The sequence below is a fragment of the Gallinula chloropus genome (assembly GCF_964237585.1).
Source record: "Gallinula chloropus genome assembly, chromosome: 5".
Taxonomy (NCBI): Eukaryota; Metazoa; Chordata; class Aves; order Gruiformes; family Rallidae; genus Gallinula; species Gallinula chloropus.
Window position 1 is genome coordinate 33372128 of NC_140090.1, and position 516906 is coordinate 33889033.

The 516906-nt window shown below is 45.4% G+C and overlaps 3 protein-coding genes across 4 annotated transcripts; 1 reads left to right on the forward strand and 2 right to left on the reverse strand.

Annotated features, from left to right (window-relative positions):
- Nucleotides 1-66039: 66039 nt before the first annotated feature.
- Nucleotides 66040-458454, forward strand: AGAP1 (ArfGAP with GTPase domain, ankyrin repeat and PH domain 1; the record flags this gene model as incomplete). 2 transcript variants are annotated; one of them, XM_084265229.1, is made up of 18 exons in its annotated part: nt 66040-66202; nt 188761-188819; nt 196808-196895; nt 214327-214412; nt 217658-217799; nt 220313-220447; nt 251400-251527; nt 262513-262668; nt 267446-267538; nt 309094-309198; nt 324014-324182; nt 343698-343859; nt 362315-362476; nt 405351-405505; nt 407884-407974; nt 414240-414462; nt 456247-456502; nt 457977-458454. In XM_084265229.1, the coding sequence occupies 18 exons, from the start codon at nt 66040-66042 to the stop codon at nt 458178-458180; spliced, it is 2577 nt and encodes an 858-aa protein (XP_084121355.1). In that variant the 3' UTR covers nt 458181-458454. The 2 variants fall into 2 exon arrangements, with proteins under 2 accessions (XP_084121355.1, XP_084121356.1); XM_084265230.1 differs by lacking the exon at nt 343698-343859.
- A 22036-nt stretch (nt 458455-480490) lies between these two features.
- GBX2 (gastrulation brain homeobox 2) lies at nt 480491-482069 on the reverse strand (the record flags this gene model as incomplete). The annotated part of the gene is made up of 2 exons (XM_084264974.1): nt 480491-481136; nt 481559-482069. The coding sequence occupies 2 exons, from the start codon at nt 482067-482069 to the stop codon at nt 480613-480615; spliced, it is 1035 nt and encodes a 344-aa protein (XP_084121100.1). The 3' UTR covers nt 480491-480612.
- Nucleotides 482070-491245: 9176 nt separating this feature from the next.
- ASB18 (ankyrin repeat and SOCS box containing 18) lies at nt 491246-502970 on the reverse strand (the record flags this gene model as incomplete). Its single annotated transcript, XM_084264726.1, has 5 exons — nt 491246-491485; nt 492344-492457; nt 493127-493625; nt 501537-501804; nt 502730-502970. The coding sequence occupies 5 exons, from the start codon at nt 502968-502970 to the stop codon at nt 491300-491302; spliced, it is 1308 nt and encodes a 435-aa protein (XP_084120852.1). The 3' UTR covers nt 491246-491299.
- Between the last annotated feature and the right edge of the window lie 13936 nt (nt 502971-516906).

Genomic DNA, 516906 nt, shown 5'->3' on the forward strand with positions numbered 1-516906 from the left:
ACTAAGAAAACAATCATGCCAGGCAGGACATCTTGCAACTGTGGAGATACAATCACATCACTTTTGGTATGGAAGACATCTATGAATAACTTCACAAGTCGGAAAGGGGCAGTTCTGCACATACATACTATTATACCCAACGTAAACTACAGGAACCAGGAGCAGCTGGCAATTCAGAGGAGTACAGGTAGAAAACCCCAACAGAACAGCTTAATAGGGTCAACTCCAGAATTATCAAGTGTTTGCAAACTATGAGGGAAATTTACTGAAATAACCTATGTAAATGAATTTGAGAGAGCTTGATAAATGTGATGGAGGCAGGGGGTTCAATCATGGGGAACAGCAGGATCAAAACGAGCACAAGTGTCAAGCCAACAGCTGTTTCTTTCATGTTCCTCTCATCTTTATTTTTAGTCCCATGGCTGAAGATTGAGATCATACAGTAAACAGAAGATTACAACTGCTAGCAAGGAGCACCACAGGCTGGAGTCTTATTTAGGGACAGCTGACCAGAGGAGTCAAGTCTCCACAATCACACTTTGCATTGGCAGCCATCTCTGAAAGCCTAGTAGTTACTACAGCAAGTATGGTGTAGGATGGATGCTATTTAAACAAAGTCTTCAGTTTCTAGAGGGAACAGAATAATGATTATTTGGGAAAGGCTATCTACCCCCTCTTCCCACCAGTTTCATCTCCATGTGAAAAAACCCCTTGTTCATCAACTGGAGCCCACCACTAAGAGTTCTTGACACTGCAGCTGAATGGATCTTCTCATGTTAAAGAGCTGCTATTTTCTGCCACTCCTACACAGACTGACATAAACACAGCACAGAAAACAGTCATTAGAGAAGCCACAACCACCCCACCACTGGCAGAACAACCAGTCTAGGAAGACAGAGATGACTAGAGGAGAGAGTGTCACTTGTCAGATAGAAGAGCATCAAATCACAGCTGTGAGGGGCTCAAAGTGCTCTTCAACTTAAAGATGTGTTTTTAAAGGTGCTCAAGGTAACCAGCCCTAATTAACTGTGGCCAATGCAGACACTGGTGAGCGTAAGTGAAACTTCCTAGCAGCTTTTCACACTCTTCAGACTACTAGATTATCATCAGTGGTAGGAGTAAAATGCAGAGATCAGTGGTTTATTCAACTCTTGGGGGGAAGAGTCTCATGGTTACTGACAGAAAGGGGGAAAAAAAAAAAAAGGGAAACAAACAGCTTCCCCAGGGTTTCTGAAAGGGGGGAGGCAATGGTAGTTTTGCTTATTTCTTACTATTTTTTTTTAATTGGCAATGAATCTTACTCAAAGTGATCTCTCCGTCCTTATCTGGACCTACGAGCTTTTTCATCTTTTCTCCCCTCCCACTAAAGAGGGGGTGGCTTTGAACCACAGACTGTGTAAGGTTGGAAGGGACCTTTAGAAGCCATCTAGTCCAATGTCCCTCTGCAGTAAACAGAGACACCTTTAACTAGATCAGGTCACTCAGAGCCCCATCAAGCCTGACCTTGAATGTCTCCATGGATAGGGCTTCCCCCACCTCTCTGGGCACCCTATGCCAGTGACCCAACACCCTCAGAGCAAAGAAGTTGTTCCTAATATGCAACCTAAATCTCCCCTTTTCTAGTTTAAAACCATCACCCCTTGTCCTATCGCTCTACGCCCTCAGGAGCAGTTCTTCCCTAGCTTTCTTACAGGCACCTTTCAGGGACTGGAAGGGGCTATAAGGTCCCCTCAGAGCCTCCTCTTCTCCAAGCCAAACAACCCCAACTCTCTCAGCCTGTCCTCATAGGAGAGGTGCTCCAGCCCCTGGATCATGTTTGTGCCAACCTCCAGGCAAGTCCATGTCCTCTTCTTGTGCTGATGGCTCCCAGACTGGACACAGTATTCCAGGTGGGGTCTCACCAGAGCAGAGGGGCAGAATCCCCTCTCTGAATCTGCTGGCTACACTTCTTGTGACACAACCCAGGATGCGGTTGGCCTTCGGGGCTGCAGATGCCCACGGGTGGCTCATGTCCAGCTTTTCATCCATGAGTACCTCCAAATTCTTCTCTGTCCTGGTTTTTGGTCAGGATGGAGTTAATTTCATTTGTAACAGCGGATGAATGCTGTGTTTGAGAGTAAAATGGGAGTAGTGCTGATAACACCCTGATGTTTCTAGTTGCTGTCAGACAGTCAAGGACTTTCTCAGCTCTTCATGAGAAAGGAGGGGCGAAGCCAGGACAGGTGACCCAACTGACCAAAGAGAGTATTCCACACCAGTTACGTCCTGCCCAGGATATCGGGGGCTGACGGGAGGAAGGCCTGGGGCGGCTCTGGGACACGCGGTTCTTGGGGGACAGTTGGGTTCTGGGACAGCTCTGGGTGGCACGGCCTGAGTTGTGTGGTTTGGTGAGAAACTGCATTGTGTATCAACAGCTTCATATATTTTTGCTTTGAAGTCCTGTTAGCATTGTTACATTGTATCTTTCTGTTATCTTACTAAACTATCCTTAACCCAACCCACGGGCCTCTTAATTTCTTGATTTTGGGGTTATTTGCCCCTTCTTCTTCCTTTTCCCTTCCCTTACTTCTCACCCCCACCCCCCACCCCCCCACCCCCCCACCCCCCCTTCCCTTTAACCTGCTCTTTTCCTTTAAGGAGCAGGCAGCTGCGTGGATCTTGGCCCTCAGCCGGGGTGAAACCACGACATTCTCCTCAGGGCTGCTTTCAAGCACATCATCTCCTAACCTGTATCAACAGGGACTGTCCTGACTCAGGTGCAGAATCCTTCACTTGGCTTTGTTGAACTTCATGAGGATCACCTGGGCCCACTTGTCCAGGTTCCTACAAGAGATGCTGGTGTAGCAAACTGCAGGGGCTGCTCAGTGCCAACAACAACAGACAAACTGTGTGTGGGCATCCTGGGGCAGAATCACAGAGACCAACACAGTCAAGTCTGAAAAGAAAAAAACCAGGGATTACAATGAAAGTTTAAGACTAATCAGCCTTTCTAGATCATTTACAACAAAAGACAAAATCAGGGTACAGGGAAGATGCAAAACAATGAGTAGCCAGCCTGATGGAAGAAAGGAGCAGGAAGATAGTGACAGCATCAGCAAGGATCCCTTGCTAACATCTGCCCTGCTCCAAACAAGTACGAGCACAGGACTTGTATGTCATTACCCATCTGTTGCCCTGAATAAAATTGTTGTACCCCATAAAAGCAGGGGTACAACTACAGGAAGGCTTGTAAAGAACTCAGTCTCATGCTTGCTGAGAAGGAAGCAGTGCAGCTGTCTGGCCAAGCTTCAGCAAAGCCACTGCCCTGGCTGTGCTGCACATCAAAGCGATGGCTGTTGTTTGTGATGAGCCCTTTGTCCTCTTCACAGCCAGTTTCACTCTGTGTGCACAGCAGTGAACCAAAGCCTACATCCAGACTCAGTTCAGGGTGAAAACCTGTGCTTGTCCGCATGGTTCAGTCACACTTGATTTCAGGACATTTGGTTCCATTGGAAACAGATGAAGGTTTCTCCAGTCACTTGAGCTTTGCTAAATTTGGGGCTAGACAGCAAGGGTAACAGTTCTGCACAAACACAAACCCATAGATGTATTTTTCCCAGTACAGTTTTTATTTCCATAAGATGTGCTGCAGAAATCTAGAAGGATGAAAGTAAGTCTTCATTCCAGGAGCTAAGCTGCTCTGAAAGCCTTTCCCAGGCGGTTTACGATCAGTCATCTTGTGGCAAGAGGTCTTGCCAAGTGGGTGCCTCCCCTCTTTGCAACTCATTTCATCAGCTGTGGATCTCTGGCATTAGTGTCCTCTGCAATCACCAGGGCAGCAAGGACAAGCACTGCTGTTGCAATGGCTAGCCCTTCTACAACACAGCCCACAGGTCTTGGTTGCCCCTACAATGCATTGGCCCAATGCTTTTCAAAGCACCTTAAGCATCCTGTGATGAACTAGAGGTTCTGCCTTGCCTATGTTCTGTAACACCTTTCTCACTTTCTGTGATGCCTTTCCTTCTGTTGCACTGAATGAACCTGTTTGATACCCTGTGCTCTGGAGCACCTTACTGGTCTTAGGGCCACCACTGGACTGCTCATGTTTTCTTCTCCCAAGTACCGGTAGGCACAGGACTGCAGCATGGGTCTGTGTTAACATATATGAAAATTAACATATAAATGACAAGATGACAACAGTACATTACTGCAGAAGCTGAAATTAGGATCACACCTGCCTCCACTTCTGCATGAAATGACATCCCCCAAAGAGATGCTGAAAGAGCACAGGGAAACAGGTGATCCCATCACCAGAAACACAGCACAAGGGGACAGATATGCAAAGCATGTTAACAGCAGGGGAGTCACAGAGGATGTTTTAGGTAAACAACCTGGAGCAAGAACCACCCATCACAAACACCTTTGAATCTTGAACTGAGGTTAGGGTTAGCCACACACAAATTATATCAGTTCCAAATTTCCACCTCAATGAGGCACCACTCACCACCCTCAGCCATTCATAGAATGGTCTGGGTTGGAAGGGACCCCAAGGATCACAGAGTTCCAACCCCTCTGCCACAGGCAGGGCCACCCATCTCCAGGCCTGGAGCTACACCAGGTTGCCCAGGGACATATCCAACCTGGCCTTGAACACCGCCAGGGATGGGGCAGCCACCCCCTCTCTGGGCAGCCTGTTCCAGCCCCTCACCACTCTCTCTGTAATATCTCATCTAACCCTTCCCTCCTTCAGCTTCACTCCATCCTCCTTGTCCTGACATTGTCTGCCCTTGTAACAAGCTGATTCCCCTCCTGTTTCTCTGCTCCCTCCGGGTGCTGGAAGGCTGCAGTGAGATCTCCCCGCAGCCTTCTCTTCTCCAGGCTGAACAAGCCCAGCTCCCTCAGCCTCTCTTTGTAGGGGAGGTGCTCCAGCTCTCCGAGCATCTCTGTGGCCTGAACTGTCTCCAACATTCCCACATCTTTCTTGTATTGGGGGACCCAGCTCTGGACACAGGGCTCCAGATGGGTCCTCACAAAGGCAGAGTAGCCAGCTTTTAATCCACACCACTTCAGAGCCTCCAGTGCTCCAAAGCCACACATGGTGGGGAAGGATTCAAGACCTTCTCTGGTGCCCCTCTGGGGTCACAACCTATTTCTGAAAGGAATTCACACAAAGATAATCTCCAGGACTATTTTTAGGGTAAATCTAATTTTCAGGAGTGGCACAGCAAAGCTATTGTGTAAACTAACAGGAGGAGAGGATTACTCAGCCACTACTCCTGTGTGCAGAGGCAAGGCACTAACACTTAACTGAACCTATATCCTTCCAGTGGAGGGATTCCTAGCCAGCCCCTTTTCTAACCCGAAGCACCCAGCAGTACCACAGCACTCCTGCTAGAAGCCCTTCAACCTGTGTATTAGTACACTGGATTTATTTCTGCACTAGCAAATAAAATTCTTTATTTTTCTGCAAGTACCATGGGGATCATTAGACACTTCACTACAGCCAGCCTGGGGAGCTCCCAAAATACTGGCTGGGTGACGAAGTAGTAGTGTTACAGGAGACCTCAGGGACAGGAAACCCAACACACTGGAGAGCCATGAAAGACTACTGCCATTAAAGGGCTTCACAATCCTCTGTGAAGAGCATCCATAACACATTTAAAACACACCTACATTCCATAAATCACTGCCCCACAATAACACGTTCATGTTACATTCATAACAGTGCAATTACATGGCAATTACCATACAAGAGTAATTAAGGGGAAACCCAGTGTGCCATCCAACAAAGCTTCTTTGAAACAGACTAAGTGTACATGGGAAATATAATTAAGCAACAGAAGGTGAGTTGTTTCCTGATGATAATTACATTACTGGCTGTATTTTCAAGTAGGTCACTTCTGAACAAGCAGACTAGTTCAGGATTTTGATGTCCAGTCCAATCTGCTGCACAGGCTTTGGAGCAGTGGGGGCCCAGATGCTCACGGACTCACCCACCAACTTCATTTGCTAAAAGCTGTAATGGCAAGAACCAGGCTTTGCCCCATAGCAGTCTTTTGGGCGGCTGCCTAAATTCTGTACTAACAGACTTCAGCCAGAAGTAGGGCTTGTTTCACAGTCCTTAAGAAAAACATTCAGCTCAGGAGAGCTGAACAGTCAATTTGGTTCTTCAGATGAAACAAAAGCTTGCAGATGTGAGCTGTAACTCCATTTCTACACATCTCTGCAGAGCTTTGCAAGATAAAGTGGCCTGAGAAGTAAACCACAGACAAGGACAACAACACACAGTAACTTACCAGCAGCTGGAGGAGAGGGGAAGGCACATAGAATCATTAAGGCTGGACAAGACCTCCAAGATCATCTAGTCCAATCATCCCCCTACCACCTATATTACTCACCCATGTCCCTAAGTACCTCATCCAGCCTTTCCTTGAACACCCCAAGGGACGGTGACTCCACCATCTCCCTGGGCAACCCATTCCAATGCTCCACCACCCTTTTGGAGAAGAAATTTCTCCTCATTTCTAACCTGAGCTTCCCCTGGTGCAACTTGCAGCCATTCCCTCTTGTCCTATAGCTAGTAAAAGGGGTTACCAAGATGGGGTTGGTGCACACACAGCTCCTTGCCGGGGGACATGAAACCAGCCTGGGAGCCACAGCTGAGCAATCCCACACTGGCACTGGAAGTACTGAGGAATTTCAAAACAACTCATGCCTCAAACTCCAAGCACCAGCCTGGTGGGGGGGTGATGCAGTCATGCACTCAATTTCTCAGGTCATCTCTACTACAGAAGTGTTTTAACCTCCTTGGAGAAGCTGCAGCAACTAGTGGACTTCAAAGCTGAGCTTACAGCCACGTGCCACTCTGGCAAGACAGGGTAAGCCCCTATTTTCATATGTTCCTGGAAAACATCACATTTTCAGGAACAAGTTCCAGTAGAAGCAGTGTTGCATATACATTCTATCCTCCCTCTGAAAGGACACAGCTTCCATGATCCTCCCCAAGCAAGGCACAGATGTAGCCATGGATTTACCCTTGCCCAGGCTGAGGTGATAAGCTATCAGATGTTAGTTCATCACTATCATCAGCTAGTGTCACAAAATATTATTACGGCATCCTAAATTTTGTGCCTACACTGCTAAATTTTTTTTGAAAAATTCATCTCCAAGGCTGCAAAACCCCCTGCCTTGCTCAGCATCAGCTTTTTACCTCTCGCTCTCATCATCTGCTCTGAAGCCTTGTGGGCAAACAAATGCAAGTCCCAGTCTCAACTGGGACTCCCTGGACTGCATAAAACTTCAAGTTCTCCAGCATAAAACATACTCCACCTTGCTACTGATGCTTCTAGAACAGGCAGCACTTCTCCATCCTGCCCAGCATCAGGAGGGCCACTGCAAAATCATCATCTCAGTCATCTGTATCTATGGTTTTTAATCCATCTCCCATAAAGCTTTGAGTGAGATCTATCACAAACTCATTCAGTTTTTCTTAAACCGAGCCTGTCAATATCCATTATCACCTGCCTGCTCCACCCAGACTAGTCTTATTTGCATTTTATGGCATCCCCAAAACACAAAGCCACAAGAAACAATGAAAACATCCAATCCAGATGTTCTGCTGACTGCTGAACCCTCGGTCAGGCTGATTTATTCCTTATTTCCCATTTAACACCTCTTTGCTACCAAGGGTACTCTCTTGTCTTAAAAGCAGCACTTAATCCTATTTCTTCTGAGCTCTTGCAGTCTTGTCTGGCCTCCAAAAGTTTCTGCATGCCAGCTGGGCAACGAGGGACATTTGTTGCATGCTGAACACACAGAAAAAGGGGTGGAAGAGGCGATTGCTGGGCATATTTCAATAAAGAACATGTCATACATAGCCTTTTCTGTACAAAAAGCCCAGATAAAACCAAAAGTCTGATTATGTAGATTATTCTCTCGTCACACTTTGATACTCTTATGGGGGCGTTTTAAGGCTTCCAACATGCTTTCCAGAGAGCAGGGCTTTCATGAGTCCCTCAAGAGAGAGCTAGGAGGAGGCAGGGGGGAGGAGGCAAGCAGTAGATTTATGCTATCCTTCAGAAAGCCACCACAACCAGGGCAGGAAGCTGGGGGAGCCTGGCATGCTGCCAGCAGACAAAGCAGAAAGCAAGCTGTTCCGCTGCTGAGCCTACAATTGCAGCACGGTGAAAGCAGCTCTGCTCCTAGAGACCCACCACACACAGGCTCTGAGAGGCAAGGAGAGAGCAGCACGTGTGGGCTCATCGTGTCTGCCGCCCACCCAAACAGAGAAGTCAGGATAAACAACTTCTCAGGAAGATGTAGAGCTGCAGGTAGGCTAAGGAACAGTGTCGTCTTGGTTGGGTCATGCCAAGCCCTGTACACAGTGTTCTCCAGAGGCAGCTTTGGTCTGGAGTCAAGGTCCCAGGACCAGCCCTTTACGCCCTTCTCCAGTCTTACCCATGGGTCACCACAGCTGTGTGCCAGTCTACTAAAGCCAGACTCCCCCTTCCAAAAGGATGTGATGCTCAGCAGCTTCCACAAGCATGGAGTAGTTTAAGAGTCAAAGCACCTTTGTCTTCTTAACACCAGCCTTGTCCTTCTCCACCCCTCAGCAAAACCGAGGAAAACAGGACCTTTATCAGCAGCTTAGTGGTAGTCAGCTGGCAGAACAAACCAATTCAAAGGCACACTAACTTCTGAAAATCCTTAGAAGACAGTTCTGTGGGTTTTCTTCCTTTCCAGTGAGTCACTGATACCATCACCAAAGGAAAGAATGTCTAAGTAACACGCTGCAGTCACCCAATACTACCAAAACAGTTGTGGGTTTAGTAACCAAGGGTAGATATGGTCAGACTGGAGGGGCTGAGCTGAGAGCTGCTCTGCAGCCCAGCGAGAAGACAGCCCTGTCCTGCTGACTACCCCTTTGAACCACCACTCAAACCCAGCCCTGCGACCAGCCTGGCAGAACTCATATACAGCTCATGGCTTTGTGGTAAGATGCTGGCTGGGACACAGGACCCCACATTAAGTACCTACTTCAACCACGGTGGAAAAGCTGAGCAAGCTGCTTTTGGGCTCCCCATCAAAAAGAGGGAGGGGACAGGGGGAAAACCACTCCTTTACTGAAAGGTAAGGGCCATTAGCAATTGCAGGGGACTAAACACATTAATAGCAGCAGCACTCTGACAAAGCAGCACCACAGACTAGCTATTGCATTACCCTAGAAGGTATAAACAAGGCTTTCACCCAGATTTTGTTTACTTTTGTACACACTTTCAGCTTCCTCCAAGCCTTCAAAAGCTGCGGTGGAGTCACTTGCAGGAGTTCTAAGCGACCTTTGAGACTGACTACCATTACTTAGTGCATTTAAGATTCTGATTTATTTACCTCGTGCTGCCTAAAAATCTGTGGAATTCAACTTGAATGTGTTAGACTTGGCTAAAAGCCACACCATTCCCTATTGAAGTGTGACTGCTACAAAAAGTAAATGCCATCCTATTGTCTCCAGGTTTCTGCTAGCCTGGTCTTACAAAAAAAAAAACAGGTAAGAAAAAGAATATTCACCAGTTACTTTCTTATTCTGAAAGCCCATAATACTCAGGCTGTGTTAAGGATTAAAACAAGTATTACCAGTGACAGAGTTCCACAGTCAGGACAAGAATACAGGGGAACAGTAGCACCATGCCACAGCATTCTCATGTGGCTGTTGACGGTTTTTAGCTTCTGGCATGACACCCAAAAGATTTCAGGGTGTCTTCCAGTTTCTCAGCCCCTCATTTGTTAAAGGCTCTGGAATTGGCACCCCTTTGACTCACTTCCTCCTTGTCCCTACTTCCCTTCCTCCTTCACTTGCTATTCCATGAAGCAAGTGGAGCACAATCCTTTCCTCCTCACGAAGCGTGTTCAGTCTTTAAACTCCTTGGCCCTCCCCTCTATTCAGCCCTTGCTCTGCAGAGCTCACCCACACAGAGATTCAAGCATCAGTCTCTTTGCTTCTGCTTTCTCATCTTCCCACGCTGCGGGCTGCTATTGCATTGCGCCAGCTAACTCCACCTCTCTTCTTCTGGCTCTCTTTCCTCTTTAGATTCACTTCAAGGCCAACTTCCCTTCCTCACTGCTGGGCTGACACAGCTGGCAGCAGGGAAAAGCAGGGGGAGGGGAGCAGAGCAGGGAGCTTTTTTATTCAAGCAATGCTTCCTTCACGGAGCAGCTGCTTTGAAGCCCCAAGGTCCAATTTCAAGCGCCGAAGTCGCTGGCAATAAAAAACAGCTAAATATACCACTGCTTTCACACGGCAGTTTGCAGAGCACGGGCTCCGCCGCCACGTTTCATCTGAAACACCAGCACAAGATGTAAATACAGAAGCCACACCAACTTCCATGTAACAGCTAATAAGCACTTGCAGGGGTACGTATCAGTGAGAGGGATTCGAGACACAGTTCTCAGCCCACCAGGACTCACGCTGCTCTTCCCTGTTGGACTCCAAGCCATGGGCACGGTGCTCCAGCTTGGACCTGCCACCCCATATGTCACTACTCACTTGCAGGTGGTTACGCAGGTCCGTGGCAGGGAGGGGTATGTCAGATGGCACCCACAGCTGGGGTCACAAAAAGCTCAGTCTTCTGTGACACACACACAGCCTCCTGAAGGCTAACACAGTGTGATGGCAGCTCCGCTCCTCCACCCAAGTGTGACTCACTCACAGCGCTTTCAGAGCAACCTCTGTTGAGGTTTTCAATGAGAGGGGGTCAGGTGCACAGGCTCCCCAGGAAAGTGGTCTCAGCACCTGAGCTGGGCTGAGGGCAAGAAACATCTGGATGATGCACTCAGTCCATGTTCTTCCAGGGGCACTGCAGATCATTTCATGTTTTATCAGGCCTTTCCTCAGTGTTTTCAAGCGCCCTTTGGTAGCTAATGATGGAAAGGGAAAAAAAATAAATCACAAACCAAACATATGTTGATGTATGATTAAAGATTTCATCCAAACTCCCTTATTTCACAATAAAATGCAAACCCTTGTCACTGGACAGCAACATCACAACACAGTAGCTAAATGGAAATTAAAGCCTTCCACATGAACATACATCCGTGTTCTAGAGACAGCAGGCTAAACTGATAGGAACAGGAAGCAGGAATGCAAAGCCTCAGCAGGCTTCTCCATTCTATATCAAAAAGCACTGCCAATCACCAGTTGATCTCAACAGGTTGTCTGGGTGCCTACCAGGACCACAGCATCATGGGGTGACTTCCTGAAGCTAAGAGCTGGTGGAGAACAACTACTGGAGCAGAAAATCTTGTGAATGCCACTGTAGATACAATTTTGATGGAGAAAACAGTGGTACTCACAACCCCCAAGGCTTTTTAGGATTTAATCACCGTCTTCCCCAGGTTTGTGAGCTCTCAGGTACTACACACTGGAGCCTGGTTACAGGCTCAAGTTGTGGCAAGCTGGCAGGCCATGCCCTTAAGACCTGTCTGCTCATCTCAAACTGCATCTCTGGCAAAGGTTGACTCCCAGGTCATATCTCCAAATGACTAGGGTCAAAATAACCTGCTGAGAAAACACAGCAATAGCAGATCTAAAAATAGCAACCTGACTTTTGGACAAACAGTATTTTTCACCCATTTATTTCACCAGAAAAGTTTTCATCCTGTCCTCTATCTGCATTTACCATTCCTTGTGACCATTTATTCATCCAGCACCAACTCTGAAAAAGGATGTCTGTGACATTAGACAAAGCTACTAGCTCATGCAGGAAATGCTTTTGTAGCCCATGTCTCCTTCCTTCACCAACCAGGGAACAGCTGGCAAGCTTCTCCCAAATCCTCACCCAGTCCTCTCCATGACTGCAAACACCACTAACATGGATCTCATCATCCCCACCTCCTCACTGGTCGGGAATGCTGATTATCTGCAACTTTGGATATGCATTTCTCCAAGCTCAAACACATACCTCCCTGAAGAGCTAAGGAAGCAGATATGCCAGCTGGCCTCAAGCAGCATCTGGTTCAGCTTTGGACATTTGTGTGGGGGCAATGACAGAGCTGATGTTGCACCCTGGCTCCACTTGTAAAAAAGTTCTGAGGAAACAGTGATGGTTTAGAAAAGATGCTGGTCACCAATGCATCCTTGTGTGAAGAGCTGGTGTGTCTGAAGGTCAAATCCTTGTCCACCCCCCCGTTTCCAAATGCTACCCGTGGCCAGTTCATAGTTAATCAATAATGGATGTACACCAGGAGTCACAGCAAGCCAGCTCACCACCTGACTTAGTCACCTAACATAGAGGACACCATCTGGTACTTCCAGAGGTTCAGGGTTTATTCCTTAAATCTTAGCTTACAAGTCCTGACTGGCAGCCTTGGCCACAGCCAGGCAAGCGAAGTGGTGCATTCCCACACCAGCCTCCACACACCCTGAGTCCCTAGAGCTCACTAAGCCCCTTCTTTTTGAAGCTGAACACAAATATCACTTTTTATTGGGATTTGAAATTAAAGGCATTCATCATGTAGTCAACAAGATGTAGACAACTGACTGACAATTGAGTGGGGAAAAACATCCAATTTGGGTTTAAAAATCACACGAAGATGCCTAGGAAAAGGTTAAGAAAACAAAAATGGGGCTCATATTCCATTAGAAAAGCCCAAGTTAAACATAAGTTTAATTATGAAGAGAATCTTGTTCATTACACAGAAAATGATAATCTTCCCTGCTGCCAGAGACGTCTCTCATGTTAGTGTGTGACCAAGCCCAGCAACCCCAATCTGCCACCAAAGAAGATTCCTTTCCACAACTCTTCCATAAGCACTGGATTATTAATTGTACCCAGAAGCTAACCCTGATGGGACTGGAGCCATCCCAAGGTGCAGCAGACCAGAGGAACCTCACAAGTGACATTTGTGCTACCTGAAGAGCACACAAACTGCAGTGTCTATGTACCAGAAACAACTCAACCAAACCTTGCAGAGCCCAAGCACACCCCATCCTGTTGTACTGACTGCAGTTGCTCATGTCCAGGTGCAGGTTGGACAGCAGCTGTGCTTTTCTGCCCCTACCAAGGGGCCCCTCTTCCCAAGCTGAACTGAAGTGCTAGCTGTGCTGGGCTCCCTGCTCCAGAGCTCTTCCATGGCTCCAGAGATGAGCAACAGGCTGTTTGAAGCAGGGCAAGCAGATAATCATATCACAACTGCAGAGTTACACATCCCTTAACAGCTGATGGTCTGGGAACCAGCCAGAGAGTTTTGCAGCCCATGTCCTTCCCCATCTGGGCTAAACTCTCCATCTGCTCTGAAGCAGCCTCTTCTCCCAGAGCTGGTTCTGGGGCCAGCTCTCCTTCACTCAAGGCAAGTCCTTTCACACTTTTGCTCATCTCTGGAGCAGGGATTTAGCTGTTCTTAAATACTCTTATGCAGAACACAAACCTCCACTGCTGCAAGGCATCTAGATAAGCAAGCCATGTGAGAGAGACAAATGCCATCAGACACCACCTCATTCACCCATCAAGAAGGCCCAGTCACAGACATCTTCAGGCTCAAAGCATCTGAGATGTCATGATACATAGTGATGAGTCACCTCAAAACACTACCAACCAGGAGCTTACCTTTACATAAAGCTTCTGTAGGAAGCCTTGGCATAAGGCAGGGTGTATGGGGTGTTATAGGACATAAGCAGGTGAAGCACCAAATGAACATACCCAACAAGGATAGAGGATTATTCAGCAAGGACCAAGTTAAACCTCTACACACAGACTACCACTCAAATTCATACCAGTTTAGCTCAGATATACTGGAGCTAAAGCTGTCCCTTCAGGGCATAAAAACATTATTCTGCTGGAAAAGGATGGGAAGACCACTTTCTCCCATGAGCAAGCCAGTCTGATATGGTGTTGAGCCTAGAAATAGGGAAGTCTGATTGCCTTCTCTTCTGTCTCCATTTCTGCAGAGCTTGAGAGATTTATTCAGTCCAACAAACATAACCACAGTCCTTCTTGCTTGGCAGCTTTCTTAAAACATTGTGTTGCTTGATTAGGTCAAACTATTTCATGTCAAGATTTACACCAACCCTAAAATAAGCTGGTTTGCTATGTCTGACATTTTTCTACTAAGCTTGGGGGAAACGTTCTGTGATCTCTAAGTGTAATTGCAGTGAAGAGTTCGTTGCTTGTAGCCTTTAAAAACAAAGGCTTGGCACCCCAAGAGACAGCTCTATTTAGGAGTCTGAAAACACCATGTCATAACAGATTTACGTCTAAAGAGGTTACATGACAAATGCAGTGACAGCTTCTCAACTTGGCTCTCTCCAACTGAGCCCTGTCCCCTACTCACGCCTGCCCAGCTACTACAGGCAGCACTGCAGAGCAACACCACCACAGCCTCTCATCAGGCACAGCAAATGCCTCAGAGTTCAGAGAAAATGAGCTTGTTGACACCTGAATTTCCCCTTGTGCCACTTTAAGATGAAGCACAGCATCTTACTGCTAACCCAGCCTCTGAACAAAGCACTTCTCATCTCTATCTAGCACTTCCATCTCTCACCCCTTTGTTTACCAGTGAGATGATCCATCACTCACTGTACACATTCCTGCCTCCAAGATGTGCTTTTCTATTCACAGCAGTCCAAGCCCAACCAAGATTTTAGCCTGAGGAAGATCCTGACATTCTCTGTCAGACTAACTGAAACCCATTTCCCTAGGCAGGAAAAAGGAAAGCATGAGAGCTTAGGGACTTCCCAGGTACCTGAAAGCCAAGCATTGCCAGCTGGCACTTTGATCTGCACCAAAAGAACCAGCAAAGTAAGAAACCAATGGCCAACTCCAAAACAGAATGTTATTAGAGCTGGTTAGATTACTGCACTGCAGTCCCTTGAGTTTCTATATCATTATTTCTCAAGCTGATACAGGGGTAGTGAGAGGCAAGGAGCAAAGAAACACAACCCCCCCCTATACAGAGGGGCCTCCACTCAGCAGGAGGAAATTAATTGTTTTCTTAAGCAGTTTTTCCAGGTACATTCCACCTCTCACCAGGACCTTTCCCCTCACTAAAGCTCCCTGCAGTTCAGAAGCTGAAGTCTGCTTACATCTCTGCTCGACACCTCTCAGGAGACTTTATGCAGAGCAGGATTCTACTCCTTTTGTAAAGCAAGGACACAAAGCTTTGAAGTTACAGGTGAAAAACACAGGTCAAAGGCACACCCAAAATTTTACTGAGCAAAGAGGCTTACAATAAGGAAAACAATAACCACAAAACTTAACTTCTTCAGAAGACAAATGAACTTGGCTTGCCTGAAGAGTATCTTCCAGAGGATGTAATGGAAGGACCTTATGTTGGTCCATTCTCATTGCAGAGTGCCAACAGGACCTGCACAAACAAGGCCAAAATGCCTCTCACCACCATGCCCAAGTTACACACACTGCAGAGCTGTAAGCACTGGGTTATTCAACTTACTTCCAGAGATGGACAGTTTGTTCTGGTATCTACAGCCAACCCCTTGCCTTGGAACACTGGTCAAGTGCCCACTGCAAATAAGCCTCAGCTGTTTAATCACTCTAACAATAGACACTGAGGGCTTACAATAGTATGTGGGGGTAGAAACTGCAGAATAATCACAGGGAAAGGAAATCACAGGTCCTGGTGCTGTGGCAAATTTCCTTAGGTTCAAACACTGCAGGAGGCATAGTGCCTTTCCCAGGAGCACATTCCTGAGTAAAGCAGGCAAAACCAAACCACAAGCTTCAATAAAACCCCTGAACAGCATTTCTTAGAAGCTTGCAGTAGGATGCATACCTGCCTTCCTGTCTTCACAGTTAGATCAAAATCTGGACTGTTACAGCAGCTTCTAGCAGGGCCAGCGGATCATCACCAAACCCCAGAGTCCTTCAGCACTCCCAGCAGCATGGAGACCCAGGCAGCGCAACACCAGGCCAGGGGCCCCATCCTAGGGCAGCAGGCACACAAAACCCATCTTCAAACCCCTGTATAGATGTAGACCAGAAAACCAACTCTGGGCACCAGGACCAGGGCCCGGGCCCAGCCCTTTCCTGATAGCAGATCTCAACTCCTCTCTTCTTACCCACCACAGGGCCATGTGCCATCTCAGCCTCCTGAGAAACAGCCACACCTGCATTTACCCAAAGACCTTCACCTGGAGTACCTCTCCAATCACACAGCCACCCAATAGGGAAGTATCAAGAGTTAACAACAGCTTAATGAGCAGAGCAGGCACCTCAACTGTTTCACGGAGACCTAGAGTAACCTTGGGCTGCTTAGTTTATTCCAGCCCCTAGTCCCCAGCTGTAAAAAATAATCTAGCAGCACTGACCTACCAGCTTTGTGAGGACAAAACAGATCAGTGCTCAGAACCCAAATTCCATCATAAAAAAAAAGGTAATTCTGCCTTTCAGGTCTAATCAGCTCTTAACTTCCCAGACTCATTTTTTGATAGCTTGGGTTCCAAGAAGAGTACATATCCATGGGATTATACTGAGCTGTGCTAACAACTTTTATTTATTAAATTCCCAATGAGAAGCCCTACTGCAAGGTTCTTTTTATAGCTGTTTGAATTAAATGTGTGTGACCTGTCGCTCCTCTAGTCAGCACCATGAGTTATCTCTTTGCAGACCAACACAATGGAGAGCAACAGCGTTCTGTCTTCCACAGCCAAACAATTTTTAATCACATTAGCTGCAGGACCCCCATTGGTAATCTTTCCTCTGGGCCCTCCCAGTTCTTAAAGCAGAGTCAGAGAGAATTCAATTAATGTGCCCCCTAAAGACAACACGCTCAAGCACAGTAAGTGAGGAGAAGCACGTGTGGATGAAAAAGAACTTGCAGCCCCAAACTTCCAGCAGAGAGCCTTTGTCCTGGGAGGCAGAGTACCCTTAGTCTCATGAAGTAAGGGAAGGCTTTGGGATTTGACCCTGCCAACAAAAACCCCTGGGTTTGCAGAGCTTTGTTGTTGCTGAGTTTCTCCCCTTTTAGGATGAGCTGCCACCTTAATCCAGGGCAGCCCAAAGGAGTTCTCAGGGTCAGACCTTCAGAAGGTCAGTGTTGCATCTCTTGTGCTGATTCAGTTTTCACCATCTGCACAGCTACCAGTTGAAGATGATGCAAATTCTATATCCCACCACTTTGACTGCTCGGGTTGCCAGAGCCTAAAACCTTATCCAGTCAGCAGAAAACAAGCATGGATTAAACTCCAACCCCCTTGGAAGGGCTCGTAAATACATTCTCAAAGGAAAACTGTACCCAGTCTAAGGTTTTTCCTAGTCACAGTAGTAAGATATCTAACTTAGCTTCAGCACATCATCTTCAAATAGAAAACTGTATCCAATTTCCAGGTGCTGTGAGAGTTGGCAGCAGCCAAGAGCAGATGAGAAGACCGAGTCACATAGATCTTGAACAAAGCCAACCATTAGCTCACTCAAGCAGGGGAGAGTGCTCAACTAGAACAGATGAGACAGATGCCCCATTCTCATGTGAAGAAACTGGCAAGAGTTGCCCACCTTGCGGTATGGGATGGTAGCATGGCATGGAGACAGGGGACATGTCCTATTCCTGACTGTGCTCAAAGGTTGTCATGGCCCCCTGAGCACCAGCAGAAATCATGAAATCATTGAATAAGCAATACAATCCTATAATCCCAGAATCTCCTGAGCTGGAAGGGACCCATCAGAATCATGGCATCCAACTCCTGGCTCCACACAGGGCCAGCCCAGTCAGAGATGGCACTGAGCACATCATCCCAACACTTCTTGCCCTCAGCCCAGCTGGGTGCGGCAACCCCTTCCCTGGGGAGCCTGTCCCAGCACCTGGCCCCCTCTCAGTACAGAACCTCTTCCTGACATCCAACCTGAACCTCCCACTGGTTCTATCCCTGGTGGACACTCACTTGCCTGACCCCACACTGCCATGGCATGCTTTGCAAGGACTACAAAAACATTGCTCTTTGGGGTTGTCCTTTATTAACAAATTTGCAACCTACCTTCCTCTCTCAGTCCCCACACATGGTCAAAACCAGCTGAGAGAAGGAACCTGCAGCTCTTACCAGATTTGCTTTCCATATCACACTACGTCATCTCTTTGTTTCCATGCGAGCAGAAGGTATTCTGTGACTCAAGAGAAGTCTTTTAAATGTATGTTATTAAAACCATTTTCCACATATCCTGTCACTCACACCAAGCCAAAATATGCAGGTGCTAGGTAGAAACCCAGCTTCCTAAGCCATCCTGCTGTCAGAAGCTTGAATGCTGCATAAACATACCCAGGGACAACTGCTGAGTCACAGCAGCATCATCTCCCAGCAGCACAAGATTATCCAAGGTTTGAGAAATCTGGATTTCAGAACAGAAACCACTGCTGGTGCTGCCAGCTAGCAGTGAAACAAAATACAGCATTGAGAGGAAAAAAGGAGGAAAAAAAAGAAAACAAAGCTAAACTGTTGGCTATGTTGGGTAACTTTTCTAGTCTCCCCAGCTTGCGATAGCGGCAGATGGCCCAGTCTGTAAATTAGCAGCTACCAGATGGGCCCCCCTAAGTAGCTTACTGCAGTAAATTGATTTGTTCGTGGATTTGGTATTAAAATGTCCTTCACTGTCTGGGTACTGTTTGGCCACAGAGCTGAGAATCGCAGTTGACTGCAATGAGGGCCCAAACCCCAAGTATCCACGTTGGACAGCTATTTCTGCAACACGTGGTGACTCCAGGGACACTTCCCCTTTCACCAGACAGGTAGGCACAGAGCAGGTATTTGGCTCTGCCAGCAAGAGGTGAGCATTGAGAACAGATGAGAGGACTTCATTCTGGCCATGGATGACAAGTACAGACAGCCTTCCCGCGAGTAGCTGGCGAAGGCCACTCTGACCTAGGGTTAAAAACTCATCCAGGACAAAGTGCTCATCATTCTGGCTGCAAATGTCAGTGGGCAAGGCACTTGAGCACTATCCCTCTGCCTCTCCTTGCTCCCTCTATACTCTTCTCCTCTCCCCTCACTGCTTTCACCCTAGCTCTTCTGCTGAAGTTGCTCATGAATCACATTGGCAGAGATTTGGTCCCTTTGTGTGTCTATTGATGTTGACCTTCTCTGTAGCGAACACATGCAACTGTGTTATTCAGGGTGAACTTTGGGCTCTGAAAGGGTAAAGCACCTTAATTTTCTGCTGCTAGCTGAGATTTCTACTCCTGTGTCAGTACCTTAAGGATAACAGAATTATTGGGAAGAATAACAGGTCGATATGTTATTTTCCTCCATTTCATGAGAGAGGCTGCTAGCCAACATTTTCCAGCTTGGTTGTTATTCCTTCAGACTTGTGCTCAAGAAAGAGGAAATTGCCTCAGCAGTAGTGAGCTGAAAGCTAAAGATTGACATTTATTGAAGTGAAATAATCCACATTCCTTACATTTCTTAATAAAACCACAAGTATTTCCATCTTCCTACAGCTTCTTTGGCATGTACTGGAATGATATCCTCTAAGTTGCAGACCCAACAGCCTTTGATACATCTTAGTTGGTGTCAATGATTGGCAAACCATGACTTTAATCCTCCCAAGGGCACTCTGTAGCTCCAAAGGCCATAAAGTCAGAGATGACTGGAAAGCAAGAAGGAATGACTTGAATTTTCGCAAGAGCAATATCACACTATGTTTTATATTTCTAATATATAGATAGTTGGCAAAACAAATCAAGCAGGCTTACTTTTAGACCCTAGGTAGTTAAATTTGTCAGCCTGGACATTCACATGCCCTCAATTTACTTTGCTGACAGCCAACAGGCAATGCAGGCTTGTTCCATCTCCCCCTCTCCTCCAGATAAACTGTTTGAGACAAAGAGATTGTCACCTACCAGGAAGTACAATGACCGCCCCAAGTCAACGCTAACTTCCAGAGCCTTTAACTCTTGATTGGGACTGGAAAGGGAGAACAATCATAGAATCATAGAATTGTAGGGGTTGGAAGGGACCTCGAGAGATCATCGGGTCCAACCCCCCTGCCAAAGCAGCTCCCTAGGACATATCACTCAGATAGGCGTCCAGACGGGTCTTGAATATCTCCAGAGAAGGAGACTCCACCACCTCCCTGGGCAGCCTGTCCCAGGGCTCCCTCACCCTCACTGTGAAAAAGTTCTTCCGCATGTTGGTGCGGAACTTCCTGTGCTCCAACTTGCAGCCATTGCCCCTTGTCCTATCCCCACAGACCACTGGAAAGGGGCTGGCTGATTCCCCCTGCATCCCCTGCTTAAGATAATTATAGACTTTAATTAGGTCCCCCCTTAGTCTTCTCTTCTCAAGGCTGAAGAGTCCCAACTCACTCAGCCTTCCCTCATAGGGGAGATGCTCCAGGCCCTTAATCATCTTCATAGCCCTTCTTTGGACTCTCTCCAGGAGATCCCTGTCCTTTTTATACCAAGGAGCCCAGAACTGGACACAACACTCCAGGTGGGGCCTGACCAGGGGGCAGGGAATTTCCCCTGCTCTTTCAAAAAAACTGGAAGTTAGACCTCCTACCATAGCAGGATTACTGTGCCTAATTATTAAATTCACCCAAACATCTTCACATGCAAGACTTGGTCCTTAACCCAACACTTCCTGATCAAAACCTCAAACCACATGGAAAGAGCATCAAAAGCTGGCTGCCAACATCTATGGTAAGATACTTGTTGTCTTAGTACCTCTGAATACCTTCAGCACTGAGTCAGGCAGCACCCAAAACCATTACTGCTGAATCTCCTGTTTTTCTGTTTGAAGTGGGGTAACAAGGTCATTTCTGAGCAATGTTTCTACAAGAGGAATGGGGCTTTAAAGAGCTTTGTGCTGACGGGGCCATTAAAATTCAGTGAGCCGTAACTATTACACGCAAGCTAACACACAGCTACTCCTCTCCAGAAAAGCGTGTTACCCCAAGAACAGGCCAAGGAAACCTCAGGCTGTGAGGCCTGCTACATCAGGCCTCAGAGGAAGCAAGCAAGCCTCGGTCTCGAGGGAACGCTGGGAACTACAAGCAGCCCTTTGGTTTCTTCACTTTCACAACTCCTCTTCTCCAGCAAGTTTTCTCATTCTCAGTGCAGATATGAAACCCAGCCAAGGGAGCTGCAGAAGTGCTGGTGCAATGGGGACTGGATCTAGCCCCTTCCAATTTCATGGCCACAGGACAGGGCATATGTTTGTCTCTGGCCTGTAGGAATTGTTTATTATCCCGTATCTTTTGTCCAAGAAATCTAAATTTCATTTATTTTAAATTTGACTTCAGCAGGAGGAGCACAGCACTTCACCCAGTGTCTGGACATCTAGCACGTCACATTTTACCCACAGAACTAGTTGTTTTCTTTACTGTCCCACCAAATGGAGTACTACCCTGAGAACCAAGACTGAATTCCTACTGGAATGCAAAACAATCTGGCATTTTTCAGGATAAGGTTTATTGTTGTTGCTTCATTTCCTGTTGGTCATTCTTCCTTCTCCAACTCTCCTCCACCGGATCTCAGTTTGTCTTCAGATTTTACCCATGACCTGGTCTGACCTGTCTTCTAACCCCTGTCTCTCAAACTGCTTTATCATCATGTCCTCCTGTCCAAAAACCCCAGATCTCTTGGCAATGAAGCATGCAAATTTGCATGTAGCAAATTAAATAGCAGGAAGAGAAATCCACACTACAGGAAATCTGTGTCTGCTGCTGGGGGCCCTGTCTGCCATCCTCCTACATATGAGTTTCTGCCTCCAACTCTCCTTCAGCTACACCTTGTCTTTCTGCCACCACCCATCAATGGCTTTGGCATGGAAGCTTAAACTGATTTTTCAAGAGACTTCTAGATCCTGAATAAGCATTCAGGTGGCTTGTTAGCATGCTCTTACCATCCAGCTCAGGTATAAGGGCACCTGTTCCAGTTGTTTCAGGAACTGACATGCAGTGAAAACAATCAATTGCCCTTCAAAGAGGAAGATCTACCCTTTAAACCCACACAGGAAAGTTGTACTTGACAGTTTCCTGCACCTTGAAGTACTCAATTGTAAAAGCAAAAGTTCTAGAGACAAAACCATCTCAGCTTAGGGCATGGCCAAGTCATGCGCTTCCAGAACAGCCCTTACACCTGATTGCTGGGGCCTTTCATGGCAGTAGTGATCTAACATATTCCTTCCTCCCTACCTTCTACCATGATCCTCCTCCACACTGCTCCTTCCGTGTCATACATATTCCCCTTTGTAAAGGGTAAAGCATCAATCTGGAGAAGCCAAAGCTGAGGATACTGCAAGCAGGTAAATGTGGGTAGTAGTGAAGAGCATCTCCTCTCCCACCACGCAGGCAGAGAGCTTCCCAGTGAACACTCTGCCCTAGCTTTGTCATGAGGTGAACGGTACCAAGGGGTGCTCAACATGTAGCAAGCAGCTACATGTGGATGAGTTGTCCTCTTTACACCCCATCCTCCTGGGGCAGATAGTGAGTACTGGAAAACAGGCTTCAGCTTAGAATCATAGAATCATAGAATCATAGAATGGTCTGGGTTGGAAGGGACCCCAAGGATCATAGAGCTCCAACCCCCCTGCCACAGGCAGGGCCACCAACCTCCAGGCCTGGATCTACACAAGCCTTTCATTAGCTCTGGTGCATGCTCTTTCACCCTGAGTAAAAGCAACATGTTTGCACCACACCAGTAAGGAAATACTTAGTAACACTTTTTGAAACCACATATGTCAACTTAAAGCTATTCAGGATATCAAGCATTACAATAAGCCCACACAACTGCTCAAGAATCTATGTATCTTCACTACCCAATTTATGCAGCCAGCCAGTTTGGCCCTCAACACCTCCTTCTGCCAGCGGGGCCAAACACATGGACAGCTTCTGGACTGTTGCCTACGTCAGCCGGTGTTGGCTGTAAAGACTCATTCAATTAATATCCTTTAGCTGATGAACTGCATGGCCAGAGCATGCTGTACAGGTACACCTAGAAAGCCACATACCTGGCAGAGACAAGAAATGAGAAAAACAGCCCAAGCACTGCAACTACAAACTGTAATGCTAAGGTTACCTTAACCAGGATTGTTCATGGCTCAGCAGCATCTCTGAACCCCATCCAGAGAGCCCTGGCTAGAGGAGAAACCCTTGAGTGATACAGAGGCAGCCAGCAGTACAGCATGTTCAGTGCCCTGCAGTGCAGACCACAACAGTTTGGTACCTTACTTTAACTCCAGTCAGTTTGTAGAGGTTCCTTTATCATATTCAACAATAAAAGGCTTTTGCTTCTTTCCAGGCCCCAGTCACAGAAGGAAACCCAAGGATCACAGAGTTCCAAACCCCTGCCACAGGCAGGGCCACCAACCGCCTGGCCTGGATCTACACAAAGTTGCCCAGGGTCCCATCCAATCTGGTCTTGAACACCCCCAGGTATGGGGTACCTCCCACTTCTCTGAACTCCAACACTGGGGACAAATGTTTTTATTCACTTACAATTATTACCACACTGGTTTGGGGCACTGATGCCCATGAGACTGGAAGCTGGCCAGCCACAGGCACTCAAATCACACACCATGTCCTAACCTCTGGCTCAGCTCTCTTCTGGATGCCATTGGTGCTACTCCCACCTGTATGAATGCTGGAGCTTATGCAGATTTGATCACATTTACATATTCAGTATTTATGAACTCACAGAATCTGAGAGTCCTTCACTGTCACAGTATTTGGAATTAAAGTACAGTAACTGTGTTACTCTTTTCCTGCCAAGTCCACAAACTGCTGGGCTCTTACCTCACTGCCAGGACCGAGAAAGGGGACATCAGTTTAATCTCTGCAAAGGGGAGGGACAAAACAGAAGTTGTGAATGTTATTAGGAAGTTTGTAGAGCTCCAGCTAAATAGCTCAACTGTTCACAGTTACTCTTAAGCAGAGTTTAGTGTATTTAAATAAAGAAACTAAATAAAAAGAACACCAAAAACCAAACAGTGAAGCAATGAGGACTTGAATCCTGCTCCCATGCTGAACAGATTCCCAGAGCAGAATTATTTTACTTCACTCTTAGGTCAGGCATGAATTGGCTGTGAATTTGGCTCTGTTTTGTGTTAGGGCACTTGGAGCTGTGTCTCAGCCTCCAACCACAGATGTTGAAATGCTATAAATCAGCAGAATAGCCATGCCAGTGCAGAAAGAGATCTTTGCAGGCAAAAGGAAGCCGCTCTGGGTGGCTACTGGGAAGTACAAATCCACCCAAAGAAGTGGTGGTAACGGGTCATCATCTAAGCAGCACAGATTATGGCTCTGTCTTGCTGATGATAAACTATGATTATGAAATATCTGGTATGCCTAAAACAGTGTGGTACATTATCCCAGCTGGAGATCATTTTGAGACCTTTGACTACAAAAGTTTTAGCCTTTCAGCTCTGCACATCAAAGATTATTACTGGTAATTGAGAAACACCTAATTGAAACTTCCCTTCTATTCACCAAAGAGACATTTTCACGCCAGTTTTCCCTTTTGAAAATGAAGCTTTCCATGCTGACCTGTCCTCAGACTAGAAATCTGCAACTAAGAGACGAAAAGTTGAGATCCTTGGAGATTGAGAGCAGAGCAAGTGCTAATCCTTAGACAGGAACACATGGCAAGTGCTGCTCAGAGCAAGAAGAGCCTCTACAAAGCAGTCCTGGTGCTTAGTTCTCAGCTGGCTCACAGGAAAGCGTGCCTTTATGTGAGGATCAGAGAGTAGGAGACAGGAGGCGAAGCCTTTAAAAACTTCAAGCTAACAGTCCTGTGGCTAAATCAATACTTCCAAGCCTGGTGTACTGAGAGTCATTTCTGCCAAGAAAATTGTTCAAAGTACTGCGAGGGACTCAAACATTAACCCTTGAGGAACTACACGTACACGCCAGGGGCTCCTGTTACATTTGGTGGATGAGAAACTTCCCATGAGCCAGCAGTGTGCTCTTGCAGCACTGGAAGGCCAATGGGATCCTGGGCTCCATCAGCAGAGGGGTAGACAGCAGGGACAGGGAGGGGATTGTCCCTCTCTGCTCTGCCCTTGGGAGGCCACAGCTGGAGTCCTGTGTCCAGAGCTGGGACCCCCAATACAGGGAAGATGTGGGACTGTTGAAAAGGGTTCAGAGGAGGCCACAGAGATGATCAGAGGGCTGGAGCACCTCCCCTATGAAGAGAGGCTGAGAGAGCTGGGCTTGTTCAGCCTGGAGAAGAGAAGGCTGTGGGGGGACCTCATGGCAGCCTTCCAGTCCCTGAAGGGAACAGAGAAACAGGAGGGGAATTGGCTTGTTAAAGGGTAGACAGGACAAGGAATGGAGTGAAGCTGAAGGAGGGAAGGTTTCGATATTAGGGGGAAGTTCTTTACAGAGAGAGTGGCAAGGGGCTGGAACAGGCTGGCCCATCCCTGTAGGTGTTCAAGGCCAGGTTGGATGGGGCCCTGAGCAACCTTGTTTAGATCCAGGCCTGGAGGTTGGTGGCCCTGCCTGTGGCAGGGGGTTGGAACTGTATGATCCTTGGGGTCCCTTCCAACCCAGACCATTCTATGATTTCATTTACTCACAGAATTTCCATTTTGTGAAGCTGGGTTCATTGTATAGAGCAAAGCTGCAGAGCCAGTATTACACAAAGGGTACTGAAGTTTCATGTTGCTAAGTCCAAGTGGGGTAAGCTTATTGTAGCAACACACACATTGTGTAAAGTGCTGCCATCAGGGTAAAACACAGACCACCTTCAGCCAGTGTCCTCTGCCACAGAGGCCTTGACCTTGAGCTCCTGCCCTTCAGTCAGCAACTGCTTTTATTGGCACCCACCAAACAGTTTCTATTGATATTTTTTTACCAGTTTTACCTCTGTGCATGCTTACAGAAAAGCTCAGATTGAAACTCCTACTCTGTCCCCTGCTAGTGGAAAACATTTTGTCCATGTTGTTTTCTTCCAGCCTACAAATTGTTCAGTTCCTTTTTTATTAGATTGCTGTTACCACCTGAAGAGCTAACATAGGGTTTTGGAGAACCCAGCTCCATTCCTTGAGCCCTTGGCTCAGTGAACAATGACCTCGCTTCCTCAAAATACAGAAGAAGGTTCCAGCAGCACTGTTGCAGCATCCCCCATCTCCTTCCATTGCACTTAAAAGTGGAACAACTTCTGCACATAAAAAAAGAGGGACAAGCTTCTGGCTAAATTTCCAATCCCAATCAAACACCAAAAGAGCAAAAGTTCAAAAGCATGGAACACCATGGAATAATAGTTGTTGCCTTTCAATGCAACTGATATTGCATGTGGCAATAGAACAAGGGGTAATGGTTTTACATTAGAAAAGGAGAGGTTTAGTTTGGGTATTAGGAAAAAGTTCTTCAATATGAGGGTGGTAAATCACTGGCACAGGTTGCCCAGAGATGTAATAGAGGTTCCAACCCTGGAGACATTCAAGGTGAGGCTGGATGAGTCTCTGAGTGCCCTGATCTAGTGAAGATGTCCCTGCTCACTGCAGGGGTTGGGACTAGATGGCCTTTAAAGGTCCCTTCCAGCCTTACAGATTCTGTGATAAAATTTGAACAAGTAGTAGTTGAATACTTCTATTTCTGGAGGCATCAGATTGCCATCAGTGTCATCAAGTTAACAAGTCACTTAACATCTCAGCCATTTACAAGCAGATTTTAAATTCATACTTGGTAATAGTTACAACACCACACATCAGCTGTCACTACAAGCCTGCTCCTTTAGATTGACTGATAGCCAAGTAGCTGCCCTATAGCTGTACAGGTATTTCTCTGTTTTCAAGTGACAGCATGTAAGAAGAATGCTTCACAGCTATGCCCTGACTCCTCCTGCTTTGCACAACTCCTCCTGCTTCACATAATGTGTACAAACTAAACGGTCAGCAGCCTCCCGAAGAGTCATTGGCACACATCTCAAACTGCCATATATCCACTGTCACTTAAAGCCTTAACTTCTGTTGGCAAACTGAAGTATCATCTGATGTTCCCTGCCCCGGGCTCCTCCACACACATCTTAACTGTGATTCAGCAAGGGAACATTTTGCAGCTTCCTCATTGGAGGGAACAAGCATCGCTGATGTTCTTCTGTATGCTTATCCAGCCCCACTCCATTTAGCTGAAGATGAAACAGGGCAAAGAGTGGCAGCTATCCCACGGGTACACTGAGATGTTTCTCCTCTGCTGAAGTTTGGATTTATATTTAGTGACATCCTGTTTTCATTAAAACCTGAATGACTCTTGGTTTGCTTCTGTCAGACTGGGTACTCATTGCTCCTAGCAGTCATGCTGCCAGATCTAAGCTTTTCTTAATCTTCCCAGGAATGAATTAGACTGGGGAACAACTTGAACTCCTCTGAAACTACAATTTCCTTGAGTGGCAAGCAGCCCAGTTCTATAAAAAGTATCAGTATAAAGACAAATCTATTTGATGAAGGCTCCTGCTGATGTCAACATGAGACACCGGCAAGGCTCAGGGGTAAAAATCTGCATACTCAGCTAGAAATAAAGCCAGTTCCATGTGGGCTGAGTGTAAAAAACTAGGAAATACTGCCAGCTCCTGAGTCCTGTTTGCATCATTTTATTTTTCCACATAAGGCATTGACATGCTTCATTTCCAAGTGATTTATAGCAGCATTGAGTGCCTTTCACTGCTTCATTTTGTTTGGAGCTCTTCTTTAGCAGGGTCAACACAACATGCATTACGTGGATAGGCAGACATCTCCCTCCCCACATTTTGGAGATGGAGGTGTTTGGGGATGCACATCAATATGGGATCAAGTTCCTCCTGCTCCTGGAAGAAAGAAACATCAGAAGAGTAACATCAAGTAGATAAATGAAGGTCAGGAGTCTCATTTCTCAGGCTGACTACCAGAGCAATGTTTTAGGTCATGTTTTGTCTGGAGTCAAGGTACCCGTCAGTACAGGCATCACACAAAAGGTCTGCAAGGCTTGTTAGTGGCAGTCTGCTTCCAGCCAACATTTTAGCTGAAAAGACATCTGCAGCTCCAGTTCTTCTTGGTAAGAATACAACTGATGGCCTGTTCACTCTTATAAAGATTTAAGGTAGCACATAGTCTTCAGTCTATCTCAAAACCAAAATACATCTGTCAAAAATGGATGCTTTACAGCCCAGCAACCTGCCAGTGGGGCTTGCAGACAATTGCAACCATTTTAGTGAAACTCACCGCAAATGGAGGTGTTAACATCAGAGTATCCAGGTTCCCAAGTCACATTTTTGAGAGATTTGATGGCATAAACCTCAGGCACTCCAAGAGTAGGCTTTAGCTGAACTGCTGTGGTTTGATGAATCACAGCGCTGCCTCACCAACCAAGAACTCAAGTAAACCTCACCTTCCCGAAGGGCTGTCTGGAATGTCATTTAGCATATTTAATAGAAGAAAAATAAACCCTCAGGGGTCCTGAGCAGCAGTTACTAACATCCAGTGACAGTAAATGAGTGGCATTACAGAGATTTTGGTAAAGGAGTTCGACTAATGGCTTTAACCACAGCAGACAGAGGCTGCTAGGAGCTGGATTCAAGGGGAGCCTGACACTGCAATCGGCACTGATTCCGCAATTGCTAAGGCAGCCTAAGCACTGGGTGATAAACTCTCTGAATATGGACTGCTGAGTCAGTGCTTACAGCTTCCTGCACGAGAGGGAAAAAGGACACACAGAAAGTCATCCTTATTTTGACAACGAAAGACGTGGTAACACCCTAAACCTTGTGAGTACAAGGTGTTTCTTGACTTCAGCTTCAGGTAGAGAGGTTTCTGTTCATCATCTGTCAGGACTGTGAGGGTACCAACAGGCCTTAATTGCTCTGTGCAGGGGGCATCTACTTGCCCTCTTGCCCACAGCCCAGGAGCTCCATTTCAGCTCATCCCTGGGTGCCCACTCTTGGCCTGAGTTACCTGGTTGATGCACCCCTCTCCCTCACGCAGTAGCTTCTCTCCAACACTGTCTCTGCCTCATCTGCTCCTGACCCCTGGCTGGACTCCATCCCTGGTCCATCACCTCACCTGGCCTTGGGCTTTTGCCAGACCCTGTTCCCAGCACCCAGTTCTGCAGCAGTGCTGGTCAGACTGCTCCCTGCTGGTTAAGAGCGCCACTTGTGCTGGGGTCTCCTAGGCCTATAGCCCAATTTTTCTGGCCAGGGAACTCTAGCACATCACCGCTGACAGCACACTCACATATCAGCACTATCTGACCTCAGAGTAACACAAACCCACACCAACATTCCCCACTTTCCATAACACACTTGTACATTTCAATTTCACTTTTAGTCTTCAGCTATAATTAAACTCAACCTAGTTTGAAACCCTCTTGGGCATGACCTTCAGTGACCAGGAAGTCAGAAATAGTGACATTGCACCTTGTGAAAAGAACAAGTGGCTTCTTCCATTGAGTAAAGCAACAATGATACTACCAGTGCTCAAAATAAACCCTCAGCTTTCTTGATGCACCAGTACTGAAAGCTGTTTTAGAAGGGCAGCATGCCACTGAGGCAATGCTTGATCTTAAGGCCTTCCTCTAAGTCAGACCTCATTAAGGAACCTGAAAAGGGCCCGCAGAAGGCACATACAAGCAAGGTGTAAAGACCAGAATTGAGATGGAAGAGTCAAGTTTTGGTTCTTGATGAATGCTACCCATGCTCAATCCTTCCTTCTCCTCATTTCTTACTCTGCTCTGGCAGAGGGGTTGTACTGGATGGTCTCCAGAGACACCTCCCAACCCTGGTCAGCCTGTGAGTCTGATCAGACTCCGGATAACTCCTGGTAGCAGCTGCCACTTGCAGGTTAGTGTGGGTGCATTCCAGCAGTAGCAACGTAGCCAGACCTGCACCAAGAGCTCCAACTATGGGAAGGGGCTACAGCTTCTTCAGATGCACCTTGCAGCAGAAAGATGCTTGCAAAACCAGCCCAAAGATTCACATCCCAGCACAGTGGCAACAAACAGGGAGGTGCTGCACAGCCCTAAACCCAACAAAATCCATCCAGGCCTAAGTTGATATTTATTAGCATAGCCAGTCAACAATCGTATTTTAATTCCCTGATGGTTAGCAGGCTGCTGCACCTCACTGATGCATAAGCAGGCTCTCTGCTGCTATTATAAAACAAATTACCTCATGCATGAGTGGCCTTAATATCAGTTCACGCTCCAAGCTGTTCTGCTGTGCTGACATATGTACACCCTGTTCACCCTGCACTGCAAAAGGCATGTTTGCTTCGGAAACCACCGATCAGATAAAACAGTAAATGGATGGAAAAAAAAACCCAACCCAACACAACACTCGCAACATCAGCACAGATACATTTCCCATTATTCCACTCCTCCTGCCCTGGTTTGCTGCTCAGCATAAATACAGGGTTATTGGGCAAGCAATAGGGCTTCAACACCTCTCTCTGTTTCCAGCCCACTCTCGCATCGTGTGGGTTCCTCTGCCTGTCACGGCTGCATGGCTCTTTCCCCATTATGACAGCTATATCTAAAGGAATACATTTTGACCTGAGCAGTACTGGACACCTCAACTAGTAAATAATCATGTCATTGAAGCACCAGCTATTGAAATGAGAATATTATAAATAGAAATATTCCCTATATAAGCAGCTTGTGACTAAGCTCACTTTTGAGCTAATAACTTCCCATGGAGATAAACTCTGCAGGAAAGCTCACAGAGCTATAAATACTCAGAATTCATTAACAGATCTTTTTTGTTGCAAAAAAATTCTTTTCCTGCTGTGCATCATGACACTGGTGCTCCCAACCCCTTCTCTTTTCAAAAGCTGCAATTGTTTAACCTCCAGATCCGGCTGCTCTCAGAAATCCACAGGAAGAAAACATGGGGGCAGTTTTGGATATCAAGACCTTATTCTAGTGCCAAAACCAAGGAAAAAAAGGAAAAATACCACAAGGAATATACATTATGTCATGAATATGTCTAAAGTTTCATACTCTTCCGAAGTTTTAACATTTTGATAATCTACCATTGGTTTTGATGAAAAAAGACTCTATTTTAAGGAGCTGTGATTCCCTTCCCCCCCCCCCCCCCCCCCCACCCTGAGGGAATGAGAACTGCAGATTTATCCTCAATTCCCATACCCACTGCCTGCCCAGATCTGTTTCCCAGCATTGGAGTGTACGAAAGCTGACCAGTGTGGGTCACTGGAGCAGCAGATCCTATGCTGAGGTATTTTTGCTTCCAGCAGGTTACCCAGCATCAGGAGCTGTATATCAATATTTTTGTCTTTACTAGGCCCTTTTGAATCAACAGCATCATTTGCATCAAAAGTATCCCCCCTTGAAGGTGCTCTCTTGAGCAAGAGTTTAGTTTGTGTTAGCACAGCTTAAATCCTTTTTCTTTTTACATAGGCATGACCCAGAAGAGCCTCAGGTTTCTTTTCTTCTCTTACAAATCCAAAGCCAAGCAGGCCATTATCCTTTCACCTAACTATCTATCAACCCCCTCTTTGAAGACACATCTACAACTCCAAAATACCTACCAGTATTATTTTTTACCTGCTGATTCCTATTGCTTTAATTCACTTAACTTATGGAAGGTTGGCACTGAGACCTTGTGTTGTTGATCCATAGGTGTTAGCTGACAGCCTCTGCACAGGGATTGTGGTATAATATTGATGAGCACTTTATCATTCAACTAGAAAATCAGCTTCATGGTTGCTTGCTGGCAGGGCAAATTCTTCTCTTGCTTCACCCCAAGGAATAATGCTGGGAAAGGGGAAGGCACAGAGTTCAGCTATAAAGCCAAACTACAAGGGAGTCTTAAGGCATCCTAATGCTTGTCCTTTTGTTGCACAGCAAAATGTTTTCTACAGCAGCTCCACACAAGCCTAGCAGCTGTGGCTTGGCTATTTTCTCAGCTCAAGGAAATAACTTTGACTCTGTCTTGTCCCTAACTCCATTTCTTGTCCTTTGAGCTTTTTCCAGCCAGCTACATTTGTGACTTCTACACTTCAGTTCAGAAGTGCCGGTGCCACAGAATTTTAATTTGAAATACTTCAGTCTGATCTGGCAGCAGTTTAGTACAGTCTACTAGCACCTAAATGTAAGGACAAGCTTCCAGACATCAGGCTAATGCTCTGGTATCTTCAGTCCTGTTAAACAGGACACATGTCGTAACATGAGCTTCAAGACGTGACCACTCAGAGTATAAATGCATTAGCCAGTCCCAAGGCTGACAACCAGGAGCGTGCTCGAGTGCTGCAGAAGAATAAATCACAGCTAGGAAAGCCAGCAGGATGCTGCAAGCTACTGTTTTGTTAGGCTACTACCCACCAAGGAAAGAGAATGATGATTTTCCCAGGCTTTCCTGGAGGGAAGGACAGATTCTTCATCCTTATCTGCTGGCTCACAGCTGCAGTGTTACACAAATGCAGGGACTACCAGACTCTGTTCCCTGCAAGGTCCCTACCTTTCCTATATGTGAATTATGTCAGGCTTGTAGGTGTTGAGTGCTGCCCATTTGAATAGATTCATGTACAGGAGCAAGACAGAGGACTCACAAGGCCGAGCACTTCCCCATTACTTCCCTTTGCAGAGAGCTATTCATTTCATTTCCAAGTGCCTTCCTGCTGTGGTCACAATTTTTTCCTGTTACTGCTGTTGGGGTTTTTTTTGGGGGTCACCCCTGGCATATTGCTCTGCTCCAGTATCTGCTCCAGCCCCACAGCTGCTTTCCTGCTGCCTGGGGTTTCTGCATGACAGCTACATCACCCTGCACACTCTGACACAGGTTGTACTTCCCTGCCAATGCCTGGCCCTGCGGCACTTGTGCTCGGGGCAGGTACCTTGGTAGTCACATTCCTGCAACCAGCCACAGCTTGGCCTCTGGCTGCTAGCCTGCCTGGTCATCACCAGCTCCCCCTCCTCCAGGAAAAAAAGGGTCTGTGCAAACAACCTGGTATTGGAACGGCTCATTTTCAACACTAACTGATCCTGATATTGACTGGTTCTATAAAATTACCTTGGGCTTAGGAGCCGTTTCATGTCACCTACACTTGTGTTTCTATTAATTTCTTATCCTCTCCTGGTCAGCATCCAGTTGGGTATAACACACATGAGAATCCTGATAATCTGATGATTCTTTCAGGAAACATATCTTAAGTAAATACTGCAAGTTTGGAGGTGCTACGACTTAGTTTGGACCACATGATCACTCTTCACATGATGTACTGGTTTTGTTTGTGTTATTCAACCTGCTCAGTTCAAAAAACAGCAGGGAACAGTAGAGAGTTGAATATCTCAGCTTCTAAGGATGGGGCTTTTTTTCCCAAAATCTGATCAAATGCAGTTACAGGCAATTGCAATACCACCTCCAGCATCAGGTCATTTTCAGAAGCACATTGAACTACACATCTAACAAGCATCCTGCTGGTTGGCTTTGGGCAAAGCTCATGGCTAAATTCCCACCCTGGTTCAGCTACGAGGGTGGTGAGTTAGCCTAGATGACTTGTACTTCACATACACCACCCTGCTTTACTCTCCATTCTTTTTGGCCCTTGGCTGAAGTTATTAAAGTGCCGTTACTTGACACCTGTGTTTACTAAACATTGCTACTGCTTCCAATAGCTCTTCAGTTCAGAGACAGCTCCTAACTCCAGCTATTGGCAGCCTTTCCATGTCCATGCCTTTCAGGAGCTCAAGATTTCACTCCTCAAATCACACTCAGCACCAAGGATAAGAGGATTTTACAGACATTTCTCACCCAAGGTTTAAGTTCAACAAAACCCCCGGTTATACCCGTCTCTAATCGGGTGTTTGAACACTTCTCTCTCAGGAGTTAGAAGCAGCTCTTTGAATTATCTTTTTTACCCCATGAAGTTAATGGAAGTCCAAAGCGTTCCCACTCCTTTCATTACAGGAGACTTCATTTGCATTCCATTGAGCTGAATCATAGCTAAGCCTTAGGCCCACGCTGGGCACGCAGCCTGCACGATTGACATGTGTGTTGGTAAAAGGTGAGAAGAGCTTTGCCAGACAAATTGCCTAATTCATTTCTCCTAATCTCTTCCCTGAGTGTCCAGTTTTCACTGTGGCATGCTAAAGGGAGAGGCTAGTTTGGAATTACATCTCACACAGGATGAGAGCAAGCCTGGCTTTTTTATTATAGTGTTTTATTGGGAAAATAAGCATTTTACCCATAGAATCACAGACTGGTCTGGGTTGGAAGGGACCCCAAGGATGACAGAGTTCCAACCCCCTGCCACAGGCAGGGCCACCAACCTCCAGGCCTGGAGCTACACGAGGTTGTGCATCGCCCCATCCAACCTGGCCTTGAACACCCTCAGGGATGAGGCACCCACCACCTCTCTGGGCAGCCTGTTCCAGCGCCTCACCACTCTCTCTGTATAGAACATACCCCTAATATCTCATCGAAACCTTCCGTCCTTCAGCTTCACTCCATCCCCCTTGTCCTGCCAGTCTCTGCCTTTTAACAAGCCAATTCCCCTCCTGTTTCTCTGTTCCCTTCAGGGACTGGAAGGCTGCAATGAGGTCCCCCTGCAGCCTTCTCTTCTCCAGGCTGAACAAGCCCAGCTCCCTCAGCCTCTCTTTGTAGGGGAGGTGCTCCAGCCCTCTGATCATCTCTGTGGCCTGAACCCTCTTCAACAGTCCCACATCTTCCTTGTATTGGGGCCCCAGCTCTGGACCCAGGACTCCAGCTGGGGTCTCCCAAGGGCAGAGCAGAGAGGGACAATCCCCTCCCTGTCCCTGCTGGCCACCCCTCAGCTGATGGAGCCCAGGATACCATTGGCTTTCCAAGCTGCAAGAGCACACTGCTGGCTCATGAGAAGGTCAACACACAAGTTTCTCAACTGTGTATGGGAACAATTTGAAGAAATGGTCATTTAACTCTGCATGCATTTAAACATTTAATTCTCCTCCAACAACAATCAATCCAAGGCAGCAATGATGACTTCACTGCTGTTTTGCTACCCAGTTTAAGTACCTGAAACAGTCAGTGATACGATTCACAGCTTTGCACACAGAGTCTCAGACCCAATATTAAAGAGGCAGTAATTGTCTCCGAATCGTATGCAGTAAAAGACCCTCAAACAGCCTACAAAACCAGTTGTCTGACAGCACAAGTAAAACCGAGATGCTTATGGCATTTATTTCTAGCCTAACATGCTAGACTTCAGAGATGAGGGATCAATAAGATGTAAGGATGAATTCCATCTGCACTGTTTGCCATACAAGTAACCAAAGCTGCCAGCTTAAACTGTAGATAACCAAGATGGAAGTGATCTCACTATGAAGTCTTGAAAAACATCCTTTCCCAGCTAGGAGCATGAAGATACCAGAAATAGTGGTGTATGGTGATCCCACCCAAAGCAGATGCTTGGGCCAGTTACCTGCTTTCTCTTACCATCTGGTGCTGGCTGAACAAGCATTCCAGAACCTCTGCCCACAATGTTTCAATACTCTTCATCTTAGACAAAATTCTCCCCTTGTTATCTCCTCTACCTGCAGACTCCTCACAGCCTCGAAGAGGTCTTTCTGTACACTGTGTAAATACATAGGGCTAGCAGCCAACTGGCTTGTTAAATTAAGAGATTTAATTGTTAATTGAGGTGAGCCAGTTTTGAGATGCACCAGTCCCAGTGAAGTCTAAGAGAAATCTTTAAAGGTATTTCTGGAGGTTTTATTCATACAGTTCTATCAACAGCAACAGCAATTCCAATTTGTACAGCTTGAGAATCCCTTAACTTCGTCTGGAAAAGGGCAATTCCTGAAAATATGCATCAGGGAAGGATTTCAGTCCTTCGGATTCCAATCTCAGTCATGCAAACTCTGAAGCATACCCATGGAGAAATTTGTCAGGATAACAGGATGGTTATGTGGGGAGTCTCAAGGATCTATTTATGGATCTGGTTTAGAAACAGGTGCTTGTCACACAATACACTGCACCCGATACTTGAATCAAGCTTCCCTTTGTCCTTACAAGTTTAGCAACACCCTTAAGGAAGCAGCAGCATTACTTGCACAGAGAGCAGGATACCTCCATGCAACATCAAATGAGAAAATGAAGCAACCTACAGTTTATGGCTCCTAAAAGTATCCTTCATCTTCCCAAGTTAACAACCATTGCACTGAATAGCTGCAAGAATGTTATCTTCCACACTGGCTTTCACTCGTTACTGTTAATTATCTGCCACCTTCTCTTTTTCTCCCAATAGCATTAAGTTTTCTGATATCATCTTCCCCTTCAGCTGAAGAAGAGAAGCCCTGACCCAAAGGGCTCTGCAGATCAGGGCGTGGAAAGGCTTGTCTGGACCACTGACTATTCACAGGGTGGCAATGTTCAATGAGAGGTTACTAAAGGCCATCTGCCTAAAGAATTCTTGTTTATGTTCCTTGTGTTTTATCCTTAGGAAAAACAGTTGCATAAAGTCAGAGGTATTTAAAGCTTGACCCATCCTCCCTTTCCTGCTGGAAGCTATGATCTGTCTGCACTATCTCAACTGATATTTGTGTAACTGATTATGTCGTCCAAACAAGGGATTCTGATTCTGGGTTTGGGGAGTAAGCAGCACGAACAGAGGATGTCTGAAGGGACAGGCTATTTTTTGTTCCCAGTAAGATTCCTTGAACAAAAGGGAGAGAGAAGAAATGCATCTTGCATAAAGGGCAATTGTTTCCCAATGGAACATTTCATGTTTTTCCATTAAGCACGAGCTGCTCTGGCTGTTGGGGGATGTTTCATTAACAGGTCTGCTAATGCAGTGCCCAGCTCCAGTGCTGCCTGCCTGAGGAAAACAAAGCCAGCACAAGCCATCCTTTTGTCTTCTGATGTTCTCCCTTCACACAGAGAGGATGAATCAGAATAGTATTTTGGGGGTTTTATGGATATTGGACGAATATTCCTGTATCTCTTGCATAAAAGAATTTCTCATATTAAAGTGTCAAATTCTTCATGCAAATAAGGGGCAGGATGTGCCAGACTTGGTTGCCAGGGCACCAACCCAAGGAATACATTTCGTCCATGACATAACCTTTGTCATACAACCTTAAAGTCTTGGGAAGACCCGACAAAATCAGGGAAACCACTGCACGAAGTGTCTCACAGGATAATTAGATGCAAGATAAACAAGTTCTGGACATTTTACCTAAGAGCCTGGCCAACTGAAGAGAGCTATCGTCATGCATGGCATGTTTGAAAACATTTGGTACGAGCAAGGACAAGCCGTGCTGTTTAGATAGCCAAGAACACCAAGCTACTTTTGGGCTACACAAACCAAGCATGTAGTCAGCCTCCACAACTATTCACAGTGTGTCAGGGCTCTGAGGACAGTCAGTACATCAGACACCTTGGCCCAAGGACCAGCTTTCTCTTTCAATGAAGTAGGAAGGGTAGGAAACATGCTTGCTTTCTAACACAAGGATAGAATGATAGAACCCCAGACTGGTTTGGGTGGGGAAAGGACTCAAAGTCACCCCAGCACCACCCCTGCCACAAGTAGGGATGCTCCCCCAATAGCCCAGGGTGCCCCAAGCCCCATCCAACCTGGCCTTGAACCCAGCCAGGGATCCAGGGTCAGCCACAGCTTCTCTGGGCAGCCTGTGCCAGGGCCTCCCTCCACCTCTCCAGGAAGGATTTCTGCCTCCTATCTAACCTAAATCTCTCCTCCTGCACCTTAAAGCCATTCCCCCTGGTCCTACACTCCCTAACAAACAGTCCCTCTCCAGCTTTCCTGTAGGCCCCTTTAGGTACTGGAAGGCTGCATCCAAACCATTCTATGATCCTACAGAAGAGAGAAGGCATGGCAGGAAACAAGCAGTTTCAATGCAAACTGAAGGCAACAGCCAGCCCCACACACAAGCTGTAGATGTAAAACACCACTGCAAAGTGTTGTGGGTAACAGGTGTTTATAGATGTTCAAAAAAAGACCATGGATATATTCAAAGAAGAGAATTAAAAGATGAAGGGTGACTAAATACAGACCTATACATCTGGTTCAGGAAGCTCCCACCTGGCACAGACAACCACAGGTTAGGAATAGGACAAATCACAGATTCATTCTAACCATTCTGATTCAGGGCAGAAGGGACCTTTGGAGGCCATCTGGTCCAAGTGCCTCCTTGCCTGAGACCAGGCTCATTTCAGTTAGGTCAGACTGCTCAGGACTTTGTTTGAATTCCAAGTATCTGCAAGGATGGAAACTTCACAGCCTTTCAGAAACCTGTCAGAGGCTTTGACCACTCTCTTTATGAAAAAAACTTGTTTCTTTTTCCTATCTTTCTACTCTTCTTTATATTTTCCAGCTGGCCAATGTCATATCAAGCTGTACAACTCTTGATTTAACTAGCTGGCCATCCCTGTGTTCCTAACTATGAGAATTTCTAAGGTAGTACACCATTTTAGTGAGGTATCTCTGCTTCCTCCCAGGAAAAAGATAGCATGGGTTGTGTTTAATTCAGATCTGGCTGATGTAATAATGCCAGGAGATTTCACACTGGAGTCTTCTACCACCCTGTGTATATGGGCAGAGCATTTACAATACTTGCTGTAGGAATCAGTGAAGCAAAGATACTTTTACCTCTTCGAATCTGTTCAGTGGTGCAAGTTAGCCTGACCAGCTCAAGTAGACTTCTTTCTTATAAAAGCATTTCTCTCAAGGTTCACACTATGTGATAGCTGTGGTTTAGAAGTAATGATTTTCCCCCTTCAATGTTAATTACTCCTATTACAGACGTTGGTAGCTCCAAGCTAACAGCAGGGTCTGTCTCCACCAGAAGCTCAGTGCAAATTCACAATTTCTCTCCAGAGTCAGCTGCTGGGACAGCTAACTCATTGTTTGGGTCATGATCACACCCTCTGAAGTATTAGCTAGGGCTACAAAACCTATTTTTCATGGTTTTCCAATCTGCAACTTCAGGGCAGATGGGAGAGTAGCTAAGAGGCCATTTCTCAGCTCTGCAATTGGACTGATGCAGGTCTAGTTAAAGGCAGGTTCTAAGAGGGACCAAACCCATTTCAGTTTTAGCCCTACTGAAACGGAAGTATTTTGGGCACACAACCTAACTACTAAAATGGCTTATGGCTCCTTTCTGTTGAGAACCCAGGCTGGAACATCAGATGTGACCTTGTGCTAGTGACCATATCTGCCCCATACACAACCTGATGGGTCACAGACTGGCAGAACAGAAGTGCCCGTTTAGCTTATGCAGTGTGAAAGGGAAGGAAACTGCAGTGTGCTGTATTTTAAGGGGTGAAAGAAGCATAACCACTACAGAAAACTAACCAGACTGCCCTGATGAAACAGACAAGAAGGGAAGTGGACAGTGTTATTTGCTTAGATATATTTTTAAGATCCTTCTGAGCTCAAAATTGCACAGTTGGAATGCAAGAGAATCATTTGAGAGAAATATTTGATCTCAGTTTTTGATGGCAACAGCATGCTGAGAGAGGTTGGATTCCTGACTGTGTTCACTGCATCAGGATCCCATCATCTTTTGTGCAGGATTAACAGGACTGTGCCTTGCTGCTCATGCCAAGGGCAACAGCAGAATGCCAGTAGGGCAAGGCAAGGTAAGTGAGATATTATTCCTGGAGTGCATTTTTATAAGATAGGCAGATATTAAGCCATCTACATCACACCAAGGGATTCTAAAGCTTTTCTTTTACAATACTGCCCTACAAGAACCTTAAGGCTCACCCTAGCAAGCTTGAATAATTAATTTCTTGCATGCATTTCTAATACCACATTCCTAGACTCAGAGAGAGAGTGCACAATATTCCAGTTAGAAGGACATAACAGGAAGGTCCTGGCAAACCCTGCCCAAACCCATTACATTAGTCACAACTGATACCTAAATGTAAGTAATATCAAGCTAATCAGAATGAAACCAGTGCTGCTGTTACTGTCAGGCAGACCCCTCCAGCTTGATCCCTTCTTGCTGGGTTTTTTCTGGTTTTTAATCAGTTGGCAGCACACTGATCTCAGAGAAGCCACACAGCTTTTCCCTGCTTTCAGCTAGATACACACTTCACGAGCTGCAGAGCTTCAGAGTTGAGCTGATAGTGTTTCTGCTTCCGAGAAGCCACTCACACTATGGAGCTTCCTGCACTGATGCAACCAGCATCCAGCTCAGCTCAAGAGGGAGACAACTCCTACCTGCAGCGTATGCAACACCAGACCTGGAGCACAGACCTCGGTCTCCTCTGCACAAGTAAGCCTTTCCATTGGTTTTTCAGAGTGACAAATGACTTCCCTCCCAAAGTATCCATGGTGTGTAATTAAAAGGACAGGGGCAGTAGCCATGCTGTTCCCAAACCAAATTACTAGTATGTTTGAGCTATGCTATTAGAAAACCAAGCAAGCCATTTGCATGGGAGATTCAAGACACTGCAGCTGAGGAAACAAGCATTCAGAAGCACATGTCTGGCTGGAGATTTGAGATTCTGCCTTGTGGAGAGCACCCAGCATCAGCTTAATCCACTAAACAGTTAAGGGATTGAGCTCTCCACTGGAAATACCAACTCTTCCACCACAAAGTATTAACTCAGTGCCTGAAAATCTGATCAAATGCATTACCAGTCCACTGCTACACCACTGTAATGCCTCCTTTTTAGGCTTTCCCATGTTCTTGATTTCATAGGATTTGTCTAGTAAGCTTGTGTCATGTTTCAGTCTCTCAGAATTGCAACAGAGTAATTCTTTGTCAGCCAGATCCAACCTTCCAGACAAAGTTAATGCCAAGGAAATATAAAGGTTTCTTTAGCAAACAGTTTCTGGTGAAGGGTCTTGGCTCTAATCAAGGCTCAAATCAGTTCTCTGTGCTTTTTAAAAGCCAATTAATTTTATTCTAGAACAAATACTTTCTTCATCTTTGAGCTCAAACAGCCACAAGAGAGAGTAAACAGAGGAGCAGAGGCCAGTCTTGGCCCTTGTGAAGATAATTTGGGCACCACAGTTGAAAATATTACAGAAAAGTACAGTAAGAGGTTCAACCAAGTGCAGTGCAAGGAGTGAAATGAAAGGCACCCCCACACTTGTAACAGAGGCATTAGACTGCCCACTGGGCCATGACTTTGAGGAAGGCAGGTTTGCAGGGACAGGCAATGTCTTCTTGTTACATCTATTAAGTTGGAAAAGCGTCACACAAAACTTTTGCCTGCCAAAGAGGGAGAGAAGACTGCAGGGAACATTAGGAGACAGGTTGGCAAAGCACAGGGAGAAACTTGTTTGGCCTTGTGCTGCACCATATGCTCAGGCTCCCAGAATAACAGAAAATCAGCTGCTCCTTATAGCAAGCAGTGCTCCCCGAGGCCACATTTCAAATGTCACTACAACCACCTTTCCTACAGGAAAAGAGATGGTCTCATGTAATCGCAGATACCAGGCTTTGTAGAGCTGCCTGGAAGTACACAGCTTGATCAGAAGTCTCACAGGCTGGCTGCAACAAATAAAGCCCTTGAGTTATCACAAGATTCAGCTTGGCAATCACACCAGACACAACTGAAAAGACTCGAGCAGATACAATGATGCTTTTCCACTCTGAATGTCACACTCTCTCAGGAACACAGAAGGAGACTTTAGTGGATACCAAGGACTAAAAAATATTAGTTCTGCTCCCAAGGCAAACCTGCTCCAGCTCCATGGACACAGAATTGTAACATGAAGTTCAAGTAAACAGTTTACCACATCCCTGTTTGCTTGTAGCACTTAAAACAGAAAGGGAAAACTGGGGCAGAGACAGTCTATCTTCTTTTAAATAATTTCTTAGACAAAGGATGAGCAGTGGATTGGAAGATGTACAAATTGTCTGGCTGCAAGAGCTTTGAGGAGGGATCCCCTCCTAGAGCTTAGAGGGGGGATGGTAATCCCCTTTTAGCAATCACCAAATGGTGGGGCTGTGCCTTATTCCAAAGATATTCTGAATCTTGTTTACAAACAGCAGCAAAGAAACCTCACCTGCCCTAAATGCCAGTAGTATACAGCAAATGTTGGTGATGACACAGGGTTAATTATGCGAAATACTCTTCTGCTACTTGGTTAGAGGTCATTAAATTCTAGTTCCTTTAACATTAGTGAAAAAAAAGACTTTTGTTAATGGAGCTGACTGAAGCTGTTCACTGGGAATCATGAAAAGTCTGATTTTGAAATAGTTACAACATAAGATATAAAAAGTAAACATATTATGCACAACTGCCAGAATTTCACTGTTAATAATCTATGTTTTAGCTATGTTTTTCTGCAAATACAAGAGTAGGTAGCTAGCCAACATTATCACCATCTCTATAGTACACACAGAGGTACTAACACAACTCAAACAGCAGTTACTTACAACTTTCATCCAAAGAATTTAACTGAGGACTTCCTGATATGACCAACTCAAAGCACAAACTTCTGAGCCACTGCTCATAATTCTCTGACACACCAAGTCTTTCCTGCTCCTACCTGACATTTATTCCAGAAAAACATACATCTATTCCAGAAACAGCCACTTAGTTAAGACTAAGCTTTGAGAAGTAGAGTCATCCCAAATAGCAGACAGTTAGAAAATAGGCTGCTTACACTGACTTAGAAATATATAGTAATGGGCATTTTATATATGTCTGGAATATTTTGTGAAGTGCTGGGCTCCCCAGGTCAGGAAGGACAGGAAGCTACTGGAGAGAGTGCAACAAAGGGCTACAGAGATGCTAAGGGGACTAGAACATCTCTCTGATGAAGACAGGCTGAGGGACTCAGGACATTTTAGCCTGGAGAAGACTGAGGAGAGATCTTATCAATGCTGATAAATCTCTGAGGGAAGGGGTCAGGAAGATAGGGTCAGTCTGTGTTCAGTGGTTCCCAGGAACAGGACAAGAGGCCATGGGCACAAACTGGACTTGAGGAAGTTCCACCTAACCATGAGGAGGAATATTTTTCCTGGGAGAGTGGCAGGCCCCTGGGCCAGGCTGCCCAGAGAGGCTGGGGAGTCTCCATTCAAACCCCGTGATCCTGGACACTGTCCTCTGTGGCCTGCTTGAGATGATCCTTCTCTGGCAGGGGTTGGTCACTCCAAACCCTAACCAGTCTGTAATTCTGTGACTGCCTAAAAAGAATGAGCAGTGTCCCAGCCTTTTCCCCAACACAAATAGTCACTAATTTGCTGCTGAGCTGGCTTTGATGCTTCACTAATGCATCTACACCAGCTATACATTTAATAATCACTGTAGAAAACATACAAAAAGCTATGGCTTTCTTGCAATCAAGTGAAGGCTTTACTCACTAAAGAAATGCAATACTGACACATACTGAACCTAATCTCCAGATAACCTCTCCAACAAATACACTTCAAACAAAGATAAAAGTGAAAGCATTTTTTTTTCCATTGATGTTACATCACATCTATCCACAGCTTCGTCAGCCTTGGGGTGGTTCAGGCCCAACCAGCAGCTGAGCACCACACAGCACTCACTTGCTCCCACAAGAGAAACAGACAGAGCCTTGGTTGGGATAAGGTCAGTTTACTGCCAAAAGGACTGTGAAAGAGGGACAATAATAAGCTGGTCACAAATTTCACTCACACCCAGTGATAACACTGAGTACCTTATCAATCTGAGTGCTGCACCGACACGAAGACACAGCCAATGCCTTGACCACACTGAAAACTTCCCCAGAGCAGCACAGAAGCACCTCTCCCTGACCAGCCCCTTTTATGGGGGAGTGATGTTAGGTTGTGTGGAAACAGCCTGGACTAACTTGGCTCACCTGGGCTGGCTGCTTGGGGAGGTGAACTGTGGCCTGACCAGAACCAGGACACAACTATTCACCTTGATCAAGGCCAAAAAAGAGTTGAAGCTCCCAGAGTAAGTGAAAGTAGTGGAAAAGACTTGTCTGATATTGCCATAAAAAGTTTGCATGGCAGGACACCAGGGAAGAGAGAAGCATCCTGCCAGTGTCACTGCCCCACACTCCAGGGCATCATGCTCGCAGGGGCTGTTCTGATCCAGCACGTGGACGTAGCAGGTTACAAGCTGCCTGTCCTGCTTCCACAGTCCTCACATGCTGCACTCTGGCTGCTTTGCTCCATATTAAATCCTATTTTCTCCCTCACCTACTCCTCCTGGTTCTTGCTCCCTTAATTCCAGCACACATAATCCTTGTATCCTCCAGACCCACCCTTGGGCTTTCTTGAAGCCCCAAGTTTTACTCTTCACAAGAAAAATCTGCAGGTAGATGGTGTGCTGCACCCTGACATCACTTCAACACTCAGGGAGACCTGAGCATCAAGAGAACAGTGGTGGCAAAGCTCACATGCTGCTTCCTAAAACATGCTTTGCAGTGTCGTCAGCATCTTCTCCTTGGAGGGGAATTGCCACCTCAGCCACAATTTCATCATTTTGCTTGGTGTCATGATACACATGTATGTGATTGTATCATAGCAGGAGCGTAAGGGGAGCTGGAAAACGACGTTGTCGTGAGGAGCATCCCCCAAGCTCACAGGATCATCTCATATCCAGAAGGCAACAGGAAGGGCAGAGGAATTTCTTTGCAATGATGGACGACACTGAACAACTTGTTGTTTTGGATATGTTGACTTTCCAAGTCCGTAAACCAAGGCTGCACGTCCTGCAGCTTCCCAGGGCCGTACTGCTGAGACTCACTAGTTGTAAGACAGTATTTATGACAATGGGTCACATTAAACAAAAGTGTGACACCTGGATACATCTACTTTTAAAGCACCAATCAGTAACGTCATCAGAACAGTGTTTCCAGTACGCCAGTATTTCTGTGTGAAGATGGACGGTATATTCTGTTTAATTAAGTCTCAGGAGAAAAGCTGGGAAGCAGCTCCAAGCACAGCTGAAGAGCAGCTCTGCTATTTCACTTCTAAGAATCATCATCCATCACGCCGCTCCTCCACGTAAAAGCATTATGCTCAGCCATATCTAAAGTCATAAAATCCCTAATGGAATCAGCACAAAATGCTTTGTGCCTTTGGAGAGAATTCCTGTTCCAGACTCATCAGTTTGGTTCGCTTGCTCTTAAATTTAAGCTTCAGCAACACACTGATATTGTTTTGCCTTACGTATTTGAATTTAAGCTGCAAAATACCATGCCCAGAGATTTGTAAGGCTCATTGACTTCGAACATTAAAGAAACCTTATTATATAGGCACTAAATTAGTGTTCCTTTTCCTGAACTGATACTAGTTTTGTGGGGGAGTAGCTGCCTGGAATAGTTTGGCCGACTATTTACAGAGCTCAGGGAAGACATCCGTGGTACAACACGCCTACTGTGTAATATATTCTTAGAAACCTTCTGCTGCTACCACAGCTCCCACTATGAGAATATTCCCTTCATGTACAGGCAGCACTTGACACCGACAGTTTGTCATAGCCTGAAAACCAGCATATGAAGCTGCATATCAAGGGGAGTTGGCGTGAAAGAGTAAAAGAAAATATGGGCCAGGTTCACTTACAAAGTTAATTGTGCTGTGGCATAATGGCACTTCCCTTCCCCTCATCAGCTATAAACTCATCAGTCAGGGTGGGATAATACGAATTTTGAAGAATGGCTCTTCCAACGTGAGGGTCACGTAACAAACATGTGCCTGATGAGATAAAAATGTAAAGTGACTTATCTCTGCCTCAAGCCTCTGGTATGATGGCTAAAGCTTAGCTACTGCTGCAGTTCTCAGAGCACTGTTCTGACACTGCCTCTTCAAAATGAGATGCAGCCAGACACCAGATACCAACAGACCCAGGGAACTATGATGTGTTTGACCTCCTACATTTCAGCCATTGCTACCAAAATTATGTAGTGGTTTCCATCATTTATGCACCTTCCCCACAAAGAGAGGCTGAGGGAGCTGGGCTTGTTCAGCCTGGAGAAGAGAAGGCTGTGGGGGGACCTCATTGCAGCCTTCCAGTCCCTGAAGGGAGCAGAGAAACAGGAGGGGAGTCAGCTTTTTAAATGGGTAGACAATGGCAAGACAAGGGGGAATGGATTAAAGCTAAAGGAGGGGAGGTTTAAATTAGATATTAGGGGGAAGTTCTTCACAGAGAAAGTGGTGAGGGGCTGGAATGGGCTGCCCAGAGAGGTGGTGGGTGCCCTGTCCCTGGAGGTGTTCAAGGCCAGGTTGGATGGGGCCCCGGGCAACCTTGTGTAGCTCCAGGCCTGGAGGTTGGTGGCCTTGCCTGTGGCAGTGGGGTTGGACCTCTATGATCCCTTCCAACTCATGCCATTCTATGACTCTTTGATTCTGTGATTTATCAGAGAAAAGAATTTTGCTGTGTTTGCCAGAAGCTTATTTCAGTTTTCTTCTGAAGCTTCTTTTAAATTTTTTTTAGCATTTTCTACAAGTTTTAACCTTCCAGTCATTTAATTTCTCAGAAAGCAGCTTGCTTCTTTTCTGATGATGTAACAAGTCTGAGGTGGCTGTATTTTCCAGGATAGCATACGGCCAGCTTCTCTGCCTGTGGAAATGTAAGCCCCCCTGAACAGAGGTTAAATCCTCCTGACAACCATATGGTTGTGGGAGATGAATTAGAAGTATCCAAAGAGCGGTGAAGAGATTTCACAGGCGGGGTTGTCAGCTGTGACCGTCCCAGTCAGAGAAGAGTCACTGATTCTGAGACAATTAAAAAAGCCAGTACTCGAGATCTCTGGGGAGAATGGCTGGAAAGGACAATATTTTGTGCTCCGATTCCTAAATCCACCAAAACTCAGTCTGTTGCAGTCAAAGAGTGTATTTTTAGGGCAATCAAGACTGCCATCAGTGAAGTTGTGACTAAACAGCTGGTTGCCACGAATTGCTCTTTCAGTGTGCAGTTAAACTGAAGCTGTCATGTCCATGGCCAGCAAAGTGTGTTAGAAAAGGGTACTGCCCAAATCCAGGAGAAAAAGGCAACTGCAGTTGGAAAGACTTGCCCACCAATGTGGACAACAGATGTGCTCTTGAATCATGGTCATTTCTCAGAAATTTTCGAGTGCTTGAATACACGCTTAGTACTTGCTAATCCCTCTTAAAAAAAAGGAAAGAAGCCAATTATGTGGTTATGAGACAGGCCTGCCAGCCAGATTTAAGCTACCTTGACTACCACCATTGCATTCCCAAGCAGTTGATTAGACTCCCTGCTCCCATTTCTTAAGCATCTTTATGGACGATAAAGCGTGTTCCTGACTTATGAGAATAAACATTACTTCACTTAGAATGAGGCAATTCCTGGCTCTCATCAAAGCCAGGGCAGATCCTACTTGGGGTATTCTCTATTCATAGATTATTTAGCAATGAACTTCTGAGGTCTCCCCAACCAAGACGGGCTCTCTGGCTGAAAAAGCGCAGCTGCAAGATATGTCAGCTCTTCCAACTGTTGTTAACAGTTGGGGGAATGCAATGGCAGTCAAAACTCAAGTTAAAATGCAAACTAGGCGCCCCAGAGAGAACAGAAGCAAGCAGCAGAGTCAGAGGACGAAGGAATGTATGGCTGAACATAAAGCATCATTCACCGGGGAAGTCAGCTGGCATCTCACATAAAAGATACTTAAGTGTTGAGCTTGTGTAAGGAAACTGATAGAAAATTTAAATGGAAACATCCACAGCCCAGACTATAGGCTGGAGCACTAATGAGTGTTGGCTGCAGCAAAGATTACATGACAAGCTTCTCAGCCCGCCAAGTCATTTTGTTCAGGTCACGCCGCTACGTTCCTCTGCTTGTACCGCACTGTGCCAATAAGTGAAGCTGTGTTCAGGGTTACTTTCTCTGCACTAAAGCACTGCTTTTCTTTTTTGGGTAAGGATAGTGGAGTGGTTTTGCTTGAACAGCAAAAATGTATTTCGAGCTTAGCAGAAAAGCCAATTAGCTAATTATTTCCAGCACACAGTATCTAGTTCCATCTTCCAACCTGATGCTTCAGCAACCTGTAACTGGTGCTTCCTCTCATACCAAATCTGGGTGCTGTCAATATTTATGCTACTAAATGTGTAGAGGTTTGTGCTTTACTGCTTCCTTACATAGATGATCTACCCAAGGGGGGAAATCTTCTGGTGTCAACTAGAGCTGTAATGTTCAAGATGCAATCATGCATCTTGAATTCATTGTGAATTTGGGAAAGGGAGCAGGCACAGAATACAGTCTGGGACTAGCAGGAGCTGCTAGAGAAGCAGCTTTGTTGCATCTGCAAGAGGCTGTGGAGCAGCTTCAGCTGTTGCACCCCAAAGTTGAGCAGCAAACCATTGACAGAGCACATTCAAATTTTGCTTATGGACTCTGTGGGGGCAACAATCCTGGCTACATCGAAGGAATGTGGGAGCCAGATTTCTATCTGCCGTGCTGCAGGTCATGACCCACATCAGGAACTACGGCGCGGCTCCATTGTGCTCTCCCAGCATGGCAGACGGCTTCACGCAAGTGCTGGATGGCAAGTTCCCCATAAGAGCTATCACTGGGAGCCAGTATAAGCTTTCCTTCCCTCTTTGTGAACAGCTTTTTAAGATTCTGCTTGATAGCAAGTGTTAATCAGGCACTGTATGAATTTCCATAGATCTGATGTGAGCAACTGCTCAGGGCCACAAGCCTGTTATCCATCATCTGTCTGCAGTGCCATTGCCTCCTGCTCAATGATATTGTGCCAAATGCCATCGCTCAGTCCAAACACAACAGTGCCATGCAAAACAGCATGTTCTGCACTCAGGTTTTGTCCTGAAAAGGTTTTCCCCAGCTTCCACCTTTTGAATTTCACATGCTACAACTCCAGTCAGGACTTGGTGGAGTCAGGAGGCAGAAACAAGTACCTCAATAGGACTGCTGCCTTTGTTAGATGCTGCAGGGCATCAAAGCAACAGACACAAGGCACAGAGAAGCATATTGGTGAAGTCTGGTGTTTGCTCTCACACCTACAAAACACTTCTACATGCAGCAGATTGGAGAAGATTGACATCAACAGCAGAGTTGGGAGGGAGAAGGGTGAGACGGAGTTGAGCAGCTATGAGAATATACCCATCTCATTTCAAATGTAGTACTTCATACCTCAATCTTGAGTATTACAATTTTCCTGAACTCTCCTTCTGTTTCACTTCTAAGTTTTAAGTCCAAGAACAATTGTATTAGTTCAAGGAGATTAGGATTTACAGCTGTCATTCAGACCAATCTGTTCAAGGGTTTCGTTGCTCCTATCCAATTTTCACCACCTCAGCCCACTCTGTATTTTGTTCAACAACTTAGAAACACACCAAACTCATTCAAATCTTGGTCAGTGGTACTTTTTTACTTTATCAAGTGATACAACCTGGAAAAAACTTCCAGTCTGTTGGACACAGGATCAATAGCTACCAGACAATCTGGGCAGATTGCATGATAAAGGATGAAGTGTAAAAACATCCTGCAGGCAGCATCTTGAAAAATTAACCTGGCATTTGTCTAGCTGTCTAGACATCTGGGACAGAAGGGAAAGAAGACAAAACAAAAGACTAGCCATTTGCATAGAGTAATCCTCCACCTCCTTTTTGCACTTAGCCTTCCCATGAGAACAAACAGAGAAATTTTACTTGAGTTGTGCACTACATTCTCAAGGTGAGGGTTCAGCTTTCGTATCTGGAAGCATAATGAGGCCTCTAGCATCACCGTGGTACAGCAAAACCTACTTAGAAGCTGCAGTAAGGGCTCCATGGCTCAATCTGCTCTGCGCATCGGAGACAGTGTGGTGACAGGGACACGCAACTAGATCTGTCAATTACTGATTAGGTTTCTGCTCACTTACTGTCATGCCCATTTAAAAATCACTTAAAACCTCCAGCTGGAGCATAGGTTATTGCACTGCACAAGCTAAAGCTAACTTGATTAATTCCTGGCAAACTTCTGCAACCATTTTGCAGCATTCCTATGTTCATGTGGGAACATACAAACAGGAGGGGAATCAAATTTTTAAAAGGGTAGACAATGGCAGGACAAGGGGGAATGGATTGAAGCTAAAGGAAGAAAGGTTTAAATTAGATATTAGGGGGAAGTTTTTTACAGAGACAGTGGTGAGGTGCTGCCCAGAGAGGTGGTGGATGCCCCATCCCTGGAGGTGTTCAAGGCCAGGTTGGATGGGGTCCTGGGCAACCTTGTGTAGATCCAGACCTGGAGATTGGTGGCCCTGCCTGTGGCAGGTGGTTGGAGCTCTATGATCTTTGGAGTCCCTTCCAACCCAGACCAGTCTGTCATTCTATGTGGATCTCTTGTGAGGCTGAGTTATGACGTTACCACGCTTTTTGCTCTGATACTTTTTGTCAGAGCAACAGGTAACTGACTGCATTTAAGAACATCACTTTTCTGCATTCATTCACCCAGCTCAGATAATTATTATTTAGCTGTCCCAGTCCAAAAGAACAAGATAGTTAGGAGGCAGAGGCGCAGTTGTTAATGGGACTCGAGAAGCAGCAAGCATCTTTCCCAGAGGACACCACCTAATTAAACACCTATCGAGATCCTCATGTACAGTGTAGCATTTCCTTGGGGACCTTTTTTTAGAAGCAGGTCGTTGAAGTGCAGCATGCTCTCTGTGAGGCAGCAAGAGCTGATGACTGTTTCTTCTGAGTTTGCTGTTAGACTTCTGCTCAGCCTGCTGCCTTTTTGGGTCAGCACAAAAGCCACACACTGCTTCCCACATGAGGGAAGGAGCGAGTTAGGGAACCTTTTAGAAGCAACTCCTCAATCTGGGTGATAGAAAGCACTCTCAAGTTGCAATGGCCTGTTAAGGGCTGGGCCAGCCTCGTGTCATGGGGACAATCCCTGGCCTTTAGGACCAAATCACAGTACTTTCAGAGAGCCATCCCAAGGTGTGGCAGCTTTACAGAAACCGGGTGTCAGTTTGGAAAGGCACCTGTGGTGCATTCAAGTACTGAGAAGCATCACATCTCTGGAAGTATCCAACAGAAGGTCCGATTTTTCTCTACAAATACCAAGCCATCCAGCAAATGGAAAGGATGAGTCATACTGACCTCCTACCCAGCATATTAAATATGTTCAGTCACAGACTGAAAGCTCATTTATTTTATCCATTCACCCCTCCAGCTGACAAGGTCAGTCAAATGTCACTGTATGCTTAATCAGCCAGCATGAGAGTGCTAGAGACTAGAGACTAAGTGTATTATAGAGTCCATACTTTTCTCTTTGGATGTAGAGTTCTGTTTTCAGAAAATCAGTACGCCCTCCTAACTAGTGATGGCAAGCTGCATATTGACAAGTTTTAAACAGGCAGGACTGTCCATTTCTTTGCCCAACTGTCAGCATCCAACCTAATACTAAGACTGAGAAATAGTAATTTTATTATAACCCCACTAGAAGTGCTCAGCACTCTTACACCACATCCCTAACCACCTCACCAGATCACAGAGAGGCACAGTCAATCTAACATGCCATTTCGGTACGGCCAAAAGAAGCTGCCTAGCGAACAACATAAAAGAAATCATATCATGACTCCCCCAGCCCCACAGGCAGCTTCAGCTCAGATATGGTTTTATTTATTTACTATGTCACCTAAGAAGTCTAAACTAAAAACCACCCCACATCTATTGCTTCACCCATCCTTCAAGCCCTTTCCAGTCCTGCCGTTACATAACGCGTGCAGTATTCAAATGCACATGCACTATGTATTTATGCAAAGCAGCACAACGTTCTGTTCAAGTCCCTTTTTGTGCTTGGTTGCCACAGAGCTCGTGTTTCCATAGAACTAACCCAAGGCTCACTTCAGAATGCCAAATCGCCTGAAGGGAGGCTCACTGCACATGAAAATTAAAAGCAGGTAAACACAGGAGGTGACCACACTGAATGGCTTCTGCTGCCTCCCTGTCCAGGCAACATGGGTGCAAGCCCAGCAGTTCAGCTGCTTGGCCACAGCCCTCCCTCCCCTGGCCTTGCATGAGGGGTTTGGAACAAGCTATGGAAACACAGTGACAAACTTCACTGACAGCACTAAGCTCTTCACTGAGAAGACTGAGAATTAACCACGCTAGCTTCTTGCTTGACATGTGCTGTAAAGCTTGAACAGGAAAGAGCGCTGAGGCAGATCTGAAAAACACAATAATCCCTGCAAAGGAACAAGTTTTTGCCAGCAGTGTCCTGCCAGGCTCCTACCAGGGAGCACCACCTAGTCCAAACGGCCAGACACATCTGTGGCAGTAAGGCAGGTCTGAGCCCAAGCTGGGAAGTCAAGGCTCAGCTCAAGGTGGGCCCCAGTGAGGGCAACCAGCATCAGACACAGTCCAGTGACCACCAGGCAGGTCCATCCTGATAAGACAGGTCCAAAGTCAAGCAAGAAAGTCAATCAATATGCTGGGGTCAAGTTCAACAGGATCCATGGCCAGGCATGGGCCTTGGTACAGACGTGGCTGAGCTGGAGACTAGCACTCTACCAGCAGGGCTTAGGAGGTTTGGGAAGGCCTTGGACTTGAATGGACTCCTGGCTCCACAGCCAGGGAATGGGAGTGAAGGCCTCAAAGAGCTGGTCGAAGCCACTGTGGCCTATTAGTGGCCTCGGGACCCTGATAGCTCTACCGTGGGCATTACTAGGATGAAAAGGAGACACTAATTATGAACTGATAAGGTTCATATTTCATCAGACGGTTCACTAGTGCCAATGTGAACCAATTACATCTCATCATTTCTAATCAAAAAACCAGGGTTTCTCTGGTTGCTTTGCTGGAAACAGGCGACTGGGCTGTAGCAGTACCAGGCAGATGAAACCTAATGCCTGGCTAAAACCACTGACTAAATTCAGGGAGTGTTTAGAGACAGCTTTCTCTGGGAAAGTTTCAGTAGTCTCCAAATCCCTTCTTTTCAGGCTTTAAACTGCATCTTCATAACAGAATGTCTTGCAAGAAAATCTACCCATAAGAAGGCATCTAAGGACGGGTGTTGGGCTTTAACCCAGCAGGCAGCTAACACAACTATGCAGCCATTTGCTCACCCCCTGGCCCAGTGGGATGGGGGAGAGAACTGAAAAGAAAGAGGTAAAACTTGTGGGTTGAGATAGACAGTTTCACAGGACAGAAAAGGGAAATAATAATAATAACAACAATAATAACAACAACAACAATGATAAAAGAATATACAAAATGACTGATGCAGAGCACAACAGCTTACAACCCAGAGGCTACACTCAATTCTTTCCTGAGCCACAATACCTCCCAGCCAACTCCCCAGTTATATATGGAGCACGACATCATATGGTATGGAATAGCCCTTGGGCCGGCCTGGGTCAGATGTCCTGGCTGTGTCTCCTTCTAGCTTCTTGGCCCCCACTTGGCCTTCTCGTTGGCAAGGCAGTGTGAGAAGGTGAAAAGTCCTTGACTGCTTGGCAACCACTAAAATACCAGTGTGTCACCAACATTATTTTCATCCTAAATCCCAAACACAGCACTACACTGGCTGGTAGGAAGAAAATATATCATTATCCCATCTAAATTAAGGACAACATGGAACTCTTCAATAGCTTCCCCAGATATTTTATTTCCTTTTCTATCTTTGCAAGGATATTGGGCACTAAATACCTGTGGACAGTTTACACGAGACACTGTTCTGTCCCAGAACAAAAGCTCATGTAAAGTACTGGGATGTTTTCTTACTTTCAGTTGAGAGAGTTGAAGTCTAAAGTCTAACTCATGGGGACAACAATTTGCTTGCATGAGTTCATCATTAGCTTGCCCAGAACCAATCCAGTCAACTTTTAACACATTTTTTATGATTTATTCCAATCAGACCAGTGCTGGAGTATCACCACCAGTACCCTTCAGAAGGCAGCTTGTTGACTTAGACACCCCAGTGAAGCTTACGCTGGCGTTGATTGTATCAAGTCACACTAGGAGCTCCAGTGTCTTCTTACCTCAAACAACCAGTTAGAACGATGGAACGAGGCTGGAAAGACAGAAGAGATGCTCTCCCATCATAGGCATTATGCCAATTATTAGAAATTTTGAGATGATTAATAAAGTATGACAACTTCATGGTTTTATTAAAGCTTCTTGCATCGTGAATAAAAGAAGGACTAAAAGCTGACTGCTACTTTAAAGCTAGCATTAGTCACAAAACCCCCACAGGATCTCTGTTAGCCTCTGTTGCCAGACAGCCAGCAACCTCTTCTTGGAGAGTTAACCTCTTCAGGGACAAAAAGTCCTACTCAATCATGAGCATAGCGAATTATTCTCCACTTTGCACTTCTTCAGCACCTTCTTATACCCATTACCAAGCTCAAGTTTGCATTGCTCGTCTGATTTTCTTTGCAACAATGCCCTGTTTCTATTGCTGTTGCACAGGTACTTTGAAGCAGCTAAGAGCAGCTTAAAGCACTTTTAACAGGCTTACAGTTTATTTTCTTTCAGGTTATGCTGATTTACAACACCCTTATTGCCACACAATTTGCATGTTGAGCCCTTTAGACATATCCAAGCAAGCATTTGATTAACTACTTTCAGACAATCTGTCTCAGGAGACTGAGGTGGAAGCAAGATGCAAGCCTGTTAGTATCACCACATGGAAAAGATCCTGAGTGTTGTGGTTTTGCCCCCAGGCGGGAGCTGAGCACCACGCAGCTGCTCTATCACTCCCCTTTCCAGCTGGACAGGGGAGAAGGTATCTATTGAGAGGCTCAGGAGTGGAGATAAGGGCAGGGAGAGACCACTCCACTCTGCCAGGAACAGCTGATTTACTCAAAGAACACAGAACTAGCACGTGAACTGAACCACTACTCTTCACTGTTTCTCTAAGAATTAGTAGACCGTGATACCTTACAGAGCCCAACTTGGCTCCTAAAGCCACCTGTTTCCATCTATGTCAGTTGCTGAGATTAGCATCAGACAGCCAAGTCTACTTGCATGACTGGTACACCCTGGAGTACATCCTTAGCTGAAGTTACAAGTTTAACACTTCGATGTGAGAGTGAAGTTCTCGAAGTACACACTTTAGCTTGGCATTGGCAGCCAGCACCCCAAAGCCCTTGCACCTTCAGAACTTACCCAAATTCCAAACACCAGGAACATTTTTGTCCTCTTAAGCATGATACTTATAACAAAAGGATTAGCTTCCAATTAAACCTATTTCCCTTAAAGAGCAAATTATAGAGCTGAAATTAGCTTTTGAGACTTCTGCCAAGTATTTCATGCTAGATAACCATTTGCCATCCAGATTTCCTGTTCTGCAAGGTACCAGCAATTCCAGGTCTGTTTAGCATGCCCAGCTCCTGCAGATGTGTACATGTGCTTGTCAGCTGTACGAGGAAGGAGTCTTCTACTCCATTTTCCAGTCTAAGAAACAAAAGTGCTGCCACTCTTCAAGAGGTTTCTATCCCAGGCTGCATATAGCTCAACACTACAGGTCCCCCCACAATTGCTCAGGGAACATTTAAAGGTGTATTACACTTTTTTTCCAAATCAAAAAGTGAATAGATGAAAAGACAAACAAGTGTTTACAACTCTCAAGACTCTGTAACTGAAGTGCTGCTACTAGAGACCACAGCAGAACTTTTTCACTTGCTTGATTAAATTTTACAATGGGTGATTTGACTTCCAACCTTTCCGATACAACCAAGTCTGTGGTGGTAGCTTGAAACATTTCCCACGCCGGTTCTCAAAATTCAGCTGAGGGTTCAAGGAGAATGAGGCAGTCATACTTTGTGACAGCTCAGATGATTGAAAAGGAGCAAGTAAGAACCCATGACACACTTTGATCTCACTTCACCCAGCCCCCTATTTGGAAAAGTCGTGTCAAGACTCCCCTGGTTTTTGACCCTTGAGATCTGGGTCAATAAGCAGTCTGTTGCATTCAGTACTGAACTAAGGACAAAGGGTAGAGATGTGCCTGCATCCTCCCCCCAGTTGCCTGCAGAATGCGGGTCCATCATGTTTGTAGTTTCCTCACATCAGTTGAGTTCAAGGAGACCTAAGTCTACATTTTATCTTGTGTTTCAAAGTGACACAAGTTGAAACTGCAGACAAGATGAGGCTAAGCTTTGAGGTGTTTCAGCTTTGTACGCTTTGAAAGCAGCCCATTCCACACTGCAGATAGTTTTGCTGCCTCAGGAACACTTCCAGGGCCTTGACAGTGCCACAGGAGCTGTCCTAAAAGTAACAACTTCGCTTTCTTTGAAGGGTGTCAGGACTCAGTCTTTTGAATTTAAATGAAGTGTTGTGCTTAAAATACCCAGGAACTCTTTTGAAAGCTACTGAACCACACTTGACCTCTCTTTTTAACACACTGTCCGCTCCCAGATGTTGGCTGAAGGGACCACCCCTTCCAGGTGCCAGCAAAAGCTAAAGCAAACTTTGCAAATAACTCCAGGGCAGCAGAAGGAACCCAAGCAGCCTCTACAAAGCAGAGGAAATGTTTTCTAGCAGACAAAATCCATCTGCTCCCAAACATCCAAGTCCTGACATCAGTCCTGAGCTGATTATTGCAGCAGCTACAGAAACAGCACCCAACAAGCAAGGCTCAGCTTTTGGAAGGTTCCCTTTCAGATGTGCTGGTGTAAAGCTGATGGCAGGGTTTTTGACTGCTAACAGCTCCTTGAGACCCCAACCCTACCTATTTCACAGAATCATAGAATGGCATGGGTTGGAAAGGACCCCAAGGATTACAGAGCTCCAACCCCCCTGCCAGGCCTGGAGCTACACAAGGCTGCCCAGGGCCCCATCCAACCTGGCCTTGAACACCTCCAAGGATAGGGGCATCCACCCCCTCTCTGGGCAGCCTGTTCCAGCACCTCACCATTCTCTCTGTAAAAAACTTCCCCCTAATATCAAATTTAAACCTTCCTTCCTTTAGCTTTAATCCATTCCCCCATTTCTCAAAAGTCTTCCATTCCTCTTCACTTCCACAGTGAGTTTGTCTCACATTAAAGTGCACACAACCCAAACACAACATATTCCTCCCCCTCCTAAGAGCACTAGCAAGGGCAACCCTGCTATTTGCCTTTTACCAGCAGAAGCTGTAGCTTCCTCATCAAGACGCCTCCTTGCTGGATGGTTAGTGCCAATGATTCTCCCTCTCTGCAGTAATTGTTGAGCACTCTCCAGGAGCCTCGTGGAATTCAAATTATGACTGTGTATCAGCTTTCAATTTATTATACTTGCTCCCAAAGTCTATTTTTTTTGCAAGTGATGGAAAGTTAACACTGGAATGAAAAATCACACCCAGCTTAGTAAAAACAATCCAAAGCTTCATTTTACTCTCTGATAACAGTTCTGTAATGGGTACACAGGAAAAGAGATTTTCCAGTTCAGTACGTACTTAGCAGCAGGCAACTGATGAGTGGGGTCCCATGGTGCCCTTGTGATATTGAATGTAAGTCTTGCCACTGTAAGAAGCTTGTTCAAAGCTTAGAGTCACAGAGAACATGTTTTTTATGTTAATGTTATGATACATAGCTGGTGAAGGGCTTTTGAACTGGAATTAATTGCTGCAGAGGGAATAGCCCAGCTTTAGCAGCTGGGAACATTTCCAGGACTTCACCATTAAGCCCAGTTTATGAAGAGATGCAGAACTAGGTCAGACGAACCTGGTCAAACCATAAGCAACACGTGCTGGTGGAAACATGCCAGGAGCCCTTCCTTGTCTCTAGACAAGCAGCCCATGGGATTTTATTACATCTTTACGACAAAGCCACAGCTATAGAAAGGGGGCATACAAGGTGATGCACACAAGCAGTGAGTACCAGGCCCTTTCCAAGGGATTCTTCCTGGGATCTCTCCACAGTCTGCAACACAGCACAAGCGTGCTATGGGAGCCTGTCTCTGCCATGACCCTCCTTGAGCTGTTACCAGCTGTAAAGCAGCTCCAAGAACTAGCACAGACACACGGCAAAGCCCAGCAGGTTCTGTGGCAACCATGTCCTAGGTGACAGCCCTTTGGGGATGCCTTTCTCACACGGTGCAGTGCTCAGGAGTAACCCTGTCCACTTGGGTTGTGGGCAGCACGCAAGTCAGCTTCTCATATGGGCAAGCTGAAGGGCTGGACTTCTTGGGCCAGCTAAGTATCACTAATTCTGAAGGGCAAGTTCTGAAGACAGACAATTTTGAATTACACTGATGTCAGACATATACACAAATAAATGGCACCAGCAGAAGTACCATCTCTGGTACACGACCAAGCCTGTTTGTGACAGACAAGCAGCAGGGCTGTACTGCAGATGTTGCTGCTAGGAGCCCACAGCCACCCTGAGAGCACAAGCATTACACTGAGCAATTCTGCACCCCTCCTTTCCCCCAGAACTCCGTGTTGCCTGACAGCACTCTTTCTCGTGGCCAGGCAGCCTGTTGCACAGCTACACTTGAGCACTTGCTGCTCTCTTCTCACGCTACATACTGTTTTCCTGCTACAGGCTGCCAGCTGTTTCTCTGATGTTAGTATTTACAGGCAGTGCTTTCCCTGCCACAGCACACACTTGTGTCAAGGGCAAATAGAGCAAAGTTTCTCATCTGAGACACGGGGAAATATGCTGACCAGCCCTGACTATCACCCTGAGCTTTGTTTTCATGCTCTTTTGCACCCCGTCACTGAGCAGTAATGGCTCACACTGCTCCCCATAACACCAAAGAATATGTTTTGCTTTCTTACCAGACAGGTGTTGAGGACTGTGGTGGTTTTGCCCCAGCTGGCAGCTGAACACCATGCAGCTGCTCTGTCTCCAGGATCAGCTGTGTCACCGCGCTTGAGTTGTCCATGTTGTGAAGACTCCTTTGCCATCTTCCTTCTCTGGATGGGGACAGGGAAGAACAAAGGCAGATCACTACCTCTCTCACACCAGCAAGATCCACATTGCTCTTTAGACCTGCAGTAATGGAGTGTGCTTAGTATCTTCAGCAACAAGTACATCTCACTATGATGGTCCTGGGATCAGGGTCTTCCTGGGTAGTCACCTACAGGTCCTTGTAACATAGTGTCCAGGTCACAACTTTGCCAGACCTAGTCACTTGGTAGGTATTGATTTCTCACCCTGCATGTTACAGCATTATGCATGTAACATGCCACTCTACACTAAAGTAATTGTTCTAAAAGATTAGTTTGAACTAATCTAGAGTGACCTTTCTGTGGGTCATCTCCATGAAATCAATAGCACGTGTCCCAGAGTTCAAAGGTGACAACCAAGCCCTCAGTTTTGCCTAACATTTAAAGCCCTGCTGGCATACCACTGCTGAAGTGAGATCTGAGTTTAAGGTAGAATTATGATGGCAATCAGATATTGATTCCCCATCAAGGAAGTGACCACACCAACAAGCTTAGAGAGGCTTTCAGTGTAATCTTTAGCCATGATGAGAGCTCAGTGAAGTGCTGAGTATATCAGAACTGCCATATGAAGCTGTCACTGGATTCTCCCTGATAAAAAATCCAGGACATTAGCTGAGCCCCGACTCAGGGGTACACATATCACAGCACCTGCAACTGAACACGTGTTTTTAACATGGTTCAAGCTTTGCCTGAAATGAAGCTGTCTAAGCTTTGGGCAATAGCACAGGTAGAACCTAGGACTTAAAACCATCTTTCTTTCATTCTTTCTTTGGAGAAGCTGTTTATTTTCACTGCAAACATTTTAAGTCCCTGTTTTAAGTCACTGCACAGATCACCATCAGCCTGAGCTCAACTCCCAATCTCAACAATGTCTTTGTTTTAATATATATAATAGTTCTGTAAACAATTCATTTACACATTTCAGAAAATTTAAGGTTAGTGAAAAGCCAAGGCCCTGAGGCTAGAATCCAGACGTGGCTCTAGGACACCTTTCCCCATCACTTATCACTAGTTCATCACCCTCCAGCAGAATCCTCCAGTTCACTTCTGAGTAGAAGACCCATAAAGGAGGATTATTTGTCCTTGCAAGGGATGTGATTTGTGCTCCCACCTTCAGAAATGTGGGTTGCTTTTGCTGTGCCACCTTTTTTTTCAAGCAGGTTTGGTACAGAACAGGATTTTCCCAGTTATGACAGGAGCATTCAGGAATGAGCCACAGCTTCAACAACCCCTTGTTGTTGCTACTCCGTAATTAGTATTGTTTGAACTAACTGGCATTTCTCCTAGAACAGATTTCACACTCTGTGAATGAGGTTAATTCATTAGTTACATTTGTTTCAAAGCCTCTTGAGCAATCTAATCACTTGGTAATAGTAACTGACTGACCCAAATCTTTACCCAGTAAAATAACAGAATTTCATCCCAATTTGTTACCAGCAGAAGTTTAACCTATTTTAAGTTTTTGTAGTGACACTTCACTGCAGAATATGACAAAGATAATTCAGGAAAACTTGACGTTTCCCTATCTGTTCTCCACATGGGTTTGACTTCAGTCTTTGTGGCAATATCAGTACTGGTAGTCACAAATATTTCTCTCTAACACCCTATCTCCTGTATTTTTCCAGGCACACCCTGTATATTAAACAAAACACTGCTCATACCAACAGTAATCACATGGACAGTCAGGGTTTAAAATCATGAGCAGACACTGTAACAGCCCAGGTTGAGCCAAAGATCTGCTAGACTTCTCATAACTTTTCTTGGATGGTCCAGGAGTCCTCGTGTTCTCAGCTTCCTCAATTAACTCCCTTTCTGTTAGGTCTGCAAATGAGTCTCTGTGTCCAACTATCTATGTGTGATACTTCAGTGTATTTATAGTAAATCCTGTTACAGATTGGGACAGGATGCTCCAGCTCTTCTCCTCTCAAAAAAAAAAAAAAAAAAAAAATCAACATTTCAGCTACTGGTTTAGTAACTAAAAAGTAGTATTGCCTAATTCCCATTTGAGCAGTCAGGAAAGCATGTTTCAGGACGTTGTAACAAAGCATTAGAGGAAAGTAACCACGAGTGTTTAAGTGAAACTCCCTGAGAGTTTCTGCATCTCCAAGATCTGCATTTAAACATCAACTCAAAGTTGATTGTCAGAACCCTGCCCACAATGTCTCTGTGGGACCTTACTGTGGGACCTTACTGCCATTAAGGTCAAACTCTGCTGCTTGTTTTTACTGACACATTTCAGCTCAGTTCCAAAAGAAAAATTCAACTGTCCACATGCCTGAAGTCCAAGTTCACTGACTGCATATCTACAACATTCTTTCCTATGCTTTCTGTAGAATTAGGCCACGGCAGAAATCTGAATGAAGCCATCCAAGTCAGCTTTCTGTAGTCACTGCAATGAGTGGGTTTGCCAGATAGGGAGGAGGACTAGGAGCTCAGTGCAGGTGGAACTTTGTTAGAGCCTGAAGCACAGAACCAACCGCACAGGAGTGCAGAGCCAGGGCAAAGCTTCACCATGGAAAGCTTTCACCTCAGAAAGGAAGACCTGTGGCAGAAGGTTAACCCATGCTTTGGCCATCTTAAAGCCCCTCAGGCTTCCAGACTTGTAAAACTCGTCCCAGCTCATCTTTGATGAAAGCAGACCCAGAAAAACTAGAGTGTCCACGTTAGCCCTGTCCCAGAGCAAGGAAAAACAAATCTAGTTTTGTTAATGCTCACAGCAGTGGAGCCAAGGTCATTCTCTTTGCTAATTAGCATTAAAGGATGATGGAGCACTCCAGCTGCCACACTCTAGAACAGAGTTTTAGACAGGAGAAGCATGATTGTTCAGCCTAGACAAAAGTAGACTAAGGGGGGACCTTATTAATGTTTATAAATATCTTAAGTATGGGATGCAGGGGGAAATGGCCAGCCCCTTTTCAGTGCTCTGTGGAGACAGGAAAAGGGGCAATGGCTGCAAGTTGGAGCACAGGGAGTTCCACACCAACATGCGGAAGAACTTTTACCTGGTGAGGGAGCCCTGGGACAGGCTGCCCGGGGGGTGTGGAGTCTCCTTCTCTGGAGACATTCCAGCCCCGTCTGGACGCTGACCTGTGCAATATGAGCCAGGGAGCTGCTTTGGCAGGGGGTTGGACCTGATGATCTCTTGAGGTCCCTTCTAATCCCTATGATTCTGTGATCCAGCATCACTCTGTGCATTACAGGCAGCATTTTCATCCTAACCTCAGCTGCAAGCGTAGGGAAACACTACCTATTGTTACAGCCTGCTTACAGGAGAAATCTGCATAAGCCGCAACAGTAGCTTATATCTTGCTTTAATTTTACAAAGCTTCTACACAAGCTATTATGTAGCAAAAAAAACCCAGGGCAGCAAATCGTCACAGAAGGTCTATGGATCAGGGAATTACAGAAGATCTTTACAACAACACAGGGTTTTAACGCTCCAACTCTTTGTGTATTGCTTTCATTTACTACATGAGACTACTCTGAGAGTTGTTTTCAGCATCTTAGCCTGCCATGAATTTTGGAGCTGGAAGCATAGAGAGTACAGCAGCAGCGGAAACAATCAGCCCTGCATAAAACAGAGGCTGTTGCCCGACTCTTTGCTCAGCTGCTCACTTTGGCGTTTTCTGGGAAGATGAATAATGTGAGGTAATGCTTCTGAACAGAGGGAGGAAAAAGGGAGAATTAAAGCTTTCATTAACCAGCTTTCTATATGCCATTAGCTTATTAAAACAGTTAAAGGTGTATGAAAGCAAAAATCCTCTCATGTTTCACAGTTTTTACCTTCATTAATACCCCAAGTGGCACCCAGCAGCAGAAGCAGGGACTATAATTCTTCCTTCAATTTATATATATAAATATATATTTAAATATATATATATTTTATTTTGGTCCACTAAAGAATTTCCTCCTAGAATTATAACAATAAACCCAAGAAAGCTAACAAAAATTATACCCGTTTCTTTTGAGAAGGAAGAGGGAAGACAACACAGGTATCTATGACTGTATTTGCCCTCTCCCAACCACTATTGAAATGAGCAGAAGGCAACTCTTGCAGCAGACCAGCAACCAGCACTGAGAAAGCTTTAGTCCCTCAGCCACAATGAAAGCCTTCCCTGTCTGAGAATCGGAATGGGGAAATTTGCAGGAAGTGATCATCTGGGGACAAATAAGCTCCCCTTTGGTAACTGAAGCAATCAGCTTGCTTTTACTGGTTGCAGATTCCCCACATGAAAGGGGACAGGGGAAATCACTGCTGAGACCACCCCACACTACTGACACCCCAGGGGATGTGGTGACAAGCTACCATGTCATGTCCTCCCTCCCTGCTGCTGCGTCCCCACTGTGTTCCCATCTGCAGATAACATCCTCAGCATAATTTCTGGTAGAATTCACAGGCACTGACCCAGACAAGGTCAGTGAGGTTGGGGCTCCAGGACTCCCTCGGCCCCATCCCTGTCCCCTTTACTCGTTGAGGACATGAAGACTGCTCATTTCCTATTCTTGTGAGGGTGATGGCTACTTGCTGATGACTAGGCATGGAGTATCCAAAAGCTCAGCCTCGTATCAGAGCTTCTCTATCACTGCTACAGTTCATTTTTCATTGTGAGCCATCACATCAGGAAGCTCAACACCCAAGTGCTACCACTGAAATATTAGATACTATGCATACGGCGTAAATCGGTAGCAACTGCTTACCTCAGGAGGAATAGCTCATGTGTTACGTGACAGAATTCACTTAGAGGTGACTGGCAGGAGCAGCGCCACAGCCATTAATCGTAGGATCTCCCAGTAGCCTTCATTCGGCTCTGTCAGGTCACCATGGGTTTACAAGGAAGACCTGCGACAGAGCGTCAGCAGATAAGCCAGAGAACAAATGCCTGCTGTGGCACTAAATGCTGCTGCTCATAATAAAACTCCACATGTTTTTTTATGGTACTCGTGTCCTTCCGCTTGCTGCCAAACTCACCAAGCCTTTTTTTTTTTCCTCCTAAGCTGTTAAGAATTCAGTTACAGGGCAGGAACAGCTACTTCCACCCTGGAGATGACACGATATGCATCACTTACATTCCCAGATGTACTTAAAGAATAAACAAAATGAAGCAGGGTGGGGCTTTTTCAAATATAGATCAATTAATCTGATAAACATGCACCTATCTTTCAAACACCGTAGGCTATTTCTTATGCTGAACTGTTTTGTGTATTAAAGTTTGCTCCATGCTTTACAGCATCGGAGTTCAAATCCATATAATATTGTCCCTAAAAAAGGATTCACCAGGGTGAACTCCTAACTCTGCATATAGTCTGCTTGCTGGCGGTATTGTGAACAAACCATGATCTAGGTGATCCTGCTCTGGCAGGGGAAGTTGGACTAGATGATCTTTTGAGGTACCTTCCAACTCCTAATGTTCTGTGATTCTGTGAACAATCATAGAATAGAATAATAAAAACATGGAATCATGGAATCTCCGGAGCTGGAAGGGACCTGTAAGGAGCATGGTATCCAACTCCTGGCTCCACACAGACCCAGCCCAGTCAGAGATGGCACTGAGCCCATCGTCCTGATGCTTCTTGACCTCAGCCCACGTCAGGGCTGTGACCCCTTCCCTGGGGAGCCTGTCCCAACACCTGACCCCCCTCTCAGTACAGAACCTCTTCCTAACAGCCAACTTGAACCTCCACTGTCACAACTTCATGCCATTCCCTTGGGTTCTATCCCTGGTCCCCAAAGAGAGGAGACTGGTGCCTGTCCCTTCACTCCCCATTCATCGGGAAGCCACAGACAGCGATGAGGTCTCCCCTCAGCCTCCTCCTCTCCAGGCTGAACAACCCCAGGGCCTACAGCCTCTCCTTGTAAACTGTCCCCTTCAAACCCTTCCCCATCCTCGCTGCCTTCTCTGGACACTCTCCAATAGTTTGTGTCCCTCTTGTCCTGTGGTGCCCAAAGCTGCTCCCAGGACTGGGGGTGAGGCCGCCCCAGCGCAGGGCAGAGCAGGACAGTCCTGTCCCTGGCCCGGCCGTGCCGTGCTTGATGCGCCTCAGGACGCGGCTGGTCTAACACCTGTTTATGCTAACGGCAGCAACCCTTCATTACACCACAACTTATCCAGGCAAGAGGCACCTCCGGCCGCTCCAGGCTTTCCGACAGGGAACGCTGCTGTTCCGGGCCCCGCTGCGTACAGCCCTCGGTCCCGACCAAGCCCGCAGGGCTGGGCGGCCCCGGCGCGGGTTCGCACCCACGCACCAGCCGCTACCGCCGTGAGGAAGTTCCACGGCGCACCTCACGCGCAGACTTCCTGGCCTGATCCTGCCCAGGGCTCCGGACCTCGGCAGTGGGGCGGCGGGGCGGGGAGGGGGGGGAGACCACCGGGCCGCGCCTGGGCTTCTCCAGCAGCCCGGCCGGCCCGCCTTGCGCCAGGCCCCGAGGGCTCCGGCCCGCCCGCGCCGCCATGAGGTCTCCCCTCAGCCTCCTCCTCCTGGGGGCGGAGGGGGGGGGTGTCCTCCTCCGCTTGCTTGCGGGGCGAGCGGCTGCTGGGCTCCCGGGCACCCACCGCTCTGGGGCCGTGGCCCTGAGGGGAGGGCGGGGGAACGGCCGGGCCCGGCTTCGCAGCGGCACGCGACTCTCGAGGGCGACGGGGGGAGGGGGAATGTGGGTACGACGGCGGCGCGCGACCCTCGCGAGCCGCCACGCACTACGTTTCCCAGCGAGCCGCGCGGCGGGCACGGCGCACGCGGGAGGGCGGTGAGCGGGGCGGGGCCGGCGGCCTGCGCAGTGACGTAACCCCGGGGGGCGCGGCCCGCGCGAGCGTGGAGCGGGCAGAGGGGAAGGGCGTCGCGGGGGTCGCGGCGCGAGAGGGGGGAAGGGTCGTCCCGGTAAGAGCGCCGCCGCCCCGCCGCGTGCGGGGCACGAGAGCGAGGCCGGGCCGGGGCCGCGCGGCGGAGGAGGGGCCGGCCGTCGGCGCGCGCGCGGGGGGGGGGGGGGGAGGTGTTGAGCGGGGAGGAGGGGGGGGGCGGCGGGACCGGTCACTGCCGCGGAGTCGCGGCGGCCGGGAGCTCGAAGGAGCCAGCCGCGCTGCCGCCCTCCATGGGGCCGGCCTGCCCGCCCTGCCCCGCCGCCGCCGCGGTGAAGTGACAGCGGGGTCCGAGAGCGGCGGCGGCGCCTGCAGCCCTTGCGGGTCGGGAGGCGAAGGACTGCTGCCGGCCCGGGCCGCGGCGGGCGGCGGGGGGTCCGGTGAGTGAGGCGGCGGCGGCGGCCGGGGCTCGCCCCCTGCGCGCCACGCCTCCTCCCGCCGCCTCCCGCCGGCCTGCGCGGGGGGTCTCGGGGAGGAGAGGGGGGGGTGAAGAGGCGCCGGGCCGGAGCGGACGACGACGGCGGCGGCGGAGGGGAGCGGCCGCGCCATGAACTACCAGCAGCAGCTGGCCAACTCGGCAGCCATCCGCGCCGAGATCCAGCGCTTCGAGTCGGTGCACCCCAACATCTACTCCATCTACGAGCTGCTGGAGCGGGTGGAGGAGCCGGTGCTGCAAAACCAGATCCGCGAGCATGTCATCGCCATCGAAGGTGAGCCGGCGGCCCCGTCGCGGCGAGGGCTGGGGGTGGGTGCACCTTGTTTCCCTCCCCCCCCCCCCCCCCCCAATCCACGGCCCTGCATGCGGGGCAGTCGCTGGGAGCAGCCGCCCGCACGCTCCCGATTGCTTCCCTTCCTCAACCCTTCCCTTCCTCCCCCCGCCGTAGCAGCCTTTTTTCTCGGCGTGTGTGTGGTGGGGGGTTCCTCCGCACCGAACCCCCCCCGCCTCCTCCTCTCCCCCCGGCGTCGGTTTCCTTGGCGGAGGTGAATTGGTTGGGAAGGGGCGCTCGGCGCCGCGGGGAGAAGTTGTTTTGCTACTTGCCGAGGTGCGGGCAGAGCCGCAGGACCGGGCTGGGGGCGGGGGGGATTGGGAGCTGGATCAGAGGAAAGGAGGATTGTTTTTGTTTCCTCGTGTGTGCTCCGTGCAGTTCCTGACGGGAGACGCTTAAGGTACAGGTTGCGGCTCCGTGCCGGTGTAAACAGGAGCGACAGCTGGGTTAGGGAGCGGTGGTCTCCATGTGCCTGTGTGTGCAGCCGTGTAAAGAGCCGCGCTGGGAGGCAAGATGGAGATAACAGTCCTCTGAGCTTCGGTTTATATGCATCCGTCCCCGGAGGAGCGCTGCGGAGACTCTTGAGCTGCTTAGGGGCTGCTAAAGAAGAAGAAACAAATCCTCAGCGTTGGGAAGTCTGCGGGTGTTTCTCTGGAGTTCGAAAGAGCAGGCAGGATTGGCTGAGAACACGTATTCTGAGGAGAAATTGTTGAGTCCCTTTGCGTAATAACTCCCTGAGCTTTGCCTCGTGTGCTGTAGTGCTTGAAACAGTCTGGCACTGTTTTGGGAAGGGATTCAAGCTAGCTGAGTGTGAAGTCCGGCAGCTGAAACGGAGAGCTGCTTGAAACCATCTTGGTTTGTTGGCCTGTCTCGTCATTACGTTATATAGAACGAGGAAAGTCCTGCTGGAAGAGCTGCTGGCGGGATTGTTACTCAGAAGGCTGCGTTACTCACCTGACTCTGGAACAGCGTGGCTTGGATGGACAGGCACAGCGTTTAGTATTGTGAACGTTTGGGGTGGGAGGGAGAAAACCCCTTGCTGGCATCTTGCACAGCGAGTCGCCGCGACTGGCGGTGCCTGTCGCTTATTAAACAAGACGGTCGGCTGCGGAGCCTTAGCCGGGCACTAGGGACACGGTGTGGTATTGCGTGTGTTCTCTGCTGTGTTGGTGACTTGATGGAAGTGAGTGTGTGCGGTTGTCGGCTTCTTGGTGCCTGGGCTGTCCTCTCCTGGGAGTCCTTCCTAACCCTTGGCTTCTCTTGCACTGAAGAGACAGATGCTTACAAAGGTAGAGATCGTGGGAAGGGTACGGCTCTCAGTGCTCCTGGTATTTGGTTTGCTGCGGGGTAGGTGATGCCTTTAGCAGAATGTCATTATTATTATTTTTAAGTGGTAATAAACACATGTTTCTATGGTACAGGATAAGGTGCTTGGGGTACGGTGATGCGGCCAGGTTTGCGCCGAGGCAGGAGGAGGATGTGAAGCACGGTGTGTGGTGGCTGTCCTGGCACGTGGCTGGTGTTTGCCTTTCCATGTAGGAATGACTTGTAATGCCGAGCTGCAGCGTAGCTCACATGTCAATTGTGAGGACTTTGAAACCAAAATAGCAGCCTACCTGTGTGTGTTTCAGAGGCAGAGCCGGTGAGTAAAGCTTTCATTGGGCGACTTGCTGTCTAACTTACATCGGAGACTGAGTCATGAAACCAGTGGGTCTGATTCATGGGAAAGTTTTATCTGGAAGAAGCGTGTATGTTAAGTCTGTTTTGTTCTGGGGGGTTGACTAACTCCTAAGCATTAAAATTTGCATGCATACGCAAAAAACCCAACTTGCTTCTTTGGGTGGCAACTCCACCGGGTTGTATTGTTGGTCAGCCGCCTTTACCTGACCATTCCTCTCTGACAGCAGCCTTTAATCCCATATGGCAATGCCATATTGCGTGTAGGAAGGACTTAGAAATAGTCACTTCTCTGGCTGCTGTTGCAGCCCTAGGAGCCTTTATTCAGCTGCAAAGAGTTTAGTGTTGGAATGGTACTCCCTAAATGCTGCCAGACCACTCGAGTTCAGGGTACCTGGCTTTTTCACTGCCAGTGAGGGGTTGTGGTGGGATTGGCACGTGCTTGGCGTGAGACAGTCACAAGTCACTTCTTGCTCAAGTACTTCCTTCCTATGGAAGGAGAATTGTACTGTTAGAGACGATGGTCCCGTTCGTTCAGGCTGCTTGGAACCTTAGCTCTGACCAACATGTGCTTCTTGACCAGCTCAAATAATACTTCCCTGCTCAGGAGAGGTTTGTCATATCTGGAGGAGAAGATGGTTGGAATCTAAAGCAATCAAGACTTAATTTCAGCGGAGTTCAACTGTTGCTTGTTCTCAGGATTTTCTTTTCAGCATAGAGCGGCACTGTCTTCCCAACACTTCAGATTTGATTTGCAGCATAAAATTTGCAGCACGCTTTTCAGGCTTGGAGTTGTACCGTAGGAGTGTTTGGACACGCTGGACTGAAGACGACGGAAACGCTTTAGAATTAAAACCTGGCCTTTGAGCAGCAGCACTTCTCTAGGTTCAGCTACATTAGTGGCATCTGATCCTGAGAGTGCAACTGCTAAGCATTCCTAAACTGGCATGCTGGTGTGTTCTACACAGATTTATTTCCTTGTGTTGTTCCAAGTCAGGTGTGATACTGGGTAAAACAGCTCAGTGAGATACCAACCAGTTCTTTAGTTCTTCCTTTCAGGCTCTCCTTTCATTTCACACAGTTGTGAAACCAACACCTTCAGCCTTTCCTTCTATCTGCTTCGTATGACTATATTGCTGAGTAGCCAAACAACTTCTGATGCAGTCACTTAGACCAGTAACTGTGCTTAGAACTGTCTTTGCCTGCCCTGTAGTTCCCAAGCTTGGTTCCACCAGCAGCAGCTAAATCAGCACTTCATCAATACCAGCCAGTTCTTACATCAAGGATGTTGCATGCTTGGAAACGGAGAGAAGGCAGCACTAGTTGACTTCAGCAGCCTTTAAGTTGTTGGAATGCCTTGGGGTTTCAAGGTACTATGGCCTTAAGAGGTGTGTATAGGTGCTTGAGGGTATGTGCAGCTGAGTATGCCAGTTCCCTTTTCTGTTGCCCAGGCTGAGATTGGCTTGGTGTTGCTACAAAACTTGGAGTGATGCCAACCCAAGGACAGGCAGAGAAGCAACCTGAACATTAAATTTCTGATCCTTTCATGAAGGGATTTTAAAACAATTTATTAACACTGCCAGTGTCATGTTGGCTGGTATTTGATAAAACTGCTTTTGCTAATGTGCTGTTACTAACAGATCGTAACACAGCAAGTGTTGAGCACCTGTAGTACTTAGGTACCCATTTACACTGTGGCAAGCCCACCAAAAGAGGTTCTGCTTCCCTATGGGGGTTTGAGCAGATCTTCTAGAATCCCCTACTAGTAAAACAATCTTAACGACGAGGCTTAAGATACACTTCAGTGTGCTGTGTGAGTAACTTAAAGCACAGGCTGCATGGAAGATGTTCTTTTATTCCCATCTCTAAATGAATAGGAAATCTGACTTTCTTTTAAGTCTCAGGGGAGGAGATTGCTTTCATTCTTATGGTTGCTGTACCAGACATTATTCAGTTATGAATTACCATGTTCTGGTGCATCTTGTGACTCGTAGGCTCATTTTTTTAATAAGGAAAAAAAAGGGAGGCAAGATCTTAAAAGTGTGTTTTTGAAGGCTAGTTTGTTTTGAAATTCTGATTATAAAGTATTTTCCTTCAGTCCTAAGGCTGTAGCTGTAAGTCTTAGAGAAAATGAGATGTGTACGCTTGGAAATGACTTGTTGAGGGCAGAGCCAAGGTCCTGATGTTCTTGGGGGAGTAGGGAAAATGGCAGAAGGTATGTAATTTGCTTTTTCCCCCCTTCAATTACTTTTAGAAGTACTGTTTCTTAAAAATAATAGAGTGGAGCTAACCCCCTTGATGCATACATACACATCTGTTGTTACCTGAGTGGAACCCTGTCTCAGTGTTACTCCCTATTGTGTGCTCTCAGAGCCCTTTGCAGTCCCTCAGCTGCTGGTCTTAGATATGTTTGGGGGGGGGCACAGTGCTGGGGGGGTGCATTTTATGGGAGAAGTTGTACTCCATTTGGAGGTGACAGTAGCACCTTAACACTACAATATCTTAAGGCTACAGCTGTTTTTCATGCTTAATGTACCTGTCCTTTCTGCCTTGGTGATGCAGAAATGGCAGGCATGTGAATGATCAGCCTTCTCTGGCTTCCTGTTAGGGAAGGAGTATCACAGTTTGTTGGGAAGTGATTAGTCGAGGGTGAATCACTGCTGTATAGGAGCCTGTTAACAACGTGAGCCTTCCCACGGGTGTGCAAATGGCTCGTGACAAAGAGCAAAACCTGATGGTACTACAAGACTTGGCCAAGAATTGCATCAAGCTGTGGCTCGGAGAATGGTGATGTCCTGGTTCTGGCCAGCCCAGGTGAGCTGAGTTAGCCCGGGCTGTTTCCACACCATCTGACATCACTCCCCCATAAAGGGGCTGGTCAGGGGGTCTGTAAGGTACTCTGTCTTATCACCAGGTGTGAGTGAAATTTGCCCTGAGCTGTGGTGGGTTTTTTTTCCCCTTTTCACGGTGCTTTTGGCAGTGAAGTGTCCTTATCCCAACCAAGGGGGCTCTGTCCCTCCTCTGGGAGTGAGCCAGTACCAGGGGTGCTTGAAGGCCAAAAAGGACTGTGGTGCTCAACCACTGTTTGGGGCTGAACCACCGCAGGTGATGGTCACTCTGAATGCTTTTTGAACACCTCTCACTCCTTCTATTTAGTCTGTTGGAACAGACTGAGATGGCCATGCTAATAAACAATTAAGTCAAGTGCTAGAGCAGGAGAGTTTGGGTGCATGTTCTGCTCTTTAAACAAATCAGCTTGTTTAAACTGGTATATTTACACATAAGTAAACTGGAAACAAGAAGTGCTATGTAAGGTGATTGCATCTTGAAGCCCTGATAGCAGTCACCCAACTCCAGCCCTTGGTGTGCCTTTTTGAACTGCAGACCGAACGATACGGTTTGCAGCGATAAGACTGGTTCTGTGAACACACTGAGGTATGATTAATGCCCGTTTGCTTGGAAGCTAAAAGGCTCCAAAGTGGATTTTGGAGGCTGGTTAGGGCATCTCAGCTTGTAAACCGAAGCTTGTTTGAGATGTGGGGGACAGGGGGGTAACAGCAGAGCAGGCTGGGGATGTGCTTTTTGTCGTCATCGTTCTAGGGGATTAATGAATGTGATTGATTCAGATGTGGGGAGCTGTTAGGCACTGGATCTAGTGTGTAAGTGCACCTAGGTGAATTCTGAGCGTGCCTATAGCAAATAAGCGTTGCAATGGACTTCAGCACAGGGGTAACTAGAAAATTCAAGGGTCTTACTTGTGTGGCGAACTAGAAGCTTGGTTTGATAGTTGTCTCAGGTCAGTGGAATGTCTTACCCCATGTTGATGTGACTGTGCTTTCTGGCTTTAAGTTCCATCCTTGGTTGCAGTCCTCAGCAAAAGCCACACAATTAGGTATCGAATGCTTTTGAGTGAATGTGTAGAAGTAGATCAAGAGGAAAGCTTAAAACCATTAACCCTTGAGGGTAACATCTTTCCCCAAGGCAAAGCAGGAGACCTGCTGTGGATCAACTGGTGTTGCTGGAACAAATGTGTTGCGAGGCTTTGGGTTTTGCAGGGAGCGTGCCAGACTTCTCCCACCGTTTGGTTTGAGGGATTAGTTTAAAGCAGCAGGCGGTGATGCTGGAACAAGAGATCGTACTGCTCTGTATACACATCAGTGTTTTGATTTCTATTTCAATTGGCAAATGGGTCTCGCTCCCTAAGAAGAGGGGCCGCTTAGCACTGCAGCGGATGGGATGTTTTCCTGCCTATGGCAGGGGGTTGGAACTGGGTGACCTTTAAGGACCATCCTTAAACATGTGATTGTGGGATGTGATTTGTGTTGGCTCATCTCGGGCGCGTGGGGAAAAGGAACAGGCCTTGTAACGCTGGTTGCTGTGTTTATCTTCTGTTTTGTGCTGAGCACAGTGTGAAACAGGGATTGTGGTTTCTGGAAGGTGACGTAGGCATGTGGTGAGGGGACTGGGGGAATGGATTTAAGCTGAAGGAAGGGAGATTTATGTGAAACACTAAGCAGAAATCCTGCCCGGGGAGCGGGGAGGCCCTGGCACAGGCTGCCCAGAGAAGCTGTGGCTGCCCCTGGATCCCTGATAAGTTTCAAGGCCAGACTGGATGGGGCTTTGGGCACTCTGAGCTGGTGGGGGGTGTCCCTGCCATGGCAGGGGTGGCACGGGGGGGCTCTGAGGGCCCTTCCCAAATCACCCTGTGACTTACTTTCTAGTACGGTTTATCGTGTGGCACTTGAGGTATCTGTTGTCTTAGTTGTAACTTTGCCACCTGAAGAAAATGCTTTCAGTCTTGGATGGCCTGGTGAAAACTGATGTGGGAATACGATGTATTTCATTAATTGCAAATATTAAAGGATGTGCTCGCATGCATACTGTGGTCTGACAGTTACAAGTGAAATCAAATGCTGCGGCTCTTGGGGAAGGATGAAGGCTGAGCATGGTGCCAGGCAGATGAACAGCTCCTCCACAGACCTCAGGAATACCCCTCCCTTCATTCCTGCATCACTACTGGGAATTGGTTTTGTCCTTACCAGTAAGCAAGGTAAATGGCAGTGTTGGTATTTTTAGCAAACCCTTGAAGAAAAGGTGTAACATAAGCCCCAAAAGCCTTAGCAGCTGAAATGGAGAAGTCGTTCACATCTCAGCTGCGTGACCTTCTGCTGACTGTGTTTCAAACATGGGGTTCTGTGGCTGTGAGTTTTTATGTTCAGGGTGTTCTTTCTGACCTTCATACGTGTGGTTTTACATCACTTGTGGGATTACCTAGTAATCTACCGTGGATGAAGCTCTCTGTTCTAGCGTAGAAAGTACTGTAGGAAATAGTTTTGATAATCCGAACTGCTGCAGGAATAAGAGATTGGTCTTCTCTAGTGTTAGTGTTTGTCCTTGACTGCCTTTTAAGCTCTGTTTGTATTTCATGTCACCCATACAAAGCTGCTCTCTTGTATTCTCAGTTGTCCTCATACCATGAAATAATTGAGCAAAGACAGTGCTGGACACAGACCCGTTGTGAGATGCTGCTAATTTCGGATTTAAAGACTTCTGGGAATTGTCTCATCAGGTGTTAAGCACAGTTTCATTCATGGGTGTCATCTCTGTATGGAAAGATGTCTGCGAGGAGCCCCATGTGAGGGTGAGCGGGTGTTCGGTAGGTACCACTGCCTGGGGTGGTGTTAGTGGGAGCCCGCCACTCAGGCCGGGAACACTGGTGTGATGAGTTGTGCCTGTTGCTCTATGGGACAGCAGGTTGGTCTGGGTGCCTGGGTCCAGCCCCTTGGCGGGGTGTATTTTGAGGGCTGTTTCATTTATCTTTTTATATTTCTTCTATTTTAAAAACTCCTACTTGAGATGGGTGAAGCCACATCTGGAGTGTTGTGCCAGTTCTGGGCTTTGTTGGATGAGAGAGACCTGGTTGTCCTGGCAGGAGTCCCAACAAAAAGAACCCAAGAACTGCCTTAGGATTATCCGTTGTACCAGTTACTGTAGGTTTCACCTACTTGTTTGTCATGTTACACTTAATGCTCAGTGAACAACACACATGTTCACATGTCTTGGGGTTTTAAGTGGTTGGGATTGAACCTTGCTGCTGCCCTAGAAGATCTAGGGATTAAATGCAGGGAGAAGATGCAGTTCAAGGGCGGTCATAAACTCCAGCCTGTGGGCACAAGGCAGTGACTAGGAGCGATGACGTTATTAAGGAAGGGTTTCATAAAACCAGGAACAGCTCTGTATACAAAGAAAGACCTTTCAACTGCTGCTTCAGATCAGAAGCTCTGCCCAGAAGATGAAGTTGTTTACAGTTAGTTTGTACTTGTGCTGTAATTGCGATAAGGCTGTAGATGGTGTGTGAATCTTGTGACTAATGCTAGAAATAAGGTAACGGCACCGCCTCGCTTGGATGTATCTGGGAACCAGGGGCCTGTGGCTTCTTAGGAAGTTTGTTGAAAATTTCGTATTTCAAGGTGGAGACGGGTGGGTTGTCAGGTACCCTGGCTTGGTAGCAAGTCAGTTGGGGGCAGCTGACGACTCCAAAGCCCTCTGGAAGTATTTAATGCCTGTTTTATTATTATTTAACGTGGATAGAAGCAGATGTGTTTCTTGACTAGTATGTGCACAGTCAACCTCCTTAATACCGTTTCAGGGTTCTGACTGCTACCCTTTCAGAGCCTGTGTAGCTGTGTGGATGGAAGGGGTTTAAGGTGTGTGTCTCACCCAGCGAACAGCTTGGGTTTTGTTTTTCTCTCCCTGCTGTTTAACCGAGCTTCGTTTAACCACTTAGGGAAGCAAGTGTGAAAATACAGGGTTGGTGTGTGAGACATGTAATTTCAATGCCTTGTGTAGTAGCTTTATTTGTTTACATAGTTGGATAATGAATGTAAGCCTAATGATTAGACAGTTATTTTGGTGGTAATTTCCCCCTCTGTACTTAAGAAAAATACAGGCAATCAAAGAGACTCCTGAGAATAACGGATTTGAATCACTGAATTTATTGCTTTGGTTTTTTGTATTTAGTTTTGAGAAGCTTCAGATGCAAAATTTGAATTTTTTTTTTTTTAAAGAATTTTGAAGGGATTGAAGGACTGGCTGTAGCCTAGGCATAATCAATGCTTGACACGATTTAGCTTGAAACCTGTAGGAAAGCCTGCTTTGACTTGAACTTGAAGGTGCTTACATTCTTCATTAGAGCTCTGAATAAACTTCTTTGTTTAGTAATTTTTTTGCACTATTACAGCACTATACCTATACGTTGCAGCTCTGTTTTTCAGTAACTTAAGCAGATGGAGGGCACAGCAAGGCAAGGTGCTGTTGTGGGATTTTGTAGCATCCCATACAACTTGCTCCTTGGTTAGACAGATATGGAAATGTGTGGCTGTGATTTCCATTACCTCACTGCTTCAGCTTCCCACGCTCAGGAGAGCAGCCAAGATGCCTGTTGTACCCAGTAGTTTGTAGGGTAACGGCAGCGTGGGACTGGGCTACAGAGGTGATGTCCTGCTAAGGAAGTGTGCAAGTAGCTGCAATTGAGCACAGGTCAGCCAGTGCTGTCATTGGAGCCTGATAGGCATGAGCCTGGTGATCTTGGGACACTGGAATGGTTGTCTAGTGCAGGAGTGAAGTCCTCAACATGCTTCTGCATTCTTGTTTTGGGTCTGAAGCCCTGTAATAGTGACCAGGCATCTGGGATCAAAACTGCCTGGCCTCTTGGCTGGGATGGTAATGTTCACGGACCTGCAGCGGGAGAAGCAGAAAGCCAACTATAGCAGGAGGAACCTACGGCCTTTCTTGTGGTGAACTTGACCTGCTAAATTACCTGTATTGCTTTCAAAATGTCAAGCTGACTGTGCCTGATGCAGAAAGTCTCTTGAAAACTAAGCCTTTAGTCATGTTGAAATATTGGGAAGGAGTAATTGACCTGACCTTGGATTGATTCTTGTACTTGAATATTGCTGTCTTTTCTTCTGTAAACCTAACAGGAGATAGGCTTTAGTCACTAAAGTAATATGTAAATATGACTAAAGTAATATGTAAATATTACATATTTAAATAAATATGTAAAGTTCAGTAGCTGATACTTCTGTCACAGTACACTGTTAGGGAGGTTGCCCATGATCACCCATAGACTTGGTAGACACATGTGCAAAGGTGTCTACCTCTACAGGCAAAGGTGGCGTCCTCTTGGAAGAGGGCAACAAGCTTTCTGATGAGGGGGAGTGAAGGGGCAGGTGCCCATTTCCTCTATTTGGGGACCAGGGATAGAACCCAATGTAATGGTGTGAAGCTGTGGCAGAGGAGGTTTAGGTTGGATGCCAGGAAGAGGTTCTGTACTGAGAGTGGGATTGGGTGCTGGCACAGGCTCCCCAGGGAAGGGGTCACAGCACCCAGCTGGGCTGAGGGCAAGAAGTGCCTGGACGATGTGCTCAGTCCCATGCTGTGCCTATGCTGGGCCTATGTGGAGCCAGGAGTTGGACACAATGACTCTTATGTGGGTCCCTTACAACCCAGGGTAATCCATGATTCTAAGTTGTGTCTGCTCAGAAATAGGTGAAGAACAGAGATTGGAGCTGTGCACGGTCACTAAGTTGGCATGCAGCTTCATAGTTGCTCGTGTAGCTACACTTGGAGGCACGTCACCAAACAGAGACTGGGCTATGTATCTCTTCCTTGGGTGACTGTACAGTCTAGAACTAAACCCAGAACGGTAGCTTGGAATATCTTACTAGATATGGATGTTGGACAGTGAGAATTCTGGTAAAGCAGGTAGAAATAATACCCTTATTAATCGTGTTGTATCTCTTTCTAGCTAGACGGTGTTACTGATTGTATTTCCAAGGGTACCAGTGTCAGTGATCTCAAGGAATAATGGCAGTTAAAGAAAATAACATGCCTTTGCTTTCATGAACATAAAATCAATGATGATTTCTTCTTTGGTACTGTGAATAAAGCTGAGTAATCGTTTTTCTTCAAAATGCACCACTCTAAGGGAACTTGCTTTAGGTGTCTGCTGGAGTTTGGGATTGAAAGATGTCTCTGGGCAAGCTTCTGGTCCCTCTGCGCAGGATGGTGACAGTGATAGGTAGCAGCTTTGCATTGTATGAGGTTGCAAAAATTGGGAACGCTGCTGGTATGGTAGGAATGTGAAGAAAATCTGTAGCTGCTGCCTTTGTGCACGTGAGGCTTCCCTGTAGCTGTTCATCACCTCTCTATGGCAGTCAGTTGCTTGAACACGGTATCTGTGGGCTCACACTTGGAGTTGAGTACAGGAAAGGAGGAAGGAATAGAAACAAGCTGTGGAAAACTATTCCTGTACCCTGTGGCAACTCATCTGTCTAGTCCCATTTCATTACTTTTCTCATGCAAAATAAGAGTCTAATTTTAACCTGCATTAATTAAGCTTCAGAATACTTCACTGCTATGAGATTGCGACATTTAATAGCATTTAAATGTATAATGATATGTTTATGGGTAGAAAGATCTTGCTATTGACTTGCCTTGAAAAATGAAATTTGAGCAGAGTGGAGGGGACCAAAAGGGCACCTTTTGCTTGAGGCAGGGGATGCACTGAGTATGTAGGCGTGTAACCCCTGAGAGGGAAGGAAGCGATGTGTCTTTATCACCCAGGTTTGATGCACAAATACTGAGAGCAGATGACTGCCTTGAGAACTGCTCAGTGCATTTGAAAGCTAGTATTTTAGCTCAAGTCAGGAGACCTATGTGACTTAGAAGAAGACTGCCCTTCTCACCCAGTGTTGTGCTTGCTGGAAGGTCTCGCTTCCTGTGTGATAGTGAATTCAGTTGGAGAGGTGCTGGTTGATGTGGTAGTTGATGTGGACTGCACGTTTGCTTGCTACTCCTCTCCAAATTCCCTGGCAAAAACTTTAAAACTGGGGCAATGCATGTTTTTCTGATCTGGCCAACATACAGACCCATGAACTGTTGGGGAACGTTTTGCTTGTGCCTCTTGGAAGTACTGTGCCGTTTGGTCACTACAGAGCTTGGGGGAAACTTAGAGTGACTTCAGTGTAATCTTGCTGTTCCTGGTGGCTGAACACCCTCTAGAAAACACGTTTCCAGAGAATGCCTCTCTTTCTTTCCTCAGTTGGATACTTGCTGTCACCTGTCTGGCAAGATGATACTTGATCATGTAGTTTTAGGCAATGGAAGACCTAATGTCCACTTGGAATTGATGTTTGGGTGTACGTGCCGGTCGATAGTAAGGTATATTGACAGTCCCCCTTTCTGGTTAAGAAAACATATATTAAGCATTTATTTCCTGGGCAGATAGATCAACTCTAATGTAAATTGGACCACTTTGTATGTCTGGGCTGATGGGGGGCGATCTTGGTGTTAGAGGTGTTCAAGGCCAGGTTAGATGGGGCCTTGAGCAGCCTGGTCTAGTGAGAGGTGTCGCTGCCCATGCTTAGGGTTTGGAACTAGATGATCTTTGAGGTCCCTTCCAGCCCTAACCATTTTGTGATTCTACGATTGTGGAGTTTATGGACGTTACTTTTATCTCCCTCAAACAGTTTGTCTTTCTGTATTGAAGAGGCTGCTGTGGTGTGAGTGGGGTAGCTGGGCAGAGCCTCTTCTGTAGCTGTGGATCTGGTAGCTAACATGTGTCGTGGTGAGATCAGAATATCTTCACGGGTTAAGGGCCCTGGCAGATGGGTGTCTGATGAACCATACATCAGTCTAGGCTGAAGTTAATATTCAGAAGTGATTCAGCTGCTTCCCTGAATGCAGTTTTCCTGATTTGAGGCTTGCTGTGGGGGCAGGCTGCAGGCAGCTGGAAGAACTTAGTCCGTTTGGGGGAGAAAAATGCATTTAAACACTATGCCTGGCTGTGACTTGAATGCAGGCTGTCAACAGCAAGAGGCAAAATACCTCAGTGACCTAAAAAGCACGAGTATGTCCCTTCAGGGATTACGTGGTGTTAGGTAATGACATGCTATTAAATTAAAGCTCACATGTATATCCCTTGACTTACTAACTAGGCCAGTCCCATAGCTTATTTTTTTTAAAAAACATCAGTAGATAAATGGGAGAAATAGATTTGCCAGGATCTGTAAAGAGCAAGGTAGCTGAGTAGTGGTGTTTCAGATGAATTTTTTTAATTAGCATGTAAATAAGGTGGCTTGCTCAGGCTGAGCCAGCTGCCTGCTAGAAACCTGGGTTCAAACAGCATCTTGGAGGAAAGCGACACTAAAGCAAGATGAGTTAGAAGCTGTCTGGTAGTTCTCAACTCTGGTGAAAGGTGCTACTGGAGGAGCCTCTCTTAGTGAGCAGTGGTAATATGTTTCTTGTGGGTTATCTGATGCCCTCCAACTGTCTTGGTGTAGTTTTTCATAGTATTTTTCTACTCAGCAGATGGGAAATCTTGTTTAATAGGTAAGTGGTGATATTAGATAAAAGCAGTTCAGTGAGGCCACATGGGGTAAATCAAATATGGATCAATAGATCCCATTACAAATAGGTTTACATCTTTTTAAAACAAGATCAGTGAGGCTGTAATAAAAAAACCCAACCCAAACAAACCCCATCCTGCTTCAACCAGGTGTGAATGTGACTGTTTAAATCCATGTTCCTCCTATTGTCGTGTCTGGATTGAGGAAAACCATGCACATGGTGAAACACTGAAGTATCTGAAGCTGAAAACCAAGAGTGCAGCGTGCTTGAACTTGGAAATAGGTGATTGACATTCCCACTGAGCTCTGAGAAAGCAGTAGGGATGGCAAAATGGTGATGCTGGTTATGAACCACCCATCAGGTTTTGTATCACCAATGCTGGAGTGGCACCATCTTGTACAGATTCAAGTAAACCCCAGTAATAGTTGAGGTTTTGTCTTAATTGTGGGTGCTGCCTGTCCTGGAGGTAGAAGCGGCAGCTAAAACGGTTTCTGTACAGATGTGGCTGTCTTGAGCCAAAAAGAAAAGCGAGGGAAGCCAAACAAGGGAATATGCAGGAGGTTTGTATGATTTCCCCTTGGAATGGTGGCTGAGTAGAAACTGCTGATGAAGGATGAGAGATGCCAAGCTATCGCTCTGGGAGAGAGTGTGGGAATCATTGTTTTTTAAACCATAAGAGCTTGAAAGTAATTAATTCATACAAAGCTGTAAAAGATTGTTTTAATGGCGAAGATAGCTATGTGGATAATTATTGGTTCCTCTTTTTTTTCCCTATTTTTTTCCCTTAGTCCTTGCCTCCAAGCAGAGCAAACAGGTGATGCCTGGAATATAGAGGCCTTAGTGTGGCCTGGTTTTTACCGCAGAAAACTTTACAGGCGGTTTCAAGCTGGTGGCTTTTGGGAGTAAAACCGAAGAAAAGTCTCAATAGTCAAAAGACCACCAGCTGGGCCTGGGTGGCCAGGAGGTATCAACTGAAAGGATGAAACTTGGAGGGTCCTAGGTTACCACTTTCAGGAAGGGCTTTGATGCCAAGCCTGGTTCTGCTTCTGGTCTCCAAGAGTGCCAACTTTCAGACTGACCTGAGTATTTACACATCTATACACGCTGTGTCACGCTGAGCATCTGATTTAGCAGCACAGATTTCTCAACTGTGAGTAGGCTATGGCACTCATTTAAGATGCATGTTCCACCTACTTGTCAGTGGAGTTTTAAGTGTTTAAAAATAAAGAGCAGTGTGTTAATTTCCTGAAAAGAACAGTGTTAGCAAATCAGGTTGCTTTTCCTTACCTTGCATTCAAGTGAAAAGTGATGGGGAAGTGAGGATGTGTAGGGACGAATACATAAAGTAACCTTGCTAATGATAAATTGAGATCTAAGATTGAAATAATTGAGATCCACAATCAAATCCTGCTGCTGATCCTATTTAGTGAAACAAATTAGCCCAGACCAGATGGCTTACTGTAACAGGGTGTTTTTCATCCAGTGGCTAAACTGACTTGCACAGAAAAAAACCCAAACCATCCCAACTTGTGCTGTGTTTACTCTTCAGGAGGTGAAAGCCTTATGTTAAGGAAAGCAGACGGTATCTGCTGCCGTGTTGTAACATGTGGGTGAGTGCTAATCCTATGGAAATGATGTATTGAGCAGATGAGGCTTGATTAATAATGGATGCAGCTGCTGCAGTACTAGAAGAGTCTCTCTTTTTTTTTTGGGGGGTGGGGGGGTGGGGTGTGGAGTGGAGCTTTAAAAAAAATGCTCTTGAAAACCCCTGCTGTGTTATGCAATTGAAGTTTGTAATCTGAGGGTTATATTCCTGTGCCCCTTTATACATTAGAGTTATTACGAGTTCCATTCAAGGTTGATTGAAAATGAGGTGATGTGCTGCTTGGTTGCCAGGTCAGATGTAGCTGAGAAAAACAGGAGGAATGTGAAAAGCTTTCAGTAAAGCGGAGCAGCAGAGTATAAACTTGGTAAAAATGGGTTTAGATCTTCAGCATCTTCTGAGTGTATTGCTGAAGAGTGAGTGAGCCTCTAGTGATTGATTTGCTGTTGCTAAAGAGGAGGAACCTTCCACCTCACCAGGTCCCTGTTGCAGGGTCTGGCCCTTCAGAAACCAGGTGGGTGCAAATATCAGTGTTTTGCTAGGGTCCCAAGCTGAAAAGCTCCCTTGAGGCTCAGATGAGCTTCAGACCTGTTAGGGGGGTAGGTGGGATTGGGCTGTGAGCTCTGGGACAGCTTGTTAGGGTGTTGAAGGGCTGTTGGGTGAGACTCTGGCCTACACCTAAACCCCACGGTCGTTAAGAATCAGTGGGAAAGGAAGAAATGTGCTGCACAGAAGCTGGTCCAACCGAACTGTTCAGGAAGCTGCAAAATGACTTCCAGGCTGTAGCAAACTCAAACCTGTTTCTCCAGGAGCTATGTGTGTGCTTCTTATCTGCACTTGATCATACAGATGTGGAACCTCAGTTCATGCATAATCAACGCTCCAAGGCTCTAATTCATCTTGCCAAAAGGATGTTGCCTGTTGTCCTTATGATTGTTTTTAATTTGATGTGTGCATATGCAAGTCCCGTTAGAGCTGTATTGCATGCAAGTCATGCAGCTGAACATGGAATTTGGTTCAGCAAGAGGAAACTTCTCATATAAAAAGGTGCTGAAAGATGCTACAGCACAGTATTAGGCTGGCTGGGTGTTCCAGAGTTTCAGCTGAGCCCAGGTGCTGCGAGCTTGAGTGCCTGTGGCTTTCCTCAACTATCTGTTGATGTCTGTGGGTATTAAGAAACAGAAGTCTTGTCTTCCATACTTCCGAGCCATAATCACCCTAATCTTTTGATGGACCTTGACTCTCTGCAGCTGGTTCTGTTTTGGAGGGTGATCAAGCTGTTGGGAACAGGCAGGTTTACAAAGGAGGTGGTGATGGTTGCAAACTTGACACCTGCCACAGTAAAGAATGGAAGATTTCTAAAACTTGGTGGAAGTGTGAAGCACGTTCCTGAAGTCAGGTTGTTGTCCTCAGCTAATGCTGCTGGTGTTGGCTACTTTGTATGGTGTAATGCAAGTAGTACTAAAATTAATGGGTCCCTGGGGTAATTTTGTTAATGTTGAGATAATTGCAACACTTATCATATAATAGTTTGGGTTGGAAAGGACCCCAAGGATCAGAGTTTCACTCCCACACCACAACCTTCCCTCCTTTAGCTTCACTCCATCCCCCTTGTCCTCCTGCCAGTCTCTGCCCTTTAACAACCTGATTCCTTCCTGTTCCTCTGCTCCCTTCAGGGACTGGAAGGCTGCAATGAGGTCCACCCACAGCCTTCTCTTCTCCACGCTGAACAAGCCCAGCTCCCTCAGCCTCTCTTCGTAGGGGAGCTGCTCCAGCCCTCTGATCATCTTTGTGGCCTCCTCTGAACCCTCTTCAGCAGTCCCACATCTTTCTTGTATTTGGAGGACCACTCAGTGCCACTGAGAGCTGGGCTGGCACAGCTCCCCCTCCTCATGTTGTCATAGCACTTCCTTTTTTTTCCTAGCACCCTGATGCTGAAGCCTTTCGGTGGTCTGATAACTGATGACTATCAATAAATTCTAGCTATACCTTAAACTGTTAAGAAATGTGGTCTTGTAGTTCAGTAAATAACCCAGGATTTATGTTTTTGGTAAAAACCAAATTTGTCATTAGCTTTAATGACAGACTCTTGATGCTGCTGACTCAGTGCCTGCATGGTTTCACTGGTGTTTTTAAGGTCATAGGAACCTTGCTTTTGCTAGTGATTAAGCTTTGTATCTAGAATTGGTTGCAGGTACCAACTTGGGAAAGGAGGGGGGTGTATTTGGAGTGGAGTTGCCTGGGAAATAAGCATCTAGGTATGAAAGCAGCAGGGAGACAGGATGGATCCATGTGCTAGGAGGGTTGCAGGAGGAAAACGGATCAGGTGGTGTGCACCTCCTGGCTGCTAGAGCTGTTGTGGTTGAAGTGGCTTCAAGGTAACCACAGCCACAGGCAGCAAGGACAAGATAACTATCACCTTGGATGTGAAATTGGCTGGTTTTGTGCCGACTCCTGTGGAAAAGTGTGGGGCTTAGTGACTTTGAGGGGTAAGCACTTGTGAGCAGAGCGCCCAGTCCGTAGGGTGCTGGGGAGGGTGATGTTTCTTTGCTGTTGTACTTGCAGTAAAGCTAGGAATGCTTGGAAGTTTGACTTAACTCAATTTTCCAAATTTTCAAGGTTTCAGATCACATATGGAGATGTATTTTTTTCCCCCCTTGTGAAAGCACTCAGAGGAGATAGATGCCATAGCTGACTGTGGTATGTCTGCTACACAGGCTGGGTTCTTGCACTGAGTTTCTGTGAGGTCTTCTCCCATCTCATTGTTCTGGCTGTGACCTTCCTAAAACTTGTGGTTGTCATGTTGTTGTTCTAAATAAACACTAAAAGCATCCTAGTACAGAAATGTTGTGATGGTGGAAGAGTTGTTCAGTTTTATATCAAGTTCTGCATGTGGCTGAGTACAAGGTCACCACTAACGGGTGTTACTCCGGGATAATCAGGTGTGTGAGCAGGAGGAAGTTTTCTCTTCCAGAGTTTGTGTTGTCTGGAACGTAATCAGTGTCTGAGGCAAATCTGCTTATAAGATGTTAGTGCCTTTTATCGAGGTAGCTATTAGTTAATATTGTAATAATTTTCTTTGGTAGCCTGTGTGGCAGTACTGGTTTTAAAAACAGATTAGATGGGCCTGAGATTTTTCAGAAGCTGTTAACTGAGATGTTCTAGCTCTTGTTGGTACGTTTTGCCTAGTACCTGCTGGAAGTGGGGCAAACGGCTTGGAGGTAGGAGTAGGACACTGTGCTGCTTAGGCAAACTGTTATGAAAGCCTGAGTGAAGAAGTAACTTGGTGATTTGATGTGTGTCTTTAACTATGGGGCTTGTTAGAGACTAGTCTCGCTCCTGAGCAGCTCTGTTCTCCATGAAATGAAAGCAAATGGGAATGGGGTGAAGCTGTGCCAGGGGAGGTTCAGGTTGAATGTCAGGAAGAGGTTCTGTACTGAGAGGGGGGCTGGCCATTGGGACAGGCTCCCCAGGGCGCTGAGGTCAGGAGGCATCTGGATGATGCGCTCAGTCCCATGCTTTGTGTGGAGCCAGGAGTTGGACACTATGGTCCTGATGGGTCTCTTCCAGCTCAGGAGGTTCTAGGATTCTATGAAAGCATCTCCCAGGTGACTTGGATCTCAAACTGTAGTGAAATCACATGCGCTCTTATTGCTAGGGAGTGTTGGCCTTCTGAAAAAGCTTCTGCTAAATTCAGAACGTGTGTTCTTGAGCTGTCAGTAGTAGCTACGTGCTCTACTAAAATTGAAAGGAAAGGACTTTTCACTGCCTGGAAGATGTGTTACAAGAAATAAAAGTTAGTGGATTATGTGGAAGTTCTGTTTAATTCTCTTGTGGTTAAGGCTCAGGAATTTTTGAAGGGATTGCACTTGGGTTTCTGTTCTGTTTCAAGTGACTGCACGGGCTGTGCAAACCTCAAGCAACGTAGCTATGCCTGGACATAAATTAAGTGTAAGTACTAGTCCCGTAGGGCAAGGGTTCAGCATGTCAGCAGTGAGCTCCTGTGTTGGCATCCAGTTGAAAACGCAGTTGGAATTACTACAAGTGCTTATGTCCTGGAAGTTGAACTGCCTTATGGAAACCTTATTTCAGTGCACTGTAACTTGCTGTGTTTGCCCCAAAAAGTGCAACCTTTCATTTGTCATGAACAACAGTGAAGAATTACAATGGCAGGTTGCTACTGGGTTGTGTTTGAAAGTAATATTGAGTGATTCCTAGGGTTGTGGCACTGCTAGCTTGTTACGAAACTCAGCCAGAACAACTGTTGCCTGTATTACTGTGGTTATAAAACTTCCCAGCTTTGCAGGGGGTGGTCGAAGTCTTGTGATAGCAGCCCAAGTTTCATGTGAGAGTAAAACTTCCCTTTTTTCCCCTCCCTTTGTTATTATTCTTACTGCACTGGAAGCTTCTTTCAGCCTGACAGTGAACGGGAGAGGATTGATGTGGTGAGCAGAGCCACTGATAACACGACTGGGCAGTTTGAACGAATGAGAAGGGGTGTCACTGGGTTCACAGTTCTGTGTTCAAGGTTTGATCTTGCTGTCCAAGGCCAGGAGTGTATCTCTGTGGCGTGGGTAATGGGAACAGCTCGAAGTTGGACATGTGAAGCGATCACTCCAGCCTACTCAAGCCTTAGCCAGAGTGTTGTGGTGCTTCAGGTCTCAGGTGCTTCAGATCCTGGAGTTACTTTCTTAGATGAACTGATTTGCTGTGGTTTGAAAGGGGATCTTGCTGCTCGGGTGGGGACTAAGAGGGGATAGGTAGCTGGGCTGCGTTCAGGAAGCCCCTGAAATCCTGTTGTTTTGTAATGACCTGAGCAGTAGCCAAAGCTGTGCGAGGACAGGGTCAGTCTGGCAGGGTCCTGCTGGTAGAGAAGCTACTGCATCTGATAGAATATTCATTACTTAGCAAATAATTTTCAGTAACCTTTTTCTCAAGTTACCTAGGCAGAAATACCAGTGGTTCAGAATACGATTTCTTTTTAAAAATTAGTTCTCCTAGAGAGAGATAAATGGGTGCTTATTGTTAGGTTTTTGTAAGTGGCATGTACTGAGTACTGTGTCTGACCCAGTGCTCCATCCTGTAATCACTGCAGGTGAATATCTTCAAAAACAAGCATGCAAAGTGCTCTGTTATTTCCTGGAGACACTTAGCAAGCTAGTAGGTGTGATGCTGGTTTGTCAACACAGACAGAAGTGTTTTCTGGTGGAAGTGGAGCTGTAGCTGGGTTTGATTTGTTTGTGGGCTTAGCAGGATGGACAGGACATGCCATGGACTGTACAAAGCTGCAGTGAAGCTGGAGATCTTTACAGCCTTGTTTAGGAAACGGGTGCCTGCAAACTGTTCTCTACACGGATGGTGGACAGTGATCAGTCCCCTGCTGCTGGCTACTACTTGGAGCTGACTTGTTCATTGGTTCTGTGCATCTGCAGAATTCCTGTGCTGTTGAGTCATGTCCAAGATCAGTTGTGACTGAGTAGCTTGGAGAAGGTTTTAAGCAAGGCAGTGACACTTTTTAGGCCTTTGTCAGATGCTTAATTGGCTGTAATTATTGCAAGATAATAACTGGAGTAATAAATATTGCAAAGAAAGTGGATCTTCCTGTGTTCTCTAAGCAGTTGTTCTGAGAATGATGTAATTTGATTTCTGGGAAAGGGATGAAGAACAAGCCATTGTGGCTGGACGGGAAGAGAAATGTTCTGACTTTGGCCTAGTAACTGTGTGGTGGGAAGCATTTGTATTGGCTTGGGGCAACCTAAATGAAGTGTAAAAAGGTCAAGATTACAGGGGGGTCCTGAACTACTAAGAGTAACTGGGCCTTGAGTGGGTGGTGTTCTTTGTTTTTCAGGAATGACAGAACCAGGGTAATAATGATTAAACCTTTGCCCAAGTGCAGTAAGACTTTCTCCAGAGGAATGTCAGATGATGGTAAATACAATTCAAGACAAAAAGCCAATGGGCTGATGCTCTGAGTTAGTGTTTTCAGTGTTAAGGGGAGTACACTCTGAAAAGGTTGCCAAGAATTTGACGTCTGCCTATTTTAAAGCTTTGCTTTAAGTCCTGGGTGCCTTTTGCTTTGTTACAGCCAACTAGCTGGTGATGTTGGAGGTGGATGCTTGAAGATGAGTTTGCTCATTGGCTTGCAGATCAGCCATGTCTGACTATTTTTGGTTGGGAAATCCGGCAGTGGTCTGAATAACACGATGTGAGGGACCCTGGCTTGCAGTCTGTACGACACACACTCTTCTTGCCTGTGACTCTCTCTCTTTTAAGCACTGAAGTAACTGATTGCCACAACCTTATTGATTAGTCTCTTCTCCTTGGAAGAACCTTCTAATGAGTTCCCTTGTAGCATGCCTCCTTTAGGCTAATAGCTAATGATGGAGATGGACGGAGCTTCTTCAAAATGGTCTTTAGGATGTTTCAGTCTTTTGTAAGTGCTTATATTTGCATGGGAAAGCAGACAATAAGCAGAAAGCTGAAACAGGAGGTGGGCAGATGTCCAAGCTAATAAATATGTTCAGGAAGGTTTTGTGTAGAAGAAGAGTGAGGTGGTATCCATGGCCACCCTTCCCAGCTCAGGAGTTCAGTGTGAGATGAATTATTGAAGGCAAGTTTTCCTAGTGGGTTCTCCATCTCTAGCTCCATGCTAGCGGAAAAAGTGGTGATTAGCATGACTTGGCTGATGAAATGCTCAAAAGATCTCCAGCTGCTTGGAGCTGTTGCTGTTAAAGAGTCTGTTCCAATGGGCTGGGGGGTGGGGGGGATGTGGGATTCGGTTCAGCAGCTCAACTTGTCTTGAATTGAACCACACAGTTGCTTTTATTCTTTTCCTGTCTTTGCTGTCTCAACAACCCTTTCCATAAAAATAAAATTTCTAATATGCAACCTTAACTTCCCCTGATGCAATCTAAGACGATTTCCCCTTGTCCCGTCACTAGCTACCAGGGAGAAGAGACTGACCCCCACCTCACTACAATGATATTCTAGGTAGTTGTAGAGAGTGATGAGGTCTCCCTTCAGTCTCCAGGCTAAACAGTCCCTGCTCCCTCAGCTGTTCTTCATAAGATTTGTTTTTCCAAATCCTTCACCACTTTGTAGCCCTTCTCAGGACACACTCGAGCATCTTCTTGTAGTGAGGGGCCCAAAACTGAAGACAGTACTCCAGGTGTGGCCTCACCAGTGCTGAGTAGAGAAGAAGGGTCACTTCCCTGGCTGTTCCTGACAGAAGCCAGGATGCTCTTGGCTTTCTTGGCTACCTGGGCACACTGCCAGCTCATGTTCACCTGGCTGTTGAGCAACACCCTGTTGCAGTTTTTCATAGCTGGGTCCTGGTGGAGACAGGGGCGGGGGGTGGTGGGTGGGCTGCAGGGGGTGGCTTCTGCAAGCAGCAGCTAGAAGCTCTCTGCAGGCCCTAGAGTGTAAACATCAGCTGATTCAAGGCCAGACTTGCTGCTGACCAAGGCTGAGCTAATTGGCGATGGTCACAGCACCTCTCTGAATTACATTCAGAAGAAAAAAGCCCTGCAGGCAGCTGTATTTTGCCCCCAGAGAAGGGAGTGAGAAGATGTAGGAAGCCTTGCAGACACCAAGGCCAGGGAAGGAGGAGGTGAGGGAAGAATGAGCCACTCCAGGTACTAGAGAGAGATATTCCCCTGCAGCCCATAGAGAAGACCATGGTGAAGCAGGCTGCCCCCCACCCCCTCCCAGCCCATGGATAATGATGGGGGCCAGAGAATCCATCTACAGCCTGTGGAGAGACCGACCCACACTGCAGCAGGTTCGCTGGGTAACCTGTAACTCTGTGGGGGGCCAGGCTGGAGCAGTCTGGGCCTGAAGGTCAGCACCCCATGGAAGGGAGCTGTGCTGAGTCAATTGGTGAGGAGATGGTGCCCTGATAGAAAGGACTCACGTTGGAGAAGTTTGTAGAGGACTTTCCCTTGGGTGGGACCCCATGGTGTAGCAGGGGAAGTGTGTGCATGTGTGGAATGCCCCACCCAGCTAAGAAGGAAGACAACTTGTGAGGAACTGACTGAAACCACATTCCCCCATTCCCTGCTCCACCCCCGTGCCATGATGTGGGGGGGAAGAAGGGAGCGAAATCATTAATTAAAGTCTGCTAAGAAGGGAGGGGTAGGGGGAAGGTGCTTTAAGACCTGGCCGTGCTTCTCATTACCTGACTCAGGTTTCACTGGGTGTGTAGTGTAGTTGTATTAAATTAGTTTTCTTTATTCTGTGTTGAGTCTGTTTTGTCCATGACACTAATTGTAGAGTGATCTCTCCCTGTCCTTACCTGAATCCGAAGCCTTTCAATATATATTTTCTCCCTTTTTTTGGCTGAAAAGAGAAGTGATAGAGTGGCTTTGGTGGGCATTTGGCCTCTACCCGGGGCCAAACCACCAAACACCCCCAGGTGTCTCTCTTCCAGACAGCTCTTGAGTCATTCCTCTCCAAGCCTATAGCTTTGCTTAAGATTGTTGTGACCCAAGTGCAGGACGTGGCACTTGGCCTTGTCGAACCTCAAATCAGTAATTTCATTAATTTCAAGACCCTTTCTCTGGCAGATTGCTGACTTTTGAATTTCAGTGGGCTTTGGATATAACAATATAAGTTATAGTTTGTTACAATCTAGATCTGTCTTGGGCTTGTTCTCATATTAATGAAAATGACAGCAACTACTTCGGCATCTCTTTGTTAACGTTGGGAGGCAATGTCTTTGACAGGCTGCTTTGAGTGAGGCTTGCTCTGGCAGGCAACATCAAAAATAGCTCTTTGCTAGCTCCTAGGTTTTAGCATAACAATTGCTGATAGACAAAAACTCTGAAATGCTGACTTGAAGCATGAGCCAGGATGGTGAGGAAAGGGTCTACAGGTAGGTAAAGCTGACTTGTAACTGACTTTCCCTGGTGAGTGCTGCCCTGAGTGTGGCTGGAAAACTTTGCTTGCAAGCATTAGGCTGGTTATTAATCTTTGACCCTACATTGGGAGTTGACCCTACATCTGTAGGAGTGCTTGTTCTACGAAAAAAAACCATCAAGCATAATCACCCATTTTTGGAATAAAACAGGAGGAGAGAACTATCTATCTACTACTCCTGGTAAGCAAGTATCAGAAGCCTTTAAAAGTTCAGGTTGTGGGTTCAGTAGCACAAATACAAATATTTGGAAAGCATTGTGTTAATTGTTTGTCTGAGACAATGATGGGAGAGTGGTGCTTCCGCAGTTTGCTCAGTTTTGCCGGTTTAGTGGATTTGGGTCACTCGTAAAACCTCAAGTATTTTGAGGATAAGCTGCTCAGGTCGTGACGGTGCATTTTGTGGTGTACTTCATGTTCAAGATGTTTGTGGGAAGCTACATGCCTTTTGAGTAGCAGGAACATGCTTGATGTGTGAACATAGGATAATTTAAAACTTGAAATAGATGCTCCAGAGCTGTTTGTCAGGAAAACCTGAAAAGAAAGCTTTGCTTTGAGGATGTGGGGGGATATGTAGAGCTGAAGCTGTTGCTGAAGGATTAGCCCTGCAGGATTTCTTTTCCCCTGTAGCTTAAACAACCCCGCTGCTTTGTCAACAAAAACTAGCAAATAACCTAAAGTGGTTAGTATACAACTCTGAATAATAGCTGAATTGCATTTCTTGGATGATAATAACAGAAAAGCCTTTTAAGCAATGATGAGGACTTAATTCCATTGAGTCGGCTAATAATGTAATGCTCTAACGATCAGCTATAAAGTGATTCCAGCAAGTAGGAATTAACTTCCCTAACCCATAGCTCGTGCTAAGGAGTCAGTATCTTGTAGTCATGAAGGCACGAGTGGTTTATTGAAGTGACAAATGCTACTGGGGGAAAAAAGGTTGTAGCATTAGACCTAGGGAGGGTAGATTTGAGGTAATCATAAAGCTAAATAAACTCTCAGGTGATGGGTGGTGACTGCTGTAAATCTATTGAGTGATGGTGTCCTTATGTAATACTTGGCAAAGTGTTGAAAATTAACCCCGTGGTCATGATTTAGGAGCAAATAAAAAACCCTGAATCAGTGGAAACACAGGGTTTTGAATGCCTTTTCAGCTGGCAATAAATAGTAGTGCTGTGTTGATAACCTTCTGGCATGGCTCTTACACTAGAGAGAGTAAAAAGGCAGATCTAAACCATAAACTCCTGGAGAAGTAGGAGCTGAATGAGCTGGGAAAGTCTGAAGAAATGTATTGATTTATTTTCTCATGGAAGTTGGCTTCTCTGCTTTTTATCTAATTTATCTAGCGAATGTAGAGAACTACCATAGGTGTTGTTACTTAAGGCTTCAGAAATTAATTAAAATGGATGAGTGGACTTCTCCGTTCTTATATTGAAAGAGAAGTGCTATTGAGTAACTTTGGTTTTGTGGAAGAGGGCTGTGGGGTGTGTGTCATCTGAGAAGTGACTAAACAGAGGGTGGAATTCGGTGGGGGCTCCCTACTTGCTTCTCTGACAGACACAAGTAGGTCACTCCCCTGACAACACGGACTCTAACCCACTTCAGATTTTACTGGCAGTGGAACTAGATCCAAAAGGATGATGCTTGCACTTCTTGAGTTGAAATTTGTGTGACAATTATTCTAAGAATCAGTGGGGACCTGAATCACAGAATGTCACGAACTGGAAGGGACCTCAAAAGAGCATCTAGTCCAACCCCCCCCCCCCCCGCCAGAGCAGGGTCACCCAGACTAAATCACACAGGAATGCATCCAGGCAGTTTGAATGTCTCCAGAGAAGGAGACTCCACAGCCTCTCTGGGCAGCCTGTCCCAGGGCTCCCTCACCCTCACAGGGGAAAAGTTCCTCCTGACATTCACATGGAACTTCCTGTGCTCCAGCTTGCACCCGTTGCCCCTTGTCCTATCGCTGGCCATCACTCAGAAGACCTTGGCTCTGTCTTCTTGATTCTCACCTTTTACATAATTACAAGCATTAATGAGATCACCCCTCAATCCCCTCTTCTCCAGGCTAAAGAGACCCAGTTCCCTCAGCCTGTCCTCATGAGGAAGGTGTTCCAGTCCCTCCATTGTCTTGGTGTCCCTGCGCTGTGCTCTTTCAAGGAGTTCTATGTCCTTCTGGAGCTGAGGGGCCCAGAACTGGACCCAGTTTTCTAGGTGGGGTCTCCCCAGGCCAGAGTAGAGGGGGGAAGGACCTCTCTTGATGTACTAATTGCACCCCTTCTAATACACCCCAGGATGCCATTGGCCACCTCAGCCAGGAGGGCACATTGCTGGCTTATGGTCACCCTGCTGTCCCCCATGACCGCCAGGTCCCTCTCACTTATGCTGCTCTCCAGCAGGCCAGTCCCCAAACTATACTCATCCCTGGGGTTGTTCTTCCCTAGATGCAAGACCCTAAACTTGCCCTTGTTAAATCTCATTAAGCTTCACCCTGCTCAACTCTCCAGCCTGTCTCAGTCTTACTGAAAAAAGGGATTTTTTAAGAAATAATGCAAACATGGCTTTTGCTTTAGGATACGTGGTGCCTGTCCTAACGCTTTGTGGCCAGTAGTCTGCCTGTGGTCCTCTCTGTTACACTTGAGGTCATCTGAGGTGTCTAAAGGCAGCAGGCTAAAACTAGAAAGGGGGAAGGAGCTACAGGGTTGTCACAGTCTAGGGAAGACCAAGTCAAAGTGGGGGAAAAACCCCAACCCACAACCTTGCAAAGCTGAACTGATTAGTGGTGAACGTTAACGAAACATCCCTTTTATTGTTTGTCTAGGCTGGCTAACCAAGCCTTGGCGTTGCTGGCCTCACATACCCACTTGAGCTTGCTGTTGCCAAAGTCGGAGTTACTTGGCCAGGCTTTGCAAACAGCCGTAGCTGTTCAGCTACAGAGAAACTCTGTAATGACTTGGATGAAGCTTGGCCCAGCACAGGAACAAAAGTTCTTGCTGGACTTTGAACGGGTTTGTGTGGCAGATTAAATTTCCATGATAACAGTAGGTCACAGTCCAAGAGTAAGGTTCCTCAGAGTATATATTCCCAGCCGTGGAGATAGTGGGATTAGTTGAATCCTGATTCAATTCATAGGAAATCCGTTTTGTTAGATGTGAAAGGGACAGTGCCAGTTTTCAGTTACAGTTCTGTGTGAAGTCAGCACCATGACTGTGAAGTAATAATGGTCTTGTGCTGGTAAAATTTGAGCAGGGGCTGCACCTTTTTTTAATGTGCTTGGCTGCTTCTTGAAGCCTGAAACAGCCCTTTTACTTCCAAAGGGTGAAGCAGTGACAACTGAGGTGATGAAAAAAAAAAAAACAGTTGGGGTTTTTTCACGTTGGTTATTGGGCAAAGAACTAAACAGCCATCGTGCAGCCACCAGAAGATAGAGAGTGAAACAGAAACTTGTCTGTTGCGTTAAGTAAATAGGGGACCGCACGTGGGACTTGATCGGTGGCACTGGATGTTGAGCGTGGCCTCCAAAAGCAGCTGGTGTTCTATTTTCAGGAGCCTCTGAGGAGCCGTGATCCGAAAGCACTGATCTGCCAGCCTCTTAGGTCAGCTTGCCCGAGCCGAACGTGGGCTGCAGGGCAGCTGCCAACTGCTGTGGGTGGAAACGCCGATAGCCAGGAATCCTTCCTCTTATGCAAGAGAATAGGACTTGCCCGGTGGAACATAAAAGGAGCTGCGTACCTCTGGCTGAAGTTGTGACCTTGAGGAGCTCCGTACTCCTCGGATGAGTTATGTAAGGTCTCGAGGATGCGTTTCACCCGCCCTGTGTGCGCGTAGGGAGTGCACAGGCTGGTTTCTGCACCTTGTTTTTCTCGGGAAGGATGCTATTTGTTGCAGAGGAGCTGGAAGAAGATGGCCTGTCAAATATAGGTATGATTTCTAGCTCTCTGTACAGTTTCTGTTCCGAAAATCGTGTCATGGCGCATGGTTCTGTAGAAACAGGCATCTTAGGACTGATCATTAAATAATGGACTAATGAGGGATTGCTTGGGATGCGAAGTTGATCTTTTCAGAATTATTCAGACAGGTACCTTGCAGCTACAGCTGAGAGAGGAATAAATGCTGTCCTCTGGCATTCAGCCAGTGCCACTGCAAAATGGAGATGTGTTTGGCAGAGAGAGATTCCGTTGAAGACGACCCATAAGATCTGTTGTGGGTTAGATGAAGCAATTCTGTAAATCAAAGGGATACCTATGCAGTCCTGATAATTTTAAGTGCCTGTGATTTAGTGTTTGTGTGGAGCTGCTTGCTGGTGGAAGTGATGATGTGAAGATGCGGCTGAGGTGCAGGCTGGAGGTGGAGGTTTTCAGAAAAGCCTCAGCGGGATGTAACTACTGCCTGCGGTTGTGCAGAGAGCAGTCAGTCGCTGCAGAGCCCTTTGAAATGTTCTGTTAATAGGTATAAAGGAGCTCTGCACTGAAAACCCTGAGGAACAGACTAATTTTCAGTTAAAAACCTCAGAAGAAAGGTAACACTTTGTGGAATGTTTGGAAACAGTTAATTTAATTAATTCATGTGTCCTCTTTGCTTTCTGGAGGGGAAAAAAAGCTTTTAGAAAGGACTGCAGCCATCTGCAGTGCTTTTTAATATTTGATGGGCTTGTACAATTCTCCTTACAGAAAATTCACGGCCTGCTCTTTCTGAGAGTCTGAGTTGAAGACTAAAAGAGATTAGATGGATTCCTTATCTTCGTATTACAATATAGCTACTGAGAGATTAAATCTTCTGTTACAAGTTTACTTTAGAGTGTTTGCTTCTCGTGCCTGTTAGCTCTGTATCAGTAGGTAGTTTTTAGGGATCCAGAACTGAATTGCATTTTGTCAGGGATTTTTTTTCTTTTTGTCATGTTGGGAATAAACCTCATTGATAAGGTAGAGAGATCTGCTGCCTGATGCTGTTAGGATACCTACTGCCAAAGAAGTTATTTTTAAAGCTTTAGCAAAAATCTGTGAGTACCACCTCAGCATGACTTGTATATAGAGAAAGGCTTTCAGTACAGGTTGATGTGAGTGAAATTGAATGCTGAGTCTGTAACAGGCTTGGAAACACCATGCTTTCTGTGAGAAAATCATGATCCACAAGGCTGTGGATGCTGCGAGCTCCTTGGTTGATGTGTCCTTACCTTTGCTTTCCTTACCCTCTGATGGGAGGTTTGTCAGCAGCTGGTTTCTCCTTCTCACATTGCACAACCGGCTTAGAAAATAATCAGGCTTCTGTGATAGCCAAGAGCTGTAGGAGCCTTTTGTGATGAAGCTTGGTACAAGGGGGGGATAGGCTATCTGCTGAGATGTCTACAAAGATCTCTTTATTCATAGGATTGTTCTTTTCTGAGAGTACTGAATTTATATGCTGAAGTCCTTGCTGCTCAAAGCTGTATAATCTTTTTGGGGTACCTTGTGAGTATTGTCGTAGTTCTTGCTGTAGGCTTGTTTGGTACTTCACCTGACCGTGATGTACGCTAGCTGGGTGGATGGTGCTGTACTTCCCAAGTTAAAACTGCTCACAATCTTACTGGTCCTTGTCCTGTAGCTGATGACATGAGTTCTTGAGCACTGCTAATCAGTTGTCCATCATTGGTTATGGAGGGTAGAGAATAGAGGCTGGGGGTTTGCCTGTTCTTGCAGATGTCCTGTCGCTGGTTGAGAGGGAATGGCTGCAAGTGGCAGCAGGGGAGGTTCAGGTTAGAAATGAGAAGAAATTTTTCCTCCAAAAGAGCAGTGGGGCATTGGAACAGGTTGGCCAGGGAGGTGGTGGAGTCACCGTCCCTCAGGGTGTTCAAGGAAAGGTTGGATGGGGTACTCAGGTACACTGGTTAGTGAGTAATATAGGTGGTAGGGGGATGGTTGGACTAGATGATCATGGAGGTTTTTTCCAACCTTAGTGATGCTGTGAGTAATGAGAAAAGGCTGATGCTCTTCAGGGCAAGCTTTGCTTATGTCAGCTGAGCATAATTAGAGGGGTTCAGGTAAAGGTAAGAAATTTTTGTAAGCCAAGTGGGACCGGTCCATGGTGTAGCTGTGATGGGAGCCACTTCATCCCCTGGCACAACTGAAATGGGCACATGGTCTGTATCACAACCTGTTAAAAGACCTGTTCTGTGTTTGTAGGGTGTTTTCCTTTTCCACCATGGTCTGTCAGTCCTTGATTGCTTCTGAAGAACAGTCAAATGCTGAGCTGTTGGATGAGGGGGGAAAGAAACAATCCTTGTTCACTGAAGCGGTGCAGTCGGGCAGTTGGGCCGTTTGTGGGATAAAAGGGGGAAGAATTTGAAACTCTTGGTTTAATCCTTACTTGCTAGGTCTGGTTTAACTTTGAATGGTAAAAGTGTTGTGCTTTAAGGGTACAGTGTTAGGAGAAAAGTGTGTTAATGGATGGATAAAGCACTACTTCTAAAGCACTTGAAGAAAGCAGTGAAATGCTCATATTTTGGGGTGTTCCCCAGTTCAATTCTCCTCATTCCAGTGATTCTGTCACAAAGGAATGTTTCTATAAACAAAGTTAAAAAAAGTTAAGTTAAACTAAATAACTGTCAATAGCAGTCTTAATATTTGTCGTGAAGAGTTATTTAAGTCCCTGATGTTACTTGTGTGGTCTCAGCAGCTCTGAGTTAGATGGATTTCCTTACACTGTGTCACTAGCTAGTTAGAAACCAAGAAAAGGAAAAACTTGGGCTGGCAGAACTTCTCTAGTGGTAGGATTTCACCGTTCCTTTGACAGTGGAGGCAATCTTGCAGTGACTTTAAAGTTTGTTCTCTCTGGAGATCTTTTATGTGGGAAATATCTGCAGTTGTAAATAGAGTGGTAGTAGTTAAGAATGTTTGTTTACTTACACTGGTGAAGAAGTGCTAGAAAGTTTGTTGTTCATGATGAATAAACTGAGCTCTTTGCCTTTGAAGGCCTTAAAGGGTGGGAATAAAGTATGTTTTCCATGATAAAAATCTCCATTTTCTGAAGCTCAGATGAGTTGTAAGGCTCATGTCTGTTAACCCAATGGGAGCTGGTGGTAAAACTCATTTCATCATTGCTTCAGGTCCTCTTTTTGTCCAGACAAAAGTATGGAAACTTACTTAAAACCAAAAACAAAATAGTACCAGCATAAAGGTTGGAGAGTTGGTCAGGGAGAACTTTCCCTTGCATCTAGGGAAGAACAACCCCAAGTTACCAGAATAGTTTGGGGACTGGCCTGCTGGAGAGCAGCATAGGTGAGAGGGACCTAGCGGTCCTGAGGGACAGCAGGATGACCATGAGCCAGCAATGTGCCTTCCTGGCTGAGGTGGCCAATGGCATCCTGGGGTATATTAGAAGGGGGTTGGTTAGGAAGTCAAGAGAGGTCCTTCTCCCCCTCTACTCTGGCCTGGGGAGACTACACCTGGAATATTGGGTCCAGTTCTGGCCCCCTCAGTTCAGGAAGGACACAAAACTCCTTGAAAGGGCCCAGCGCAGGGACACCAAGACGATGGAGTGGAACATCTTCCTTATGAGGAGAGGTGGAGGGAGCTGGGCCTCTTCCGCCTGGAGAAGAGGGGACTGAGGGGTGACCTTGTTAATGTTTATAAATATGTGAAGGGTGAGAACCAGGCAGAGAGAGCCAAGGTCTTCTGAGTGATGGCCAGCGATAGGACAAGGGGCAGCGGGTGCAAGCTGGAGCACAGGAAGTTCCATGTGAATGTCAGAAGGAACTTTTTCCCTGTGAGGGTGAGGGAGCCCTGGGACAGGCTGCCCAGAGAGGCTGTGGAGTCTCCTTCTCTGGAGACATTCAAACCTGCCTGGATGCATTCCTGTGTGATTTAGTCTGGGTGACCCTGCTCTGGCGGGGGGGGTTGTACTAGATGCTCTTTTGAGGTCCCCCAACTCCAAATATTCTGTGATTCTGTTCTGTGATCAGCAGAAAAAAACAAAAGAGATTCCAACCCTGAACTCAGGATTTTTTTTACCCTTTGCAGTAAGCACTAATCAACTGCTGTGCAATATTAACTTGGCTGTACCAGCCAAAACAGCGCAGTAGCTGTGTGTGATGACTGACAGTGATTGACTGACAGTACTTGTGTGCTGGGAGCTGTGCAGCAAATACTAGGAAGAGAAGCAGCTCTTTAATGAGAGATAGAACATTCCTGTTTGTCAGAGTGTTCTGAATAAGGATGTTTAATGTATTAAAAAAAAATAAATCTCATTGCTTGTGTGAATATAGAAGAAACTTTGCATTTCTGTGCAGAGCAGGATTATTTCTGCTGTGATTAGCAATATTTGTAATACCCTTGTCGTAAGGAGAATGTATAATGCATAGTAATGCTGTGCTGGGTTTTATCTGCACAACATTTATGTGAGTAGTATCTATTGGTAAAACAGAGTAGAGAGATAAATACTGTGCTGTGGGCAGATCGTTCTTGATTAGTAGGTTGTGCCTGTGCAGAAGAGATGACGTGTCGTGAACTCTGGAGGTGAAATATTGATTCCCTTTGTGAATCATCTTCTAATGGGGAAGAATTATGTTTGCCTAAACAGTATTTGCCACTGCTGCTATCTAGACATGTACAATCGTGATTAAGAAAGTGAAAGCAAGGGCTAATGTGTCTCTCTCCAGTTGAATTTTGTGTGGTCTTATCGTTAACGGCATCTTCAAGTGTGGCCGTCTGTAAACAGAGGCACAGCAAGTTTAATATGCAGTAATCATCAGGACGTCAGCAAGTGTAGGACTGGCTTGGTCCCACCGTGCTGCTCAGGACTGGCTTGGTCCCACAGTGTCACTCGTGCTGGTGACATGTGGAAGCAGAAGAACATTCATCCAGGAGTTTACCATGGTATGAATGGTGTGAAACTCCAGAGATGACTGGTGGATGAGGTGATCATCTTCCAGGAATGTGGCCTTGAAGGTAATTTGCTAATGGAAATTCCCACCCAATGGGAACTTGCTAATTCCCACAGGGGTGGAAATCCTGTAACCCTTTGTGCTGGCAGTAGGCCTTGGACATGTATTTTTTGGTGTGTCATCTAATTGAGAACATGGCTTAATGGAAAGTATAGTATTCTTTTGAAGTGCAATTAACTTTCTCTAGTCAGGAGAGCAGTTACAGTATAAAGCATCAGAGGCAGAGAGATGTATAAACGAGGTATGTGCTGAGTATAAGAAAAGAAAAATCCATTTCTTCTGCTCACGAACTCCCAGTATGTTGAGAGTATGCGTTCTTGGGGGGAAAACCCTGTGCTATAGGCACAGCCTATATTGGACAAACCCATGCTTAAGTATTATAAAATAGTATTTGAGGCTACTCCAGGAGTTCTTGGTAAGGAAGTCAGGATTCAGTCAGAAACATCAAGGAGTAGTGTTTGCACAGGCCATTCCCATTGAGCTTCTTAAGCTCTAGCCTTCAGTGGGTTTGACCCAGATTTGCTTATTGGACCAGTGAGGATTTCATTGTGACAGCTGACTTAAACTGTGGATGCTGAGTTTTGTGATAAACTAATTCATGCTTTTATGGTGAACTTAATCAGAGGAAAAAAAAAACACCTTAGTATTTGTTGTAGACCTTGGGGCGATGACCAAAACAACCACTAACTACTACTAGTAGACTTATGTTTGGATGACTTGTTTAACAATGACTGTGTCTTTGTCAAAAGTACCAGCATATAATATCGGAGTCAGTAATTCACTTTGAAAACTGATGTATAATGCTGGTGGAGGAATGAAGGCTACAAGATAACTTCAGAATTAGTGGCAGCCTCTCTGTGTCAAGATGAGTATGGGACAGCGTTGCTGGAACAGCTTATTACTGAAAGCATGGTAGTGGTTGGGAGAGGCCCAAAGGACAGGGTGAATAAGGACTGCACGTTCTGTCTTTTTATTTGTGCCCTGATGAGTTGGGCAGCTCAGTAACAAAGCTGTTGAGTAGTGCTTGAAGAGTGGCAGGTACTCCTTGTAGCTATGCTGGAGATCTTACTGAATTAAGAGCTATAGTTCAACAGCCAATTACTGTGGTTGTAGAAATCATAGAGTCATTAATGTTGGAAAAGACCTCCAAGATCTAGTCCAACTGTCTCCATACCACCTATGTTACTCACCAACCTGTGTCCCTCAGTACCTCATCCAGCCTTTCCTTAAACGCCCTGAGGGATGGTGACTCCACCACCTCCCTGGGTAACCCATTCCAATGCCCAACCATGCCTTTGGAGAAGAAATTTCTCTTCATATCTAACCTGAACCTCCCTTGGCACAACTTGCAGCCATTCCCTTTCATCCTATTGCTGTGAGAAGAGGCTGACCCCCAGCTCAGCACAACCTCCTCTCAGGTAGTTGTAGAGAGCAGGAAGGTCTCCCCTGAGCCTTCTTTTCTCCAGGCTAAACAGTCACAGCCCTCAGCCACTCCTCATCAGCCTTGTATTCGAGCTCCTTCCCCAGCCCACACACTCCAGGCCCTTGATGTCTGTCTTGTAGTGAGGGGCCCAAACCTGAACCCAGTATTTAAGGTGCGGCCTCCCCAGAGCTGAACATGGGGGATGATCACCTCCCCAGTCCTGCTGGCAGTGCTATTCCTCATACAAGCCAGGATGCCATTAGCCTTCTTAGCCACCTTGGCACACGGCTGGCTCATATTCAGGCAAGTGTCAACCAACACCCTCAGGTTGTCTTCCTCTGAGCAGCTTTCCAGCCTCCCTGCTCCAAGCCTGCGTGACCAAAGTGCTGGTTGAACTTCATCCTATTGTCATCTGTCCTGGTTTTGGTCAAACTTCATTTGCGGCAGCGGATGGAATGCTGTGTTTGGGTGTTAAAATGGAAGCAGTGCTGATAACACCCTGATGTGTTTAGTTTCTGTCAGACAGTCAAGGACTTTCTCAGCTCTTCATATTTCTCTATTCATGAGAAAGGAGGGGCGAAGCCAGGACAGGTGACCCAAACTGGCCCAAGAGGGTATTCCATGCCAATTACATCCTGCTCAGTATAAAGGGGGGCTGATGGGAGGAGGAGCAGGGGCGGCTCCGGGACGCGTGGTTTTTGGGGGATGGTTGGGTTCTGGGATGGCTCTGGGTGGCACGGCCTGAGTTGTGGGTTCGGTGAGAAACTGCATTGTGTATCAACAGCTTCATATATTTTTTGCTCTAAAGTCCAGTTAGCATTGTTATATTTTATCTTTCTGCTATTTTAGTAAACTATCCTTATCCCAACCCACGGGCCTTTTGGTTTCTTGGTTTTGGGGTTGTTATTTGCCCCTTCCTTTTCCCTTCCCTTGCCTCACCCCCCACCCCCACCCTCTTCCCCTGCTTTTTTCCTTTAAAGAGCAGGCAGCTGCGTGGATCTTGGCACTCAGCTGGGGTAAAACCATGACAGCATCTATCCATCCAACCTTTCCAGGTCCCTCTGGAGGGCCTTCTGCCCCTCTGGCAGGTCAATGCTTCCCCCGACTAGGTGTCATCTGCATAATTTCCTTTTTACTTTTAGGGTACAAGATAAATTAAAAGCCTTTTTATTAATAGGGGCTGGGCCTGCCTTCTACATTTTGAGCCTGTGTGAATGTTTTGCTGCTGCACAGGAAGTGCAGTTCTGGCAAAACATCTGCTGGGATCATCCGTACACAGAGCCGAGCTGTTTGATCTTGGTTTATGATCTTTTTGGGTTCGTGATCCTCTATTCCCTAGGAGAGCTGCCTAATTAATCTGCCTTAAGGGGCGGCTTATCCAGACAGCCTGGGAAAAAATGTGAAGCTTCACGTCCCCAGCTCTTGGTACTGATACGCTGGCCTAACGCCGAGCACTGAAAGGACAGTTTGTGTTGGGAGTTTCCTGCTGGATGAGTCGGGGGAGGTGAGACCAGGACTGAGCATCTGAACCAGTGCTAGGGAAATCAGTGTGGGGGTCTCTGCATCATCCTCTGTAACCTAATTACTGCCTCCTTTTTTTTTTTTTTAAAAAAAAACCAATTAATTTTGGCCAACTTTTCTGAAATGTTGACTTCTCCTGTGTGAACCTTCTCAATTATGAAGTGAAATTTGCTTTCTGTCATGATCTACCTTAAATACTTTTTTGAGTTTTGCAATGCTGTGCATCTATGAAACTGTGGAGAATTTAAAGAAATAAGCTTGTCTGATGCAGTTAGTGCTTAGTTCTCTTGGAAACTGGGCTGAAATCTTGAAGGTATCTGGTACCATCATGTCCTTGGTTTGACCCAAGTACTTATGCTATTACCAGGCAAGCGTTGGTCATACCAGATGCCTTCAGATACCTGGTTGGAAAAGGTGCCTGTTCCAGATGATGCATCTGCTTACTTTTGGACTGCAGGTTTCCTGTGAGCCGTGAGTGATGTATGTTTTGCTTGACCCTACTGAAGTTCCTCTGTGTTAGCAGTGCCGGGCATTGAGAAGCCCTAAAAATAATCATCAGGTTTTTAACGAGTGTTTCAAGTTCTTTAGCTGGAATGTGCCCAGCATGTATGGTCCATTTCAAAGTCTGTGCTATCATTTATCGTGTTATTTTAGAATTAGAGGATGAAATATTTCGTGAGTCCCACTATGAATTTGCTTGAAAAGGTAAAAATTAGGTTTGTTTCTTATTTATGCAGCCTGGAAGAATTCATGTTAAGAAAAATAAAGCTCTTGTGTGAATCCCTGCTTAAACTTTCTTTGCTAGCCTCCAAATGTTACATCAATGCCTCTCTACCAATTGAAATTAGACAATTTAAAAGCTGAAGGAGCTCTTTCCCCTGCGGTTCTCCTCAGCAGTGTTTTTTTGGATGCTGTTTGCTCTTCAAGAGGCATCACCATAGCAGCAGTCTCTCGGAGAATTTTGTGGCTCTGCTTGTGGATCATTGAACAGTGCTGCCTGGAAATAGATGGATCGGAGGGTGTTTTGCTCGCTGAATTTCCAAGAGCAATTAATTTATTTATCCTAAGTAGAAAATGCTTTGCATTTCCCTGAAGCGAATCCGCATTTTGGCTCTAGTGAGGAAGTTAGGCATGTTGCCTGAAGAATCTTAATTCTGGAGCAGCTTTGCTAACTGAGCTTGATTGAGGAGCTCAGTGTGGTAAATAGATAAAGAATCTGAAAAGCTTCAGAAATGGGCTCGGTTTGGGGCTTCATTTCTGTGTGGGAAGTAACTGGGAGGAAATGACTGCGTTGGTGAAGTGGTGTTTCCACAGAACAGTTGCTGTGCTTGGGCTGAAGCATCCTCACAATGGGCTGGGGTGGTGAAACGGCCTAACTTGCTGCTTACGAGATGTTTTCTGATGTAATGACTCACTGAAATTCATGGATCTGTAAGTAGGAAGAGGAAATGGAAATCTGCCTTGTGATACTACAAATGAGGAGCTTTGAGACAGGGGGTTTTTACTTGATAAGAGCGAGCGTGTCAAATATCCTGGCGCTTCATAGGCTGGGTGTTGTTTTTACATAGCATTTCAAATGTTGCCCTCTTCTGGTTACTGACATCTCAGAGTGGGACATGGAGAGGGGTGGAGGAGAAATAGCTGGGAAGAAAGGAAGCATGTGCTTTTTTTGCACTGGAACAAATACTTTTGATGGCTTAAAAATGAGCTATTACTTAAAGACCAGCTGGATATCACGATGGTCTCCCGGCACACAGGGTGATCATATCTAATAAGAACCAAGCAGCAGTATTTCAGTATTAAATATCTCAGTATTAAAACACACAATTTATGTGATGGGTTATTCAGTTTCTCATTAACCTGTTTTAACTGGTAAAGAACTGGTTTGTGGGAGGAGTGTGGCTTAGTGTCTCATTAGCTGCGTTGAGGAGCACAGGCTGCGTGCTGCGAGGTGTAGAGAGCTTGTACTTGTGTCAGCCCAGGTAAAGTGCTTGGGGTTCTTGGAAATACACAAGTTGTTAGTGCTCCTTAAAGGTAGCATTTGGTAGTGAATGTGTTTATAGCTGGTGCTGCTCGGTGGTGAAAGTTTAAAGCTCTGAGCTGTCTGTTGCAGTGTGTTAAGGGGTGGGTGGAAATGCTCAGTATAGTGAGGAAGGTGCTGTGAACAGCAGCATCCAGCCTCTCACAGGTGTTGTATTAAGTGAGGTGAACAAATGTGCTGATGCTTGAAAACTAAATTTAAATAATAAATTAAAATATTATTTAAAATTATAATTACTTTAATAATTTAAAAATAATTAATCCTTGGAGCTAGAAGTGCTAACAAGTAGCTACATGGACTAGTCTCTTCTGGTACGATACTGCTGAAGTCTTAGCAGGCTTTGCATCATTCAGCGTGTGTTTTGTGCGTCAGCTTAGGTGATGGAGCACCTGGAATCAAAAGCATTAAATTCTGAGTAATTTCAGTTGTATAAACCTTATGTGGATTACTGTGGGAAAAAAAAAGTTGTAAGAGCTTTGAAGGCTAATGGTGCTCTCCTGTTTACAAAGGAACTGAAGTGTAAGTGATGCTACAAGGGGAGAAAATGTCTAGTGTGTGACCAGTGAGGGCTCTGAAGCTTAATCTGACATCACACTGGTTTCTGAATTGGCTCTTAGGCAGGAAACAAATCAGAAGACAACCCCTGGGCTGGCTCCTGCTGTGAATTTGCAATCCAGAGGTAAACTTAATATACTGGTAGCATGTAGAAATTCTGGATGTCAGAAAATGGTGGTGTGGGGTGATTGGGCTAGTCTTACCTTCAGGTTTACTCAGGCTGAATTGTTTGTGTTTTCTCTCCTTTTACTTCTCTCATTATCAGTATTTCTGAAATGAGCATTTTTTTAAATGTTCAAGTTTGTGAAATAGAGGTGGTGGTGGTTTGGCAGTGGTTTGGGTTTCTTTTTACAAGCAGCATCTCTTACCAGTAGATGGAGGTAATGAGATATCTAATTCAAACTGGTTCTCTAGTCCTTGGAAAATGGAATAAAAGCAAAGCAAGAACTAGTAGCGTGAATTTGTGTTTCACTGGGCTTGCAGAAGAAAGTAAGCCCTGTTTTTAACAGGACTTGAAGTCAGAAAGCTGCCCTGTAAGTATTATTGTGGCATATGGGTTTTTCCCAGGTTTCTCCTTTTTCTTTGTGGTTTACGAAAGTGTGTGTATTCTGTGGGAGGGTTTTGGGGCTCTTATAACCGTATGAGTCATGGTTAGAATTGACTTTTACAGCAGTCTTCAAGTTTGCCTTTCGATTTATAACATTTCATCCTGGTTTTAGAATTAAATAAGGGAAGGGAACTTATTTAGCCGAATCCAGGCTCCTAGAGTGCATGTGTGGGTGGTGTGAAGGTCTGACTCTTCTCATGGGACACTGAGACCTGCTTACAGTATAAAATCCTCTGTTAACTTCAGAACCTACAAACTTGTAACCCTTTTTTTCGCTGGTTAGCCATTATTAGTCTAGCAGGAGACAGAGGTTGTGGCAATGTGAGGATCTGTGGCCAGCAGATTGAGAGAAGGGATTCTGCCCCTCTGCTCTGGTGAGACCTCACCTGGAATACTGTGTCCAGCTTTGGATCCCTCAGTACAGGAAGGTCATGGACTTGTGGGAGTGAGTCCAGAGAAGGGACAAAAATGAACCAAGGGATAGAGCACTTCTCCTATGAAGACAGGCTGAGAGAGTTGGGCTGGTTAAGCCTGGAGAAGATGGGGACCCAGGGGGACCTTATAGCACCTGAAAGGTACTTATAAGGAAGCTGGGGAAGAACTGTTCTTGAGGGCATGGAGCGATGGGGCAAGGGGTGATGCCTCTAAACTTGAAAAGGGCAGAGTTAGGTTGGATACTAGGGAAAAGTTCATCAATACAAGGGTGGTGAGACACTGACATAGGTTGCCCAGAGAGGTGGTGGAGGCCCCATCCCTGGAGACATTCAAGGTCAGGCTGGATGGGGCTCTGAGCAACCTGATCTAGTGATTCTGTGATGACACTGTAAGTTAAGCTGGTGTGTTGCAGTTCCCACAGGTGCTTTATAAGGAGTGCTTGCAGCTGGTGCTGTAAGTGAATTTTAGCTTGCCCTTTGACAGCCATTATGAAACTGCATTGAGATGACTTGATGAGCAGCAACTTCCATGTGCTGTGCTGGTGGGTTTTGTTGGGATCATTAGATAACTCCACACTCACTTCATCTTGCTGCCACATAGGATGTGACTTGAGCCTCTGAATGCCTCAGACACTTGTTTTTAATTAGAAAATTACCAAGCGGTGTCAGAAGTGATGCTGTTAAGTATTTGTTGCAGGAATTCAGTTTCATGCTCAGTTAATGCTTTGGAGAGAGAGCTTTGATCCCTGCTTTCCAACTTTGAAAGCTGTTTCCATGGGAAGAGTTATGGAATGTCTGACTGACACTTCTAGTTTACAGGCCAAGGTTAAAAACTAAAACAAAAGCCCAAACAGAGTTGAGAGACTTCAGGCAGTAAGAGACCAACATGTTTGAACATCCCTGGGCCGTTTTTACTCTGAGATGTGTACGAGTATCGAGTTCAGAAACTCTTTTGTTTTAATGCATGTGTGAAGAAATGTCATTTCCCTGGAACTGTCACAAATTCCAAAGGCATTGGCACTAGCTCTTTTTTATTCCTTATATGTGAAAGTAGAGCTTGGCACAAATTGACTGTCATATGGCCTTGTGGAAAGTTACTGCTGACGATGAACTGCTTCATGGCAATTTATGGCTGTGGAATAAATGAACTTAATGTAAGAAGTTTATGCCTAGGAAAAAAAATAGATGTGCATCTGTATTTCTCCTGTCCTCCTGTTTCACAGAGGTGAAAATAATCTCACCCTTCCTAGAAGCTTGTTTGCACAAGGCTGTATGGAAAACAATGCCCTGCAAGGAGTGCTTGCTGATATGGAAATATCTGGAGTTGCAGGTTTGTGCAAGGAACTTTGACCCAGCAGGAAAAGATAAGAGCTCTGGATTCAGGATGCTTCTCTCTGCATCCTTCTGCCTGTGTCAGGGGGTTGGTAATGCTTGTGGGACTTCCTCGTGTCCAGGGTAGTCCTTGCACCCAGCGTTTGCACTGAGTGACAGTGGAGAGGGAGCTTCTGAAGGAAGGATTTAAGGATTTGGGTATGTGGATGTCTTGAGAAACCTCAAGGTAAAGGTGTCTAAGGTGGCTCTGAGGAAGCTGAATAAAACAATCTTAAATGGCAGAAATAGAGGCATGCTACTGCCATAAAACCATCATGTGTTCTTGATCTTTCCTCTTTTAGCGGTGTCGGCTTGTGAGCACAGTAATAAAACTGAATAAATGGAAACTTCTAGAATCATATAGTTGAGACTTGATGTGTTAGTATGCAAGGCATAGTGTAGAATCTGATTGCAAGCCAACGCATTGCTTCCTTAGGTCAACTTTTTCTGTGCTTTGTCAGTTCTGGCCTTATGTTTAGGGTATGTAGGTCTAATGTTGCTAGGAAAAAAGTAGTCAATGGCTAGGTCAGAGGGAGGCTTTGAATTTGGTGTGGTTTTGGGCTGATGCTCTGGTAGCTGGCATTTTGGGTGCATGCTTGGTTGACTATATCTGTTTCAGTTAAAGACAGACTTGGGTCCAGCTTGCCTCGTCGTAAAACTATTTTGGTGATGGGTATTAATGCAGTCAAAATAATCTCAAGTCTGAGGTCTGGTGTTTCCTTCAGCTTTTCAAGTGTTCTGTGAATAGTCATAGAATCATAGGGGTTAGAAGGGACCTTGGGAGATCACTGGGTCCAACCCCCTGCCAAAGCTGCTCCCAAGCTCATTGCACAGGTCGGTGTCCAGATGGGGCTGGAATATCTCCAGAGAAGGAGACTCCACACCCCCTGGGCAGCCTGTCCCAGGGCTCCCTCACCCTCACTGGGTAAAAGTTCTTCCCCATGTATGTGTGGAACTTCCTGTGCTCCAACTTGCAGCCATTGCCCCTTTGTCCTGTCCCCTTTTCAGACCACTGAAAAGGGGCTGGCCATTTCCCCCTTCATCCCATACTTAAGATATTGATAAATATTAATAAGATCCCCCCCCCCTTAGTCTTCTTTTCTCCAGGCTGAACAGCACCAGCTCACTCAGCCTTTCCTCACAGGGGAGATGCTCCAGGCCCTTAATCATCTCCGTAGCCTCCTCTGAACTCTTTCCAGGACATCCCTGGCTGTTTTATCCCAGGGAGCCCAGAACTGGACACAATACTCCAGGTGGCGCCTGACCAGGGCAGAGTAGAGGGGAAGGATCACCTACTTCAACCTGCTGACCACACTCCTCTTGGTGTACCCCAGGATCTCACTGGCACTCTTAGCCACCAGGGCACACTGCTGGCTCATGGCCAACCTGTCATCTATCAGGACCTCTAGTTCCATCTCCACAGTCCCTTTATCTGTAAGAATTCTGTTTGTATATAAATCTGTTAAGGCTGTTGGTAGATTTGCAGCTAACAAGCGAGAAGCGTGCGATGTGTTGGCTGTTAATGTGGGGCTGAACAGGCTTGGTAAGAAAATGTATTTCTCACAGGTGCTGAGAAGCTCATTGGAACGGTCACTTGAATTTTAAAACCACACTCTTTGGTTCCGGCGAGGCTCGTAGGCAACTGTAAGGGCACAGCCCTGTACAGATGCAAGAGCTGAGCTCAATAGCTCCCTTCTCTTGCCCGGGAGAGTGACAGGCAGAGCGTTACGTGAGAACAGTTGTGGCAATGTACCTTCCAAATCCAGGCTTGCAAACCTCATGTATGAGAGGATTGTTAACTGAATATGCAGGGCCCTTTCTCCTTTGTTTTGGGGGAGAAAGCTCATAGAAGACGACAACTGGTGACTGTTGGGAGAGAGGATGTCATATATCTGAAAGGAGAGGTCTTTGGCACGGTGCTTCTAGGGGAAAGTGGTGGTGTTGACAGGGGCTCGAGGGTGTCAGTGGTGGGAACTAGGAGATTTGGGAGAAGGCAGACTTTGGGAAGGGCAAAATCAGGGAAGAGCTGGGTCACTAGCATTTTGCTCAGGTGTGCTACTAGGTTTTAGATGTATGTGGGAGGAGAGCAGCAGCTAGGTGTATTTTGTGTTTGTACCAACAGTTTGTAAATTGTTGCTTTGCTTATGATTGCAAACTGATGTTCTTTGTGTCTGTGTGACATCTGAGTGTAGTCTTGTGCAATTTGGGGGAAAATAAATCTTCACACAGAAAAACCTAGAAATTGAGATAGCCGAGGTCAGCACTGGTTTGTTTTCAGGTGCTAACTTCTGTTGTCCTGTGCTCACTGCAGGCAGGGGGTAACCTGAGGTGTTATTTTCTGGATATATCCTATTTCATTTCGACTGATAGTCTCATCCCTTGGTAGGTTTTCAGAAGGGCTTGTGGACATCAAATCCCATTTGCTTCTAAAAAAATAATCCTGTGAGATGTCTAGTACAGTGGTTGAAATTAATGATGTAGGATACTTACAGATCCCTAGAGGAGGTGTTTCTTTTCCTTGGTGGCTTAGTAATTGCTCTGGGATATGTTTATGGCTGTAAATATCTCCAAGTTGATAAGGAGTTGTGAAGAGATGCTGCAACAGATGTGCTTCCTGGCCCACCCAGTTAAACCATGGCATGACCAATGCTGTCTTCTCTTTCCTCCTCCATCCAAAAAATACCTGGGTATTTGCTGTAAAGAACCCAAGGGAAGAAAATTAAATGTATGCACCAAGTATATGTGACCTCTTTGTGGTGTGGAGATGTGCTTGAAAATGGGCATTGGGAGCAGAGCTGCTTTTTGTGTGTGTGTGTGTGTGTGTGTGTGCGTTACACACGTACGTGACTTCTGCCTTCAGCTCAGTGTGGTGTTTGCTGAGAACTTGCAGCACGATGAAGAAGACTTCCCTGTATGGGAGCAGAGTTTTTTACATTGTATATATGAAAGCTTTTGGGAAAAAAAAACCCCATGTAAACAATTTGGAAAGTGTCCAGAAGAGCTCTAGGTTTCGATGTCTGCTGCCTAGGGACTGGTTCTCATTTCTTTGACTTGCTGCTCTAAGCTGAGACATTTTCTTCAGTCACCTCCTGTATGAAAACTCACTTGTGAGGAATCAACTTGTTCAAAGGGCAGACAATGGCAGGACAAGGGGGAATGGACTAAAGCTAAAGGAAGGAAGCTTTAGATTAGGTATTAGGGGGAAGCTCTTTACAGAGAGAGTGGTGAGGGGCAGGAACAGGCTGCCCAGATTGGGGGTGGGTGCCCCATCCCTGGAGGTGTTCAAGGCCAGGTTGGATGGGGCCCTGGGCAACCTTGTGTAGCTCCAGGCCTGGAGGTTGGTGTCCCTGCCTGTGGCAGGGGGATTGGAACTCTGTGATCCTTGGGGTCCCTTCCAACCTATGCGATTCTATGATCTTGAGTTGGCCTGACAAGCACCCCAGTGTTGATGTTATAACTGCTGTCTGTGTTCCATTTAGGAATGGTCATTGTGTTCATGCATTCTGGGATTGTTTTTCAGCCTAGGATACCAGTGTGTTACGTTCTCTTACACATAGAATCATTCATTTCATGATATTCACTACTGGATTTATCTAACACTATAACAGAGGATACCATGTTCCTCCATGGAAGCCACCTGGGTGCCTGTCATAGGCTTAAAGATGCTGTATGAAGCCATCTGTTGAGTTGGATGTTAATGAAATGGAAGGAGTAAACATACCCGAGTGTATCGTGTGGCTCCAGCAAACCAAGTGGGATTTCCCTCTGTTCCTTCACTGAAAGAGGAGTTGGGGCCTGGAACAGGCTGCCCAGGGAGGTGGTTGAGTTACCTTCCCTGGATGCGTTTAAAAAAACGGTAGATGAGGTGCTCAGGGATATGGTTTAGCTTAGGAAGGGAATGATTGGACTTGATGATCTTAAAGGTCTTTTCCAACCTTATGATTCTGTGAAGCAGTGGGCAGGTTCGCTTACAGCTCGTTTGAGGGGGTGAAGAAGAAGAGAGGGGGGAAATCCCACTGTCAGGACTTCGATGCTGCAGTCTGTGTGTGATGGATTTTCTTCTGAAATCACACCGTAGAGAATGGAAACACGCCTGAACCAGATGAGTGTATCCTGATGTCTCCGTGCCTCCCTGTGTGCTGTGGCTCAGATAAGTGCAATAGATTACCTCCTGCTTTGGGTACGTGTGATTAAGACCAAGAATTTCCTTTTCTGTCAGCTTGTCAGAAGAAAAGGCAGACAAATACATGTAATTCTCCAGCCTATTACCATTTCCCTTCAGGTTGTATTGGAAACATCTGTGTGCGATCACACGTGATAGGTAAACTTCAGCTTAGCAGCCAAGAGCATCATCTTGTTTTGTGGAATGAATGTTATGTTGTGGCTCAGTTTCTGGTTTTTGTTTCTGCCTGGTTGTTTTAAAACTGGGGCACAGATGCACCTTCAGCATATAATGCATGTGCATAATCAAAAGCACTGGTTTGTAGTAAATAATTCATGTCGGCTGGGGCGCTTGGTTCTGATAATGAGATCTCAGGGGCTTGGCTCTTTCCAGATGATATATGAAATATTCTTTGCTGTTAGTCATTCACACTGACAAGTACTTAGTTAGCAGCTAATAGGATTTGTGTGTTGAGGGAAAGGAAATTCCTCAAGTTTTCTAGTTGGTTCTATACTGCCTTGATGTCTCTCTCTGCCTGTCCGCCTCTGCTTTGAGAGGCTCCGGCTGGTAAGATGTGGAACGACAAATGACTGGTGCCCTTGGGCTAAAATCTCCAGGAATTGACACAGGTAGGGATATAAATCTAAATTACACTTCTATTGACAACCTGCTCCTTAAAAAAATCTCCATGGAAATACTGTTTGAAGGGAGGAAAGTTTTATAGATGTGTAGAGAGGGGTTGGTCTTTCTGCACTTCCGGAGGACCCTCAAAATGTGGATGGGGGACAAAAAAATATCTTGAAACTATTCTACATGCCCATTAAACATTTTAGGAATATGGAGCTTTGGTTAGCCCCATCCCTCCCTTTAGGGAAAGTTTGGCAGGACAAATTAACTGGTGTTACGATCTGCAACTGATAGAACACTGAGGTAAAGTTGTGAAGCAAGCTTTTGGCATGGGTTTGTTTTTTTTCTCTTACCAACTTCTGTGCAAGAGAAGTGATGAGTAACAACACTTTGCACAAAATCTGTTGTAACTCTTCAGCTTTCAAATCAGCGTTGGGGCGGCTGATGCAAGGAAGGGATTATCTGGGAGCAGGTCACGGTGAATGTTCTACCCTAAACCAGCAAGGACTGGGTTTAGCACTCATGCTGATGTCTTGCATGCCTTCCTCTAGTTATGACCATCAAGTTCTGTGTGTATAATAGCAAACAGGATCACTGTAGGTCCCTCACCCTATTGTTTCGGTCACTAAAACTAATTATATTTCTATCAAAAGCTGTTATTAGTCAAAAAAATCTTCCTTAAGGCTCTGTTTAACTGATGCCCTTCCTTAGTGCATAGTACTGCAGTCATCCTGACAGCTTCTGTAATTAATAGCACATTAGCATATGACTCTGGTTTCTGCTGAACCTTATCCCATCTGCTGCTCATGATGCTTGGCTTGTCAGTCTTGTGTGCTGGGATCTGTTGAGTGTGTTAAAAGAGGAGTTCCATGCTTTCCCCTTCCAGAACGTTTAAAAGGTATGCCACATCAGTGTAGGGAGAGAGGTTGATTTTTTTTTTTTTAAACTTCAGTTAAATATTTATCACCTCCTTTGTACACTTAGGTGTGCTTCCTCCATAACAAAAAGGTCAGAAGTGATCTGCCAGGAGCTCTGGTGATTCTGTGCTGCTCCTCTGCCCATAGTCATGTTGATGGCTCTCGGCATTTTGTTCAGTACTGTCATTGGAGTGGTCACCTGGAGTGTACGTGGAAGTGCAGTTCACAATATCCCTTCCTCAGAGGTTGGTACAGTGCTTCCAATGATTTCTTTGGGTTTTGGTTGCTCTGTCCTGTCCTTTATCTAATAAACTAGCAGTGAGGTGGATAGGGAGCTGGTTGAAGGGAAGAAGCCAGCAAGTTTTGATCAATGAGATGGAGTTTAGCTGGGGGCCTGTATCTAGAGGGGCCCCTCAGGGGTCCATACTGGGACCTGTACTGGTCAATATATTCATTGGTGACCTGGATGAGGGAGTAGAGTGTACAGTCAGCAAGTTTGCTGATGAGACAAACCTGGCAGGGGTGGCTGACACCCCTAAGGCCTGTGCTGCCATTCAGTAAGACTGAGACAGGCTGGAGAGTTAAGCAGGGTGAAGCTTCATGAGATTTAACAAGGGCAAGTGTAGGGTATCTGGGGAAGAACAACCCCAGTTACCAGTATAGGTTGGGAACTGGCCTGCTGGAGAGCAGCATAAGTGAGAGGGACCTGGGGGACAGCAGGATGACCATGACCAGCAATGTGCCCTCGTGGCAAAGAAGGCCAATGTCATCCTGGGGTGTATCAGAAGGGGGTTGGTTAGGACGTCAAGAGAGGTCCTTCTCCTCTTCCTGCTCTGCCCTGGGGAGACCACACCGGGAATGTTGTGTCCAGTTCTGGGCCCCTCATTTCAAGGACAGGGAACTCCTTGAAAGAGTCCAGTTCAGGGCCACCAAGATGGAGTGAAACACCTTCCTTATGAGGAAAGGCTGAGGGAACTGGGTCTCTTCAGAGGGATGGGGTCTGGACTTAATAGGTCGTATTCACCTGTGCTGTAAAAAGATTGAATGGCTTTCTTGAATGTGGAAATAAGTACCCTATGAGCTCCTATGTCATCTGTGTGCGGGTAGCTTCCTGACTTTGCTGTTGTGACAGGAACAAGTGGGCTGGAGGACGGGTTGCTTTAAGAATAAAGGCAAAGCTGGATGCAAAAGGATAACTTGGTATCTGTTGTCTGTAAGTAACCCGCCTTTATTCATGTAATTCCCTTATCCTGATGAGCTTCTGTATTCTCTGAAGCATTTATCAGTATTCCATATGTGTGCTGATGAGTATTCACTGCAAGTGGTGCTTTTGCAGCAAAGTAACCCTGGTGGGAATGATACGGACGCTGCTGTTAGAGCGAGGATGCTCGCTATGATTCTTGCTTGATAGACATCTGTGAGGTTTTTTATTTTTATCTTATTTTTAATTTTTTTCCAAGCCCTTCCAGTAAGATCTGTGTTGTGGTACTTTTTGTTTTTGTGTCTGAAAACACTAACATTTATTTTTAAATACTTTTGTTTTAAGCCAGAAATTAATTTTTGAGCCTAAAGAGGAAAAGAATTAAAATCCCTTTGATTCAGCTGTTCTCTGCAGAGAACGAATTACCGGAGTAAGAACGCGTTCTGGTTTTATATGAGCTTAACATGGAGTGGTCATATGGGTTTCTGCAGAAGTGGGTCACAGCTATTTTTCCTCTTTGCCTCCAGCCATTAAGGGAAAAATTCAACACCTGGCTTTCTATTATGCCTGACATTTTATGTCTATTTTAACATGCCTTCACCACACACGCAAATCCAACTCACCAGCCCTTTTCAACTCGTGTTCGCGCTCGTGGAAGAACCATAGCTTTAAAAATTGATGGATGCATTTTAAGAAACAGGTTTCTGGCTCAGTTGAGGGTAAAGATAAATTTTACTCCGAAGAGATAAGTGATAATTGATTACATTGATATTTTAGCTAAGGCTAAAAAAACATTCCAGAAGACCTGGAAGTGAACTTTGAATTGAACACACAGCTCTGTTTAATGAGCAGGCACCTGTACGCGTTGCTTTGGAGCGGTGCAAGGGGAGCCTGGCAAAATAATATCAGAATTGTGATAGGACCTGGTTTGAGTCTCCTTAAAGAAACTTAAAATACAGTGCAAGGTGCTTGTGGCCATCCAGATGGATCAAAACTGAACTTGCTACCAATGTGGTTGGAAAGGGGATGAAGGATAACGGCGCTTCAGAGGGAGATTCAGATACTGAGCATGTATGATGAGTCTCTCAGGAACATCTACTAGAGTCATCTTTTATTCTGCAGCCCTCTGGTTTTGGGATGATCTCAAAGCTTTACATGGTTCTGTAGTTTGTGTGCTGCTGCAATGTGGAGTTAAGGTTGACTTAGTACTTCTAAGGTGTTTGTTTGGAGTAAATATAGGGCCACTACTCATCTGTGGCATCCTGTGTATGCTTTCAGTGCAGCAAAGTGCTTGGCTGAGAGAGGAAATTATGTTCAGTACTGACGAGTGCCCCAGGCTCCTTCAGTCTTCCTCCTCCTCCTCTGTGCTCCTTGCCTCAGATGAGTAGAACCTTGTGAAGTTAACAAAGCAAAAGAATTCATAATCGCTTTTAGCACCAAGTAGGACCTGTTGTTGTCTTGGGGAAATAAGGTAACAATAGCATATTATATTTCAGAAGTAAATCTCATTAGAAAGCAACTAGGTATTTATTTGGTTAATAATTCAGGTGTCTTGGATGAATTGGCATAATTGCTGCTGTACGGTTGATGCTTTGTCATCTCCTGAACCTTCCCTGCTAGGTACAAGCTTCCACTATCACCTCATCTGATGCGTTTGGAGTGTAATACTCATCTCCTGAGTTGCCCTCATTACAGCTCTCCCAGGCAAGGGAATTAGAGACTCCCTCCCAGCCACCTGCTTGCTCTTGTGAACAAGGCTGAAGAAGCAGGAGCTAAAAATCAGCATGGTTCCTGTGCGTTGTCCTGTGCTGTCCACTTCTGCAGGTCACCTGCTGCTAGCAGTAATACTGATCTGAACCATCGCTTGGGTTTTAAACCAGTGACTAGGTTCCTCATTGCCTTCCAGTGTACATTCTCCAAGATACTTGGGGGTTGTTTTGTTTGGTCTGTTGCTTTTCTTTTTTAAAATCAAGTTTTCAAGGCTTCTTTCGGTTGAAAGTTGGCTTTTACTGGTACAAGACATTTTAGGTTTGGGATATTTGTGCTCAGTTTTGAAGCCTCAAGCATCATGGAAGTTCTGAATTGAATTGGAGACTTTGCCAAAATATATGCAAACCAAATGCTTAATGCTGTGCTGTGAATCAGCCGTATGCGTGGGTAGTCGGTGCTGTCGTGTCTTGCTGGTGTGTTCCCTGTGTTGGCCACTGCTTTTTGTTGAACTGTTATCAAATCAGTGTTGAAGACAACAGGTCCTTTCTCTTAAAGCACGTTTTTCTCTTTCCCACGGTATCTAGGTCTCCTGGAGTGGTGACTCAACAGACTTGACAAGCCCTGTGGCTCTGCCAAATCACAGAATTTGAATATCTGAGTAATTTTCTTGAGCAAGGGTTATAGAGCTCCCTAGACTCAACGTTTTGCATAACACACAAGCTGTGATTGACTGGCTGTGAGGTTTTTAAGGCGTCCTTTATGAATGAAGATGCTCACTCATCAAGATTGCGGGCTGCTTCTTCCTACGGTAGTACCTCCTCAAGGTGTAGATCATACCCTTCTTTGTCCTTCTGGGGAATGGATGGTGGTGTGCTCAGTTAGCAGTACACAACTGAGAGTGTCATGGGTATGTAATACAGTTATGTGGTCTCTTAATCCATTCCCTTGAGGGCCTTGTCAAATCTGCTCTGGGAGGAGATGGCTGCTGTTACATCTCTCAATACTCACAGAACTGAATTTTATGAAGGGAAGCAAAGGTGAAGAGGCTTCTGGAGCAGTTTTCTGTGATGTTCAAGGAGAACAGGAAACCATGGGTGCTTGCTAATGCAAGTTCAGGGTGCTGTCGCTGGCTGAGATAGCAGTGTGTGGTTTCCACCTCTTGACATTCAGCACATGTTGCGATTTGGCTGCTCTGTATGTGGCTCAGGGCCGATGATGGGGAATGTGAGAGTGTGTGCAGTGACATGAATAGCTGCTCTGCACTGGTTTGGCTGGTTGCTGGTATGTAAAGTGCCTGGAAAAGCCTTTTTCGCTAGGTAAGGACTTCCCAAGCTGTGGTGATGGTTGAGGTTCCTTACGAAGTGCACAGAACCAATCTATGTGTGCAGGGCATTGCTTTTGGTTTTGGACACAGGCCAGCATGTGGCATTGGTGTGCTTAAGAAATGAATTTTTCTCTCAAGTTGAAGCATTCAGTTTTACCAAGCACTGCTGCTTCAGCCCTTAAAGGTGTGTGGGGCTGAACAAGATGATAGTGCCAGAAAACTCTCAAGAGTTCCTGTGAGAGTCTCTTTTTGTCAGAAAACTTCTTGTTCCAAGAAACATTTACCTCCTGTTGGATTTCAGTAGCAACTCTTTCTGGGAAGCAGGGATGGACTGGTGAAGAATTCTGTTACTTGAAGCTAGAGGATCCACTTCCAGAACTTCCACAGATCATCTCTAGGATTGAGAGTAGTGCAGGTCAAGCCCTTTCTTGCAGGTGTAAAACAGAAACACCACTTCTGCTCCACAGACAACCTCTCTGAACCGTGTGTCTTGAACATGTTCCTGAGCCACCTGGTGGAGTTTGACTTTTCCCAGGCTTAAGGAAGATAAGAATATGATGATGGTTGGCTTGGGAAGAAGCTGATTCAGTCTTTGCTTTATCAACGGGTGTAATTGGCTGGAAGTCATCTTTGTCTTCCTCCTGACCTGCCTCTTAAGGATTGATTTAGGAGGCATTTATTTTTCCATCATGATGTCACAATGGGTGGATGTTGGTGTCCAAACGCGTCCTTTCTGGTAAGATGCATCCTGTCAATGAATCTTCTACTCTGCCTCAATAGTAAAAGGGCCTGGGTTTTCCTAGTCTGGTGCTTTAGTAGATTTTTATTTCTCTTGAAACTCTTCTTCCTCTTGATAAGGTCACACACAGGTGGTATTTAAAAAGCAAAAACTAAAAAAGCCTGTGATGATTTGGGTCTGATGTTTGATTTGATGGACCTACAGTTTGCCTTCCTGACCTCCCAAACCATAAAATAGCTTTTAGTTTCTTTTCTGTGGCAGGTAGTAGGAGCTGAAGGCAAAGGATTTGGAATTCCCTGGCACTAAGAAGTAAGCTTTTAGCCTTCTCCAGTTTGTGGTGATGTTTATTTAGCTGAACAGATACAACTGGAATTTTGTGGGGACCCTGAAGTCTTGCTCTTTGGACCAAACCAGGTTTGAAGAAGTTATTAATTATTCAGATGCCTTGGCCTGCCTGTAGGAAAATGTTTGTGTAACATGACATGTATTGGTGCTACCCATACAGATTTAGTTGTGCTTAATACCACTGCTTGAAGCAATGAGGGATCTTGGCTTTTTAATGCTTTTTGTCTGTGGACTGATGCTATCATATGTTGTTTTCTGCATGACCATAGAGGGTTTTTTTTTTACACTTTAAATCATTTCAGGAAGCACTCTGTCTGAACCCCATTTCCTTTGTTTTCTAGCAGGTACTAATTCATCTGTTACCCCACAGCGGGAAATGCTTAAGTAGTATTAGGATGTGTGTGGGGGAAAGTGGTATTTACATCCCATCTGGTGCCTCGCTGAGCGTGGTAAGAAAGGTCATTTTAGGTAAACCCAACGTACACATCGTACTCAGGATGGATGGTACCAGTGACATGTTTTTTCCGTGCTGATGGTAGTATATCCTGGAAAGATAACTAGTTTTTCTCTGGGAAGTGAAAGCGTTATATATATGACTGAGGTCCAAAGGCTGTAACAGCTGCAGAAGTGTTTTCCTCTGCCAGGGGAATGAAATATTAGGAAGTCATGTTGCTTTTGTGAGTTGACCTCAATTTGTTGGTTTAGAGTGTGTATCCGCTCAATGAGTGCTCTGGTGGAGTAGGAGGAGTCAGACTCAAAGCTCAGTGTTGCACTACAGTATTATTTCAGGTGGAGTAGTCTAAATACCAGGTTTGTGAAGGATTGATGCTGATAATTTATTACTTTTTTAGCTTGATCTGTTATGATGAAGGCTTGGTCTTTCAACTGCTGCTGTCTGTAGCCCAGAAGAGCTGCTGGGGCAGATAATCTGAAGCTACTGGGGAGCTTGCAGAGCTTCTGGGTTACTGAGAAACAGCAGTTTCTAAGTAATTCCTGGGTTTTTTTTGTCTAGAAAACAACAAAAATTAGTGAAATCCAACATTTTCATAAGACTAGGTGTACGCTTTCCAAAGCACGAATCTAAATCCTGATGGAACACACCTAGATTTTTGACATGCTGTGGGGACAGGCTGGGGGAGTTGGGGTGTTTCAAACTGGGGAAGTGAAGGTGGTAGGGATGACCTTATAGCATCCACCTTGCACTTGGAAGGGGTTACAGGAAAGGTGGGGAAGGTCTTTTTAGAAGTGCATGTAGTGATAGAATGAATCATAATGGCTATAAACTGGATGAGGGTAGATTTTAATGTGGATAAAAGGAAGAAATTTTTCACTGTGAGGCTGGTGAGACACTGGCACAGGGTGCCCGGAGATGCTGGTGCTGCTCAAGGCCAGGTTACGCTTTGGACACCCTGGGCTGGGAGGGGATGTCCCTGCTGATGGTGTGGGGTTGAAAGAAAAACCTCTAAGGTCCCTTCCAATCCAAACCATCTATGAGCCTGACATGTCTACCTTCCAAGTGACATTTGGCCTAAACGTGACCTCAGCTGCTATTAAGTTGGTGCAGTGTGGCTTCAGGAAAGGTGGCTAGCTGAAGTCCCTGTATATCCCTCAGCTCCTGCAATGCAATGTTTTGTTTCCAGTCCCTGAGCTGATATGCTGGGTTGGACTATGGTGCCTGGAACGAATGCTGGCTGTGTTTATGTGTAGTCTTTGGGGATGGTAAATAATTTTGAAGCAGCAGGAGTTGACCTACTTCTTAGGAGCATTTGCCTTCTGGCTGTTTTGCGGGTGCTGTGGATTCCTAGATCCCTTGCATGGACAGGCAATCTTCTTTGGGTTTTTAATGCTATGCAAACGTAAAGAGAAGTGTAATTTCCAGTGCTGTGTGTGTAAAACACTGCTTGTTTGTACAGCTTCTGCTGAACTCCCTATAATGCATTCAGCACAGAAAGGAAGCGTGGCACTAATAACTGTGTGATGGGTATGAATCTCCTTCCTTGAGCTCAGGGAGTCACTGCATCTTTGTATAAGAAGGGTTTTGTTACTGCTGTCATAGGTCAGTGTCATTTCTAGTTAAGAATAGTGAGTGTCTATTGCTTTTCCAATGATTTCATGACACAGACTTATGAGTTACACAATCACAGAATCACAAGGTTGGAAAAGACCTTTAAGATAAAGTCCAACCATTCCTGTCCTCTACTAAACCATATCCCTGAGCACCTTATCTACATGTTTTTTCAATACATCCAGAGTTGGTGACTCAGCCCCCTCCCTGGGTAGCCTGTTCCAGGCCCTGACAACTCTTTTAGGGGAAAACTTTTTCCTAACATCTGATCTGACCCTGCCCTGGTGCAGCTTGAGGCCGTTCCCCCTTGTCCTGTCACCTGGCTGAAGAGATCATCTCCCACCTCTCTGCACCCTCCTTTCAGGTAACTGCAGGCAGTGATAAGGTCTCCACTCAGCCTCATCTTCTCCAGGCTGAACACCCCCAGCTCCTTCAGCTGCTACTCATATGATTTGCCCTCCAGCCCTTTACCCAGCCTGGTTACCCTTTGCTGGGTATGCTCGAGGACCTTGATGTTACTTAGTAGGGATTATCATAAAATACTGCATTTTGGCTAAAGATAACATGTGTTTCTCTGTTTCTTCCCACCCCCGCCCCCCCACCCCCCCACCCCGTGAGTTCTCCTTTGCTTGTTGACACTTCTTCCTGAGCATGTGCCATCATTTGTGGAGATAATCTGCTATTCCCTATTTCTATTTGAATTTAAGTGCACTGTTTCTAGTGGATTTAAGGTCCGAACAAACTCCTGGGGGAGTCAGCCTTCCCTTCCACAACATCATTTGTCTGACATTGTGGATATTTGCTGGCTTTGAGGGGCTTGTATTTTAAACAGGGACAACATTTTTTGCAAAGAATGTCATTTACCGAGTTAGGCTAGTGCTAAGGTATGGAATGAGGGCAGAATGAAGTGTATTGACTCACGGAAAGCAATGGGGCTGAGCTACAAATTCACAGCATACTTGAGGTCTAATTATATAGTAAGGAGATGAAAAATGTTCAGTAGACCTCGGTGTACTGAGATACGTGACTGAGACTGTAGTTACCCTGACCAAGTCCCAAAGGGATAATTGGTTTCACTTACAGATGGTGAAAAACATCAAGCTAAACCTCCAGCAATGAAGTTAAATCAGAAGATGAGGTAAAGAAACAGCTGAATTGGGAGCAAGTCTCTTGACTTGTTTCCAGCTAGAATGGTTTTCTCAGCTGTTGGGCATTAGAAAACACTTGGAAAAGGTGATGGGACTTGATGCCTTTGTTCACATCTCTTGGAAATGCTGCTGAAGGCACTGGGGTCTGTTTTGCTGTGGCCATTGCTGTCATCTGCCTGGCTTTCTGGGACCATCGCTTTCCTGTTTTGCACAGACCGGTGCTAAACTGCTGTGCCAGGAGCCGGTGTGGTCCCAGAGAGAGGGACAGGCTCTTTCCCAAGCTTGTCAGGGAAGCAGTAGCAGCTCTCGTCAGTGAAAAGTCTCATCTTCTTCCTAGGTCCTCCAGAGAGACGGAATCACTTGAGACAGGGACGCTGCCTGAGTTAAGGAGATGCTTTTTGATACGTTGCTGTGCTGCTCAGTGTGGTAAATGGGCTTCAGAAGATGAAGTGGGTCTGTCTACTGCTCGCTTGAATTGCTTCTGAAAAACTAATCCTAATTGTACCTTGTCACATCTCCAGTGAAGCCTCAGAAGGCACCTTGAGCCTTAGGAAGGACAACTTCTACTCCTTCCAGGAGCGGAGATTGTTAAGGCCAGTTCTGTAGGGTGACCTCTGGGCTGAAGCTCCGTGCTCACTCTCCCTCTGTCGATGTTCAGTATCGCTTTTAAAGATGTTCTTCATTAGACTTCTGGAGTCGCTTCAGATTCTTGGGCGCAGGAGTCTGATCTTATCAGGTGCCTGTTTGCTTCCTTCCCTTCTTGACACAGCCTCCCCTCCCATGCAGGCTGACCCAAGGTCTTCCACGAGGCAGATCTCCTGCTTGTTTTTCCAGGCTGGAGCTTTGCTCATTAAATAACCTGAAGCAGAACTATGTTGCTCTGGTTCCTTCTCTTCCTCATCGGGGTGGTACTTTTCTACAGTAAACAGTAAGAAAACCCATTTTTCAAGTATTTCTTGTTATTTTGCAGTGCTAGCTGTGTCCTGCTGGCTAAAGCAGCCATACTTTGAATTTATTGGGTTGTGTTTTGTCACTTTAACACTTAGATGCTTTTTGCTATGCAGAATGTCCCAAATCCTGGAATTTAACACCAAAGAATTCATTCTCTCAAGTTGATGTAGGCATATCTGGGACTCCTATCCATTGTTTAGCACCTGATCTTGGCATCTGTGTGCATCCGTGGGCACATGTTAATATTTATTTTGGCTGACAGATCCTCAGATTTGCCTTCCAGCAAGTGCATGGCTTTCTGCAAGCTTTTTATTTCCCTTCAGTGTTTATCAACGTAAATCAAAGTCAATTGTTTTTTCCTGCAGACAATGAGAGAGTGTCACTTTTGTTCCTTGTGGTTGGCAAAAAGAGCCTTTGTTTGGGGTACTGGAGTGTATTTTAAAACAAAAACCCATCTTGTTGCACTTAACCACCTTGGAGGATTTTAAATCTAGAAGAATGATAGAAAAGGATACTCTTCCTGCAGTCTTGCTTCCTCTGCAAAAATTTTAGCAAGCTTGTTACAGGGGGGAAGGAAAATTGTCATGCTGGGTGACTATTTCTCTTCTCTCTGGGTGTTGTGAACAAAACAGTGAAGCTTAAGGGAACAGTTTCCCAAGAGAATTCAAATAACTTAGTGACGAGGAGGGGAACCTATGAGTGTTCCCAATGAGCTTCTGAGGGGCTGGCAGAACGGACAGGGGAGCGAAAAGTTAATTAAGCTAAAAATGGTTTAAATATCTGAAAACAAAATGAAATCTTGTGGACTTCAGTGTGGATAAGGCAGCATAGAGCTGGTTCCAGTTTGAATGATGGACAAGGAACTTGGCAAGTAATTCTAAGTAGCTGATCCATTCATCAGAACCTGGTAGCTGTGGGTACTGGTATGAGGAGCATCATTACAAAACATACACACTGCTCTTTGGTATTCTAGCAGGCACGTCAGCGTGTCTCTTCATCCCTCCTGTTCGCTGTGGCAAGGTTCGAACTGAAGGAGAATCTCAATTCCCTGCCTTGGAGGGCCGGTGGTATGAAGTGAGATACAGATCACTTTGCCTGCCTTGTTTGGAAAGAAAATCATATGAGAAGTTGTTGTGTGTGTGCCTAAGTGCACGTGCCTGAAACAAGTTCTTTGCCTGCCACATAGTATGTAATATTGCCAAGAAATGGAGGTCAGGTAGTAGTGTGTGGCTGTAACAAACGTAGGGAGGATGGTTTAATGGGTATTGCCATGGTGAGCTCAGGAAAATATACGTAGGGGTGTTGTCACCGTGAGGTAGCTTGTGAGTCTGTGGGGAAGGAGATTTTTAAAGCTTTACCTGGTTGTGTCTGTCTTACAGCTTGGCTGAAAAGTGGGCAAGCAATCGGCATGTCAGGGGTGTCAGTTGGGATTGGTGACAGCAATCTTCTGGCTCTTAGTGAGCTTCTGATACATAATTTGGAAAATAGAAGGACCAGGGGGTTTTCCTCTTGGCAGGTATACCACTGATTTGAAGAAAAGGGGTGATTCAGCTGGAGCAGCTACTTGCCAAGAGACCTTTTTTTGGGTATATAAGGTGTTGGAAACTGGTATTTTCTGCAGTGAAGTGGATGGTGGATGAGCAGGGTTGGATGATGCTACACGTGTGGTGTGGATGTGGTCTTTAGTTAGACCTTTGTTTGGAAAGAGAGCACACTGAAAATAGCTGCAATGTTGGTAGGTACTCAAGTTTCTCCTTGGGTAAGTAAAGCTCTGAAAGGGATATGGGTTGTGAAGTGCAACTTTCCTGGAGAAATGTCAATCATGTTAATGTGCTTTTCCAAACTAATTATTGGTCAGTTGTATTTAACTTTGGTGGGAGCGTTTCAGAAAGGTTAAGGTGTAAGGTTTACACTTGAGTTGTGGTTCAGTTGGTATGTTTTGTTGTTGTAGTTGATAATTTCGTTGTTATCAGCAACTTGAAGCTACTCCCTAGGCTAGTGAAACCTCCTCCTCTTCCAGGTGGGTGAGGTCATCTTTCCTGAGTATGAGAATGCTGCTTCCTGATATATCAATTAGGTGTTCCTCAGAGTGCTTAAGACAAGTGGCATCCTGCCACCCATGGATTTATAGAGCCTCAAATTGCCATACTTTGCTATTTCTAGCCCATTCTCAGTCAAAGTGCAGCCAAAGCTCTTGGGAAGATTTTTCCTGACGAGATTAATGTCATTAACAATGTTAATAACACATATCCAAAGCCTGAATAAGGCTGGTGACACACATCACAATTGATACGGATCACTCATTTAATTTTGGGACAACTAAAGCCCATTGACAAATTGGAATGAAAGCAAGGTTCCACCAAACTAAACTGCCAGGACTAGTGTGGGACCCAGGGTTTCTTTTGGCCAATATACTTCTGTCTTGAGGAAAAAACCCAAACATCTCCTTTGTTGTCTTGACCTATAACTACTTGTGTTCAACACTGCAGCCTTAGGTATGAATTCTTGAATGTCCTAGGTCAGTACCTTTTTAATAACTGACATCAGGTTTTTTAGAGCACCTTCCTTTCTCTTGCTGTATTTAAAGAATGCAAAACTGAAATACTTACTATTTTTGTAAGAACTAGCAGGATGTGACATGTGTGTTCATCCAACCAAATAACAGTTCTCACAACTCTTCAGTAATTTGATCTTCACCCTTAGAAACATGAGCATGACTGCTTGGTCGGTAATCACCTGTTTAAGTCAGATGTTACCTGCATGAAGAGAACATGACCAGCTCTTTGTATTTAGGTTTATTTGTTTTGTCCTTGCCAGTGTCTCTGCTGTATGTACCTAAATGCTAATGCCTTTTTTTTTTTTTTAGCTTTATCATAGAATCATATCTTTATCTGGGTTGGAAGGGACTCCAAGGATCACAGAGCTCCAAACCCCCTGCCACAGGCAGGGCCAGCAGCCTCAAGGCTTGGATCTAAACAAGGTCGCCCAGGCCTTGAACACCCCCAGGGATGGGGCACCCACCCCCAATCTGGGCAGCCTGTTCCAGCCCCTCACCACTCTCTCTGTAAGAAACTTCCCCCTAATATCCAATTTAAACCTTCCCTCCTTGAGTTTTAATCCATCCCCCTTGTCCTGCCATTATCTACCCTTTAACAAGCTGATTCCCCTCCTGTTTCTCTGCTCCCTTCAGTGACTAGAAGGCTGCAATGAGGTCTCCCTGCATCCTTCTCTTCTCCAGGCTGAACCACCCCAGCTCCCTCAGCCTCTCTTCATAGGGGAGGTGTTCTCTCTTCTTTGTGTCCTTTACAGGCTGTGTTTAATTTTGATGTGACAGCACATGAGTTAAATACAAAAGAACTTTCACAGTAACTTAATGGTGTGTCTTTTTAAACTACTCTACAACTATTTTTTCTTTGAGGGCCTCTGTGCAATTGGATGAAGATTGGGAGTTGGGTATATATTGTGTAATTGTCACAAACTTTGTATTTGTCCTACTTGAGTACTGCCCTCTTCAGCTGCTCTTGTCACACACGGTGCCTTGGTGAAGAGCTCTTCTGTTCTGTTAGGTTGCAAAATATCTTAAAGATACCTCAAAGGTAGCACATGTTAGAGCCACAAAGGGATCTAGAACTGTTTAGAGGGGATCTTATCCACAGGATCTGGCTAAAAGAATATCTAATCCTCGTCTTTTCGGGGATAGGGGTTTTATCCTCCCTTTGAAACTGAGCCTCCCACTATTGCAAGTAACTGGGACAGCTATTTGCATCTACAGTTGGACATTGACCAAAGAAGATACATTGGTATACTTACCCATTTATTTAGTGTTGGCAATTGGGAAAGATGAAACTTGAGCCAGAGGCACCTTCCTGGTGTCTGTGAGCTTGCAGTGCGTGGTATGGTAAGGTTATTGCGGGGTTTTTATTTCTCATGCTGAATAAAACAAGATCTGTCAAGTACAAGAGGTTAAATTCAGCACAAACAATTTTCCTAACTATCAGAAACAGATGTAGCTATGTAGTAGACAGTGGTATGGCAGTCCTTAAGCTAGCCTCAGCCCTGGAGTTCTTCCTCTTAACGACTGCCGCAGTTATAAGGGCTGAAGGGCACGATTTCATTCCTTTTCTGAACGAAGACTGAAAGAGGCAGAGAGAGATGGTCCTTCCTCTCCATCCAGCACCGGAGACGCCACATATGGAGTAGTACTACTAGTTGTGGGCTCCCTGGCACAAGATGTGGATTTACTGGAGCAGTGCAGGGCCAAGGGATGATTAAGGGACTGAAGCGTCTTGCATACAAGGAGAGTCAGTGGGAGTTGGGACTGAGATGAGGGGCATCTGAGGGAACTGGGGGTTGTTCAGCCTGGAGAAGAGGCTCAGGGGAGACCTAATCGCTCACTACAACTACATGAAGGGAGTTTGTAGGAGGGCAGGGTCTGACCACTTCTCCCTAGTGACAAGCAACAGGACAAGAGGAAATAGCCTCAAGTTGCTCTAGGGGAGGTTGAGATTGGACGTTAGGAGAAATTTCTTCCCAGAGAGGGTTGTCAGGCCTTGGAAGGGGTTGGCCGCAAACATGGAGTTGCAGTTCCTGGAGGGATTTAAAAGACAGGTAGATGAGGTGCCTAGAGACAGGAGTTAGTGGTGGTTTTGGTAGGTTATGGTGACAGTTAGACTTGATCTGAAAGGTCCTTTCCAACCAAGGCAGTTCTGTGTTTCTGTGTTCAGCCTGAGGAAGTGGAGGCTCAGGGGTGGCCGCATCTGTGTTTCCAAGTATCTGATGGGAGCGAATGAAGAAGGAAGTGGTGTGCTCTTCTCACTAGTGCCCACTGATGGGACATGAGGCAATGGGCACATGCTGGAACACATGAAATTCCATCTGAATGAAAGAAAACACTTTCTAACTATGAGAGTGGTCAAGTAGTGGAATGGGCTGCCCAGACACGTGGCAGAGTCTCCACTTGTGGGGATATTCAAGCCCAACTCGCACGGTCCTGGGCAACCTGCTGTAGCTGACAAACCTTAGGTTTGGGCCAGATGGTCTGGAGAGTTTCCTTTTAACCTCAGTCATCCTGGCAGCAGCGTAAAGAGGATTCCTAGGAGTTGGAAGCATCTTGGGAACTGCTGGCTGACTTTACAGCTGGAGTACCTAGGCAAACAAATGCAGAACTAGCAAAGAAGCGCAAACTGCGGGGGGACCTCATTGCAGCCTTCCAGTACCTGAAGGGAGCTTATAGGCAGGAGGGGATTTGACTTTTTAAAAGAGCAGATAATGGCAGGACAAGGGGGAATGGACTAAAGCTAAAGGAGGGAAGGTTTAGATTAGATATTAGGGGGAAGTTTTTTACAGAAAGAGTGGTGAGGTGCTGGAACAGGCTGCCCAGAGAGGTAGTGGATTCCCCGTCCCTGGAGGTGTTCAAGGCCAGGTTGGATGGGGCCCTGGTCAGCCTTGTGTAGATCCAGGCCTGGAGGTTGGTGTCCCTGCCTGTGTCAGGGGGGTTGGAGCTCTATGATCCTTGGGGTCCCTTCCAACCCAGATCATTCTATGATTCTATGATTCTAAAGAAGGAAAATGGCATCCCTTCCCTTCATGAAGACTTTTTCCCACACTTCTCCCACCCACAGCAAGCCTGGTGGTATTTAACTTGCCTGTGAAAGGCTACATGGTTTAGAAGCCAGAGTGCTCTGCTTATATTATAAGCTTAAACAACTCAGCATCTTAAATTTTAGACTAATAAAAGTTTATTTTGAGGCTTGTAACAAGAATTATGTTGTTAATAGGAAGTATGTAAGCTTAACGCGATTCCAGCCCAAGTGCTTTATAATGTTGTGTGCTCACGGCCTCAGAGTTCTTTCTGCTATATATATGGTTAAACTGGAGGCAGATTCATAATTTTTCCCAGTTGGATAAGCGTGGTGGGAAATTTCGTGGGCTGGAGCAGATTGGAAAGACAAACTTCCTGGGTATCTCCTCTTGAGAAAAATTTCCTTTTGACTGAACATCTGTTTCCCTGTCCCAAGATTAACCTTTAGTGTTCTATTTGCCTAACAGTCAAATCAGATGCATGCAGAACTGATAGGATTTTTTTCTTTCCATTCTGGATATAAGTGCTTAAAACAATAGATGAGCAAGATGATAATTTTCTGTTCGAATGGGATTATACGTATTCAATAATACTTTAAACTAGGAAAGCTAGAACCATGTGTACTGGCAGAAGCAGGAGCTCTTAAAACCAGAGGGGAACAGTATGTTAGGTGTCTTTAAGCACCTGCATTAAACCCTTGGTGAGGAAGGGCTTCACATGTGCATGAATATGCATTTTCCATGTGTGAAAATGCCAGATGCCAGCATCAGCTTTTACTCCATCAGTGGGACAGTGAGGCGTCTGTGAAGAGCAGACTCTTTATGTGTTAAACAATTGAAAAAATGCAAATATTTAGATTAGTGACTTGTTAGTTTCCCTCTGGTTCTGCAAACTCTCGAAAATGTATGGAGAGCACTTTCAGTTCCTGAAATTCCACTACCAAACCCAGGAATACTTGTTTACTTGGCAGTAGTGAAACTGATGCTCCACCAGCCTACATTTGGTCAAAAAAATGTGTTTGAGAACTGACCCAGGTTATGATAAAGCCACTTTGTCATCCTTAGAAGATGATAGCAACTGGGGAAGCTCCTGGTGATGAGAGAAAAGCAAATGCTGTACTTTTTTAAAGCATGGAAGAGCAGTCCAGGGAATGCTAGGGTAGTCAGCTGAACTTCAGTCCTTGGGAAGGTTATAGAACAAATTCTTCTGGAAGCCATTTCTAAGCAGATGGAGGACAAGTTGTATGGGAGCAGCCTGGGTAGGTTTATGAAGAGAACATTGTCCTTCACCTTGGGATCACGTGGTTTGCTCTGGACAGCAGTGGAGCAGTGTATGGTGTATACCTGGGTTCTAGGAAAGCCTTTGGCATCATCTCCTACCATACCCTTGTAGCCAAGTTGGTGAGACCTAGGATGGAGGGCAAGCTGAATGGGAGTTGTCAGTGTGTCCTTGCAAAGAAAGCCAAGTGCACTCTGGGCTTATTAACCTGAAAGGTCAAGGAAGGTCACGATTTCCCTCTAGTTAGTACTTGTGAGATGACATCTGGGTAACTGTGTGTGGCTTGGGGCTCCCCTGTGCAAGAAGTGCACTGACACGCTGAAGTTAGCAGAGAGCTGCTAAGGGTTGATGCCCGTGAGCCCTGGTGGGATACAGAGTGGACTGGGTGTGTTCAGCGTGGCCAGGAGAAGTGTGATGCTCCCAGGAGTGAGAGTAACAAGGGTGGTCTTAGGGCGGGCTGTCTGCAACTCATAGGGACCATACAGAGCAGGAGCTGAGTTTGAGGCATACAACAAGAAGACAAAAGGCAACAGATGAGGTGGGAAATGAGAGACTCTGATTAGATCTAAGGAGAAACTCTGTGACAGTGAGGATGGTCAAGTGGTGGAACAATTTGCTGAGAGCAGCTGTGGAATCTCCATTCTTTGAGTTATTGAAAACTTGAGTGACTGTGGGCCTGAGCAACCTGCTGTGTGTACTGGGACCTGTTTTGAGTATCAGAGTAGGTTAGAATCAGAGTAGGTGACCTTCAGAGGTCCTGTCCTACCTCAAGTTTTCTCTGACTGTACAACTGGGGAGAGCAGAGGGACAAGATGTGCACAGCTTATCCTTAAGGCAGTTGGATCGTGATATGTCCTGAATATTTTGGGTTAAAAAGTAGTATGAGATAATGTTCAGCTGCTCTTTAAGAGGAGAAACATCTTGCCTGCAGCAGAAACCAACCAAGAAAATACTTGGTCTGAGTAGTGTGTCCCAGTTGCACTGAACTTTCAGTACAAAGCACAATTGGCTGCTGGGTTAGACTGACAGCTGATGCTCAGTTTTGGGTGGTGGGGTGTTTCACAGGAGTGCAAGCTCTTAGCATGACTTGGAGCATATTCTGAAGTTGTCTTAAAGCTGTCTGTTAGCTCCAGCTTTAAGAACATATTTTCTGAGGCAACCTGTCTAAAGAGTGATGTTTGGTCCTAACTGCCTATCTCTCTTCTGCTTTAATTTTAATTGTTTATCAGCTCATGCTTGAAAGCATGCCTGAGCCTTCCTCCCCCAAACAGTATGTGTGCTAATTCTTCATGGAAACAAAGAAGTGGAACTTGTGCCACTACAGCTATGTGAACGTTTCAGTGATAGGATTTTGATGGTAATAGTTGATAGACAGTTGTAGGTCTGATGAGGTGTGTCTGTAGGAAGAGCTGTGTGAGTATCAGAAGCTGTCTTGGGGTGATGTTTGTGATTGGAAGGAGTGCTGGCAAATCTCAACTTCGACACCTTTGGAAATGGGAGAGGTCTTGTGGTGCTCTGACAAAACAACACTGTGCAAGGGGGGTGACTTGGAAGCGCTGGCAGTTGCATGGGGTTGATTTTCATTGTGTGATTATGGCGGAACTGGGTAGAGGAGCCCTGGGACAGGCTGCCCAGGGAGGTTGTGGAGTCTCCGTGTCTGGAGATACTCAAGTCCTGTCTGGATGCCTATCTGTGCAATGTGAGCTAGGGAGCTGCTTTGGCAGGGGGGTTGGACCTGATTATCTCTCGAGGTCCCTTCCAACCCCTGTGATTCTGTGATATATCCCACGGACTTCTAATGTTGCCTGGAGTGCAAAGGACCTTGCTGTGTGTTCAGAGCTGCTGACTGTGAGCACATGATAAAGAGACAGAACAAAAGGCAGTGCTGCTGACTGGCAGCTTGTGTTTTACTTGGGAAGTACTTGGGGAAAACAGCGAAGGAGAACAGCCATGTAACTTCTTGTGGAGATGCAGGCAGGCTGGGCAGTCCCTGTGCCGGGGTATTGGCCATCCAGAGGCTAGGCTGACTAACTGCTCCAGTGGGAGAAGGGGTTGTGCCTTGGCCGTGCATCTTGTGTGATGCAATTGAAACTGCTTTTTATGGTAGGATTAGTCTTTGACACAGTTCTATGTGCCTAGTGATGAAGCAAGCTTGATCACTCCCATCATATGGGCGTGCCCACATCTTATAGCCACAGTGACTTTTTCTGTGCAGAAAATAGTGTAGCTAAGTAATTAGGGTTGGTTTTCAATAGGCAAATAAAAAGTAGGGACTAGACAAGGTAGACTGCTTTCAATCACTAAGGGGATACCTTCTGTTACGTGTCAGATCAGACTGGTGCAGTGTGCCCTGCCTCAGAGGGGAAGGGAGAAAGGTCAGGTACAATGTACATTCAATCTCCATTTTGAAGAGCCAGAGGAAGCTGGCTTTGGGAAGGGGGAAGAGAAAAATACCTCTGTGAAGATTGGGAAGGTGTCAGGGTCAGATGTTACTGTAGCAGAGACATTCAGTCGTGCTTTTCCAAAGGTAAAGGGATGGAAGTTCTTCCTTTCCTAGAACTTGGCTTGCTGGGAGGTGGTAGGAACTCAACTAGCAGCCTCTCACATGGTGGGCAGGATTGAATGACCTCTAATTCCACACCTTGATATTTAGTATTTGCTGTAAAGCATCTTCAGTTCTAGTACTGAGCACTTAATCTGTTTTGCTTCCAATATATATTTAAAGATGACAGTTTAGTGTCTTTGGCACAGAATGCTCTTGTGGACATGGCTCTTCTGCAGATGATACCCCAAAATAAAGTATGAGTTAGTACTTTTTGTGTTTTATTATTTCAGGAGGCATTGTTGCAATATCACCGTGGCTTTAAAGATTTTTTTTTTCCCCATGTCAGATGTTCATGTTATGAATAGTCTTTTTTTTTTCTTCTTTAAGCTTGAACCACCAGCCAGTGTGCGTGCTTGTTAGGGGTGCAGATCTCTCTTGAAATGCTTTCTGTACAAACTGGTCATCTGTTGCAATGCACATATTCGTGAATTTACTGAAGAAAAGGGTGCTTGAGGCTTTTGGGTGGTGGGGTTTTGGGTTTTTTCCTTTTTCTTTCTTTAAAGACGTCACTGGTAGATGGAAGGGAACTGGATGGAGCCTTAGTGATTCAGTAATGGAGTATCCCTTCTGCTTCAGTAGCTGTTTCTTTCTGCTAACACTTTGCAAGCAGTAGGATGGTAACCACAAAGTTGATGGAGAAGATAATTCCTAGTTCTGCAGCTTCTTTGCCTTAATAGGCAATGAACTTAAGTTCAAAATGCTGGAATTTAACATGACGATCCAGAAATGTGAGCAAACATTCTTGAGTAATGTCTGAGGACCTTTTGTTGCAGACCAGCTAGTGGGAGAAACATGAAATGCATTTGTCTCTGAACATGAAGGGGGTGGAGGTGCTTCTACCTAATGTGAATTTTGAAGTAGTTAGTTGATTCCTTTGCCAGGGAAAGAAAAGTAAATGTGGAGCTTTGCTCTGTTACACCATGCAGAAAGTTAGGAAAGGGGCAGGTATGAGCTAAGTTTTCCTTTTATTATATAGATATTAATAATTTTTGAGGGTTTTTTGTATGAAATGTAAAATAGCAAAACTCTGACCTTTTTTCAAACCTTTGCCTATGCATTGTAGGGAAACTCAGGTTAGAAGAGACCTCAGGAGGTCATCTAGTCTACCCCTTTGCAAAAGCAAGGTCAGATCAAGGATTTTAACACTTCCATAAAAAATAATTTGTGAGCTGGAGCTGGAAGGAAACATTACTTGTGGTTGATGTAACATCCTGGAAGCACTCTCCCTCCTCCAGCCCTCCTCTGTGCTCCCCCCACCTCTGGTGTTTTGCACATCTGTAGAGTAGAAAGCTACTTTGGGTGGGATTGCTGTCCTATTTTGCTTCCTGTGCAGAAACAAGAACATACACAAAGACTGAGACTGGAAGAGGAATGAAGCCCAGGTAAATAGTCTGTAATGCTTTAGCTGGGGTCTGGGTCTGAACCTTAAGCTTCCAAATGAAAGGATTGCTGAGGTAGCTGTCTCTTGTTTTCCTGACTTCTTTGGATGTGATCTTAATCTACTCTGAGAGTAGCTGGAGGCAAGGAAAGGAAGATTGCCTGGTGGTTGCATGGCCTTTGCTGCCACAGCCATCAGGTGCTTCTTCCTGATTGCGCCAGGAAAAGCCATGGCTGCCTTCACCACGTACCTTTCTACATTAATGGACAAATACTAGTTGGCTTTTGACTATGGCTGAAGGTCCAGTGATGCATTATGGACTCTTTATTTCCAAGGGACAGCCTTGGCCCACCTGGTACATCGGCCTCTCCCTGGCAGATGAGTCTCTACATCTGTTACCTGGCAAAATACCCATCTTGCAGCACAGGGTTGCTTTGATTCTGCTCATGTGGAAGTGAACTAGCTGGCTGGTCCTTGTCGTTCTTCACCCTATGCTCAGTGTCCTTGCCTCCTCACCTATTACTGTTGACTACCTGCCTTCAGTGTGATCTCTGTCCTTTTTCCCACCAAATTCATGTTTCTCATCAACTTCATGTCCTGTTCACAAGGGCATGGAGCAGTAGGGTGAGGAGAGATGGTTTTAAACTAGAAAAGGGGAGTTTTAGGTTGCATATTAGGAAAAAGTTCTTCAATATGAGGGTGGTGGATCCCTGGCACAGGGTGCCCAGAGAGGTGGTGGAGGCCCCATCCCTGGAGACATTCAAGGTCAGGCTTGATGAGGCTCTGAGCGACCTGATCTAGTAAAAGCATCCCTCTTTACTGCAGGGGTTTTACAGGTTCCTGCCGACTCAGTGCATCCTATGATTCTACGAAGATGGAAGTTACATTGCATGGTTTGGGTAACTTCACCCACAAATTTTTGAATTCTGATGAATTCACATGGTTATTGTGCCTGTTGGTCAGCTCTCCAGTGAGAGGAACTGCAGTTGCCAACCTGTGTGTAAAACCCAAATTTTAGCTAAGCCAGTTCCTCTTCACGTTTGTGTGACTTACGCTCTTTGATATTAATTGCAAAGCTGGGTTTAATACTTAAGCACACAGTGGCTGTTGAAGAAACTACCAGTGAAACTCTAATTTTGTACTCAAGTCCTTCTTACCAAGGTGCAGTTGGCAGCCCTCTGTATTCTCACTTCCCTTTCAGTAAAGAAATTTTTCATAATAACTAACCTAAACTTCCCCAATGCAACTTTGAACCATTTAATAATGTTTGCTGAATTCTCATACAATTCGTAGAACCATAGAGTGTGTAAGGTTGGAAGGGACCTTTAAAGGCCATCTAGTCCAACCCCTGCAGTGAGCAGGGACATCTTCACTAGATAGGGTTGCTCAGAGCCCTATCAAGCCTGACCTTGAATGTCTCCAGGGATGGGGCCTCCACCACCTCTTCGCGTAACCTGTCTCAGTGATCCACCACCCTCATATCAAGGAATTTTTTTCCCAACATCCAACCTAAATCTCCCCTTTTCAAGTTTAAAACCGTCACCCCTCACCCTTGTCCCTGTGCCCTTGGGAACAGTTCTCCCACAGCTTCCTTACAGGCACCTTTTAGGGACTGGAAGGCCACTATAAGGTTTCTCCCAGAGCTTTTGCTTCTCCAGGCTGAACCTCAACACAGCCTATTTCCTTGTGACAGGATGATCATGGAGCATTGAATGAGGATTAGAAGAACTTGCAGCTTCCAGCTGGGTTGCATTAAGTGGATGTTGCCTCCACTGCCAAGCAGTACCAGTTTGCTTTATCCACCTCCTGCCGTGATTTATGCGACTGTCTTAGTCCCTATGTGCTGGATATGAAGTTCACCAGCAGTCTTGGCTGAGTTGAATCTCAAGTTGTTGTAGTGGAATTACTTCCCACATGGTTTAAGTTATTGGCTATTAAAACAGCTTTTCATAGTAAGTGTATTAATAAAATGGCATCCCCTATTAAGTATTGATGGAGATGGGCTGTGCAGTTGGAGATCAGTATGTGAGTGATGGCACAAGACAGAGTAGCATGCAGCCTATCTGGGTCAGAAGTAGGTACTGAGTGTTTACTAGGACTGCATCTTGGCGCACTCCCTGGTGAAATCAAGTTTAATGTGTAAGTGCTAAACTTCTGACTACCTCCTTGCCTTATTGTAAGGGATTTTGGCTGTATAATAAACAACGAGAATCCAAGTGCCAGCATACACCTAGCGGTGTATGATTTAACACTTGTACAAAGTTAGAATCAAGAGGGTGTAAATCATCCCATTAAGAATTTCCTTGGAGTCATTAGAGGTCAGTTTTCCTTGTCACAAATGCCAACAGCCAACTGTTTAACTTGGACATAAAGGCCATAGTAGAAGTTGAAGGAGCATACTTGAAAATCCTTTCCTGATAAGAAGGGCAGGGAAAATAAAGCCATTCATTGTTTTACCAAGTGGACAAGCCTTGAATTCTTGAATGAATTTTTCACATATCGCTTTCTCTGTACTCAGGAAGGCGAATGCATTATTTCTTCAGCTTTTATCTGCTCTACCTGATCTTGTTTTAAAAACAGCCTTTTAATGTTCAGCTTCAAACCTTCTGGTTGCTTTCACTTTCATGTGCACACCAGGACCTTCAGGACCCTGGCTCACATAGCTTGTTCTATGCCAGTCTCCTAACTTGACACATAATCACTAAGCCTGGAAAAAACCTTGGAGATTGAGTCCAGCCACACCTGTCCTCTACTAAACCATATCCCTGAGAACCTCATCTACCCGTCTGTTAAATACATCTGGGGTTGTCCATCCTCTGGTGCCTGGAGTCCACCACCTCTCTGGGCAGCCTGGTCCCATGCCTGACCATTCTTTCTGCGAAGAAATTATCCTTAATAATCAAATAATCCTGTGACAAAACTGTTGTAGAGCAGAATGTATGGGAAGGATAGCTTGAGCTGTCCTTGATACAGTCAAGTGTGTGAAGTGAATGATTTGGCAGCAGCCCCCCTCCCCAAAATCTGTTGTCCTGAATAAAAGTCTGAAAACAGTTGCAGAAGCTTTTGCAGCAGCTTGTGCTGAAGCACCTGTGTGTGGTAATCCGGAGTGCTCTGTGCATCTGTTTAGGCTTTCCTTGGAGTGCCATTGATGAAAGGACCACTGTGGATGAAGGTGGAGATGCTCTCCATTGCGCTGCCTTAGACACAGTCTCTCTGTTGGAGTGAAAGTGTAGAGGAGAATTTTTCTGGATCTTGCTTTTGTGTTACCCATCTTGGAGAGGTTCAAGACCTTTAAATGACATAAATGAAATTCACCTTTGGTCCCTAAACATAAAATCTGTAATAATAATAGAAAAATAAAATGTTTTCTTGGCAATGCCTGTGTCGCCAGGATTATTTGACTTCCACGTTCAGGTGTGTTAGATACTCTGGTTCTCATGGGGCTTTTATTGTGGTTTCAGGGAGTCAAATATCTTAGAATATGTATAGAAATTGTCCTTCTGTAAGCTGTTCTTCACCTGTTACTTCAAGCTTCTGCAGTTAGAAAATGGATATATCCCTTAAAACACAGATGGTCTGTAAAAAAGAAATCACCACCTGCTCACTTAGCTGTTTCATTGAATATAGATGGGTTTTAACATCTTATGAACAACCAGAGGAGGCATCAACATGTAGTGCAGTGTCAGGGCTGGCAATGCCCTTACCTATGTGAAGTCAGTGTCATTGCTTGTAGAAAACATTTGGATTGAGGACATAGAGGGTAGAGAAGGCTCTGTGGTATTACTTGGTTTTCATCTTCTTGGTGAGGAGATGATAGGTGCTTCAGGGTACTTTTTCTGTTCAATGTACCCCTCACTACAAGACAGACATAGAGGCCCTGGAATGTGCCTAGAGAAGGGGTGAGGGGTCTGGAACACAAGTCTGATAAGGAGTGGCTGAGGGACCTGGGACTGTTTAGCCTGGAGAAGTGGAGGCTGAGGGGAAACCTTACTGCTCTCTACACTTACCTGAGAGGAGGTTGTGGGGAACTGGGGATCAGCCACTTCTCACAGATAACAGGACAAGAGGGAATGGCTGCAAGTTGCACCAGGGGAGGCTCAGGTTAGAAATGAGGAGAAATGCCTTCTCCAAAAGAGCGGTTGGGCATTGGAATGAGTTGCCCAGGGAGGTGGTGGAGTCACCATCCCTTGGGGTGTTCAAGGAAAGGTTGGATGAGGTACTTGGGACATGGGTAAGTGAGTATTATAGGCGGTAGGAGGATGGTTGGTCTAGATCATCTTGGAGATCTCTTCCAACCTTAATGATTGTGTGATTCCAAGCTGTACCCTGGGGTTTGGCTGGGTTGGTGGTTTTTCTCAATGCACTGCATCTTGGGTATTTTTTTCCTGTGGTTTTTGAAGGAGGCAGTAGTTTTTCTGTGAACACTTGAGTACCTAACCATTCAAGATACCAGATACTAAATAGATTTACAACTTCAGACACTGTAAAATGAAATATTCTGGAAGTAAATTCCAGTAGATGGTAATGCAATATGGCCAGCGCAGTTGACAGAAAAATAGAAAGCCCAGTAAAATGTTGTTACTTCAGGTTAGTAACATAGGAGTATGTAATTTGCAGGACTCTGCTTGGTGTGATAGACTTGCAGGATCGACTTGCAGGATCTTGTAAGACAACAAAAAGGCTCTTTTGGGTGAAATAGCAGGAATCTCAATGACGTGCTTGGAAAAGGAGTGGAGTCGGCAGCTACATTCCATCTGCTCATGCAAGAAGGAACAGACTTGCCAGTGGTGCTTCCCTCCAAGTGGCAGCAGCATGAAAGCCAGAAGTGATACTGTAAGCAAGCCAGTCCAGTGCATGTGAAACCTGGTATTTCAGTCATACCACAGGAGCAGTCAGAAGGGAACTCTGGAGCTCCTTGGTCTGGCCCCACGAAAAGCAGTGCTGTCTTTGAGCACAGAGGCTTCACAACTTCTCAGCTATCTGTTCTGATCTACAGCTACCATGAGGAACTGTGGTGTTACGTTGGTGCTTGGTGGTTGGTTTTTTCTTTTCTCCCAATATTCAGTGGGTATTTCAGCTGTGCCTTGATTTTTTTTTTTTTTTTGGTGTCTACCTCAAGAAAATTCCTATTTGGTCTGCCACCTTGCCATGCAGTAGCTGTAGATGCTACATCTACTCATAACTTTCTCCTCTTTATGTTCATAGAATCATAGGGTGGCATGAGTTGGAAGGGACCCCAAGGATCAGAGAGTTCCAACCCCCCTGCCACAGGCAGGGCCACCAACCTTCAGGTCTGGATCTACACAAGTTTGCCCAGGGCCTCATCCAACCTGGCCATGAACACTCCCAGGGACGCTGGGCAGCTTCCAGCCTTTCACCCGTCTCTCTGGAAAGACCTTCCCCCAAATATCTAATCTAAACTTTCCTTCCTTTAGCTTTAATCCATTCCCCCTTGTCCTGCCAGTGTCTGCACTTTAACAAGCTGATTCTCCTCCTGTTTCTCTGCTCCCTTCAGGGACGGGAAGGCTGCAATGAGGTCCCCCCGCAGCCTTCTCCTCTCTAGGCTGAACAAGCCCAGCTCCCTCAGCATCTCTTTGTAGGGGAGGTGCTCCAGCCCTCTGATCATCTTCGTGACCTCCTCTGAACCCTTTCCAACAGCCCCACATGTTTATTGTATTGAAGGCACCAGCCATCAGGTAAAGAGCATAGATCTTCTGGGAAATTTCTTCATCCCAGCTCTAATGGGGAGGCATCAGCAACTGTAGGAACTTGGCCGTCACAGAATTATTCAGCGTTGTCAGCTGATTGAAACCTCTGTAATATTATTTATTTAAAACATAGACAGACGTTGACCTGTAAAATCGTTAATGGCTTTTGAGTGTTGCCAACTGATGGGCTTTGCTGTTTGAAAGGAAGTCATTTCTAGTGACAGCTTTTCTTCCCTTGCTTGGTCTGGAGTAAATGTAGTATCCAGCGAACAGTAGCGTTGCGTGTTAGCAAGGAGTAGCAGCTCCTGGCTTCCAATTGAAATTATTCTAGGTCGTGTGGGTGTGATGTATTTCAAAGTAATTTTGATCCTGTTGCTTGAATTTGGAAAGATGAAGTTGTTAAACATGGCTGAGAAGGATTTCAGAAGAGCCCTTTGATCGCCAGCCCGTTTGCAGCACGTGAAAGTTTTGACAGAAATCTCGATTGATTCTTCCACGTTCAATAATGTGTTCATTACAGTGGTATTTCCTGAGCAGCTGGCCTTGCTTAGCTTTGGAGCTACAACAGCAGAAGCAAGGAAGTGAATTTTCCACACACCCCCCTCTCTTTAATTTTTCCCCTACATGTTAGAAAATAGTGTTAATTTTCCTATCCTGCTAATGAAATGGCATGGAAACCATTTGAATGAAGGTGGAGAGCAAGAGCAGAAGCCAAGGATGGGGTGGAAATAGCACATTTTATAGTCTTGTCTGCAGTGAAAGGGCTGACTTCAGGAACTGGCTTGTCTTCTCAGTGCTAGTCCTAATCAAAATTCACAGATAGAGCCGTGTTCCCTCATGGCCTCCTAGTTAATAGGTGCTTCTGTTTCAAACATATCTTCTCAAGTGGTACAAGGTGTCTTTGGCTTTTAAACTCTTCAGGAGGTCTTCAAATAATAGCCAGATTGTCTGTTGTGATGCTTCTTACCAGCATTGCATTGTAAAATGTAGAATGTGAGGAGATGCATCTGTAAGGGAGAACATGTACTGTTCTCCTGTATTGAGACAAATATATATATATATGATTTTATGAGCCTTGAGATATATATCATCTTCTGAGCTGGAAGGGACCCATAAGGATCATAGAAACATAGACTGATCTGGGTTGGAAGGGACCCCAATGATCACAGAGTTCCAACCCCCCTGCCACAGGCAGGACCACCAACCTCCAGGCCTACACAAGTTTGCCCAGGGCCCCATCCAACCTGGCCTTGAAAGCCCCCAGGGATGGGGCATCCACCACCTCTCTGGGCAGCCTGTTCCAGCCCCTCACCACTCTATTTCTAAAGAACTTCCCCCAATATTTAATCTGAACCTTCCCTCCTTCAGTTTCAGCCCATTCCCCCTTGTCTGCTGCTCCACGCAGGGCCAGCCCAGAGTGTGGGAATGAAGGCATCATTGTGATAAGAAATGTCTTTCATCAATGGAAAATACTGTTCTTCAGGCTTTGACCTTGTGTTTAAGTGTATCTTTGCCTATTGCTTAGAGACATACTGAACATACCTAAAATGTATTGGGAGTGCTGGTATTTAGTAGCATTTTCCATCTGACAAACTTGTGCTTCAACTCTCTGCCTCCTGCTTGCCACCCATCACCTGCTTAAGCCCTGCAAATGTGGGAGGAAAGAGTTGAGCCCCTTCAGTTTTTTTGGCAGCTTTGTGGTGTTGCTGTGTCTTTGCTGTAATAAGGACTTGAAAGTTGTCCACTGTACTGTGCTATTTTAATGCCTACGGTGCAGAATTGGTCCCGCAGCATCTTTAAGATCTGTGGGGAAACAAGAATAATTATATCTCACTGTGGTGTAAGCTGTGGTCTCCTGTGCTTGAGGACATTGTTGCAGCACAAACACATACTTGTACCTTGGTTTCTTGGTTTCTTTTTTGCCTCTAACCTTGCTGTGCTGTTGAGAGGACTGATACAGGAGGAAAGTGGACCATGTGCTCGATGCATGCTGGGACAGAGGCCTGGTCGCTGTGTGAGCTGAGAAGGTGGCAGTAAAGTGGTTCCTGATCGCTGATGTTGGGGATGCAGCCAGGGCACTGTCAGCTCCTTTCCATCTGGCAGCAGTCCTTGGTAGAGCAAGACCAGGAGAAGTGCAGTCACGGTGTGCCTGTACTCTCCTTGGATGCCTGTGTGAGCCAAAGATGCCAGAGGTCTCTGAAACACTCTTCTTTATTCCCTGTCCTGCTTTAAGCTTCTTGTGCCCTGCATTATTTTTAAAGAGTTGACTCTAGCATATTCCCAGGCCTGTTATTAGTTGGGACATACATGTAACTATTATCTGTCACTGCATTAATTTTGGGTCTTATTCCAGGCTTTCATTTTCCCCCTCCTTTTCCTTCTACCAAATACATGGTTGTGTTTGCCGTGCTGGCTGTGCTGGCAGCATCAGTAATCCTGTGTTTGACATGCAGAATCACAGAAGGGGGTTGGAAGGGACCTTGAAAGACCATCTAGTCCAACCACCTGCCAGAGCAGGGGCACCCAAACTAAATCACACAGGAACGCATCCAGGCAGGTTTGGATGTCTCCAGAGGAGGAGACTCCACAGCCTCTATGGGCAGCCTGTGACAGTGATAAAGTTCCTTCTTACATTCATATGGAACTTCCTTGTCCTGTTACTGCCATTCCTGAGCAGAGCCTGGCTCTGTCCTCCTGCCTCTTGCCCTTTACATATTTATAGACACTGATGAGGTGACCCCTCTTCAGGCTAGAGACAGGCACATTTGTGCTGCATTGTGTGAAAGGCTCATTCGATACAGCACCCCAGAGTGGTGGAGCTGTAAAGCTACAGGTAGGCATGCAGGTGTAGCTGCTAGGTGAATAAAGGCTTTGAGCAGAACCTAGGTAGGTTTGCATTGCTCGCATTACTATTCTGTTTTAGGCACTTGAGTGCCCCTGGGGTCACTGGTTTTTAGAGAAGTACCTGCCCAAACCCATCATCTTGGTATTTGCTTAACCCATCCTGGCTGCTTCGCTTCGGGACAGCTTGAAAACCCGGCTGCCGCTCCCCTGATTGCACGGGACGTGATCTTATTGCTGTGCTACATGTCTCCAAACAGCAGCTTAAAGAAGTTTCAGGGAGTGCTCAGAGCTGCTGGGGACGTCACCACCCGTTAGTTACAGAGCGGTGCTACGCGGACTGTTCAGCCGGTCCTGTGTCCGGCATCCCGGGGGTGAGAGCTCCGGGCAGCTTCCATCTGCTTTTGTACTGACTCTGAGGATGGGCTTGTGTAAGCCCATTACAGGGCCAGGCACTCAGTACACAGATGCACTTGAGATATATTTATTTATTATGTATAGAGCGTATGAGTGTACCTCTAGGGTAGGCTTCCGTTTGAGTGAAAGCCAGCCCTCCCTTTCTAAAGCTGTACAAGGGGGTGTGAAGCTGTGCCCATGCCACAAGCCCCTCTCTATTTCCAAGGGCCAGCCTTGGCCCACCTGGTACATCGGCCTCTCCCTGGCAGATGAGTCTCTACATCTGTTACCTGGCAAAAATACCCATCTTGCAGCACAGGGTTGCTTTGATTCTGCTCATGTGGAAGTGAACTAGCTGGCTGGTCCTTGTCGTTCTTCACCCTATGCTCAGTGTCCTTGCCTCCTTACCTATTACTGTTGACTACCTGCCTTCAGTGTGATCTCTGTCCTGTTTCCCACCAAATTCATGTTTCTCATCAAATTCATGTCCTGTTCACAAGGGCATGGAGCAGTAGGGTGAGGAGAGATGGTTTTAAACTAGAAAAGAGGGGGTTTAGGTTGCATATTAGGAGAAAGCTCTTCAATATGAGGGTGGTGGATCCCTGGCACAGGGTGCCCAGAGAGGTGGTGGAGGCCCCATCCCTGGAGACATTCAAGGTCAGGCTTGATGGGGCTGTGAGCGACCTGATCTAGTGCAGATGTCCCTGCTCACTGCAGGGGTGGGACTGGATGGCTTTTAGAGGTTCCTGCCAACCCAGTACATTCTATGATTCCTGGAGCTGTTCCATGTGTGAGTACGGCATAGCTGTACCTGAAGGATGGATACCTGTGGTGCCAGCACCAGAGCTCAGAGCTGGTCTGCTCTGCCTCTATAGATGAGACCAGACGATACTCTCTGTTGCAAAAAGACTTGGGTCTTTTTAGCCTGGGGAAAAGAAGACTGAGGCGGGAATCTTATCAGTGCTGACAAATCCCTGAGGGATGGGGTCAGTCTGTGGTCAGTGATGCCCACAGACAGGACAAGAGGCCATGGGCACAAACTGGACTAGAGGAAGTTCCTCCTAACCACGAGAAGGAACTTGTTTGCTGGGAAGGTGGCAGAGCCCTGGGCCAGGCTGCCCAGAGAGTTTGAGGAGTCTCCATCTCTGGAGACATTCAAACCCTGTGATTTTAGGCACTGTCCTGTGCAGCCTGCTCGATGTGATCCTGTTCTGGCAGGGGGTTGGACTGGATGATCTCCAGAGGTCCCTGCCAATCCCAGTCAGTCTGGGATTCTGTAAATGATTGGAGGTGGAAGTGGCCTCCCTAAAAATGAGTACCAGGGAGTAGCTTGCAGGCATCTGGGAAGCTTCCTGCTCTGTGGGATACTGAAGCACCATAACTAGTATGCAAAAGTTGCAATCCTGAGTTTGAGGGACTGGAACCGTGCATCGAAGGTGCCTCTGAGTATTTTAGTGTGTGTGAGAGGGGGGTCAGAAACAATGTGTGATAGCCTGAGTTTAAAGAGCACTCGCCTTCTAGAAGAAAGGAATAATCCCCAAATGAGGTAAGGGTTTTCTGACACTCATACTGCTTCTTATAGAGACAAACATGGCTTTTTGTACTTACTAGCTGTGTATTTAAAATGAGATTGTGCATCCAAACTTTGGTTACTGTTACTAGCCTCCTGAGGGAACACAGTGTGTAAAAGGTGAGTTAATTTCCAGGTCATTGTTGGGAGCTTTGCCTGCCAGTCTCTGAAAGGGCTTCTGGGTGCCAGAGCACTCCTTCCAAGGTGTCCTGGCTCATCCTCTTCTGAAGTTCGATCAGGTGCCCGGAGTGCCTCACCACTGCTCTTCCCTCTCTGAGGCCATCTGTCTGGCGAGATGAAAAGAGCAGCCGGCTGGTATCGCGTAGGGCATATCAGCAGCCTGTGTGGAAGCCCATCAGAGTTACAGAATTCATATGTCTTCAGTTCTCCTGATGGATCAATTATATGTGTTGGCAGCTTGAATAATAACCTGGATTACAGCAGAAGCTGAATTTTGGGATCATGTGGCAAGTTGAGTGTGGGACTGCAAAGCGTGGTGGGGCCTCTTGTTCTTCCTCCAGAGGAGGAAACTCCAGATCCCCCAGTATTAACACCGCAGGGGCAGGGCCAATTTCTAGCAGCTCTGAGTGTCTCAGGATGATGATGATGATGATCTACATCACTTCCTGTTGCCTCAGTTACAACATCAGTGTATAAAGCCCCATGGTGATTGGCTTTGATGTTGTACACTGGTCTGGTTCACCCACAGCTGTGCCACCTTCACCGGGCAGGTTTACTGGGTGAAGAGCCACCACGCAGCTGTTGGTACAGAGGTACTGCAGGCTCTAGTGTCTTTTCTTAAAGTATTGATGGGTGGTGGTGGTGGGGAAATGTTGTTTCTACAGATGGTTTTGTTGTTTTTGCCTGCTCTGCTGCTTCAGTGAAGTTCTGTAGCAGCAAAAGGCTGTGACTCCTCTCTCAGATGATGTGATCTAAAAAAAAAGACTTGATTTAAAATGGAAAGATGAATCTTGCAGGTGTAATTCCCGGGATGCCTGTTTGTTTAGTGAGAAGGTAATTTAGGACTAGCCTATGTAGTTCAGTGGAAATCTAGCTGCAACCAGGTATTTTGGTTTGTTTTTAAGCTGAAGAGAAGCAGATGGATAGGCAAAACATATTAATTGTAATGGCTCTGGCAGCTTGAGGGCAGAAATCAGAAGGATAACTTCAGTCATGCAGAAAAAATGAGGGCTTTTTGTGGGGCTTTTTCCTCTTTTTAAATAAGGGGGGTTGTTCTGTTAAGTAAAACTCAGTGATGAAATCTGCCACACTTGGGCATCAGAAATTATATGTACTTTGGAATTAGCTTGAAGCTGTCCAATAAGAGAATTTTTAAAAATCTACCTTTAGCATGTATCATGGTTAAAAATAAATAATTCTAATTGATTTAACTTTCCCATTCCCCCCTCCTACCTTTGTCTTATACCCCTTAATTAAAGATTTCATTGTTGAATTTATACTATAAGGTAACATTCTCATGAAATGTGAGTCTCTTAGGTTATTGAGTGCATAAACAGCAGTAACTTATATGAAAGGAAGTGGTAAAACCTGCATTGAATTAAAAGAAGTGTTGGATTATCCCACCTGGCAGTGAGACGTGTCTCCTTCCCCAGCGGGGTGGGCAGCCCTCTGAAGTTTGAAAGCACCCCAAGTTTTTCCTCTGCAGTGCATGGAGGTGTGTTTTTAAGTCTTGAGGGCTTTGAGCAGGCTTCGCTGCATCCTCGATTTTTCCTTAAACACAGACGTGCAAACGTGTTTTGTCTCCTGGTGAGAGACAAATGATTGTGTTGTGTTTTCCCTGCGCATCCCGTCACCCTTACTCCCCTTGCCTGCTCAGCACCCCGTAGTTGTAGGACAGGAATGTGATTTCGTGGACAGTGAGATCATTATTAATGGCAAATGCTGACTTCTTGAGGGTAGCTCCTTCTCTCTGTGTTGTTGTGAGATGTCTCTATTCTTTGTCTCAGCAAAGAATTGCCCGCAGTGAGTTCAGGCTTGTTTCAGCGGACAAGCGCGGAGTGACAGAAGAGCACAGCTCAGTGCCTTAATGTAAACCCCGTGGCTGGAGAGAGCCCTTGAGTTTGGTCTCTGAATTGCTGGTACCCTCCAGCACAATGTTGTTCTTGTCCAGATGCCTTCTCTTGTCTCCTCATTGAATGCTGATCTGTACCGACAAGCAGCGGATGGAGCACAGTATCTCTAGAAGAGAAGAGTGAAATCGCATCTGAATTAGTGCAAGAATTGTTCAGGTGACCTAATTTCCCCTTCCACAACCAGTCTGATAAAGAAACAACTACCTGGAATTATGCTGTGTGTTTAGTTTAACCTGCAGTGTGCAAAGATGTTAAGTTTGGGTCTGCTGTTCCTCAAAACAAATGAGCAGTGAGGACTTGAATGGCTAGCAGTTGTCCAATAAGAAGCAAAGCACAGGCATGTTAATCAAGCAGCATCGTGCACCCCTAAAGCTGTTGGCAAAACAGGCTGACCTTGCATGGCTGTCTCAGGGTTGATGTTTTAATGCTCGGATGCTGATGATGTGTATGAGCCTTGTCTGGGCTTTTACATGTGAACAGCAATTGCGTTGAATCTACCAACAGGATGTGAAATTTTTGTAAGGAGCTAAGAAAAGCAATTCAAGAATTATCGAAGAGACTTACCACAGAATCACAGGGGTTGGAAGGGACCTTGAGAGATCATTGGGTCCAACCCCCTGCCAAAGCAGCTCCCTAACTCATTGCACAGGTTGGCATCCAGATGGGGCTGGAATATCTCCAGAGAAGGAGACTCCACACACCCCCTGGGCAGCCTGTCGCAGGGCTCCCTCACCCTCACTGGGAAGTTCTTCCCCATGTTGGTGCGGAACTTCCTGTGCTCTAACTTGCAGCCATTGCCCCTTGTCCTGTCTCCACAGACCACTGAAAAGGGGCTGGCCATTTCCCCCTGCATCCCATACTTAAGATATTTATAAACGCTAATAAGATCCCATCTTTCTCAGCCTTCTTTTCTCTAGCCTGAACAGTCCCAGCTCACTCAGCCTTTCCTTATAGGGGAGATGCTCAACGCCCTTAATCATCTTTGTAGCCCTCCTCCTGTCATATTACAAAGAGTTCTTGGGAGAATAGAAATGGCAATGACTATTTTATGTTGACTGTGAATGATTTAAGCAGTCATTTCTTCATAAAGTCAGTACCGGTGGCATCGGTTGGCTGGAGTGAACTTCACTGCTGTTGGAGAGAGCAGTAAGGTTTCTCCTCCCAGTGTGGTTGTCTCCACTGTTGTTCATGTTCAGCAGTCGCTGACCCAGTTAGCAACAATGTGAAACTCAACTCGGGGTGTAATTCAGTTTGGGAAGCAGTGAGTAGTGTGTTTACGGGGCTCCCAGTGTGCTTTTTCTAATCAATACAATTTTCACCCTCTCTTTTTGTATATATTCGAGTATTTAATTTGAAGCTTCCTTTCAGTGCAGCACAGGGTCTTGTTACAGATGCAGCTGGTACTGTAGCGCTGTGGTCTTAAAGCAAAGCAGGCTTTGCGAGGCAGAAGGCCACATGGAGATTGCTTGGAGCGTTTTAAAAGGTGTCTTTGAGACATCTGTGTTTCACTGTGTGGATTAAAAGAAACATTTTGCTTTTGTTGATGGAAACTTGGAGACTTTTGAGTTACTATAGGGTGCTTCTCATTTGCTGGCAACCTTGTGAGGTGAGCCAACATCGTGTGTGAAAACTCAAAATACTGTCTTCCACGTGTGCAAATGGCTTTGTGTCCTCTAGAGATGTGCTGGGGTTGGGCTTTGTTGCTGATGAAGATCTTTAGAGTAGTGTAGATAGGCTTGACCTCAGCAGTAGGCTGGGAAGTGGCCAATGTGATTGCTTGAATGGCGATGTTGAGTGGGGATTTACATAGTAGTGCTTTTCTGTGTGACTCTCTTGGAGGGATGCTAAGCGAACGAGCACACGGTTGTGGAGGCATTTCATCTGCTTGGCAGAGGGTAGTGCAACAGTTGGCAATTCTTAAGCTGGGAGGGGTATAAATTGGAGTTGCCAGGTCCTGTTGGTGCATCCCCATGTTTACTGTGCGTATCCGCGATGCCCTGTGATTCCAGCCCTGCCTGCACAATGAAAGGTAACGGGGAGCTGCCGCTGAGGGCCCTTCAGGACACACGGTGTAAGGCTTTGAGCCAAATGAGTTGTTTGGGTTGGCTGCCGTAGCTTCTGGCTGCTCTCTGTCGTGCAGCCTGAGGGACTTCTCCTGTTCTGGGACCGGATCTGGGCTAATTGCACATGGGAGGAGGAGTAGGGCAGGAGGGAATGCAGTGTTGGTGCTTAAGTTGCCTGGATCTCAGCCCAGCTGGGGTGGGCGTGGTGGGTGAGGGGTAGGAACCCTTGAGTTATGGCATTACATAGGGCCTTTCTGCTACTTGTGGAGGTCTTACAGAGTATCAAAAATGGAATCCCTCACCCTGGGAATTATGTCTCTGCACAGAATTAGCTGATACTGATGGTGAACTAATGACATAGCTCTGGAAGCTGGAGGGAAGAGAGGTGAGAGGCCCTGCATAAGATGGTCTTGCACTACCATCAGCGTTACAAGAAGCCTGTCTTACAACTGGCCTTACAAGAAGTTTCAGGGCAGTAAGTTGCAGTGAGCAGTCAGCCCGAGCAGCAGAGCGACCTCCGACTACAGTGCACAACTACTACCTGCAGAAGAGCTGTTGGAGGATCCCGACCCGATGCTCCCTGTAACTACCTCCTGCCAACACCGCTGTGCCTGCAGCTCCGGGGGCCGGCAAGGGCCCGGGCAGCTGCCCTGCAGGGGGAAGCTCGGCCCGGGCAGGGTAGGGGAGGGAGGGGGGGAATGCTCCGGAGAGGGTTGAAGGAATGCGCTTAAAAGTAGCTCTTCCGAAGGGGTCTGTCATCCCGGGAGGATGAGGAATGGCTGGCTCGGATCCGGGGGAGCAGCCCGCTTCCCCGGAGCGGCGCGCTGGAAAGTGCGGCCCGGATCCTGCTGGGGACGCGGCCGTGGTTGGGGGCCGGTGGGCTGCGCTGCCTGGGGGGCACTGAGTAACGTCCCTGCCTTTCTAAAAGCATGACTGTGTTTCCCGTTACACCCTTGTGTCATAACAGGTACGTGCCCGCACCTCCCCCCCCCCCCCCCTCCCATATTTTTCCATTAGAAATACTTATTGGAGATAGGGCAGTTGGAGAGGGTTCAGAGGAGGCCATGGAGATGATCAGAGGGCTGGAGCACCTCCCCTACGAAGAGAGGCTGAGGGAGCTGGGCTTGTTCAGCCTGGAGAAGAGAAGGCTGTGGGGGGACCTCATTGCTGCAGCCTTTCAATACCTGAAGGGAGCAGAGAAACAGGAGGGGAATCAGCTTGTTAAAAGGGCAGAGACTGGCAGGACAAGAGGGATGGAGTGAAGCTGAAGGAGGGAAGGTTTAGATGATGTATTAGGGGGAAGTTCTTTCCAGAGAGAGTGGTGAGGGGCTGGAACAGGCTGCCCAGAGAGGTGGTGGGTGCCCCATCCCTGGAGGTGTTCAAGGCCAGGTTGGCTGGGGCCCTGGGCAACCTTGTGTAGCTCCAGGCCTGGAGGTTGGTGTCCCTGTCTGTGGCAGGGGGGTTGGAACTCTGTGATCCTTGGGGTCCCTTCCAACCCAGACTACTCCATGATTCTGTGGCCTTTTTGATGTCACAGACATGGAAAAATCTGCAACCCTTCTGTGGCAGTGATCTCATGTTTCCCAGCAACCCGGAACTTCTCAGGACAGTGAGATGTGAGCTCATGTTGGGCTGTTTGTAACGGGCTTTTTCCTCCAGGGCTCCTTCTGCAGCTTGTCTTGATAAGGGTTCTGCTGAAGATGTGTGTGAAAGTCTCTTCTGTGATGAGTGGAGCAAAGACTAATAGTAAATGATAATTACTCAGTGTTAAAGACAACAGGGTCTATTGTATACAGAGATGTGAGTTATATCAACAATTCACTCTGGTCCAACCAGTGTCTGGTCTCAGCATCGCAGGATCCCAGTGTCGTCACTAAAGCTGTGTGTCAAATAGCTGTAACCCGGAGTGTCCTTTATTCTTGGGTCATTTGGTGTGAGAACATCACCTCCCACTCAGAGATGCTCCTGACGAGCTCAGTCCACTTACGTCCCGCTGTCTGGAACCATGGTGCTTGTCTGGGGAGCACCCAAGTAGCTTTTAACTGCTGCTTTTTTTGGTCTGATTTTTTTTTTCTTCTAATTTATTACTTTAATTTATTTTAAGCCATCCTGGGGGTGAATTCCCTCCACAGCCTTGAGCTTCTCTTCTGTTTGAGTTACATTTTCACTTCCCTTCATTTTTACCTGTTTACTGGTTTCGAACCTCACTGGCATCACTGAAAGGCATGTGGTTGCAGACTTGGAAGGGAAGTACAAAGCAGTTGAAGGTAGTTTTTTGAAGCTTGGCATTTAAAATCATGTTATGCATGGGGTCTAGGAACCTTATTTCTCATATCATTTAACTTCTACTGTCTGCCCTCATGGCTTGCTAATGGTGACTCCTGATGTGACATCTGTTGGTCAGTAATGACTGATCCCTAATCTGGACCACTCACGAATTGGTAAGAGAAGAGCATGACCCCACCGTCTTCCAGCTCAGCAGAAGGGCCAGGTTCTGGTGAGAGCCTGGTCATGAGGGTTGCGGTAAGGACAGAGTTTTGGGTGAGTAACCATCTAGTGAACTGGCTTTGGAGTTGTCCAAAGTGTTAGGGGTACTGAATAGATATTAAGGGCTACTACGGTTGTCCTAGGTGAAAAATGAATCGATTCTGGGTATTTTTGGCTCTCTGAGGAGGAGAGAAATTAAGGTCTTGGGATACCTGGGGTGAGCCGGCTGTGTGGAGGCCAAGTCTTGGTCCAAGGTCGGGGCAGTGCTCGCCTTGCCCCCGTGTGGGCCTGGGCCAACCCTGGGACTGTTGCCTGGGAAGCATGAGGTGTAGAGGGGTGGCAGAGAGGAAACGAGTGCCAGGTGAGTGAGAATCCTTTCCTCCTCCTCCTCTCCTCCTTCCCCTCCCGTTCCTCGGCGCGCGGGACTCCAGTCCGGTGCTTGAGAGAGCCCGGGCTGCCGCGGCCGAGCGCTCGCTCGCTCCCTCCCTCCCCGCCTGCCCGCCCGCCCCGGTGCTGCGCCGCGCCGCGCTGCCCTGCCCGCCCAGGGGCGTGCGCCTCGGGGCCGGGCGCTCCACCGCCCGCTGCGGTTGGGAACGGCGGCGTTTTCGTTTCCAAACGGGCCCCCTTCCAGCCCTGCTGGGGCGGCGGGCTGACGCTGCCCGCCTTGCCCGCCTCTCCTCCACCCTGAGGACGGATATTAATCGGATTTACCCGGCGGAGGGGAGTAGGGGGGGGGGGGAAGGAAAAGGACGCAAGATCCGCAAACGTGCAGCCTTGCTGTAAACAATGCAATTGGAGGCGGCTGCCGCTCTAATCCCCTGAACACCGGACCGCGCTTCTCCCTGGCAATGCATTTTGGGATCCGCAGGAGGATGCGTGCGGTTGCTGCATGGATTTAACTCGTCCCTCCGTCTCTCCTCGCAAGGGGCCGGGAGGGCTGGATGCCGCTTCCGTGGACGCCGGCCGCCGGCGGGCAGCGGGGCCGGAGCGGAGCCGCTGCAGCGGGGACCGCCTAACCCCGCGGGGAGCAGCGGAGTGACTCCCCGAGCGGGGTGTGACACCGGAGGATTTTTTTTTCTCTTCATATATAGATATATTTTATTACTATTTATTAGATTGCAGTGGTTTGCGGTTCCGCATTTTGATTCGCGGTTCCAGAACCCCCCCATTCCTCCCGCCCCTCCATCTCCGGCGGCGGGCACGCCGCGATGCCCGGGCTGGATGCTGCTGCCTGAAGGCAGGAGAGCGGCGCGGGGAGACATGTATCTTCTGGACAGCAGCGAGCCGCCGGCCGCCGCCGCCTCCTCGCCGGAGAGGATGCAGCGCGGGACCCCCCAGAGGAAAACCGTCTACCGTATCTCCGTGACCATGGTGAAGAAGGAGCTGCTCGGCCCGGAGAGCGGCCATCCCGGCCCGGAGCCGCCCCGCCGCGGGCGGCGCGGCGGGAGCCGGGCGCCGGGCTCCTCCAGTCTCACTAGGGCCGGGCTGCTGCTGGTAGAGGAGGAGGAGGGCGAGGACGAAGGCGAGGAGCGGGACCGAGTCCCCAGTCCCTGCGGCTTCCGCAACTTCAGGACCCTCAGCACCGGGCAGCTGGAGCTGGGCCGCCTCAAGGTGCCACGGAGAGCGGGGCCGCCCTTCCCAGCCGAGCTTGCCCTCGGGGGGCCGCGGGGCAGCCTTTCCCCGGAGGGGAGCGGCGGCGAGCCGGCCGCCACCTGTGGCGGGGCTGAAGCTGGAGCCTCTCCCGAGGCCGATGAGGACGGGGCTCCGGGGCCCCGCGCCCCGCCGTCAGGCTGCTCGGGCGAGGCCCCGGCGGGGCAGCGGGGGCAGAGCCCCTGGCGGCAGCCCGGCCTGCTGCGGCGGAGCTTCAGCTTCAGGCACTGGAGCGGCGGGGGAGAGCCGCCGCGGGTGCGGGCGCTGGGCCGTGTGCGGCGGCACAGCAGCTCCGGCTGCCTCCCCGGGCCGGCGCCGAGCCAGGGACCGGAGCCGCGGGGCTCGCCGCCCGCCCCCCTCCCCGTCGTTTCCCCCGAGAAACGCAACACGCTGGATGTGGGCGAGGTGCTGAGCCAGGCGGACCCGCTCTCCCAGCTGGAGCGCTGGGAGCGGAGCAAGAGCAAGAACCGGACCCTGGATAACAGCGACCTGCAGCGGCTCTCGGAGCGGCTGGGTCGGGAGGGCCCCGCCGCTGCCCAGGAGCACCGGCTGCTGCGCTTCATCAGCGGCATCTTCGCCCGCAAGGACGGCGCCTCCGCCCTCTTCGGCAGCCCCCACGGGCGATCCCCGCGCAGCAGCTTCTCCAGGTCCAGGGCTTATTTTAGCAGCCTCCGGAGAGCCGCCGCAGACATGCAGTCCAGCTCGGAGAGCATCAACGGGTCCCCCCACAAAGGTGCCTTTCCTTGCCTTGTCTCGGGGGTGGGGGGATTCGCGCCAAAGCCCTGAATTGGGGAGGGTGAAGTGGCCTTTATGCATGAGATGCTGCACTGGGATGGATGGCTGTCTGCAGTAGCAGATACAGCATGTTTATAAGTGTGTGCTAGTGCTTTCTTCTCAGGTGCATTGCCTAGCAGCAGCTCTGATGGAGGCAGGTCGGGCTGTGTACCTCCTGAACCAAAACCCACTTTCCAGCTTGATGGTCTGTGCTTTCTAGGACAGCAGAGTGAGGCAGGTGTAGCTTGTTTAATTATGGAGTGGGAGCTCAGCTCCAGTGCTGCTGTATGTAGGTCACTGGGTGGCCCAATGCTGCGCAGCACTGGGATGTTCTGCTTTGGGAAGGACCTTTATTAATCTTAAAGGTGGGTTACGGTGGTCAAAAATACACCTGCTTGCTTTGGAGAGGTGAATACTGGCATAAATGTATAAATCTTAAATCTCTTCTGTCACAAAAGAACTTAAATTGAGTTTGATATTTTTTTAAGCTCTGCAGCCATGTTCCTTGAATTATTTTATATAGCTATGTATGAATCTTTACCTAGCCAAACTGTGGCTGGTGCTGGGTGGAAATCAGGTTTGGAGTTCTGGGGTTTGTGAACAACCCAGGGTATAAGAAAAACTCAAAGATGAGCCTGACTTTGGGGTGGAAGTCAAGAGCTGACTAGCTGCTCTTGGAGAGGAGCTGAAAGGATCTGGAAGCATCTCCCAATGTATCCTTGACTGGGACGTGTCAAACCAGAAATGCTGGTCGCAGAGCTGCCTGGTGAGATGGCATTCTGTGCCTCACGTCTTTAATAGGTATCTGTGATGAAACATTTAACTAGTAGTTACGGTAGCTTTTGAGTACTAGGAGCTTACCAGGGTGGTAAGTGATCTTTGCGACTCGCTGCTTTTATAAAAATAAGGCTCAGCTTTCTGTGAGGCGTGAGTACAGCAGAGGATGTTGTAGGATCGGGCCCGGGGAGTTGATGATGGGGAAGAAATACTAGCAGATGCTTGACGTTGCTGCCAGCCCATTACGATGGGTCCTCAAGTCCTGCTGCGAGTGGAGCGTGCCCGGAGTTTGAGGCAGGAGGAGTGAAGCCAAATATTTAGACCTAATAACTGAGAACTGTAGTACTTCATTGACGCAGAGGCATTCATGTGGGCTTCTAATAATCTTGACGGAAATTGTGGTCTGACCTTGGTTAAAGTATGAGGTAACCACAACAGAGAGTTACTTCATATAACTATTTATGCCTGTCCCGTGCCAATAGGCTTAAACTGCTCCTCCGTGTTAACAGCATACAGCTATATACTGGGAGCACAGTCCTTCCAGCCCGGGAGAAGGTGAAGATATTTCTAGTTAATCAGTAACCATTGCCACACAGCATTAAGGTCTTCAGAGAGGTCTTTCTTGTAGGTCCTTGTATCAGATCTGTCTGGTGAAAGCAAGCTTCGGGGCTGCTTCTTCTCCAGAAGATGCATGCTGGGACCAGCGGTGTGGTCACAGGTCGGTAGCGGTGTTGGGTGTTAGGTGTCAGCAGGTCTGGTGGGCTCTGCCACTTCTCCAGGAAAAAGGAGAGTCATTGCTTTTGCTACCAGAGGGGGAAAAAAAGCCTGGGCAAGGTTTCAGCTCTTGCTTACTGGTGTCCTCCAGAAAACCTGAGTTTCAGCTCATGTGTCCTTAATTATGTCTCAGGGAGAACAGCTTTGTGACACGTTACCATTAACGTGCCAAATATGTTTTAACGTTACAAGGTTGGAACTAGCTGCCCTTCAGCCAGGACTTGCGTGTTTTGCTGTTTATTTAGTCCCTGTGTAATTGGGATGCTCTTAACAATCCCATACCTTGATTATAGAGTAACCCCAGGGAGACAGGTGGGAGCTGGATTGTTAACCTGTGGTGGTTGGTTTGTTTTGTTGGGTTTTTTCACTCTCTGTGTAACTGGTTGCAAAAAGAGGTTTTATTACCTGAATCTCACTTCCCTCGTGCCATTGGTGTTCTGTGCTGAGAGTTCCTTGACTTGGTACTTTATGAGGCCAGCCTAGGGTCTGCAGGGAAACTAGGTGTTTTAAAACTCTGGACTTGTTGGTGTCTTCAGCTTCAGATAATCAACCAGATAGTGCAATAGAGAAATATTACCTGAGCAAGGTAATTAGGAACAGACTTTCAAGGAATATTATCACCCAGATATTGCAATGTGCATATATGTACGTGTCTGTGTATATACACACATATATATTACCTGACCATGGTAGTTAATATGTGTGCATGTATCTATATATAAACTTGACCACGTTTATTTTTAATACCTCTATATAAATGACTTTGGTGAGATAACTTCAGCATGTTCAAAACTAAGTTAACAGCTTTTAAAGCCAGAGAGTAAAGAATCTGTCACTCTGTGCATTTTTGATGTTAGAGTTGTGTGCTGTAGGTAAAGGTTTCTTCTGGGTTTTTTATGGTTTTAATTGGAGGGGGTGTGGATTGCTTTTCACACTGTCAGCAAACCCTCTGTGGGCATCATAGAATCAAAGAATCACCTGGGTTGGAAGAGACCCTTGGATCCTCGAGTCCAACCACAGTCTGACCCTGCCCAGTCCACCTGTAGATCATGTCCTTAAGGACTTCATCGATACACCTTTTAAACCCCTCCAGGGATGGTGACTCCACCACTTTCCTGGGCAGCCTGTGCCAGTGCCTGACCACCCTTTCAGTAAAGAAATTCTTCCTGATTCTACCTAAATCGCCCCTGGGGCAATTTCAAGCCTTTCCTGCTCTTCCTATTGCTTGTCACCTTGTAAAGAGACAGACCCTGGTATCTCTGCAGCCACCTTGCAGGTAGTTGTAAAGAGCAATGAGGTCTCCCCTCAGCCTCCTTTTCTCAAGGCTAAAAAGCCCCAGCTCCCTCAGCTGCTCCAGGACTTGTGCTCCAGACCCTTCACCAGCTTCATTGCTGTCCTCTGGACGTGCTCCAGCATCTCAACGTTCTTCATGTAGTGAGGTGCCCAAAACTGGACACAGCACTTAAGGTGTGGCCCCACCAGAGCAGAGCATTCAAGCATTCACCATCACACATTCTCCTTTTCTGCTTGCAAACCCCATTTGACCTGGCATTGTTGCATGCAAGTGGCAATTCCCAAAGCCTCTGTGAGCAGTGGGGGGACAGGGGTGCAAACACCCATTTCCCAGGTAAGGGAAACTACGGTTCCAGGTCACTGAAGCACTGATTGAATTTCTTTCCTACAGGTTACCTTTGGAAAGGAGAAAAGCTGAAGGTGCTGGTACAGCTGCTATTCAAATACTGGATTTTTTTTCCATCTAAATATTCAGTTATTAGTTTTGAAGTTCACTTGTCCCCGATTTAAACAGTTTTATGTCACAGCATCCAACCTGTATGTTAATTTATTTGTAGCAAGAAACATTCCTATATAGATGCACCACCGCTCCCCCCCCCCACCGAAGAGGAAAAAATAGAGAAGCTTCCATGAGTTTCAAGGAAAAGAAGCTATTTTTACCTTAAAGCTATTTAGGGGAACTTGTCAAGGGAAATGTTTTCCTCATCTAAACTGTTTTTCCCCCTTGAAGTCTTTGTGATGCTTTCATAAGGAGAGGAACTCTTGCTACTCCTGGGGAGGAGGAGGAGGAGGATGGCTCTGGGACAGTGTGGTTTCCAAATAGCTCTTTCTTTTCCAGTGGGTCTTGCTTTTGTTTGGAGATAACTTTGTTTGAATAACCCCTCTTTAGGATTTATTAGTCAGATTTGTGAATCTGCTCAAAAGGCCTATCCTTATAATACACTAAACTGCTCTTTTGGGGCTTTTTTTTTTTTTTACCCTTGAGGGTTTAGAGGAGTTAGTTTTAAGCTCTTATCTTGAGTTTTCTGAAGTATATATTTGTGGGAAGTAGAGGGTAGCTGACAGGTCATCTCTGTTGGAAGCCTCCAGTCTTTTATTGCAAAGCTTAACTTGAGTGAACATACTAGTTCTGTGCTATCTTGTTTGCTACCCTGGCATGGGGACTACTTTCCAGTGCCACTGGCATTTCCAGCAGCATCCCCCTACGCTGCCTCTGTGCTCCTGTGGGTGAGCAGGCAGGGCTTTTGGAGCACGTGAAATTTGGGTGATGGGATGGATGTAGAGTCCTTGAACCTCCAGAGCTGGAAGGGACCCGTAAGGACCATTGAGTCCCAACTCCTGGCTCCACATAGACCCAGCCCAGTCAGAGATGGCACTGAGCCCATCGTCCACGCACTTCTTGCCCTCAGCCTAGCTCAGGGCTGTGACCCCTTCCCTGGGGAGCCTGTGCCAGCGCCTGACCCCCCTCTCAGTACAGAACCTCTTCCTGACTTCCAACCTAAACCTCCCCTGGCACAGCTTCACATCGTTCCCTTGGGTTCTATCCCTGCTCCCCAAAGAGAGAGGATGGGTGCCTGCTCTTTCACTCCCGTTGGTCAGAAAGCCACAGACCCCCATGAAGTCTCCCCTCATCCTCCTCTTCTCCATGCTGAACAACCCCAGGGCCTTCAGCTTCTCCTCGTGAGCCTTCTCCTCCAGACCCTTCCCCATCCTCACTGCCCTCCTCTGGACACTCTCCAATAGTTACATGTCCCTCTTGTGCTGTAGTGCCCAAAGCTGCCCCCAGGACTGGGGGTGAGGCTGCCCCAGCGCAGGGCAGAGTGGGACAATTCCCTCCTTGGCCCAGCTGGCCGTGCCTGCTTGATGCGTCCCAGGATGCAGTTGGGCCTCCTGGGTGCCTGGGCACGCCGCTGGCTCGCGGGTAACTGGCTGCTGACCCCCAAATCCCTCTCAGCATGGCTGGCCTCCAGCGCCTGACCCCCCAGGCTGGGGGTGCAGCCAGGGCTGCCCCTTCCCAGGGGCAGGATCCGGCACTCGCCCTGTTAAACTTCACGCTGTGGGTGGTTGCCCAGCTCTCTGGTCTGTCCAGATCTCCCTGTAAGGCTTCTCCACCCTCAAAAGAGTCAAAGGAGTTCATTGGTGCCAATGCAGGAGAGTCATCTTCTGTATCGGGCTAACAAAGTTTTCTCAGACTCTTGTTTTAGTTCTCTTGGTCATTTGGGGTGAGTGTTGGCTACGCATTGTTCCGATAATGAAGTCTAGCAGAGAAATCGATTGCCATTGGGGTTAAGTGTTGTCAAGCATTGCCTAAGAGGGGTTTTTATTATTGTTATTTATTGGGTAGGTCTTGTATCAAGCAAAATGAGTGCCAGCTGCACTAATACAGCCAGATGATTAAGAACTGAACTGGTATTAAGGTCACTGGCTGAATTAGAGAATGAGATGGATTAAAGTTTGCACAACATTGAAGTGTATGCCAGATGTTAGCTCCATGGCCTTTGTTTTTTTGTTAATATTGAGAAGAAATGCAGAATTTCAGTGTCCCTCTGTATTAACTCAGCAGCTAACTGGTGGTAACAGGTAACTTTCTTGGGACAGATCCCCAAGTACTTCTGTATAAATGCTGTGTAGGCATTCATCTCTGTTCCCTGGCAAACCAAGCTCTGTAAATTAAATTAGCATCCTTCCTGTTTTGCTGGAGATCTGCCTCTTGCTTGCTTTACTGCTGTAGGTAAAGATGTTGAGGTGATATAATAAAGCTCCCGTAGATGAACAAAGCATAATTTACACAGGGAAAATAAATACTTAAAATGTGATTATTCTTGTTCCTTTCCTCCTAGTTACTTGCCCTGGATATGAGGATGCTCAGTGTGATGAGGATACAGTTAGTCTGGGACTGTTCCCTAATCCTAGTGAGTTTAGAGTTAACACAGAACATTGGGTTTTTTCCAGAAGAAGAGTAGCATGTGAGCTCTTTCCTGAGGCCAAGGTAAAGATTTAAGTTGCTTGTAGTTGCTGCAGATGGAGGAGGACTTCAGAGTTTGCTGTGACAACCATTAACTGTCCTGGAGAAGAGAAGGCTGCAGGGGGACCCCATTGCTGCCTTCCAGTCCCTGAAGGGAGCAGAGAAACAGGAGGGGAATCAGCTTGTTAAAAGGGCAGAGACTGGCAGGACAAGGGGGATGGATTAAAACTAAAGGAAGAAAGGTTTAGATTAGATATTAGGGGGAAGCTCTTTACAGAGAGAGCGGTGAGGGGCTGGAACGGGCTGCCCAGAGAGGTGGTGGGTGCCCCATCCCTGGGGGTGTTCAAGGCCAGGTTGGATGGGGCCCTGGGCAACCTTGTGTAGCTCCAGGCCTGGAGGTTGGTGGCCCTGCCTGTGGCATGGGGGTTGGAACTCTGTGATCCTTGGGGTCCCTTCCAACCCATGGCTTTCTGCGAGTTAGGGGACATTTTGCATGGGAGGATGGAAGCCCTGGGACCAGACACTGAACCTTTACTCCCTGTAGCCATTAAGCAGCCAGCACTTTCCAGTTGCTCTGTTTGACAACACGTAGGTCCACAGCGCCGCTGTCGCATTCAGATCTCGAGTTCTTGGATCAGGAGTCACTGGGGGGTGTTTTGAATGAATAGTTTGGCTCTTCCCTGCCACGCAGAGCTGGTTTGGATACTGCCGTGCTGCTGACCGCCGGCGGTGTAACGCTGGAGTATCCAGTTCCCAAAGGGCTCGTGTAAGATGATAGCTGGAATAGCACCTAACTGCTGTTTTCCTTGGCAGGGTTCTAACCTTAGGAGTAGATATTTGGGAAGGGGGGGTTAAAAAGAAGTCATTAATGCAGACAGTTAATGTTAATAGCGTGGCTTTTGATAATTGGTGTTAGGATTTCCCCTAGGCAACTGCAGTAAACAGGCGGCGAAAGGCGGTTTCTGCCAAAAAAATACAGAATGGGCTTTTTCATGTGTGAGGAACAAGAAATGTCAGTATATTGAGCTGGAGAAACTGTCGTGTGTTCTGTTGGGGAAAAGCATCCAACATAAAGCGATTATCTTGGTGCAAAATAGGGCGTTTGATTTTGATGTTTCAGGCTGGTGTATAATGACAGTGTTTGACAAATACTTCTGCTTTATTGACAAAACAGCGCCAAATGTTTCCTTACAGCAAAACAGGCGACAAATACCATTAGGATAATAAGCATCCAGTGCAACTGGAGCTTCCTGCAGTATATTATTTATTTAAAAATTGATCGTGGGAGAGATTAATAAGCTTGAAACAATGGGCCTTGTTATTTATTGGGGTTTTCTTTGGGGATGAGGAGGCAAGCAAGGCCTAGGACCAATTTGGGGGTAGTTCCTGCATTGGTTAATAGACCTGAAAATCTTAATTGGCCTAATTCGAAGGAGTATTTGGGGCACGGGGTCATGTAAGTGAACGTTTAGCTTCACAGAACTTGTTTTTCATATGGTTTGGGTTTCCTTTGAGGTTGCACAGATGAAGATGTAAAGGTCACTTGTCTGAAGTTCTAATACAGAGTAAATGTCTGAGTGTATTAAGATGTCTCAGAAAGGGCTTTATGGGGAAAGCCCTGTAAGGTCTAACCGTAACATCAGATCCAGGGATGGTGATTTGTGAGGTAGGCGCATCTAGATTTCCTGGCTGTAAATGTTCCACCTGGGGGGGTATACAGAGTTCTGTCTCATTGATATACTGGGGACCCGTTATTTGTAACTTCATTTTTGCTACTTTCTTAAGAGAACTAGTAAATTAAATACCAAAATGCAGCAGTGTCAGTTGGAACTGCATCAAACAACCCTTATTTTGAGGTGAACCGATGATGTGTCTCACCTCCTGAGTTTGGTGGAGTTAATTTCAGCCTTGGAGATTCTTATTAAGAAAGAACACATGAGTCTCCTGGAGAGATCCTAGGCAGCAGATCTGTCCTCCTGGGAAGCGTTAGGTGCTGGTGCTTGCGACTTGGATATGAAGGGAGTGCAAACACTGTGCTGGCTGCTGCCAGCTCCTGGCACTTGCAGTTACTCATAACAACTCTTTTACTTGTGTGTGTGTGTGTCAGTCGGCTTGTCTGTCTGGTTTGATAAGGAATCCAGATTCCTAAAAACACTGTTTTGACTCGTGTTTGACTTGGCGTGTGTATTACGTATGCGTGTGGGTTTCGGGAAGAGGATTCTGTAACACTGATGTGCCTTTTTTCATCTTGCTCCCATGCAAGCAGTCACTTACTGGCAGCATTTCGGTGTTAAACATGAGGGAGAGCTGTTCCAAAAAGCCTCTCAGTGTGGTTGTGCTTGCAAGGAAAGGTGATACATCCATCAAGATGCATGAACCCATTTTCTCTGCTGGTTCCTGTGGGTGCGTGTTTCCTGGGTCTGGAAAACAGGGTGTTTTGTCTTTGTCTTGGTGTGAAATCACTCACTTTCTTCTTATTCTCACAACGAGGTGGCACTTCTTTATTTTAATTTAGTTTATTTTTTTATTCAGACTGGATGCTGAAAAATCAGTGGCCTTCAACATCCTTAGCATTACTGTCCTGGAGCATGCTCTCAAATGTGATGGTCTCCCCATAGCTCCCAAAAACCACAGCCTTCTTTGGGATGAACATCAGAATAACATAACCACGTGAAATGTCCCGCTCTTCCAGGGCTGTTGCTGCTGTTGGGTCAGGGATGGACTGCCTGGGAAACTGGGGTGTTGACCTCACTGTTTCTTATGCAACATTCTAATTCAGAAGCTCTTCTGTTCAGGGACACAGAAATATTTATGTTGGCAAGGCAACAGCTTTTCTGTCTCTATCTCTGTGTCCCACAGGGGGAAAAATAATCTTATTTTGTGCTCATGGAGTATACAAGGTTTAACTTCTCTGTAATTTTAATTATTAAAAAGCAATTAAAATGGAATGTGTGTTGCTCTTAACAACTTCCAGGGGATTGTGCTCAAGGCTTGGAGGAAAACTTAATTTATTTTTTTCCCCTAACCTGACGTAGAGTTGAAAATCACCTGTTTTGTCACATCCTCGGCAGCAGGTTGTTGGTTTCCTTGCCCAGGCTGCTCTTCCTCAGAGTGCAGCATGGCAGATCTTTACTGGCTGCCACTGGTATCCCTTTCACTGTGTATTTATTTCCTCTTGTCCCCGTCTCCTTGGCTGTCCTGTATGCCTATTAAATACTTTGCTACAATTCCCATCTTAAAATCTACTTCTTCCTTTACTTCTAGTGCCCATTCTGGTCCTTCCTCTGTAGACATCCATGTTGCTGATCCATCCTTGTTGCAAATCTCCCCAAACCTGCAAAGCTCGAAATATTCTCTCGATAGAAAATAAACACACCCCAGTAACTCTTCCCAACTGACCCAGGATTTTACATGCGTACCCCCATCTTTCATTCCTTGTTCCTTGAGGATGAAGGTCATGTTTTTCAGTGAAGAGCTAGAAGCAGCAAAGTCTTGTTCTCCAGCCACAATGCTCAGGTGAGAGACAAAACCATCTAGGTCAGATCTTAATTTTCCTGTGAAGGGACAGTGGGTTATTCTGCCTGTTTCTGGACTTGATGTTAGAGTTTTGTAACTCCAATGAAAATCTCAGTATGAATTCTTTCCCCATTGAAAATGCTTTTCAGCCTTAACTGTTCTGATCAGAGTAATTTTGGAGCTAAACTAAGCAACTGCATTTATTCTCAAACTGGTGTGACAGTGTGTGTTGGCCAGGAACCTGCTAAGTGTATGTGATATGCCTCAGAACATGTGGAAGCAGATGTTGATAGTGCCCCATAGTGTGGGTAGAGGTATGAGTGAGTATGAGTTCTTCTGTAGGTAAACCTTACTTGAACTATTCATATGGCTTTGGCAGTCCTTAATCTCTGTATTGCCCATCTTCATAAAGACATGCAGAGGGGCTGTCGGTTTGGTAACCACAAGTGAGTAGTGCATCTTCTCAAAACCCAACCTCAGCTGTTGAAAGCTTGTATTGGGGGTTGCTCTTTGTTGGTGGAAGTGTTTGCTGAAGACCAAGGCAGGCCTTATTTTATTTAGGAGGTGGTCAGGAGGTCAGATTTGTGTTTGCTTTCCATGTGTGGCTAGATAAGTGTTCAGGTGGCACAGCTCCTGTTTGTAGAAGTGCAATTGCTCTGCTGCTCTTGGGGTTTATTCCCTTCCCTTATCTTCGTTGGCCACCCAGGCTAATGCCTCTGGCCTCCCACGCCAGTTTTGTGCCATTGGCAAAGTGCTGGTGATGCCTGTCATATCCTCAAGTGAGACCCAAGCCTGGTGTTGGGGTGCCACACTTGTGCCTAACAGACTCTGGGCTTGGTCCATAGTTGGACGCCTAAAAGTGCTGTTTTTCTGCTGAGGTAACCCAAGCAAGTCTGTTTCCAAGTGAGAGTTTGGGGTTTTTGCCCAAGCTGGTAGTTCATGTGGTTCCCGCAGAGAAGTCACAGCCATGACATAGTTACTTATTTATTATTACAACGGGGTTCAATGCCTTCAGAAGGTTCATCACCTTCAGTGTGCCTTGCACATCAGCTGCCAGTTTCCTGGTAACAGCAATGTCCTTGCTTGTTAAATTTCTCAACAAAAAGTTTGTTTAATAAAAGGAGGCTAATTTCTGGCCTCGGGAGAACTCGTTATTTTTTAATGTTCTCCTACTGATGAAGCTCCTCAGATGAGCAGTGTTGTGTTGGGCAGGCTTGTGAGAGTCAAGAGCCAAGGCTGTTGTCAGAGGTGACCTTGGCTCTTGCACCCACCTTCCGGAAACCGACTCGATAACACATCTCCTCGTTCAGGGAGCTGGTGAGGGAGCAGAAGTTTGGATGTGTGAGTTAGTTCTCTGAGCTGTGTGTGTGGAAGTCGTTAGTGAGGGAAAAGCCTGCGAGGTGGGAACTGTCTTGCAGCAGAAGAGCGCAGGCTCTTCGCAGTGCTTGACCTGAGGGGCTTTCTCCTCGATGGCCAGCATGGCTCTGGGGCAGTCAGCAGTGCTGGTGGCCCATGGCTCTGAAGGCATTAGCTAAATGCCATTCAGCACGAGCGGTTCTGTGTGAAATAACCTTTATTCTTAATATCTGAGTGTAATTTATGCCTGAGAAAATGTGTGTTTAGGTCAGCAGCGGAGGCTTGGTGCAGGTGGTGATAAAGATGAACTTCAGGGGCTGGGTTAGGTGGGGATGGGGCTCTCTGGGACTGGAAGTTCTCTGAAGGAAGTCTTGATCTTCACTTTAGATATCTGCAGAGTTCCCTGAGTGACTCAAGGTGAAGTTACTGTGCAGCGCTGTGGGGATGATGGCCTGTGAGAAGTCAGGTGGGATCAGATAAGCACGGTCTGTGCTTGGCGTGCTGGAGGTGTGTGGAGTTGTGCGAGTTACTCCTGTGTGTACATTCTGTGGGCTCGGCAGTACTGTGAGTGTGCTCAGCTGCACTGCAAACCCAGCTTGGGAATCCTTCCCTTTTCCTGCCCCTGCTTATCTCCTGGCCTTGTCAACAAAAGGGTGGGGAGCAAATAGCAAAATCAGGTCCTTGATTTGCTTTGTGTTGAGATGTAAGTGTTCCTGAGGTTATTGCTGCCTGCTTAGGTGGGTTTGTGGCAGCAGAGCCTCAGGGGGGGTGTGTGCCTTCTGATTTCTGCTGGGCTCCAGCCCTTTGAACTGACTGTAACCTGAAGCAGGGAGGAGGCTTGATGGTAAGTAGGGGCTGGTCACAGGGTGGTACCGTCATCTGAAGGCTTGGTGGTGCTCTAGCTGCTGTCTTTCTCCAGTGAACAGAACTGATAAAAGGGAAGAACTTCCTCTATGAAGCATTTTGAGAAATCTCAAATCTAAAACCTCTAAAACAATGAATAAATTACTGGTGTGTGATTTTAATGTTTTCCCGTTCAGTCTTGCCTGTAAGATGACAGTATATCAGCTGCTGCCATCTAACGATGCTGTAGCAAGGTTGGAGAGTTTGTAGTTGACAACCAACATCGCACAGTTTAGCTGGTTTAGATGTCAGAAGTCCTGGGAGACGTGGTTCCTGGCAGGAGGTGGTTGTGCCGTGTTGCCTTGTCCTGTGCTCTGCCCCCGTTTGCTGAGCCGCGCTTTACTGGGTAAGTTTGGTGTGGCGCTGGGTCTCTTACACCTCTTGACTTCCTGGCAGATAGGGAGGGTGGTGATGCAAAACCGGGCAGGGGAGGTCTGTGGCTGGTGTGTGGGGGTGCCTGTCCCGCAGCTGGCTCTCCCAGCACCCGCCGGCAATTCCCAGCACCAGCCCTGAGCTCATGTTGGGAGCCCTGGGGTCAGTGGCAAGAGACACCTGGAGCCCTGCGCTGGTCTTCTGCCTGAAGTGCTTCCTGACCAGGACTTTGAGGAGCCTGGGCTTTAACCAAGCCCAAATTAAAAGAAGAACGTCCGTTTATCAGTTCTCCGAGTGTGCGTAAGAGCAGTTTATGACCCGAAGTGCCCTGCTCGTTCTGGCAGCTTACCAGCAGAAGCGAATTGCCTTCCCTTTGCAAGGACAGTCAGGATTAAAGTACAGGTCTGGCTTTGGCATTGAGCTGTAGGCCCGTCTTGGAAAGATGGCCGCTTCTGAAAGAGATGTGTCTTGGTGTGCACAGATGCTTCTTGTGCTTGAAGCCTTCCCCATCCACGTCCTCCTGGGTACTTCAGCAGGATGCCAGTACTGCTCATGATTTATTTTTTGTTTTCTAGAATCTTCCACATAAATCTCAGAGTAGCACCAGTACTTTGGCTGCCTGTGCTAGGTGCTTTGTTTAAGGAAGTGAAACTTCCCGCTGGATGGATTTTACCAGAGCTGTCGATGGGCAGTTTTCATCTGCTGCATTTCAGACTGTCCCTGGTTTGGGTGCAGGGAAATAGCAATCCTCAATGAAATTCTTGGTAGTTTTTAAAGTTTGCATCAAGTCTGAAGGTCTGCAAGGAATGAGGAGCTGGTGGTCATTGTCACCTGGAGCCTGGGAAGCCTGTTAGTTCTTTCCATTTGTCCTTTTCGTCTTCCCCCTTGACACAGAAATCCATTTGCAACTTGGCAGTCATATCATCACATCACCTTCCTCCCACCAAGGGAGGAAGAGGGGATATATATCTATACACATATCCACTCTGATGACAGAGGTAAGAACAGGAGTCAGTCTGACAGTACCACCAAGGGTGGGGAGAAGAAGGTGATGTGATAATGATATGACTGCCTGTTGTATCTGAGCCAGGTGCTGTGACCATCTGTTTGCCAACATCTGCCTGGGCTTCACCGAACCACTGGAACATCTGCAGAATCAATACAGTTGTTCCTTGCTGGAGCATCTGGCACGTAGGACTTCTTTGGGATTGAGGTGGTAGGAGAAACAGAAACTTGCACTTAAAATAAGACATTCCGGACTGAAGAGGGATTTAGTTGCTGTTTTAATTACAGTTTTACCCTAGGTAGCTGTTAAGTGATACTGTATTAGCTCCCTCTATAATTATATGCCTTTTCCCATCAAATGGAGGGTTGGGTTGTGCTTGTGGATTATGGACTTCCAGTTACACATGTTAGCATTTAATGTAAGCATGATACATCGTTCAAATTTGACTGTGAAATCCCTGTAGGGCCTTCATGTGCGTGTGGGCACTTTGTGGGCTTTCACCTGGCAATCCTTTTGTTCAGGTGACTGGGAAAGGACTGGAGGAAATTATTTTTGGAGTCACTCCTTAGTGTTACTTGTGCTGGAGTGCAGGCACCGTGCACCAAGGTTTTCTGCAATAACACACCATCCCTTCTTTCCTGTAAGAGGAGGTGTTGGGATGAGGCTTCTCTTCATGCTTACGGAGTACGTTCCTGTCACAGCTTGCTTTAACCTCTACCCTCCCAAAGTATGTAAGGAATTGACTGATAACAAACCCCTTTTCATCCCCAAATAAAGAAGAAATGGATGGTGATCCCAGAACACGTGCTACTTTGTAATTTTAGGGCTCGCAGGTTGCGACATCGATGGTGGCTAAGCTAACGTTGCCCATACATAGTGGGGTAAAGTACCCAAAGAGCTGCCATACCTGCTTTGTGTGCGAGTACTGCTGACAGGAACAGCTGAACGCTGGGGACAGTGGGTGACACAGCTGGGTATGGTTTTACTGTGGACTTACAACAGTTCTGTTTCCACGAGCGCAAGATTTCAGTGCAGTCTTCCCTTGACTCTGGGTGTCTTCAAAGTCAGTATCCCATCCCAAAATACTTCTGCTGGCACAGTCGCGTTACAAGTGTTTTGCGCGTGGTATCTGCAGTGTGTGTAGGACTGTCTGTCACTGTGTTGGCTTTTCCAGCCCTCTCAGCTCTCACTGCTGTGTAGTGTCTGCTTCACCAGCCCACTCACGCAGCTGCCGCTGATGCACTGGGGAAAGACAAAAGGAATTTAACTCTTCCCTTGCTCTGTCTGCAGGAGAGCGCTGTGTTGCTCAGTGAGTTTCACAACCCCCTTCAGCACGTGGCATTCCCGGTCCTGCTGTTGTTACATAGTGCCCGCACTTGTTGCAGTGGGACTCCGCGGTTCAGACTCCCAAGTCAGCAGTTGGTTTCTTTCCGGACCCGAGGGGAGTTCCTTGCAGAACAATCCCAGGAATGTGTTGCTGCAGTCTCTGCTGTGAGATGCTGCTGGCCTTTTCTCCTTACATCCCCTTGACCTCCCTGGTTGTACCAGCGTAACAGCCAGCCCTGGCAGTACCATCCCTCCTCAGTGGAGGATGCTGGAAGTGTTTCCTGCAGAACTGTGCAGTAAAAACTGACAGAAATCACAGCATAACAGCAATATATGTAATTATTTTTCCTGTTGAGGTTAGTAAAACCAGACCACTGCGTATTTTTGGAGTCATTCGTGGCACTGCCTCATAATAAATACATGATGACAAGTCGAGGAGCTCTGTGTAACTTCCACATTCGTCTTCCCTGCTATGCTGAGGCTACACTTGTGCTCAGATCGCTAGAATTTAGCTTACGTGTCAGCTCTTGTATCCTTTTCCACCAATCTCAGAGCTGTTTTTTGGGTTTTAAATGCCCTTTTTCTATGGCTTAGCATTTTAGGGGGTGTTACATATAAATTGTTTACATGTAATACATTATATACACACTGACTTTTCTATAATATATAAATACATATATTAAAACATGTAAAAGTTGGGTTGCAGTGTCTTTATTAGAGCTTTATTGGAGTTCCTGTCCATATTTAACAGTCCCGTGGCTGTGTCCAGGCTGGTGAGCTCCATGATATGCTTTCATAGTCAATGCACTCTGTCTCTCTCCGCTCCTGGGTTTGGGAGGAAGGGAATTTTTGAGTTATAAAAGCTCTTCTGTTAAACTCCAGCTCATGAACTCACACTCAGCTTTAACCACCGTCATTTCTTCGTCGTGTTTGCTTAATAGAATATGCATCCGATGGGCCAAACCTTGGAAAATATGATTGAGGAACCAACAGAATTAGCTGGGGATTCATGGGTGTTGAAATGAGCAGGCTTTTCGTGCTCTCACTTTGTGTCTTGATGCCTTGTTTTTTCCAGCAGATGACTTGAGCTTCAACCTTGAGCCTTGAGGTGGTTGTGATGCTTTTTTGTTTGGTTTCTTTGTTTTCTTCAGAGTTTCTTGGGGGTTTGGGCTGTGGGGTTTTTTTTTTTTGAGGGCTTCAGTCAAGGGTGTTGGAAACATGTGTCTCTGTGCATAAAGTGGGGACAAGTCACATAAATGCAGTTTGAATTACAGCGTAGCTTCTCAAGACTTTGAGTTTCCACTCACATGAACCTGCAGGAATGACCTTAGCTTCTTTGCTCAAAAATCTGCTTTAGAAATGAAGAACACTGTTTCTCCTTAGATAAAGTGAGAGATTATTTAACTACAGGATGTTTTTTGAAATCTAAAATCATAGAATAATGCTGGGTTGGAAAGGATCTTTAAAGACCATCTAGCCCCACCCCCCTGCAGTGAGCAGGGACATCTGCATGAGATCAGGTCACTCAGCCCCATCCAGCCTGACCTTGAATGTCTCCGGGGATGGGGCCTCCACCACCTCTCTGGGCAACCTGTGCCAGTGATCTACCACCTTTGCAATGAAGAACTTTTTCCTAATATCCAATCTAATTATAGCCCCTTCCAATATATAACCATCACCCCTCGTCCTGTCACTCCGTGCCCTTGGGAGAAGTTCTTCCCCAAGTTTCTTACAGGCCCCTTTCAGGTACTGGAAGGCAGCTATAAGGTTCCCCCCTGGAGTCCCCTCTTTTCCAGGCTGAACAACCAATGTGTCCAGCACATGCCAGGGTGGCTGTTAGGACACAATACATGAAGAAGGAACCACAGAGTTCAGGTTTTCACTAGGCTCTTGTGCTGCTTGTAGCTTTTGTCCCTGGGCATATTATAAATCACTTCTCAGTAATTTCCAAATTATTTCCAGAACCTCAACAGTCTTTGAGCTGCTGCAAGGAGAAAACATCCTGTGCTTGAGGAGCCTTGACAGAATGGTATCATATTTCTCCTTTATTGTTGATTTTATGTTTAGGGGGAGGTGTAGGAGGATGTGTGGGCTTTGGAGTAGCTCTGGGTAAGGTATTGCTCTGTTGATAGAGAGAGTCTGCTTTAACGTTGCTGGAGGGGCTCAGCCTGCCTGTGGCTTTGGGCATGGCTGTTCAGTTTTACTGCATCCTTACAGCACATGTAACAGGAATGCTTGTCCATAATGCCAGTGAGTGACTTGTTCATGTTCTGGAATAGATGGCAGATCTTTCTGAAGGATCTAATTGTCAGATGCTTTTCATGGTAACTTCAAAGCGATGCGTACTGTAGGTTCGTGCTGGGTAACGAGCTTTCAAATGCAACATCTGCACCCAAGTCTGGGGAACTTACATTGCCCGTTCTTTCAGTTGTGCAGAAAACCTTATCACTCCTGATCTGATTAATCTTTGGTGGTTTAGTCACAAAATTTGAATTGGCTCACTTGAGCTTTCCATTTCTTTAAAAGGCCCCCTTTGAAATTCAGTGCAATTCCTTTTTTTAACACCTTTTTTTTTAATTAAGACTGGGGTACACTAAGGCTTGTAGTCACTTTTCTATTTAAGATGAAAGATAAAGTGCATGTCTCTGCAGATGGATCGTTTCCCTGTATGAATTCACCTTTCAACCTCCATAAGATAAGCCCATGTTTCTCTCTATAAAAATGCCCCCTCCTTCAGTTGTGTTAACTGCTCTTGGGCTGCAGCTGTCCTGGTCCCCTGGCACTTGGGAGGTAACACTTTTCTCGTACCGAGCTCTGGGATGCACAGGAAGATAATCATCCCATCGGATAGGTCAGCAGAACTGGTCTCTTTACATGGTTGTGTTGTTTTTTCTCCTTGTGTTTGGTGATGAACATGAATGGAAGTTCACTCCATGTCAGGAGTAGTGAGACTTCTACAGGTATTTGACACTTTGAGGAGACAGCAAAATGAATTTTGAAGGTGCTGTCGGTTTGATGGAGAAGTGTGCTAGGAGCAATGGTACTTTTCCTTCTCCCCTTGGCAATAGCTTTTAGATCTGGTTCAGGTGGTGTATTTGTGTTTTAACAAGAAAAAAAAGTAAATCAGAACTTCAGCTTGGCTTCCTCAGGGCAGCAGGTGATGCCAAGATCTGAAAGGTAATAGGAGAGTGGAGTGGCTTTGTGTTTACGACTTCATTGACTGCCAACATGCTCAGAGAAGTCTTCCAGCAAGCTTGGCTGAATGCTTGGGAGGGACAGAGGGCCAGGCTTTATGAAATGGGTTGTTTATGTAGGTGGTAAAGCTCAGGATTACTGTAGTAGATCAAAACCATGTACAGAGGCAAGGTGCAGTGGTACAGTACAGCATGGTTCTACTGGTAGTGATCAGAGACTTTCAGTTCTCCAGGTGCTGGATATGATCCAGAGTAAGTGTTTAATTCTGGGGCACAATTTTTAGCTTAATATCCATAGTGTGTTTCTTAGTTGTTGCATTTACTCTAGCCTTGTCTGGACAGAGACTTCTTCGTTCAGGAACTATTCGAGTGACCTCTGTGGCTGCCTGCTGTGTCTTTTAATGGAGAAAGAGTTGTGACTGTTTGGATTGTTTACAAGTGGACTGGGTGAGTCAGTTGAGTAGCAGCCAGTGCTACTGACTGGCATGAGCAGGTGTGTGGTGGGGTGGCTATAAATCACCTTGAGGTGTGCCCCCAAGACCATCCACCCATTAGTCAGCTGAATAGGACTGAGTTTGCCTGTTTAATTTCCACAGGTAACCTTGCTTAGATGTTTAGAAGCTGGAATGCAAACGCTTTCTGCTATGTATGTACCATGTATGGGATGCAACAGGGCACGTTCAACTGGTTAGAATGAGCAAGGTTAATAAAAATAATCTTATGAGAAGCATCTGGCTGGCACAGAAGCAGCATTTATAGGGCCTGTAGGCATCCTCTGTGAGGGCTGTACTGAGGAGGTCAGTCTGACCCAAGTAGGAGGTAGCATCTCCAGGTTGTCAATGTCTGTACAAACACCAGAGTCCTAGAATCTCCTGAGCTGGCAGGGACCCTTAAGGACCATCAAGTCCCAACTCCTGGCTCCACACAGAGCCAGTCCCACATCAGAGCGTGGCACTGAGCCTATTGTCCAGACGCTTCTTGCTCTCAGCCCAGCTCAGGGCTCTGACCCCTTCCCTGGGGAGCCTGTGCCAGCACCCGACCCCGCCTCTCAGTACAGAACCTCTTCTTGATATCCAACCTAAACCTTTTCCCGTCACATCTTCATGCTGTTCCCCCAGGTTCTATCTCTGGTCCCCAAAGAGAGGAGATGGGCACCTGCCCCTTCGCTCCCCCTCTTCAGGAAGCTTGTTGCTTTCTGCCAAGAGGATGCCACTTTTGCATTTTGTTTAATTTTGTAACGCAACCCGGCAAGAAGGTGAAGCATAAAACTGCCATGTGCCTTTTCACCTTTTTCTTAGCTTTATATAGATTTTGCAGCTTCTACCAGAGGGAAGGGCAGCATGGTTTGATATTCTTACTCCATTTGCTTTCCTGGTAACCTGCAGGCCCCATGAACTGGCTAGTACCTAAACGATATGTAAACATTATGCGCTTGCACTGGAGGCTGGTATTGAGGCAGATAAGGGGAGCAAATTGTCATGAGATACTCATCTTATGGCCTGATTAGGAGCAAAGTGAGGTGGACAATATGGACTATCCGAAAACCCTATTCCTCTGCACATTTTAACAACTGAAAGATGTGTGTTATCACACAAGTACAAGCTCCTAGAGCTATTCTTTCTGATTTGATTTGATAGAGGATATTCTGTTATATACCCAGGCATGTCACATCGTTAACTGTGGTGTCCCTTTCTGCAGGACTTGGCAGTAATTTGCATACCATGGTGGAACACAACCTCTTTCAGAGGCTGATTAATACTTCTGTGAGTCAGCAGAGACCTGAGTACTGGGTGGTGCTCAGCCCATAAGGAAATAGTTGCCCAAGTGATAAAGGTGAAGTGTTAAACCAAAACTGCTCATTAACTCTGCCTTACATTAGCTGGTCTGGAGACTTGTATTTCAGCGATGTGAATCACCCAAACTACCTATGAGAGAATAAGTTGGGTTTTCTTGGCTGACTCTTGTTGATATTTAGGATGTAAAATGCTTTATTTATCCACAAACGTGGAAGAGCATTTCAAGAACGGGAAGATCTCCCTAGTTGGGACCATCTCATTTTTAGAGTTATAGCTGGAGACAAAGGCCTGCCCTTTTCTTCTGCATTGTGTGGTCGTTAGTGAGCACATCTGCTTGATATGAAGACTTCTGCATTACACCAGCCTTATACTTCCCCGTATGGCATATACCGAGCAGGAGTCCCATTGCTCATACCACTCTGCTTTCCACAAGGTACAACTTAATGCTGTTTTTCACTCCTCTCTGTGACTTGGGGTGGAATGTGGTTGGAGAAACCTTCAAGGCATCACTTCGGACTGACTTTCAAGGGAGAGCGCATCTGCAGGACAGCAGTGGCAGTACATGACACTACCTGTCCGCTCTGTGCGCTGGCTGTTGCAGTTGTTACTCTCATCCTAGAGTGCAATTTGTGCTGTGGGTTTGCAGTTGGGCTGGTTTTTTCCCCTTGGAGAAAACAGTAAACTCAAATTCCTGGTTTTGCTTGGGTTTTTCCTTTCTCCCAACTCCTTTCATTGTTGAGTTCATTCTTTGGCTAGCTAATCACAGAATTGTAGGGGTTGGAAGGGACCTCGTGAGATCATTGGGTCCAACCCCCTGCCAAAGCAGCTCCCTAGATCATATTGCACAGGTCAGCGTCCAGATGGGGCTGGAATATCTCCAGAGAAGGAGACTCCACACCCCCTGGGCAGCCCGTCCCAGGGCTCCCTCACCCTCTCTGTGTAAAAGTTCTTCCACATGTTGGTGTGGAACATCCTATGCTCTAACTTGCAGCCATTGCCCCTTATCCTGTCCCCACAGACCACTGAAAAGGGGCTGGCCATTTCCCCCTGCATCCCATACTTAAGATATTGATAAATATTAATAAGATCCCCCGTTAGTCATCTTTTCTCTGGGCTGAACAGCCCCAGCTCACTCAGCCTTTCCTCATAGGGGAGATGCTTTAGGCCCTTAATCATCTTCGTAGCCCTCAAAATGATACCGTTAATTCCTAGTGTAATCTCAAGGTGATAAAAAGCCCCTCACTTCTGTGAGGTAAGTGGAAAGGTCAGTAGTGGTGACTTAAAATGTCTGGTTTTAACCCTGTGTCGGATTTCTTAAGGTAAAAGCAGGCATATCTGTTACAGTTGGAGTTGAATTCAAGAATATGTCAGTTGTAAATGAAATGAAAGACTTAGCTTATGTGACTGTCATGTGACATTTCAAATAGCTATGTGAAATGCCCGCTTCCTTGATAGAGGTTTTTAATGCTGGTAGGCGGGTAGTCGGGCTCTGGCTCACTCGCACAGCCTCAGTAAAGAGGTTGGAAGGACTGAGGCCTAAAAATACCTTCTTAACCTCACAGCCATGGTTTGTGTCAGCCTTCCTGAAGGAACGAATCCCTTTAATTAGTAAGGCAGCGGAGGTTATTTTGGGGTTTGCTTTGTTTTCAATTTGGGATGTGAACTCTTGTGCACTGTGGCTTAGAAAATAAACTAAAACCCCGTTGCAGTGATGGGGCCTGCTACAGCTGTTGGCAGCAGCTGCAGCGTGTGCTGGGCTCGTCCTGGTGCCTTTGCCTGGGAAAAAAATAAATCCATTTAAACGGGGAGGAGCCAGAAAATGTTTTGATCTGCACCAGTAGCTGACTTGATGTGCTAACCACATGTTGTCTCTGCATCTGCTATCCCAAAGGCAGTTCCAGTGCCCTTTTCTTCATGCGAGCGTGGCTTTCGGGAGCACTGGGGAAGAATTTGTCAAAATTTGGCTTAACTGCCAAAAAAACCAAACTAGCCCAGCACACACCAGCCAGGTAACTCTGTCAATGCCAGTCTCATCTCTGCTGTTCCCAGATTGTCCAGATACCAGAGGTGCATCCTTTGGATTTCCCTCTCCTGGTACGGTGCTCCAGGCCTGGCAGGGCGAGCTGGGATCTTGAGGGATGCTCCAAGCACAGTCTCGTTTTACAGAATCCGCAAGGAAATGGGAAAATGGAGAACCTGGCATCACTGTACCCTGTGTAGGGTGGGAGAGCACTGAGCCATCCCCAGGCTCCCACAGAGTGGCTCTATGCTGGGGCAGAGAGCTTGTCCTGCCAATGGTTCCCAAGCATGCATTTTGTGTTGGTGTAGCCTATTCTGCTCCTGCTTTTGGGTGGGTTGGTTTGTTGGGGTGGGGTTTTTTTGATATATAGACTGTAGCTGTTTGCTTTTTTGTTTTCCACTGTACTGCTTCCAAGTGGCTGCATTTTATTAGCACTTAAAGGCTGTGCTTGATTGTGTTAATTATTTTTTTAAGAGCGTGTGCCTAGTGTTGTTGCTGGAGCAGAGGCTGACACACTCATTGTTAGCTTTGAAGTGTGTTTGAGACCTTTATGTGGGTTTGACTTTAAGGTTTTTTCCAAACTAAAAAAAAAACCAAAACCCCAAACCCTTCTAATGAATTTCAGTGGCTAATGCGGTTGAGTTTACCTTAGGAAGTGGTGCAGAGGTGAAAAAGAATAAAAGCCACAATGGGACAACTGGCTTCCAGCTTTTCTGAGCTCACGAGAAGACCATGGGAGGTTACAGCATTAATAGGGAACAGAATAAGGAGAGAGACTTATTTCTGAAGGGTTTGGGTATGCAGGCTTAGCAAGGATTATGGGTTTACAATGTGACTGCACCATAGGTCGAGCCAGGATAGTGTTAGGATATGGCAGGAGGGCTTTTTGAGAAACAGGCTCTTCTTCCCAATTCCCCTTTTAGTAGGGCTTGTGTGTTGTAAAAATAATGGGTCCAAAAAGCATTAAAGTGGGTTTGTGAGTAAGGAGGTGTGGGTCTCGTAGGTGGAGCTAAATGGCTTTCTGATTCCCAAACTCTGTGTGTGGGGTTCTTTAAAGATACCATTTGCAGTAGGATAACTCGAGTTTAAAGTAGGTGCCTGAGGTGATGGGAACCTGATGAAGCTCTGCAAACATACTTGGCTTCGCCCAGGAAACACAAATGAGGATATAGCTGGAGGGTGAGATGTTTGCAAAGACTGAGAAGGGTTTTATTCCTGGGTGATGTTCTTTTAAAAAATGTAATATTACCAGTTTTAGCAAAGCTAAAAATTCAGGTCTGCAAGCCTCAAAAGGAGGTGTGTTAGTAAATTGATACTTCTGTATAGCCTGGATTTGATTTTTTTTTTTTTTTCTTCTAATAAAATGTCATGGCAGCCTCAGCAGCATGTCTGGCTCTGCCTTGATTGAGCTCCCAGCAATTCCAGGTATTGCACTATTACTTCTTGGGGAGAGAGAACCAGGCTGGTGCCATACTGGTAATTGATGTAGGAACGATGACAGCTGTTGCCTCCTTCTCCTCTTGCAGACCTGATGTTATAAAGAATCATTGAATCATCAAATGTGTTAGGCTGCATCTAGTTCAAAGGCCATCTAGTCCAACCCCCCTGCAAAGAGCAGGGACATCTTCACTAGATCAGGTCACTCAGAGCCCCATTGAGCCTGACCTTGAATGTCTCCACATCAGACCTTTCCAAACTTTGTGGTGACTGCTGATATGTGGGAAGAGGTGACTTAAACCTGAGCACATGTGTGGTTTGCAGCATCCTTTTCACCCAACTTTATTGCTGCTGTTCCAAGAGAGTGGGATGAGCCAAGGGTGAGGCAGGACAAGGATGACTGGGAGGAGAAGGCGAAGGAGTGATAGTGAACCGGGTGTGGATATTGGGATTGTGGTGACTGATTTGCTTGCTTATAGCTCCCTATGGATGTGCAGCTTTATCTGGGAATGGCAATTGAAAAGAGGCTTTGTGCTATAGTTACTCACCGAGTCTAAAGTTCACCTGAGAAATGTTTTGAGTTTCCAAAATAAATATTTTCTACTTGCCTAGGTCTGCTGGTTTCTGAAATGCCTTGTGATGGCAGGTGCTCTTTGAAGAGGAAGCTGGGGAAGGAAGATACTTGCTGAACAGAGCCTGTGGTCGCATACTAGCTTTTTAGCTGTTAGGTTGGAAGCAGTTTTAAGGCAAAAGATAATTGCATCCCAAAGTCCTTCCCTCTTTTCTTTACTTTCTCTCTGTGTCAGGACCCTGTGTCTTGCTCAGCTGTGTGGTGTCGCGGTGTGTTAAGAGGCAGGTCTTTAGTGATGCTTTGGTGGTCCTGGGGTGGTTTGATGTTTTGGTGGTTTAGCAGTCTCTCTGTTAAAATGGAGATGGAAAGGAGCAAGTGGGTGTTACCCTTACTACAAGGCCGGCACCTGAAGCCAGTAACTGCGCCCCTTAGGTGTGCCACTGGGCTGGGTCTGGGAATCTCTGTGTTGTCGTGGGGAAGGGGAGAGAGGGCACAGGAGAGCACCTAGGACTCCTGGCCATCCCTGGGTTGCCCTTGAGGAGACCCACTCCTCATCCCACCACCTTAGGGAGACAGAGTCTGCCAGACAGACACACACTGGGGGTCTCCATACCTGCCCCCACCCCAGTTTCCAGCTCTAGGTTCTTCCTCTCAGCTATTAGGAGATGAACCAGTCTGTCTTAGCAGATCTCTGCACACAAAATAAAAAGGGGCCCCTTCTCTCTGTTTCCTTGTTGCTGTAACCAAGGCTTTTGCAGCGGTTCCAGCTCAGCATTTATTCCCTTGGAGAGCATGCCTTGGATTGCACTAGCATTTTTTTTGATGTTCGACAAAAGCCTTGTTTCAACAAGTTAGATGTGCATCGAGCTAATAAATTAAAAAAAACCCACAACTCAAAACCCAACCCATCAGATTATTCCTGCAGTGCTCATTCTCTGGAGAACAGTGTCTCATTTGTGTATTTTCCACTAATCATCTCCAAATCTTGCATGGGTGATATCAAGTTAGGGAAAGTGGACTTAGGATTACATATGGTACAGTCAGGAAAAAAAAAAGGCTCTGTTTTGACAACCGGCACAGCAATCTTGGAGACATGACTCCAGTTCTAAAAAATGTTTTCAGAAATGTGTTGCATAAACAAGTCATAATTTCCCTGGTGGAGAGGGGAAATGTTTTTCTAGATGTATTTCTGTACAAACACGCTGGACCTATTTTCTGTAGCCACAATTTAAAGACAAGAAAAAGTGAATCTGAATGATTGCCTGAGCTCAGAGCATGGATATATTTTCTTTTTGGTTGTTTGACAAGCAAAATGCTTGGGCCATACATCAATTTTGAAGTGATTGAACTTTGATACTGCATATTTTTTGGCATCTGCATGCTGGGGCTTGGACCAGATGGTGCAGGGCAGACGAAGAATAAAGTGTCCTCGATCGCATCGTTGCTCGCTTTTCAGTCTTGTCTAGCACCACGTGCTTGCACGTTGTTGAGAGGGAAGAGCATGTTGATGACCAAGAGTCTTGTTTGCGAGCGGAGTTACCACATCACAGAATCTGAGGAAGGTCTGAGTTGGAAAGGACTCCAAGGATCATATAGTTCCAACTGCCCTGCCACAGGCAGGGCCACCAACCTCCAGGCCTGGATCTACACAAGGTTGCCCAGGGCCCCATCCAACCTGGCCTTGAACACCTCCAGGGATGGGGCACCCACCACCTCTTTGGGCAGCCTGTTCCAGCCCCTCTCCACTCTCTCTGTAAAGAACTTCCCCCTAATACCTCATCTAACCCTTCCCTCCTTCAGCTTCACTCCATCCCCCTTGTCCTGCCATTATCTACCCTTTTAACAAGTTGATTCCTCTCCTGTTTCTCTGCTCCCTTCAGGGACTGGAAGGCTGCAATGAGGTCCCCCCGCAGCCTTCTCTTCTCCAGGCTGAACAAGCCCAGCTCCCTCAGCCTCTCTTCGGAGGGGAGGTGCTCCAGCCCTCTGATCATCTTTGTGGCCTCTGAACCCTCTCCAACAGTCCCACATCTTTTCTTGTATTGGGGGCCCCAGCTCTGAACACGGGACTCCAGCTGGGGCCTCCTGAGGGCAGAGCAGAGAGGGACAATCCCCTCCCTGTCCCTGTTGGCCACCCATGTTCTGATGGAGCACAGTATGCCATTGGCCTTCCGAGCTGTAAGAGCACACTGCTGGCTCATCAAAGCCGCTTACCCATGCTGACTTCATCATGGCTGTGGCAGAGGGTAGAATTTATCCGCACTAATGACACTTCAGGCATGCACCAACCCAGCGGAGAAATGGGGAATGAACTTGGATGGATGAATGGATGGATGGATGATGTGTTGAGGAAGGGCAGACTTGACTGTTATAATGGAAGTCATCCCTTGTATTTACTGGAGCTTTTTAGGGGAGGATAAGGGAAAGCTGTTTGTTTTGATGGCTGTAAGAATTGTTGTCGTTATAGACTCAAGCTGAGCTGCCATCAGATAAGAGGGAGGGACCCCTCGTGTATAAAACTTTTAAAAAAGTAGGAAATAATGCTTAGGAATAAAAGAGTTGATTTCTCCTTCCTCCCTCCTGGAAAAACACAGCTACTAGTGCTGCGGCCTCTTTTAGTTAAGATATTGATAAGTGCCCTGGGAAGGGGGATGAAGTAGGGTGAAAATTTACTGTTGGGTCAAGATAGTAAAAAAAAAAAACCCAACAATCCCAGGAGCCAGTTGTGCAGAGTTGCAGAAAAGTCTTGTGATGGTTAGTGGTTGACATGGGTGAGTGGGGAGAGGGCAGTCTGAACTCGGGTATCGAAGCTGTGATGAGCTGCAAGTCTCGGTAGAGATCCCGACATCTGTGAGAGCTTTGTGGGGATGGCGAGTGAAGTGCTCTGCAGGGCTGGAAGCAGAGCGTGTTAAGGACAGAAAACAGAGCAGGCTGTCATGCCTCTGTGAAAAGGGCGTAGTGTGCCCATCTCTGAAAGCTTTTGGGGGTTGGTTGTGGTCCTTGCATCTGGAAGTAAATGCAGGAGACCGAAAAGGTGAGTTAGAAAGGCAGGAGGTTTGTTCCGGGCAGGACAGGCAAGGCAAGAGGTGTCACTGTGGGACAGGATAGGGGCAGAGACAGAATAGGGCTTGATTATCCTCTTTACACAAGAACGGAGTAGTCGCTGAAAACTAGCAAGAGGCAGATTAAAACCCAGCCCAATAAATTTCCCTTTTGTTATAATCCAAGAGATAATTGAGCTGCGAGTCCCTGAGGCCCCTGGGAGTGTCAGTCCAGAGCAGGGATGCACAGCGACTTGCTGACGGATTAAATCCAGGAAGGGCTGTAGTTACATGAACAGGCTACTTCTATCTGAACCACACAGTATTGTTGCTGTTTTACTTATAAAATAACTATTTTCTCCTCTACCAGCTAGTCACCAAGTTCCTCTTGTTTGTATTTTTGCTTATTTTGTTGAGTTACAACCACTCTTCTCTATCTGGAAAGCACAGAGTATTTTCAGCCTGCCAATCCATGCATCTCAGTCTTTTTTGCATCTCTGTTGTGACTTTCTTTTCTCTAGCCTGCCAAATGAAATCTCTTTCCATATTCATCTAGATCCTTCTTCTCATTTCCCCCACTTCATCTTTTTTAATATATACTTTGACATCGATTCTTCTCTTGCCAACTCTGTTAGCTGTCCCTCTTCAGCTTTGATGCCTCCTAGGAGGGTTTCTCATTAATATTCAGGTTTGGATAAGGACGGCTAATTGCTCCTTGGTGTCTGTAGTCGGGAAAGGCAATGTAGGCTGTGATTTTTTTATGTTGTCTTGTGGTACTTTGGACATCTTTGCTCGGGCATGGGTTTAGTCCTGCATTTTTGCCACTGGTATCTGGTGGTTTTTAAGCAGCACATCACTCCCTTGATGTCTCGAGCGTTGCTTGTTAGGGCTCCAACTCTTATCGCCGGATTTTCCCTTAGTTACACTTGGGATAATCTTTCCCATGCTGGCTCTATCCTGCCCTTTGAGACGGGGCTGGTATAAAACAGACCTCACCTTTGACACTGACCTGCTTTCTAGCGATACCCAACAAAAAGAAGACATTTACTGAACATTCCATCTCCAGCAGCTTCGTTTTCTTCCTGGGGTTGAATGCTGCTGTGGTTACTTGTTCAGTTGCCTTTCTGAGGCTTTGGTGCTTACAGATATTGCTATGTATTGCAGCAAGAAAAAAACCCAGAGATGATTTCATTGTAAGGCATGGACATGGCTTGAAGCGCGAGGACAGCCCCGAGCCCTGGTACACAAGCAGTGTTGCTAGCTGGTGCGCCTTGGATTGCCAGAATATGAAGTGAATACAGCAGGTGTTAGCCATGTGTGTTTGATAGGATTGCTGATCTTGTTGTCAAAAGAGTTTAAATCAAGGATGTGTTTTACTGCTGCTCTCACGTTCAGAGGAGAGGAATATCTCTGGTACACGTTCTTGGGAATAGATGATTCTGGCTGAGCATTCCTGGGAGAGGCAAAAGGGGTTAAGGATTGATAACAGGGTATTGGGTGCATGGGATGGAGGCGGAGGTGCAGCTAGTTTGGTATGGAGGTTGTCTGGTTTCTATGAGTCTGCTCTGGCAGTGGTGGGTTCTCTGTTGTGCTTAGGTCATATAGTTTTTTGGCTTTTTTTTTAAAGGTAAGACTTTTTAAAAAAGTAAAGCAAGTTGTTAATATATCCTTAATTTCAAAGTGATCCTATCCCAGTTTTACCGGGGCAGGAAACAGCTCTACTACCTACAATTCTTCACTATCTACAAGGATCACAGAATATTAGGAGTTGGAAGGGACCTTGAAAGATCATCTAGTCCAACCTCCCTACCAGAACAGACTACATCACACAGGAACATATCCCTTGGGTTTGAATGTCTCCAGAGAAGGAGACTCCACAGCCTCTCTGGGCAGCCTGTCCCAGGGCTCCATCATCCTCACAGGGAAAAAGTTCCTCCTGACGTTCACATGGAACTTCCTGTGCTCTAGCTTGCACCCATTGCCCCTTGTCCTGTCACTGCCATTCCTGAGCAGATCCTGGCTTCAGCCTCCCGACTCTCACCCTTTACATATTTATAGACATTAATAAGCTCACCCCTCAGTCTCCTCTGCTCCAGGCTAAAGAGGCCCAGCTCCCTCAGCCTGTCCTCATGAGGAAGATCTTCTGCTCCCTTGTTGGTCCTGCGCTGTGCTCTTTCAAGGAGTTCTATGTCCTTCTGGAGCTGAGGAGCCCAGAACTGGACCCACTATTCCAGGTGCAGTCTCCCCAGGGCAGAGTAGAGGGGGAGACAAACCTCTCTTGACCCTCTAACTACACCTCTTCTAATACACCCCAGGATGCCATTGGCCACTTTAGCCGTCAGGGCACAGTGGTGGCTCATGGTCATCCTGCTGTCCCCCAGGACCCTCTGCAGCACCGATGCTACTCTCCAGTTCCCAACCTATACTGGTACCTGGGGTTGTTCTTCCCCAGATGCAAGACCCTACACTTGCCCTTGTTAAATCTCATGCTTTCCTGTTGTGTTCTTCATTGCCCTGTTGTCAGAGGGGCCAGCTGGGATCTGTGTTTTTCAGAGCTTCTCCCAGCGCTGTGGAGGAACGTGTGTTTTAAGTGGAATTAAGCTGTAATCTCGATGGCCCTCCCTCACTCAGAACATCCATCTTTGAAGTTAAGGGTTGCCTCAGGAGAAAACAATGGGTTCATTTGTAGGATTTTAATTTTTCTTAATCTAACTGTACGTCAGCTCTGGAACGTGATCCACTGCGAGAATACAGGGGAATGTGGAGTTCCTCTTGTTCATGAAGTCATTCATAGTAATTTATTTAGGCTGCAAGCTGTTCACAAGCAGAAATACCTTCTCTATTTTTTGTTTGGTTTGGGGTTTTTTCTCTGGCGTGGAGGGGGTTAAGATGACTGGTCTTGGTTGGAGTTAGGCTGTGTTTAAGGGCAAAACAAACACTGTGGTGGTGTGTGGTGTAAAACTTCAAGCACAAAACTGGTTTGTGGAATATTCTTGGAAACCTTATATACATCTTTTCCATCCTGTTGTGGGAAGCGTGGGATTTTTTCCAGCTGTGGGAGCTGAGGAGATCTCAGCTTTAAAATAGTGTGTGAGCCCTGTCTTCAGCAAGGTTTGTTGTAGCTGTGGATGTAACACAAAGGGTGAGTAGGAACATTAGCAGCCGCAAGATGCTTTTCAGTTTCACTGATTTAAAAATTTGAGATGGGGAAAAAAAAAACCCTTGAAGTGTCCTTCAATTCCCAAGCCCAAAAGTGTTTTTAGGGAAGGCTGACTCGCTGGCTGGTAAGGTTGCACAGCTCTTTCCATCACCGGTCCTCCTTTTGTTTCCATGGCAGCACAAAGGATAACGCTGCTGCAGCTGCCCGTTGCTATTGGAAAATAGATTTGGGGTTTGACCTAAATATCTATTTAATACAGCTCTCAGGAGCAGGGCATGGCTTTTCCCATGGCAGATGTCAGCGCTGCTCTGGCATGTTTCAATGGATGCCTTAAAGAAGCTGAGCTTAGAGTGTTTTTTCCCTCTTGTAATTAGCAATAGGTATTGCCAGTGATAAACCAGTGTCAAATGTTTCTCTTGGAAGTATAAGAGCTCTTGGGGTTTTATCCTTTCTGACAACACTGGGAGGAACGGGGGAGTCTCAAGCTGAAAGCTCGCAAAAATCCCCCTTGTTTTAGGGCTGTAATTGAACCGCTTTGCAGCACTTTTCCCTGACTACTGCAATGTCTGTATTAATCCTATTAATGAAGTGTAAATACAGCATCGTGCTGTGATTCCCAGCGCTCTCCCAGAGCCTGGCTGGGAGGGGACAGAGCCACGCTGCAGTTCCCCTTTCAGGTTCAACTGAAGAGGGAACTGCTTGGAGTTCCATCGTTGCAGGAGTCCTAAGGGGAGAGCTGCATATTATTGTGTCCAGTTCTGGGCTCCCTGGTATAAAAAAGACAGGGATCTCCTGGAGAGGGTCCAGAGGAGGCTACGGAGATGGTTAAAGGCCTGGATCATCTCCCCTATGAGGAAAGTCTGAGTGAGCTGGGGCTGTTCAGCCTGGAGAAAAGAAGCCTTAGAGGGGATCTGATCAATGGTTATCAATATTTAAAGGGTGGGACACAGGGAAATGGCCAGCCTCTTCTCAGTGGTCTGTGGGAACAGGACAAGGGGTGATGGCCTCAATTTGAAGCACAGGGAGTTCCACACCGATCTGGCGAAGAACTTCTTCCCAGTGAGGGTTAGGGAGCCCAGGGACAGGCTGCCCAGGGGGTGTGGAGTCTCCTTCTCTGGAGATATTCCAGCCCCGTCTGGACACTGACCTGTGCGACCTGTGCTTTGGCAGGGGGGTTGGACTGAATGAGCTCTGGAGGTCCCTTCCAACCCCTACGATTCTGTGAATCTGTGATCTAGAATTCTGTCAAGTGGAGTGTCTGGGGAGGAAAAACATGAACTTGTCCTCATTCTGGTGTGGATGATTTACTAAAAACTGGCATTTGTTGTTGCTCTGTATTAAGTGTAACTGTGTGCAGAATTGAATGTACAAGCAGAGAGGCTCCACATCACAAACTGATCTAATTTTTTTTAAAGAAACAGGTGTAAGATGCATGAGAAAATGAATATATAAAAAGGACCTTTCAGATTATGACACACTCGTCCAAAGAATATTGCAAGCAAAGCTTAAAAATAAGTATGTCAGGGTATTTTCCTGCTGTGCTGTGTTGGAACTGAGCTGGAGTTTTGACTTGAAATGCTGGGAGATGAGGTGGAGGTGATGCGTGCCGAGAGATTCCCCCTTCTCCGAAAACCACGCCCTTAGTTAGTTTCATGAGTCTCAACCCAAAAGCTGGCTGTTTCCTTCTTCCCTGAGAAAATTAGTGCACAAGCATTGGGAAATGTGTTTGGAAAGTGCTCCTTTGATACAACTCCAAAGGAGAGATGCGCTGTTTTATCTGCACCTTCTGTGGGCGAGTGGGAACATGTAGGAATATTTTCTGTACCTGGTTGCTCTCAGGTTTTTATTTCAAAGCACAAAGTAACTCTTAAGTATTACTTTTAATGCAGCGATTCTTGAGGAGGGAGGGGGGTGATGCAGTTATGGGGACTTTAACTCCATTTGTGTGTCGTTGAGGCCTCCTGTTCTCATCAAAAAGAAAGGATCTTGTACTGAGGGCTTCCAGAGAAATTTAGCTGCTGATTTTTTTCTTTTTTTTTCAATAGCTTTTCCTTATTTAAAAGGACAGCAAAGGGACTTTGGGATAGCCTGAGGGAAGCTCTGCTAAGAAGCTTTCCAAGAATCCTGGAAGATTTAAGTCTTTTCATGTCATACTGCAGAGACATCTGCCCGCTCTCTGTTCATCCCTCCTTTTGGAACAGGTTTGCCGTTAGGTTTTCATCTCAATCAGACAAAAAGAAATCTAGGAGCTTCTCAGGCTTTGGATTAAGTCACTGGGCAGGGGTGAGATATATTGGTGCCAATAAAGGACAAAACAAGGTTAGTGGAGCGAGGAGTGGTGCAGCATGGGGGATAAAGCAGAGATTTTCATGCTGGCTTGATGCCGGGATAGTACCAGGGCAGCAAGGTTCTCCCAGAGCTTTCATTGACAGACAGACTTTGTTGGCTTGTGGGGAATTTTTAAGCATGGATGACCAAAGGCATGGGGAGGGTGGTCTAAATATCATCAGCACCACTTAAATGTATTTACTCTGTGGTCTGATCAGCTGCCTTTCTGCTGGGGCCTGTGGTGGTAAAGGGAGTTCATTTCGGTGAGCAGAGGGCCTGCAGCATTAAAAGTCAATACAGGGGGACACAAGCTGCTCAACACCTGAGTGAAGCTTTTCCTAAACTAATTTCTACACTTACTAGGGAACTAGTAATTTCTCCTGTGTGGTGTCCCTCTTCTGAATCATGGATGAGTTGAATTGACCTTGAACCTGTCTCAGTAACACCGTTTTGCTTATTTTTGTAGCAGTTGTTACTGGTTTTGAAGAAGGAAATGTGTTGTTTTCTATTCAAGAAATAGTCTAAGCAGGAGGTTTTTATATATAGATCATTGAAACAGATCTTCTTCAAAGTCTGCTGCTGTGCTACCCCATGGCGTACATGGGTCTTGCCAACAATGGGCATCAACTACCCAACATCTCACTGCAAATCTGTGCTAACAGGGAATCAAAAGAAGGCAGGTGCACCTGAGTCTTAATATGGGAGCTCATAGAGAAGGTTCCTCTGGTTGGAGCTGAGTTACTAAAGTGAGGTTTGAAAATAGCCAAGGTCCTTATTGTAGCTTGTGCTTCGGCTTAATGATGTGTAAGTGGAGCAGAGAAACTCTCAAATGTAGTGGTGGGAATTAAAAAAAAAAGGAAAAAGAAATATGAAAAGGAAAAAAAAAAAGCTGTTCTGTAGCAAAGTAAACTTGGTGCAGCAAATGCAACTTAAACTGTCTCTTTGGTGCACGTTTTAAAAATAAATGATTGACACCATGCATATTTGAAGCTTTTGATCATTGATGCAGAAGTTAAATGAGCAGGACACACAACTGTGATTAATTATTGACAAGAGTCATTCCTTTCATATGTATAGTCTCTAGTTAGATGTGAAGGTTGAGTTCACTTGAATTCCAGGGTCGGAAAGTAATGCAAACAAGACTTCAGTTGATCAACTCCATGCATGTGGTTCTATTTATTATGCAAATCTCTTCCAATATGTTAAAATCAACATGCAGTAGTGGGGGTTTTATTTCTTTGAGCAGTGTTTGTGGACTCCCCAGTTTGTGCTTTCTGTGCTGCAGTCTTAAGGTATCCAGTGTTCTGTGTTTTAGTCATGCTGTAGCTCTAAGTTTTCTTTTTTTTAAATAAAGAAAAGCAAATCCCCAAGTTTGTTTATCATGTTCTATCTGCAAATATCTGACCTTTTTACCTTAAATTGCATGAGTTTTGGGATTAACTCAGAAGAAATTGCTCCTTTCCAAGGCATTTGTCCTAGAGCTGCGTTGGGTAGCGGGGTGTTTCGATGTCCATACAGATGGTGGTACGTGAATCTCTTTTTGCTTGAGACATCGTTACTGTTTCATGACATGTTCTGGTTTTGAGTCTCGGTGCTCCTTGTGAACATGCAAGTGGAAATTGCGCTGCAGAGGGAAAATCATCTTGAATGTCCCTTAATAAAAGTTTGGGGGGAGGGTGGTTGTGTTTTCAGTGGATTGTGTTGGCTTTTCTGGAAGGACAATGGAGGATGTTCTGTAAGTCCACTACAAAGTGAAGGTAATAGTATTGAGAAGTTTAAGTTTATATTCATTGGGTTGAGGTTAAGATTTTTTTAAAACTAATCTTTTTTGCAGTAAAATGGTATTTCAAATACTTGAGCATATTTTGGACACTCCAAGCACCTCTACATGGCAATAACCAGGTACTTGACACAGCTGCTTTCTCCTTTTTGTTAAGAAGTCCAGTACCTTGCAAGTTAGCATGGCTATATTTCTTTTACCCTGCAGCCAATCAGAGTTCAAATACACAGATTTCCTGTATTGAGGGTTCTGGATGTCTGAGGCAGTTTGTTTTGGAAGGACATCATCAGGGTTCTTGATGCAGTTCAATGAAGGGTGAATAGATCTGTGCCCTCAGGCTGGATTGCTCTTGCCCTCATCACTGGCCATCTTTTTGCTTTGTCTTTTGGCTTCACCACTTTTTGGAAATACAGCATTCATAGCCTCTCCTACCTGCTTTCTGCTGCTAGAATATACAGAACTTACAAAATAATATTTAAGGTTATTTAAAATAAAACAAAAAAGGTGGCAGGGCTTTTGATCTTCTAGTGAGTCTACCCATTGGCTTAAATGGTAGATTTTTTTGCATTTCTCCAAGTTGGCAGCAGTACCAGTGATCCACTCATCCATCTTTTTATTTTTTTTTTTCAATCTTCTGTGGTGATAAAATCCAATGCTGCTTTTTTTATTGAGGCTTGTTGACATTAATGGAGAGTTCTCACGTTTTGTTTCACACACATATGCCCTCAGTCAGGTATAATACTTGCCTGAGACACATGGTTTTCCTTGACACTTGTGAATCTGGAGATCAGCAGAAACCTCCTTGTGTTCATGTAGATTGGCAAAGACCTTTAAAATCATCCAAGTCCAATGGTTGTACAGCCTTGGCTTAGTTGTTCTGCAGCTGAGTCTTGCTGATAGAACTGCAAGTTAAATTTTTATCCATTTATCCATCTTTTGCAGATAGTAATGAAGAAGAATGCAAGGTAATACCGTGCAATTACATGTAATTAATTCTTAATAAAAGCTGTTCATGGAATCAGGCTTAACTGGAGTAGTCTTTCTTGATCTGATAGCCAAGTATTTGCATGGTAAGATGTGGATTTTACCTGTTCTCTGTGATATAATGTTGCTATGATCACAGAGGCCGTTGGTGTAATTATAGACTGACTAATGAGTTTTGTTTAGAAAAGAAAAAAACAGTAATCCAAAGCATCAGATGTATTAGTGCAAGTTAATTATCTTTACTGGCAGGGAGCAGTGGCTAAGCATGCAATGCAGTCATTTACATCAGCAATTGCAAGCTTTCATACATCAGAAATAATTGTCAATCTTTATTACTGTTGATGAAGAGAAATATTATGTCAAGTTATTCTTCGAATTGTGCAACAGGAGCCTAATGACCTTGCTTTCCTTGCAACTGAAACACCAAACCCAGATTTTCAGATCATCTGGATTTGAAGCCTTTGATTTTTCCTTTTCCTTCCCGTTAGTGAGTGGGAGGCAGCTCGAGATTGTAATGCACCCAACCACTTGTTATTTTCTCAAACTGTTTTCCTGTAAACACAGATGTCCTGCTAGTACATCCAAGCTTCTGTTAGCAGCTTTGTATTACCTACTTGAATTAGTAAAGGGATATGATAAACAAAGGTGGAGAAGGCTTCCAGCCTCTCAGCTCATATTGTAATATTGAGCAAGAGCAATGTATTTAGTTGGAAAACAGGGATACAATGCAAAATAAAAGCTTGCTTTGAGATTGTTTTTTTGTTGGGCACTGGAAAAGGTTTGCTTACATTTTCTGGATGAAAAGCTATGATGAAATAGCCAGCTCTCTTGACTGGTGTGTCGGAGGGGAAGCAATAGCTTGCAGAACCTTTGCTGGCTTACGGACAGTTTGGTCAGGTGTAACTTTTCCATGGTCATTTCCTGTAACGCTGGGAACTGGCTCTGTGACACTGGGATGCATTCAGCCTGTGTGTGACATGCAGTCATTCTTCTGGTTTGCGTGGTTTGGAGAGGGATAGATTGGGATTTGAGGTAATGCTGCTTGAGTTGTAACAAATGTCATTATCCTTTGGCCTTCAGTTGACTAGACCTTTGCAGGAGGAACAGTGATAAATGTTTTTGGAGGTTGAGAAGTGGAGTATTACTTCTCTTTTTTTGAGTATGGGATAGTTAATGAGGTTGGACCCTGGGCACAGCCCAAAGGACTTCATTTCTGTCGGGCGCAAAGATGAGTGTCACTCACCAGTTTTGCCAGAAATCGACCCCCTCCTGCCAGATATTCTCTCCTGCCTGGTCAGGGATGCTGTTACTACTGATGCTGGTAGTTGCAGTTGTTGACTTTGGATATGACATGCAGTTTTAAAAATACATGATGTTGGAACAGGCAGATACTCTCATTGATCTGGAAAGAGAAGTCACTGCTGATGGTGGCAACCGCAGTTAATGTTGAGTGTGATGGGTGATCTGAGGCTTCTCTTGTAGAGAAGCAGCATGTCCTGGTGTATGGGAAGCATCTTCCTTGGTGGAAGAGCCTTTCGATGATCCCGAAGGTCTGGAGTTGAATTGAGCTTGCTAATGCCAGTGCTGATGATAGAGCTGGACTATGCTACATCCATTCTGCAGAATGGTGACTTGTGGTACTCTTGGAGTTTAATGTGACTTACCCAACCCCTTCGTGTTTTATATGTCGGACTGTCAGTCTCATAAGATTGAGCTTGACTTCTGGTCTCATAAACCCAAAGCCTCAGCATGAAATTCTGCACAGCAGGCCATGATGTGTCATTGTACTGATCTTCTCCTTCTTGTCCACTTTTGCAGATGCCTTTGTAAATAGCCAGGAATGGACACTAAGCCGATCTGTACCAGAACTGAAAGTGGTGAGTTGATATTTACCTTCTATCTCTGAAAAATATCCTGAAAGTGTTGCACACAAGTGAAAAATCTTCTAAGCTTTGTTAAATCTACTGTTGGGGGAAACCCCCCCCCAAAACAGTTTTAAAAAGTAAAGTGTTTTTCTTCAGTGGAAGTATCTTTATGAATTTTATGTACCTTCTATTTTTATAATCATGCTTCAAAGATCTGTTTGCATTCTGTTGCTGTTTCGACTTGTTTGCCTATGTGACCCAGCTACCTAGGGTGGTCTTCTTGGCAGGGAACCCCAATGCTTCTGTAAGAGGAGAAGTGGAAGTTAGCAGGTGATAGATAAACCTCCTTTTATCTCACTGGAACAATTTTTCACAATTTCTTCAAGGACTAAATGTCTTTTCACTCTATCTTAAAAGAATTTAAATGATTTAGTACTGAAATTTTTTTAAAAGAGTATTTTGAAGGTTCATCTAGTGAATCAAAACCTATGTTTTACTGTAAGAATGAGCAGTGATTTAATAGCTGCTCACAGTAAGTTTTCCCTTGGCCAAAGCATTTTCCACATAGGTGGAAGAAAGGGAAATAACACAGCAACACATGGAGAAAATTTCCCCAATTTGCCCTTTTAAGCATGAGGACCATGGAGGCTGGAGTTGAGGGCTGCAGCCTCTTCATTGTGGATATTGAACCAGCAGCACATAGTTGTGGAGGCTGGATCGCTGCGATGTTTACCGTGTGCAAGTCCGGCTTTAATTAAGCAGAATCAATTTCTCAAGCCCTACAAAACAACTGCAATACCCCAGATACCCAAAACGGGGTGACAGCTTTGGTCTGTGCCCTGCTCCCCTTGCCTGGCTCTACCTGCATGAGCTGCTCCGATCCAAACGCCTGTTTGCTGAGTGGTGAAGTGAACTGGGCAAGAGCATCTGAGTGAAGAACGGGTGGCTGGTGCCATGCTTCACTGGCCTCATGCTTTGCTGGCCCCCTTCTCGTGTGGTAGGTGTCTTCTTCCAAATTTGAGTGGGTAAGTAGTGTTTCCAGGGCTGAGAGAAGGCATAGGTCAAACTCATTGTGGCAACTGTGCTTATGCAAAAGGGCATTTGAATTGAAGCAGCTTCCTCACGCCTAGGGTTATGTTTGTTTTGATTTCAGCAGCACACAAGGTAAGTAAAGGAGAAACAGGGCAATCAGTGGATGTAACTGCCATGCTGGAAGGGCCAGCAGTGCTCATCAGGTTCAGTTTAACTGGAAGTGTAATTTGGAAGACAAATAGCTCCCAAAATACCTTGCTGAATAAATCACGAAGGATTTAGGACTGGAATGTGTTGACTGGAGTTAGCTTATGCTGGCAGGGATTTGCTGAGGGTTTTCTTGCCCATCCCTTCCTCTTCTCATAGAACTACTAAATCTCAACACCCACCAGTAAATGGGGGTGTGCAGGTGAGACCAAAGCTGTAGCTACTGTGTGTTGTGATGGGAGAACACCACAAAGGCCAAGCATTAGGTGATAGTCTTGGGTTACAGGCATTCCTGTGATAAGGTGGCTGACCTGGACAGATCAGAGAGCTGGGCAGTTACCTGTTGCGTTATGTTTAACAGGGCAACTGCCGGATCCTGCCCCTGGGAAGGGACAGCCCTGGCTGCACCCCCAGCCTGGGGGATCAGGCACTGGAAGCTGACTGTGTGAGAGGGTCTTGGGGGTCAACAACCAGTTACCCATGAGCCAGCAGTGTGCCCAGGCACCCAGGAGGACCGACCACATCCTGGGGTGCATCCATCACAGCACGGCCAGCTGGGCCAGAGAGGGGATTGTCCCGCTCTGCCCTGCGCTGGGACAGTTTTGGGTGCCACAGGATAAGAGGGACACAAACTGTTGGAGAGTGTCCAGAGGAGGGCAGTGAGGATGGGGAAGGGTCTGGAGGGGAAGGCTTCTGAGGAGAGGCTGAAGTCCCTGGGTTTGTTAAGCCTGGAAAAGGGAAGACTGAGGGGAGACCTCATGGGGGTCTGTGGCTTCCTGACAAATGGGAGCAAAGGGGCAGGCGCCCACCTTCTCTCTTTGGGGACCAGGGATAGAACCCAAGGGATCGATGTGAAGCTGTGCCAGGGGAGGTTTAGGTTGGATGTCAGGAAGAGGTTCTGTACTGAGAGGGGGGCACTGGGACAGGCTCCCCAGGGAAGGGGTCACAGCCCTGAGCTGGGCTGAGGGCAAGAAGTGCGTGGACGATGGGCTCAGTGCCATCTCTGACTGGGCTGGGTCTGTGTGGAGCCAGGAGTTGGACTCGATGGTCCTGATGGTCCCTTCCTGGGGTGTCTTGCCCACTTGATGTTTGCACCAGTGGTAGGAAAAGAAATTTCTGTTTCATGGCTGCTGTGGGGAATTGATTTTAAGCGGTCGCCATGCGTGAGGTGTCCAAGGCTTCGGTTTGCATAGTCCTGGATAAAAGCTGAATTCTCATGGTTACAAAGATACTAATTTGATTACACCACCCCAGATGACTGAAGCCAGCAGGACCAGCCCTGGCTGTGAACTTGTGCTCCCACAGAAGGGGGAGGTTGTCTTCAAACTCTGGCGGCGGTTTGATTATTTAATGTTATTTCATGGGGTTTATTTGATTTTCTGTTTTGTGTAGTGGCTACTGTTATGCCCTTGGGCTCTACTGTAGTTTAAGGGGAATAGGAGTGGGCTCTGGAGAGCAGAGAAGGCACACAGGACTGCAGTGAAGAAAAGCTGATGGATGGTTTTCAAGGTGTTTATGAGGAAGGAGCACCTTTTCCTCCTGCCTCCATTTTATCAGCACAGGCTGGATTGATTTCTTACCAGGTTTTGGAAGGTTCTTTATTTTTGTTGATCAAGTACTGCCACAGAGTTGTACTTAACAGTTGTTGATGCTTCTGTTCTGGTCAGGAGCTTGCTGGGTCGGCTGGCGAGCCCAGTCCCTTTCCGAGTGATGGTGGTACTCCTGGCCCCCATTTATCCAAACGTAAAATAAGGGTGGGGTAGCCAGGCTAAATACCAGATTTTCTTGGCCAAAATACTTTAATTTGTTCCAAAAACATATGCAAAGCACACTTAGGCTTCCATGCTGGACAGCTTTAAAGCACCAAATGCTGTCAATACACACTTTTTTTTTTTTGCAAACAGGCTGTAGCAGGACATGGGCAAAGGGTTTGGGTGTATTTTACAGCGTGTCTGGCACATGCAAATACATGATTCAGCGTTGCACAGATGTAACTGCCAGAGCATTGGATTGTAGCCTCATCAGCTGAATTTTCTCATTTCTGAACAGGGTTGAGGTGGTATTTTTTTATTCTGTGATGTGCTGGTCGTAACTCTGTGCATTTCCTGCATATCCATGAATAAATAGAAATGAGACTATTTGTGTATAAAATATGGGAGGCAGGAGTATGACTGCTGTATGAACACACTGGCCTCTTGGTCATAACTGGGGGTATCATCTTGAAACCAAGGACTGAACCCTGATGCCTCTCTGCACTAGTTGTCCAGAGGAAAAAAATCAAGCCAGGGAAGATTTCATAGTCAGGTTTGGGGAAACTTGCTTTGGGCTTCTGCACCCTTTGAGAGGTTCACATTAGTCCTCCAACAGAAAGCAAACTGCATTAACGCTTTTCTCATCTTCTCTTTTCCCCCCCCCCGCCCCCACTATTGAAGTGCCTAAAGAACTTCTGTCAGTTCAGTAAGTCATTTGAAGGTGATTTAAAAGATAAATCCAAGAATTTCTCTACTAAGAAACAATTAAATACTCTGATCAAGAAAATCAGTCCTGTGCTATCTTTAATCGTTTCCTGCCCTCTCAATCTTAAGAGAACTTCATGAAATGAATAAAGGGAGAAAGAGGGAGGCAACGTGCTGCCTTTCTTTGAGGATGGTGCGTGGCTTTTAACAACATATCGAAAGGGAAGAAGGCTCTAGCTTGATTATGTGAGTTAGTGTAGTGGATGGGCGAAGACCAGCAGGATGAGGCTCAGTAAGGTAAAGTGCAGAGTCCTGCACTTGGGCCATAACAACCTCATGCAGTGCTACAGGCTTGGGACAGAGTGTCTAGAAAGCTGCCAGGTGAAGAGGGGCCTGGGGGTGTTGGGTGACTGCAGGCTGAACATGAGCCAGCAGTGTGCCCAGGTGGCCAGGAAGGCCAATGGCATCTTGGCTTGCATCAGAAACAATGTGGCTAGTAGGTCTAGGGAAGGGATTGTGCATTAGTGAGGTATTTGGCATTAGTGAGGCTGCACCTCAAGTGCTGGGTTCAGTTTTGGGCCCCTCACTACAAGACAGACATTGAGGTCCTGGAGCAAGTCCAGAGAAGGACAACCAGGCTGGGGAACGAGCTGCAGGCCAAATCCTCTGAGGAGCAGCTGAGGGAGCTGGGGGTGTTCAGCCTGGAGAAGAGGAGGCTGAGGGGAGACCATCTCACCACCTACACTGACCTGACAGGAGGGTGCAGAGAGGTGGGCGATGGTCTCTTCACCCAGGTGACAGGACAAGGGGGAATGGCCTCAAGCTGCACCCGGGCAGGGTCAGATTAGACATTAGGAATAAGCTCTTCACTGAATGGGTTATCAGGCACTGGCACAGGCTGCCCAGGGAGGGGGTTGAGTCACCGCCTCTGGGTGTATTTAAAAGGCTAGTAGATGAGGTGCTCAGGGATATGGTTTAGTAGAGGACAGGTATGGTTGGACTTGATGATCTCAAAGGTCTTTTCCAACTTTGTGATTCTGTGATTCTTAATTGAAATACACTTCTTGTCCCTCCTGATGACTGCTTTCTGCATCAGTTCCTACTGATAGATTTAGTAATGCCCTTTGGGGTGTGAGAAAGAGGAACATACCGGAGAACCCAAAGTGCTGTAAATTTAGAAATGCTGATTAGTCTTGAAAGACAAATATAACATTGTCTTCTCAAGTCATGAGATGTTTTTCAAATATTTGGGGTCTCTGACTAAATGCAGTAACGTGTCCCAGCCATGGATGAAGGCCACAGCATCTTCACTCTCACTGGAGCCCGAGTTGATGCATTTCTATTGTTCCTGGCAGTTCTGCCCTCTGATTGGTTACATTTCTGCTTTAATTTGGGTTTAATGTAGAATAGCATTAGTTTGCATCCATGCAGGACTAGACATTTGTAAGTGAAGGATTCGATTGCTGCGATGAAGAGATATAGGTGACAGATTGTGTATCTCCTGATGATATTGAGGGGGCTTTTGTGATTGTGTTGGTGCTACACAGGTTTGCTGCAAGGTAAGTCAGAAACGTCTTCTTTCACAAAACCTTTGCTTTCAGCTAGTAAGCGTGGGCATCTTGGAGGCAAGAGCTTTGGTCCTGTTACAGGGCTGACCCTCTAGCAAAGCAGGGCTTGTGGAGCACAGTCCTCATTCAGGAGGTCTGAGCGCTCAGCTGTATCCTGCACTTGTTGGTGTTCAGCATCAGATGGGCTGAGGTTTGTCAGGGAGATGATGTCGGGCACCTGTAGAAGTTGGTTACCCTTCTCCTTAAAGAGGTTTCTTTCTATGAAGCTGCAGGAGCTCATCTCACTAAGAAGGCATGTCCTGTAACATTTCTTTCTGGGTTAGAGCTGCAGGAGAAAAAGATCTGATGAACAGTTTTATCTTGGCCAGGCCTGAGGGAAGTTCTGTGGTGTGTTTCCAGAGAGCATTGCCCACAAAAGTTGTCTCCAGGAGGGTGAGACTGGTTAGCCTCAGAGGAGGTGGCCTTTCTGTCTCATGTATCTTGCACTTACTTTTAGATATAGACGTGTATGCTATCGTGGCCTGTTGTTTCTCTGAGCTCTGAGTTAGATTCACAGTTTCGTATAGCACACTGATTTAAACTCTCTCTGAGGTCAGCTCGAAGCCCAGGACATGGATAGGTGTTGTCCAACCACTTAGGCTGCGGTGTCCTCTTTATTTTTGATAGCAGCTGTGCTTATGGGGAGTTTCTTGGCTTATATATATATATTTATCTTTTTTAACCAATTTTTTAATTTATAACCCATTTTCTGTCTGTTCAGGTGGGATCTGATGTCTCTTTCTCTCTCCCCTAAGTTAGGTCATGGTTTATTCTTGTTTGCTGTTACTTCTGAAATCTGTTTTGGGGTTCTTGGGGGGTTCCCCTCCACTGTAGCCCACACTGTTTGCCATGCGGAAGGGTGATGCGAGACTGTGTGCTGCTTACTCTCTGCATAAGGTCATGCTTTCATCTGAGCTGTTCTTGCACATCAGATGCAGAGAGAATGTGGGCATCCTTTGCATCCCTGTTACCATTCTGTTCTTGTTCTGGGTTGTGAAGAATAAATAATCACTTTTTCCTGCTCCCGACCTCCAAAGCTGTCATTGGGTTGAGGTGGCACCATGGTATTGGTTGAAGCACGTTTTGATGTAGAGGATAGTTTCTTGCCAGTTGGGATTATAGAATCATAAAATCACCTAGACTGGAAGAGACCTTTAAGATAAGTCCAACCATAGCCTAACTCTGCCTAGTCCACCTCTAGATCATGTTCTCCTATCTATGAAGATCACTTTACCTACGTGCCTTATAAGTACTTCAGGGGATGGTAACTCCACCACCTCCCTGGGCAGTCTGTTCCAGTACTTGAATACCCTTTCAGTAAGAAATTCTTCCTTGTATCTAACCTAATTTCCCCCTGGGCAATTATAAGCCATTTCCTCTCATCCTATTGCTTGTCACCTGAGAGAAGAGACCGACCCCAACATCTTTGCAACCACCTTTTAGGTATTTTTAGAGAGCATTAAGGTCTCCCCTCAGCCTCCTTTTCTTAAGGCTAAAAAGCCCCAGCTACCTCAGCCACTCCTCGTAGGACTTGTGCTCCTATGAGCTTTGTTGCCCTCCTCTGGACGTGTGCAGCATCCCAACATCCTTCCTGTAGTGAGGGGCCCAAAACTGGATGCAGTACTCTAGGTGTGGCCCCACCAGGGCTGAGTATAATCACTTTCCTACTCTTGGTAGTCCACTATTCCTGACAGAGGCCAGGATGCCATTGGCCACCTTGGGCACCTGGGCACACTGCTGGCTCCACTGCTGGCTCATGTTCAGGCAGTGGAGCAGAAGAATGTGCCTTGTGTTATGTGCTTGTGCAGCCTGTGTTGATTCAGCGAACTCAGGCAGATTTGCAGAGTTCATCCCCTTCCAGGGACCTTATCTTCTGAAGGTATATATATATATTTTATATATATATATATTTAACCTTGTGGTTAAGGTCAGGATCAACATGCAAGAATGGAGTGGGCTTGGGGTTGTTGTAAAGGACAAAATAAGTTCCCATCTACTCCTTCAAAACCTAAGTAAGCGCAGAGTTGTGTTCAACAAGATCTGAATTAGCAGGTGACAACTGGTACATATACACACACACATGTTTATTTGAAAGAGAAGGCACATTCTCCAAAAAAATCATGTATGCCGTATGATTGAGTCCTTGTGTTGGGTGGTCTGGTGTTCCCAGTGCAGATGCTTCGGCATGGAGGGTTTGAGTTGTAAAGTAAGGGGGACTTGAGCAAGCTGGGATCTGCCTGTCTATCTCCATATATACCATGTGTGCTTCAGTGGCGAGTCACGGTGAATCAGGTAGGGGGTAGCCTACGGAGATGCTTCCCAGCGCGAGAATGTAGTGATGGGTTTATATATTGCAGTGGAGAGGTGACAGGCTTGTCCTGAGCTTCTGGCTTCTTCCCTGAAGCCTGTGCATTGCCTGACGTTCACGCTCCATGTCAGTGTTGAGCTGAATAAAGGGGTGCGACCCATAAAAGCTGATGGTGGCTTACGTGTTTTGTCATGTATGTGCTCTGCTGTAGCCTTAGTGTTTTGACATTTTATTGGTTGGTGTGTTTTGGAGTGTTTCTACCGTGCTTGCTTTCTCCTCAAGTGCACAGAAGTGATTCGTGCGTTAAGATTGTGGTGGAATACACTGTTTTTTCCAGGGATTAATTGCAGTTGAACTTATTGCCCCTTTTCTTTTTTTAAATTCTTCCAGGGGATCGTGGGTAACTTAGCAAGTGGCAAGTCTGCACTTGTACACCGGTACCTGACTGGCACCTATGTCCAGGAGGAATCACCAGAAGGTATGTGGATATGCAGCTTTCACAAATTCATTTATTTTCTCCCAAATTACATCTTTATTCATTTTTAATCACATAGAAATGAGTCAGTAAAGAGCCCAATTTGCTATTTCACTGTTCAGGGAGATTTTTTTCCCTTTAACATTCTCCAGACTGAGATAAGCATACACCATGAGAATAACTGTAACCTTTTCATAACTACTTAGCGCCCTGAAATACTTTAGCAGCCAGTATGTGTCCATATGGGAAACGTCTGGTCCTGTATTGAGAAGAGCTGAGGGCTCTGAGTAGTGCTGCTGCTTTCAGTTTGGGTGCTGAAAGCCACAGTTACTGAATCTGGTACAGGATTCCTGCAGAATCAGGCCCCTTGGTTTGGGAGAATCAAAAACTTTCCAAGCTGAAAATAAAGATAACTTGTTACATATTTAATAGATTAAATCTTTGGTCTTGAAGTTTGTTGGCTTTTTTAAAAAATTGTTCTTGTGCCATAGAAAACTAATTCATACCTGACAACATTGTAGTGTTTAACATTAATCCAGATTTATAGCTTGAAATCAAAACTATCATAATACCTTATAGAGCTGTAGCTTACGCTAAACACTTTTTTGATATATATAATTTTTTTTTATCTATTCTCCTTATGAACTTTTAAATCCAACTCTGAGACACTGAATTTCTGGTTCCTTCTTTTCCTTACTGGCTGTTCCATTCTTTGCAGATATGGATGCAGGTAACTATACATTGTCTTCATGGCAGCTCTTGTTTTGAAGGAGAGACTGGGAGTTTCTGTACTCTAGCGTTTTCCCCTTGTTCTGTGTATCATTTTAATTTGTTTCCTTTTGATTTCAAGTCTTTAGTGCATCTCACTGTTGTTGTCTCTTGCTGTAGTTGTCTTTTCAGCAGTAGTTTGTAGCTTCATGCATCTTCGATAACATATGTTTCAAATTAACTCTTGCCAAAGGAAGCTGTTCAGCATAATACTTGACATTTTAACAGGCTTTAATTGTGGTTAAAACGGGAGGAGAGGGAAGGGGAGGGATGGACAAGGCTTTCTCCTTGTGTAATTGCAGTAACAGCAAAGTCTTGCCGTTTCTAAGCTTGCTGTAGATGTTTTGCTGCTTTGTAGCAGTGATAGTTGAGCCCTGCAACAAAACTGGGTGTAGATTAATGCCTGCTTCTGGGTGCTGATAGAGGAAAATAGTTATGTAGATCATAGAATCATAGAATGGTTTTGGTTGGAAAAGACCTTCAAGATCATAGAGTCCAACCATCTATCCAGAACCAAGAACAACATCTCCTCTTCTTTTAAACCTCTCCAGGGATGGTGACTCAACCACCTCCCTGGGCAGCCTGGTGCAGATACTGACAACCCTTTCAGTAAAGAAGTTTTTCCTAATAGCCAACCTAAACTTGCCCTGATGCAATTTCAGGCCATTTCTCCTTGTCCTCTCACTAGCTACCAGGGAGAAGAGACCAACTCCTACTTTACTACAGCCACCTTTTAGGTAGCAGTAGAGAGTGATGAGGTCTCCCCTCAGTCTGCTGTTCTCCAGGCTAAACTATTCCACCGCCACAGAATGCAAAACTGAGTGTGTTTACAGATGCCTCCCTCATTTCATGGATGGAAAATATTATGGGTTATTTTTCTTGCAAGATTGAAATGTATTGATTATTCACAGGGTGAACAGCCGTCTCCTCCAAAACGATATGTTAGATGCTGTTCCTTGAGAATGTTGCCATCTGTCCTTTTTGTCTTCAAGGATTTTTGTTACCAGTGCTCAAGTGACGTTCTGACTGCTTTTCCTGAAAGGATTGGATTCCAAAAGCAGCGTCAAATCATGTCTTTCCACATAAGTGTAGCTGACAAGCCTCACTAATGTGACACCATTTCATTTCATTAACAGTAGCAAAAGTGAAATAAATACGTGCTCTAATTCACCTTGTAAGGAGTAGGGTCAAGATTTCTAATCAAGTTAGTATTAAAGGAAATTCAACCCATATAAACAGTCCTTACTAAACATCTGCAGCAGAGATTTGTTGGTGTTTTATCCGTTCTGGGCCAAGCTAAGTTCATAGGCTGCCGTTCCATAGAAGATACAGCAGCAGATGGTTGGTTCATGTGCAGCGTGGGACTCTTGGTTTTTACCTGCTGCATGGGAAGGTGGCTTTTGGTAAATAGAGACTACATGGAAGCCTTCATGTTGGTGGCCAACGTGGATCTTCCTCTTTCCTGAGGTATTGTACATGTGCTGGGTTGTTAAAGAACGCCGTGTGTATCGGACATAGAGGCATCAGGTGCTCGAATGGTTGGGCAAGGGTCGTCTTTGGGGAGAAGGAAGGGCCAGCTTTGGGGAGAGGGAAGGGCAGGCTTGGGGAGAAGGAAGGGCTGGCTAGGAAAGTTACTGTCTTCAAACAGCTTACAGCAAAATTTATCAGGCATCATATAATTAGCATCTAATTACTAAAATGATGAATGCATAATTGGTGTGAAAATAGTGATTACGACCAGGGATGGCTATTTCTGCTACCCTTTGCCTTCTAAATTGCTACAATTATTTTGAAAGCTGCCCTGAATTAAATGAGTGCCAGAGCTCCTTTAGACTTTCTAAGGTAGCCTCGCTATCCCAGTAAATGAATCTTAAGTACATAAAGATAGTTTCATGTTTCCTTCAGCTCTTGTCTTTAAGATGAGATGTTTTTCTGGCTGCCTGACACCGTCTCCTGACTGAGAGGAGGGATCTGGCCATATTAAAGCACAGAGCAGTTTTTTATCATCACCTGGCTCGACTTTATTTCTGTTCAGAAATAATTTCAGTCTCTACTGTGAATGTGACATAAAAATCTTTGTTTTCTCAAAACATAAGTTTGTTGTGGGTAGAAAACTGACTTTTTCAGCTCTTCCTTTGCATATTTAACAAGCACACAGTGACACTCCTGTGTGACCGGTTTTTAAATCAGGTGTCAGAGAAGAAATGATGTGTCATTACCTCTGACAAGTGAGAATTTCAGTGGTCTGTGACTTGGTGATTTTCTTCGGTACAAGAAGGAAATGATGGGAAATAAGGTACTGTAGTGATTTGTGATCTTCTGAGCAATTGGAAGAAAATCTACTACTAAACAGCCTGTTGGGTTTTCTCCATGGCAGTATGAAGTAACATACATGCAGCCTGCTAGCTTTTGACACCTAAAATTTAATTCTATCTCCAGGGACAAAATGGAGAGTGTGTGTGGAATCTGAGACCACGCACTTGCAGACCAAGGTGAAATGAAGTTCATGGGAATAAAGGGTGTCAGGAGTATTCTTACTCTGCTGAGTTTTTGTTTCCAAAAACCCGTGGAGGTGTGAAACGTGCCACATCTCTGGTGCATCGGTGAATACCCTAATTCATGTTGTACTTCAGTTTGGGGCTTTTTCCAGTGAGCCTAATAATAAAATAAAAAGTTGAGTTGTGATCCATGATGTCTCAAGTGGGATGAAGGAAAAGGACTTTGAGGTTTTTTCCCACCCTACTGCCACAGGACAGTGAGATGGCAACATGAGCTGCTAAATCTATCCAGGATGTCCTCTGCTTAAGGAACCTAAGGGGGGCAGCTGAGGTCATGTTAGCAAAATCCCCTTGAATTCACAGAATAGTTCAAGTGCGAGTTGATGCTCTACTTCGACATTAACATGAGGCACAGATGCTTTAAGTAGGTTAATAACTAAATATTTGGGTATATTTGGAGGACTAGAACATCTCTCTGATGAAGAGAGACTGAGGGACTTGGGACTGTTTAGCCTGGAGAAGAGAAGACTGAGGGTCGATCTTATAAATGCTGATAAATCTTTGAGGGGTGGGGTCAGGAAGATGGGGTCAGTCTGTGTTCAGTGGTGCCCAAGGACAGGACGAGAGACACAGACTGGAACAGGGGAAGTTCCTAACCACAAGAAGGAACTTCTTTCCTGGGAGGGTGGCAGAGCCCTGGGCCAGGCTGCCCAGAGAGGTTGGGGAGTCTCCATCTCTGGAGACATTCAAACCCTGTGATCCTGGGCGCTGTCCTGTGCAGCCTGCTTGAAGTGGACCCTGCTCTGTCAGGGGGTTGGACTGGGTGACCTCCAGAGGTCCCTGCCAACCCCCATTTTTCTGTGTGATTTGTGATTATTTTTTTTTATTCCTTACACTGTGGGTTTTTCACTTTCTTTCAATTCCTCCTTTCCCATTTCCTGTTTGTCACTGTAGGCCGTGCTGGTGGTTCTTGTAGGTTGAAAGGGTTGAAAGCCATTGTGTTACGGGGTTTTATTCCTCTTGGTGTGTTGAGTGTGACCAGGCTGCAGTGCGAGTGGGGTGCAGGGGTTTGCCTGGTGCTTGGATTTCATGGTGCTGCAGCCCAGGTGAGCTACCGAGTTCCACCACACTGGGACCCTTTGTCCCTGGAGGAGAAGATACATCGAGTTTTAAGAAGCCCTTAAGTTCAGGTAGAGTTCTCTTAGGTAGTAAGGGTTGTGATAAATGTGTTCCCCCAGTAAGTGTGATGGAATAAAGCCTCGATGTGCTTTCCAGAAAGCTGTGATGGTTTACTTTGTTTAGAATCTTGACCTAAAAATAATTTTAGACTAGAGAAGCCTTCACTGAGTAACTTTTTTCAGTACCTGCACTGAATTCTGTATCACATGAGTAACAGGAATGGTCCTTAAACTTAACATAGGTTGTGTTAGGTTGGCAGAGACCTTCACAGTCCATCTAGTTCAACCCCTGCAGTGAGCAGGGACATCTTTAGAGCAGGTTGCTCAGAGCCCCATTAAGCCTGACCTTGAATGTGTCCAGGGATGGGGCCTCCCCCATCTCTCTGAGCAACCTGTTCCAGTGTCTCACCACCCTCACAGGGAAGAACTTCTTCCTATTCTTCAGTTTATTATCTCTAGTAACTATTTCTGTATCCTGCTATTTCAGCAGAGTGCAATTATGTGAAGAAGGGTGAGAAAAACTGCTTAAAATTTCATTTGCTTTTGTTCAGCATCCTCTTGTGAGATTTTCACCTGGCTCTAGACTCTTACAACATATGCATACAAAAAGTTCAGGCATAACTGTTTAGCCTAGATAACCTTCCAATTGGCTTTGCTCATGGAAAGGGTCCCGTTCTTCAGCTGCTGGGCTCTGGGGTGAAACCAAGAATAGAGCTTGTTCTCCTGGGGGGAGGCAAGTGAGGCAGGAAGGGAATACTGTGTTTTGATGTTCTTTATGCAGGGGTGTGCTAGGAGATATAATGGTGCGGTGGGGATCATGGTTGGGTGTCAAACAAGCTGTGGCATAATGGGACAGCTCTTTCCTTCTGTACTCTGTGATTCTGGTCCCTTTCTTCCTAGAGTTCATTAACCATGAAGGTTGAAAATGTAATTCTTCCTTCTGTCAACAGTTAGGCTCTTGCAAATCTCTTCACAGAAGGCATTGGCTATTTTTATCCAGCTATTTAAAAAAAAATATGTAGGAATCCAGAGGCTGTATTTCCTAAGCAGCCAGATTTGATCTTCCACGATTAAAAAGGTGACGTGTCCCAGGCTAACCCATGTGTGCTGTGCACAGTGAGCTAACGGGCTGAGATGTCAATGGAGAACAGAGAAACTGGTCCTCTGAATTAAGTCCTTATGTGCTTTTCTTAAAAATTAAATTCTGTGCTTTTTTTTTTGGTGGAATTTCTTGGAATTCTGTAAAATCATTATCATGTGTGTACAAGACTGACACGTAGCTTGTGTGGGGACATTTTCCAAGAATTCATGGTGCGTGTGAATTACCAAAGGTGACACCAACCTCTGAGTCAAGCTTGGTGATGCTCGGGCCACAAAACCTGGGTAAGGTGACATTTTCCACATTGAACCCAAATCCTTGGTGGAGGTCTCTCAAGGTTCCACAGCACTCCGTGGGGCACCTAAAGCTATTTTTCTTCCCCGTTTCCCTTCTTTTTTACCTTTTCCCTCTTTTTTTTTTTTTTTTTTTTCTTTTTCCCTTTTCCCTCCCCCTATCCCCATAAAACTGCAGACAGATGCAGGAGACATCAATAACTTTAGGAGGGTGTGTCAAAATTATCTCCATTCCCTTCTCTCAGTCAGGGTAAAACCACAACATTTCCTTATAACAATAACAACTGAATATTTTTATTTGGCATTTCGTGCTGACATCCAGATAGAAGAGAACACTTTTTTTGATCATGGGGAATTATTTCTACAGTTGGGTCTCCTGGGCTTTGGGAGCCTTTCAGGCTTAGCATAAAAGCGGGTGTTTATGTATTCTGCAACCTCCCCTTGCCTTGTCCCCCCGAGACCACCCGTCCAGGTTAGCAAATTCTTTGAAAAACCCACTCCGTTCTAGCTGTTGAGCTGGCAACTGTTTAACAGCCCTGCACAAACAAGGAACTATGTTAATTAAAGGAAGAAGTTAAGTATTTGCTCTTTTCCTGAGGAGAAGGTGCTGAAGAAGCGGTTTCCTAGAGGGGACTTCCCTTTTTAGGTTGCCTGCCATCAGGGTGAACTCCCTTTGAAGATGTCTTCTATGCATTGCGCCTTGAACGCTCTGCGGTTTGGGGGCTGGAGGAGCTCTGCCTGTCTTCTAATGGGCTCCTCTCATGGTTACACTTAATTTAATACAAATTGTAACTCAGTAGTAATGAAAAGGACTCTTGAGTCTCCAAGGCTCTTTGCTTTTCACAGAATCACAAGGTTGGAAAAGACCTTTATGATCATCAAATCCAACCATTCCTGTCCTGTGCTAAACCATATCCCTGAGCACCTCATCTACCTGCCTGTTAAACACACATAGGGACAGGGACTCTCTGACCTCCCTGGGCAGCCTGTTCCAGGCAGACTGCTCTTAAGGCAGAAGCCAGTTTACAGTTCCTGTTGCTGCAAGGAGAGCCTACCTTCCACTTAAGTTTTATTTTTTAAACATTACTTCTGGGTGTATTTGTAAATCCCAGCCCAACACTAAGCTCATGATAGCGTAACACACATGTTGTTTGAACGTGTTACTCTTTCAGCCGGTATTGTCTTGTGGTGGGCTGGTTTTTCCTTTCCATTTAATGTTTGGTCATTTGGGGAAGTCCTATTGGAAATCATATGCCTGATTTTAGTCACAGTGTGGTTAATTCTCAACAGATTTACCTATTTTGTTTTAAATTGACCACTATAGCAGGCTGTCGCTAGGTTTTCCACCCGTTTTGGGAATGACCAGGGCCTTCCACCTTGCAGGGTGGTAAGATTCAGTCTTGACTAAGGGCTGCCATTCTCTCTTCTCCCACCCGTGTGCTATCGCATCTGATCTTTGCCTTGAAATATTTGGGGAGGTAAGTAAAAAAAAAACCACCGAATTCTGAGATGATGGTAGTTTCTTTGTCTGGGTTTCCTTAGCAGATCTTAGTATGACTTATTTTTAATGTGTTTTCAGACCAGATTATAGTATAATCACATCCAGTCCAGTTTTAACTTCAGGCTTGCTATTTGTAACGTAGTGCTGTAATGAAAGGACCGATATTATAGGAGCCAGCTATAAACTAAGTATAAAAAGCAAAGGGATGCCTAAAAATAGAAAAGAGAGGAGAAAAAAAGCCTGAAATCTGCATTTCAGGGCTTCCAGGAGTCTAGCTTTTGGCTCAGCTTGGTTATGCTGTTTAGGGTTTGTCAGTTGGTATGTTAAGATCACCTGAAGTTGAACTTAGACACAGAAATTTTGAGCAGATGCTGTCAGGAGATGATGTATATGTTGGGTTGGAAGATAGAATGGATTTGCATCCAGAAGTTCAGATCTACAATAAGCCAGATCTTTAAGGAGCTGTGGTATTTTCAGTCACAGAGCTAACTTCATAAGGAGCTTTGTTTGGGAAGTGGTATTTTGGGGTGTAAACTTTATGAACTTGAAAAGAATGGTGATGGAAACAGGTAGGAGTGTACTAAAATAGTGTTGCATCCTGCCCAGAAACGTTGTTTGCTGCTGTTTGCTTTTTGTTTGTCTCCAGCTGACTCGATAAAAATAAGCTTTTAAAATTAGACTTGTAGCATCTGTACAATTAGTGGGTGTGATGTGTGTAAGCAACTGTCTGCACCTGCTGTCAGTAAAGCAAAGAGCAAAGTAAAAACCCCAAGTAAGAATGAAAAAAGAGCTATTTTATATGCCTGGTTTAGAATACAATCATAGAATAGAACCACCAGGTTGGAAAAGACATTTAAGATCATTGAGTCCAACCGTACCTGTCCTCTACTGAACCATATCCCTGAGCACCTCATCTACCCATCTCTTAAACACATCCAGGGTTGGTGACTCCTCAACCCCCTCCCTGGGCAGCCTGTTCCAGTGCCCCATAAACCCTTGTATGAAGAATTTTTTTCCTAATGTCTAATCTGATCCTGCCCTGGTGACTTTGAGGTCATCTCCTACCTTCGAAGTAGAAACTGAACAACTGATTTAATTGTTGGCCCTTGTCACCTGATGCGATGGGCCCAGGCAGGTTGTTATGGGGATCCTCAGCAGGATGATGACAGCAGTGTGGGATTGCTATTGGCCTTATGAACTGGAGGTGGTAGGTATGATGACCTGATCACATTGCTATAAATACAAAATACCTTGTGTTGCACACCCTCCCCCCTTCCATTTCAATACTTAATGAGACATAGCTTTTAAAATACTTGAGCACATTCATCTGAAGAGCTTTACTGTCCCAAACATCTGACATCCATAGTTGTGCCCTGATGAAATTTAAATATCTCTGCCAAGCTGTGAGATGGTGGTGCCAGATTGGATGCTAAATGCAAGGAACAAAAGCAGGAGTGTGGGAATCTTCAGGTAATTTTAAATAGCAGTCATGGGATTCAGCATGTGGAGCAAGTTCGGTGGTGACCAGTGCTGAGTCTGTCTCAAAAGCCTCCTGGCGCTTGGGATGTTGGGGTCCACCCAAGGGATTGAAGTTCACTGGTGGTTCCTCATAGGTTCCTGCTGGTTATTTTTCATTCCCTTTAAACTGTCAGAAATTTGTTTTTTCATGTGAATGAACTGTGAAAAAGGGAGTGCTCACAGCATGGAATGTGTTCAGCTTTTACTTGCTCAGTGCCAGGGTTTCTGTGTATTTGTCAGATGGAAATGTGTTACCTCATCACATTGAGTTGATGGGTGTCTAATACCTTGTTTGCAAAGTAATGCAAGTGATGTGAGCTTTACCACGCTGCAGAAAAACCTTTCAGCATTTTGCAGATTAAAGCTAGAACCTTTACCAGGGCTAAAATATCAAATCTATATACTGTATTTAAAAAAATCTTACATACGTTGGTGTTGTGCCTTTCTCAGGAGGAAAGACAGTCAGAGACTTCTTATTCTCCAGGCAGATGTGAAATGATGGACAGAGTTCTGGTGCAGTTCCAGACATGTGAATAGTTTTGTCTGTACTAATTAAGTGTGTTTGGTACTATTTCTGCTGTGTTGAATACCTCAGTTTTACCTAGACACAATTTCCCAAGCTGTCTTTGAGCACGTTATACTACCTGTGTGGCTTCTCCAGAAGGGGAGGTGGAGAACTAGTCCCTACAGCAGACGGGTTTAATGATTGAGTAGGTCCTCTGCTGTCAAATTAGACACCAATTATGCTGTAAATGGCATGCCCTGAGGTCCAGGTATGGATGCTTCAGCTGGAAGAGTGAAACCGTAACAAGACTTTCCATGTTCTGAGGGTAAACTGGTTTAAAATGCTCTTTGGCCGTGACTGTTGCCAGAATCCCATTCTACTTCCCAGCTTGGCTGCTGGACTAGAGATCCCAAGATTTACACCTGGGATGTTGGTGACTCTTGGGTAGAGCTTTGTGTGTCTACTTCCACTTGATACTTTGGCCTGTTCACCTGGAATCGTAATAAAATAGGAACTGGAAAATTGGCAAAGGTCTTTCCCTTGCCCTACAAGGGGACTGGACAGTTATTTCTTAGTACAAACCCTCACCTCTTCTCTCTTCTAGTCTGTTCCCTTGAATAACCACAATTCATGGGCTCATTTTTCTTGCTGTGTATTTTGTAGGCAGATTTTTTTTTTTTCTTTGTGAGCGCTTATGACCACTTTCCATTCAGTCCTTCCTTCCGTCCCATGGAATGCACTACCCAGAATGATGCGGGGAGTTTTGGCTGAGGCTTTGTAAGCTGTTGACAACATGAGGGCTGGGATAAGCTCTCTGATTGTTTGCTGTGCTGGTGGTTTGCTGTCTCACCCTGCCTTTGCTGCTGCTTAGGTGGAGGGCACTCTGTCCTGATGCTGCTGCTTTGGGGTTGGGTTTTTTTCCCCCTTTTTCTACCTTTCTATCGTCATGTTATGGTCACTAGAGCAGGGCAGGTTCAGATGAGACATGAGGAAGAAGTTCTTCCCTCTGAGGGTGGTGAGACGCTGGCACAGGTTTCCCAGAGAGGTGGGGGAGACCCGATCCCTGGAGATATTCAAGGTCAGGCTTGATGAGGCTCTGAGCGACCTGCTCTAGTTAAAGGTGTCCCTGCTCACTGCAGGGGTGGGACCAGATGACCTGTGAAGGTCCCTGCCAACCCAACGCATCCTATGAGTCTTCTGTTGGTAGTACAATCTGATTTTCTAATATAATCACAATCTCTGCTGCTTTATTAGCTGGAAATTAAATAGCCAGTTACTTTCATCTTCCAAGTTATCAATAAAATACTTGTGTGAGGCTTGAAACTCCAGCAGAAACTTGGGTTGGTTTATTTTTGTTTTAAAGAGAAGTAATTTGATAAGCACCAAGCACGACTCACTGTTGCTTCGGCACTTCCAGCACTTTTTGGGACTTCTCTACTTGAATTACAAGCATCAGAAGCTGTATACTGAAAATACAACATTTTGAAGTCCTGACTCCATACAGGGAAGGAAACTTAATTGCTCAGAGCCTGGCTTTTTTTTTTTCTTTTTAATCTTGTTTAAGTTGGTGGCTAATCCATCGTTTTCTTTTCTTCTGTCGGAAAGATGAGGTTGGCTGGGAATCCCAGCCTGTTACTGGGCTGCTTGTTTTCTTCAGATGTTGACAACTGCTTAGAGTTAATGGAAGCAACTGATGTCACCCTCTCATGGCTCCTCCTTATTTGCTTAATCTGCATGATACTATCTGTTAAATGATTTTATAGCACTTGGAAGTGAGATGGATTGCTTTGCAGAAATGCCATTCGGCATCATGATAGGTCCTCGAATACACACCTTCCTCCCCCTCATTCCCCCCCGCCCCCATTTTCTATCTAAGCATTAATTATGGTCTCTGATTCTATGCAGCTTGAATACTTAAATTTTTTTAAAAGTATTGTCTGTATTTTCCTGGATGCTTTAGAACTTAAAATTCAGTTGATCTCTATTCAACTCGCCCCTGGGTTTTGTGGCCCCATCTTGAGCTGTCCTTCTGTGGAAGCATTGCTAAATGGGTTTCTCCCAGAATGGCACTGTTAAATGTCTTGGTGGCTGCTACTAAAATTCTAGCAGTAAGGGCTGCTTCTTTTCATGGAATTATGAGATGATACATTAGTGTTGCTTTGACATTTTTTGGCTTCTGATAAGAGCATCTATATAATGTAATACTATTACATAGGCAGTATTATTACATATGCAATATTATTGCATCATATGTATTTTGTGCCTGCCTTGCATGGAGTATCACGTGATAGTTCAGGGAGAACTTGACCAGTCTAGTCATAGAATTGTTTTGATTGGAAAAGATCTTTAAGATCAAGTCCAACCATAAATCTAACAATGCCAAGTCTTCCACTAAACTATGGCCCTGAGCACCACATCTGGGCATCTTTTAAATCCCTCCAGGGATGGTGACTCCAGTCTCCTGGGCAGCCTGTTCCAGTGCCTGACAGCACTTCGGGTGAAGAAACTTTCCCTGATATCCAATCTAAACCTCCCTTTGCTGCAACTTTAGGCTGTTTGATCCTATCTCTTTATTTGGGAGAAGGGATTCTAGTCCATGACTCTATCCATATGTTTCTTAAAGTACATCATGAAGAGAAGCAGTGGGGTGTGAAAAGCTCTGTCTTGGTTGCGGTGTTGGTTTTTTGTGTTCTGCTTTTGTTTCTAACCCAGGTACTTGGTTATCTGCTTGTGGCTGTGGACTCATGCAAGAGCGATAGTTCCCCAATCTCTGAACTTCTGTGGTTATGTGCTCAACCACATCTGGTTTCTGAAGTACTGTCTAGCATAACATTTGCATTAAGGAAATAGCCCAAAGCCAACTTTTGCCTGTGACTGAAAGATAGTTTGTCAGAGCTTCTTTCCTGTTAATACCGATAGGAGTTGACATCAAGCACTGAGCACAACTTGATTGGGTCAAAATTTACTTTGTAATGCTTCTTCTGCAATAATATGCGTTTTTTTATTTGTAAAAATTCCTTTCTAATGCTTTTTTGTGTAAATGCATGCTTTCTAAGATAGCCATTTCTGGGGTAGTTTATTTAAATAAAACGTTGGGGTAGCAACACTGGCATTGGTTTACAGGGCTGTAGCAGCATACTTTAGTAGTGCTGCTTAGCTGCAGAAGATCTTGTGAGCAGATTTTTTGGGGTTAGGGGTTGGTTTTTCTTTTGCTTAACCAATAATTTTCATCTTTCTGGCCCTGAAAGAGTGTGTGTGAATGGAGCATAAAGGACTTTTCCTTGCGTTGCCTTGAAGAGGAGCCAGATTCTTGGCACTGCCCTTTTCTGTCTTAGAGACAAAAAGGATGCAATTCCCCTGTGTATGACGACTGACCACCCTTGTCAAAATGCATGTGTTGTTGGGAATAGAAAATACAGGCTCTTACAGCTGCTTCGTCTTCCCTTCGTCTCTCCGCTCCTTGCCCTGTGGTCATGGTAGACATTCAGCTACCGCATGGGTTTGTCGTGTGGCCAGCCCACCAAATTTATCTTTCTCATATGGCCAAATAACTTTATCACCATGGCAATTTGCTTGAATAAAGAGCCTGGCGAGTGCAGTCGAGCCTGGGGGATACAGTATGAAAATCAGCGGTTGCTTCAGTGAGCAATTAGGCAGTGAAAACAGCTATCAGCTAGAGAAGAGGCGGCCAGGCTTTCGTAGCCGGATGAAAAGAAAATAATCCATGGAATTCCCTCTGCACTATAAAGCTTTCTCAATACAGAGCTCCTTGGGATACGACTGCGTGCTGTATGTAAAATCTGTATCGATTTTTACTGGAGGACGGTTTCGTATCGCTGCGGATTCAGAGCCCCGGCCGTGTAGAATGGCGTGTATTGAAATGAGGTGGGGAAGCTTTTCTTGATGCCCTCAGCCTGGTGTTCTGATTTGGGCTCGGTCTTTAGCCACGGTTGCGGCTCGCTGACACGCAGAATTTATTCAGCGTTAGGTTGATCAAAGCTGTTATTTCTAAATGAAGTGTCTTGTAGTAGGAAGCCAGCCAAGGGTACAGGAGAGGGTGGGTGGGTTTTTTTTATAGGAAGCGCTGCTCTTCTGGTGGGTGTTGTCTGGCTGCTACGCAGGAGTAACGTTTCCCTCCGTATGCACAATGCTATGCATGTCTGAAAATGAGTCTCTGAGTCAGGAATGATCTTGCCTCAGAAAACTGGGACTAATAAGATAGAGTTTTAGAGAAAATAAATGACATGCTAACATCCCCCCCCAAGAAAAAAAACCACACCCTGCTGCACAGTTTCACTGATTGCTTTTATAAAATCGCTGTGATACTTCACGAAAACAGTTTCCAGCACCATCTCTTCGGCTGTAGAGTCGTTTAGGTATTTGCTGGCAGCTCTTTGCTGTGGCTTTAGAGATGGGATTGGGGCTGCAAGTAAATGTGGTTCGGCTTTTGACCGCACGCCTTGTGCTCAAGCATCTTTGTGCTTTGACGTGCCTGTTAGGACATAGCGGGAGCCGTCGCTCTGGCCTTGGGAGCCGTGAGCCAGGCTGCCAATCTTTTCTCTTTCAGTGACCTCCTTTGGCAGGTACATACAGGAGTCGAGAAATCCCCTCATTAAAAAGCTGCGAGTGTCATCGTACTGATGGGACTAGAACAAAGCTAGCTGCCTCCCTGGGGAGGAGCGCGGTGGGTTTTGAGCTCATTCTTTAAATGTAGAAGGTGGCTTCTTTGTTTTCAGCGTCGTCAGCTTAGACAGTATCTTGTGGCTCCGTGCAGATGTTTTGTAGGCATGGGAGACTTCTTGACAGGTAGTGGTAGCTCAGTTGTCGGACTGGATGTTCAAATTCTTTTGTTCTTATGCCCCTGTGAGGCTTTGCAAGCTCAAAAAATGTATTTCCTAAAAGAACCCAAACCCCTAGTGCAGTTCTGTCCAGGCCAAACTGTCCCAGAATCCCTGACCTTACCCTGCTTTTACATGCCCATCCTGGTGATTGAGCACATTAGGGTTCATCGAGCCAAAGGCAGGATCCCTCAGGTTTCGGCCTTAATCTTGTTGCCACAGGTACCCCTATTGCCTTGGTTTCATGAAGCCTGTATGTTCTTTGGTGTTTCTACTGGTGTTTGTGTCAGTGCTTAATACTGAGGTAGATTTTCACAGTCTATCCTGTGTAGCACCTCATGTTGTGATGTGCTCGTGATAAGGAGCGCTTTAATGGTGTAGAGACGTAAGTTAATGAGGATGCGTCCTGCTTTGATCTCAAATTTGCATAAATCAGTTCCTACTCAGGGAACGAGCATGAGTCTGCCGTTAGGTTTCTGCATCTTCAGACTTGATTTGAAACGCTTATCACGGGTTGGAAACGCAGGGCATCCTTCAAAACATCTTGGGTCTGGGGCTTGTCAAATTTAACTCTTTAAACATTTAACTCTGTAGCATGCCTAAACCCAAGCAGAAATGCATGAGGGTGTGCGAGGAGCTAGCGTGTGTTCCAAATAACGAGCATACGCGGCTTTTAAGGGTGAAGAAGCCACTTGAACAGACATAAATTGACTCTGTGGTTTGCTGACTGCTGTGCTGGGCTGCTGCTGCGACAGTGGTACAGCGTGTCAAGATGGGAATTTAATTCTAGAAATGGAAACACAGCAGTGTTCTACTGAGCTCAGAGCATGGCTTTTTTTGGAGAGGGCGAGGACCAGGTTTACAAGCTGGTTGCTTAATGTGGATCTGCGTGGGAAGAGGACGCTTGGGTTACTGCGAGTGTTAAATAAGGGATGCTCCTCAAAGCTGCTCCTGCAGACGAAGTCTGAAGTGGTTCCCAAGAACAAATCTCGTAGTGCTCACTTCTGTGGTCTCTACCCACTATATCCATGTATTTTGATACCATTTTTGTTTTCCAGTTCTCTACTTAGACATTTTATTTCACTTTGTCTGTGCTTTCTTTATATACCTCTGAGGTCTGTTTGAAGATATGGTGAGACTTGAAAGGCGTCCTGTTGGAGAGGGGGGATAATGATTTGGGTTTTCAATGTGTTCAGCTCGTGGTATTTTATAATCAGTTGTGTGAACTTTCAGTGTTTTAGAAAAGGAAACTGGAAACGGCAATTATGCAGAACTTTCACTCTTCAATCACATACAGACTGCATTTCCATTGTTACTTACAGCTTTAAAGATCCTCTCTGGAGGGGCTGTATATTAAGTAATTCATCTTATTTAACACTTCATTATGAAGCGTATGCAATTAATTGACGATGTATAGAAATACCGATCTGGTTAATAGAAATTCAGTTCCTGAGAGCTGAGACTAGTTTTCCTTTGGAAGTTACGTGCTTGGTTTCGATTATTCTTTTCAAGTTGGCTAATCTACATTTATCTGCCGCTTGCTCTTCCAAGGCAGAAATTGAAATCCGGTTTGTGAGTGAGATAATGAAAATCTATACAGAGCTCTTCTGCTCCTTCTCTGCGGTTCAACAACCAGATACGAGACTGTCTTAATGGTCACGTGCTTGGTGCTGCTAAGCTGTTCATAATAGGGTAGGTTCATAAAGAAATGAAAAAAAAAACCCGCAGAAAACTAAGAATAAAGAGCACAAGAACAGCAGCAGCAAAGCCACAAACACGCACTTCTCCCCTTGTTCTTATGTCTTTTATTAAATGTGTTTAAACACATTTAGATACTGCACATAGACGTGTCTATGTGTCAAGTGACCTTGAGTGGAAACGTGCTGTCCTGGTTGGGCTGGGGCAGTGGTGGGGCTAAACCAGTATGTCGTTCCCCTAAGTTTTTCTGCAAATGTTGTGAGGATCAATGCCAGCCTGTCCATGCACTAATTTATTGGCTTAAGACAGCTCCGTTGGAGAATAAACCAGAGTTGTTCACTTGCTTATCACGTGTTTGAATGCATTGGGTTTGATAGGATGACAAGTTTTGAGGTAGGCATAGCTGGGAAATAGGGTTTGCTTTGGAAGTAGCTCCAGTTGGGGGGGGGGGGGGGGGGGCGGGAAGGGAGATGAAGAAAGATGTTTAGCCTGTGTCAGTAGATTTGTTTTATCTTGGTCTGGCAAATTCAGATGAAAGGTAGTTGGGTGATGCTGAGTGTGGTTTGTGGCTGGCGGGGGGAGATAAGGGCGTGTTTCCTTCCATGAGAGGAGCCTAAATGCAACCCAAGTACTTAGGCCAAATTTGCTAATCCTGGCTTAGGCTCAGTCACACCAGAAACCCTAAATGTGATTTGTCATTGTCTGAAGTCAGTTGTGAGACACAGTGGGACACCCTAAATATGCTTAACCCCAAAGGAAAGCAATCCCAGTTCTACCCTTGGGTTGTGCTTGAAGTCCCCACGAGGCCAGTGGGGAGAGGAGGGCAGCTGCATGCCCTGCTTGGGTTTGTTAGCTTCCCTGACAGCTCTTCGGTCACCACACGCACTCGATATTCTCCCTGAAATAAGAGGATCAGGAACAGGCTTTGGCTGAAGGTCTCAACTCTGCTCTTTTTATCTACATCTCCAAACCGGGTCTTTAATTCATCCTGCTAGGAAGCGGCACAACATTTTTCTCTTAGCTTAGTACATCTCTGCAGAGGTACCATCATTGTAGTTTTTTTTGTCTAACATGTGTCTACTATTCTCCCCTAACTGTGGTTTGTGAGTATAGAAGTATCATTCTCATAACATCACGTGTGTGCTGTAAGAACTGGGCTTCTCTTGAGGAAATCTTAATTCGCACAAGAAATTTGAATCTCTGTATACTATGTTGGCTGTAGGCAACTGTCCACGTTTGCCTTTCAGAGACACATCATTACACAGAGCAAAGGCGACTCTAACTGTGTGTACTGAACCCCTATACACCCGGCGTGGGGGTTAGGCCTTGTCGTCGGCTTTGTTCCACGTTAGCCTGAAAAGCATATGATGTAACTTGCTGAAGTGGTCTCTATGTATGTGCATATGAACTTCTCATATTCTCACAGCAGTTCATTAATGCACCTTCAGGACACTTGTTTTCCACAAGCGAAGCCTTTTTCTACTTGGTTTTTTTTTTTACTTTTTCCTGTTCTGTAACGTGTTCACTTTGCGTGGCAGGTGGGAGGTTCAAGAAGGAGATTGTGGTGGATGGCCAGAGCTACCTGCTGCTGATCAGAGATGAAGGGGGCCCTCCGGAGGCACAGGTGAGCATTGTGTGTGGAGCTCTGTCCCGGCAGCACTAAGCTTCCCTTCATTTTAGAAATCCTGCCTTGGAGAGAACTTGCCTTGGTTTTGTTCTTTTCTGCAGCCTTCTCAACGTTCTGCTGGGAGAAAAAACCCAACCTATACAAACCCATGGGTGAAATATCTGGTGTTTAGAAAACCTTTGGGATTCAAATTACAATGTGAAACCTTGAAGACATACAGTTAACTACTACATGCTTCCAGTGGTGACAAGAGTTTCATGTTATGGTTGCAAGTTTCCTTTGGAGTTGGAATCCTCAAGCTATTAAAATCCAGAGTGGATGCACAGGCAGTGACGCACATACATATGTACAGGTCTTTGCATCCCCCGTTGCTTATGCTGTTTAGTCCCTGTGCTTTTTAAGATTCATCTTGGCAAGTGTCAGCTCAGCACTGGTGTGTCCTAGGCTTTCTGTGTACTGTGTGTTACCTCCCTGTCCTGTGGAAGGTGACTCATTGGGACTTGCCTTTGAGGAGATGTGTGGTTCCTCCCCTTTGAGTGATGTGATGCTCAAATCACCGCAGCCTCTGCCAGCCCTGCTGCAGGCATCATCCTTGTCCTTGGGCATCCTCCTTGTCTCTCCTCTTTACCTACTCATACCTGGGCACTCCTGAGGTTTCTCAAGTCTGTTGGCTGCCACTGGCCTTGGATCAGCTTTGGAAAACAAACTAAAATTGAAATTTAGTGGCAGGAACTGTGCTTTCAGCAAGCAGCTGAGCGGGAGCGGTGCCAGCAGCAGCAGCTTGTGTTTCAATGCTCCACTATCGCTCGTTAGCTGCAGGAGGATGAGAGCATGGGGGAAGGTGTCCGGACAAAGGAGAAGAGAAAGGAGGTGGAGGAAATGGAGACCGACACACACATCCTGGAAGGAAGTTAAAATAGAAACAAAAAAATTAGTGTCGCTGACACATCTGCGGCCGTGTGAGGCAGGAGCCTCAAAGAAGCGCTCTGTTTGAGGCTGTGAATCAGTTGACTGAAGTACACAGCGGGTTCCAGGCCCCAGTGCTTAGGGAACATTCAGGCACATAAAGCCATAAGTAAAGGTGCACGCAGCAATCTAAACCCTGTTCTGCCCAAAGAATCTGTCTTGCAGAGCTCGTTCGAGCCAACTGCAAGCGAAAGGACAGGTGCGGTGTGGTCTGGTTTTGATCTGTGCTAGGTAAATTGAGGGAGGCGTGTTTAATTACCATCATGGTTGAGAGTTATCTTCAGCACATCTCAAGGACGGAAAGGATTATGTTTTTGGTGCTTCTGCACCTTTCAGAAGACACCTTTCACATATGTTCTCTTTGGATTTATAATTTCAGGTCGCATGTCTGTAAAGGTCTTTACTCTGTTTATTAATTCCTGGAATGAAAAGTTCATGAATATTTATAACTGTATGATGAAATTGTAATTCTATGGGAAGACAAATGTTTACATCCCCCTATTTGCTTATAATACTGAAAGAGTTGGTTGGTTTAGCCTTAGGGTTCTGCTTTTTCACAACAGCGTGGTTATATTTTCATGGATGATTGGGATAGAATTGCGGCTTTGATAAGTTAATGAGCCAAACTGGGGTCTCTGTGGCACTGGGTCAGAGAGGTGCCCAGGTGGCGATGGCTTCTTCAGCATGAGGGGTGCAGCTCAGGGAAAACCATCCCACCTGAAGGCTTTCTGCACCTATGATCTGTCTCTTTCTTGTCTAACATAAGGTTGTTCAAAGATGAAAATAATTGTTGACAACAGCCCATTTCGTAGAAGGAGAAGGGGGTGAGCAGCATTACCTGGGGCTGTTTCATTTCTTGAATATTAACCATCCGCTCCAGCTCACTGGGCTTGATTTTACTCCTCCTGTGATCTCTTACAGGTGTAGTAGTCTCCTATTGTAAAACCTGATTAACAGAGCAACTGAGCTATAGTGACGTACTGCATACTATTTTTCTTAAATTTAGAACATTTGGGTTTTTTTACAATTTGGGTTTTTTTGGCATTCCCATGAGCTAAAAGGTCAGTTCAATCACAGCAGTAAGCCTGAAGATGGGTTTGTGTAGCAGCTGATACATCTCAGGCCGTTTTCTACACGGTCCTGTGGATAAGACGTCCCATGTTTCCAGACCCTGTCTGTGCCCAAACTGAGTTTAATATAAAGAGAAAAAAAATTAAGAAATTACTGGAAATATTTTGCATCCAGAGAAACAGTGTTGAATAACCACCCTCTGGATGTTTTTCAATATCCTTTGTTAGATGGCTGCTGCTATGCACTGATGAAATACTAAGAAAGTTTAGAGACACCGTTAGCTTCCAAACCGATGCTGCAAGGACATTGTAGCCGTAAGGAAGTGTTCTTGGCGTGATGCTGCCGAGTCCAGCCAGCAAGATACGTTTTATACCAAGACCCAAACCTGATGGCACTGTCCCTGGTTCCTTTGGTTACAGCTTCTGGTTTGAGTAGTTGCAGTTTAATAGTGTGGTAGCTGATCTTACTGTGGCAGTAACTACACTGTGTGTAGGCAGTTCTGTCCCCACCATGTAGATGACAGTCCTCCTGACTCTCTTGGAAACCTCAAAACTTTTTTGGCTGTTTTGACACTGTACCCACAGGAGACGTGTTTGGTTTCAAGTACAATACAGTCATGAATATGCACGCTGACCGAAATTATTAATTAAGATGCTGTGTGAAAAATAGGCAAGAAGTACTACTAGCTTCTGCTTCTAGAAAAGGAGAATTCTGCAAGCTCAGCAACTTCAGTATGTAACTTCACACTGCTGGCTTTTGGTTTTCTTCCCCTTGTGTACGCCAGCTTGGGATGGCTGGAGCTGAGACCGCCTGAATCTCCAAACTGATAGAAATGTCACTATAAATGAAGGACACTTGTAATGCACAAGTGCAGAAATCTGAGGGTGTGATGTTGTATTTTGCCATGAACCATAATAACCAGTGTGAACTGGTAGTAGTTGGCCTTGTAACAACATATACCAGTGAGGAAGGGATGTGGTTGCAAGTGTGGGGGAAAAAAACCTTTGCATCACCCAGACCCCCAGCACTTGTGGAGTAATGAATGCTGGTTCATTGTTTTAGCAATGATTCACCTCCCTTAAGGCCTTGGTTATCCTCACTAACAAAGTTTCTCTGTGTGTTTCCCTCTAAGGTAAGAACATCTCTCTCTGTCTTCCCCTTCCCTGCTGTTCTCACAGTGTGCCTTTCCCATTTTTACTCTGCAGTTTGCCATGTGGGTGGACGCCGTTATATTTGTCTTCAGCTTGGAGGATGAAATTAGCTTCCAGACTGTTTACCACTACTACAGCCGTATGGCCAACTATCGTAACACTAGTGAAATTCCAATGGTACTAGTGGGAACACAGGGTAAGTGCAATCCTGATTTATGAACCGATTTCTGTGACTAAATATCGTTCCATGCTGGCAAAGCCACGTCCTGTCTCTTCCCCTCTTTTGCGACAGCACGCAATGTCCTTGCAGCACCCTTGGGACTTGAGCAGTGAGGATTTGGCAGAGTATTTTAAAAAATATTCTCGGTGATTGCCAGTTGTGGTGGCTCTCCTGGTGAGCAGGGAGATGCTAATGCTGGATTTGGGCAGGTCAGTCACTGGTGTTGACAAAGTTGCGAGGTCAGGCTGGTTTCCCCAACTCAAGTCATTGATACCCCAGTGTGGTGAAGACACATTGGAGATTGAAAACCTCCAGCACTGTGATAAGAAGCAGAACTGAACCATGCCCCTGTGCAGTCTCTTGGCTTGAACACTGCTTAAATCAAATAGAAATGCAGCCTTTTTGCCACCCAAAACACACACCCACACTCACAAATTCTGCTTTTCCAGCGCCTCTCCTGCAGGTTACTGCGCTGTGTGAGAGGGACAGCACAAGTGTCACACCTTGCTCCTGTACATTTGATTTGGGGCTTGCTCCCTTTCAGCATACGCCAGTGGTTTTGGTGGCATTGAAGCTTTTTGGGGCTTTTTCAGCTCCTTCCTTTGCCAGGCTGGTGGTCCAGAGAGCACTTGGCTTGTCAGAGCTGTGCTGCCAGTGAGGCCACGTGAAGGCAAGGGGGAAGCATGGGCAGCGCCGAAGGAGGAATCGCAACTGGGCTGTAGGGCGGAAACAGATGATGAAAAGACAAATAAATGAAAAGGGAAGTAAAGTAGGAACATGAAAAGTCCTGGGGTAGCAGAAACTACGTCCGAAAAGCAGAAATTAACTGCTTTGAGAGGAGATGAGGAAACATTTCCCGGAGCTGCTTTTCTTTCAGCACATCTGACCCTTTGTATATGGTTTCCCATCTTGTTCCAGTTATTACCAGAAAGGAATTTTGGTTTTCAAAGTTCAGCACTGATGCAAAGGAGAGATCGGGTTTTTTTAAAGATGACTGAAGGTGGGAATACTGCTTGTTCTGGGAGCAAGCATCAGAAAATCCCCCACAGCTTTTCAACAACTGCCAGTGCAGTATAGAAATACAGCCAAGTATAGAAATCTATCTGGTACAAATAGATTTGAAATACACCTCTTCAGCATCCAGCATGTTGGTTTTTTGACCGGTGTGAAGTGAAACCTCTCCCACATGTTCACGCTTGGTGCTTCATCTGCCCCATGGTTCTGCTCAGGGTGATGGGCTGGGCTGTAAGTGTGCAATTTGCTTCAGGCACCAAACTTTCTGAAGCATCGACGTTGCTGATCGGTTTCTTTTTCTGGTTAAATGTTTTCAGCGCCCTCTGCTGATCAAAGAAAAATAAATGAATCTGCCTTTACCTTTCCAGATAACCAATTTTGTTCATTAGATCTCAGGAGATGGTAGCAGTAACATCAGTTGATACGCACTTGTGTCGGGCCCATAACTGAACCCTGCATATGGTGTTGGAATCTTCACTGACATCACACTCATGTTAAAGTGATGCTTTTTTCCTCCAAAGAGTGAAGGTGGTTTTGGTGCAGATCTTTAGGAGAGCTTTTGGAGCAGCTCTAACCACAGAAATCGGTGCCTGCCATGGGGGCTACAGCATTTTGTAGGATTTCTGCTGTCTCGCTGTACAGCTTTTTTTTGCTGAGCTAATGTATTACCATGGTACCTCTGTTAAAATAACTTGCTTGTTTAGAGAGTTCTTTGTAGCATTTTCATTTTATGGAAAGCTGAGCAGTGTAACACGCGTGGAGTTGTTCTTTCCTCTCCTGGCTTGAAGGTTGGTTTTGGTGGATGAGCTCTAGAAATGAGAGTTAAAAAACATTCGGGGAAAGCAGCTGTTGCAGAGGGGCACCAAGTATTCTTACTTGTTTAGGAAACTACCATTTTTAGCGACCATGCAGGTTGCGTGCGCACAATGTCTCATGGGTGCCTTTAAATCAAGGTTTGAGACTTACGATGAGTTGCCTGGATCCAGTCTTGGCTGGGACTTGAAAATCAGGACAGCACTGCAGCCTGCGAATAGATGAGGAATGGGAAAGGCATCGTGTTTTGTGCTTCATGCTCCACAGGTATAGGTTACTTGTAGGCCAGTGCTGATGCAGGAGGCCTAAAAATCATTTGATGTGTTTAGAAATCAGCAGCCACTTGTTTTTCTAAGTATGTTTTACATCAGAGCTTGTACTCTTTCATGTCATTCTGTATTTATTTGGTTTTTTCAGCTAGTGATGCAAACATATTTTAAGGTAACCAAAAAGCATCCTGGTTTTCAGAACTAATCCGTGTGTTAGTGTTAGTGACACTAAGTATAGAATTGGAGTGACATCCAACCCTTTGTTTTCTAAATATGTTTGAAATCTTGTGGTTTGTATTTAAAATCACTGCTTGGGTACTGATAACTGGAAGGTGATGCTTTCAAATGATATTTAAATGCCTTTTTTCTTTCCCTCCTCTGCTGTTGCTGTAGATGCTATAAGTTCCAGTAATCCACGTGTCATAGATGATGCCAGGGCGAGGAAGTTATCAAATGATCTCAAGAGGTGCACTTACTACGAGACCTGTGCTACTTATGGACTCAATGTGGAGAGAGTCTTTCAAGATGGTAAGGATTACTTTTGTCATCCCAGCATATTGCACAGTCCTGTAGCTCTTGGGTTGGTGGGTATTTTTCAATAACCACTGATGTCTGATTGCTCGGGTCCTTGGCCTTTTTTTGCAAGGATTTGTTAATGTTTAGCTAATGAAAAAGCTCAGGTTTAGGGATTTATTTTGTTATACTGCCTTAAATGGAGAGGCTTCATTGTGCTGATCATGGTGCTCTGCCAGCACCTTCAGTCTTGTACATCTTAACAGGCTTCATTTAGTCTTCATCAATCTTTTTCCCCGATTTTCTTTGGTACTCGCTTTATTTTACAAAGTTTTCAGTGTTCATGTAGTGCTCAAAGAGGTGTTGAGTGGCTGTTTGTGCAGAGTAGTTGAAAGTTGTCTTCCACATTTGAGAAAGTGAGGATCAGTTGAGAAAGTTGAGATGAATGGGGTAATCGTGAGAAGTAACTCATGGCGTTCAGGGAGCGTTAGGTGTGAAGTCATTGGCTTAATGGTGATCGCAAACATTGTTAGCAGCAATCATAGCATCCTAGAATCTCCCGGCTTGGAAGGGACCCCTAAGGACCATCAAGTCCAACTCCTGGCTCCACACAGAGCCAGCCCATTCAGAGCTGGGACTGAGTACATTGTCCAGATGCTTCTTGCCCTCAGCTCAGCTGCATGCTTCCCTGGGGAGCCTGTCCCAGTGCCTGACCCCCCCTCTCAGTACAGAAACTCTTCCTGACATCTAACCTAAACCTGCACTGGTGCAGCTTCACGCCGTTCCCTCGGGTTCTATTGCTGGCCGCAGTGTTCTAGTTTGGCTTGTAGGAGATGCTTGGGATTGTTGTATACCATCAAGAATAATGAAAGTTCTTTCTGACCATCTTGTCACTATTTTGGAACAGTTAGGCCTTGGAAGAACTTCTGTGGTCAGAGAAGCGATGCTGAGCTTGGTCTTTGCGGTATGAGATGGACTTGGTGCACCCTCTAGTGGAAATTCATTCGGGTGTCCTGGGGTTTTGTGGTCTTACCGTGTTCAGCCGGGGTTGTCTGGCGGCTGAACGACTCAGCCTGTCATGCCAGCAGTTCTTCTGCCTGCAGAAACCTTGTGAATTACTTTGAAAGACACCTCGGGGCACCACAGGCCTGTGGGTTTTCTGTTGCCGGCTTTATCATTGGGAATACCTTGTGTGTTTTGGGGCTTACGTGAGACAGTGTCACCTCAGTACCTATTGGAGATTTGGGCAGAGAGAGCTATAGTGAAAAAACATTAAAAGCAAGCAAAGCATCCTACTTTTTACATGGAAAATAAGCGACACATTGAGATTTTTAAAGGGAAGCTCCTGCCATGTGGTGCACTAGGTGTGGTTCTAACTAAGGGTGGTTCTACCCATCCTGCTTATAGGATTCCTGAGAAGAGCATTTCAAGCGGCATCTTCGTGCTTTGCTCACTTTTCTCACTGGAAATAACTCTCCTCACTGCATATGTTTTCTGTTCTGATTATGAGTTTCAGAGAAGCATTAGGTGTTTTTGTTAGTACATTTAGTTTGTAGGGCTGGCTATAGTTAGATATTTAATTATTATATTCCAGGTAGAGGTGTTTGTGGATCTTCATAAACTCTACCTTTCTTTTCGGTTCCTTTTAGTTTTTGTTCTTTCTCAGGGTTCTTTCATGTGAGACATCTTGGCACAGAGGTGATGTGAGACCTGAGTGAGCTTCCCTCACACTTCTTTTTGCCTCTGTTAAATTTCAGCAATAAGTAGGAAAGAATTGACAAACATCATGTGTTTAAGAAACATCAAGGTTCTGTTTTACCTACGTGGCACTCACCCAACTCTGTAATATTTCCTGACTAATAGGATTAGGAATGCTTCTGTATAAACACACACATTGCAGTTGCCAGACGTGTCTGGGACCAGCTCCAATTCCTGATAATTTTTGCTGCTTTGTTTCAGCAGGAACCAGAGCAACTTCTTAACCCCATCAAAGGGAGAGGGTGTCAACCAACTGTGCAAGCTTGGTTAAGCCTCTTGGTTTGCCCAACTCTGGGATGTGTGGGTTCACAGTGGATTTTGGTCACTTCTTCAGAGGGACCATATAAGTCTGTGTGCAGACCTTTGAAGGGGAAGGGGTAGAAGCTTGAAGAATACTTCTAAACAATGTTTTCCTCTCCAAAAAGTATGTGAAGTATCATTGTAGCAGCAAGGTGACTTACTGGGAGATAAGTGCTATGGTGAGCAGGCCTGTTGCTGGGTACCAACCAGCGCTCTGGTTGCTGACTATATCACGGCTGCTTGGATGACCATTAATGATATGAAAATCTTTTTCTAAACATAACAACTTTGGGTTTTTTGGGGATAAAAAATTTAAGAGGTTACCTCTTTTGTGAAATTGTATTTGATGGGAAATAAAAGCTAGTGTGCTGAAATGTGCACTGGCTCTACATGCAGGCTCCAATGTCATTCCAACTTCTCTGTGTGTGGTAGGAGTGGGATATCAGATGTATGTATCCACACTTGACATGATTTAATTAAATTGCCCCAAATGGCCTGTGACTTGACCCCACTGGCACATCAACTGTAGAACATTTTCATGCTTTATGAGTCAGCCTGCAAGGATCCAGTCTGTTTCTTTGCTGGTTCCACTTAGTATTGCGTCTTCTTTAAAGCTCCTCTTAAACTGAGGTGGCTCTTCCTTACCTTACACTAAAGGAACCCAGTGCCTTTTCAATGAGGGAACCAATTATTTGCCTTCTTGCATGAATCATAGAATCATTAAGGTTGGAAAAGACCTCTAAGGTCATCTAGTCCAACCATTCCCCTACCCACCTCTATTAGTCACTAACCAATGTCCCTAAGTAGCTCATCCAGCCTTTCCTTGGACATCCCAAGGGACAGTGACTTCACCAGTCCCCTGGGCAACCCATTCCAATGCCTAACCAATGACTTGGACCTCATAACTGTGGTTTACTTGTATTTTTATTTTCTAAATGCAAGCAAATTCTGTAACGCAGCCTTCTTAGGCTGTGTTGGGTCCTGTTGGGTCCCCTCAAGGGGCTTTTGAACCCTGTTTGTTCAAAACCAAGCAGCACACAGCATCAGTTACTAACTTCTCTTTTGTGTTTGATTCCTCTATCCAATATCAGAATGCCTAGTCTGAGTTTAAAAAACCTGTCCTCTACAAAACCATGTCCCTAAGCACTTCATCTACCAGTCTTTTAAATACATCCAGGATTAGTGACTCAACCCCCTCGCTGGGCAGCCTGTTCCAGTGCCTGATAACCACTCGGGTGAAGAGCTTTTCTCTGATGTATAAGGAACAAGGAAGTGGTGAGGGGAGGAGGGACAAGGCTAAGCAGAGGTCTTCACATGGTTTTCCTCTTACTAATTTGAGGAATCCCTTAGTCACTGCCAGCAGCCTTCATAAATTGTGTTTTTCAGCAGACTTGAAATGGGCACAGACCAATTATTATATTCCATTAATAGATAAGTGGATAAGGCAAAGTTTTTATAGTTTGTAGCTGGGTAAAAATAATTGTTGACAGGTTAGTAGCTGAATGCAAGGCACGGAGCTGCTTATACGTGTTCAGAGCCCTTTCTGTGTATTGAGATTGTTTCTAGACTTTGGTGCGAGCCAGAGGGATATCCCTTCTTGGAATTTAAGTACAGGGTTTAATCACTCTTTATTATATAACAGGGTCAGTTGTGCTGTGTGTTGAGGTGCTCTAAGTTTTGGCTTTGGTAGGTCTCTGAGGGTATTCCATTATGGTGACCATGTTCCACAGCTTCTTCTGGCTTGTAGCAAGTGAAGTACTTCTTTCACCTTTTTTAGGAAAATGCTGTTTGCAATGGCTGGTGGTTTGGGGGTTCTTTTAGTTTTGGGGTGTTTTTTCAGTGGTTTTCTTTTTTTTTTAAATGTAGATATTCTAGCAGATGGAATGGGCAAACCTGGGTTTGGTTTAGCCTTGTTAGCTTTGGTGCTCTCAATCTGCATGCTACAACTCCTTTTTTAATCAATTCAGACACTATGCAGTAGTTTGCATGAGCTGGAATGTAATTTATGGTCCAAACATACCTGTTCTTACTCTCCCCCTTCTCATTTTCATTGTCCAGTGAATTGGTTAATCTAGAACTGGCTGCAAACTTCCAGTGTCCAGACTCCTGCTCCCAGTCCGAGTTGCAGCACATTCTTTCTCCTTCAACATACCATTTACCAGTTGTGTTACTCAAGGTGCTGGTATTACAAGCCTTTTCTAACATTTTAATTTTTTCTTTGTTTTCTGTCTTGGTGTGATGCACATTTACCCACCAGATGAAGAGATTGGGAATGGCATCAAAGGCTCCTTTACTCCTTGATTGCACACACATTAGGGATGAAATTTCTGGGGTTTCCCCTGCAAGCATCCACTGACCTCATGTCGTGGTCTTCTGTTAGAACTCATTTTCTGCTTTCCCCACACTTGAGTGGTAGAATAATTCAACTTGAATGATGATGATGATTATGGAAACACTGCTTTATTCCTTAAGTCCAGATACATTGCTCACAATGCTTCATTACAGTCAAGAAGCTCACTAGTGATTGCATAAAATCATTTGGGTTGGAGAAGACCTCGAAGATCACCGAGCCCGTAGGTTCATGTTTTGTAACACAAGGGCTGCTTTGCAATGATACTTCACTTTTGTCTGTCGGCTTTTTTAGACAACCCTCTTTTTTTAATGCTTTAATAAGCTGAAAACAATAGTTTATAAATAATAATTGTCGTAAGGGTTCTTCTTAGTCCTTTGGAATGTGCCTATGATGAATCGCTTGTTTTCTGATACCCTAAAAGTAATTTACTAATTGAACTATTTGCAGTAGTGTGGAAGAGCATGTCATTTCCCAAGTATTCAGGCATCCTGTGATGTGCCCATCAGCTGGCTCCTGCCAAGGGTGGTACTCTGAACTGAAGCGGGATTTTGAGAGGGCTGGTTTAAACCTTCAGCTCTGTCCTACTCATGTCTAATTTGCAGTGCTGTTTGAAGTCAGGGCTGCATGAGCAAGCTCTGAATTTTGGTCTAAAATTTAAAAAAAATATTAAAAATTCTATATTCCGAGGGAATAACTGAATAACCTGGAATGGTCTGGGTTGGGAGCAACCCCAAGGATCATAGAGCTCCAACCCCCCTGCCACAGACAGGGCCACCAACCTCCAGGCCTGGATCTACACCAGGTTGCCCAGGGCCCCATCCAACCTGGCCTTGAACACCTCCAGGGACGGGGCATCCACCACCTCCCTGGGCAGCCCGTTCCAGCACCTCACCACTCTCTCTGATGGAGGATAATGAGTTCTTTCTTAGTTTTCAATATTTGGAAGTGGACAGTATCGCACAGGGGAATTACGTTTTAGAAATAAGCTGAAATGCTAATAAAAGCCATGTTACTTCAGATTTTCCAATTAAGAATTGGGGGGGTGGGAGGTGGGGGGGAGAGAGAGCATAGTGGTCCTGCTTATCAGAGCGGATTCTATCAATGACATCGGAAATGATTATTTTAATATTTCTTGTCAGCACAGTATTGTAATGACTGTGTACTGCCTCAGGATGCCTTTTTAATGATTTTAGCCTTCTTGAATTAGCTTGATGTACCATTAATGCATAAGAATTGCTTTTATTTTTGTTTGTGATGTATTCATAATTGCACGTCTTTGCCTGCTTTAGGTTCACGTTTGCTTTGACCCATTTAACTGTGTGCTATCCAATTCGCTGATGTTGCAAGAAGAAAACAAGCGATTGAATATTTGAAGTGTAAGGGTTTGCTATCAGTGTAGCTCACATAATGGGTGTGGAACAAAAGTGTTTGGTAGATTTACATATTTACGTCTTCCAGCATGAGCTTTCAACATGGAGATCCTTTATATTGCTGTGGGTTGCTCCTGTAACTGCACCGGTATGACAGAACGCTGCAAACCTCTTGGTTAGTTGTGTTAGTGCTACAAACCTGGAAATGTCTTAATTTGGGGGAGATTGAGCCAATCTTATGGGTTTGCTATCCCACCCACTTGTGTGCATAAACACAGATGTACGTGTACATACGCATATATACATATATAACCACAGAATTACTAGGTTTGGAAAGACCTTTAAGATAGAGTCCAACTGCACCTGTCTCTACTAAACCATATCCCTGAGCACCTCATCTACCCATCTTTTAAACACACCCAGGGTCGGTAACTCAACCTCCTCCCTGGACAGCCTGTGCCAGTGCCCGATAACCCTTTCGGTAAAGAGCTTTTTCCTAATGTCTAGTCTGAACCTGCCCTGACATAGCTTGAGGCCATTTCCCCTTGTCCTGTCACCTTTGGCTTGGGTGAAGAGACCAACACCCACCTCTATACAACTTCCCTTCAGGTAATTGTAGGTGGTAATAATGTCTCTCCTCATCCTCCTCTTCTCAAGGATAAACACCCCCAGCTCCCTCAGCCACTTCTTGTAAGGTTTGCTCTCCAGAGCCTTCCCCAGCCTAGTTGCCCTTCTCTGGAAGGGCATCCACACATACCTCTGTGTGTGTGTGTGTGTACACAACGCAATGTCAGGGTTCAGAGCCCTGGACAAATCCCATCCTGTGAAGATGCATGTGGTAGAAGACTTCTGATGCAATTTTCTTGTCTCAGCTGGCAGACAGCATTGCTGCTGCCATGTCAGTCATAGGTAAAAATGTGTTGCTTGGGGCTCAGGGTTATTTAGGGTTGGGGTTTGGGTTTTGGTACTTCGGTGTGTGTGCTACACAAAGGAGAAGGTGCCACATTCTGTTGTGCATGTGGTAGGATCTCTTACATCAGTCAGCAAACACAGGTTTGGGAGGTTTTATCTTGCACCGATGGCTGTAACACACAAATTTGGAAATAAAAATACCCAAAATAGCAATAAACATACAAATACTGAGTCAGGAGTTACTGGTGTATAATGGCAGAGGTCGTTGCTGCGTCACAATTTGGACCTTAAGCTCCAGTGCTGTGGTGCTAGGGGGGGAGGGTTTATGCTTTATTTGCAGATGAAACTAGTCTTTTATTATAGAGTGTGTCAGTGTGTAAACATACACCAGAAAGAGTTTATTTCCAAATGCAAATAGTGTTTCTAACGCTGCGTTGAACAACTGTGTCTGACAGGGGGTACCTTGAAGTACTAATTCTGTTAGGGGATGGACGATGACAAATTGATGCTCGTACAGCCAGATTGTGGGGAAAGGCTGTCACTTGCTATCAGTGTTACAGAGTCGGCTTTTATAGATGTATTTTCATTAGGGTATGTTAATCAGTCTAATGGGAAGTAAATAAAAGTCTCGGTCCCATTCAGCTGACAGTTGTTTAAGGAGGAGGCAATATTCACTCCTGTTGCACTAGGTAGGGCCCAAAGGCGTCTTCCGCTGGGGTGCGGGATGCATGAGCAGTGGGGACCCAAGTGTGGCGGGGAGCTGGGGAGCAGGTCCTTTGGCTCCTGCAATCCCTTTAGTTTTGGGTATGGTACGGTGCTGACCTTTTGGAGAGCGCTCATGGCTGTGGTGCGGCATCCAAGGGGAAGTACCACTGATTACTCATTAATTAGGCTAGTCAGAGATGGACTGGATCAGCCTGGCTCTTCAAATATGAACATCAGTGATGTTTAAGCTGTTAGTGTCCAACAGAGGTTTCCAAATCTCAATTTTTCTTCATTGTATATGATAGAAGGTTATTTTTGGGGGGTTGAGTACTTTTACAACTCCACAATCAGAAGAACCCGTACCCTCCTGTGGCAGTAGAACATGAGGTCCCCATGCAGTGGACTAGCCTTTTCCAAGACCCGGCTTGTTGATGTGGCTCTTGGGTTTGCTGCTGTGCTCACCAGGACTGTGCCACAGTGGAGTGCAGAAGCAGTAATTCTTTACCACAATAAATTCTTCACTTGAGTACCACCACACGGTGTTCTTTCTCTTCCAGTTTTGTATTGCTTGGAGAATACAGAGCAAAGTTTTAATAGGTGCTAATACATCTTATAAACTGTCTTCAGGGAATTTTCTTCTCAGCTTGGTATAACGGAGTCAGAAAATTCAAGTCATTTAGTAACCAAGGTAGGGAAAAAGCTGCACGTACGGAAGTGTGGTATGGTTTGTCTTGCGAAGTCTGTTTCTGCATGTGTTTTATTCTGATCTTGGTGATATTTTAGTGAGAAACTTTGCCCTTACCCCTACCTTATGCACCATTAATAAAGGAGGTCAGGCTTGATGGGACTCTGATCATCCTACCCCAGTTAAAGGTGCCGCTGCTCACTGCAGGGGGCTCTGAGTAGATGGCCTTTGAAGGTCCCTTCCAACCCAATACATCCTACAAATCTATAATTCTAAGATTGTGTGTTCTAGGAAGAAGAATTTCCCTATTGTACAATCAGGGTAACAAATTATCCTGGGACCCCTTTTCCTTGGAATTGTGTTTTCTGGTTAACTGGAATTCACGCTTTTTATATATTATGGTTCAAGACTGTTCTCTGTTGTCCCTGGGAACTTGCAGGGTCTTTTGTGTGCAGTTTTTGTCATATTCAGCAGTTTGGTGCTACAGCCAGACTCTTTGTTGGGACTCTCACATGCCCTTGGCTGCTTTTTGTGACAATTTATAGGGATTTTCTAAGTGTTGGGGACTTGGAGACTTGTAATACTCCACCCAATGTCTTCAAATCTACACCTAGATTCTAAAGCAAATGGAGAAAAGAAGAGAAAAGTATTTTCCAATGACGAGTCTGCATCCATTTTTCTCCTTCTTGGAATTAAAGGATGGGATATGAAGGTTCAGTCCAGGGTATGGCATTTAAAAGTGCTGTAACTTGTACAGAGGAGTTGAATCATGTTGTTGATTAAAATTCTGGGGAGGTTTGTTTTTTAGCTGTGCTGTGTCGTTCTCTAGGTTGTTTGTAGAAATCTGTAATCTCTGCAGAACTTTTGGTGTGGCTTCCAGACTTTCTAGGGTTAGTTTTGCAACCCTTTCTTGAAGTCTTAATCAGAAGTGTGTGCAGCAGGGCGCATTACTTGGAACCTAGAAGAAAATGGTGCTGCAGAGGTGCTGAAGTAATGGAGCAGGTGTGCTCAGAGACGTTGTGGAAGCCCCATCCCTAGAGGCATTTAAGGCCAGGTTGGATGGAGCATTGGGCAACCTCGTCTAGTGAAGGTGTCCCTGCCCATGGCAGGGGTTTGGGGCTGGGTAATCTCTGAGGTGCCTTCCAACCCAAAGCATTCTGTGGTGCTAAGTAGGTTTATATCTATTAGGTCAAGTGTAAAGGGAAATCCTGGGGCTGGCACCATGATGAGTGAGTTTTTGGGAAAACCCTGGGGTGTGCACCATGATGAGCAGGTCTTTGGGAAAATCCTCAGGCAGGTACCATGCTGAGTGGGTATTTGGGGAAAAATTTTCTTAGTGACAGACCGGAGGGTCAGAGTCTTAAGCAGTGTGTTGTGAAGACTCATGTGTTTTGTAGAGAAGATGATCTAATTATGAAACGTCTGTCAGGAAATTGGGGATTCTTTTCCATGAACACCAAGAACTGAAATGAAAACAGGTTCTGGAAGAGGGAGAAAGGTTGAAAATCCCTTTTTAAACAAACCTCTGCCTTTTCAATGGCTGCTGGTGTCAGCTGGGAGGTTTTGTTTCTGGTCTTGTTGTACCTCATCTGCTGATGCCTTCAGTGCCATCAATAAAATGGGATTATTTTTTTTTTTATGGTAGTTACATTCCCACCATCCATAGCAGCTTGTCTTCCATCCAATATTAAATGCTGCTACCGGACACGTGTGTGGTTCAGGGATAGGTAATAGGCCAGTTCTTCATGAGGACATGGACGCAGGCACATATTTGAAGGAATGTGTTGTTCTCTCTCCAGAGATGGAGGCTGCATTCAGCTTTGTGAGATGACAGTAGCTGCTTTCTCCATTTCTCTCTCTTTCTGATAAGAATCGAGTCTCGTTCCCACCCTACACCAGTGCTTTTCTTAAAGCTAGAAACCTCTCTGAATACCTGGTGTTTTTCTCATACTGTGCAGAGCCGATTTCTGAGCTTTGATTTCCATCTCTAATCGATTCCCACTGTCTCATTTCACAGTCTGCATTTGGCATTTATGTTGCTGGGGTGTTTGGTACCTTGGGAAAGTAATGCTGCTGCTAAATGGTCTGGTGTATTAAAAAAAGAAAAAACAGAATAGACATAAATCAGATGTCCTGTCACCTTGACAGAGGTTGAAATATGGGGAAAAACCCCATCCCTCTGTTAAATCGGGTTGTGCTGCAGATCCTGGCGAGGCTGGTGACAGAAGCTGAAAAGAGCAGTGAGAGTTTCTGCAGTTCTTTTTGAGTTGAGTGACCTGAAAAAGCAAACTTTGATTGCGTAGCGAGTAGCATGGTAACAGCGCGGCTGCCAGCCAGGCTCAATTGCTGGGGATGGATCTAAATGTGAGCATTAAAAAGAAATATGTATTTATATATACATATATATATTTAATACGTGCTGCTTGGTGATATGTGTTAACCAGGTGATTCTTCAGCCCCGGTTCTGCAGTTGCTAATGATGCTGTAAGGGAGGGTGGCAGGGCTGACCACAAGGTTAGATGAGGGCCGAAAAGGGCTTCAGCCAGTCTGTATTGTCTTTACAATGACAAAGACCCTTCTCTTGTGTCTCTTTGAGGCCTGTATAAACGGTGGCTCATTCACTGCCTCTGGGACATGGTCTGCCCTCTGCCACTATGCTCTTTATTATGGTGTGATTGCTTAATCTGATTTTGGGTTTTCCTTCAGTTCTTCTTGATAGATCTCAAAGCGCATTAACAGCTCATCCTACTGCCTTACAGTGTGTGTTCCTTACTGCTTGTCCAGTGAGCTCTTGAACTCCAATAGTGGCAAGAAATGTCCAAAGCTTCATTTCTTCAATCATCCCCAGTGTGTCATCCCTTGGCCATGGGTTTTAACTGTATTTTCTGGATTAAATTTCAATTTTTTTGGCCCAAAGCGACTTTGGGTTGTATTAGCTCACAGGCAAGGTGTCCTGTCTCAAGAATGAAGCAAGGGAAAGTGCCCTCTGCTCCTTGCTCTAACAGTGACCTGCTCAGAGCATCGCCGGAGAGTTTTTTACTCAGGGTAATTAGTAGAAGTGTTAGAGCCAAGGTAGGAGGCAATGAGCCAAGGTAGGAGGCAATACCCCAAGGATTTGCATGGCAAAACCTGACTTGATCCTGTGAAGCAGCTGTGGCGTGTGCTGTTCTGTTGATGTATGAGGCCGCGGTGTTTCACGCCGTCCCTTGAGGCTCCAAAGTGTTAATGTGTTGCTCTTGGGTATTTGTTATTTCTCACATATGGCACATTTAAACTCTTTTATTAGAGTTGTCAAAGAAAAGGCTGTCAAAATGCTGGTATTGCATTTGTGTCTCAGGAGTTTCTATGACTTCTCTCTGTGCTTGGGTGTGTTTGCAGTGTGTTTACAGATTCATAATCACAGAATTGTAGGGGTTGGAAGGGACCTCCAGAGATCATGGTGTCCAACCCCCCTGCCAAAGCAGGGTCCCTAGGACAGGTCGCACAAGGTTGGTGTCCAGACGGGGCTGGAATATCTCCAGAGAAGGAGACTCCACACCCCCATGGGCAGCCTGTCCCAGGGTTCTGCCACCCTCACTATGATGAAGAAGTTCTTCCTCATATTGGTGCGGAACTCCCTGTGCTCCAACTTGAAGCCATTACCCCTTGTCCTGTCTTGACAGACAACAGAAAAGTAACATTTATTAAAGAGAATAGTTGGCTTTTTGTTCTTACAATAAAGGGATGCTTTTGTCTGAGCTATCAGATGTTTAGAACTTATGTAGTAAACATAATCCTTTTGTAATGTTCTCAGTTGTGTAACAAATGCCTTTAGAACATCAAAGTTTATTATTAGCATTGATTCTTGTTGAAAAGCATTCCTCCCCCCCAAATGCAATTGCAAATCGTTCCCTTTCAACTAATCCGTTTGCATATGCAAATCCTCTTGAAACTCTTTGCTTCTCTGGGATTAGCTCCTGTTGTCAGAGATTCAAAGCCTGCATGAATGTATGGCTGTAGTACACCATCAGCCTTGAGTCCTGTACTAGAAAACTGCTACCTAGTTTAAACTACACCGTCCTGTTCTCTGGAAACTAGAGAATCCATAAACTAATTGCGTGGGATTGAACTTTGAAGTCCTATCTGATGATGTCCCTTGTGATGGCGAGTCCTTGGTGTGGCAGAAGGAAACTGTGCCCAACCAAGGGGGAACTTCTGCCTCTTCCCACTTAGGGAAAAAGCATTCCCACCAGTTCCCTAATGTGATTTTCATCACGATAAATGCACAGTGAATTTTATCCATCTGCTGCTCGTATCTCTTCACTTCTTCAGGGAAGGTGGGATCCTTTGGCAAAGATAAAAGTATCCCTTGAATGTACCACTACATATTGCTCTGTTCATGCGGTTACTGTAACAGTGTGAGGGTTCTTGGGCTATTGCAGTCCTTAATGTATGTTTTGTAAATGCATGTTGCTCGCTTACCTCAATCTCTTCTGTTCCTTTTCCTTTGCTGAGTTGTGTACATACTCTGTCTCCATCGTAGGCTCTAATTAGGTTTTTGTGGAAAATGGAAAAATAGAGTGTCCAGTAGTATTGTAACAGCTCAGAAATAAGGCCTGGGAATGTAGAACTGCTTTTGAATATCCTCTCTTGATGTACTTTGATTTTTTTCATCAGTTTTGGTTTCCCAGAGGTTGCAATCTTCTGGTGAGCCGTGTCGACTTGCTGTAGCAGTGTGTGCTCCGTTCGGTTTTAAGAAGTAAGCTGGCAGATGGATGGGGCCGTGTGATGGAAACTACCCCAACTGTTAAGCGCGACTGTTGGGCACAAGTGCTCAGCAGCTTTTATTAAGGCATTATGGAAATTGGAGCCTCTAGCAAACTTGTTTTGCTTCACCTGTGAGCTTCCTTGGTTCATAAATAAAGCATTTTGGGAGGTTTGGGGTTAAAATCCCTGGGCTATGTTTTCTTGGCTGCATCTGCCAGTCTTCCTGCTGCCAAGGGGTTTGGGTAGTGTCTGTCCTCTTGCTGTTGCCTGTGCTTGCAGCCCTGCAAGTGTCCCATCAGTGACCTGCCCTCTGCCACTCTTGGCATTAAGGATCTGGCTGGTATGTAAGCAAGAGGGGTTTAAAATGTCAAATGTGGGACAGAGCTGTTGCTGTGAAGAGCTTTCTCTTGCTCCTGTGAACTGCCCACCATCCGAGATTTGGAGAGAGGCTGGGGAGGGGTGAGAAGTGAGTACCCTGATGGGTCAGCACATCTGACTTCACTTTGTTACCTGCTGGGAATTGAGAACTGATGTTGTGTAGCCACATTGGGTGCTTTGGCACTGTTTGCTGCTGTTTGGTTTTCTCTTCTCCTTTTGTTTTTCTTTTTCTTGTTGTGTTGGGGGGGGGGGGGCATTCCCCCCCTTACCTCCTTCCCCCCTCCTTCCTTCTTTTCTTTTGGCTGCTGATTTACAGCCCCAGAATGAATGTTTTGTGTAACTTCCCAAACCTTCACTCCTTAAGAAATCTCCATGGCTGGAACCAGAAGGCAGGGTGTGAGCATGTTTCGGTTATCCATGTGTGCTCTCCGTGGCAGCAAAGGTTGTGTTCCCTCGGGAGTCTCCGCAGAGAAGTGGAAATCCTTTATACAAAATCACAAGGTTGGAAAAGACCTTTCAGATCATAGAGTCCAACCCTACCGGTCCCCTACTAAACCATATCCCTGAGCACCTCATCTACCTGTCTCTTAAATACATCGAGGGTCGGTGACTGAACCCCCTTCCTGGGCAGCCTGTGCCAGTGCCTGATAACCTTTTCTGTGAAGAACTTTCCATGCCAGTATACGCTCATTTTGCAGTTGTTACTCAGAAGTCCTCATATTGTCCAAGTTATTTACACTCTTCTCTCTGGTATTGATTTCGTTTGTGACTTACATCTATGTGAATGATTTAAACCTTAATTTCCAGTAGAGCTTCTTCAGAGAAAGATGAATCTCTTTGTCCTGGTGAGATCCCATGGTACCCAAGAAGAGCAGGGTGCCGCCACAGGGTCCTGCCTTCTGGAGAAGACCATACAGTCCCTTTGCAATTGAATTAAAATCAGCAATTTAAAGACTTGCCAAGCAGATATGGGAGGAAAATGGAAATGTGCTTTAATGCCATTTTGAAACATTTACTATTTGTTGGGAAAATATTTGTTTGTGAAACAAATACTCTTGGAGATTAAAAGGATCACCTTGGACTCTGGAAGAATAGCTATCATAAGGGTGGTATAGGACTGAAAAACTAATAGTTTTGTTAATAAACCTTGGAATTCTTTTTGGTTTCAGTACAGTAGCCCCCAGGATTTCCATGTGGACAGGATACTTCTGTGTCAGGCGCCTTCTGGGGCATCTTGCCATGTGCATCCCCTTGGGAAAGGCTGAAGGTGGCTTTTGGAGTCAAAAAATCAAGGTTGAATTCAGAGCTTGAAGAAAAACAAACCTTTGCCTATCTGTGCTCAATGAAAGAACATTATTGGCAGATGCAGAAGAAATATTCCCTCCCTGCCCCCCATAGAAAATTGGATTTTGTGCATAAAACTTGTTAATATTAATAAAGACAGCTCATTACTGGTTTCAAGTCATATATGCAAACTCCAAGCGACGTAGCATGAATAGCGGTGGTTCCGTTGGCGATAACTTTTGTGTGGGAAGGAAAATTGTGAGGAGTAAATCAGCTTCAGTTTACCATGCTCACCATTGACTTGCTCTCATCATTTATGCCTCTTCCGATGGCTGATACAGTAGCTTGTGTCTTACGTGTTGTAATTTACAGCCTCGTGGAAAGGTATGGTTAGATTTAAGCTGTGCAATGGTGTAACTAATGAGAAATATAGGAAATTTATAGCACTTGATGATTGATTGGATAAGTACTTAGACATTAATTGAAATCTGAGGATTCCCAGCTGTCTTTCAGTTTGGGGGAAAAAAAAAGAAAGAGATCTGTTTGGTCAAGAAAAACAGTTGCTTAATAGCATTTTGGAAGTACTTACCGTGTTTATGGAGAACAGGGTTGGAATGGGAAGGTGGCAGGCTTGGGGTTTGTTGTAATTTTGCAGTGCTTTGGTAACCAGGGTGTCCTTTCATCCCTTGCAGGAACCAATTCCCTTGTAGATATAACAGCCTCACTTCACTCCTTCTTGTACAGTTTTGGTGTGACTTTCTCTTCTCCTGGGGTCATTTTGGTCCCAATTCAGTCCAGACATTAGGCTGTAGTCGTCAGTTTCTGTTGCTCTTCCCTGTCCCTAACTGTTGTGTGACAAATCACCTGGATAAATACTTCACATTAATCTCTCTGTTAATAGCACCGTTGAACCGGTCATCACTAAAGAGACCACACAGCTTTCTTTTCTGTAAAAGAACCATTCTTGCTGGAGCTTAGTCTTGTGAAAATGTCTAAATTTTCCCATTAAGTGCTTAAAAAGTAATAAAACTAAAACCATTAGCCTTCACTCATCAGATCCCTATCAAGAGAAATATTCTTCAGTGCAATAAATCTGATCAAGTGTTCGACGTTTATATCAGTCTGATTCACTCTCTGGAAATGGACCTTTGAAGGTAAATTGCATTAAGTAGGGTAGTTTAAATTTTTAATACAATCTTATTGTAACTGTTAGCAAATGATTAAAGTGCAAAGGAGGGGGACTTAGATGTTTGGTGAGATTTATGTTAAATGCTGTATGATGCTCCTGCTCTGGCAGGTTCATAGACTCATAGAATGCTTTGGGTTGGAAAGGACATCAAAGATCATCAAGTTCCAACCCTCCTGCCAAGGGGAGGAACGCCCTCACTAGCCCGGCCTTGGATGCCTCTGGGGATGGGGTATCCACAGTGTCTCTGGGCATCCTGTGCCAGGGCCTCACCACCCTCAGAGTAAAGAATTTTTTCCTAACATCTAATCTAGCCCTCGCCTCTTCCACCTTGAAGCCGTTGTCCCTTGTCCCATCCCTGCACTCCCTGGTGAACAGTCCCTCTCCCACTTTCCTGTAGGACCCCTTTAAGTATTGGTAGACCGTAATTAGGTTTCCCCAGAGGCTTCTCTTCTCCAGACTGAACAAGACCAACACTCTGAGCCTGTCTTCATAGGAGAGGTGCTCCAGCCCCTAGATCATTTTCGTGGTGGTGTAGTGTGCAGATGCTTCACACCTTAAAGGCAGAGATGCTGATGTTTGAGGAGGATGGTCAGGAGGCTGGAAATACTTTGTGAGAGACATGATATTGCCCAGGTGGCCAAGAAGCGCAACAGCATCCTGGCTTGCACCAGGAATAGCGTAGCCAGCAGGACCAGGGAGGTGATCATCCCCCTGTGCTCAGCTCTGGTGAGGCTGCACCTTGAATACTGTGTTCAGGTTTGAACCACTCACTACAAGAAAAACATCGAGGCCCTGGAGTGTGTCCAGAGAAGGGCAATGAAGCTGGTGAGGGGTCTGGAACACAAGTCTGATGAGAAGCGGCTGAGGGACCTGGGACTGTTTAGCCTGGAGAAGAGGAGGTTCAGGAGAGACCTTACCGCTCTCTACAACTACCTGAGATGAGATTGTGGGGAGCTGGGGATCATCCTGTTCTCGCAGTAACCAGTGACAGGACAAGAGGGAGTGGCTGCAAGTGGCACCAGGGGAGGTTCAGGTTGGAAATGAGGAGAAATTTCTTCTCTGTAGAGTGGTTGGGCATTGGAACAAGGTGCCCAGGGAGGTGGTGGAGTCTTTTTTTTTTCTTCTTTTTTTTTGTTTCTGAGAAGAATAGTCACATATTGAGGAATAATATCTAGATTTAAGGTGAGGGAGGTGGTATTTGTTCAAATTGTGTAGTGAACATGGCATTTTTGACGTTGCCCAGGAGTCAGATTAAACTGAATAGAGCTGTTGGGAGTTTTGGTGCTCCTCCAGATCTCTGATGCGCCAAGATAGTTCTCCTCAGCGTGTGAGTGACTCCTCAACCTGCAAATTGTCTGCTTTCCACCTGCCAAAAGTCTGTGCCTCCCAGATGTGCCAGGAGGGTAGGACAAGACAGAAATAGCTCTTTGTGAATTTTTATGTGCCTTCAGTTGTATGGTTTGGTTAATCAAGCTGCAGTGTGGAGCAATGACATCATTCTTGCATCATGGAGAGAGGGGAGAGTGTGCTATTTGGAGAATGGGATAAAAACAGTGTTGTTTAAGGGATGAAATGCTTGGTTGGATTAAGCATAGACATTACAACTTCTCTGCCTGGGTGAAGTTTGATATGAGAAACATGGAAACAAGAGAGAACCAACTTGTCAATGGCAGAGCCACCTCTGTGGGTGGCATCAAATAGATGCTGCCTGGAAGTGAATTCAGAAGAGTGTTATGAAATTAACACAGAACACCAGTGCAAAATTGTGAGTATTCACTGGAAAGTAGGTAATACCTGGATGTGACAGCACGTAAGTGAGGCTGGATGTTTAAATGCTAACAACACTAGAACAATTAACCAGTGGCAGAGCCTCAGAAAGGTGGATGGTGTTGCATGTGCTTGGTGTGCCCTTAAACCACGTTGTGGCTTTTATCCTCTACTCCAGCCGTGTCACGTGTGTCTTAGAACTTGAGATCAGCGATTTGTCTGGTGTCTGCCAGTTCCAGCTGGAAACAGAGTTTTATGTTGAAAGTTCGTGGACCTGGAGGTGGAGCAAGACCGTAGATTGGGCTGCCCCTGCTTGACTCTACACCGTGCTGTGCTTTTCATCCTCTGCAAAGTGGTGCTAAACCTGCCCTAGGGCATCCAAACTTTACTATTCTAATGAAGGGCCAACTTTTTCGGTAACAAGCCCTTTTCTTCATGGTTCATTTACTAGAACTCTTCAAAGTGAGGTGTAAGTTGAATTTTACCTATTAAATAGCTTGCTTTCTACACGGTGGGTATATCGGATTCTTGCTGATGTAACAAGATGCTCTCTATCATTTTGTCCGTTATTTAGAGAGCTTATTGGATGTGCCTAAGTCTTTAGAAAGTATAAATATTCTCTGTGAAGGCTGTAATTCAGTGGCACGCCCTACAAAGTTGCCTTTCCATGAAGCCACTTTAAAATGTAAATATGAAGTTGGCAAAACTCTTAAGCTTGCTGTCATTGTATGCTATTTACCTCTGTGTTATGACATGATTAATATATAATTGTTTTGACATAGAATTGAATAGCATGCAACGATCCTATGATGGATAATTTTATTCTTTAAACATAGTTATAAACACAGCTTTTTTATTTATTGGCATTTTATGAAACACATCAATTGTATTTGTGGTTTTCTGGGGGGTTTTGTTTTGGGGTTTGTGGGTTTTTTCCTTGTTTCAACTCTAAAACCAGACCTTTGTGTGGGAAATGATGGCATTTATGACTCGATTCCATTGTAATGAAAGGATCAACAGAGCTTTCATGATTTCCAGCCTAGGTAAATCCACATGCAGAAGTCTTTACCTGTGTCTCTGACACAGTGCTTGCCTTGTAAATCATAAAGTTGTATACACTTTTTTTTATGGTTTATTTTTAAAATTTCTTTAGATGCCAGATGCTTCCCTGATTGCCTAGAGGATTTATTGATGTATTTGCTTACATAATCTTGGGAGACAGTGATTTGCATCAAAGTTGGGAATAAGTGATATGCAGTGTTAATCACAGTTACCTGAGAAAAAATATCTATTGGCATTGATTAGAGATATTTAATACCGAGTCTTAATTTATAACTGTGGGTTTGTATCTGGTAGAACAAACACAGTTGTTATTTCTCCCGAGAGCCAGAGCTGAAATTAAAAAAGTATTTCAGTGACAGCAGCACAAAAGCCCAAAGGAGCTGATAAGATGTGGCTTTCAATATATTTTAAGGAGAAACGTAGGAAGATCTTTCAGAAACATTGACACTGCGCTAGCCCACTGTTAACTGTGGTGACAGTGAACCTGTGTGTTTCAGTATGAAATCTGTGTGTTCACACATATGTTTCCTGTTTACTTCTATTCCGATAGAACCTCATAGGTCTTGGATGCTGTCTCTGTAGGATGCTACAGAATTGGTTTAGAAACTTTAAAAAAATACACAAATTTACAAAATTTGTGCGTCTTAGTAACGAGATGCAACTTTGAGGTCTTTTGGGGAAGCGCCATGATATGATAAAACTAACTTTTCTTTGTAACATACGTTACATTTATGCATTTCTACGGTTGGTTAACTCCAGCCGGGATGAGCTTGAGCTTGTTTTGAAGAGCCCGCTGTGCCACAGGCAGACTTGCAGCCTATCAGCCCATCCTTCCCTGAAGAATATAGATGGGTAGAGCAAACCATTACCTATACCTTAAAGTCCTAACTATCCCGCCTCAGAGAATTGGAAGACTAAGACAGATAAGCAAAATATATATAGCATTACCTGTCCTGCTTTGTTCATGCTCTGTCTTGGTCAGGCCCCATCTGGAATATTGTATCCAGTTCTGGGCTCCCAGGTATTAAAGGCACAGGGATCTCCTGGAAAGAGTCTAGCGAAGGACTGTGAAGGTGATTAAAGGAGTGGAGCATCTCCCCTATTAGGATAGGCTGAAAGAACTGGGGCTGTTCACCCTGGAGAAAAGAAGGTTAAGAGGGGATATTATTAATGTTTATAAATATCTCAAGTATGGAACACAGGGGAAATGGCCAGCCTCTTTTCAGTGGTCTGTGGAGACAGGAAAAGGGGCCTCTAAGTTAAAGCACTGGAAGTTCCACAACAATCTGGGGAAGAACTTCGTCCCAGTGAGGGTGACAGAGCCCTGGGACAGGCTGCCCAGGGGGTGTGGAGTCTCCTTCTCTGGAGATATTCCAGCCCCGTCTGGATGCTGACCTGTGTGACCTGTCCTAGGGAGCTGCTTTGGCAGGAGGTTGGACCCGATGGGCTCTGGAGGTCCCTTCCAACCTCTATGATTCTGTGATTTTGTGTTTCACAGGAGTTATTTTTCTAGCTCCGTAGCTGCGGGGGGTGGGGGGTAATTAAAAAAATAAATACAGATAGCCTTGACTTTGTTCTGTCCTAAACAAATATTAGGACTTGTTGATCTTGAAGATGTTTTCCAACCATGATGATTCTTTGAAGGTAATTCTTTGTTACAGATGACATTTACATCCCCCAAGTAATGGGAGCAATCACATGATAGCTTTATTTCCAGCCCTGCAAAGTAATTGAGACATCAAGGAAGAGAAGTTGGGTTTATATTTGATAAGATAAAGGTGAGAGTTAGATCCTATGTTAAAATTTTGTGGTTTGGGGACAACTTTGAAGCTTTCACTGGATTAGTCTTAAATAAGCTTTCGTCTGCATTAAAGCTTCGTATTAAAATAGATACCACAAGGAAGATGAGTCATTAATTGGGGAAGGTAGTCTTCTCAGAGAATCATAGAATGCTCTGGGTTGGAAGGAACCTCAAAGGTCATCTAGTTCCAACCCCTCTGCCACAGGCAGGGACACCCTCACTAGACCAGACTGCCCAAAGCCTCAGCCAACCTGGTCTTGAACCCTGACAGGGATGGGGCTTCCACAACCTCTCTGGGCACCCTGTGCCAGGGCCTCACCACTCTGAGTAAAGAATTTCTTCCTAACATCTAACCTAACCCTGCCCGCTTTCAGCTTGAAGTCACAGCCTCTTGTCCCATCCCTGCACTCCCTAGTGAACAGTCCCACACACACACTTTACTGTAGGACCTGTATAGCTGTTGGTAGGCTGTAATTATGTCTCCCCAGAGCCTTCTCTTCTCCAGGCTGTCCAAGCCTGACTCTGAGCCTGTATTCATAGGAGACATGCTCCCTCAGCATTGTAGCTTTTATTGGCAGTTGGTGAAGGATTTGACTGCTTACTGGGAACCCGTGCCAACAGGCATACACCAACACTTCTACAAGATCAATTTATTTGTGTAATTTTGCCTGCCTAGTGTAGGAATGATAGCTGCTCTCCAATTTGGACAACTCAGTTTGGTTTACTTAACATTCGCAAGGTAACGCAGCTTTTTAAAGGTTCTGGAAAGCAGTATCCAGTGTTGCTGTGATTTCAGAAGTGATGCAGAAATTTGATATTTCGCCACGAGAGTTACTGAGTCTCCAGAAATAAAGCTCTGGAAGCTCAGAACCTTTGATGGTTCTGTGTCCTGATAGTAGAGGTACAGGCTGTGGGGGAAATGCATGGCAGTTCGCGTTTGGGAAGGGAGAGCAGAACATTACTACTTGTCTTTCCATGGGATGGACATGCCTTTCCTTTGTTCTTAGCCAACTAGTTCTGTAGTGGTTGCCTTTTGGTTTGCCAGCTGCAATTGTTGGGTTAGCTTTGGTGTTGGCAGTATGATATCCCCTGCTGTCCTTGAAATCCCTCTTCTATCTTTGCACTTCAAAGTGAAGTGTGATGTACTGGAGTAATAAAAAGGCAGTTATCAAGTATGTATGTCATCAGACAGTTGTAAGTAGTAAAGATTGGTTTAGCAAAGCACTTCGTCCTCTGAAAGTTCTTAAACTTTTGGTGCCTTGCACCGTAGATACTAATTCTTTTATCAGGTAGCTTGGGCCTTTCCTTGCTGTGCAGGGGCTGAGGCCAGTAGTAGCTCTGCATTCTCCCTTCCCACCCTTGTTGGGAACTAGAGGTTATCCTGGCACGTACTGCTCTTAGTGTCTGTGTTCAGTGCAGGGTGATAGCGCATCTCTGTGGGTACGGCTTTACAGCATGACATTTCTACAGGGAAAACCAGCCTGAGAAGTGCCCACTCATTTTTTTTTTTTGCTGATTGTTGGACCATGACTTAAACTATATCACTGGGCTTAAAAGTTCTTAAGCCAATTTTCCTGCTAGAAGTGGCATCTCGTGCAACTGTGTACTATGGTGTGTATACCTTGTGCATTTGCTTGCCTCAGTTTTACATACGCTATGCTTGCACAGAAGAACATTGTGTTAAATGGACTGCTAGTAATGTTTCATGGAACAGCTTGACCATCACAGAATCATAGAATGGCATGGTTTGGAAGGGACCCCAAGGTTCATAGAGCTCCAATCCCCCTGCCACAGGCAGGGCCACTAACCTCCAGGCCTGGATCTACACAAGGTTGCCCAGCGCCCCATCCAACCTGGCCTTGAACACTTCCTAGGATGGCGCATCCACCATCTCTCTGGGCAGCCTGTTCCAGCCCCTCACCACTCTCTCTGTAAAAAAACTTCCCCCTAATATCTAATCTAAACCTTCCTTTCTTTAGTTTTAATCCATTCCCCCTTGTCCTGCCAGTGTCTATCCTTTTAAAAAGTTGATTCCCCTCCTGTTTGTACATTCCCTTCAGGTACTGGAAGGCTGCAATGAGGTCCCCCCATAGCCTTCTCTTCTCCAGGCTGAACAAGCCCAGCTCCCCCAGCCTCTCTTTGTAGGGGAGATGCTCCAGCCCTCTAATCATCTTTGTGGCCTCCTCTGAACCCTCCCAAACAGTCCCACATCTTTCTTGTATTGGAGACCCCAGCTCTGGACACAGGACTCCAGCTGGGGCCTCCTGAGGGCAGAGCAGAGAGGGACAATCCCCTCCCTGTCCCTGCTGTCCACCCCTCTTCACATGGAGCCCAGGATACCATTGGCCTTCTGAGCTGCAAGAGCACACTGCTGGCTCATGTTAGGTTTCTCATCTACCAGAATCCCCAAGTCCTTCTCAGCAGGGCTACTCCCCAGGAGCTCTTCTCCCAGTCTGTATCTCTGGGATTCTTCTGGCCCAAGTGCAAGACCTGACACTTTGCAGTGTTGAACCTCATTAGGTTCACCTGGGCCCAGCTTTCCAGCCTGTCAAGATCCCTCTGGATGGCTTCCTTTCCTTCTGTTGTGTCACCCACACCACTCAGCTTGGTGTCATCCCCAAACTTGCTGAGGGTGCACTCGATTCCATCATCGATGTCATTGATAAAGATGTTAAAGAGCACTGGTCCCAAGACAGACACCTGGGGGACCCCGCTTGTCACTGGCCTCCACCTGGACACAGACCCATTGACCACCACCCTTTGTCTACATTCTGTCAACCATCGTTGGAGAGGACAGAAACACATAAGGGTCCTGGGTTTTTTTTAATATATTGACATATAAGAGCTCAAGAAAACCTGGAAAGTAGCTCAAGAAATATCTGCCTCTGAACCCAGATGCTATAGAAGTGCAGTACTTATTTCTGTATCGCAGCTGGCACGTGATCTGCCAAGTTCGCCTTTATAAAGGGAGAAATATAGCAGTTGTTTAGCCTAAAAAAATGGATTGAATTTAAAATAACAGGCTCAATGGCCTTAATAGTGGATACTTAACTTAATGTTTCCCATTCAGAAGCAGTTGTGGTTGGTGCTCGCTTTTCTAGTTATTACTGCTTTGCTTCTAATACGTAATTGTGGAATAAATTTCCTTTATGAACTGTTATATATGGTAAATATGGAATATTAAGCTGTAACACAGCTGCTGTAACAATGTTAAGCTGCTATGTATCTTAACTTCCCACCGTGTGTTTTCTCATAAAGCGAGGGAACCGTCGTCAGCGGGGCTCATGGGCAGGAGGAGATTGATTGTTCTTGGTCTGGTGAACCATGATTGTGGTGGTGTATCAGTTACGCCAGTTATGCTTCTTCAGCTTTCCCTCACCTGCTTCCTACAAGGTTCTGTTTGGGTTAGTGGGATATTTTTAAGGAACCAGGAGTTATATGGGAACTGGTTGAGGAATTTCTAATGGTATTGGGGCCCTGATGACAAACGTTGCGCTGTTTCCGAAGCTCATTCTGTCCCCTGGGAATTTTAAGCACTAGGCAAATACTTTGACTCATGTAAAAATTATTTTTTCACTGTTTTTAACAATTAAATGGAGAATCAGGTTTCTTGTGTAAGCCTCATGATGAAACGTTAATTCTCTCATGCTTAACCCCCTCTCCTGCAGCCTTGGGCTCTGCAGCGAGAGCGTGCCCCTTTCAGAGACGCGCCATGGCATGTGTATTGTTCAGCCTTCCTTGGAAGTTGTCGTCTTGGCGTGCATCTTGCTCAGCACCAGCTGCAGGAAGGGTTAATATTCTGTTCTCTGTGTAGGCAGAGGTCTCTTGATGGTCTCTAAAAGCAGTCAGATTAGGAATTGTTAAGATCATTACTCCAACCTATAAGTTAGCAAAAAGAATTAATTTTTCTTGTAAAAGTTCGAAAAACCCTCCAAAGTGTTTTTGGAGGGCTGGCTGTTCCATCAGCCAGAGCATTTAAGTTTAATTTCAAACTAATTCCACACCTTTTCCAAGTCTCTGGTGGGTGATCGGAATTGAACAGAGACTTTCCACAAAGATGCGATGTTGTTTGGCATTCAAAGATATCTGTAAGTATGGAGGGTAGACACCTTGTTTAAGATGAAAGTTAATCCTTGTGTAAAGTTTCAGACTTTTTTTTTTCCCCCAACCAGTTAAAATAGATGCTTGTGTTTGTCCCTTCTGTTTTTCTCCATCCAGCCATGAGCATCCCTGAAACCTGTTTTCTGCCAGTGACTAAGTAGAATTAAATGTACTGCTCGCTGCTTGCATCCCATCTTTTGCACAGAGCGTGGCAGGTTTTAACTGACCCTGGTGTTTGCTCTTGCTCGGACACACAGCGGAGATAAATGGTCTTCTCCATGGTCTTGAGAAACCAGCTCTGAGTTAAATGAGTGGTAACTGGAGAAGGCTGTTCACATCACCTGAATCATAGAATCACAGAATCGTAGGGGTTGGAAGGGACCTCAAGAGATCATCGAGTCCAAGCCCCCTGCCAAAGCAGCTCCCTAGCTCACATTGCACAGATAGGTGTCCAGACGGATCTTGAATATCTCCAGAGAAGGAGACTCCACCACCTCCCTGGGCAGCCTGTCCCAGGGCTCCCTCACCCTCACTGTGAAAAAGTTCTTCCGCACATTGGTGCGGAACTTCCTGTGCTCCAACTTGCAGCCATTGCCCCTTGTCCTATCCCCTTTTCAGACCACTGAAAAGGGGCTGGCCATTTCCCCCTGCATCCTATACTTAAGATGTTTATAAACATTAATAAGGTCACCCCTTAGTCGTCTTTTCTCTAGGCTGAACAGTCCCAGCTTACTCAGCCTTTCTTCATACAGGAGATGCTCCAGGCCCTTAATCATCTTTGTAGCCCTTCTCTGGACTCTCTCCAGGAGATCCCTGTCTTTTTTATACCAGGAAGCCCAGAACTGGACACAATACTCCAGGTGGGGCCTGACCAGGGCAGAGTAGAGGGGGAAGATCACCTCCTTCAACACGCTGGCCACACTCCTCCTGATGCACCCCAGGGTCCCATTGGCTCTCTCAGCCCCCAGGGCACACTGCTGTCTCATGGCCAACCTGTCATCAAATGGGACCCCCAGGTCCTTCTCCGCAGAGCTCCTCCCAGCTTTGTATCATCAGCGTACTTTCTGAGGGTGGATGCTATTCCCTCATCAAGGTCATCAGTGAAGATATTAAACAGGACTGGACCCAACACTGAGCCCTGGGGAACACCGCTAGTCACAGGTCTCCAGTCACACTCTGCTCCACTGATCACCACTCGCTGAGCTCAGTCTGACAGCCAGTTCTCAACCCACTTCACTGTCCACTCATCTATCCCATGCTCTCTCAGCTTTGCTATCAGGATGTCATGGGAGACAGTATCAAAAGCCTTGCTGAAGTCAAGTTGTAGATGACATCCACCGCTTTCCCATGAATACCCAGTACCCTGGTGCTGACTATAACTGGGAAGAGAAGCCCCGCCAGATGATAAAGGTATTGTGTGCCTGGAGTCATCCCTTTACTATTTCAGGCGTTCTGTGGTGAAAAGTGGAGGACGCGGCGGTGGCTCTAGTCACTGCCCGTTGGGAAAGAGATCAGATTGTTGGATACCTCTGGATATTTTCCGGTCTTAATCCAGTGATAGAGGAGGCCTTGGGCTAGACCATGTTTCCCCAAGCACGTCTGTTGTGCGGTGCAGAGGGACCTTTGTGTGTTCAGTTTGAAGAGGTGTGGAGCTAGATGATACAGTCCTACCTTGTGTCTTGAACTTCTTGTAAGGAGTATTTTCCCCCCAGGTCTCTGTCTTTTTTGTCCTTATACTTGAATGAAGCTGCACTAACGAGATTTGAGAGACCCGGCTGCCCCCGCCAAAGCAGCCTCACGCTGCACAAGAAGTTGACATGTGAACAGCTCTTTGAACCAAGGAAAGACAACTCTGTCAGAGCAGTTACTCTGGCAACAGTATTTCTCATGGTGATTAGCTCCGAAACGGAGCACAAAGAGGAGTTGGTTCATTATGGAGGCACAGTGCTGGGTTTCGGGGACCTGCTCTTCCTCCCACGAGTGAATTTAGCCCTCTGGTAGTCAGCCCCACACTGTTGAGGGCAGGATGGGAGAGCTTTGTTTGGCCAAAGTTAGCATATGGCTAACTTTTTCCCTATGTGCAGATGGAAACAGTGGTGATGTGCAGATACGCTGGACCGATGAAACTTTATTTTACAGCTCCAACGCTGCTGGACCACTGAGCTTTCTGCTCAGTGGGACCTCTCAGCCTTCCCCTAAACTAGCCAGCCAGAAGTTGGTAGGGGCTGCTGGCGGATGGGTAGTTTGACTAACAAAAAGTAGCCTTTGAAATGAAAGTGGCAGCGGGTGGGAAGGTTAATTTTGTTTTGGTGAGCTAGGTCAGGCATGGAAGAAGAGGCATTCAAGTCAAGAGCTTTCTCTCCAAACTTGGATGTTTTATTCATCTTGCAGACCCAGGAATTTTACATGCTTTTAATTAACAAGGCCTTGAAGGAAAATACAGCTTCTAGTCCTTCTGGCTTATGAAATTAAGTCTAAATGTAAATAAGCATGTCTTCTCCAAAGACCAAATATTTGTCAATTGTCAATTCTCCTGCTTTCTAAATCTCCTTGGCATGTCCCTGTTTATTTGCAGAAGAGTCTTTGACTTTGCAAATAAATTTCGTTTAGCTTTTCATACTGCATATAGATGGCTTACAATAAAAACCTTTCTGAAATGGATAGCTTAATTAAGTATATAAAAGTAGAGACTGTGACATTGATTTTTAAAAACAGCTGAAATGCTTGTCACTATCTTGATTATTTTTGATATCTGACACATAGATTAAGTTGGTATTCCATGTGGTTTAGAAACAGATCTTAGCAAACCTATTAATGTTAAATTCAGAAGCATGGAACCATCTTTTGGATGAAATAGATCCTGAAAGCTCCAGGGCAGAACTATTTCTGCTTCCTTCCATCCTCTATTCACTTTATAGACCAGTGTTCACTTTAATTGTTTAGCTTCCTCTGGACTGGCATTTCAGTTACGGGCACTTCAATATTAAGCTGAAGATATTGACTCCAAGTAGCCTTATGTTGGTTAATGAAGGACACTAGTTGGCTTTCATTAACAGCAAGGAGGTGTTTACATATGGCCACAGCTTATATCGTGCATTCCTCAAAAGCATTTTCATTGCAGAATGTTTTTCAGCCCAGGTCCCACCTAGCCACTATTGGGTAGTGGGCACTGCCTTTTGGGGGGACAAAAATTACCCTTTTGGATGTGTTTTGATACAACCCTGACAGAGTTGCTCATAAATCCAGGGTGAACTTTTATAAGTTGTAGTCAGGGAAACAAATTATGTCAGTTTAAGGATTACTTTTTTTCCCTGCCATCGCTAAGCAGCTAATGATCTCCTTGAGTCCTAACCCATATGTAGCAATGGGAATGGGTTTGGGGCTGAACCAGCAATATGACATGACTGTTCTCTGGGTCTGGTGTTAGTTCTTATAATTACGGTGTATTTCTCTCTTGCTACACAACCATTTAACTGTGGGGTGTTTTTTTTCCTCCGTAACTACTGTGTCTGAAGATGTCAGCAGCAGGAGTCAGCAGATCTGTGGGGTTTTCAGTACCAGCCATTTTAAGTTTTGTGTATTTCAGGGCTTTCTTCTCTGGAATAGAAGATGTAGAAAACGTGAATTTGCAGCAGCACTGCTGAGGAGATACGTGCTGAACCCCTTTTATTGACTTCTGATGGGCAAGATTTAGGTTTCATCTCTTCTCACAAGGTAGCTTTAGAAAGAGCACAGTAGGTCTTTTGACAGTCCAGCGATTGCCCCACAGATGATCAGTCACGTCTTTCATATGTTGCAAACTTTGAAGGGTCAGGGTACTCCTTTAGGTACTTCTGAAGCTCATATCCCCATCATATCCAAGGGCAAGTAGCCCTGAGCACTTGAATATTGAACACAATCTAATTATGGAGTGACAGCTGCATGACTGCAATGAAAGAAGCAAAAACTGTTTGGTGTCTCAAAGGAAGAGCGGGTTGCTAATGAAGAGAGGGGAGAGGCAGGAGGAACCGTGCTCTGGCGGGGGATGTCAGACTTGTTGCCGAACTGGAGGGGGAATTGGGAAGGTTTGGCAGCTCAGAAGGGGATTTCCATTAGGGCACGTCGCTTTTCGAACGGAGGGAAGAGCTGGAGAAATTTGAGGCTGAGAATGGGCTGGTCCAGAATTTGTTGCGTGGTTTTAGATCTTCTGCTGTCATTGTACCGTTTGGATGGCACGCACGGGAAATTAATCCTTGTGCTGCTCTGTGTAGGGTTTAGTTCTGGACTGCTTGTGCGTTTTTGGGGGGCATTTTTTAAAATACCTGCTTTTGTAGCAGACAAAAGACCTTTGAGGTCATGCATTTGAGTAGGTGAGTTCAGGCTGGCTTGGGTTGGTTTTTTTTCCCTCGTTCCTTGGAAGAGCAGTAATTTGGCAAGACAGCATTATGTGTGCTGATGTGAAGCTACAAACACACCTATATTCAGAGTGAAGGGAAGAGGTAAATATTTTCCTTGACTAATTACCTCTCTGGTGTGAGAGAAGCTTTTGCCGAAGGTAGTTTCCATTCATGTGTGGTTTTAATTCAGTTTTGGTCTTAATTTAGGTCTTTGCTACTTATGATGAAGACAAATCCACCTGCATATGTTAAAATCTGACCTTTGGTTTGCTCTCTGCATTCACTAATGTGTTTTAAAATATTTTAATATATGGCTTTCCAGGCTCCAGATCAATAAACCAATGGGTCTGAAATGACAGAGTGCTACGATATTCCTCTGTAATTTAAACATGATTAGCTGATGAAGGTTATGATCAATATGCTAGGGGAAGATAAATTAATTGATACCATCCTTTCAGGATGATAAGAGGCCTATTGGAGGTGGGATGTAACTAATGAAGCTGCTTCTTCATATATACGAGCCATTTTTTACACGATGTATTCTCACTAAATCATGGTTATGCCATCATTCATTTACATGAAAAACATAAGCCATGGACTGGTTTCTTATTAAAATTCCATTCATTTGAGGAGAAATCCCATGGTTACCCTGCTAAACAACATCTCTGCCTCTGTTACCATGTGTAACAGGACTGGGTTTGGGACTGAACCAGCAATACAGCATTGCTGGAAAAAAAAGATCTTGGAATTTCCATAAAGTCTTCATATCTTCTCTGCACAAGACAAATGAATGCTGTTAGTCTAATTACAGCAAGTTTCCAGGTGGCTTTTTAAGAAGGTGCTGCAAATTGTTGCCGTTGTGCCTCTCTGGTTTTGGTGGAACCGGCACGAGTGGCACCGGACACCCTCACATGGTGTTTCATTGAGTGCTTCGCTTCATGAAGATGACTCTGTGCTAGGAAGCTAAGTTTCTTTAGCAGTATTTTTCATTAGCCACCAGTCTCTGGAGATGGAAATTTTGTTTACTCTTCTAATTTGTGACCCAAAAGGTAGGCAACAAATGTAGCATAAGGGATTTTAAGTCCTTATGACCTAACATGAGCTCTTTCAAATTTCAGAGCATCACAGAAATTAATTTCTGAAATAGTTGGACTTTTTTTTAATGTCACAATAACAGGAGAGGCATGGAAGTTGCTGCATTTCGCAGGAGCTCTGTTTCAGGTTTTTTGCTATGAGCCTGCTAGGCTGTATACAGAGATGTTAATGACTCTGATCCCTGCGTCCGCTTGATAAATGCTGCTGTTCCCTACCCCTTGTAGGAAATTTCTTAATAAATTGCAAAAATAGATTTGGCATTTTGCCAGCTGTGCTGGTGCTGCTAAGTAATAAACCTGAAACAAGATGTCATGATACAGCAGCTTTCTGTAACGAATTTGGGTGGGATGGGATGTGCAGCACCACTATGCTGGGTATTCTGTGTCAGGGACCCTTTGTTATTTTTGTTATTTTGATTAGCCTTTATTTCAAACAATTTAAGTTTGTGGTTTTCTAAAATGGATCGTCCTGATTGTCCAGAGGCTGGGAATTAAACAGAGTCCATCTTGCTTCTCAGCAGCAGAGAGCACAGGCCTTGGTATAAACCAGACCTGCTTGGACTGGGAGCGATGGCTTTCCTAAGGTGCCCTTGTCCTATGCAGCAGGACATCTTCCAGGGTCGCACTGGTAAAAACCACTGAGATGCACTTGAGGTGGATTGTTAGTCAAGTGTCACTTACATTTAGATCCTCTCTGTGAGGAGAGCATCCCAAAGAAGAAAGGAGAGTGTGTACTACCACCATAGGCTTTGCTAGGGTGGTGTTGTGAGGGTGTAGTGGATTTGTTAGATCCTTCATGGTGCTGCTGTTTGTGATTTGAGACACCTGCCTTTTCCCCTTCTGCTTGGGTGTTACTAGCTCTTTGGTTCTCTCCCAGTGTGGTTTCATCCATGTGGAGAACAGAGCTGGAGTCTCACATGGAGCGTGTTGCAGGAAACCAGCATCTGTCATCTTAACTGGACATATGACGGTCAATTTTTGGAGCAGGCTTTGGCAGTGTAAACCCCTGGTCTGTGTATTTCTGACATACCATGTTCTCCAGTGTGTACCATAGCTTACCTGCCTGTACATTTTGTTTTTCTTTAGTGGCTCAGAAGATTGTTGCAACGAGGAAGAAACAGCAGCTCTCAATTGGACCCTGCAAATCTCTACCAAACTCTCCAAGCCACTCATCCGTGTGTTCCGCCCAGGTTTCTGCCGTACATATCAGCCAGGTACAGACTCCAGTTGCTTGAAAAAGGAACCGATAGCTGCTTTTCATTCCATGTGTTTAATGCCAGTGCTCTTTTTGCAGCTCAGTAGGCATTTGGCAGGGTTTTTTTTTTAATTAAATTATCAGTTATGTGTAGTTTGAAGCAATATCTATTTACTTTTCAAAATTGGCTTGACTTTGTTTCGAGAAACCGCTGCAGTAAAATAATTTGGCTTTAAAGCCATCTATGATCGTGCTGATTTACGCCCAGCAACCTGCTGTTCTGAGGACACCAATTGTTACAATAGCAGGATTTGCTGTACTGTGTTTTAAAATTACCTCACTATGTGGGGTGTTTTTTTGGTTATTGTTCTCATTCAGTCGTGTGCTGAGCAATAATAGATAGCTGGTATATCTCAGTGGTTCACACGCTGGAATCTTACATTTGTGAGTGCTGGGCACAGCTGTAATTGCCAGTCTCTGTTATGCTCAATTGGAATTATTCCCCTGCAATGACATAGAAATGTCTGTTGCTATTGACTTGGAGATATGATGTGTAAAAACAAAACCGTTTGCTACCTTAATGTATGGCAGGAGAGTCCAGTGGCCTTGACCACGTAGATATGGTAGTTTTTGGAAAAATACAGTTAATAGCAACTTCTGCCCACGCACCTTCAGACGTTCCCTCGTGATGCCCTTCCTCACTGTCTTTGTTTTCTAGAGGTGAGTGATAATCTCTGTGTACACTCGCAATTAGGATGTATATCAGCTCTGTCACTCAGATCCATGACCTGTGCAGGCGGGGATGTCATGTTCCCTTGACCGATGGATGTGTAGGGCCATCACTGTGACCCTTACAGTTTGGGGCCTGAACTGTGGCCTGGCTTCCACTACAGCACTACAGCACTCTGAGATATCCAATACATCCACCAGCTTTCCTGGCAAGATTTTTAGGCTACAGTCAATAACACTTCGGTGTCTTCTCAGGTTATGTTACATTCTTGAGCCACCCATGTTGAGGTTTTGTCTGTGGACGTTTCTCCCACACTGAGAATGTCTGCTTTTGAGCAAAAAGCAACATAATGAAGAAGTGTTCTATCACTGGGGGAGAAGTGGTGGGTTTTTTTCTTTAATTTGACATGTTACTGTCTTCTGAAAGCAATATACCACAGGATGGAAGGCTGTGGTGGTCCCGTGCTCACAGTGAATGGTCTCTTTCTAAGCCCCAGTTGAAATTTCCACCATTGGGCTAATTCAAGATGCAGGTGCCAGCTTGATCTTAGAGTTCTTTGCTGTGAGATTTCTACTTTGACCCAAGCCCAGACACCAAGCCCAGAGTGTGACTCACTTCTGATTACAGCAAAAGAAAATGCTGTTCAGATCCCCTTTCCTAAAGCAGGTGCTGAGGTATATGACTCTTCTGAAGGACCCTAGGACCTTCTGGTGAAGTACAAGTTCCTCATATGGGAGAGACTTCCCTTTCTTGTCCTACGGGACATTAACCAAATTATCTCAGCTACTCTCAGGACATTGCTACAAGCACTTGGAACTACCCCTCTGTGTGACATGTTTTCTTTCCAAACAGTTTCCTCCAGATGGTTTTATATGTTCATACTTCCAGAGCAGGAGGAGTTATGCTGACTTAGAGGCTAGCTAAGGTACTGAGACCCATCCTCTTCAGTGGTGAAAAAGGAAATGGGCTGTCACAGAAATGTGGAGAACATTGCCAGTACTGAGTTTACTCTTGGATCCAAGAAGGACGTAGTTTACTAGGTGTGATGATGATGGTATAGGTTTTCAAAACTTTCTAAAGAGAATAGGTAATGATTTGTGCGACCTGATCTTAGCCAGATGCATCTGTCTCTGTGTTCGGCATTTTCTTAAATCAGTTAAGGTTAAGCTTTCCTGTTAATGGAGCTGGTTTGATTAAAGAACGTCAAATATCAAGGATCTCACCAGTTTCCTGCCCAAGTCTAGTTTGGAAGCCAACAGCAAGTACCAAATTTTCAACAAGTGTCTCACACAACAAGTGTCTTACCAGTGATAAGGACTAGTTGGGAGAATCAAGACAAGGCAGCCTTTGTGGCAAGGACCCCTACAGTCCATTTCAATAGAAGTTTTCCTTTACCAGATGGCATCATGGTCTAACGCGGCAATTGCAACACCAGAGATGCCTGTCTCCTCAGACTGATGTCATGATTCAGAGTATAGGCCTTAAATCTGTTTCATGCCTTATCGCCTTTGTGCTGCACTTGAAGGCAGTGTGACCTTGTTTAAGGAAAGGAAGCTGAATACTCATCCTACACTGAAACTTGGAATTGCGGTTGCAAAGTTATTTTAAGATCATCTGCAGGAAGGTGTGCCATTTCTGCTCTTGGCTGGAAGGGTGGCTGGTGTCTTGGCCTTCAGAACCTCCCTCTTGATGTAACGATGTTTCACTGAAGACCTCCATCTGTGAATCAAAAAATTATCACAACAGTGCCTTGCCACTTGCATTCTCCACGGGAGTGAAGGTCTTCAGATGAAGTGAGATATTGTTCCTTCTCTGGTGATCTAATCCCTGCGCACTCTTCAGGTGATTCTGCAGTCAAGAGCTTAGGCTTCAGAGAAAGGGGGAAAAAAGCGTCACCTTACCCCGTCTAGGCCTTAGTGCACCTTGGGGGAAATGCTGAGGTTTAATACCAGCAAGGACTTCTCCAGCCTGCAATTTCAAACAGAGGAAGACCGTGCGTTTGGATGCATGTCTGTACTTGTGTCCAGTAGCTCTAGGTGATGAACACCTAGGTAATGTCCCGCTGCAGGAAATGCTGTCAGATATGCCCACGTTCATGCACAGATGTGTTTCCAGAGACCAGTTCACAGAATGGCAGGCTTCCTGTACCAGTGACACTACAATTGTGGTGGCAGGAGGTGTTGCTTCTGTTTTCGGTCTATGACTTTGTGCACATATGTCAGTTGAGGTCAGGGTTTTACTTGGGAACCTTTGATAGCCAGTCAGTAACCCTTGGTGCAAGTATTTCACACTAGTTTTGGCAGCACAGAATGCATGTGAGGAGTTTTATGCTGAAATCCAAGGATATCATTGATGATTTGTGATGGACAGAACTATTGTTCACTCTGTCAACAAGAAGGATGGGCAAATATTGCTTATATTCCGCCAGGAAACAATCTGTCTGATGCAGTGAGGAGTATTTCAGTCAGCAGGCCCTCTTCTGGTTTTTCTGAATGCTTTGAAGAGGTAGACGCAGTTGTTTAGAGAGGAAGAAGGTTTGGTTAGCGGATTGGAGGCCTATTATCACCCACAGGACATCACAGAATCATTAAGGTTGGAAAAGACCTCCAAGATCATCTAGCCCAACTGTCCCCTCACTGCCTCTGTTACTCACTAACCCGTGTCCCTGAGTACATCATCCAGCCTTTCCTTGAACACCAAGAGGGATGGGCAGCCACGTCTCTGGGCAGCCGGTTCCAATGCCCAATCGCTGTTTTGGAGAAGAAATTTCTCCTCATTTCTAACCTGAAGCACCCCTGGTGCCACTTGCAGCCATTCCCTCTTGTCCTCTTACTGGTTATCTGTGAGAAGAGGCTGAGCTCTAGCTCTCCACAATCTCCTCTCAGGTAGGTGTAGAGAGCAATAAGGTCTCCCCTGAGCCTCCACTTCTCGAGGCTAAACAGTCCCAGGTCCCTCAGCCGCTCCTCATCAGACTTGTGTTCCAGCCCCTTCACCAGCTTCGTTGCCCTTCTCTGGACATTCTCAAGGGCCTCAGTGTCTAGACGTCTTGTAGTGAGTGGCCCAAACCTGAACACAGTACTCCGGGTGTGAGTACTTCCCTACTTCTTCCCTACTTCATTTTCCTACTCCTACTGGCCACGCTATTCCTGATGCACTCCAGGATGCTGTTGGCCTGCTTGGCCACCTGGGCACATGGCTGGCCCATGTTCAGGCGAGCCAGATCCTTTTCCTCTGTGCAGCTTTCCAGCCACCATGCCCTAAGCCTGTAGCGTTGCCTGGGGTTGTTATGATCAAAGCACAGGACCTGGCACTTCACCATGTTGGATTTCACCCCGTTAGCCTCTGCCCATTGATTCAACCTGTCCAGGTCCTTCTGGAGGGTCTTCCTTCCCCCAGCAGATCGATACTTTCCCCCAACTTGGCATTGTCTGCATCTCAGTGTAGGTCTTTTTACATTGGCCATCAACAAGAAACACACTGGGGGAGTCCAGACCAGCATCTCATGTCCTTCTTATCTCTATCCCACCTTTCCTTTCCCTCTACCGCATCCCTTGTCAGTCTTTCTAGACTTCACATGTTCATAGACGATGCCAAACCTTATTTCCAAAGAGCACGAGTTCTCCTTACGTCCTAAAACCATTCCCTCTCCTAGGAGATTTGCATTGTACCCAAGAAAGGTATGGGGCTTAACATAGATTTTACCAAACTGCAGCTCAGGTATGGCTGGCACGCAGGCTTGCTCCTTACTACCTGTCTCAAACCTCTAAAGATGCATTATTTATGCTTGCACTGTGCCTCCATAAAGTTTTTACTACAGCATGATTGTCTAAATATGTAAATTAAACTATTTAAAGTGCAGTCAGCTTAATCATCCATTATTTTACTGTATATGAAGCCTGATTATGGATAAGCACTAAATAGTAGGGTGCAATTATCTTATTTATGACGGGGGTCATTTGGGATAAATCAGTGTGTAGGATTTCAGTGCTTGACTGAAGAAGAGCTTAGCTAGTTTCTCCTTTTGCTTCTTCATCCTACTGCCCAACAAAATCCAGGAGAAGTGAAAACAGTGTTTAATACATCGCAACATACATCATCATCCTTCTGAAGTTCCAGAGTTGTTTCTAAGTCACCTCTACCAACTACTAAAATGAGCATTTTCAGTGTACGTGTGTGGGTGTCTGTATACATGTGTGTGTGTACATAGTCCCCCTTGTTCATGCAGATAGTTTCACACACAGCATGGACTCATATACAAGCACATTCTCCAAGACTCAAGGGCATCCTTAGATTTTATTTTTTCCTCTTTCCTTTATCATCACAGGACTGAAGTTATGTTCCTAATTAGTCTTTGTTATGCCCGTTTCTAAGGTCTCTTCAACTCCAGAGTTGGGTCTTCCTTTAGATTTGCCAGTTCACATCCCACTTTCTGCCACGGGAGCATGGAAGCTGGTTGTCACCTCTGGTTAATTAAATATCATTAGTAATTTCACTGAGATGACCTTTTTTTTTTTCTTTTACATGCCGGATTACTTTGTCTTCAGAAGTTGTCTTCAGATTCTCTTGGTGTTCTTTGGTCTGTCAGATGGGACAAATCTGCTCTTTCCTCTTAATTCACTGTTAGGATGAAGAAAGGCCAAAGCTCCTGAGATGATTGAATTCTGATATGTCCCAAAGGATGAGATTCAGTTGCTAAATACGGAAAAATAATACAATTACTGCATTGCCGTTTGGTCTCACCACAGAGGCCTAGACCTAATATCTCTGACATCCTTTATCTGAACCTAGGTTTGAAATCTCCTGTCAAATTTATTTTCCACAGCAGCATGCTCAAAGCCTTCTGGCTTCTGCTGAGGCAAGGGCTAAACAGTTTCCTCCTTGATCTGTTTTCCAATGTGTGGCTGTATACCACCAATACCTCTTGAGTAAATTGGACTCCCACCTATAGTGTTTCCAGATGAAAGACTGAGATGATGTGACTTCCAGGAGAGAAATTGTACACCAGTGGGCAAAGAAAAATGTGTCCTGACTAAAGAATTTTCCACGAGGCTTCTGTGTTTCTACAGAAATATGCTTTTTCCTGCTTTCCCCAAGAACAGAAGGTGCAGACACCAAAAGCTCTCTATCCCAGGGTACCTAATCTGGGCTTTTCATCAAGGCTTGCTTTATTCCAACTGTTCCCAGGCTCCCTGAAGCTCTGGCAATCTCTCGCCTGTTTTAGAAGTAGGACCTGCTGCCTTCATTTTTCTCTTCCAGTGGTGGTTAGAGATGATTTTTCTGGAGGGCATCCTGGTATGTCTAGAGAGGAGAAAAAAACACTGGCTCTGTTTGTGTCACGTTATTTATTAATTAAAAAAAATGAATCTATCTATCTTCTTATGCTCTCGTTTAGTGGCTTGGCATGATACTGGTACTAGGGAAGCTTTATGAATCGTTTGGCAATGCCATGTCGTTTATGTAAGATACAGGGTGAAATGTTTTGCCACCTTTTTCTATAAGTGGCCAGTGAGGAACATGCCTCTTAAAAATACGAGGGTAAGTCCAACCTCTTCTTAGTGCAGGTCACTGCTGAGCTCCTGTCATGCAAGGTAACTCGCTCACTGGTTTGTTTACTAAGGCAATCTGAAATATGTAAAAGCTTTGCAAGTGAGGGATTTGACTCAGAACTGTGGATTGGGTTTGTTCTTTTTTTTTTAAGAGGAATCTCGTTTCAGGCTTTAATGCTTTCGTTGGCGATGTCTGCCTTTGAGATAGGTTCATTCAAAGCAGCTATCTGGTCAAGTTACTCCAGACTGTAGCTTCATCTGAGTTGTTCTTGTCTGGGAACAGTCTAGTGATGATTTTCTATGAAATTTGTGTTTTCTGCTATGACTTTGAGGTTTTTTTTGCAGCTGTGGCAACAGAGCTAGAAGCCAGTGTAGGTACTAACTGTATGCATGTCTGTAAACAGAGTATTGGCTGTTCACATTGGTGCATTCTAGAAATAACATCTCCTTGAAATGAAAGACTTTCAGGGTTTTCTCTTGAGAGTGAACTCGTTGACCACCACTGGGCTGTGTACCTTCCTGGCAGGAAGGAAAGACAAGGGAGGAAAGACAAGGTCGGTACTGTGTGTGTCCAGAAGACAAGCACATTGAATAGCTTTAACAAGGATGAGAAGATCTGTTCACCCAAGAACACCAAACAGGGATGTGTCCCTGTAAAGGGTTCTACTGGGGCGAATAGTTTTCCCATCAAATAGGTCATTTGATTGACCTCTGCCCCTATGACCATGACTTCGGATAGAGCAGTGGCTTAGAAATGACCCCTTATGGTGACATCTCAGGTATATCCAAGTCTTGAGAGCAGCTTGGTAGAAAAAGTTGGTTGAAGAGGTAGTGCTAAGCTATGTAACGTTCCAGAGGGCATTAGAGTACTTACTTGATAGGCTTTGAGTACCACAAGTTTGACCAGTATGTCTACAGTCAGCAAATGAGTTTATATTTGATAGGCATTGGATTACATGTGCTGTCAGAAAGGCTGTTCTTCACATTCACTGACTTCACAGAACTTAATGTTTGTTAAGTCAGTTATTGCCACGTGTCCTAACTTCTGGCCTTCACACCAGTGCACTCGTTACTGAATGCTTGCATCCCAACAGCAGGAAACTGCTCTCTACCATCTTAATGCAATAAAGTCCCTGGACTTCAGAGACCGCTCGCCACCTTTTGTTTCCTTCAGCAGTGCTCTAGCTTCAGATGCTACCAACAATGTTGTTTCCAAGTGCTTGTCTGGGTGTATTTTTCATTGTTCTTGTCCTTGCAGGCTATTACTTGGAGTCATGTCCGAGCTCTTTCTTGTCGAACCCATTCTCTCCACTGAAGTGTTTCAGAGCAGCAGTATAGTTTTGTTTGCTAATTACTGGCACCTTCAGTAGTTGGAGCTTGTTCAGTGTTGGCAGCCGTGCTTTGATTTTGTGGAAACCTTGAAGTTTGCCACTTCTAAGTCTCTTATTGAAACAGTTTTGTTTAGTTTTTTTTTTTCCAAGCCAGTGGATTTGATACAGCTTATTGTGAAACCACCTCACAATGTTATTTATCAGGTTGGAAATCCAGTGGGATTAGTATGTGTGACAAGAAACTTTGCCTGCAGGGCTTCTTTTATGGAAGTTGTTTGTATAGGAGCATTTGTCTTCGGGGACCGGAGCTCCCAGCATACGTGTTTTCCTTTAAGAGTTACTCACTCCTGGAAAATAAGTCACTGAGAGATCCAGGAGACGATGCCTCACTGCAGAAAAGTATAAAATCATGTGTAAGATGTCCAAAGATTACAAAAGGGAATTCTTTATGTGCTCTGCCTGGGCAATAGGCAGTTGGATGGAAATCCGTTCATTTCAGTTTAGTTTAAATCTGTTCATTTCAGTTTAATTTTTCAGTGGAGTTACTACGTTGATGAACATTGTGACAGAATGTAGCTGCATCCTTTCATTTTCAACAGCTTGTGGTTCAGATCCTCTCATTGGTGTATGACATCTGAATCTTTCCTTCTTGCCTTGTTCCTCTCCTTTTGTAGAAGAAGCTTCTTCTAAGTGTTGCCAGGCATAATCCTCTTGAGATCTTTCTTTTCTCCTTCACCTTCATTGCTTATTGCCTCCTCGGGTGAGCCTTGTGGCTGCATGGTTTTAATGTTAAATGTGTTCGGTGCCTTTTCCCATTAGCAGTTGCTTCCTTAGATGTCCTTCTCCCTCATTTTCTCCATCCCAGTTTGGTTCAGTCATGGCAGAAGCAGACAGTAGGCCGTCGTTATTCCTTCACACCAGCACCTTTGCTCTCCTTCCCTAATGCTATTTTACAGTTGTTGAGTTTCCAGATGTTCTCTCTCTAGATCTTTTTTTAATCAGCCACCTCTTTAAAGCTTTCATACCACCCCACTCCTCATCTCTGACATGCCAGTGCTTGTTTTCAAAGTCTTTGGCTGTTGTAACTTCAGCAGACTTCTGGCGTTCACTTTGAGTGTCCTAGGTACGTAATTTTTCATTACTTTTAATGCAGAAATCTTCCCTGTATTTCTTTGGACAGGTAATCTCTGACTACCACAGGCTCGGTGTGTCTTCACACAGATCATTTCCTCTCCTGTATGCTTGGTGTGATACTTGTTGTCTCAGCAAGTTGCCACAGAGAAAGGGAGAAGCAAACGCAGGATGAATTAAGTTCACTTCTTCGCAGGTTGTCCTGCTCATCTCTCTGGTGTTACTGTTTTCTGTTAGGACACTAAAAATGACCATTTCAGCTCTCCTCCTGTTCATCTCCTTTTTTTTTTTTTATACACTTGGGTCATCTCCAAATTGTGCTTCCTACTTCCTCAGGGCACTTGAAAATGTAGAAAAACTCTCTTGAAATCCTCTTGTTAACTTTCCATGCCTTATCTCTGGCTTCCTGACAGCCACGCTTCACCAGTTCAGTCAGAATGAAGGGATGGTTAAGTTTAATGTCATGTCTGTTTCTTTATATTTAAGAGGGGAAGAGGAGAACAGCTTTCTCCATCAAAAAGCTTGTTTGTGGTATTGTCAGGCCTGTTTTGTCACAGAAATGAGCTGAGGATCGTGTTGCTGTTTGCAGAGAAATGGTGACTTTCAGAAGCGGTGTTCCTGGGTTTCTGTCTGCATTGATAGGTGCTTCAGCCCAAACATGAGCTGCTTGTCTTGTGCCTCTTCCTTTTTGTTCTTTGCTGTTTGAATTTAAAACAAAACAATAAAAATGGAAAAGCTGGAAGAATCAGAAGACTTGAAATCATGAAATGAGACTTCTCTTGGATGATTATAGAATCATAGAACAGTTAGGGTTGGAAGGGACCTTAAAGATCATCAAGTCACCATGGTCATCATCAAAGATCATCATGGGTAGGGACACCTCTAACTTGATCAGGCTGATATATATATCTATGTGTGTCTATATACTTGATACATCAAGGAGAAGCGATACATAAAGTATTAAGGTTTGTCTCTTACCTGGTTCTCCTTCAGAGGTTTCCTCTTGCTGCTTGCAACGTGAGGCCCTAGTCCATATGGTGTGAGAAGTCTTATCGTGCTGCCGGTGCCTCCCCTCTGGGGCAGCTTTCTGGACATATTAGGCCAGTCACTAGCTTAGGAATGTAGAAGAGCAGACACTGGAGAGCCTTTCTTTGCCCTTTGGGCAGCTTTACCTGGTGATTAAGACAAAACTGAGTAATGGGTTAAGTGTCATGGGAGAACCCTTCTTGGCAGGCATCCTTCATGCCCTCTTCCCTCGTTCCTCGTAGGAAACTTTACCTTTTTAGACATTATTTCACCCATTTGTGTGCACCCCAGACCATTATTTCCACCCTCATTGTTACGTGTGTGGTGTTGTCCGCATGCTCTTCTGGTGAGCTTATCAACATTGTGGAGAATTGTCTGCCTTTGTCCTGTCCCAGTCCCCAAGCAGCATATATACTCTATCCTTATATCTGATAGGAAAAAAATTCTCCTTTTCTCTTTCCAGACTACTTCCACATCCTTTTAAATGATGTTTTTAGTTGTGTAGTAAGTGAGAGGGGAAAAAAATATTTTCTTTTTGTACAGGAAAAAAACACCAACTCCACCCCCAGAAACCAGCAAAACTCAAGACACTTTTACCCACAGTTGTTTTGCAGGTTGACTGCTTTATATCTTTCCAGGCAATGATGTAACTTTACATTTTCAGCTACTTTGACTAAATCTGAATTAATTCCTTTCAAAATTTTGAATCTCCGTACCAACAGCTTCAGCAGATGTGTTGGGAACTCTGTCACCCTGGTAGCCATTGTACAGCATTGAATTATTTTCATTTTCTTGATTAGCACCCAGTGAACTGATGTCTCCAGACTAGGATTAAGTCCAGCGATGCAGTTCTGTGGCACAAGGTATTTCTTCTTAGGTTTGAGGCAGATTTTGAGGCAGAAACCCGGAATTTTACAGGCTTTGCCTAATTTGGCTGCCTCGTATGCTAGTCAAACAAATGAAACTATTTCTCTCCAGTTAAAGTTATATTGAGAAGGACAAAAACATGCCTGCCGCATCAACAGAACTAGAAAAGTTTTCCAAAAGTAACAGCAGGAAGAGTATTTAAGGGCTTGGAATAGCAATGACAAAGTGGCAAAGTTGGCTGTAGGGCAGTCCCACCTTGTTCCAGAGCCTAGGCTGCTGCTCTTGCATATGAGGACTGAGATAGATACAGCTGTGGATTGTAATTTCTTGAAAGCAGTGTATCACTGTTTAAAACTAACTTTAATCCTTGCAGACCAGTAATGGAGGAGGGAGTTTAAGTGATTATTCCTCCTCTGTCCCATCAACTCCAAGCACCAGCCAGAAGGAGCTACGGATTGATGTTCCTCCCACTGCCAACACGCCAACTCCTGTCCGTAAACAGTCCAAGCGCCGATCCAACCTCTTCACGGTGAGTGAGCCAAGGAAGAGCCTATTGCTGTATTTCACATAGCACTCTGTGGTGATGGCCTGAAGCTTAAGCCCTCTTTGAGCTGAGCTGCTCTAATCCAGGCAGGAGTGTTGAGATGGGTCTGAAGGCTTGGAAACAAGACCTCCTTAGAGATACCATGGGGTGGTTCTGTTTGAGGGCTTCAACACGGACTGAACATGGTGAAGATACCCTGTTGGGAGCTGCAGTGAAACAAGGGGATCTGCAGTTAAGTGTTAGAGCCCATGTCTCATTCTCGGACCTGTCTAGAGTCCCTGGTTTGGCAGTAAGCAGAGGGAAAGCCAGGCCTCTGCTCCCTAGCCCTGCCCATATTCTGAATGATGCCACTGACTCCAGACCCTCTGTCAAGAGCTCCCAGGATTTACCATGGGAGTACCGTGTGGTATGGCAAAATAATTACCCCATGTGACTTTTATTACTATAAAGTCTCAACTCACTTTTCTTTTCCAGGCTTGAGAGAGACGATGGAGATCAAAATGATTTCTTTTCTACCCAAACCATCTTTCTTTTTTTTTTTATTTTCCCTCCTTTCATTGAAAGGCAGGAAAAAAAAATAGTACTACATGGAGGGCTTGATTGGTCCCATACGATAGGTCTTTGTTATACAGGTGTACATTGGGAGATGCTAATGAAGCCTTGATTGATGGTTTCTTTATTTCTCAGTCTCACTGATAGCTTTGGGATTGCACTGCCTGTGGAATTGTGGTTTGTTAACACAGTTTTTTGAAGCTCTTAACGTGCTTTACAGCAGGCACACAATCCCTGTGTGCTTGCATGTAAGCCCTGGGGAGGTTGTAGCTACACATCAGTCACATTTAGGAAGTCTCCTCTTCCCCATCATCATAAATAGTTTATATTTTGTATTCCAAAGGCAAGGTCCTTTAGCAAGTAAAAAGTTGTGTTGTAGTTTTGGAGCAGAGTCCCATATTTCATGTGTCCATCCCACCAGCAAAATTTGGATTTTATAAATTCTGGATCTTCAAACTCCTCCAACAAACATCCCACGTTTGCGTCTAGGTGCAAACACGTAGGTGCAAATCAATAAAATGTGTAAAAATGAGCGTCGTGGGGAGGGGGGAAGCACCCAATTGTGACACCGATATTTTGTAGCAATCGTGCAGATTCCCTCCTGTTGGTGGGAAGGAACACTTGCTGTTGTTGGACTGTACTCAGGAGTTACAAACCCCACTAGGTGTCAGTGTCAGCTCAGAAAATGCCAGCAGAACTGAGCCATACCTCTGGAAACAGAGCTACTACGCTACCGCATCCCTCAAAACCATACGCCGACCATTTCTGGTCCGAAAGGTCCATAAAATGCTCTAAGGGGTGTGTGGATGTTTTCAGCATTTGGGAAACAGGATGTTCTAAATTGGAGTAGGGTGTAAATTTGAGAGAGTGAGTAAAAAGGAATGTATTCCCATCTCCCACTACGGAAAAGGTTTTAGAAGAATATTTTGTCACGTTTGTGTGCTGGAAACAAATAGGCTAAAGCTCCGGGTTGTAAGAATAGATATTAAGAAGCAAATTTGCTAATAAGAGAGGATGTTGCTAGTTGGTTTAATGTCTAATAACTTGGGGGGGGGGGGCGGTGTGTGGAAACAAGTCCTACAGAAAAAAAATAAATTGGCTTTTCAGAATTGGTTGTCTTTAAGATGTGGGCACATTAACTGCTGCGTAATGAGTTGCCCTCTAATCCGTGTCCTGATGTATTTACCGCTGCCCCTGCCCTAACCCACGTTTCATGCCGTATCGGCCAAGTTATAACCTGGAATTATTTAATTGACTCAATAGCTGACCAGTATTTTCTGTCGAGTTACAGACAGAGTGTGTAATCAGAATATTTTACTGTTCAGCTCGTACTTCCTTGCTGTGCTACCTTCCTAGCCTGTTACTTGCCCATGCCTTCACCACTTCCAGAAACGAATATATTTCTGTTTAATTGCAAATTACCCCTTGTTATCTAGCATAAGTAATACGTTTGGTTTCCTACGTGAAGATCCTTTAGTGCTGGAAGAAAATTGGGTTAAGTAGAAAACAGATAGGATTTTTCTTAAATGGATTACAGCTTTTGAGCTGGAATGGGGTTGAGAATTTTAAGCATGTTCGTGTTTGAGGGCATTAAATGCAGTATCTGATCCTTTTGGCTTGGAATATTAATATTTGTTGTAAAGTGATTATTGCAATAGCTGACTTTCTACTTAGGTGATAAAATAGATCAAATATTAGCAGGAGGGTAAACATCCTTCGTTTTGTGCATCATATTAGCAGGCACAACTAAATAATAGCATATAGTGAGGATTTAAAATGCATCTGAGGAGCTGATTGTAACTGTGTTCATCCCGTGTGGAGTGGAGGGACGGTGGGATGCATCTCCCTTCCCATGCCTGCTGTTACCTAGCTTGCATCTCTGCAGAATTGCAAGCAAGTTTGGGGTTTTTTTTTGTTTGTTTGTTTGGGGTTTTTTTATACAAGTTAAAGTGAAGTCTGTCTCAGTATCTGTGGTGAGATAGTAGTAGCCTGACTTGGGGGCTCTTGGGGCTGCTCATAGTGCCCAAAGTTATCCCTCGGGAATCTTACTTTGCACGCCTTGCCTGGGTACGGTTTTGTGTGGACCTAAGTCTGCATGTGAACTGCCAGTGCAGAGGGGAAATGAATCAAACTTTATTCACGCAGGGGTTGTGATTTTATTATTATAATTTTTTTACTTTTTCTGGTTTGTTTGAATGAAGTTTTCAATAGAATCACTTAACGCGTAGATACGGCGTCAGAAAAAGTCCCAGCAAACGTTGTTCCGGTACGGTTTAGTGTCTCATCTTTTTCCGCTGTAGGAAGTGAGATGCATTGTGTGTGTCACAGGTACAAAAGCATAAAAGATCAGAATATACCTCTGTTTCACCGCACAGTTTGTCTTTATAAATAGCGGAGCCTGCTAAGATTCTCCCCACAAAACTTCCCTTAGTCCGTGATTGCAAGCAGCTAGAACAGAATTTGCCTACCACAAATTCCTATGTTTCTATATGTGTTTTGGGTATAAATATTTCCCTTCTATGTGCAATGTATTCTTTCCAGGCGCAGATACTTCAGCAGAATGGAAGATGTGATGATTTAAAAAATAAAAATGAGTAGAGCATAGATATCCAGCCTGCTTTTCAGAGACAGGAGCCTTTCCTTTTGAAAAAAGGCAAATAAAAAAGAAACATTCAAGTTGACAACTTCCCTCCCAAGGATTTGGCTACCTTCACCGAGTTTCTTTAAGATGTCACTTAACGGGCGCACTGCGCCATTGAAGCATTGTTTTGCCTTGTATTATTGGGAAGTGGCACTTTCAGATTCAGAAATCTGTCTTGAAGGACGAGGAACAATAGTTATCCTGAACATCGGATTTCATCCCTCCCACTTGTTTTGCTTTCTTTCATTTATTCTTTGTTTAATTCCCCGGCACGTCATTCCATCGCCCCGAACCATAGTAACTAGTGATAGGAGCCTGTTCCCGGCGGAGCGGGGAAGGCAGCGCAGGATCCCTGCTGCGTAAATGTGTCGCTGAGAATGGTGTTACTTCGAGTCCTCCTCCATGGGTTTCCTCCCTCCTCTTCCCTCCTCTCACCCCCAAGGCAACAGCTTTGGGGATTTTTTCCTTCCTTCCTTCCTTCATATAACACGGAAAATGGGTAGTAGCTATCGGCGATCCTAATCGTCCTCCTCGTTTCCAAATGTCTCTTTCCTCTGAAAATGAAAAGCGAGATCCCGCGACGTCCTGGTTTTTCATTAACTTCCCATTGTGGTCCTGGACGGGGCAAATGTATTCGTTTCATATATCATCTCTGATTTGAAAAGCACGTGAAAATGTTTTCCCGTTTCCGATACTGTGTGAGTAATGTTCCCATTGAAAAGTAATGGAGTGAAGTTGTCACTTGTCAGTTCAGTTATTAAGGAGGATGACTCTCAGGTCTTCTTTTTGTAATAAAATAAATCTGTCACAATCACTATGCTCGTGCGTTCTTTCACAGTAATGGACCAGAATCTGAATAACTTCTTAAAATTTCTTTATAACTTCGTAAAGTCGGGAAGTTGGCACTCCAAACTTGCTCCTAGGGCAGATTTAGTGCTAAGGAAAGCCAAAATCAGACAATTCAAGTTTTAAACTTTGGTTAAATTTTTCCCCATGCTGATTTTTCTTTACTGTGTTCAGGTAACTTTTTCTTTCCAGCAGCAATCGCTGCCTTTTCTTGCAATTCCAACTTTGTAACCATCCAAAAGTAGAGAAAAATAAAAAGTTGAAGTCTCCAGGATCAAAACCGGCATCATAAAACCACGTTCCTGAGTAGTCGATAATCCTGAGACCCAAGGAGGTCTAACTTTGATGTATGTATCAGATTTTTTTTATTTTTAATAAATGAGAAGCTGGAACCTTCGTTCCTTTTTGGAGCTACTATTGGAGACTTCAGAAATGTGTCCTCTGATTTGCTGGGTCTTCGGGCGGCGAAACTGTAACTCTTTAAACCCTAACGCCATTTCAGATGAGTGGATGGCTGCAAATTACAGGTGGTAATTCAGTATTCAGATTTCAGGACAGTCATGGACTCATAAATTAGAACCCGTGGCCTTTGAGTCTACTATATTTATGTGTCAAAATACTTTTTTTTAATTGCTTTTAAAAATAAAAAAAAAAGGCAAAAAAAGCATCCTCAGTGTGAACTTCTCTGTTTAATGGAGCACAAACTTTCTTTTTGCTTTGCAGTCTCGGAAAGGGAGTGACCCAGACAAAGAGAAGAAGGTCCTGGAGAGCAGAACAGATAGCATTGGAAGCGGTCGCGCAATCCCAATTAAACAGGTAATGCTGAAATGCCTTTTTTTTTTTTTCCTTCTTCTGCTTCCCCCCCTCCCTTTTTTTTTTTCTTTATTTTTTTGCTTTTCGTAGTTGCAGACACACCTCGGGTCTTAAACACTCTGATGGCGGCCCGTGCGCCAAGACGTGTTTGATGTGCTCTGGTGATGAATGTGGAAGTCACTCACTTGACATCAATTAGGAGAGGTTCCTATGTGTATTAAAATAGGATCATTAGAATAAGAAGAGGGAAAATGTGACAACAGGCCTAATGAAGTGCAGTCTGCCGGCCTGCATATGGAGCGGGTTTCTAGGCTGTGCTGGCTTCAAAGCTGCCTTTGTAGAGGGGGCTTTGATTTGGCCGTGTGCTGCCAGTCGGCGGGGTAAATCAGATCGCTCTACAAGAGCCCCTTGTGATCGCAGAAATAGCCTGATGTGGCCCTAATTTGCTACCGCAGACGGACATCTGAACGCGGTTTCAGGCTGGTTTGTAACAACGAGGCAATTAGTTGTGATAATCATAGCCGGTGTGTCAGCTGCGCGCTCTTGTTTGTAATTTGCTAATGAAGGAATTGTAACTTTGATTAGGTTCAGTTTCATTTAGACCTTGTTATATAAGAGAACGTTTACGGCTGTAATGTGTGGCCTTAATTAAACTTCCTCATTACACAACAGGACTTGAATTCAAGGATTTGTTTTGGTTCTGTTTTACTAGCCTAGATGCACTTTCATTAGCCCGGAAACTCAATGCTAAATTGGAGCTGCGAACACTCCTTTGAAAGGCAGAACCAGCACCGGCATCTGACGCACAGTATTCGGGTGAATGAGATTGTTTGCTTTCTGGGATTAAATTAACACTGGACTCAGGCGGCTCAGAACACCACGCTAAGCGCTTGCACGGGATGCTTTACGAATAGTTTCTGTGATGGTGTTTGCAAGTATTTACTCTCCTGTGAGTTACTGCGCTGGAGACGGCACTAACGCCAAAGGAAGCGGGCTTATTTTCTTCCCACATGGTTGTTTCCAGGCGCTTTTTGTGGCTTTCCTCCCCTTTGCCTCTTCCAACCTTTCCTCAGTCCATGTTTAATCTGGCCAGGCAGTGCTGTCTTTCCTGGTTGGGGACGGATTGGGGGCTTTTTCGGTGTTTTGGTTTTGTTTTTTGATTTTTGGAGGTGAGGAGAGAAATGAGTTTGTACACTTAACTATCTATGGCAATTTTCTTTCTTAAAGGCAGTTAAAAAGACCTTTCGGGACCACCAGGCAGCAAAAGTGCTGTTGTGCCTGCGAATCTCTAGTAGACAAATTTTAATCAAACACGCTGCAATTCAGAAGAGCAGTTTGAAACCGGCTAAGCTCGGTATTTGGCTCTGCATTCAGCAGAGAAAATTCCAGGCATTTAAAACAAGCTACAATTACTTTTTTTTTTTGATTATTTTTTTTTCCCCCTACAGCTTTTGTACGGTACGAGATGGGTTAGACCAGCTGGAATTCTTTTGGGTAATGCTAATTGAACAAAAGTGCCTGCAAATGCAGCTGAGAGTAAAAAACTGAGGGACATACTTTTCAATATTTATTCGAGGCATACATGCTGTTCTTTTCTGAAATGCTGTTGTATGGAATTAATTTGATTAAAAATGCTCTTGTAGGAAGGGTATCTTGTAAGATAAGCTTTTTAAAGCGTGATTGTGCCGTGCTGCGTTGCAGTGAAACATCCCCTACAACTTCTCGAGTTTCTACGCTGAAAAATTCTCCCCCCAACCTCCTATTTATGTACTGAGTGTGGACAATATTTTGGGAACGTGTCCTTTTCTGTTGTTATTAAACCTGTTTGGATTCATTGGGACAGGTACAGGTTATTTGCAATAAATATTTGAGCTGTAGTCAGTGGATACATGCTATTCATCAGGGTGCCAGAAGAAGGGAGGTTGGGTGGCACGCAACGTCGTAGGGTGGACGCCATCAAGGGTGTTTCACGTCATCCTTGTGTGTCAAAAGAGTGGGGTTTGGAGTTCATTGGCTTTGTATTTTATAGAAAGATCTTTGGTAAAGTGAAGGAGGCTATCATTGCCTAGCTGTTGGATCAAAAATAGATGGAGTAGGGGAAAAAAAAAAACCACTTTTTTGATGTGGAAACATTTGAATATGCAATGCATGTTCATCTGGGCAGTGTTTCATTAGTGTTTAAAAATATACATTAGTTTGAAGCGGTCCTCGATTACGCTGCTTCAAGCAGAAAAGGCTCCTGAGGCTTCCCAGGGGAGGTGGCTTTTTGTCTACCCGCTCTTGAGGCATGGAGAGCTCCTGGCAGCAGCGGAGGTGGCACCGAGGTGAATTGCCAACGCGACTGTGTGCTCGGTGGGCTTTATAGGCACCAGATACTTGGACCTTTCTCTGAGGCACTAGAAATTCCTGCTGGAAAAGATGGTGTCCCTCTTATCCTATGCATTGAGTTTGAATAAGACAGAAGGATGAGAAAACCTAAAAACTTCAGTATGTCGTGCTGCTGTGCCCTCTTGCAGTGGGAAACCCCTTCCAATGCGTTAACGCTTGCATGGCAAACAAAGGAGAAGTCTGTTTTTGGGGAGTAACACAGATTGTAGCAGTCACAATATTGCTGTGGGAGAGTTCACTTCTTACATCGCTAAAAGACTTTTTTTCTTTCTTTTTTTCATTGTTCTGGCACTGTATTTTCCAGCATTTGTCCTCCTGTTAGGCCAAAAGTCACATTGCTGCCTTGCCCTGTGAGTAAATCAGGAGTAACCTCTAGTTATGTTAAATATCCCTTGACTTCTTTAAGCTGCTCTCGAGAAGTCGTCTCTGCCAGCTTCACGTGCGCACTCTGCTTTTATGTCTTTGGGGCATCTTCAAGAGCACATTAGTGGCCTTTTTAATACCTGTACTTTGTTTTACTCTCTGTGGGGTCTTACTCAATGTGTATGGCAGCAATACTTAATAAGGGCTGCTGGCGAGAAGTCCAAGCTCATACATGTGCCCCAGTTGTGTTAGTTGAGCTTATTAACAGATTTACACACACATGCCAAATAAAAGGTTACAGTTGAAAGTGAGATACAGTGGATTTTGTGTTCTGGGTTCACTGATATTTTTTGGGGGAAAAAAGGTAATTACAAAAAAAAGTGAGAGAAAGAAAAATCTTACTGCTTGCTTATTGGGATCAATGGCTTGGTCATCCTGTGGATTTCAGGGTGCCTGTGGGTTGTTCTTACCTACCCAGGTTCTCCCCAAAATTAGAAATACTATTTCCCAACTGAAACCAGAGCACTACGGCAGAAAACCCCAGGGAAAACTGAAAGAAGTTACTTGGAGATCGGACATGTTCTAGGTTTGAAAGCAAAAGAAATCTCTTCCAGCCCTAAAGGGGCACGTGAAAGGCAGGAGGAAGGGCTGGTATGTTCGTGTGTGGTGTGGAGAGCACAGAATAAACATGTGAACGAATCTTCTCTCTCTAGGAAGCGTAGAGAATGTGACAACAAGGAGCTTGTTGTTCATCAGTGGTTTTTTCCTAGATCCGGTCTGTTTGCAGCAGTCGAACTGACGTAGCCAGGGGTTGATGTCTGTCCTCAGAGTGATGCTTTTGTACGTGTGGAGACCATTCGAGCTGGCAGAGAAGAGGTGCAGGTTTATGAGGGAGTTTCGTTTTCCTCCTGGTTTCTTTATAAATGCACGTACACATCTTGGAGTCATCTATGCTGGCATAAAGAGTGGCTGATAACTGTGTATAGCAGCTGTCCTGGGACCCAGGTACCGGCCTGCACAGCTCTGGGTATGGGTTTGGGTCAGAAGAGGCCAAGAGGTGCAACCTGCTCCCAAATTCCTGCTCTCGGTTCCTGAATCCCTGAGAGTTTAGAGGAAATGGGTAAAATTATAAACTGCCTGTTTACAGAAATACCTCGCTCCTTCAGGGCTCTGTGCTTAACTCAAAGCAACCTGGTGGACAGGAGTTAATGTTCTTACACTCTTATGCTCTCTGTCCTATTGAAACATTAAAAATCACTTCTCGCTGCTGTTCTGAAGATGGTTTTATTGGGCTAAGCCATAGGAAACTCCTCTGACAAACCTTCTTGCTCCCAGCAGAAGCCTGAGACACAGGCAATGAAAAGCAGGCACGGTTCTAAAACGTCGCTGCTAACTTCTGCCAAGATGTCCTGAGGCACATGAGATTCTGGGAAGGCCAATTTCCCAGAGAGGTGCAACCCCCTTCCACAACAGCATGCCTTAAATCCTGTACTTTTAGCATTCTTTTAAGGCTACGAATGCCCTGATTTTCCAAAAAGAAGGAGGGGGAAGGGGGAAAGGGGAAAAAGTCAGACTTGTGTGCTATGTAAATACCTTCTGCTAATCAAATGGAGTCAGAAAAAGTCTGGGATGCTATTAGCCCTAAGTTACAATCCATAGAAAGTTCTGTACTTCTGAGAAGGAGGTGCTTAAACTAACCAAAAAAAAATGAAGCTATCTCCTGTAGCATTGCTACTACCACCCTTAAAGCAAATTTAGGGAGAATGGTTTACTCCGTCTAGAGCATCCTCTGTTCAGAAACATTTAATCTGCAAATGGAAACATGTTCCTGGTAACCTGAGTGAATATTTGGAAGCACGTGTTAGGCTTGTCCCCTTTAGGGTGACGTGCTTTCTGGGATGGGTTAGGAGTTGTTTTTTTTTTTACAAAGATTACTTTGTTTTCCACGGGCTCGCTAAAGCTTTATCAGTAGGGCATATTCCAATAAAATAAAATAAAATATTTTTCAAAAAAAAGGAAGCACAACAAGAAAAATAAAAGCAAGAAGCTCAGCTCAGCGGTGAGTGGGCTTGTCATGTATTAATTTTTCATTGCTGTGGAGAATTGTACATACATAATCACTTGATTGCAGTGGGAGTTAGCGAGCTCCTATGGTGTCATTTGCATAAATCTTGTTAAGTCAATGGCAGTTAATGAAGTACAAATGAGCCTGGAGAAGGTGACATGCAAATCGTGGGTGGCAGATGGGAGGTCTGGTTTTGGGATGGCAGCTGTGTGCTCTTTCTTTTTTTTTTTCTCCCTCTCTCTCTCCCTCCCCCCCCCCCACCCGCCGCCATCCCCTCCAGATTAGAGCGTAAATAAATACGTAAGAGCTGGCCTTGACTTTGTGCTCTCAGACCTTCTTCTCTCTGCCATTTGCACTTAATCACAGATGCCCATATTATTACACAGCCTCAACTAGATAACCTTGACCAAAAAGTGGTCAAAAATAGATTTTGACAGGTTGCCTCAACCCTTGCCTTGCCCTGGCACCTCTTGTACCCCCGAATTCCTGCCTTGTTTAGGAACGGCAAACTTGAGGCTAAAAACTCAACGTGCTAATGGTTAACGTTACAATGATGACATAGTGAAAAATTCACCATCCATGACTTGCAAAGGTGAACTTCAGAATCCCTTCACTTCTCCCGGTTTGCAAATGGCTGTATTAATGGAGAAAGTCGAATATCTTGCTCGGGCTTTACTTTTAGGTGATATTTCAGATGACCTTCTTTGCCTGCCAGCTTGGCGTGTCAAAGTGATCTTAATGGAATTAAGGATTTTGTCCTTTTGGGGGGAGGGGGGTTGTTGTTACTCTGAATGGCATTTTTTTTTATGGTAGGGCTTTGTCACTGACTTGCTTTTCATGTGTGCACGAAGTTTGGTTCTTGGATGCTCAGGGTGCAGCTTTTCCTTACGATGGGCATAAGGAATATTGGAATTGCACAAAATATATTTGGCTTTTTATTAAAAATAGCATGAAGTTTGTCCAAGGTAATTATTGGAGGGCACTTTCAACAAATGTCAAACTCTGTATGAAAAAATAGGACTTAAAGAGCTTGTGAAAGATGTGTCACAACTTGTGATCCCTCATCAGCAGTCTTTTTCCCATAGCTTTTAAATTGAGTTGTGTGATCCTGAGAATTCCCCTTCAACTGTTTTTTGAAGGGGGGGTGAACAAGAGGATTTTGATGGAGTTTATGTCAGACTTTGGTTTTCTTAGACTGAGCCTTAGGAGTCACTCTCGATACGTGTCTGGGGAGAAGCTTTGCTAGTGAACTTGAGCAGCGTGCCTCTTCCAGCCTGACCAAATGCTTTGTGGTGGCCATCTATGCTGCAGAGGATGAGGAGTGGGAGAGCTGCAGGGTGAGGGGGGGTGTCCTGGTACCAATCCTTTGCCTGCCTACCTTCAGCTCAGGGTGCCGAAGCTTAGGCTGTCGCTTTGCATTTCTTCCCTTATTTCTGATCACTAGTGATTGGGGGTGGCAGGGACCTCTGGAGATATCCAGTCCAATCCCCTGCCAGAGCAGATGGCATAGGACAGCATCCAGGATCACAGGGTTGGAATGTCTCCAGAGATGGAGACTTCCCAACCTCTCTGGGCAGCCTGGCTCAGGGCTCTGCCACCCTCCCAGGAAAGAAGTTCCTCCTCAGGGTTAGGTGGAACTTTCTATAGTCCAGTTTGTGCCCATGGCCTCTTGTCCTGTCCCTGGGCACCACTGAACATAGACTGACCCATCCTCCTGACCCCACCTCTCAAGGATTTATCAATTTATCAGCATTGACAAGATTCCCCCCCAGTCTTCTCTTCTCCAGGCTAAAAAGTCCCGAGTCCCTCAGCCTCTCTTCATCAGAGAGATGTTCTGGTCCAATCATAATTTCCATAGCCCTTTGTTGTCCCCTCTCCAGTAGCTCCCTATCCTCCTTAACTCTTCCAGAGTTGATTTTTGTCACCTTTTAGCCCAAATAGGTGGGACTGTAACACATTTATTCCCTGTCAGCCTGCATGGCTCAACAACAAAATAAAAAAGGGGTTTACAGCTTAATTAGGATTTCAACAGACATTTGCCCCATGTTACCCTTCTGACCTCCTGTCTGCCTGCTGCCGTGTGCTGCTCAGGAACATCATACCTGAAATCTGTTGTCCCCTGAAGTACCCGAGGCTGTCTGTGCCTGCTCTTAGAGCATTTCAGTAAGTGTGGCAGTGTCTTGGAAATAGGTTGTGAAAAGAGATGGTCTGCCACGTCTAGTCAGTCAAAGGGATGTCCTTAGTCCTCCTCACTAGCAGAAGAGCACTGTAACGCTTCAGGCAAGTGTCAGACCCGAGACCCGCCATCGTCATAAACAATAAATGCTTCTTGCAGCAGGTTTCCTGAATGTTCATGTTTACTTTGAGCCTACAGAAAGAGAGAATGAACAAGCAACCATCTTAGCATCTGCTCTTCCTTAATTCATCTGACTTGACAGGGTGAAAAAACCCCCAACCAAACCACAAACCCAATGGTATAGGAAGAGCAGGGTGGACACAGGGTGCTACGAGTGCCATAGAAGGGCTGAGCACTGAGGCTTCTCCAGTGGCTCCTGTCTTCTGCTCACACTCAAAATCAGGTTGTGTTTTGAAATAGAAATGGCTAATGCATCTGAGGACCAAAAATGTTTCAAAGGGAGGATGGCAGCAAACATCTTGCAAGGAGCGGCTGAGGGATCTGGGATTGTTTAGCCTGGAGAACAAGAGATTGAGGGGAGACCTCATCACTCTACAGCTACCTAAAAAGTGGCTCTAGTAAGGTGGGGGTTGGTCTCTTCTCCCTGATAGCTACTTACAGGACAAGGGGAAATGGCCTGAAGTGGCATCAGGGCAAGTTTAGATTAACTATTAGGAAAAATTTCTTTCCTGAAAGGATTGCTGGATACTGGACCAGGCTGCCCAGAGAGGTGGTTGAGACACCATCCCTGGAGGGGTTTAAAAGAAGGGGAGATATTGTTCTTGGTGACATGGTCTAGTGCTGCACCTAGTGGGCTGGATAGACGATTGGACTTGATGATCTTGAAGGGCTTTTCCAACTAAAACCATTCTATGATTCTACAATCTGGAGGGGCACACACAATTTAGGATTTAATCACCTTCCTTATACATGTCCCCTTTCTGCATGGGTGCTACCTACCATGCCTCTGCACTGAACCTCTTCAGACACCCAAACCACCGTGGTGCTACTTCTACACCAAAGCATTCACCAAAACTGCTCCACCTCTACTTTTTACACACTTCTGCTTGTGTAAGCTCCTAGGTAGCTGTTTGCAGGGCAGTAACAGTGCCTCTGGATAGTGGCTTTCCAAAACTTGTAATTGCCATGATTTTTATCAAGGAACTGGCAGATGACATAGTCTTATTTATTTCCATCTAGCATGGGGTGTAATTTCCTCTGTCACACTTCGGTCTAATCACAGTAATCAGTATCCAGATCGGCTTGTACAAACAGCGACGGTATGGTTTTTAGCCAAATACTCTTAGTGCTGAAATCTTCTGTGTAATTCCCCCGCAATTGTTTATAATCAGAACATACACATTTTGCTGTGGTTTTAATTAGCTGATTACTAGTTATAAAATGTTTTGTACTCGCTGTGGTTCTGTAAATTGTTAACTGGTAGCTACCAGTATAATTAAATATTTCAGAGCACTTGGCTATGGTTGCATTGAACTGTGAAGAAATAATGTTATATAGCCAATCAAAAAGAGATACTTGTAAACTCATTTAAAGCGTCAGAGTGTGTTAGGACTATCATGGTGATGCTTATTGCAGGAGAAATTAAAGATACAGTTTTGTGCTAAGAGGCAATACAGAAATTAGTTCCTGAATTAGTTGTTAATTGATTTGGTAATTCCCTGGGGTCTGCATGCTCTTTTTTCCTTTTTCGTTGTTGCATTCAGTTAACAGTGACTATTCCCAGTGCACTTGAAATATTTTTTCCAATTAGATCAAATGTGCCCTTACATCAGAGGAACTGCTACAGCCACACGTACCTGCCTGGAATAATGTTTCATTTGACTGCGATAGCTGGGGTTTGTGTGTTTTGCTCTCGATGCTTTTCAGATATCGTCCTAAGAAAAGCAGGAGTCCTAAGTACTTGGCATGAAAACAGCATTAAAAAGGTCCTGAATTTAACAGAAAATACTCTTTTTGTGGTTTTGGGAAGCCCACTTTAATTGCTGTCTGGTTGCAAACAGGGGCAGGAGATGAGAATATTGCGTGGTTCGGGCATCCAACCCTCCCCTGCCCACAGTTATGGCTTCTACCTGCCACTCTGCAGGAATGGCCCCTGCTGCCCAAAGCAGGCAGGCTGGCCCAGAACGTCAGCATCTCTGAGACAGTTCCTCTTTCTTCCCTGCTTGTCTGTCTGTCTGTCCCTCTGGGTCATCTGCTTCCTCTGCCTCACTGGTTTCTCCTGGTTTCCCTTCCCCAGACGTCTTGAGGGTTGCAGGAGAAAACTGGAATTTGGGTCTTTGGCTTATGAGGATTGAATTCCTACTATGATGCTTTCAATTAGTCTCCCAGTATTTCAGAGTCCCTAAAATACAAGTTTTCACTTCCCCATCCTCTAAGTTATCCTTGTTTTATCTCTAAATACCTGCAAACATTGTGCAGTCGTAGTCACAAGCGTGCCAGGACCAAGCTGAGCAGCCTCCTGCTGAGGTATTATTCATAAAATTTGCAGAGAAATTAACTTTCTATCGTTTTTTTTGACCGCCTGTTTCTGTGACTCATAATGGAAACAAGCTGGTGGCTTGTGAATGAATTAACCAGTTTCATTTCAGGGTGATTTGCTTCATCGCTCTGCCCAGCTCAAAAATGTGGCTTTGTGGTACAATGTGTATGATAGTGAATAGAGAATGCTATTTTATACTGAATTTCACTTAGTGAAGAAGTGTATTCAAATGTTTATTAGCATAGATGGCTTATGATGGCAAGGACAAGGTGTTCAAGATGACTCTTCTTTAGTCCTGTCCAGATGTTATGCTCTTGCTCGACCTTAAGAGATAAGGAAAAAACTTTGGATTTGACTAGTAGCTGATGATTTCCTAGCTGATGTGTGATGGTAGCTCTTGTGCCAGGTTAAGATTTAAAAGGAGACATTCCAGCTGTTGTTTGGAGCAGCGTGTCAATCAGGTTAAGCATCCTTTGAGAGACTGTGGGGAGAGACTGTAAATAGGTCTTCTGGCACTCTTCCTCTCCCTATCTAAGACAGGATCTTATTTTATTTAGAAAAGAAATTGAGGGGCAAAAGTGCAGAAAGATCCACCCATATCCTTATAAAAGGAAGAGATGCCGCTCTTCAGGGTAGAGCAGTCAAAGATCTGATTTCCAGTGTTATGCTCTGCAGAGAAAGGAGAGACTAGTAGCTGAGCCTCCGACACCCACATAGAATCGGCTCGGTTGGTGAAGACCATTGAGTCCAACCTTAAACCCAACATCGCCAAGTCCACCTGTTTTCAAGCCACTGAATTCCAAGATCAGCTTCTCTGCCAGAGGGACTGCAGCTTTGCAAGGCTCTGGAAGCAGAACTTCTCTGTTGTGCTTGGGCTCTGTCCTGAGGTGTCGTGGTGTTACTGGTAGCTGCAGCAGTTTCAGGGCTGCACCTAGGAAGTCAGCACTTGTGGAAATGATGCACAAACCTGACCTGTGTTCAGTGCTGCCGGTGTTCAGGGCATCATCCTGGAAGAGTTTAGTGGTCCTAGCATGGGTCTACACAGTATAGATTGGAGATAGACCTCTTTGAAGGAGGTCTGTGGAGCTGATTTCCTCTCCTCTCTCCCCTGTAACAAGTATATAGATACTCTGAATGTCTCATCTTGGGTTGCTGCCACATTCTTCTTTGCAGAAGAAAGAATTCTACCCTATCAGCCTTGGCAGAACAAGTGTATATTGCCTGTCAGGTACTGCATCCTCATTTCCTTTTTGTTCTCTTGATGCCAGCAGAGAATGGATTCTCCTATCTTTTGGTCTCTCTTAACAGTGCAGTGAGGAGGACTGGAGCAAGCAAACCAGCCAAAGCAGTTTCTCCAGTAAAGCTTTGGAGAATTTCCTCCACTTGCGATGTTCTCATCCTCTGCTGCCTGCCTGTGTGTGGCAAATCCATGTGCAGACCGTGGCGAAGAGGTGTCAGAATACTTTGGGGGGGGGGGGAGGAGGAGGAGGGAATGATAGAAAGCAATGTAGGTATAAAAGAGAACATCAATAAAGCAAGCCATAATATGACTTTAAAAAATTTATTAGAATTTTCCAGTGATGAAATGGTGTAATATATCAAGGTGGCATGTCAATGTGACATGCAGAGATTGACAGCAACGAGGTCACTAAGGTATCTTCACTGTTGCCCTTAGGCTAAGAACTGGCCCCTGGCCAAAAGCCTTTGATTCAAGGAGTTTGTGTCTTCATACTGCTTTCATAGCTGCATTGTGTTTATTTTGAGCCATCTACTTCTACCCTGATAATTCAAAAAAAAAACAACAGATCAACCAAACCACCAAACAAAAAAAATCCCTTTGGCATCACTTGGTGTCTTTTTGCCTGCACAGTTTTATAAATGGCAAGTGGAAATAATTGACCTTAGGTTATTTTTAGTTGATGAGATCTAGAGATGCCATCATAGTACCAATGTCTCATCAAGCGATAATGGTTCTAAAGGAAATGACTGGAAGGCCTCTGGGACCGCAATGTGCACACTTTTTGTTGGGTTTGGGTTTGTGGAAGGTTGGTCAAGGTATTGGTGGAAAGCAAACATTCGTCTTGCAAAATCGCTGTCGTTTGGAGGGGCTGCGGTATCTTGGAGGTGAGTCTGTGTGTGCATCTGGGCTAACGTTGGTGACTGGAGCTCTTCCTCTGAGGGCATGAGGAATTAGACCGGAGTAGTGACATAACAAGATTAAGTAGAAAGCTTATGACAGTTAGCAAGTGAGACGGCCTGATAGACTTGGGTTGACACAATGATTATTAATATGTTGTAAAGATGTTTTGGGGATTCCACCATATTTGTATGGTTGCCAGCAAAATGTTGACAGTTGCATTGTGGTTAATAAATTCATTTAGATTTATAAGCATTGTTTACAGAACCTGTTCGCCTGCTGAAACTCTAACAGCATCTGTTCCTTCTTACTAATTAACTGCTAATTACGAATGAGCTTTGTGTGTTTGTCAGTATAACTGGCTCATGCATTTTGTAAGGAACATTAACAAATTGATTTACATAGTGGTAAAGCAATCAAAAGAGTAAACTGAACAGCACGCATTTAAAGCCCTTTAGCCTAATTTTTTGAACGAGGCAAACTTGGGGCATTCTCAATAATTTTCATAATTCTTTAGTTACCTTTTAATGGTGTGAAAATCATGTGTGAATCTGCACCAGGACTGTTGGTTCCACATCCCTTGATTCTTGTTTTTATTATTTAAAATCTTAGAAAGAGGTGTTGGTCCTGGTAATATTTAACATGTGTGAGCAAGTATTAAGTCACAATGGCAAACTGGAAATAGTAAATGGCATGAGGAAGGAATATTACTCAGGGGTGGGAGAGCAGGGCTACTTTGAAATGTAGGTACTCTTACTATAACTGCGTTGATACCCATATTTGAAATACCCACTGTGGAAGTCCTCACAGTTTTGTTAAAACACCAATTTCTCTGGTCCTACTTTGAGTTTTCCAAAACCTTCTGACTGCAGTAATTACCAACATGTCTTTAGAGCAGTCTCAGCAGACAGGCCAGATGTTGGCACCTAAATATTTTGAATTTTAAGTAGTGCAATTTAATAAAATAAAATCAACCTTTAGTTTATTTTGCATGAGTTAGAACAAGGGAAAAATTCATATGATCAGATGTTGTGTTTATTATAAAGGATCCTTCACTTTAAAATAAATTAGAGGTGAGTGATACAATTAGATGACATGAATATATTTCACTCACAGTTGTCCTAAAGCTGTAAAGCTTGAAATGAGCCTTGTAGCTTGTGTTAGAGAGAAGGGAAGAGTCATGCAAACACACAGATGCAGGATTTAGTTTTCCTGAGCAGCTCAATATAACCATGAGGAATATGCAGAGTGGTTTATACAGACTACAACTTGCCAGAAAAACTCAATTGCCTTTTTGCTAGAATTTCAAAGTAAGCTCACAAAGCAAACATTAACACATCTAAAATATTTGGATTTTAGCAAAGCGGTTTGGTGCTGCCTCGCTACAGCTGAAATGAGAATTCATCCAAATGCGTTTGGCTAAAAACAGTGATGTGGATTGAAAATGGTCCATAGGTTCATAAACAAAAGCTAAAGCCAGCCTGTGGCTTGAGCATGCTGGAAGGAGGACCGAGCTTTGTGCAGCTCTAGGGCCGGTGCCATTCGGCAATGCCGTTAACGGTGGTCTTGGAAATTGCAAGCAACTGCATGGCAATCGCGTCAGTCATCCCCAGGATAAAGCTGAGGCACATCAGAAAGGGGGACGAGGACTGGAGTGGGGACGAAATGAAATGAGATTAGAAGTGTAAAGACACAAGTCACTTAAGTCAAATCATCCTGGTCTGTCCAAACTACTGCTACATGCCAGACTTCCCTCCTTCTTTCATGTTCACTGCTGATAGCAGATTCTTGATGAAGCACTGGCTGTCGTCTCTTGCCAGTGCTGTGTCTCTGCTTCGTTAGTGTATTTTCATCCTGGTTTGAAATAAACATGAAAACAAAGGCCATGGGGTGGAATGAAGTGGAGTGTGATGTGAACTCCAGGTAGCCTGACTCAAAACCCAGCTGCCTGAACTTTTGCAGGTTTGACCCAAGTCTGGAAGGTATTCAGCCTTTACATGTATATGGTATCTCAGCAAGAGATTTTTTCTGTAACCCCAGGACAGGAAGCTGTGTGTGTGTTTGGAACAGACCTATATTGCTGTAGTTGGGTGGCTTTCCTTCCAAAACCCGTGTCTGATTTCTCTGGTACTCTTGTGGAGATAGACCTGGAGGTGACAAGTTCTTGCGAGTTGGACTTGGCTTTCAGCTGGAGAAGTGAAGCCAAGTGGGAGATGTGTTGTGAGGGTAAAATGCCATCGTGTTGCTATGTAAAAGAGATCCAACTCACGCGCTGATCATGATGTGGGCCGTTTCTGGGTCATGTGCAGTAAGGTGCACGCAAGCTCATTCAACATGCACTGATGAAGTGAAGGGTTCGAGGTTGTGCTGGGAACAGAATCCCACCTCTGAGGCTTCAGCACCAGATCAGTCATGGGCTGAAGGTGTTTACCATCATGGTAGTCAGGGCATGTTTGCAGTAGTGATGCAAGTTCCCATATCAGGTCACTGCTTATGAGATCAGAGGGCTAATTACAGGTGGTTTAGCTAAGTTACAACTGAGCAGTTGTAATTATATGTAGGAATCTGTGGTAAAAAGTGGTGCTGTTATGCTCTGAGACACATGTGCAGAGGTATGGAGTGATCAGAAGGAGATGATTTTGGGCTTAATATGAAGAGAAAACTTCTGGGCTTTGGGGCTATCAGACTTTAAAACATTATCTATAGAGTGACTTGGATTTCCTTTAAAAAAAGGGTTCGGGGGTGAGATTTCTTTTAAAAAGGGGGAGGGAAGCTGTTGAGACACTGAGATTCTGTAGGTAAGTCTGGGCGCTGAGTCCGCTTCTTTCCCCTTTATAACGAATATGATTCTTTGTCACAAAAGAAAAATACCAAGACGTACCATTTGCAAAAGGGTTTATAGTACAGTATATCACCCTATTATGAATGACAGTATTTAAATGGTTGGGTAGAGAACTGGAGAACTGCTACAAATCAAGCAGCTAGATTAACATCTAATGTTCTTGTCTCGTGTGAATATTTCAGGGGGGAAAAATTAAGAAATCTTCGAGTGCGGGAGGTATTGGAAAGAAAAATCAATTAAAATAGCAAAGAGGTTGAATTGTTTAGAAATTCTACTCTTGGAAAGTCAGCAGTACATTGGAATGGCAGAGAATAGGGACCGCTTAAGAACGTGGGTGTTGTCACTTCAGGAATCAAGATTTTACAAGCTGTTTCACCGCCAAATTAAAAACAAACAAAAAACCCAACTGTGTGGGGAGAAAGGTGTCCTGTAAATCCTGGAGTAAAAGCAGAGTAGTAAGCTTTGAGCAAACTGGGTGGAAGCAAATTGTTCTCAGGATGCAGACTGAATATGTAGAGGACTCTGTATGGTAGGTGTGCTTCACGTAAAAGAAATCCTCAAGCCTGATTCTTCAGATGTAAGCATGTAGTATTTGCCTGAGTGAAGGCTCCTGAAGTATGCAGGTTTTCAGACTTCCAGCCCCACGCCTGGCAGACCCTTTCTGCTGCGGTGAGAGAGCGTGTGCGTCCATCCACTGCTGAAGTGTACTCAAGGCTTTGAAGATTGATGCCTCCGTTTTGTTTAAGCTAATGGCGTGGCTAAGAACTTCTTCAGAGTGCTTTATGAATTGGCCCTTTGTACAGGGAATGGTGCTGTCAATTTGTAATTCACAGCAATAGTCTGTGTGTAGGTGAGAAATAATACATGCGTGATGACTGTTGTGAGTGCTTTAATCTTGCAGCACAGTGCTTTCTGTAAGTAATGCCCGATACAGATTAAGTCACACTTAATTCAAATTAAGTGATACTTCTTGCTGACGATGTGATGTAGTAAAGCAAGAGGCTTCTTGCATGTTTGTGGAGCACACAGACTGCAAGTTCTCCGCTTTGGCAGAAGGTGAGGATGCAGGCAGAACCAAGGGGTTTTAGGTGAGAGGGGAGGGGAAGAAATGCCGAGATGAGAGGGTAGAGAGACAGAACTCACAGGGAAAATTACACTGCCCTGAGAAGCAAAAGCTAAGAGGAAGGAGGGTAAATACTGAACAAAGACCATGAAGGAGATGGGAAGTGAAAATAACACCAACATGACATTTTCAGTAACGTTAAAAACCTTGAGCATCTTTCAGAGAGGCACACCAATCCCTGGAGGTGCCTGGTGATGAGGGTGCTGATGTCTTTAGGCATGAAGAGTAGTGATGGATGGGGAGCTTGCAGCAATGCAGCGGTGCCTCCAGTGCATGGCACCTCGTCACTGCCTCCAAGCTGTTTCCAATTGAATGGTCTTAAGATCAGTCTGCACGTTTTGGTAATGAACATGCTGGAGCTGATACACACACGCTGTCAGGGAGCTGATTTTTTTCCACTTGGGAAATCTGAAGGCAAGGTATTGATGTCAGTCCAGAGTATTTCTGGTGGTTTTAAAAATGATTGCCCGAAATACATACGATGGGAATTTGAAACGGTGGAGAGTGGGCAATGAAGGACTTGCAAGAGCCAACACCTTGCTGCACAGATCGCAGACCACCTTCATGGGTCCAGGGCCAGTTTCCAGTGCCAGGTGTTCACAGGAGTACTACCATGCTGGAGTGAGCCAAGGGCTAGCTAGAAGCTTTGGAGACCAGCAGGTCCTTCCTGCCTAATATGGACGTGGGCTTCAAGAGTCCATCCATGAGAGAAATTTCTGGATTCACAGCAGATACAGGCCTGCCTTAATGCAGGGATTGTAACTTCTGAAATCAGGGTTGTTCTAAGTTTTATTCTCTTGCAGGAATACTTTTTGGGCATAGGTAGCTTCTTCTCTGGACTTTGTGAATGGTGCTGGTGTTCAGATCCCAGAGAACTCATGCCTGGCACTGGCAGTGGTGACACGAAGTTTTACTCCTCCGTAACACGGCAGTGTTTGGGCACCTGGTTTGCTTTCCTTGGCTCTTGCTCTTCCCTTTTCCCACTCCAATACCAAGGCACATGTAAGGATAATTTTTTTAATCTGAAATTCCAAAGAAGATCGTGCTGACCCAAGTAGTGGAAACTTGCTCCCACGTAAGATGTACTTAACGCATTTGCTTACAACATCAGTAAATGCTACGTTAAGCAATGTTCAGTGTGTGGTTTTGACTTACTTGGTGCCACAGGTGCTTGTATGCTTTGCACTACAGAAGTAGTAGCAGTAAGTCCGTCGTTTTATTTGAAATAGGTTCTACTCAATGTAGAAAGTCTCTGTTTTGATAACAGTCAGTAGATCATTTTGCAGGCCAATGAATTCCACTGTGTAGTTTTTCTTTTGTTTTAGGTTTTATAGATAATCCCTCTTACATTTGGAGCTTTAAACACCGGTTCTTTTTGGAAGGTGAGCCAGTGTCTTTTGGCTTTTCTATTAGAAATGGAAGTCAAAGAAGGTGCAAGCATCTCTGGTCTTCCACCAGCAACGTTCCCTAAGCCCCACTGTTACAATGGCCTGAAATTTCTTGTTTGGGGAAAAAAAAAAAACCAAAGAAAAAAAGCACAAATTACAGATTTTTTTTTTTTCATCAAGTCTTGTTGAGGGTAAGAAACAACACGTGCCATGGCTGCTACCAAGCTGCAGGCCAGGTCATGGTCCATCCTAGCCAAATAGACCAAACTCTTAACTGCAGTCTGCTTTCTAAGTGAGGCACTTTTGGTCTTGGAGAGAGATGGGAAATTTCACACAACTTGTCAGTCAACTAGGTTGATGTTGAAGTTAAAGAAGACTGGAAAGGAGACTTCAGGTGTTGTCTGTTAGAAACTTGCTGAAAATGGAACTTGAAACATCATTTGCAAATGCTTTTGGGTTGCGTAAAATTGATGATGGTTATGAGATGCTTGACAAAATTAGGAAGTTATCAGCCTGTGTGATGACAGGGAGTCTCCTTCTCCCCAGACCCTCTTGGGTGTTGCTGCAGCCTGGACTCTATTGATGGAGATGCAAGTGCTGACCCGTGCTGTTCTCTTCCTAGGTAACACAGCCTTTCATGATCTAGTCTGTGGCAGCAGCCAAAATAATCCTCAGCTTGCAGACAGAAACACAAGGGCATCAATTCGATATGAAGCATGTCTTTCCATTTCGGTTTGGTCTGGCTGCGTGGTCTATGTTGGGTTTTATGCTTCGCTTTCACAGCATCATCAGGATTTTGTGGGCATCTATCTGCTCCTCAGGCTCTCAGGTGTCTGCCCTTCTTTGCACGAGAAGTGCCTCGTGATTCTTCCCTGTGCAAAACTTTGGGGTATGGGGGAGTTTCCAGCTGAAAAAGTTTTCCATACAAGAACATTGCAGGGAGTTGTGCCCTGAATGGGGATTGTCAAAGAAAATTGAAAAATCATTTATTTAAAAATATCTTTTCTTGGTATAAAAAAACAAATGAATTGTGAAAAACAAATTTATTTTGTGCCTGTCTAACAGCCCCCCAGGCTTCATGAGTCTGCTGCCAAGAGTCCTGCCCCCCCAGACCTTCTGGAAGGTCACGGTCGTTGTGCAGTGGCGCATCCATCCTGCCCTGCTAGCCAGGAAGGGAGGCCTGGGGTGCTGTGCAGGGACAAGGCACTCTCTGTACCTTGCGTTGGAGGTTTGGAAGCGCGGGCGTAGGAAATAGGACTGGCTAGTTACACTTGCTCTCCGTTTTCTTTAATTATCTGCAGAGCATCTATCCCTCATTAATGGGGACTGTGTCTGGTACTGCCCGTGAAGAGCTGTCACCATTAAACTGGTTTAATAGTAACAAATTAATGCGCAGCTGCCCTTTTTCTTGGGGTGCGTAAGGAATAATTCATTAGCACAAACTACTTGGTGAGACCACCATTAAAACCTTTCACCGATGCCATACCTACAACTTCACCTGACCAATTTCTAGCAACTTATTGGCAGCGTTGGGTTTTTAATATCACTGCTTGATAGCTGTGTCTGTTTGGAATTTTGAGGCTCTGGGATTTGGTTCCCTTTTCTGTTGCAAGGTATCCTGGTGGTGATGGCCTTCGCCAGAGCTCTGAGTAAAAATGACTTTGTTCTCTGTGATGTTAAATTGGCTGGTTAATTCTGGTGTTATTTACCCTGTAATTCATTAGTTTTACTCTACCACTGGCAGCTGACAGGCTGTAATTTCATGCCTTGCAATAAAAGATGTCTCATAATCTGCTTCATTTAGCAGCAAGAGAATTTAATGAAATTAACTGCAGTCCTAATTATGCCAGTGAATACTAAAGACTGCTATCAAGTTTCCTCAGAAAAGGACAAGGTCCACCTCGTGAAGGATTTAGAATATAATTTCCTGGGAAAAGTTGCAAATGTCTCCTTCTATTGGCCAACAAGGGCCAATTACAAGTGCTGATACGACTTTAATGAACTAGTTTGTTCTGAGTATGCCTCACAAGGAATAATAATTCTTTATTTTTGAGCGAGTTATTAGAGGTTTCTCTCCTTAGAATAGCAGATCTGCGTGAATTTGGTGTTTTGGTTCTGTTTTGAAGACTTTTCCCCCATATTATGTGGTGACTTACACTGAATGCTAGCGACTGAGGAGGCATCTCAGATGCCACAGGCTTCTGGTATGGAGTGATGCTAGTGATTTTTGGAGATCTTCATCCCACAAGGACACAAACCAATTTCTTCTCCTATGCCGTAACTGATTGGAAGCTCATAGCTCGATTACACAAACGCCGAGGTTGATAAGAAACGAGAAGACTCTTAAACAGATACGATGGAAGAGTGCTGGTATTGCATGGAGGGAAAAGAAGAGTTGGTATTGAGGTGTGTTCCTAGGGCTGTGAAAACTGAGGCCATTCTTCATGTTTTTCATCAAGTTTTTCTTGCAATGCATGCTTTTTTTGGTGGCATATCCATGACTTCAGACTGGAAAGGTCTTTCTCTGTTTCCTGGCAGGGTTTTCTTGATTTCCATTCCAACGTTTAGGGGGTTGATGTATTCACCAAACGTGCGGTAACTGTTTTCTAAGTGCCGCCGCGCTTAGACAACACGGTGTGAAATGTAACCGCCATTTTATGGCTTAAATGATGTTAAATGTAGTTAATCGGAAAAACTTTTAACTGCAGAGAATTTCCCTACGAATAGCCTTCATAATAACCATCTCGCTATAAAACGCAAAATGCTTTGCTCACAAGGACAACTGTACTATAAAGGTGAAGTGTATTGATCAAATTACCTGAGATAATAAACTTCGGATGAATAACTCCTCTATTGATGAATGGGAGAAGTCTTCCTTTTTACCTAATGCTGTTGGCGTGATGGGAAGGCAATTGAGAGAACGGGATTACAGAGTGCACGGTTGTTTCAAGCCCAGTTTATATTTTTAAGTTAAATAGCTGCATGAAATTGGTGATGGAAAATGGCATTGGATTTTTTTACTGTTTCTGGGGTGGGTTGTTTTTTTTTTAAAGCTGCAATTTGCTCAAAATACAATCATCTCCCTTCAGATAAAAAGTTATAGGACTATATAAAAGTGAATATGTACAGGGAAAGAGACTTAAAACGGTTGGTATCTGTAACAGCTCACAAAACCGAATAGAGAGAGTGCTGAATTTTTCTGTAGACCTTAGTGAAAAGGGAGGTGAGAACTCAACTGGATTCGGGTGCTGAAGATGCTCCTGTCAAAATGGGGAAGAGCTTACAGCTGCGGAAAAGAGGAAGAAATGTGGTGGAAGGGAGCTTGGTAGCAAATGAGATGTTCTGGTTCTTGTTGCTTAACGTGTGCTCGTTCCTTTGCTTTCTGCTGAGTAGGGATTTCAGGAGTTTGTTACAATTATGGGAAAGAAAAGCAAAGAAGATGGATGCATCTGCGTTTTGTAACACTTTGGGCTTTGGATTTGACCAAAGGTGGAACTACCTTGGCAACTGCAGACACATAACTTGCGATAAACCTAATGCAGACCTGATTTTATTTTTCAGAGTACAAAAAACTCTGGTTTTATTCAGTATGTAGCCAATAGCTGCAGTTGCATTTATGGGTGAAGAATAATGTGAAAGCTGAAGAGAATGGGATGGCTTTAAAAAGCTTATTAATGGAAAGGTATGGAAAATCCTCGGAATTGTTGGTCAGAGTGAGTAGAGACAATCCAGCGCACTCAGCCATGCATATTCTTGAAATGTGGTATATCCCATCAAGTAAAAAAAGACTGGAAGTTAAAAAAACCCACGAGGAGCTGATCCAAGTGTAGTAGTCACACAGCATATGAAATACTAAAATAAATAATTGTATTTAAAATTGGTTATCATAGAATCAGAGAATGGAATGGGTTGAAAGGGACGCCAAGGATCATAGAGCTCCAACCCCCCTGCCACAGGCAGGGCCACCAGCCTCCAGGCCTGGAGCTACACAAGGTTGCCCAGGGCCCCATCCAACCTGGCCTTGAACACTTCCTAGGACGGCGCATCCACCACCTCTCTGGGCAGCCTGTTCCAGCAAGCATGGAATTGATATTCCTAATGGGCTTGGAAGCTCAGGATGGGAAGGCGGTTATCTCCAAACCTTGAACTGAGCAAGCTAATACCTACTGCAGGTCTCTGTCAGGTATCAGCAAGACAAGTGTGGAAGGGAACAGATGCAGGAAGTTTTGGAAAAATGTGGCTGCACAGAAGCAAGATAGAATGGAACTGAAGCATTGGACTACATGATTCATGTCTAAAAACATTAAGTATTAGTACAGTAAATCCTTTTAATGACACCTAATAAAAATAGTAACAAAGACCAGAATATTAGTTTTAAATACCATCACAGAGTCATGTCTTCGCAGCGAAGAGCTTGCACAATGTGTATTGGCTGGCCAGATTATGTTCGTGTGTGGTTCTTATTTTCAAAGTATGAAAAAAATGACCTAAAAGGCCGTACATCTTGAATGAACCAAAATGTCATATCAAAAATATCCTTGACGGTAATTTGAAATAGGACTTGGAAAAGACCCGGTGCTGGGTTGCTTCATGTTACGTATTGGAAAAAATTATTCTCTGAAAAGGTTCTGAAATGATGTGAGTTTGATCACCTTGTCGTTTCATATAAATATATGTGTGTGTGTGTGTGTGTGTGTATATGATACAGGTAAATACAGATAGAGATAGATAAATAGATAAGATGGATGCATGCATGCACACACACATATATGTGAAACCCCTGTATAAAGAAGCATATGTAAAAAATATTATCCTACAGAAGTGGAAAAGCTAGAGCAGAGGGCAACCAGAGCAAAACGGGGATTTGAAAATATCCGTGTACTCAAAAGGTGAGAGCGAGACAGGTCTGCAGTCTTTGGAAAGAGATTAAGAGGAGCCTTCTTTTAATGGCTGGGATTGATTCTGCAAGGTTGTTTGAGCTCGTGTCAACCGCGACGCGAGGGGGCAAGAACTTAAGCTGGAGGAGAGGCCAAGCACCACAGGAATGCGGATGGAATCTGAATAGCGATAAAACAGACATTTTTAATACGTTAGATGCAAAATTCAGTTTGGATTATTAGCAAGAGTTGCCTTGGCTAAGGGGTTTTAGAGTTCATTCCTTAATGCGATTCATTTTTGCTGGCTACCTTCGAACATGGGAAGAATAATGTTTAGTTGATACCAGCGAGCTATGCCGCCAAACTTCTAGCACCCAAAATTAAAAGCTCATTTTAAAATGGGAACTAGATCAGAAGCCCGCGGAGGCAGAAACTTGGCTGTGAAAAAAGGGCTTTGATGTCCGTAATGTCTATTGTTTAATGTCTGGTTTTTGCTTTTAAATGCCAATGCACAGCATGGAGGCCTGGCCCTCCCATTGTGCGACAGAAGGGTGCTTTGGGTGGTACGGGGAAAAGGAGGAGAGAAAAAAAAAAAAAGGAGAAATCTTCCATCCTGTGAGCACAAAGTTGATGGGTATGAAGGCTTTTGGAGATCTTTTTTAAGAAATTGTGTGCTGAAGTGTGCAAATCCGAAGTACGTGTGCTGTGCGTGCGTGTGCGCGAGAGAAAGTTAGCACAGTCAGTCAGGTTTTATCTCTTAATGAATAGAGACTGCTGAAGTAAGGGTTAGGTAATTGAGTTTATAATTAATTAGCCATAACCCTCATCAGATAAAGCAGTTGTCGAGATTTTTTTTTTATCTCCTTTCTCTCCCCAGGGCCTGCCCTTCTTTGTCCTTGCACTGACAGCCAGCACTTATCTTAGACCTTCTCCAGGTCTGTGCCCATCAACCCCTCCTCCCTTGGGCTGGTTTTTGGTGGTCAGCCGAGACCCTTATTGTCCTGGAAGGCTCACAATCAGCCTAGCTGTCGGGTGCCAGGATGATGAATTAGCGGTAGGAGTTAACGTGTAGGTGAACTCCAGATTGGAGTCCCGATAGCTTGCGGAGCAGCTTCTGTGCGTTAGTCACTCTCGCCGGTGCTGATACGCTGCTGACACTTCGCAACAAAGAGGTTAAAAAGGTAGATTTAGTAAACGAAGCAGTGCATTTCTCTGGAAAGTTAGGATGCTTACAAAGAACCCTTAATTTCTTCTGCTGTGCAATTCAACACAACAATAACGGAGAAAATAAATTAGATTTTTACGCTTACGTTTCTTTTGGTGAGCTTATCTCCCTTATATTGTGGGATGAGCTGGTTAGCTTGCAGTAGAGGTAGAAACTTCAGACACGTATCTTAAAAGCATCACGATTGTTTGTAAAAGGTGTCCGGTCTCTCTGCCTCTTGAGCTAGATTAAGGGGATTTGGACGTCAGATTTATCTTCTATTAAAGCACCGGCCTTTTATGGATGCACTGAGAAAAGGAACTTGCAGTGTTTGCAGGAGGCTTGTGGCATTGAGCTGGGTTGTTTGGTTTTCTAAGACAGGGGGAGGAAAAATGTTCAGAAGCAAGTCTGTGGATTTTCGTCTGGAGTTTTTGAATTAGAGATGAAGAGTCCAATGTCTTAGGAGATTGACTTTGGGCTTGGATGAGCCCTGTTTCTCCTTAATTTGAGCGGCAGCACTAGAAAATGTAACCAAGTGTTCCGATGCAAGAAAGGCTTGATGCTTTTTGAGAATATGTAAAGCATTTTCTTTCTGTGGTCTCCTTAATTTCCGAGTAGAATGGTAAAGCTTTCCTTTACCCTTGCCATTTCAGCAGCAACGTGAGCTTTTAGTTTGACTTCAGTTCCTTTCACACTCGGGCAGCAGAAGCTTCCCTGGGCACACGTATGCCTTTCGAGGATCTTACTGAAAGTTAAATCGGCAATATATTAGTTAACCTCCATTTAAGATGACAGTGTAAGTGCATAAAAGATATTACTGATGGCAGAACAAACCTGTTCCATTTTGGAGTAATAGCTCAGCAATTGTCCTAGTGGGTCTTACAGCTTGCTTGCGGTTTGTGAAGCTCTTCAGTTATGCGAGACATGTACCTTATCCAAGTTCGGCAAAGCAAATATTCCTCTACCTCACTGCTAACTGGTTGACTAGTGGAGTAAAGGAAGCAATTCAATTCTGTGGCTGAAGGTTGGGCACAATTTGAGACTGGGGAAGTTCCAGTTAGAGATACTAAAACGTTTATATCTTTTTTTTTTTTTTTTTGTCCCCACCAAGAGGGCAACATTTGGAGCAGGTTGGAGATGGCTTCAAGGGTCACTTGGAGATGGCTTCTCAAGAGCTAACTGGACAAAACCCAAAACCTGATCCTTGTTGACCTGGCTAAGAGCAGAGGGCTGGACTGGATGACCTCCAGATGTCTTTCCAACATGCTCAGAGTCTGTAGTGACATATGTGTTTGTGTTTTGATGAATTTAGCTTCTCTCAGGTCAATTAAAACAAGAAAAAAAGCTCACTGGAGGATCGGTGGCCTGGTATGCAGGGCTCCTCTGTTCTTAGTGGCAGAGTCCTGCTGCATTGCAGGTTCTCCTCGTCTCCATAGGGAATACTGCTGCCCTTCTGAAGGTCTCCGTGGGGTCCACTTGCTGGGACTTTTCACTCATGCATGAAAGAGAAAGATAGAAAATGCCCAAGGAAGCCTGAATGCAAGGTAGTCTCTGTACAGGAGTCTTACATACTGCACACATCCCCTGCCCATCCCAAAACCTGCATATTCAATTCTTAGACTGTATGTAGTGTTTGGAGACCAAGTTGGCAGTGGGATGTTGGGATGTCCAACCCAAACCATTTCATTGTGTTGGAGTACCTTGACCAAGTCAGTCATTGGCAGTCTTTCTGCCCTCTTTTAATTAAGCAAGGGGAGCCTCTCATAGAATCATAGGATCTTCTGAGTTGGAAGGGATCATATGGATTGTCCTACACACAGCTCCGACTTGCAGGTCAGACCAGCGGGTTTTGCGCCTTGCAACAGGAAGTGAATCGAAGGGAGCAAACAGCCTTCTCATCCCCCTGAGAGGTACTTGGTTATGTTTTAAATGTGAGAGACCAAGCATGAATGCAGCAGAAGAAAAGAAGGTAATGATCATCTCTGTAATGTAAGAACTGAGCCAAGTATTTTTCTAGGTGGAGGATTTGGACTTCGAATTAATAGCGACCTCTTATTATATAGTCCCATGTAGAAGGATAACTAAGTGCATCTTATTTTTAATTCCAGGAAACAATGAGGGGGGGAAAGCTTTGGCTTTAAATTTGAGTCCAAAACGTAAGAAGTTAAGAAATACCCTTATTGAAGAATTTTTTTAAGCAAAGCTGACATTGTCTTCTGGGCAATGGGTGTGGATTAGTAGAATGGATGCAGTCTTGACTGAACTAGTGTTTATGTGGTTGGTATTATGGTAGAAAGCTAATACGCTTCTTTTGTTTTAACTGGATTTTTTCAACAGTGTGTTTTAAATACATATTGCATCTAGGAAAAACTACTAAATAATACATATCACTTCATGATAAATTACATGTTAATGTAGTTGTGGTTTCAAGATTTTGGTTTTTGTTTTTTTTCCCTTTTGAACAGGACACATTTTGTTCTCTAATCCCCATTTTACTAGAGGTATTAGAGCAGGTTGTGTGTACAGTAGATAACTTAATTTCAGGCTTTTTAGTTGCAAAAAAATACCCCCCAAAACCCCAAAAGGTTGCCCAAAATGCAGTAACATACTTTGTTCCTAAAGGAGTGTTTAAATCAGGTTTTAGCTGTCATCTTCAAATGTTCACATCTATAACAACTTCATTATTTTGCTGGAGCTGTGGGAAATACCAGTTTAAATTTTTCATGATGCCGCTACCCAACGTTGTCTCTTCGCAGTGCTGTGGCACATTACTAATACACTGCCTGCAAAATTGCAGCTGCAGTTCTGTGTGCTCTGATCCTGTGTGCAGCCACAATCCTGACATCCCTCGTACATCCATGTGTCATTATGTCATGGGAGCGCTGGGGCAATGAGCTTAAGTGAAGCCTCAAAGCACTCTGATGACCCAAAAGAAGAACTTTGCATTGAAAACCAGGCCTAAAGCTGGGTGGTCTAACTTGATTTAATTTGCCTGTTTCAAAGCTGGGATTTTTCCCAGGGTGTTTTTTGCTACTTGCTGGTAACTGTATCACCGTTGTTTTAAGTGTCTGTGAGCTTGGAAAATAGGAGGATGTGCCAGAGTCCTGAATGCGTATAAATGTCCCTTTGAGGTTGTGAGCCAGCACAGATAGCGATAGCAGCTAAGAATACCACACTACTACAGGCAGTTCAGCATACAAGGGATCCAGCCGTTCTGGAAGGGTGTGATGTATCGCTTGTAGCTGTCAGGTTTCTGCTCTTCCAGAATATTGTTTGGTTTTGAATCTCTAGGATACACCACAAAGTCCATACTGTTTTGTTTAGCTTTTTAAACACTCCAATTGTGGTACTGTTTTACAGGGTGTTCTCCTGAGAGATGCTCAGGACAGTGATGGAAGCTTTCAAGGGGTTAAAGTTCTTTCTTTTTTTCCCCTTAATTTTCTTTAAATAACAACCTCGACGTGGTAAGAGGAAAGTTGGGATGGCCAGGTTTAAGATTTGACACTTTGTTTGGGAATCTGAGTGCCTTTGAAGCATTCAGACTGGGAAAGAAGTAGCTTAAGGGCAGTGATACGAGAGCAAAACCTCTTGTCCTTGCAGGAAGTCCACATAAAGTGGCAGGGATCATTTAAATTATAAGACATCTTTGCAAATCTCTTCTGTTTATAGGAAACGTAGAGTAGGCTTGTGTTGGGTTGTGGTTTTTTCTTTTTCTTCCTGTATGGTGTTACTGAGTGAAAGCTGTTATTTCCTGGGTGTCATTGGTGCTTTTTTCCCTGCTCTGGTCATTTCAGAGCTGGGACTGATGGGCCCTTCTTCCTTAACGAGTTTTCTAAATTGATTTGATCGTGTATTTTGTCACTTTTGTAAAACTAATGTGGAAATGACAGGAAAATAAAAAAGTCCGACTGACACACCCGAGCACGAGGTATTAAAGTTGGTAGTACCAAGTATCATCATCAGCCATAATTGACAAATAATACCCCTCATAAATACTGCCAGGCTTTTCAATTAGTTTTCATCTCAAATTCGGGATGCAAAATGATGGCCTGTCAACTGACAATGGATGACAAAAATTAATAAATTGTCTTCTAAATAGTATGGACACTTAAGAAAAATTGGGCAGCCAATTTAGCACAGCATGAACCGGGGGGGAACCTTTTGTACTGTTGCCGTGCCACTAATGTTGTCTGGGTCTTTATTAATGGTGCTTGGCTGCTGCTGACAGTTTTGTTGCTACTGGCAACTTTCTTCATTAAAATTAAAGCCAGCGTCAAATCCCATTAGCTGCACTCTATATCCTTGCATTTTTATTTATATAATTCCCCCCCCCATCTTTACAAACACGTTCTTTATCTATAGATAAGTTGGAAAAGGTGGTTAAAAATTAGTCTTTCATCTTGTCCGTGACTGATGACTTAACTAAAGAACAGATTATATTTTGGGGAGGGGAAATGTCTCCATCACGTTATAACATTACCTAGTCTACAGCCAAGTTAACCGCACACAGAAATCCATAAATGATCTTTATAAATTACCTTTTGTGGAGAGAGTGTTCCTCCGTGTCGCCTGCGAGCGAGTTGGTGCTCGGATTCTCTCTCATAAAGCAGTAAAAGCCTCTGGAGGAGAGCGGCTCACTTGTACGGCATTCTGCTGTTGCCTGTTCCGCTAAAATATTAATGATGTTGGGTATGTGCTTAAAATTGAGTGATCAACATGTGTGAAAGACTGGTCATGTAGGGTAGAAGTGCTGCGTGTATCTTTACGTGGTTTTTTTGGGAGGAGTGAATTGCTTTGTTTCTAGAACTCTCTGTTGGTTTTCGGCTTTAGGAGGGTCCTAGATTGACTCCTTCAGAGGTGAGCCTTCATTCATAGCAACTGCCTGAAGGGAGCCTGTAGTGAGGTGGGGGCTGACCTCTTCTCCCTAGTGACAAGTGACAGGACAAGAGGAAATAGCCTCAAGTTTTGCCAGGGAAGGTTTAGGTTGGATGTTAGGAGAAATTTCTTCCCAGAGAGGGTTGTCAGGCCTTGGAAGGAGCTGCCCTGGTTGTTGGTGGAGCCACCATCTCTGGAAGGATTTAAAAGATGGATGGATGCTGTCCTTAGGGACATGGGTTAGTGTTGATTTTGGCAGGTTAGGTTGATGGTTGGACTTGATGACCTGAAAGGTCCCTTCCAACTAAGCCAGTTTTACGATTCTGTGGTTCATTTTGTGTTCCAGCTTTGAAGCAGCAGCATCATGACAGTGCAGGTAACCCAGGCTGAAGCATAAGGCAGCGCCAGTGGGTTTGGTGCAGAAAACCATCAGTTGGCTCCAGACGCTAATATCTTGTGAGGCACTATTTTCCTATCGCTGTAAATAGAGCAAGTGCTGTGCATGAAACACCATTAAAACGTAGGCTTAAATGGTTGTATTTAGGAATGATCTTATAGGGTAAGTGGAAAAACAATTAACAGTTTAAATGGTCTTTTAAACTGATGCACTCACAGCATTTTTTTGATTAAAATATGTGCTGTGTGGCTCAAATCTGAATTTCAGTTCATCTGAGATGTAGATTAAGTGACCCTATCCTTCTCAGGAATGGATACTTTATAGAAGGAAAATAAACTGGTGACATTGAATTAGCATCCATCTAATAACTCCAAGCTGTGCTTTGGCTTTTCTGATAAATCTTGGGTTTTTAAAAAAAAAAAAAAAATCAAAGGTGTCAGTAGTTAATTGTTGACTGAAGCTTAATATCTGTTGAAGCAAATGAGCCGTGAAATACACTACATAGGAAGTATTGTGTCTGGAGTGATTTTAACATTAAAACAATATTACAGTTTTTAACTTGGTGACACAAGATGCAGAATCCTTTATTTTGAAATTGCACTGATTGATGCCTAACTTAGTAAGTGGGAGTAAGGAGAAGTCTATGCTGTGTATAAGGCAAAGCAGGCCCAGGCAAAACTAGTTTTGTTTTGTTTTTTCTCAGAACCATGTTTTTTTTGAAGCATGTTAAATAAAGTTTGGTTTGTCTCAGGTTAGTACTTCAGGAATCCTAATAATAACCTTGTCAAAAGCAGTGATTTATCATTTCTCCAAATAGTTCTTTCACATGACTACTGACACAGGCAATGTGTCTCATATTTTGTTAACTGTAATTTCTATAACACCTATCGCGGTAAAAATTGATTGCACCTCTTAACGACAGCAGTAGCTTTGCCTTTTTATAGTAACAATGTAAGAACACGGTGTAATAAACCTGTATTTGGAAGTTGTCTTTAGATTGTACCCTTAAATCCTTGGGAATGTTCTCGGATAGGTTTTCATTGGGGTTTGGGGAGACATCATCCCTGTGGAGATACATCGGACTGGAAGAGTTGTCAAACATACAGCATAGAGCAGGCAATGAGGAGGCTTCAGAAATGTTCATTGCAGTGTGCTGAAGAGAGGTGCTGGTCTCCTTTGCTGAGGCTGCTGGTGCTGTGGGTTGCTGAGGAGGTTCCTTTCTTCTCTGCTAGGCATTGAGTTGGCTCTTGAGGAAAGGCAAAAATGCATTGGCCCTTGATCTCCCATCTTCTTCATTTGAATGCAAGAAAAAAAAAGACAATTGTGTATGTTCTGAAAAAAATTAGTTTAAAAAATTTCTCTGCTGCCCCTAGTAAATATTTAATCGTTTTTAATAAACTTTAATAAAGAAATGACAGTTATCTCAATGTCATTTCAGGTGTCAAGCACATGTCTCTTTATACAATTGCCTGTTTGTGTCCAGGCTTGTTGTACATTTATCTGAGTATTTTCCCCTTGTTTAAGATGAAATTGAGAGTGTGAGTTCTTCATTGCGTTCATTTAAATGTAAGCTACAGTTGGCAGTTCATCAAGCCCAGAATGGGCCGTGAACTTCAGAGTATATAGAATCACAGAATGTGTAAGGTTGGAAGCGACCTTTAAAGGCCACGTAGCCCCACCCCCAGCAGTGAGCAGGGACATGTTTACTAGATTGGGTTGCCCAGAGCTCCATCAAACCTGACTTTGAATGTTTCCAGGGATGGGGCCTCCCTCACCTCTCTGGGCAACCTGTGCCAGTGATCCACCCCCCTTGTATTGAAGAACTTTTTCCTAATACCCAACCTAAATCTCCCCATTTTTAGTTTAAAACCATTACCCCATGTACTACTGTTCCATGCCCTTGTGAACAGTTCTTCTCCAGCTAGTACATCTTGGGTGTCACAAGGTTGTGGCTTTTGTCTTCCTCACGTCCTCTTGGAACAGCATGGTGGCCACCACGTAACCAGCTTCGATGCCATCTTGGTGTGGAGTTAGGGGTAGGGGCTACATTTTTTCCTCTCTTCTCAAAACAAAATAAAACCACCCTGTGCCAGAGAGTCTAGAGGAAAACAGGGTGTATAGTTGTGTTACAACTTCGTAAAAATACCCTTCCCAAAGCAATCCTCACCGTAATGATCAGGTAATACAAGTGACAAGGTTGTGACTAAATGGGTTTTCCCATTTCCTGCAGCTCTTTAAAGAACACGAAATGTGATTTTGCTAACTTTAGGAAATAGGGCCTGGCTTAAACCCAGTTATGTCATGTTTGACTCAACCCTTTTCATGGGTAACCCCTTTTAGCCTGTTGATATACCTGCTCATGTGTCTGCTCTTTCTGACTCACCTTTTGGTAACTTGTACAACATGAATGTCTTAAATAAATGAAATATAAAGTGTTTCTGAGTGAATTTCTTGAGACAGATGTAGCACTCGTGATCCTTCTCCAAATGAAGCACAATTGCTGCCTCCTTGATTTTGAGATCTTTTTGGCAGTTGACATTCAAGAACGTTGACATGTCTTCCCTCCAAATCTGTCTGTAATGTACCACTTGGTGCTGGGCCAGCAAGAAGACACCCCTGGTGTGGAGAGACATCTCACTTGTGGAATCTGAGAATTACGGCCATGTTTTGTAACCTTTCAGTAAGGCTGAAGCAGCTCACTTGTCCAGAAGATGCTAATTCAGTACGTACAATTTCCTTCAGTGGGTAAGGCGAGCCAGAGGGTGAAGGAATATGTTCTCTTTAGGTTCCTTGTTCTTCTTTTTTTGCTGTATTAACAAAAAGATTCTAGTTGCCCAACCTGCCTTAACTGCATGTCTGAAAGATGTCTTCATAATGGTCATCCTCATTCCTATTCCTCCGAGTGAATTGGACATCTGAGATACATAAACAGTATGACAAGTCAGAGCATTCAGTTGTTGTTTCTGTGCGTGTATACATGCAAAGAGTGTGTGTGTGTGTATATATATTATTTTTTCCCCTTTTTCTTACTCGTAGGAGGTATTTGAGGAAGGAGAATGGGGTGGGTGGAAGCAAGAGTGAATGAGCATCATTGCAATGTTCAGTGCATCCAGGGAGGCTGGTCAAGAGAGCATCACTACCTATATGTAGCAAGGTCATTGATGCCAACGATCCTGTGACCGGAGGACAAGGTGTAAAAGTAGAGAAAAATGAGGCAGGAAATTCCGTTAACTGGAGTAACAAAGAAGGTACCCTGCTACTGTGGAAGAAAAAAAGATATTTCTTATCTTACCCCCTACAAAGGTTTAAGAACCAGTTCAGCAAAATTATTTTTTAATTCAGGATGCTCCCTTTGATTAACAAATAAAAAAAAGAAGAAATTTAAAATCCTGTTACGGTGCAGAGTTTCTGAGGGATGCTCACTGAGACCTTTTTGGTCCCAAAATTTCACAACATGAAGTGTGAATCCTTTCTGCACAATAATACTGAGCACAGTTTTTATATATATAAAAAAAAAGCCACTTATTTTATATTTTTTCCCCCTGCCAGTGTTCTTGGTTTTGTTATTCAGTAGATGCTGTATTAAATTGGATTTTGTGTCCATCATTATTAAAATGTGAAGTGTGTCGGTCACAAAGCATACATTTCGGGGCAGTTAGCTGAATAATTCTTTTCTTTATTATCCCAAATTACTGCTGAGCTCTGGAGAGGTGAGCAGTTTAGCCAATTATTGCCATTTGAGCTGGATTTGTGGGTGATTAGCTCCTGGTCGAATTCAGTCCTGGCAAGGGCTTTGAAGCCTTCGCTTGTGTGATTTTCACAGCGGTGAGGTAGGAATAGACGCGGCTAATGACAGGAAGGTCGCGTGGGTTATGTGACCTGTGAGGGGGGGGCTCGGGTTTAGCAAATAGGGCATCCACAATAACAAGTGTGTCACTAACCCCGCCGTGCATAATCGGAGTTTTATAGGATTGTTGGAGATGCTGACAGCTCAATTAAAGTGTAACCCTTTGTACCATATACCCTGGCAGAATGACAGAAATATTACCAACAAAAAAGGGAGGGGGCCACAAGGGAACTGGTTAAAGATCCAGTTTTCTTTTTCTTTCCCCCCCACACCCTCCCCCCTCCCCTCCTTCATCCCAGCCCGGCACAGAACTTGCTGCAAAAAGCATCCATTTGTGAAATAATAGGTTGTCCAGGGGAGGGGTATGGTGCCAAACATGGCTACAAAAAAAAAAAAAAAAGCTGCTCTTAAGTGGTCTTCCTGATGTTTCTATGGAAACACTGGAGTATCAGGATAGAAAGTTAAAATTGGGTTTTAAGCTTTTCATGGCTTTTCTCCCCTGAACCCCCTCCCCTTCCCCCCAAATCCTTACTTTATATAAAATATGATAAAGAGAATTTTCTAGGTTCAGGGAACGGAGCGCTGCTGTAACGAGAGCTGTATCGTCCACCTAGTAGTAGTCATGTCTGCGTGATGGTTCCTTCTTTTATATCACATGTGAGTGTGTGTGTTGTGTCCCCCCACAATGTTCAGTTTGTTTCTTATGGGAAATAAATGTTGTGTTACTTCTTTTTCATGCCTGACCCCGCAGCCGTTTTCTACTGCCGCGAATGTTTCCGCTCTCAGAGGCTTTTCCAAATTAACTGTGCCACGCAGTCGTGTTTGCTTGCGCCGGATCAGTTTCTCCAACATTGTTTCTTTTCCTTTTAATTTGAGTCCAGAGCAGCGGTATTTCACCGAGCTGATTGGCGTGGATGCTAACTTGGTTTGTGGCCAGCGTAGTTAGAGCGCGGCGCGTGAGGCTGGAGCTGCAGCGAGAGGTAAGAGTTCAAACGGAGCCGATCGCTGCCGGCTCCTCTGCCGCTGACTTAGACCCCTTGGCATCAGCCGTCTGGTTCCTCCGACACGAAGATAGATAATGATTTGCATCGCAGTGCATTTCACATTAGCACTGACGATGGTGTCAGGGAAACCACGACTGCCAATGCCAAGGGGTTAATAAACCAACTACTTGAGATTATTAAGGGCTGTGATTTTATATTTTTTGTTGTGTTTTCTTTTTTTTAACAGTACAGGGTAAGTGGAACAAACCTTGGAAGGCAACAGAGGCAGAAAGTACTGTGTGGCAGGAAAATGGTGGTGTGACTTGGTAGATGCTGTGCCTGCTTCACAAGCAGCAAACTGGGCTTAGGGCGAGAGGTGTGCCGTTCCTTTAGGGATGTAATAGCGTTTTGTAACACACTTGGATATTAAACTGTGTAGAAAGGACCTACTGGAGACTATGCAGAGGGCTATAGATGCAATAAAATTCTAATTTTAGAAATAATCATAAACTAGTGCTAATGAGAGTGCCCTTTTCACCAAGTTGCCAGTTAAAAGAGAGCTCGGGAAGTCTCTTCTTTTGCTCAGCATCTCTGTCCTTCAGCTGTGTGTAATCGCGTTGATGTGCCTGTGTTGGGGTCTGGAGAGTTCTGGCTGCTCTGCAAATGGGTGCAGATTTGGACTTGCAAGCCTCTGCTGGAGCGGTGCACTCATTGCTTCATCTTGCAGCAGGGTCTACAGCTTTCTGTGCAAATTCATCTTTGGGCACAAGGGTGACTGCTCGTGCGTGATCATCCTTTCACCTCTTAAGATTGTTGCTCATTAGGTGGGTGAGTGTGATGTGCTGGATGATGGTCTCCTGTTCTCTAGTCCCCAAATTGCAGTGCAGTTACCTTTTTGTGCTTGTGAGTAAGGTTAGTAGGTCCCCATGCTAAGCAAGAAAGTCCCATGGAATCCTTGGCCATGCCATATTGGAAATATCTGGCTTTCCTTTTACAGAACGGGAGCCTCAAGCTGGGGGGGTGTGTGAGGAAGTGTCCGTTAAAATTATTTGCAGCATCATGGAGGAACTTGTGCCTTGCCTATGGTTGGCAGGTAAGGTCAAAATCTGGAGGCTGAGTTGTTGGAACAGTCATTAAAAAGAAAAACACAGCAGCAGCAAACACAAAGTTTGTTCTTCCCGTTTACTGTGTCTTTAGTGTGAAGGTTTCCCACAGGAATTTGGTGTCAGTTATTCGTTGGAGGTGACAATCTTCATTGAACTGAACTGTTAGACTTGCTTAATCAGTATCAGGATTTATTATTACTGTTTTAGTAAATCTTTCTAATATTTTTTAGTAACTACTCACAGTGTAATTACCTGCTGCACTGAGTTATTGCCTTGTGTTTAGTGCATGTTAGAATTGGGTTCAAGATTCTGATGTCATTTCTTCGTAAAGCTGGTGTGTAACATAAATTTGAACAGTTATGCTGAATCTGTAGCAAATCTCTGGTACTGCTGTAGTGCCAGTTCTTAAGGAAGGTGTGTGGGATTTCTCCTCTGTGCCTGGCTGCAGTAAGAACATACGGGGTCTTGGGGGGGGAGGGGGGAGGGTCTGCATTGTTAGTGTTAGACACTGAAGTTGGAGAACCTGTGAGGTCTCTTGTTTTCACAAAATCACTAGGTTGGAAAAGACCTTTGAGATCATCAAGTCCAGCTGTACTTGTCCTCTAGTAAACCTTATACCTGAGCACATCATCTACCTGTCTCTTAAATACATCTAGGGTCGGTAACTCAACCCCCTCCCTGGGCAGCGTGTTTCAGTGCCCGATAACCCTTTTGGTGAAGAGCTTTTTCCTAATGTCTAATCTGAACCTGCCCTGGCACAGCTTGAGGCCATTCCCCCTTGTCCTGTCACCTTTGGCTTGGGTGAAGAGACCAACACCCACCTCTATACAACTTCCCTTCAGGTAATTGTAGGTGGTAATAAGGTGTCCCCTTATCCTCCTCAAGGATAAACACCCCGAGCTCCCTCAGCCACTCTTCATAAGGTTTGCTCTCCAGAGCCTTCACCAGCCTAGTTGCCCTTTTCTGGAAACACTCCAGCACCTCACTGTCTTTCTCATGGTGAGCGGCCCAGAACTGGACACAGCACTCAAGGTGTGGCCTCACCAATGCCAAATACAGAGGCACAATCCCTTCCCTGAACCTGCTGGCCACACTGTTTCTGATACAAGCCAAGATGCCATTGGCCTTCTTGGCCACCTGAGCACACTACTGGATCGTATTCAGCCTGCAGTCACCCAACACCCCCAGGTCCTTCTCCCCCAGGCAGCTGTCTAACCGCTCTTCCCCAAGCCTGTATCAGGGTTGTTATGTCCCAAGTGCAGGACTCTGGACTTGGCCTTGCTAGAACCTCATCCCGTTGATCCCAGCCCATCAATCCAGCCTGTCCAGGTCCCTTTGAAGAACCTCCCTACCCTCAAGCAGGTGGACACTTCCACCCAGTTTAGTGTCCTCCACAAAGTTACTGAGGGAGCATTTGATCTCTTCATCCAGGTCATTGATAAAGATATTGAACAGGACTGGATCCTAGACCAAGCCCTGGGGAACACCACTTGCGTTGCTTTAGAGGCACTCTGCTTTCTTGTAGCCTTTGTTTTTAAACTCCATGAGGTGGGGGCAGAGCGGGGGGGTTAGAGACTTTAGATTTAGGAGATCAAGAAAACATGTTAGTGTTGCATGGAAGGATTCCATTGGGCATCTGCAGCAGTTTGTTCACGAAAAGATACTCTGGTATCTGCTCAGATTGATCATTGAAGAAAGACCAGCGACGACCATAAGCTTTCTATAGTACACAAGTATTGTGTGCAGGCAAAATAGTTTGAGCTGGTTGTCCCACATGCTGGAGAAACAGACTTGTAACTAGAAACCTGTTGCAGTTTAATATTCTGGAAGCATAAAATGCCAATTACAAATTAATCTCTTTTTTGCTGTTAGGACAAGGTAGACTAGTCCCAGTGCTGCGGGCCAGACTAGCTAGACATGGCTGGTCGTGCAAGCCTGGAGGATTCACCAGCATTTGCTCACCGTGTTACAGGATTTTAAGAAAGCATATGTTTTATTGACCAGAATTTGTACATAACGGTTAGTTTGTGATCCCGACTATGAACCATTGCCTTTGAGTTACTTGAGGGAGGATGTTTCTGACAAGCGTGAGTGGGTTGGGTTGGGGTTTTTTTTCCCTTTTGTGAATGGGATGCAAATGATAGAGCTGTAGGAAATTCATAGCGCTGCTAGCTGCTAATCATAGTTATGGGAACTAAAGACCTGAGTGGAAAATTAAGAATTTATGCTGTTAATGATTAAGTGCCAGATTGCATATTTCATTCTGTCAAAACAGCATCAGAGTAACAGTATGGGGTTGGCTAAAAAATTAAGGAGGAGAAGGGAAAAAAAAGCCGGTGTGGTACTAGTACCTCAGTCACAGCAGTGGTGTAAGATTCTGAAAGAAAATAGAGATCCAAGTTCTGTGTTTTTCCCTTGCCAGAGGACTAGTCTTGGCCCTGCCAACTTCCAGAAGGCCCTGCTGTTTTTTGCCTGGCATGTGAAGTCGAATGTACCAAATCCTATTAAACAACCCCAAAAAATCTCAAATCAAGTGCTACGGGAGAGCAAATGCAAAAAAAAAAAAACCCTTGCATTTGCAGTTGTGATGATTTGGTATCATCCCATGTCTGAAACCCTTCATCTCTTGTGGCCCCTGGGAAGTCTGAAACACGTGGGGAAAGTGGTGCACAGCAGGGCATGGAGAGCATGTTATTCCCTGCATAGGGACTAGTTCTGTGAGCCAAGCAATGGCTGGAGACGTGTCTCTGATGGGTTTTGATGACGTTTATTTGTGGGAAGTGTCTTAAGCCTACCTGAACAATGAAGGCAGCTCACCTCCCAGCATCTTAAGTGCGCTGTTAAGCAACTTCAAGAGGTGACTCTTTTAGTACTGGTAATTTACTGCTTAAAACCTGAAATACTTCCATAAAATACATTCATAATTGCTTCACCATTTGTCTTCATTTGTTGTTTGAGCGAGCAACGTTTGTAGCTTACAGATGGGCATCTGGAGCAGTGAGATTTAGCCAGTCCCTGCGTATTCAGATGAACTGTGGATATTATGTGTAGCAGTACCTTGACCAGCGTCGGGTGGTTTGTTGCTTGTTTTTTTTTTTTACCTTAAGTCCAATCAATCCTACACTAGAGGCTTTTCATTAGCTGCCTCTGCTCTCGGTAATGATGGGGACGCAGAGCCTGATGGCAGTCTGTAACTTCTCCTGGTGCCCTGAAGCTCAACAACATAAGCTGATTGACTCAGTTAGGGCCCCAGTCTCTAACAGCAAATGCAATCAATAAATCTTTGTTGGTAAATAATTGCTATTGAACAGAGTTTTAATATAAATTTATGAGTGGTGTTTTATCACAGCTTGAGGCTACAGCAAGCCACTGAGTGATGGATTTCAGATAACACTTACATTCATTACATTAACTTTGTAAGTTATTTAAAGCTTGTACACTTAACATTGCTTTTGGCTTGCAATGACCTCCTGGGACTAGGCGTAGCATACACATTACTAATAAAGAGCTCGCGGTGCGTACAGACGGTTCCTCCGTTTGCTTTGTACGGTGACGCAGTTCCTCGAGCAAAACCCGTGAAGTGAAGTTCGTGCACTGTGTTCAAGTCTTTTCTTTTTTTTTTCTTTTTTTTTCCTTTTCCTGTGGCTCATTAAAAGTATGAGCTAGTGTGGTCTGGTAGGAGAAGAGTTCTTCCCTTACACGCGGAATTGCAGTTTTGGAGGGAAGGTGGTAAAAAAATTTAATTTGAAGTGTGAAATTCTGCCTGGTTTGTGAGCAGATTGGAGGTGTTAAATTCTCAGTGTTGGATCCTGGGGGGTTTGGGGCAGCTACGCTGAACTGCAGGGCTGAAATTGCAGATGGAAGATTGCAACAATGAAAGATTTCACATGAATTAGGAGAAATTATGTTAGCTGATTAATAATAATTCGAGGCAGCGATTATTTTGGGGTGGAGGAAGGAAAAGGAGTATTTTGAATTCCGCACTGAGTCTCTTGTCACAGAGCTTAAAGACTGTGATTTTCCCGACGTGCTGCATGTATGCAGGGACCTGTTTGGGGATGTGCCTAAGCTACCTCTAAATTGCCTTGGAGGTGCCAAAGGTCAGTGAGAACCTGTGTATCTTGTTTCCTAGACAGACTATCTGATGTGACTTAAATGTAGACATAATATGACTGAAGTGAAGGGCTTTTTCTTTTCTTTTTTTTTTTTTTTAAAGTAACATTTCTTACCCCATCTGTGCCATTTTATTTTTATTTTTTAAAGCTTAGTTAAAGTGCATTTATAAGTGATCTAAACTCCGATGCTAAGAGCATTTCTCCAGACCATTCTATATAATTACCACAGACAAAGTGGTGGTCTCTGGCCTTGGTGGGGGGAGCGGGGAGTGTCTTTTATATGAGCTTCTGTGCTTCATAACACTTTAAGTTAGCTCCTTGTATTCAGAGCAGCTTCCTTTGCAAATATTGGAAGATATTTATAATTCTCATTTAATACATAAAAGAAAAAAGCCCTATTCTTTTTGCCAAGGTAGTACCTAAAGGAAATGGATTGGGAGTCTGGTTTGCTAGTTAAGCACAAATAGCTAGCTGATACACATCTAATGCTGAGTATTACTTTTTACATGAAAGCACGGAATTTCCCTTCAAAAGCAAAGTAAACCCCATTTTTAATAATTTTCTTCATTTAGATCCGAAAATAGAATTTCACAATTCACACCTAGATAGCAGCAAAACCCCTGTGTAGTAAAATCATGAAAGTGTGGGGGTTTACTATTTATTGATTGTATAATTGCCATGAATTGAAATTACATAAGGAATTACATGTTTTCCGTATAGCAGAGGGACAGTTAAAGAAATATGAGATATATATATATATATTACTTTCTTCAAAACTTAAAAAAGAAGGTAAGAAGGGGGAAAAAAAAATCACCGTTGTGATCTTTACAACTTTTTTCCCCCCATTAAAAGGTCTGAAGAACAAACCACTGCAGGGAAACAGTAATTTTTGATCCCCGCGGCACGGCGATAACTAGACTTGGGTCCCCCTAAACACGAGTGAACGTGCTGCAGGTGAGGTATGAAAGACTGGAAAGGTGAAGCGTCAGATCACCTACTATAGACAAACATAGGAGTCAAAGGCAGAAATAAACTTTCATTTTTTAATAGAAGAAAACAACGTCTCTAACCACTGGGAGACGATAATTGGGATGTGCGACTCGCAGAAGCTTTTGTAAGAAAGTGCTTCAGAAAACCTGTTCTCTCTTGTAAAAGTTTGAGCTTGTAGCAAGAAACAGCACCAAAAAAACCCATTTAAAAAGGGCAAAAAAAGTTCTGGAGTTTATACCGCCGTGTAATTCTGTCATTGAGACACATACTTTTTGGTACTGTCCCATCCACAGATTGCTTTGAACCATGAAGGGTTGCTCTCTGAAGTTTTATTTTAAGTGTGTGACCTGAAATGGGTGGTCATGAGCGTGGTTTTTTTGCAGGGATCATCACTGATTGCTGAAGGAGAGAGTTGTTAGTCCTATGGGTTGTGGCGAGGGACTTCAGCTGAAAGTGGTAACATCTGGAGTGGAGGGAGGAAAAAAATTTGCCTGGCTTTGGAGGGCTTGGGCTCATGCAGAGCTGCGCCTCATGGCTTTGGGATTGGGTCTGTGGAGAGATGGAGCTTTATAAAGCTGGAGATTTGATGGGAAAACAGATAGCATGACTTGCTATTCAGGGTTTTAGCCTGCTTCAACGTTAACAACCCCAAGGGTTATAAGTTTCTTGGAAAAACTCATTTCTTGGAGATGAGAGACCTAAAGCTTGGTTTGTATTCCTGGTTATGATTTGATGACAGGAATAGACGTGTCTGCTTTTCCCTGAACTGGACCTGTCGAACTAGTGAGCACCCATGGTGGGTATGGTACGCAGTGTCTCTGCTGGGTCGTTTCACCTGGACTTTCAATGACCAAAGCACTCTGTGAAGTCGTTAGGAACTGCCTTTGAACTTGGTTTGGGAATGAAAATTTCCTAGGAAAATGTGTTGCTAAAGCATGGTTTGATTTACCAGCTTCAGCGTGCTGCAGCCTGTTGTATTTTGGGTTTCTAAGTGCCTTTGTACTTTTAAGCTGAGAACGGGTTAATATGTGGTAGTAGTCCTTGTCCGTTAAAAGCCGGTGATGACTTTTTATCTCAACTGTTGATTGTTAGCGTTCATCACTCATGTTTAGGTTGAGTACGGTTTGTGGGAAGGGTGAGTCACCTTGCCCACCTCCTCTCCTCTCCTCTCTGCTCACACCTCTTCCATTAAATTGTCCAGAATTTATGGGAAAAACTTTGCATTAGCCCTGTTCCCATATTGTTGCTCTTGCTGGAATTGGTTTCTCTTTGTCTGGAACAAAGAGCTGGAAGGATTTCCATTGTGGTACCCTTACTGTAAAGGGTACGAGAACATAAAGCATTTCATAGAATCCGGGGCTGGTTTGCGTTGGAAGGGACCTCAAAGCCCTGCACTTGGCCCTGCCCAGTGACAACCCACCAGTGACAACCACTAGTGATGATCCCTACCAGCCCAGGGCGCCCAAAGCCCCATCCAACCTGGCCTTGAACCCTGACAGGGATCTAGGGGCAGCCACAGCTTTTCTGGGCACCCTGTACCAGGGCCTCACCACCTTCTCCTTATATCTAATCTAAATCTCCCCTTCTTGATCTTAAATTTCTCCTCCTTCATCTTAAACCCATTGCCCCATGTCTTATCACTACAGACCCTGATAGAGAGTCCCTCTCCATCTTTCCTGTCACCCTGTTGGGTACTGGCTCTTCCCTCCCTTTGGAGAGGCTACCTGGACACCAGGGAATCCTCAGGGTCATGCAGTAGGATCACTCAACCTGGACTTCGCTTATTTTAGAGGACCAGAAATTGCACAGAGGGTGGTGCCTTGATGAACTAGGGGGGGGCATGTGTGTAACCTTACTCTGGGTCACATTAAAATGTGTTTTCCTGAGATGTGGAATTCAGTGAAAAAGGGTTTCCTCTACCCTTTGGACAAAGCCAGCACTGATACAGTCCTTTCTGTTTACATGACTTGTTTTAGGAAAGCCTCATTTGGAGCTTTTCCTCCTAAAAAAAAAGTGTGGAGGCTGCTGATGGAGAAAACATGGGAGGATCATGGGAGAAGCCCGAGAATGTATATGTAAAAATTGAGGCAACTGCATTTATCTCTTTCCATGTATTAAATAGTTGTGTTGGCCAGAGTGTTTAATTATTTTTTTTTCCTTTTTTTTTCCCCCCCTCTAACAGGGTATGCTGCTAAAGCGAAGTGGCAAGTCATTGAATAAGGAGTGGAAGAAGAAGTATGTGACGCTGTGTGACAACGGTGTGCTAACCTACCATCCTAGCTTACATGTAAGTACCCCATGCTTGGTGTTCGGCAGCATCAGGCTCTGATAAAGCAGTGTTTAGTGAGTTCGTCCTGATGTGCTTTGTCAAGCCCTTTTTGGTGGAGGAACTTCCTTGTCCTTCTTCATTCTCCTCCTCCTTAAAAAGTCACAATCTGAAGCAAAATTAGAATTGTAGAATTGTAGAATCATGACTGGGTTGGAAGAGATCCTTTAGATCATCGAGTCCAACCATAGCCAAACCCTGCCTAGTCCACCTCTAGGTCATGTCCTTAAGGACTTAATCCACATGCCTTTTAAATACCTCGAGGGATGATGACTCCACCACCTCCCTGGGCAGCCTATTCCAGTACCTGACCACCCTTCAGTAAAGAAATTCTTCTTGATATCTGACATAAATCTCCCCAGTGCAATTTCAAGCCATTCCCTCTCATCCTATCCCTTGTCACCTGAGAGAAGAAACCAACCCTGACATCTCTGCAACCGCCTTGCAGGTAGTGGTAGAGAGCAATAAGGTCTCCCCTCAGCCTCCTTTTCTCAAGATGAAAAAGCCCCAGTTCCCTTCACTGCTCCTCATAGGACTTGTGTTCGAGACCCTTCACCAGCTTTGTTGCCCTTCTCTGGATGTGCTCCAGCATCTCAACATCCTTCTTGTAGTGGAGGCCCCAAAACTGGTGTGGCCTCACCAGAGCTGAGTGTAATGGAACAATAACTTCCCTACTCCTGTTGGTCACCCTATTCCTGACACAGGCCAGGATGCTGTTGGCTGCCTTGGGTACCCCAGCATACTGCTGGCTCATGTTCAGCCAGCTGTCTACTATCACCTCCAGGTCCTTCTCCTCCAGGGAGCTCTCCAGCCACTCTGCCCCAAGCCTGTAGTGCTGCCTGGGGTTATTGTGACCTGGTAAAGTCGAGTCCCTTTGAATCCCCTGGAACTGGGGTTCCCATGCATCCCACAAGGCACCTGGGCACAGTTTAAGCCTTTATTTTGTGCTGATGCTTTTATGGACTTGTCAATCCCAGGATTCAAAAAAGCAGAAATGTTTTATAAGAAAAAGTTTTCCTAGATGTAGTAAAGAGCGAGGAAGGTTTCTGGTATTTGTCAATGTGCAGTGGTTATGGTTTATTCATAATTAATTTGGAGCAACCTCTTGGCATAGCTGTTAAAATACACGCCATAGAACTTTTTCATCTTAAGGCATCTCTCTTGGTCTCTCTGCCCAAGGATCCTGTCTGTTCCTCTCTGTGTGTAGCACAATCCCTGGGTGTTGGTTTGGGGGGTTGAAGGAAGGAACACAGTGATGTGATTCAGAACTATCCCACCCCATCTGCCACGGGCATGCCAGAGGGAGGAAGGGTGAGATTTGTTACAGCTCATTCCATCTCAGAGCAGTTCAAAAGACAGGGCCAATGTCCAGGTTCCAGATCTTAAAGCTCCCGGGGGATTCCCAGCTTCTTTGCTTGCTCTGCAGTACAGGCAGCAGTAGAACACAGGAACCATGGTGTGACCCTCACCAAGATCTTCAGAATCGCATCTGGCCTTACATTTTATCTTCATACCACATAGGAAAATTGGAAGGTGGACAGTTGTAATACTTGGGACCAGTTGTTTCGAAACCTGTTAGTGTTCTTCGCTTCTGGGGAATTTTTCATTAAGGAGTGAAAATCAAGGTTTCCACCAGATGTGTTTTAGGCTCTGGGGCTTACAGACCCTCATGCAGAACTAGAAGGACTCTCCTGCTGTAGCTGGGTGATGTTTGAGGAGCATGGCCACACTGATGCTGTGCTTGCACCAACTTGATGTTCGCTGTCTGCTGAATGATAGCGCTTTGGCTTGACATGAGATTTCAGTCTCCAATCCTGCTGTAGTAATGCTTTGCTGTAGTTTCTGATGTTATGTCTGTGCCTCTGAAAAGCCATTTAGTAGGTGAGATGGCAACCAGCTTCAGGGCATTACTGCTTTCCATCAGAAATCTTGTCCCTCAGCCCTTGTGTTCTGGAGCAAGGTTTTCAATGTTCCTTTTTGTGAAACTCCTCTTTGGCATTTCTTAGCACCTTTAAATTTAGGGAATCCTGCAGCAAAGTAGTCCAGATTATATATTGGTGTTGCATGCAGAACAGAAGTGCAGATACTGCATGCCTTTGAGGCAACCCCCACATGAGTTTCCTGTAGATTGTGTTGGCCAACTCTGGGTCATCAAGCAAGGAGGAGGCAAGCTGCCATTGTCTGCGCCCAAGTCCCTTCCTGGCTTTGTAGAAGTGCTCTATTGTTCCTGACAGTTGCTGTGCACGTGTTTAGTTTTTCATTGCCTCTTGCAGACAATAGCGTACTTTTTCTCTGTAGGCTTCCCTGGAGCTGCTTAGTCTCCCCCAGAGTGAGAATCCATAGAGATTAGAGGTAATTACTTTGAGATTAGAGGTAAATCCATTGGAGATTAGAGAGAATCCATTTAAAGAAGAAGTAATTACTAGCCTGTAATTGTTTCCCTCTATCCCCCACCGTGGCCCACCTCAACCCAAGAAAAAGGTACACAGCTCTGTATTTCCATTTGCTCAGACCGCTGTGTGGAGATCAGAGAGGTTTGCAAAAGCACTACTTTTCCCTTAGTGGTATGGGGTAGGTGCTGGAGAGGGATCGTGCTCATCTCCTAGCTGGCAAGAAGCTACTGGGGAAAATATGGTCCTTGTCTAGGGACTCCTTGAGATGCCTTTGCTGAACCCACTCTCAAGGAGCATCTAGGGTTCTGCTCATTTGCGTCAATATCATTTTGACGTTTGTATTACAAATGATTACAAATGATGCATTACAAATTAATGCCTTATTTCTACTGGCTTCAGCCTTCAGAGAGTCACCACACGACTTCGGCAGTGTGTTTCCATACTGTCAACAGAGTATTTATTGTCAATTAACTATTGTTAATATACCCCGCGGAGCATTCGTCATCCATCAGGCGACAGTATGTGAGTAGCATCTTCTCTGCCCTCCGCAGACCACAGTGGGTGGATGAGGCAGGACCAGATCCTTAGAGCAGTAGCACTCCCAGTACTGTTTGTAGCCAACCTTGTAGGTGGGAAAGGCAGAATTTCCTCTTGGGTATTGCCAAGTGAATGGGTTTTCCCTCAAACTGGTAATTTGGGGGTTTGTTTATCTAGAAATGCTATTTTTCACAGCAAATCAGAGAAACTAATGAATCTCTAATTCTTGTGCTTCCATTGCTGTTTGGGATAACTTCTCACATTATTGTGAAAAATTAGGACCTTGTTCCTACCAACCTTCCCGTTAAATAGCATTAAAGAAAAGAACTTTTGATAACCATCTGGAGTCAGCATAAAAAGCCTGGCTCCAGTCTGCCCTGTTAGTTTGATTTGGGTTGTCTCAGGTATGCAGGTCGCAGTGGTTATACAGAATTTTGCAGGTGTCATTCTGTGAAGCGAAAGGTGGGCTGGCCTCTAGTGGGAGCAGAAGTAGTAAATTTAGAAGATAATTTGGTCTTTCCAGAGTGGATTTTTTTGGAGTTAGAACTTAACACCTGCATTGGAAGCACCTATTATGATATTTAATGGCTTATAATGAGCGCTGTGTTAAATATGGCTTGAGATTTGGCCAGAAGTGAATCCGTTGTCTCAATCAGATGTGTTCGGCGGCAGCTCAGGCATGAAGGCGGTGTTTTGAGTAGAGAGAATGTGTCCACGTTGCAGAATGTCGGTGCTGTCATTCTTCTTGAAAGGATGGGCTACAAAACGAAAGGTTTTGGGGTGGGGAGTGAAAATCAAATTAGTACCTCTCTTACGGAGGAGGTGGCCCTGGAAGGGTCAGGCCTGTTTGGCAGGGCAGCATGTTGAAATGACTGCTGCATTGTGCCAGCTAAATGAGTAACTACTGATGCCACCAGGTTGACGTTTGACACAATAGCGAAATCCGTGTTCTTTCTTTTCAAGGAAGTGGGGGGAGAGAAAAATGGGGAAAGAAAAATATATGTACATAAGCACCCTACTGTTTTCTGACTTGGTCATGTCAGGTTTTTTCAAGAGCCTCAAACCTTCCCGTCCCTTGGGATGCTGAGGAGCAATGCCAATAGAAAATGGTGGGGATAATGAGAGAGAACTTTGACCTGCAGGCTTCAAAGTTCACCATAGCTACCTATTCATCTTAACGCTTCTGGAGTATAGCCGTTGAGTGGCTGACTAAAATCCTGGCCGACAAATTCAATGTCAACCTCCCCAAAGGGACCCGGGGGAATTTGTCTAGGCATCTCTTGGCTTTTAATGGCAGAATGCCATGTGCGAGGGCTTCCGAAATGTATTCAACAGAATACCCGCTGGGCAGTGTTACGTGCAGCTTCTTTATCTAAGTCTTACCCTGATGAATGGCTGATGATGTTTCACCACTGTCTGTCTGCCAGAGGGTTGTCGTCATGCCACAGGTCAGCAGATGACAAAGTTTTAGTGGTGGATGTCCATTTTCTGCTTTTTATCCCCCTCATCATCCTACCCCTCATTTATAAAAAGAAAAAAACTCAAAACATCTGAAAACAGCTTGGAGGGGGTGCTTTCCCCCCCCCTTAGTCTTTAATCTGTTCTAGATTTGATTTCACATAAAAGCATAGTGCTGTGGCATCTTACAGGGGAAGAACAACTTCTTCAAATACATGAGAAGGAAGGTCTGTTGCCCATCTATAGAACATGTATGCTATGTAAATCCTGTGTACCTACATAGCAAGGTGGAGTTTTGCTTGCTGAGGTTTGTATTGCAATAATGCTGCTCCTCAAGCTTGCTCCCATCTTCCCTCACCTGGATTGATAATCTACATTGAGGTGGGTAGGATTGTAGAGGCGACTTGGGGAGGTGGAACTTGTCGTTATCTCCTTGAGAAGCGTCTGGATTCATCTGGTCTGCTTGATTCATCTGAGAGCAGCCACAGTTTCAAAACTCTTTCTTATAAATAGTGTTGATGGGATGAGCAGCCTATGTGAGTTAGCTCAAAGGGAGCAGTAGCAGTGGTCTTCTATCCTCAGATAAAGTGAATGTATTTTAAAAAGACAACAAAACAAGTAAAAAAACCCAAATTTTGAACATGGTATGGAGTTGTATTCAACATTAGGCTAGACATTGCTCAAGAGCTTCACCAATATACTATGTGTCTTCTCGGAAGACGACAGACAACAGACCCATTTCATGGGCCTGTGAAATTCTTCGAGGCCTGGGCTGAGGGTCTGGCCTTTCAGTTGAGTTTTTCTTGCTTGGCCCTTTCCTCAAAGAAAAGCAGACTTGATGAGAAATAGGTGGCTATTGAAAAAACCTCTGTGGTGGTATCTAGAAGGGTTGTAGATCCGAGCGCTTTTCCCAGGTCCCATAATATGCAGCGTTTTTCTTAGAGCTGCAGTTGAAATTTTGGACTGTTATCACATCTTAGGATTTTCCTGAATGATTCAGAAATGGAAAGCATGCTTGCCAGTGAAGCCTTCTGTCTCTCCTCATCCTCATTTCTAAGAGGACATGGTGCCAGCGGGACTGCCTGGGGTCTTTGTGCGTGTCCGGCGGCAGTGGAGCCAGGCGTTGCTATAGCCAAGGCAGCCGCACTCGCTTTGGTGGTTACGAATAACCACCTACAGACATCGTTTCAGTTCAGCTTTATTTTCAGGGCTGCGTTACCCCAGGCTGTTTAATAGCTCCGACGTGTGTTGTTTGTGCTGCTTTAATAGAAATATTTATATTCTTCTATATTTCGAAAATACCATCGTGTGTATGCTTTTCTTTCTATTATTTTTTTCCCCACTGTTTTTGCTTCAAAGGAATGTAAAGCTGGATATTGGCTGTCTCTGAGAGCCCTTGTAGCTGGCCTTTCCTGTGAAGAGCTAATCCTCAAATCAGGCTTTGGTAAATACGTATTTGAACCAGTAAAAGGATCTGCTCACGTTGTTTTTGGCATAAGATGTAGCTCTGCCTCCTGAGAGAGTGGTGATCTAAGCAGATGCTACAGAGCAAAAAGGAGGATGTAGTTTGACTGGCGGTGAAGATAAATCTATCCGAAGCATGAGTAGGTTTTTTATTGGCATTATTCCATCCATTAATGCACCTAAAACGTTAGTTAAGTTAGAAAAACTGACTGGTAGGAACAGTTACAAAATACATTCATAGTAATTACTTCAGATGATGAGTCGGCACTGTGGTTTGTTTCCACTTACCACAACTACCACTCTTTCTGGAAGCCTTTTTGGCAAAGCCACGTCCAGAAGAACATTCTCCTTTCTAACATTTATGACTGACATTTCCCAGAGCTTACCTTTCTTAATTCTAGCATGTCTCGCTGCGAATTTACATTGCTTTTAGGGATAGCTAGAGTACAACCGGCCTTTATGGAAAAAAATAAGTGTTAATCCCACTGATGTAACACAGGGAGGGTTGGTAAAGATACCAAGAGTAGACCATATAACCTGTGACGTTTTAAAAGCAGAAGAGGCTCTTATGAAGTGGTACAGCTGGAGAAATCACTCACTTTATAGTTTCCTGGAAAACTTCTTTATTCTCTTAAGGATGTAGTGGAGATCAGGGTTGGAGAAAAGCTTAAATATGGATGGGTAAAATAGAAGCTAAGATGTGTTTGCAGTCCTTAAGTGAAACTCTCATTTGGGATAGGCAAATCGTCACAGCAAATTATTTTACACACACACCCCACCACCACTCCCATCCCCAGCTTTGTGTTTTTTCAAACTAGAAATATTCTTGCCTGAAAGTGCCATTGCACCTGCTCCGCTCAGTGGAAAAATCAGATTGTTGTTCCTGTCAGTCAGCGAGCCGCCCCGTTTAACACCCCTCAAATACGTAATCCCACTTGATGGGGGAAGGAGAGAAAAACTGATTATTCACAGTAACTTCTTACAATCGCTTCCATGGCTCCTTACGGATGCTCACAGGTCAGCAAATGCACAAACAAGGCGAGCGTGAAGCAGTTTTAGTTTCAGGTCCGTTCATTTCCGGGGAGGGGGGAGTTGTGGGGGGGGTGGGCACGTCAAGATTTATCACGTCATTAGTGTAGGATATTGTAGCAAACACAATAGCGCTGTTGCAGGGCTCTGCAAACTTGCAGTACATAGTGAGGAGCAGCAAACATACGTTTTGCCATCGTTGTCTACTCCCTCTAACAAAAGGCAAGGAAAAAATTTTTGGTGTGGGGATGAGTAGCAATTGAAATGGCAACAGCCAAGCTATTAATTAATCACGGGGCTTTATAAAATTAGAGTTTCCCGTCCAGCAGAGCTAACTGCTGTGGATATAAATGCTTCATAAATTACTCAGGATGGTAAAACTCTGATTTGTCTTTCACAGCGGTTCTTACTGCAGAGTCTTGAATGAGAAGTGAAGCGCCAAAGGAAGAATTTTGTCAACATTTTATGAAATTGAGTGACCCGTTTAAGAAAAAAACCCAAACCGATGTTCTGTCAATCCTTTTTTTGTCTTGAAGGTGTTGCCTTAACTTCCTCCCCTGTCCCTGCAACACTGACAGAACTGGTTAACTCCACAGTATAGATATAGCCAGTGCTCTTTATTACTGAAACATAATGCTCTTGATTCCTGAAGTGGCTGAAACGGATCTGAGGTGACCTCCTTTATGTCAGGACAGAGCACTGTAGGGTGATGGGCTTTTTCCAGAACATGTTTTCCTTATGATGATCTCCTCAGAAAATACCATTTCATTGCCTTTCTTAAGATTTATATTATGAAGCCAAATGGTCTCGTGCCTGTATTGATATGCGAGAGGAGAGGATGGCTAATTTAACGGCAACATTTGATGAATATATTCCACTGTGGCTCATAACCCGATGGTGGGTTTGTTGCCGAGGTCCTTCCCGGGAAGGGGAGGGAGGGAAGAGTTGGGAGACTTTTGTTTCTTCTTAGGTGTGCCTGTGGCCCCAAATGGAAACCAATCAAGGAGCGATTTATGTTCATTAAGTGCTTGTCAAAACTGAAAAATTTTCTAATCAACAGCAATCTAGCTGAGGCCCCTCAATGGCTGGGAGTGTCGCCTCCGCAGTATCGGCTATTTGCCTGTTACAACTCTAGGCTAGAAATCCGCTGATGATTACATTAGGCTAAGCTGCGAAGTAAATGAACCATGTCTTATTTAGGTGCAACTAGCTTCAGTGTAGTCCTGCCCCGCAGGGCACTTTATAGCGTTTTATGGCTTTAAAATTAGTGTTGCTTCCCATTTGCTGCAGGGTGCTGCATGTTATGCCTTTGAACTCAATAAGCAAAGGGAAGGGGGCCTTTTGTTTTTTTTTTCCACCTCCCCCTCCCCTTTTTTCTTCTTTTTGCAGTTTAGCAATTTTGTTTTGCATCTTTTCCAGACGGCGTTTTGCAATAAAAATGTCTGACTGCCACGTAGAGGCACAAAAGTCAAGGCTCCATCCATTTACCAGTCTGCTGGGGGTTTGGTCTGGTTTGGGGGGGAAGGGGATGGGGTTTTGTGTTTCGGAAGCAGTTGTTGCTGAGGGTGAACAATAGGTTTTGTGGGTCTGATAGGTCAGCTCACAAAATAGGAATTGTGGCTCAAAACATATGCCGCCCACAGCCTTTAAAATGTCATCCAGAGGTGCAACCAGAAACTTCCTTTTCCATAATAATTTCTATTTCACCTCAGATTGGGAAATGCTGTCTGTCTCGACCTCAGTAAGCAAAGCGTTAGGAGTGTTTTATCCGATTGAATGGTTTTTCCCAGAAGCTCAGTGTAAACCAAGGACAGATCTGGGAAGGTTCCTGCACCTGGACCAGTTCCTAGGGTTGGAAAAACAGTCAGCTTTTAATAACTAAAAGTGAGAAAAACGTGATGTTCTTACTCCTGCACCATTATAGACATGGAAAGGCACTGCTCTGGGAGAGTCTTTTATTTGATATGTCATGCATTGGGAGAGAGTGGGAAAGGTATGTGGTGGAAGAAACACAGGGGGAGACCCTAGGAAGGTGCAGATCCTGAGATGAGTGGTTTTGATGTGAGCTTTGAGCCCCCTTCACCTAGTACCATGATGTAAAAAATACAAATCTAGTAAAGGGTTTTCTCTCAGTGCAGCTGAGCCCAGCCACAAAATGCCACAGCTTGTCTTCTACAGCTTGATGCTTCGGTCTTCTTGGTGAGGTTTTTTGGCTGAGGAGACTAGGTGGCACCATTAGCCATGTCACTGCAATCCCAGGAGAGAGGTACAGTCCAAAGCAATTTCAATCCAAGTCTAACTTAGTCTTCTGCATTTTTGCGGTGGAAACTCGGCTCTCATTCTTCATGAGCTGCCACATGCTCTGTGGTCCCCTACTGAAGTGTTTTGAGATAACCATTATAGACTTGGACAATGCGAATTTTGAGTCCCATCTTCATAGAAGCAGCAGCCAGCACTTTCTTCTGCCTTTCCCTCAATCTGATCCAGATTACAGAATCGCAGACTGATTGGCATTGGAACAGACCTCTGGAGATCATCCAGTCCAACCCACCCTGCCAGAGCAGGAACCCCTTGAGCAGGCTGCACACGACAGCGTCCAGGATCACAGGGTTGGAATGGCTTCAGAGATGGAGACTCCCCAACCTTTCTGGGCAGCCTGGCCCAGGGCTCTGCCACCCTCCCAGGAAAGAAGTTCCTCCTCAGGGTTAGGCGGTACTTCTATAGTCCAGTTTGTGCCATCGCCTCTTGCCCTGTCCCTGAAAACCAACTGAACACAGACTGACCCATCTTCCTGACCCCACCCCTCAAGGACTTACCAACACTGATATGATTCCCCCTCCACTCAGTCTTCTCCAGGCTAAAAAATCCCAAGTCTCTCAGTCTCTCTTCATCAGAGAGATGTTCTAGTCCCCTCAGCGTCTCTGTTGTCCCCTCTTCAGTAGCTTCCTGTCCTTCCTGCCCCAGGGAGCCCAACACTGCACATGATATTCCTGATGAGGCCTCACCAGGGCAGGGTATGTCCTTCCTCTCCTGAGAAAGGGGCAACCAGGCAGCAGCACAAAGTGTGGCTGTGGAAAAAGAGAGGCTTACTTCTTGTCTTCCATCTTCCTGGCTGGGAGAAAGCAGACAGCTAACTGGAGCATCACATAGCCTGGGTTCAGCTTGTGGCCCTTGGTGGAGTGTCTTCTCGGGCTTTGAGGACATTCTGAAGTCATTGTGATGTATGGCAGCAAATTTCACAACTGCTGGCATTTGAAAACATGTATGTGTGTGCCCCCCCCCCCCCAAAAAATATCAGTGTTGCTTTTTGGGAGGTCTGTTAAGACGACATCGTCATACCCATTTGCTCAATTTGCATGTCTGAAAGGCTTCTGTCCAGTTAATTGGTTAAATTAATTTCTGCTGTTGTAAATGGAGAGCTGTATTAAGAGCAGAACTGAAGTAATTTTGCTTTACATTATTCTGTGTCATGGCATATCGTTTCTCTCTTCCTCAAGGCAATTCATTTTGTGGCGCTGTCAAGTAATATTTTGTGGCATCTTCAGTCAATGTAGCTTTTACGATTTTCGCTGATATTTTAGCAGTTTATTTAGTCTTCTAGATAATGGTCAATGGCCTTGAGTAGTCAAATTAACACCTCGGCAGCACTATATTTGAGCAAACCGCTAACGGTAACCTCAGGATGAAAAGCAATGAGAATCAATATAGCGAGCGTTATTTTTAGGGATTATTGATTGATTGATGCGTTCTGGCCTTAACTTGAAGAGGCAGCATTGCCCCAAAGCTGACTAAGATTAAGTTGCCAGTTACTGATAACTGCAGGCCATTACCTGCGTAGTATTTCACGAGCTCAGAGATTAGATGGAGACCTTTTATAGTCCTTAGCTGAAGGAACCGTGGTGTTCGCAGGGTCTGCGGTGCCTCCTCGGCTGCAGGAAAATGCTACGCTCCTCTCTGGCTCGTAACCAGCCGTTGGCGTGAGAATTGGGAGACGGCGTTGATTTGATTCAGCGCTGCCCGTTATTCCTGTAGGGATCTACTGGGGACAACTGAGGCATTAATGGCTTGTCTACCCCCCGCTCTCCGCCTCCGAAGGCGGCTCTGCGGAAGGTGGGAGCCATGTTAAGCTGTGCTGCTGTCAGCAAGCCCAGAGCCGTGTGGGTCTCCCCGCCACAACTCTCAATCGCTAGCAGGTTTCTCTCATTGCACCTCATTTGCATCTGGGACATCAATTAGCATGTTTGTTGAGGCTAATTGAATGAAACTCAATCATAGCTCTTAATTGCTTGACTATGTGAAAAGAAATCACATTAATGCAGCTAATTAAGTGTATGGCAATAGATGCAACATAATTAGGAGCGAAATGTAAAAAACAAGCGATGGTGAAGGTGCGAGCGCGGGGGTGCGGACGGCTGGGGCACTGGTTCTCCCGGTATCCACACGGATGGGGAGGGTTCCCTTTGCTGCTTGCCTACACACCCCCCACCCCCCCCCCCCTTTTTTTTTAAATTTTTTCTTCCCCCCGTGTTGCTGAATGATGAACGCGGACAAGTTGAGAAGAAAAATGCAAATGGATTTGCAATTACTACTTTTTCAAGCTGTTGAGGGGCAGAAGATGGCACTTCTGGGGTGGCCCACTGTTGAGTGGGCTCTAGGGACTTGTTAAGTGCTGTTTAAAAGTACTTGGCTTTGAATTACCCTCATGCCTTGTTAAAGGGTTTTTTCCCCTTTTTTCTCGGATCAGCATTTTCTACAACTAACATCTAGGGGAGTTATATCTGTAACATTTGCATATCAAAATCGGGCTTGCTGTCTTCTCTTTAACACAGCATATTCCAGATGACAGCAAGACCCTCATCTGTTCTAATCTGATCAAACCCTCCGTTGCGCTTCTGAAGCCACCACATTATTTTGTAGTTTTAACTTTTATTCCCCAAGTGCAGATCTGAAGGAGCGTGCGCAGGGGCGGATGCTCTGCCGACTGGAAACTTGATGCTCGCCTCCTCCTCCTCGGGGAAACGCAGAGATTATCGCTATGCATCTCGCACACAATGAGGCTTTATTATTTACATTTGATATATCCCTATAAATATTTAAGCTGACGTTAATACCTGTGCGGCATCTGTTGTGTTTGGGCACGTTCGTATAATACCGGTAGGGCTGCAGCGCTCACCCAGCGTTCACTGAGACTCTCCAATGGTTATGGCTCACCTAAGCCTGGTTTACTCTCAATTAAAAAGGGCTTTAATAATGCCCTGTCACATCTCACAAGCTGGCAGACTGGCGGGGAGATCGGACACGCCGTTCGTCTGGGAAAGTTGGAATAAACGCCGCCACCTCAAATTGCAATGGAGTACGCTGGTGGTTGTACGTTAAATAAAACATGTCTATGAAAAAGAGTACACACTGAGGTTTAGTCACGATCTGATTAAGCCTCATTTTAGAGCCCATAAGCAATAAATGCTCAATTATGTTCTGCTTATTGTCTTTTAATTTGCAAAGAACTGACACCGAACAAGAAAGTGACACCAACTTGATAATTTACGGATGAAACCGTTTGTTTGGTTTCTGTCTCACACCCAGCAGATGAAGTTTTAGTAATGGATTGCCTTTTGTTTCTTTTGGCACTGGAGCTCTTGTGTCCTCACCTCACAAATTGTTTCCCCCTGCCCCCCACGCACACACACTTTCTACTGTTGATAATTCTCAAAGAGCTGGGGGTGGAGGGAGTGCTGGTGCAATGGCTTAGTTTTGGGGGTTTATCACAGATTTGTGTTAGCGATGAAGAAACAAATGCTGGACCAATAGGAGATTTTTGATATAGGCTTTCAGTCCATCCGGGTCTTTATTTGTATAACAGGTGACGTACAGATCTGTGTGTTGCAGGGTTAGAACCAGCCCGGTTAAATTCTGGAAGTTAGGTCTTTGCTGGCAAGTCTTTGCCCTTGCAGATACCCTCAGCATCACTCAGGCTTCTCTAGGTTGATGAAGTTCTCATCTGATGTAGCTTGATCACACTTTTTGCCCCAGCTGCTCTGCACAGAAGATTCCTTGGCAATCCGTTCCCTTGGTTTCCAGCTTAACTCCAGAGTTAATCTTTAGGTCAAACTGCTGGTTTCCTCTTGGAGTACATAAACCTGTATTTCTGTGTAGTGGTCTTACCCCTTCTCACTCTTTGTTTTACAAGCCTGTGCTACCCACCTTCCTTAAAATACAGTCTATTTGTTTAACTTTTAGTGTCCTCATAGTTGTTTCAGTTGCAACAATTATTTTTTTTCTTTCTGGAGCGTGAGTAATCACAACCATGTGTACCAGGAGATGAAAATTTTGGTGTCTTGTATACTGGCTTGACCATTCACCATCCCTACTGGAAATAATCTCTTTTGACCTGTCCCAGGATTGCAGCTTCAGTGGCTGTCTGACCTGAAGGAATTGTTATTTGCCCTCTGATAAAGACACCGTGTCCATTTGCTTTTCTGTTTTCATCTGAAGAAGCCTTTGAAGCTGGAAAGCAGATTCATAGAATCGTAGAATGCTTTGGGATGGAAGAGACCTTAAAGATCATCTAGTTCCAACCCCCTGGCTTGGGCAAGGACATCCTTACTAGCCCAGGTTGCCCAAAGCCTCATCCAACCTGGCCTTGAACGCTTCCAGGGATCCAGGTGCTTTCACACCCTCTCTGGGCACCCCATGCCAGGGTCTCACCACCCTGAGTAAAGAATTTGTTCCTAACATCTATCTTAACCATGCCCTTTCAGCTTGTCCTATCCCTGCACTCCCTGGTGAACAGCCCCTCTCCCATTTTCCTGTAGCACCTCTTTAAGCACTGGTACACTGCAATTAGGTCACCCGAGAGCCTTCTCTTCTCCAGCTTGAACAAGCCCAACTCTGAGCCTGTCTTCATAGGAGAAGTCCTCCACCCCCTTGATCATCTTCATGGCTTCCTCTGGACTCACTCCAAGAGCTCCACGTATTTCCTGTACTGGGGCTCCCAGAGCTGGACACAGCACTGGGGAATGGGGCGGGGGGGGGAGTCTCACGAGCAAGTAGAGGGGCCCCTCCCTCCACCCACTGGCCACACTGGTCTTGATTCAGCCCAGGACACAGTTGGCCTTCTGATCTGCTAGCACACACTGCCAGCTCATGTTGATCTTGCCATTGATCAGCACCCACAAGTCCTCAAGAGCCTATTTCTCCAAAAGCTTTCTGCAGTTGGCAGAACTTTCACGTGAACTTCTCCAGGAGCAGTGGCTTGGCACCAGGCAGTTGAGCATTGTCTTTCCACAGCTGAATGGCTTATTTCTTCACTGTGGGCTTAGCAGAGAAGAATTAGGAAAAACCTTTTCCACTTCTGGCTTCCAGCTTTTAGTGTGTTTACTCTAATCAGGCACAATTTGCATAATGCTTTCCCTTCTTTGTTTTTGTTTGTTTGAAGCATCACGTCTGAAGGAAACTTCACACTTTCATAACTTGCTGTCCAATGTCAGGCAAATTTGAGAGGGAGAAAGATGAGCGTTTAAAACATTTTTCAGAGAGGAGGAGACATAAGGAAGGATGCTTATAAGGGACAGAGAGACTTGTCTTCTCCTTCCCTTTGGGACCTGAACTCCCGCATGTGGCTCAGAACCAGCCACGTCATGAATTACCTTTTACCCAACCTGTAGTTGGATGATGTTATTAGAAAGCTTCAGAATTTGGGGAGTATTTGTAGTGAGAAGTATGGGGGGATCATTAAGAGCATGGAAGGAAGGGGAAAAGCATATGATGGGTGCCAGCAGGTGAATGTAGGTTAAAAGTCTGGTGAAACCAGGTTTCATTATTTCTCTACTTACAGAACTACCTGTTTGATATTGGGATTTGGGTTTTTGTTTTGTTTTTTCTTCCCCTCTTACCAGGACTATATGCAGAATGTTCATGGGAAGGAAATCGACTTGCTGAGAACCACTGTGAAGGTCCCCGGGAAGAGGCCACCCCGAGCTACGTCAGCTTGCGCACCCATTTCAAGTCCCAAAACAAACGGCCTCTCCAAGGACATGAGCAGTTTACACATCTCACCAAATTCAGGTAAGAAAATGCCATGGTAGGGGGGAAAAAGTTGAAGGACTGTGTTTCCAGTGTCTGTAGGCAATTGTCACATACTGCTGGGATGGGATGGTATCTACAAATAATTTACAGGTCCCCATGACCACTGATGTGTAACTTCTGAAGCCCTGACTGCTGATCCCATGCTGAATAACCTTCAAGGTCCATCTTTTTCTCTTTGTTGCCTGATACTTGCCAGAAATCTATGCAATTTCATAGTAATTAAGGTATGTGGGGAATTGATGCTGCCTTACAACTGATCTGTTAGGTCTGGTACTTTGGATAAACAGGAGATGAAAAGGCTTTTTATGGCTTCCTCATGGGATCCACAGTACTGTTTTCCACCTTTAGAAGTATGCGTGGTTTTGGACTTTTCCAACAGCAAGATTCTTGTGTAGAAAGCTATTATAGTTCGTTTATGGAAGTTGTTTATAGCTCTTTGTGAGCTCTAAACAAAGAAGTTTATTGTTCACTGAAGTGTTTGTCCATACAGCTAAGTGGATTTCAAAAATTGCAATAAGGAAAAACATTTAAGACCATTTATCTTGTAAAACACGCAACTTATACAAAGCTCATAACTTTCATACCAACACTATACCATTTTGTCAGCATGTTTGGGATGATGTCCGTAAAGTCATCGAGCGCCATTTGCTTTTGTGATTAACATAGACACCTCCAGCATGTGCCATAGACAAAACCACCAAAGATACTTTTGTCCCTGAGCAATACAGGGGAGGAACTAAGGTCACTCTGCCATTCCAGAGTCTTCTCTTGGATGGCAATAGTTATACTTCAAGTCAAGATGTAATTCCCCTCATTTTTACGATGCATGTTCCCCTCTGTTTGGGGAAGAGGGAGAATCATTTTCCTTCCCACTGCTGATGCCGCTCATTGAGAGAAATGTTTACAAAAGGGAAAGAAAAAATAAAAAGTCTTGTGGCTTTGCAGTGGTACAACCAAGCAGCCAACTCTGGACATCTTGTGTGGCGTGGTATAATAGTTTGGCCCAGGACCTGAAATGTCTGAAGGCATCAGGCTCTTTTTCAAGCTGTAACAGACCCCTCAAGAGGCACAGAGCTGGCATTACCACTGCAAGAGTTCCTAGGAGAAAAATAGAAACAGGAGGGGAATCAACTTGGTAAAAGGGTAGATAATGGCAGAAAGGGAAATGGATTGAAGCTGAAGGAGGGAAGGTTTAGATTAGAAATTAGGGGGAAGTTCTTTGCAGAGAGAGTGGTGAGGGGCTGGAACAGGCTGCCCAGAGAGGTGGTGGGTGCCCCATCCCTGGGGGTGTTCAAGGCCAGGTTGCATGGGGCCCTGGGCAACCTTGTCTAGATCGAGGCCTGGAGGTTGGTGGCCCTGCCGGTGGCAGACGGTTGGAGCTCTATGATCTTTGGGGTCCCTTCCAACCCAGACTGTTCTATGATTCTGTGATTATTTGTAGTCAGTTGGTTTGTTCCATTTCGCTGTTTAATTCAGGTGACTGGGTGTGAGGAGTGGCTTTGGTATTACAAAATATTTCATCATTTAGGGAAGAAAAGGGCTAGGCTGAGTCACTGTGCCAGCAGTAGAATGCTTAAATAAGAAATTTCTGCTTTTAAGACATTTAAACACTGGCAAAAATTGCTTGATTGCTCCAGAGAAGTCTGTTTCCAAAAACATACTCAGCGGTACATACAACTCTAGAGTTTCTCTCATGGGATTTCCCACTTTGGGCATGTGCTTGGATTGCCTGGTTGGAGGGAAATAGCTTGTCTGTGCCTTAAACAAACATTGGACAATTCATTTTGTTCCAGGACACTCTCTTCACATGCAATGCTTTCTTTGCGTGCAACTGCTCAGTAGACAGCTCGTTCTGGCAGTGGTGGTAGCTACTGGGTATGATCCTGGCTACCCCGACGTTTTACTGCCCAGCGATTGTTTTAAAGGAGAGAGGTTGATTACACAGAAAGTGCAAATGCTGGAAAAAACCTTTGCTTTTAGATAGTGTTTTTAAATAACATGGTGGGAATAGTTGGAACTTGTGTCTTCTCTCGTGGAGTCTTTCTCACGTTGCTTAGAAATACCAGAAGTCTTTTCTGTTGATTTCAGGTTAGCACAGCTCAAGGGATCTACTGTGGTTAAGTATTGAAATAAGTAATGCCCTCCTTATGTATAAAAGAGTGGTATCCAAGGGAAGTTGGACTTGTTTTCTCGTTACCTGTCTGGTACACTATTTCAAAGCTGCTTCAACTTTTTGATCTGCTTATGTTTGCATGGTGCTCTTCCCACACAGCAAGCAAGGGCCGATGTCTTAATTATATTATACCATATAGCTAGCTGGAAGCATAACAGTTCAGAAGCGTTTTTATAACTTGCTGGGGGGAAGCAATGCAGGTGGAGGATGGTCTGAACTTAACAGCTTTGTGCTCTACATGGCAGTTGGCCAACCTGTTCATACCTGGATGCCCGCTGTCTCGTGCCCACTTTGGGTGTCAGGGGGATATAAAAGGGAGATGGCTAAGGGTTTGGTGTGAGACCAAGGTCAGTGAAGATGCAGACATCTCTGTAAGATTGTGTTTCATAAGGTCAGCTGCATTTGTGCCAGTAGTTGTATTTTTCTTTGCAGCCATTGCTTCTGAAATTCAGGTCAGTGCGTTATCAGCCAACTCTTTTTTTGGGTTTTTTTTCTTCACAGAATTTGCTTCTCCTGTAGAAGGTGCCTTTATTCAATCTTTTTTTTTTTTACTTAAAGGCCACGTTTGAGACCTGTCTGGTTATTGCATGACTGGACAGAATGACCAGCAGCAGCAAGACAGAGCAGGGTTTTTTAAGAAACCTGATTGATGCAAGCAGTTGTTACTGGCTTAAAAAGAAACAAAACAAAACTGCTAATTAGTAAAGTACTACTTAGAAACAAAATAAAAAGGGAAGAGAAATACATAGAAGGAGACTGGATCTGGGAAATAACTGTCAGCAGCTCTACTGCGCATCAGTCCATTCGTCACTCTCCACACTCTTGTGTTGCGGTAAGAGCCGCATTGCGGGGAGGGATGTTAAAATATTAGGGGAGTGTTAGTATTGTAAAGAAAGATACTGTGGCAGTCTGTGCCTGGCTCGTTACTCTGAACTTTCACGTGGTCAAGTATATTGACAGAGGGGTTATGCAGAGAGTCACAGCTTCTGTTGGGTGGGAAAGCCACGGGTCCTGGGTGCTCAGCTTCTGGAGCACAGGGGGGACATGGGGGATCTCTGCAGTTACCTGCCATACAAGTGAGAACATGGGCAGATTCCCCCTTGCTGTCTGTGCTGCCATCTCGGGGCTTTTTCTCCATTGTTAGTGCAGGCAAAATGCCGCCTTCATCTTGCGTGGTGCTTTAAATTGGATCGTGGGGCTGAAATTGGCTGTTCCTTGTTTTCTGTTTGGAGGTTGCTGTGCACAGATCTGCTGGCCAGGGGAGATCTGGACCAAGGGCAGAAAGAACTGGCGCTTGCCATTTTTAATTTGGGGATTTCAGGTGTGCAAAGGTACTACATTCCCACAGCTTCACATCTTCCCACTTCCCCAAAACAGCGATAGTTTCTGTTCTTCTGTGCTTTTTGCTAGTGCAGACCTGGTACCTGGAGTAGTATTGACCACAGCTAAAAGTGAGGACAGTGTTTAAGCTCGTTGCTTGATGTGGTCAGGAACAGGCTTCTTTTCCTTCTGATATTAAGTAATTGTGTACAGGTTAGTGAAAAAGCAAAGTTGTTCAAAGAATACCACTGCTCAATTAAAATATGACGTTTAAAATTGCCCCGGAAATAGGATTCATCATCTGTGGTTATATGGGGATAGCACAGGCCCACTAAAAGCATTTCTCACCTGAAATTACCTGTTTGCCACTAACTCATAGAAACATCTGAACTTATTTCCGTTCCAACATCAAAACCAAAATAATCAATGCATCTTTCTTGTTGAAGCAGTCCTACAGTGCTCTGTATTTGAAATTACCAACGGTCTGTTATTAGATACAAATACAGATTTCGGTGCAGACTTTGCCAGTACATGTATGGTATTTGACAACTGTTTGAGCACCTATACCTGACATGCTTTGAATTCCTTCCTTCATGAGCGTGGAACAGTTCTCTCTGTCTCCTTTGTGGAATTTCTTGTACTTTGGGTAGCTGCCAGTGTGTCAGTTGGCGTGATAGGGAGGCAAAGGCAAAGCCTTTTGCCTGTCAATGGGTGGGTTAGAATGTCCAGGCTGTGGGAATGCTACCTGAGATGGGTCCCCATTGGTATAGGTGCCAGGGAGTAGGACCAGTCGTCTCACAAGAGACACTTTGGAACAGCTTTTATCTCTTAGCTCCCACTTGATGATTACTGGTACCCTGTGTCACTGAGAGGCAATGCTTGCTTCTGGAATACCTGATGCCCCATCCATAAGAGATCTCTAAAGTTCATTCATCTTCTCTTCTAATCCCCACTGCGTTCTGTGAGGCAGCAAGACAACTGGAGGTCTTCCTTCTTCTCATCATCTTCCCCGCCTGAAACCTTCTTGGACCTCAGTGATACCTTGCACGAAATGTGTTCAGTCTTTTCCACATTTAAGCCCTGGGAGGACCTTCCCCAGGCTGCTTCTCATAGCCTTGCTATAAGAACAGGAGGAGTTAGGCTGATCAGGGAGATGTCCTGATTTCAAGAGGATTATACTCACCATGTATAACGGCCGAGCAGTAAGTGAAAGTTTTAGCTGTTAGATCTACTTGACATATGCAGAAGGAAAAAATTAAAAGGATGTCATTTCTAGTGTGTTGAATGTAGTTGTGCTTTGTGACACTCCTTGTCTCAGTGAGATGGGTTTTCTGGGTTTAAAGATCATTTGATAAGCACATACAACAACCATCTCCCAGTGACAGCTATCCCAATCTGTAAACTTGTTTACATCCCAAACATCTGGAAGTAGATATCTCTGGGGAACAATCTTCTCCACAACAAAAGCCAAGTTCCAGTCTTTCTTGGTAGTTTCCATTTCGAAGATGTAAAAGGAAAAAAACAAAGGAGGGGAAAAAAATACCACAATGACTCTTCCCTGATGGGTTTCCACACTGATAAAAGAGCTGGAAAAATACATTTCCCTTGGTGCATACAGTCAATATGGCAATAACCAAGAGAAACAGCAGTGGGTAAAAGGAATATTTTCTGTACTCTGTCAGAAAACACACCTAAGTAGAAGGTAGGGCTGTTACAAAGCTGGACACCTTCCCTGGAAAAAAGGTTGAGGGTACTTTTCTCTGCTAGGAATTTTGCTGTGATACCTTAGAAGTTGAAAGCCAATCTCTGGGCTTTTTTGGGTTCTTGGAGGTACAAGAATTGGGATTCTGCAGGGCTGCTTCTCCCAGGCAGTAGAGGTCTGGGGGAGTGGTTTAATTGTGTTATGTGTAGGCTTTAACTAACAGGTTTTTAACCGTGACTTTATGAATAAGTGCTCGTACTTGTATGTTAACTTGGTAGGAAACTCTGAGTTGGGAGAAAGGGAAGTTTATTCCCTTTAATCTGAAGTACTTTTGTGGTATCTTAAAGTTTTTGAACCATGCTTAAGTGACTTTAATTTCAATTTCCATGGCAATGAATGCTACTCTGTTGATGCATCACAGTTGGAAGTGGTTCAGAAGAGGGTAACGTGGACTTGCCCACTTCCAACTTTATTAGTTGGTGGCATATTGCAGCAGTGTCCTAAGGGCCTGTAAGTCAGCCACTGGACAAATCTCTGTGCCTTCAAAAGCCCACTGAGTTCTTGCTGTCTTTGGAGCAGGAATGGGTCTTGGTTTCAATTACTCCCAAGTTGGGTTGGATTTGAGCTGGTTGACCTGAAGGTGAACTTATTTCTGAAATCTCTCCCAGGAGTCATTTATTTCTTCTCCTCTACAAACAACCCAAAGTCTGAGCTGCAGCAGGAGCCACTGATGTAGAAAGTTCACATCTATAAATAGCTTATGGTGTAGAGATAAATTGTTTCCTGATTAACACTTCATTTAAATAATTTGGTGCTATTAAATTTACTTACAGTAGTGACTGTACAGTATGTGAAGTATCGTAAAATGTGTTAGCTCCATAGCCATCGTTAAGTATGCTAAAGATTGTTACTCACTAACTGTATGTGACACTTCAGACATGTTCGAAGAATGGCATCTTCACATTTTTCTAAATGTGAGTTTTCTATCTGTTATTAACTGGGATCATCTATCAAGTCAACACAGTGGTCATAAAGTAATTTATTTTACACTGAAGTGTTTGGAATCAGCCTGGGTTGGCATGGAATGCCTTCCAGATTTTTCTTTTTAAAAGGTAGAGAAATGATGTTTCAATTAGATTAGAATACCTTCAAAATAAGATTTCTGATGAGGTGTCTTCAGATTCTAGTACCTGTCTAATAATTCTGTTCTTTAGCCACTTTTTATTTTATTTTATTTTATTTTATTTTATTTTATTTTATTTTATTTTATTTTATTTTATTTTATTTTATTTTATTTTATTTTATTTTATTTTATTTTATTTTATTTTATTTTATTTTATTTTATTTTATTTTATTTTATTTTATTTTATTTTATTTTATTTTACTTTTTAAGCCTAACTTACATCTAAAGCCCTACTTGTCATGTTGAGTGGCCGTTTTCCATAATATCTGAATTAATAGTTGCTGGGACCGGTACTGGGAGCCAGCAACCGTATGCAGGATGGAAAGCTTGAGCGTAGGATCACTCCTCCCTTGTGATGTGTTGTGAATCCAAGTCTTGATCCAAAATATACCAAATTCATCAGTATTTTTGTAGGTCATGTAATAATCTTTCTTTTTAATTGGATGTCACTGTGAGGATTCAGATGTTACGATCAGGCTGGTGATGAGTGAGAATGAGTATCAAGCCAAGAGCATTGGCAGTTGCTCCATACCCTATAGGTTCATGTGCAGATATATGCAGAACTGAGTCCTAAATCATAGAATCACAGAATCATAGAACAGTCTGGGTTGGAAGGGACCACAAAGATCATAGAGCTCCAACCCTCTGCCACCGGCAGGGCCACCAACCTCCAGGCCTGGATCTACATAAGGTTGCCCAGGGCCCCATCCAACCTGGCCTTGAACACCTCCAGGGATGGGGCACCCACTACCTCTCTGGGCAGCCTGTTTCAGCACCTCACCACTCCCTCTGTAAAGAACTTTCCCCAAATATGTAATCTGAACCTTCCCTCCTTCAGCTTCAATCCATCTCCCTTGTCCTGCCTGTCTCTGCCCTTTAACAAGCTGATTCCCTCCCGTTTCTCTGCTCCCTTCAGGGACGGGAAGGCTGCAATGAGGTCCCCCCGCAGCCTTCTCTTTTCCAGGCTGAACAAGCCCAGCTCCCTCAGCCTCTCTTCGTAGGGAAGGTGCTCCAGCCCTCTGATCATATTTGTGACCTCCTCTGAACCCTCTCCAACAGTCCCACATCTTTCTTGTACTGGGGCCCCAGCTCTGGACATAGGACTCCAGCTGGGGCATTATGAAGGTAGAGCAGAGAGGAACAATCCCCTCCCTGTCTTTGCTGGCCACCCCTCTTCTGATGGCAAATGCTTGAATCTGCTCAGAAGTCCTTACTTGTGGGTGACTGAAGTGGTGACCTGGAGCAGTGTGGTGTCTCTGACTTGTGGTGGAGGTCCCACCAAGCCAGCAGTCAGTCATTATTGGTTATTTGATAATAATTTCGTAGTCTGATGTGGTACATGAGATAACGTGAAATGTTTGCCGTGCTTCGACTCGAGCATGAGTTTTACAGTTTTTGCCACAGATCACAACAGCAAGTTTGTGACTTAACTTTTGTCATTAATCACACAAGTCAATTTTCCATTTGGTTGGGTTTGCTGTTAGCTCAGTGATATACAGCTGTGTAGAACGAAAGGAGACGTCGTCAGTTTGCGCTGTTTCAAAGGGGGGAAAAGCCCATTTTTTTGTACATTGGAGATTTCCCTCGCATCTTGCTAGAGGGGAATCCCTCAAGGTCATCTTCTCCAGTGCCTTTGGACTAAGATTTGCCCTTTCCAGAAGTAGGGTGAGAGAAACTTTCACTGCTTGACCCTATATACCATAATATTTGGGCTAAATATTAGTGTAAATGAAATAAATATTTGATAAAAGCACTCCTGTTTCTTAAATATTGGGGAAGAAGGGGAGGAAACCAAGGCATTTGCTTAGAATTTCTCTTTAGAGAAAGAAGGAGACAACGAACTGTCTTATGCCTCTTTCCTACAGCAGGCAAACGGTGCCCATCACTAATGGCGATAAGGTAGATACAGGGGAGAAATGTGTCATAAAGCTTCAGGCGGATGATTCTAGATGCAGGACAAGATGCAGTCGTTGCTTCTTAGCCTGCTCCTGTTTCCCTCTGCTCGATTTTCATGCCTCCGTTGCGCCGTATCCTGAATAAAAATCACAGATCTGTCTTGTCCACCCGATGCCATCGCGCTGATTTTTGACAGTTACATGTTGTAATGCGAACCAGTTGGATGTTAAGACCCTTGCAGAATTACTCATTCTTTTTGTTGTTGTTCTTGTTGGTTTTGGGGTTGGGTGGGGGGTTTTTTCCTTCCCTCAGTGATTTTAAAATATTAAAGCCATCAGGAGGGTTGAAGCTGATTTACCAAAAGGGAAAAAAAATTCACAAATGTGTTTTGAGTATTGAACTGCCGTTGACATCTAAAGTCCCAACCATGCTGTTTTCCTCCACACTCCAGCAATCAGGACATCCAGCAAACCCATAAAAAACCAAACTAATAGCATGAATATTCAGTGACCTAGAATACTAATTATTGTCATGAATATTAATGTGATCGGACTTGCTTTTTCCTCTTCTCTTTCTCTCTGGCTTTTTTTTTTTCCCCTCATAATTTTTTTTTCTTTTTTTTTTTTTTTTTTTCCACTCAGCCGGCTCTAAAGATGGACCATAATGAGAGCATTTAAGAGAGAGAGCGCTCTCCGCCGTGACAGGGACCGGGGTAATAAGGAGAGCTTGATTAACGTGGTGCACTTCGGGGAGAGATGAGAAGATTCACGTGGGCCTGTTGTGGGGGGAAGGCAATGAGGCACCGGCGGCTGTGTTGCTGCTCCCTCAGATTAATGAGGCCTAAGAGTGCATTAGGAACAGTGACAAAGGTTTGATCTAATGGGCTCAGTCATTTTTCCTTTGAGTGACAGACGCACAGAAGTAATTGGCTGTGCAGAATGGCATCTCATTGGCAGTACTTAAGGATACATTATCCCCGTTGTGTGGCCCGCAGAGGCTGTTTATCAAAACTGCTCACACTGCAGACATGCATTCATTTAGCTGCTGTTACAGTGGCAATAGCTATAAAAAAAAAAGTCATCTCATATTCGTATCTATTGTCTCTTTTTCAAAAATAAAGTTTCTTTGTTCCGTTTTCTTAAGAGTCTGGAGGATATTTGAATGCCAGCACTCGTTTTGCCTCCCCATCCCAATGAGGTTCTGGTTGCAGCTCGCAGGGTTTAGGGAGGTTTGTAGGCTGGTGGGAAGCACTCAAAGTTAGTTAGGTTCATCCTACCGGCTTTTGATATGGATCTGGCGCGCAGGTGAGCTATTCCCCCTCTCTTTAGCCCCCCTCCCTTTCCAATTTCATTATTAATAACTTCCACAGACAGTCAAAGGGATTTAGGAAGCATTTATATCTGTTGCCTCAGGCCTCGACGCACGCTTCGCTTTGCACGTGAGCAGCACGATGCCCCCGAATTAACTGATTTTCCACTGTTGTTTTGTTGCAAAGTTAAATTCACAACTGTTAGCAGGGTTTTGTGACTAAATAACAGTAAAACAAAGTAGAGCACTTGCTGATGGGAAATGGTCACCTCCAGGTCCAGATGCACTTTCTTAACAAGCAGGACTTGCCCAGAAAGCAAAGTGTACCTTATTTTTTACTGATATTTGTTGAAACTACTGGGAAAAAACCAAAATTACGCCTGCTGGGAAAGGAAAGCACATTTTGATCCCAACAAAATAAATAGTCCAGGATCTTGAGCAGAAGCCCTTGGTGAAGATCTTGGGTTTAACTTTCTTTTAGAAGAGATATCTCCTCTGATGACTTAATTTTCCTCCACGCTTGCTGTGTTGGTTTGGCGTGCTCTAACTATAATAGCTTTTCTCGTTATACTCCCAGCACCATGTCCTCCACTGCCAGGATAATTCTGGGCATTGCCTTGTTTGTTCATTAGTATTGACCCTTCTCAGTTTGTACACTACTAATCAAGCCCAGTTTGCTGAGGCTGCCCTGCCGGGCTGTGAGATGGAAGGTCTTCCCCTATTAATAGCTGCTTATCTTCAGGAAAAGTATTCAGATAACAAATCCATCTGGGGGGGTCATTGGCATCATAAAAAAAAGTTAAAACCATGTGGAAGTCGTACACTATAGTACTGAGAATTATTTGTTGGTGTGTTGAAGGAGAGTTACAATACTGGAACCAGTGTGTTTTGGAAGAATGCTGTCATCTCACTCCATCTATGAGTATCCTCAAGTTATTTCAGGCCTCTGGTAAGCCCAGGCAGAAACGGTGTACTGTTTGCACGCTGCTGTCAGATGGAAACAGAATCTGTAGCAAGGCTTTAGTAGGTTTTCTACGGTTAATAACCCCTCTCAAGAACCTGGTTATGGAAGTTGGAGCTGTCCGGCCCTGGTCCCACAGCTGGTCTTCCCTGAGAACGTTGTTGGACAGTGTTCTGACACCCAGGCTGTACTGTCCATTCCAGTGTGGTCTTCCTCAACTGGAGACATGAGGAGCTGGATGTAGGAGTTTTCCTGGGTTTCAGTGCAGGGCGTGATCGGAGTTGGCAAGGGAAGAAGGATGCATCTGTAAAAGCTGGATGTTAGGATCTGAGGCAGCAAACCCACAGAGTCCAGAAGCGCCATCCCCACATTCCCCTCAGCTAAAGCAGGAGTTGTACCCATGCTTATATTTATAGGCAAAGCAGAAGGCAGAATGTGGCATGGCTTGGATGGTCAGCCACTTCTTAGTAAGGCTTTATCCACTGATGAGATTTCTGCCCAGCTCCAGGAATTAATTCATAAATGTAATGCAGACTTGAGGCAAGGGGGAGGGAATGCTCTCAATCTTCAAGTGCCCTCCTTCACTTTCCTTTTGTGCCCCGATGCCTGAAGAAACTTCAGGGAGCAGTGCTGGGTCTGGGTTTCCAACGGGCGACCAACAGCCAACCTAATCTACTTGACGGTGCCTTTCACTGAATTAGAGGGCATTTCAAGAATAGACAGTATTCCTGCAACAGAAATTGACCCAACATGATTTGAAACAATTAACCCTCTGATATCAAGAGTCAGGATTTCCTGACCCACAACTCTAATGTATTTTTCATTAGTTCTAACAGCTGGTGAGCGCAGCCCTCTGGCCTTAGGAGGTTTATTTCGGGTTTTTTTTTTTGAGGGAGGGGTGGAGGAGGAAGAGAAACTACTTGTGAACGTGAAGAGCATGACACAAAACGTGGCCACGGTGAAAGCGTAGCAGTAGGTTTCAGTTCATCCGACTGGGGCTTTCTGTGCAGCCGCTCGCTGCGGGTCTCATACGCTGCTGCTTCATGGGAAAACACAGTTCTGCTTCACGACTCCCACAATGTCTGCTCATCTCATGAATTCGAGAGTATATTAGTTGCACTCCTGAATATAACTACTTCTTCATTGATTTGGTTGGGAGAAATCACAAATGTGTTTGCAGCAGGAAATGGAGACTAGCTCTGAGTATTGAAGTCATTTGTATCTTGCTTTTTTTTAGGGTATGGTTGTGAATGATACCCATTCTGCATTTGTAATTAGTGGGTGGCATCGTAGGTGAAGGCTTAGGTGAAAGTGATGTGTCTGTAAAAATAACCTGTGCTGCCCAGGGATAATTCACTGCATTATTTTTGTTAAAATATGGCAAAAGAAGAGTTGCTGAAATGCCATTCACCATACTGTTTCATTTCAGAAGCAACATGGCAAAAGCCCCAAATGATTTATTTTTCAGTTGGGCAGGTTACTGCGTATACAAAAGAGAATATTTATGTTGAACTTCACTGCATATTTAACTAAAATCTGTATAATACACGGGATCTTTAACTTTTGGGTTTACCTGACCAGACCCACACACAGCATCTTCCACGGTCCTACATTTGTAGAAACCTTTGCTGTTTTCATAATGTTTCCTAAGGATTGTGATCTGACCTTGCATTTATGCTCTGGCTCCTCATAACACAGTCATTTCAGGTTTACAAAACAACAAAGCAAGTCCCTCTGTACATAGGAAATCAAGACACCTTCTTCCCTCAGCGTGTTTCCATTAGCCTCTTAGTACGTACGTATGTACACACACACGTGCACTCCTCTGCGCAGTTCCTCTTCTGCTGAGTCTCTTGCCGTCGCTTGCTCTTGGCTGTTGGCAGCTATTTACACGGGATAGATGGATATTTAAATTGGACTTTCTGTGGTCACAATCACTTTTCTCCGAGGCTCTTCTGCTGAGCGTTGACCAAACCTGGAAATTACCTTGAATCTTAATTTCGATGGGTTTTGTAGAGCTTAATTGTTTGAACGTTTTGTAAGCGCGATCATAACGGGATATTTTATAATATCAGAAAAGATAGTTTTAATAAAGCTGTCTAGGGCTAGAAAGAGGAACTCTTCCTTTGATGCTCCTTTGGTAGATGAAAACATTTTTGTTCAATAGGAGACCCGCATCTTTTTTGCTCATTTGAGACCAGTTCTGGCAACATACTGATATTCATTCAAATATAAATGCCATATTCACTTTGAAATGCAAATTGTTTAAAGAAAAATAGCATATGGTAGAGGTAAGTACCTTTTCAAATCAGCTCCCACACTTTAGGGATGTGAGTACGGCTAAAATTATTCTTTGGAAAGAATCTAGAGCCTTTGACACATTGAAGCTTGAACTAATCAAGGCTTCCCAGTAAGCATATACACATATCCATATCAAGGAAACAGTGCTGAGAATACATGGATTAGCATAGTAATTTAACTGCCCCCTGCTAATCAACTTAAGCAACCAGCTGATGCATATATGATGTATTTGAAGAGGCACTTTCTCAATTCCAGAATGGGCCAGGTAGCTGGCTATAGATTTCATGTTAATATCGCGGTAGATACCGATCTGGCCACATATAGATACATACACATATGTGTGTGTGAATGTGCACATGCAGATGGGGGGAGACAACAGATGCGTCGAGGTGTGAGCATTTGGTGTAAAGGCTTCATGTGCCAAACACAATATCCATGTTTTGCTTTTCAGTGTGTATTGCTGGTCTCCTCTTTTTAACTGTTCCTGGCTTGCCTGGTAAAAGACTGGGGTTATTTCTGCTGTTGAGACTTTCTCCTTGAGCGAAAGTAAAGGACGGTGGTTTTGTGGAAGTCTGGACCTGGGTTTGGCGTGTTATAGGTGGGGGGAGGAAAAAAAGTGGGGCTGTTTTGTAGAAGCTTTGTGCAGCGTGTGAAGCGTGCAAGAACCAGCAGTTGCCTTCCTGTAGCCCTTGTTGTGGTTGTGATGGCATTATGCTCGCTGGGGTGGTGGAATACGCGTCCTCGGGCGTGCTGTGATTAGACTGCGGGGTAGCAAGATGAGCGATGGGACGACAAATAATGGGTTTTAAATGAAGTTGTGAGTAACGAGTTTGTGCTTGAGCTGAATGCGTGCAGGAGGGGAAGAGGAACAGGCATGCTCTGTTTCCTGTAGTCCGGCCCTTCTGGTACCTACCCATGGATTCTGTTTTGTGTGGTGTTGATATATCATGGAAAACTTTATAGCATGTGAACAAAGTGAAATTTCACCTCAAATAAACGTTATCACAAGCGTTGCAGGTAGCAGGGCTATTGGACTATGGCAATAAAAAAGACAGAGCTGAGCTTGGTTATGTCACTAATAGTAAAATATTAGGTGATGGGACTTGGCAGCTGTTATTTGCTAGCAGCCCATACTGTTCAGAAAAGGGTAAGTGAAAGAAAAATTCCTATTTTGTTTGCAGAGGTCGTCACTTCCTCAACATGTTAATGTCGTAACATGAGGTGTGGAGTTCCAGGCAATAGCATTTAGGTGAAAGTAAAACTTTTGGTGCTGACATGATGATGTAGAAGTCTTGATGCTATCTTTTTTAAGGTTTTTCTTTTGCCTTGTGGTTAGAAGGTGACTGGGCACCTTGTGAACTAGCAGAAGATGTTGACTTACAGATATCGCTGCTCTTTGCAACTCAGCCACCCAGCATGGAGTAATGGGGATGGGTCATCCAGGCAGAGATGTCCAGTAATTGTTTCATTTTTCCCATGGTACCTAGGAAACACTCCATCTCAGCTTTTACATACCAGTTTTCTCCTTCATGGTCTTTGTTAAGAGGATGCTCTTGTGGGAGTTCATCAAATGTAGCTTCCCATTTTACTAGGCACGGCGTCGAAGTTGGTTACAGGATGAAAGTGTGCTTTCATGGCATTGCTCGAGTCTGGCAGGGTAGATCCTTGTAGAAAAAAAAGGGGTTGTTTCCAAAGTCATTTACCAATAAATAATCTATAAGGATGCCCACAAAGGTGCCACAGCAAAAGCAAGGCAAAGAAAAGAGTTTGGATTAGTCTGCCACAGAATTGTCACCTATAAGCTTGATTTCATTAACTCATTTGCAAATTTAACAGCTAATAAACAAAATGAGAAGGCCAGGAAAAAAGTTGGTAACTGTTCTGTATGTTCATTTAAAAACAACACAGGTCTGAAGAGCCTGTAGGTATCTCCTAATCCTGTGACCACAGCTCAAGTGTGGTCAAAGGAATTGCAGCCGTTTTGCCGCTTAGCTGTGTTGAAGTGTGAACTGTTGAAAAAATTTTGAATCAGAAAGGAATGTAGAGAAGGTTCTGAGCCCAGAAAGGTTCTCTTGTGTTGCTTTGGGGTGGAAGGAAAAAAGACCATTCAGTCATGCAGAGACCCCTTAGAAATGTTGGTATCTGAAAGGCACCTCAGGAAATCACAGAATCACTAGGTTAGAAAAGACCTATGATGTCATTTCTGATGTCATTTCCTCATAAAGCTGGTGTATAACAAATTTAAAAGTTACATTGAATCTGTAGCAAAACTCTGCTGTTGCAGTAGTGCCAGTGTTTAAGGAAGGCGTGTGGGATTTCTCCTCTTTGTCTGGCTGCAGTAAGAACATAGGGAGTCTTGTGGGGGGAGGTCTGCAGTGGTAGTGTTAGGCACTGAAGTTGGAGAACCTGTGAGGTTTCCTGTTCTCACAGAATTGGAAAAGACCTTTGAGATCGAGTCCAACCGTTCCTATCCTCTACTAAACCATATCCATGAGCACCTCATCTGCCTGTCTTTTAAATATGTCCAGGGTTGGTGACTCAACCGCCTCCCTGGGCAGCCACATCTGGACTTCCCAAGCTGTGGTCTTGCTGCTGTTTTGTGTCATCTACTGCTTCTGGCTCACTCATCGTTATAAGTGTCATTCTGGTAGCTGTAGGCAACTACTGGATCAGCTATTATCTTCCTCTCCACCTGACTAAACCAGCCCAGCTTTGACAACACTTGTGGGTCCTGTGTGCCATGCCTTTGATTGTCTTGAGAATCCTTTGCTGGCTCTTCTGCTATTTCCCAACAGTCCTCCTGAAGTGTGGGACCCAGAACTGAGTACAGTCTTTCAAGTGCCCATCATGGTGTGCCCAGCTCGTGTCGCGTACAGTGGTAACACACATTCTGGCATCCAGTGTGGGTGCCTCAAACTCTGCTGCTACACCACATTGTTCTCCCACAGGAGCAGAGGTTAGGACTTAAAATCCCAGACTGGTTTGGGTGGGAAGGGACCTCAAAGCCCGCCAAGTGCCATTGGCAGGGATACCTCCCAACAGCACAGGGTGCCCAAAGCCCCATCCAACCCAGCCTTGAACCCTGCCAGGGATCCAGGGACAGCCCCAGCTTCTCTGGGCACCCTGTGCCAGGGCCTCCCCCCCTCCCTTCCATGGAAGGATTTCTGCCTAATCTCTAATCTAAATCTACCCTCTTTCAGTTTAAACCCATTGTGTGTGTCAACAGCATCACCCAAGTTCATTTGGAAGGAGGTATTTCTTATAAGAGACCTCAGAATATGTGCTCCCATTTTCTGTTGTGACTTTAAGGTACTGAGATATAATTTGACCCCCTGCTTTGTACCTTCATTTCTGTAGGCCTGATTTCTTTGCTGAGAGCTTCTTTGGAAGATGTCTTTAGAAGATGGTAAAACACCAGTGTTAGCAAGTTCCTCTCAGCACTCAGTGTCCTGAAGAGGACCAGTTGTTGGAGGCATAAGTTTTTTCAACAGCTTGGCATATGATGCTCTGATTATGGGATTCTTTTGGACAAAAGGTTGCACAGGGAAGGTGATTAGAGAGGAATTATGTGCCAGTAGCTAAAGCACTGCCTTGGGAGGTCCCAACATGGTTCCACAATCCACCTTAGATGTTGCATAATTGTGCAGATTAGATTTTCTGGATGTATTTAGTGTCTACAAAGTAGAGATTGCCAAACAGAAGTTCTGGAGACTAAGTGCATTCAAGACTCGGGTGGACAGATACCGGTGGTGATGGATCTGTGTTAAGGACTAAAGATGAGATTTAGTCTTGGGAAAGGAGCAGAGAGAAAGGGGCAATTATGCCAACTCTAATAAACACAAAGTAGTTCACTAAGCTCTGCTGTCTTCCCAAAGGCTGCTCTGGGAAAAGACATAATGATAGAACTGGGAGTCAGGAGATCTGGGTTTTATTTTCAAGTCTGCCACAATCTTCCTTTGTGGCCCTGGGTCATTTAACCTCTGAAAAATGGGGGAAATGATAGCAGATAATTAACAACCTCACAGGAGCTTTGAAAATTAATTCATTAATTTTTCTGAACTCATCAGTAGAAGGTGCAATGGAAATACAAAGTGTTAGGGTATTTCATAAAATTGTGTCTGTTTCCTTTTACATGTGTTTTTAAAGAGTGTTCTTAAATCCATAGACCTGTGGGTGTACCGTTTGAGAGCCTGACATGAGGAATGAAACTAGCATTGTAAACTGTTTGTATCTCTATGTGGTGGTTTAGCCCTGGCTGGAGGCCAGATGCCCACCAAAGTCAGTCTATTACTCCACTTCTTAGTTGGACAGGGGAGAAAATATATATTAAGAGGCCCAGGAGTCAAAATAAGGACAGGAAGAGATCATTCTGTCAGCAACGACGTGGGCAAAACAGACTCAACACAAAGTGAAGAAAGAAAACTACCTAATTTATTACACTACACTACAAAGAACAGTGAAACTGGAGTTGGGAGCATGACCAGATCTTAAAACAAATGCAACCAGATCTTAAAACGCTTTCCCCCCACCACTCCCTTCTTAGCAGACTTTTGTCAGGATTTTGCTCCCTTTTTCCCCCCTGTTCGCAGCACAGGGGGGGCAGGGACTGGGGAAAATGGGGTTCTCGGTAGCACCTTCCCCCCACCCCTCCATTCTAAGCAGACTTCCCTTTAGCCATGATCTTGCTTCCTTCTTCCCCCCGCTCACAGTACAGGGGGGCAGGGACTGGGAAAAAATGGGGTTCTCGGTTACTTCTTCATGAGCCGTTTTCCTTTTCCAGATCTTAAAACACCTCTAACCTCCCCCCGGCTCCCTTCTTAGCAGACGTCACTCTAGTCATGATTTCACTCCCCTCTTCCCCCCCAGATCGCAGCACAGGGGGGCAGGGACTGGGAGATGGGGGCTTCGGTCAGTCCCTTGCAAGTTGGATTCCTTCTTGGCCGGGGGGGGGTGGGGGCATTCATTCCACACCCTCCCCCTGCTGCACCGTGGAGTCTCACCCACAGGAGACAGTCCTCCATGAACTTCTCCAACGTGAATCCTTTCCCACAGGGCTTTATCTCTTTTTCACAATGTCTCTCAGTCCCAGTCCTCTACGGGGTTATAACCCTCCCCCAGCAAACTTCTTCCGACACAAAACTCTCTCTCGCTCATCTCTGTGTCTCTGATTCTCCTCATGGCTGCAAGTGCTGGCAGCGGCTTGTTCCAACCTAGAGTCACAGCGTCTTCTTTATGTCTCCACCTGCTCCATCCAGCGTGGAGCCCCTCCACGGGCTGCAGGTGGGGTCTCGACCTTTTCCGTGGGTTTCTCCATGGGCTGCAGGGGCATCTTTCTCCCCTGCACCTGGGCTGCCTCCTCCTCCGCCCTGTTCCGGCCTTGGTGTCTGCACAGCTCGTTACATCTTCTCACTCCCTTCTCCGGTGGCAAAATGCAGCTACTTCTGGGTTGTTTTCTCCTATATGTGGTACTCAGAGGCGCTATGAATCCATCTCTGATTGGCTTAGCCCTGGTCAGAGCAACTTTGGCCTTGAATTGCCTGATGTTGACATTTTTGGGGGCTGGCAGAGCGTTCCAGCAGCCATTTTCTGCAGCCCCTGGTCTCTCTCTCAGCACCCAGCTACACAAAACTGCAAGTCCGATGCTGGGGATGGGGTAGAATGTGCTCAGAAACCAAAACTGTAGAGCCAGCTCTGGTCCACAGCAAGTTGTGAGTAAGGCCATCAGAACTCTGAATTTTCTTAAAGGTTTAACTGTTTTGACTCTAAAATCTATTCAGCCAGATCACACTTCACCCGCTTTGTGGCGAGTAACCTCTCCCTGTTGCATCCCCACGCGCAAAGCTGCCAATGTTTTATTCTCTTACCCCTAAAGGATCATGAAAATAGTGAAATTGTTTCTAGCATTCATTGGCTAAAGCTACCTTTTGTATCTTATTTTTTGGGTTGTAGGTCTGCAGTTAGTGTTGTGATGGAGTATTGCTGTGAGATGAGATGATGAGACACAGTGATGGCATTTGCAGTCAATGGAACAAGCCTCCAGAGTGTGTTTTGTGTCATGATACTGCTTTAAGATTAAAAATATGAACAAGGTTTTTTGCATGGTCTTGCAGTGCTAGTGAGTCGTTGCTCCCGATCACCGTGTCCTTGGCTTTACTTGGGGGATGTACTTGTCTGAAATTTTATTTGAAGGAGGTAGATTGTTTTTAAACCCTTTGAGTTGGTGGAGTTGTTTCATCTCGGTGGCTTGCATCAACAGTGGTTTTCAAGAGTAAATTTATTTTCTGTGGTTAGTTTGGCCTCTGTGCTTTGCCTGTAATGAGCATAGAACTTATGCAAAATTTGCCTATCAGCAGGGTTGTGCAAGACTGCATTTTCCAGAAGTTGAAAGAACAGAATGACCTGACATCTTGGAAAAAGCATAGGCTCTTTCATCAGAAGTTCCTAGTTGGGTTGGAGTAGTCTAAAAGAAATCTGTCGTGCCCCAAGCTGGTCACAGGATGGTTGTTTTCAGAGTTTCAGGGAGAGCTGCATTGGTTTTTGTGTTGGTTAAGTAATCTCTCTTTCTGCTCTGTTAAGATGCACCCATCCATCTTCATGCGAATCAATTTTGTCTTCTGTATTGACATGATTTGTTTTCCATTTATGTCTAGGGAACGTGACTACTAGCACATCTGTGTCTCAGATGGCAAGTGGGATCAGTCTAGTCTCCTTCAACAGTCGTCCGGATGGTATGCATCAGCGCTCTTACTCGGTCTCCAGTGCAGATCAGTGGAGTGAGGCAACAGTCATTGCAAACTCTGGCATTAGCAGTGGTAAGAAACCTGGAGCTGGGGGGGGTTACCTGCTTTGGGGTGAAGGGGGATTTCGGTGGTTTGGTTTTATTAAGAAATTACAGCCTGATGTTCTCCCAGATGCTCTGTTGGAAGCCAAACTTCCAGCATCTGAGAGAAAAAGGAGAAATTAGATAAAAAGAGAACAGATCGATCCAATACTTATTCAGCAGGAAGAGCTAATATAATTATAATACTGCTTAATTTTAATTTCAGGTACGTAATGTAGCTCGTTCGCTTGATATTCTTATTTCCTTACTCTGTGCAGTAGGTATTAGCAGTCAATTATCCTCCAGACCTTTTCATTGGCATGTCCTTCCTCTGCTGTGCTTGGGCTGTAATGTATGCACACTCCCAGCGTAGTCACAGCGTCGCCTCTGCGGAGCGCTTCTCAGCACTGAAAGGAGCAAACGCTATCCCAGATGGTCTTTTCTGATGATGAGATTGTAACAGTGAGACAGGGGTGGTTGTTTTTAAAGGGTGTGAGTGATATTTGGTAACAGAATGGTGCATCTGGCCTCAGTGTAGTGTCTGGGAAGGACAGAGATGTAACGCTCTTTACCTATAGCTGACCCGCTGCCTCCGCAATGTTAGAGCATCCTCGGAACAGCTGGGACTTGGGGCTTTGTGGTGTGCTGCAGAGATGGTTTGTACTGGGAGAAACCATGGGAAGTTGATGGGATTCGGGGCGGGGAGAAATGGGATTGAGATGAGTGTGTGAAAGAGAAGAATTTGCTGAGAAGAAATTGAGGATGTGGAGAAGTGTAGGCAGATCGGGTGAAGTGGCAGGAAAACTTTTCCCAATGGCTGTCCTGAAAATAGTGAGAATTACAGGTGTATGAAAACTATTTCAAGTCACAGACTCACAGATTGCATTAGGTTGTCAGGGACCTTCAAAGGCCATTTAGCCCAATCCCTGCAGTGAGTAGGGACATCTTCACTAGATCAGGTTGCTCAGAGCCCCACCAAACCTGACCTTGAATGTCTTCAGGGATGGGGCCTCCTCTGTGCCAGGGTTTCATCACCCTCAGGGGGAAGAACTTCTTCCTGATGTCTCATCTAAACCTGTGCTGCTGTAATTTAAGCCATTGCCCCTCGTCCTGTTGCTCCATGCCCTTACCAACAGTCCTTCCCAGCATTCCTGTACGTCACTCCAGGGACTGGTATATACGTCCCATATATGTGTGTATTGGTTTAAGGTTTGAACCTGAGCAATGGGATTTTAAGCAGCTTTGGGCAGCTTTTCAATGGCACCTTAGGAGAACAGAGGGTTTAAAATCACAGTCACCTTAGGTCTGAACAGCATGAGTGAGCTCCCCCATTCATAGTTGCTGAAGCACTGCCATTTCTGGAGCTCTGAACTTGGGGACAAGCATCTCCAGGAGCATCCTTATTTCAGCCTTTGCAACAGGCAGAGATACAGCTAAGCAACGTGATAAAATGTTCAACGTTGTTCTCTTCTGTGTCCTCCCAGCTCACCTGCTCCTTTGGGAACTGGCCAGTCCTTTGGGGCAATCAGCACTGCCCTGCTCAACTTCCTTTAGGCTGAGCTCCTTGCAGTTAAGGCTGTATATATTCCTCTCCCTTTTCCCAAGCTGCTTCATCATTTTAACCCACCCCAATTCTATTTCCCTTTTAAAAGGTTATACCAAAGCTACAGCTTGATGTAGTCCTCAGTCCTTTGCACCTAGACAGGTGAGCAGATGCTATCCCCTTTGCTCCTTAGTGCCAGATGTGAGCAGCAATCTTCAAAATGTAGAATTCAATGAAGCCCTAGAAAATGCCATATAATTAATGTGATGAAAAGCAGAAATACAACCTAAATTCCTGCTTCTTCCCCTTTACTTCATAATACTGTTGCTATTTTTTTTCCCTCTGTTCCTGGTGAAGGGAACCTTTTCTCCTACACTCTCCTACTACTCCAAGCACATGAGGTACCTTTCTCTGACTTGACATTCATATGTGATTACTTCTGGATCAAAAGAGACGACAGCTGGAATTATCTAGGAAATATTTATTCAAAACATGCAGATGACTGGTGGGAACTTCTGAATAAGCCTGACTTGAATCAGTTCTAAATGTAAAAAAAAAATACAATCAATTACAAATAGGATTAAAATTATCTTTTTTAAAAATATATATGGGAAAGAAAGGACTAATGAGGGGGAAAAAGGACTCATGGTGAGTTTTAGGCAACTGAGCGTAAGCAGAAATTGCAGTGTTGCGATCAAACTGCTACAGAACCTCAAGAATAATTCATTGCTGTCGGTGTATCATCTTTCAGTAAGCTCGTGAACGTGTCCTTTATGCTGGCAAGTTGACGCATGAAAAACCCTTTTTAATTTCAGGAAAGGGTTTTTTTTTATTTTATTTTTTTTTTTATTTCCTCCCATTAAAAGATTTTTGAATTTTAGTCATAAAAAGATAATACTGTGCGCGAGCAGCAGGTATGGCGAGAAGCTAAGCATCTTTTGGAATTCAAATGCCAATGTACTGGAGAAATACGCCTGCTTATTGTCACATGGTTTTATTGTAGACAAAATAACATATTGGGATCCAATTTTTCTCAGCACCTTTTTTTTTTTTTCCCCCACATTAAATTAATACTTTGTGTGGCTCCAGAGAACTTTTCAAAGTCTTCCAAACCAGACCTTTGGTTTCCTGGGGCTTCTGTCTTTCAAGCAGCTGTGAACATCTCCTAATTAGATAAATTACTTTGTAGTGGGCAGAGCCACAAAACAGGAGGTGCTGGTTAAATTAAAGGGGAAAAATAGAAAAATCCATTCTCTGAAATGGAATGCCCCACTGCTTTATGACTATTACTGTTGTAAGGTTTTACATTTAAGTACCTGAGGTTTAAAATTAAATGTCTAATATAATTTGGCACCGGTAACATGAAGCCTGTGACTGCCCTCGGAGAAAATCTAGACAGCTTAGTTCGGTGTTTCAAATTGCTGTCTGCTTGATAGTGAGCAGATCGCGCGAGTGGCTCACTATTTAGCTAAATACCACCCGCTGCTCAGCATAATTTTAAATGCAGTAACATATTTGCCTTAAAAACTCAGAAATTTAAAGAGGCTGTTGCAGCAGCACATGAAAAATTAATTCTTTTTACATTCTTTTTATTTTTTTTTTCTTACTCTTGTAAGTACTTGACAGAAGTAATTTTAGCAGCAGGAGAGAATAAAAACTGGGGGCAGTAAATCCCTGTCCGGGAACCTCTTGTGTAGATTCTTTATGGACCCAGAATTGATCTACGTGTCAGATCCTGATGTAGTTTAAACTGTTTATCACCCTAATGGTGGTAGAGAAACCATGAACATCAACTTATAATCCTCCATGAAAGAAATTGGTGTTTGCAGTCAATGAAGGCGCAGCTTAACCTTATTGATAGATTTAGAACAATTACTGCTGCTGCGACTATTGGCCAAGAGGTTTTCCTGGATCCCACTGGAAGCCTGCAATTCATTTGTCTTTGACAAATCTTTTCCTTGATGGGTTATTTATTCATTTATTTATTTATCCCCCCCCGCCTCGAATTATCTATAGTTGCTCCACTGCTAGGAAATGTGAAGGATTCTCTGGTCTCTGGGAGAGGGGAGCCATTCGTAACCTGTTCAGGTGTTGCCTGCTCCTCCTCTGTGGATTAAGCTCTTGTTTTGTTCCCTGGATTCTTTTTCTCCTGCAAACTTTCATAGTGGGGAAAAGCAGGATGGTTTGGAGGCACTGAGGAAAAGCTGCCCAGGATTACTTTTGTGAAGCATCTCAAGCCTGAGCATGAAATGCAGCTTTTCCCAGTGGAATACTGATTAATATTCACCAGTGGCATCGCTGCCATTCATAAGAGACAGTGCTGCCTTGCTCTATGCTCTTTGCAATCTGTATTACTGTAAAGAGCTTGAGAGACAGAGCCTCAAACTTGGCATCATTTATTGAAGATAAAGAAGAAAACACAGTTACATGAGACAGCAAAAATGAGGTTCATGAGACTTTGAGCTCACAAAAGACTTGACGCTGTTCCTTCCTACCTGGGGATGAAGTAGCAGAGCTTGTTCAGTCTCTTCTTAAATGTCAGGTTTTATAGTTTGACTTCTGGGGCTGTGTCCTGAGAATATCAGAGGGAAGAATTTTGTTCTTAAAGTTACGCTGTTAAGCTCCTTGTGAAACAGCGCTGCAAACAGTAGTTTGCACGGGACAGGGATTTCTTTTCTCTGGACTTGTAAATTGTCATTTGAATTCTAGCACGATATAAAATTCTGCAGTAAATCAAATATCTGTTTAAATATCATCCACTTAGGCTTTATCACTGTACAATTGCTTGTACGGGCCATTTGATCTCTGCTGTAATTTATGTAAGTTGTAATACCTGGTGTCTTTTGAGTTTCTAACAGTTTGGTGTTGGGGTTTATTAATGTGAAATTGAGTTCTCACTGTGCCATGGGGTACGAGAGGTCACTGGAGTGTTTATATTAATGCAGACCTTACAACTTGCCTTACTTTTCTGATCCTAAGTGCTGGGAATGATTAAATGATGGAATCTTGTGCAACACGTTGAAACAGAAAATGGTTCAACTTGCTTCTGACAGTCCGTAATGTTTTCATTTCAAAAGCAGGCTAGAGGAAACATCGTTTAGAGTTGTTCAAATTCAGTAGGCAAATTCTTGACTAGGATAAATTCAGATAGATTTATGGCATCTCAGATTTATTTATGTTAAATGTTTATGGATGGTATAAGTTGGCAGAGCTTTTTCTTTGTTTTTCAAGGAAGAAATAATTGCTGAAAAGTGAATGTAAAGTCATGTTCTCTTTTTTTTCTAGCTGCTCTAGAGCTACTCTAATATTTCCTGAAATTACTAATATTTAATATTGTGAAATTGGCTGTGTATAAACCAGTATATATGCAAGTAGTTTACATTATCTTGAAGAATAGGAAGGAAAAGGGAATGTTTGGGTACTTTCAACACCCTTTTGTGACCAACAGATGGATTGAATCTGGCAAATACTTACAGAGGGAAACCTGGACAGTTCAGCAGGGTAAACTCTGCTAACAACAACTTATTATTGCCTTGGCTTTCTGAATAGCCTGACCTAGCTTGAGGAGCAACAGGAAATGGTGTCAGGTTGGGTCAGGGGAGGTTTAGATTGGATATCTGGGAAAATGTCGTAATGGAAAGAGCAGTCAGGCATGGGACCAGGCTGCCCAGAGAGGTGGTGGAGTCACCATCCCTGGAGGGGTTCAAAAAACGTGTAGACGTGGCACTCCAGGACATGGTTTAGTTGGCGTGGTGGATTTGATGATCCTAGAGGTCTTTTCCAACCTTAAAGATTCTGTGATTCTATGAAACTTGGTTTATAAAGCACTACTTCTTAGCAATGCCTGGGAAACCATCCTCTTTCAGCATGAAGCTTCCAGGATTAAAATTTAGTTAACATTTTTGACAAACTCTTACCTGAAGTAGCCCAGTCAACCAGAAATAGTAAAAAATGCCATGCAACCATGTCCTAAGTAGGTCCCACCAGTGCAGTAGCATCTCTGCATTTCCTCAATCAGGACAGGGATTAGGAAATGTACTTTCTCAGAAGTGCTGCAGCACCTTACTTGGGGCTAATAATGCTTGCACCCTGCAGGACTTCCCATTTCAGATTGATTTTAATTCATAGAGGGGAAGATGCAGTTTTGCAGCCCATGGTTCCCCAAAATAACATGAGGTGTGCAGGGCAGAGTGATGGCTTTCCTTAGGGAGGTTCCTACCGGGTTCACACCATACATAGATGTACCTCCTGTTCTCTGGGTGTGTTTGTTGCCAAAATGATGGGAAAAAACCCATCCTGTCTTACATAAGAAGGACCTCTGTCCTCTCAGTGTTCCTGAAATTCTGCCCAGCATGACATGCTGCAAAAAAACCCCAAGTAATCTGGGGCAAAACCCTCTGCAGTCTGCTGTCTCTGAGCAGTAGGTGTTCAAACATTGCTGGCTTGCTTGCTCGCACCACGTCATCCAGGCTGTAGGTTGCAGCTCAGTGAACATCACAAGCTGTAGAGGAGCCATTTGGTCCCATGGGACTTATCATCCATCAGAGAACATGTTGCTTTACGGCTTAAAAGAATGAAAGAGGTTCTTCTGCATCTTTGGTAGAGGTGGGAGATGGTACCAGTAGACCTTTGAGACCTCAACTGAGCTTGGGTCTTGAGGCTGGGTTGAGGAGGATAGTGCGTCCATGGGTGTTTCTGTGCAACTGTGCTGGGTTTCAAGGAGGAACTTACCTAATCCTGCTGTTTCAATCCTGAGCTATACTCTAAGCATTTTTACAATTCTGTAGTTGTAAGAGCCTGGCACAGGCTGCCAGTGAGGTGGTTGAGTCACCATCCCTGGATGTGTTTAAAAAAAGGGGTAGATGAGGTACTTAGAGATATGGTTTAGCTTAGGATGGGAATGGTTGGATTCAATCTTAAAGGTCTCTTCCAACCTTGTGATTCTGTGATTCTCCAGAAACCCATCTGCTTTCCTTGTTTAAGATCCTCTTCTTTCTGCCCCCTCCCTCCCCCTGATTAAAATATAAAGAATTGTTGCATTCAGCAATTAAATTCTGTGCTTGGTTCGAAAATGGCAAGAAATGTGAGTTTTCATCTTCGGATAATTTGACATTGGCAACCTCATGCTCATCTTAATCTTGTTCACAGCCTGAAGTGCCAAATGTCTGTCAGTAAATTGTTTATGTGACTAAATTAACTTTTTGAGTGGAACTATAAAGCTTTGTTTTTTCCCAACATGTACTTATGGATGCTTAAATGTACATTTTGCATTTAGTTTCACTTAAAATTTAAACTGAAATAGCAACACGTATGGCATAATCCTGGGGCAGGAGAAGGGATGGACAGAAGGTTTGGAGGTCTTTTCTGGTGGCTGATGTTGATTAATCTGGTTTGATTGTCTGATGATATTCAATAAATCAGTACTTTTTCTGCCTGTAGCTGGGTTTGGTTGTCACACCTTCTCTGTTTCTCCACACTCATAAGAAAAGGAAGAACCACCTCAAACCAAAGCCTTTTATTTTTATCAATTTATTATTTTAGCCTGACAGGAGAGTGAGAAGACAGGATGTTCTCTGTCAGGTCTGAAGCTTGTGCCTGCCCATCACAGAATCATAGGGGTTGGAAGAGATCATCAGGTCTAACGCCCCTGCCAAAGCAGGCTCTCCAGCTCGTGTCTCCAGAGATGGAGACTCCACACCCCCCAGGCAGCCTGTCCCAGGGCTCCTTCACCCTCACTGTGTAGAAGTTCTTCCTCATGTTGGTGTGCAACTTCCTATACTCTTAACTTGCAGCCATTGCCCCTTGTCCTGTCTGCACAGAGCACTGAAAAGGGGCTGGCCATTTCCCCCTGCGTCCCATAATTAAGATATTGATAAACATTAATAAGGTCACCCCTTAGTCTTCTTTTCTCCAGGCTGAACAGCCCCAGCTCACTCAGCCTTTCCTCACAGGGTAGATGCTCCAGGCCCTTAATCATCTCCGTAGTCTCCTCTGGACTCTTTCCAGGAGATCCCTGTCTTTTTTATACCAGGGAGCCCAGAACTGGACACAATACTCCAGGTGGGGCCTGACCAGGGCAGAGTAGAGGTGGAGGATCACCTCCTTCAACCTGCTGGCCACACTTCTCCTGGTGCAACCCAGGATCCCATTGGCTCTCTTAGCCACCAAGGCACACTGCTGGCTCATGGCCAACCTGTCATCTTCAAGCGCAGGGTTCGCATGTTGCAGTAGTACATCGCTCGCTGTCTTCAGCCACCACCAAAAGTCAGTCCTTAGCAGTGAGTAAATGGCTATCACAAGAAATAGGGTGCTTTAAACTTCAGGTTGTGTTTTAAAATACACGGACCTCTGTGGCTGTCTCCTTGTCATCAACTGCACGCTGGTTCTCTGCGGCTCAGATGCTTGACATCTGTCAGACAACAGCACTTTGAAGTCTGTAGAATATATTCTCTACTCCATATCTATATTAGTATCTGTCAAAACGGGAGGGTTAATATTGACAAGGCTTGCACCCCTGTGCTAAGTGAATTCTTCATCGGGGAGGCCGTCCTGCAGTCTCATCTCTATGAAACCATAGTCTAATCTTTCAAAGATTATTCTTTTTCTTCTACATTTGTAGTTTAAGATTGCTTTCATCTGAAGCACTCGCAGCTTGCAATGAGTTTTGCCATGCTCTTTCTTGGCAGGTCAGTCACTGGATAGTTTGAGATAGTTTTATTATCACAGAAATAAATGTGACCTGTGGTCTTAGGCTGCTTAATTTGTGCCCAAGACATCAACACGTCGACTGCGTTCAGTGGAAGGACAGATCTTCTGGCACTAGCTGCAGGGCTGTATCCCACGTGAGGGTGGCTGTGTGCGGTTAGGAGCACTGTCTCTTGATAAATGTTAGTTGCAAGGAAATAAGTACATGAGCTGGATTCACACAGTTACCTACAAGAGTTTTTGAGCTTTCTAAAAACAAATAGCATTTACTGATAATAACGTCAATTGAGAGATGCGTTCTTAAGTCAACCTACAGGAAAGGCTTAATACTGCAAGAGCAAAGTGTGACGCTTTATAGACTCTGCTAATTCAAATAATGTGGCTTGAAAATTCCATACACCAAATGATTTCCAAATTTAAGGGCCTTGTAAGTGAGACTTCAGCAGGATATAAGTGAACTCCCCAGATTGGTATGTGTTTGGTTTTCCTGATCCTTTTATCTCCATTTTTATAATCTGTGAAATAATAAAATGCATTATTAATTTAGATCAAGTTTAGTAATGTTTTAAACACAAAATTGAGAAAGCAACGACCAATGTATAGCTACCACTGGAGTGAGTCCCAATTTCAGAATTTCTTCTTTTGATGTCCATAGTTTGGAAGTTCAGACAGTGGCTTACAATAATTAGATTCCTTGTTTAATGCGTATCCAGAAGCATACTGCTTTGTTTTGCCAGGATCCGGATGAAGCACGTGCAAGAAACACACACGCACACAGTGCGCTTTTATTTCTTCTCCGGCTTAATGAAGTCTCTGTTCCAATTAACATGAGAGCGATTGTCTCATCAAGCATGTCTGTTCGCAGGCTGGGTTTCTTTCCAGTCCAGATCACAGAGCGTGGGCTTAGAGGGTTGTCGTGTATACCTTACCTATGGAATCCAACGCTTCAAAGCTTCTTCACAGCATCTACAGTTCAAGGAGTGAAAGAAGCCTCTGTGTCGAATCCGATACGCAACTCCTTCACAACCCGCTGATTGTTGGGGGAAAGCTGAAGCGCACAGACCTGGCCTTCCTGCAGGTGGAAGAGCATCTCCTTTCAAGTCTCCCAGCCCTTCGTTCCTTACAGTTGATATCAACCCTTAATTCGACGACGGTGTGCGTGCCACCCACGGTCCAGGTCGATGAGGAGTATCTGGTTCACAAGCCGCTCTGGGCGAGCAGGTTTTCTGGCATGGGGGTTTCATGAGGGCATACGAAGGGGACCGGCTTTGGTTATCTAACCCTTGGAAGAGCTGGGAAGAGGTAGAAAGAGTGCTTGATTGAATTTAAAAATAAAATTAAAACCATGTTTGCCAACGACAGCTATGTCACCTGACCCCTGCAAAGACATGGCTTTGCGTTAAGGGCTTTGCTTTCCAGCTATGGGTTGTTGCAGTAGGAAAATGCTTGGCTTTGCCTTCGATGAAGAGTATCTATGCTGTTGCTTCCATTATTTCTTTTTCTTTCTGATACCAGTGCTCGTGGCGTACGTTGGCAGGAAAGCCTCAGCCTTTTTCCTACCTAGCACGATGCAGTTACCTGCCTAGTTGCTCTACAGCTTTAATTGTAAAACGTTAACAGGGAAAGTAGCAACACTGCTACTTGGGCTTGTCGCTGAAGTCTCATAGGCTGGCAGCAGAGTTTCCTAAACTCTTCTCAATTACCAGCGAGCAGGTTTGATGCTTGAAGTTATCCACAGGTTATACAGGCTGGAGGTTAAAGTGCAAGGCTAGAGATAAGAGACATGGCTCTCCTGGCTCTGAGCATCATTTTAAAGAGAGGCAGTTCTTCCTTTCTGTCTTATTTTGCCTATCTTAAGTACAAGGTAAATATTTTAGTAGGTGATAATTCAGTGCAGCGTGGGATTGTCATTTTCCAAGTGCCCTGAGACCTCAAGGCTCTATTTCAAAGCAAAATATTGTTAAATGAGTTCTTTCTGCAATCAAAGACAGTGCTGATCAGTAGATGAGGGCGGAGCTCTGATCCTCTCTGCGTAATTTATTCTGCATATTGTTTTGACCAAGGTTATAAAGCAGTATTTGTCATGGTGTTTATGTAGCTTGTTCGTCCATGATGTGTTCTTTTAGTAGTGCTCCAGGTGTTTACTTCCCTGTAAATCACCATTATTTGGGGTGGTCTTGATAGGTTCCCAGGGCCAGCGTGCCACAGTGGGTTACTATTCCTGTGGCGTCCGATTGTCTGCCTGGCTTCGGAAGTGGCAGGTAGATGTGACCTGGAATCAAACCAGCAGATACTGCCCTGAAACCGTTCCACAGCCATACGGTTTGTCTTCAAAAGGACCATCCATCCTCTTTCTCCCTCATGGGGTGGCTAAGAACTGGTTACCTGAAACTAATCCCCATAACTAGCTGCCTTTTGTAATATTCCTCACCTCTCTGTCTTCTATGAAGTTGATGGTCAGGAGAAGCAATGCCCATAGCATCATCCACCCAGCATGTAACAATTCAGGCTGACACCATGTAAGAATCACATCTTCTCAACAGATCTGATGCTGCCCAGTGAAAACGTTATGCCAGAGGAATTAGACACATCCCTTCTACATCTAGTCTGTAGATCTGTTCAGCAGGAGCCATGAAGTATGTTTGCCTTGGGATGTGGTGGCATCCTGCAACATCTAAGACTTGCATTTCTTTCTAGCTTGTTGTCCTTATGTGTTCAAACAGCTTGTCACGCTTGATCTTTCCACAGGGCGTATTCAGCGTACGGTACGAAGGGGGCAAACGCAAAGATGCGCCTGTGTAACGTGGGATAAGATAAATCAGCGAACTGTGTTAACTGGGGAAGTAGTTTATAATATCTCTGCCCCTGACCTAAACCTGCTTGAGGCAAGACGTGCAGAGGAAAAGATTAGTTCCCGGTTCGCGGTCGGAGGCTTGCAGGTCCTCTGAAACACAGTCAGTCTTTACCGCTGATGCTTGTCACCTTCTTGGCAACAAAGGAGTGTTGCTCAGGAATAGACCTTTCCTCTCCTCGTGTCAGCTGGTAAATTCCTTCTGTGATGCAAGGAGTTTATTTCCTTCAGTGGCTTTGAGAGGGACTTACCAGGGTGCAGTTGCTTACTTTCTTGCTAGGAATATTTCCCTTTCCAGGGAGAGAGATGGTGTTTTGCTGACACCATAGGACATTGCTCCTTAGGAAGGAAAATGTAGTGAGCAATGTACTTTGGGGGGCGGATTATTCTAAACACTGCATGGCGTTTCTGCTTTCTTGCTTCCTTTGCAGTAGCCAGGAAATGAGCTAGGGGTAACTTTCCTTTAGATAAAGGGAGATGGCAATGAAGGTATCTCCAAAACTCCAAGCATCAGTCCTTGCAGTCCCTGTGCCGCACTGCCCTGAGACTGCCTTTCTCTCCCAGGTCCATGGGTGACATCCCTTGTGTGTCGCAAAGTGGTTTATCAGGCTGCAGAGCAGAAACAATCCCATCAACGCCAAACACGCCTTCGGGTCTGCTTGGCTCGAGGCAGGCTGGCGCATACGAAAAACCAGACCCTCCAAAAGCAGGGAGATATTTTTTTTTTTTTTTAGTGAAAGAAGGGAGCTTTGTTTGTCTTATTTAATTGACATTGCTCATAGAGGAAAGGAGGCAGGAACGTGGGCATTCGGTGGGGCTTGCTGTACGTGACAGGATAGCTTTGTGATTTACAGGCCCTAGGCATAAGGCTGGAAAAATGGTAGATGCCGTGGAAAGAGACTATTCCCGAGGCTCTTTCATCTCCATCCCCCAGTTCTGCTCTGAGCGGCCTTTTAATTTCCTTCAGTGCAGCAGGTTAATTTAAGCCCTCAATAGCTCGAGTGTCCAAGCTGAATCCAGCTAAAGGCTGGCCAGACGCGCCCAATTCCCACCAAAGGTACAAGCACTGTGTACTTAAAAAATATTTGGGCTTTTTTTTTGTGGGTTCCTCCCCCACCCCCCCCCATAAACTGTAATCTCATGCCACCCCTTTTCCTGTGCTCACAAGTGTGTGTTACCATCTGCAGACTTCTGTCCAAGCTGCAGTTTTGACAGGATTTTAATGTCGGTCCTGTACACCTGTGCCTGACTCCAGCCTTCTTGCAGTCATTGTGCGATTGCAGCATCCCTTTAACTTCGGTTTGAGGCCGAGGAGGAATATAAAGAACTTGATAGAACATTTATGGTAATAGCTGTAAAGGGAAGCTGTAGAGCATTGGATTTCACAGCCAGAAAAATCTCAGCTTGGGGAAATGGGTCTGAAATACAACTACAGATGGTTTTAGTCTATTGCTTCCCCTGTTTAAATAAAAGGATTGCTTTTTTCGCCTCTATTTAAAACACATGTGTAGAAGATGAAAGTGTCCAGCTATTTTTTTATTATTCAGTCCACCAGCTCCCGACATCTTTGCCTTATTTCATTTCAACACTAATGGCACAGTAAAAAGTTCTGAACCACCCTCTTTGGATTCATCCTTCCTTGGGTCGCAGCAAAGATTCCTGCTGCAGTCAGAGCTGTTGCTGTTGTTTTTGTCATCAGCGCTTTCCTTTTCCCCCCTTGAACCTGGTGCTATTAATTGTGTTGCTGCTTCTGCTCTTTAATTGATCCCATTCACCGGGTCCTGCTTTTGTAACGTTTGACTTCTTGTCACTTCGGCAAATCAAAAACCCAAATTAATCAATCTCCAGCCACTTGAGAATAAGGCCGCGTTGGGGAGCTGGGCTTGACAAAAAAGTCTAATTTCACTTTGAAAGCCTGTTGGAAAAATTTAACAAGAAGATGCAAGAAAAATGTAAACCAGATCAAGCTGGACTTTGGTCTGCGGAGAATAGCGTCACCTGTTGAGTTTGTTTCAAGTTTTTGTAAATAGGTGATTTGACAAAAATACGAAATAAATCAAAAGACACGAAGATAGAAGAGGTCAGAATATCCTTGTTTCCGCTGCAAATGGTTACACAGGAGAGAGGGTTGTGTGTGTTTGAGAGAGAATAGGAACTGTGGGCCAAAGACGAAGCTCCTCGCTCGGATTTTTGTACCTCAGCCTTTGTGCTGTGCTATTCCCATACCTTGTACATTGTCTCTTTTCCTCATGCTTTCTGCTCCCCCAGTCCTCATACCCTGGCCTGGTGCACTCGGACTCTACTTACTATCCCTAATTTTCTTCTTCTCCTTGATTCCTCTGTTGGTATCTTCTGCAGCTCAGCTCTGCAAGGGAAGTGGTTTCAGTCCGGATCTCAGGCACACTCTGAGCAGATGCTTGGGAGTTTGGGATGCAGGTCAGTTGTATCCCGTGCCAGGGCTGTCAAGGCCAGGTTTGAGTCAGATTTCTCTCTCTCTTCAAATCCAGGAGGGTGCTCTCTCACATCCTTAGAGGGCAGAGGGATTTGTCTTTGAGATGCGTTTCTGGAGGACATGCAGCATCCAGATAATAAAACTATAAAAAGATAAGAAGTGGGATGTGTGCGGGTTTTGCAGACATAGTACTGTGAGAGGATATCAGATGTAAGTCTGTCAAATGGCAAATAACACACAGCACAACAGCACAACCCCTGAGACTCTTCTGAGGAGGATTGCTTGGTTTCTTTTTTCATTTAATGTTCCATCTTCTAACTCTAGGTTGTGGTTGTTGACAACATACTTTGTCCCTTCCACCTCTTTGTCATAACCAAAGGGAATTGCTCTTATAACTGTAATTACAAAATGCATCTAGGGGAGAGGCAGGCACGGGACTTGCTTGCTGAAGTAAAAGCTGCGTTGAGTTTTTTGGTTTGTGCTTTCCTGCAGAGGAGGGTCAGATTTGACCAAGCAGAACTTTTGTCTTACCCCATGCGTCATGCACTTGATTGGGGTTTTTGATATCCCATCTCTTGATAACTTCAGAGGTTTGGTTACCAAGGGTCACTTGTTGCCTCTGAGCATGGGCCAAGCTTCTGCGTATTTTAAAATGGCCTCAACTGACTTGCATAAATGTAAACTTGCCCACAGCATACTCTGGATTTACTATTTTGCTACTTTTTCTGTAACAAGCTCCTATCTTTGTCATACTGGGTTGCACAAAAGCTCTCCCAGCCTTGGTATGAGCTTTCCTGACCTGCAAAACTTAGAAAGTCACCTTGCAAGGAGAAATAGGGGTTTTGTTGGTATGGAACATTGCTGAACCTGCATGTGAAATTCACAGCTTCCTCCTTATGGCGTCATGAGCATGCAGAGGTAAAGCATGAGGATACACATCGGCTCTCGCGTACAACTGCGTGGGGTTAATGGTTGCCCTGGGGAGAGAGGGAAGGGGGGAAGGCTGGCTGTTTGCATCTCTAGCTCGCTTCTGTAGGTCACAGGCACGGGAGGGAGCCCGGTGATGAAGCTCTGTTTTGGAGGAGAAGGCGTTTTTCAGCAGCATGTTCCTCCACGTCATTTACAAATGTGGCCCGTCAGTTGCAGGAGAGAGGACGTGCTGGCGAGGACAACCCCAGCTACGTGGTATGGGGAGAGTTTTGTCCTTAATGTGGTATAATATAGATATACACCCTGCAAATGATGACCATCATCAAGGAAAGCTGCCCGTACAGTCCATCAAAAAACTGCGAAGCTAATGATGGGCTGGGCAGATAATCGTGGGAGAGTTAATTGTAAGGTTCGATATGGCATCTTGTCAGCAGAGATAAGTTGTCACGTTTTCCACTTGAGCTGAAACTAAATGATTGTAAAATAAGTTATGAGTGTCCTTGGGCCTGTCTGCCAGAATGATGGCTAAGAATACATTCCTGGCCCATCAGTCTCAAGCAGCCCGCTTGATATTTATGCGAACTGAATGTTATTTTATTCCCCCTCTAGTCATGCTTGTCAGCTCCCCGAGTGAAAAGTGAAACTGCTTCTTTGACTCATACTTCAAGTATTGAAGCTCGGAGAGGCTGCAGATTGTTATTATTATTACTAGTATTATATATTTTTTCGGGTGTGCGTTGAACATTGATGCCCGATTGGGAAGAACTAATGGCTGACATTGAATGCGCAGGATGGCTGCAAAACAGCCCATCCCAGCCCAGTGAAACGCGTCTTATGAGTTCCAGTGCCTCTGTCAAAGCTGGTTTAGATGTGAAGTAATGAGGCGCTTGCTTTTTTAATTTGGCGTGCCTTTTTCCTTGGCTTTTTTTTTTATCCTTTTTTTTTCCTTGTTTTTTTCCTTCTTTTTTTTTTTTTTTAATATATTTAATAGCGCCGGCAGTGGTCGTCTGTTCTCAGGCGTGGTAATTGATACAAAATAAAATGCATTATTTGTATTCAGTCAGGAGTATGAAATTGCATTCAGCGGGCTGAAGCCTGAACTCATTTACAGTTTTCCGAAGCCGGGCTTTCAGGAGCCCCTCTTTTCAATTTGAAGAATACCTTGTCAGGCAAGAGAAGTAGTGGGAAATGGGAAAGCACAGCGTGTAAGCCTAGCGCCTTTTGATTGCTCATATTTTAAACCGGGAGAATGTTAAATAACTTCCATCTTCAAAGGGTGGTCTCCGAAACCGGGAATACGGGGCATTAATACACCAACAATATCAGCTCGGCACCCGTTTACGAGCGAGTGGCGTTTCTTTTCTGGTTGAGGGGGAGGGAAAGTGTCGGGCTCTTCGCTTCGGAGCCGTTTGACCCAAGGACGGCAGGTTATTACCTGGAAAGGGCTGCAGATAACGAGGATTTACCATAGGAGGTTAATTCTTCAGCTCCCCGACGTGAGTAAGTCGAACTGTACGTTCCTCATTTTTCAGAGCTCATGAGCAGGTTTTGTTGGTGCAGTGTATAGCCTGGAAGTAAGACTAAGGCGCAGCTGAGTGTAGAGACCTACCTGAACATTTTTGAACAGGGATCACGCTGGAAAAATACATTCTATATCAGGGTGTGGTTTCTTCACCATTTTACAGGTTCGGGGCATCGTAGTCGATGCTGGAGTGGCATCTATCGATGGCTGCAGCTTTGCATGGCTGCCTCGGGGACCGCAACACTTCGGCATGCATCTTGGCACCGTGGATGTTTGGAAACAAGCTTTGGGAGAGGGTGGCAGAGCTGACTTTTTCCTGGATTTTTTTGTTTTTTGAGTGAATGAAATGGGATGATTCTTTTTAAAGTAAAAGCTGGGAAGAAGGCCTGCCCGTATGCCACTTGCCTCTTATTTTCTGAGGGGTAAAAAGGGAAACGGTTTGAAACATTGTGTTAGATGTGAGTAAACCTTCCTGGCTCTCTGGGATTTTTTTCCTTGATGTTCTTGAATTTTCAGGAATTTTGTAAGCAAATGAAAGGATGGGAGATGCGGTTTTTTGGTGCCCTGGTCCTTGCCAGTGCCTGTGTCTGCGGCTGGCCTGGCACAACATGGCAATTTTCAGGTCCTTGCTGCAAAGGAAGTGGAAAGTGAGGGTCTCTGTGTTGGGTTTTTTTTCTTTTTTTTAAGTACTCAAAGTAGGAAACCTTTTTAAGTCTCAAACTAGATGTGAATGCTTAGACCCAGCAGTAACCAGTTTGCATCCTTGGCCGTGCCTCTACTGCTGGCATCCTCTTCGGCATCTTCCTTTGGCATCAAGGAGCCAAAAGTATCTGTTTTCCCTTTGCCAAGAGCATGCTAAGCACTGGCACGGATTCTCATAGGGATTTGCCACCTTCTTCACCTGGAGAGACAGCGCACCCTTGCCAGGATTGCTGCTTTGAGCATTTCTTGGTCAAATACTTAAGATCTCCTATACAGATATACAGAATATACATGCCCCTGATTCCCTTCTGTGGTTAAATACTTGATTGGCTTCAAAATAGTGGACGTAGGGAAAAGAACAGAAATCCTTAATATAAAGCTTATGTTTGATTTGGTCTTTATTGCCAGGCAATTAGCTGCATAATTTATCCCCCACTAATAACTTGCAGCACAACTGTGCTTAGTGGGTAATTAGTAAGTAAACTTTATTGGGGGTGGGGAGGGAATAAAAAATAAGTCTTTTTTTTCAAATAGGCAGTTTTAGGGGGATTTAACTACTCTGAAAATCAAAACTTAAAGAGTAAGTAGTCTCTTGACGATATTTTTCTGACATATTCATCCTAAATTCAAGCCTGGTTTTGCGCTTAAGTGCAATGTGGTATCTAACCGACCTTTGCTTCAGCTTCACTGTACATAGTAGAATGCATTTTTAGTCAAGTCTGGGATGTTAAAGTTTATGATTAAAACCAAATCCAAACCAACAAAACAGAAATGTACTTAGCACTATTCATAACCAAAAGATTAGTTGCAATTCAACTAAAAATCATATTACCGACCTTACCTGGATTAAGGCTCCTTGAGCATTTGCTGTACGATAGGACCCAGATGGAGAGTGAAATTTCAAGTATGGATTAATTTCCTCAGCTTTTCCTAAATTCTGCTTAGATTATCTGGACTGAAAAAGGGAAGAGCTACTCAAGGAAAAGGCATATGTGTATTGCAAGCTGTTATGTGGACCAAGGAAGAGACCATGGGTCTCCTTACAAGAAGGAGGCATCATCGACCTTTAATTTTGATTCGGTTGAGCGAGCTAATTGGTGGGGGAGGGGAGAAAATGACTCTGTCATTAGTTTTTAAAATTGTTGCGTGTTACACCACCATAGCTAATACAGTGGGAAACTAAACACAGGATGGTATTTTTTCATAAGGAGCAGGTAGCAAGTGACCCTTTGTCGCACAATATTAATTGTACCAGGCATACATTAGTCACCTTGTTTTCCCACCTTTATTGTCATCACCACCTTTTCTTGAGTCTCTCTCTAATATTAATGAAAGCAGATAGCATTCAGAGGATGTTAGGGTCTCTCCATTCCATTATGTATTAAAATGTCCTAGCGTTACATGTGTTAATTTGAGGATCAGGAGGATCTTTGTAAGAGACAGCAATTGGAAGTAATAAAGTGATTTCCCATTGTTTTTTTGTGCATTCCAGCTGGCCAGCTTCTAAAATCGATGTGGAATCCTGTTGATTTAACAGGACTGGAATAGGAACTTCAGCCAAGTTGCTTTTTTTACACCCTTATGAAAAAGCAGTGGATATTGTTTGGAGACCTTTGGAACTCAGTGAGCTCCAGAAGTTAGCTGCTACCAGGCTGCAGGGAGTTCTATCTTGGATTCAAGCAATGATTAATTTAAATTATGTAGTATTTTCATATTTCCTTCTTTCCCCCCTCCAACTGCAGATACCGGATTAGGAGATTCTGTGTGTTCAAGCCCAAGTATATCCAGTACGACGAGCCCCAAACTCGATCCACCTCCTTCGCCTCACGCCAACAGAAAGAAACACCGCAGGAAGAAAAGCACGAGCAATTTCAAAGCCGATGGTATCTCGGGCACAGCTGAAGGTAAGTTTAGTCTGTAGGGGAAGGCTGAATTCTGAAGTCTTATTCCAAAGAGCGGTGTTAGGTACAACTCAACCACATGGTTGGCTTTGCATACGGAAGGTAAAGAGAATCCTGCTGAAGTTCTCTCTTAATCTCTTAATACTGAATCTGAATGACCTGAAGCATCACACAATGGTGAATTCGACCGACACATGTTTAGAACTGGTTTTTTTTAAAATAAATAAGTGTCCTGATTTAATATAGAGCATCTTTAGCCCTACAGGTAAGGTACAGGTATACTTGTACGATAAAGAAGAATGAAGAAGTCAGGTTCACTCAGCAGCCGCATGGATCACGTTAGAACTTGTGTACTTCTTCAGAATTATTAAATCTGGTGGTGCATCTTCTGCTTAGACACATCCCGAGCTCTAGAATTGCGAACACTTCTGATGCCTGTCACTGTTTGAATATTCATCTGTGCATGGAAAGATTGTGTTCTTTGAGGATAAAAAGGAAAAGGGGAGAGTTTAAATGTTTGGGTTCTTTTTTAAGAACCAGAAAGCAAAAGCCAGAAAGAACTTCTTTTTTTTCCGTTAGTTTAGCTTACTGTTTCCAACACGAACACTGCTGTAGCTGTTCAATGCCCTTCTGAAGGGGTAACAATGTGTACAGTAGCCAGATAGCGTATAAAACATGCTTGTAGCTTTAGAAAAGAAGAAAAGAAACATGCTAGGATTCAACCAAAAGAGGTCCAGAAAAAAAATTAAAAAAAAAAAAAAAATGAACAAGGGTGGTTGGAAAGCTCAGAAACTGGGGAGTCAACATAGAAGGAGAGATGAAAAACGGAGACAATGGAATAACGTTGTCGAAAAAGAGGAGTGTTGAGTAAGAAAAAGATGCGGTTGTAAGCATCGGAGAGTGAAAAAACAGCTAATTCAGTATCAAAGAGCGTTGGAACAGGTTCTGAAAAAAGGATGACAATTGTGGAGAGCTGAGGAGACATTAAAAATAGATGTGATAATAGTATACAACTGAGAAGGGGCATGTTAACTACTACTTAGTCATCCTTATTTTCCATTTATTTAATTTCTCAATTGCACTTCTTTCACATACGGAATTTATTTCCCCAGCTATCTATACAAATCCTTTCTTTAAAAGCCCATCAGCTTTTTCTCATAATAGCTCCTGTTGCGTTCTCTTTCCAGTCATTTAACTATCTTTACTGTTAGTTTCCCCCTAGTATATGGCCTGAAGCCAAATTTTATTTTAACCTTTCATTTTTAATTTGTCGTAGTCTTTTTTTTTTTGGCCTTTTTTTTTTTAACAATCTCTCTTACACCACTTATTTTCATACCTCAATGGCAAATTATAGAGAGGGTTTTTCAGAGCACTCACCATTGGCCCAAGACTATTTTGTTGGAAGTCAATATGAATCAAGGCCAGCTGGATATCGAGAGCCTTTGAAAAAATCTTTCTAAGTACTTAATACATGTATGTTTTCTTTCTCCTGGGGAGATTTATTTTCACAAGTCACTGGAGAAGGAGCCTGTGTGGTCCTGGTCTGCAAGCGTGGACTTCTGACCTGCAGTGAGCAATGGGGGATCTGCAGTCATCGTGCATCTTGCCCCTGAAATCTCTCTTCTGGTGGGAGCAGGGAGTAGGTGGTCCTTCATAACCCTTCACTATTTTCTCTTGCGCTTCTCCTCATCTTCCAGCATCATAATGTGCTAGTCTGAATTCCTTCTGCCATAACTCAATAAAACTCCCACATAAGTGGGATAAATTTGCTTCCAGAAGGGCAAGAACCAGCTGGCAAGCGGCACCAAGTGATGCACAGAGGGTCTTAAAACCAGCGGTGAGTGCCCACACCTGCTTTTACAGCCCTTGTATCTCTATAGTAGCCCATCAGCTTCCTTTGACCTGCCTCTTCTAACATGTCTTTTGATGGGCACTCTCTTCTGGCTTAGAGGTCATGGTTGTCTGTCTTGGGTGGGCCACGGGGCTTGTTAAAGTCTTTGTAACTTCTCTTGTAAAGCACAACCCAGTGAAAAACAACGACTGGCCACGAGAACGGAATCAAAGCTTTCTACGGTGTGTTCTTGCCACATGTGAGAGGAACTCTGGGCATCTTTCAGCAGATAACCCATCTTGCTGGTCCTTGAATCCTTAGCAAGGTTGAGAGGGGATGGCTGACAGGACAGTCAGCCTCATCTGTCAGCAGTAGCTGGAGGAGAAAGCAATGAAGCGTGCTCAAGTTCCCTGTCCTTTTAGAAGAAGGGCATCTCAGAAAAAAGTATTGATGATTGCAGATTCCCACAAAGTAGTTTCTAGAAAGGCTAACAAAGGCTGGGGACTGAATTTTCCACTCTCTGGTGACTGGGCAGTGGCAGTGTTTCTTAGTGACAGCCTGACTGCATTCTCCAGTACTCATGTTGGTGCAAGCCAGAAGTTGCGGCTAGTGTGCTTTATGATTGAGCTGGCAGGTAGTGTCCGTCTCACTGAGGTCACTGTGAAGTTGAACGATGGGAATCGCTCCAGTCTGGGTCCAACCTGTGTCACAAGCCAGTTGGCTGCTGATTGGGCAAGTGCCTGAGATGCTTCAGGCTGTTACGGGCTTTTTTTTCTCCATGTCATAGGATGTAATACTTTCACATCATTCTCGCAACTCCGAGCAGTTTTCAGTTCAATAATTCAACCTTTCCTCAGGAAAAGGCTTATTTCCTTGTTCTCCAGCACTTGTCTACAAATCCATCTAATGACCTAACAGATTTCCTTTGTGATTTTTTTTTCTTCCTCCACACTTGCCATAAGCATAGACTTAAGCCCTCACAGGATTACTGCTGTTTTGAAGACCACAAATCCAAATTAAACAGTAAAAGGAAGATGGTTCTGAGAGATGCATGCTTCGCCTTGGCGACTTTGATCAAGTGTTTGAGATGCAGCAGGTGACTCATTGAAAATGGGGTACAGAAGACTGCGAAGATAATCGTGGGAGAACCATATCTTCCTTCCTTTTGGAAATCCCAAGCTCACTGTGAAAGGAAGGAGGAGGATCCTCCTGCAGTAGCTATTCTCAGACGGTTACAATGGATCAGAGTTAAATGATTTGGGTAATTCTGGATTTTACGTTCCCTTCCTTTGGGTCCAGGCGCTTTTCAAGTGTTGGCTTTCAAACAGAAATTCTGGGTTCCTTCATTTTTGTCTGTAGCAAAGCTTAGGTGTTCAATGAGGTTTAAATCTGGTCTTCAGCAAACTCTAGCATTTTTACTGCACTTTGCAGTCTTTTTTTTTTTTCCCTTCCCTCCTTGAACGTGCCTGCTTTGATCATTGACCTCTGCCCAAGTATTCAGATATCACGATGATGGACACTAGTGAGCCCAGGGTGATTCACTAATTCCAAGGACTGATGCTCATCTCTTTTATGCCTGTCCATAAAGGTCATGCTGATTCTTCTTTCTCCACACTATCTGCACATGCACAGCCCTTCTCTTTCTGGGATTGTGTGCTTTCATCTTACTTGGTTTATCTCTCTACAGCTTATTCTGAGACAATGGTTGCAGCCACAGAAAATACTAAAGCAACCATGCTGCAGTTGGATGAAAATTAAAATTCATTTCTTATTTTGGAAACTCGGATTCTTGTGAATTTTTTTTCCAATGCAGTGAAACCCAGAGAGAAGTTTTTTTAGTTCTCTGTACAGAACTTGTCACTGAAAAAAAAAAAAATCTCAGTGTTTTTGAGGGTAACAGCAGGAACGCTTACATTAGGCAAGGTGCCAGCAACCAGCGGTGTTTTTCACACCATGCTGTCTAAACTTGCTCAGAGCAGGATTATACAGTGCTGTGTTTCAAAGGGAATGAGCTGCTCAGAGCCCCGTCTGTTTTGGTACCCTTGTGCTGCTGCAGTTGCTGGAACAGCCAGTGATAATAGGAGGCTTTTTCAGCTTGAAAACAAGTAGAAAAATTAAAAAGCTTTCTTGGAAATACTCTTTACAGAAAGACCTTTCCCAGTGTTTATTTTTCTTACTCTTGTTAGACAGTTTTAAAACTTCATGACTTGAACCATGAACCAGAAATTCAGCTTGAACCTTCCTGCCCTCAATCCATCTCTTGAGATTTTTAGGAGCTGCAGAAAGCCCAAGATACCACCGTCTTTTAGCATCAAATCTAGAGCTTCCACACTCTGCACAGGTCATTGACCAAGAACTCTGGCCAACAGGGCCAACATCGCTGTTGGGACGGTCCAACCATGTTCAGGTGGATGGGTGAATCTGCTTTTCTGGTCAAGCAGCTGCAGGCAAAGCCAGGCATTGTGAATTTATCTTCTCTTCCAGCAGAGTAGGTAAAACAAACACAGCTCACTTCAGGATTTGATGGTGGAGTAGTGAACGCGATTGGTGACTCAATTAAGCTTTCCAAACTCTGTGTTTTCTCTGTAAATCCATGTTCCACGTTCTTCCTGGCTGGTTTCTAAAGAGCTTTTGAAGAACAAGGAAGGACCTTTTGTGTTTCTTCTTAGAACTGTTTTCCTAACAAAACTAAATCTGTTCTCTGCCTCTTGTCAAGTAATTGCTTTTCGTTCAGCTTTCTTCATCTGCTCTGTCGAGCTCCTAATGCCAGGTCTACGCTTTCTAGCTTGTAGGTAAGAATGAACCCCAGTTTACTGAGAGGTTGTATTATTTTTATTTTATTTTTCTGGGGTGAACTGGTAAAGGTATTTCAGAAGCTTGAGTTCTTCACCTTTTATAACCCCAAAGTCGCTCTTCTGTCCACTGTCTAAGGGAGCAGTGAAGATGAGCTGCTGCTGCTGAGTTTGAAACGAAAATATATTCCCTTTTTTATGTGTGTGGCAGATGGAGTAAAAGGTTTTAGTCAGTCTCCTTGTTTGTACTTTTAGCAATAAGCAAAATTTTCACTGCTTTCATCTTAGTTTCCTCTGGAGTCCAGGAGGGGGTGACACGAGGTACAAAAAAGCTGAGGGTTTATTCCCAAGACTTCGTGGCCCCTTCTAGCCATCCCAAAACCAGCATCAAAGAAATGCAGTGCTTGGCATCATCTCTGGAATCTACATAACACCTGAAAATTTGGTGTTCTGTGTAAATTGGGAATGGTACAGCTGTTAACTGAAATGATGCTTGCAAAAAACTGCGTGCATTTTACCTCCAGCTCCCCACCTGCCTTGGCCTCCTCGTGACTGACCCACTGGCATTGTCTGCTGAAACGATTTAAACATCCTTGGCTCTGTGCACAGAGCTCTGCATCATCCTCTCCAGAGAGTTTTACCATACATTTCCTTAGTTGCATCATTCTCCTAAGTACACTGCTGCCAGACTGAACTTAAAACTGAGGAGGTGTCTCTAAACCACAGGTTAAAAAAATAAAAATAAAAATATTTACTGGGAATTCTGGAAATTTAGTGGAAACGCTGAGATGAGTTCAAAGAGATGCAAACGATGAGCTGTAGTGTTTGTGAGGGAGTAGATTTTTCGTTTGACAGATGGACTTGATGTTGTTAATGCTGGTGCTTATTTATAATACATTGAATTAAGCACCATGATGAAGGGATATATTTTTGCTCAGTGTTCTTTTTAAATTTTTTCCTCCTTTTTTTTTTGGCTTTTTATGGTCTGGAAGAAACCTTCTGACACTGTCAGAGGACAGCATGTTCAGAAACCTTTCCAGCACAAAAAAGTCACAGCATCGTCACTCCCTTTTCTCTGCAAGGAAGATGTGAAATCTAATATCTTGACCTGCAGCTGCAGCAAGGGCAAAACTACTCACCTATTAAAGAGTTTGTAACCTTTGGAAACAAATCTGTTCGATGGCAAGGCCCCTGTATGGATTGTGTTGCTTGAAGTAATGCACAGAACTAAGGTGCCACCAAAACTGCTTCAAGTAAAAGCTCTTTCCAGTCCCTTGCAGGATAATTAACTGCAGTGCTGTGGTTGTGCAGGCAAGCAGGTGGAGGAAATCCACAGAAGTTTCTCCTGGTAATCTTGTTGTCCTAGTTATTTTATGTAGCCCCTGTAAGTTAACTATCAGTATTTACAACCTGCTGTGGAGTATGAGTAGATACATGTAGGAGGGTTTCTTGGAGAAGTTGTTCTCCTTTCTGTAATTGGCAGATTTTTCCCACTGTGGGATGGGTGAGCACGTGAGAATGAAATAAAGCGTTCCTGCTGGCATTAGGGAAGAGTTTTCAGTGTATTCCTGTGCCCTATGTGTAGACACACTGGAGTTAATTTAGACAAACTCATTTGGAAGCTGTTGATCCATCCATCTGCAAAGCCCATCCCAGCAACCCCTGCTTGTGCCACGTAGCATGCACTTGGATGATGCTGCGATGCATGTGGGTGCTGAGCACCCTAGCTTGGGGCAGGGGGTTGCCCACATGTTGTAACACAGTAGCAAAAAGCCTGGGGATTAATGAATTAGTTAATTACAACTGGAAAAAAAAATGACATGGAAACAATTTAGAACAACTGATTTCCCCGACTGATTCATTCACGGACTTGACTTTACTGCTTTACAACAGATGGGGAACCCACTGACCCGAGCTGGCGTGCTCAGCCACCATTTACGTTACAGCAGTAGCAGCATCCCAATGATAAAAATGACAAGAGATACCTTAGTAAGGTTTTTTCCCCTCTAAAAATAAAACATATAAGAAATTTTAATACCCAAGTGCAGGTGTGTGTCATACAGGAGTGGAGTGTGTTTCCCCCTCTTGTGCAGCATCTTGGTGATGGATAGATCAGTAAGAACAGGGCTTGTTTGTGTGTCTGGTCTCTTTAAGTGCCCAAAGTTTTAGACATTAAAAGGAAGGGTTTGCATTCAAAGCAGATAGTTGGGAAGGTGTTCTGTATACTGTGTTTGTTTTGGGGGGTGTTGAAATAGTTCTGTAATGCCGTTAAGGTTAATGCCTAATTCTGTGTGCAGTTTGTTGCTTGTGTGGTGTTTGTGCAGCCCTCCTCTGCATTGAACGTTGCTAAAATCTCAGCAAATAGTGTTTTGCTGAAATTCGTACTGCACACATGCAGAGAACCCCAAGCTCTGCTCTGCTAAGCACTGATCGCTCTGGAGTTCAACATGCTTGGGTTTAGCCAGATTTTAGGAGTGTGATTTGATAAGTATACACATCCTTATTTTGTGGATAGATTTATTCCCAAATATAAGAGGATAGAAATCCACAAAAAAAAAAAGTGGATATTTTTATCCACTTTTCTGATCCAGCCGTCCTCTGTTCTGGACAGCTGCTTTTTAGGTAAAAAATTACTTTTAAAAAGAAAAGACCTAGCAAGCAGTCCTCAAAACCCTGGATCTTAGTTGGCATTAAAAAAGAAACAGAAATGAACAACATATCTAGCTGTATTTTTATTTTCCCTGTCTGCATGGAAGTTAAAAAACCCTGACAGAATGTGAGCATATTTGTTGTCCATAACGCCAGATGCTTGTTTTGATTTGAGCGTACTGCAAGTGTCTGGGAGGTTATCACCTATTCAGCGTCAAAACGCTCTTTGGCTGTAATTCCAGTGATGATCAGTAACTTCATTCCCTGCTTCGCAGGAGATACAGAGCTGGCCGATTGCTGTACACCTGAGAAACAGGAGGGCAGAAATTAATAAAATCTAGACCGAATCTTCAGAGAGTTACTTTCAACCAAGGCATAAAGGTCACTTGTTGGGAAACCTTCAGCCTCAGTCGTCACAGCCTATCTGACATGAAAGGTTTGCTGCTGAAAGACATTTATGTTGATGCTGAGGAGTGAAAGACAAGGGAGGTGAAGCTCATCTATTGTTTTAACCTACTTCATTGCAGGCTAAACAAGTTGAAAGATTCCTTCTTCTCTTTAAAACCACTGTTAGCTCAGGGTCGGAAGAGGCTGCAGGTTCCGCCTACCTGGTTGAAAGGAAAAGTGTCGCAGTGGTGGTCAGCAGGAAAGGGGATTCTGGAAAGGATGAGTCCCAGGGTGAATTGGAGGCGGTTGTGCGCACCGGCACATCTAGATAGCTAAAGAAAGATAACACCTTGTATTTTTACTCTCCCGCTCTGTGTTTCTCTGAAGAGTGGTGGTCCTGCTCATAGGACATTTCTGTGACTGCAGAAGAGGATGCTGTGTGTCCTTAGAGCAAGTGTGGCGCTGTGATTTGGCCTGATTTTTCAGAAAAGGGAGAAGTCCTGAAGAAGTGGCTTTATCGCTGAGTGAAAACAAGTGGCACCTCAGTGTTTTACCAGCTTCAGGTAATTAATGTCCTCAGAACGATGCTGCCAACCCGAGACAGAGACCTTGATTATGTAGGGGGTTCTTGATGTTCACAAGAGGATGTTTGTGAGATAGCAAGAATTACTTGTGAGATACTAATCCCACTAGGGAAGTTAATTGTTTTGTTACTTAGGAAAGACCACGTAATTGCATTATGAATCTATACACCTAAATTAAAACATCTCAACAATAAAATGAGATGTTTATGCAGGATAAAGCTGTAGGAAAAGACTGAAGTATAAGGCACTGTGTTAAGTATAACATAGTTCTGTTCACTGTGTAACTGAACTCGTGGTCAAGGTGTCACAATTTAAATGAACAGGCTGGCTTGGTGTAGAAGGAAGACGTAACTTTTGAAGGATGCCTCGTCCTGACCTTTCAGTGTACTTGGACTCTTCAGCTTATCGGAACTGAGTTACAAAGGTATGTTGGGAAGTCCTGAAGTGATTCCCTTCAGAAGACCTTAAGATGCTAAACCAAAACTACTAGATTAGACAAATAAGAAGAATAATAATCCATGATTACAAATAAAGATTACAACCTCTCCCAGGAAGTCCTCAAACCATGGATGATAAATCAGTGTGCATGTTGCTGTGTCTGATGCTCTTCTGCTTTTTGTAGGCCTCTCCCACTAGTTGCCAATGAAAGCCTAGCAGGCTGGATGGACCTCATGCCCAGCCTGTTTTGATTGTTTGTACGCTCTGCTTCTCTTACGACATGCCATATTAAATTGATGTTTGCCTTAGGAGGCACAGTGCAGCTTTGAGGGGAAGGTTGATGGGGTGCCCATTGGTTATAGCCATGCTTTTTTCCACTCACAATATGGACCATGAGGTTAATGACAATGGCTTGATTGGGGAAGTTCTCCCTGTAGAGCTTAAACCTGGAATTCGAGGGGGAGTGCAGTGATAGGTCTGATCTACCCTAGGGTTAGAAGACATGCTCGTGGTGTTATGCTAAAAAGAACTTGTAAATCAAGAAGTACACACAGAACAGAACCTATAAATAACAAGGTAGTTTTGGTGTTTTTTTCTGCAGAACCCTATGTTTTAGCCATTACGTGTAATCTCTGAAGAATACGTGCTGTTGCTACTCAGTGAATTCTTAGAGAGAAGAATGGATCAGAGCATAGTGTCAGAAAATACTTTCGTGTAATCAGCCTTCTTGCTCCAGGTCTGAAAAACCTCAGTGGGCAGTGAAACAACATCCACCAGGTTTGGGGAATTTGCTGGTTTTACTGCACATAGATAAACTCTTTGCATTTTTGCCATAGCAGCCAAATACTTCCTCCCCTGCCTTTTAGCACTGGTGGGATTTTCCTGCAGCTCTCAGACTTTAAGGATTTAGTAACAACCTGTAAACCAAGAAATATTTTTGCCTGTTTCAGTTCGTTGTCAGAAACTTTGTGACGCCTCTTAAAAAGCAGGTCCAAACCCAAACTTAGGAAGATGATGGTGTATATGAACGCTTTTACTAAATAAGTTGTGGAATAGGCACGTATTTCTCCCGGGAAATTTCTTTAAGAAACGTGGAAAAAGTGCAAAAAGTTTATAAACAATTTCAAGTTGTAACCCTTGAAGAGATGGTGATTCTTCTCTCAGTTTCCCTATGTGGTTTTGGCTCTTCCAAAGGTACCTCAGGTTGATGTTTTTTAAGCATTGAGTTTGGGCTTGGTTAACGGGTGTTAGTCTCTTCCTGCAATGATTTACAGCAGGTAGGTTGGGAGCAACTGGGCATGATGTTTCAATCTTTCTTGGGACTACAACTTGCAGTATCATCACCATGTGCATTGGCAGATGATAACACACACCTCCAGTTCTTGAATGGTGGTGAAGCCCATGAGAGTCTGCAAAGCATGGAGCTGGACATCTTCGTCTTGCCCTGAGGAGGAGTGTCCATGTATATGTGTTTGAAGGGGTGACCAGCTCATAGGTGTGGTGTTTGAGAGTGAAATGCCAAGGAAGAGCACTGTGGTAGGGATTTCATCTTCTGTAGACATAGGCACTGGAGATGTAGGTGGGACTTCGTAACTAGGCCAACTTTTCCTTCCCCATCAGCATTAGGCTCTTGTCTGATCATAACAGCCTTCTCCATTTGAAAAACATCGCTGGAGCAATGTTAGTTTTGATGCTCTGCAGTACTGATGTCGGGCATGTACAAGACAACACCATAGCAGTAATGCAGACCTCTCTATTTCCAGCTACTGACCAGTCAGTCATTTCAAACCCATGTCGTTTTGCCAAGTTTTAATCAAATACTTGCTTTAAATTAGCTGTCAAATTCAGCGAGCAGATACTTGGCATCTTCCCATCTGTAGCCACCGCTGCAGATAGTGGAGCCGTGCGTGAGATTGCGGTGCTGAGCTCGCTGCGTGGTTGTTTTACGCTTTGTGTTTTAATCTCCTGCTTTCAACCCCCCCACCTTTCTCCTTTACAGATAGGTTACTAGCGGTGGATGTTATGGGCTGTATATAGCATGCAATTCCAGTGAAAAGAGCAGGCAAAAAGAAAACTTGAACAGGCCTCAGCATTGACATTTTCCACCACTTCCCCCAATGAAGGAGAGGAAAAAAAAAAAAAAGAAAGAAAGGAAAAAAATTAATAAAGGTTTCTTTTGTGAGTGTGAGATGGAGAAAATTGGCCATTTGTCTGTGAGGTAATAGGCTTTGGTATAATATGAAAATCTATCAAATGATTAAATTCAATGACATTAAATCACAATTCATGAAAGGAGAATACTGCACAGTTTAATTCTATTTAATTTTCGAGGGGGGGGTGGGAAAAAAAAAGCCAGGGGAAAAAAAAATGTTTGAGTTTTCTCTTAAGCTGATTTCTCTGTGCTCTTTCTTAAAAGTGCCTTTCTAGTTGCCACACAGTGATGTGATCATTATCTGTCACCTCGTCGCCTTGCTGCCTCAACACGCAGTAAAATACAAAAAAAAAAAGGGGGGGGGGGGAAGGGGAAAAAAAAAAAAGACCAGAGGAGCTTGTGAAGTATGACTTCCTATCCCAAGACTCATTGCCTGCGATTCGTACCGCTTGACAGTAATGATCTTATTACAGTACTCTGGACCTTGAAGAGATTTCATGAGGAGAGCGAAAGGACGTGCCTCCATGTAATCAAGTGGCGCTGAATATTCCACGCGTTTTTGATCACACACTGATTGGGCACAGTTTTAGCCCATCTTCTAGTCAATTATGCATGGCCCCTCGTGCTCCTGTGATAGTCAGAAACATTGATAGCTGTTGTCTGGGGGGGCTGGCAGCCAGCCAGGGGTTTGAAGTGCAGTCATTCCCGGAGAAGTGCTTTTTAGTTGGAATTGATTACCTTTCTTTAGGTTTTTGCTTAATGGCAAAACTGTATTGGAGAGGGCTTCAGGTGAAAAATGGACGTATTAGCCATTTAGAGTAGCTGAACTCCTAGTCAATTTTTAGCTTTCCCCTGTTTCCATCTAATTTATATTTAATGATGTAACGTTTGATAATATTTAAGATATTTCATTTTCAGTTGCTGCTGAGCACACATGTTGAGCACACGTTAAATTACGCCGTATCCCTTCTCAGGTTCGGGAAATTAATCCAGTTTAACCTTCGGGCTGTGAGAACGTGTCTTTTTTGGCACCTGCTCCAGCGAGCGCTGGGTTTATCTGCAAAGCGGTACAATGGTGACGTTACCAGGCAGAAGGAGCAGCGTGCCTCATCCCATAATGAGGATAAATCTGCGTGTATTAAAAGAACTAGAGGGTTGGTAGCCAGGTCCTTAGTTTAGATTCTCTGCTCTCAGAATCCGATTAAGCTCTTGCTAATTTCTTGCCTATAAAAACATCGACATCTTTCTTGATTCAGATTTCTCCTAAAATTAAATGAGATTATTCAAGGCGAACTCAAAGCACCACATAAGAAAATACTTAATCATAAGCGATGCTTCTTCTTCCAGTCCCACAATCTTGTTTCTCACACTTGAATATCATACAGTATCTGATTTTTGGATGTGTGTGTAGTTGGGAGAGGCAGGAGGAGGATTTTATAGCAGGCTGAAGCATGACGTTGTCTTAGCCAAGCGCGTGTCAAAGGAAGAGCTGGTGTTTCTCCTTCTTGGAATATGCTGTGACTGGGAGTAAAAAGATGCAGTCAGAATAGCACCCCAGATTTTGACCTTCCGCTTGTCAGGGTCACCCTGCCCTGCTTGCCTGCTGCTGGCCCCTCTTCTGCTCCTTCCCTTTTAACTGGGTCAGGGAGTTCCTTCCCTAAAACAAATCCTATGCTAGCCAGTCCTACCCCTTAAAAAGCAGCTTTAATTTTGGTTGGGTTTTTTTAATATTTTTAATATTTCTTCTGTTCTTTAAGATCAGTTCTCACTTCCCATTTAGGAGCCAAACCAGACTTACGAGAAAAAAGACCCAAACAGGCAGCCCTGGTGGGTTTTTGCTCTTTGAAACACAGCTGTTAGGTGTTTTCCCAATGATTTGGGATTCAGCTAGTGCTTGAAATTCCATATCCTAGTTGGAGGGGTAGGGATTTTCTTGGGGGTTTTTTCAGTAATGTTTTGCTACTACTAGGTAACCCATGAGAGCTATGAGATTCCTTTTTTTCTCCCTTCTCCTTTGGAAGAGAAATCACTAAATGCATGTGTTTGTTGTTGTGTGCATGTTTGATCCCTGCACCTGCAGCTGGGATGGCCGTGTGGTCTTCTGCCCACGCTGAGACATGAGTTCCTCGAGCTGGGGGGCCTTCAGTGCTCCTTCCCTGGCAAGGCTTTGAGCCAAACTTCTAGGGCCTGCATTGTAACAAGCCATAAGGCTCGTGATCAGCTCGTGATTGTCCGTATTTGTGTCCATCAAGGAGGTAAAGACCTTAGGAAGGTAAATTTTAAGGGGGAGGAATCCTGCATCTGTGGCTCTGTTGACTATGAGTAGTGGACTCAGTTGTTTCGACCTACTACCAGCTCTACATATGGGAGTACCTGTGTTGCCTAGAGGATTATTTATCTAAGGGCTGGGAGAGGACAGATGGAACAGATTCCTTAGTGTAACAGAAGATAGCTCACAAGCATCTCATGACATATGCGACAGCATCGTGGGTACAGTGACATCAGTAACTCCTGTGAGGCCCAGGCACGTTTCCCATTGGAATGGGGCACTGAAATGTGGGAAATGCCTGTGGGGTTTTCTTAATTAAAAAAGAAAAAGAAGTTTAATAGGCTGTGATTCTCACCTGGTAGGGTCCAGTTTCCAGGATGCAGCTGAAAAGCGGTTGGTCGGTGCTTGTCAGCTCTACCCACGCACCGTCTTCATCGGGGTGTTCGAACTCATATGGCATTGACTCGACTTTGACTTCCTTTGCGCCTCCTTCCCCAGTGCTTGGAGTCTGCCTTTTTAATCTGGGGAGGAAGTGCCGCAGTTTGTGGTGATGGATTATGAAGTGAGGCTGGAGCGTTTTCTGACTCTGCTTCATTTGACAAGGAATTGGCAGCTCCTTGGAAGACTGTTTCAGTTCCCTCTTATTTCTCCTTTCCCAAGCTGCTCCTTTTGCGACTTCAGGGGCTGGGGGGCATGGTGTGCAACGGTCGTGTGAGCTAGTATTTCAAGGGCAGGGGTGTGGGGAGATGGGGTGTGGAAAAACCCCAACCAAACATTTTAGTTTTTAAATCATCATTTGAAAATTGCTCGTGATGGTGGCTGGTTTGCAATTATCCTAAACACCGGTGCTTTTCAGCCAAGGTAACACTTTGTAGCTGTAAACAAAACACCAAAGCGATCTAGCCCATTTCCGGACAAACTAAATGCATTAACCAACATATTTGTACATAAAAGTACAGTTCATGATTTACTTAACCTTAAAATTGGAAGCAATCCTATTACATTGGGCTTAATATCGTCATTGTCGCACACATAATTACTTTTTGGTTGGGTGGCTGCCAGTCAGTGGGCTGTGAATGGTCAGTTATAAATAACTTTTTTCTTTTTTCTTCTTTTTTTTTTTTTTTTAAAAACCAATTCAAATTTTATGGTGAGACATGCTGTTTATCATATGAGCATCACAGCAGTCTGAGCATAGAACAGTGGATTTAGTGAAGGAAATTATACAATACTTACCCAGTGACTCATACACATCTTTCTGTTTGTTACTGGGTTTTTTTATTTTTTTTTTTTTATAATTTTAGATATTTCCACAGTCTCTGGTGATGTCTCACAGCCAGTAAAGCTAATTGAGCCACAGCTTTATGTTTTTCCTTGGTGCTCTTTATTTGGATCTCATTTGGTTAAGGGATACACTGACCTTCACTTTTTTTTTTTTTTTTTAAAAAGGTATTTTGAATTGCAAAGTCATCAAACACCAATTTTCCATTTCCAATGACTCCTTCCCTTGGGCACACAGTGTCACCTGTGACTGCTGAGGAAGGTGGGGACAGTATTTACACAACTGGAAGAATCAGCCATTGCATGTTAAGATGGGCTGGGAAATTTCACACACTGCTTTTTTGTATTCCAACCTCAGCTGCAAGTTACTGACTTGAGTATGTCGAGGAGAAATGCTCTGCATGTGGGGTTGACATTTGGGCATCGTCTGTGTGATACAGACCAGCCACATAAGGCATACGGCCTGTCACACAGGGTGCATTACTGTTGGCCCGTAGTTATGTCATCCTAATCAGTCTCTGTAGCAATGACCCCAGCTTGCTTCTCCATGCAGGTACTAAATGTGGTTTACTGGTCCAGATGTAGTGCAGCCTGGGTGTACAACCGCGATTTGGACCAGAATGGTGTCTGCAGAAGTTTCATTGTCCTTGTGCTGGCGCTCATTTAATATCCCTTTTTCCTCTAATTGAATAAGGTATAAAGGGGGCTTAAAAAAAGGTGAAGACTTCCTACCAGAGCCTGTAGCAACGGGACAAGGGACGATGTTGTTAAACTGAAAGAGGGGAGATTTTGGTCAGATACTAGGCAGAAATCCTTCCTGGGGAGGCCCTGGCACAGGGTGCTCAGATGGGGTGCCCTTGTATCCCTGGCAGGGTTCAAGGCCAGGTTGGATGGGGCTTTGGGCCAGGTGGGAGTGTCCCTGCCCATGGCAGGTGGGTTGGAACTAGATGATCTTCGAGGTCCCTTCCAACCCAAAACATACCATGATTCCAAGTCTCGGCAGGAAAATTGATGAAACTTAGCTCTTTTGGCCATTTCCATCATTTCTGATCCCCCTCCCATTTTCTCTGTGACCCCATCTGTATCCTTTCAAACTTCTGTGCAAGAAGGGGTTGCTGGAGAGGTCCCTGTACAATATAGCTTAGCCCAAAGCTACTTAGATTTTCTCTTGCTCCTTGTTTAGCTGTGCACTTGGGTCTTTGCAACTGGCTATACATTTCATCACATGCTGACTTATTAAATAGGCACCTGTAGGAACCATATGTAAAATAGTGGAGGTGATTATAGAGCTTGAAAACGGTATTTTGAAGGCCATAGGAAAAGATGCTGTAACACTTCAAGGCTGTTTACATACAAAATATTTTTGTAGTTGGAGCCTTGACTGAGAGATTCCACTGAAATACTGTAAATAACAAATGTAGACATTTTAATCTTAAAACTGAGCGCTCATCAATGGCAGATAGTCCACAATCAAGATAAAAATATCACCCAAGATTCCTGAAGAATTGTTGTCAGGAAACCCTTGCTTGCCAAACAACACACCTGAGTTTCATAGAATACTTAAGAGGCCTCAGTGTTTAATTACATTTAGAACAAACCTAATTGCAATAAATCATAGATGAATACGTACTTCACTTATTTAATAATAAAGTAAAATGTGAGTTAATACTTGCCAGACTGCTTGAAGAACCTGGTATGAGGATCCATAAGAAGAATGTGAAAATTGATTTTTAGTGATCTGTTAACTATATTCTCTGCCTCTCCAGCTCTCTCCATGCAGTTAGCCACGAGTTTGCCCAGGCAGAAGTCCTGTTAGTGATTAGGTCACCATTGCTTACAGATAACCTTTTGATCCCTGATTGGAAGTGAGATGGTCAGCTTTGGTCACAGAGCACAGTGTGAGATTGTTGGGAGTTTTTCCAGTCAGAAGTGAAAGCAATCCTTAGCTTAACATCATGATCTTAAAAACAAAGGAAAAATAGTAGACTAAAACTGCGTTTAGGAGCGGACTAGTAGAGCAGGTGTTGACCCATAAAGTTGTCTTGGTTTACTCAGTTGGGCTGCTCTGGGAGATGGTGATTTTTACTCTAAAAGTGGCTATGGTTTGGAGAAGACCTAGCTCCATAACGACTGGTGTTCGCTCTTTTCTAGAGGCGTGGTTGTGAGCTATGGCTGATGCTCCTGGCGAGCTGGCCTGCATCAGGGTCTGCTTGTGCAAACTGGTGCAAACTGAAGGTTTTAAGTGCAGACTGCAGGGTACAAGGTGAATTCAGAGCTATTGTTGAAAGGAAAAAACACCTATGGAGGAGACCAGCGGTAGCATTTTGTTTTCTCCTTAACAGTATCAATAATTATCTGCTGCAGTTAGTAATAAAGATATCAATATAGTTCATCTTCTTTTCTTCATTTTCTTTATGAATCTTATTAAAAAGCTATTCCCAGATGAACAACTAAGGACACCTAGGAAATATTTGTAGATTATGTATTAATAACGAACTCTCTATTCTCTGACTGATGTTTAGTTCTTTGTTGGGAGTTGTTGGGGTGTTTTTTCTGGAGGCAGTGAGCTTGTTGTATGAGGCTGCTGCTTCTCTACCTGCAAAATATTGCAACAGCTTCTTCACTAGGTAGTTGGTATCACAGCCAGAAGGCAAAGGCAGGTGGGCTCCCATGGAAACGTTGGCTTAATATAGATTATTTCTGTGATGAAGATTGATGGCAAAAAAGTGTAGAAGAGAGTACAGAAAGGCCACTTTGCTTCTAAATAAGATGATTTTCAAAGGTTTTCATGTGTTGACCGCAAAAGAAGAGTTTGTCACACTATGTGTCTTCTACATGCCTTCTTGTGTGTTCAATTTTACACCCCTCGCTGCGAGAAAGACATCGAGGTCCTGGAGCATGTCCAGAGCAGGGCAACCAGGCTGGGGAAGGGGCTGGAGAACAAATTACGATGGAGCTGGGGGTGTTCAGCCTGAAGAAGAGGAGGTCTGAGGGGAGACCTTATCACCATCTACAATCACCTGAAGGGAGGTTGTAGAGAGGTGGGTACTGGTCTCTTTGCCCAAGCAACAGGTGACAGGACAAGGGGGAATGGGCTCAAGCTGCCCCAGGGCAGGATCAGGTTAGACATTAGGAAAAAGTTCTTCACCAAAAGGGTAATCGGACACTGGAACAGGCTGCACAAGGAGGGATTTGAGTCACCAACCATACATGTATTTAAAAGGCTAGTAGATGAGGTGCTCAGGGATATGGTTTAGTAGAGAACAGGTACGGTTGGACTCGATGATCTCAAAGGTCTTTTCCAACCTTGTGATTCTGTGATTAAGTGAATGCAGTTGTCGTCTGAGGAAACCCTACTTCACGGTTAATTGAAGTATTTCACCATCTGCAATTCCTTATACTAATGACGAGGGAAAAGTTTCTCCTTTTTTTTTGCCAGAAATACTTCTTTCAGGCTTTTTATTTCCTCCACAGCCTTTGACTGGAGATGTTCTTGTTACATATCATCAGGTCCCATAATTTGTCATAATGCTACTCAATGGCTCGTCTAAAAAATGTAAAGGGACGCTGTCAAGGTTGTTAGGCCCAAAGTTTAAGCTAGAATACTTTTGAAAAAAAGAAGAAAAGATTGACATAAACTGTCCCCCAGAGCCTGAACAGAGCCAGAATAAAATCTGGAATGATTTTCTGAGCAACGCAGGAGCCAGCGCGTTGGTCTCTTTGAGTCTCTGCTTGTGAAAATCGTTCTGTGCTTTGGTCCTGCTTGTAGGAGGACATTGAATATACAAGAAACTTAACTCTGCGGCGCATTAAGAGGATTCTTGTTCATTCCAGTTATCCTTCCAGAGTGAAGTAGGTCGCGGAGACCCTGCGAGGTACAGAGGGGTTTTGTCATTTCAAGGGCAGTGACACGTTCAGCGGCCAGAAATTGTCACCTCCTAGGTCTCAGTCCCTACTGAGTACTCATTTTTCAGAGCGTTGTGGGTCTGTCCTAACACATCAGCCAACACGGTATGCTGAAGCCTGAGATCTTGATTGACAAAGCCAAAATGAATATATATTTTTAATCCCTCTCTTAAAAACCTTTGGGAAAGAAGACATGGAGATTTTTATCTGTAAGTAAAAGGCACTGCCAAACTCTGTGCAGCCTCTGTGATGGTAGTATAAATGATAAGTCCAGCCACTTTTGCAAGGAGGTGGGAGGAATGGGCTATGGAAATGCTGAGGGATTTACTAAGAAAATTTCCCTTTAAATCCCTGTTTATATCTCAGCTCTATGTCTCTGGTTTCATTATTTCCCATCCACATTTTTGGTTGAAACAGCTTTCCAGCCAGGTCTATGCTGGATCTGTCAATTGGGTGAGGTTCTCCTGCTCACCAGTTAGAGTAACCAAAGAGCTAAAATTAATTTCTCAGGAGTTTTCAGCACAGCCAGTGTATCCCATTTCAAGCAGGAAAAGCTGACTGTATTGGCTAACAGCATTTTTATGGATTTTCTGTTGGTGACACTACGGCTTACCTGGGGAAACTGTTTTATCACTCGAGGGAGCCCAGCAGATCCGTCTCTGATTTTCTCATGAGCAGGCTCTGTAGTACCTGTAGTAGCTCCTTACTAATGCTTGGTTTCACCCTTAGTTTCCTTACCAAACATATTTGATCTTGCTCACCAAGCAAGCAGCCCTTAACTTGTGCACACATGCAGATATGCCCAATAAAAGAAAGAATCTGCTAGTCCATCAACCTTTATTATATTTGATTGCGTGGTGTTTTGATAGTAATCTCGTGCTATTATGTGTCATGGGTTTTCTGTGCCATCAATTACTGCAACTACCTGTATGTTAACTCCAGGAGGAAGGGTGAGAGCCTCTGCTTTCTCTGAGAGCGATGATTGATGGGTTAGAAGAATACAGCGGGGTCATGCTAGACCTTACGAGGCCGAGGAGATGCGGAGTAAATAATTAAATGTTGTTAGTCCCACTCCACCTGGGCAATAAGGCATGTGCTCAGAGTTAAATTCGTATAGTACAAGGCAAGCCTTGAGCCAACACAGCTTAGTTCTCTTAATTAATATATATATGTGAACGTACACAGTCTCAAAGCTTTTAAGAGGCTGGTTTTCTATAGCCATAGACAATGGTGAGAGAATTTGTGGGGGAGGAGAGGTTAAACATAATTAGGAGAATAATCTGAAAATGTTTAGGGAAAATTAAGTGCAGAAGACCTATGGTTCTCCACTCGAAAGGATGCTTGTATTTTAAAAAGCGTTCTGATTAAGAGTGGAAGTGAAGGAAACAGTTTAAGAAAGTGTCAGTGGGAAGGATTGTGAAGGTGATGGCAGTGAATATGAATCAGTAGACGGAAAATCTAAATTGTTGTTAATGGAAAGTGAAGATACCAGAGGTGTTGGTCAGTAGAATGTGAGGTCTGTAAGGTTGATGAAAGAAGAATTTCTTAAATTCATCGTCAACATGTAAATTCTAGCCATGAAATGAGTCTGACCCTTGACAAAAGACTGTAATTAATGAATCCTGGTTTCAAAAAGGCAAAGCAAGACATTTTCTATCTTTGGACAAAATAAGAATTCACCTTACCCTACATGTGGACTTCTCTGAAGAGTTACACAGCAGTTACTGAGTTACCACATCATCTATGGTGGGTTTTTTATTTATTTGTCTATTTATATCCGCAGAACCAGATTAACTGTAGTCAGGAGTACTGCAAAGTAGGCCTAAGAGCTTTCTAATGACCTGTCATTTAATTTTGAGGGGATGTTGTAGCAGTGGGAATGTTTCAGAGAACTGGGCAAAAATGGGTATTATGCTTGTAGCTGAAAAGAGGGACTGGGATCCTGAAGAATCTATGTATTACTTAACCTCATATTGATCCTGTGCAAAATAATGGGAAGGCTGATAGATGCTATGATCAGAAAAATAATTTCCATTGGTGGAGTAACAGAGTTGTCTAAATCTCTTAGAGGAGATTGTCAAGTGATAAAAAGCTGAGTAATTTTTAATACTACTTTATAGCAAATATCTTTCAAGAGCAAATATATTGACTTAGGTTTGCCTGATAATATAGTCTTTAAAAAAAAAAAAGTTGTACAAGCACTAGAAAAATAATCAATGTAATTTAAATTAAAAGGATTGAGAAGGCTAACCAGTAGATCACAAGAGGCAGTTATAAATGGGTTTCCATCATCCAGATGCAGGGGAGAGTTGACTCGGGTTTTGTTTTCAGCTGTGTGCTGTTTGGTATTGTTGGTGAATTTTTCCTTGCTTCCCATGATGTTGGTCATCTTTGTACTGCATCCTCATTTCTTCTGGTAGTGGGAGTGCAGCCTGTGAGATTTTTACCTCAACGGGCATCTTTTAGGTCTTCCAAAGAAAATTCTTGTTACTACTTGTGCTTTGTCAGGTCTCTTCTCCCCTTTTCCTAACACGCTCATGTGTGTGTGTGCAAACTGAGGTTTCTGTGGCTGACTCAGAGAGACACATCTGCATGGGGCTCTATATGTTCCATCAGGCTCACCACTGGGCACCATCTCCTCATGCAGCTAACCACCTACCATAAACCCCCCTTGCTGCATCCTTTCCCTGTCACCCTGACGGAGAAAAATGCCATCTTTAGCTCTTACTGGAGTACGTAGTCTGGGCTTCATCTTTGAACTCGGATCTCTCTTTCATGGCTTTGATCTATGTTGTGCCCATTCAGCTCCATCAATGGCTCCCTCAGCCTATTGCTCTTCCTGCATCACCCTTTACTTGACTTCCATCCCAATGACTTCCTCTGCTCCATCGCATCAATGATGAGCTATGGCTCTTCATTTTGAAGACCCTTCACAGCATCTGCTCTTTCTCTTTCTGATTTGCTTCCACCACGCTGGCATTGGCCTCATATGAACCTCAGCACCCATCTGTTAAAATTTTCTTCTTTTTCATGAGTTGAGCACACTTGATCAAAATACGTCGCCATCAGCCTCCTACAGCCAAAAGATACTTGCAACTTCGTGAAATGCTGCACTACAGCGAGGTGTCTGTGTGTAAATAGCAAAGAACTGAGTGAAGACTTGATTTGTCTGTGTGGGTTGTAATTTAAATGGGCACTTCAAGTATCGTGTAACCTTTAAATATGATTGAACCACTTGACCCCTTTGGCAGCTGTTTTCTTCATTGTGGTTTAGTTGGATTGTAGTATGCTGTTTATTTTATACAGAACTGTTGGAACAGCATGGTGAGGTAAGGAAGTAAGTTATCGTCTTGGTGCCCCTGCAGTATGTGAAACTGTTTTGAAGTCCAGTGGGATTGTGCTGTGGTTTTAGTTAACCATTTGCAAGGTGTGAGCTACAGTGAAGTACGTACAAGTCTGTCTGGGTTATGCAAATATAGAAATTTGTAGTACATCACGGCATCCAATTGAACAAAACTGTAATGCTTTTATTCTCCCTCCACGTGGATGGGGTTGGGTTTTTGTTTCCTTTCATTAAGCTGGATTTCCTCATTAAATAGAGGAGAGTATCATATATTTCATATGAAAAAATTAAAACTTTTGGGTGCAAAGTTGAAAAATGACACAAGAGCAGGTGAACTCCGGGAAGCTCAGCACTCCAAGGGGTTTGCTGCTTTTGAAAGACTGGCTTGAAAAAACGTGTTTGACTTCTGTGGGAAGTAGGATGATACAGGTACAGCCAATGAGATAAAGCTGCTATTGATGGACTGCTTATAGATATAAAGCTTCATTCGTTTCTCAAGGAGTGGTGGGGGGGAATCCTGTCTCATACTGCCTCAAAAGCAGCCGCGTCCCTCTCTCCCTTCCGAGGGGAAAATGGGATTTGCAGTACACAGCAGGTGATGTGATATTGCACTCCAACAGAACAGTCTTGACAGCTGTATATGATGCTGCAGTTCGGATTTTGCCATCAAGAAAAATCTATAAACTATACTGAGCTTTCTGAAATCATTAATGCCTTAGTTGTATTGATGATTTCATTTCTGCGCTAGAGGACCGTGGCCAATCTACCTAGCTGCAAGCTGCGGCTTCCCATTTTTATGATACTCCTCCTCTTTCTCGCTGTGTTCTCCTCTCCCCCACCACCAAAATAAAATAAAAAAAAATCCATAGTGTAAATTGATTTGGGGATCAGCCTTGATAAAATACCAGCATTCAGCCCCTCGCGACAGCGCGGCTGTATTGTTAGCTGCTCTTGATTATTTGGCTGCTCCGGCAGAAGCTGCCACATCAGAGTTGGAGGTGTGCGGAGATTAACTGGTGTCTGTCCAACCATTTGTCATACAAATAACAGTGCCAGTAGAGTGAAATACTATAAATCATTTTTTTCCAGGATTGAAACCTTTTATCAGTTGTGTCACTTTCATTATTCAATAAGCGATTAGTAACAGCCATTGTCATTTAGCCATTTAGTAGTTAACAACTCAGAGCTCTGGCTAGTGAGGAAGCCTTTGACGCTAGTGTGTGATGTAAATGTAAGATTTAATATTTACCTTTCCAGGCAAAATGCAGTTGTTACTCAGTGTTTTGTGGAAAGATGAAAGGCAGCACAACGTAGACTCTGGTCTCTTAATTTGTTGAGCTTTATCAGGCAGCCGTGTGGTGTTTGTGTATGCCCGACAAAATGTGTAGCATTTAAAATATGCAAATGTAAAATTGCATCCTCCTTTTTCCAACTTCTTCATTCGAAAGCTAATCACAGCATCTCCCCAGGGATTTTCTGCAACCACAACCTCTGAAAAAAAGTCAAATTACAGGACTGATAACCTTCATGTAAGAGCAGATGCAGAAGTTAACCCTGATCTTGTTGGGTTTGTTTGAAATGGTACCTGGGCAGATGGTGATCTATGGAAAAGAGACAAAATGTTGAATCTGGAAAGAGTTTTTCTATTCCCACCATAAGTTTGAACTGGAAGAGTCTTAATACTTTATCCGTAAGAGGAGAGCTGGGTTAAGACTACCTGCCCAACAAGATGGACATCTTCAGACCCTGTTGTAGGTCACTGTAGTGACCGCTGGTTGAGCAGCAAGTTTTGGAAGTTGGTTAGTCTGTAAACTCCTTGTGAAAGGGTCAAGGTTCTTCATCCCATTGCCCTCTCTGAGCCAGGAGCTTTGAGCTAGCTATTTAATTTAATGCAAATTAATCAATTTGCTGCTAGTGCACCTAAATGCAGGTGGGGGTGTGTGCCTGCTACTAAACAGAAACTTCTACTATTGAATCCATTGCTCCAAGGAACCTCTGTGCCTCAGGCTGTCCTCCTTCACCATGTAGGACCCAACATGTGTGGGTCTGTGTTTTCGGACAAAGCCAGGGGAAGGAACTGAAAGTCATCTTCGGTATTGGTGGAGGCTCAGGCAAAAGGGGAGATGGTGACCTTCCTGTTTTAGCATGAGCATTCAGGTTTATAGAGAAATAATCATTACAGATGGCTTAGTAGTTTGTAGGAAAAGACCTTGACACAATAAATCTCTCCAACTAGAATCTCTCCACTAAGGAATCACTACACTAATGTAGGAAGTTGCACCACGAGCAGGGTACCACACTGAACTATTAAACCCCTAATACAGGCAGATTGCCTCATGCCTGTTTTTACAAGTGATGAAAATTAACGAAGAATCCATGTTATATATAGCTTCAGTGGAAAGCAGCGCTGCATCTGCTCACATATGGATGTGATTCCTTAAGAGCAAACAAAAGAGGTTTGTGCGTGCATGCTCCTCCGAAACGCCTGTCGCTGCTTACTGTGCTGGGGGGAAAACTGCTAACGAGCCTAGTTGGTCGGGAGGGTTATTGCAAAGGATGGAAACACATCAGAGAAGTCCATTTCTGAGATGCTGTATGGATAACCTTTTCTAAAATGACATAGCACCTAGTTCTTCTGCACGACTCGATCTGGCTTGCGTTGTTGTAGCAGGTTTGGATCCTCTAGTGAGGCTGCCTTGCCTGTCCTTTGTGGCTTTGCCATCTGATGACCCCTGGGAGCCCACATGGAGAAGAGTTGCTTCTTCAGAAGGAGAAACCACTTGTGAAGTCTTAGGCAGCTGTGCATTTTGTGTGTGTTTATTTGCATAACATGAGCTTACTTTTTACAGTAGTGTGGGTGCGACGGATTAAATGTGCACAAAATGGGAGGTGGTAGGAATGAAATTCTGATTTCTGTTCAATTTCATAATTGTCTTAAATTTCAAAGTAAAAGGTAGAACTAACAAAGCAAATGATGGCTAATCTAGGGTTATGCTATTTGAAAAAAATTTATACGTCTAGAAAACATATATGTCTACTTTGATAACAATGAGGGTAATGGGAAGTCTCCTTTATCACTCTAAGATCATTTGGTTAAATGCTGAACAAAATAAATCCAAGACAAGTAATATATCCAGGTCTTTGGAAGAATCTAGCTCCACATCATCTAGATCTACCAAAAAAAACAACCCTCAAGGAAAGAAGAACAGTAAGGAGGTATGTTCCTGGCTGCTCGGGGTGAGTTGGTTAAGTTGTAAGATACCTTGGCAGGCGTCTCTGTGAAGCATGTTGGTGATGCGTAGAGCGCCTTCCCATCTTACTCTGTACATAGATATTTTTAATTTTCAAACAAGTTACCATTTTTCTACTACATGAGAAAATGAACATGTTCTTTTGGGCTTTTATTCAGCCCGATGACACTACTTCCTTGTGGTGTGTTTTATTTCTTGCACACGGTGTTTTCCCTCTGACACCACTTTGTGAGAAAGCGATGGCCAAATACTTGGGAAATTTCAAGATGCCGACATCGAGTGTATCTTTTGAGTGAGCACTGAGAATATAATTCCTTTGAGCAGAAACAGCTCTTTCTGCTGTTTTGTAACTGTTTTCTTGACAGTAATTGCTCTCACTATCAACAAAATGTGGCTGCTTTTTGTTCGTAGGGAGAAGGGTACAGAACAATGCGGCTTTGGTTAATGGATTTAAATGCTCCTTGTTTATCAGCCTATAACGGGCAAGATTGTCGTCTCCCTACCCATAGATGAAACTGATGGCCCGAAACAAGAATAAATCCATCATGCCATAAAAGTAGTGGTTCTCCGTGGGGTAGGCAAGGAAGCGTTGTCTCTTTTCACTGAGTCAATACTGTGTCTAAACAGCAGAAAGAAGGTAGGCCGGTGGCGAATAATATGCGTCCCCCATATGTCCCACTCTTGCTCCTCTAATCTTCTCCTTTGTGCCCCGGATGCTTCCCCCACACTCCGTTTCTTCTTCATCTGTACCGTGCGATGCTTTCTCCTGCTTTTAAAAATGTGTTGGGTTGTGTTTCGTGATGGTGCATTTTACGTTACGTAATGGTAGTCTTGCCGATACAGGTCTCAAAAGCCAGGCGGTTTAGATGTCATGTCAGATGTAATTCCAGACAGGTGTAGCAGTGGGAACAAGTCTCAGTCGGTGTCCCTTTTCATCCTGGAGTTGAATTTGGCTGTGAGGTGCAGAGTTGAGCAGGGTGGCTTCCTCACCATCCCTGGTTTTTGAGAGTGACATCCCAGGTGGTGGTGTCGCTTGAGCTCCGATGATGCTAATTACAGGCATGAGACTGATCTTGAAATCAAGATGTTGACTAGATAATTGGATAGGAATTCAAATATCTTTGAAATTCCAGAGGGCCCAATATCTTGTATCAAATTTAATTGCGTGGCAGAATTAAAAGAAAATGTGGTAGCACAAAAGAAGTATAATAGCAGTAGCTCGTGTTTAGGATTTGATGCTGAGATATAATGACACAAGATGGTTTTTTTTAAGTGCTTTGTTGTTAAACGAAAAATAAGCCAATGAGTGCCGTGCACTTAACTTCTGGGTAACTCTGGTAACTAATACATGATGCTGCTAGTTATTTTTCTCATATTTCCAGTTGTAAAAGCCACAATATAAACAATGGAACAGAGTCAGGAGGTCTGCTTATGCGGTGCTCCACCTATGTGGGGTAGATTAATATGGCCAGTGAATATTTAAATGCAATTAAGATAAAAATACAATTTTAAATAGGCACATTAAGGGTGGGGATATTTTTACATATGAATTAATAGAGTGGGGTCAGCTGGGGTTTACAGAAAACTGTGACTTGGCGTTAAAAGTGGAAAAAATAATCAATGATGGTTTTGATAAAATGCATTTTGTCAGAGAAATACTTTGTTTTCCTCTGCAGGTTGGTTGTTTTAGGGGTTTTTTTCTTTTATTTTTTTTTAGTAGAAATGCATCCCAAAAAGTGGAGGCAAGTTGAGAAATTGATTCTCTGATTCCAGAATAACTCAGCTAGCCTTGTGAAGTCAACCCAATTGGAGAAACTAACCTTAGAAATTGGTCGATCAAATGCTACAAGCAAAGTACTTGTTTTCCAGTATTGAAGCTGGTGGTCTAGTGATCACAGCCAAGCAATTACGGCCCTGTTAGATAGCATGAGTAGTAGTCATTAAATAATTATACCTTTGATTAGCTGCTTTAACTGTTCGTTGCCTTTGAAATATGATAGTATAATTTAAAGCTTTTATTAAAAGACAATTTTTCTAGGTGGCTGAAAAGGATTTTTGTGTGTGTATAAAAGACCCATAATTTTCTGCTTCAGATAATGAAAAACCGAGAAAAATGTTTCCAATTAAGATTTACTTTTGCCGATTTGAATCTTGGATGTTTATGGGGTATTGGAAATGCACTGAAATAGCTTTGTTGGTCCTTTAGCTACTGCAGAAGTTTCAGTGAAGAAATCTTCTGGAGTAAAAAAACTAAAAAATAAAAACCCACAAAAAAAATTAAAAGCATTTTTTAGAAGTGTTTAATTAAAGTAACTTTTTTTCCCTGTCATGAGTAGAAGTATGAATGTGTTTTCATTTTTTTCCCTTCAGTCGAAAATGTTCAAAGCTGAATCTAAGCCAAACGTAATTAACTATTAATGGGATTTGAAGTATTTCTTTTAGAGTGTTTTGTGGGTTTAAAATAGGATTTTGATTTTGGAGGGGAAGGTTGTGCGGGGTTTTTCATATCAGACATGAAGTTTTACTTGTGGTTGGGCTAGTGACTTGTGCAACTCAGCACTTTTAGCATTTTCTGTTGGTTGGTTCTACAAACAAAATGCATCTAGACTATTTTACTTTCAAAATGCCCTATAGCATATGTGCCTGGTCTTTTTTAACCCTTTTTGGGGAATTTTTGCCATTGCTGCTTGCACGTAGTGTGGAGCAGGCAGTGTCAAGGCCCTTTTCAGTCACCGAAACAAGTTTACGTGGTGTAAAGATCTCCTGGGCTGCATCTTAATGAAATAATTTCGGGCCTCTTAGGAAAGCACTTGGTCTTGTTGAGCAAATTGCTGTTCTGCAATCCCACCAGGAAAGAAAAAATCCCCAATCCATTGTTCCTCAGGCCCAATGAAACCATGCGTGATGCAGAGTGAGTTGAAAAAGAGCAGGAGGAGGGCTGAGGGGCAGGATCCTTTCCTCATCGGGTTGGCAACTAGATGATCCTGGAGTTTATTCTTAAATATCCCTCTGATGCTGGAGTTTGCCTCTCATCCACATCTTATATGTCCCCATTTTTCTAGATGGGTGTTGCACGGGTGTTATATGAAAAACATTCCCGTGGCCTACACTATGGGAGGTTTTCCCTCATATATTTTCTCTGTCTTTAATTGTTGCACAATAAGAATAAATAAACAAATATCCTTAAGGTAAATGACCAGCGTTACTTATTTTCTGCAGATGACAATGAGATGTTCTGCAAAACGAGTGGCACGCCAACTCCATCCCCAGCCCCCTTCCTCCAGCGTAGGTGAAAAGATCCTATTATTTCTGATAATTGATGCTGAGGGCTGTGGCGTGCCTCATTTAATCAGCACTGTTCAGCACACTCCAGGGATGTAATTCATGCACACTTTAACATCCAACATGGCTGACAAGGCTTGGACACACAACCTAACGGCTACATCATTTTTTAATCAGCTATCTGAGGACTATTTATCTAATCAACAAAGAACTCTGTCAGGTGGAGACCAGAGGTGACATTAACATGTCTGTAGCTTCTCAGTACAACAGTGCAGGGAGATTTTTTGGGGGGAGACTGTAAATATTAAGACTCTTCTAAGAGTAAAAGCCTATTTCTGCTTATCAAAGAGTAAAATGAACTGAATTTGAGCAAGTTGTAGGGGGTTGCTCTGCTGTTTTGGTGAGGACAGTATTTTAAGCATCCTTGGAGAACTTAGCCGGTATCAAGCAGATGTATCCTCAAACACACACACACACACACACACACACAAATACTTCTAAAAGCATCTGCTACTTTTGGAAATAACAGTATGCAATTGTAGTGGTGGCAAACATATTTACTATAATACCTAACTAAACTAGACATGAAAAGTAGAACCATTAACACAGAATAAATATCATCCCTATTAAAGAAAGCAAACACAGAAACTCTGTCTGCAAGGGGTTGGTCACAGATGTAAAGTTATTGCCTGAACAAGTACAAAGATATGTGATAATTGGAAGTCATTAAGTTTAATTGATTCCCAGTTACTCCACATCTTAACAAAAGACTGTACTGAAGCCAAGTTTTCTTCTTCATATACCAACATCTTTAGTCTTGCTCTAGGATGTAAACATTTTAAACATTTAAAACATCTAAGCATGGTTGGTTTACATACAGCACCTGTGTTAGGTGAGCATAGTTGGGCTCACAAAGGAGTGTACTCAAAAGCATCAGCAAATGGAGGTGTGCCCATGACTCTAGGTACAGCTGGATGTCCAAGATGGAAAGCTGTTGCTGCCATTTTATCATCGGGCCTTGCTGTAATGTACAAAGTCCTAACATGTAATCATCTCCCACTAGATTTAAGTATCTCTTATTTGGTTTGAGTTTTTAGTGCTCTCTTTCAGCGGTGTTTGGATGCTCGAAGGCTTGTACAGCCATTAAATAACATGTTTTGCCTCCACTTCAGAGTCTGCACGTTACAGTCTCTGCCTTACAATCTGGTAAATTGCAGAGAAGGACCTAGAATATTGAAATACCAGAGAGGACTTGCCTCTACGGCCACAGATCACCTCCACGTCTTTGAGGCCGGTCTGTGCCATTTCTTCACATCAATCACAAGTGTCCATGGTCATGTTTGATCCAAGCAGTTTGTTAAGGCTCTTCATAGGAATGGCACAGTGCTAAACACAAACACTTCTGACCTTTCAGATTTCTGTGGGTCTTTAAAGGACCAAGGTGTGGATCTGAAGGCCCTGCGGTTCTCATGTGGTTCGTGAAACAGGAGGACAGATCGGTGGGAGTAACATATTTCTTTAAATAAGCAAGCAGGTGAAGCTTGGAGCTAAAAAAAGAAAAGCAGGAATCTTGCTTACCTTAATTCTAGCAGAGCTGAAGGCCTATTTTCTGGAAAGATGAGTTTATTAAACCATATCAACTCCTGAAGGCCTGCACCATTAGCAATTTTTAGGTTGGTAGGTGCCCAGAAAGTTGCTTGGTGAGCTGCAATGCTCCTTTGCCTTTAGTAATTACTCACTTTTGACCAGTGGTCTTAGAAATTGCAGTCTCTATGGGCCGTTCTCTAGTGCCCGTATCACTCTAAGTGGTTGCATCTCCTCACCCTTCTGTGGCAGGGAGTTTGTTTTGCACTCTCAGCGGGTCAGCCCTTGTGAAGTGCCAAGTAGCTGTATGCATTTCGGCCTACTGCTTTGCTGGGCTGCGTTTGCTGATAGAAATTGTGCAAAATGACACTTTTCTAAGTGGCTCGAGCAAAAACTCAGAATATTTCTTCTCCTGCATGTTAATTCAATACAGGGTCTGATGGTGCTGAAGGCCATGCTCAACTCCTGGTCTGTCCTGGACAGAGCTCCTGTGAATTCTTGAGGCAAAATGAAGGTCATGGATAATGCCTGTTTGCCATTTTGGTACAAGCTAAATAAAACACCCAGTGTCTTCTGGGGAGTAGTTAACATCATTTTGGACATTTGAGAGGTGTGTGTCTGGCTTTTTCCAGTATCTCTAGTTAAGAGACAGTGGCTTTTTTGATGAAAAGAGGCTTCCAGAAAATACTTCATATCAGTCTACCCAAAAGATCTTTCTAATTAGGGAGCTTTGTTTGCTGCTAACTAGCTATTTATTGAAAACCAGTTAGAGTTGGTTTGTTTAAGTGTATATATACTGTATATATAGATATACTTATATTCTGAGTTGGCAACAAGAGTTTTTGTTGAATTAACTTTCAAACTGGTGAGTGAACCTACACCAGACAGGCTGAATATCCTGGGATGGACGTCAAAGACAAACCAGGCATATAATGAACTCCAGTGCCCATTAAGGCCTTGGCTGGTAGGTGACAACAGCATGTAAACAGTGTGTAATTTTGAAGGCAGGCAGGATAGGATGGCACACACATCATTCACCCCGTGGAGGCTGGTCTTGGCAGTGTCAGAACCCTGCCGTTGATAATGTTATTGTATCTTCAGTGACAGCAGAGCACAATGAGGAAGCAAGCTGGAGCCTAATCGATGCTAAAGGACACACTGGGATGTATCGGGACCTCAGCATCAGTGCAGAAGAGTCCATTTGTTTAAAGAGAATAAAAAGGCATGACACTTAACACGTTAAAATGGATTATTTCATCAATAGGTTAATAGAAAACTGGGCTGCAAGCTCACTTCCTTCTCTTACAGCTGTACTGTAACATGCCATTAAAGTCTGAAAAATGAAAAGGGACTGGGAAAGGGTCTTTGCGTACTGGAGATGGTCTTCTTTCCAGAGGGGTGCCAAACCTTGATTTTGCCTATTTATATGTAAATGTTTCTCAGGAAAAACTTGTTTTCTGCTGGGAAATTGTGCCTCTCTAGCTGCTGGGACTTGGTAAGCAGGTCTTAAAACTGAACATTTTTTTTTCATATGGAAGGATGCACCTAACAAAGATATTTTTAGATTTAAACTTCTAGATTGATAATTTCTAGATAGAGCTAACTTAATCTTCCAGATAACATCTATTTTCATTTCAGCAAGATTGATTCTGAAGGATGTCGCTCAGGCATTGAGTCCTCCCTTCACGCATGTAGCATTAAAGCCTGCAGATGGCTTTATTAAAACAGTATATAGCTTAACAGTCCAGGGGGTTCAGGCATTTCTCTTCCAGCTTTAGCTCTTTAGCTGAAAATGAAGCTTTTTGTTAAATGTTGGAATGACTTCTCATAGCTGTTCCTTTTCTGTGGAAGCAGCCGTTTGGCCTGAGTTTTGCGGGACGTGATAAAAGTTCTCTCGTAAACACAGAAAGAAGATTTTTCAATGGTTGTATCATGGTTCTCACTACGTTTTGTGATAATGGTGTCATGCTAGAGAGTGAGGAGCATGTGCAGTGAGAAGGAAAATGGTCTTACTCCAGATTTACTGTGTGAGTTTCTTCATAACAGACTCTGTGCTGAATGGGAGTTCAGTTCTCAAATGCAACTTAGAAATTAATCATCATTAATGTAACTGATGTCATTCCTTTTTAGAAGTCTCACACCCAAACTCAAGGCTCTCCACCATCTTGTGGGCAGGAGAGCTGGGTGACCCTCCAAAAACAGTGGCTTATGAGAAATGTCTGGATGCTCTTCCACTTGCCACAGACCCCAGTGATCTTTCCCTCACCCCTATAAAACGGATTTTACAGCAGAGTTACACACCAGGCAGTGTTGTGTCATTATGTCCTGACTAGGTAGGTTAGAAAGTCTATAGAGATACCACTTTTAGCAGACGGGTGGTTCACCCCTGGGATGTGGGGATGTCCATGGGTGAAGAAGAAGTGCCATCAGGTCCTTCTGTCACCGTTAGGTGACAGCAGCATCATGCTATACTCGGATGTTTCATACGGTTCCTGTCTGCTGAAACTCAAGGCTAAACGTAGTGTTGATTGAACATACTTCTCACGCTGTGAATTCGCTCTTGAGGCAAAACATGTCGATTTTAAAGAACGTGAAAATGTGCTCTTTCCTAACGAGCAGGGAATGGAGTGCTTTTGAGCAATATTTTCTGCTAATTGTGAAGCGGCAGCTGGGAACTCAGAATCACAAAGTTTGGGGCAATTCTAATAAAGCCAGGGTGGTGCCTCTTATATAAAGAATTCTTTCTTTATTTATTTTAACTTCCCAAATAAACACTTTGATTTTGCTGTGATTTGCCTGGGGGAGGAAGGGAGGACCACAAACATCAATTGCATCAATGTCTACTTGGCGCTCTTCAAAATAATTAAGCAGTGCCTCTAAGCTCAGTGCTAGAAATAACATGCTTTGTTGTTAGGACGATTTAAAAGCCATTACATCATCACCTCAACTTCTAATGGTGGTGATGTAAAAAGGTGTTTTAAAGATGAACTACGGGCACCGAGTGGTCAGCATCGGCTTTTGGGGGAACAGGAGCTTTTCCCTTTTGCTGTGTTTTGTTGTTAATTCAATCACGTTTTACAGTAGCTGCTTTGTCTAGTTGTGTATGTTCTGACCAAACGCTTCCTGTGTTTTTTTGTACTTCTGCTGGTCTGTTTTTGTCTCTTCCAATAGCAGATCCATTTAATCTTGTCGAATCATGTCATGTTGTAGAGACATAAAAATATCGCTCTTGATAAGAGGCTTTCCGTATAGTCCGTGGATGGGAGAGGCCGTATAGTCCTGTGTGTGTTTTCTGTGTGTAGCTCTCACGTGTTAACAGGCTTGTGCTTGTATTTTACTTCACATGCTATTTTGATGTTTCTTTTCTTCCTCTTTTTCATTTTATTTTTCCCCCCCTCCCCTCCTTTTTCTTTATTTTTATTCTCTTTTTTTTTCTCTTCCCCTTCTGCTCTCTGGACGCAGCCAAACGCAAAGCTTGGAAACTAAACCGTGTTGGTAGCCTGCGAAATATATACAGCAGCAGCAGCACCAACACCGAAGGTAACAAACCCACCCGTTTTAGATGAACACCTCCTCTTTTGCCCCTTTTTTGAACCCGCTTTTCCAAAAGTCCTCCTCCTTGCGTTTCTCCCTTACCCAGTGCGGGCATGGAAATAAAATTTGCCCAAAGCATGCGTGCTTTCATCTTGTGTTTGCAGAGTCATTCCAGTTGGTCTTTTCATCTTTTTGTTTGTGCCTTTTATTTTACCATTCATGTTCCTTTCAGCTTACTTAAATTTTGACCTTTCCCTCTAGTCGTGGAGTGGTGATGTTTAAATTACTTCAGGAACCCATTTTCTTCTTTTATTTATTTATATATATATATATATATATATATTATTTTTTTCCCCCTTTCTACATGTGGGCACTCAATGTAATATTTCCCAAGTTATTACAGTTTTTAAAAGTGTTAGTATCAGGTGTAATGATCTGTAGCCAAATACAATAGTGTGCCGTGACATTTAAGTAACAGTCTTAATTTGTTTTGTGCAAGCCTTCTCCATAATGCTCTTTGCTGCTCTAATCCAAAGGCGAGACAGTGCCGGGTCATTTGCATGTGCTACTCTTGCTTGTAAATTCTGTATATTGTTGTATTTCTAAAGGTCACCTGGTGCCAGAGTTCACAAATTGACTTACATTGCTTTTTTTCCACCGAAGACAGCCGTCATGGCTTTTATATAATAGCACATTGAATTTTATTTTCCCCTCCTCGCCCCCCCACCCCCTTCATTTGAACAACACAATTATAAGCTTCTTTCCTTTTTTTTAATTTATTTTTTTATTTTATTTTATTATTACAAATGTCAAAGGTCAGAATTACTTGGGAGCCAGGCAAGGAAAGGGGGGTGGGGGGAAGAAAAACCCTCTGCCACCACCTCCGACAGCGTGGAAGAGGGACGGTGTAAGAAATAGGGAATGCAAAATAGGTCACAACTCAGTAATCTTGGTGTAAGGGGGGGATAATTTTTTTTTCCCCCCTTCTTCACTTAAGTGCAAACCAAATGGGTCAAGTAATCGCAAGCGCATGCCCTAACACTAATTGACTTATTTTGGAATGATTATAACTGTAATATTTTTCTTAATGTCACTGTTTTCTGGGCTGTTGATTTTAGTGATTGCCAAGCGGTGGCATTAAATCTCTTGTAAATTTTAAATTGCATGCTATTTCTGTAAACAAGTCCCTCTGTTCACATCCTGATCATTAACCTTTGGTGATTTATATCACCGTCCTTTTTTTCTTCTTTTTTGCACAATTATGGCTGTGTTGCTGTCAGATGCCTTGCTCTCACCACCAAACAAAGTGTATGTACACAGGGAGCAAAAGTGGGATTCTACTTGTTAGGGAAGCTTTTTTTTTTAAAAAAAAAAAAAGGAGAATTATCATTTTGTGTTCTTTTTCAGTGTAAATGTAAAATTGTTACCTTGCAAATCTGTCTTGATTTGATCCTTCTGTGTTACCTTTTTAGTTACCAAGCATGAATATGAAATGAGAGAAAAATGACTGATGGGCATTAAGAATTTTGAGGAGGCCAGGAGGGGCTTGATTGGGGTTTTTTTTTTCCAATTTTTATATGAAACTAACTAGATACTTTTTAATGGTTTGTAATTTTGTATGGATTTGCTGGTTTTCATCTCCCAGCCAGATTTTTCTTCTAATCAGTGCGCAGGCATTTTTGTTGTTACAGGTTTACTGCTCGAGAAGCTTGTGATGTTCTACCTGTTAGTAGATTGCAACAGGGAGAGAAGTATAAAGAATCCCTTTGTGTTTTATAGACAGGGATTTCATTTTTTTAGGGCCTGTCTAGTTTGAGGAATCTTTTATCTTACTGATCAAACTAAGTATCAAAGGTACCTTGGATTAAGCGTATGGGAGCATGTTCCTGATGGCAGTGGTCCAAGGAGTTTTGAGATGTATCATTGAAATTAAATTCTGGAATCAAGTGAATTTATCTCTTGTTTTGGAATTACTGTCTCCACTAAAACCTGAACATTCAGCGTTCTCCATAACTTTGTGTCTTTGAGCTGGTACCTTAAGCCTTTGTGTGAAGGGTGGAATGGTGAGACATGCAAATGTCGAGTTAATGAGCATTGTAAGTATTAAAAGCCACATGTTTAGATAATTACACCTTCAAAAAAAGAGAACGGTGATAGGAAATGACAGTCCAGAATAACAAATCTGCTTTACTCCTTAGTGCGTGCTTGCTCGGTTGCACTTAGATCTTTTTACTGACTGAAGATATTCCTGTCAGGTTGTCCTGGTTTTGGTCAGGATGGAGTTAATTTCATTTGTAACAGCAGATGAATGCTGTGTTTGAGAGTAAAATGGGAGTACTGCTGATAACACCCTGATGTGTTTCTAGTTGCTGTCAGACAGTCAAGGACTCTCTTCATGAGAAAGGAGGGGCGAAGCCAGGACAGGTGACCCAACTGACCAAAGAGAGTATTCCACGCCAATTACATCCTGCCCAGGATATCGGGGGCTGACGGGAGGAAGGCCTGGGGCGGCTCCGGGACGGGCGGTTCTTGGGGGACAGTCGGGTTCTGGGACGGCTCTGGGTGGCACGGCCTGAGTTGTATGGTTTGGTGAGAAACTGCATTGTGTATCAACAGCTTCATATATTTTTGAAGTCCTGTTAGTATTGTTACATTGTATTTTTTCTGTTATAGTAGTAAACTATCCTTATCCCAACCCACGGGCCTCTTAATTTCTTGATCTTGGGGTTATTTGCCCCTTTCTCTTCCTTTTCCCTTCCCTTACTTCTCATCCCCCCCCTCTTCCCTTTAACCTGCTCTTTTCCTTTAAGGAGCAGGCAGCTGCGTGGATCTTGGCCCTCAGCCGGGTGAAACCACGACACAGGTACAGCCCCGCATTTGAAAGGTCGATCTAGAACTCTCCACTGATTTTTAACCTTGGTCCTGTTATTTAGGTCTTCTGTATGCTGCCAGGTAGCAAAATCTCCAGTTAAGATGGAGACATCTGCAGCTGAGGTGCTGGAACTGTTTTGTAGTTGCCAGGCAGACGCAGGTATATGGATGGTCCTCAGCGTGGTGGGTCTCCTGTGCTTACACAAGGGTCACATTTTGCTTTGCACCATGCAAAGCTGAGAGTTTTCCCTGAATGTGGTTCCTCTCCTTGGCCTTTTGATAGCAAAACTTCTGTGTTGTTAACATGTCTGGTCTCAGAGGAGGGAGGAAGGGTCTTCGTGGAGGTGACTGGGTGTAAAGTCCCAGCTGAAGAACTCCAGCTTCTGAGAGTGGAGAGAAGCAGGACACTGCACAACTGCATCCTGTGCCATTCCTTCATCGATTTCCTGATTGCAAGAGATTTTACTTTCTTTTATTTTAGAATTTGCCCAAAACTCTTTGTTTTCAGATTGTGGCTTTTTTTCTGTAGCCACTGGCAACTGAAAAAGTCCGACCTGCTCCTTATAGCAGGCAGCGAGACCTGAAGTGATCCTTTGCTTTTCTAGGGGGGAACTGTGAAGTACCAGGGCATTACACTTAAACCAGGCCCCACTCTGGCTTTAAAACAGGCTGTACCTGCTATCATAGCAAGATTGTCAAAATACAGAACACTGGAATAGGCTGCCCAGGGGGCTTGTGGAGTCTCCTTCTCTGGAAATATGCAAGACCTGTCTGGATGCCAACCTGTGCAACCTGTCCTAGGGAACCTACTTTGGCAGGGGGTGGTTGGACTCAATCTCTGGAGGTCCCTTCCAACCCCTGCAAGTCTGTGAAATTTTCCTGTATCAACAGATTTGGCAGCACAGCATACAGGAGGACCTTTGCGAAATGAAACAACTGTGCTCTGCAGGGTTTGACATGTGTAAAGACAGTAAATCCTCATTTTTCCACCCCTCATGACTGCATACATGACATGTTACTGCTGCCTCCAAGCTGCCCTGCTCTCAGGGAAAACTTTTCTTCTGCATATTCATCAACTCCCCAACTGCCCTGTGATTAAAAGTCAGTGACGCCATTGCTGCTGTGATTGCTGTACCTAGGCAGAAAGTGGAGGGGGTGGCCACTCAGGGCACTCAAGATAAGCTCAGCCCAACAGACTTGGCTTTGTCACACCTCTCAGTTAAGCCAGCTTTGTAACACGCGTGATGCGAAAAGTAAACAGCAGGCTTGAGACATGTGAGGAAACACCCAGTGCGAGCATAGACTCACCTTCTGTGTGAACGGAGTTTGAAAATGTCTTAATGGATTTCATCAAACTGCATTGACTTGGCATCCAAATAAAACAAGTACATATGGTGGGAGCGGGGGGCTTACTCCCTTGAGCTAGAAACCGGCCTTTCATCACCAGTTTGTCACTCACGACATAAAACAGCACCGCTGAAATATTCTTCCAGTGGAACACAACCTTTATCAAGAGCTGTGGGCAACCGATGGCAGAGCTATATTGTCCTGATAGGGTTGATTTTCAAAACTAATTAGATTTAGACACTGGGTTTGGAAAGGGGAAAGAAGTATTAGCATAGTCATGCCCAGTGGGACATGGCACAAATATTTCCTTAATTGAGACTGCTAATAAACATACTTATCTTCCAACTTACAGGGATAATTTACACCAAGGGGCAAAAGGTAACAACAGTTAACATCGTAGAGTGCGTAAATAACATGCGCCTTTGTTGTAAACAAATTGTATATTGTAAACATCTGATGTTGGTTGCTAGGGCACCTCGGTGGTGCTTCATTCACATCCTTTTGACAAGATGAAGGGTTATTAAGGAACGGTGCTTGAGCGCAAGCATTTTTTAGAGAGGGAGGAGGGCGTGATAAGGGAGTTTAAATAGGTCTCAGTGTTACTTGAGGCAGGCTTGACTAGGTTTCAAGCTGTAACCTCCTCAACTCTTGAAGATGCTTCGCGGGTGTTTGAAATACGCCATTGAGAATCTTTCAGTTCTGCACTTGACTTCTGGTTTCTGTGTGAGTGGCATCATCCACCAGCCTTGCACAGCGAGTTGCTGTTAATTAGCAGCAGCACCAGGATCCTCCGACGACAACTGCAAAGATGCAAACACACAATCCGGCACCTCATGAGAGAGGCTGGTTGGCTGGGAAGCCAGAAGGCCTAGTTTTGTTTCTGAGTCTGGCAAAATATTTTGAGAATTGCCTTAAGCCTGGCAAGTCTTTGTTTCATACCCATGGAAAAAGATAATTTATTATTTTTCTTTAAAGCAGCAAACTTTTGGGATGGGTGTTATTTCTGACTCAAGAGTACCCAGTGGAAAGGAACCCTTGTCTTCTGTGTACCTCAAAATGTGCCTATGGTTACCCACCACTGGTGTGAGGTGTCAGTGGTTATTTATACTGTTCTTAATACTGATAATAACAGAAGTGGGAAGCTAAAATTTGGAACAAACCGATAGATACCATTTAGAACCACTCTTAAGGGATACCAGAAGGTGTAACTCCTTCTGGACATGTGTTTCCCCTGCATTTTAGTAGACTTAATTGAGTTCTCTGGAAGAAGTTACGGACTAATTGTATCCTGTAGTTATTTTCCACGTAGTTCTCTAAACCTGATCGCTGCTAGGTACCATGAACACAGGCATTAGTACAGGAATGCAGTGAGACCATGCAAAAATGTTTGGTTTTCTCTGCACAACCCTTTGCTTCTGAGAAGTGGGATCTCATGTTTGCCATGAACAGGTGGGCTGGAGCAATGTATGTCTTTCAGGAGGGGAAAGAAATGGCAACTTTGGTTAAATGCAGCGACTCTAAAAAGATCAAGGCGAAGGTAGCACATGCAGTATTCAGTGGTGGCACCATTCTTGGAAGCGGCATGGTGGTTTTCCTAAAATTCACTGATTGCTCAGCCACTTCCACTAGTGCTCTAAAAAAGGGTTTCAGTATCATCACAATCTTAGAGCTTCAGGTCAGTTCCCATCCTAGCCACCCCTTCCCACTTAAAAAAAAAAGAGGAGGGGGGCAAAACAAACAATGAGGATACATTTTAGACATCTCCTGTTGATAATAACTTCCAAATGAAAATGGGTTGCAGCTGGTTCTTCGCACTTTAACCCTTTGTCTCCTGGCCTTCCAGGAAATAATTGATGACTGATTGGCCCATTAACCTTTTCTTTTCCTTTTTTTTTCCCTTTTTTTTTTCCCCTCTCAAAAAGGAAAAAGAGAAGTTTGACAGCCTGGACTTGCGTAATGAGGAGGGATTCCTAGTGAAATCAGGTTGTTGGCTGAGTTGCTTGTCCCCGAGGATGCAAAATTAGCCCCACGGGACCTTGTCTGCATAGAAACTGGACACAATTAGTGTAATATCCGGTGTTATTAATGTAGTTTGGAGTAATTGGGCAGGTTGATTTCGACAGGTTGATGGTGCTAAAATACTATTATAGTGGACCTTTCTATGAATAACTGTTAAACATGGAAAACTGTTTAATAAAATTTTGTGATTGGGCTCACAGGGATTTAAATAGCACAACCTATAATTTTTTTTTTTCTGAAGAGTAAAACTGAAGAATTTCGTTCTGCTGCCAGGATTATCCTGTTCACATGTGCAGTGATTAAGGATGTACGTGTTCACTACTCATCTTCTGTAGGCATTGCCCTGTGGGTAACACGGGTCTTGCTGCTTTGTTTCACAGTTGTGCTTACCAAAAGAAAAAAAAAAAGTGGCTATATTTAAGCAGAAAATATGTTATTGAACATATCTTTAACTGTGCTGCTCATCTGAGGATTTTAGGGAGTAAACCTGAAGCTTTGGTGGGTATTAAGAGAATGCGACCTTGTGTGTTAGTAACGTATCATCAGCGATGGCCAAGTTTTCAGCTAACTTACCGATGAACTTAAACACACCGCAGCCCTCATAACCCGCGGTGGGGCCGTACTGGGACAGACTCACTGGCATCTTATGCAGACTTTGCGATCCTGAGCCGTGAAGGCTATGCAGGGTCTTGGCAGCTTTTGTCCCGGTGTCAGCTGGTCACAGCAGAATAGGTCAGGAGATGAAAGGCAGTAGCCTCTCCTTTGGGAAAAGGAGACTTGGGCGTATAAAAGAGCAGCCACGGGAGATGGCTGGAGGTGTTTCCTGAATTGCTCTCCAGTCGCCTCAATAGCGGGGTTTGTGTCCCTCTGCCATAGGTAGCGCTTTGTGCTGCATCTCTGGAAAACAAAGCTTGCAGAGGTACTGCTGCGAGGACGGGATTTCGACCTCGCTTTTAACCTGCACGCCAGCTGAATCACGGAGTTTATTTCTCCTAAGTCCATGTTCGGCAAACTGGCTTCACGGCTGTGATGGGATTAATGGCAAGTAGGAGATGGGAGGAGTCGGTGGCACTGCGTCTTGCTTGTTTCTATTTCTTTTAAGGTCTGGAATTGTTATGCTGGTAAATCACCTAGTATTTAAATGTTGGGATGAACTGGGTCAGGATTAGTGCAGAGACTCTCTAGAGATACACTGTATGTATTCGTTAGGTGTTAGTTCTACACCACAGGTACTTGTGTGCATTTGGCTAGAGTTAATTAACCATAGCTGAACTTGGTGAGGTATTAGGCATCGAGAAGTGCGCCCTGCCATCTGTGCTGGAGCGGTCTCCTCTCTCATCATGCTCTTCTGTGTCCGCATCCCTCCAAGGCCTCCTCCCTGCTTGAAAAGGTGTGGGGAGTTTCTAACCCAAGGCGGCCAAAGGACTCTTTTCTCGTGTAGGCAGCTCCTTCAGCTTACATTGAGCCTTTGGCTTACATAGGAGAGATTAGGGTGAGAGAGGTGGGGAAGGTAGGATGCAGCCTGGAGCAGAGCTATGAGGGAAGGGAAGGGCACGAGTTGTGGAAGATGGACCAAGGCTGAAAAGGGCCATCGTATTAGGGCACAATGCAGCATCCCTGCCATAACAACATGTGTGCCTTGGTACCACCCACACTGAGTGACTGATATAGAAGGATTTTCCAAACATTTAGCAATCAGCATTTGGAAATCCTCCTTCAATAGGACTTCAGGAACACAAAGTTTTATCTGTTAGATGCCTAAGAATGATGAATTTCCTAATTTGAACTCTGCCAGGGGCTGCTTCAAGTGGGATTCAGGTTTTTATGTTCTTGTTTCCTGTTTTCATCCATGTATCTGTGACTCCACATATGCCTGTACACTCCCCGCTGACCACAGACCATAACTGTACTGTCCCACAGGAGACAGCAAATTCCCTTTATTGACGGGTGGCTCCACTTCCATCTCCCTCATAAACTTTTGAAAGCTCCGTTCATCAAACCTGGCTTTTTCCATTATTGAATTGTAGCAGTTTGGATAATGATTCTCCCTGTTTGGTTTTAACACAGTGTCGCTAAAGTAAACAGTTGTTATAGCTGTACATCATTTATCTTTCTTTTCCCAGTTATCCCACACAGAGAGTATTTTTCCCTAGTACAACTGCTGCTAAGTGCAGCTCCTTCACCTGGAAATAACCTCCACATCCATGTTTATTCTCACCTCGAGGTGCAGAGTATCCTCTTGCTGGGTTTTGGGGGGTTTTTTTAGGCACCCTTAAAGCAGGGTTGACACTGGCTTTGCTAGCAGAGAGTGTATCAACAAAAACTGGTTGTCCCCCAGGTTGAGAATGAGGCTGCCAGTGAGCATCAATACTGGCTTTAAAGTGAGTGCTAGATTTGGCACTTATCTTCGCATGCTTGTGGGAGACAGGGTAATGCAGGAGTTTCATGGCTCTGAATATATAATAAGTCATTAGCAGACAAGCAAATGTAAATGCTCCTTCTAAAGCCCATTACAGCTGATGTTCACCAGAACTTTGTGCTCTATTATCCTGTTCCTTTCATGCTTCCTGCTTGCCCTTCCCAATTCCACTCGCTCTGCTTCAGCTTCCTTGATTTTATGATTTTTTTTTTTTTTTAATTTGGCTTTTATATTCCATGTGTAGTTGGAGCATGTGTCCATTTAGTTCAGTTCTGCTGGTGTTTTCATGCACTGCAGTCCTCTGGCCTGAATACTTGTCCTTATACTCTAGCAGCCCTCAGGATATTTCACTGACCCTTTCTGCTAGCTCCTCAGATCATTTTCTCATCTCCCGTGTCGATCGTGAATGTTGAATAGGTTGAACTGATTTTAATCCTCTATTATAACCCAACGTTGTTATGCAGGATACATCAAAATGTACACATCCGCTTCTAGTGCACCTGTAGATATCATCAGGTGCTTGAAGGGAGAGGGTAAATTGTCAAATTTTCTGAATTGTCAGCTTTTTATAGTCCCATCTCCTTGGCTTTTACATTATGTAGCTCTTACATAATGCTTTTTGGCCACTTCGTGCTTGAGAAAAGTATGACAGACTCAATAGCAAAATCCTGAACATACAGGAACTGGATATTTACCCAGAACAGCACTTACCTACATAATGTTTGGAGGGAAAAGCAGCGGTTCCACGGGTTGTTTTCTGATGCATTGTGTGTGAGTGCAAGGTACCTGGATACATCTAGCCTTAAACCTCAGATGTCCAGACCTGCTTTTGCTTTTTATGCTGCAGAAATGCACATCAGCCAAGATTGCTTAGTTCCAGATGTCAGTGTCCTTAAACTCTTCTTCTTATTGCACTTTTTCTGTTTTTTTTTTTCCAGAACAAGAAGAAAACTTTGAGTTTATCATCGTCTCTCTCACTGGCCAGACTTGGCACTTTGAAGCTACCACATACGAAGAAAGAGATGCCTGGGTACAAGCCATAGAGAGTCAGATTTTGGCCAGTTTACAGTCATGTGAGAGCAGCAAGAACAAGGTATGGCACACAGAGTAATAATGAAAATAATTAGTGGTGGGCTGATCCTTGAAAGGAAAGGAAAATCAAGAACTTTGAATTTTAATCTTGTACTCCTGGAGATGTGCAGGTTTTAGGCCCGCGACGGAGCAGTGCATGAGCAGCATTGCGTTATCTCAAATATTTCAAGACAGCTGGAGCTGTAGCCTGCTTTATAGTTTATTTTTTACAGCAGTTGAACTGATGGGGCTCCTGGATTGTCTTTTTTGCCTTTGGTATTGCTCATAAAATTTTGTCAGAAACTTGGGACTAGGTCACGGACTCTTCCTACTTAGATGTTGCGCATCGCTTGCAGATTTGGGATTGTTTCTGGTTAGAGGTCTGCAGAAGGCCCTTTAGGAATATCCTTTCTGAAAGAAGAGTGGAGGCACACCTCAAAAACATTGTATTTGCTGCTCAAATCTCTAGGTAAATCTACCAGGCTCCTGCATGGCAAAAATGCCCTGCACATTCTGGTTGGCTTCACCATACGTGTGCGGTGATGTTCAGCATTAGGACTCTGCCATGATGAAGTAATACAGATCAAAGGAATTAAAAAACTAAGCTGTTTTTTTTTGTGTCTGTGGCTTTACAAGCCTGTGCACACTTTTTCTTTAATTATACTGAATTAAGTTCTTATAGTTTTGCCCTTTAACTAATTTAACAGAAAGCAAGTCCCAAAACAGTCCTGAAAGCTTTTTGGGGGAAGATGAACATGGCCTGAGAGGAGCACGCTTAGCAGCACTGTCATATGATAGCAGAAGTAGTTTGTTCTCCTTTCCTGTCAAACAAATAAATGTTTAAGATCTGAGACTTCTTCAACCACTGCTCAATTTTGGAAAGGCAAGATAACTGCTTTGTGAGTCCCTGTGTTTGCAAACACTTCACAGCTAGAGAGCAAGGTATTGAGTGGCAGTGAAGAGAGAGAAGTGGGGAGCAATTATTCAGACCTATAGATCCTTTAACATTATCCACCTAAATAGATGCCTTTAATGAGTTTATATTGCAAGGAGGAGGCCCAAACTTTGAAAGAAAGGGCTGCTTTCATTGCCCTGATCTAACGGAGTAGATCAGACACCAGTAATTAGTAGTTGTCATCCTCATAATATAATTTGCTTCCTATCTTGTTTAAAAAATATTTTTATTTCCAATATGTATTTCTGAGGCAGAGACAAATTGCTGCTTATGGGGTGTTTTTTTGCCTTTCATAGAATTAGACCTTTGACTATGATCATTAAGGGAGCACAATAGAGGAAATTTGTACACTAACTAATCTGTAAAAATACTAATACAAAAGAGGATGAAGAGTGGCTGGTAATATTTACTGTAGAGAACCCACAGAGGAGATTGGTCTTTGTGTGGATTAAATATTCTTTGGAAAGGGAGAATCCATTGATAAGATTATGCCTGTACAGGGACCTTTTTGGGTTATATACTCAACCTGCTACGACACTCAGAGAGGGTTGAGGTTTTTTTTTTTCATGGAAATATTACTGAGGTCTCAAACCATGTCAGGAGAACCACCTGGAACAGCAAAGTGTAGTTAGTTGGACAGGTTTAGTAGGAGTTCTGTTGATGGGTCAGGAGGACTTAGCTCCATATGGCTGTGCTTAAGACCTGGTCCTGGTTCTGTTTAAATCAACTCATTGCAAAGAGCCAGTCACTTGCTACAGCTAACAAGTTTCTTCACAGAAAGTCCACAAGGTGGTTTAGTTGGGTAGAGCTGAACTACCTGTACATCACAACAGTCTCTCCAGCTCCAGATAGAGGTCATTTGCAGGTCATCATAGAGAGAATTTAAATGGGAGCTGTCTGATTAAATCTGACCTTTTGATGATAAAAAGGTTTCAGTTGCTTTTGCAAACCATCCTTTAGTCTTCATTAGCAAAAGCATAAACATCAATGAAATAAATTGATTTTATAAAAAGATATTCTTATGTAATTTATCTCAAGAAGTAAAACTACACTGGGACTGCTTTACTTGTGCATACAGGGTTCATTTTGATGCTGTGTTTTCTTCTGCGCGGTCTCTCCACTTGCAAGAATCCAATCTGGAGACACCAAACCACTGGGACCCCCTGGGCAGGGTGGAGAGAGCCCTGGGAGAATTCCTGGGGTGCCAGAAACACAGGAGGAAGGCAGAGGCCTTGCTTTCCAGATGTCGACTTGCAGTACTCAGAGATACAAAAGGACCAGTGTTTCTCAAGAGGCAAACCAAGGACTTGGGTTCCTTGATTGCCTTCATTCAGCCTTGGTCTAAGCTTTGGGTTTTGCCATTAGTTCGGCTGACAGTTGTGTCAACTTAACCCTTTTTCTTGGGTTCCTATTTGTTACTTACGCATTTCTTTAAACCTCCGCAGTCCCGCCTGACGAGTCAGAACGAGGCCATGGCCCTTCAGTCCATCAGGAGCATCAGAGGCAATTCCCACTGCGTGGACTGCGAGGCACAGAGTAAGTACGGCCGCCTGGCTTCAGAAAATTGGCCTCTTCTCCTTCTTGGCCAAGACTTCTTGGCTGACACTTAGGTAAACACCTGCCTTGGGCTTTGGTTTATTTCAGTATTATGTTCCATATGTTGCTTGAAAGTTTCTCCGTCATTATGGAGTTTGTTTAATAGGATGATTTATTTTACATTGCTTCATACTTGGTATGTGCTGTGTCAGATGCATCCTAGCTTTTTCACCTCGCTGGTTCACATGCCACTTTAAATGTCCACGTTTCTTTACTTTCCCTTGGAGAAAAGGAAAAAGTTTGCTGTTTGACATCAGATACTTTCATTTTCCTCCTATTTCGTGTGGGGAGGGCACGTGTGCTATGGTAATATTTTAAAAGAGGTAGAGCTTGATTGGTGTGTGTTTTGGTTTGGGGTTTTTTTTAGGGTTACTTCTCCGAAGAAACCAAAGTCATTGCTCATTATATCTGGATACCAGAAAACTGATTTGGGATTTTTTTTTTTTTTTGCTCCCCTTTATGTTTTTTTTTCCCTTCTTTTTTTTTTTTATTTCTTAAAACATATACTTAGTGTTCAGAAAAGTGTTCTCCAGAATACTTTGAGCTGCAGTTCACCTCACTAACCCTGACTGAGGTCATTATTCTGGTGCTCTTTAGTTCCAGAGTTTTGCAACAAAGCCACAGAAAGGAAGTACTCTTGCTCTAAAGCAATTAGTTGTAGAAGCAGAAGGATTGAGAACTTGTGCATTTTTATTTCTTTGATATTTGAAAGTCAGAACTTTTCTTGTGATTTTTACATGTGCTTAAAATGGAAAAATATTAATTTATTTTTCTTTGGGTCTGATTTTCTTTTTTTTTTTAAGGGTTTTGGCTACTGGTTTGAGCCATTCTAACATCCCAGTTAGCTTTCAAATGAACATTCATTTGGGAGTGCAAGTGCTTTTGCATGACTAATTCTCTCTCAGTATAGTTAGCAATGTAGCCAATTCAGTCATCCACCAAACAAACTTACTCTCCCCTGCCACATCCTCAGAAGCTTTGAAAGGGAGGGGAGGGGGTGGAGTGGTTAGGACAATAACAGCCATTTAAAATGAAAACGATTTTTTTGTAACAACAAAATGTGCTTCACATACAGACTGGTATTAATTGCTTCTTTTGAAAATGGTGGGATATTCATATGCTGGCCACTGGAGAAGGATCAAGAGCAAAGGCACGCAGGGATGTGGACCAGGCTTTGAGCTCCAGGACTGGGATGCTTTCCAAACAGCTTGTTGACCTGCAGGAAAGCAGTCTCCAAAGAGAAAGTTCACAGGGACTTTTCATAGATACAGAGAAATAATAGGAACGTGGGTAAATTAAGGTCTTTAGATGCCACTGGCTAGTAATCCAGCAGGTGATAAACAAGGGAAAATGTTACTGCAGCTGGTATTTTAACATACACAGCCCAAAGTGGCTCTTATTTACCCATTTTCTTTCATATTGACCTGGTCATCATTGAAATTTATGCCAAAGCTTTGATACAGTTCACGTAAAAGACACGTAAGATACTGTCCTGTATATGAGAAGGACAGGGTCTTCCAGTGACCTAGATGTATATTTAGCTCTTTTGAAGTACTCACTGCTGTCTGAGCAGAGCGCAAGGGCAGCGTTACCGATTGCTGCTTCGGTCTGTCTTACAGCTGTGGGTGGCATTTTCCCAGACCCTGTGAAGTGGTCACCCAGGCTTATTTTCACTTATTGCCACACTTTCAGAGTGGGCAACTTCCCAGACCCACACGTGTCCTTTGCCACATATCCACGGTCTGTTCCAGCTCTTGCCCACACTATCCCCAAAGTGTGCCTTTCTCTTCCCAGTTTTGCATGTTACCCCAGTATTTATGCAGCCAAGTTAGATGCTTAATCAGGGCAAGAAGGCAGCACTTCTCATGCCTTCAGGCAGGTTGGTTTTCATCCTGATTGCTTTTCGTGGGTCAGGCTGGCCACTTGTGCCCAGTGCCAGCAGAAGGGATGTGCCAAGATGGTATTGCTGGGAGAGAGCAGGGTGGGACTGCCCGCAGCAAGGCTCAGCGCTTGGTTGTGTGGCTTTTTGGTTGTGTGGCTTTTGGGGGGACTGGGGCGGCAGGGATGATCTCAGCTGGGACCTCTCTTAATCACTTTATACTCTTGGAGATGATTTAAACCCTCCTTTACTCTTCTTGCCATTTGTCCATACTAATTTTAAGGCCACCATCTCTCCTTTTGAAAGATCAGAGGAATTTCCGAAGTGATGTATCTTAAAATGTAAAGGCACACATGAGGTGAACCTCAACCTGTTGCTTTTTCTGCCAGGCTTTGCTTTATTTCCTTCTCTGCCTGCCTGCCTTGCCTGGGCAAGTCTTTACCCCCGAGCATTTAGCATCACAAACACCAGCACTTACATAGTTTGCATCTTCACAAAGCCAGATGTTTGGGAGCAAAGGAATATGAGATGTTGTTGTCCCTCAGCTCTATTCAAGAGCCATCAATCTTCCACTTCAGAAGTCTCATTCTTCCTCTTTCTAGAGCTCTTTGCCTTTTTAGCACTTCATCACAGCACTTTGCTTCACTAGGGAATTTCTGCCTTGTTGTACGTTAATCAGCAGCAGCAGTACCAGCAGCATCTGAGTGCCACCAGCCTTCTGGGCCTTTGGCAGTTTCAGCCTAAAGCTTTTCAAAGTCCTCCTGTTTTTTAACGTTCCCATCCCAGGGAGACAGATGAGGCAAAGTTAAGTGGTCTCCATCCAGGTGCTGGAGTTTTTGCCCAAGATGATGTCGGTTTATGGTTCAGAAGGAAACTGACGGTGCCTTTTGCCTGAGTGCACCAGTGCCGCTGATCAGACTCATCAAAGGATTCAACTTTATATTCAGAATTTTAAAAATACACTTTTAAAGACTAGAAAAAATGTAAACTTTTCTCTCTCACTGCAACTCTTTGCAAGATGCCATCACCCCCTGCTTCTCCTTTTTTCCCTGGCTCTTCTGCTCAGATATCTTTGCTCAGCCCATCACTATCTTGCAGATACTGAACTCATCAGGGCTTAGCAAGACAAAGCCTTTCATCAGCAACCTGATGTCCAAATGGATAGAGGAGATGGTAGGGGAGGGGTTATTCCCCTAAAAGAGCTCTTCCAAGAGCTTTCACCTTCAAATGATCAATCTGATTGAGGTGCAAGTCAAAGTGGGGGAGGAGTTCTTTAGGGAAGGAGAGACAGAACCACCTCTAAGAATATGAAAATTGTATTCTGGGAATTTTCAGTGATTTTTAAAAAGTTGTCTTTTGTTTAACAAGTTTTAAGTTAAACAGGGAGAGGAAACTAGCTTTGTAGCCCCAGTAGCTTCGCTGAATAGACTTTTTCATTCTTTTACCATCAAATTTGGATGTATGTATACTGGAGAAAGCCCTTCCACCTGCTTTTAAGTATTCTGAGCATCCTCCAATTTGGAATTCCACCCAGCATCAGCAGGAAAGGTGAGCTGATTTTGATCATCTGAAAAAAAAGAAGGGGCAGAACGATCCTGGGAAGCTACAGCTTACTAACCACATGTGGTTCTTTTCATGTTGATGGACTGAAACAGTTGTCATGAGTGACATCATTTCTTCCCAGAATCCATTGAATGACACTGCTGTCCAAACTCCTCATCAAAGCCCTCTCTTGCTCTGCCATTATCCAGTTCTAACCAAGATCACCAAGTCCGGTCTTTTACTGGGTGTCTGTAATGAGTTCAACACTTGCCTTTCCTAGTTTGCCACCTTCTAACTCAACTCTGTGTTGTCACATTGCAAATTTTAAATTATTACCTATTTAAGTTTTTACTGACAAATTGGTATCTGGGGATTTTTAGTATAGGTACTACTGGTTCCCACACTGGCAAGACACCAAGAGTAACTGGTGGAGGAGGTGACCTGAAGGAAGAATATGCAGGAAAGAAGTTTGTCATAGTTGGCTTACCAAGGACTTGGAAAGAGCTTGGAAGCAGTTTTGTCTTGCCTTGTTTTTTGGAGATCTGCAGTGCTGTGTATTCCTAGTATAAGAATTAGTATGGACAGGAACTTAAAAAGATCTGTGTTTCTGCTCAGGTGAAATAAGATGGGGGGTTCTTGGAGATATTTTTAGATTTATAATGACTGAGTGGAAAATGGCAATCAATGCCTTTAATGAAATGTGGGACTTGGCAATTAAAATTACCTGCTTTCCCTTTCATATTTTTCATTGAAACATGACACAACGAAGAACTAGGAAATGTTTTGTGTCCACATATTTTGGCTGCCAAAAATAACTTACTGAGTTTGGATTACGTAAAGTAGAAACAAGTCTTTGGCTGAAATTTTCCCAAATGGAAGAGGATGCTTGAAATTAATGTTTTGTCACCTCAAACTTTTATTTAGGTTTGAATAAAAACTGGTTGTCCTCTCAGTTAATCACCGTTTTCCTGCTTGGCATTCATTATCATAGAATCATAGAATGGCATGGGTTGGAAGGGGACCCCAAGGATCAGAGAGTTCCAACTGCGCTGCCACAGGCAGGGCCACCAACCTCCAGGCCTGGAGCTACACAAGGTTGCCCCCCTTCCAAGCTGGTCTTGAACACCTCCAGGGACGGGACATCCACCACCTCTCTGGGCAGCCTGTTCCAGCACTTCACCACTCTCTCTGTAAAAACTTACCCCTAATATCTAATTTAAACCTTCCTTCCTTCAGCCTCACTCCATCCCCTTTGTCCTGCCAGTCTCTGCCCTTTGAACAAGCTGATTCCCCTCCTGTTTCTCTGCTCCCTTCAGGGACTGGAAGGCTGCAATGAGGTCCCCCCCACAGCCTTCTCTTCTCCAGGATGAAAAAGCTCAGCTCCCTCAGCCTGTCTTCGTAGGGGAGGTGCTCCAGCACTCTAATCATCTTCGTGGCCTCCTCTGAACCCTCTCCAACAGTCCCACATCTTTCTTGTATTGCAGGCCCCAGCTCTGGACACAGGACTCCAGCTGGGGCCTCCCAAGGGCAGAGCAGAGAGGGACAATCCCCTCTCTGTCCCTGCTGGCCACCCCTCCCCTGCTGGAGCCCAGGATAGCATTAGCCTTCTAAGCTGCAAGAGCACACTGCTGGCTCATGTTAAGTTTCTCATCCACCATGAGAGCCAGGTCCTTCTCAGCAGGGCTACTCTCCAGGAGCTCTTCTCCCAGTCTGTATCTGTGTCTGGGATTCTTCTGGCCCAAGTGCAAGACCTTACACTTCGGAGTGTTGAACCTCATTAGGTTTACCCGGGCCCAGCTTTCCAGCCTGTCAAGATCCCTCTGGATGGCTTCCTTTCCTTCTGTTGTGTCAACCACACCACTCAGCTTGGTGTCATCATGATAGCCTACAATGGGTAAAGCCAGGAGAAAAGATGTAATAGCTGGGAGGGTGGGGGGAAAACCACCAAAATTTTCTCTTGTATGTCTTAGATTGAATTTATTAAAATGAATATTTGTTGGAGAGAGGGAGATTTGTACAAGTCTGAATTTAAATAACACAGGACACTGACCAAAGGAAAAATAAATGTGAACCATCTTGGGAAACGACTTTGAATTTCCCGGCTTTTGTCAGGTTTGCCAGAGCCTTATCGTTCGCTGGGTTATTTTTGGGCGTGGGTGGGTGGAATCCTTCTGGCTCGTACACTAAAACTGGAACTGTTCAAAGGATCACATTTTCATCTTTAGTACTTATCTCCCTGATCTTAGAGATGAAAACACACCCCATAGTGTGTTAGATGTAAAAGCCATATGTAGGTGATGATATAGATGGTTATTAAGGGAGTTGATATAGTTAGCAACAGAGACATTGTATCTCGTCACTCTTCCCCCTCCCCTTTTTCCCCTGTAATTGGCTACGAGTGGCTCTAGATTCCCAAGGAGGGGCTTCCTCCACTGCTTCACCATCAGCTGCCTGGCACTCCATTTGTATTTCCTTCGTTTCTTCTTTTCTCTCTAATTCATATTTTTATTTTGACTGAGGGTGGAACAATATATCTTTTGAGACTCCCCATCCACAGTGTTTTTTTGCTCCTTGAGGGTTTCTCAGAAGAGTTCGTATCTCAGGAGGATTTGTATCTCCACAGGGCAAGATTGACCCATCTGGAAGACCATCCAGCTGTGTTTTTGAACAGGAGGCCCACAGGGGTTTTTTCCCTCAGAGCCAAAACCTTCATCCACAAACACTAACTAGAAAGTTTTGTTGGGTGTTTCATTGTACTAATTGCTCATGTCCCTTTTCTTGTAGACCCTGACTGGGCCAGTTTGAATCTGGGAGCTCTCATCTGTATCGAATGCTCAGGTATACACCGAAACCTTGGCACGCACCTCTCCCGGGTCCGCTCTCTCGACCTGGATGACTGGCCTATAGAGCTTATCAAGGTGATGTCTTCTATCGGGAACGAGCTGGCAAACAGCGTCTGGGAGGAGAGCAGCCAAGGCCATATGAAACCTTCATCAGACTCCACAAGGTAGGCTTTCCTACTCCATCTCACCATGGCACACCGCAAGCAGGTAGTATGTGATACAGCACACAGCCAAGGCTGGTAGCTTTGAGCACGTAAATCCTCAGTTCGGCATTTGGAGGTGGTAGGGTGTTACAACGTTTTACAACACGGGCTTTTAAAATTCTCACTTGGGGTAAGCCTTGTAAGAATCATTACACGTATCTTCACTGCATGCCCAGGAAGAACATGTGTCGAATTGGGGGGAGTGTCAAAAGTTGAGTGACCCCATTACATTTTCACTTTTCTGAAGGTTTCCTCCAAAGCTCTAAATTTACTTTTTTGTTCAATTGGTTGACCAACAAAATTGAAGATTGAGAGGCTGAAACCTCCTGCCTGGCTGTTCCTCAGTCTACACATGACTACTGTCATGTGTTCCTTTGGTTCTGTCAGACACAAAGTTCCTGGCTCTTGGACCATCAGCTTGTGATTAATAATCTGCATGCAGTAGTTCAGGCTCACACTGTCCATGAGGTCTTTGGCTTCTCATCACAGATGTTGAAAATCCTGCTCATTGTGGACTTTTTACATTTTTAATGTGATAAATGTGAAGCTTTAAGTTTGGGGGGAATGGGGGTTCTTCCTACGAGAACAGTATCTTACCTACCCGCCGTAGCTCAGCACAGTCAAAGTTTTCTTTCTGCCATACAGCATCCTACCAAAAGCCAAAGGTTTTTCATGCTTAATGTATCGTTTGATCAGTGTCGAGGGAAGATGTTTTGACAACATGCTCCTCATTTCAGTAGACCTGAGGTGGAAGTGCCACTACTCGCAGCTAAGGTTTTGGCTTGGGGGAAGCAGTGTCCTCTGGCAGGCTGTGTTTCAGCAGGGTGGACACGCAGGATGACAATGTTCTGGGCTTCCTTGCCCAGCTGGGCCAACCTTTGAAGTTGTCTTCAGATGTGCGTTATAATCGTTTTAGGTTGAGCTCTGGGGGGGCACAGCATGTATCCGAGCACCGGCCTGTCCCCAGGCAGCAAATGGTATGACAGGGGTCCAGCTCTTGGTATTTGCCTCATGCGTATGAGAGAAATCAGAGAATTACATTCTGATTTCATTGATGTGTATCTCCGGATCCTGCTTTTTCCAGTACCGAACCAAGTGAAATTATAACCTGGGGGGATATACCTGGGCCACCTCCTGCGGTGTAGGAGTAAATTTGTACTGTTGTCTGTAATAAAGTCAACTGTTTCTGATTGCATTATTTCGTTAGCACTGAAAAATGAATTTGTGGTGCCACCTTTGGTTCATCTTCGAGAATGAAGCCAGTACATTAATCAGGCCACTTAGATGAATGACTATGCATATAGAAATGTTCAGGGAGACCTACACAGAGATTTTGTTCACATGTGAGCTGTATGTCTGCTGTATACACATGTCTATTACGAGACAGCTAATACAGCGGTTTCATCAGGTAGATTGAAATCAACTTACTGCAGCCTTTGGATCATATCACTTCAATCCAGAGATCTTGGATTGTTTCACCTAGCAAATATATGTTGCTCCTTACTACTGAGGTGAGCTGGAGAGATACCTCAAGTCTAAATACTTTTCAAAGGAAAAGGGGTGCACTCGATTGGATTTTTATTTACCAAAAAATCCCCTATGCGTTACTTTAGTAGACATAGAATGAAAGATCTAAAATGCGCATGACTGAGAGCTGTCCATTTGAATTATATTATTCAGAGCTTTTTTGTGAATTTTAGTTACAGAAAATCAACTTTGTTCTCTTTCTGTTTCATGCTCAGAGCTTATTTTAATTTTTCTTTGTTTCTCTACACCTTTGTGTCATGTTTGTCAGCGACATAATTGCGCTTTTTCCTGGGCCCTTAACATTTTTGAACAAAAGGTATACAGCTTTGTTTTATAAATATGCTTTTCCGTCTGTGTGTCCAAGTGCACGTTTAACATGATGGAAGGGCTGATAGAAAAAATAGAATTAAGGTTATATGAAAATTTTCCCACAAAGCAATTGTAACCTTGCTTTGCTACTCCCGTTTTTGTCCGCTGTTTGCAGTGGGGACTGAAGTGACATTTTTCACCCAAGTGTCTGAAAGTTCACCTTCTTCAAAGGGCATGCCTTCTTTTTGAACTTGACTTTGGTCTCTTCTGTCCAAGATGTGGCAAGAAAAGAAGTTCAGGTTCTTTAGATACAAGTTGTGCGTTTTGTTTTCTCGCTGCTGTTTGCATCTTTGCTTGAGGAATCCTATTGGAAGTAGCTACAACAGGGTTAATCACAAAAACATGCACCCCTTTTTGTTGTTGAGGGACTGAAGGGGGAAGAGGCAAGAAAATAAGCAGGTAGGAATATGACTGGGGAGCTGAGATCTGCAGTTCTGGTAGAGGAGGGATGGAAGGAGTTCAACGATATTTGGAGATGAGGGAAAAAGAAGCATTCAGCAGAACTTGTTCTGAAGATGATGAGAGCTGATAGTGTTGAGGGGTGTTCCTGCTCAGTGTGCTTCTGCTCTAAGGACTTCTCACCAACGCCTCATTGGATGGGAGAGGGGATCCTCACATGTTTCCTCCCCAAGCTTTTCCTGAACTTGCTCATATTCCCCATTCCCTTCTGCAGCCCTTCTTACTACATCTGTCATGCGTAGTGCTCCCATTTGCAGTTCCAGTCATTAATCCACCCTCCATGGCTCCATGTTTGCTCAGGCTGTGCCTGCAAAGTGATGGAAACATGAGAACAGAAGATTTTTTTAACCATTCCCCAAACTGATTCACAGGCTTAGAACAAATCCAGTCTTCCCACGTGTTTCTGTATGATAGGCATGTCTCCCAACTCTTCTTTCTCCACTGTGCAGGTCCAAAGCACCAAAATTTATCAGCACAGTGATGGACCCTCTGTTAATAGGCATTTGTAGAGGAGATCAGACATACCTGGGTTTTGCCATTTCATGTTGTCTATTCTGTTGGAAATGAAACTATCAGTGGAAACCCACAGGCTTTATAGGCGCAAAAAAAAAAGGTCATTGACTACTCCACAGATAGTGAATCTGTTGGTCTGGGAGGCTTGAGGAGCATTCACGTGCTGGACTAAAAGGAACCTGGAAGTCTGGACATGGTTTCAGAGGCAGTCCCTTCAGCTTGGGAGAAGTTGGCGCTGCTCACTGAGTCATTGCAGTGGCATTCCATGGGTTTCTGTTGAATAAAGGGAAGGGTGGAGAGATCCCTGGAGATGGATGTTTTGCAGGAGGGATCGATTGCCAAATGTCTACTTCAGGTCACAACATGATTGAGGAGTCTTACTGAGGAAAATGTGACCAATATTTCTAAGACTAGAACTAATCCAGGCTGTGAATATGGTGTGCATTTTTAATTTTGTACACTCACAAACAAGCTAAATATTATCAAACTTAAAGCACATCAAATACCCAGTAGCATACTGCTGTCCTTTCCTAGCCTGCTAAAATTCACTTTACGTTTCTTCCTCCAAGACAGTTATGGGGAAAGGTAAACCTAAAAAAGTATTTTGAGGATAGAAGGACTCTCAGATTGGACAGTATGAACTCAAAGCCTGGGAATTTTGTAGTAAAAGGCATTACTCTTATTGCTTTCATTAAGGGTATTGCCTAGATACATCCTCTTAACATCAACATGTGTCAGGTCTCATCCCGCCTGAGAGGCACTTTATAGAATAAGCAGATATCCAGGTCATCTGGTGCTTTTGGATCAAAAGCAAGACCTTGGATGGCCTCTGGCATTAAACTGGAAGGTTACAGAAGCAGAGGTGCACCGGGATCTCCAAGGAAGCAGCTTCAAGTAAAGAAGTTGCATCAGGCAAAGATCTGACCAAGAGTGTTGGCGTGATTTCAGGGAGGAAAGAAGAATAAACACGAGCTCCTGGCAAGCACAAAAAGTTGGGAAAGTGGCAGAATACATGCATGTGGAAGGGAAAGGGGACCAGCTGGCCTCCGAGCAGCGGTGGCCGTGGGTCCCTGATCAGGTCAGCTTTGGAAGGCTGATAATTGGTTCCAGCAATTACCAGCAGCCCTGAGAACCGCCGCTCAAACTTCGGGAGCCCTGTGACAAATTGAAGCTGACTGCTGGTGAAGGAGTATTGACTTCCCATTTCTAAACAGGGGGATCATTAGTCAAGAAAAGCATCTTTTAATTACTCGCAGGGAGGAAAAAAAAAAGAAGAAGGAGGGGTGAAGAAAAAAGATTTTTCAGTATGGATCCTGTAACAACTGCTGGGTTTTTTCCAACTGTATTCAATATTAAATTTATTGTCTTGGAGGGGAGGGGGGGAGTGGGAAGAGTTTGCCCACGGTCCCTCCTTCAGTAACATGGGTTTAATTTGGAGTGAGAAGTCAAATTAGAGTAAATCAATGTTGCGACAATTAACGGGGTCTGGGGATGAGATCAGGATTATCCCCTCTAATTGCTATTGATACTATTTGAGCACACTCTTAAAACTTTGATTTGAAGTGGAGTAAACCCGGTGGGGTGGGGACAGAACTGCTCCATGGAGGAATGTCAGGGATCTGGTGGAGACAGCTTGCAGGGAATCTGCACCATGTTTCAGCCAGGCCTTTTGCACTGCTGTGTAGATGTCCTATCAGATATTTTGCTTTCTTCTTGACACCCATCACATACTTTGCTTTCTCCAGGTACTTCTCTAGCCCACATGGCTTCCAGTTTGCAGACTTGCTTGCCACCACTGTCTTTTCCAAATGAGATCCTTCTGGAGCATCCTTCTGCCTGCTCCAGGAGGTGACTGCCTGCTCTAGGAGGTGATTGCCTGCACTCTAGCCCTTACCCTCTATCTCAGAGTTCCCAAGGTCTTCATCTCTGTTTCACTGGAAGTCCTGGGATGTGCCAGCAACGATGCCACCCCCACCAGCTGGAAGCGTGATGTCCAGGCACCATTCCAGCCATGCTTTTTGTTCTCCGACTCAAATGATGCTGAATATTTGCATTAGCTACGTGCAGACCTCACAGTTGAAGAGCTCCACCATTACAGCATCTTTTTGAGAATATTCTTAACTAGAAAGACCTTCAACCTCCATTAAAACGTATTTTTAAAGTGAGGGATGAGCAGTTAGTAGAAGCTCACACATAGTTTTAAGCTCTGCCTAGGCGGCTCGGAGCATCTGCTGCAATTTTGCTCAGGTAGTCTGTTTGCATAGCAGTCACCCTGTTTATTCTGATTACCAAAGGTTAGAAGAAAACAGGTTCTTAACGCTGTCGGAGAAGTCCGGAGTGAGGAGCTGGCAGTGTTGGGAATTGACTTTCACCTTAAGACCTAAGATCCAGTTTGATCCCTCGCTCGCTAATGAACTGAATTTAATGGTGTCAGAGAAAACATTATGCAGCTCGACTCTATTTGGCACTTTCACAGTCCTGAGCTGAAGCCTGGTTTGCCGTTTCGAGGCTAGCGTCCACTCTGCTGAGATTGTGCTGGGTTCTGGGAGATAACTGGGCAGCAGCTTCTAAGGAAAATGTTAAACCAGGCCTTCTGTGAAAAAATTAAATCATGCCTCCTTTTTTTTCATAAAAATAATTATCCCTTCATTACACACAGCACAGATAAAGGGCAAACCCAGGGAAACAGAGTAGTTAAGATCCCAGTATTGCATCCCGCATCTTGTAAGGATGCTCTGTTTCATCTCTCTCGTTTCTCGTTCCTTTTGGCCATCTGATTGCTGTTCTTAGTCCTGTTGGTCTCCAATTCCTGGCATACGGCCGCAGTGTTACAAATGGGGCCTGGGGGAACATCGGTACCTCTCTATCCGCAGTTGTCAGGTCTGGTTTCTTAGCAGTTCTTGGCCTGATGAGGTCAGTGTTTTGTGCCTTTTGAATGCTCCTCCATGCTTGACACCTTTCTCGTTTCAGGGGTGGGGGAAGGGTGTTTTTAAAAATAAATAAAAAATAATAATTTTAAAAAATATATTTTATTGTGAAGGGCTGACCAGAACCCATCTGCAGTTGGGTGGCATCTGCTCCCCACATGTCACTTCCCTCATTAACAAGCAATTGAATTAATTAAATGCTACTCAGAACACGCATAACAAGCTACCGGCAGTGTCCAAATTAGCACTGATAATCAAGGATGATTTCCTTTATTATCCTGCTAAGTGGTGTGCAGGCTCTGATCTCCCTGTCTGCCCTCATCTATTTACATACCCCCAGCTTCTGCCTTTAGAAGCTGAGGTTATCTTACCTAGTTAATTTGCCACGATCACCAAGCATGGCGGATTGATATTCCTGCCTCTGCTGAAGCAAACCCCCCCCCCCTCCCTTCTCTCCCCCTTTCCTTCCTCCCCAAGCCTGGTCCTTTGTATCTCAAGCTCACTGATAAATTAAAAGCCACCCCTGTGGTCTCTCAAGTGAGTAATAGAGGCAGAAATTTCATTTTGCAACTGGCTGATTTAATGATCCAAAGGGTAATTAATGGCCTGATTATCTTAATGTTAAATATGTCCGGCAGCAATTACTGTGACCTCCCGCTTGTCAAGGTCCAGGCTATGCTCTTCTTTCAATTAAGTTCTCTGGGGCTTAATGGTATGAATAAACTCCTCTGATTCTATCATTCCGGACTCTGAGATTTAAGCGAGCTAGGGGCTCGTTTGGAGTTTTAATCAGCCCGTCTTCTACTTGAGCGATCAGAGTTAACAATTATAACAAGGACAGTTTAACTTTCTTTCTCCCCCAACCCCCTCACCCCCCTTGCGTTTCCTTTTCCACTTCTTTATATTTTTATTTTCTTTTTTTTTTTTTAAGCGCTCGGAGGGAATTTTGTTGGCTGCGGCGGCGGCATCGCTAGGCTAGTCTCTCCCTATATAAATTATCATGTGAATGCCGCTGTTTTTCCATTTGACAGGCTTAATTAATTGGCAGGAGCGCCCGAAAATGACAGTGCCACTAATTGCAACTCCAAGTCCATTTCTGTCATTGCGGCACGCTTGTCAGCGGGCATGCCCCGCTCCTTGCCGCGGCCGGAGTTTGTTGACGTTTTCCATTTCGGTTTTCACATCTCGTCGGGGAACGTGATGGGATGTGATAGCCCAAGATGTGCCTTTGGGTTTTCCAGGCATGCAGTTTGTGTGCAAGAATGACATTTACTGCCAATAAAGTTTAGACAGCTGGGCTTCTGCCGACCCAACAGCTGCTAGGGGACTTAAAATTTGACTTAAGGTGTTTCAGCAAGTCCTATGAACAAGGGAGACTTTGGGAAGGAATTCATTAAAAGAAAAATAATAATAATAAAAGACAAAAGCAGCCAACCCAGAGAGTCGTAACTCACTCCTGGTCTTTCTGGTGGCTGAACTACGCTGAACAGCACATCTCCCAGTGAGCTGGAGTTGTATTAGCTCTGTTTAGGACAGCAGATATTTCATAAAGATAATGAGGAAAATGTATAAATTATTAGTTACAACAGTATTGCATTTTCAAACACGCACATAAATAAAAAGACTGATTCATCGCTGCCAGTAAACTAAAACCTTTCCCCATACAGCTGTAGAAATGAACTGATTCTGACATGCTAGATTGCATGCTTTCAGATTAGAGTAATTGTAATTGTTTTTAAATTAAATTTAAAAAAAAAATAAAATTTGTCACTTACCAGTAGCTTCCAGGAAATGCATCTAATAAGAATAACTAAGTGAGGCAAATGAAATGTCAGCTTGGGTGGCGGCTGGTCGGATTTTACCCTTTGGAGGCCTCAGAAGCTCAAATGAAATACTCCAAAGATGAAGGGGGGTAGTAGTAGTACTACTAGTAGTAGTAGAAGTAGTACTTGCGTATTTTATTGTCCTTGTAGCTGCTTGGCAGACCCTGTCATCCAGGAGCTGATCCAGTAAAACACCGGTGCCTGCATAGCAGCATGGATGATTAAAAATAAAAACAAACCAACAACAACAAAAAGTCCTCGACCCCAGTTGTCCAAGTTAATGAGCGCTTGAGATGAAATGCTCCCTGGTTCAACTGCACGTTTCTTATGTGCAAATCGGCCTTTGATAAGAACTCACTTTGTAAACAGAAGCCCAGTTTGCAATTATTATTGTAGTATTGATTCACCTCATTGCCTGTGAAAGAGAAACCCCCGCAAAGGAGACCTATTTCTGTCTCCTCCTGCAGTGCATTAAAGCATTCGTTAAAATGCTGAGGTGTAAAAGCCCCAATACTCCTTTTTTTTTTTTTTCAACTTTAAATAGCATAAATAGCACTTGTATTAAATCACCTGATTATGTGCTTTCTGTACATACGTGGACCTGACACATTGCTCTCTGTGCTATTACCTTGCATGGAACATACACATCTTGCAGGTTCTGTGATGTATTGTGTTACCAGACCCATGTTCAGCTGAGATTCCCAGTTATGGTGGGATTATAGTGTGTCCTTTGCACCTTGCTTACCAACTACCTTCTGGAGAGTTTATCCAAGTATTGCTGGTCTAGTCTAAAGTTTGTGGAGAGTAGAGCCAAAGAAATCCTCATTGCTTTTGTCTTTTTCTCATTTCCCCTGGCATCTCTTGTGTGTTAGGTTATCCATGCATCCATTCAGCTTTGAATACTGAACTAATGATAGGATAGAAAGAAGGGAAGGCACTTCAAGGGGTCTTGAAAGAGATGAGTAATTTTGCTTTCATACAGTAGAGGATGAAAGTGGCAATAGGCCATATTTTATCAGCTTTTTGCCTTTTTCTTACGAGTCTTGGGACATTTGGTGGGGTTTTTTTGCCTGTACCATGTCACACTCAGGAATTGTGGAAAACACTCACCCCTTGTTTTTGAAGGTATTTTTTCAGTGCTGATGAAAAAAATGAGAAACTCACTCTGAATACACCTAGAGAACTTGAAGAAAGACATCATGGAGTGTATTAAGCTTACAGATTAGAGCTGCTTGAGGACATCTTGCCTCGTGAGGTTTCTGCAGTAGGACGGGTGATAGAGACTGAAATGCTTTAACCTTGGAGGTACAGTCAACTCAAGGTACCTTTGTTCTGCTGAGAGTCCTGACAATTTTTGGTTCTGGTTTTGTGTAGATTTGGCTAGCATGCTGAAAAGCACAAGGTTAGGCTGAGATTGCCTAAAAAAAAAGTTGATGAACTGTTACGCTTTGGGAAGTCAGGGGTTCAAGTTCTGGGGCTCAAGCAAGGAAGATTTCTTTCTGTTGTGCAAACAGTGATGGGTGAGGCAGTGGGGAGTTATAATGGGGAAATGGTATTTCTAAGTCGATGATAATTTGTCAGAAAAGAACCATTTTTTGTTTTGCTTGCTAGGGTAAGAATCGGTCTGTTTGTTGATTGCTAAGGTCTCAAACCAGCGTAGAATCTTGGCTTCAACCTTAGCTTAGATACGAGCTGATTATTTCTTGTTTTGTAGTAGCTCTCTCCCAAAAACCCAGCAGAGGCAGAGAGCATCTCAGAGTTGAAGACCAAAGTATTTTCACTGGGACTTCACATCTGCCTGGCCATAAGCTATTTGAAAAGGTCAACACAGAACAATAAGAGAGATAACCATCGCTCTGTTTATTAGAAACTACTCAGACCAATATTTAACTGTGGTACTACAGCAGAGGATTGGAAGAGCTAATTAGAACAAAGACATTCATTTCAAATGAGGAAAAAAAATGGATATTGTATTTATAAAATGGGGGAAATACAGCTTACATCAAGCTAATGGCCAAAGGCAAGTACCACTTAAAATGAGTCAGATGCCAGCTGCTGTGCGTTAGTCTTTCCCCAGAAAATTCCTTGATACCTTTACAAGCTTTTAGAAAGAAAGTAGAAATGAGACTCGATCGGTCACCACAGCAAGTCCAACCGTAACAAAAGATGAACAGCGGTACCTCTGTGACCGTGACGTTTCCCGTCCCTTGGTGACTACAGCCTCCCATCGATCTAACTGCTGCCCAAAGTCATTGCAGTGCGAGGAGTCGGGCCCATCAGCAAGTGCCGTATTTCAGTCCAGAAGCCAGACCATGGTGATGGTTAGCTCTTCTGCAGAGGGGCAAAGATGACCAGGTAACTGAGGTTTTCTCTAGGGTGTTGAAGAGATCTGGAAGGCTTTAATGAGAAAGAAGCATCAGGCTTAGATAGCGTGTTACCCTTCTACCCTGTGGTCCCTTCCACTGCAGTGAAACAACACCCTGCTATCACGTGCTTGGATCAAAACACGGATTGATCGTGAATGGCTTTGAAATAGGCAACAGGTAGACTCTAGAATATGTTTTCTCCCTGTTAGATTTTTTTAAAAAATAAGAATTTCTGCCTTGCCAAGCTTGGAATTGCCTGCGTGGACTGGAGATTGAAGCTAATGGTGAGATGTTATTTATGGTGCTTAGTTTAGCTCTCCAGGATGAAATCCCTGAAGTAGGAATACAGCATAGCGCAGCTCTGCAGTCTGAACTCTGAGACGGGGCCAGCATGATGCGGATGAGTATTTAAAAACCCCACAAACCACCACCACCAGAAAGTTCATTAAGTCCAATGTGCTCCTTATTTTCAGGAGTTAGCGTCTGTCAAATCAGAAGGGTTTTTACCGGGAGAACAAGAGATACTTGTGTGACTCCAGGAGCATCTCCTTGTTCAAACCACAGAAGCGATTGAACTTTGCAATGGCACTTCTGCAGGGGGAGTACATTTGCATTACCTGTGCTTACTTGAACCCATTTTTTATCATTTATGCTGAAATTAAGTTCCACGTCGCTCTGTGTATGTGTGTGTGCTGTGTATACAGCATCTGAAGAATGAATAAATATGGAAAGTTTCATCTGAAATCTGGCAAGTTAAAAGCAACTGAACAAAGTGAAATTTACTGTAGAAAGCATTGGGCAGCATTGCCGAAGTGATCTTTGCCCTCACTGTCTTTAATAGTAGCTATTTTATCGGGTATTTCCAAAAGCAAAAGCATTTAATTCCTGTGTTGCTATTGAAATTCAGGCAGTTGTAAGGCTGAAACTTGTAATAATAAAAAGGCCAAAAAAGAAAAAAGCAATTGAGGAAAAAAATGCCAAATGCCAAGCATCAGCTATTACGAGGTCCCTCAGGTCAGATCCAAAGGCTCATCTATGAGATGCGTTCAACTTTGGAGAGTACTGTAAGCTGAGTGCTTACTTGCGAGCTGCGTAAATGCCAAGGGAAATATCTAGCATGTTTTAAAAAAAAAATGCATATTTTGTTAGAAATCTTAGGTAAGATGTTGTCTTTTCATTTGAAGCTTCTCTGGATACTTAGTGTTTAACCTGTTCTCCTGATTCCTCCTGCCCTAAGGTCATGGCTGTCTCTCTGTCAGGCCCCACCAAAGTTTGTATGCATGTTTTCTGCTTTTAAGAGATACCCAAACCAATTCTAGCTGAATATGAGGACAGGCTGTCACTATTTGACTGAGAGCATGGGAAGGGGTTCCTCACATTTTCTTTTTCCTGTCCTAACTTAGATGGGATGACACAGGAAGGTTGCCTTGCATGGTCAGCAAGCCTTGGGTAGTGGTCACTAGTCATGGGTGGTACTTAACATTCCTTCGTCCACCCGCATTGTTTTTGACCGTTTCAGCCTTGGGAGGTCATTTTGGTGGGAAGATCGCTTTGTTTGAGCTTGTGGTATAGCAGAGAAAACCAGCAGTGGTGATGCTTAACGGTACTATAAAAAACAGGCAGTGCCTTACTGTGCTACCAGTGGCTTTGCTGGCCGGTGACACTAGGCACAGAAGCAGCAGCATGCCTTTGCTTTGGTCGTGGCTACAAAACCTGCAGGGCTCCGTAACAGTAACTGTGACCAACTTTCTCTCTTTTGTGATTTTTTCCCCTTTTTTTCCCTTTGTTTAAGACTGAGCTTTGTTTCTGGCTCTGCAGGAAGCTGGTAGCCTATGGCAAGGGACTGGGGAGATAAGACTTCAGTAAGATAACTAAATGAAAAGGGCAGCAGTGAAAAGATGGTGCTGGCTTTTGACTGGACTGAAACTTGATATACACACCAGCCCAGATGCAGTTTCCCCACAGCTCTCAAATATTACCCGTTTGTCAGAGGCGATGTGCTTACTGCTGGACTTTCAGATGTTCGGGTGCTGGCGGGGGAGCCAGCAGTGAACCCCTGAAAGAGAAGAGTGACCGGAAGATGTAAGATCACCATCGCTCCAGCTTTAAAGTAATTAAATAACAGGCTAAAATGTGTTGAGGTGAACAGAGCTGATGAATCGGAGCCTTTAGAGGGTAGGAATTAGAGTGGAATGAAATGCCTTACTGTGCCCATTAACTAGATTGCACAGACAGTGCAGAGTCCCGTCGCCGAAGCATTTTTTGAGCGAGTCTGCAGAGACGTACGGTGGTGAGAAGAAGCCGTCTCTTAGTAATTGGTAAAGCCTCAAAAGGTACGGATGGAATATGCTTCAAAAAGTCTTCATGCTGAACAGATGATTATGTCATGGCCTAGAAATCTCCCAGCCAACTTTTCTTTTTCCCCAAAAGATTTGAATTTTCCTAGTTTCATCCAGGTCAGAATTTTAAGGTGTTGGTTTTGTTGTATTTTCACTTGCCTACAGCCAGACTTGGAAGACAGAGGTAGGTGCACAGTTAAATTACAGCCTCAATTAATACTTCTAAGACTACTCTGCAAGTGGAAAGAGTAGGATTGTGTCACTGTTTACTAAACGTGAAGGCTGTCTTCAGCCTCCAGCTTGAGATAACATCCAGAAGTTGACATTTTTCTTTTTTTCATCTCAAGAAGCAAAAATTTGCAGCTCTAATCCTTTGCTAATTATACCCACGTGCTCCTTTCTGAGCCTTTCCAGACCAGATCGGCTTTGGGCCACTTCTGCAACTCCTGCAGCTGAAACCTGTCGTAACTAGATACCTGAGATTGCTTGGATTGCCCTGTTGTCTTAAGGTAAAAAAGAAGGGCTGTGGAAGCAGCTACAGAAATGGAAGTTGACTGTTCAGACCTCCAGTCAAGGAGAAATAGAAGTTTTAATGGATTTAAGGTACTACTGTGGTTGCAGTTCTGCTGCTTCTCAAAAGTTGCAATGTAAATTGGTCTAGGTGCACTCAGCTATGGTTTCCCATCACTGGTGGGAAAGGAGCCGTATAGGTAGGTGCCTGCTTTGTCTGAATCCCATGGGAGAAGAGGAGGATGTTCCCTTTGCTAGGTGATCTCCACCACAGTCCATAAAAAAGGACAGGTTTCCTGACTGTGAAGGGATGCAGACCATGGTCTGCAATATGCTAACTGGCTGTGGTGCTCAAAAGAGCTGCCTGTGTTCTAGCTAGGGATCGAGCCCCTTTCTGATGCGTGGTGAAGTCGTTCACCTTATCAGGTCACTTCTGGAAATAATAGCCATTCCCTCCTTTTGTCTAAAGTACATCTTGTGTTGGATTATATTTTGGTTGGATCTTTTCTGGTTTGCTTTTGTATGTAAATGGGAATCCTTGGGCACTAGCCTTTTGCAGACAGGATATAAGGTTTTCTCCATGAAGCCATACTATAAAATATTGCTGAGCTTACATGTTAAAAGAACCATGCTTAAAAAATAAAAATAATCAAAAAAGGAGAAATAAAACATCTCCCCTGTATTGAAATGTGAGTGGGGTAGGAGCTGTGCAGAGCCAACTTGCTCCATACATTTAAGACTTCACCAGCTTTATTGCTTGGCTTATTACTTTAGGACAAGTTAATTAAAGCCAACAGAGAATTTAAAATAGGGGAAGGGGAAACATTTATTAATTATGTTGTGGAATTTCCCTCTAACTCATGTCCTTTTGAAACCCAGTCTTTGTGAAGCCCTTTGCCCTGGGACCGGTGGGGCAGCTTGTAGCCTGCACACAGCTTCTGGTGCTTTACACCAAAGTTATTTGGAGGGTAGATTAAATCACCTGCCTACGGTCCCTTTGAAATGCAAAGTGTTACACATAAGTCACCAAGGTAAACCTTTTTTTAAGGACCTGGTTTGGTTTACAAAGGAGTCTTGAGGTGTTTGGAGGGGGGGCATAGAGGAGCAGATGAGACCTACGGATGCACAGTGTGTGTGACAGGAAGAGCGTGAGAGAAAAGTGTCCAGAAAGTGACTCTTCTGATAAAGTTTTGGGACTTGTGAGATTAATGTCTGTCCAAACACGATGCTTTAGCTGGCGTTTGTTTTTGCATTTGCATTTCTGTTTGGTGGATACCTCTGTGTGTGTTAACACATAGAGTAAGAGAGGAGACTGTGAGATGTTATGGTGTAAATTTTACTGTAAGCTTCAGGGAGAATGTTTCAGTAGCGCAGAAAAAATACCTTCCAAAAATGACTGACATCAAACACGATGCTGTGTTAAGAGGTAAGCACATGTGCCATCCTGGGGGAGAGAGGTTTGGGTTGCATTTCTTAATAGTTGAGAGGTGACAAATCATTTTGGTGCTGTATTGGGACATCTGGGAGTCACCATGGTATAGGAAAAACCTTCAGGATAAATCAAAAAATCGAGTAATGACAGCCTAAGAGTAATAAAGTAATAAAAATTAAAAGCTGGGTTTATTATTCTTCAGCCTAAAGACAAATAACTTGAGCTAAACAGAGCTGCTTGTCTTACAGAAAGGTGTGTGATGCACCAAAGCAGCAGCTCACCAAGCAAGAATGGGACTGCATGTTTCCGAGGAGGGGAATGGGATGCAGTGCCCGGCTCCTCTGCAGGGAGATGGGTTGAGTCTCCCTCCAGTTAACCCTGAGACTAATTTGTCGAGCGGTATTTAATGGACAGCTTATGAGTGTGTATGTGGGCAGGGTAGCTTGTAAATTTGAATGTGCCTATTTTCTTTGACAGCAATCAATAACTGTGCTGTTTATTAATGTACTTTGAGAGGTCTTCTCAGACTTGTTATGACCCGTCTGGGCTCTCTCAGATTAGTCAAAAGGACATGACAGAGCAGAGGGGGACTTCTGTGTTTGCGGTTAATATTGTGCTTTTGTTTTCATGCAAATAGAGGAACTTTGAGATACTTTTCCTTGGGCCCTGTTTGTAACATAGGTAGCAGACTTGGTGAGAAGGATTGGATGGTGAAGTAGGTGCCAAAATTTACACAAGTGTTTTGGTCCGGAGCAGAAGAAAGAACTAGTTTGTTTCTTGGGATGGTCTTGGTGCACAGAAATGAGTATCCCTTTAAAGAAACCCAACTGGAAGCTCCATGTGCACCCAATAAGCTCCAGACCCTGCTTTGAACATAAAGGTCTAACCCAGGGTGCTTTGAACCTCTTGTAGGGTTGGGGATGTTTGATTCAAAGGGTCTGGCTCCACCAGTTACAGGTAGTGCCCCTGGATCTTTAATATATAGGGTCCTTGGCCCTGGCCACTCCAACCTACATGTCTGTTCCCATCACACCTGTTTATTTGCCGGTGTAGGCAGAGCCCAAGCTTTACATGGAAACTTGGCCCAAACCCAGCATTCCTCTCTCCTTTGAAGTGCTTGCTTCCCGGTTTCCTCAGGGCTTGCAGTATTATTTTGGAGGCCTTCGATAAGTACAGTTTTGTCTGAGGTGCATATATTTACCAAATGTGTACTTACCAAGCAGAGCAAAATAGTACATGAGATACATAAAATATGAAATATATATATTGCACTTGAGCTTTAGTTCAGTATTCAGGAAAACAAATCTCTTGTTTAAAATAAAAAAATAAGTATTTTCTGGAATAAGTTATTTTAATCCAGTAGTACATGGGGTAGCAGTTCGCAAAGCATGTAAATAACACTTGACTCATTGGGGGGGTTGTGCACTCAAATCTGAGTTTGCTTTGAGGCAGATCTATGTCAGCAATGAAAGTGGGATATGACTGAGTAATTCAGCTTGATATGGGGATCAAGGTGGGTGCATGTCGTGACCATAACTTGCCAAAATAGAAAGGGAATTTTGGAGAAGAGTGATCAAGATTTCAAGTCTTGAGTATCTTCAGGAGGAGATGCCTAAGGGGGTTTGATGAAATAATCATTGTGGGGAGGTGGAGGCGGTCCCAGGCATCTGGAGGTGGTACACTCCTTGGAAATGTGGGTTCTTGTGGTTCAAGGATGTGGTCCCCTAGGAGTAGGGAATGGAAATGAGAGAAAGTGGTAGGACTGGTTACCATAAGCTGTGCAGTTATCTCCCAGGGAAAGCATGGAAACCCACCGCTAGCACACACGTGATGGCAAGCAAGGCATGGGACCAAAGGATCTAGGTGGCCTTTACTTTCTAGATTCACTGAATCTCTGGTAAGGAATCTCAGCATTCAGCTCTTTTTAAAGTATTTCCTCCTGCTTCACATTGAGTCCTCCATCACTCTAGAAGACTACAGAAATCAACTGAAATCAAGATCTAATTCCAGTGCTTTTCCCTCCGTGTCCCCTGCTCCCCTCTTGCATCCGCTGGATGTCCATTTCTGTAAGTTTTCCCTTCAGAACAAACCTATCATTTTTCACCACAGGATATTTACAGCTTCAATCAGTGCCAAATTCAATTGGCTTCTGATCTCATCGCTGGAAGTTATAGATGCAGATATTATTTGCACTGCGGTTAATTATGGAGCAATCAAACTTTGGCTTTTCCACTGTAATTTCCTCTGCCAGCTAATTTAATTAATCACCCCCAGCTCAGCTCTTCCAGCTGCGACCGGCAGGGTCATTAATTAGACATGTGGTGGTAGCTCATAGACCAGTTCCTGTTAAGGGGCTGCTGCCCACTTGATCTCTGAGGGAGCAATAGCTTTTTTTCGAAGCATCCAGGCAGGATTTGAGGTAGCTGCCAGGTCATTGTATTTCTCAGAAGTAGAAGCAATTCCCAAAAGATGGACTGTAAGCAAACCACGGGATTGCCGCTGGCACAGAGCTCACCGGGCATGGTTTGGCGAGGCAGGACTGGGATCAGTTTCCCCCAGAGATGCAATTTAGGGTCTGACCTGGCAGTCCTCAGTAGTCCCTCCTTTCTGGCCTCATCCAGGAGCTAAAAAAAAAAAACCTGCTCATAAATGTGATAGACTTCTTGTTTGTAAGAGCTGCCTGGCTTTTGCTGGGTGGAAAATACAAAATTTCCTAACTCAGACAAGAAATTAAAACATGTATTTTAATTGCCAGATCACATCAATAGTAAGAACTCTTTTTTTTCCCCACTATAACAGCCACACAGAATGACCAGATAGGTCTGTCACATTGTTTGGATACCAGAATAAATGGTAATTTTTTTTTTTTTTGAGGGTGGAAGGAGCCTTCTATAGTACATAAAATTATAGAACCATTGAATCGTTTAGGTTGAAAAATAACTCTTAAGAAGATCAAGTCCAACCGTTAACCTAGTGTTGCCAAGGTCACAACTAAACCATGTCCCTAAGTGCCAGACATCTTTTAAATGCCTCCAGGGATGGTGACTCCACCACTCACCTGGGCAGCCTGTTCCAATGCGTGACAAGCCTTTCAGTGAAGAAATATTTCCTAACATCCAATCTAAACCTCCCCGGCACAACTTGAAGCTATTTCTTCTCATCCTGTCACTTGTTACTTGGGAAGAGAGACCAAGCCGGACTTCACGCTCCTTTCAGGTAGTTGTAAAGAGCCGTAAGTTCTCCCCTCAGCCTTCTCTTCCCCAGGCTAAACAATCCTAATTCCTGCAGCTAGTCCTCATCAGGCTTGTTCTCTAGGCCCTTCACCACTCTGTTGCCCTTCTCTGGACACGCTCCAGCACCTTAGTGTCCTTCTTGTAGTGAGGGATCCAAACCTGCACACGGCACGCAAGGTGCAGCCTCACCAGTGCCACGTACAGAGGGACAATCACTGCCCTGGTCCTGCTGGCCACACCATTGCTGATACAAGCCAGGATGCTGTTGCTGTTCTTGGCCACCAGCTCAAGGGAGTGGGTACACAGAAAGCAAGTGGTCTTTTGCTATTAAAGACCAAGGCAAAGAAGACATTAAGTTCCTCAGGATTTTCCTCATCCTTTGTCACTCCTTTTTCCCCTGAGTTCCCAACAAAGTTCTGATCAGCCAGGTCAGTCTTCTTCCCTGCTGGCCTTTCGGCACATGGGGACAGCCTGCTCCTGCTCCTTTAAGATTTCCTTCTTGAAGAGTGTTCAGCAGACATCTGGTAAGTCCCACACAGGAGCAAGGGCTAGAAATTGTGAGACTTTTCCCAGCTGCTTATAGAATATTTAATCTTCAGCCTGAGTAGGTGGTCTGTAACAGCATCCCGCCATGATACCTGCCTTACTGGCCTTTACCCATAAACTTTGAACCTTATCATTGCCATTGTCAAGCTCTAGAGAGTCAAAGCACTCCTTAACATACAGGGCTACCACTCCTTCCTTGCCAGCCTCTCCTGAAGAGTTTATAGCCAACCATTGCATAACTCCTGTTGTGTTAGCCATCCTGCCATGTGATGGCAACTATATCATAGTTTTCCTGATGCACACTGGCTTCTAGCTCTCCTGTTTGTTGTGCATGCATTGGTGTAGAAATGGTTTGATTACTTACAGCTTAAGAATCTTATCCTGAACATTACCACCAAGTGATCTGGGACATGTGATGGCACAACCTAATAGCCCTGGGGGGTCCAGGCATTTTGCAGGGAAGACAACAGATCCTTAGTCTTTGCTCTTTCCTGGTCTGTCTTGATAGTCAGCCATAACAGACCCTGCAGTTGGGTTCAACACTGCATCTGAAATATCAAAGCATCTTCCAAAGCCCACCGTGTTCTCAGCCTGCAAATACAATACAGTTGTAAGCATCCTTCTTTTGATTACTGGTATTTTCTTTATCCTCCTCAGAGTATTGTTCCTTTCTTGGAGTAGGTAAGCTAGAAGCTGAAAATCATCACAATAGTTGTAGCTCTGGGGCAGCTTTAACACCACCATACGACAGCTAGCTACTTGTACTGCACTTTGGTTTCAAACCTGTTGCAAAGCTGTCATTTCTAATCAGTGCCTCTGTCTGCCAGCGGTAGATTGCTGATGGATTAGCTGGAGTCTCCCCCACTTCTTTTCAGAATAGACAAACTGAGCTTGAGACAACTGTTTTAATCATCTCGGGTCACAGAGCCTCCTTTCAGACTCTTCTGTCCAAAACATCCATCAACCCCACCCAGTAACAGTAAACAGAAAATAAAAAAATCAGTTCACTGGGCCTTTTTTCATGGCAAAACAGCACTGCAGGTTGAGGCGAGTTTCCTTTTCTGAAGGAGGAGAAGGTGCTTCTGATGCAGCCCTGTCTTCAAATGCATCAATCTCTTCACTGGTGGGTTTTTTTTTCCTTTCTTCTGTCTCTCAGAATATTCCCTTAGTCTGAACTGCTTTGGGAAGATGCTTTCAATACAAAGCGTCTCCCTTGCTTGCAGTCAGAGAGCACTTTAGGGATTTTCACAAAGACCTAGTTCAGCAAGTGTTTCAGAGTGGAAGGGTCACATATGCTTCTACCATCACAAGAAGATTGTTGACATGTTGTTGCCATCAAAGCCCTGAATGAGAAGAGATTTGGAATTGGTAAGAAAGTCGTCTGTCTCTACAGAAGCTCTACACCTTGCTTCAGAGCAAAAGTTAGTACTTCTACGAGACATCAGTGCGTACAGGCTTCAGCAGGTAGCAGCTAGATCACCATGCTAGGAGCAGTCCTTTAGGAAAATTTTTCCCAGCTTGAAGTCAATAGTCTCATAACTGGAAATGCTGCCACTGGAAGGAGCAGGCCTCGTGGGGATCTTCTGTCTTTATCTTAAAAAGGTACTGCTAAATCATTTACCACCCAGAAGTAGAACAACTGATGGCATTAACTAGAAGATAATCTGCTGTGAAGACCTGAATCTGGTATGATCCTCAGGTGCTTGTTGAAGAAAGGCAGCATCTGAAGTTCCTAATATAACCATCTATAGGCAAGGTAGAAAATTAGTTTGTTTTTGCTCTGAAAAAATTAGACTTGCACTTGGTCTTGATCAGCAGATTGCAATCACCCTGTGATACTTCACCTGTTCATCTCACTTGGTTTTGTTTTATTTGAGCAATAAATATCTTAAATCTTCACAGAGCTATTGCATGTCTTCTGTGCAGACTCATCATAGTCCTACCAGGCATTCATCAAAGCTTCCAGTGAACCACCTCATTAAGTATTCCTCTGCTCCTTATCAATCAAAACAGTTTACTTCTAACTTTACTTTTTCCTCCTGAAGTAATCAAAATTTGATATTCCACAGATTGCAGAAAATTGTCACTGCTGTATTCTGGGCTAATCCATCACATGAAACAGGCATAATTTGGGCATCAGACAAGCATTAAATGTTTAAATAAGCAAGCACCAGTCAATGAGAGAGTCCATTAACCGCTGCAGATGACAGGGCAGAAAAATGTTTGGATCACAGGTACATTGGGAATTGCAACACAGACCGTACAGAGCAATGGGGCATCTACATTCTGCAACAGGTGAAAGGTTTTCTGTGTTCTTCCTGATACTGCTCAGAAGTTCAAAAGAAACATATAAGCCAACAGAATGGCATCAGTTGTTTGGGTTGGGTTTTTTTTTAGCTTAAGTTACAGAGTGATTCTCATCCAGCTATCTTTTTTGAAGATAGTCCAGGAGATAAAGATTTCATCACTTTCTTTTAGCCTTGTTTTCTTCGATACAAGCTTTTGGGGGGGGGGGGGGGGGGGGGGGAGTCATTTTTATCCTGTAGACTTGAGCAAAGCATACTCATTTGCCATCTTCAGTTCTTGAAATTACTGCTCTGATAGTAAATGCAGTGGGCAGGCCCCCGTGTGATGAGACTGACCAGCATAGGTGTGCGTGTAAGATGTTTCCCTGGCTCTTGAGAAGTTCTGGGGGACTTGAGTTCACCTTAAACTGTGACAGGTGATGAGGAGACTTCACACAGCCTCTCCTCAGCCGGAGGGTAGCTGCTGGGTTTCTCTGTGAAATGCCAGTTCCAGTAGGTTGGTGAGAACGTTGTCCATGGAGAGGCCATGGAAAATTTTCAGTGACAGGGACACAATCCAAAAGCCTCCTTGGTGGAGGAATGATGGCCTTCTGCTGAGTATTATGGTCCTCTTGTGATTTACACAGCATCAGCAAAGGAGATGTTGAGTTGTGCTGGATCCAAGGCTATGATTTGTGTGTACTCGCCGCCCTCGGTTCTTCTGTCCTCTCCTATTTGAGTCAAGTTGCATTTTAAACTAATTTCCCCTTCTAGTAGTAATTATGTGTGTACCATTTCCCTTCGCTTGGCATTGTAAAGCAAGCCCTTTGTTTCCAAGTGGAATAAATCCTACGTGCAACCGATGGAGTTCTGCAGCACCCAGGGTATTTTGCACAATCTGGGGGCCCATCTTATCTTCAAAACAAGAAAAGACCTATTGTAATTAGAGTGTGAGGCTTCTTTTAAAAGGGTGACTGACAAGAGGAAATTATCAAGACTTGAGACAGTAATTATCAGCCACTGAAAATAGCAAATCAAGCTGTCCATACCAATATCCCAGAGGAAGGTGCCCTGGGAGCCGCGGAGAGGGGTTAGATTAGAGACGCCTGGGCGCGAGCCCTCTGAGCCGCGGAAGGTGCTGATTGTAGTTGTCAGTTTTCTGCTGTTACAAGCTCTCCTGCTCTAAATACAGCCCAACCACCCTCATATTAAAAGGATCCTTAAACCTTCCTCTTCTCCCCTTCCACTGCTTCAGAAACACAGTGGCTGACAGTCCAAATGTTTGAAATAATTGGATTCCGCATTCTAATTCATCTGTAAAGTATTCGTTGATTAAATTAGCCTAATAGATATTATTTTTTACATGACTGCATAATTTCATCCTGATTGGATCACTATGGCACTAACGAGTCCCCCCATTTACTATTGACTTGAGAATCACAGAAGGCTAGAGATAACTCTCATCTACTCCCCAGGTTTTTTTTCTTTCCCAGGCTAAAAGTTAAACTGATTTATACCAAAAGGCCATACGGACTGTTCTCAGGTACAGTTGTATTTTACTCTTGGAGACCAGTGTTAGAATGAAATAAAAACATTGGTTTATATAATCTTGAGCCCTTTATTTACTCAGTGGGCTGTTCTGAAGCAGAAAGATTAACTGACCATTTAAATTCCTTTGGGGGTGGGGAGCAAGTGGAAATATTTTTAAATAAAATACATTTTATTATCTCATCAAAACAGATAGGCGTCTTGCAAATAAACCTCGTAAGGACTGCACGCATTCAGGGAAATGAAATACTCCTTTAAAGATAATGTCTCAACAAAAGTGGTTTTAGCCTCTATTAGTAAGATCTTTTTTCTTTGAGCTGCAATTTGACTCTAACCAAGAGAAAGGAAGAGGGGAAACAAAAATGATACTTAGTTTTCATGCTAAATAAGAGCAGATATTTCTTCCCTAAGTAAGAAGGGAGATAGCTTAGAGCCTGCTCATCTGCCCAAAGCACAACAAGCCCCTCCAGCTCCCTGCATGCAAACAACTGCCCAACCCACAGAGACATCCTTCCACCAAGGGGTTTTGTTGGGAAGGGGTTAATGGTACAATTGGGTTGGGTTGTTTTTTTTCCCTTTGCATCAGTGGCTGGAAACAGCTGGTGGGTTTTGTATAGCGCCGGTGAACTGAGCAGTCGGAAGAAGTTTTTGGCAAACACTCAGCCTGCCCGGGACAAGAAGAGGTGGGTCAACTCAGGAAACTGTTTTCATGAGCAAACGGAGGAAACAATGACCGCTCAGCAGGAACAGAAGGGAGACCCGCTCCCACTGAATAGCTCCCCAAAAAAAACCCTGGTCAAAAGGAAGAAGGTCCATTCGCTTCTGGGAATCCAATAAATTGTTTCAGGAAGTGAAAGTCTGTCCAGGCTAATGGAGCCGTGATTGACAGGTGGTTCTCATTACGGTGCCCATCAGGGGACAAAGTGAATTCCAATGTTATTTAAGAGGTTAAGTAGAAATAAGATGCAGGTGACAGCCCAAGGCTGGGGCATCGCTCACTGCCCTTCTTAAGGTGCTGGTTTTTGTGAAGAGCCTCCACAAAATTTGAAATGTGTGTGGGCAGGGACAGTTTGGCTAGTGAATTTTGGTGGTACCATGACTAACAATGAGCTTACCTGGCTGCACACAAGAGGGAGCAGGGAAATGAGGGTTGCTTTGGTAATTCTTGCATTGGAAAGTTACGCCTAACACGGATGTTATATCTGTCAAGGAGGTGCAGCAAGGTGAGCTTCCAGCACTGGCCTCTGTGTCCTGGTGCTCTTGGACATCCTGGAGGAGGAGGAGAACTACGGTGGTTGGTTGTTCTCATCACAAGCTCAGACCCTTTCCCTCAGCCTCCATAAGCACATCACATAGCGCTCTGAGCCAAAACAACTACAGTCATACAAGGATTGTCTGCTGCTCATGCTGTGGCAGCTGACGAGAGCAAATCACGAAGCGTTTAGCTCAATCAGAACAAATTTAGAAGTAATTTTGAATTGAAATATGCGGAGGCCACCTAGGGTTGGGCCGGGTTTCTGGGTGCACTTCTCTAGGTCTGAACCTAATTTGGGAAGGAAAAGAAAAGGAAAATGCATTACTAATGATTCTGATCACCTTGCACCTGAACAGGGGCATCTTTGTTCTGCCGTAGGCTACAAAGCTGAAACTAAAGTCTATTTCTAGTCTCATTCAACAGAAAACAAAGGCAAACTTGTTTTGCAAAGCATCCAAAACACAGTGTTGCTCGCACAGACTAGGAACACCAAGATGTGGTTTAAGCTGTGACCAGAGGTTTAATGTAAATCTGAACAGATGCTGGAGATGCTGAACCATACAGGCTATTTATTTCTCTCTCCTTGTCTATTTTCCCTTTTAACTGAACGCCCAACTAAGCAGCATCGGGTGTCTTAGCACTCATGGATGTCATGGGGTGGGAAGCTGAGGGAACTGCTCCGAGTCATGATATTGATAGAATATTGCATGGTGCATGGTCAGATACAAGGATGTAATTTAACCAAGAGATTCATGGCTGGTCTGTGAATGGCAGTGAAACTCCCGAGTATGACGTGTGTAATAAATCTGGTTCGATGCAGAATTAATGCGGTATTCGAAATGATTATTTACCATTTGAAGTTCAGACGTGACTGTGTAGGAGAAGTAAATAGCTGTGCACAAGGCATTGGGGAAGGGCACTTAGAGGGGAGAAGAAAACTACCCGCGTGCGTTGTTTCACAAGTGCGTTCCCGGGTAATACTAATGAGAATTGCACTTTAAATGCGAGATTGATTTGTGATGAGATCAGCTCTAAAGAGTACATTTGTGGAATGATAACCTGATTGGTGGTGCTGCTTCTTGAAGGGCTGAAGGGGTCTAATTGGCATATAACGCGCTATAAATTTATTAGCAGCTTCGGCTTTCCCATTGGTGGACCTTCTCCTGCTAACCACCAGGAAATTACCAATTTTCAGGAGTTAGTCACTCAAGTCGCACCGCGTCTGGGTTTTAAAAAGAACCTACATCACCACTCTCATACAACCTCTAAGCCAGGGTCTGTATCAACAGCCAGCTGGAAGTGGGTTGCTTCTGTAGTGGACAACTTGAGCACCCTGTGTTTATTATTCAACTTCTATCCCTCTTGGCTTGTTCCTCATTCCCACCTCCTCGCCGCAAACCCAAGTTGCACAAAGACCATTAGGAGGTAACTAATCAGTTTGGCAGCCCTCAGGCTGCAGCTGCCGCAAATCAGAAACTACAGGGTATTTTTGGCAGTTCACGTTCAAGGCTTTGATGTACTTATTGATACATTCAGCCCAGGGGCATATTGGGCAGAAGAGGACATACCCACTGTTTGTTTTTTCTTTTTGGGAGCACAACAGAAATATTCAGGAGCTGATGTAATTATTTCAGTGACTTTGCTTTTAAGATTGAGTCACAAATTAGAAAATAATATTCACATGTTTCTTTTAATTGGTTACAGATTAGGGGTATTTTATCTTTTTTTTTAAATAATTTCCAAATGTGTCCTGAAGAGGGATTTGTGGGGAAGTAGCTGATAGAGAGAGGGCACATGTGCACTGAGAGCACTTGGGCAGGAGGCTTTGATTCTGGTTTTAATTCTGGTACATGGATTTTAAATCCCTGCGCACCTCTCTCTGGAGGTGCTCTCAAAGTGGAACTTGCTGTCACTTTTGGCAGGTGTCTCCGGTGCGGATTTTCTTTGCTGTCAGGTTTTATGTGGGTTTCCCACTGTTAAGCACCAACCTTATGGCTTTTAAATCATGAAAGCCTAAAGGTTTGCAAGTGATTAATAGGCAGAGGTGCGCAATTAGAAATGCCTCAGCAGCATTTGAGCACTTGAGTGTCTTTTGAAAGCCGAATCTATTTCTAATCTTGCATTTTGGGGCACGTTTGGGCAGCCCCAATGTCACGGGTCCTGTTGTTGAAGATAGGCAAACAAACAAAAATAAACCCCACACTGACATTTAATTTATTAGGTGCAGGAGTTTCTGATGATTCCTCAAGGGTTTGTCTTTTTCTTCTTTTTGTAGTCTTACTCAAGTTAATTCTTCATAGAATCATAGAAGGGTCTGGGTTGGAAGGGACCCCAAGGATCACAGAGTTCCAAACCCCCTGCCACAGGCAGGGCCACCAACCTCCAGGCCTGGAACTACACGAGGTTGCCCAGCGCCCCATCCAACCTGGCCTTGAACACTTCCAGGGATGGGGCATCCACCCCCTCTCTGGGCAGCCTGTTCCAGCCCCTCACCACTCTCTCTGTAAAGAACTTACCCCAATATCTAATCTAAACCTTTCCTCCTTTAGCTTCAATCCATTCCTCCTTGTCCTGCCATTGTCTGCCCTTTGAACAAGTTCGTCCCCTTTGCTTTTTTTGGAAATGTGAGCTGATTTACCAACAGCCTTTTTTAGTCTGGATTTAGAAAGGCATCAGACACCTGCAGCCCACTAAACCTGAGGTAGAGGGGAGTCCCATCTCTTGCTGAATGGCGAGAATACCCCAGGACATCTAACTTCCAAAATCAGGCCTCATGGTCATTTTTAAAAAAACCCAGTCATTTAATAAAAGATGGCTAATGGAAGTGTCTGACAGCATTAATGATTTAATGAGATCTTGGCATCAGCGAGAGGTAAGGAGGCAGGTGAAGAAATAATGGTAAGGGTTGGTGTAGTAGCAGCAGGCAAAAGTGTGTCACTTGAGAAGAAAGATGTGTCGAAGAGGAAGACAAGGGTACAGTATGTGTTGGGAGATGTTGGGAGGGGAGAGTTCCAAATTACTTGGGAAGAGTTGGACAACAGACAGATCATAGAATCATAGAGTCACAGAATGTGTAAGGTTGGAAGGGACCTTTAGAGGCCATCTAGTCCCACCCCTGCAGTGAGCAGCAACATCTGCACTAGAGCAGGTTGCTCAGAGCCCCATCAAGCCTGACCTTGAATATCTCCAGGGATAGGGCCACCTCTGCCTCTCTGGGTACCCTGTGCCAGTGATCCACCACCCTCATATTGAAGAACGTTTTCCTAATGCCCAACCTAAATCTCCCCTGTTCTAGTTTAAAACCCTCACCTCTTGTCCTATTGCTCCATGTCCTCCCCCAGCTTTCTCAGCTTTCTTGTAGCATCTTGTAGGTCCTTGTAACATCTGAAGAATGGGGATCAGAGAAATGCTGCTCACAGGGATGGTCCAGGGTCTTCTAGCCCTTCAGCTGCAGAAATGCCTACCTCCCACTACTGACTTGTGCAGAGCAAGCATTTGGTTTTATTTGCTTGCTGCTGCAAATGTGCTTTTCTTCGCAGTCTATGCTCAAATACAATGTTTATTACTTGCATTTTCTCTTTTATGTCTTATATAAATTCAGTGCAATGTTGGGGTTGTTTGGGCTTTTTTTTTTTTTTTTAATACTCCAAAGAGTAACTCTGTAGTGCTTCTAGTGGAATTGAGAAAATATTAAAGCCCCCTGAAAGAGCTTTTGTTGTTCCTTGTAAACGAAACTGTAGGATTTATTGGGAACAAAGGATCAAAATTGTCAGGCAAATTTTTGAAGGTCTTTGTGAACTGTTGTAATTAGGCTCTGCCGGTTCCTGATCCTCCGGTAAAGGCTGAGTTCCATCTGCAGCCCATATGATCCGTATTGGATCATAGAAGCCACTGTTGCGTGCTAAACAAGCTCACATTTGAGATCTTTCTAATGTCAGCACCACAAGTTCATCAGCTCTTTATGGTACACCTTGGAGGGGTTTGGGGTTTTTTCACATACACCCCCCTTATTATTTATAAGGCATTGGTGCACTCATAGTTTTGCTACTTCTCCTACTTTACAGCGTTATGAGCAGAGGAAAAGCTCCATTTCTCTTCTCTCATCTGTTTATGATGTGATACGTTCCAAAGCAGATCACATCAGCGACTGTTATGGTATCCTTAATGCACTGTGATAGTCGCATCATGGGAGGAGGCGCTGGAAAGCGCGTCGCTGATGTACGTCCCTGTTACATGCCACATTACTCAGGGTCTGTGGGAACCTCACTTGGCTACCTCGCTCTGTCTCTCACCTGGCACAGATTATTGAGATTTATGCATTGGAATATTTGTATGTCGGTACAAGAGCTTCCTCTAACATGAATGTGAAAGCAGAGGCTTGGTTTGGAGTGAAAACAGGCAGATTTTTAGACATCAGTGACCAAGATACCAGCCTGCCATCATTTCCCCAAAGCTTTTCACAATGGGTCATTTTTACTTCCGTTACCTGTTCAAAACTGCTACCTCATTTTGTGTGAAAATTCATCTCAAAAGGAATTTTCCTGTTTTCTCTTTAAAAGAAAGGGGAGTGTAGAACACAGTGATTTTGCAGGCTACATTTCAAATACTACTGCATTAAGTATAGCCTTCCTGTGTAGAATAAAAATAATCTGAGGAAATTGAAAATTAACAGAATCTTCTAACCTCAGTGACTGTGTATCAAACTGTAAATTGAATATTCCAGTCTGTGTTTAGGTGCTGTCATGAGACAATTTGCTTTATACGCTTGTCGTGGTTTCACCCGGCTGAGGGCCAAGATCCACGCAGCTGCCTGCTCCTTTAAGGAAAAGGGCAGGTTAAAGGGAAGGGGAAGGGGGGTGAGAAGTAAGGGAAGGGAAAAGGAAGAGAAAGGGGCAAATAACCCCAAGATCAAGAAATTAAGAGGCCCGTGGGTTAGGATAAGGATAGTTTACTAAGATAACAGAAAGATACAATGTAACAATACTAACAGGACTTCAAAGCAAAATATATGAAGCTGTTGATACACAATGCAGTTTCTCACCAAACCACACAACTCAGGCCGTGCCACCCAGAGCCGTCCCAGAACCCGACCGTCCCCCAAGAACCGCGCGTCCCGGAGCCGCCCTGGGCCTTCCTCCCGTCAGCCCCCGATATCCTGGGCAGGACGTAACTGGCATGGAATACTCTCTTTGGTCAGTTGGGTCACCTGTCCTGGCTTCGCCCCTCCTTTCTCATGAAGAGCTGAGAAAGTCCTTGACTGTCTGACAGCAACTAGAAACATCAGGGTGTTATCAGCAGTACTCCCATTTTACTCTCAAATACAGCATTCATCTGCTGTTACAAATGAAATTAACTCCATCCTGACCAAAACCAGGACATTATCCACCCCTTATTCCATACCATTTACGTCATGACCAAATCCAACCATTTCTTGTTTCAGACACACATATATGTGTGCACACATGTATACGCACATATGTGCATACAGGTATTATTCCCTTAGTCCATTCCTCTGAGTTTGTTGAGTGAATGAACATTTAGTCCATGATGATCTTCAGCCTTCATTCGTCGTAACAGTCTCTCGTGGTGTCAGTATGCGCCATTGGATCGTTGTATCTCGGGCTCTCGGCCGATACAGCTGACATGGTCCATGTTCATAGTCTGTGAATCAAAAATGTTCATTTTCAAAGGGAAGGAGGAAAAAATTCTTGGAACACCAGGTCTTGGTCCCGTCGTCGTGGCACTCTTCCTTCATTGACTTGTATGACTCCGGCTGTAACTCCATTGGTACAACATACAACAACATACAGCAATAATAGCAATAATGAATGCACAGAGCAATTATTATAATACAATCTCTACCTTATTAGTTATATTGGCTATTCTCACCTAAAATCAAATCCCTCTGGGGTACACATCGAACTTCTCCATCCTTCTGCATTACCCACCAAGTACAACCAGGTCCTTGAGCAAAAGCAATCCCAGGCATGGGTTTACCTTTGCCTGAAGCAGGGATGACCCAAACTGTCTTCCCTAATATACTCTTCATATGCACCACTGGGACTCTGTCTCCTTCCACAGTATGTGGAAATTTTGACTGAGCAGGACCAGCTTCTAAAAGGATTTGAATTATCCTTTTTCCTTTCTCAAATACTTCCTCTGCTGTATTGCCCCATACAATGATGTCATCAATATACTGCAGGTGTTCTGGGGCTTCACCCTTTTCCAGTGTAGTCTGAATCAGTCCATGGCAGATGGTGGGGCTGTGTTTCCACCCCTGGGGCAGACGATTCCATGTGTATTGGATGCCCCTCCAGGTGAAAGCAAACTGGGGCCTGCACTCTGGCGCCAGTGGTATTGAGAAGAAAGCATTTGCAATGTCAATTGTGGCATACCACTTGGCTGCCTTTGATTCCAGTTCATACTGCAGTTCCAGCATGTCCGGTACAGCAGCACTCATACCTGGAGTGACTTCATTTAGGCCACGATAGTCCACTGTCAGCCTCCACTCTCCATCAGACTTCCGCACTGGCCATATGGGACTGTTAAAGGGTGAGCGAGTTCGGCTGATCACCCCTTGACTCTCCAGTTGACAAATCAGTTTATGGATGGGGATCAGGGAATCCCGGTTAGTACGGTATTGTCTCCTGTGCACTGTTGTTGTAGCAATTGGCACTTGCTGTTCTTCGACCTTCAACAACCCCACAACAGAAGGATTGTCAGAGAGTCCAGGCAAGGCACGCAATTGTTCAATTTCTTCTGTCTCCAAAGCAGCTATTCCAAAAGCCCATCGGTACCCTTTTGGGTCTTTAAAATACCCTCTACGGAGGTAATCCATACCTAAAATGCACGGAGCTTCTGGGCCAGTCACAATTGGGTGTTTCTCCCAGTCCTTCCCAGTTAAGCTCATTTCAGCCTCTAACACAGTCAATTGTTGGGATCCCCCTGTCACTCCAAAAATGCTAACAGGTTCAGTCCCAACATGATTCGATGGCATTATCGTACACTGGGCACCAGTATCCACCAGAGCCTTGTACTCTTGTGGGTCTGACGTGCCAGGCCATCGGATCCACACAGTCCAATAAACACGGTTATCCCTCTCCTCCACCTGGCTGGAGGCAGGGCACCTCTATTGTTGCTGACTGTGTTGGCTGTTCACTGGTGCAGCATTCTTCCTGGCAGAATCACGTGCGATTCTTTTACCTCGCAGCTCATTTACTCGTGCTTGAAGGGCTGAGGTGGGCTGCATACCCCACTTCATCATGTCCTCACCATGGTCACGCAGGTAAAACCACAGCGTCTCTCGCGGTGTGTACCTACTGTATCCTCCCTTCTGGGATGATGGACGCTTTCTCCCAATAGCTGCAACATGGCTGCATACGGGTTGGGAGATGGACACATTTTCATCAAGTCGCTTGACCAGTTTCTCTACTGCTGCGATCACAGAGAGAGAAACATTGTCCTGATATCTCCGAAGGTGGCCGGACACCTCAGATACGGTTGGTGGATATGTATCACTCCAGTCCATTGTTGCCAATGAATTGGTGTGCCCTGCTGGTGCACTTCGTACCACCTTACGCCACATATCTGGGGTGCATAGGACATCATCAGGATCAGAGGGAAGCTGTGGGTTGTCTAGATCATAATAAATTACCTCCCGTACAGCTAATTCTCTCAGGTGCTGGATAACTGCCTCTAGGTTGTTACACTTGGGTGTTTGACATGTGATGTATTCCTTTATGGGATACCTTTCCCTCACACTTGACAGTAGTCGCCTCCAGAGGCTGAGGATTTCAGGCTTTTCCCCAATTGCCTTATCAATGCCTCCTTCTCTAGCTAGGGATGCCAACTGCTTGGCCTCCCTGCCATCTAATTCCAGACTACTGGCCCCGTGATCCCAGCATCGGAGCAACCAAGTGATGATGTGCTCACCTGGGCGGCGGCTGAAATCTTTTCGAATTTCACGCAGCTCACTCAGGGACAGGGATCGTGTAACAACAACCTCATCCTGAGATGGTTGAGATGGAACAACCTTATCCCGGGATGGTTGAGATGGCTTTGCCTTATCCTGAGATGGTTTGGATGGCCCTGCCTTATCCTGGGATTCATCAGATGACCCTGCTTTATCCTGACCTTCATCAGATGACCCCGCTTTATCCTGACCTTCATCAGGTGGCCCTGATTCAATTTCATCCTCATCCTCATCCTTCACTACAGGAACAACTTTCTTTGTGTATTTCCTCTTTCGTACAGGAGCAACAGACACTGATGTGGGTTGATTTTTTGTTTTACCGGCAGTATCTGCTGTAGGGGCAGCAGTAGCTGCAGCATCAGTTGGACAGGTTGCAGTAGCCACAGTGCTAGTCACAGAAGTTACAGTGGCCTCAGTGTTAGTCCCGGTAGTTACAGTAGCTGCAGTTTCTGCTGGTCTGTTTTCCTTCCTTTCACTCTGACAGTGCTGACTGCTATCAAGCAGTGTTTGGTAAATAGTGGCCAGGGCCCAGCACAGTGCAGTAAGCTGTGCATCTCTGGGAAACTTACGGCAATTTCTTTTCAGATATGCAGCCACTTTATCAGGGTCCTGTAACTGTTCGGGAGTGAAACTCCAAAACATCGGACGTGAGAAAGTGCCTAGGTAGTTGCCCATACTCTGCCACGTACCCTGCCACTCGTGATTATCTGGCCTCGCAGAACACTCTTGAGTGGTATTCATAAACCTTTGCTTAATATTTAACAAAAGCAGAACCATATTCACCAAACATAACAACAGCAAAATGCTAGTTTGAACATCCCAGGGATATTGGAAATTTTCAAAAACTGTTACCAGAGCTGTTGCATTTAGCCCAAAGGAAGAGAGAACAGCATAGATATTTCTTTCTGTACTCCCACCATACCAGCTGCCATTGTTAACTCCTCCCTGTCCAAAGAATGGACAGGGCAGCAAAATCTCATACAAGTACCAGAACAAGTTCACGACCATCGATATCACTGTATCATAAACTGTTTTCATAAAATACACCAAAATGAGGTACGGGAACGAAAACAGGAGCTGCAGCCCCAGGATGTTAAAGGATCCTGCTGGGATTGCATACAACAGACGGTGCTTTTGCTGCCACAGCTGTGAGCACAGCCTTGTAAGTAAATACCAGAGCATCGTGACCAGAGACTGCTTAAATCAAAGTACTTATCACAACTTTGACTTAATTGCAATCGGGTCAGGGTCAGATCTACCGTTATCCCAACCTTTCGTGCCCCACGTTGGGCGCCAAAAAGACTGTCGTGGTTTCACCCGGCTGAGGGCCAAGATCCACGCAGCTGCCTGCTCCTTTAAGGAAAAGGGCAGGTTAAAGGGAAGGGGAAGGGGGGTGAGAAGTAAGGGAAGGGAAAAGGAAGAGAAAGGGGCAAATAACCCCAAGATCAAGAAATTAAGAGGCCCGTGGGTTAGGATAAGGATAGTTTACTAAGATAACAGAAAGATACAATGTAACAATACTAACAGGACTTCAAAGCAAAATATATGAAGCTGTTGATACACAATGCAGTTTCTCACCAAACCACACAACTCAGGCCGTGCCACCCAGAGCCGTCCCAGAACCCGACCGTCCCCCAAGAACCGCGCGTCCCGGAGCCGCCCTGGGCCTTCCTCCCGTCAGCCCCCGATATCCTGGGCAGGATGTAATTGGCGTGGAATACTCTCTTTGGTCAGTTCGGTCACCTGTCCTGGCTTCGCCCCTCCTTTCTCATGAAGAGCTGAGAAAGTCCTTGACTGTCTGACAGCAACTAGAAACATCAGGGTGTTATCAGCAGTACTCCCATTTTACTCTCAAATACAGCATTCATCTGCTGTTACAAATGAAATTAACTCCATCCTGACCAAAACCAGGACAACGCTGAAGACATCAGGTTACATGTAGTTACACATGAATAATGAAATGCATTAGATATGTGTTTTCAATTTCTGTTCTCTGCATATAAATATGTGTTACTTCAAATGAGCGAGAAGCAAATACGCTCCCCAATTTTAGCATTTCCACACAACTTATGTAGAGCAGCTTTTGCCTATTACTTTTTTTTGGCAGCATTTGTAGCATGCCCAAGTGTTATGATTGACCACCCAAGAAACTGGAGCAGTCTGTGTATGTTATCTAGAACCACGCAGTAGTAACTCACCCTTTCTAGGATAGCACAGTGCTATGTTTTGGTTTAAATTTTGCACGGATGCTGGTCTCTTGTGTTGGTCTAGATTTTTTCCACCATCAGTAGAAGATGGGTGGATGGGAGCAGTGCCCATTGCCATTGTGTTACAGATACTCATAAGAATCACAGAATTACAGAATCACAGAATTAACAAAGTTGGGAAAGACCTTTAAGATCATCAAGTCCAACCTTTCCTGTCCTAAGCTAAACCATATCCCTGAGCACCTCATCTACCTTTTTTTTTTAAACACACCCAGGGATGGTGACTCAACCCCCTCCTTGGGCAGCCTGTTCCAGGCCCTGACAACTCTTTCAGTGAAGAATTTTTTCCTAACATCTGATCTGACTCTGTCCTGGTGCAGCTTGAGGCCATTTCCCCTTCTCCTGTCACTTGTCACCTGGCTGAAGAGACCATCGCCCACCTCTCTACACCCTCCTGTCAGGTAACTGTAGGCGGTGATAAGGTCTCCCCTCAGCCTCCTCTTCTCAAAGCTAAACATTCCCAGGTCCCTTCAGCTGCTCCTCATAGGATTTGCCTTCCAGTCCCTTCCCCAGCCTGGTTGCCCTTCTCTGGGCACACTCTAGGACCTCGATGTCCTTCTGTTGAGGAGCCCAGAACTGGAAACAGCACTCGAGGTGCGGCCTTGCCAGTGCTGAATACAGGGGCATAATCACCTCCCTAGACCTACTGGTCACACTATTTTTGATATAAGCCAGGATGCCACTGGCCTTCCTGGCCACCTGGGCACACTGCTGACTCATGTTCAGCCTTCAGTCACCCAGCACCCCCAGATCCTTCTCTGCCTGACAGCTGTCTAGCCAGTCTCCCCCAAGCCTGTAGCGCTGCATGGGGTAAAGGTTTCTCCTTGCACATCTGAGCAGAAAACCATCTTTATCCACTTCTCACGGAGCTCTTCCAATTATTTTCACCAAGCTAAGTGTAGAAAATCTTTAGATTTCGCCACTCATTGTTTTGTTTTTTTTTTCCTAAATGTTGCTGTTTTAAAAAAAAAATACTGGGACTTTTGGGGTTGGTTAGTGGAAAAGTATAATTTTTGTGGTATCCTTCAAGCTTTTTGTTAAATCTCTAGGGACTGTTTTAATTTCACATAGTTGCATGGAGGAAAAAAATAAAAAAGCTTGGATTTGTATTGAGAAAAGACTTAACCAGCTTGTGGGGCTTCCTGATGTCACACGGTCTTTATTCTCGACTTAATAAGCCTTTTCTTAGCATCTACAGTATTCCCTCCAGTTGTATGTCACCTAGCTGTGGCTTAACTTTACACAGAGCTAAACCTCAGGCGTGATGTATTTTATGGAGTACACCTTAAAAATTATTAGATTGAGTGTTGTGCAGTGAAAACATAAGTTTGCCACAATTTTATGTGATATATCAGAGCCCACAATTGCAGGATATTTATCTAAAAAGCCTGAAGTCGGTAAACCTTGATGTCTTGGCCAGGCTGGTAATTAATGTTGCTCAGTAATAAATTCTGCAGGTGCCTTAACACCTAAGGGAGAGCTGTTGGGTACTTGGTGGCAACACTAGAAGGCTAACCTAGAAGTACAGAAATAGCAGGTCTTTCGGAGCCCTGCATAGTGGGATGCTGCCAGAAGGGAGGGCAAAGAGAAGCTCTGCTGAATCCAAATTACAATTATACCAGTAAGTGTCATGTGAGACATGATTAATTTGAGGAGCACGTTCAGCTTTGCACATATGAGTGATCTCTGGCCATCACACACAGTAGGGCTTTTGCTTTCTTTCCCCCCTCCCCTCATCCCGCCCCCAGTTATAGAAGGAAAACCGAAAAATGTAGTGGTAGACCTAATGGCAGAGAAGATCCTGACCTGTGGGCTTCAGAAAACAGCTCCCTGACACTGCAAGGGGCTTTGGACATGCTTTTTTAAGGAAAAATGCCTTTATTTGTGTCTTTTGTCTCTGCTTTGGTTGTTTGAATAGGCTGGATGGTAGAAGTAACTTAAACGTGGAATATTTCTACAGCACTGAATTGTCTGTCTCTGCCTCTCCTTGCTGGCAACCAAAACTTTGCAGGTTTGACAGGAGGTTGAAATCTGTCCTTAGCCAGGTAACTTCCCCAGCAAAGATGGCAATTCAGTCATTTCCAAGCTGGGTTACCACGCTGCTCACCTGGAGAGCCCTGGTCCAGAGTGCAAGGGAAGACACGGGTTGGCTTATCTGCAGCTTTCCTATAGGGCTGCTCTTTGTCCATCAGGGATGCTTAACTTGTAAGAAGTAATAAGCTTAATAGGTTGACTTTATTTAATTATTAATGATCCCTTTCTGTCCTTACAGCTCATAAAACACCCTGTAGGTTGGCAAAACACTCATAATATTGATCAGGAGCAAGAAAGATATTTATTTCTTCTTTGCCCCAGCGCACATAAATCTCGGTCCTTTGCCTCCTTTGCCTCGGCAGGCGGGATTTACAGTGGCCTGTTCCTTAAAAGCTTTTCGTAATTAAGGAATAAATACCCATCGGTCTTTGTTTGCTGTCTGGAGCCCTCTTGTTTGCTGGAGACCTGTATATCCCCGGTGGGCTTGTGCGCCTTCCCCCTTAGCAACGCAGCTGGGGAGAGAAGGCATGCATGCTAGGAAGCAGTCAACTGCTAAGCACTCACTTTGCAATAGAGTGGGGTCTTCTCCTGCAGAGAGAGGAAGCCCCAGTGTTTTCTCAGCATATTGTTCCCAGCTCCTCTTCCATGCCTCTCCTCCCAGTTCCTGCTTTGCTTGGGGCAGGAAGACACTTTGAAAATTCCTTGCTGCTAGCCCTTTCTTCTCGCTTTCTCTTCTTTGGTAGTCGCAATTAAAAACCTCATGAACCTTCCCCAACATTTCAATCCCGTCTCCCCCCTGCACGCCCCCATGTTTCACTGTTACCCATCCCAGCAGGGCATCTCCAACTCCGTCCAAAGCAATGCGGTTTATCGGATGTATGCAGGGTCATCACGAAGGGGTTGGTTTGAACGGCAGGCCCTGGCACGACTGGCTGCCTGGCACTGGTCATTAGGTGGTACATGCTTCTTGCACACTGGACCACAAAGCTAATGACACGTTCTGGGACTCTCCAGGAGTTTGGGAGGTTCAGATTTACTTCATTTTCTTGGAAGAGACACATTAACCTTGTCAGCTGGCCAACAGGAGAGAAAATTTGGCAGTCGTCTTGCTGAGCTGGCCAGGTTACTACTGCGTTAAAATGGTTGTACTTCAGTGAACAACCAAAAATGGCAACACAAGGGCATGAAACATGCATGGCAACGCGAGAGAGACCATTTAGAGGCCTCCTCAGTTACAAAATTGTTTTCTTCAGCAAGAGAGAAGAAAAGTTACAAAATTTCAAGAGCTTTTGAAGTGTTGTCAGAAGCGTGGAGGATAAAACTTCACTGCAAAATGCCTGTGCCATGCCCACTTGGTATTTCTGATGGTGGGAAATCAATGCTTTGTCATGGTAAATACCTCTGTCCATTACATTTTTAATGCAACATTTGAAAATTTCATCCAAAATTTTGACAAATTAGTAATTCTAGGTAACATTTTCACTGTACTTCTTGCTACTTTGGTAAGAGCAGTGCTGTTCTTGTGCTGGAGCGGTTGAATTTTGATGGCAAGTTCTCAGGCTCTCCATCCTCCTGCTGTTGCCTACACAGTCAGTTCTGAGCTGCCATATGAACGTGGCTTTTATTTCCACCCTGCGCATCGTTGTCGTCCTTCTCACATCTGCCTTTCATGCCTCTCTGTGAATTGAAGGGACAAATGACGTTGAAGGCAGAGGAGGAGTAGGATGAAGAGTCGATACCAGCAGTACAATGCTCCTCCTTGGATTTGTCAGGCGTAAGACTGCATGAGTTTAACTGAGGGTGGGAGAGACACAGGGTGCACTCCACGGGGCTGAGCTGTGTACATAGTGGGCTCCTAAATGAGCATCTCTGGTGCAAAGCCACAAGTGGAGGGTGCTCCTGGAATGAAGCCATGCTCTAAGCAAAACTGCTCTTTCTATTCACTCATGTTACCTAGTGAGCCCTTCCCCCTTACAGTGCCCGGTATTTATGTTTCCAGATAATAATGATGTGATGTGGCTGGCAGAGTAATTTAAATAATTGGACATTATCTTGAGAAGCAAGCACCTAATTAGATCAAAATAAACTGAGAACTGAAATTTTCATCTGTTTCTAATAACCCTTTACCTACGTACAGTATCACTGCCGTGGCAGAGATTTCATTATTCACACCACCGTGTGTATTTAGAGTTCACTAGAGATGGAGACTCTTCACTACTGATGGAGACTCTTGTGAGAGCAAAGACCTCGGGGCTGTTTTTTGGCCAAGGCTTAGGGGCTCGTTCCTCTCCTGGTACTACAGAGTATTTTGCATGTTGCATTTGGCCCTTGTATAACCAGTGAGATTTGGAGTTTGCAGAGACAGAAGGCTCAAAGAAAGTCTGACCTTGTGACTGTATTTTTGATTAATTTTATGTTTATCTAGGAGTTTGTGATCTGCTCATTCCTTTGTGCACGTGCATTGGAAAGAAAATAGCGGCCAGCATCATCACTGAGGAAAAGAGACATGATTTCAGTGACTGTGAGGATGAGGCTGCTCACCTCATTCTCCAGCATTGTGTGTTATTGGGACCATCTGAGCTCCAGATGATGTTTCCTCTCCAGCACACTGGCTTTTATCTGGTCCTGAGAAAAGGTCTCCACTGGATTCTAACACTTCAGTCAAAGGGTCTTGTTTTGGCTTTGACAAATACAACTGAAGGTCTCTGGTGTTGAGGGGGTGGTTTGGTGTGGAAGTTACCAGGATTGCAGGCAAGGCAAGAAAGCGAGAAGGAAATAATTACAAGCAGGTGTCCATTTCCTTTATTTTTAGGGACTGGTTCGGTGTCTTTCTCCTGATTAGTTGCTCTTCCTCACATTTCCTCGTACTGTTATTCAGTTGATTTATTTAAAGGTATGTCAGCGCCAGCTGAAATGAAACACTGTGCCTCCTCTTCCTGCTTACTGCTGACCGCTCCAATAATTCATTTTTTAGCTCATTAGCTAACAGGGGATGTGAACAGTGGTTCTCCAGGGGACTGCAATGAGGTTAAGTGATCTACTGCTGACAACTCTGCTCTTGGACTGGCCTTCCTTGGGGGAAATGAAACCTCGACCAAGGCAAGCTGTGGATCCCAGAAGTGAAATTGGGGCATCAGAGAAACAATTACAGTATTTATGTCTTGTTGTCGGGATTTCTGAGATGGATAAGAGTGGTGGAGCTGAAGCTGTCTTCCAGGAAAGTCCCCAGGACTTCCCATTCAAAATGAAATGGCTTGTGCAGAAGATGTAGGGGCGGATGTCAGTGGACATTGGCTTTCTAGATACTTATTGAAAAACAGTCCCTCTACATTTTGGCTGCCCGTGAGATGTGGGCAAGCGGTTTTTTCCTTCTACCTCTGTGATACAATTTCGTTTTCTACCAGAAAAAAACAGTGAGGTATCTTTCTTAGTCCCAGTTTGTACAATTGAATGACTCTTAAACAGTGTTTAGCCTATGCCTGTGACATGCTCACCCCAAATGTCTGAGACTTTTAAAACACCTTTATTTGTAATGTTTGCTGTATTACCACCACAACTCTTAATGGGACTCCAAAGATAGGATTTGACCCTAGAACTAAGACTTTTGCTGTCCTGCATGGTCAACAAAAATCAGGCAAGTTTTCTGAAAGAGGAGGCTGACGTGAGGTAGAACGACCACATGCAAAGCTTGATGTTTTAGGTGAGCATTGCCCAATGACACAGCCCAGTGCTGGCCACTGGGACCCACCATGCCAGCAAGCCCCTCCTGGGGGACCCAGCACCTCCTTCATAGCTTCCCAGCTCAGAAACAGATTTCCTCTGGTGAAGGGATGAATCCTGACCGGAGCGTACAGTTGGTGTTAATGCAGAGCGGTTGCATGTCACTTGGTCATGGTACAGGAGAGTGATTTAAGGAAGAACATCTTGTCCCATCACTAATGCAGGTGGCAGCATGTTCCCCTTCCTGTTAGATTTATTTTTAAAGGGTTTTTCTGTTCCTTTCCCTTTTGAGACAGTAGAATAAACCTGGGCAGGATTGGGGCGTTGATGCTTGTCCTGCCACCTTGCAGCTTGACCTAGTCCAATTTGCCCTTGTGCTGCTCCCATGCAACACAAGGTAAATGGGAAATTGGTGCCGCTGAATTTGTAAATCAGCATCCTAAAGCTCTGAAAGCCTGAACCCGATGCTTACTGTCTCTGCTTCAGTACATGCCATGGCATCATTATTACTGTTTCAGATGAGTTAGAAGTGAGACTTCCACAGAATAGCTCGATTTCTTAACAGAAGGGGACTTACCTTCAAGCCATGGTGATTGCAGCAACTGATGCTCTGATGGGAGCCAAAAGTTAGTATCACTCCAAAGATGTGTCTGTCAGAATGGGGGGCAGGGGAGGGACGGGGATTCATTTGCAGACTTTTGACAAGGCTAAAAAAATGTCATTAGTTATGTGCCTGAGGTATGTTTTGTCTTGTGAACATATGGGCGCATGAGAAAGGAATTCCTGAAGCCCTGATGTGTGCCACCATTGCACAACCACGCAGGTTGAATCACTTTGCTTTTCAGCCAGGCACACTGGGTACATTGGTTATACTCTTAATACCTCTTACACGTGTTTAAAAAAACATAGGATGCTTGCTGAGCAGTCTTGAAGATGCTGTAGATGGATACTGGAACTAGAACTGTGGCGGTGTTGCAAGAATGGCTGTTTAATTGTAAATCATTGCATGTTACTTTATCCTCCTCATGGCCCTGGTTCTGTTTGTTTTACCTTAAAAAAATACAAATACAAAAACCCATTAATTAAAGATGCAACAGTAGCAGAAGTCCTTTTCTTCCTCCTCTCCATCTGGAATACTTGAAATGATACTCTGCTTGTCAGATCCTGCTATCAAAGAGTTGGGTTGTGGGGTTTTTTTTTTTGCGTGTATGTGTGTGTCTTTGAGCTTACAGGAGTCATTCAGAGGTTTGATTTAAACCCCAGCGCTCTTTGTGTTAATTTTCTCTTCGCACAAAAAAAAAGCTCTGGACCTGTCTGTAGGGTAAATTGTGATGGGGCAGGGAAGTGGGATGCTTTGGGAAACTGCCTGAAAGCATCCAGGGAGGTCAAAGCAGGGTCGCTCTGCATGTACCAGGAAATGATGCAAAACTAATCCAGATTTGCTGTTGGAAGGATCTGTTTACATAAGTATTTAAAAACAGATTAGGGCCAACCTGACACTAGATTACTGAGGGTAGTGTAAACATGGCTGAAAGGGGTAAACAGAGCTCTGCCTTTTGTACTCCAGAGGAGAAAATCTGTCGCTGGTAACAAGTTGCCTGGCTCAGGTGATGTATGTGGTTTTCAGGGGCTGCACAGATTACCTGAGGTACCTCTAAATGGGACTTTGTCTGGGGCTAGATCTCTTAGATCATATAATTGTATGGTAATTTTTGTAAAGGAGAGTTGAGGGACTTGTTTGTCATCCTTGCTATCCTGTAATCTAATAGCATCCAGAAGGCTTTTGATAGTGCTTTGACGTGTGGGGAGGAAATGGTGCTTCAAAGTATTGTTTCAGCGGTTTGCATTTTGGAAAAACAAACAAGAGACCCATCCATATGCCTCTTGTGCTGGAGACATTGCTCCACTTGTAGGAGGAAAAAGCAGCCTCCGCAAGCAAGGCCGTGTCTTTCAGGGCTTGCTGTCCCACCTGTGATGCAAACCCAACTACTTGGCTACTCCTGGTCTGAGACACAGAAATTTGGTGCTTTTTCCGTAGTGCATTTAACTCTAACCAGGCTGCCTGGTTTGTCTTTGGTCCCCATGGTGCTGCGGGCTCTTGCATTGACCTCCTGCCAGTCCTTAAGGCAGCCCGAGGGTTTTGTTTTAAGACCTCCTATTGTCATTTTGCAAACCCCATGGGCACAGCGTCATAGAATAATAGAATGGCATGGGTTGGAAGGGACCCCAAGGATCATAGAGTTCCACACCCCCCTGCCACAGGCAGGGCCACCAACCTCCAGGCCTGGATCTACACAAGGTTGCCCAGGGCCCCATCCAACCTGGCCTTGAACACTTCCAGGGACAGCGCACCCACCACCTCTCTGGGCGTCCACTGTGGGGCATCTCGGGCACTGTGATAATACAACTCGGTAATGGTAAGATAGGTGACACAAGCATTGCTGAGAAGATAAGGTGTGTATGGACTGTTCAGTGTGGGCTTTCTTGCCAAAAATGCAAAGGGGGGTTAGTTGTCTTGTTGGTTAACCACCTTTTGCTAGCGGAGCAGTAACCAAAAACTGCCACCGTTTAGAGTCAGTGAAGCCAGGTTAGAGTGACCTGTCTCCTTTGGCTCCTCTAGGGAAGAAAAAGAGCGCTGGATACGTGCGAAATACGAGCAGAAGCTCTTCCTTGCCCCGCTGCAGTGCCTGGAGCTTTCTCTGGGCCAGCATCTCCTGAGGGCTACAGCTGAGGAGGACTTGCGGACGGTCATCCTGCTCCTTGCCCACGGGACCCGGGAAGAGGTGAACGAGACCTGCGGAGATGGTGATGGGCGCACCGCCCTCCACTTGGCATGCAGGAAAGGAAACGTGGTGTTAGTGCAGCTCTTGATTTGGGTGAGTACTTGGTATCCAGGGAAGGGGATGGCTGGGTTGACTTTCACTTGGCTGCATCCCTCACCAGAACCGCACAAAGCCCTTGCTGGTGTCCCCATCTTAGATGTTCCTCATTGCATGCTATCAAAAGACAGCGGTGTGATAAAAATAAATGCATTTCTGCCTGTCTGCTACTACTTGGTGGAAAGTACAGGAGAACATAGAAAATGAGTAGGGAGAGATTTCCCTAGCATGTGTGGCCAATTTTGTTCCACGCCTCTCCCTGTAGGAACCTTGACTCGGTGACTTGGTGCTGGTCATGTCATCAGGCTGGTATCCTGCCTGCTCTCTTCTCCCTCTCCCCATCCTCAGTTATGATCCCAAACATAGAATCACAGAATCACAGGGTTGTAAAAGACCTTTGAAGATCATCAAGTCCAACCATTCCCATCCTATGCTAAACCATATCCCCACGTACCTCATCAACCCCTTTTTTGAACACATCCAGGGCAGGTGACTCAACCACATCCCTGGGCAGCCTGTTCCAGGCCCTCACAACTCTCTCAGTAAAAAATTTTTTTCTAATGTCCAATCTAAACCTGCCCTGGCACAGCTTCATGCCATTTCCCCTTGTCCTATCTCCTGTCACCTGGCTGAAGAGACCATTGCCCACTTCTCTACAAACCTCCCTTCTGGTAGTTGTAGGTGGTGATAAGGTCTCCCCTCAGCCTCCTCTTCTCCAAGCTAAACATCCCCAGCTCCCTCAGCCGTTCCTCAGAGGATTTGCCCTCCAGCTCCTTCCTCAGCCTGGTTGCCCTTCTCTGGACTCGCTCGAGGACCTCAATGTCCTTCTTATGATGGGGAGCCCAGAACTGAACACAGTACTCGAGGTGTGGCCTCACCAATGCCGAGTACAGGGGCACAATTACTTCCCTAGACCTACTGGCCACACCATTTTTGATACAAGCCAAGATGCCATTGGCCTTCTTGGCCTCCTGGGCACACTGCTGGCTTATATTCAGCGTGCCGTCACAGAACACCCCCAGGTCCTTCTCTGCCTGACAGCTCTGCAGTCAGTCTCCCCCAAGCCTGTAGTGCTGCATGGGGTTGTTATGTCCCATGTGCAGCACTCTACACTTGGCCTTGTTAAACTTCATCCCATTGGTCTCAGCCCATCGGTCCAGTCTGTTCAGATCCCTCTGAAGAGCCTCCCTACCCTCAGGCAGATCAACACTTCCTCCTAGTTTAGTGTCATGTGCAAACTTACTGAGGGAGCATTCAATCCCTTCATCAAGGTCATTGATAAAGATGTTGAACCAGACTGGACCCAGGACTGAGCCCTGGGGGGCGCCACTCGTGACCGGCCCCCAGCTGGATTTTGTCCCGTTTACCACCACCCTTTGGGCCTGTCCATCCAATCAGTCCAGAGTCCTCTCCCTTCATTTTAACTCTGTTGGCACAGCAGCTTTCAACAACGTGTCTGTTCTTTCTGCAGTACGGCGTCGATGTGATGGCTCGCGATGCCCACGGAAACACGGCGTTGGCCTACGCCCGGCAGGCCTCCAGCCAGGAGTGCATTGACGTTCTCCTCCAGTACGGCTGCCCCGATGAGCGCTTCGTCCTCATGGCCACGCCAAACTTGTCCAGGAAGAACAATAACCGGAACAACAGCGGCGGAAGGATGCCCACCATCATCTGAGCAGCTCACTCGTGTGTTCGCTGACCTGAATTACATCCGCAGCCTCATATTTCTCCATCCCCATCACAGCTCTGCTCTGTGAGTCTGGTAACTCTCCTTTTCCCTTTTCCCTTCGGTACATCCCTGTCCCATCCGGAAACGGCGCGTCTGGAGAGCGCGAGGGGATGAGAAGGAGCAAAAGGGGCTGCAGAGAAAGCAGTTGTTTCAGTGACAGCTCTCAAACGATGGAAACAAGTGGGCGAGAGCGCGTGGGTTGAGCAGGACACGCCACGCGTGGCACCGGGACCATGGGAGAGTGGTCGTCCCCGGGGTGTGGGACCCGCAGGCTCCCCAAGCGTGGAGGGAAGGGGCGGAGGGAGAGGCGAGCGAGAGGAGAAGGAAGGAGAGATGGTGACTTTCCGTAACTGACAGTTAAGCACATCAGTACATTTCACCTCTACCAAACGCGACGCCTGGATTTCATTCTCTTCTCTGAAGAGCTTGACGGCATAAATCAGAAGCAAGCACAGAGTTTGTCAGGTTTGAAGCTCCTATGATGGTATGTGTCAAATCAGTTGTAGCTAATCTGTCCGGGGAGAATACTGGCTTCATTACACTTGTATAGTTGAGTTCTTCCAGCATTACCGCTGTTTAATAGAACATGATTAGTCATCACGGAGAAAAAAGCATATTAGCTGAGGAGGTAGTTACATGGCACGCTTCGGTGATTGCTTGGATGTGATTGCAATATTCTTAGAAGCATCATATTATCTCAGACATGTTCTTTCAAGCCCTTGGAGCCCTCCTTTCTAAATTCACTGTCATAATTTAGTATCTGTTTAATTTTTCAGTCCAAAGAGAGGAAATGAGTTGCTGAGTGTTATTTGACTGCAGTCTCCTTGGTGTAAAAACAAAATGGAAAAAATAAATAAGAGTAACTATGAAACACAAAAAGGAGTAATGAATACAGCTAAGGAAAAACATTTCAAGTACGTTTAGTGAAATTAATAAACGCATTAAAGGCTAATATTTTTTTCAGCCACCAGAAATAGGTTCTGTCATTTTGCCAAGGTAAATGTGTTGAGTTTTTGGTCACTCCTGTGATGCATTGCCTAACTTATACAGATTTTTGTACTGTGTCTCTAGATTCTATGTATGTAAAATCTATTTGAATAAAAAAAAACAATAAATATCCATTGATTTTTAATTATTTTTTTTGTACAGAAAATGACATCTCTGTTAATTTATAAACTGTTAATGGATGTGAACTAAATAATGTGCAACTAGTTAGGATCTGTGGGTTACAGATCATTGTACATTGAAAATATTCCTAGCAGTGGACTCTTGTTTCCATCACAAGCCTTTGAGGAACATAGTGAAAGATTATGGCATGAAAAAAATCAAAAAAAAAAAAAAATTAAAAAGTGTATGAGACCTTTTAGAAAGGAAAAAGAGGCTGTTTCTCAGCACTGTAAATATATTTTACTCCAGAAATCACAGAGCTTTTGCAAGCTGAGACAAAAAGCCCTAGTCTGGCTGTGGGAAGATCAGATTTGATTAAGTTCAGAATTGATAGCCTTCACTGCGGCGGGCAGGGCATGGCTGCGCTTGACTCCCAACTTGGCTGCTTTCTGGAAGAAAAATGGCTTGTGAAAGTAGCCTGGACAGTTCATTTGAATTCCAAGTTTCGAGACTTGATTTGATTATTTTTTGGTATTATCAGGCAGATTCCAGCTTCTCCTGTTTTCAACAAAGTCAGATTCTGGCACGGGGAAGCAGGCTTGGATAGATTTTGGCAGGCAGAAAAGTGATTTTTTTTTATTTTTTAAAATTTTTTTAATTTTTAAGCGGCATATGGCAATGTGAAGGCAGGGGGAAGGGTATATCACTGAGAAAGTTGAAAACTCAACTGAATTTGATGGCAAAGGAGCAATTATGCGAAGGCAGTGAGGTGTACACAGCAGAAGTAATTTGCAAATCTACCTGCTCAGTATGTATTTCCCAAGCTTTCAGCGGTGCTCTTCCTTGGGGCTCCCGATTTCGTGTGGCAGGCAAAGGGTAGGAGCATAGCAATTGCTAAATAAACTGTATGGGGACAAAATGCGAAGGAAAAAATGTCATCAGATTATTGGGGGGGTGGGGGAGTTGTGGGTGAAAAAGATGAGGAAACTACAGATCTGATGTCAAATCAGTAAATTGTGGAAGAAAAGGGAGCCTCAAGGTGGAAGCACTAGAATGTTGACCAGCTTTTCCTACTCAGCAGCGTTCTCATTTTGTACTTTGTTATTGTATAGACCTTTGATTATTTGGGAGGGGAAATCTTTCTTCAACCAGCCTAGGCTGGCTGCACCAGAGTAAGGCTACAGCTGATTCTCTTCATTTGAGTATAATTTTTGGTATTATTATCATCATTATTTTTTTTTAATTGAGGAAGGATGTCTGTTATAATTGCTGTTTCTCCATCATTCCCATGCAGCTCCCTGATCTTTGGTACTCACAGGTGGTCCTTCAGCAACAGGACAACCTACCTAATGTGCAGCTGAAGGGGATGCTGTGTAGCCCACCACTGCGTCTTGGTGCTCACAAGATTTACACTTAAAGGAGATGGGGGACACAGCAGGGATTCGTGGTCCCAGAGGTGCTATAGTTGCCCCCTCTTCCCCTGGGAGCACCAAGGGCATTTCTATCCAAAAGCCAAGTCCAGTGTTTCAAATGATAGGCCCGTTCGCTGCTGTTAAATTCTCAAGCCATGTTCAATTTCTGAGCTGTTTTTTACCTCCTAATTGAAAATAATTTCTGTATATAATTCCTGTTTACAATTTCTCTCTCTTAAGCTGAGGCCGATGTTTGAGAAACAAGGGCAGCCAGGCTGTCGGGCAGATTTCAGGTAGAACTCCTTTCATAAAAATTTTCTGAAGACAAACACTGAAAAAACACAGAGTATTTTTAAGAGAGGAAATTCCACTGAATTATAGGGAAATTATACATCCAGGCTAGATGACTAATAACCTCATACTTTTATTAAGCGGTAACACAGTTGCTTTTAACCTAAACATAGGGGGTTTTTCCCTTGGAGAGGTGTAAGCGTTGGCAGTACCTATGTTGAAGTGTTGTAGACTGTGTGTTGACTTCCCCTAATGGTTCAGGGGTCTGCAGGGAGGATCCGCTGTCATGGATGCAGCAGCGGTCCCTTCAAAAGACAGGAGTGCACCCCAGCGCTGTCTCTCCTAGTCAGGAGAGACCTCTGGTGATGTACCAACCCTGGGAGAACAGATCCCCAGGGTCCGTGCGTCATGGGATGTTGGCTACAGCATCCCCCAGTTAGATGGGTTTGGTTGGGTGGCTGCGAGAAGTTGGATGGGACAGGCCACCCAGCAAGGAAGTCGGGCCAGCGTAGGCTCCGTCTTCCCCTTGCATGGTGAAGGAGAGGAAGGGAAACTCCTTCCCACCACAGCTAAGAGCAAGGATAGAGGAAATTCCCTGTGCCCAGAGCCGAGGGCTCAGCTTTGTGGGCCGAGGGCTCTGGGCTCTGAGTGTTTTTCAGGGGATGTGTTTGCACTTTGCAGAGGATGTCATTGAAGCCGTCCAGGTGCAGAAACAGGCAATACGTATGGACACTTGGAGAGCTTGCAGGAATCATTCCCCTTGCTTTCACTCTGTTAACCTGTGTGTTTTCTATTCTTTGTCTTGCGGTTAGCCCCTTTCTTTGCTTTTATGGAACCCACTTGCCAGGCTCTTTACGCCCTTTGAGCATGTTATGAGCAAATTAAAAGCAAATTGAGATCCAGTCAATAAGAAATCCCAGCAGAAACATGTTAGCTAAAGCTGTTTTCTCCGAAAGTGGAGTCCACAGCTGTGATTTTTGTTGCATCCTCCCATTTAACCCTTTTGATCATCCCAGACACTTTATAATCCCCCTTCCTCTGCACTTTACCTGTGACGACCGAAACACTAGAAGCGAGTCAGCTACTGCTATCAACATCAGCACTTTCCTGCTTTTTATTTTAAGTCAATTGCTGTTGAACAATGGAGATAAGTCGGCTGTGCCATATCTGCCATCTGAGCCTCGTGTTCCTGGAGGTGAGGAGGTGGTTTGCTTCTCCTCACTCTTTATGAAGAAGTTCAAACTTTGGGATAATTCAGGGTCCCACCAGCGCAGAGATTTGGCCAAAGGCTCCCATTACTGAATTTCTGATTTGGTTGCTGAAAGGGGGCAGAAGAAAAGCTATTTTTGGAGAACTCTTGGTATATCCTGAGTGAGGTGCTGCTCAGAAAGCCAAGCAAGGGAGGTTCTGGAAGGTGGAGGGGATTTTTAAGCGTGTGGACTTAGTGTATGCTAACTGTGTAAACATTAACATTGTTTAATTTTCCATCTTTTCCCAGCTTTCTTAAATGATGTGTCTTAGTGAAGAAAAAAAAAAAAAAATAGCTTTAGCTGCACTTGGAGATTTCCCCTGGCCGGAGGAAGCTGAGTGACACAGGGAGAGGAAGAGAGGTGGGAGTGCAGATACGAGCTTAGAAATGATCTCCGGCACTGTGTAATGTAGTATAATTAGATTATATGGGGTTTGGATAGCTTCATCTTTTATATTTGTATGGAGATCGGTGAGGGTGGGGGGGAAGAAAAATGAAGTAATTTGTAGTTTCTAGTATAAAGTAGTAATAGTGGAGACAAGCACAGATTTCACAAGGGGGTCCTGAAGGGGGCCCTTCCAAACATCTCGGGGAGCCGCGTTTGCACCTTAACAGGGAACAAATGGTCGTTGTGGCTGGAGGGACTCAAGGTGAAGGAGGATGGTGTTGGGGACCAAACCTGGGGCAGCTTGGCTGGATAGGAAGCAACTTGCCCGTTCCCATCTCATCGTCCTGCATCTTTGTTTCCCCTCCAGTGGCTGCTACAGCGTTGCGTACATGGGATCATCAGCTAGTGGGCTTGGATCCTCAGTTCAGTATCTCCTTCTGTTCTAGGTGGTTTGTGGGTAAATTTTAGTGCATAAGAAAAGGGAGTTTTTGGAATGTTCTTGTGTTTGCCGCATAGCAGGGGAAAGAAAAAAATCCATTCCAGATAGTTCTTTTCAAAGTAGAAAAATTCTGCTCCTGCTCTTTTCGAAGCAGAAAAACACTAAGATACCCCAAGTTAAAAGGTTCTGCAGTGAGTTTTGATGTCTTAAATTCTAATCTATAAAGAGAAGGTTGGTTTGAATGGTTTTGTTAGACCGTAGCCTCCTGTTTGAAAAAATAATAGCAACTTAATAGAGCAAAACATTCAAAGCTGTAGCTAGGTAGGTTTGTTGATTACAATAGGCTTGGTTTTGTTATTTAGCATGAGTCAGTTTTTAAAATAAATACTGAGTGATCTCATCTGGTGACAGTTTACCTTGAGTAGACTCAATCCATCTCACATTTTAAAGGGAGGTTCAAAGGGGTTTGGGCCAAGATTTTCAGGAGTGATGAATGGCTCATGTTTCGAGGGGAGGATTGCACAATTTCTGAAAATAAAAGGCTGGTTTGGTTTGGTTTGTGGTTTTTTGAGAAACATCTTAAGCCCAAAATCGCTAGGCATGCTTCTGGTCATCTTGGCCCCTGTGTTTCATTTCAAGTGACAGCAGTATGTGGGTGAATTGACTCCCACCATTTACTAGCGTTCCCTGAATGTTCAGAGGGGGCTTTAGCTTGTGGGCAGATGAAATAAAAATATCTTCATGAATTTCAGCAGTTATAGCTTCTTCATCTCTGTATGTCTACCTATCTCCCAAATCCCCATGGCATATTCAAGCAGTAGCAGTCAGTTCTGTTGACAGGCATAGCTTCAGCATTCTCTTGGCCATGAACTTTCTGGATGTGTGTTTAGCTTCCAGTACTAAGGATTGACTGTTTTGCAGTGCTTCAGAGCTAGTAATTTTTACCTGTGTGTTATGTACAAAATGTGAAATGGGGGGGTGGGGGAGTGGGGGAATGTTTACAGAGGTCTAACAGCATGCCTTTGGGATGACCATGTTGCTTGCTGGCAGTGAATGCACCATCAGCTCTTTTGTGTACGCCTTGTTTTCCAGAACCGATCGGTGGGTTGTTTTGTGGGTTGATTTGGTTTTTATTCTTTCTTTCTGACAAATGAAATAGCTGAAAACACTTTCCTGATCCTCCTGAATTACAAGGTACAGGGAGTAAAACCCCTCACAGCAGACAATTTGATAGGGTCTGATATGTGATGAAGGTGAAACCCCAAGCTGATGGAGAACGGAGGAAGGGTTTTGGTGCTGAAGGAGGGTTCTTTACTTGGCAACTAGTTCCCAGATCTGGGGCTTGAGTTGAGCTGAGTTGGTGGATGAAGGTGGTCAAAGTGGCCTGAGTCCTAAGGTAAAGGTAGTGTATCGCATGGAGGTCACTAACTACACGTGCTTTGCATTTGGTGTGCGTATGTGTGCTTATATATGCATATGTATGTGTATGCTCTACATACTGCTGACAGAGGGCTTGCTGTTCGGAGGCCCTTTTCTTTAAATACATTTGCTTGCAGCTCGCCTTACTGGCTGCCCTCCTGTCCTTTGTGGGGAAGACGGTGGTAAGGTCTTTCTCAAGACCTCTCTCCAGATGGGTACTTCCCCAAGAGCAACTCCTCATCCTTCCCTCCATGCATTCATGGTCGTTACTCTTTGGCCCCTAAATTTTTCCACAAATGAGCACAAACCTCACCTAAAGTGTGCTAAGGCTTTGTCTGTACCAGGTAATCCAGGAAGATCTTTAACCAAGTGTTTTTCTTGCTGTTTTTACCCTTGCTTTTGGTTTATACTCAAATCGGAGGAGACCAGTAGCAGAGAGAGGGCAAGTCTGGCAGGGTGAGAAGAATGTTTGGCAGAGCTAGGCGAGGTATGGCAAGAAAAATGGAGGGGATGGGAGGATCTTTCATTTCTCCTTCTTGCTCCTGTGACAAAAGAATCCCTTTGAAATGCTATTGAAAACCCCTCCAAGCACTTTTTCTTGATGTACCCAGAGATGCAAGAGGTGTTGAATCTACTGAACTCTTTTTGCCAGTCCACGGGGAGAGTTAGGCGTACCTGTCCTCTGAAAGTACAGCCTTTTGCTCCGTCAGAATACCGAGCTTCCAGGGGACCACAGCATTTGGTCCAACTCCCTTTTACTATTTCAATGTCAAGAGCATCTTTCACTGGTAGGCAGCATGGGTAGATAGATGCGCACACAAACTGAAGGGGGGATTTAGCAGAGGAGTGTCTTCTAAAATCCTTGTTTAGTGTAACTATTGCCTTTGGATTCCGGTTTGGGATTGCCAGAGGCCTGATTCTTCAGCTCCTGCTGTCTTCAACCGCTCACCTTCAGCAGGGCTCAAGCATACACCGAATGCTTTGCCCAAGTCCAGGGCAAAGCAGCTTTGGGGCAACGGAGTTGGGAGCATATGGGCTGTATCCTGACCTCTCTGCAGTCGAGTTTGCACCCCAGTTTCAGCAAGGTGGTGATTTCGGGTTCATTCTAGCCAGCACCTTTATTTTGGGAAGCGCTATCGGCACCACTTGGGAAGCAGACCCATACACTTGATTCTTTTATTCCTTAATGCCCTGTGACTGCCCGCAAAGGCTAGGTGTTACCTTCAGCCCTGATTAGCTCCCAGGTCTTTCGGGTTTTTCTGCTTTGTGATGTTTGTCTTTCTGGTTGGGAAGGGGACAAAGGGAGCCCAGGTGGATAGGGACACCTGCGACCTGTGTTTGGGGTAGAGGCAGAAGATAGATAGCACATGGCAGGCTTTATTGCAAGTTTTGGGGTTGGTTTTTGGGTTGGTTTTTTTCTGTTTCTGTAAATAGTAATGTATAAATGATGACAAGACAGTGTGGAAATTATTAAAAAAAACAAACGTCTTTTGTTGTTGTTTTTATATTACCTCATCCAGCAAGTTTTGTTTTACAATGACTCAATGATGCTTTATTTATATTGTTTGTACTGTAATTAAACCGATTGACAAACATTTCACTTTGCTTGTTGTTTCATATGATTTGGGTTTGATTAAGTATGCCGGTTTGTATTATGTTTCCCTTTCCTCTCTCTCCGCGTTGAGGTTTTTTGTGTCAGCTGTACAGTATTCTGAAGAATTAAAATTAAAAAAAAAAGGGGGGGGGATAAAAAAAAGAAAAAAAAGTTGTAAAGTACCACAGAGAGAGGCTGCTATATTGTATAGGTCTCTTTCTAATAAAGACAAGAAAACTTGTTTGTCGCAGCTTGTTTCTTTGCTTGAGTCTTCCTTGCTGTGTTAGCGAGATACACCTGCCCTGGCCCTGCTTTCTTCTGGTATTAATGATGAGATACTGTCACTGGTTGGCAGTAATAAAAGATGAAGTATTACCTGAGACCTGGGATGTCAGAAGAGCTGGTAATGGTGCAAATTGATAAATTAAAAAGCAGTAAGTCAACCGGACCGTAATGGTGTGTATCTAAGAGTTCTGAAAAGTGCTTATGAACTGAATGACAGATCCCCCGGCAAAAATATGCGAGCTTTCATTAAAAACAGTTGTTCTCCCCAAGGAAGAGAGAGTAGTAAATGTTGCACCTAGGCTTTAAGAGTCTCTGGAGGAGATCCAAGGAATTAGGCCAGTAACGGTTACATCTGTATCTGCTAAATTGGTTGGAATGATCATTTAAAATAAGAATAATAAAACATCTTTAAGGTCATGATATGGTATGGTCTAATCACTTCTTTGAAGGAAAATCATGGCACTCTGTTAGGCTTCTCTGAAGAAGTAATTTAAAAGCCCTGAACAATGGGCAACTGATTGACATTTATTTTATGTTTTGAAAGGTCTCAGCATCACAAGGAGAAATTGGGAGTCTTAGGTAGGCCCAAGGAGAAGACAAAATGGTGCCCCAGTGCAGGAGGTTGAGATGTGGGTGGAGAGGGAAGGAAGAGTTAGAGTGTCACCTGAGCAGGCTGGTAACCAGCCACATGCCAGAAGGGTCCCTGCCAGGACTGGTGTGTCTTGATGAGTTGGTGATGCCGCCAGCAATACAGTGGCTGCGGAAAAACTGCTCGAGGCCGGGGAGCTGTCTGATATCAAGGTGGGTATGTAAAGAACATCAGATAAAATTTAAGTGATTGTGCTTGTCCAATCTCATTAAAGGCAGAAACTAGGGATGTATTAAGAAGAAATTAGAGTTATGATTCTATGATGTTAAGAAATTAGGGTTATGATTCTATGATGTTCAGAAATGAGTAGAGCTATGAAGAGATGGAAAACATGGGGAATTTTCTTTAAAAAGAGACACAAAGGGGGGATATGGCAGCCATAGATAAGAGTCTTTTCTGGTCTTGTCTTGCACCTGACATGGTGCATGGTCTGATACCAAAGGGCAGCATGGTCAAAACCGACACTGAGATAGACAGGCTGTCCAACACATTTCTGGACCAGAGACCTAGCTGCAGTAAGATTTTGCTGAAGGGAAGACCTATCCAAGATTGGAAAGGTGAGCTTGCACCTTCAAGGGCTGAGCAGAGCTGCCCACTGTATGGGATTGCAGTGGGGGAAAAGGGGGAGGAGGGAGAGTGTTTAAAATCTGCTTGTGCCTTGCCCTAATTTTGTTTCTTCCTGAGGTTACAGCCCCTGCCATAAAGTGTACCGCCTGCAGGGAGATGTCAGTTCTGTCCTGTGTCTTTGGTTTGGGAGGGAGGTTTTCCTTTTCCTTTTCTGCTCTTCAGTTCTCCAAGTGATCTAGGGAGCTTGTAGCAGCACTGCAAGGGCTGAAAAACTGCAAGACTGCTTGTGGATGTTATCTCTTTTTAACTGTTTTGGGCACGTACATCACCATTTTGTCATGCAGCAACTCATACACCTTGGTTCTTGCAAGGTTTTTCCCATCCTGTTTAAGCCTATCGAGCATCCAGCCAGGACTTGGGCAGGAAGTGGGTGCTCTGTGTTCTCCCCTTCTGGATTTGAAATGTGAACATCCCACACACAGAACTTGGTCTGGATTCTCTCTGAGCAGCAAGCTATAGTAGTGGGTGTAGGTTTCTTTAGGAATCATCCATCCTTCCCCTCTTTTGCCCTCCTAAAGGGGTGTGGGGTTTGATTTTGTGATGAACATGGCCAGCTGCTCGTGCTCTAACACCTAGGAGCCTGCGTCTCCTGGAAGACCCTGATGCCAGGGATGGTGGAGCAGATTTAAGGCGGCCTTTCATTCCCTGATTTCTCCCCTACCCTAAGCCCAGCCCCATGTACTCCTGAAATGCTCTCAGCCAGTGGCATTCACAGATGCCTAGGAAGAAAGGAAAATACCCTACTGCAAAGCAACAGGGGGCAAAAAGAGTTTTTGAAGTAAAATTATCGATGTCCACAGTGAGAGTAGGGGGAACACCACCCTCTTTTTTTTTTTCCTTTTTTTTTACGAAAAAAAGGAATTGCTGTCAAGAACAAACTGTTGCTCTGCCATAAGACCTTGCTGTGTGTTCCCACCCTTGCCTAGAGAAGGATTACCTTTGATGGGTGCTGGGAGCACCAGCTCAAGAAACCTGCTCCAGAGGCGAAGATGACACTTGCTCCATAGGTAGTGCATGCTTTTAGCCCTCATTCAGAGTACTCCCTTGACAATGCTGGAGGAGAGTGTAAAATCAGATTTTATGGGGCTTTTGCAATGCATCTCCCCAGCATGTAGCTGTTTAAAATCCAGGGACTTCAGAGCCACCTGGTTTTCGTGAGTTTAGTAATCCTCAGTAGATTCCTCTTCCCTCAGTTTGGCTGATCCCCCGATTCTCTTGAAAGATCTGCAGCATCCAGCATCCTCAGTGGAATCACAGTAGTGGTGAAGAACCACCAGCATCTTCTTCCCCGCCTCTCCTTGCAGTACCCCGGGGAGGAAGGGTGGCAGCAGAACCCCCTTCCCAAGGGCAGCCCATGTTGCTTGTGCTGAGTTGCTCAGTGCCTTGGTGGAAGTGATGTCCAGAGATGCTGCTCAGAACCTTGCCTGCAGAAATACAAGCTGGGGAAACACATATGCCACTCAAAGCTCCTCAGAGCTGCCTGCCTTACCCTTTGCCCCTTTTCTTTTGCATTCTTTCTCTCTCTGATGGCTCTGAAGGAGGTGATGCTTGCCAGAAGAAGCAGGCAATGTGGTGTTTTCCCTATCAAAGTATTGCTGCAGCATTGCAGTTCCCACCTGAGCGATGCCCAGAGACTGACATCTGAGAGCACAGACTGCAGCTGTTACTGAGGAGGGGGTGCATTAGGAAAACCACTAGACGTACAGTAAGAAACCCACAAACCAATGCCAGGACTGGGAAACCCACCAGGCAGTCATTCGTCTCGCCTAACGTCCAGTAAAGCCCTTAATTGGCCAATAAATGTAGTCACAATAACTGCACTCGACACGCAGCACCACTGCCAGCAATTAGCACTTATTTATTTGCATTCTGCCCCCACCGATCTCAGCTCCCGACATCCAGATCTGTTTGTTTTTAAGCCAGGGAGACTCCTGGCATTTGCCAAAGAGAGGAGGAGAAGAGTGAAAGTGGTGGAAGGAAAAAAGATGATGCTGTGCCACGGGGCAGGAGGGATGCAGAGCCTCAATGCCATCTTGGCAGGGCTTTCCCATTGCTGGGGGCAATAGCCCCAAGCTCCTCAGGAATGTCCTGTGCCTGGGGTTTGTTGGAGCCTCATAAGAACTGTCTCTGCATCAGCGCTGCCCACGCTGAGGGCTGCTTCTTGCTCGCTTGGAAGAGAAACTCCTCATCACCGCTGGCAGCAAAGAATAATCATTTATTGTCATTTTGGCATGGGAGCAAACAGTTTGTGTCGTTGTGGAGGATTAGCAGAAATCAGAGGCCAGGTATTTCCATCTGATGAAGCAAAGGCTGGGATCCCAACCAGCTTCGAGCTGCCAGAGCCAGAGGAAGGATGAGGTGGAGATGAGCGAATGCCCGGTGCCCAGCGGCAGCTGCCAAACTGGGGGGAGAAGTGGCTGGAGGAAGCGAGGGGGACCCTAAATGCCAAAACAGCTCATCCTGCAATGCTGATGATAACGGGTGGGCACGTGTCTGGAAATCCTACCTCCGGTCTGGCCCATATGGGAGGGCTTGCATCTACCTGGGGGCAAGAAGCAGCTGCTGAGAGCCCCCGGCCTCCACACTGGGACAATGTCATCAGTGTTTTAGCACAAGTCCCCAAGTGCCAGCTGGATACCAGAGGGAAGAGCTGGGAGCTGGTAAGTGTCAGAGCTGCACATCACTGAGTGAAAGGTGGGTGGAGAAAGCAGCCTGGCCCAGCTAAAAAAAATAAATGTTCAACTCCCCCCCCCCCACACACACACACACACACACAGTGCTGTGTTTGCCCTTCTGAATGGGCTGTCTCAGAGGCACCCATTTTCTGGTGGTTTGGGGACTGGAAAGGGGTCATGCTGCCAAGCAGGTTGGCAACTGAAGGAGAACAGGGCAATCCCCCCACACCCCCTGAGCAGCATCAGAGCCGGAGCCCAGGTGAGCATCGGGGCATCAAAAGCTGCCAGGAACCACCACAGACGGATGGACACACATCTCTGATTGCTGCTGAGGAAAGCAGATTTCAGTACAACATTCCTTCCCACCCCCAGCACGCTTCCCTCCCCCCACCTGCCCCCTCCCAACCAGAGACACAGCATTAACTGCTCCTGCTCTGCAGATCCAACTGGTAATGGCTGGGTTGATTGACTGCAGATTTCCCTTTAACTGAGCTTAATTAGCAAGCTAATCAGGTCTGGAGCTGGTTCCAATTTATTTATTGGCTGATGGCTGCCACTAATCAGCCTGGCCAGTTAATATTGGCAGTGCTGAGGTTTGTGCCAGGTGAAAACATGTCAGGGTTTCATCTAGCACTTTGAGCTGGTAAAAATTGGGTAGGTGAGCATCTGAGCTCAGGTGTGTGCAGGGCAGTACCCACAGCATCCCCTACCCATGGGGTGAGAAAGGTTCTAAGCACAGTGCCTGGCACCGAGCCGCTCTGGCTCAGCAGGAGGATGATGCTTGCAGGTGAGGATAGGAAAGGGGCACGTTCTGCACTTTGCACACCAGCAATGTAAGAGCTTGAACACCCGAAACAGTCCTTGTCCAAAGAACAAGACGTCCAAGCACAGTGAAGCCCGTGAGTCACAACTTTTGAAGATAACCCAGAGCAAGCCTCTTGCTTGTGGTACTTAGTTACCTCCAGCTGTGAAAAGGTGAAGTGAGAGTGAATTTGGGAGCTAGTGATGGATGTTTCCCTTTTCAGGGGTAGTCTGTCATCATACCCAAAAGAGATGGAATGCAAGGTTAGTTCCCTGGATTAGGAAATGTCTGAGCCGTTATGTTAGTGGGCTGCTAGTAGGCTGCCTGAGAAGGTTTGAGGTCATCAATACTTTTCAATATTGGCATCTTTGTTTTGGGAGCTAGGGCTGCACATTTCCTCTTTCAGAAGTTGGGCTGTTACCTTACCTGAAAGTGGTGGAAGGTAAGGTTAGTTCCCTGGATTAGGAAATCTGTGAGCCCCAGTACCAGTGGGCTGCTGGTGGGCTTCCTGGGGAGGTTTCAGGACAGGAACAGTGTTCAGTGCCTGCAAGACTTACTCTGGCACTATTGCTGGACAATTCCTATTCGTGTTGCAAAAAACTGATGGAAGGCAAGGTTAGTTTCCAGGATAAGGAAAGCCCTTAGTCCCAGTGTCAGTGGGGCTTCTGGTAGGCTGTCAGAGGAGGTTTCAGGCCAGAATCATCTTTCAGTGCTGGCACCTTTGGTTTAGGATCTAGTGCTTTACGTTTCCTATTTTGGGAGTTGGGCTGTCGTCTTGCAAGGAAGTTATGTAAGGTGGTGTTAGGAACGACCAAAGGATTGGGAAAGCCCTGAAACCAAATGTCAGTGGGGCTTCTGGTGGGCTGCCTGGGGAGGTTTCAGGCCAGAATCACCTTTCAGTGCTAGCACCTTTGGTTTGGGATCTAGTGCTGGATGTTTCCCATTTCAGAAGGTGGGCTGCTATTTTTCCTGGAAGTGATGGAAGGCAAGGTTACTTCCCAAGATTAGGAAATCTGTGAACCCCAGATACAGTGGGGCTGCTGAGGGGCTTCCTGGGGACATTTCAGGCCTGAAACTCCTTTCAGTGCTGGCATCTTTGGTTTAGGATGTAGTGCTGGATGTTTCCTGTTTCGGGATTTGGGCTGTCATCTTGCAAGGAAGTTATACAAGGTAGTGTTAGGAACTATGCAGGGATTCAGAAAGACCTCTGCACCAATTTCAGCAGGGGTTCTTGTGGGCTACCTGGGGAGGTTTCAGGCCAGGTAAACCTTTGAGTACTGGCACATTTGTTTTGGGGTCTACTGCTTGACATTTTCCATTTCAGGATCTTGGATGCTATTTTTCCTGAAAGTGATGGAAGGCAAGGTTTTTTTCCAGGATCAGGAAAGCCTGGACATTTAACAAGGTGGGCTCTCACAGTGGCAGAAAGTGATAAAAGTCTATTACTCCTCGCTTGGAGGCAAAGAAAGTGAGTTCGGTCATAGCAGGGCAAAGCTCACCTCTTGCCTGAGTTTAGGCCAGACAGGCAAGCAGGTCTTATAAACACTGCATGGTGAAAAGTTTCCTTCTCTTGGCTCCTGCCTCTTCAGAAGTCTCACTGGTGTGTAGATGTTGGATGGAGAGGTCCCCGTGGGATGGTACACTAAGCAATGAAAGGGAGGCACTGGGATTTCCGTACCTTTGTTCCTTGCCATAGGAAGGAACCAAAGGGGATCGTGGTGGGATGAAGGTGTTGACATGGCAAAACAGCTGGGGAAGGCACTTGCAATGGCAAAAACCCGTACTTGCCTAAAACTTCAGCACCCAGCCCGGGGCTGGAGATCCCTAGTGCTGCTGATGTCCCCTCACACCTTCTTAGCTGGCTCTGATCTTTAACAGTCCTCCATATTTTAAGCAACAGGGAAAAAAAATAGCAGGATAAAAGCCTTGTGTCTAATTTGAGCCTGTCTGGCTTGAGCAGCCAGCATTGATTCTCGTGCTGCCCTCCTCCTGTTGATTCAAGGGCCCTTTAGTGCCGGTATTTTCTCCCCGTGAAGGCACTTACTGACAATAATCGAGTCGTTTCTCAATCTCCTCTCTCTGATAAGCCAGGAGGTGGGTGGGTGTGGAAGTATTAGGTGTTTTGAGGGGCTGCAGACCCCCTCCAGATCCTGGCACCCACGTGGTGTGGGGTGACAATCCCGGTGCGGGACATCCAAAGTGATGACAACCAGCGAGGCTGGACAGAGCACCCCTTCTGGGGTGGGGGTAGGGGGGGCCTATGGGGCACCCCACCCTAGGGTTTTCAGGTGATGGAACCAGTCCATGCCAGGCAGGTAAATGGGGGATCCTGGGCACCGACGCCAGCAATGCCTCTGGCACAGGGGAGGCAGAGGCAGGTGGGCAGGTTTCATAGCTGCAGCTCTGAAATCTCTTGCTGGAGAGGGTTATTAGAGGGAGTAATTGGGATCACCTTACTTTACAAATGTTACTTTGCAGAACGAGGCAGGAAGACAGATCGATCTCAACTATTATTCATTAAGGAAAGTCCTTTATAAATCCCAAATTAACAATTTCTCTTAGAGAGAGACTTCCTATTACCCTTCTTTCGCGGGAACTTATTGCCGCTTTGGAAATGGGGAAATATGAAAATAATTGGGGAGGGGGAGAAATAGCAGTCGTGGGCTTAGGAGCCAAGCATCTGCTTAAAAAAATACAGATGTGTGTCTTAAAAATGACCGTTCCTCTAATTCAGAAAGGCAATGTTTTTGATAGATACCATTAGACCACGGCCATAACGATGTTCATAAAAGCCCAAGTGGCTTCTTAGCAATGAACAGGCTATTTGTAAATGTTCGGTGCTCGATGGCATATCTACAAGCAGTGATGGCTTGCAGAAGGTCTTTGCTATCATCAGTCCCCTCTGTGCAGAGAGATGAATATTAGCAGGGGGGTGGGTGGGGGGAACAGGACACATACCCAGCCAGAAAGCAGCTGTAACTGGTACCAGTTGGACTGGGTAAATCTTTGCACTGGTCCTTGCAGTTGGGGCTGTATAGTGTGTTAATTATTTGGGGGAAGAGAGAAATTCAACCCAAATTCCCTTGATGGTTTTAGGTGAAAAACACTAAGAAAAACATTCTGGTGGTTTTTTTCTTTCCAATCAGTGGGATAAAATCCAAACCAGTTATTGCTAAAAGCTCTTCTGGACCTTCCAGCTTCAGTGCAGGGCCTTGAAATTTAGAGAGAGGTTGACTTGGTAATTTTAATGTCGGGGTGGGGGGGCTGTGTATCTCATGGGGCGTGTTACCCCCTAGCCACCAAATTTGGAGTGATGGGACATGCACTGAGGCTGCTTTGGGGATGCGTGCAAGAGGCCTTTGGGTAGAGATGTCACTGTTGCCTGAAGAAGTTGGCTGGTTTGCTTTGAGCCAAGGATACCAGCAGAAAAAATAAAAGAAGCAATTGCTTAATTTGTACAACCATGCTGGTGGCTTCTTTTGGCTCTTCTGGGAATGCTAGCAAGGGAGGCTGCCATCTCTCCAAGGTGTTTTGGGACCATGCCCACATTTTCCCCACATCATTTCTGGGTTCGGGTGCTTTTGCAGCAAGGATAGACATTTTGAACAGGACTCAAAGTGGAAGGGGGAAGTAAAAAAAAAAAAAAAAGCAAAGATTTCTATGTAGGCTCAGTTTTCCTTGCCCCAAATAGCACTGGAGGTGTGTTCCCTTTGGAAAAGAATATATATAATATCACTACTACTGCCCCTTTTTGGAAGGCCAGTTTTGGGGTACTGATACACTTTAGGGCAGCTTAGGGGTGTGAAGAGGGAAGAGCTCTAGTCACTTGGCATCATGTAGTCACCCTGTGAGCTCCAGCTCCTCGCTGTTGATAACATGCTCTTAGAAAATTATAAATGGGAGTCCCCAGTTTGCCTTTTCGCTCTGTTAATTAATAGGATTTGAGCATTAAAACTGCTCCCCCGGAGTCAGCGATAGGCCCTTTGCCACTCGTTCAGGCCCCTTGCCACTAATTCAGTCATCCTGGCAGGTCAGCGTAAACACCCCATATTTTACTGCCATTTTCAGATTATTCCCCTGCCTTGTAATTATTTTCCCAGGGGACGGCGGGGGATTAATTCCAGGCGCCCGTTCCCCCGCAGATGGTGGCGTGCCCTAGCACCGAGGAGATGCAGCGCATCCCCTGGCAGCAGACACCGACGACGATTCGAGGTCCGTTTACCCGCTGACGAGGAAAACGTCATTAAGCCGGGTCTAAGCTCCTCTTCCTCCCTTCCTTTGGTAAAGAAGCAGGAGGAATGACTCACCACTGGGTCAGCCCTGCCTGTGCTGGCCATGATGCAGTCCCCTGAGCACAGAGGGATGTTGGGCATCAGCGGGGAGATGCTTGCGTGGCTGCATGGGGAGGGGGTCCCAGACCCAGCGGGTACCCCAGGGACTCACAGGCACCTTGAGTGTGGGCAGCCCCTCACTCCAGCACACTCAGTGTCACAGCAAGGGGTTGAGGCTGTTTATTTCCTTGGGGGTTTTTCTCTGCACCAGGATGTTTGCAGGAGGAGGACCTGGAGCCTGCGTGCCCCACAGCAAGCACCTTCAGGGATGATGCCCTTCCCAAAAGGGGGGAGAATGATTTCACTTATAGCTAAAATGCTGCTTTCTATATGACTTATCTATATGACTTAATCTCCCGCTGGGGCTGGGAGTCAGGGCACCCACAAGCACGAGAAAACACCATGTTCTTCCTTTGGGGCCGAGGTGCCAGGAGCTAAAGCTGAGGTTTGAAATCCACGTGGCTCAAACAAAACAAACAAAAAAGAAATTAAAATAGAATAAAATCAAAAATAGCCACCACCCTTCCATCCTCCATCAGGCCCGCTCGGCCTTTTGCTTCTCCTCTTCTCAGGCTGAGCCCCAGGGAAAGTTGGGCAAGTAAAGTTTGCCGAGCCAGAGGGAGGGCGGCACAGATCGATTGGCGAGTTTAATAGGATCAGGTCAGTGTAATCCTGTTTTAGCCATTGTAATTCAGGCAGCCAAGGAGACCTCAAACTATAGGGGAAGGGGCTTTTAAAACCTCAGCGGTCCTGCCACAAAGCCAGAGGCTGGGGCCCGGACAAAAGCGGGAGAGAGGATGAAGTGGCTTGAAATAAATAGATTAAGGCTCTCTATGGGCCAGGCGTAGCGGGAGGGAGAAAAGAGCAAGCAAGGGGCGGGCAGTGAGGAGGGGGACGGGAAGGGACCTCGCACCCACGAGGGATGCGGGGTGGCTCGGCAGAGCATCCCCTCCTGCGGTGGGGTGGACGATTTCAGAGGGTGGATTTCTTCCCCCCACACCCCCCCATTCGTGTGTTTCTGAAGGGTTGGGGTAGGCAATCAATTTTTATGATGCAATTTATAATTCATACAGGTTGTCTTCGTACATATGGTGTTGCTTTTGTGTGTCAGGGTGCCGGGTGCTTTATGACGGCGACGGCGGGAATTTGCATTGGCGGCTGCTTACCGGCCTCATCGCTCTCCTCCTCGTGGATGAAGATTGATACAGCCCATGGAAACACAGGGAAGGGGGGAGGACGGGACACACAATTCCAGAGGACCGCAAATCCCGAGGAGCGTGTGTCTCTTGCAGGGGGTAACTTGCCCCCGTTGGGGAATGGGAGAGATGCTCAGTCCCTGGGGAGTGTGTGGGGGGGGGGCGGGGATAGTTCCCAGCGGGGGTATGGACCCCGTCACCCCATGTCTCCAAATATGGGGGTCAGCCCCGCTCTGGGGGATGCTCAGCGGGGAGGGCCCTGCTGTCACAGAGGATAACCCCAACGGGGGGAGGGGGTCCGGCACACGCCCCGCCCGGGCACAAAGGGGTCCTTGTCGGCGGGGCAGCCGTATCCCCGGGGGGCAGGAGGGGCAAGGCACAAAGCCGAGCCTGGCCGGTCCCAGCTGAAATAATTAAACCAATTAAGTCAATACAAACAGAAACAGGGCGGAAGGCAGAGCTGCCTCCTCCGAGGGAGCTTCAGAGGAGCGTCCCGTCCCCGTCTCCCCACCACCACCCCCGGGGCTTCCTGACCTGCCCTGGCATGCGCTGAGATTGTCCGGTCTCCGCAGCAGCTCTGGCATGCGGTGAGTTTGCCGGGTTGCTGTGGCGGGGGAGGGGGAGTAGGGGTGGTGGTAAAGGATTTAAAAGCTGTGATGTCTTATTTAAGAGTGCTGCTGTGTGCTCCTCGCCCCGTCGGAGAGGGGTGGCCTCCTCCGGCTGTTGCATCCCGGTGGTAACCGCGCGTTTTAAAATACATATATTTTTATGTACGTATATATATATATAAGAGGCTTTTCTAAGGCAGGCTGGAGAAGAGCGGGCAGCTTTCCTTCCCCTCCGACTTTGGGCTGCTGCGAAGCGGGCCGGCGTTTCTGCTGCGCTCCCCGAGCAGTGCAATTATTTGATCTGCAGATGTAAGAGGAATTTATTGTAACAACAAATATAGTGATGTCAAAACCCAACCTTGGATTAAAGCCGGCAGCCAAAGGGGAAGTGTATTAATTTCAAACAGCATCAGAGGCCAGTGCCTATTAGGACGAGCTATTCTTCAGACCCCCCCATCAGAATTAATCATTGGGAGTTAATTTGAAGCTCAGACAAGTTGCTGTTAATTTAGTGCAGGGAGGACGGGATGGAATAAAAAGCTGAGGTGCTGGCCGGGCCTCCTGGGTCTCATTAATCAGCGAGCTGAGACGGCCTGGCTTGATTACAATTTGCAAAAAAATTCATTAGAGCCTGGGCGATTGACAATTTTTCTCTCTGCCTGTGATCTGACTCATTAGGCAGCCAAATGAAAGCCATGATGATGGTGATGATGACAGCTATCAACCCCCTCGCTTGTTTATCTCCTTCTTCTCCGGCCCCCGGCCCGGGGCTGCCCCCCCCTCCAGCCCTCAAGCCCCCTCTCCTGGGGTTGGGGAGGGGGGTGGCAATGGGGGACCCCAACCCGCGGAGCAAATAACTTTTCCTTTGCCTGGGGCAGATGCTGGCTTGTAGAGAGAGGGGCTACCCCGGGGAACGGAGGGGGACACGGGGTCGGGGGTAGGGGGTGTACAGGGGTGAGGAGCAGCTGCTCCTCCCTAAAATATTCCCCCCCTACACACACACACGCTCCGTAGGGGGGTACAGCCAGGCTGCCGCTCGCCCGAGCCGACTCCGGGTTGCTGTGCCAATCCCCCTCGCACCAAAACCAAATCCAATTAAATTCAAAGGATTTAAAATGATAATAATAATAATAATTTTTAAAAACAGCGTTCTGAAGAGGGAGCAGCTCCGGGATGCCCGAGGAGGGGGTGTGCGGGACCGCTCCACGCGTGTCCCGGGCTCCCCGCTCCCACCCGCGTAGTAACCAACCCCCAAAATTTATTAATGCTACCGATTATTATTATTATTATTATTATTTTATATGAACGGAAAAGAGACGGCGGTTCCCCAAAGGGCTGGAATTCCTCGTGGGTTCCCGGTAGCTCCCGTGGGGCTGGCAGCCGGCAGGCAGCGATGCTGCCCGGGGCTGTTTGCTTTCGGTGGGTGACTTGGTGGGAGAAGGGGAGTAGGGACATACACCCCCCAAACACATACACGCACCCCGCCTCCGCCAGCCCTTTCCGAATCCGGAGTTACAAGCTAATAATATTAATAATTATAATAACAATGCTAATAAATAAATGAAGCGCGAGGGCTGTAAGTGATGGGAGCATCGCCGGAGCCCGCCCCGGGAGCCTCGCCGTTACCTCGGGAGGGAATCGCTCCCTTCAGTGACCCGATAGTTTAATTTTAATAGACAAAACACCGCACGCCACCAACTTCCCCTTCCCCCGCCCCCGCCCCGCACCCCGTTTTCCTCGGGAAATTAATGCTTTCCAATTCCAAACAGCCGCCGCTGATAAAACCGTTTCACCGACGCGGATACAGCCGGGATAAGTAAAACGGGGAAAAAAACGGGATGGAAAAGGGGGGTGACAGGGGATTCGGGACCCTCCGGCTGCGCCGGGAGAAGTGAGGAGAGCTGCGATACAACCTAGAACGGCCGCGAGGCTGGGGGGAGGAAAAGCGGCTGTACCCCCAAAACAAGGGGCTGGGAACCCGCCGGCTGCCCGGGGAGGGGATGCGGGGGGTATTCCTTCCCCCCTCACACACCCCCCCCCTCGAAGCCATCCACCTTTATTCACACAAAAAGGCTTTTTCCACACACCCCGCCACCACCACCACCACCCCCCCCCCCCCAAAAAAAAAGGAGGGTAGGGAACTTTTTCCCCCGTCTCCCCCTTCCCCGACAATAAATGCTGCTTCGCAAAGAAATAACTAACAATATTAATAAGCGAGAGCAGCATCGCTCCGCTCCGGCAGCGCAGGAGAGGAGGAAGAAAATCAGCTCCACGCCAGATCCTGGACAGAACAGCCGGGGGGCTGGAGGGCTTTTTTTTTTTTTTTTTTTTTGGTCTTATTTGTTTGGTTTTTTTCTTTGTCGGTTTTTATTCACAAGACTTAGTTTGCTTTTAAATTTCATAACTTATAAGGAAATAAGCTACATTGAAATAAATTAAAACACAATAGAGGAAGATCGTGCTTTGCTTTTTTTTTTGCCGCCCCCCCTCCCTCCCTCTCTCTTTCTCTTTTAAACATGGCTTGGGTAGAATAGGCAAACCAAATCGACAAAAAGCCAGGCAAAAGATACATTTAAAAAAAACACCATCCCCCAGTGCCTGCCGCTCAGCCATCGGGAATAAACTGAAACAATTTTAAAAATAAAAGGCTTGAAATGAAACTCTTAATTTTCTTTCTTTTTTTGTTCTCTCGCCTTTTTTTAACCTCTCACACCCCCGCCCCCCCACCCGATAAGAAACAAAACCAAAAAGATGGCTAAAGGCGCTCTGCGGGTTTCGCTGGGGATGTCTCTGCCGGTGATGATGGGGGGTGGAGGGGGGGGTGTATGTGTGTAAGGGAGGGGGGAAACAACGGGCAAATCGCTGCTGGATCCGGTGCCGACACCATACCGCAATCTGTGGTCCCCACCGCAGCCAAGACAGCACGAGTTATGTACAAAGTGGGGGCAGCGTAATAATAAATATCTGTGTGTGTGTGTGTGTGTCTGTCTTCCAGGGTTGGATATTCCTGCTCCGAACCAAACCAGTTTCCAAGCCGACTCTCGCTCGACTCGGTAAGCGGAAAGTTTCGCGCTGAAGTTCGCTCGTGGCCGGGATTCGCCGGGCGCTCGCGTGGGATTATTTTCTTCTCCTTCTTCTTAGGGGTTGTTTTGCTTTAGAGGCTTTTGCTTCGTGTATTTTAATGGTTTGATTTGTTTCGTTTCTTTTTATTTATTTTTCTCTCTTGTGCGGGTTGCTTTTAAAACCCCGATTTGGAAACCTTTCCCCTTCAAAAACTTGTGGTTCTGAGCGTTAGGCAGGGAGAGATCAGGGTCGAGCTTGCTCCAGCTGCTGATGCTGACTCCTGATCGCAAACCTGCTGACGTGCACCGGGATGGGTACCACGATCTTAGGGTTTCGGGACGGCTCCCCTGTCTTGGAGTTGGCGTTGCCCGCCTTGACCCGTTTCCATTTAGCCCGTCTGTTCTGGAACCAGATTTTTACCTGCACCTCGCTGAGTTTGAGGGCGTGAGCGATCTGGGACCTCTCCGTCAGGGACAGGTATTTTTTGCAGTGAAACTCCTTTTCCAGCTCCAGCAGCTGCTCGCTGGTGAAGGCTGTTCGCCTCCGCCGGTTTTTGCCGGTGGATGTGGTGTTGGCGGAATTGGGGGGGTTCTGGGGGTTTTCCTCCAGCGCGTTGCCAGAGTCCTCTTCCTTGTGAGCTGCCTGGCCAGGGATGTTGTCGTCCGAGCTATAATCTAGATCGCTGTCCATGGAGAAACTTTCCTCCTTGCCTTTCGCGTCCTCTTCTGCTTTGGGGTCCTCCTTCCCCTGGCCCCGGAGAGCCCCGGCTGGAAGCGAAGCAGAGGCCTTTCGTTAGCATTTGGTAACCTCTGTCCCACGGCCGCCGCGCCCCCCCCCTCCCCCTCCCCCCGCCCAGCCCGCGGGTCCATCACCAGAAAATTGATGGGTTTGTGGGTTTTTTATGTGGGGTTTTTTTCCCCCGCGTGCCTTTCCGTCAGGTTTATTTTACTATTATTTTTTTCGAGTGGCGGGGGCTCGAAATCTCCCTTCTCCTCCTCCTCTTCCCTTGCAGCCACCAGATCCCCCGGGGGCAGGCCTTTTCCCGGGGGTCCGCCGTCCCTGGGGTCGCCCCTTCCCCCGACCCTCTCACAGCCCGCTCCGCCGGGGGGTGATGCGCGGAGCTGGCAGCTGGACCCCGCTCGCCCCACGCGTGTCCCCCCCGCCCCCGACGGCGCCGGCGCTCACTCACCGAGGGAGGCCTGGACGGCGTCGGCGGCGGGGAAGGGTAGGAGGGCTCCGTCCTTCCCCAGGAAGGCTTTGCCGTCGTCGCCGCCGCCGTCCGGGGGCATCCCCTCGGCTTTATCGAAGTTACCCGGGGGCGCGAACTTCCTGGCGGCCTCTTGGTGCTGGGGGGAGGCGGGGAAAGTGCCGGGCAGCGTGGCCATGAGGGTGGAGGTGAGAGCCATGCCCTGAGCCAGGCTGGAGCAGAACCCCGTGGGCAGGCTGGGGAGCTGGTGGTGGTGGGGATGCGCGGGGGGCAGAGCCGGTTGCAGGGCGCCCTGCGGCAGCGCCGGGGGCGGCGGGGGGGGCGGCGGTAGCACCACGGGTCGGTAGGGCATGAACATGGGGTAGCCGGTGTAGACGAAGTGGCCGGGGGCGGGCGGCGGGGGGCTGCCGATGAGCGAGTCGATGCTGAAGGCCGTGCTGCTTCCCAGCGGGCGCTGCATCATCATCAGCGAGGGCTGGAAAGCCGCGCTCATGCCGGAGCGGCGGCGGCAGTGACCACCTTCCTTCTTCCTTCCTTCCTTCTTCCTTCCTTCCTCCTCTTCCTCACAGCCGCGCAGCGCCCACGCGTGGGGCAGAGCCGAGGCGGAGCGGGGCCGCGGCCCGCCGCCGCCGCCCGCACATCGGGGCTGGCCCCCCGCCCGCCGCCGCCGCCGCCGTGCGCCCCCGCGGAGCCCGCCCGCCGCCGCCGCCGCGCCGCTCTGCCCGCCCGCGCTCCCCCGCGCCCATTCACATTTTGCCCGGCTGGGAACCCGGCCCGCCCCACGTGGCCACCGCCGCCGTTTCCCATTGGGTGGGTGGGAGGAGGGGCGGGGCCTAGATGCGAGACCACGCCCCTAGCCCCTCCTTTCCACCCCCCCCACCCCCCCTCCACCCGTTCACCGCAAGCGGACGGCGCGGCCCACGCGTGAGCGCCCGCAGCCGCGGTGGGATGCCCCGCCGGGGACTCAGAGCGCCGTGGGGTGCCCCATCCCCGGGGTGTGTGACCTTCCCCATCGGATACACCGACCCGGTACCTCCAAAGCGTTGAAATCCCCTTTATTTTTAAACACACCCCCCCCACTCCCAAACCTACTTTATTCACGCTTCCCCCACCCCCCCCCGTCCCTCTTTAAAAGCCCCCAAATAGGCTCCATGTGGTTCTGGGTAAAGTCAGCCCCTGGCTTGGCTTTGAAATTGCTTCTGCAATTATGTAAAAGAGCCATTCAGTAACACGGCGGAATTAAAAGCGATGGAGGGCTGCTCCCTTTTCTCCGGCGAGCCTCTCATGTTGGCCGGCTCAAAGCCTTTTCCAACACGACGTCTTTGGCGAGGACAAAAGCTGGAACAAAAAAATAAAAAAGAGGGGGAAAAAAAGCAAAGAAAGAAGGGAAAAAAGCAAAAAAAAAAAAAAGCAAAAAAAAAAAAAAAGCCCCCAAACTTGTAAATTGAACGTCAAGGGAACTTTACACAATTTCAAAGGCCATAAATAATGATAAAGGGACCAGGCAAAGAGGCAAACCCAGGCAATTAATGGAGGTTCCCAAGCAAAGATCAAGTGGTTTGGAAAATAAAATTAAATGCTCATCCCCACCCCACCCCCACCAAAAAAAAGGGAGGGGGGAAAGGAAGGGGGCTGGCTAGGGGTGGGATCCCTCCCGCCTTTGGGAAGTTGAAGTCTTCCTGGGACAATAGTGGCTGTTGTGCCACTGGAATAGGTTTTGGGGTACAAACCGCGATTAAAAGTGCTTTCTGGATGGGAAAGGGGGGCAGGGTTCACCCAAAAGCAAGGGGCAGCCCCTCGTCCTGCCTGGCCTGCCCTCTGGGGAAGCTCTTAATGATCTGCTGCTCATTTCTGGTTAATGGATGCTCATATTTTCTGGGCGAGGATGGCAAATGTCAGCCCTGGTGGGGGGGGAAGGGGGAAGCTGTGCACCCCAGGAGGAAGGTGACACACCCCCCCACCCACCCCCCCCGGCAGTTGGGATGAGGGGTAGAAAGGCTGGGGACAGCCATGCTTTGTCCCCCAAATCCTAACCATCCCAGCCGGCCCCTCTCCAGGTCCCCAAAACTTCAGAGGCCTTGTGGGCGCAAGGCAAGGGGTGAGGGTTGTCCCTCCAGCATCCGCACAGCTGCATGTCCCGAGGGTCATACCCCCCACCACCCCCCGATTAAACCTCTTACCCCCCCAAAATGTGCCCACTGGGGTTTGTCCTGGGGGGAGAGAGGGGTCAGAACCTCCCACTCAGTCCCCAGCAAGTGGCATGTGTAGTCCCTCCACCCCCCAAAAAAAAACCCCATCCACTGCTGATTTGCTGATTCCCACCACTGAAGCTCAGTGGCTTCCCCAAACGTGGGGAGGGGGGGACTGCCCCCACCCTGTGCCCCAATATCTGGGTCAGTTTATCCCCCCATGTTTCCAGCCAACAGCCATCTGAAAAGGTTCTTTTCTTGGCAGAAATTATTGGGGGGGGGAGAGGGAGGGGGTATTGCTTTTGGGCCTCAGTACAGTTTCACCACCCTGTCCAGCAGCTGGCTCCTCATTCCCATTTAGCCAAGGTACCTGGGCTCTGAGTTTTTGGCGTCTTCTCCTCCCCAATCCTGCATTTCTTCTGCACAAACACTTTCTCCCAGCGATGCAACAAGCGGGACAGGGGGTTAGGTGGCTATCGAAACAGCTGCTGCGGTGGGGGGTGCGCTGAGCGGGGGGTACGTGTGTGCACACACACGCTTTTGGGGCCCATCTCTGAGCTGGGAAAAGTTTACTTATACAGCTCATTTCCATATGTCCCAGCTCCAGCTTGCAGAGGCCACCATATGTGCGGTAGCGCGGCGCTGGGGATTTCTCCCAGCGCAGCTCCGGCAAGGTTTGATCTCCCCCTGTGGATGCTCATAGCTGCACGTGTGGTTGTGGTTGTTTCTCTCCTTTTTTGGGGGGGGATGTTCTTTTTGGTTTTCCCCCTTTTTTGCTCTCCTCCCCCCCCCCCCCCCCCCCCCCCCGATCCATTATCAGGCTGTGGCCCCTCTCCCGCCTCCTGCTCCTTCAGCCACAGAGGATGGAGCTGAGCTAAACCCTTCATCCTCCCAAAGCAGTATCCCCTGCTCCTTCCAAAACCAACCAGAGCGGGCTGGAAATCCTTGCAGGAGAAGCAAAGCTTTCGTTTAAATAGAATAGAGAGAATAAGGAGTTGGGGTTGGGGGGGGGTGGGGTGGGGGAGAGAAATCATCTCTTTTCAGGAAACCGCATTCGATTGCGGAAAGGGGAGATAATTAGGCATGGTAATCTGGCAGGGCATGGAAATGTGTACCAACACCCAGCTCCTGCAGCTGTTTTTATTGTCAGCCCTCTTCAAAATTTGCCCACAAACAAGTGCCTCTGCAAGACGGGAGTATTATTTCCAACGAGAATGGGCTTTTTGTTCAGCACATAATTAGCTGATTTTTTTTCTTTTTTCCTCCTTTCTCCCAGAGAAAAAAAAAAAAAAGGAATAAAAAAACCCTCACGTCGTCGATCTCTGATTGTCGGAGAAGCAACCGGAGCGTGATTGTGCCTGGGAAGTGTAACAGGCGGGAGGGAGGAGAGGAGCAGGCAAGGGTGGGCAGGGGAGCCTAGCCAGACACCCCCGCGCCCCACAGAGGGACCAGCACCACCACCAGTGAGAGGCTTTCCTGAGGGGGTGGGGTGTGTCTAAATCTATAAGGTAGAAATCGGTGTTTTGGAGGGTTGTGCTGGGATGGGAGAGCAGAAGCCCTTTCCATCATCGTCATCCCCTTGCGCCCCAGGCTGTAGCGTGGGTGCAGATCTGGTCCTGTGTGGCCCCAGCACCGAGATGATGCTCAGGGAGGCTCCTGTGTCACCCGGCATAGGGACTGTTGGAGAACAAGTGGCTTCTGGCACGTTTTGCCCCCAAAAAACCCTTTCCCAGGAAAGGAGCATCACATTTATGGAGGCATGGTTGAACCAGGCTGATTTTGTGTGTGTGTGTATGTGTGTGTCTGTCTCTCTGTGACTCTGGAGGCCTCTTGGCTGGGTGGAAAGAGTCTGCTAAATAAACTGCAGGTTTCCAACACCCCCCCACCCCACCCCCCAGATCTGGGTAGGTAAGAGGTTGGTACAGCTTTTTGGTGTGAAGAAGTGAAACCAGGAGCCATGGAGGGAAAGGAAAACTGGAAGGTGCTCAAACCCTTCCAGGTGAGAATCCAGACGGTGGCAGAGGTCAGAGCATCCCTCCACCGGGGATGGCAGCTTGACCCCCTCCACACATGCCCTGGTTGGGGTTGTGGTGATGGCTGCTCCTGGCCCTTTGGGCACCTCCAGCCTCTTGGCAGGGAGCTGTGCTGTGGGTTTCCATGGGGTCCATCCTCCCACGGGGGCTGTGCCAGAGGGGTGCGTTAGTTGGAGCAAGGGATGTACTGCTGGGCCAATGAGGGGGGTTGGGGAGAAGTGTGTGTGTGTGTGTGGGGGGGGGGGGGCAGTTAATTTTGCAGTGGTTGATGAGACCAGTGACTTTATCAATAGCAAAACTCAGGCTTATAGATGTCCCAGCACACTAATTCTTGCAAGAGCCTCTGCCTTTGCTGGGGATGTTTTATTTTCATGAGAAATGTCACCAAATGCATCGCATCTGACTGCGCTTTTACAAGGATTTTTTTTTTCATAGGGAGGAGTGTGGGAGAGAGGGGAGACTGTGAGGAAAAAACACACCCCTCCAAAAATAATTTAAAAATAATTTTTAAAAAAATCAGTGTGTGGTTAATGATGGAGGGATTAGGTGTGAGTGCTGAACGCCAAAATAAGGGATGCAGCCGGGGCTCTCCATCCTGTCCCCCAGGCATCCCTGCAGTGCAGGGCTCGGCCGGGGAGGCAGTTCTGTGCGTGGCTGGGGGGTTATTTCGGCTGCAGGAGCTGGGGGGTAAGAGTGATGGCGGGGTGGGTAGAGAGGGCAGGATTTGGCCTTTGGCAAGGGCGTGCCGGCCGTGCACGGAGGGGTGTGTACGGGAGGGCACCCACCGCGGGATGCATCCCGCCGCCCCACGCGTGTCCGCGGGAGCTGTTTCAAACCCCGGGAAAACCTTCTCCCGCCTCCCCCTGCGATTTTCATGCGGGGAAGGGAGAAAGAGTGGCGCAGAAGGGGAAAGATTTAAAAATTAACTCCTTCGCGTGTTCCCGTTTGAACTCGGCTCCGAGCTGGGCGCTGCCGGGCGGCCCGGCCCCCCCCCTTCCCCGCCCCGGGAGCATCCTCAGCCTCGGCTCGGTCGCTGCTCCGGAGGGAGCAGGGCTGAGTGGCGGGGTGGGGAGTGGTTTCCTCTCCCCACAACTTCCACCCCATGATCGGCAGATGTGCTGCTCTGACTTTTGTTGTTTATTTTTTCCTATGTGGTTTCCGCCTCCCCCCCCCCCCCCTCCCCCGACTCTTTCCCCGCTCCGTTCGTGGGTTGGGGGTTTAGTTGTGGTTTTTATGGGTTTGGTTTGGAGTTTGGTTTGGGGATTGGGTTTTTTTTTTTAAGCAAACTTGAACTCGCTAGGTATTTTCGGGTTAGGAAAAAGGAGGGAAGAAAGGTGGGAAAGGAGGGTGAAAGGGTGGAATAGGGGGTAGAAAGATGGATAAGGAGAGTAAAAAGGGGGAAAAGGAAGATAAAAAGGTGGAAAAGGAAGGTAGAAAGGTGGAAAAGGAGGGGGGAAAGGTAAAAATAACGCCGCGCAGGTTTAAAAAAAAAAAAAACAAACATTTAATTTGGCTAATCCCGGGTCGCATCCCGAAATTCGTTCTGAGGAAGCGAAACGGGCTATTTGCCCTTCTTCTCGCTTAAACGGGTATGCATTTAAATGCCCGCAGTCCAAATATTTTAAAGAGCGCTAAAGGAGACCTTAATACAACCCATCGCTACCGAGAGACCGTCTCCGGCGGTGGCAAACCGCAGGCGCGGCGGTCCCCATCCCAGGCTTTCCGCGGAATCGAGTTGAGAAATCCGCCGGGTTTTTTTTTTAAAAAAAAAAAAAAAATCCCGAATAAAAGTCTAAAATATTCCCGGGTCAGGGGGGCACCGTCTCATTAAAACCAGCGCGGTCCTGAAACTGCACCGCAGACATTAAAGTGCAGTATTTTTCAATTAGAGCTGACGAATTCAATCAAAATTCCATAGATTAGGATGAAATGAGGCATGGGTCATTTACAGGGGAATTTAATTGCAGAGCCATTAGACAAATAGTATATTTGCCATTCTCACATTATCCATCATTTTAGACATCAATAGAAGGAACAGCATCTTTACTAATACAGCAGCACTTCCCAATCTCTGCCTGTAAACACTCCCTTTCCCCATAGCTCCTGATTATATCTGATTTCATTTAAAGCCATGGGGGATTCTAAATGTTCATGCAATCAGGTTCATTAGGACTTCAAAAAAAAAAATCTCATTTCTGATTTGTATTGCTCTGCGGATCTCCCGCCTCAGCGCAGCCTGCGCGATGCCCCTCTCTGCTTTAAAAAAAAACCCAAACCATATATATATATTCTAAAAAATAAAATAAAATGGTATCTCATTACCGGGGCTACTTCGGGGTTTGATATCACCCTGATGAGCCCCTTTTTGAGCCACCGAGCAGGTTGCGGGGTGCAAACCCAGCATTCCACTTGGACACTCTCCTCCCCCCTCAACACCCCTCTCCAGCCTCCCCGGAGGAAAAGGTTGGGGGGGAGGATTAGGGAGGGGGGGGGAGCCCGATCCTGCCGGCGGCGGTTTCGGACGGACCCCGGAGTAGGGAAGCACCCGACGGGTTAGCAAAGCCTTTTGTGTGTGTGTGTGTTGACGGGGGTGCTCCTTAATTCTCCCCAGCCCCGGCTGTTTAACCAGCTCCTTGCAAACAGAGACGTGTGTGCATCAGGGCGGCTAATTCCTATTATTTGGAATTTATTTTTGCAGCCGCTGCCGGCCAGGACCATCGGCTTTTTTATTGCTGCAGGGTGGGAAAACCGAGACGGACCAGCACCCCCCACCCCCTCCCCCCCCCCTCAGCCCCCCGAGAAAAAGGCGAGGAGCGAAGGTCTCTGACATTTTTTCCTTAATAGCAGCTTAATATTAACCGCCTTTCATAAAACACGCGCATCCAGATAGACTTATAAAAAAAAAAAAACCCCAGAAAAAGCCTTCATTTCACCCAAATGTATGGTGTGCGCAGCGCTGTGTTAGCTGCCTCAGTAATTTAATTGGAATGAAACGTGAAAAATGTGTCATTTTTTGAAGAATTTATGCATCGCTTCCTGGAAATCTCATTGTCTTAACTAGCAGCCTACTGTGTTCTGTTTAGCAGGCATAATCGCATTTTTATGTGTCTCCGTATTATAAGTTAATGTGACCTCCCGTCTTTAGCTGCTGGGGGAAAAAAATTAAATAAATAAAGAAAAAAATAAAAATGAACCTTTCCCATAACATCTGCATCAAAACAAGGCGCCGGCAGGAGGAAAAAAAATTAAATTATATATATATATATATACACACACACACATATATATACGTATATATACCCAAACGCTCTTTTGCTCGCCCGCCAAACTTATCAACCCAAGCAGGCGAGCCCGGAGCATCATCCGTCCCGGAGCATCATCCGTCCCGAAGCATCATCATTCCTCCCGGAGCATCATCATCCCTCCCGGAGCATCATCCCGCCCCCGCCGCGCTCCCACCGCGGCCGGCAGAATGGCTTAAACCGAGGGAAAAAAACCCCAACAAACCCCAGGCACCCCTCGAAGTGATTTATTTTATTAAAAAAAAACCATTTTTCCCCTTCCCCCGAGGTGTTTTTGGGTGTCCCCCCTCCTTTCTGGCGTGGGGAACCGCCGCCGCCGCCTCCTCCCCGGGGGTCCGGGTTCGGTTCACCCCGACCGCCGTGAGCAGGGCTCCCCCTGCGGGCTGCGGGGCGCCTCGCAGCCAGCCCACGCGTGTCCACTCCCGTTCCCCCCTTCCACAGCCCTGCCAGCCCTCCCCGGACCTCCCCCCACCCTCCTCCCCGCCGTCACCCTGACAGCCCCGCGGCGGGACGGCTTCCCCGGCACGGACCTGCTATTTCCCCCCCTTCCTTCTTTTTGATGTGCATCCCCCCCTCCCCACCAGAGGGATGGGAGGCGAAGTCACAGATTTTAGGGGAGGATGCCGTCACCTGGCGGGACTCTATCTCCATGCAAACTTACTTAATACGGATGTAAATAGTGTAATTCTTTGCTGCTCAAAGGATGAAAGGCTCATTAGAGGCACCAAAATTTAGATTTGCCTGGGTCAAACACACAATGACTCTGCCAGGATGTGTTTTCCCTAAATCCCTTTCAATCCCCCTTGCCCCCTCCCCCTCCCCCCCCTCCCGCTCTGACCAGTGGGGAAAAAGAAAAGAAAAAAAGAAAAGTAAAGTAAACCAGTCACTAAAGTCATGAAGTGTCAGTTCTCAAGGTGTCCCAGAGATTTGGGGAGGGGCATTCTCACGTGGGACAGCACAAAGATGAGGAATGTGACAATGCCCGTGCACAGCTGTGTACAGCCTAAGAGATGAGGGAAGCTGTGGAAGCAGCACGTGGAAGCTAAGTGGGGCGGGGTGGGGGAAATTTCCTTTCCCTCCTTAATTCTACACTCCCTGTTCCACAGGCACCGGCTCCGGGAGCCAGGGATGCTGCCTGCATCCTGCACACATCGCCCGCTGGTAGTGATGGGTGCTGGTGCGATGTCCAGCCAAACATGCCAAAAGGCTGATTGGTGTGTGTGTGTGTGTGTGTGTACATATATGTATATTTAAATAGTCAGTGTAATTAAGCAGTGGAACCATTTGGCGAGTGCTGCAGCAGAGCTGCTGGCGTGAGGGAGGCTGTGCTTCCAAGGGGCGACTGTGTGCACTTGCTTTGCTTCAACAGAAATTGATGCGGGGATCCTGAGGGTCTGGACAAAACCACACCCAATCCTTACTCCTCCAGGTACATTTTGCCAAGTCGCTCTGGGAAAAGAAAGCCCAAACTCCTTCCTGATGGGTTGCCACCCGGCATTCCGGCCCCGCTGAGTACCAGGCTCCAGAGCAGTGATGGGCACAGGAGATGCTGGCGGGTAGCTGGGAGAAACAGGGGGGCCATGTTACCCCCCACCCCCCACACCTCTGGCCCTGGGTGGAGTAACCAGCTCTTTCTGAGCGGCATCTACATCCAGAAATAGATTATTTCTTTTTTCAGGAGGGGATGTCTATTTTCCGGTCTGTAGTAATGCCACTGGGTATTGCATCCTGCTACCAGCTCCCACGCTGCACCTCTTGTGCCAGTTCTGTTGGTGCCACTCACGAGGGAGGTTTATCCAAAGGGATTTGATGCCCACGTGGGCTGATTTTAGTCATCTGCCATGCGTGCTTGCCTTTGCCCACCTGAGGAGCCCCGCTGCTTTGCAGAGCTCCTTTATAATGAGTATTATTCATATCCGCAGCACGCTTGTAACAGCTACTAATCATTTTATTACTCTTTATAATCTATTTAAAGCACAATTAGAAAAAGGGGAAGGAAAAAAAAAATCTATACAAAGTTACAGCCGAAAGCACATTTTAGTTACGTTATAAATCCCTGAAAAACAACCATCCATCATGAAAACCGGCGCTCCTCAGCTCGGCTGACAGAAATGGATGCTGCCGCGCCACACGATGAGGGACGACGAGGTAAGGGGAGGGCTGTGTATGACACACCTGGGTAGGGGTCCTCTCGGTCCTTCAGAGCACGAGTCCCTCGGGCTCCAGCAGCAGGTAGTCGTGCAAAGGTTTGGGCACAGGCAGCAAGGGGATGAGGCAGTGGCATTCGCCGCCAAACTTTTTCCTGATGGCGGCGCGGCATAAATGTTGCAGACACCGGACTGTGCCTGCCAGCCGGAAAAAGGACTCATAGAAGAGCTGGTGCTGCTGCAAAGAGAGAGGCAGGGACAGGGGGGGAGGAAACATGAGCATCAGTTGGGGTTGTTTTTTTTTTCCCCTCGATCAAGCCAAACAATCTGGAGATAACTTTCAAGGTGGAAATGTAAGGGGAGGAGGGAAGAGACCCTTATTTGCCCCCCAGGGTTAGGGGTCCACACACTGGCATGGCTTCTGCAAGCAAAGGCTGGGTGAGGAATTTTCCTACGGAAATGGAGCTGCAGCCCCAACATGGTGTTGGCTAGGCAGGATGCTTTCACACACACTGGCAGCAGCATCCCTGTAGAAAGCCTGAGAGCCGCTGCAGAAGAGACCTACTCGTTTCCAAGACGGAGTAGACATGACTGCAGCAAGCTTTTCCCTAACTCAGAATGAAAATCATCGGCTCCCATCCCCTAGAATGTACTGAAGAGCTCTGCTTGCATCTCAGCAGCCGTCTCCCCTCACAGTTCAGCAAACCAAAGACCTGCAGGGACAAGGCAGCCATCCGAGATGGTTCAAGAGCAGGCTGGCTGTACCTGTTGCATTTCTAGAGGCAAGCTCTTTAAGACCCAAACTAGTGGTGTGGGTTCCTGTAGGGCCAGGGTTTGGCTCCAGGGTGGCTTCCAGATGTTGGGACTGTATTTTATTGCAGGCCAGGGGCAGGAATGGGGGTCTGGGGATGCTGGAGCTGAGGGGATGCAAAGCCGCTGAGATGAATCGAGGGTGTGGTAGCTCTCTTAGGACCATTCCTTTTGTTTTTCCCACCCAAGCAAATTTTTTTTTTTTGTGGGGGTGGGGGGGAAATAAAAAACCCCAAACCCCTCTCAGTGGGTAAAACCCCCTCCTTGGGGCTCAGCACCATCTCACCTGAAACACCTCCTCTGGCACAGCTTCAGCCCACTTCTCGGAGATGGGGATTTGCGAGTAGGAATTGACAAGGACTTCAATGATCTCTGGTGTGGCTGCACAGGACTTCAGCACCTGGTTGTGGGCAACAGGAGGGGTTCAGACAGAGATGCATGTCCCAGAGGGGCAGACCACCCATGTGCTGCTCCTTCCCACCCCACCGCTGTCCAGGCTGGGATGGTCCCGTGGTGGTGAGAGGCAGGTGTAGAGTTTGGTTTGGAGATCTTTCTCCCTCTCTGGAGTGGTGGGAAGACGCGCCTTGCTGTGGCATTTCACATCCTCCCCCCACCCCAAGATGCAGCCCTTGCTTCTTATTTACATCTTTGGCTTGCGCATAATAGGCCAGGACAATATTTTCTCTATTGTTTGATGTAAAATCAATGAAACACAGAGCCATAAGAAGGCTGCGCTGACAGTTGATGCACCAAGCTGCTCTCGCCTGCCTCCAACATCTCCGGGCAGGGGAAAAAAATTCTCCTTGCCAGTCCTCCCTTACCCATCCTGGTTCCGTCCTGCCCATCTCCCTGCCTGCTCTACCCTGCTGCCGCGCCATGCAGGGCTTTCCGTTTCCATCGTGCCCAGCAGCATCACCAACCTCGATGCCACAGTCTCCTCTCCTTGCCCAGACATAAATTCTTCCACCCCACCCCTCCCAGCTCTTTTATTTCCCAAAGCACCCTGCCCCCAGTTGCAAAATCCCGGGTGCAAGGGGATTATACAGGGGGCTTTTTTGGAGGTTGGTACCTTGATGAAGGCGGGGGGCCATATCTTCTGGGAGCCATGGTTGAGCAGCAGCTGGACGGCAAGGTGGGGCCGCAGCTCCCTCTTGAAGGCAGCGTTCTGCAATGCGCAGCCCAGCGGGGAGATGCCATCGTAGTCAATGGCGTTGACGTCAGCGCCGCGCCGTAGGAGGAAGCGTACCAGGCCGGCATTGGCGGCCCCGCACGCCTTGTGCAAGGGGCTCCTCTGCGTCTCATCCCGAGCATCGATGTCGGCGCCATGGGCAGCCAGCAGCCGGCAAAACTGCAGGCAGCTCTCACCAGGACTCGGTGCTTGCCTACAGAGGATGCCGAGAGCCGTCTCCTCCCGTGCGCTGCGGGCGTCAACGCACGCCCCGTGCCGCAGGTAGAGGCGGGCATGGTCGCAGAGGCAGTGCCTGGCCGCCACGTGCAGTGCCGTCTCCCCCCCATCCTCGCTCTGGAGGTCAACGGTGGCCCTGTGTCTCAGCAGGAGCTTGGCACATCTGTGGAGAGATGGGGAGGTTGAGGGGCATGCTGTCATGACATGCATTGGGGTAGAGGGGGAGGATGAGGGTCAAGCTGGAGCTGGGGTCCATGGGAGTGGCGGCACTCAAGGATTTTGGGAGGGAGCAGCAGAGGATGGGGAGGATGACCCCATGCCCTGGTGCCCACTGCAGTGGTGATACTGGTGGTCTGGGCAATGTCTTCCTCTTGCTCTTGACCACTATCATTTATAGATGGTCAAACATACAACTATCTGAGAGGAGGTTGTGGGAAGCTGGGGATCAGCCTCTTCTTGCAGACAACCAGTGATAGGACAAGAAGGAACGGCTGCAAGTTGCACCAGGGGAGGTTCAAGTTAGAAATGAGGAGAAATTTCTTCTGAGAAAGAGTGGTTGGGCATTGGGAGAGGTTGCCCAGGGAGGTGGTGGAGTCACCATTCCTCAGAGTGTTCAAAATAAGGCTGGATGAGGTACTGAGGGACATGGGTTAGTGAGTAATAAAGGTGGTGGGAAATGGTTGAACTGGATGATATTGGAAGTCTTTTCCAGCCTTAATGATTCTATCACACACTGGGGTCCCACCATCATGGACCCACCAGGTATCAGTGATACTTGTCTCCATCACCGTCTGGGTCTGTCCCAGCTAGTGAGGGGTACAAGGTGCATCCAGCCACAATAAGGACCCACAGGGTGATGGGCCCTTTCATGCCATCAATCTGCCCGGTGCAATTTCGTCTCCCCGTGTGGGTGCAACCTTGGGGTGTTACACAGATGATCTACACAATCCCACCCCTTGACTGACATCCACTGAGCTTCTCAGCTACAATTCTGCCTCCACCTTAATCTGTGCTGGGACAGGGCTGACACAGAGAGGAACCCTCAGTAACAGCCCTGTGCAGCAGGTGAGCTCAGTGGGGGCTTGCTTGGGTATAAAAACTTGTTTCACTTCTCTCATTAAGGGTCCCAATACCCAAAGAGGACCGAAGGGGTTTGTTTTCTGCTGGCACTGAAAAGAAACACCTCCTCAGGTGGTTTTTAAGCCCTGATGGTGGAGAGGCAGCACCTTCAGCTCTCAGGAGGAATAAATCAAGGTAAGCAGTCCTCCCCACCCAAATCACTTCTCCTTTCCTCTCATGTTGCTGTGTGTGGCTCCAAAGAGGGGATGCTGGTTCCATCAGCATTTTCCACCTGTATCCTTCTGACAAGGGATAGGGTTAAAGATGCCCAGTATGCCCCAGTGGGGGTGGGGTGGTTTTTTTGGTGTTTGTGAGTAAATGGATGTGATCAGCCAGTCTAAGTGAATCAAAGTGACTGCTCCATCTCCTGCTGGGAGCCGCTGGGGCTGGCATGGCTCAGTGTCACTGCCCTGGCAGGGCTGTCAGCAGCCAGCTTAGCACGCAGGGCTGAGCTCACTGCTGCGGCACTGAGGAGTTATTTTTTTGGAGCGGGGCCAGGCTCCTGTGCTGTCCAACTGAGACATTGAGAATGTGGCCAGCTCACGTTTCCTATGAGATGCTGCTGGGGAGGTGGGAAGAGCAGTCCTTCAAGAGGTGGGTGGCTGGAGTCCAGGGAGGTCTATCAACCTTTAACCACCACCCCCCATCTGCTTAATTTTCCTCTTTTCTTTTAGGTTGGGTGTCCCCCAGAGCCCTAAGCGGGTTCCTGGGCTAGTGCAGAAGTGAAATAGGGGGAAGCTGTGGAGGAGCAGAGCTCTAGCCTCACCCCTCTGTCAGGAAGGATGGGGAGGAAGAGGAACTCCAGGGAGTGCAGGGGCATTGCTTCTTTTGCCTGATCCAGATAAATGCTAACATGTGTGGGGAAGATAAAAATAATAATCATTAATAATAATGCCACTTGAATCCTTATGGACCTGCAGCATCGCCTTCCCCACAGTCTGACAGGAGCTGACAAGATGTTTGCTGCCCTTGGCGCTGCAGGATCTGTAAATACCTCCTTGAGCGGCTTCTCATGCATGTTGAGCCTGAGTTTTCCATGAATTCCAGGAGGACCTGTGGGACAGGCTGTCTCCGCAGCCTTTGCAGGTATGATGCTCCCAGATGCTGCCAGCCTTCACTGGACCTCCCTGGGGGCACCCACCACGGGTGTTCTCTGCTGCGGATGCGGTTGTGGGTGAGCGGATTGAATGTGGGATTGTGCCAGCTCCAGAATCTTCGGATCTTTACTTTCCAGTTCCCATTTTACTCTGAAATGTGCTGAATCCCTTTTTCGAGCAACGTCTCCTCTCACTGAGGGGGATTTTTTTGGTGCTTGCTGCTTCCTGCTGGTCAGTGAAAACTTGTTGGCTCAAATCACACCGCAACTCGGTCACGTTTACGGTCTTGTCTGTCCTTGACAGCAGGGAATTTGTAACCTTAATTATGACAACACTCTTGGCACCTCTCTGGGTTGGCTTAAGCCTTAACGTCGTGGTTAGCTCTTGCACCCTAAAATAATGTGTTTGGGGTAGTGGGACAGGACTGAAGGGGGAAAAAGTATTTCTGACTTGGTTGCAAATCATGCTGGCAGCCTGGTCCAGGAGAAAAATCCCATTTGCTGGTTTGGGATGTTTTTTTATCGGGTTTGGGTTTTTTTTAGTAGATCACAAAGCATCTCTGCTCCCTCCCTGGCAGGGAGGTGGTTGTGCCTATAGCCCCTGAGACCAAACACCATGCTGTTTTTTGGTAAGTGCTGTGTATTGAGAGAGCCCAAGCTGAAGACTTACATCTGCACAAGGAAGGTGGAGGGAATGTTCTCCAGCCCTTAACATTCAGGTAAAGGGTGGTACCTCGTGGGCTGCCTGGCAAAGCCCAGAGCTGGACTTGGCCCCTCCAACCCAGCATCCTCACTCTGCCGCAGCGTTTTTGTCCCTTTTTGGGAGTGGGATGGGAGTCCAATTCCTCCTAGACATCCCAAATATCCTTCTAGAGATACCAGGCTGGAAATGCCACCCTTTCCAGATGCAATTTTGCTGAAGGGTTGAACATGTTGGCGGAAACCCCAGTTGGTTTGTGTTGATTTTCATCTTTTAATTTTTTCCCCTCCCTCGACAAAGAGGGAACATTATTGAGGGGCTATAAATAAGGGGTGACCTCTGGTTAATGGGAATGGTGGGGCCCTGCAAGGGGCACGTGCCTCCTGTTTGGAGGTATGGGGCATCAGCAGGTGCTGTGCAGATGCCATTCATGTTTCCTGGCTATTTGCTCTTATTTTAGCCTCTAATCTCTGCTGATGAGCTCATATGCTTTAATGCTTCACCAGCATTTCTGGCTTCTTGGTTGGGTAGGATTGATTTTGTTTTCCATGTTAATACCCTGTTTCTCACCCTCAGATTACTGAAAAATCCCATTAAATAGAGCTCATCGATCATTTACTGCTTTTTGGGGGGCTCCTCTCCAATTTAGAGTGGCAGAAACACAGGCACAGGGATGGCAAAGCAAAGCAGGACAGTTTCTCTTCCATCCAGCCTGGTACTATCCACCCAGCCGAACAGCTTGCCGGCTGCAGCGATGCCCCTGGAGCACGGCCTCAAAGAGCCGCCCTCGTGCACGGCTATGCCTAACTTTGACTAGTTGAAGGTCAATCCTGAACCCTTCCTGACTCATCTGTGGGTGACAGGTAACACACCTGAATGTCTGCTCACTTGGACAAGTTGCTCATTAGGTCAAAAATCACGCTGATTTGGGCTAACTGGGCTCAGTGCTACAGATTTGCCTTGCGCTGGGGTCCTGCCTGAAATCAACAGGATAAAATGATTCAGGTTTTATTTTCTTTTCTCACCCGTTAATAGGGTCTGGAGTGGATGTTGGTGCAGCGTCGAGCAGGATGTGCCCATTGTCCTCATCTGCCCTCTCACTGCCAGGGTGGTTCCTGCTGACTGCGGCTCCCAGCATCCCAACAGAATGCTGCTCTGTTTGGGATGAAAAATGCCCAGGCTGGGAAAGATGCTGGATGTAGCTTGAAATGGGATGCGGTGAATTACCAGCAGGAGGAGCAGGAGGTTGGGGCAGCGGAGGCTGGAGGAAAATTCCTGTCCTAGAAACCTGCTCAGGACCTCAGCTTTCTTAAGGAAAATACCGTGTTTGGATTTTTCTCCCTTCCCTGGAGCTGCAGCAAGGCTTTCCCTTCCTTCAGTCCTTCGCTTGGTTGTTTATCATGGCATCTGAGTGACCATCTCCTGATCTGTCTGTGATTTATTGCGGGATTAATCCCGCTCTGGGGAAAACAGCCTTCCCCAAGCCTGGCTCTGAAAGCAAGGATTATTCTTATTAATTTCTTAAAAGGAGAAGAAAGGAAACCTGTTTTCCTTTAAAAGATGAAAATCTTTTCAGGCACTGCAAGCCCACTGGTGCCACTGGTGCCACAGCCCAGGAGCATGTTTTCCAGCCCAGAAGCATCGTCTTCTGCACCATCTCCTTGCCAAAACTTCCAGAGCTGTGGAGGTGGATGTGTGTGAGCCCTCATGTTGTCCCAGCAACTTGGGGAGAAGCTTCTCTGACGAGCAGGGTTTAGGTTACGCTCAGTGTCTGCTTTTGGAGCTGGTCAAGCCCCACAGAGGGGATGACTTTTGGAAGCGATGGCTCCAAAGGATCAGAGTTTGGCAGCTTAGCAAGGCTAAACAGAGCAGAGATAAGGTTTAGCACTAGATGATGCTAAATGCTGGCTTTTAAAATTTGCTGTCTCTTTTTAGTTGTAGTAACACTTTCGTCCCACAGCCAAAAGGGCAGCGTGTTGGGCCAACACTGGCAGGTACCATGGGCCTGGGTCCAGCCAGGGCAGTTTAGCACCCATCCCCCTGGCCTCTGGGAGCCTTGGTATCTCAACAAGTTTGCCATTTTAGGTATCCACCTTCCTGCTTCGGTCCTATTTTCTGCTAATTCCTCTTCAGTGAGTTATCCCCAGCTGACATCCTGTAAGCGAAACCCAGCCTGTCTCCCTGGGCTGGCCGCTCTTGCACTCGCTCCTTGCCCCGTCATTTCTTGCACAGAGCCCCTCAGACACTGAGTGTCCTCTTGCACTGGCTCATGTCGCTGTTTATCTCCCATCCTCTGCTGCTGGAGGGTGGGAGCCAGAAGACAACTCTGGTTTGAAAGCTTGAAGAAGTGAACATGAGGACATCACTCAGCCCAAGTTACACAAAGGCCGGGGTGGCATCCCTTGTCATCCCTCTGCTCCACTAAGCCCTCTTCCCGCCAGGGAAGGCAAGCCCTGGGGGATTTCTCTCCAGGTAAGCTCTCCCTGGTTGCGAGAGAAACAGGGGGATCTTCAGAGAGCTTCTTCCGACTCAGAGATCTGAAGGACTCTACAAACGGGGTAGTGTTCGCCATCCCTTCTGCTGAGGGTACCGCAACGGGAGGCAGGAACTACATCCCGCATCCAATGTGCCTTCCTGCCGCCCCGTGCCTGCTCTTCCCCCCCAGCGCCGCTGGAGAGTTGAGACTCTTCCTCTCCCCCTCAATTATTTTTATTTTATTTTTTTTCGGGGTGCCAATAAAGGCAGCCTCCTTTAATCATCCCAGCTTTAAGAGGGAAACGGGAGAGCGCCAGGGAGAGAGTGCAGTGAATTTAGAGACTCATCTTACCCCACCATGTTAATTATCTCTGCTGTAAAAAAGAGGTCAAGGAGAGGAACTCTACTAAATAGGCCGACGTTGGCATGAACAGCTCCTAAAGTGAAGAAGGTAAGACTGAACTTTACTGGAACTTTTTTTTTTCCATCTCTTCAAAAAGCTCCTAGATTAAAGCTCTGATATCCTTTTTGTTGAAATCTCATGGATTCTGAAGCTCAAATGGCTGGAAGGAAGCCCAGATAATTTTTTTTTATCCCAGTCACTGAGAGGCTCAAAGGTTTTAAGTCCTGCCCCCATGGTGAATTGCCGAGTATATGGGAATACAGAAGAACCCGGCACATAGGTGTTCTGGCCATTGTTATCGAGAGGGAGAAAAATAAAATAGCTCTCTATGTAGGTCAATGACCTGCTCTTTATTGTCAGTAAAAAATTAAGGATGACCTAAAATCTACTACTCAATAAAAAAAAAATAAAAAAATAAAAGAAAAAGGCAAGGTAAAGTAGTCTCCCCCTAATCAAAGAGGAAATGTTTGTGTTACCTAAAGCTTGACCTCCTCAGTCTCTAACTTTAGCAAAGTCTTTGCCATTGAAAAGCAGTGGTCGAAACCTCAAAACCTGTCTGAAATGTCTATTAATTTTTGATCTTTCAAGGGAGTTGGCTTAGTTATTGTAGAAGCCCCCGTAGCGCCGGGTAGCGTAGTTAAGGGTCTCTCGGCATTTCCATTATAAAGCCCCAATATTCAAGGGCTTATAACTCAGCTGTTTCCACGTTGTGTCTGCCTGATCCCCGCATTGCCATTTGCTGGCTCACCTGCCATCCCCCTCCATCTTTCTGGGAGAAATAACATGTAAATTGGTGACATCAGCTCTTTTTTTTTTTTTTTTTTTTTTTTTTTTTTTTTTTTACTATCTATATTATTTTTTTATCCAGGCTGGGAAGCACCTGACCAAACCCAGGACACCTGGACCTCTGGGATCCTCTCCACTCACCAGGCTGGTCTACATACCCCATCTCTACAGGGGAAGAGCAAGTCAGTGAAGCCTGAAATAATAGTCTCTGGGGCTTTTAGGATGGTTTGGGATTTGGAGACTGAAGGCTTTAAGGTCAAAAGAGAGCCTGGGTGGAGGAATTAAAACCAGTTCCTCGTTAATGATGAGGGCTGCTTGTAGCATCCTCCCTTTCCCATCCTGCTCCTTCCAACCCTCCGTCGCACTGAGGCTGCATCCCCAGATTTTCAACTAAGCCAAAATTTGATTAATACCTGGGGGGTTGTTGTTGTGCAGAGACTCTTATTTATAAGCTGAGCTCTAGATATTTACATCTGCAAAACTTTTTTTGGCAGTTTTTCTTTCGCAGAGCTCTCTGCCTGACACCTGGCCAGTGATGCATCAGATCTGTGGCGGGAATAGTGCCGTTACCACCTACCTCTAGTTAAGCTTGCTGCCTGCTGAAAAGGGAGAGGATTTAAACCAGGGTGGCTTTTCACTGAAGCTGGCAGGTGATTAAATTAGCTATGCAGCTTCATCAGGATGTCATGAGGCTAAGGGTTGGGTTTTTTTTATAAAAGAAAAAGAATCTCTATTTCTCAAGTCTGAGGATGCAGGCATTTAAAGTCCTACCAAGATGTACACACATGCAGGAAAAGCTTATGTTGCAAGGCACTGTTTGGGCTCATTTCTGCAATGCTCAAGGTGATCCAGGGAGATAAAGGACCAGAGGCATGTGGACAAGCCTTAACCCCAACCGCAAGCCAAGGTGGATCTGTATGTGGCTTTGAGGAGGTGGCTTTGAGATGTCTTTTGGGAGGAGTGATCCTCCCACCTCCTCACTGTGCAGACCCCATCCCTTCGTTGGGATTCTAGGAGAAGCGGGCACCCTGGTCAGTCCCAGCATCCCTGGCAAATGGGGTCAGCATGGGGCTGAGGAGCACAAGAGGTTGAGATGACCCATGTGCCCCATGAGCAGGACCCATCCTGAGCATCTCCTGAGGGGAAGTGTGTTGGACCTGGGATGCAGGGTGTAGTGATCTTAGAGAGGAATCATCAGAAAAGCGGAGAAAGGAAAAGCATGGGGAGCTAGGCTGGGCTGTACCCTTCCATGGGGAGGAGACCCAGGCTGTGCAATGTGCCTGACCCCAAAACATCTCTTTTTGGCTATGCTGAGTGTTGCCACTGCAGCTGATGCAGCCCAGAGATGTAGTAGCGTGTTGGAAGCCTTGGTGGCCATTGTGCCATCCTTTTTTTTACATCCCACAGAGGCGAAAGTGCTGGGGTCCGTGCGCAGGGACTGCAGAGCGAGGTTACCGGGGAGATGGGGGATGCAGACGGGGGACCCTCTCCTTACCCTAGGGAATCCTGAGTGGTACAGAGGTGCAGCGGGGCCAGGCCCTCATCGTTCCGCAGGTTGGGATCAGCTTTGTACTCCAGCAGCAGCTCAACACAGTCGGTGTGCCCTCCCAGACACGCTTCGTGCAGGGGCGCACGCCCCCCTGGCGCCAGGTCTGGGTCGGCCTGTCGACGGAGGAGATGGCGCAGGCAGTCGGTGTGACCCCATCGGGCGGCGAGGCACAGCGGGGTGGTCAGCTCCCGCTTGTACTCCAGCGACCACAGCCCTGTGGGGAGGAGGCAGTGGCACTGATGGCTCCTGTCATGTGTCATGTCATGTGTGTGTCCCCCCCATCCCGTGCGCAAGCCTTGTGAAGAGAAAACGCCAATGTGATGCGTTTTCTGTTCCACTATTACCTCCCCAGCAAATTTGTGGGCTTTGGAGAGCCTGGGTACCGGCAGTGATTGCTCCAAGCACTCTTGGCAAGAGGGGGAGCAAAGTTCCTCTCCCCCCACCGCAGCATACGCACACCCAGGAGCAGGGTTTCGTTATGGCAGGAGGTGGGTAAATGGATACCCTGACTGCATGGCCTGGCTAGCAGGAGCTGAAAGGCAGCTCGTGAATTCCCCACCTGCACCAGGCTGCACATGGGTGGCACGAGGTTCAGATTTGGCTGGAGCAAAGGAAAAGACATTTCCCAGCAGCTCCAGGGCCATCAGCACCTGGTGAGTGTTTGGGACCATGGGGGGAGCATCCTGAGGTAGGGATGTACTGGGTACCACTGTGCTGGGAGCATCCCATCCCTCCCAGGAAGGACCAGGCTGCTCTTCCCAAGTCTCACCATGGTGAATTTGGGCTGTGAGCATTTTTGTGAGCATTCCTAAGCCCTCCCCCAGCCCAACCTGAAATAAATCCCATAGAGACATGTGCTTTCCCCTCTGGTGGGTTAGTATGTGCAGGAGAGAAGGAAATAATAAAGGGAAGAGCCGAATATTTATGGCCAGGGCTGTGGGGCATCGCCAGCTAACGAGAGGTGACTCGTCTTGGGAGCAGACTCTATAAAAGCAGTGTTAGGTGCTTCAGCAGGAGAGGTGCACTGCATTTAGAGTTAGTAAATATGGGTGGCTTTTGGGTTTTCCTCTTTTTTTTTTCCCCCTTTCTTTTTAATTTTTTGTTGTTGTTCTGGAGACTGGTGTTTAAAGGAAAAGTACCTGAGAGTCCGTAAGACGCTTGGCTCTTCACCTGCCACTCCAGCTCATTTTTACTGATCTCAAACACCAAGTTGACGTCTTGGTAGTATCGGTCGGTGAGGGCCTCCAGGCTTCTCAGGTTTCCTGTGACCAGGGCCGTGTAATATTTGGTGGCGGGAGCGTGAGCCGTTAGGGGATGCTCTGAATCCAATTTGGGGAAAATTTGTAGCTTTTCTGTTACAAGTCCCGGTAACTCGTTCATTCCAGTGCTTCCCGTGCGTGTAGGTCCTAGCTGGCTTTTATAGTTCATTGTTTCCATCCTTCTGGGCTCATTGTCTAATTATAATCCAGTTAAGGCTCTATTGTTGTTGTATTTATAACTCCGGCGGGCTGGGGGGGGTGGGTCAGATGATAACGGGCACACGATACGACGAGGGTCAGACGGTCACTGGGCTGTGATGTGGCAGCACCTCTTGGATTAACTGGCCAGTTAAATCACAGGCAGCAGTTTGGGACAGACGTGGGTGTTTAGGCTGGGAGGGAAGCGGTGTCTGGTGTTTAGGAGGGGAAAAACAATTAAAAAAAAAAAAGAATTAGCCAGCTCCTGCCTGCCTAACCCCATATAACTCATTTTTGTGCTCTGGGAAAGTGGGGGGATGTTGTTCTAGTTTTTCTTCTCTGCCTAACACCATTCTTTATTTTATCTTTGTTTCTTTAAGGCACTCCTACCTGTTTCCAGTCTCATGGCTGCGATGTGGAAAAATTTGGGCATTGTATTAATGGCCAAGAGGATGTAGGTGGGCACACCGGGGTGTCCTTGCAGGGATGCATGGCACTTGGTAAAGGCCAGTGAGGTACAAACCCTGCTGGGGTTTTGGCACGGGGAGCTGCTGTCCCTGCAGATGCCTTGTATAGGAGAGAGAAAGTGCACGGGGCTCTGCTGCCATTTAAGCACAGGGACGGATGCCAGCAGAGCGTCCCCGGCTCCTGCTGCCCTGAGGCTCGTGGCTCCTTTCCTCAAGGTCACAGGAGAAGTCTGAGAATAGACCTCGGCATCTTGTGACCGGTGGCCCGAGGCTTTGGGTGACACAACCTCCTGCCAGCTCTCCCACCCCTCCTCCCTGGGCAATAAATGTGATTGAAGCTGGTCGGGGTGGGGGGAGGGTGGGATGCTAAACTGTATGGAAGTGACCAGGTGTGGAGGGAGCTTCCTTCCGTGTGGAGTTAACCTGGGGCTGGAAGAAAGGTTTGGGACCTTCTCTGGAGCTCTCTGCAGGTGGGGACCTTGCTGGGGTCCTGCAGGTGACCCTCAGCATTCTTGGGCCAGAGCATCTGTTCTGGAGGAATCACATGAGGTTTCTCAGCAGGGTTGCAGTGATATAGAATCATCAAATCGTGGAATGTGTGAGGTTGGAAGGGACCTTTAAAGGTCATCTAGTCTGCCTCCCCTGCAAGGAGCAGGGACATCTTCACTAGATCAGATCACTCAGAGCCCCATCAAGCCTGACCTTGAATGTCTCCAGGGATGGGGCCTCCATCCCGGATACCATGGGAAGAGCCGGGAGCCACAGAAAAAGCCACAGCTTGTCTGCCCAGGGTAGGGTTGTGCTGACCCAGGGTGGGTGGGAGAGGTCTGACTTGGGGTCCTTGTGTAAATTAATCCCCTGTGTAAAGGACACCCTGCCTTGAGATCCCCGTCCACCAGCAGCCACAGTGGGAGTTAATTGGAGGTCAACTTTAGTGGTCTTTCTCACTTAAAATCTCCCCCTGAACTCAAGGCTGGCTTTCCCACCTGGCTGGCTATCTGCAACTGCTCAGGTGGCTTCAACCTCCAAATCCCATCCCGTTTCTGTCTCCTGTTACCACTCATTGCTCTTCAGCCTTTCTGTGTCCCCTTGCCCTTCTGGTACCAGCCGGATCCCCTCCTTAAAAGCATTACTTTGGTATGAACAGCAGCCTCCTGATCCCCTGGCATCCCTCAGGCAGTGCAGGAGAAGGTTTGGAAACCTGGGGAGTGGCACAGGCTGGGATCGTTTTCCCCAAGGACTCGTCCGGGGTCATGTTGTTGCAGCCCTGGCTCACTTTCCCTCTCTGCTCATGAGCAACCCCATAATATTTTCATGCTGGCATGGGGGGGGAAGCCTGGCTTCACGTGCCCTAGCTCACATCCAGGGGATCACCTTCCCACAGCAGGGACCACCTCCTGTGCTGGCAGCTGGATATATTTAGCAGGGAGTCTAGACCATCTCGGTCAGACATGGGCTAATTTTGCAACGGGGGTGTGTGTGTGTGTGTGTGTGTGTGCACACGTTTGTGCATCTGGCATTAAACTGCCATTGAAGGTGTGTTGAAATACCCTGTGACCCCTTCTCATGAGCCTTTTAATCAGCATCTATTTGCATATAACACTCACTTCTTGGGTCACGGTAATGACAGGATTAACAGCATCGCTGAACAGGGGAGTAAGGAGGGGGGGCGTGTTAAAAATAGCCAGGGCCAGCAAGAGTAGAAAGGAAAAGTCCTCTTGTCACTGAGTGGCACGTATAAAAGCACGAGGCTGAGCTCCTGCCAGCCAAGTCAAGTGCTTTTTAGCACCCAGGAGTGGACAGTGATGTCAGGGTGAAAAATATATTCCCATGTTTTTAAGGGGAACACAGGCAGGAGTGATTTACTGCAACAAGGGGCTGGCAGCAGCCAGGACTCCTGTGGAGCATCTTGGGGCTGGCTGGGAGAGGGGGGAGGCATCCCTGGTTGAGCTTTGAGGGAAAACAGGGACTTTTGGCTATTTACAAACTACTCATCACCTTTGGGCATCAATTTGGGACCCTACAGTGCGACCCTCTCCTCTGCCACCGGTGTGCTGCGTGGCCTTAGGCACATCACCCAGCACCCCTGTCCCTGCATCAGAGGGCCTGATCCCACAACCAATTAAGCCCAGGATCATCTTTAGGTGTCCTTACTTCAGCAAGGGAGTTTCTACACAGAATCAGGCCCTGAATGCTGACGAGGATGAGCAGCACTTCATTAGCGGTAGCCTCGCGCTCGTTAGTTTCTAACGCGGGGGTAGCATCTTAACCTTTTCCCGGCGTAGGGATGTTTGCAGAGCACACCTCATTTAACAAAACATTAAGCGTTTTCCTTCCCCAGATCAAGTGTATCTATTAATAATGGCTTAAACTGTCTGCGCTGGCTCCGCGTTACGAGGAAAACCGATTCCCGGCGCACAGAGGAGCACAGTGTGCAGAAGCCAAATAACTTCAGCGCGAGCTTGTTCCCCCTCCCCTGTGTTAAGCTGCTGTATAACAACTTTGTCCTCACTCCGGGAAGATTTCAGCTCATAATAACTTGCCCTGACGGCTCAAACACCCACGAGGCTGCCTTAAAAAAAGACCAACCCACCCCTGGTGAGTCCAGATGTGCCTGTGCCGAGAGCTCCTGGCGTCACGGCTGTGATTTACAGCCGCCCTTCCGGCAGCAGGGAAGGGCTTTATTTTATTTATTTATATATATATATTTATATATCTTTTTTTTTCTCAGGGAAATTTCCAGTGCAGCGAAAGAGCCTGAGGGCTGGCAGCCCTTGGCACTGCCTCCTCCAGCTGCTCTCAAGCACAGATCGCCGTGTGCGACTGATTTAAAGCCTGCACCCCCTCCCCTTACCCCCCAAAATAATTAAAATGAGGTGATTGAATGGCAGAGCTCCCCCAGATGGCTCTGCGTCCCCCGGTGCCCCACGGCTGTGAGGAGGGGATGCTGTGCCCACGGTCTGGGGCAGGATGGACTGGAGAGGCGAGAGCAGGTGGGATGGTGAGGCCACCACACCGCGAGATTAAACCATCGGTGCCCAAGCCTACCTGGGAGGGATGACAGCGTGAGGGCGGCTCTCCAGGGCGGTACTTGCTGGTCTCCACACCACTCCCAGGCAGGCGAGAAGTTTAATCTCCTCTCTTGGAGACAGGTGCCACCTTGCAAACAGCCAACCTGTGGCTGAAAACATCCCCACATTTATATTCCTAGTGCTCCCCCCAGTCTCCCCCCCCTCCCCTTGCCCTCCATGTGACGGCACTGCCCAGTTATGTGGCTGGTGGCTGAGCGAGGGGGTCAGGATTAACGCCCACTGTGGCTCTAAGCTGCATGTGTGTGTGTAGGGGGTTGTCACGCTTTCCATCCCCGCCTCCCCCCCACCCCAAACAACAGTTTTGGAGATGCATGGGTGAAGCTGGCCAAGCTGCTGCGACCAGACCCGCTCTCCTCCCGGAACTGCTGCCCGGTGAAATATAAACTTGGCCTGAGGTTGCATTGATTTTGTCTGTTTTTTATTGGAAATGGGATGATATTTAAATAAGTGCTGAAACATTTCCCTTTAACAGCTCTGTATAACACAGGAAGGCATTCTGTGCCATGCCGGTTAATAGTGGCCCTTAAATGTAAATAACCCAATTCAATACCCAGCCCCAAAAATCCCCCACCCTTTCCAGTTCTTACAACCACATGGTGCTCTCCTCCCCCCCCCAGCCCATCCTCCCATCAATTCTAGGAATAAAACCCCTCTTAGCTTAACTAAACCCCACCATGCTTCCTTTCACCCCCCACCCCCCCCCACTGAAGAATTGCAGCAGTGTTAATTATCCCCTGGGAATTCAATCCCGGTGTACATCCTCTTTTAAAGGCGAAGAGGAGCCCTACCAATTATTTAACCCCTCAGCAATGTGCTCGTGAAATGTCACCCTGGGTGCCAGCTTGGACACCCGTCTCGGACTGACCCTCTGTCACCCAGGCTCCTTACAGTACGAAGTGGGGTGATGGCATTTGCTAATTAGCAGCTCAACCCCTTGCCTTGTGCTCTCCTCAGCGATCACCCGTGAGGCTGTTGCTTTGTGGGCTGTAAAGGTTGTTGTTGTTCACAGAATCACAGAATCCTAGGGGGTTGGAAGGGACCTCAAGAGATCATTGGGTCCAACCCCCTGCCAAAGCAGGGGTTGAAGGGTTTTTCCCCCTTCCCTCCCTAAGTTTACCCCAAAATGTTAGAGGTCCTTTGGCACAGGAAAGCACTGAGCATCTCTGCTGGACGTGGGGCCACTGCACCCTTGGGCTGCAAAGGGCTCTTGGAGACTGACACGAGCGGACGCAGGCACGAAGCTCTCAGCTCCCTTAGCCATAGGTGGGGGCTGAGTTCTCCCTGCAATTTCCCCCCCACCCCTTTCTCTTGCTTCCTACGAGAAACGGGTCCAGCAGGGCCAGCTTGGCTACCAGTGCTTTAACGGTTCTCCAAGCCCACATGTGAGGGTTTAACTCCACCTGAGCAGTGTGGGGCTGGGTTCTCCCTGTGTCAAAGCCACAATGCTGGTTTTGCCTCCTTTTTCTTTTTTTTTTTCTTTTTTTTTTCCATTCTGCCCACCTCAAACTTTGATGCCCCAGGCTGTCCTGACGCGATCTCAGCACATGGCAGCTCCCAAAGCCACCAGCCCTGCTCCGCTCACGCCAGAGGGAGGGTTCTAGAGAGGAGAAGCAGCCAGAGATGAAGGAGATGCTGGAGAGAAAGTTGCACAACAAACTGAAAACTGGGGACAGTTTGCTTTTGAGAAGGTTACCTGGGGCTGGGAAGGGCAGGAAAGCAGCCAGCCTTGGGGGCTGTGGGGCTCGCCCAGGAGATGCCACCAACCTTGACGCAGACACAAGAACGCAGACCCAAGAGACATCTCTCACCTGGTTGGGGAAGAAAACCTTAGTGTGTGTGGCTGCAGTTTCCAAACCTCTGGGTTTGGCAGGGCACTGGCCTGCACCGGCTGTTTAACGGCACCGGAGCATCAGTTGCGTTCTCAGTTGTCCTGGGTCTGGAGAAAGAAAGCAGGGGAGGAGACAGAAGCAGCAAAATCATGCTATGTAGCAGGGTGGGATGGAAGGACAAAACAAATATTTTGTCCTACAGAAGAGGCTCGTAGATGGCGATGGCTCTGTGCACCCCGAAAATTGCTGCCAGGGTCATGCAGGTGTTTTTCTTGCTGAGCTGAGGGCGGGGGAAGGTTTAGCATCCCCACGGTATGGGTTTGCTCTCAGTCTGTGCTCTCCCATGGTTGCTGGGTGCAAGGTGGGTGACACCCCCTCCACACTTGTCAGATGCCCTGTGGGTCCCAGCATGGCACCCCTGGGTGGCTGTGGTCCTGGCAGGGAGGAGGAGGAGGAGGAAAGGGAAGGAGGAAGGTGAGGGGATTGGAGGCTCCTTGTGAGGTCTGTAGTGGAAGACCCCCTTCCTGGGTTGGAGATGCCAGGGGTAGAATGTGCCCTGTCAACACCACCCCTTGCAAGATGACCACCTAAAACGGGATTTCTAAATGATACAGGGTGAGGTTCCTGGGTACCTGAGGACTTCTATCCCAGTCCTTCTCCCCAAACTCATGAAAACTGGACTAGATTCACCTCAGTCCTGAGCCGGGTTCCCACCAGGACCATCACTGCCCCCAGTGGTTTTTCTCTGCCCAGAGGTAGACACAGAGATGCTGGGCAACACCACGAGCTTCAACAAGCCCTTCCCTTGTTTCCCTGCCATCCAACTCTGGTTTGCTCCTGAGCTAAATTAGCTTTTGACACCTGAAAGTGTGACATGTTTGTGGAAGGGAGGTATTTATGGGTCGGAAGATGCATTTCCCAAGAGCACCCTAACTAGAAAGTTATGGAGATAATTGCTTGCCCTCTGGGATGCAGAAGAACAAACTCAACCATCTCCTCAGTGGCTACATACATTTCGGGGGTGGGTGAGGGGATTGTGTGTTGATTTATTCCTTACCAGTGGACACATCTGAACTTCACTTGTCAGTGTTAATTAGTGGGGACTTGGCCCGATTCATTACGGCTATGACCTCTCCCTGGTGCAGCTGCACTTTACAGGAGAGCCATCTGGTTTGCCTGCCTTCATTCCTGCCCCCCCATCCCATCACTTGAGGGGTACAGGCTGGAAACACTGCCTCGAAAATTACAGGTTGTTGTCATGGTGGGACGAAGCAACCGGTTCTCGGGGCCCAGCTGAGGCACCTGGACCATCCGTCATGCCGGCAGTGCCTGGCGGGGCGAGCTGTCAGCACATGGCCCCTGTCACTGTGTCTCCTGCCCTGTGTGTAGCCGAGGAGCTTCCTCACTGAACGTGGAGGGTAGCTGGGGCAGGTGATGTGGGGAGACCAGGGCTTCGTTCGGGCTGCCCCCAATATCCTCCCGTGAGAGGGTTCATGAGCGGGAGGAGGGGGATGTCGGGGCGGAGGGGATGGCATGTCACCTGTGGGTCAGGAACATCCTAGATTTGGGAGCTTTGTGGTGGAGCAGGGATGGCTTCTCTAAAATGAGATGCTGGCTCAGGGCAGGACTCTGCTCCCATGGTATCTCCTGGGGGGGGGGGGGGGGGGGGGGGGGCGGGGGGAGCGGGCAGGGAGGGACCGTGGACTGGAGAAGACGGTGTAAAGATGGGACTGGGTGTTTTTGGGCCATGCAGTGGTACCAGGGTGTGCCTGCACACGTGGCCCTTCTAACCCACCCCCATGGCCTGTGCCCCACTGGGTGCTTTCAGACTAAGGTGGGTGATGGGATGGGGAACCACCACGGCAGCACAGGCTTCCATGAGGAGACCCCAAGTTTTGGGCTGCCAGGATGCTTTTAGCACTTGTCCCTGTCTACCATTCCCCTGGAGAAGAGCTCTGCTGCGAGAGGCTGCCTGAGAGACTGGAGCCGTCTGATGGGCCGTTAATTAGAGCAATCATAGGTGTAACTTAACCAAACTGTGTGTTGAGAGGGGCTGTTGGCTCTGCCGGCCAAAGGGCTCATTTGCATGATTTCCATCTCCTCCAGTCTATTCACTGCTCCAATCACTCCTCATGAGGGGACAGCATTGCACCCAACCTTTAACCTCTCCCAAAGCTTCCACCAGCCCATCTCTGACCCCTTGTCCTTGCTTTCCAAATTCTCTTTCTTGGAACTTTCCCTCTTGTTTCAACCCATTCTCTTTCCCCTCCATCTTTTTTAATTCCCAGAGTTTGATCTTCAGTAGTTTCTAAGTAGAAAGTCCCACTCCATTAAGGACCCCTTGGGTGGGCAGGCTTGGCGGCTTCTGCACATAGGACTCCCGATACCAAGAGCTGTTACAAAGAAGCTTATTGACCTGAAATGTGGATAAAATCGCTCCTGGGGGTGGGGGGAAGCAGCCTGTTTTGATCCCAGACCTGAAATGGTTTCATATGGGAGAAGTGGGAAAAGTCCCAAATCAACCTTCTCCCTCCAGACCGTGCTGTTGCTCCAGGGCAGGGCAGGGGCTTGATGGAGAAGGATGGAAAGCCTCTGCCTTGATGGAGAGGGATGAAGACCCACAGCACAAGAGAGGCAGGGAGGGGGTACCACAGGTCAAGGAAGTCCTGTACCCCTTCCCATGTCTGTCTCTGCTCCATGTGACAGCTCCACACCTGGCTGTTCACCACGGGGCCTTTCTTTCTTTACACAAGTGGGTCAAAGAGGTGTTGAGGATCTTGCAGAGCCCTTCACACCCCCTTGTCCCACACACTCAGGACCTGTAAGCTCACTGTCCTCATCAAAATGATTTTCGTTGCCAAAGAGCACTTTTGGAAGGAAACCTCTAGAAAAGGCTCTACCCAGCGGAGATGCTGTGAGAGCCTCATGCGGATGAATGGTGGGATTGCACCCTGGACACCTGCTAAGGACAATGGTGGAAGAGAACCAACTGAGGTCCCCGAGGTCTACTGCTTGCCCCATTGGCTTTGCTAATGGCCCATTGCAGCAGCTGAGGAGTTTCTTCGGCTCTTGGGTCAGCAGGTGATCCACCCATCTAGATAAAAGCTCCAGCCCTAGTACTGTGTAGGGTTTGGCTGTTTGTTGGGAGCTTTGTGTGGTTTTGCAGGCAAAGCAGCATTTACAGCCCTTCCTGGGAGCTACCCACCAGCTACATCTCTGCAGAAAGCTGTGACCTTCCAAGAGGCAGAAGGGTGGGTTCCTTCTGTTTGCTTCCCGCCCCCCATGATGTTGGTTAGCTGGGTCTCCTCTGCAGATCCTCATTCGGTTCCTTGCTCTCTGTTGTGTATTGTTGGGCTTTGGTGCTGCTGGTGCCTGTGCTGTGAGATGTCCTTCACCCCTTCTCAGAGTTCGCATCATTCCTTGCCTTGCATGCTGCTGCGTGCCTTTTCCCTGATGGGGAAACTGAGGCAGGGTGGAAGGGAGGTGGGAGAAGGTATCATACCTCGGGCTTGCAGCTGCCCTCCTGAGAAGCTTCTCTTCCCCTTTGCCTCTGGGTGAGCTTGGCTGCCTCATTAGCAATGGCTTCCTTGTTAGCTTGAGCACCTTAAAGCCCAAATAATTTTAAGGAGCGGGGGCGTCCCACAGCGCAGCGTTGGCGTAAACCCTGCGGAGGGCTTAGAGTCACGTTAGCCTTTTATTATTTTCTTTGTCAGAGGACTAAGAAGCTGGGAAAGGGCGCGGAGTTTGGGTTTCACATCCCTCGTCTGGTGGGAGCACAGCCTGGCAGTGCCCTGCCCTGATTTGGGATGGGGATGGGATGCGTGAGAGAACAAACCTCCCCACAGACACTGATGCAAGGCTGCATGAGAACCCCAAGTGATGTGGGGATGTTCTGCAGCTCCTTATCTTAGGTGTGGGGTTTGGGTTTTTTTTTTTTTTTTGGAAATCCCAGGAAGAAATAATCCTCTTTTTCCGGTCAGGATGGAAAAATGGCTCGGTGCCACAAGGCAAAAAAATTCAAAGGAAGCTCTACCCTCTGCTGCGATGATTTGCAAGGCCAGTGAGGGGCTGCGTAAGGCGTTTTCAAATAGACTCCGATATTTTCAGTGCTTCAAGAGGGTCCCACTACGTGACACCTCTTTTGAAGCCCTGATTTACAATGGGCCCAGGCTGAGCGCGTTACAATTTGCTGTGCCAAGTTCCAAAGTCACAGTACTTTCAGTAATGAGGAGAGAAACTCTCGTATGATGAGCCTTTTTTTTTTTTGGGGGGGGGGGGGGAATGGGGGCGGAGGGGTGTATTGTGCTTAATGAAAAGCTTAAACCCGTGCTAATTTGTAAGTCCTGTTGTGGTAGTGGCTTTTGAAGCGCGTTACTGACTTTGGGGAGTGAGAAAAGGGGGGGAGAGAAGAGAAAAAAAAAAGAAGTAAAAAGAAGAAAAAGGCATTTTTGCTGCTAGGAGAAAAGTCAATTATAATGTTTCCACACTTGGGGAAATTGCTGATGCAGGATGGGAGTTAATAGAACAGTCAGCTTCGCTTTGCGTTACCGGATTTGGGGTGGGGGGTTGGCTGAGAAACGTCGGTTTGCGTGTTAATTCCGACAGCAACCGAGTGAGCCGCAACGGGCTGCGTGTGGCTGGGAGGGATGGAGGGAGGGATGGATTCCGGGCTGCTCCTGCTTCTGTGCCAGCCAGGGGTGATGGAGACACCCCAGGATCTGGGCATATCCTTGCTGGGGAAGGTTTAGCAGTGTTTTTGTCGTAGGGAACCTGCTTTGGTAGGGGGTTGGACCCGATGATCTCTCGAGGTCTCCCCCTCTCCTCCCCCCCGATTCTGTGTTTTGTGGTCGGGCTGGTTGGAAGAGCATGAGCCGGAGCACCGGGGTGATCCATTCCCTGCACTTTGCGAAAGAGCTCTGTTAATTTATTAAAAAGGCATTTAAATCAAGAATCTGGAGAGGATATCTCTCCTTACCTGCTGAGGGTGTGTTTTTTCCCCCCATCTCTTGGAGGAGAAAATGGCAATAAAACTTTCCTAAGCTCCTGGGGAACTTAGGAGAGGTGGGAGCTCTTGGAGACTGGCTGTGTCTGCCAGAGATAAATATAAGAATAATAAATAAGGATAAATGAAAAAAAGAATAAATCCTGGTGCTGGAGGAGTAAGATCTGGGGGAGGCAGTGGATGTCCTGATCACCCTGTTGCTAAATCAGTCTGTACAGGCTGGTGAGGCAAAATAGCTCCTGTAGAATTGGCAGGGTTCAGAGACAAGGGCTGGCACGGCTTTTAACAGCAGTTACAGTGTCTGATTCAAGGGCTTTGGCCACAGAGGCATAACCAGAGCACTTGGCATAAGCCAGGGACCTAATAATACCTAAGGTGCATTGTGAAAGCATGACATCACAGCACCTGATGCTGCCTGGTACCTAGAGAGGGCTGTTTTTCCTCCATCTTCACTGGAAGGATACAGCACTCCTGCCCACATCTCTGGCATGGATGCCAACAGGGGATGGTGCCTGGGGGTCTGCAAAGAGGTGGGGTAGGGTGCTCAGTGGGTGCTGTGGAGGCGATGCCTCATGGCTTTCAGGCTATGCTTGATTTTGGCTTCTTACTCATCTTCCAAGGGCTGTGGTAACCTGCTTGCATTGCTCTGGCTTTTTCAGAGGGTTTAACTGAGCTGGCAGACATCATGTCTGTGGCAGGATATCTGCTCCCCACCTGGAGTTCTGATTCTGGCACTCTGGGTGTGTTTTTTGCAGAAAGCCTAATGGCAAATGGTAGTAACTTATTTCCAGGGGGTTATTGGCATCATGAGGAGGTGAAGGTGATGTGGCACCAAAACCTGGGCTCCTGATCCAAGTGTGGTCACAGGGGCATTAAAATCCCCAGGGCCATGATGTGCTGAGACTTTTAATGCCCCTAGAAGAGTTAAGTTGAGCTTTGCTCCCCCTTTCTGGGCTGATCCTCCCCAGGTGTGTCAAAGGGAGGTTCCTGCTTGGTGTAGTTTAAACAGAAAGATGGGGAGTGAGCGCGAATGCTTCTTAAAAGTCATGTCATATGTAGTTCCCCCCTGCGTTTGGAGGAAGCAATTAAGCCAATTAATTTATTGGTAAATTATCTCATGATGAAGTACAAAATAACTGCAATGAAACGCTGACATTCACATTAATACCAAATTAGTTACTGTATTATGACTGTTCTTACAATGAATGCCCAGTAATTTAATAGTAATGGGACATTTAAATAATTTAGCTGATAATTCTCTAGATCACTTACATATATAAATGAGTGTGACAGCTTCTTTTCTCAACTTTGCTGGTGCTGCGGGATTACCTCCCACCATGGTGGCAGGAGGCAGAGCAGCCTGGCACCCCTCTGCCACCTCCCAAGGCTTGCCTCTTGTGGGGAAAAAAGTCAGGGACTGGGGGTGGCAGCAAAGGGGATTTTCCTCCCTCATTGGATTTGGGGATTGCTGTTCCAGGAGGCTGGAAAGCAGTGTGCAATATCTTTGGGGCTGGGCTTAAGGAAAGATGAAGTCTTATATTTTCCTTTTAAAAAAATTTTTATTCTCCCCTTTCCCTGGTGAATGATCTCCAGGTAGAGATGCTCCACCCAGGCCTGGCAGAGCTGCTTCTCTAGCAGTGTTCCTTGTGAGAGCACTATTAACCTCACAGTGGGATGGGTGGTGGAGATCCAGCCAGGGCCACTTAATTGACCAGTTCAGCTGCTGACACCGAAATTACTCTGTGCTGGCTCTGCTTGATGCAACAGCTTCATTTTCGAGTAGCTGCGCTTTCTGTAATGATAATTATAAATAGCATTAAGATTGCTCCTTATCCTTCCCTCCCCATCCCCCTAAGAAGAGAATCTAGGGATAAGCAAGGCCATGGCACTACGCAGGGTAGAGGTGGTTTTACAGCCTGTCACCCCTCCCTTGCATCTGGGGAGCTTCCAGATCCCTGTGGGGAAAAGAAATTAAAATGTGGTGTACATGGAAAACAGCCATCACTGCAAGCTACACCCACAGGCTAAATTACCCCAGTGCTTTTGTCCCCCCCTGTAAACTGGTGAATAGTGGAGAAAAAACTTCAAGCTTCAGCCCTGCTGAGTGTGTCTGGGATGGCAAGAGGTTTGTGCATCCTTTCTCCGCGGGGTCGGAGTTGTGCCCTGGAGATGGATGTTGCCAGTCAGCGTGTTACTTTGCTATCGAGATTGCACTGAACCTGCTGAAATATTAGTTAATGGGCTTGCTTACGTCCAACCTAAATGTGGTCTTTTCATCACATCACGTTCTGCTGTCAAACCTGTTGTGGAGAGGAGTATTCCACTGTCGGCAAGATTGAGGACGGAATTATCCAAATTAGTTTTCTTGCAGATGAGAGCAGAGATGAGGTTTTGAACGCAAACCCTCTTTGGAGAGTCTGGCTTTTCTCACACAGAGGCTGAAGTTGAAGACTACCTATTTATTTTATTTATCTTTTTTTGGGGGGGGGAAATCAGGATGTGCTGCCAAATTTCTGAAGGCAGCAGCCTGCTGCAAGCAAGCTCCTGCAAAGGAAAAGAAGGAAAGCCAAAGTTTGTATCACCCTTCTGCTGCAAGCGACTAAATTTAAGGGCTGGCAGCCACTTGATCTTGTGGGGTCCATCATGACGAGGCTCCAGCAGCCAGGTTAGTGCCAGGGTAAGGATGTGTGTACACCAGGAAGGTCATTGGGGTGTTAAGAGCTTCTCAAGCAGCCTTATGTGGTGGTTTTTTGTCTTTCTGCAGAGATTCTGTTGTGTTGCACACTGACCATCTGGGTAAGAGCATAGTTTTGGGGGGTTATGTCATGGTTTTGATGAAATGACCATGTAGGGGAAATGGGGGTGGGATGTGGAGTGCAGAGGTACAGAAATGTGTAAAATGTTTAAAACTCCCTCTCACCTGCAAGACACTGCTAAGATCTTACTGAGCAGTGAGGGGTTGCTCTGTGACCCCGAACTCTACTCAGAGTTGTAACTGGTGGAGTACACATGATATAAGGGTGATGTGCTGCCTGCAGCCTGTGGAGGCTGATGTCACAAGGATGCTGCACCCTGTGTTTCCAGTTAAATAGGCATTGAGATCTACTGGTTGTCAGGCAGGTGTAGGAGTGCCGCAGTCAGAGGTGAGAGCTGGTGAGAGATTCTGGGTCCTATTTGTAGGAGAGCCAGGTGAATGCGATGCTGATACCTATCAGTAACAGGTAGGATGCCCCAAAGCTGTAGGGTGTTGTAGCCACTGTTTATGAATGCCTGGCCCCCAAAATTGCTTGGTTTGTGAGCAAACAAGATCATTCATTGACTGAAACGTTACCAAGTGCTGTCACTGACTCATAGATGTGCTGTGTTTCTGAGGCTTAGCTCACTTGGGGTATTTGGTTATTAGAGTTGGTGATGCTACATCAAAGCACAAGGCTGGGAAATCTCTGCCTCAGTGTTTTGGCTCCTTCTG